This window comes from Cervus canadensis, chromosome 21 (genome assembly GCF_019320065.1).
Source record: "Cervus canadensis isolate Bull #8, Minnesota chromosome 21, ASM1932006v1, whole genome shotgun sequence".
Classification (NCBI taxonomy): Eukaryota; Metazoa; Chordata; class Mammalia; order Artiodactyla; family Cervidae; genus Cervus; species Cervus canadensis.
In genome coordinates this window covers 40832006-41408721 of record NC_057406.1, presented here as the reverse complement: position 1 = coordinate 41408721, position 576716 = coordinate 40832006, and the positions used below count along the sequence as shown (strand labels likewise).

At 38.4% G+C, this 576716-nt stretch overlaps 6 protein-coding genes, 4 long non-coding RNA genes, 1 other non-coding gene and 3 pseudogenes across 25 annotated transcripts in view; 6 read left to right on the top strand and 8 right to left on the bottom strand.

Annotated features, from left to right (window-relative positions):
• The window catches only part of LOC122423858, a 14091-nt gene extending 1237 nt beyond the window's left edge, over positions 1–12854 (top strand). Inside the window, exons 2-3 of the long non-coding RNA XR_006264232.1 lie at positions 9897–9900; positions 12816–12854. This is a non-coding gene — a long non-coding RNA (uncharacterized LOC122423858). The remainder of the gene's footprint in view (positions 1–9896; positions 9901–12815) is intronic.
• Positions 12855–14105: 1251 nt separating this feature from the next.
• LOC122423798 lies at positions 14106–25960 on the bottom strand. The gene is made up of 3 exons (XR_006264222.1): positions 25949–25960; positions 23889–23896; positions 14106–14237 (listed from the first exon to the last, which is right to left on the bottom strand). It is a non-coding gene; the product is annotated as an uncharacterized LOC122423798 (long non-coding RNA).
• LOC122423796 (coiled-coil domain-containing protein 160-like) lies at positions 24709–25831 on the bottom strand. The gene is given in 2 exon segments (XM_043441189.1): positions 24709–24987; positions 24990–25831. Coding segments are annotated over 2 exon segments (957 nt in total). The 5' UTR covers positions 25681–25831; the 3' UTR covers positions 24709–24721.
• Positions 25961–73457: 47497 nt separating the features above from the next.
• Positions 73458–89777, bottom strand: LOC122423160 (annotated as a pseudogene).
• A 7456-nt stretch (positions 89778–97233) lies between these two features.
• PKP2 (plakophilin 2) lies at positions 97234–182329 on the top strand. The gene is made up of 13 exons (XM_043441123.1): positions 97234–97512; positions 112393–112505; positions 112860–113554; positions 122516–122651; positions 142252–142459; positions 151587–151764; positions 165901–166018; positions 166871–167035; positions 167901–168074; positions 174359–174512; positions 178626–178815; positions 181456–181543; positions 181674–182329. Exons 1-13 carry the CDS (start codon positions 97299–97301, stop codon positions 181740–181742), a joined length of 2502 nt encoding a protein of 833 aa, XP_043297058.1. The 5' UTR covers positions 97234–97298; the 3' UTR covers positions 181743–182329.
• On the bottom strand, positions 148423–174957 carry LOC122423766. Of its 2 annotated transcripts, none has more exons than XR_006264214.1 (3): positions 174310–174957; positions 155523–155640; positions 148423–148740 (listed from the first exon to the last, which is right to left on the bottom strand). It is a non-coding gene; the product is annotated as an uncharacterized LOC122423766 (long non-coding RNA). The 2 variants fall into 2 exon arrangements; XR_006264215.1 differs by lacking the exon at positions 174310–174957 and adding an exon at positions 158400–158440.
• Positions 182330–206800: 24471 nt separating the features above from the next.
• On the top strand, positions 206801–228989 carry YARS2 (tyrosyl-tRNA synthetase 2). Of its 2 annotated transcripts, XR_006264088.1 has the most exons (6): positions 206801–207666; positions 208489–208656; positions 215313–215468; positions 215781–215951; positions 216557–216820; positions 228764–228989. XR_006264088.1 is itself a non-coding variant. In XM_043439870.1 (5 exons), the coding sequence occupies exons 1-5, from the start codon at positions 206885–206887 to the stop codon at positions 216714–216716; spliced, it is 1437 nt and encodes a 478-aa protein (XP_043295805.1). In that variant the 5' UTR covers positions 206801–206884; the 3' UTR covers positions 216717–216866. The 2 variants fall into 2 exon arrangements, 1 of the variants encoding a protein (XP_043295805.1); XM_043439870.1 differs by lacking the exon at positions 228764–228989 and having other exon boundaries at positions 216557–216866.
• On the bottom strand, positions 218964–285336 carry DNM1L (dynamin 1 like). 9 transcript variants are annotated; one of them, XM_043439860.1, is made up of 21 exons: positions 285078–285276; positions 253512–253659; positions 249710–249748; positions 247952–247998; positions 247480–247551; positions 246154–246240; positions 238806–238968; positions 238293–238413; positions 234681–234812; positions 233262–233468; positions 230239–230359; positions 229864–230019; positions 229542–229631; positions 226333–226425; positions 223860–223916; positions 223132–223209; positions 222783–222815; positions 220576–220752; positions 220312–220421; positions 220024–220183; positions 218964–219675 (listed from the first exon to the last, which is right to left on the bottom strand). In XM_043439860.1, exons 1-21 carry the CDS (start codon positions 285177–285179, stop codon positions 219619–219621), a joined length of 2250 nt encoding a protein of 749 aa, XP_043295795.1. In that variant the 5' UTR covers positions 285180–285276; the 3' UTR covers positions 218964–219618. The 9 variants fall into 9 exon arrangements, with proteins under 9 accessions (XP_043295795.1, XP_043295797.1, XP_043295796.1 ...); XM_043439862.1 differs by lacking the exon at positions 249710–249748 and having other exon boundaries at positions 285078–285332; XM_043439861.1 differs by lacking the exon at positions 222783–222815.
• On the top strand, positions 261530–262066 carry LOC122423092 (annotated as a pseudogene).
• Positions 285337–294633: 9297 nt separating the features above from the next.
• On the bottom strand, positions 294634–294741 carry LOC122424094. Its single transcript, XR_006264295.1, has one exon. It is a non-coding gene; the product is annotated as a U6 spliceosomal RNA (small nuclear RNA).
• Positions 294742–310674: 15933 nt separating this feature from the next.
• Positions 310675–546438, bottom strand: FGD4 (FYVE, RhoGEF and PH domain containing 4). Of its 4 annotated transcripts, none has more exons than XM_043440742.1 (19): positions 545829–546438; positions 396659–396811; positions 389207–389387; positions 382429–382936; positions 365883–365972; positions 363196–363341; positions 362606–362762; positions 354217–354355; positions 351570–351628; positions 351098–351244; positions 340490–340662; positions 336918–336948; positions 336490–336582; positions 336052–336177; positions 332101–332241; positions 329608–329748; positions 326853–327030; positions 310945–311058; positions 310675–310715 (listed from the first exon to the last, which is right to left on the bottom strand). In XM_043440742.1, the coding sequence occupies exons 1-18, from the start codon at positions 546103–546105 to the stop codon at positions 310946–310948; spliced, it is 2853 nt and encodes a 950-aa protein (XP_043296677.1). In that variant the 5' UTR covers positions 546106–546438; the 3' UTR covers positions 310675–310715; position 310945. The 4 variants fall into 4 exon arrangements, with proteins under 4 accessions (XP_043296677.1, XP_043296679.1, XP_043296678.1 ...); XM_043440744.1 differs by lacking the exon at positions 545829–546438 and adding an exon at positions 462733–462900 and having other exon boundaries at positions 310677–310715; positions 310945–311070; XM_043440743.1 differs by lacking the exons at positions 310675–310715; positions 310945–311058 and having other exon boundaries at positions 321284–327030; positions 545829–546436.
• LOC122423567 (60S ribosomal protein L35a-like) lies at positions 397198–397743 on the top strand. The gene has a single exon (XM_043440746.1). It carries the CDS (start codon positions 397274–397276, stop codon positions 397703–397705), a length of 432 nt encoding a protein of 143 aa, XP_043296681.1. The 5' UTR covers positions 397198–397273; the 3' UTR covers positions 397706–397743.
• On the bottom strand, positions 406531–415889 carry LOC122423568. The gene is made up of 3 exons (XR_006264181.1): positions 415878–415889; positions 409759–409763; positions 406531–406695 (listed from the first exon to the last, which is right to left on the bottom strand). It is a non-coding gene; the product is annotated as an uncharacterized LOC122423568 (long non-coding RNA).
• A 26046-nt stretch (positions 546439–572484) lies between the features above and the next one.
• Positions 572485–576716, top strand: part of LOC122423993 — a 6770-nt pseudogene continuing 2538 nt past the window's right edge. Inside the window, exon 1 of the transcript XR_006264266.1 lies at positions 572485–573727. The product of XR_006264266.1 is annotated as a nucleolin-like (transcript). The remainder of the gene's footprint in view (positions 573728–576716) is intronic.

Genomic DNA, 576716 nt, shown 5'->3' with positions numbered 1-576716 from the left:
AGATAATATACATGTTTCGATGCTGTTCTCTCAAAACATCCCACCCTCGCCTTCTCCCACAGAGTCCAAAAGTCTGTTCTATACATCTGTGTCTCTTTTTCTGTTTTCCATATAGGGTTATCATTACCATCTTTCTAAATTCCATATATATGTGTTATTATCCTGTATTGGTCTTTATCTTTCTGGCTTACTTCACTCTGTATAATGGGCTCCAGTTTCATCCACCTCATTAGAACTGATTCAAATGAATTCTTTTTAGTGGCTGAGTAATATTCCATGGTGTATATGTACCACAGTTTCCTTATCCATTCGTCTGCTGATGGGCATCTAGGTTGCTTCCATGTCCTGGCTATTATAAACAGTGCTGCAATGAACATTGGGGTGCACATAAAGTAATTAGCCTCCAACTAATAAAAATAAGTGGGGAAAAAAAGATAAAAATACTAAAAAAAAAAAAAAAATGAAAAAAATTTTTTTTTTTTTTTTTAATTTTTTTATTAGTTGGAGGCTAATTACTTCACAACATTTCAGTGGGTTTTGTCATACATTGATATGAATCAGCCATAGATTTACACTTATTCCCCATCCCGATCCCCCCTCCCACCTCCCTCTTCACCCGACTCCTCTGGGTCTTCCCAGTGCACCAGGCCCGAGCACTTGTCTCATGCATCCCACCTGGGCTGGTGATCTGTTTCACCATAGATAGTATACATGCTGTTCTTTTGAAACATCCCACCCTCACATTCTCCCACAGAGTTCAAAAGTCTGTTCTGTATTTCTGTGTCTCTTTTTCTGTTTTGCATATAGGGTTATCATTACCATCTTTCTAAATTCCATATATATGTGTTAGTATGCTGTAATGTTCTTTATCTTTCTGGCTTACTTCACTCTGTATAATACAGATGGCTAACAAACACATGAAAAGGTGCTCAACATCACTCATTATTAGAGAAATGCAAATCAAAACCACAATGAGGTACCATTACACGCCAGTCAGGATGGCTGCTATCCAAAAGACTACAAGCAATAAATGCTGGAGAGGGTGTGGAGAAAAGGGAACCCTCTTACACTGTTGGTGGGAATGCAAACTAGTACAGCCACTATGGAAAACAGTGTGGAGATTCCTTAAAAAACTGGAAATAGAACTGCCATATGACCCAGCAATCCCACTTCTGGGCATACACACTGAGGAAACCAGATCTGAAAGAGACACGTGCACCCCAATGTTCATTGCAGCACTGTTTATAATAGCCAGGACATGGAAGCAACCTAGATGCCCATCAGCAGATGAATGGATAAGGAAGCTGTGGTACATATACACCATGGAATATTACTCAGCTGTCAAAAAGAATTCATTTGAATCAGTCCTAATGAGATGGATGAAACTGGAAAAAAATTTTTGATTTAGGAAATTTTGTCAATAAATATCAAGAGTTTAGAGCACTCAGTCATATAGGAACACAAATCACTGTGAAACAATAGTTATCCCCTTAGCCAAAGTAATAATGAAATATTTCAAAGGCAAATACGAGAACATATCACTTGAAAGTAAAGAACTTAATATGTGTTATCAAAGGCAGTTCAACATTTCAAGAAAATTTTTACCATGCACAAAACTCTTTTTTCAGGGTCCACTTTCACAAAACTTTCCTCATTTTCTGTAGCCATCCCTTAATTTTCCCATTCTGAAACAGACACCCTGTAAGTCAAACCCACATCTTTTTCCTTTCAGTTCAGTTCAGTTCAATCACTCAGTTGTGTCTGACTCTTTGCAACCCCATGAACCGCAGCACGCCAGGCCTCCCTGTACATCACCAGCTCCCGGAATTTACTCAAACTCATGTCCCTCGAGTCGGTGATGCCATCCAGTCATCTCATCCTCTGTCGTCCCCTTCTCCTCCTGCCCCCAATCCCTCCCAGCATCAGGGCCTTTTCCAATCCCTCCCAGCATCAGGGTCTTTCCCAATGAGTCAACTCTTCACATGAGGTCTTTTTCCTTTAGTTAAATGCAATTCCATTCCTGATATCTTCTTTACTAAAAATATGCATTCTACTTTCCTTAAGCAACCATGAACTGTTCTTTATATCAGCACTCTGTAGATTGGTAAACATAAATGCCAGTGATAATTTCTAAAAATATTTACTTTCTTATAGAGAACATATCAGGATGGCACCATGTTCATTAATAGTCCAAAATATCTTTAGTTTCTCTATAATAGGAAGCCAGTGTTCAGTAATTAATGTTTCAGTATCTTATTATATTTGTGAGTGACTGAGCTATTCAATAAACTTCCGTCACTTAATTAATTTGGAACAGCCCTAGAAATTCAATTTAACAAAATTTGGGGAGACTAGAATAGAGTTTTCCTTAGTAGAGTTTATCTAAAAAGCTCTTATCTCATTTGTATTTTCATTCCTTAAAAGTCTCTTCATATTGAGTTACTTGCTGATAAATTTGTAACAGATATAACAAGGTTTTATTTAACTTATATTAAATCTAGGCACAGCGAAAGTATTATATTGATTTTGCTGACTCAAGACCCATCTATATTAATTAGATCAACAAGCTTAAGCATTAAAACCAGGTATTAATTTAGTATTGAATATTCCCCAGTTGACATGAACCTGAAATTCACTTAGCTTAACTTTTTCTTGTATTTAGAATTGTTTGAGTTGTAACTGCATACTTTCTCTTTAGACTAATTAAATGGGATCATTTACAAATTAACTTGAGCAATATTAAGACAAAGACACATACTGAGATGTACATTAAGGCAGACACAACAAGAGATCTAGCTTCATTTGATAAACTAAGTCATGAATTAGATATCATGATATAAAACTCACTAGTTTTTAAATAAAAGTTGGAATAAGAAAGGTTTTCAAGGACTTTATTCCTTGTTTGTGTTTTGTTTTGTTCAGTTTCAGGAATTAGAGATGGTCTAGATAAGATAAGTTATCCTGAGAGCTCTGGTTTCAAGGCACAGGGGGTGAAAATCAGGTTCTCCAAGTAGAATTTATTCCCTAAGTACTCTAATATTACTTTCCATCAAGCTATCTTTCTCTACTAGTTGGAACTTAAACTCATTGGGGGTCATTTAAGCTTTGACTGGCATTGTGTGCTTTAGCACCAATTTATTGGCACAATTAAAGGTTCATAATTTTTGTAGATACTCTTGTTTCTTTCTTTTAATGGGCTGAAAGTTTGGTCACCCAGCATAAGAAGGGTGTTTATGTGTAATTCAGAGAAATCTAGATTGTCTTCTGACTAGAGTAGCAAAATCCTCATCTAAGCCTTCTAAAAATGCGGACTTAAGCAAAGGTTCAATTTGGTCATTAGAAAATGACTCAAGTGTCAAGCAATAATGTTGCTTTAGAGTTTTTTTTCTTTAAAACTTTAATAGTAGTTCAGAACTGCTTCACTTAGTCTTTACTTGCACTGTTGAATCTCTGTCCAATCTATAGTTTTTGAAAAAGACTCTGGGAAAAGTTTCGAGTAATTTTTGAGCTAATTCCTTACATTTAGTTCTAGCCTGTGGACTATGTGATTCAATGTCCATTAAGAGCGAGGGTGGGATGTTTCAAGAGAACAGCATCGAAACATGTATATTATCTAGGGTGAAACAGATCACCAGCCCAGGTTGGATGCATGAGACAAGTGCTTGGGCCTGGTGCACTGGGAAGACCCAGAGGGATCGGGTAGAGAGGGAGGTGGGAAGGGGGATCGGGATGGGGAATACATGTAAATCCATGGCTGATTCATGTCAATGTATGACAAAAACCACTACAATATTGTAAAGTAATTAGCCTCCAACTAATAAAAATAAATGAAAAATAAAAGAGACATTTCTATTCTGCTTTCTCTATTTATTCCTTTGTTTTGCTTTCAAAAACTGACAGCTGAATAGGCATGCACACACAAACACTTGACAGCTATATTAATTGATATAGATCTGAAAGCCAAGGCTTATAGGAGGGATGGTCAACTGAAATTACTTAGCAAATCCTAATGGATTCTGATTTAGATTGGGAAATTCGTTAGCCAACTTTCTCAGTGCTGCTAGGTGTATATGATAGCCCCAGGGCAGTTGACTTCTCTCTGTAATAGATTTCTCCTTAAGGGAACTATAATCACTTCTGGTTTTTATCCTCCTATGCAGGAAGGAAGTCAAGAAACACCTGGAGTAACAGGCAAATTTGGCCTTGGAGTATGGAATGAAGCAGGGCAAAGGCTAATAGAGTTTTGCCAACAGAAAGCACTCGTTATAGCAAACACCTTCTTCCAACAACACAAGAGAAGACTCTACACATGAACATCACCAGATGGTCAACACCGAAATCAGATTGATTATATTCTTTGCAGCCAAAGATGGAGAAGCTCTATACAGTCAGCAAAAACAAGACAGAGAACTGACTGTGACTCAGATCATGAACTTCTTATTGCCAAATTCAGACTTAAATTGAAGAAAGTAGGGAAAAGCGCTAGACCACTCAGGCATGACCTAAATCAAATCGCTTATGGTTATACAGTGGAAGTGAGAAATAGATGTAAGGGACTAGATCTGATACACAGACTGCTTGATGAAGTATGGACAGAGGTTCAGACATTGTACAGGAGATAGGGATTAAGACCATCCCCATGGAAAAGAAATGCCAAAAAGCAAAATGGCTGTCTGAGGAGGCCTTACAAATAGCTGTGAAAAGAAGAGAAGCAAAAAGCAAATGAGAAAAGGAAAGATATTCCCATTTGAATACAGAGTTCCAAAGAATAGCAAGGAGAGATAAGAAAGACTTCCTCAGTGAGCAATGCAAAGAAATAGAGGAAAACAACAGAATGGGAAAGACTAGAGATCTCTTCAAGAAAATTAGAGATACCAAGGGAACATTTCATGCGAAGATGGGCTCGATAAAGGACAGAAATGGTAAGGATCTAACAAAAGCAGAAGATATTAAGAAGAGGTGGCAAGAATACACAGAAGAACTGTACAAAAAAGGTCTTCACGACCCAGATAATTACGATGGTGTGATCACTCACCTAGAGTCAGACATCCTGGAATGTGAAGTCAAGTGGGCCCCAGGAAGCATCACTACCAACAAAGCTAGTGGAGGTGATGGAATTCCAGTTGAGCTATTTCAAATCCTGAAAGATGACGCTGTGAAAGTGCTGCACTCAACATGCCAGCAAATTTAGAGAACTCAGCAGTGGCCACAGGACTGGAAAAGGTCAGTTTTCATTCCAATCCCAAAGAAAGGCAATCTCAAAGAATGCTCAAACTACTGCACAATTGCACTCATCTCATATGCTAGTAAAGTAATGCTAAAAATCCTCCAAGCCAGGCTTCAGCAATACGTGAACCATGAATTTCCAGATGTTCAAGCTGGTTTTAGAAAAGGCAGAGGAACCAGACATCAAATTGCCAACATCTGCTGGATCATCAAAAAAGCAAGAGAGTTCCAGAAAAATATCTGTTTCTGCTTTATTGACTATACCAAAGCCTTCGACTGTGTGGATCACAATAAACTGTGGAAAATTCTGAAAGAGATGGGGATAACAGACCACCTGACCTGCCTCTTGAGAAATCTGCATGCAGGTCAGGAAACAACAGTTAGAACTGGACATGGAACAACAGACTGGATCCAGATAGGAAAAGGAGTACGTCAAGGCTGTACATTGTCACCCTGCTTATTGAACTTCTATGCAGAGTACATCATGAGAAACACTGGGCTGGAAGAAGCACAAATTGGAATCAAGATTGCTGGGAGAAATATCAATAACCTCAGATATGCAGATGACACCACCCTTATGGCAGAAAGTGAAGAGGAACTAAAAACCCTCTTGATGAAAGAGGAGAGTGAAAAAGTTGGCTCAAAGCTCAACATTCAGAAAACTAAGATCATGGCATCTAGTCCCATCACTTCATGGGAAATAGATGGGGAAATAGTGGAAGCAGTGTCAGGCTTTATTTTTGGGGGCTCCAAAATCACTGCAGATGGTGATGGCAGCCATGAAAGTAAAAGAAGCTTACTCCTTGGAAGGAAAATTATGACCCACCTAGATAGTATATTGAAAAGCAGAGACATTACTTTGCCAGCAAAGGTCCGTCTAGTCAAGGCTATGGTTTTTCCAGTGGTCATGTATGGATGCGAGAGTTGGACTGTGAAGAAAGCTGAGCACCGAAAAATCGATGCTTTTGTACTGTGGTGTTGGAGAAGACTCTTGAGAGTCCCTTGGGATTCATGGGGTCACGACACGGCTGAGTGACTGAACTGAACTGATGCTGGGGGAAAGGGAGCAGCAGAAGGAAGAAGAGTTGTAAGAGTAAAAAAGAGATACCATCTGGCCAAGTAATTCGGATAGAACAGGATATGTAGAAGGAGAGATAGAGTCAGTAACATAGTGCTATCAGCCTTTTGTTGCCCTTGTTCTTATATAGTCTCAAGGGAAGTTTTTAGATACCAATAAAAGCAAGCATACCCTCAGTCTGATCTTATGGCCAGCTTTTTCTCACTGTGTGCACAAAGCTATCAATTTTGGAATATCAAAAGAACCCCAACTTGGTCATTTTAGTTTGAGATTTCCGTTAGTGTAATTTCCCCAATCAAGTAGGCACTTTCAAATATAAATTTTGTACATACATTACCCTGTCTGGTGTGTTAGTTAGAGGCTTGCTTTTTGATGCCCCTTGTTTCTGTTTGATTGACTCTATTTCCCATTTTAAGTTCAATTTATCAGGATAAAAGTCACTAATGAAATTGTGTGGTGGAATACTGTGCTGCTTCTAAGCTTAACTCTTCTAGGCATCAACCTTGTCATTTCAGCTCTGTTATGTCCTTCAGCTTCTCCCTTCAGCAGTCTAAGACCACCACCTGTGCTCAGATCATGGAATGACCAATTTTTACCTGTGACCACTGGACAAGTATTTTAATTAATCAGTGGGTTTTCCTTTAGGACCACTGAACAGTATGAGGACTCAGCCTCCACCACTCCTGAAATTTTTCAGTTGCCTGAGAAAGTTGTAACCAGCCAGGAGAAGTTTTGTCTCTTTTCTTAGGAGCAAAATCCTCATATAATACCTATTATCTTGACAAATTCTATTAAGTCAGCCATTTTGAGGAAACCTTCAGGAGTTGGTGATGGACAGGGAAGCCTGGCGTGCTGCGGTCCACGAGGCTGCAAAGAGTCAAACACAATTGAGCGACTGAACTGAACTGAACTCATTGAGGAAAAATATGAGATCAGAATCTTATCTAACCACTCAGCATAGACCACTCAGTCTCTTGCAACTGAGCAGCCTCTGTATCTTTCAACTGAGCCCTACCCTGTATCTTTCCACTGGGTGGAGTGCCTTGGTATTTTTCAACCACCCCTAGCCACAGTTTCTTTCAGCTGGGAGAGGGCAGGTACCCACTCCAGTGCAAATAAACTTAAGGATTATCAACCAACATGGGAAATCTGAGAACCAAGAGAGACTTACCAAATTCATCTGGAATCTCTGAAGAGGCAGATGGGCACAAGGGTCCTCTGCTGGTACCAAAGCTCTGGTTCCTAGTAGAGTTCAGGCAAAGAAAAGAAGTCAACTCTTTCTTGGTCATCAAGGATCCCTCCTTCTTGGTCATGATAAAACTGTGGACTTTAAAAATGCATAACATGTCAGTTGTGAGTGAAGTTTCATTTGGGGCAAAATGAGGACTGCAGCTTGAGCCATAGTTCCTCAGATATCTCTGAGAAACTGATCCAAAGTGGCAGGGGGGAATGTCAGTATTTATGTGATTTTGGTGAAGGAGGAATACATGCAGCCAAGCACATATTTTTCTAGATAATTTCTGCTAGTCTGGTGAAGCTTTTTGCTAGTCATGAGGAAAAGTCATCAACACCATGAATGACTTTAGTGATTTTCTAGATATGAAGAGATAGAAAAATTGGGCTCATAATAATGACTCCTGAAAATCCTACTTTTTCCCTCAACCCAGAGTGTCTCATTTCTGCTCTCCAGCCCAGACTCTTTCCTGGAGGTGTTAAATGTCAGTAGCTGCAGCAGCACTTGATTTAATCCTTACAGAAATATATGACAAGTGCCCAAGAAAGGGCAAATTTGTTGTTGACAGTAGATACTACTGACATTATAGGAGGCTTACAGTAAGAAGAAGCTTTGAAAGAAAGTCCAGCTAGCTGGTACTGTAGCTAGAAATAATGTAAAGTACATTTAGTAATGATGCACACAAAATCAAAATGTGTAAATGGATGTTTCTACAGTGGTGTTCGAGAAAGTCAAATAAACACTATACTGGACTTTATTGCAGTATTTAAATGGGAAACATCTTGAAGTGAAAGGAATTAGAAGCAGCTCATAGGGATATTGTTTGTTGTTGTTCAATCGCTAAGTCGTGTCTGACTCTTTGTAACCCCATGGATTGTAGCGGGCCATGCTCCTCTGTCCTGTGCTAACTCCTGGAGCTTGCTCAAATCCATGTCCATTGAATCAGTGCTGCCACCTACCCATTGCATCTTCTGCCACCCCCTTCTCTACTTGCCCTCAATCCTTCCCAGCACCAGGGTCTTTTCCAGTGGGTCAGGTTTCACAACAGGTGTCCAGTGTATTGGAGTTTCAGCATCAGTCCTTCCAACGAATATTCAGCATTAATAACTGACTGGTGTGATCTCCTTGTTGTCTGAGGGACTCTCAAGAGTCTTCTCCAGCACCACAGTTCAAAAGCATCAATGCTTTGGCACTGAGCCTTCTTTATGAACCAACTCTCACATTCATATGTGACTACTGGAAAAACCATAGCTTTGACTATATGGACCTTTGTTGGCAAAGTGATGTCTCTGCTTTTGTATATGCTATCTAGGTTTGTCATATCTTTCCTTCCAAGGAGCTTAGTTCAGTTCAGTTCAGTTCAGTTCAGTACAGTCAGTCGCTTAGTCGTGTCCGACTTTTTGCGACCCCATGCACCGCAGCACCCCAGGCCTCCCTGTCAATCACCAACTCCCGTGGTCCACCCAAATCCATGTCCATTGAGTCGATGATGCGATCCAGCATTCTCATCCTCTGTTGTCCCCTTCTCTTCCTGCCCTCTATCTTTCCCAGCATCTGGGTCTTTTCCAAAGAGTTAGCTCTTTGCATCAGGTGACCAAAGTATTGGAGTTTCAGCTTCAACATCAGTCCTTCCAATGAATACCCAGGACTGATCTCCTTTAGGATGAACTGGTTGGATCTCCTTGTAGTCCAAGGGACTCTCAAGAGTCTTCTCCAATACCACAGTTCAAAAGCATCAATTCTTTGGCGCTCAGTTTACTTCACAGTCCAACTCTCACATCCATACATGACCACTGGAAAAACCATAGCCTTGACTAGACAGACCTTTGTTGGCAAAGTAATGTCTCTGCTTTTTTATATGCTGTCTAAGTTGGGCATAACTTTCCTTCCAAGGAGTAAGCATCTTTTAATTTCATGGCTGCCATCACCATCTGCAGTGATTTTGGAGCCCAGAAAAATAAAGTCAGCCACTGTTTCCAATGTTTCCCCATCTATTTCCCATGAAGTGATGGGACCAGATGCTATGATCTTAGTTTTCTGAATGTTGAACTTTAGGCCAACTTTTTCACCCTCCTCTTTCACTTTCATCAAGAGACTCTTTAGTTCTTCTTCACTTTCTGCCATAAGGGTGGTGTCATCTGCAGATCTGAAGTTATTGATATTTCTCCCAGCAATCTTGATTCCAGCTTGTGCTTCTTCCACCCCAACGTTTCTCATGATGTACTCTGCATAGAAGTTAAATAAGCAGGGTGACAATATACAGCCTTGACGTACTCCTTTACCTATTTGGAACCAGTCTGTTGTTCCATGTCCAGTTCTAACTGTTACTTCCTGACCTGCATGCAGATTTCTCAAGAGGCAGGTCAGGTGGTCTGTTATTCCCATCTCTTTCAGAATTTTCCACAGTTTATTGTGATCCTCACAGTTGAAGGCTTTGGCATAGTCAATAAAGCAGAAATAGATGTTTTTTATGGTACTCTCTTGCTTTTTTGATGATCCAGTGGATGTTGACAATTTGATGTCTGGTTCCTCTGCCTTTTCTAAAACCAGCTTGAACATCTGGAAGTTCACAGTTCACGTATTGCTGAAGCCTTGCTTGGAGAATTTTAAGCATCACTTTACCAGCGTATGAGATGAGTGCAATTGTGCAGTAGTTTGAGCATTCTTTGGGATTGGAATGAAAACTGACCTTTTCCAGTCCTATGGCCACTGCTGAGTTCTCTAAATTTGCTGGCATGTTGAGTGCAGCACTTTCACAGCGTCATCTTTCAGGATTTGAAATAGCTCAACTGGAATTCCATCACCTCCACTAGCTTTGTTGGTAGTGATGCTTCCTGGGGCCCACTTGACTTCACATTCCAGGATGTCTGACTCTAGGTGAGTGATCACACCATCGTAATTATCTGGGTCGTGAAGACCTTTTTTGTACAGTTCTTCTGTGTATTCTTGCCACCTCTTCTTAATATCTTCTGCTTCTGTTAGATCCCTACATTTTCTGTCCTTTATCGAACCCATCTTCGCATGAAATGTTCCCTTGGTATCTCTAATTTTCTTGAAGAGATCTGTAGTCTTTCCCATTCTATTGTTTTCCTCTATTTCTTTGCATTGATTGCTGAGGAAGGCTTTCTTATCTCTCCTGGCTATTCTTTGGAACTCTGTATTCAAATGGGTATTTCTTTCCTTTTCTCCTTTGCTTTTCACTTCTTTGCTTTTCAGAGCTATTTGTAAGTCCTCCTCAGATAGCCATTTTGCTTTTATGCATTTCTTTATCTTGGTGATGGTCTTGATTCCTGTCTCCTGCACAATGTCACAAACCCCCGTCCATAGTTCATCAGGCACTCTGTCTATCAGATCTAGTCCCCTAAATCTATTTCTCAATTCCACTGTGTAGTCATAAGGGAATTGACTTAGGTCATACCTGAATGGTCTAGTGGTTTTCTCCACTTTCTTCAATTTAAGTCTGAATTTGACAATAAGAAGTTCATGTTCTGAGCCACAGTCAGCTCCCAGTCTTATTTTTGCTGACTGTATAGAGCTTCTCCATCTTTGGCTGCAAAGAATATAATCAATCTGATTTTGGTGTTGACTGTCTGGTGATGTTCATGTGTAGAGTCTTCTCTTGTGTTGTTGGAAGAGGGTGTTTGCTATGCAGTACCTTCTCCTGGCAGAACTCTATTAGCCTTCTCCTGTTTCATTCTGCACTCCAAGGCCAAATTTGCCTGTTACTTCAGGTGTTTCTTGACTTCCTACTTTTGCATTCCAGTCCTCTATAATTAAAAAGACATCTTTTTTGGGTGTTAGTTCTAGCATGTCTTGCTGGTCTTCATAGAACTGTTCAACTTCAGCTTCTTCAGCATTACTGCTCAGGGCATAGACTTGGATTACCGTGATATTGAATGGTTTGCCTTGGAAACGAACAGAGATTCTTCTGTCGCTTTTGAGATTGCATCCAAGTACTGTACTTCGGACTCTTTTGTTGACCATGATGGCTACTCCATTTCTTCCAAAGGATTCCTGCCCACAGTAGTAGATATAATAGTCATCTGAGTTAAATTGACCCATTCCAGTCCATCTTAGTTCACTGATTCCAGAATGTCAATGTTCACTCTTGTCATCTCCTGTTTGACCACCTCCAATTTGTCTTGGTTCATGGATCTAACATTCCAGGTTCCTAGGCAATACTGCTCTTTACAGCACCGAACCTTGCTTCTATCACAAGTCCCATTCACAACTGGGTGTTGTTTTTGCTTTGGCTCCATCCCTTCATTCTTTCTAGGGTTAATTCTCCAGAGATCTCCAATAGCATATTGGGCACCTATCGACCTGGGGAGTTCGTCTTTCAGTATCCTATCTTTTTGCCTTTTCATACTGTTCATGGGGTTTTCAAGTCAAGAATGCTGAAGTGGTTTTCCATTCCCTTCTCCAGTGGACCACATTCTGTCAGACCTCTCCACCATGACCCATCCATCTTGGATGGCCCCACACAGCATGGCTAAGTTTCATTGAGTTAGACAAGGCTGTGGTCCTTGTGATCAGAATGGCCTGTTGTCTGTGATTGTAGTTTCAGTCTGTCTACCCTCTGATGCCCTCTCTCAGTGTCTACTGTCTTACTTGGGTTTCTCTTACCTGGATGTGGGGTATCTCTTCACGGCTGCTCCAGCAAGGTGCAGCCGCTGCTCCTTACCTCGGACATGGGGTGGCTCCAAGGAGCAAGGGTCTTTTAACTTCATATCTGCAATCACCATCTTCAGTGATTTTGGAGTGCAAGAAAATAAAATCTGTCACTGTTTCTAGTTTTTCACCTTGAATTTTCCCGAAGTAATGAGACAAGATGCCATGATCTTCATTTTTAAAAAAAATTTCGAGTTTTAAGCCAGCTTTTTCAGTCTCTTCTTCACCCTCTTCAAGAGGCTGTTTAGATTCTCTTCACATTCTGCCATTAGAGTGTTAGCATCTGCAAAGCTGACGTTGTTGATATTTCTCCTGGCAATCTTGACTCCAGCTTGTGATTCATCCATTCTTCCATTTTTGCATGATGTACTCTGCATATAAGTTAAATAAGTAGGATAACAATATACACCTTTGTCATACACCGTTCCCAACTTTGGACCTGTCCCTTGTTTCATGTCCAGTTCTTACTGTTGCTTCTTGACCCACATACAGGATTCACAGGAGACAAGTAATGTGATTGGGTACTCCTATCTGTTTAAGAATTTTCCACAGTTTATTGTGATCTGCATAATCAAAGGTTTAGCATAGTCAATGAAGCAGAAGTAGATGTTTTTCTGGAACTCCCTTGCTTTCTCTGTGATCCAACAAATGTTGGCAATTTGATCTCTAGTTCCTCTGCCTCTTCAAAACCCACTTTGTACATTTGGAAGTTCTCAGTTCACGTAGTGCTGAGTCCTCACTTGAAAGAATTTGAGCATAATCTTGCTAGCATATGATATGAGTGCAATTGTACGGTAGTTTGAACATTCTTTGGCATTTCCCTTAGTTGGAATTGGAATGAAAACTGACATTTTCCAGTCCTGTGGCCATTGCTGAGTTTTCCAACTTTGCTGATATATAGCTGTGATGTGCCAAATCATGTCCAACTCTGTGATACCATTGACTGTGGCCCACCAGGCTTCTCTGTCTGTGGAATTTTCTGGGCAAGAATACTGGAGTGTATTGCCATTTCCTACTCTAGGATATCTTCCTGACCAGGGGGTTGAACCTTCATCTCTTGAGACTCCTGCATTGGTATGCAAACTTTTTACCATTGTGCTTCTTAGGAAGCCCTAACAGCATACATTAACTGAACTTTTTTCAAATTTAGTCTCTTATAAAGAGGACAACAATTAGACTAAATGTGAAAAAATTAGATATGTACCATGCATAATGAAAAGGCCATTAAGAATCTTTATGTCCTCCAATAATACAGTTCCTCCTGGTCCTTTGAATGAAGGGATGGAGGAAACTAATTTCTTCCTATTTTCCGAGGCCCCATCCTTCCAGGACTAGTAGAATATGGCTGCTCCTTTCAGAATGGCTGACAGTCTGTTATGTCTCTCCATTGCCCTGAACACCTCCTCCCTTCTTCTTCTGCCTGCTTTTTAAAGCTCTTCTAGATTCAAACAGAAAGGTACAGTTTTCTGAATTTTTAGTATAAACTAACCTTGATAATTATGAAGGTCCATTCCTAGTTTAACATTTAATAGGTTGTGATCAAAACCAAAACAAGCAGTAGGGTTTCCCAGGCCTTGCTGTTTCCTGCCAAATATGTGCTGATATACAGAGTGCAGCACTTTAATAGCATCATCCTTGAGGATTTTATATAGCTCAGCTGGAATTCCATCACCTGCAATTACTTTGTTCATGGTATAGCTTCCTAAGGACCACTTGACTTCACACTTCAGGATATCCGGCTCTGGATGAGTGATCACACCATTATGGTTGTCTGGGTCATTAAGACCTTCCTGTATAGTTCTTCTGTGTATTATTGCCACCTCTTCTTAATACTTCTGCTTCTGATAGGCATGTACCATTTCTGTACTTTATTGAGCCTACCCTTGCATAAAAGTTTCCCTTTATTTCTCCAATTTTCTTATACAGATCTCCAGTCTTTCCCATTCTGTTGTTTTCCTCTATTTCTTTGCATTGTTCATAGAAGAAGGTCTTCTTATGTCTCCTCACTATTCTCTGGAACTCTGCATTCTTTTAGGTAAATTTTTTCCTTTCTCCTTTGCCTTACACTTCTCTTCTTTCCTCAGCTATTTGTAAAGCCTCCCCAGGCAACCACTTTGCACGTTTACATTTCCTTTTCTTGCATAGAAACCTGGAATCTTAGGTCCATGAATCAATGTAAACTGGACACTGTCAAGCAAGGGACCACGATATTGAACATCGACATCTTAGGAATTAGTGAACTAAAGTGGATGAGATGGGCAAATTTACTTCAGATGCCTATTATATCTACTAATATGCACAAGAATCACTTAGAAGAAGTGGAATGGCCCTCATAATCAACAAAAATTAAAAAATGCAGTATTTGGGTGCAACCTAAAAAACCAACAGAATAACCTCTGTTCTTTTCCAAGGCAACCATTTAACATCAGAGTAATCCAAGTCTATGCCCCAACCACTGATGCTGAAGAAGCTGAAATTGACTGCTTCTATGAAGACCTACAACATCTTCCAGAAATAACACTAAATTAAAAAAAAATGTCTTTTCCATCATAAGGGATTTGAATGCAAAAGTAGGAAGTCAAGAGATACTAGAATAACAAGCACATTTGGCCTTGGAGTGCAGAATGCAACAGGGCAAAGGCTGAGTTTTGTCAAGAGAATATGCTCATCATAGCAAACATCCTTTCCTAACAACTCAAGAGATGACTGTACACGTGGACTTCACCAAACGATCAATAAAAAAATCACATTGATTGTATTCTTTGCAACCAAAGATGGAGAAGCTCTATACTGTCAGCAAAAAACAAGATATGGAGCTGATTTTGTCTCCTTTTTGCAAAATTCAGGCTTTAATTGAAGACAGTAGGGAAAACCACCAGGCCATTCAGGTATGAACTAAATTAAATCCCTTATGAGTATACGATGGAGGTGAGACATAGTTTCAAAGGAATAGGTCTGGTAGACAGTATGCCTGAAGAACTATGGTTGGTGCCTTGTAACACTGAACAGGAGGCAGTGACCAAGACCATCCCAATGGTATACTGCTTATTGTCTTCTTAAAGTGACAGCTTCTCAGTTAGCCTTTTCTTACCTACCATATATATGTATTATACATATACATATATATATATATATATACATGTATATACATATGAAAGTAAAAGCACCTCGATAAGAATAGAGAAATAATTCAAACATCACAGACAAACAGCAAAAATAACTGGGGAAACAATAGAGAAAGTAACCGTCAGAAAGTCATCGCAAGCAACACACAGAAGACTTTGTGTTTAGTGGTAAATAAAGTCAGAATCTGAGTATCTTGCAAAGAAAAGAAGCCAAAGAGAAAGGAGGAGCCAAGATGGCGGAGGAATAGGACGGGGATACCACTTTCTCCCCTACAAATTCATCGAAAGAACAATTGAATGCAGAGCAAGCTTCACAAAACAACTTCTGATCGCTAGCTGAGGTCATCAGGTGCCCAGAAAAGCAGCCCATTGTCTTTGAAAGGAGGTAGGACAAAATATAAAAGATAAAAAGAGAGACATAAGAGCTAAGGACAGAGATCCGTCCCGGGAAGGGAGTCTTAATAGAGGAAGTTTCCAAACACCAGGAAACCCTCGCACTGGGGAAACCCTCACACTGGTGGGTCTGGGGGAAGTTTTTGAATCTCAGAGGGCAACCTGACTGGGAGGGGAAGAATAATAAAACCCACAGATTACGTGCCTAAAAGCAACTCCCAGCAGAAAAGTACCCCAGACGCCCGCATCCGCCACCAGCAAGTGGGGGCGGAGCGGAGAGGAGTGGGCAGCATTGCTTAGGGTAAGGACCGGGCCTGAGTGCCCTGAGGACAATCGGAGGGAGTTTTTGTGAGCTACCAACTTAAACTGTGGGATAGCAAGAGAGAGAGAGAAAATTAACCGGCCCGAACACACTGCCGGCCGTTCGCAGAACAAAGGGTCTGAGCAAGTCCAGTGAAGAGCTCACAGGCTGCGGGCTGGCCCAGCCCCGCCGGAGGCAGGAGGCAGGGGGGAGGAGAAAGGGGCAGGCTCGGCCCCAAGGACCGCATCCTCTACCGCACTGCAAACAGGCCTCCAATTTCTAACCAAAGACTTCCTGAGATTCTGGATGGTTGACATCCGCCGGGAGGGTCGCGGCAAGACACAGGTGCAGGCACCCGACCGGCACGGGCTGGGACTGGGGCTGGGACCGTGGAGGGGAGAAGGTGCGTCGCACCCGGGGAGAGTGCACCTGTCAAGCTCCTGGCTGCCTGAGCTGCTTGGGCCGCGCTTTTGTGGAACACCCGAGGGCTGGAACCGCGCGCAGCACAGGGCATGCTCCATATAGAGCAGCCGGGAGCCTGAGCAGCGTAGATGGGGAAAACAGCGCCAGTCCCTCCCCGCAGTGCGACGGAACTAGCAACCTGAATAAGAGGCCACCTCTGCCCGCCTGTGTCAGGGCGGAAATTAGGCACTGAAGAGACCGGCAAACAGAAGCCAAATAAAAAAAGGGAACCGCTTCAGAAGGGACGGGTGCAACAGATTAAAATCCCTGTAGATGACACTGACTACACCAGAAGGGGCCTATAGATATCAAGAAGTGTAAGCTGGAACGAGGAGCTATCTGAAACTGAACCGAGCCCACACTGAACGCAGCAGCTCCAGAGAAATTCCTAGATATATTTTTACTTTTTTTTTTAATTAAAAAAAATTTTTTTTTCTTTTTTATTTTTTCTCTTTTATTTTATTTTAAAATTCCCTATTACTCCCCCATTACTCCTTAGCTTTCATTTTCATAGATTTTTGTGATTTTTTTAATTAGGAAAAAATTTTTTTTCTTGTTTTTTTTTTCCTTTTTCTCTTCTTTTTTCTCTTTTTCTTTTTCTCTTATTTCCTTTTAAAGTCCTCTATTACTCCTCTACTACTCCTTAATTTTCATTTTCATTACACTATAACCTTGCAAAAAAAAAAAAAAAAGAGAGAGAAGCCCTATTTTTAAACCAAACTTCATATATATTTCTAAATTTTTTTTTGTTTTGGTTTTTGTTTTTAATATTGTATTTTTAAGAGTCTAACCTCTACTCTAGATTTTTAATCTTTGTTTTTCAGTATATGATATAAATTGTGGACATTTAAGAAACCAATATTCAGTTCCCATTTTTATTTAGGAGTGTGTTGGTTACTCTCTCCCAATCTTGACTCTCTGTTTTCTACCTCAGAACACCTCTATTTCCTCCTTTCCCCTTCTCTTCCCAATCCAATTCTGTGAATTTTTGTGGATGTCTGGGCTACGGAGAACACTCTGGGAACAGACAACTGGGTAGATCTGTCTCTCTCCTCTTGAGTCCCCCTTTTTCTCCTCCTGCTCATCTCTATCTCCCTCCTCCCTCTCCTCTTCTTCATGTAACTCTGTGAACCTCTCTGGGTGTCCTTCACGGGGGAGAATCTTTTCACCATTAAACTAGAAGTTTTATTATCAGTGCTGTATAGTTGGAGAAGTCTTGAGACTACTGGAAGAGTAAAACTGAAATCCAGAGGCAGGAGACTTAAGCCCAAAACCTGAGAACACCAGAAAACTCCTGGCTACATGGAACATTAAGGAATAAGAGACCATCCAAAAGCCTCCATACCTACACTGAAACCAACCACCACCCAACAGCCAATAAGTTTTAGAGCAAGACATACCATGAAAATTCTCCAGCAATGCAGGAACATAGCCCTGAACGTCAACATACAGCCTGCCCAAGGTCACACCTAACACACAGACCCATCTCAAAACTCATTACTGGGCACTCCATTGCACTCCAGAGAGAAGAAATCTAGTTCCACGCACCAGAACACCGACACAAGCTTCCCTAACCAGGAAACCTTGACAAGCCAATCGTCTAACCCCACCCCCTGGGTAAAACCTCCACAATAAAAAGGAACCACAGACCTCCAGAATACAGAAAGCCCAGTCCAGACACAGCAATCTAAACAAGATGAAAAGGCAGAGAAATACCCAACAGGTAAAGGAACATGAAAAATGCCCACCAAGTAAAACAAAAGAGGAGGAGAGAGGGAATCTACCTGAAAAAGAATTTAGAATAATGATAATAAAAATGATCCAAAATCTTGAAAACAAAATGGAGTTACAGATAAATAGCCTGGAGACAAAGATTGAGAAGATGCAAGAAATGTTTAATAAAGACCTAGAAGAAATAAAAAAGAGTCAATTAAAAATGAATAATGCAATAAATGAGATCAAAAACACTCTGGAGGGAAACAACAGTAGAATAAGATATAGGATAAGTATAAGAATAAGAATAAGATATAGTAGAATAAGAAGATAGGATGAATGAGGTAGAAGATAAAATGGTGGAAACAAATGAAGCAGAGAGGAAAAAAGAAAAAAGAATCAAAAGAAATGAAGACAATCTCAGGGATCTGTGGGACAATGTGAAATGCCCCAACATTCGAATCATAGGAGTCCCAGAAGAAGAAGACAAAAAGAAAGGCCATGAGAAAATACTCAAGGAGATAATAGCTGAAAACTTCCCTAAAATGGGGAAGGAAATAGCCACCCAAGACCAAGAAACCCAGAGAGTCCCAAACAGGATAAATTCAAGGCAAAACACCCCAAGACACATATTAATCAAATTAACAAAGATCAAACACAAAGAACAAATATTAAAAGCAGCAAGGGAGAAAAAATAAATAACACACAAGTGGATTCCCATAAGGATAACAGCTGATCTATCAATAGAAACCCTCCAGGCCAGAAGGGAATGGCAGGACGTACTTAAAGTAATGAAAGAGAATAACCTGCAACCTAGATTACTGTACCCAGCAAGGATCTCATTCAGATATGAAGGAGAATTCAAAAGCTTTACAGACAAGCAAAAGCTGAGAGAATTCAGCACCACCAAACCAGCTCTTCAACAAATGCTAAAGGATCTTCTCTAGACAGAAAACACAGAAAGGTTGTATAAACGTGAACCCAAAACAACAAAGTAAATGGCAACGGGGACCACACCTATCAATAATTACCTTAAATGTAAATGGGTTGAATGCCCCAACCAAAAGACAAAGATTGGCTGAATGGATACAAAAACAAGACCCCTATATATGCTGTCTACAAGAGACCCACCTCAAAACAAGAGACACATACAGACTAAAAGTGAAGGGCTGGAAAAAAATATTTCATGCAAACGGAGACCAAAAGAAAGCAGGAGTCGCAATACTCATATCAGATAAAATAGACTTTCAAATAAAGGATGTGAAAAGACACAAAGAAGGACACTACATAATGATCAAAGGATCAATCCAAGAAGAAGATATAACAATTATAAATATATATGCACCCAACATAGGAGCACCGCAATATGTACGGCAAAGGCTAATGAGTATGAAAGAGGAAATTAATAGTAACACAATAAATAGTGGGAGACTTTAATACCTCACTCACAACTATGGATAGATCAACTAAACAGAAAATTAACAAGGAAACACAAACCCTAAATGACACAATGGACCAGCTAGACCTAATTGATATCTAAAGGACATTTCACCCCAAAACAATCAACTTCACCTTTTTCTCAAGTGCACACGGAACCTTCTCCAGAATAGATCACATCCTGGGCCATAAATCTAGTCTTGGAAAATTCAAAAAAATTGAAATCATTCCAGTCATCTTTTCTGACCACAGTGCAGTAAGATTAGATCTCAATTACAGGAAAAAAATTGTTAAAAATTCAAACATATGGAGGCTAAATAACACACTTCTGAATAACCAACAAATCATAGAAGAAATCAAAAAAGAAATCAAAATATGCATAGAAATGAATGAAAATGAAAACACAACAACCCAAAACCTATGGGACACTGTAAAAGCAGTGCTAAGGGGAAGGTTCATAGCATTACAGGCTTACCTCAAGAAACAAGAAAAAAGTCAAATAAATAACCTAAATCTACACCTAAAGCAACTAGAGAAGGAAGAAATGAAGAACCCCAGGGTTAGCAGAAGGAAAGAAATCTTAAAAATTAGGGCAGAAATAAATGCAAAAGAAACTAAAGAGACCATAGCAAAAATCAACAAAGCTAAAAGTTGGTTTTTTGAAAAAATAAACAAAATTGACAAACCATTAGCAAGACTCATTAAGAAACAAAGAGAGAAGAACCAAATTAACAGAATTAGAAATGAAAATGGAGAGATCACAACAGACAACACTGAAATACAAAGGATCATAAGAGACTACTACCAGCAGCTCTATGCCAATAAAATGGACAACTTGAAAGAAATGGACAAATTATTAGAAAAGTATAACTTTCCAAAACTGAACCAAGAAGAAATAGAAGATCTTAACAGACATCACAAGCAAGGAAATCGAAACTGTAATCAGAAATCTTCCAGCAAACAAAAGCCCAGGACCAGATGGCTTCACAGCTGAATTCTACCAAAAAATTTAGAGAAGAGCTAACACCTATCTTACTCAAACTCTTCCAGAAAACTGCATAAGAAGGTAAACTTCCAAACTCATTCTATGAGGCCACCATCACCCTAATTCCAAAACCAGACAAAGATGCCACAAAAAAAGAAAACTACAGGCCAATATCAGTGATGAACATAGATGCCAAAATCCTTAACAAAATTCTAGCAAACAGAATCCAACAACATATTAAAAAGATCATACATCATGACCAAGTCGACTTTATCCCAGGAATTTAAGGATTCTTTAATATCCGCAAATAATCAATGTAATACACCACAGTAACAAATTGAAAGATAAAAACCATATGATTATCTCAATAGATGCAGAAAAAGTCTTTGACAAAATTCAACACCCATTTATGATTAAAACTCTCCAGAAAGCAGGAATAGAAGGAACATACCTCCACATAATGAAAGCTATATATGACAAACCCACAGCAAGCATTACCCAAATGGTGAAAAATTGAAAGCATTTCCCCTGAAATCACGAACAAGACACGGGTGCCCATTCTCACCATTACTATTCAACATAGTGTTGGAAGTTTTGGCCACAGCAATCAGAGCAGAAAAAGAAGTAAAAGGAATCCAGATAGGAAAAGAAGAAGTGAAACTCTCGCTGTTTGCAGATGACATGATCCTCTACATAGAAAAGAAAACCCTAAAGACTCTACCAGAAAATTACTAGAGCTAATCAATGAATATAGTAAAGTCAAAGGATATAAAATTAACAGACAGAAATCCCTTGCATTCCTATACACTAACAATGAAAAAACAGAAAGAGAAATTAAGAAAACAATACCATTCACCATTGCAACAAAAAGAATAAAATACTTAGGAGTATATCTACCTAAAGAAACAAAAGACCTATACATAGAAAACTATAAAACACTGATGAAAGAAATCAAAGAGGACACAAACAGATGGAGAAACATACCGTGTTCATGGATTGGAAGAATCAATATTGTCAAAATGGCTATTCTACCCAAAGCAATCTATAGATTCAATGCAATCCCTATCAAGCTACCAACGGTATTTTTCACAGAACTAGACCAAAGAATTTCACAATTTGTATGGAAATACAAAAAACCTCGAATAGCCAAAGTAATCTTGAGAAAGAAGAATGGAACTGGAGGAATCAACCTGCCTGACTTCAGACTCTACTACAAAGCCACAGTCATCAAGACAATATGGTACTGGCACAAAGACAGAAATATAGATCAATGGAACAGAATAGAAATCCCAGAGATAAATCCACGAACCTATGGACACCTTATCTTTGACAAAGGAGGCAAGGGTATACAATGGAAAAAAGACAACCTCTTTAACAAGTGGCCCTGGGAAAACTGGTCAACCACTTGTAAAAGAATGAAACTAGAACACTTTCTAACACCATACACAAAAATAAACTCAAAATGGATTAAAGATCTAAATGTAAGACCAGAAACTATAAAACTCCTAGAGGAGAACATAGGCAAAACACTCTCCGACATGAATCACAGCAGGATCCTCTATGACCCACCTCCCAGAATATTGGAAATAAAAGCAAAATTAACCAAATGGGACCTAATGAAACTTAAAAGCTTTTGCACAACAAAGGAAACTATAAGCAAGGTGAAAAGACAGCCCTCAGATTGGGAGAAAATAATAGCAAATGAAGAAACAGACAAAGGATTAATCTCAAAAATATACAAGCAACTCCTGAAGCTCAATTCCAGAAAAATAAAGGACCCAATCAAAAAATGGGCCAATGAACTAAACAGACATTTCTCCAAAGAAGACACACAGATGGCTAACAAACAAATGAAAAGATGCTCAACATCACTCATTATCAGAGAAATGCAAATCAAAACCACAATGAGGTACCATTACACGCCAGTCAGGATGGCTGCTATCCAAAAGTCTACAAGCAATAAATGCTGGAGAGGGTGTGGAGAAAAGGGAACCCTCTTACACTGTTGGTGGGAATGCAAACTAGTACAGCCACTATGGAGAACAGTGTGAAGATTTCTTAAAAAACTGGAAATAGAACTGCCATATGACCCAGCAATACCACTTCTGGGCATACACACTGAGGAAACCAGATCTGAAAGAGACACGTGCACCCCAATGTTCATCACAGCACTGTTTATAATAGCCAGGACATGGAAGCAACCTAGATGCCCATCAACAGACGAATGAATAAGGAAGCTGTAGTACACATACACCATGGAATATTACTCAGCCATTAAAAAGAATTCATTTGAATCAGTTCTAATAAGATGGATGAAACTGGAGCCCATTATACAGAGTGAAGTAAGCCAGAAAGATAAAGAACATTACAGCATGCTAACACATATATATGGAATTTAGAAAGATGGTAATGATAACCCTATATGCAAAACAGAAAAAGAGACACAGATGTACCGAACAGACTTTCGGACTCTGTGGGAGAAGGCGAGGGTGGGATGTTTTGAGAGAACAGCATGTATATTATCTATAGTGAAACAGATCACCAGCCCAGGTGGGATGCATGAGACAAGTGCTTGGGCTTGGTGCACTGGGAAGACTCAGAGGAATCGGGTGGAGAGGGAGGTGGGATGTGGGATCGGGATGGGGAATACATGTAACTCCATGGCTGATTCATGTCAATGTATGACAAAACCCACTGCAATGTTGTGTAATTAGCCTCCAACTAATAAAAATAAATGAGAAAAAAAACACACACACACAAGAAAAGAAGCCAAAGAGGCATGATGGTACAGTAAAGAATATAAAGTAAATACAATGGAGAAAAATCAGATGAAAGATAATCATAGTGAGATAGAGACTGAGTAGAATGAAGCAGCCAAACAACCAGATCAAGAGTCTAATCATGAGCTCATTTTAGCATGTCTTAACTCTCTGGTTATAGTAACCATCCTCCCCATACGCAACTCCTCAGCAAATACCTGAAGTACAATATAGCTAAAACCTACCTAAATATCTTGCTATGGGATTGCAAGTACCTGGCTAGCTCAGTTGATAGAGCATGAGATTCTTAACCTCAGAGTTGTGGATTCATGCCCCACGTTGGGTGGCAAAGGTTTTAGGGGTTTCCCTGGTGGCTCAGATGGTAAAGAATCTGCCTGCAAAGTGAGAGACCCATTCGATCCCTGGGTTGGGAAGATCCGCTGGAGACGGGAATGACAATCCACTCCAGTATTCTTGCCTGGAGAACTCTATGGACAGAGGAACCAGGTGGGCTACAGTCCATGGGGTTGCAAACAGTCAGACACAACTGAGCAACTAACACACACACATACACACACCTACACATACACACACACACACACACACACACACACACACACAGAGAATTAACAGTTGTTTTATATATCTAAGAAATAGTTCAAAAAATTCATGTAGATGCTGAAATTCTTATTATCATCCAGATCTCTTTTTTTGAGATATAGTTTAAACAGTAAAGGAGTAGATTGCTTCCTTATAGTCAGCTAAGCTATTCATATCAACCATGTCACTTTACAGAAATATAGACAAAAACTTTAATGAAAAAGATTAAAACAGCAATGTCCTAAAACTCTAAGTAATGACAAGGCAGTCAGGAAAAACCTTGCCAAAAATAAAGGGAAAACAGGACCCAAAAGCAAGCATTAAAGCCACTTTGCCTTGAAAGCATTTACTGGTACTGTAAAATTGCAATCTCATTTTTCCCTATTAGATGAGGTGAAAGAAGCACAATTTAGAGCTCCAAACCAGTTTAGCGAAGGACCATCTCTACAATAAACTGCAAAAAGTCTCCCAAAGTGCTCTACCCTCAAACTTAAAGTAAAACAGCAACAAGAAAGCTTTTACATGAAGTGTGGGCCCAGAAGTAGAGAAGTAGAATCAAAAAGACTTCAGTTACTGCAATTTTTAAATGTAGATAATGAAACAATAATGAATAAAGAAATGAATGTATTTGGCAGTCTCCAAGTTTAAAATGCATTGTAACTATAATGAGAGTTATTATTTTATTTTATTTTATTTTGTCCAATGAAAGGATTTATTTATTTTCTTTTTTTTAAGTTTTAGAAAAAATCCCCCATAAAGTTGTCAGAGGCACCTGCCGGCATTACAGAAGCAAAGTGTTTCCTAAGCAACTCCAGGGCTCTGTTATTTTTTGCTTGTAGGGTCTTCTCTGTTCTCAGTTCATTCTTGATAGCATTGAGCTCTCCATGGATCTTTTCCATTTCTAATTCATAATACAATTTCATTTCTTCTTTTAGGAGTGCATTTCCAACCTCAGTCTGCCGCTTTAACTTCCTAACAGCTTCTTTTAAATCCTTGTTCTCAACTTGTGGATGACCTCTTTGGCTTGCTGGAGCTCTTCAGTTAAGTTTTTAACATTTGTTGCTTTTTCAGAGAGGTCATTTCTTAAAGCTTGAAGCTCCCAGTGTTTCTTGGAAGTTTCCACCCCTGCTTCTTGAAAATTTAGGCGTTTTATGGAGACTTCTTTTTTGGAGTTCAAAAGTTCTTTTTCTGCACTTTCAAATTCCTCTTCAATTTTTCTGCATTTCATATTAAGCACTTCCAGCTCTTCATTCAAAAGATTCAGGCGAAGTTTTGGAGACATTCCTTCAGTGAATTTCTTTTTCTTGTCTTTTTCTGGTGGAGTTGATAACTCCTTTGTACCCCAGGCAGGAAGCTCTTCTGTGCCATTAAAGCTTTCTTCAGTTGCAATGTCCAAATTAGATGATTCACAAGAGGCAGAATTTGTGTCTGCCTCCCTCTTTGAAATGTTTATCTTTCTCTCTATTAAATTTGATTCTTGCTCACTTGGTTGGGAAATAAATTCTTTCCTTTTAAATTTATTTTCTTCTAGAAACTTTCTACTAGACAAATTAAATATTCCTTCCATTCTTTTGGCCTTATCTAAAGTCATTTGTTCAGAAGAAGATTCAAGCTGAGCAGCTTCGTCTAGAATATCCTGTGCACTGAAAAGAGGAGCAAACATATTCTCCTTCCAGTGTTTTCTCCTAGCATCCATTTCTTCAGTCACCTCTTCCAATTCAGTTCCTGAAGTCCAAGGTCTTCTGTTGGTTGCTGTTGTTCTCCTTCTCCAGATTGAACTGGCACCGTGGGTGGGGTCCAGTGGGCCCCCGCACCTCTTCCCTAAAGACGGCCTCCAGTGGCGGGCAGATGACCCAGGTTCGGCACTGGCCACCGCGACCCGGCCGGGCCGGCCTGGGGTGAGAGTTATTCTTTTAAATCAAATTTAGGATAAAAGGAAGAAACTGATAAAGCAAAAAGAGAACTTTATCTTTCCCACAATAAAAGTATATAGGTAGAATGTGTTGATATAAATGTGGCTCAATTTTTTAAAAAGAAAGTGAAAATGTTAGCTGCTCAGTTGTGTCCAACTCTTTGTGACTCCCTGGACTGTAGCCAACAAGGCTCCTTTGCCCATAGGATTCTCCAGGCAAGAATACTGGAGTGGGTTTCCATTCCCTTCTTCAGGTGATCTTCCTGATCTGGGATCAAACCCAGCTTACCTACATTGCAGGCAGATTCTTTATCATCTGAGCCACTAAGCAAACCCTCAATTGTTTAAAAAATACTCCTATTTCTGGACATAAAACTTTCAACAAGTTGATTTGATAAAAAGCTTTGTATGATTGACAGGTTTTATTTACAGTGTTTGTTGGGAGAAGAAGCTTTGACAGTTATCTTGCTGATTGCTGAACCCAGGGTAGGCATGGTACAAGCAGGGAAGTTGGAAGAAAATGCAAGGAGGAGCTGTAGCAACTACAGACAGGCTTTATTCACTAGTGGCCAACACAGCAGCAGGGGATATTTCAGGTGGGCTTAATATAGGTATACAGGAACAAAGGTGGCAATTTGCCAGGTGATTACATCATGATGCACATGCGCAGTGCTATGAATGAGCTCAGCTGTTAGATAACCATGCGAAGTCATTGTTTACAGAAAGTGGGATGAGAGAACCTGAACACCGCCATCTTAACTCATTTCTATTCCTCTAAAACAGGGTATTTATACAATTGAGTATAAATAGCAGTGAGACTGGAAGATCTGTATTATTAAATGTTAATGATTGGTCAGACCTATCCGGGAGTTGGTGATGGACAGGAAGGCCTGGCCTGCTGTGATTTATGGGGTCACAAAGAGTCGGACATGACTGAGCGACTGAAGTGAACTAAACTGATACTGCTTAAGGCCAGAATGCTAGCAATGCCCTTCACAGACTACATTTATGAATATTTTAAGGTTTATCTTTAAAAGGTGCTTAAGTAAGGAACTGTAGGTAGGTATGATAAATATTGGAACAGTCTTAGAATAAATAGAGTGGAGCCATAGCATTTAGCATCTCTCTTATTATACAATGGATCTGTCTACATGTAAAAATGTCTGCATGCATCTTATGCTTTAAGATGTACATGAACCACCTGGGAATCTTGTTAAGTTACAGATTCTCATTAACCTTCTCTGGGGTGGCCCTGAGATGTCAAACAAGCTCTAGATAATGCTGATCACTAGTACACTTGACTAAGAGGATCTACTGTAAACTTTATTATGCATTATAATCACCTGGAGAGCTTCTTAAAACACAGATTCTTAGATATGACAGGAATTCTAAGTTGGTTCCTGAGAGTTTTCATTACTAAAAGTTTCCTCGGAAATGCTGATATTGCTGGCTTATATGCCAGAATTTGATATCCACCAATCTAGTATAAACAATTTGGAACAGGCAGTTGAAAATGCCTAAGAACACAGTAGGAAATAATTTGGGTCATAACCCAAGGCTTAAACCTATCATGCTTCTCCTGACAAGGCACCATAAAAGGCCTGGGTAAGGACGCACTTTCAGGTGCATTTCAGGGGTCTAATTAGTTCTCATGATATATATGGTGGGCCTCAGACTCTTGAATCCAGTCAGTAAAGGGTTTCATTAGATGGACATTGTCTGAAGTTCATCATTTTGCTATTATACACCAGGAACTGAATGTAATTTCATTCGTATAAATGCAGATGGAAAAAGAAATTGGGATCATTCAGTAGCCATTGTTTGGAAAAGAAATCAAGGACCAGAGATATTGTTTGAGATTACACAGTTAGTGGCACAATTGAAATCAGATAGTCTCTGACTCCCATGGTATAAAATGGAATGTTATCTTCTAGTACATTGTGATTGCACCCTAAGTATTCCTCTTTGAAGAAGATGTTCAAGTTTCAAGGATATCCTATATGTTTGGGGAAGGAGAATTCACTCAGTGTTCCTCTGAAAGTAATCAAGCAAGAGATCAGTAATTGATTCCTGCCAGGATATTATTTCACCTAAACTAACAGTAAAAAAAAAATAATAATAGTAACAAAATAGAACAAACAAAAACATATAAACAAAAAAGATGAGGGGAGGAAACATATACTGAGTGCCAATTATTTTACATTGTGCTACATACTCTTTCCCACATATTTATGTTTGATCTTCATAAGGCCCTTAGAAGACAAAGGCCCTGGATCTTAAAATTGAGATTATCAACCAAAGACAAAAACCCAAGTGGAGTTACTTGTTATATCTCTAAGGGCCAAGCTTTACCCTCATATTGTTTATTTTTGTTTTTATTTCCATTACTCTGGAAAGTGGGTCATAGAGGATCCTGCTGTGATTTATGTCAGAGAGTGTTTTGCCTATGTTTTCCTCTAAAAGTTTTATAGTTTCTTGTCTTATATTTGGATCTTTAATCCATTTTGAGGTGTGTGTGTGTATGTGTGTGTGGTGTTAGAAAGTGTTCTAGTTTCATTCTTTTACAACTGGTTGACCAGTTTTCCGAGCACCACTTGTTAAAGAGATTGTCTTTTCTCCATTGCATATTTTTTCCTCCTTTGTAAAAAATAAAGTGTCCATAGATGCATGGATTTATCTCTGGGCTTTCTCTTTTGTTCCATTGATCTATACTTTTGTCTTTGTGACAATCTTAATGACTATAGTTTTGTAGTACAGTCTGAAGTCAGAAAGGTTGATTCCTCCAAGCTTTCTGCTTTATCAAGATTGCTTTGAATATTTGAGGGTTTTTGTGTTTCCATACAAATTGTGAAAATATTTGTTCTAGTTCTGTGAAAAATGCCCTGGTAGCTTGATAGGGATTGCGTTGAATCTATAGATTGCTTTGGGTAGTATACTCATTTTCACTACATTGATTCTTCCAATTCATGAACATACAAAGTAGAAAATTCAGTTCAGTTCAGGTCAGTTGCTCAGTCGTGTCTGACTCTGTGACCTCATGAACTACAGCATGCCAGTCCCCCCTGTCCATCGCCAACTCCCGGAGTTTATTCAAAATCATGTTCATTGAGCTGGTGATGCCATCCAACCATCTCATCCTCTGTCATCCCCTTCTCCTACTGCTTTCAATCTTTCCCAGAATCAGGGTCTTTTCCAATGAGTCAGTTCTTTGTATCAGGTGGCCAAAGTATTGGAGCTTCAGCTTCATCGTCAGTCCTTCCAATGAATATTTAAGACTGATTTCCTTTAGGATGGATTGGTAGAAAATTGGACAGTAATAATTTTAAAAGACAATGGAGTACATTTTGCTAGGTACTTTATGCATATTACTTATTTAAATGCATAACGACTTTTAGGGGTTCATATTATTGCCTTAATTTTACTGATGTATGCTGAAGAAATGCTAGAGATAAGAGTCAAGCCTAGGTTTGTCTAAGTCCCAAACCTACATTTTTAACCATTTATGCTATTTTAGCTCTGTAATATGATTTAACAGAACTTTGCAATCGCCCTGAATATATATTGTGAGTAACATAACAAGGATACTCATTAGCATTTTTCTTGAGAATTAGTCATCTTTCCTTCAGTAGAGGAGGTGTATACAAATAACATCAGGCAAGAAAAATCAGAGAAACATGCCAAGTACAGTGCAGGAATATATACAGCCCACAGCTCCATTCAGCAGCATCTGACTACTTCTGAAACAAAGTGAGCTCTCAGTCTCTAGCAGAAGCTCTTATATGTGCAAGTGCAGTCTTTACATGTCCACTTTACCTTCTGTAAATCCCAATTACACTTCATAAATCAACAATCTACCTTGTTTTACTCCTTTACAAAGAAGGAAGGATAACCATAAACATATAATTGCATGTCATCTTATAAAATGTAGGGCTTCCCCAGTGGCTCAATGATAAAGAATCAACCTGCAATGCAGAAGACACAGGGGACCTGAGTTTGATCTGTGGATGGAGAAGATCCCCTGGAGAAGGGCATGGCAAGCTGCTCCCATATTCTTGCCTGGAGAACCCCATGGACAGAAGAACTTGTCAGGCTGCCGTCCACAGGGTCACACACGACTGAAAAAAATGAGCACACATGCATATAAATGCAACATTCAAGTGAAGAAGTATAGAAAGACAAGGTACACGATCAGTTATTGAATCTCAGCATCATGGGGTGAAAAGGTAAAGCCTGAGATTGGCTTGAGCTTTTAGTGTTTGTGTAAGAACTAGTTTTTGCCTCTATTCTAAAAATATTCTTTAACCAATTTATAGATATTGTCCAGTTATGTCATCAGTTCAGTTCAGTCGCTCAGTCATGTCCAACTCCTTGCGACCCCATGAATTGCAGCACGCCAGGCCTGTCTGTCCATCACCAACTCTCGGAGTTTACTCAAACTCATGTCCATCGAGTCATTGACGCCATCCAGCCATCTCATCCTCTGTTAACCCCATCTCCTCCTTCCCCCAATCCCGCCTAGCATCAGGGTCTTTTCCAATGAGTCAGTTCTTCATATCAGGGGCCAAAATATTGGAATTTCAGCTTCAGCATCAGTCCTTCCAATGAACACCCAGGACTGACCTCCTTTAGGATGGACTGGTTGGATCTCCTTGCAGTCCTAGAGACTTTCAAGAGTCTTCGCCAACACCACAGTTCAAAAGCATCAATTTTTTGGTGCTCAGCTTTCTTCACAGTCCAACTCTCACATCCATACATGACCACTGGAAAAACCATAGCCTTGACTAGATGGACCTTTGTTGGCAAAGTAATGTCTCTGCTATTTAATATGCTGTCTAGGTGGGTCATAACTTCCCTTCCAAGGAGTAAGCATCTTTTAATTTCATGGCTGCCATCACCATCTGCAGTGATTTTGGAGCCCCAAAAAATAAAGTCTGACACTGTTTCCACTGTTTCCCCATCTATTTCCCATGAAGTGATGGGACCAGATGCCATGATCTTAGTTTTCTGAATGTTGAGCTTTAAGCCAACTTTTTCACTCTCCTCTTTCACTTTCATCAAGAGGGTTTTTAGTTCCTCTTCACTTTCTGCCATAAGGGTGGTGTCATCTGCATATCTTAAGTTATTGATATTTCTCCCTGCAATCTTGATTCCAGCTTGTGCTTCTTCCAGCCCAGCGTTTCTCATGATGTACTCTGCATAGAAGTTCAATAAGCAGGGTGACACTATACAGCCTTGATGGACTCCTTTTCCTATTTGGAACCATTCTGTTGGTCCATGTCCAGTTCTAACTGTTACTTCCTTACCTGCATACAGGTTTCTCAAGAGGCAGGTCAGGTGGTCTGGTATGTCCATCTCTTTCAGAATTTTCCACAGTTTATTGTGATCCACACAATCAAAGGCTTTGGCATAGTCAATAAAGCAGAAACAGATATTTTTCTGGAACTCTCTTGCTTTTTTGATGATCCAGCGGATGTTGGCAATTTGATCTCTGGCTCCTCTGCCTTTTCTAAAACCAGCTTGAACATCTGGAAGTTCATGGTTCACATATTGCTGAAGCCTGGCTTTGAGAATTTTGAGCAGTACTTTACTAGTGTGTGAGATAAGTGCAATCATCATAGATACAAAGGAAAGGGAGATGAAGAATGAGGAGTAGAAAAGGAAGATGAAGGAGTAGAAGGGGAAAAAGGACAAGAGGGAGAAGAAGGAGGAGGAGCAGTAGAAGCGGAAGAAGAAGGAAAAGGATGAGGAGGGAGAGAAGAGGAAGAAGGAGGAGGACGAGGACGAGAGGAAAAGGAGGGACAGGAGAAAGAGAAAAAAGAAAGAAAAAAGGGGAAATACCTATTCTGGAGCTGAGGATTCTTTTTTTAATTTTGCCTGGATTGCTGGCTTCTGCATAACCTTGGTTAAACCATGCCTGTTTTTCTGCACCTATTTTTGTTTATAAAATGATGTTAAGCTAGGAAAATGGCAACCCACTCCAGTATTCTTGCCTGGAAAATCCCATGGACTGAGGATCCTGGTAGGCTACAGTCCATGGGGTCGCAAAGAGTCAGACATGACTGAGCGGCTTCACTTTACTTCAAGCTAGATTATTTAGAAAGCCATTTCAATTTTTTCCCCTTTTTTCCCCATTTATTTTATTAGTTGGAGGCTAATTACTTTACTATATTGTAATGATTTTTGCCATACATTGACATGAATCAGTCACAGATTTACATATGCTCCCCATCCTGAACCTCCCTCCCACCTCCCTCCCCATCCCATCCCTCTGGGTCACCCCAGTGACCCAGCCCCGAGCCCTTGTCTCATGCATCCAACCTGGACTGGCAATCTGTTTCACACTTGATAATATACATGTTTTGATGCTGTTCTCTCAGATCATCCCATCCTCACCTTCTCCCACAGAGTCTAGAAGTCTGTTCTATACATCTGCCCTGTCTCTTTTTCTGCCCTGCATATAGGGTTATCATTACCATCTTTCTAAATTCCATATATATGTGTTAGTATGCTGTAATGCTCTTTATCTTTCTGGCTTACTTCACTCGGTATAATGGGCTCCAGTTTCATCCATCTCATTAGAACTGGTTCAAATGAATTCTTTTTAATGGCTGAGTAATATTCCATTGTGTATATGTACCATAGCTTTCTTATCCATTCGTCTGCTGATGGCCATCTAGGTTGCTTCCATGTCCTGGCTATTATAAACAGTGCTGTGATGAACATTGGGGTGCACGTGTCTCTTCCAGATCTGGTTTCCTCGGTGTGTATGCCCAGAAGTGGGATTGCTGGGTCATATGGCAGTTCTATTTCCAGTTTTTTAATTAATCTCCACACTGTTCTCCATAGTGGCTGTACTAGTTTGCATTCCCACCAACAGTGTAAGAGGGTTCCCTTTTCTCCACATCCTCTCCAGCATTTATTGCTTGCAGACTTTTGGATAGCAGCCATTCTGACTGGTGTGTAATGGTACCTCACTGAAGTTTTTTTTTTATTATTATTATTTTTTTTAATTTTTTTACCATACTATAATAGGTTTATTATACTTTTCTTTTTTTTTTAATTTCAACTACAGAGGGCAGGTCTTTATTCCCAATCCCGATCCCCCCTCCCACCTCCCTCTCCACCCGATTCCTCTGGGTCTTCCCAGTGCACCAGGCCGGAGCACTTGTCTCATGCATCCCACCTGGGCTGGTGATCTGTTTCACCATAGATAGTATACATGCTGTTCTTTTGAAATATCCCACCCTCACATTCTCCCACAAAGTTCAAAAGTCTGTTCTGTATTTCTGTGTCTCTTTTTCTGTTTTGCATATAGGGTTATCGTTATCACCTTTCTAAATTCCATATATATGTGTTAGTATGCTGTAATGTTCTTTATCTTTCTGGCTTACTTCACTCTGTATAATGGGCTCCAGGTTCATCCATCTCATTAGAACTGATTCAAATGAATTCTTTTTAACGGCTGAGTAATATTCCATGGTGTATATGTACCACAGCTTCCTTATCCATTCATCTGCTGATGGGCATCTAGGTTGCTTCCAGGTCCTGGCTATTATAAACAGTGCTGCAATGAACATTGGGGTGCACGTGTCTCTTTCAGATCTGGTTTCCTCAGTGTGTATGCCCAGAAGTGGGATTGCTGGGTCATATGGCAGTTCTATTTCCAGTTTTTTAAGAAATCTCCACACTGTTTTCCATAGCGGCTGTACTAGTTTGCATTCCCACCAACAGTGTAAGAGGGTTCCCTTTTCTCCACACCCTCTCCAGCATTTATTGCTTGTAGACTTTTGGATAGCAGCCATCCTGACTGGCGTGTAATGGTACCTCATTGTGGTTTTGATTTGCATTTCTCTGATAATGAGTGATGTTGAGCATCTTTTCATGTGTTTGTTAGCCATCTGTATGTCTTCTTTGGAGAAATGTCTGTTTAGTTCTTTGGCCCATTTTTTGATTGGGTCCTTTATTTTTCTGGAATTGAGCTGCAGGAGTTGCTTGTATATTTTTGAGATTAATCCTTTGTCTGTTTCTTCATTTGCTATTATTTTCTCCCAATCTGAGGGCTGTCTTTTCACCTTGCTTATAGTTTCCTTTGTTGTGCAAAAGCTTTTAAGTTTCATTAGGTCCCATTTGTTTATTTTTGCTTTTATTTCCAATATTCTGGGAGGTGGGTCATAGAGGATCTTGCTGTGATTTATGTCGGAGAGTGTTTTGCCTATGTTCTCCTCTAGGAGTTTTATAGTTTCTGGTCTTACATTTAGATCTTTAATCCATTTTGAGTTTATTTTTGTGCATGGTATTAGAAAGTGTTCTAGTTTCTTTCTTTTACAAGTGGTTGACCAGTTTTCCCAGGGCCACTCGTTAAAGAGGTTGTCTCTTTTCCGTTTTATATTCTTGGCTCCTTTATTGAAGATAAGGTGTTCATAGGTACATGGATTTATCTCTGGGCTTTCTATTTTGTTCTATTGATCTATATTTCTGTCTTTGTACCAGTACCATACTGTCTTGATGACTGAGAAAGCCATTTCAATTTTGCTGAAAGAAGGTGCTTACATCCTTGTGTTAAACAAATGCACTGCCAAGTTTGTGATACTAAAGTCTGCCCACATACATTAATTTATTTATTCATTCATTCAGCAAATACTTGCTGAGACTGTTCTACATGATCATAATTCATCAAAGAATAAAACAGACAACATATTCTTCACTTTATGAGACTGTGACCTTTACTTTCAAGTGATGTAAATACATAAGAATCCATGTATGCTACTTTTGGGAATCAAATGTACCAAGTCAATGAGATGCCTCCCAAAGTATCTGAAACATTATATCTCAGGAAACTGGTTTTGGGCATCAGTTCAGTTCAGTTCAGTCATTCAGTCATGTCCGACTCTTTGAGACCCCGTGGACATACAGAGTTTTCCATACCTATACATGTATAATTGTCTATGTTGGTACTCTCTAGTCTATTGTATTAATTGACATTCCTATTTTTATTGTATCTCAGTTCGGTCATTCAGTTGTATCCAACTCCTTGTGACCCCATGGACTGCAGCATACCAGGCTTCCCTGTCTATATCACCAACTCCCAAAGCTTTCTCAAATTCATGCCCCTCAAGTCAGTGATGGTATCCAACCATCTCATCCTCTGTCATCCCCTCCTCCTTCCCTCAATCTTTCCCAGCATCAGGGTCTTTCCCATGAGTCAGTTCTTCGTATCAGGTGGCCAAGATATTGGCGCTTCAGCTTCAGCATCAGTCCTTCTAATTAATATTTAGGACTGATTTCCTTTAGGACTGACTGGTTTGATCTCCTTGCAGCCCAAGGGACTCTCAAGAGTCTTCTCCAACACCACAGTTTAAAAACATCAATTCTTCTGTGCTCAGCTTTCTTTGTATTCCAAATTCTCACATCCATGCATGACTACTGGTAAAACCATAGCTTTGACTAGACAGAGCTTTGTTGGTAAAGTAATGTCCCTGCTTTTTAATATGCTGTTTAGGTTTGTCATAGCTTCTCTTCCATGGAGCAAGCGTCTTCTAATTTTATGGCTTCAGTCACCATTTGCGGTGATTTTGGAGCCCAAGAAAATAAAGTCTCCTTCTGTTTCCATTGTTTGGGGCATACTGTGCCTCAATCTCCTCTCAACATCACATTGAGAATTATGCTGTAAAGTACAACTTCCTCGGAAAAGGCAATGGCACCCCACTCCAGTAGTCTTGCCTGGAAAATCCCTGGATGGAGGAGCCTGGTAGGCTACAGTCCATGGGGTCGCTGGGAGTCGGACACGACTGAGCGGCTTCACTTTCGCTTTTCCCTTTCATGCATTGGAGAAGGAAATGGCAACCCACTCCAGTGTTCTTGCCTGGAGAGTCCCAGGGACGGGGGAGCCTGGTTGGCTGCTGTCTATGGGGTTGCACAGAGCTGGACACGATTGAAGCGGCTTAGCAGCAGCAGCAGCAGTACAAATTCCTCTGGAACAAAATACCGTTTTCTAGTTCCCCTATGTTAATAGTTTAAGCAGGATCCACTCTTTTATTTATAGTGGCTTCTTTGTCCATTGACTGGCTCCGAGGTCATCTTTACCAGAGTCACCTTAGGTCCTTTGTCCTCTATGGTTGTTCTGGTCAAAGTTTCCCTGGAACTTCAGCAGTTCTCCTTTAAAACTTTCTGCTATTACCACCTCTTATCACATGGAGAGAATATTCACATTAGCCACTAGCTATTGCTTATAAAAGGAACATTTTACAGAAAATAAATAATATATGCCTTCTCTAAGGGATCTTCTTTTACTCAATTTGCAGGGATCTGCTACAAAGGAGGGTGAGCAACTCAATTCAAATTTAGTGGTAGGCAATGTGATGGTCAAAAGAACGGCTGTGAGAGGCCTACATTTTCATTGTATAAACTTAGGCAAAATATTTGGTCTCTGCGTCTTGGATTCTTATGAAAAAATAATATGCAACTCAGAGTATTGTTATAAAGATTAAATTAGATAGCAAGTAAATGCCTAGCACCCATCACCAAGCATTACATAGACAATATATCCATCACCTACTTTGATGCCAAAGAGGACATCAAAGTATGCAAATGAATGACCAGTTACAAGTTATCTAAGAATGTTCAAATATGAAACATTTTTAATTATGAAAATAAAAGTCTAAGGAATAAGCTGATTGATTTGCTAACTTAATATTTATGTCTATAACCTATATTTTCCAGCATAATAAATGCTAATTTCCTTTCATAACCTTCCCTAATATCCTAGCCAAAGACCTATAATGAAATCGGTTATTTCTCCAGATGGACACTTCTAATGACCTACATGTTAAAAACACTTACTTTATTTACTGGGTCACTTACCAGCAAATCAAATAAGCAATTTTGGTAAAGGAAGTGCAGGACTACGTTCAAGTCATAGATTTACCACTTACCATCTGCATAGTTTACATATTTATCTTTCTAGACCAAATTTTTCCAGCTGTAAAATGGTCATCTACAGCTGTTTTTTCAGTCTGTACAGGTTTCTTATAAAGATCAAAACCCGTACTCTTCAGCTTTGTAAATTTAGGACTTTTATAAATATAAGTGATATTATTATCCATGTTTCCCTGACTAATATATTTGAATACATTCAAATAAAGTTTTTGATTATATATGCATTTATATTTACAATTTATAGGTCCAGATTTCTTTTTTCTCATAAAAACTATGCCTTAGAGAGAAATTAAAACTTGAAGCCTGTGAAAGGATAGTCACCTATCTTTTTCCTCTTGATCCTTAAGAAATAGAAAATAGTGCTGTCATGAGACAAATAGGGTGATTACATCATTTGCTGAACTATCTGTAAAGGTATGTGACAGAAGATGGCAATTCCTCACCCCCAATAAAACATGAATTGGCACATTTGATTTAGAGGTGTCAGGGGGTGTCAGGATACAGGGGGTGTCAAATGTTACTTTATTTTTTCAACCATTTCATATATGTGAAATATACCCAGGTCTCCCACACTGCAGGCAGATTCTTTACCAGCTGAGCCACCAGGAAAGCCCATTTCATATATATATAACTGAATCATTATCCATGGCACTTATATCAACATCAAAATTCTCCAGCAACCTATGAGCAGTATGAACAATTGTTATTAGATATATTTAAGGTGTACAGCATAATTTTTTGTGATATAAATACAAAATATTGTGAAATGATTACCACAATCAAGCTAAGTAGCAGGTCCAATCACCTATCAAAGTTATGAATTCTTATATTTGTGTGTGGTGAGAACATTTAACATTAAATTTCTCAGCAAATTTCAAGTATAAAATACAGTGAGTCAGTTCACTATATCCTCATATGCATAACTCGTGAATATAGAGAGCCATTTTATGTACTTTAAAATGTACTTTAAAATGGCAATGTACTTTGCCATTTTATATAAAGAATTTGAGAGTCCATGGATATTGGTATCTAGAGATACTAGAACAAATCCCTCTGCAGATATTGTGGGACTATTCTACTATTAACTTTAGTACATTAAATCTCTAGAAATTATTCATCCTGCACAACTGACTGTTTGACCCCTTTGACCAACATCTATCCATTTCCCCTACTCTCCCAACCCTGGCACTCTACGTTTATGAATTCAACTTTTTAAGATTCCACATATTAGTGATACTCATGCAAGATTTCTCTTTCTGTGTTTTTGGCTTATTTCACTTAGCATGATATCCTCCAATTTTATCCATGATATCACAAATGGTAAGATTCCCTTCTTTTCTTTTCTTTTTTTTTTATATTTCAGTTTTTTATTTACTTACTAAAAATAAACTTACAATTAAGTTAGTTGAATTTTATAACAAAATTGGATCATACTGTTCATATTGTTCTTAACATGTGTGTTTTGTTCAATAGTAACTCACTTTTTTGAATATATAAGATTTTTTAAAAGAGAAATTCCCTTTATTTTTTTATTTCATTTATTTTTGTTAGTTGGAGGCTAATCACTTTACAATACCACAGTGGGTCTTGTCATACATTGACATGAATCAGCCATGGATTTACATGTATTCCCCATCCCGATCCCCCCTCCCACCTCCCTCGATTCCCTTCTTTTCAAAGGCCATACAGTATCCCATTCTGTGTGTGTGTATCTGACATCTTCTTTATTCATTCATCTGCCAGCGAACATATAGGTTGCTTCTATATCTTAGTATTGTGAATAATTCTGCAATGAACATGAGACTGCATATATCTCCTCAAAATACTGATTTTATTTCTTTTGGATGTATACCCAGAAGTGGGATAGCTGAATCGTATGATTTTTATACTTTCAACTTTTTGAGGAAACTCCATACTGTTTTCCATACTAGCTGCACAATTTTACATTTGCATCAATAGCAAACAGAAGTTACCTTTTCTCTACATTCTCACCAACACTTGTTTCTTTTCTCTTTTTGATAATCATTCTTATGATATCTTATTATGGTCTTGATTGACTTCTCCGTGATGATTAGTGATGTTGAGAAGCTTTTCACATATTTGCTAACCACTGTGTGTCTTCTTTAGAGAAATATCTATTTGGTCCTTAGCCCATTTTTCAATCAAGTTTTTGTTTCTTTTGTTTTGCTTTTTGCAGCTAAGTTGTTTGAGTTCCTTATACATTTTGATATTAAGTGAAAGTGAAAGAAAGTGAAAGTCTTTGCTCAGTCATGTCCAACTCTTTGCGACCCCATGGACTAAATAGTCCATGGAATTATCTAGGCCAGAATACTGGAGTGAGTAACCTTTCCGTTCTCCAGGGGATCTTCCCAACCTAGGGAATGAACCCAGGTCTCCCACATTGCAGTCTGAGCCACAGGGGAAGCCCATTTGATATTAACTCCTTTATTGGATAATTTTTTTTTCAATATTTTCTCCCATTCTGTAAGTTTCCTTCAATAGTCAGCAATACTCTGTTGATTACTTCCTTAACTTTGAAGAAGTTTTTCACTTTGATGCAATCCCATTTTTTTTGGGGGGCTTACCAGGTGGTAAAAAAGAAAAATCCACCTGCCAGTGGAGGAGATGGGAAAGATGTGCATTCCATCCCTGGGTCAAGAAGATCCCCTGGAGTAGGAAATGGCAACCCACTACAGTATGCTTGCCTGAACAATTCTATGGACAGAGGGACCTGGCAGGGGCAGTCTATGGGGTCACAGAGAGTCAGATATGGCTGAGCACACACTACCCGGCACACATGGGGAAAAATGACATTTATTTTTGCTCTTGTTGCCTGGGCTTTTGGAGTCATATCCAAAAATATTTGCCCAGAATAATGTCAAGAACTTTCCCCCTACATTGTCTTCTGGTAGTTTTACGGTTTCTGGTGTTACACTTAGGTCTTTAATTCATTTTGAGTTTATTTTTGTGTATGACATAAGAATCCAATTTCATTCTTCTGCGTGTGGACATCCATTTTTCTCAACACCATTTACTTAAGGGATAGTTCTTCCTTTACTGTGTATTCTTGGTAGCCTTCTCAAAAATCAGTTGACCATAGATAGATGCCTGGATTATTCCTGGGTTCTCAGTTCTGTCCCATTGGTCTATATGTTTCTTTGCCAGCACCATACTATATGCTGTGTATGCAGCATATTGTTGAGTCTTGTTTCTTGCTTATTTGATTTTTCATCCCTTCAGCCACACTATATCTCATGGCTGGAGAATTTAATTGTTCATATTTAAGGTAATTATTGATAGGTAAGGACTTACTGTTGCCATTTTATTGTTTTCTGACTGTTTCATAGTAGTTCATTTTTTTCCTTTCTTCTCATTCCATCTTTCTTTGTGAGTTGATGAATCTTTACAGTGATATGCTTTGATTACTTTCTCCTTATTTTTTCTGTAACTGCTAGAGGGTTTTTCTCATGGCTACCATGAGACTCATATAAAATATATGATAACTATAACACTTGTGTTAAACTGATAACTTCAATAACATAAAAAATTAAATTAACAAGGTATTGAATCTATAGTAATTTTAACTTTTGTCTTTTAATTTTATACTAGAGTTATCAGTAATTTGTATGTCACATTATGATTCTGAATTTGACTATCTATTGGGTTAGCCAAAAGGTTCATTCAGTTTTTCTGTAAGATGTTACAGAAAAACCCAACCACCTTTACCCAGAGTTTATACTTTCATATTTTTATTTTACAACTTTTCCCCTTTATTCTTCTTCCTTTCATTTTCCTTTTAAAATTTTATTTTTAATTGGAGGTTAATTGCTTTACAATATCATGCTGATTTCTGCCATACATCAACATGAATCAGCCATAGGTATATATATATGTCCCCTCCCTCTTGAAACTACCTCCCACCTTCCACCCCATCCCACCCCTTTAGGTTTTAACAGAGCACTGGTCTGAGTTCACTGCATCATACAGTAAATCCCTAATGGCTATCCATTTTACATTTGGTAATATGTATGTTTCCATGCAACTCTCTCAATTCATCACACCCTCTCCTTTTCCCACTGCATCCACAAGTCTATTCTCTATGTCTGTGTCTCCACTGCTGCCCTACAAATATGTTAATCGGTTCTATCTTTCTAGATTCCATATATATTTATGTTAATATGCAATATTCATTTTCCTCTTTTTTTTTTTCGTTTTCCTCTTTCTAACTTACTTCATTGTGTATAATAGACTCAAAGTTAATCCACTGCATTAGAACTGACTCAGATTTATTCCTTTTTATGGGTGAGTAATATTCCATTGTATATATGTACAACTTCTTTATCCACTCACCTGTCAGTGAACATCTAGATTCCTTCCGTGTCTTAGCTATTCTAAATAGTGCTGCAGCAAACATTGGGGGTACTTGTGTCTTTTTCAGTTATGGCTTTCTCAAGGTGTATGCCCAGTAGTGGGCTTCCCTCATAGCTCAGTCGGTAAAGAATCTGCCTGCAATGCAGGAGACCTGGATTCAATTCCTGAGTCAGGAAGATCCTCTGGAGAAGGAAATAGCAATCCACTCTAGTATTCTTGTCTGGAAAATCCCATGCACAGAGGAGCCTGGCGAGCTACAGTCCATGGAGTCGCAAGAGTTGGACACGACTTAGCGACTAAACCACCACCAGTGGGATTGTTGGGTCATGTTTTAGCTTTATCCCTAATTTTTAAAGGAATATCCATACTGTTCTCCATATGGTTGATTCAATTTACATTCTCACTAACAGTGTGAAAGGATTCCCTTTTCTCCACACCGTTTCCAGCATTTATTGTTTGCAGATTTCTGAGCATGACCATGCTGACTGTTGTCAGGTGATACATCATTGTAGTTTTAATTTGCATTTCTCTAATAATTAGAAATGTTGAACATCTTTTCACGTGTCTGTTGGCTATCTGTATGTCTTCTTTGGAGAAATGTATATTTAGGTCTTGTGCCCATTTTTTTATGGGGTTGTTTTCTTGATATTAGTTTGCATGAGCTGCTTGTGTTTGTTAGAGATTAAACCTTTGTCAGTTGCTTCATTTGCAAATATTTTCTCCCATTCTGAGGGTTGTCTTTCTATCTTGTTCATGACTTCCTTTGCTGTGCAAAAGCTTTTAAGTTTAAGTATGTCACATCTGTTTATTTTTGGTTTTGTTTTTATTACTCTAGGAGATGGATCAAAAAGAATCTTGCTGATTGATGTCAGTGTTCTGTCTATGTTTTCCTCTAAGGGTTTTATAGTGTCTGGCCTTACATTCACGTCTTTAATTCACTTTATTTTTATGCATGGTGTTAGGAAGTGTTCTAGTTTAATTCTTTTACATGTAACTGCCCAGTTTTCTGAGTACCATTTATTGAAGAGATAATCTTTTCTCCATTGTATATTCTTGCTCCCTTTGTCATAGATTAGGTGAACAGAGGTGTGGGGTTTTTTTTATCTGAACTTTCTATCCCTGTGCCAGTACCATATCATCTTGATTACTGTAGTATATTATTTTTAAAATTATTTTCCATCATAGGTTATTTTAAGATATTGACTATAATTCCCTATGTTATGCAGTAAACTTTTATTACTTGCTGCATATCTATTTTTAAATTAGAAATCTAGCATTCTATTCATACTAAGTCAAACAAGTGGGATCAATACATCATAATTTTTTTGTTAGGCAAAAACTCATACAATTTCTAAAATATATATATTACACATATTTCTGTATATGTTTATACAAAAGCTATTCTACTACACTTGATAAAGGCTTGAGAAAGAACATCAAAAAAATAATAGGTGGAGAAATTAGAGAACGTAAACTAAATAAGTGGGAGCACTGAATATGAAATAGAAAAAGTGAAACAAACTAGATAAAAGTAAATCATAGAGTCCAGTTGTTTTTAAACATGACTGCTCACTAGAAACATAACTGAAGCTCTGGAGAAAAAAAGGAGTGCCTAAGCATTTTTATTTAAAAAAAATTCAAGATAATTCTGATATGCATCTGGATTTTAAAAAGTGATTACAGGTTTTACTATTAGGTACTAGTTTTGGTGATATAGAGTTCTATTATTTTTCTGTTGGCCTGTCATGATACAAAGGTATTAAGTGAGTAATATTTAGATAACCACAAAAGTAAAAGATGTTTATCTGTTTTCACAATCAATAGCTAGACAAAAAATAAAAGATAATTATAACTGCAAGCCATAATGGGAACATGATTAACTTAACAATATAAAATAATTACATACAATTTGAGGGGATTAAGCAGAGTGATGTGGTAAGTGGAAGTGTATGCATGCAGATGTCTTCATCCACCTAGCCAGTGGGTGTCTTTTGGTTGGCACATTTAATCCATTTACATGTAAGGTAGTTATTGATATGTATGATCATAATACCATATTCTTAATTATTTGGGTTTATTTTCTGTAGGTGTTTTCCTTCTCTTGTGTTTCCTGCCTAGAGAAGTTCCTTTAGCACTTGTTTTAAAGCTGACTTGGTGGTGCTGAATTCTCTTAACTTTTGCTTGTCTGTAAATCTTTTGATTTCTCCATCAAATGTGAAGGACAGTCTTGCTGGGTAGAGTATTCTTGGTTGTAGATTCTTCCCTTTCATCATTTTAAATATGTCATGCCATTCCCTTCTGGCTTGTAGAGTTTCTGTTGAGAAATCACCTGATACCCTGGTGGAAGTTCCCTTGTATGTTGTTTGTTGTTTTCCCCTTGTGGCTTTTAATATTTTACCTCTGTCTTTAATTTTTGTCAGTTTGATTACTAAATGTCTCCTTGGGTTTACCTTGCCTGAGACTTTCCGTGCTTCCTGGACTTGGTTGATTATTTCCTTTCCCACATTAGGGAAGTTTTCAACTACTATCTCTTCAAATGTTTTCTCAGGTCCTTTCTCTCTCTCTTCTGCTTCTGGGACCCCTATAGTGCCAATGTTCATGCATTTAATGTTGTCCCAGAGGTCCCTTAGGCTGTCTTCATTTCTTTTCATTCATTTTTCTATAGTTTGTCCTGTAGCAGTGATTTCCACCATTCTGTCCCCCAAGTCATTTATCCATGCATCTGCTTCAGTTATTCTGCTATGGATTCCTTCTAGTGTACTATTCATCTCTGCTTGTTTGTTCTTCATTTCTCATAGGTCTTTAGTAAAGATTTCTTTCATCTTCTCAATATTAGCCTCCATTCTTTTCTGAGATCCTGAATCATTTTCACTGTCATTAGTCTGAATTCTTTTCCTGGAATGTTGCTTATCTCCACTTCATTTAGTTGTTTTTCTGGGGTTTAATCTTGTCCGTTTATCTGGGACATAACTTTATGCTTTTTCATCATGATTAACTTTCTATAATACGGCTTTTTTTTTTTTTTTTTAAGCCACTGTGAGACTGTGCTTCTTCTTGCTCCTTCTGTCTGCCTTCTGATGGAGGAGGCTAAGAGGTTTGTATAAACTTCCTGATGGGAGGGACTGGTGATGGGAAAAACGAGGTCTTGCTCTGGTGAACAGGGCCTTGTTCAGTAAAATTTTAATCCATTTATCCGTTGATGGGTGGGGTTGCACGCCCTCCCTGGTAGTTGTTTGGTCTGAGGTGACCCAGCCCTTGGATCTAGAACCTCTATGGTAGAGTTAACGGAAAACTCCAAGAAGGTTTACACCAAAGGGGACCTTCCCAGGTTGGTGCCCCTGTCCCCGTGATAAGCCCCTGCTGTCCCATACCTCTACCAGGGAATGGATAAAAAAGATGTGGTGCATATATATAATGAATTTTTTTTCAACCATAGAAAAATTATGAAATAATGCCATTTTTAAACAACATGGATGGGCCTAGAGATTACCATATTAAATGAAGTCAGTCACACAAAGAAAGTCAAATATCCTATGATATATTCACGTGTGAAATCTAATTTTAAAGAAAATGAAGCAATTGAACTTATTTACCAAACAGAAACAGACTCACAGACTTGGAAAACAAATGTAGTTACCTAAGGGTAAATGTGGTGGGAAGGTATAAATTAGGAGTTTGAGATTACCATATTTATACTACTACATATAAGAGTGATGTCAACAAAGGCCTACTGTCTAGCACAGGGAAATCTGTTTAATATTCTATAGTAACCTATATAAGAAAGTTATATGTGTGTGTATGTGTGTGTGTGTGTATTAGTTCAGCTCTGTCGCTCACTCATGTCTGATTCTTTGTGACCCCATAGACTGAAGCACCCTTGACTTTCCTGTCCTTCACCAACTTCCAGAGCTTGCTCAAACTCATGTCAATTGAGATGGGGATGCCATCCAACCATCTCATCTCCTGCCTTCAAGCCTTCCCAGCATAAGTGTCTTTTCTAATGAGTCAGCTTTTCAAATCAGGTGGCCAAAGTATTGGAGCATCAGCTTAAGCTTCAGCCCTTCCAATGTATATTGAGGACTGATTCCCTTCAGGATTGACTGGTTTGATCTCCTTGCAGTCCAAGGGATTCTCAAGAATCTTCTCCAGTTCCACAGTTCAAAAGCATCAGTTCTTTGGTGCTCAGCTTTCTTTATGGTCCAACCCTCACATGCATAAGCAGAAGTAGATGTTTTTCTGGAATTCTCTTGCCTTTTCTATGATCCAGTGGATGCTGGAAATTTGATCTCTTATTTCTAAACCTTTTCTAAATCCAGATTGAACATCTGGAAGTTCTCAGTTCACATACGGTTGAAGCCTTGCTTGGAGAATTTTGAGCATTACTTTGTTAGTGTGTGAGGTGAGTGCAATTGTGCAATAGTTTGGATATTCTTTGGCATTGCCTTTCTTTTGGATTCGGATGAAAATTGACTTATTCCAGTCCTGTGGCCACTGCTGAGTTTTCCAAATTTGCTGGCATATTGAGTGCAACACATTCAGAGCATCATCTTTTAAGATTTGAAAGAGCTCAGCTGGAATTCCATCACCTCCACTAGCTTTGTTTGTAGCAATGCTTCCTAGGACCACTTCACTTTTCACTCCAGGATGTCTGGCTCTAGGTGAGTGATCACACCATCGTGGTTGTCTGGGTCATTAAATTTTTTTGTATAGTTCTTCTGTGCATCTTCTGCTTCTGTTAGGTCCATATTGAGTTAGTTTCTCAGCTTCTGTTAGGTCTATATTGTGTTAGCTCTCAGTTCAGTTCAGTCGCTCAGTTGTGTCTGACTCTTTGCAATCCCATGAATCGCAGCACGCCAGGCCTCCCTGTCCATCACCAACTCCCGGAGTTTACTCAAACTCAGATCCATCGAGTTGGTGATGCCATCCAGCCATCTCATCCTCTGTCGTCCCCTTCTCCGCCTGCCCCTAATCCCTCCCAGCATCAGGGTCTTTTCAAATGAGTCGACTCTTTACATGAGGTGGCCAAAGTACTGGAGTTTCAGCTTCAGCATCAGTCCTTCCGATGAACACCCAGGACTGATCTCCTTTAGGATAGACTGGTTGGATCTCCTTGCAGTCCAAGGGACTCTCAAGAGTCTTCTCCAACACCACAGTTCAAAAGCATCAATTTTTCGGCGCTCAACTTTCCTCACAGTCCAACTCTCACATCCATACATGACCACTGGAAAAACCATAGCCTTGATTAGACGGACTTATGTTGGCAAAGTAATGTCTCTGCTTTTTAATATGCTGTCTAAGTTGGTCATAATTTTCATCCCAAGGAGTAAGTGTCTTTTAATTTCATGGCTGCAATCACCATCTGCAGTGATTTTGGAAACCCCTCAAAATAAAGTCTAACACTGTTAACACTGTTTCCCTGTCTATTTCCCATGAAGTGATGGGACCAGATGCCATGATCTTAGTTTTCTGAATGTTGAGCTTTAAGCCAACTTTTTCACTCTCCTCTTTCACTTTCATCAAGAAGCTTTTTAGTTCCTCTTCACTTTCTGTCATAAAGGTGGTGTCAACTGCATATCTGAGATTATTGATATTTCTCCCTGCAATCTTGATTCCAGCTTGTGCTTCTTCCAGCCCAGCTTTTCTCATGATGTATTCTGCATACAAGTTAAATAAGCAGGGTGACAATATACATCCTTGACGTACTCCTTTTCCTATTTGGAACTAGTATGTTGTTCCATGTCCAGTTCTAACTGTTGCTTTCTGACCTGCATATAGGTTTCTCAAGAGGCAGGTCAGGTGGTCTGGTATTCCCATCTCTTTCAGAATTTCCCACAGTTTATTGTGATCCACACAGTCAAAGGTGTTGGCATAGTCAATAAAGCAGAAATAGGTGGTTTTTTTTTCTGGAACTCTCTTGCTTTTTCGATGATCCAGTGGATATTGGCAATTTGATCTCTGGTTCCTCTACTTTTTCTAAAACCAGCTTGAACATCTGGAAGTTCACGGTTCATGTATTGCTGAAGCCTGGCTTGGAGAATTTTAAGCATTACTTTACTAGCGTGTGAGATGAGTGCAATTGTGTGGTACTTTGAGCATTCTTTGGGATTGCCTTTCTCAGGGATTGGAATGAAAACTAACTTTTTCCAGTCCTGTGGCCACTGCTGAGTTTTCCAAATTTGCTGGCATATTGTGTGCAGCAGTTTCACAGCATCATCTTTAGTATTTGAAATAGCTCAACTGGAATTCCATCACTGCCACTAGCTTTGTTAGTCTTGATGCTTTCTAAGGCTCACTTGACTTCACATTCCAGTATGTCTGGCTCTAGGTGAGTGATCACACCTTCGTGATTATCTGGATCATCAAGATCTTTTTTGTACAGTTCTTCTGTGTATTCTTGCCACCTCTTCTTAATATCTTCTGCTTCTGTTAGATCCCTACCATTTCTGTCCTTATCAAACCCATCTTCGCATGAAATGTTCCCTTGGTATCTCTAATTTTCTTGAAGCGATCTCTAGTCTTTCCCATTTTGTTGTTTTCCTCTATTTTTTTGCACTGATCGCTGAGGAAGGCTTTCTTATCTCTCTTTCCTATTCTTTGGAACTCTGCATTCAAATGGGAATATCTTTCCTTTTCTCCTTTGCTTTTTGCTTCTCTTCTTTTACAGCTATTTGTAAGGCCTCCTCAGAGAACTATTTTATCTTTTTGCATTTCTTTTCCATGGAGATGGTCTTGATTTCTGTCTCCTGTACAATGTCATGAACCTCCTTCCTTAGTTCATCAGGCACTCTGTCTATCAGATCTAGTCCCTTAAATCTGTTTCTCACTTCCACTGTATAGTCATAAGGGAATTGATTTAGGTCATACCTGAATGGTCTAGGGTTTTCCTTACTTTCTTCAGTTTAAGTCTGAATTTGGCAATAAGGAGTTCATGATCTGAGCCACAGTCAGCTCCCGGTCTTGCTTTTGCTGACTGTGTAGAATTCTCCATCTTTGGCTGCAAAGAATATAATCAATCTGATTTCGATGTTGACCATCTGGTGATGTCTATGTGTAGAGTCTTCTCTTGTGTTGTTGGAAGAGGGTGTTTGCTATGACCAGTGCGTTCTCTTGGCAAAACTCTATTAGCCTTTGCCCTGCTTCATGTTGCACTCCAAGGCCAAATTTGCCTGTTACTCCAGGTGTTTCTTGATTTCCTACTTTTGCATTCCAGTCCCCTATAATGAAAGGGACATCTTTTTTGGGTGTTAGTTATAGAAGGTCTTGTAGGTCTTCAAAGAACTGTTCAACTTCAGCTTCTTCAGCATTACTGGTTGGGGCATAGGCTTGTATTACAGTGATATTGAATGGTTTCCCTTGGAAACGAACAGAGATATTTCTGTCATTTTTGAGATTGCATCCAAGTACTGCATTTTGGATTCTTTTGTTGACCATGATGGCTACTGGATTTCTTCCAACGGTTTCCTGCCCACAGTACGGATATAATGGTCATCTGAGTTAAATTCACCCATTCCAGTCCATTTTAGTTCGCTGATTCCTAGAATGTCGACATTTACTCTTGCCATCTCCTGTTTGATCACTTCCAATTTGCCTTGATTCATGGACCTAACATTCCAGGTTCCTATGCAATATTGCTCTTTACAGCATCGGACCTTGCTTCTATTACCAGTCACATCCATAACTGGGTATTGTTTTTGCTTTGGCTCCATCCCTTCATTCTTTCTGGAGTTATTTCTCCACCGATCTCCAGTAGCATATTGGGCACCTACCGACCTGGGGAGTTCGTCTTTCAGTATCCTATCATTTTGCCTTTTCATACTGTTCATGGGGTTCTCAAGGCAAGAATACTGAAGTGGTTTGCCATTCCCTTCTCCAGTGGACCACATTCTGTCAGACCTCTCCACCATGACCCGTCTCTCTTGGGTCTCCCCAGATGGCATCACTTAGTTTTATAGAGTTAGACAAGACTGTGGTCCTGTGATCAGATTGACTAGTTTTCTGTGATTATGATTTCAGTGTTTCTGCCCTCTGACGCCCTCTCACAATGCCTACCATCTTACTTGGGTTTCTCTTACCTTGGACGTGGGGTATTACTTTATGGCTGCTCCAGCAAAGTGCAGCCGCTGCTCCTTACCTTGGCCATGGGGTATCTCCTCACAGCCGCCCCTCCTGACCTTGAATGTGGAGTAGCTCCTCTCAGGCCTTCTGCGCCCGGCACAGCTGCTGCTTCTTGGACGTGGGGGTTGCACCTCTCGGTCCCCGCCCCTGACCTCGGGGGTGGGGTAGCTCCTCTCGGAGCTTTAGGTATGCATAAAAGGGATTCATATGTATATATATGTATACATGAATATACATGAGTATCAAGTATATATAAATATATATATCTCAATCACTTTTCTGTATACACGTATCTAGCACACAGTTGTAAATCAATTATTTTCCAGTATAAAATAAAAATGAAATAAAAAATAACAATTCAGTGCCAGGTGCTACTTTATTTAAATTTTAATAAGGAGTAACCAAAAGCAATTACAAATATTTTTAAAAGCAATGCCTATATCAATGGACAAGAAAAGGTTTAAATTACTATGGCACAACAATGTGAAAAAGAATCAAGAAAGCAGTATAATGGTATGAAGCAGAATTGACATTTATCTCATTTTAACCTATGAAAATCAATCTAATAGTTTTTATAGTAGCTGCCAGTTATTTATTTCACAGGCTAAACTCAGAGACAATTTCCAATGTTTACTTCCATTTTTTTGTTGTAGATCCTAGTGACACAAAAATGTTGATTATAGAGGAAAAATGCTAGTACAAAATACTTGATCAGAAAAGTTAACTTAAAAAATGATCATACTGATTGATCCAGTTTAATTCACATTATGGGAGAAACTAGTCAGAGAGCCTCAAAGGAGAATTCTGTATTAAACATGAAGAGAAGAATTTCTATAGAGTTTTATAGAGGTATAGTAAGAGAAGTCAATCAAAGTTTACTTCTTTCTGTCAAAAACACAATTGAAAAAAAATAGTAATTTAGTAATGTGTAGGTTGAGCACTTTAGGTTTATCAAGAGCAGCTTCTCCCGTGGCTCAGCAGGTAAAGAGTTCGCATGCAGTGCAGGAGATGCAGGAAATGCGAGTTCAGTCCCTGGGTCAGGAAAGTCCCCAGGAGAAGGAAATGACAACCTACTCTAGTACTCATGCCTGGGAAATCCTGTGGACAGAAGAGCCTGGTGGGTTGCAAACAGTCAACCTCAACGGAGTAACTAACACTTTCTTTTCACTTCAGATTGAGCAGTTTAGGTTTCAACACTTCAGGTTGAGCAGTTTAAGTTTACCACGAGGGGTAGAAGAAATATAAACAGAAAATTTAGTGATATGTGAGGGTCACAGGAAGAAATTTTCAGCCCTTAAGGGTCTTTCCCACTCCCTCTATTTTGGTCAAGGGGGAGACTGAGTCTTATTGTTTGACTATAGCTGTGCATATCTGTTAGATCTGTAGAACCTGCATTAATTTCAGTCTCAGACTCTTTGTTGTTGCTGTTCAGGTGCTCAGTAGTGTTCAACTCTTTGCAACCCTATGGACTGCAGCACACCAGGCTTCCCTGCTTACCATCTTCCAGAGCTTGCTCAAACTCATTTTCCTTGAGTCAGTGATGCCTTGCAGCCATCTCATCCTCGGTCATCCCCTTCTCGTCCTGCCTTCAAACTTTCCCGGCATAAGGGTTTTTCTAGTGAGTCAGCTCTTCAAATCAGGTGGCCAAAGTATTAGAGCTTCTGCTTCAGTGTCAGTCTTTCTAATGAGTATTCAGAATTGATTTCCTTTAGGATTTACTGCTTTGATTTCCTTGAAGTCCAAGGGACTCTTGAGAGTCTTCTCCAACACCACAATTCAAAAGCATTGGCTTTCAGCCTTCTTTATGGTCCAACTCTCACATCCATACATGACCACTGGAAAAACAATAGCTTTGACTCTACACACCTTTGTCAGCAGAGTAATGTCTCTACTTTTTAATACGCTGTCCAGAATGGTCATAACTTTTCTTCCAAGGAGCAAGTGTCTTTTAATTTCGTGGCTGCAGTCACCATCTGCAGTGATTTTGGAGCCCAAGAAAATAAAGTCTGTTACTGTTTCCATTATTTCCCTATCTATTTGCCATGAAGCGATGGGACCAGAAGCCATGATCTCATTTTTTTGAACGTTGAGTTTTAAGCCAGCTTTTTCACTCTCCTCCGTCACCTTCTTCAAGAGGCTCCTTAGTTTCTCTTTCCTTTCATAAGGGTGGTGTCACCTGCATATCTGAGGTTATTGATATTTCTCCTGGCAATATTAATTCCAGCTTGTGCTTCATCCAGCCTGGCATTTTGCATGATGTACCATGCATATAAGTTAAATAAGCAGGGTCATAATATACAGCTTTGAAATACTCCTTTCCCAATTTGGACCAGTCTGTAGTTCCATGTCCAGTTGTAACTGTTGCTTCTTGACCTGCATACAGGTTTTTCAGGAGGCAGATAAGGTGGTCTGGTATTCCCATCTCGTGAAGAATTTTCCACAATATGTTGTGATCCACACAGTCAAAAGATTTAGCATACTCAGTGAAGGAAAATAGATGCTTTTCTGGAATTCCCTTGCTTTGTCTATGATCAAGCTGATGTTAGTAATTTGGTTTCTTTTTCCTCTGCCTTTTCTAAATGCAGCTTGATCATCTGGAAGCTCTTGGTTCACACAGTGTTGAAGCATAGCTTGGAGAATTTTGAGCATTACTTTGTTAGTATTAAATGAGTGCAATTATATGGTAGTTGGAACATTCTTTGCCATTACCCTTCTTTGGGATTGGAATGAAAACAGATATTTTCCAGTCCTGTGGCCTCAGCTGAGATTTCCATATTTGCTGGCATATTGAGTGTAACACTTTAATAGCATCATCTTTTAGGGTTTTAAATAGATCAGCTAGTTTTAAATAGCTCAGCTTCCACTAGTTTTGTTCATAGTGATACTTCCTAAGGCCCACTTGACTTCACAGTCCAGGGTGTTTGGCTCTAGGTGATTGATCACACCGTTGTGGTTATCTGAGTCATTGAGATGTTTTTGGTATAGTTTTTCTGTGTTTTCTTACCTGCGTTTCTTAATGTCTTCTGCTTCTGTTAGGTTCATACCATTTCTGTTCTTTATTGTGCCCATCTTTGCAGTAAATATTCCCTTGATATCTCTAAATGTTCCTTTGATGTTTCCTATAACTTTTGCCCTTGTAATTGAATTTTAATCTTTTGTCAAGTGACTAGGTAAACGGAAATGTTTATGACTGGACAGAATACAGCAAACAAATGTTGAGATAAAATGTGTTAACGTAACAATGATCAGAACTCCTTGGATAATATCTTTTAGCAAAGTCCTGCTGCCTATGGGGTTAGCCAGGATAACGATTCCCATCCCACACAGAGTTCTAGAAAAGAGATGTGATTTCAGATTAATAGGCTTGTGAAATACTTTTTTTTATATATCTGATTTACCCAGAGTAATAAGTTTAAGGGAAGATTCTTAAAAGTCTAATTTTAGCAATTAGAAAGTATCAAGTGGGAAAGATAAGCCAAGAAAAGAAAGAAAAAGACAAGAGTTACTTGGTAGTCCTGGGCATTTGGGAATCTTGAACGGTAGTTCTTGTGTAAATTATCCATGTTTAGTAGTAGCCTGTTGCTTGATTTGAGGTCTTTGGATTGCTCATTTTAATCACTAAGTTGTGTCTGACTCTTTTGGGACCCCAAGGACTGTAGCCTGCCAGGCTCCTCTGTCCAATGGAGGCAAGAACATTGGAGTGGGTTATTAGGTTGCCATTTCCTTCTCTAGGAAATCTGCCTGATCAAACCCACATCACCTGCATTGGCTGGTGGATTCTTTATGACTGAGCCACCAAGGAAGTCCTAAGGTTCTTTGGATAGATGTCCCTTCTGATGCTGCCTGCTTTTGTTCAATCTTGAGTCTCAGATTTTTTTATCATGGAATTCCAGGAGGTGGTTATATCATGTTTTCTTTTTCTTGTTAGCTGTGACATGTGAATAAAAGGGTTGGTTCCCTGAAGTTTTACTACAGTATGTGCCAATAGCAGTATCTGATCTACTTCCTAAGGAGGTTCAAGAGAAAGTTTTCTTTGTGTAATTTCTACTTAACCAAGAAAATTTTGTAGTCATCCCTGTGGTTTATCCCAAGGACAATAGCTTGATACTATACTGGAGTGTCTTTATTAAACTTCTACACTATTTGACTATGTAGACCTTTGGAAACAGCAGACTCAGGTATTAGTGGTGAAAGCTCCATAGGACAATATTTCTCTTGGAGTGTATCTAATAGCCATGAGAACTAAGGGAAAAGATATTGATCATAGCAGTTGAAATTTCTTGGAGAGTTTTGCAGGTTCCTGTTTTATAATGTCATTCATTTGGTTATTCATAATCATTTATATATATCTTTTTTTGTTTGTTTTTTTTTTTGTTTTTTTTTTTTACTAAAAATGATCCTTTATGGTGGTGGTGCGTAGAGGAATGTTTTCCCATATTCCATTCTATTAAACATTTGGAGTAAATTTTATGTATGGTTAAGATATCAACCTAAGTTTGGGTTAAACCTAAGTTGGCTTAAAGTTCAACATTCAGAAAACTAAGATCATGGTATCTGGTCCCATCACTTCATGGGAAATAAATGGGGAGACAGTGGAAACAGTGTCAGACTTTATTTTTGGGGGCTCCAAAATCACTGCAGATGGTGATTGCAGCCATGAAATTAAAAGACGCTTACTCCTTGGAAGGAAAGTTATGACCCACCTAGACAGCATATTAAAAAGCAGAGACATTACTTTGCCAACATAGATCCGTCTAGTCAAGGCTATGGTTTTTCCAGTGGTCATGTATAGATGTGAGAGTTGGACTGTGAGGAAAGCTGAGCACCGAAAAATTGATGCTTTTGAACTGTGGTGTTGGAGAAGACTCTTGAGAGTCCCTTGGACTGCAAGGAGATCCAACCAGTCCATCCTAAAGGAGATCAGTCCTGGGTGTTCATTGGAAGGACTGATGCTGAAGCTGAAACTCCAACAATTTGGCCACCTCATGTGAAGAGTCGACTCATTTGAAAAGACCCTGATGCTGGGAGGGATTGGGGGCAGGCGGAGAAGGGGACGACAGAGGATGAGATGGCTGGATGGCATCACCGACTCATTGGACATGAGTTTGAGTGAACTCCAGATGTTGGTGATGGACAGGGAGGCCTGGCATGCTGCGATTCATGGGTTCGCAAAAAGTCGGACACGACTGAGTGACTGAACTGAACTGAGGATATCAAAGGGTATCACACACCTGTGTGTGATTTAAAAGCAGATACAAAGAAGACATAGTTCAGATATTGGAGTTCCCATCCTGATAAAGAGGCAGACATATAGGAATTTCAAAGACACCATCTTCTAGCTTGTTTTCCAGATTATGTGAACTTGTAGTCAAGAGTAATCTCAATACCACCAACAAATATTTGATTTCCATTTTTATAGATATGTAGTTTGCCCTGATCTTGTCACAGCTTCCACATCAAAGATCCATACGAGTTTGAATTTTTTCTGTGAGTCCTCTTGTGTCCACCACAAAAGTATTTCAGGGTTTTATTGTTGGTAATATTCTCTGATTTCACGCTTCTCTGAATTATATATTTATGATTCAGATCCCTTGGAGAAGGAAATGACAACTCTCTCCAGTATTCTTGCCTGGAAAATCTCATGGACAGGAGAGCCTGGTGGGCTACAGTCCTTGAGTCAGACATGTTTAAGCATTGACAGACAGACCAGAGGGTAAGAGCAGGGGATAATTTGGAAAATTGGGATTGACATTTACACAATTCTATATTTAAAATATATAACTAATATGATAATAGCACAATCAGATAACTAATAAGATAATAGCAAAATAGGTAGCACAATAATAATACTGTGTAGCACAGGGAACTCAATTCAATATTCTGTAATGACCAATATAGGAAAATAATCTGAAAAAGAAATAAGCGTCTAAAACTTTTAAAACACAATTTTTCCTGTTATAACAAATAATGCATTTTATTTTCGTAGTCATAATAAATAATAATTGTTAAATTAATTAAAATAATTTATTAATGCCTATTTATGCCATGTAAATGCTAGGATCATGATTAAAGTGTGTTAGGAGTTTTCATTATTTCTTCTATGGATAGGCAGTCATCTGATCACATAAGAGCTATAGCAAAGTAGATAACTTTCTCCTTGGCTCTAGAGTCAAGTGTGTAGGTAAAGACAAATATAAAGAAATTACATTTATGTCTCTACAAGTGAAGAGGTGTGAAGTTTTAAGTATGATAGCATTTCAGAAATACAATTATCTTAAGTAACTTCAATGTTTGGGTTTTCAAAGTGATTATATTACCCAAAGCAATCTACAGATTTAATGAAATCCCTGTCAACATACACATGATATTTTTCACAGAACTAAAACAAATAATCCAAAAATTCACATGGAACCACAAAAGACCTGAAATTGCCAAAGCAACATTGCAAAACAGAACAAAGCTGGCAGTACCACCCTCTCAGATTTCAGACTATACTACAAAAGCTACAGTAATGAAAACAACACAATATTGGCACAAAAACAAACACATAGATCAATGGACAGAGAGCCCAGAAATAAACCCACACACTTTTGATTGATTAATTCAACAACAAAGGAGAAAGAATATACAATGTAGAAAAGACAGTCTCTTTAACAAGGGATGCTGGAGAAACTGAACAGCTATGTGTAAAACAATGAGATTAGAACATTACAAAAATAAACTCAAAATGGATTAAAGATGTAAATATAAGACCTGAAACTGTGAAACCTAAAAGAAACCATAGGCAGAACTCTCTTTGACATGAATAGCAACAATATATTTTGGGTCTTTCTCTTAAAGCAAAAGAAATAAAAGCAAAAATAAATAAACAGAACTTAATTAAACTTAAAAGCTTTTACAAAGCAAAGGGAACTGTCTAGGAAATGAAAAAACAACCTTTGGAATAAATATAAATATTTGCAAATAGTATGGCCAGCTAACAATTAACCAAAACATATAAAAAACCTCATATAACTCAATATCAAAGGGAACAAAGAATCCAATCAAAAAATGGGCAGAAGAGCTGAATAGACATTTTCCCAAAGAAAACATACAAATACATAACAGGTACATTAGAAGATGCTCAATATTGCTAATTATTGAAGTGAAGTGAAGTGAAGACACTCAGTCGTGTCCGACTCTTTGCCACCCCATGGACTGTAGCCAACCAGGATCCTCAGTCCATGGGATTTTCCAGGCAAGAATACTGGAGTGGGTTGCCATCTCCTTCTCCAGGGGATCTTCCCGATCCAGGGATGGAACCCTGGTCTTCCTGCATTGTAGGCAGATGCTTTTACCATCTGAGCTACCAGGGAAGCCCCTGCTAATTATTAGAGAAATGCAAATCAAAACCATGACGAGATATCCCTCACATCTGTAAGAATGGCTATCATCAGAAAGTCTACACATAGCAAATATTGGCAAAGATATAGAGAAAAACAAACCCTCCTGCACTGTTTGTGGGAATGTAAATTCAATGCAGTCATTATGGAAAATAGTATGGAGGTTCCTCAAAAAGCTAAAAATAGAATGACCGTATGATCCAGAAATTTTACTTCCAGGTATATATCCAAAGAAAATGAAAACACTAATTAGAAAAGACATGTACTCCAATGTTCATAGTAGCACTATTTATAGTAGCCAATATAGAGAAGCAACCCAAATGTCCATCAGCAGATGAATGGGTAAAGTATACTACATCTGCTTTATCTACAGCAGTAAGCCAGCCAGTAATAATGTATGGTGTATCACTCAGTCATAAATAAGGTTAAAATTCTGCTACTTGTAGTAACATATGTGGACCTAGAGAATATTAGGCTTAGTAAAAATGTGAGACAGACAAATACTGTTTGATATTACTTATATACCAGATTTTTAAAAATGCAAATAAATATATATGCAAAACAAACAGACTCACAGATATAGAAAACTAACAGTTACCACAGGCGAGAGGTAAAGTGGGGAGGGGCAAATTGTGGGTATGGGATTAAGAAATACAAACTACTATGTATAAAGTAGATAAGTGACAAGGATATATTATGTAGCACAGACATAAGACATTATCTTATAACAACCTTTAATGAAGTTTAATCTATAAGTATACTGAATCATTATGGTATACACATGAAATAAACATAATATTGTAAAGCAACTATGCTTCAATTAATAATTAATAAGTTGGATTTTCAGAAAATAAATGTTTTAATATAATGTATTTATGTTCTTTAATTAGGAGAGATTGTCTAACATTTAGAAAATATCTGTGAATATTATACATGTTAAAAGTGGGAAAAATACAGAAATTTAGATAAGTACAAGATAAGATTTTAATATTATTTGGATGAAAATTCCCAATGGAAATCATCCTAAATTTTTTCCATGAAAACAAACATTACCCAAGGAAAGGAAACAATTGATTCACGGTATTATAGGCACTTTATTTGAAATTGGTTTATTTATTATTCACTGCAACTACAAAAGCTTGTGTTATATTCCTTAAGCTTTTAGAGAAGAGAATGAAAGATGTTTGGGAAATGTTACATATCTGATGTGTCAGAACGGGTTTTCAATCCTGTTCAATATGACTTAAAAGTCCATGCTCTTTCCACTTCACCAAGTTTTCAAAATAACCATGACCTTTCAAATACAAAAAGATGGAGCTCTAAGAATAAACTAAGTATACTGACAGGGTCTGTCAGTATTCCTTCTGAGGAATGTTTTAAATAGAAGAACATATAAAAGAAAAATTGAGTTTCAATAAAACAGAATGTATTCATCCAGAATTTTACTTCCAACTTTCAATTTTTGGTCTCAAATAGATATTTTAAGCACAAAACAAGGTCACAGTCAAATTGTTACTAACCAGAGTTCTTAGGCTTCCTTAATCAATAGAATTTGACAAGAGGCTAGACAAGAAATTCAGCAAGGCTTTTTGGGGCTCCTACGGCAGCTTATGTGGTCTGCCTACACCTTTAGTGGTTTTGAGTGCTGGGGGCATGTGCAATATCCTGTTTTTGCTCCTGGCTTTTCAGAAGTGGCAGTTGGATTTTTGATATTTTTGTAGCTTATAACAAGATGTGTAATTTGCCCAAAGTGCACATGTACCGGGTTATCTTTAGTCCCTTATAGTTTCTTAGCATTCTATTGCTTGAGGACATGTGTCCAGGCATTTGTCTAGGTGAAGCATTGTAGCAAAGGGTTCCAGGTCCCAGGTCCAAGGCTGTCTCAAAACGACATAATGTTGCTGAAACTCAGCTTCTGTTCACCAGTGCTGAACAGAAACAGAGACAGAGTTTTGAGTGAAGTAGAAAGGAGTAGCTTTTATTGATTTGCCAGGCAAAAGGGGCCACAGTGGACTAATGCCCTGAAAACTGTGTGACCCACCATGGAGGGGTTAGTGAAGAGTTTTGTGTGTTCAAGGAGCAGGGTGTGATCAGCTTGTGGAGAGTTCTTGGATTGGTTGGCATCAAGGTGAAATTCAAGTATCATCAACCTTCTGGTTTCAAACAGTCTAGGATCTGTGTTCTTGTGGTCAGCAGTTTTCATCTGGGGTGGGGTGGGGGAGTGGGAGGCTTCCCGCAAAAACAACTTAGGAGTGTGTGTTAGGCCTTTATCTCTATCTATCAGGGAACTGGAAGCTTGGTGGTTCTGTTATGTGGCAGAATTATAGTCTAAATTATTACCAATTTCTTAACCCTAAAGCCACTCTTTGTTTCTACATCTTCATGTTTCCCAGTCATTAACTCTCAAGTCAGCATTTTACCTCAGAAAACAAGGACACAGGGTCTCGTATATAGATAGGGGCTTGTACACAGTTTCAATTAGAAACAATAAAGAATTAACATTTGACTCAGCTACAGACTAGTATCTGTGTGCTATTTCTTATAATACAATGTTAATATAATCTAAAAATTTATGTTAAGCATGTTCAAGTAAGCAAACAATTTACTGGCTCTGTGTTTTCCAATTAAAAGCCAACTTAATTCTATTTACTTTACAAATTTTTCCTTCTTACAACTACATATCAGAAAAAATGGGTCTTTCTTTAGGCTTTCTCTACTGATCACTAACCTCTTTACTTCTGTTAAGTATTCATTCCTTAAATGAACAATAAATTCTTACAATACTATAGCACTTCATGAAAAGGTTACTACCTAACTACCACTCTCTTGTAACAGAGAAGAACAGACTTGACTCCATATTGGATGTATTCTTTTAGTTATAACCTTTGTGTTCTACTGTCTGTGTTTAGTCTTGCTGGCTCTGCACTTTTTCAAAAAGAATGTTTTCTATGGCTTGAAAATACTTGATAACCTATTTTCAAAGCTCTTTCTCTCAGGCTTAACCTTTAAAAGTATAGCACAAATATACAAGCAACTCCTGCAGCTCAATTCCAGAAAAATAAATGACCCAATCAAAAAATGGGCCAAAGAACTAAACAGACATTTCTCCAAAGAAGACATACAGATGGCTAACAAACACAAGAAAAGATGCTCAACATCACTCATTATCAGAGAAATGCAAATCAAAACCTCAATGAGGTACCATTACACGCCAGTCAGGATGGCTGCTATCCAAAAAGTCTACAAGCAATAAATGCTGGAGAGGGTGTGGAGAAAAGGGAACCCTCTTACACTGTTGGTGGGAATGCAAACTAGTACAGCCGCTATGGAAAACAGTGTGGAGATTTCTTAAAAAACTGGAAATAGAACTGCCATATGACCCAGCAATCCCACTTCTGGGCATACACACCGAAGAAACCAGATCTGAAAGAGACACGTGTACCCCAATGTTCATCACAGCACTGTTTATAATAGCCAGGACATGGAAGCAACCTAGATGCCCATCAGCAGATGAATGGATAAGGAAGCTGTGGTACATATACACCATGGAATATTACTCAGCCGTTAAAAAGAATTCACTTGAATCAGTTTTAATGAGGTGGATGAAACTGGAGCCCATTACACAGAGTGAAGTAAGCCAGAAAGATAAAGACCAATACTGTATACTAACGCATATGTATGGAATTTAGAAAGATGGTAACAATAACCCTACATGCAAAACAGAAAAAGAGACACAGATGTACAGAACAGACTTTTGGACTCTGTGGGAGAAGGCGAGGGTGGGATGTTTCGAGAGAACAGCATCGAAACATGTATATTATCTAGGGTGAAACAGATCACCAGCCCAGGTTGGATGCATGTGACAAATGCTCGGGCCTGGTGCACTGGGAAGACCCAGAGGGATCGGGTAGAGAGGGAGTTGGGAGGGGGGATCGGGATGGGGAATAAATATAAATCCATGGCTGATTCATGTCAATGTATGACAAAAGCCACTACAATATTGTAAAGTAATTAGCCTCCAACTAATAAAAATAAATGAAAAAATAAAGTATAAACATTCTTTCACACAGAGAGAAAAGTTGCAGAACAGAGAATAACATTTGTCTTGCTGGAGGTTTACAGGAACATCTTGATCAGACCTACATGGACATCTGTAAGAACAAAGGATTGGCACATCCCCTCTGAGGTTTGGCTGGCACCAAGAAGTTCACAACAACCAGCCACATCCCCTCTCCTTTTAATATAAAAGAAACCTGAATTCTAACTCTGAATAAGATGGTTCTTTGGAACTCCAGTCTACCATCTTGGTCTGCTGGCTTTCCCAAATACAGTTGCTATTCCTTGTCCCAACACCTGATCTCTCACTAGCAGTATGAACTTGAACTCAGTAACACCCTCACACGTGGTTAAAAAGTGTTCCCAACTCTTTAAGTTGATTCCTTTGGCCAACTACATTTAGAATAAATCATCCTGGCAGGTTCCTCGGGAGGCTAGGTAGCATACAATCAGAGGTTTATATTTTTGTGTGGATGGCAAGTTACATCCAGCTCCTTCTCCGATTTTTTTCTAGGGCATCACAAAATATGATATATTCTGATTGGTGTAGTTTTTAAGTCTTGATAAGTCACTCACCCAGGTGTTGAAGCAGGTTCAGAACACCTTTGTGAAAAGAATCTTGTGTTTGCCTACATTACCAAAAAGGGAAGATACCATAGGAAGATGAAATTCACCAGAAAGCATGATCTGGGGTATATAGCCACCATATTAGAAAATCAGCAGTGCCCATGGTCATGTGGTTCTCACAATATAATAATGTTTCCTAAATTAGCAACATAAGATGAAAACACTGAGAAAATAAGATCTCATGTCTGCTTTTCAGTGCCTAGCAAAAGCCTAGCTAAAAGATATAATATTTAGAAATTCAATATAGAAACGCTTTAGTTCCAAAATGAGGTGATTATCAGTCCAATCTGGAAAGTTTTTAGAAATGTCAATTCCTGGCTCTCACTCTCCAGAATCTCTTTTTGAATGGACCCAGGAAACTCTTTCTTTTAATGGTCCCCAGGTGACGCTGATGATCATTCAGATTAGCAAACTCTAGCATGCTAGTTTTTGTACTTGAAAACAATCTTAAAGCTTAACATTCAGAAAACTAAGATCATGGCCTCTGGTCCCATCACCTCATGGGAAATAGATGGGGAGACAGTGAAAGCAGTGTCAGACTTTATTTTTTTGGACTCCAAAATCACTGCAGATGGTGACTGCAGCCATGAAATTAAAAGACGCTTACTCCTTGGAAGGAAAGTTATGACCAACCTAGACAGCATATTAAAAAGCAGAGACATTACTTTGCCAACAAAGGTCCATCTGGTCAAGGCTATAGTTTTTCCAGTGGTCATGTATGGATGTGAGAGTTGGACGGTGAAGAAAGCTGAGCACTGAAAAATTGATGCTTTTGAACTGTGGTGTTGGAGAAGACTCTTGACAGTCCCTTGGACTGCAAGGAGATCCAATCAGTCCATCCTAAAGGAGATCAGTCCTGGGTATTCATTGGAAGGACTGATGCTGAAACTGAAACTCCAGTACTTTGACCACCTCATGCAAAGAGTTGACTTGTTGGAAAAGACCCTGATGCTGGGAGGGATTGAGGGCAGGCGGAGAAGGAGACGACAGAGGATGAGATGGCTGGATGGCATCACCGACTCGATGGGCATGAGTTTGAGTAAACTCCAGATGTTGGTGATGGACAGGGAGGCCTGGCCTGCTGCAATTCATGGGGTCGCAAAGAGTCGGACACGACTGAGTGATTGAACTGAACTGAACTGACACATCACAACATCTTTTCTATCCTGTCACATCTTCAGATACAATGAAATTATCTTGAAATTATTATCTTGAATAATTACAATTAAATTATTGATTAGTTATCATAGGCTGGGTAATTTCATATGCTAATGAGTGGAAGGATTATTCCAACAATTTTTGAGAAGGGGTGGAGATTTCCAGGATTTGGGCTACCACCCACTCCTTGGTCTTTTGGCAGTGCCTTGGAACTGTCATGGCACCTCTGGGTCTGTCATTTCACTTGGCGATTGAGGATCAAAGTCTAATCTTGTCTGCCATCTTGATCCCATTTGATTCTAATTGGTTTATGTTGTGTCCTTGGGCTATATCATTCTTTCAAAAGTTGTTCTCTGCCCCTTTCCCCCCTGTTACAAACCTACCTGAGAGTTACCTCTCTCAATATTATGAATAATCATTCCCACCCCCCTACCCACCACCGGATAACTGGCATGTTTCCACGTTTTGTATAACATAAATGATTATATTGCATCTTGGTTTCATTTTGTCTGAGTTGTCGGCAATCACAGGTTAACTTTTATTCTGAAACAAAGAACTTTTTCTCTTAGGACTGGTATTGCTGTGCTGTATTAAGCTTAAACTGGAATCAAGATTGCCCGGAGAGTTATCAGTAACCTCAGATATGCAGATGATATCACCCATATGGCAGGAAGCGAAGAGGAACTGAAGAGCCTCTTGATGAAAGTGAAAAGGGAGAGTGAAAAAGCTGGCTTAAAACTCAACAGTCAAAAAACAAAGATCATGGCATCTGGTCTCATCACTTCATGGAAAATAGATGGGAAAACAATGGAAACAGTGAGAGACTATTTTCTTGGGCTCCAAAATCACTGCAGCCATGAAATTAAAAGATGCTTGCTCCTTGGAAGAAAAGCTATGACCAACCTAGACAGCATATTAAAAAACAGAGACATTGCCCACAAAAGTACGTCTCGTCAAAGCTATGGTTTTTCCAGTAGTTATGTATGGATGTGAGTGTTGGACCATAAAGAAAGCTGAGCACCAAAAAATTGATGCTTTTGAACTGTGGTGTTGGAGAAGACTCTTGAGAGTCCCTTGAACTGCAAGGAGATCCAATCAGTCAATCCTAAAGGAAATCAATCCTGAATATTCATTGGAAGGACTGAGGCTGAAGCTGAAGCTCCAATACTTTGATCAACTGATGCAAAGAACTGACTCATTGGGAAGGACCCTGATGCTGGGAAAGATTGAAGGCAGGAGGAGAAGGGGATGATAGAAGACAAGATGGTTGGATGGCATCACTGATTCAATGGACATGAGTTTGAGCAAGCAATGGGAGTTGGTGGTGGAAAGGGAACCCTGTGTGCTGCAGTACATGGGGTCACAAAGAGTCAGACACTACTGAGCAACTGAAATGAACTGAGGACTGGTATTTTGTTTCCTCTCTTTTCCCCCATTCCTGACTTCTCCATTTATATATTCATTCATTACCTAATTATACAAAGCATCTGAACTGCTTGAATCTTTAGAGTTTCTACTAGATATCAGTTACTATCCTAAACCCTGTATACAAAATATTTAACTCTCATAATGTTCTAATCTGTTCTGCTTAAGCTGATATAACAAAATTCCAAAGACTTAGTGGCTTAAAAATACAAATCCATTTCTCATCATTCTGAAGACTGAGAAGTCCAAGACCAAAGCACCAGAAGACTCAGTGTCTGGTAAGAGCCCTTTTCCTGGACAGGTCACCATCCTTATATTGTGAAAGGGGACAAGGGATTTATCTGGATCCCTTTTATATGAGCACTAATGAGGGCAAAGCCCACACAAAGACTCCATCTCCAAATACCATTACACTGGAGATTAGGTTTCAGAATCTGAATTTTGAAGGGAACACAGACATTCAATCTTCAGCACATAACAAACCTTAAAGAGATATTTTCTTCAATCCACCTTTCAAATGAGAAAGCTGGTTTAAATAAAGGAATTTAATATCTTTCTGAGAGTCATGCTCTTAGTGATTAGCACATATACAATTTGAATGTAGAATCAATTCTTTTGTTTGCTGTGGTATCTTCCTTTAAGATGATTTTTTTTTTAATGTGTCTTACATAATTTGGGTGGTGGTGGTGGTGGGGGGAAGGGAACGACAAGGCAGAAACAGAAAGAGCAATTTGACAAGTGATGTTTTGTATATGATTTTTAATGATTTTACTATTTTAAGCTTTGACTTAATCTATGACCTATGTCTGAAATAGAAAAATACAAAGTACAGCAATGAAAAAATTCAGTTTTCACCTTCCTTAGGAAATGATCTTCAAGAGAAACATAAGCATTCTTCTCTCTCATTTAAGACAATAAATAAACTAGAATATTTCCATATTATACGATTGAATGCATCTTTTATTATTATTTCTATATACCATCTTTCCACTAGAAGCCATTTTCTGCAATAAAGTATAAAATGTAAAAGAAATATAAATAATATTTATCAAATGATGTAGAAATTCTCAAATGCTTATTTAAAGTCCCAGTAGATTATAATCTAAACACATCTAATTATAAATTTACACCAAATACAATACATTCCTATTTTTTTTTGCTGGATATTGTTTAAAATATTTCTCAACAAATACTAGAGAGAATCTACAATGCCTAAATCTTGTTCAAAAATGGCCTAATTATGTAGCTACATGACCAATATAATGACTTCAAATTAATATGATAGGCCAAAGGATAGTCATTCCAGACTGCCTTAGAAATTTTTGGTTTTGGCTATGCAGAGGCTCAGATGTCTGCTCTTCAATCTCAAGTCATGTCTGACTCTTTAGAACCTCAAAGACTATAGCATGACAGATTCCTCTGTTCTCTATTATATCCCAGAGTTTGCTCAAATTCATGATCACTGAGTCGATGATGCTATCTAACCATCCCATCTTCTGCTTCCCCCTTCTCCTTTTGCCTTCAATCTTTCCCAGCATCAAGCTCTTTTCCAAAGAGTCAGATTTTCACACCAGGTTGTCAAAGTATTGGAGTTTCAACTTCAGCATCTTCAGGAGCTTCAAGGTCAGTTTTCATTCCAATCCCAAAGAAAGTCAATGCCAAAGAATGTCCGGTGTACTCACAGTTGCACTCATTTCACACGCTAGAAAGTAATGCTCAAAATTCTCCAAGATAGGCTTCAACGGTACATGAACTGACAACTTCCAGATGTTCAAGCTGGATTTAGAGAAGGCAGAGGAACCAGAGATCATATTGCCAACATTCATTGGATCATAGAAAAAGCAAGAGAATTCCATCTCTTCTACCGAAAAATCTACTTCAGCTTCACTTTACACTTAAGCCTTTGACTTGTGCTTGTGCTTAGTCACTCAGTCATGTCTGACTCTTTGCAATCACATGGACTGTAGCCAGCCAGGCTCCTCTGTCCTTGGGAATTCTTCCAGGCAAGAATACTGGAGTGGGTTGCATGCCCTACTCCAGGGGATCTTCCCCACCCAGAGATCAAACCCAGGTCTCCTGCATTGCAGACAGATTCTTTACCATCTGAACCGCGAGGGGAGCCCATCACAGTAAACTGGAAAACTCTTAAAGAGATGTATATTATCTATGGTGAAACAGGCCACCGGCCCAGGTGGGATGCATGAGACAGGTGCTCGGGCCAGGTGCACTGGGAGGACCCAGGGGAATTGGGTGGGGGGGTGTGGGAGGGGGGATTGGGATGGGGAATACATGTAACTCCATAGCTGATTCATGTCAATGTATGACAAAACCCACTGCAATGTTGCAAAGTAATTGGCCTCCAACTAATAAAGATAATTGAAAAAAAAAAAAAAAAAAGGAATACCAGACTACCTTACCTACCTCCTGAGAAATCTGTGTGCAGGTCAAGAAGCAACAGTTACAACCAGACATAGAACAACAGACTGGTTCAAAATTGGGAAAGGAGTATGTGAAGGGTGTATATTGTCACTCTGCTTATTTAACTTATATGCAGAGTACATCACGAGAAATGTCAAGCTGGATGAGGCACAGTCGGAGTCAAGATTGACAGGAGAAATATCAATAACCTCAGATATGCAGGTGACACTACCTGATGGCAAAAAGTAAAGAGGAACTAAAGAGCCTCTTGATGAAAGTGAAAGAAGAGAGTGAAAAAGCTGGCTTAAAACTCAAAATTCAAAAAGCAAATATCATGACATCCAATCCCATCACTTCAAGGTAAATAGATGGGGAAATAATGGAAACAGTGAGAGACTTTATTTTTGGGGGCTCCAAAATCACTGCAGATGGTGACTGCAGCCATCAAATTAAAAGACACTTACTCCTTGGCAGGAAAGTTATGACCCACCTAGACAATATGTTAAAAATCAGAAACATGATTTTGCCGACAGAGTTCCATATAGTTGAAGCTATGGTTTTTCCAGTAGTCATGTATAGATGTGAGAGTTGGACTATAAAGAAAGCTGAGTGCTGAATAATTGATGCTTTTGAACGGTGGAGAAGACTCTTGAGAATCTTTTGGACTGCAAGGAGATCAAACCAGTCAATCCTAAAGGAAATCAATCCTAAATATGCATTCAAAGGACTGATGTTGAAGCTGAAGCTCCAATATTTTGGCCACCTGATGCGAAGAGCTAACTCATTAGAAAAAACCCTGATGCTGGGAAAGATTGAATGCAAGAGGAGAAGGGGACAACAGAGGATGGTTGGATGGCATCACTGACTCAATGGATAAGAATTTGAGTAAGATCCAAGAATTGTTGATGGACAGGGAGTCCTGGTGTGATGCAGCCCATGAAGTCACAAATAGTTGGATACTACTGAGCAACGGAGCTGAACCAAACAACTTAGGCAACAGTTCTCCCAATGAATATTCAGTGTTGATTTCCTTTAAGATTGACTGGTTTGATATCCTTGCAGTCTAAGGGACTCTCAAGTATCTTTTCCAGCACCATAGTTCCAAAGCATCAATTCTTCAGTGCTCAGCCTTCTTTATGGACCAACTCTCACATCAACACATGACTACTGGTAAAACCACAGCTATGGCTATATGGAATTTGTTAGCAAAGTGATGTCTCTGCTTTTTAAAACGCTGTCTAGCTTTGTCATCTAAGTGAAAGGTGTCCAACATCTGTACTTAGTACTGAACATGAAACTAACAAAAGGAAATGCATCCAGCATCAGTGCAGAAAGTGAGCCTAAGAAGAAAACATTTCAAAACTAAAAGCCACCCACACTCAATGTTTTGGGTAAATTTTATTTTATGACTTAAAAAAACAAAAAAAGAAAACCCCTTATAGTCTCCTTGCATACACTATTCTTTATTTATAGCACAAATTATGTGTGTATCTTTAATTTCTAACAGGAATTCTTTTATGATGCATAGACCACTCTAAATTGCTTATCTGATAAATTTCACTTGGCCTCACTTTGGGCCCTGTTAATGTTCCATGTGCTTAGTTGCTCAGTTGTGTCTGACTCTTTGAGACCCCATGGACTGTAACCTGCCAGGTTCCTCTGTCCATGGGGGTTCTCCAGGCAAGAATACTGGAGTGGGTTGCCATGCCCACCTCCAGGGGATCTTCCCAACCTAGGGATCGAACCCAATTCTCCCGCATTGCAGGTGGATTCTTTACCATCTGAGCCACCAGGGAAGCCCATGTTCCATGTTAGAATATAAAACAATAGCAAAATTAAAGAAAGCAAAAGCAAGGAAATGAAATAATCATAGGCATTACGGTTAAGCCATCTATTAACTAACAATCTTATTTCTTACAGTATTGTTTCTGACTATATAAACTTATATTGTGAAAGGCCAATGATTACAGGTCTAGTATAAACAAAATTTTATGCACGGCAGTTAAGAAAATCCTGAAAACTATGATGTAATGGGCAATTTCTTTTTAATCATTACCTAATTACCATTTTGCCATGTAGAGAAGCACTAGAACTTCTGCTATATAGACACAAAATTTAGCTGCTTTTTTTTCCCACAGGAAATCATAGATCTTTGAATTATGAGGCATTAGCTAGTTTAATTTGAGACTTACAATCATATAACATTATGAAGTATTTAAATGTTGCCTAAAATTTAGCATTATGTATTGCAGCAATCCATAATGGAGGACTGTGTGATTTTAAATCCTGTTTTTGAATATTTCCCATTCCAGATTATTCTTTTGAGATATTGAGATAAAACTTCAAGATTATACTCTTTGAGACTGGCATACTAAAAAATAGTTTCAACACTTCTGAACATTTAGCAACAGATCATAAACTATGTTTGAACTAGCTAGCAAATTAGACTATCAAGCACTGGCTCAGAAGTGAAGAATGATATGCCTAAGCATACAAAGAGCAGAAACTAATACTTTGCATACTTCAATTAAAACATAAATTAAAAAAACATACAAACAAATATAAACTTGATCCCAAAACAAACAAATCCAGTGATCTCTTCCTAGTCATCCATCTCCTCTAAATTATAATGCAATAAAAAATATCATGTATGTAAGTGGTAGGTAGGGAAGAATGACAGCTTGAAAAAAATTATATTTTTCTTAAATTAGTTTTTATGTTTTAAATCAATATGTTTTCAAAAATTAAATCTAAAATTTTAGTAAATGTAAATATATTCTGGCCAACTGGAATCCCACAAATGCAAGATGAATTAATATGTAAAATTCATTGATATAATTCACCACAATCTAAAAAGGAAAACAAAAGAGCATATAATTAAGTGAAAAATCTAAATTCCATTTCTGCAACATCTAAGCTCTATTTCTGATATCAGGGTCTTTTCCAATGAGTAACTCTTTGCATGAGGTGGCCAAAGTACTAGAGCTTCAGCCTCAGTATCAGTCCCTCCAATGAACACCCAGGACTGATCTCCTTTAGGATGGACTGGTTGGATCTCCTTGCAGTCCAAGGGACTCTCAAGAGTCTTCTTACATAGAATAACTGAAACAACTTTAAGGAAGAGCAATAATTTTGAAGGACTATATACAACCTAATTTAAAAATGATAAAACTTCAGTAATACAGATAGCATTACATTGATGTGAAAGTAGAGAAATAGATAATTGGAACAGAGTAGAGAGTCTAGTACTATGTCCTCACAAATATGATCAACCTATTTTTAGCAAGGTGCAAAGGCAATTCACTAGTAAAGATAGTCTTTTAAACAAAAGATGCTGAGACTGTTGAATGTCTATATGCAAAAAAAAGTGACCCTCTGTTCATATAAAGCACTACATTTAAAATTTAATAAAAATGGATCATAGATCTAAATGTAAAATCTAAATCTATAAAACCTCTAGAAGAATATAAACAAAGAATCTTTGTGGCCTCTTATTAGTAAAAGATCTTTAGCTATGACACCACAACTAAACCATACAAGAATTGATGAGTTGTACTTCATCAAAATTAAGCACTTTTCACTTCAAAATATAGAGTCAAGAGAATTAAAATAAAGGCCAAATACTCAGAGAACATATTTGCAAGTCATATTGATGAAGATCATGTATTAGTATATATATAAATCACTCAGCATGCAATAATAAGAAAACCAACAACCCAATAAAAACATACACACACATACACACACACACACAAAAAGTCAAGTTGATTTAATCAACATTTTGCCAACAAAGTCATCCATGCATGACTACTGGAAAAACCATAGCCTTGACTAGATGGACCTTTGTCGGAAAATGAACACATGCAAAGGTACTCAACATGATTAGTCATTAGGGAAATGAAAATTAACACCACAGTGGAATACCATTACACACCCATTAAAATCTCTAAAATGGGACATGTTAAGACATTGAAAACAGGTGAATATACTCCTAAAATAGCAATTCCAGGGCAATAATTTACATGGTAATCCAGGGAATAGAAGAAATTGTGTGTTAAGGATGACAACGAGAAAAAAAGAATGTGAAAGTGCTTGAATAGAAGGGAAGAAGTTCATTTAAGCAAATACTCCCTTTGATTCATTTTATTTCCGCTAGGGCTGTCCCAAGATAGACTTAAGATTATTTCTATATATTACTTTATATAAATCTAAGATATTTTCAGAAAATTCTTTCAAAAGTGAAAGGAAATTATGTGCGTGTGTTCTTCTGTTTATTTGACAACTTTTACCTTCACATAGCTATCCATTGGTTAGAAACAATTTTGTGGAAACTTGACATTTTCTCTTATGTTAAACAGATTCAGATATAGTGTACAAACTTATAAACAATAATTTGGCCTCAGAATTCTTTTGTGTGTCCTATACAATTCCTAAACTTTACCTCAGCATATACCTTGCATAGAAACTACCCAAATTTTAACACATACTTGTAATTTATACCCTGTTGATTTCCAAAATGAGGTAAAGGAAACTCAACCCAAAATACATCATTTTAATTGAAGAACTAGAAAGAAAAGAATGAAGAAAATATATACTAGACTGAATTTTGAGTATAAAATTTATGTTTTCTGACACTGATTCTTGTCAATGTATGGCAAAAAACCAGTACAATATTGTAAAGTAATTAGCCTCCAACTAATAAAAATAAATGGAAAAAAATTTTATATTTTATGACACTCAAAATGACAAATACAATAAGATATTTTTTTATTCTTACTATATAATAAAAGTAAATATTCAATTAAGAAGAGAGAAGTATTTTAATAGTACAAATTTCTACAAGTTCATCATATGTGATACAGCATTTTATAAGTAACATTGAAACTATTGATAACTATTTTCAGCAATTGGGATATAAATTTCTGAACTGTGGTCCCTTTTAAAATCTCCAACCTAATTATAACATGTATTTTTTCAAAAGCATTTTGTTCAGCTCATGGCAAACACAGTCTATCTTGCTTCTTAATGGTGAAAGACTTCATGAAATGGTTAGGACAATCATATGCTTTGACTTTCCCAGGTAGTTCCAATTCTGCCTCTTGCCCAAGTTGACTAATTAATATCAACCTTTCACTTTCAAGAGGTGTTAGGATGATAGCTTATATGATCACCCCTATAAAATAGCTCGTTGGCCACCTTTTGAGAAGAACTGACTCACTGGGGAAGACCCTGATGCTGGGAAGGATTGAAGGCAGGAGGAGAAGGGGACGACAGAGGATGAGATGGTTGGATGGCATCATTGACTCGATGGACATGACCTTGAGCAAGCTCCGGAAGTTGGTGATGGACAGGGAAGCCTGGCGTGCTGTAGTTCATGGGGTTGCAAAGAGTCAGACACAGCTGAGCAATTGAATTCAACTGATAAATAGCTTGTGTGTGTTAGTTGCTCAGTCAGGTCTGACTCTTTGCAGTCTTATGGACTGTAGCCCACCAGGTTTCTCTGCCCATGGAATTCTCCAGGCAAGAATACTGGAGTGGGTTACCATTCCCTTCTCCAAGGGATCTTCCCAACCCAGGGATCAAACCTGGGTCTCCTGCATTGCAGGCAGATTCTTTACCATCTCAGCCACCAGGGAAGCCCATAAATAGCTTACTTGTAAGATTTGGTGGAAAACATCATTAGACACAGAAGAATAATAGCTCCACATCCTTAGAATTGTTTAATATTAGGCTTTTAAGAAATTGAGCTTATTTTCTCTTAATTGATAAAAATAAAGTAGAGAAAAACAAAAAAGCCATGTGAAAAATACTTGAATATCCAAAAAGTACTGAAAATTCATTCATAAGATCATTGAGAATAGTTATGCACTTCTTCACATATATCAAAGTTATCATTTCATTGACTCATTTGGAGTTTTATTTTTAGTGGCTAAGAAGACTACAAGTCAGAGCCACAGTGACAGAGAGGTAATTGGTGTCCTGGCACAGGATAGAAAATTCTTATAGCACAGCAGGAAGGCTGTTGGCAACAGAAGACATCAGGGGCTGTAGAAATCTCACAGCTATCAAAATTTTTGAGGTCAGAAAGCAGTGAAATTGTGTTTGTTGACCTGATTTTTCATGTTTGTGTATGTAAGTAAAAAAAAATTACTGGTTTCTTTTCTGAAACTTTAGGTGTGTAATAAGTACAAATTTTCAAGTTTTCATAGATACAGTCTACCTACATATTAGGATATGCTTTAAAGTACTTATTTGATTTCCTGACCTAAGACTTGTAAATAGACAAGTATTGAAGTTTTCCCCTATGCATTAGGCATATTCAGATGCAGCACCAGGGTTCTGGTTATGGAGGTGAGTTTTTTCCTCAGGGCCTTGGTGGGATGATTACAGAAGGCCAAGAGAAGAAGCTGGTACTGAAGGCCAGAACCAAATATGATTTGAGGTCCTGAGGGAAAAGTGTGCCCAAAAGAAGTGAAAAATAAGTAAGAACTAAAATCTCTGTGTAAAAGTCAAACAAGGTTAAGAGTAAAAATAAGAATAAAACAACAAAACAGAAAAGACATATCTACCACAGAATGTATTATTGACAAAAGGAGAGAAAATGAACAAGTAAAATATACATATTATTTTGAATGATTATCATCAAGAGAAATAAAAACAGGGAAAGGGATATACACTAACATTTTAGATTGATTAAGAAAGGCTTCACTAAAATATAACATGTGAGTGAAGGCAGGAAGGAGTTGAGGGACAAAGTAAAGTGAAGTCGCTCAGTTGTGTCCGACTCTTCACGACCCCATGGACTGCAGCCCACCAGGGTCCTCTGCCCATGGGATTTTCCGGGCAAGAGTACTGTAGTGTGTTGCCATTGCCTTCTCCGCAGCATGAAGACTAGAATTTTTTAAAACTCCTCTCACAAGATACAGTAAATCACTTCCAATATTCTGGAAACCACATGGAAGAGTTATACATAAATGAACACTAAAATTACTTTAAGGAAGTTTTACATAATTTAGTTGGTAAGGACATTTACACATACAGCACAATTTACTGTTAAACACTGTGTGACTGGCTTCACATAAAGATGAAAATAGATAATACAAAATGATCTGACATTTTCAGTTAAGTTTGGAATTAAGACTCTAGTTTTATTGTAGTCAACATCAATTTTACATATTGTTGCAGATTGCTGTGGTATGCCCTTTAAACTGGGAATTTCTTTCTTGGGGTGAAATTCCATTTGGATATGTGCTCTTGCTTTGTATAAACCACTAAAATCTGAGGGACACAGCATTATCAAAGACACAAACAGTAACTGCACAATATTATCTGCTGGATAAAGCTAATACAAGTGGACAGTATTCTTCAAGTTGCAATATCTAATAAAGCACTATATGAAATGAACAAGGTGAAACATCTTAAGAATGAATATACTCTGCAACCAGTACATGTAGCAAACCTTCTTTAATTCACAAATCTGCCTCAGGCATCTGCACAATAAATTAGCAAGATCTCAATTTGCTTGAGGCATCACAGCTCATAATGCCCCACTTGGCCCTCCTGTTTGAGCTGGTCGAGTAAGTCCTTCTGTCTTTTTCTTCCTACCACCAGGTACCTGTCATGGCCCATCCCATGAGACTTACTCTTAAGACCATACTTCTGGGAGATCTGATGTATTTGCCTCTGCTTATCATTAGTCAGCTCTGTAGAGAAAGTTAAATCCATGTGGCTCTCAGAGCGGGCATAGTTTCTGATTATCTGTTCAATATCTCTCTTGGCAATTTTATTTACCCTCTGTACATCAAGACCAAGCACTTCCTGCTTATGCTGCTCTTTGACGGAGATTGGCTACCGAATGCCCTCACCAGATTTACCTAAACAACCACCTGTCCAACCCATTTTTCTCAGCAGCTGATTTCCAGTGTTATCTTCTTTGATTTGTTGTTTATAAACCTCCTCTGCTGAGCAGCCCTGAATTTCATTTCTGGAAATCACATCTTCAATAGCTCCTTTCTTCAAGTTGTTAATGACAGCCGGTTGGGTCTTTTTGAGGGTTTTCACAGCTTCCCCTGCAGCTTCATATTTAACAGCTTTCTCCACTCCAACTGCTTCTGCAATCACTTCACTCTCCAGAATCACCTTGCATTTCCATCGGAGGCCTGTCATTCTTTCATAGACATATTCAACTGTAATTTGGTTAAACTGAGCTGTGTCATTCAGCGTGCACACAGGATTGGAAGAATTTTCATAAACTACAAGACCCTTTATGTCTTTCTTCTTTCTAGATCCCCTGGGTGAAGAGCCTATTTGGCATTGTGAACTTTTGACAATGGATAAGTGGGCTGTGTTTTTTGAAGGATTTTCAAAGCCTCATCAGCAGCTACATGTTTACTTGTTTTCTTGGTTCCATAACCTTCAGCTAAGCAGTGATCTTGAGGGACAAAGTCCTGTGATATAAGAGAAAAGAGCATGGGGAATATATGTAAATCCATGGCTGATTCATGTCAATGTATGACAAAAACCACTACAATATTGTAAAGTAATTAGCCTCCAACTAATAAAAATAAATGGAAAAAAAGAAAGAGAGAAAAGAGCATTGCAGCATGGGCACAGATGATAGAAGCCTCAAGTGAGAGGTGCTTGACCTATTAGGGGGACTTTTATGTTGGAAGCATAAGAATAGGAGAGAGACTATAGCATAAGATATGTGAGAGATTTGCAAAATAAAGAAATAACTTGCCTTTTACTCTGAGTTAAATAAATAGCAATTACATTGTTTTGAACAGAGGAGTGATGTGATATGACACATTTTGATGGGCTCTCTCAATCTACTCTATTGGTTAGAGATGGAAGTGAGGGAAGAGTGAAAGCAGAGAAACCATTATAAAACCAAAGTAAGGGTTTCAATGCCTTGGACCAAGATGGTAGCATTGGAGGTGGTAAGTGATCAAAGTCTGGATATATTTTAGAGCAAAGTTGTGATTGCAGATGTGAATGAATGTGAGAGAAGTAAAGAGGTCAACATAAAATCATGGTTTCTAGACTGAAATTCATTAATAGTAATTGAAAAGATTGTAGACAGAAAAAATATAGAAGTAACTCAGTTTAGTATATATTATCTTTGACATACCCATTAACAATCAGAATTATCTCTGCCAGTTTCAGAGCTAGAGAGCCTTGAAAAGTCTTAACTTCATCTACGTCAGACCTCAGCTGTTGTCTATCTCTCAAGCAAGGTGCATACTTTGGATGGTCCGTATATGACTCTTCTGTATGGATATAATGGTTTCAAGATACCCATAAACCATAGTGAGAATGTTTGGGAAGCTCTTAAATTTGTGTTGGAAGCAAGAATGTGTTAGGGTAGAAGAATAGCTAGGATAATGTTTGATGATATCAACTGTGTTCTATAGACTCCTGTGAAAGTGTGATGTTTATTCAGGATAATATAATAAATCATCACTACACAATAAGATTTTTCAAATTAATTTAACTGCTTATCACACTTCCCAATCTGTATTAAAATGCAAGTTCTCAGAAAGCATAGTCTTTATCCATCTTCTATCAAGTTTCTTGAATAAATGAATCAATGATGTGCTCATATAATCCAGTTGTTTTGACATTTACTAGGGATCTGTTCTGTAGTTTAGACAATTACTGCTTTACACAAAACTGTATTTACTGCCAAAGAAAAGAATGAATTGCCAAGTTTTAGAAGACATAAAGTATATTGTAGAATTATGTAAATTTTTCAAAATTAAATTTTTCTTAAAATATTTAGCACACTTATAAGGATGAAATTATATTTTTGCCATTAGATATATTTTTTTCTGTAGAATTTGTTTTAAAAATTTAAAGTTTAACTAGTTGAAAGAACAACACTAAAATCTTTAGGAGGAGGGGAAAGTAGAAGGAAGAATGTAAAAGAGAAGAAAGGGGAAACCAAGAGAGGACAAAAATAAGCAGAACTTGTAAATGAAAGAGAGATATATAGTAAAGATTACTGTCAAAATGGACTACAAGACCTAGTTCACTTCCCTACTCAGTGCTCTGTGAACCACCAGGTGGCAAGAAGGCACAGAGTATAAATTGACCAGGGGCAAAGTTCAAATTCTATTTTTCACTGTGTTTGCCTGACAAATGATGATGTGAAAATTTACGTGAAAAGTAGTTATGTAGTGCTGCATTTGTTTTTAAAATTTATTAATTTTTTCAAAATAAGAGGTTTATTAATACTTTTGCTAATTTTAGGTTTTCATTTTTCCCTAAAATGACCAAAAATAAAATAAACAATTCCCTTCACCTCAAAAATAGAGATGATTATATTACCAACCAATGGGAAAATTATCCTGGGGTGGGTAATTTTGCTGTACTGATAAACCAAAGATGAAGAAAATCATAACATTTTAATTAGAAAAAACAAATTAACCATCTGAGTCAACTGGGAAGCCCCAAAGTTGCTATTATCATCATTAAAATGTATCTATTTCCCTACTCTAATATAAGGTCGCATTGAGATGAGCATCCTTTAGGTTTATTAATAAATAATTATTGACTGGAACTCCTTTTACATATCTAACATTATTTTTAGCTAAAAGCCAAGAAATTATATGTCAAATAGAAGACACTTTGAAAATAAAAAGTTATAATTCTGTAGATTCTTCTCAAGGTTTTTTTCTTGATGTATTGAGAAAATATCACTTCTCTCTAGTTCATTTAAGTTATAAAATCTGCTTTGTCTAGTGGAAAATCAAATTGTTTTAAATATTTAAAACTTACCATGTTTTCATTTGTGTAATCAAGAAAAAATAATAAGAGTAAGTGTCTAAATTTACTTTACTTGCAAACAAAAGTAGATCCCCAATCAGATTTACTCTGCTATTGACTGCCAATAGCTTATCTCCAAAGTATGGCTTCCCAGGTGGTGCAATGCTAAAGTATCCACCTGACAGTGTAGGAGACTAGGGTTTGATCTCTGAGTCAGGAATATTCCTTGGAGGAAGAAATGGCAACCCACTCCAGTATTCTTGCCTAGAAAAATCCCATGAACAGGGGAGTTCAGTTCATAGGGTCACAAAGGGTCACACAACTTAGCAACTGAGCATGCACTCAATGTCAATAGTGCTCTCTAGTTTTTTTGGGGGGGAGAGATCTCCAATTTCCTACCTATTCTGTCCTAGCTACTGATCACCTTCCCATACTACCAACTCCATCCCACTCCTACCCTCTTCACTCACAACAGAGGGTTTTTCCCATGCTTACCTGAGGAAATAAATACCACAGTACTCCCTCAACTTCCCACCCCGTCTTGACATTTCCAAATAGCCATCAGGTGCTTGCAAAGGCAACTCTTTCTGAGTTCTTGGCCCTACCTTCCAAATCTCTATTACCAAGACTTTTCTTCATCAATAACCCTTTATTTCTTCTGTATCTTTAATCGTTTCTATTACAATTTCTTCAATTCCATTTACTCATAGTTGTTCAAGTCCTCATAGTTGTTAAATACTTTCCTCTTGATCTTCTTTCCCTTTCCAGCTTAGGCCTCATTTCTCCTGATTCATTTTTCTACAATATTTTTTGAAAGGTAAACTTAAATTCTACTTGGATTTTTAACCTCTCCTTCATTTCTGAATCTTGCTGTATATGTGTTTTCTACTCTCGTCATGCCACTGAAATTATTCATTTTGTCACCCCCTGCTTGCCATCCTAATTTCCAACTGCTGTTTATAATGGCCTTTATTAGTCACACATCTTATTTCATTTCTCCATGATATCTAATACTTTTGGTCAAGTCCTGAAATTTTATTTCTGTACCTTCTATGAAATATTTTCTTCAAACATTTCTTTTTATTTCTTTTTTAAAATTTTATTTCTGTCTATTCCTTCACAATCTCTTCAACTCTCTACATACTAAATACTTATATTGTTCTTTCTATATAGAATATATATTTTCCCTGAGTCTTCTATGTGAAATCCTTTACTCAAGCTTTGAAATCAACTCAAATTTAAAATTTATAACACTATCCACCCCATGACAGTAGATTAATCACATTCTGATTTGTGCACCCATCTTATTCCTACTGCATTAAAAGTAAAAAATGAAAAGAGTCATAGCAACTAAGGAATTTATAACAGAGTGTAAATATAACTTTTTAAAGTTCATTCTGTTACCATAAAACTATGTCATATAACTAGTCAATAGTACAGTAGATTTAAAAGCATTTCTGAACAAAAGAAATGTCGAATTTAAGGAAATTATAAAATTATAATGGAAAGAAGAGAGTGAGCATTAAATTGAATTGAAATCTAGGGGCAAATGCTATTTAAAAACTAAGATAAAACTAAGCATTGGTCCAAGCATTGGATCCTAGAAAGAGAACCTAAAATAGCAACATGAAGTCAAGTGATATAATTAAATCATACATCAAAATTAACAGGAGGTTAAACGGGTACTTAAAGGGAAGTGCACAGCCTTTAATGTTTACATTAGAAAATTGAATAGTAATTGAGCAGTAACCTAACTGAAAACTTAGTAAAATGATTACCAGACATATCTAAAGAAATTAGAGGAAAATAGATAATAAGGATAAGAGCAAATCTACTGAAATAGAAAAAAATACTCAAAAGAAAACATAAGTACACCCAAACATTTACTCTTGGAAAATTCTAATAAATCTCTAGCAAAACTAATCCAGAAAATAGAAAGAATGTACAAATATTAATTATTAGAAATAATAAATTGTGCCAAATTTTGAAAAGAATCCAAAATAAGACCACATTTATGCCAATATATTTGAAATCTCAGATTAAATGGACATTAAAAAAAACCTGTTTCTAAAACTATCTCATGAAGACATGGAAAAACAAAGTCCCAGGCAATTAAAGACAATGTATCAGACCAAAATTTAAAATCCACAAAGAAAATGCTAAGTACAAATGTTTTCAATTTGTACTAGATAGGTGATTTCTACTGAAGTGTCAAGAATGGATCATTCAGATCTTACATATAGTCTTCCAGAAAAGAGAAGGGGAGAAAAAGCTCATCAATTTGTTCAATTTATTGACATCAAAATCATAACAGTACTGTACATAAAAGAAAAATGACAAATTAATCTCACTTGTGAATACAATGTGTACAATTTATAGAAAAATAATATTAAAAATCACATCATGGAGGAGAAGCTAAGATGGCAGAGGAATAGGATGGGGAGACCACTTTCTCCCCCACAAATTCATCGAAAGAATCTTTGAGCACTGAGCAAACTCCACAAAACAACTTCTGATCACTAGCAGAGGACATCAGGCACCCAGAAAAGCAGCCCATTGTCTTCAAAAGGAGGTAGGACAAAATATAAAAGATAAAAAGAGAGACAAAAGAGTTAGGGGTGGAGATCCATCCTGGGAAGGGAGTCTTAATAGAGAAAGTTTCCAAACACCAGGAAACCCTCTCACCGGTGGGTCTGGGGGAAGTTTTTGAAACTCGGAGGGCATCCTAACTGCAAGGAAAAAATAAATAAAACCAACAGATTACATGCCTAAAAGCAACTCCCAGCAGAAAAGTACCCCAGACGCTCGCATCCACCACCAGTAAGCGGGGGCTGAACGGAGAGGAGCTGGCAGCATTGCTTAGGGTAAGGACTGGACCTGAATGCCCTGAGGGCAATCTGAAGGAGCTAACATGAGATAGCAACTTAAACTGTGGGATAGCAAGAGAGAGAGAGAGAGAGAATTAAGCTGTGAAAAGTCCTAACCTAAGGCACAGCCAGCCCGTTAACAGAACAAAGGACTGAGCAATACCAGAGAAGAGCCAGCTGGCTGTGGACTGGCCCATCCCCCGCCGGAGGCAGGAGGCAGGGGGAGGAGGGTGCCAGCCAGGGCCAGAAAGGGGCAAACTCAGCCCCAGAGATGGCATTCCCTACCAAACTGCAAACAGGCTTCCAGTTTCTAACCAAAGACTTCCTGAGATTCTGGATGGTTGACATCTGCCGGGAGGGTCGCAGCCAGAGATCAGCTCCCAGAAGAGTCACAAGGCACACAGGACCAGCGTGCCCGGAAACTGAGGCTGGGACTGGGAGGGGAGAAGTCGCACTGCACCTGAAGGGAGTGCACTTATCAAGCTCCTGGTTGCCTGAGCTGCTCCAAACAGGATGGCACAAAACGCAGGCCCAACCGAGTCTGCACCTTTGTGGAGTACCTGAGAACCTGAACCTGAGCGGCTTAGGCCTGGGAAGTGCACGTAACTCAGGGCCTGCTCCCTGTAGAGCAACCTGGAGCTTGAGCAGTGTAGACGGGGAAAGCACATATGCCGTGAGCGGGGGCAAACCCATTGTGGTCGGAATACTGTGAGTGCTCCCCACACATGCCAGTGATATTTGTTTGCAGTGCCCCTCCCTGCCCACAGCACGACTGAACAAGCAAACCTAAACAAGCGACCACCTCTGCCCACTTGTGTCAGGGTGGAAATTAGACACTGTAGAAACCTGCAAACAGAAGCCAAATAAACTAAGGGAACCGCTTTGGAACTGATAGGTGCAACAGATTAAAATCCCTGTAGTTAACACTGACTACACTGGAAGGGGCCTATAGATATTGAGAATTATAAGCTGGAAAAAGGAACTATCTGAAACTGAACTGAACCCACACTGCCCGCAACAGCTCCAAATTCCTAGATATATTTTTACTATTACTATTTTTTTAAATAAAAATTTTTTTCTTTTTTAAAAAGTCCTCTATTACTCCTCTATTACTCCTTAATTTTCATTTTTATAACCCACTATAACCTTCCAAAAAAAAAAAAAGGACCCTATTTTTAAAGTGAACTTCATATATATTTCTTAAATTTTCTGTGTTTTTTTTTTTTAATATTGTATTTTAAGAGTCTAACCTCTACTCTACATTTTTAATCTTTGTTTTTCAGTATTTGATATCAAATTTGGACATTTAAGAATCCAATATTCAGTACCCATTTTTACTCAGGAGTGTGATGATTACTCTTTCCCCCTTTTGACTTGCCTTTTTCTCCCCCAGATCACCTCTATTTCCTTCCTCTGCCTTCTCTTCTCAATCCAATTCTGTGAATCTCTGTGGGTGTTCTGGGCTATGGAGAACACTTAGGGAACGGAGTACTGCATAGATCTGTCTCTCTCCTCTTGAGTTCCCCCCCTTTTCTCCTCCTGCTCATCTCTATCTCCTTCCTCCCTCTTCTCTTCTTCATGTAACTCTGTGAACCTATTTGGTGTCCCTCACTGTGGAGAATCTTTTCACCATTAACCTAGAAGTTTTATTATCAGTGCTGTATGGATGGAGAGGTCTTGAGGCTACTGGAAGAATAAGACTGAAATCCAGAGGCAGGAGACTTAAGCCCCAAACCTGAGAACACCAGAGAACTCCTGACTACAGGGAACATTAATTAGTAAGAGGCATCCAAAAGCCTCCATACCTCCATACCTACACTGAAACATACCACCACCCAAGAGCCAATAAGTTCCAGAGCAAGACACACCATGCAAAATCTCCAGCAACGCAGGAACATAGCCCTGAAAGTCAATATACAGGCTGCTCAAAGTCACACCAAACCCATAGACACATCTCAGAACTCACTACTGGACACTCCATTGCACTCCAGAGAGAAGAAATACAGCTCCATCCACCAGAACACCGATGCAAGCTTCCCTAACCAGGAAACCTTGACAAGTCAATCGTCCAACCCCACCCACTGGGAGAAACCTCCACAATAAAAAGGAACCACAGGCTACCAGAATACAGAAAGGCCACCCCAAACACAGCAATCTAAATAAGATGAAAAGGCAGAGAAATACCCAGCAGGTAAAGGAACATAAAAAATGCCCACCAAGCCAAACAAAACAGGAGGAGATAGGGAATCTACCTGAAAAAGAATTTAGAATAATGATAATAAAAATGATGCAAAATCTTGAAAACAAAATAGAGTTACAGATAAATAGCCTGGAGACAAGGATTGAGAAGATGCAAGAAATGTTTAATAAAGACCTAGAAGAAAAAAAAAGAATCAATTAAAAATGAATAATGCAATAAATGAGATTAAAAAAAAAACACTCTGTAGGGAATCAACAGTAGAATAACGGAGGCAAAAGATAGGATAAGTGAGGTAGAAGATAAAATGGTGGAAATAAATGAAGCAGAGAGGAAAAAAGAAAAAAGAATCACAAGAAATGAGGACAACCTCAGGGACCTCTGGGACAAGGTGAAGTGCCCCAACATTCGAATCATAGGAGTCCCAGAAGAAGAAGACAAAAAGAAAGGCCATGAGAAAATACTCGAGAAGATAATAGCTGAAAACTTCCCCCAAATGGGGAAGGAAATAGTCACACAAGTCCAAGAAACCCAGAGAGTTTCTTGGACTAAACTCAACTTGGACCAAACAGGATAAACTCAAGGTGAAACACACCAAGACACATATTAATCAAATTAACAAAGATCAAACACAAAGAACAAATATTAAAAGCAGCAAGGGAGAAACAACAAATAACACACAAGTGGATTCCCATAAGGATAACAGCTGACCTTTCAATAGAAACTCTTCAGGCCAGAAGGGAATGGCAGGACATACTTAAAGTAATGAAAGAAAATAACCTACAACCTAGATTACTGTACCCAGCAGGGATCTCATTCAGATATGAAGGAGAATTCAAAAGCTTTACAGACAAGCAAAAGCTGAGAGAATTCAGCACCACCAAACCAGCTCTTTAACAAATGCTAAAGGATCTTCTCTAGACAGGAAACACAGAAAGGTTGTATAAACGCGAACCCAAAATAACAAAGTAAATGGCAATGGGACCATACTCATCAATAATTACCTTAAATGTAAATGGGTTGAATGCTCCAACCAAAAGACAAAGCCTGGCTGAATGGATACAAAAGCAAGACCCCTATATTTGCTGTCTACAAGAGACCCACCTCAAAACAAGAGACACATACAGACTGAAAGTGAAGGGCTGAAAAAAAATATTTCACACAAACGGAGACCAAAAGAAAGCAGGAGTCGCAATACTCATATCAGAAAACATAGACTTTAAATTAAAGGCTGTGAAAAGAGACAAGGACACTACATAATGATCAAAGGATCAATCCAAGAAGATATAACAATTATAAATATATATGCACCCAACATAGGAGCACTGAAATATGTAAGGCAAATGATAACGAGTATGAAAGGGGAAATTAACAATAACACAATAACAATGGGAGGCTTTAATACCCCACTCACACCTATGGATAGATCAACTAAACAGCAAATTAACAAGGAAACACAAACTTTAAATGACACAATGGACCAGCTGGACCTAATTGATATCTATAGGACATTTCATCCCAAAACAATCCATTTCACTTTTTTCTCAAGTGTACACGGAACCTTCTCCAGAATAGATCACATCCTGGGCCATAAATCTAGCCTTGGTAAATTCAAAAAAATTAAAATCACTCTAGTCATCTTTTCTGACCACAATGCAGTAAGATTAGATCTCAATTATAGGAAAAAAACTATGAAAAATTCCATCATATGGAGGCTAAATAACACGCTTCTGAATAACCAATAAATCATAGAAGAAATAAAAAAAGAAATAAAAATATTCATAGAAACGAATGAAGATGAAAACATAACAACCCCAAACCTATGGGACACTGTAAAAGCAGTGCTAAGGGGTTCATAGCATTACAGGCTTACCTCAAGAAACAAGAAAAAAGTCAAACAAATAACCTAACTCTATGCCTAAGGAACTAGAGAAGGAAGAAATTAAGAACCCCAGGGTTAGTAGAAGGAAAGAAATCTTAAAAATTAGGGTAGAAATAAATGCAAAAGAAACAAAAGAGACCATAGCAAAAATCAACACAGCTAAAAACTGGTTTTTTGAAAAAATAAACAAAATTGACAACCGTTAGCAAGACTCATTAAGAAACAAAGGGAGAAGAACCAAATTAACAAAATCAGAAATGAAAATGGAGAGATCACAACAGGCAACACTGAATACAAAGGATCATAAGAGACTACTACCAGCAGCTCTATGCCAATAAAATGGACAACTTGGATGAAATGGACAAATGCTTAGAAAAGTATAACTTTCCAAAACTGAACCAGGAAGAAATAGAAGATCTTAACAGACATCACAAGCAAGGAAATCGAAACTGTAATCAGAAATCTTCCAGCGAACAAAAGCCCAGGACCAGATGGCTTCACAGCTGAATTCTACCAAAAATTTAGAGAAGAGCTAACACCTATCTTACTCAAACTCTTCCAGAAAATTGCAGAAGGTAAACTTCCAAACTCATTCTATGAGACCACCATCACCCTAATACAAAAACCAGACAAAGATGTCACCAAAAAAGAAAACTACAGGCCAATATCACTGCTGAACATAGATGCAAAAATCCTTAACAAAATTCTAGCAAACAGAATCCAACAGCATATTAAAAAGATCTTACATCATGACCAAGTGGGCTTTATCCCAGGAATGCAAGGATTCTTTAATATCCACAAGTCAATAAATGTCTTATCTAACTCAATGAAACTAAGCCATGCCATGTGGGGCCACCCAAGACAGTAGGGTCATGGTGGAGAGGTCTGACAGAATGTGGTCCACTGGAGAAGGGAATGGCAAACCACTTCAGTATTCTTGCCTTGAGAACCCCATGAACAGTATGAGAAGGCAAAATGATAGGATACTGAAAGAGGAACTCTGCTGGTCAGTAGGTGCCCAATATGCTATTGGAGATCAGTGGAGAAAAACTCCAGAAATAATGAAGGGATGGAGCCAAAGCAAAAACAATACCCAGTTGTGGATGGGACTGGTGAGAGAAGCATGGTCCAATGCTGTAAAAAGCAATATTGCATAGGAACCTGGAATGTTAGGTCCATGAATCAAGGCAAGTTGGAAGTTGTCAAACAGGAGATGGCAAGAGTGAATGTCAACATTCTAGGAATCAGGGAACTAAAATGACTGGAATGGGTGAATTTAGCTCAGATGACCATTATATCTACTACTGTGGGCAGGAATCCCTTAGAAGAAATGGAGTAGCCATCATGGTCAACAGAATCCAAAATGCAGTACTTGAATGCAATTTCAAAAATGACAGAATGATCTCTGTTCATTTCCAAGGCAAACCATTCAATATCATGGTAATCCAAGCCTATACCCAAACCAGCAACACTGAAGAAGCTGAAGCTGAACGATTCTATGAAGACCTACAAGACCTTTTAGAACTAACACCCAAAAAAGGTGTTCTTTTCATTATAGGGGACTGGAATGCAAAAGTAGGAAGTCAAGAAACACCTGGAGTAACAGGCAAATTGGGCCTTGGAGTACAGAATGAAGCAGGGCAAAGGCTAGTAGAGTTTTGCCCAAAAAACGCACTGGTCATAGCAAACACCCTCTTCCAACAACACAAGAGAAGACTCTACACATGAACATCACAAGATGGTCAACACCGAAATCAGATTGATTACATTCTTAGCAGCCAAAGATGGAGAGGCTCTATACACTCAGCAAAAACAAGACCGGGAGCTGACTGTGGCTCAGATCATGAACTCCTTATTGCCAAATTCAGAGTTAAACTAAAAAAGGTAGGGATAACCACTAGACCATTCAGGTATGACCTAAATCAAATCCCTTATGAATATACAGTGGAAGTGAGAAATAGATTTAAGGGACTAGATCTGACAGGCAGAAAGCCTGATGAACTATGGACGGAGGTTCGTGACATTGTATAGGAGACAGGGATCAAGGCCATCCCCATGGAAAAGAAATGAAAAAAGGCAAAATGGTTGTCTGAGGAGGCCTTACAAATAGCTTTGAAATGAAGAGAAACGAAAAGCAAAGGAGAAAAGGAAAGCTATTCCCATTTGAATGCAGAATTCCAAAGAATAGCCAGGAGAGATAAGAAAGCCTTCCTCAGTGATCAATGCAAAGAAATAGAGGAAAACAACAGAATGGCAAAGACTAGAGATTTCTTCAAGAAAATTAGAGATACCAAGGGAACATTTCATGCAAAAATGGGCTCAATAAAGGACAGAAATCATATGGACCTAACAGAAGCAGAAGATATTAAGAACAGGTGGCAAGAATACACAGAAGAACTGTACAAAAAAGATCTTCACGACCCAGATAATCACGATGGTGTAATCACTCACCTAGAGCCAGACATCCTGGAATGTGAAGTCAAGTGGGCCTTAGAAAGCATCACTACGAACAAAGCTAGTGGATGTGATGGAATTCCGGTTGAGCTGTTTCAAATCCTAAAAGATGATGCTGTGAAAGTGCTGCACTCAATATGTCAGCAAATTTGGAAAACTCAGCAGTGGCCACAGGACTGGAAAATGTCCATTTTCATTCCAATCCCTAAGAAAGGCAATCCCAAAGAATGCTCAAACTACCACAAAATTGCACTCATCTCACACTCTAGTAAAGTAATGCTCAAAATTCTCAGAACAAGGCTTCAGCAATACGTGAACCGTGAACTTCCAGATGCTCAAGCTGGTTTTAGAAAAGGCAGAGGAACCAGACATCAAATTGCCAAATCTGCTGGATCATCAAAAAAGCATCCAGATGTTTCCAGAAAAAACATCTATTTCTGCTTTATTGACTATGCCAAAGCCTTTGACTGTGTGGATCACAATAAACTGTGGAAAATTCTGAAAGAGATGGACATACCAGACCACCTGACTTGCCTCTTGAGAAACCTATATGTAGGTCAGGAAGCAACAGTTAGAACTGGACATGGACCAACAGACTGGTTCCAAATAGGAAAAGGAGTACATCAAGGCTGTATATTGCCACCCTGCTTATTTAACTTCTATGCAGAGTACATCATGAGAAACGCTGGGCTGGAAGAAGCACAAACTGGAATCAAGATTGCCGGGAGAAATATCAATAACCTCAGATATGCAGATGACACCACCTTATGGCAGAAAGTGAAGAGGAACTAAAGAGCCTCTTGATGAAAGTGAAAGAGGAGAGTGAAAAAGTTGGCTTAAAGCTCAACATTCAGAAAACTAAACTCATGGCATCTGGTCCCATCACTTCATGGGAAATAGATGGGGAAACAGTGTCAGGCTTTATTTTTGGGGGCTCCAAAATCACTGCAGATGGTGATTGCAGCCATGAAATTAAAAGACGTTTACTCCTTGGAAGGAAAGTTATGACCAACCTAGATAGCATATTAAAAAGCAGAGACATTACTGAAAGGTTGTTGCTGAACGATAAGACGCCGGGATTCTTGGCCTCCAGAGGAGACGAATTCAATCCAGGGCCAGAGACGAGGCTGGATCGCTCAGAGATTTTGTGTAATAAAGTTTTATTAAAGTACAAAGGAGATAGAGATAGCTTCTGACATAGGCATCAGAAGGGGGCAAAAGAGTACCCCCTCCTAGTCTTTAGCTGTATGTTATGTAGTCACTCACAGTCTGTTAATGAAAAGAAAGGAGTGTTATAAAATTTAGAATGGCACCAGATAATTCATCCCTGGCCATAAAACGATTGACTTGAATCTTGTAGAAGGGCAGAATACCAACAAATAGTTTCTTTTACATAGATTAGGGGAACAATATCTGAGTAAGTAAGTTAGGCCGTTTGGTGGAACCAACTTGAAGATAGAGTCTGGGGTACATTAACATAGCTTAAGACAACATTTCCATAAGAAAAAGAAATGTATTGGTTAACTCAGGTTTGAGAGTAGTTAGCTTTAGGTGAGACCAGGTGTCATGGCAACACAGCATTTTAAGAGAAACCTCCTTTTAAATTTGTATAGAGAAGGAAAAACATATCGCTGGTTTGTTTCTTCCTGCCGCTTAGGAGAGATAAAAATGTCTGGCCCTTGCAGCCTCTTTCCTCCATTTGGAGACCCCTGGCCTTCCTGCCTGTTACCCTCTCATTACTTTGCCAGCAAAGTTCCGTCTAGTCAAGGCTATGGTTTTTCCCGTGGTCATGTATGGATGTGAGAGTTGGACTAAAAAGAAAGCTGAGCGCCGAAAAATTGATGCTTTTGAACTGTGGTGTTGGAGAAGACTCTTGAGAGTCCCTTGGACTGCAAGGAGATCCAACCAGTCCATCCTAAAAGAGATCAGTCCTGGGTGTTCATTGGAAGGACTGCTGTTGAAGCTGAAACGTCAATACTTTGGCCACCTCATGCGAAGAGTTGACTCATTGGAAAATACCCTGATGCTGGGAGGGATTGGGGGCAGGAGGAGAAGGGGACAGCAGAGGATGAGATGGCTGGATGGCATCACTGACTGTGTGGACATGAGTTTGAGTGAACTCCAGGAGTTGGTGATGGACAGGGAGGCCTGGCGTGCTGCAATTCATGGGGTCGCAAAGGGTCGGATATGACTGAGTGACTGAACTGAACTGAAGTGAGGAGCTTTAATATTTTAAAATGGTAGCTTGAGCTACCCCCTACATCCTACCTTTCGATAATATAGCCCATAAATTGAGTTTTTCCTCATATGTTTATGTAAGATAATTATTAAATATAAAAACCTATTTCAAATAATTTGTAAATAAAATTTAGAAAAAATTAATTTAGTAAACTTTAAGCTTGAAATGACAGACATTAGGCATAAAAAATGGTAGATTTGGTAACATTTTTAAAGACTAAATCATTTGTCAAATTGTATCTTCATTTCATTATAGTTTTTGGCTTCATATGGACCATTACTACTTAATTTCAATTTTGATGACAAGAAGTTCCAATGTAAAATATGGCCATTGAGAGCCATTATCTGGATTTCTACAACTGATGAAAAACAGCAGAATAGTCTTTCTCTGAACTGTCAGTTTCCTAATTTATATTTTATAGTTCCATCAGTTTTTTATAAATAGCATGAAATTCTATGCAGTGAATCTTTTTTTTTTTCCTTGTGTAAGACTGCAGCCAGCAGTGTTTTGAGGCTCTGTAATGAGGAGTTAAAACGAGTGGCAAGAGGAATGGTGTGTGATTTTGATTAACTCAATTGGAGTCTTTTAAGTAAAGTATGGTCAAACAGGATCTTCTTTTGTTTGGTTGTTTCAGCTTAAAATTCTACAATGAAATAAAAAAATATCCAGATGTTTTAATATTCTGAGTGAAGGGTAATCTAGACTAGATTGAAAGAAAAAAATAAAGTTGTTTACAAAAATATGTTGCTTTCTGAGAAGGATTCATGGCTGAAAACATCATTCACTAGATAATAGATATTCTCATTTGGCATCATTGATACTTTGACCTGGATGGTACTTTTTTGCTTGGAGATGATATGTGCTTTATAGGATGCTCAACAACATACCTGGCACATACCCATTAGATGCCAAAGTACCTTACCCTACAATTGTTGCTCTCAAAAAGCTCTGGAGAAGTTGTCAAACGTCCTCTGAAGGCCACAATCATGGCTGGTTGAGCATCCCTTCCCTACACTAAATAATGTTCAGTTTCCAACAATAAATCTTACAAGTAGGAATGGAAGTTCAGTTCAGTTCAGTCGCTCAGTCATGTCCAACTCTTCAGGACCCCATGGACCACAGCAGGCCAGGCCTCCCTGTCCATCACCAACTCCTGGAGTCTACTCAAACTCATCACCATTGAGTCGGTGATGCCATCCAGCCATCTCATCCTCTGTCGTCCCCTTCTCCTTCTGCCTTCAGTCTTTCCCAGCATCAGAGTCTCTTCAAATGAGTCAGCTGTTAGTATCAGGTGGCCAAACTATTGGAGTTTCAGCTTCAACATCAGTCCTTCCAATGAACATTCAGGACTGATCTCCTTTAGGATGGATTGATTGGATCTCCTGCAGTCAAGGGACTCTCAAGAGTCTTCTCCAACACCACACTTCAAAAGCATCAATTCTTCAGTGCTCAGCTTTCTTCACCGTCCAACTCTCACATCCCTACATGACTGCTGGAAAAACAATAGCCTTGACTGGACGGACCTTTGTTGGCAAAGTAGTGTCTCTGCTTTTTAATATGCTGTCTAGGTTGGTTATAACTTTCCTTCCAAGGAGTGAGCGTCTTTTAATTTCATGGCTGCAGTCACCATCTGCAGTGATTTTGGAGCCCCCCCAAGATAAAGTCAGCCATTGTTTCCCCATCTATTTGCCATGAAGTGATGGGACCAGATGGCATGATGTTAGTTTTCTGAATGGAAAGGATCAAACTTGTCAGGGGACATTCACCGTTAAGGGATCCAATATGTTTCTTCCTTTGTGTGCCATTTCTCAAAGACTCTCTGTTCCTTATCAGTTCCTGGAGAACAGAAACGAGCAGAGCTGCATGCATTTCTCAGGACTGAGATCATGGGAAAGAGCACCTGCTTGGATTCCCTTCTGTGGCTCCCTTCAGTGACTCTCTTCAGTGACCTAGAGGACTATCCATTTCATTGCAACTGGAGGAATTTCATTCTTTTTAATGACTAATTAATCATTTTATTGAAGATATATAAGCATGCATTTCTGCAAATAAAGTACCCTTGTTTCACTCGAGACTTGGCTCCCCTACATCCTTCTTCTCATTGACTCCAGTCCGCAGGTCCCAGTCTACAAAGACCGTGAAAATTGGCGCCTGAACAGGGACCTGCTGAACGCCCTTGGCAAGCGGACAGAGGACCTATGGAGGTCAGTAAGTGCGGGGTTATGGGACAAATGGCTGGAAAGCCCCACCACTTTTCTACTTTAGTTCATCACTCATTTAAGGTTCATGGACTTTCAGTTTCACGTCAGCGGATAGAGGCTTGTGTCCAAAAACTGGTTAAATATAATCCCTGGTTCCCTGATGAAGACATTTTCAATTTAAAAATTTAGAACCGGGTTAAAAAAATAATGTTGAATGAGCCACAAGACAGGGAAAAAATATTCCAATAGATTTCCGGCCCTTGTGGGACCTCATTAAAGCCATGATCTTGCCATTTCAAGGCAATGCTGCTGCTGCTGCTGCTAAGTCACTTCAGTCATGTCAAACTCTATGTGACCCCATAGACGGCAGCCCACTAGGCTCCATCGTCCCTGGGATTCTCCAGGCAAGAACAATGGAGTGGGTTGCCATTGCCTTCTCCAATGCATGAAAATGAAAAGTGAAAGTGAAGTCGCTCAGTTGTGTCCGACTCTTCGCGACCCCATGGACTGCAGCCCACCAGGCTCCTCTGTCCATGGGATTTTCCAGGCAAGAGTACTGGAGTGGGGTGCCATTGCCTTCTCCCAAGGCAATTCTATTCCCCCTAATATTCATCAACAAGCGGAAAGCTCATTATACAAATATAAATTAGATGATAAGACTTTATAAAATGCCCAATTAGAGCAACATAAAATGTTTCAAAACTTTCCCACCATCCGTGCTCCGGCTGTCCCAAGTGCTCCTCCTCCTCTTGTAACAGGCACAAAACCAAAGGTCCCCTCGATTCAAGGTCAAGATAAATCTGATGATGATTCTTCTGATGCTCTCTTTGACACTAAAGCCAACAATACTTTTTTGATGACAGTGATAATCCCCTGACAAACACTCATGTTTATAAAAACAGACGATCCACTCATTCTCCTTCACGACAAAGGCTTTCTGATTTACTGGCTTTACAATCTTGAGTCTCTGAGGCTGATGATCTTTTTGCCTTTCCTGTGTTAAAAAATGGTAATGCTCAAGGACAACTGATACGTCAAGATGAAGACATTGATTTTTCTCACATGCAACAAATGAAAAAGGCTATAACTATGTATGGCCCTCATTTGCCTTTTACTAAAAAACTTATAAACACTATGACATCTTTTATTGAAAATGTTATTCCTTATGATTGACAAATTTTGATAAAAGCTCTTCTTAAACCGAGAAGATATCTTCAACAGATAATGTGGTTTCATGATGTGGCCCGAGATCATACCAATTCTAATGCTCGAGCTGGCACTCCCCCAAATCAAATTCCTTTTAAAATGTTAACCGGGATGGGTCAATTTGATTCAGTGGAAGCTCAGATACAATGCCCTCCTTTGTTACATGGGCAATTGAAAGAAGTTGCCCTTGAAGCTTGGGATTGAATTACTCCTCAAAGAAAACCTAAAGATAGCTACACAAAGATATTACAAGGGCCTAATGAAGCCTATGCTGATTTTTTAGCTAGACTGGGAGTTTCTATCTCCTGTAGTGTTGTTGGAGAGGAGGCCAGAATATAGTTAGAAAAACTGCTTACATACAAAAACGTGAATCAGGAATGTTAAAAAGCCATCGCTCCGATTTGTGAGACCAGAAATGTTATTGATTATTTAAAGGCTTGTCGCAACTTACGATCAAAAACTCAAAAAACTCAAATGTTAGCTGAAGCAATGGCTGCTACCTTTAAAAAGAGAAATGAAAGATATTTTGTTTGTAGGGATAACAGCCATTTAAAAAGGAATTGCCCAATTACTTCTTTTACCTTACATTTCTATTAACTACTCTAATGATATACAGACAGATGGATTTGGTAATACTGATCAAAAACAATCCTTATGGACATCAATAGCATCTAAATATGCATGACCAAATATAAATATCAAAATTAATGACAAAAGATTTTGGTCTTCTTGGTACTGGATCTGATATTACCATTATTTCCAAACATTTATGGCCCAAATCTTGGCCTATACAGAGACTTTCTTACCAAATTGCAAGAGTATCTCAAACCAAAGTATAAGAGGTTTATAAAAGTGTCCAAATATATCCATGTGAGAGACCAAAAGGACAACCTACAACATTACAACTTTATGTGATAGATGCACCCCTTAATTTAATAAAAAGAGATTTACTTATACAATGACAAACTCAAATATATATTCCACATATTTCCTAGGGGCCACTGCTCATTTAATAAATAATACAATTATTAAAATAATGAAAAAATTATGAGCCTGTTTAGACAGAGCAGTGGCCCCTTACAAAGAAGAATTAGAGGCTATTAAGAAACTTATAGATACACAATTGAAATTAAAACATATTGAAAAATCTTGTTCCCCTTGAAATTCTCCCATTTTGTGATTAAGAAAAAAAAATCTAACAAATGGCGTCTTTTAACAAAACTTCAAAAGGTTAATACATCTGTAAAACCTATGGATACATTACAACCAAAAATTCCATCACCTATCACTATTCCTCAAAACTGACATATTATCATTATAGATTTACAAGATTGCTTTTTTGCTGTACCTTTACACCCTCTAGACCGAGAGTACTTTGCTTTCTCTCTTCCTTATCCTAATCGTATCGGGCCTCATAAACAGTATCAATGGACTGTGTTGCCTCAAAAAATGATAAATTCTCCCACCATGTCAATATTATGTAACCAAAGCCCTTGGACCTATAAGAAGACAATTGCCTAACTTTCTTGTTATTCATTATATAGATGATATATTGTTTTCAACTCCATCTGTTTTAAAAACTCAACAGATGTTTGACATAACCCAACAATGCTTAAAAGCTTCTAGATTAATCATTGCCCCTGAAAAGATTCAAACATCTACACCTTACTATTACTTAAGATTTGTTGTTAATAGACAACATATTATTCCCCAACTAGCACAGATTCATGTTAATAAATTATCAACCTTGAGTGATTTTCAAAAACTTTTAGGCGATATAAATTGGATTAGACCCTCTTTAAACATTACAAATTATCAACTGACTAATTTATTTAACACATTAAAGAGAGATCCCAATTTAAATAGCCCTTGTTCACTTTCACAAGGGGCATGAGAAGAGCTCTGTTTAATACAAGATAAATTGCAAAAACAGTTTCTTACTCATATTAGACTTGATTTACCTCTAGAGTTATTTATACTCCCCTCTCTCCATTCTCCCACAGGACTTCTTACCCAACAACAATACCCAATAGAATGAATCTATACCCATTTTAGAGGGACAAGGTCACTTACACCCTACCTTGATTTGTTTGCTCTAATAATTATCAATGAGAAAAATAAAACTAGAGCTCTAATTGGCTCTGACCCTGATAAAATTGTAGTACCTATTAGTAAATCTCAATTTTAAAATGCTTTACAAGCTTCTACCTATTTCCAAATAGCCTTTCTGAAATATTCTGGAGAAATTTCATTTCATTTCATTATCCTTCTAACAAACTTTGAAATTTCTTTAAAAAAACTCTAAATTTCTTATCTCTCACATTGTCATATCACAACCTATACCTCAAGCTGATGTTTTCTATATAGATGGGACTAAAAACACCAAGCTTCCCTGGTGGCTCAGAGGTTAAAGCATCTGCCCACAATGCGGGAGACCTGGGTTCGATCCCTGGGTCGGGAAGATTCCCTGGAGAAGGAAATGGCAACCCACTCCAGTATTCTTGCTTGGAGAACCTCATGGATGGAGGAGCCTGGTGGGCTACAGTCCATGGGGTTGCTCAGACACGACTGAGCGACTTCACTTTCAAAAACACCAAAGCCTCATTCTGGTCTCTCAAAGAATATAAAGTCTTTTATACTTAATTTCACTCTGCTCTACAAAACAAATTATATACTCTCATTCAGGTTATTCACTTCCATTCTTATCCTATTAATATAGCTTCTGACTCCTTATATTCAGTTTTTGTATTAAGAAATATAGAAACTTCTACCATAAATTCTAATCAATCTATTATCCAACAGCTTTTTCTTGAACTATAATCTATTGTTAAGAACTGCACTTCCCCCATTTATATTACCCATATTCAAGCACATTCCTGTCTTCCTGGCCCTATATAGCTCATGACAATGAACAAGCTGATAAACTTATCTCCTTAACTACTCCCGAAGAGCAACATGCTCTATTACACAATAATGATGGCTCATTACATCAAATTTAGAAAATTCCATACTGATATGCTAAAGAAATCATTAATAACTGCCCTACTTGTAGGCCCCTACATCTTCGACCCATTGCACAAAATATCAATCCTTGAGGATTACAACTCAATGAACTATGGCAAATGGACATAACTCATTGCCCCAAACTTTCTCCCTCTTCCTTCTTACATGTCTCAATTGATACAAATTCTTCTTTTATGTGGGCCACACCTCTCCGAGGTGAAACTACACAACAAGTTATAACCCACTTGTTAACTTGCTTTACTGTAATGGGAACACCCAGTTCTATAAAAACAGACAATGGCCCTGCCTATATTTCTAGACAATTCAAACAATTTCTGCGTTCATTCTCTATTAGACATAATACAGGCATTCCTTATAATCCATAAGCACAGGACATAGTTGAATGAACACAGCACACACTGAAACTACAAATAAAAAAAATTAAAAAGGAGGAATACACAGGAACACTTCTATCTTTCTTATCCAGAGCAGACTTTACTAGATTCCAATGCAATATATTCTTTAATCCTATAACTATTGTTAATGCAGCTTTATTTGTTTTAAATTTTTTAAACTTACCACAAGGAGATATTTTGACAAAAGCAGAAAAATATTTCAAGACATTGAAGGATACCTCCTTTCCTCTGCCCATTTGGTATCAAGACGGGTTGACTAAACAATGGAAATCTGGAAAATTAATATTACAGGGAAAGAAGTATGCTTGTATTTCTCCAGATGGATCCAACAAAATCAGTTTGCTCTCCCTTTGGAAGATCTGCCCCAGGGGAGCCACCAGCATTCAAGATAGAGAAGAAATGGTGAAATCCCCAGGAGGAGGAGATTTCAGTACAAGCCATGGCACCTTTAAAAATTTCCAAGAAATGCCACACTCGATGTCATTGACCTTATGCTCTCCCTACTTGGGGACAGATAAAAACCCTTACTAATCAAGCTGAAAATCTGATTTCTCAACAGGGAATGCCTCAGAATCCTGAAAATATTTTTGTTGCTATGCTTCCCCCACTCAGGCTGACTTGATTAATCACATTTATTGGGCTTACATACCTAGCCCCCCTTTATTGCAGGTTATAGAATGGACAGACATAGGACCAATCGTATCCACTAATGACTCAGTACATATGCCTCCTCTTTGGAGCTTGGAGGGGCCCTCTCATCCTGAGGAAGAAGGAAGACTAATTAACATTTCTCTAGGCTATGAAATCCTTCCTTTATGCATGGGCCTAGCAGAATTATGTATTAATGGTAGTCGACAAATGTGGACTTTCATCCACCTCCAAAAAAGAACTACCAAAACTCTAGGAAAAGGACAAAAATTGGAATATAAGGGGTTTACTTATAAGGACTTTAAATATACTCCTGTTTATTGAGATAGATGTCCTGAAACTGTACTAAGGAAAAAAAAAGAAAAAAACTATTTTAAAAAGTCTTTTATTTTACACAGGTCGTCTTCTCAGCACATTTCTCTTCTACTGCCTTTTGAAGCCTGATCAAATAGCCCCTTCTCATCTCAGATCCAGGAAATGTTTCAGTCTGACAGAGCCTGATGAACCAGACAGACTACTCCCTCAGAGATCCCAGAGGCAAACCTCGGCCCAAGAAAAGCACTGACCCTCCAGGGAGCAAGTGCCTGCAGGTCGGCCCCGGCAATCAGGAGGAAACCACATCCTTCTCGAGGGCTAGGCGGAGGCCGGGCGAGGCATAGAGAGCGGGGTGCGGCCCCGGCCCGCAGGATCCGAGGTGACTCTGAGAGTGTGTGCGCCCCAGGGCGGGCCGCGCCCCTCTCCGGCTTCCTTGTGAGCAGGTCAACTCGCCAGGTGTCGGCGCGCGAGGTCCGCTCGGCCCAGCTCCCTAGCCGAGTGCTAGGCGCGCTAGAGCCGCGCCCCTCTCCGGGCTGAGACTCGGCTCCGGCCTCCGGAGGCCGAGCTCTCCTCAGCTCCGGCCTCTCACCGGCGCGGAGGCGGGGCCGGAGGAGGGGCCGGGGCGGTGGGGCGGGGCTTGCACCGGTGCCTCGGGCTCCGCCGCAGCTTCTCCAGCAGGTCTCGCGGCAGGCAGGCGGCTTGGTCGCCAGCTCCGGCCTCATGGCTGCTCCCGGCTCTTCGGCTGAGTGCGGCTACATCCGGACAGTCCTGGGCCAGCAGATCCTGGGGCAGCTGGACAGCTCCAGCCTGGCTTTGCCTTCCGAGGCCAAGCTGAAGCTGGCGGGGAGCAGCGGCCAGGCGGTCAAGAGCCTGCGGATCCAGGAGCAGGTGCAGCAGACCCTGGCCCGGAAGGGCCGCAGTTTCGCGGGCAGCGGTGAGTGGAGTCCCGCTGTCCCCTACACCGCCCTCATCCTGCCCTTTATCCCTTCCCTACCGCCGGTTCACCCTCAGCGCCCGGTTGCTTCCTCTTGCTTCTTCCTGAGGCTGCAGGACCTGGTTTTGTGCACACCTGTTGGTTGCGGGCCATTGTACGGCCAGTCGCGCCTACAGACTCAGACCAGCTTACTTTGGAAAGGCACTCTTTCTTAAAATAACCTCTTACTCAGATTTGTCATGTATGTATCTACGTACATTAAATGCATATACGTATGTATATGTATATATTTGAAAAGAATTCAGTCCAAGATTTTCACCCCTTCCTTAACCTACTCCCCTAGGCCCCCCACCCCCACCCCAGGGGACTTCATCTGGAGGTTCCAGGAATTTGTAAACATTTTGAAATTCTGTGCAGAAATTTGATATGATCATTTTTTTCTGGGAGAAAGCGCCCCTAGCTTTTATTAAAAATTTTAAAGGATCTGTGACCTCCATAAATATTTTTAAGAAGAAAACCTGAAAGTACTGGCTCTCCTACAACCTATGGATTGGGATTGTGGGCCTTGCCCAGATACTTCGGGGCACTCCACCCAGTGTACGGAGCGAGTGGTTTCATCTAGGAAGTGAAAGGTGGGAGTCTTTGGGCTGGAGAGCAATCACAACACCCCGTGGGTTGACTAGGAGGAGGAGAAAGAAGGGGACTTTGACCCGGCCAGCAGCAGTCCCGCCTGCCTTGCTTGCTGTGCCCCGCCAACGCACTCGTGAGCACAGCGCTGGTATTTCCGAAAAATTAAACTTTGGAGGTGAACAAGGTTTGGTTTTGTTTTTAAAAAAAAAAAAAAACTATATTAGTAATTGATAGTCAAGGAGGTGGAAGGGGAAGAAGATGGCAAACCACTTCTGAAAATTAGAGAATGTGAAATACCTTTTCTCTCTTGCTAAAAGTCAGATGATCCGATCCCCCAGTAATTATTTTATTAGTTGTTTAATTTTTTAATATAAAAGTATTCTAGGCTTATTATGGAAATAGAAGAGGAGAGAAACAGTTAAGTTGGCTTACCAGTTGTTTCATGCAATGTTGAACTGTTTCCCTAGGAAGTTAACTTGAGAAATGACAAATGTAGAATCGATTAGGAACAAGAAAAATGCTTGCAGACCAGATCAGAGATATGAAACAGGAGAAGCTGAGAGGCTGTATTGTTTTCCATTTGTGCAAAATAATTTTAAAGGATCAGGCAATCAATATTTCCATACTTGAAAGGTAAAGAGAAGCTGTTTAATGATTAGAGTTGATGTAATTGTGTGCCTACTATGTGCTAAGAATTGGACTTTGTGGTGTGTATTCATTGTGTTATTTATGTTTCCCGGGGGGCGGGGGTGGGGGGATGCTTGTGAGGCAGGTTGCTTTGCTAAGCAGTTAAGTAACACTTTATTTCCCACGGATAGTAAGTAGCCGAAAAACTCCCAAACCTCAATTTTTAAATTACTCATCAGTTATGTTGTTAAGCTTTTTGGTAATTAATACAAAGTAGGATTTTTATTAGACCCAAGCCTCTCTGTGGTCCATTTCCATTTTTCCTTTAAATATAATTGATAGAGTTCTGAGAGAGCGGAGACATCTCAGTGACACAGAACTGCCATAGCACATGGAAAACAAGAACCTAATTTACATTTAGGAATCTGACTAAAGACCCCAGGACCACTGAGGCCAGTTTTTGACCAGTGAGATCATTGTACTCCTTTAGTCTGTGCAGATCCAGTGCTAAACTGGAGCCAGACTAGCTGCTTCTGCATAGGGGAACACAAGGAAGGCACATGAAATATTCTTCCTACCCTTTGAGAATGGCGAGGAAGAGCAACCAGACATCAACTATTCAGTAAATATAGGGAATGAACAAAAGGAAAGGGAGCATTGCTGAGCATCTACCATGTGCCTAACCCTGTTCAAGATTACATTTGCATTTTATTATATCCTTCAAATAATTATATGAGATAGATACGAGGATCCATTTCACATATGAAAAGTCTGTCAGTCTCTCAGTATTTATTGGACGCTTAGTCCCAAACCCACACATGCTTTGTTCTCGTGAAAATGGTGCATTCGTGTTGTGTGGAGAATTCAAGAACTTTCTGGTGTGTCTAGTCTTCATTCAGGGCACTGTGCAGGTGCTGAACTAAACACACACTCTTTTTGCTTTAAAGCAAGGAGTTCCAAGTCTGTAGAAGGAAAATGCTCTCTAAAAAATGTGTTTATCAAATAAAAAATGGTAAGCTACCCAAAGGAATAACAGCCAACAAATTATGGAGTTTAGAAGTATGAGTTAGACTATTTTCTGGAGGGAATTTTAAAAAGTTTCTTGGAGGAATTGGGATTTTAGGTCTCAAAAATTCAGTAGGATTGGACATAGGTAATGGGTTGAAGGAAGAGCATTTTCGGGGGAACAGCAAGAATATTACACAGTTCACAGAATTGATGTGGTAGAACAAAGGGCCCTGTCATGATGCTTCTGCTATAACTGCTTGAGTCCAACTAAGGAACAAAGCTTCTGAGACTCAAAGAGGAAATGAGCTTCAGAGGAATTTAGCATTAACATACTATGGAACAATTACCAGGGGTGGTTTGTGTATATTGTTAAAGTTCTTTGAAAAGGTCTGGGGGCTTCTTAGGGTTGTGAGTGTTGTTTCAATGTTACAATCCTGTCTCTAAAGTTAAAACAGACAGGGGACTGTTGAAACTGTGGTGGTCTGGAAAGAATCCTGTATCAATATAAATTCCAGGAAGAAATGACCCTAATGTTAACTGCTCCAGGGCCCTGGAGAATTCTGAATTGTTGACATACCTGTAAGATTGAAGCAGCAGATAAGCTGCTGAAAGCAGAGATGAGATAAATATTTGTTGATAAATATCCTGCAGGGTTCTTTAACTTGTCAACTTCTCTCTAATGCCTTTATGTAAGTGAGTGGTTTTCATTGTAAGTTACTCTAACTTTTGATGTTATTTTTAAATTGTGTTGAACATTTTAAAATTGGCTGTAACTCTTGGGGGTTGGGGAGACGTAACAGAGCAGCATTGTGATATGAGTCTGTATTATAGAAAATTTTAATTCTTTTATAAAAGTTAGAACTCATTTACAAATTGGAAGTCCATTATTATATTAGCAAAGGGAAGAATTTTAAGTGTCCATATCCTATTTACTATGTTTATTTTGAAAATACTACTACTTTACTTATTATAACAGTTCCCCCTTGGGTGCCTGGGTAAGGAAGTCATGTTTTAAGTTGTCATATGTAATACTTATAAACACAATGAACAATATCCTAATAAAATTTGCAACTTTGGAAATCAACCAAAGGCGTGCTGTTTACTTAAATGGTTTTCCTGGCCAAGATGTTTTGAATATCTGTGATCAGAAGGATTTGGGGGGAAAGGACTAAAAATTGGCTAAGGTAACAAAAAAAGGCAATTAATAGGTATTATTGGGGCTGGGGGGTGAGGGTTGTTGGACATTGTTTAAATCCTGTGTGAATTATTTGTTGCCAAAAAAAGGAATTCCAGGAATGAAGCAATTCTGGGAACAAGGCGACTAGTCCTTTACAAAATAGGAGAATTCTGGAGAGAAGGAAAAAAAGTTAGATGGTGGGGTGGCAGGAACATGGCCGTGTTGCTGTGAAGGTAAAGTATCAGTAGTGCCACCTGATTTAATGTTCTTCGTTGTCTGCCTAATATATAATATAGCGTAGTGTCTGGCAAAGCAATTGCAATAATTTTTAAAAGTGTTTTTTTTTTTTTTTTTCAGAAATTCTTCTGATTATAATTAGTCAAAGGAAATAGAATATTAACAACATGGTGATTACCAAAAAAACTAACTCCTCATCCCTAGATAATGGTGAAAACACATCTTTTATGGATAAGGTCTTGAGTGAGGGCATGAGTAGGGATGCTTAAGAGTCAATTGAAATGTAACAGTGTTTGATTATAAAAGTACATTGCTCTACGTCCCAGATAAGGTATCAGAAATTACCTTAAGAGAAGACAGCTGTTCACTTAGACTTTTTAAAGACTGCATTAATGTTATTTATGCCCTGTGTTAGTAAGTTTCAGTCATGAGAACAGAGGGTAGCTCACTTGAGCTAGATATTCTAGGCATATGTTGTTCACCTTCTCCTAACTGTTTTGAATATCAGCTTTAAATTTTTTCCTATGTATTAAAATAAGGCTTTACATATTATCTTCAAATAGTTAACATTAATTTTACATTCAAATTGAATTTCTGGTCTGATCAATAGAAATTATTAAAAACTTTTTTTAATTTTCTGAGAGAACAAGCATATCTTTAATAATAATGAAATATAAATAACAAATATGTTGCTAAAACCTCTGGAATTTCTATATCAGACTTGATTAATACTGTCTATAACAAGATCATTTGGTACTATCTCAGATGACATTCAAGAATTTTAAATTATACAATTCTGAGGTAAGTCTTGGACGCCAGCTATTTTGTGCATGTACACAAATGTTTGAAGACATAAATATCATACTTCTTCTGGGAGAGTAAATAGTAAAAAGAGTGTTGCAAATGGGAATAGACAATTAGTAGAAATACAATTAGTAGAATATTTAATCTTTGTATTAGAGTGAACCATCCCCTGACTTATTAGGATAAGAACAATAAGCAGAATTTCAGGTCCTCTTAGAATTATTGAAAAATCTATTGTGTATCTTTTGTGTAATGCCATTAATGGTGACTGGATATATGACATAAAAACAGTTGCTCTGTTATTAAGAAAATGTGCTTAAAGATGAGCTGAGGAGCCCAGTCAATATGTAGACTTAAATGAAAATGAATATTCAGAAAAAAGAACTTGAGCATTTGAAAACACAGCTTGCTGTTACCATTGAAAGAATTCACATACTTGTGTTCTTGGAATAGTCAGCTTTAGGCTTAAAAGTATTAATTGGCCAAAACATCATAACCAAAGTTCTGCAACTCCTTGATATCCAGAAGAAAATACTACTCACTAGACGCTTAATAAATTATTCCCACTAAATCTTAAATCTCACTAGTATGGTCACAGGATGGTGGTGAGGAAGATCACATTGGAATTATTGTATCTTGATGACCTTTTCTTTTGAAGGAGGAATATAAATTTAAACTTTTCTTGACAGATCACAGGAACTTATTATAGAATATCAAAATATTACAGATAAATAGACACTCCAAAAAGATAAGAGAATGACAGTAAATGTATATTATGCAGATGTAGAATCAACCTTGCCACAATGAACATAGTCAGCTTTTCTAATCACTTAGAAAAAGTCTGCCTACCTTTTGGGGAGATTTTTTTTCTTCCTCTCTTTATTTCCAGAATGACAGAGAAACAATAGGAAATACTTGAGCACCTTCCATCCACTCTAAGACAAAAGTGTATATGCAACTGTCATCCTCCCGGTTTGGCTCCACCGTGGTGATCCACAGGAAGGATTCAGTGCAAACTGAATATGTGTAATTGGGATATTTTGAATGTACAAGGAAATATTGACTGATCACCCATTAACATGTCAAGTGGTGATGTGGGACTGCCGGAAGTGGTAGTAAAAGATGGATTCTATGTTAAGAAGATAAAAATTTACTTGGAACGTAAGACCTCTTCCTGCTTATACTCGCCTTACTCCAATTTGTTCTCCACCTAGGTAGTAAACTTTCTAAAATCTCAGCGCACCATTTCCTGATTTAAATGCCTTCAGTTTCTTGCTGTTCTCTACAGGAGCGAAATTCCTTATTCAGCATGGCATTTCAATTTCTCTATGCTCTGATGCCTGCATCTTCTCAAACTGGGTCCTATCACCACTTTTCTGGCACACAACCAAACGCCAGCAATTTATCTTGCTCAGTTCCTCTCCCTATTTACCCTCCCTCCCCCTTCCCTTCTCCTGGCTGGCTTAACTCTTAAATGCCCCTCAAAACTCAGTTCAGCCTGTGCCCCTGTATAGGCAGCTTTCCCTCACCCCTCCACCTCATAGTGTCAAGTTAAAGACCCAAGTCAAAGATTTGATCACTGTGAGTCAAATAAGATGTTTCGATAGGGGAGAAACATGAAATATCCAGGGGGTTTCTGAAAATACATTTGGCAGACTTGGTGGATTTCAAGAAGGGACAGAAGTTTTGAATCAGCTGGGAGAGAAGAGGTTAGCACTGGCAAGTGAGAGGTAGTGGAAATATCATGATTTAAGAGTTACTACAAAAACTTGTAGTTTTTAAAAGGAAAAAGTTCTATAAATTCATCTATTTGACTATTAGTTGCATCATTGTGAGTATAATGTGTTATTTGTCATTGCAGTTCTAAAGTTTTATAAGTAATCATTATGAGATATCTCAGCAAATAAATTGGCAGGAATGCCAAAGTATGGTGATAAATTATAGGAATTCCTATAGATTAAAAAAATTCCAGGATGTATCAACTTAGTATTTTACCAGTATGCTAAATTACCAGTTTATAATCACAAATTTTATAATCACATATTATGGCTACTCAAAGTATATGATATATATGCCTGCAGTATAGGAGGAACTTTTAAATGTGTGTTTTATGGTTATCTAAAGCAATAATTTGAGGAATACCGCCAAAATGTCATAAACTGATATCATAAACTACATAGAAAGTGAAAGTGAAGTTGCTCAGTCGTGGCCGACTCTTTGCAACCCCATGGACTGTAGCCTACCATGCTCCTCCATCTATGGGATTTTCCAGGCAATAGTACTGGAGTGGGGTGCCATTTCCTTCTCCAGGGGATCTTCCCAACCCAGGGATCGAACCCGGGTCTCCCGCATTGTAGATAAACGCTTTACCATCTGAGCCACCAGGGAAGTCCTATAAACTACATAAGGGACTCCTAAAAAATAAGGACTTCTGGCGGCTGGTTAGTATATTAGTGGGTAATAGCCATTGACTAGTGACACAGGGGCACTTGGAGTTCAGGGCGCTTTCTGCCAGGATTGTTGTCTGTCTCTGGCATATTCAACTCTGAAGCCAGCTGTGGTCACCACTGTACTGGCAACACTGACTCCTGGCATATTCCACTTGGTAAGAACTCATAGCCAGTACTTTGCAACTGTATACTCAGTACGCTGAGCTGTTCCTCATGGTTGATCATGTGAGCTTTCTTAACTGGTCATTTACAGCACCGCCACGTTTTGTTGATTTTTTCATGATGCAAGACATGAATAGACTCTAGTCTTCTTTAAAGCAATTCTTCACCATAGTTTTTTCAACCAACAAATTCCACTCATTTTCCAGCCTGAGCAAGTGCTTACCTGAGTTGTTACACAGGGTTGTGGAATTGTGGTTTTCATGAATACATTTTTCTTAGAAAGTAAAAACAGAAGGTAAAAGAAATAATTTTTTTTAATGTTAAGTTAGGGAAAATGAATTCTATGTTACATGACCACACAAAAGTTCTTCACTAACTCAGGAGTCCTGATGTATGGTTCTTAGTGAAACTGAAAGAGTTATAGTCACTCAGTCGTTTCCAACTCTCTGCAATCCCATGGACTGTAGCCCACCAGGCTCTGCCCATGGAATTCTCCAGACAAGAATATTGGAGTGGGTAGCTATTCCCTTCTCCAGGAGATCATTCCAACCCAGGGATGGAACCTGGGTCTCTTAATGTCTCCTGCATTGGCGGGCAGGTTTTTTACCATCCAAGCCACCAGGCAAGCCCATTGGTTCTTGATGGGTCCTATTTTGTGTTTTCTTTTAGTACCTACTTTTGTTAGTAAATGATTTTAAGGAGCTATTTAAATATGAATTGCTATACAGATTCCTTCTAATAAGTTTCAAGACGTCATGTAGTTAAATCTTTTTTAAGGTATGTGGAGAAAGAGAGATGTTGTTACCCAGAGGTTGCTGTGAAAAGACCAAAGAGAAAAAGGTGATAGCTTTTAGACTTCCAGAGTCTAGTCTGTTTCCATCAAAAAGACCATTGTGAATTCACACAGTGAAGGCAACTGTTTGGGATTGAGCACAATAAATTGTAGCATTTAAATCAACACCGGTAGTGAACACACACTGATTTCTATGCGTACCTATTTTCATGGGAATTTCTTATACTGCCATCTCTACACATTCTTCCTTTGGAGCTGAATGTGAACCAAGTCAGTTTTGCAGCCATGCTTAGAGAGTGCTGGAGGCTTGAAAAAAAGATGCTTTTCTGAATATGAATGCTACTCTCATCTCTCTAATAAACACAGGTTATTAAGGTGTTTGTTTAACAACTGTTTCACCTGTTAATGCTTGCCATAAGGGAAGCTGTGTTTTTTTTTTTTAATGTGCCAGATACAGGTAATGGAGTCATAATTAGAGGCTTGTCAATTTAGTTTCATAAATGTATTGTTGTTCAGTCGCTAAGTCATGTCTGACTGTGCAACCCCATGAACTGCAGCACGCTAGGCTATCCTGTTCTTCAATATAATAAATGTATTCGATTTATTTATCTATAATATATACAAATCAATGTCTAAATTTAACCAATTAGATACTTATATATATGTAATATATATAAATAAATTATTAAATTTAACCAATTTAAGTAGTAAGCTGGTCACAAAAGCTACAAAGAAAGAACTGATTATAGAAATTAATTTTCTGTTTTTAACTCGAAGAGTATTTCATTTTCTTGGACAATACTTGCATAGATGACCAAAAACCAAGATATTTTCCCACGAACAGCTGCTTAGGGATCACATCATTCAGATTAACATTCAGAACTGGAAAGAGAGAAAATTACATTTCCTGTGAGGTCTACACCTCTGCAATCCTCTAAGCCATTTGGAATCAAAACCAACCTCCCCTCACTCTCACCCTCCTACCCTGCCCCCGCAACTGCTTTGATCTGAATTGCTTGTTATTTGAGGAGGACTGAGTTCTGTAACTTCCTCCTTCATTTTCCTTAAATTGGGCTCCATAGATGTCTGCAGTGTTCTTAGAAGAAACAGTTTGGATAATGTTGCCTGAGTCAGTATTAATTTGAAATAGTCCCTATAAATCATTGCCTTTTTAGGAAATAGCAAAAGCACATTATATGAATGACTATTTAAAACCACAGTAATGTCATTGTGATCATCCTCCATGGATGGGTCAATCAAAATAACTAGAAAAAGACAAATTCAATACCTGAATAAAAACTCTTAGATATAATACAGTGTGAATTAAAGCATGCAAACCAGTTTATCCCTCTTTCTACAACAGATTAATTCATGAAAATGGGTGAAATAGAAATTTTGTTATCCAAATTCTGTTTTTAAAGCCTTATCTCATTTTTGCATGTTGCTTTATAATTTTAAAAGCATTGAATATATGCTTTCTCAGGTAAATGTCTCTCACCAACTCTGTTAATAGGTGGAATTATGGGAAATAAATGCAGGTAATTTGTCAAGACACTGAGAAAGTAGTAGAGTTGGGGGCCTCAGACAGATTATTTCAGTTTAAAGAAGATACCCATGTCCTTTTGTGACGTAAACAAATCCTTTGAAATAAAGGCATGACCTAATTTTCCATGTTAGAAAATATGAATTTTTATGCTGGATTTGTTTAAAGCAGTATGTACCTGTGTGTATAATATGTTTTTGTTGATTTCTTATTTCTGTTTTTGGAGAAGGGCATGGCTGAGTTATATGTTCAGTAGTTATATTATTATGTGTTTTATCCTCTGAGTGAACAGAAAATAATGACTTGCCTTAAAGAGATATGTTTCCATCCTGATTAATATTTTTTAATTCCAGCCAGTTCAAAATATCTTTAAAATCTTAGATCACAGCTGCTAATTCATTAGTCCCCTATACTGATCTCAAACTCATGAAGGCCTAGGCAAATTAATGTGCATTATTTGTTGTTTAAGATTGGCCTTTTAACCAGAGAAACTATCTATTGAGCCATCCTGCAGTTTGAATATAAAGAGTCACAACTTTTCTTGCCAGGAAGAGAGTCTGTGGTTTAAAGATCTAATTTTATTTTATTCCCTGTTACCAACTACCTTGTAGTTATTTTGGGAACCAGTAAATCAGTCTCAATTCATTCATCTGAAAACAGAAGGAGAACTTCCTTATAAGGATTTATGTCAGCAAATAAAAAACTTACAGAGTATTTGGAGTTGTCCAGGTAAAGGTGCTAGAGGAAAGAGAATGATTGTTTTGGTTCTCATAAAAAACTGATGATAATTCCTCCAGGGTTTTGATAAATGACAATTTCAGAAGAGCCACAATGCAGTCAAATAGTAGAGATCAATAGTAGAGATCAGTGGAAAGGATGAACCCAGAGTTCAAACCTGATATTAAGTCTCTTTGCAATTTAAAGCAAGCAATTTAAGTTTGCTTTGAGCAAACGCCCTCTTCCAGCAACACAAGAGAAGACTCTATACATGGACATCACCAGATGGTCAATAGCAAAATCAGATTGATTATATTCTTTGCAGCCAAAGATGGAGAAGCTCTATACAGTCAGCCAAACAAGACCAGGAGCTGACTGTGGCTCAGATCATGAACTCCTTATTGCAAAATTCAGACTTAAATTAACAAATGTAGGGAAAACCACTAGACCATTCAGGTATGACCTAAATCAAATCCCTTATGATTATAAAGTGGAAGTGGCAAATAGATTCAAGGGATTAGATCTGATAGAGTGCCTGAAGAACTATGGATGGAGGTTCGTAACATTGTACAAGAGGCAGTGATGAAGACCATCCCCAAGAAAAAGAAATGCAAAAAGGCAAAATGGTTGTCTGAGGAGGCCTTACAAATAGCTGTGAAAAGAAGGGAAGCAAAAAGCAAAGGAGAAAAGGAAAGTTATACCCATTTGAATGCAGAGTTCCAAAGAATAGCAAGGAGAGAGAAGAAGCCTTCCTCAGTGATCAATGCAAAGAAATAGAGGAAAATAATAGAATGGAAAAGACTAGAGATCTCTTCAAGAAAATTTGAGGGAACATTTCATACAAAGATGGGCAGAATAAAAGACAGAAGTGGTATGGACCTAACAGAAGCAGAAGATAGTAAGAAGAGGTGGCAAGAATACACAGAAGAACTATACAAAAAAGATCTTCATGACCCAGGTAACCACGATGGTGTGGTCACTCACCTAGAGCCAGACATCCTGGAATGTGAAGTCAAGTGGGCCCTAGGAAGCATCACTACGAACAAAGCTAGTGGAGGTGATGGAATTCCAGTTGAGCTATTTCAAATCCTAAAAGGTGATGCTGTGAAAGTACTGCATTCAATATGCCAGCAAATTTGGAAAAGTCAGCAGTGGCCACAGGACTGGAAAAGGTCATTTTTCATTCCAATCCCAAAGAAAGGCAATGCCAAAGAATGTACAAACTATGGCACAATTGCACTCATCTCACACACTAGCCAAATAATGCTCAAAATTCTCCAAGTCAGGCTTCAACAGTACATGAACCATGAAATTCCAGATGTTCAAGCTGGTTTTAGAAAAGGCAGAGGAACCAGAGATCAAATTGCCTACATCTCCTGGATCATCGAAAAACCAAGAGTTCCAGAAAAGCATCTACTTCTGCTCTATTGACTATGCCAAAGCCTTTGACTGTGTGGACCACAACAGACTGCGGGAAATTCTTCAAGAGATGGGAATACCAGACCACCTGGCCTGCCTCTTGAGAAATCTGTATACAGGTCAAGAAGCAACAGCTAGAACTGGACATGGAACAATAGACTGGTTCCAAATTGGGAAAGGAGTACATCAAGGCTGTATATTGTCACCCTGCTTATTTAACTTACATGCAGAGTATAACATGCAAAATGCTGGACTGGATGAAGCATAAGCTGGAATCAAATTGCTGGGAGAAATATCAATAACCTCAGATATGCAGATGACACCACCCTTATGGCAGAAAGCAAAGAAGAACTAAAGAGCTTCTTTTTGAAGGTGAAAGAGGAGAGTGAAAAAGTTGGCTTAAAACTCAACATTCAGAAAACTAAAATCATGGCATCTGGTCCCATCACTTCATGTCAAATAGATGGGGAAACAATGGAAACAGTGACAGACTTTATCTTTGGGGGCTCCAAAATGACTGCAAATGGTGGGTCACGGCAGCCGTGAAATTAAAAGACGCTTGCTCCTTGGAAGAAAAGTTATGACCAACCTAGACAGCATATTAAAAAGCAGAAACATTACTTTGCCAACAAATGTCCGTCTAGTCAAAGCTATGGTTTTTCCAGTAGTCATGTACGGATGTTGGACAATAAAGAAAGCTGAGCACCAAAGAATTGATGCTTTTGAACTGTGATGTGGGGACTCGAGAATCCCTTTGACTGCAAGGAGATTAAACCAGTCAATCCTAAAGGAAATCAGTCCTGAATATTCATTGGAAGGACTGATGCTGAAGCTGAAGTTCCCATACTTTGGCCACCTGATGTGAAGAACTGACTCATTGGAAAAGAACCTGATGCCGGGAAAGATTGAAGGTGGGGGGAGAAGGGGACCACAAAAGATGAGATGGTTGGATGGCATCACTGACTCGATGGACATGAGTTTGAGTAGGCTCCTGGAGTTGGTGATGAACAGGGAAGCCTGGCATGCTGCAGTCCATGGGGTGGCAAAGAGTCAGACGACTGAGCAACTGAACTGAGTTTAAGTTTCCCTCTTTTAAAGGGATAAGATAATAGCTAACTCTGCATCACAAAATATAAAATAAAATAATTTGAGTTCCTTAAAAGTAATCTTGCAGTTTAAGGTGTTAATCCATGTTGCTTTAAAAAGCCTTACCACCCACAGCAACAATGTTGAGTTAAGATTGTAAGTCAAACATTTAGCCTCCCTTCCCACATGGGTGGGACTCTTCCTTGCAGCATTACCTCCCTGGTAGTGAGGGGTGGGGTAGGGGCGAGAGAAGGAGCAGTGAGACCTGAGTTGGGGACTACAGACAGCCTGAGCAGGGACCTCGGGCAGACACTGAGAGCTGAGTACTTAAGCCTCTCACAGCTTTTGATATGGGGTTGTACAGAAGATTCCTTTCAGTGTCCAGGTTCTAGGCTTCTTCTGACACTGAAGTTAAAAATTAAGAGGCTGACTGACCTTGTGCTAACCCTTGAGAAGAAATCAAGCCCCTGGAAACAGCTGTCTGCCTTTGCTCAACTCCCCTGATCTTTAGGGTGATAGTTACAAGCCATAGCTGTCTTCCCCAGGACCCCTTGAGGCCTGAAACATGTTTACTAGCCAGATTATTTGGCTCCAGGAAATAAAACACATGTACAAAAATAATCTGGGATGGATTCTTACTTTTTTAGCTTTTTGACAACAACACTCTCCATTCCACCTCTCCCTCAAAATAACTTATGAATATATTGTTAGTTAGACTATAACAATTTTTTGGGAAAGTATGTTGGTATGTTCCAGTTGTATTGGAAAGGGTCTACCTGTGTGATTTTATTACCAACATCTTTCACGAGTCTCTGAAGCCTAGAAGAGTTAATTGAGTATTTTATTTTTCCTCTAATTTCTAAAAGAATGCTATGTGACAGTAATTTTGGTTAACATTCAGTTCAGTTCAGTCGCTCAGTCGTGTCCGACTCTTTGCGACCCCATGAATTGCAGCACACCAGGCCTCCCTGTCCATCACCAACTCCCGGAGTTTACTCAAACCCATGTCCATGGTTAACATTGGGAAATTAGAAATTACCTAGGTTTTAGAGATATTTGATTATTTTGATTAGTTTTTTGGCTTTTTTTATTTTTGTTTTTTGTAAAGCAGTGGGAGATTACAAAACAACTGATTAAAAAACTGGAAGCTTTTTAAGACATTTGAAGCTCAAAGAGGAGTATTTTAAGATGTGCCTCCATTAGTCTGACACAACTTAGCAACTAAACAACAACAAACTTACTTGAGAGTCCCTGTAGTCCCCACCAACCTGAGCATGAAGGGCTCGTCTCCTGTGCAGCATTTGCAGGAACAGGCTACCTGTTACACCCCAAACTAAACCAGCCACCAGTTCTTTTTTGGTGTGGAAGTGGATTCCCTCTCCTGCCTAACTCTCACATTGCCTAATGCCCCAGGCCCAGAGTTGGCATTTTTCAAACTGACTCATGTTTTGTCTGACCACATTGACCCATTATATTTGTTGCCTCACCTACATTCTCTCAGGAACCTTCAGAGTTCCTGCCTTGGGTATTCCTCTAACTTATAGAAACTAAACTATTATAAGTACAGATCACATAAGCCAGCTGAGTGTTTTCCAAATTCTTCAGCATTGTAATAAATGTTTAGATTTTTGTGAAACTCTCCTCTCTCCTTTCTTCCCTTTCCCCCCAAAAAAAGTTTTAACTTTATTTTTAATTCAGCTTTTATTTTGAAAAACTTGTGGAGGATGTTGCCAGAACTTGTGATCCTCTGCCACATCCAAGTGTCATATTAACCTTGCACTGCATTGCATGCATGCTCAGTTGTGTCTGATTCTGCAACCCCATAGATTCTAGCCTGCCAGGCTCTTCTGTCCATGGAACCTTCTGGCAAGAATACTGGAGTGGGTTGCCATTTCCTATTCCAGGGGATCTTCCCAACCCAGGGGTCGAACCCGCATCTCTTGCATCTCCTGCATTGGCAGGCAGATTCTTTACCATTTCGTCACCTGGGAAGCCCCATGATAGCCTAGCACTGAAAAACACTAATATAAATCTAATACTTGTCATTGACTTTAATTACTTAAATTTAAAATATACTATTGTTATATATTCTTGCCAGGAGGATCCCATGGACAGAGGAGCCTGGCAGGCTACAGTCCATGGGGTCGCAAGAGTCGGTCACAACTTAGCGAGTAAACCACCACCACCACTGATTGGCCCACTTATTTTATTATATGCTTGATTACAGGAAATCTTCACCGAACTAGCAGTGTTCCTGAATATGTCTACAATCTACACTTGGTTGAAAATGATTTTGCTGGTGTGCGTTCCCCTGTTACTAAAACCTATGACTTGCTAAAGGTAGGATACCAAAAAATATAACCATAGTTATTAGAATACCAAGAAAATATTTTTAAACTTCTATGGGTTATTTTTTAATGTGTACCGTTCTCAAGTATTACCGTTTCCTAAATGTGTTATAAGAAGATTGGTTTTGTGTGGACATCATGGAAAACTGGAAACTTTAAACAGTATCAAATCCTGGTGCAAGTAACTAGACAACCAAGTCTTGTTAAAAACAGATTTTACCCAGAAAGGAGCCGACTTCTCCATGTGATTTAGAGAAACCAACATCTTGTGTAATAGTCTTAGGATAATTGATCTTCAACAGAGATAAAACTGATTCATGCCTCATTTTATTTCTCTTTTGTGCAGACAGGCACAGCCCCCACTTATGAAGGTCGCTGGGGAAGAGGAACTTCGCAATACAGCTCCCAGAAGTCGGTGGAGGAAAGGTTCTTCAGGCAGCCTCTAAGGAGACTTGAGATTTCCCCAGACAGCAGCCCTGAGAGGGCTCAGTACGCACACAGCGAGCACCAGTACAGCCAGAGAAGCCAGGCCGGCCACACCTTGCGGCACCAGGAGAGCAGGAGGTCCACGCTTCTCGTGCCACCTCGCTATGCCCGCTCAGAAATTGTAGGTTTCAGTCACTCCGGGGCGGTGGGCAGACAGCGTCACTACGACACCTACAACAGGCGCTACCAGTACGGGTCTGCGAACGAAGCCGTTTTTGACGGCGCCCCGGTCCAGCCGGTAGTGCTCACCTACCCCAGGCCGGGGACCAGCCACAGCCTGGGCAACCTCCTGGAGAAGGAGAACTACGTGACTGCGGGCCTCGCCGCCGGGCAGGCCAGGCCGGCGCCCGTGCCGCCGGGCACGCAGGGCCGGGCAGAGCGCTCGTCCTGGCATCAGAGCTCCTTCCACAGCACCCGCACTCTGAGGGAAGCCACTCTGAGGGAAGCCGAGGCGGGCGGGAGGAGGCCGCACATGACCGTGGGCCAGGTGGCGGCAGGAGGAAGTGGGATCGTGGTCGCCGGCGAGAGAAGCACTTTCACCGAGGCCCAGTCTGGGTGAGTCCCTCCTCAATCTGCAGCGCTGTCAGTGCCAGCACATTCTGTTCCCACAGCCCTTAACTGCGTGAGCTGGCGCTTCTGGGGCTGCAGAGAAAGGCTTCCAGAGATAAGTGATTAAAATAATGACTTCTCAGGCTGCTGCCTAATTGACAGATTAGCCTATTTACCTCAGGGACAAGGGCCAAGCTACCTGCTTGTATGGCAGCTCTGCGGGGAAATGTGGCTTTTAGTCCATCTGTTTCAGTTTAGATGATGGCTAAAGGGAGGCCTGACCCCTTGGTTATGTGAAAATCTGCTTTGAATGAGAGCTAACTCCAAAGTAGATGAAGAAATGAATAACTACATGCATTTTTCTCAATCATTCCTTGAAATAAAGGAAGGAAAAAGGCAAAAATGTTTACTCCCGGTGTTAAAAGTGAACCGCAAATTCTGTTTTGATAACACTACCGAAAAAGGAAGAGCTAATCAGAGGCAACTAATTTCTAAATGTCTCTTTTCCTTTCTTTGATATACCTGATAATTTTATTCAATATTATTTGGCTCTAGTATAAGGGATTTATCAGAGTTTTTGTTTTGTAGTACTGAATAATTAAAATACTTGAAGTGTCAAAGTCATTCCTTTGCCTCTCCTGTTTAAGTTATGGCTTGACTAATCTAGTGTTTGGAACTTTAACTTTTATTCAGGTTTAATGCTGGAGCACAAATTTCGTAAACTGAGGAACTCACTAAGAGAAAAGTTGAGAAATGGATGGATGATTACATTAGTAACTACTAAAATATGTATCATTATGGTAAAACATTAAATATTTGATTTTTTTTAACTTTTGAAGTTGGTTGATGGAAATTATTACCTTTAATCATCCCTTTAAGTGAAATTGTGCAGTATACTTATTGATTAGGTAGGCATCAGTGAGAAAAGATTTTAAGGCTAATCTAATCTTGAAGCAAGAAATATTTTTTATAAAGAGAAATTGAATATGAGACTTAAAACCTTTCTTTAGAAAGTAGATCTTTGTCCATATGGACACACTTATAAAAAGAAAAATGCATGAGGTAATTATTTATGGAGGGAAAAGCTGATCAATTCTTTTAAATTGATAATTCAAGATGTATTAAATGCCTGCTATATTGTAAGATTTGTGCTTGGTCAGTTTTAATGAAGTGATTCTAACAGTAACAGAACTATTGCTTCACCTTCTCCACAACTGGCACTCTTCTCTTCTTCCATCTCTGTCCTCATGCTTCCACCACCTTGTCACTTCCCAGTCTGTCATCCACTCACTGCAGTATGACTTTAGTCCCCAGCATTTCTGAAATAGGCTCCCCACAGATCTACCAAAGACTGCCCTAACGCTACATCTGAAGCAGACACATAATTAGCACTTATATTAGTCTGTGGGCAGCATTTGATAAACTGTCTGTGAAATTCTCTCTTCCCTGGGTTGTCGGGACACCAGCTTCTCCTGATTTCTTCTAGCCATGTCTTAGTCTTCCCTGAGAGGACTTTTTTGCATGCCCAAGGAAGTCATCTTCATCAATCTTTCTGTTTTGGTCTTGGTGCTCTACTAAAGAGGCCCTTCATACTGCACTTACATCCTGTGATTCCCAGTGTTTCATTTTCATCTCTGTCCTCCATCCTCAACTCTAAATTTATGTGTATTTCTAACAACCTCATGGACTCAGTATGTTCAAAATTAAATTTATCAGCTCTTCTCTACCTTTCCTGACCATCTACTCATACTAAAGTCCTGTCATTTATAAACTTGGGAGTCATTCTTGTCTTTTCCCTTGATAGTCACATATCACCATGCTGTTATTTTTAACTCCTTAATGGGTTGTAAATTTTTACCCTCTTTCTGTCTCTATTGCATAGGTCTCTCTGCCTCTGGTCTTGCTCACTCAACCATTCTCTAAAACTGTTAGAATGATCTTCCAAACTCTGATGATTCCTCTCCACAACTGATAATCTTTCCATAATTCCACCAAACTTTTGTGCTTTTTAGCATAGCACACAAGGCCCATGTTTCCACCTCTGCTTACACTCTAGTCTGATCTCTTTCTGCTCTTCTTCACTCTTCATCATCACCATCCCCAAAAACACACCAAACACTCAAAGCACCTTGAACCTCTTGCTTCTCTTGTTGTTCCGTTGCTAAGTTGTGTCCAACTATTTGCAACCCCATGGACTGCAGCATGCCGGGCTTCCCTGCCCTTCACTATCTCCCCGGGTTTGCTCTAACTCATGTCCTTTGAGTCAGTGATGCCATTCTACCATCTCATCCTCTATCAGCCTCCTTCTCCTCCTGCCATCGATCTTTCCCAGCTTCAGCTTCAGCATCAGTCCTTCCAATGAATATTTAGGGTTGATTTCCTTAAGGGTTGACTGGTTTGATCCTCCTTGCTGTCCAAGAGACTCTCAGGAATCTTTTCTAGCACCACAGTTAGAAAGTATCAATTCTTTATGGTCCAACTCTCACATCCATACATGACTACTGGAAAACCATAGCTTTGACTATATGGACCTTTGTCAGCAAACGGATGTCCCTGCTTTTTAATACGCTGTCTAGGTTTTCCCTGGTGGCTCAGACGGTAAAGCATCTGCCTACAATGCTGGAGACCCAGGTTCAATCTCTGGGTTGGGAAGATCTCCTGGAGAAGGAAATGGCAACCCACTCCAGTATGCTTGCCTGGAAAATCCCATGGATGGAGGAGCCTGGCTAGGCTACAGTCCATGGGGTCACAAAGAGTCAGACACAGATGAGTGACTTCACTTTCTTTCTTTCTTTCTTTTTAGGTTTGTCATAGCTTTTCTTCCAGGGAGAAGGCGTGTTTTAATTTCATGGCTGCAGTCATAGTGATTTTGGAGCCCAAAAAATGAAATCTGTCTCTGCTTCCATTTTTTTTCCCTTCTGTTTGCCATGAAGTGATTGGACTAGATGCCACGATCTTAAGTTTTTTGAATGTTGAGTTTTAAGCCAGCTTTTTCACTCTCCTCTTTCATCCTCATCAAGAGTCTCTTTAGTTCCTTTGTGCTTTATGCCATTGGAGTGGTATCATTTGCATTTCTGAGGTTACTGATATTTCTCCCTGCAATCTTCATTCCAGCTTGTGATTCATCCAGCCCAGCATTTCTCATGATGTACTCTGCATATAAGTTAAATAAGCAGGGTTACAATATACAGCCTTGATATATATTCCCAATTTTGAACCAGTCCATTGTTCCATGTCCAGTTCTAACTGTTGCTTCTTGACCTGCATACAGGTTTCTCAGGAGGCAGGTAAGGTGATCTGTTACTCCCATCTCTTGGAGAATTTTCTACCCTGTTGTGATCCACACAAAGGCTTTAACATAGTCAATGAAGTAGAAGTAGATGTTTTTTTGGAACTCTCTTGCTTTTTCTGTGATCCAACAGATGTTGGCGATTTGATCTCTGGTTCCTCTGCCTTTACTAAATCCAGCTTTTATATCTGGTAATTCTCAGTTCATGTATTGTTGAAGCCTAACTTGGAGGATTTTGAGCATTACCTTGCTAGCATGTGAAATCAGCAGAATTGTGTAGTAGTTTGAGCATTTTTTGGCATTGTCCTTCTTTGGGATGAAAAGTATTAATTCACTTATTTTATTTCTTTTTCTCTTTCTGCCTTCTTTTCTTATCTCCTTCCTTTCTTTTCCTCTTCCTTCCTTCTTTTCTTATCTACCTATCTAATCTATTTCTTCCCAGTAGCTATTTTTTGACTGACTAATCATGATTCTAGATTTATCTCAGTTACCACCTTTTCCCTGACCGCTAGGTGCTCCAGATAGCTGCACTGTGTGGCTGTCTCTAATACAGAATAATACATTGTGGTTATTAATTTACCTGTCTGCTCTCCCTCTAATTTTGAGTTATTGTTTTAATAGAGAAGATTTTATTACAATAATTAATCATGTTCCAAGAATAGAAGAAATACTTGGGATCAGGAAATTTAAAATAAAGGGCAAGAAATCTATTCTTAATGATTCCCAAAGTTGCCATCCTAGGGAACAGAAATCATAGAAATGACCACTTCTTGAAAATGTTGCTATGTATGGAAAGGAAAGGGGGTCAGGGATATTTCCTATAATGATAAAGGTGGCATCCATATCTGATTCTCTGCCTCCTTTGATATGTTCCATGGCTCATTTCAGTTCCCCAGCCTGCCCCTGAGAACACATACTCTGCTCCCCTATGCCTTGCAGTGTCTCACATTTCAAGCTCTATCTAGTGCCTATATATGGAATTCGATTTTTTCACAAAGTCCCACATGTGAAGAAGTGTTCTTTCACATTTGTGGAACATTCCTATAGAGTAGGAATAAAACTATACTCTCTAAAACTGTAATCCTACATAATGACAGAAGGTATTAAACAATGGGTCTTTGTTTCTAAAAGAAGAATGTCTGGTCATGTAGCCATTTTCTAATGTAGCTGAAAATCAAAACATTGGAGTAGAAGAGAGATAGTCAACAGCTGCTATAAATAAGACTATTGAAAAAGATTTAAGAAATCACTAAGTAAAACACTGTAATCAGTTTTATGAAAATATGATTTCTGTACACATAAGGGACTGGTGGTTCAGCAAATGAATATTAGGTTGCTCCGCTGTACCCAGCACTGCAGTAAGCACCATAGAGATAAAAATTTAATGGGATATATGAAGGTCTAGAGAGGATCTGTAAAGAAGAAAATAAGACACATCAAGTGCTAGATTGCACTAGTGTCTGTAGGAATTCAGAGAACAAAAGAGTGATGCTTTTGCATTAGTAGAGGGAGACAAAGGTGAGTGACTATGTCTCTGGTATGATCGCCAGTCAAGTTTGTGATGTAGAGCAGCACAGAACAGAAGAGATGTCGTATTAACTTCCCTTCACATCCTCTTAGTTACCTGATTCTTTAATTCTTTGATTATTCAGGTTTCTTTCAACTATATCCTTCTTTCCTTTTTTAACAGCCCAGTTCACAACTTTATTGCTTCACCTAAGACTTTTGTAATGCCCTCAAAACTGTCTCTAGAAACTCATATCCACTGTAAAGTCACCTTTGTAAAGCAATGCTTTCATCACACCTAAAATCTTTGTGAGGTAGGAGGGTTTGCATTTCCTAAGCATCTGACAACACCAGGGAGCTCTTCACTCATCATCTGTTGTTTGCTTGACCTTCAGAGCTGTTCTGATATCTGTGAACCAGCCTGGGGTAGGGCTGTGTTGTTATGGTCAGGAATGTGGTTGCTGAGGGATTGCATACCAAAAAAAAGTACTGTTTTTAATTTTTTCCTGTAATTGCTCATATTCTGACCAATAATACTTTACACTGCTTCCTGTTTACATTTTTATGATGAATGTATTGACATCATATTAACATATTAACTAAAGTGGTTAAAAAGACTCACTATTGGAGAATATATTCAGTGAATAATGGGACCCAGGAACAACTACTCATCCTGATCCTTCCCTCCCCAACCCTTTCTCCCAAGCCACATTTCTATAGGCTTCAAGAAGTGTTTTGTGAGTGAGCAGAAAGGGAAGGAGGAGGGAAGAAAGGGAGGCAGAGAAGAAAGTAGGGAGGAAGAGAGAGAGATTGAAGTGAAACCAAAGAGGAGCCTGTAGGACCTTGCCTGCATACAAAATTCCCTCCATGTCGCCCATTTCTTGTTTGAAGAAAGGCTTTAGTCTCCTAGGCTTTCTCTGAGACCCAAAGAGCAAAAGCTTCAGCAGTTAATGATTAGAACATGAGTCACAGGACTCCTGGTTCATCCTGAGGAATATAGATAACAATCTGACATGTATCTTAGAGTTGTTTTGCAGAAATTAGGACCCCTAATCATAGTGGATGGTGACTGTATGCTTACCTCTAGCACCTTGACCCCATACTGGTTGGAACCAGAAGGCTGAGTGTTGAGATTCTGGAACCATCATTCTGTTACCCCACTAGGAATCAATCAGAAGCATATCCACAAGCTGACCAGGCACCCTGCAACCCTCACCCCTAGTTTTCCTTTTAAATATCCTGTCCTGACAGCTATCCTGTTTTTGAGCATGAGCTGCCCTTTCTCCTTGCTTGGTGTCCTGTAACAAACACTATACTTTCCTTCAGCACAGCCCAGTGTCATTAGATTGGCTTCACTGTGTGTTAGGTGAGCAGACTCCAATTCCACTGGGTAAAGAGAGAATAGAGGAGGAAAGGAATAGCTTTAGCTGGGAATAGGAATACAGAAGGGATGATATTTGAATTGAGTCTTGAAGAATGAGAAGAAATAGATAGAAGGGTGGGTTTCCTAGAAACATCAGAGAGAGTGGCTTGTGAAGGGGCATGCAGCATTGAGAAAAGGATTAAAAGTTGGGTGTGATTGGAGGATGAGTTAGTCCATCAGGGGAGGGAGAGAAGATGGGGTGGAGGATGGCAAGAGATGGAGCCAGACTGAGGTCAGAACATATGCCAAGCTATATGGTTGGACTTTACAGACATTAACAAAACAGAAAACTGATGGCCCTGACAGCGGTGGCAGACGTTCTTGTTAAGGAAGTCTGTTCTGTTTGGGAATTGTTTTTAGTAATAAACTGAAGTAGCATTAGGTCGGCTGGTAGTGAATGAACTTCTTTGTGACTCACGTTCAGAAAAATAAAGGATTAGAGTAACGGAATTATTTGTTGGTTGGGAAATTTTGGTTTGGATGGGAAATTTTGTTGGGAAATTCACACTTTCCTGAGTCATTTATGACTTATGAAATGGATTAGTGGCTAAATCTTTAAAAAAGAAGTATTAAACAGAAGGGTTATTCTTAGCTTATGAATGCTCTGTCATCAGTTTAAACACCTATAGTGGTAGATGGTGAAAGACTTAAAATTTTTTTGACTTTTGATTTCCCTGTAAAGTAATTGGAGTCCATGCCTGTGAAATATTTCCATCTCTTTTTAAAAGGGAGTTTATGTTAAATAAAAGTGATTTAGATTCTAGTTTTAATGGTAATAGCCTACATTTTTACCAATTAAATCGACTCCTGAGGCGTAAAAGTTTAAAATATGAGATCATTATGTAATTCTCAGTATAGATGCCAGAACTGCTTCATTTTTAATACCCTCATACTCATGAGGTAACACTTCCGTGTTTGAACATGTGTTTCAGAAGCAGTGGGAATTAGTTTTTAGTCATGAGGCCCGTTACTGTTATCCTCTCACCTGTGCCACCATTCACACACAAACATGCCCCTCACAACATAAAAATGCTCCCCTCAGTACATAGGTGCACGTATTGGTGGGTTAGCCTGATATAAGAGAGAATTTCTTCACCACGCTTGCTAGCAGATGCTGGAAAATACCCTCCCATAATGTCTAAGAAGCCTCTGTTAACTGAAATGAATCAGTTGTAATCCTATTTGACACCATAGAGAATCCTAGGTTACTTTTAAGGCATGTCTTTAGCGCAGTCCTAAGGTGTTCCATCCTCAGTATGGTTTCTCTGGGTGATACTTTGTCGTTGTTGTTGTTCAGTCACGAAGTCATGTCGGACTCTTTGTGGCCCCATGGACTGCAGTATGCCAGGCTTCCTTGTTCTTCAGTATCTCCTGGAGTTTGCTCAAATTCATGTCCGTTGAATCAGTGATGCTGTCCTAACTATCTCATTCTCTGCCCTCCTCTTCTCCTTTTGCCTTCAATCTTTCCCAGCATCAGGGTCTTTTCTAATGAGTTGGCTTTTCCCATCAGGTAGTCAAAGTATTAGAGCTTCAGCTTTAGCATCAGTCCTTCCAATGAATATTCAAGTTTGATTTTCTTTGGAATGGACTGGTTTGATCTTCTTGCAGTCCAGGGGACTCTCAAGAGTCTTATCCAGCACCACAGTTCAAAAGCATCAATTCTTTGGCACTCAGCCTTCTTTATGGTCCAACTCTCACATCCATACATGACTGCTGGAAAAACCATAACTTTGACTGTATGGACCTTTGTAGGCAAAGTAATGTCTCTGCTTTTTTAATATGCTGTCTAGGTTTGTCATAGCTTTCCTTCCAAGGAGCAGCCGTCTTTAAAATAAGTAAATAAAATTTAAAAAATAAAAAAGGAAGTACAAATATACCTTGGTAATAGGCTGCCTAAACTTTGTCACCCTCCAGGCAGAAGTAAAAGGGGAAGGGGAATTAATGCCACTTTTATGAGGCATTTGGGAGTTATTGTTTTATTCATAGCAATTTTATTTATTCTCTATAAATTACCTTCTCAGTATCAAACTATATCAGATTTCATCAATACTGTGTGCATTTGCAATTAGTAGAGGACAAGGTATGTTACTTAGACTGTAGCTGAATGTCATTACAATGGTAACAGAATGTTTATTAAATTGTATTTAAAAGGGGCTTTTTATTAATATTATTGCATTTAATCATTACCTTTTCTGTTGGATTCTGTCATAACTTATTTTAACCAAACACACTCAGTTTTCCTGGCTTATACTGTTTATATACTACTATATTCATTAAGTAGTGGCACTTTTAGAATGCTTCTTTTAAAACTTATTCTCAGGTGTAATGACAGATTTTGAGCAGCTGTGAGAAAAATCTAATAATTTTTGAGGGTAGGTATTTAACTTTCAGGTGTGAGATTACCAAGGTAGGAATAATTTTTAATTTCTGTGACCAAATTTCTTCTAATTTCATGTCAGATACATTTATATTTCATGTGAGACATATATGTATCTTAAATAGAGGGAAGTTCCTTCTCAATTCAGTGGTGTCCTCAGAGGCTAGTCTGACCAGAAGTGGAGTGTTTCTGCTGCTGGCTTCCTATACCTTCTGACCTCAGAAGCTAATTTTTCCTTTGCCTGAACAGGAGCCAAGGCTCAGATGTTCTAGGTGCTTCCCAATATTAGCCAGGTTATCCCCTGGTGGATCAAGTTGACAGGCAGGAGGGAGCAGGTTTGGAATCTTGCTGAATCTGTGATTGTTTGTCTAGGAATGTAGACATGGAGATGACTCTGGAGCGAGCAGTGAGCATGCTTGAGGCAGACCACACGCCACCGTCCAAGATTCCTATTGCAGCTACTTTCATACAGCATGAATGCTTCCAGAAATCTGAAGCACGGAAAAGGGTGAGTATATCATCTCAAGTCTGGTGCAAAACAAGCATACTTTCACATCTATTATGGTGATCCTGCAAACTGAAACCAAATTTAATTTAATATTTGAAATTAATGAATTATTTGTGGGCTTCCCCGGTGAATCAGCTGGTAAAGAATCTACCTGCAATGTGGGAAACCTGAGTTTGAACCCTGGGCTGGGAAGAGCCCCTGGAGAAGGGAACAGCTATCCAATCCAGTATTCTGGCTTGGAGAATTCACAGTCCATGGCGTCCCAAAGAGTCGGACACGACTGAGTGACTTTAACTTTCATTTTTTTCATGTCAATCATAGCTTATTTTTTTAATTAATTAATTAATTAAAAATAATCTTTTATTAAGACCTTTTAATCTAAAAATATATACTGAGTACCAAAAAAATTTTCTGCAATCCAGAAAATTAGAACATAAATGACTACATGTACCTCTCCCTTCTCTGTCCGACCTCTCCCTTTAAAACCATCTGCAGAGACCATTGTTTGTAGCAGTCTGTGTACTTTCAGATTGTTTTGAGAGCTTCTCTCTCTTCTTCTCTCTTCTAGGGGAGAGAGAGAAAATGAGTGTACATTTTAGGCTATTGTTTTCTATATGTAAAAAATATATTAAATGTGAGCAGTGTGTTCTAAGTTTTTATTTTCCCTAAACAGTTTCTTTAACATTACAACAGTGACTCAATGAATAACTTTATACATTTATCTTTTGGCATTTCCACCAGTGTTGCTATAGGACAGATCCTCTAAGATGGAATCAATAGGTCACTTTGTTTTAAATGGTACATTTGTAGGGGGGAAAAAAATCATAGTTTGAAAAGGTACACAGTGAAAAGAAGTTTTTCTCCTACTTCAAACCCCAGTCTAGGCCTCCATCTCCCTCTTTTTCTCTCAACCTCCCATTCTCTGTCCTCCTCCTCCCCTCCTTCTCTCTTTGTCTCTCACATCAGTTTTAAGGTATCTTTCCAGAGATAGTTTATGCATGTAGAAGCAGTTATTGGATGGGTTGATTGAATATCCTTTTTGTTTTAAAATAAAATCACAAATGGTAACAGGTTACTTACAATACTCAGTACTTTGTTTTAATTTAACACTATATCTTGGAAATCTTCAGTATGTATTAGCCCTACCATCATTCTTTAAACTGCTACATAGATTTTTTTTAATTTATTTTCTTTTTAATTGGAGGATAATTACTTTACAGTATTGTCTTGGTTTCTGCTATACATCAACGTGAATCAGCCGTAAGTATACATATGTACTCTCCCTCTTAAACATCCTTCCCACCCCATCCCACCCCTCTAGGTTGTCACAGAGCACTGGATTTGAGCTTCTTGTCTATTTTACATATGGTAGTGTGTATGTTTCAATGTTAACTCTCAATTCATTCCACTCTCACCCTCCTCTACTGTGTCCTCAAGTCTGTTTTTTATGTCTGTGTCTCCTTTGCTGCCCTGCAAATAGGTTCCCATCAGTCCCATCTTTCTAGATTCCATATATGTGTGTGTGTGTTAATTAAAACTGCTACATAGATTTCTCTTGTATAAATGCACTAATTTTGTTTGTTCAGTTTTTTAACAGTTTTATTAAGGTTAAAAATGACAAAATTTTTGATACATGTTTTGATGCAGTGAAACCATCATCACAGTCAATACAGTGAGCAAATTCATTACCTCCAAAGTTTCCTTGTGCCCCTTGGTAATCAGTACATCCCACCCCTCCACAACCCACTTCCCATCCCCAGGCAGTCAATGATCTGCTTTCTGTTGCTATAGATTAGTTGAATTTTCTAGAATTGTATATAAATGGTATCATAGAGTAAATATGCATTTTTTCTGTCTGAATTCTTTCACTCAGCTTAAATCTTTTAAGGTTGTATGTATCAAAAGGTGTGTGTGTGTGTGTGTGTGTGTGTGTGTGTGTGGGTGGGTGGCTGAGCAGTATTTTGTTTTGTGGTTACCATAATGTGTTTATCCACTTACCTGTCGATGGGCATTTGAGTTTTGGCTATTACAAATAAAGCTGCTATGAACATGTTTACAAACAAATGTTTTAATTTCTCTAAGGTAAATACCTTGGAGTAGAATGCCTGGATGATATTGTAGTTGTTCGACATTTTAAGGATTTGCCAAACTGTTTTGCAAAGTTACTATACCATTTTACATTGCCATTAGCAATGTATGAGAGTTCTGGTTCTTCTATGTCCTAACACTTGATATGGTCAGTCTTGATTAGAGCCAATAGGTTATAAGTAGTATTTCATTGTGGTTTTAATTTGCATTTTCCTAATGATTAATGTTGAGCATCTTTTCATTTGCTTGTTATCTATATATTGATACCTTCTTTGGTGAAATGTGTTTTTAGATCTTTTGCCTATTTTTTATTTGGGTCTTCTGTTTTCTTATTATTGAATTTTGATATTTCTTTATAGATTCTGGATATAAGTCTTTTTTCATATGTATGATTTGGAAATATTTTCACTCAGTTGTGTTTTGTTTTTTCATTCTTTCAACAGTTTTAAATTTTGATGGAGTATAATTTATCAGCTTTTTCCTCGTGGATCACACTTCTCATTGTGTATCCAAGAAATCTTTCCGTACTCAAAGGTCACAAAAATAATCTATATTTTCTTCCAGAAGTTTTTTTAAGTATAAGTCTTTATGTTGAATAGTCCATTTGTGGTTAATCTTTGTATATATTGCAAGATGTTTACCAAAGTTCCTTTTGTTAAAATATATATATCAATATATGCAATCGTTTAGGCAGGATTTGTCAAAAAGACTACCCTTTTGGTATTGAGTTATTTTTGTACTTCTGTTGAAAAGGAATTAATCATATACATGAGTTTAATTCTGGACTATGCATTCTATCCCATTGACCCCTATGTTTATACAAATACCATACTGTCTCGATTACTATAGTTTTATATTAAGTCTTGAAATTAGGTACTGTTAGTCCTCTGACTTTGTTCTTTTTCAAATTATTTTGGCTGTTGTAGGTTTTTTTGCAGTTCCATTTGAATTTTAGAAACAAGCTTGTCAATTTCCATATTTTAAAACCAACTGTTGGGATTTTGTTTTGAGATTGCATTGAATCTGTAGATCAATCTGTGGAAAACTGACATCTAAACAAGTCTTCTGACCTCTGAACATGGTATATTTTACCACTTATGTTAGTCTTTAGTTTCTCTCAGTGGTGTTTTTTAGTTTTTACTCTAGAGATCTTTCATGTCTTTTGTCAGACCTGTCCTTAAAGTACCATATTTCTAGATGCTTCTATAAATGGTCATGATTTTTTCATTTTAACTTTTTATAGTTTCATGATAGTAGATAGAAATTCAATTCATTTTATCTATTTATTTTGTATGTGTGTTATTACTAAATTTACTTATTAGCTCTTATATTTATAGATTCATCACGTTTCTACATAAAAGATCATACCATCTGCAAATAAAGACAGTTTTTTTTTTCCTTTCCAATCTTTGATTTTGTGCTGGCTAGAACCTCCAGTACAGTGTTAAAAAGAAGAGTGGATATGTTGTCCTGTCCTGATCATAAGGGAAAGCATTCAGTTGTGCTTTAATTCTTAAGTATGATTTTTACCTGTAAGGTTTTCTGGTTGGTTTTTTTTTTTTTTTTTAGGAATTTAATTTGGGGGATTTTTGTTGTTTTTCTTTTTTTTGGAAGAAAGGGAAAATACTTTAAGATTCTTAACAACAGTTTTTCCTGCTTTTTGTTTTGTCTTTTGCTTTTTTCTTAAATTGAGATATAATTGGCATATGTTAGTTTTAGGCATACAATATAATGATACTATATATGAATGTATTGTGCAGTGATCACCACAATAAATCTGGTTACCATTCATTACCACACATAGTTATGAGATTTTTTTTGTCATGAGAAGTTTTAAAATCTACTGTCTAGCAACTTTCAAATATGCAGTACCGTATTATTAACTATAGTCATCAGGCTGTACAATACATCCCCAGAACTATTTATTTTACAGCTCTAAGTTTGTACCTTTTGACCCCCTTAATCCAGTGTATCCTCCCTCAAGCCCCCTCCCCAACCTCTGGCAACTGCCAACCTGTTCTCTGTATCTATGATTTTGTTTTTGTTTTGTTTTGTTTGTTTCTTAGATTCCAGATGTGAGTGAGATCATAGGGTATTTGTCTGTCTCTGACTTATTTCACTTAACATACTGCCTTTAAGGTCCATCCATGTTGTTGCAGTGACCGTAATTGCTTCCTTTTTATAGCTGAATAATATTCTATACATATATGAAATATATGTGTGCACACACACATACTCCACAACTTCTGTATCTGCTCATTCATCAGTGGCCACTTACGTTGTTTCCATGTCTCTATAAATAATGTTGTAGTGAACATGGGGATTCATCTATCTTTTTGAGTTACTGTTTTTGTTTTCTTAGGATAAATACCTATAATTAGAATTGCTGGATCATATGGTAGTTCGACTTTTCATTTTTTGAGGAACCTCCATACCATCTTCCAAACTGTGCCAATTTACATTCCTACCAGTAGTGTACAGGGTTTCCTTTTCTCCACGTCCTTGCCAGTGCTTTTATTTCTTGTCTTTTGGTAATAGCCATTCTAACAGGTGTGAGGTAGTCATCTCATTGTGGTTTTGATTTGCATTTCCTTGATGATGAGTGATGTTGAGCATCATTTCATATATTTTTTGGCCATCTGTCTGTTTTCTTTGGAAAAATGTCTAGTCTTGTCCTCTTCCTATTTTTTAATCAGGTTATTTTGATGTTGAATTGTATGAATTATTTGTACATTTTGTATATTAACCCCTTATCAGACGATTTGCAGTTATATTCTCCCATTTACAGGTTGCCTTTTTGATTTTTTTTAGATTTTTTTTGGATGTGGGCTATTTACAAAGTTCTTAGTGAATTTGTTGTAGTGCTTCTGTTTTATGTTTTAGTATTTTGACCACAAGGCATGTAGAATCTTAGCTCCCCAGCCAGAGATCAAACCCATACCCCTTGCACTGGAACATGTAATCTTAACCACTGGACCACTATTTCTGCTTTTGTTGCTTCTTTCTTCGTGTGTCAAATCCAGAAAATCATCACCATTACCAAGGTCGAGGAGCTTACAGCCTATATTTTCCTAAGGAGATTTATGGTTTCAGGTCTTAACATTGAACTCTTCAATCCATTTTCATTTGATTTTGGGGTATGGTATAAGGTAGTTGTATTAAACATGTTTGGAGCTAAGTTGTCCACCAGGAAGGGATAAGGAACAAACTTGTCAAGGGCTGCACTTGCTGCATGTATATTTTCAACTCCTGTAGAGGACTAATTATCCTAGGAGGTGCAAACACATCTAGTACATCTTAATTTGATCACACTAACCTGAGACAGTGGAGAACAGCTAATCTTACCTATTCCACAAGAAAGCTTTTGCAACTTGCTATATTTGACTGGAGAATGGACATGTTGGGTTTTTAAAGTCATTCCTTTGGGTGCTCTGGGCATCATAAGGTGGTTGGAAGGGATTTTTCCAGCCCTTTACAACATGACCAGCAGTCACCCTTCTGGGGGAAAAAAAATGGAAACACAAAATTAGATACAGTAGGGCATTTTCATATGCTTTTTGATGTCTATGAATGTTCAATAATTTGATTCAACAAGTTTTGGGTTTTCTGGTACTGAAATAAATTTCTGAAATCTAGGAATAAATATATTAAATACTTGCACAAAAACTGTATTTCTTCAGAGGCACCTAAAAATACATTATCAATATAATTTTAGCTAAAATACAGCTGCTAAGTTCTTAAACTGCCTTCTATCAACAGATAAAGTGGCAAAAATCAACAAAATACTTATGTTTCTGCGTTTTATGTGTGCTGTGCTTAGTTGCTCAGTCATGTCTGACTCTTTGCAACCCCAAGGACGGTAGCCTCCCAGGCTCCTCTGTCCATGGGGATTCTCTGGACAATAATGGAGTGGGTAGCCTATCCTTTCTCCAGGGGATCTTCCTGACCTAGGAATCCAACTGGGGTCTCCTGCAAGGCAGGTAGATTGTTTACCAGCTGAGCTACCAGGGAAGCCCTTTTCTATGCTTTCTACTACAATTTATGTGTATATATATATCGGAGAAGGCAATGGCACCCCACTCCAGTACTCTTGCCTGGAAAATCCCATGGATGGAGAAGCCTGGTGGGCTGCAGTCCATGAGGTCGCTAAGAGTCGGACATAACTAAGCGACTTCACTTTCACTTTTCACTTTCATGCATTGGAGAAGGAAATGGAAACCCACTCCAGTATTCTTGCCTGGCGAATCCCAGGGACAGGGGAGCCTGGTGGGCTGCCGTCTATGGGGTCGCACAGAGTCGGACACGACTGAAATGACTTAGCAGCAGCAGCAGCGTGTATATGTGTGTGTGTGTATGTATATATATATATATCAGTATATATATGTATATATATATATCAGTATGTATATATATATATATCAGTATGTATATATATATATATCAGTATGTATATATATATATCAGTATATATATGTATATATATATATCAGTAAGTTCACTTTAGTCTCTGAGTTGTGTCCAGCTCTTTGAGACCCCATGGACTGCAGCACACCAGACCTCCCTGTCCATCACCAACTCCCAGAGTTTACTCAAACTCATGTCCATTGAGTTGGTGATGCCATCCAATCATCTCATCCTCTTTCGTGCCCTTCTCCTCCCGCCTTCAGTCTTTCCCAGCATCAGGGTCTTTTCCAATGAGTCAGTTCTTCGTATCAGGTGGCCAAAGTATTGGAGCTTCAGCTTCAGCATCAGTCCTTCTGATGAATATTCAGGACTGATTTCCTTTAGGATGGACTGGTTGCATCTCCTTGCAGTCCAAGGGACTCTCAAGAGTCTTCTCCAACACCACAGTTCAAGAGCATCAATTCTTCAGCACTCAGCTTTCTTTATAATCCAACTCTCACATCCATATATGACTAGTGGGAAAACCATAGCCTTGACTAGACAGACCTTTGTTGACAAAGTAATGTCTCTGCTTTTTAATATGCTGTCTAGGTTGGTCATAGCTTTTCTTCCAAAGAGCAAGCATCTTTTAATTTCAGGGCAGCAGTGACCATCTTCAGTGATTTTGGAGCCCCCCAAAATAAAGTCAGCTACTGTTTCCACAGTTTCCCCATGTATTTGCCATGAAGTGATGGAACCAGATGCCATGGTCTTAGTTTTCTGAATGTTGAGTTTTAAGCCAACTTTTTCACTCTCCTCTTTCACTTTCATCAAGAGGCTCTTTAATTCTTCTTCACTTTCTGCCATGAAGGTGGTGTCATCTGCATATCTAAGGTTATTGATATTTCTCCCATCAGTCTTGATTCCAGCTTGTGCTTCATCCAGCCCAGCATTTCTCATGATGTACTCTGCATATAAGTTAAATAAGCAGGGTGACAATATATAGCCTTGATGTACTCTTTTCCCAATTTGGAACCTGTCTATTGTTCCATGTCCATTTCCAACTGTTGCTTCCTGACCTGCTTACAGATTTCTCAAGAGGCAGATCAGGTGGTCTGGTATTCCCATCTCTTTCAGAATTTTTCACAGTTTGTTGTGATCTACAGTCATAAGCTTTGGCCTAGTCAATAAAGCAGAAGTAGATGTTTTTCTGGAACTCTCTTGCTTTTTCGTTGATCCAGCAGACATTGGCAATTTGATCTCTGGCTCTTCTGCCTTTTCTGAATCCAGCTTGAAAATCTGGAAGTTCACAGTTCACATACTGTTGAAGCCTGGCTTGGAGAATTTAGAGCATTACTCTACTAGCATGTGAGTTGAGTGCAATTGTGCGGTAGTTTGAGCATTCTTTGACATTGCCTTTCTTAGGCATTGGAGTGAAAACTGACCTTTTCCAGTCCTGTGGCCACTGCTGAGTTTTCCAAATTTGCTGGCATATTGAGTGCAGCACTTTCACAGCATCATCTTTTAGGATTTGAAATAGCTCAACTGCAATTCCGTCACCTCCACTAGCTTTGTTCATAGTGATGCTTCCTAAGGCCCACTTGACTTCACATTCCAGGATGTCTGGCTCTAGGTGAGTGTCACACCATCATGATTATCTGAGTCATGAAGATCTTTTTTGTACAGTTCTTCTGTGTATTCTTGCCACCTCTTCTTAATAGCTTCTGCTTCTGTTAGGTCCATACCATTTCTGTCCTATATTCTGCTCATCTTTGCATGACATGTTCCCTTGGTGTATCTAATTTTCTTGAAGAGATCTCTAGTCTTTCCCATTCTATTGTTTTCCTCTATTTCTTTGCATTGATCACTGAAGAAGGCTTTCTTCTCTCTCCTTGCTATTCTTTGGAACTCTGCATTCAGATGGGTATATCTTTCCTTTTCTCCTTTGCCTTTCGCTTCTCTTCATTTCACAGCTGTTTGTAAGGCCTCGTCAGACAACTATTTTGCATTTTTGCATTTCTTTTTCTTGGGAATGGTCTTGATCCCTGCCTCCTGTACAATGTCACAAAGCTTTGTCCGTAGTTCTTCAGGCACTCTGTCTATCAGATCTAATCCCTTGAATCTATTTCTCACTTCCACTTTATAATCATAAGTGATTTGATTAGGTTATACGTGAATATTCTAGTGGTTTTCCCTACATTCTTCAATTTAATTCTGAATTTGGCAACAAGGAATTCATGATCTGAGCCACAGTCAGCTCCCAGTCTTGTATATGTGTGTATATATATATATACATGTATGTGTGTGTGTATCTATATATATATATATATATGTACACATGTATGCATATATATTGGGCTTCCCAGATGGCTCAGTGGTAAAGAATTCACCTGCAATGCAGGATACGTCAGTTCAATCCCTGGGTTGGGAAGATCCCCTGGAAAATGAAATGGCAAGCCACACCATCTTGGTGTGTATTCTCATCTGGGAAGTCCCATGGACAGAAAAACCTGGCAGACTTCAGTCCATGGGGTTACAAAAGAGTCGGACATGACTTAGTGACTAAACAATAAGATAGTGATACAGTTACATTCTTTTGCATGTGGCTGTGCAGCTTATGCAAAACCTTTTATTATGTATTCTTGGCTCTTTTGTTGCAAATCACTCAATTATAGTGTTTGGATTTGCTTCTGGGCTCTCTAATCTGTTCCACTGATCTGTATGTCTGTGTTTATTTCCAATATCATACTCTTTTGATTATTATAGCTTTTTAGTATAGTTTGAAATCAGGGATGCATAATGCCTTCAGCTTTGTGCTTTTTTCTCAAGATTCCTTTATTCATTCAGGGTGGTTTTTGTGGTTCCATATAAATGTTAGGACTGCTTGTTCTACTTCCATGAAGAGTACCATTGGAATTTTAATGGAAATTTCATTGAATCTGGAGATTGCTTTAGATAGTATAGACATTTTAATGGTATTAATTCTTCCAGTCTGTGATTGTGGAATATTTTTCCATTTATTTGTGTCTTCAGTTTCTTTCATCCACGCCTTATAATTTTCAGTGTACAGATCTTTCATCTCTTGGTTCAATTTATTCCTAGTACTTTATTTATTTCTGTTTTTGGTACAACTGTAAATGAGATTGTCTTCTTAATTTCTCTTTCTGATAGTTTGTTATTAGTATATAGAAATGCAACTGATTTTCGTATATTGATTTTGGATCCTACAACTTTACTGAATTTGTTGATTAGTTCTAATAGTTTTCTGTGATGTCTTTAGGGTTTCCTATCTATAATATCGTGTAATCTGCAAATAGTGACAATTTTACTTCTTCCTGTCTAATTTGATGCCTTTTATTTCTTTGTATTGCCTAATTGCTCTGGCTAAGGCTTTCAATACTATGTTGAATAGAAGTGGTGAGAGTGGACATCCTTGTTTCTGATCTTCAAGGAAAAGCTTTCAGTTTTTTACCATTAAGTTTGATGACTTCCCTGATAGCTCAGTTGGTAAAGAATCTGCCTGCAGTGCAGGATACCCCGCTTTAATTCCTGGGTCGGGAAGATCCGCTGAAGAAGGGATAGGCAACCCACTCCAGCATTCTTGGGCTTCCCTTGTGGCTCAGCTGGTAAAGAATCCACTTGTAATGCAGGAGGCATGGGTTCGATCCCTGGGCTGGAAAGATCCTCTGAAGAAGGGAACGACTACCCACTCCAGTATTCTGGCCTGGAGAATTCCTTGGACTGTATAGTTCATGTGGTCACACAGAGTCGGACATGACTGAGTGACTTTCGCTTTCATGTTGATGTTACCTGTGGGTATAGACGTTCCATAAATCACCATATCAAGTTGAACAACTTCCCGTCTATCCCTAATTTAATAGATTTTATTTTTACTAAAGGGCTTACCTGTGGCTCAGTTGGTAAAGAATCCTCCTGCAATGTGGAAGTCCTGGGTTTGATCCCTGGATTGAGAAGATCCCCTGGAGTAGGGCATGGCAATCCACTCTAGTATTTTTGCCAGGAGAATCCCCATGGACAGAGGAGCGTGGCGGGCTACAGTCCATGGGGTTGCAAAGAATTGGACATGACTGAGGGACTAAGCAAGCAGAAATTTTTACTAAGGAATGACTTGAGTTTTACCAAATGCTTTTTATACATCTATTGAAAGATTTCTGGGGTTTTTATTTTAATTTTGCTAATATGGTCTCTTACTATGATTTTTAAATTTATCCCATTCCTATGATAAAACTCACTTGGTCATGATGTACTGTCACTTTTTATATTTTTTAATTAGATTTACTAAAATTTTGTCAAGAAATTGCACAGCTAATTTATAAATGATATTAATCTGGAGCTTTCTTATAGTATCTTTGTCCAGCTTTAGATTGAGGATTCTCCTAGCCTCAGAGAATAAATTGGAAAGTGACCTCTCCTCCTGAACAAATGTGATTGGGCTTGGTACTCTTTCTTCCTTAAATGTTTGGTAAAATTCACCAGTGAAACTGATTTTGCCTTTAAGTCTTATTTGTGAGGTTATTAACCATAAATTTAATTTAACTGATATGGGGCTATTTGGACAATCCATTTCCTCCTATTGAACTTTGGCAGTTTGTGCTACTCAAAGACCAAAATCTTTGTTCATTTTGTCTAAGTTGTTCTGTGCTCTTCATTTCTTTTTATAAATATCATGTGATGTCATTTCCCTTTGCCTGAATAATTTTTTAAAACATTTATTATAGTACAAGTATTCTGATGATTAACTATTTTAGCTTTTGTATATCTGAGAAAGAACTTCATTTTTGCTTTCATTTTGCTTTACTAGCAACAAAACTCCTAAAAACAGAACTTAAAACTTGTTACTCTACTGTCCTGCCACTTGCATTGTTTCAAACAAGGACTCTCCTGTCCTCCTAATTGTTCCATTATACTTAATGTGTCTCTCCCTGCCTACTCAAGTTGCTTTTAACATTTTATCTTTCTCGTTGTCGTGGACAGTTTGATCACAATGTACCTTGGTGCAGTTTTCCATAGGTTTCTTATGCTTAGGAGTTCATTAAACTTCTCAAAATTGTGGGTTTCTACTTTTCATCAAATTTTGAAATTTTATTTGGGAAATCTTCTGTCCTGCCTTTGAGAACTGCCATTACATATATATTAGGCTGCTTGAAGTTGTACCACAGATCATGCGTACTCTGTTTTTCTTTTTTAGTTGTTTTTCCTGTATGTTTCTTTTTGGGTAAATTCAGTTTCTGTGCTTTAAATTTACTGATTTTTTCTTCTGCATTGTTGAATATGCCATTATTCTCATTCAGTGTATTTTTTATTTTGTAAATTATAGTTTTCGTGTCTAGAAGTTAAGTTTTAGTCTTTTTTTATATCTTCTGTGTCCATACTTAACATGTTTCTGAACATATGCAAGACTGTTAAAATAGCTATTTGACTAACCTTGTCTTTCTGGCTGGCTGGTGAGACTAGGCACTGTTCACAGGCCTTTGTGAGCCTGAGGAGCAGTAACTTTATTTAGGCAGTTACTTCCCTGGCCTCAGGCAATTTCCTCACAAAGATAAAACTGGTTAATACTCTACTGAATCCTAAATGGGGACCCTCTGCAGATCTCAGGAGTTCTCCTTCTGTGTAGTACTTTTCTTATTAGTACTCTTCCTTCCCTGTTCTTAGATTCTTCACTCTTTCTTCTCAGCTCTGCTTGTTGAATTCCACTTAAGATTTCCTTCACAACACCACAGCCTGAGGTCTCTCTCAAGACTGTGATCTGAGGCAGCAGTAGGGCTCTCCTTGTTCTCCATCTCTTAGGGATCGCTGTCTATCATTGCCTCATGTCCAGCTATTGAAACAATTAGATATTTTGTCTGGTTTTTAAAATCATTTAAGTGGTAGGTAAATCCAGTCCTCATTACTAGTAAGTCATTTTTAATTTTGATAAATAACTTGCTATAAATCTTCCCCTAAATTATACAAATTTACCCTCCCACCAACATGGTGTCAAAGTGCCTATTTACATGCACCATTATCACAAGATATTCTTCTTCGTTCATTTTTGCTAATCTGATAAGCAGAAAGAAAGGTATTACTTTATATTAGAAATTTTCCTCTTTTTGAAATCAAGACTTAATAACTGATCTGGTTATCAGAATTACAGAGAAAATTCTTTTAAAAAATTATAAACACACAGAGTTTGTCACTGTTTTTCATATATAAACTATGCCCATTATGTTTCACTTGCCATTATTTAGATTTTTGGGAGTAAAATGAGAACCTAATGGCCCTAATTCATTGGAGTTCATATCCTTCTAGATTCTTATATTTTTATCTAGCCTTTTAGGTTAATTTCTTCCAATTACAGATCTTTTCAAAGCTCTTCACCTTTATCTAGTCTTTCTGAAGCATTCAAATTAGCTTTCAGACAGACAGCTTTTTCAGAATAGGTAAATAAATTACATAATTACAGCAACAAGTACAGTTGGCATAAATGCATTGGGTAACAAACCTAATTTGCTCTTGGTAAAACAGAATAAATAAGAGTCCAAAGGCCAACATATACTAACCTGCCAGCTTTGACAGTACTCGAAATCTGGATTTCACAGAGTAGAAAGAGCATGTGATTAATCCTACAGATTGAGTAGTAAGTCAGAGTTTCCACTGTTCTTTTTTCCCCCACTTGCATTCATTAATTATTCATGAAGATGAGCACCTTTTTATATTTTTTGACTTCATATTTATTCATTGTCATTGTTTAACTCATTTGTTATTTTTCTAAGACGTTTGCCTGCTTCTTATTGAGTTGTAAGAGTGCTTTATTATGCACATTAGCCCATTGCTACATATGTGACAATGTTTTTTCCTAACTTCTCTTATATCTTTCATTATGCATGATTTTAAATTCTTATGAAGTAAATTTGTCAGTATTTTTCTTCACGATATCTATTATGTATTGTTTCAAAAGATCTATTCCATCTATTTTTGCTTTTAAAAGTTACATAAGTCTTGGGTATTTCTCACTGACCCTTTATCTATGTTTATTCCATGGAAAAAATAAGGATTTAAAAAAAATAGTATATTTAGTAATATCTAATATATTTAGTAATAAACCTTCTTTATACACAAATCTTTTTTTATTCCCAGTTTTTAAAACTGAGCACTTTTATACATGCTTTCATTTTATAATGTGGGATTACATGAAATATTCTCTTGTTACCCAAGTTGGGCTAGATTTCCACTCTTAAATTATTAATTTGACTATAAATATAACTCTGCTTACATGTAGGATTAAACCTGTGCTTTCCTCTTAGCTCTTATTCAGTGTGATAAAGCTAAGACAAAGACTGGTTTTGAGAATAATGAATCATGAAAACTATATGAAACCTAAACACATACATGCTTGATAGGAAATCTAAGAATTGTGACAATATAACCCAAGGGCATTCACAAAATCCCATTAATATTAAGAATGATGGTACAGTTTTTTTAATGTATTTACTAAAAACAGCAACAATTTGGATATAAAGGTCAATATTTGAAGTAAAAAACTTTTAAGACCACTGGCAACTTTTCAGTTATTATTTTAGATAAGATTCAGCATTTACACCATCAATTCCTCATTCCTTTTTGAAACTTTCTTCTTTTGGCCCAGAGTCTTCTGGCTCTTTTTCCATCTCTCTGGCTTCTTCAGGTTTCCTCTGTTTAAAAAAAAATTATCCTCAACCTGTACCTTAAATGTTTATGTTTCTTAGATGCTTTCCTGGGACTTTTCTTATTTGAGACCATCTCCTGACCCACCTTATCTTCTCTTCTGACTTCCACTAATGTGATCTCAGTGCTAACGACTCACAGCATCTCCTGACCATGTCTTTGCCTGGGTCCCAAACTCCATGTCTGTTTATCTCTTAGGCATCCTGCTGTACTCAATACCAGCTCATCTAAAAATGAACACTGCTTCTTTGCTGCATTTTCTCAAGTATCCAGTCCTCCTTCTAAACTTGTTCTGCTGAGTTGGGAGGTTCAAGCATTGACTCTCAAAAGTAGCCAGGGGCTGAGTGTGAGTCCTAGTACCCTAATTACCTATACTTTACCACTCTCAACCTCAGCTTTCCTACCTTTAAACTGAAAATAATAGTCCTACTACTGAGTTGTTGTGAGAATGCAGTTAGATAATCATACAACACTTGCCCTGAAATAATAGCTCTCTCCTCTCTGAGTGGTAATTCACTCAGGTGTTTGATACCAAAATGTGGACAGACTTTAAGCTTCTTTTTTCCTTACCTCTCATACTCATGCAGTCTTCAGGTCCTGTTAATGCTGCTCTTACACGTGTCTGGTCTCTACCTACACTTTCTCTTCCTACTCAGTGCCACCATGCTGATCCCTGTCACCATCATCTTTGTTAATACAGCTCCTAATTAACCTCTCTGCGTCCATTCTTATCCACACCTAAGCCCACTCTCTTCATAGCATCCAGGAGACCTTTCCAATATCTGTCCTGCTTGCCTACAGTATAAAGAACAAATCCTGTAATTTATTCTGTAAGACCCTTCTTAGGCTGGTTTTATTTCCATGCCTACTTCAAATCTCATCACTGAAGCAGTGACTGCCATAACTGTTTTGCAAAATCTTTTTAAGTTTATTATAAGAAATTTGAGAAATTAAAAAAGAAAAAATGCTTTAGAAGGAAATTAAGAAAGAAAAAAGCCCACAGTCTATCTATTGTTATTATTTTGGTTTTACTCTCTAATTTTTTAATGTATGCATGTACTTAGATGTCATCAAATTGAATATGTAGCTTTATTTATGAGGACTTTTTGTTTTGTTTTTAAAAAGCATGCATAAATACATGCTTGCTGTTCAAAAACGATACAAAGTAGCAATCCCCATTCATACATTATAATCCCACCATTTCTCCCAAACTCCCTAGTCACATTCCCTTCCTTGTATCTGTGAGCAGACATGCATAGATATTCAACTTTTTTCAGTAACATTGCATGAATCATTTTCTTATACATTAAAGATATTTTTTAAACAGAATTCCCTAGTGGTCCAGTAGTTTGGATGCCATGCTTCCACTGCAGGGACATGGGTTTGATTCTTAGCTGGGGAACTAAGATCTCACATGCCACTGCATGGCAAAATATATATTTTTTATTGGTGGCATAGTAATCATAATAGTAGTAACTACTACCTATTGAGAACTACTGTGGGCGTAGCACACAATTGCTCATCTTATATAATCCCACTGAACTGATGAGGGAACTATATGACCAATAAAATCCCTGTCAGTTCAGGCATTGCTCTGCCTCTTCTGTGGATTCCTCAGTATATGAATATGTGACAGTTAACCATTAACCAGCCTTCCCCATCATTGGACATTTATGGTTTCTTATTTTTTAGTATTATAAATAATGTAGTTACTATTGTCATGTTAATCTGTGTCTGCATTTCAAATTATTTCCTAATGAAGTTTACTAAAAGTGAGTATGTTTGAAGTTTTTAACACATATTGACAATTGCCTTCCTTAAAGGTTATACCAATTTACAAGGAGTGATTAATTGTAATGAGAGGAAAAGAAAGAGTAACACTTTGCAGAGGGAGGTAACATTTGAGCTGGTTATGCAAGATGAGTGGGACTTTGCCAACAGAAAGGCAGAATGGCAGAGCATTCCAGACAGGAAAAGAATTGACAGTGAAGGCACCAGGGCATGAGGGAGCCCTTGTGCCAAGAGAGTTGATCTGTTCCCTCTTACTTATTTGCTATCAGAAACCCGCATCATTTAATTCTTTAAGAGTTTTCAGGGAAGAGAATTGGAATAATGAAGGAGAAAGTTAAAATTCTAGTGTGTGATTCTGCCCTTTCATATATTTAGAAACCATTTCAAATGAAGTTTTTTTTGAAGTTCTGAAATGTTCATGTAATTTTGGTTTTTTTCCTTTCCCCAAAGGATTTTCCCCCCTGAGGATTCAGTGTAAAGTAAACATATACAACTTCTCTAGTCCTGCCTGTTTCCCTGAATTCAAAGGGGCAAGAACAGTGCATTTAACATTGGACCTAACGTATATAGGGCTTCCCAGATGGCTCAGCAGTAAAGAATTCACCTGCCAAGCAGGAGTCATGGGTTCAGTTCCTGGGTTGGGAAGATCCCCTGGAGAAGGAAATGGCAACCCACTCCAGTATTCTTGCCTAGGATATCCCATGGACAGAGGAGCCTGGTGGGCTGCAGTTCATGGGGTCACAAGGAATCAAACACAACTTAGCAACTAAACAACAACAACAACAAATGTGTATAGGAGTCATTAGCAGCTGTCCAAGTTATAGGCAATACACAGAATGTCATCAACTTCTTGCACTTGATATGATTTATATTCATTTAATTGATAAAATGGGTAAAAATAGCTAAAATCTGTTTTTAAATGTGAGGTAGGTGCCAAGCACTAGGGAGGCACATTCTCCAGTGAGCAAAGCTGTAGCTGGATTTCAGCATTTATCCGAGTATGGTGTGTCTGAAGTTTCTTCTTTCTAGACTGGAGCAAGTGCTGAAAGCCAAGGGGATAAAGGTGACAGGGTAATGGAATGGGTCAGAGGGCTGTTAGCAGAAGCCAGCCGTTCATGCCACCTGGACAAGGCAGTGGAGGTTTCCACTAGCCACTTCTGACCCATGCTGTCATCACAGGTAGAAATGAAATTTGGCCAGTAAGCCATTTCACATCATAGTTTGAAGAAGGCAACTTGTAAGTTATAAATTAAGAAATGAAATATTTCCATAGTCTATCTACCGTTTAAGGAGCTTATAGGATAGGAATTCAGCCATCATAAAACCTAACTATTGACAGAATTAGGGAAACATAAGAGTTATTGGCTATTTTCAAGTAAGTTTTGCCTTTCTGCTTTTGAAACAGATGATCAAATAGATGATCTGCTGGACCAGATCTAATTGATAGCTATCGTTAGCATTTTCTTATGAACACATTAGAATGATTTTAGACATAGCCCAACAAAATTGCTGTAGCCAGTCTCCCATTGTCTGTTCCCTCTGAAGGGAGTCAAAAGTGGAAGTGTTCTTCTTTATTGCCTTAAAAGGACCCAAAGAGTAATTTGTTCTTAAGGTTCTTGCAAGCTATTGCTTAGATAATGTATGTATTAATATATAAAATTTTTAATACTATGCCAATACCTCCTAATGATAGAAGTAGGAGGAAGAGTTGTTATTTTTGTTTTATTATTATTGTGGTTATTATTTTTACTAGATTATCTTATCGCCTTGACTTTTATTCCTGACTTGCTAATCTCTCCCCAGTCCTGACAAAGGAAGATGTAAGACTGGAAGACAGTGTCTTAAATTCCATTTATCTGCCTATCAGATACATAGAAAATGTGAGATGACCACCAAGCCAAGTGTGTAGCTCTCTCCTGTTTGGAAACTGTTGTGCAGTTAGGACATCATTCATAAAGTGATGAACTTTATCCTAAGGGGAAATATATTCACAGCAACTTAATTCCTATAAATTTCTGCATTAAGACAGTACAAGTGACTGAGATCCTTACCAAAAGGTCTTACCAAAAGTTTTAATCAGATGCTAGTGGAAGCCTCTGAGAAAGCAAGCCCTCAGTCTGTAACTTAACATTTCTCTTCAGCAATACTGCATCCACCTCCTGATTTCTTTCAACATTTGCAACCTAAAACACAAAGTCACCTTGTTCAGACTGTCATTATTTGGCCTCTTCTTAAACAGCCTTAGGTTTCAGAATCAAAGCCATCTTTTTTTTTCTTCCTAGTTCTACTACCCTCAGGTTCCTTCTCCAATAGCATACCCTTTCTTACATATTTGTATAGAAGAAATATTTTTTAAGTAGCATATTAAAAATTATAAAGCTATGTTATTTACTTAAAATGCTTGCATAACTTATTTAAATGTTTTTAAATAGTGAAAACAATTGATTATAAAAATAGCTTGCATTCTTCTAATTATAAAATAAATGTCATGGGAATGTAATGTACAGCATGATGACAATAGAAAGTTGCCAAGAAAATAGATCTTAAGAGTTCTTATCACAAGAAAAAAAGTTTGTAACTATGTGTGGTGAAAGTGAAAGTTGCTCAGTCGTGTCTGTCTCTTTGCAACCCCATGGACTGTGTAGCCTGCCAGGCTTCTCTGTCCATGGAATTCTCCAGGCCAGAATACTGGAGTTCCCTTCTCCAGGAGATCTTCCCAACCCAGGAACTAAACCCAGGTCTTCCACATTGCAGGTGGATTCTTTCACATTTGAGCACCAGGGTAGCCCAATTATCTGTGGTGGTAATAGACTTATTAAATACAGATATTGAATCACAATGTTCTACACCTGAAACTAACATAAATGTTATGTCATTTATATCTCAAAAAAAAAAAAACAACTTGCATTTAGGGTTGGTTTTGCATTGCTACTACAATTGCCATGGTAAACGAAAAATGAATTTTTATTTCTACTACTAATGGAGGTGATTTCTATTGTGTGTATTGACTGTATAGCTCTGTCCTAGAAAACAAATTCATGTAATATGGTATTCTTCCATAAAACTTTCTCTGTTTCTTGGATTCCTAGTTCTCTTCATCTTTATTGTGATTAAGGCTTTTCTGTCCCCTTAATTGGGCTTCCCAGGTGGCTCAGTGGTAAAGAATCTGCATACAATACAGGAGGCTCAGGTTCAGTCCCTGGGTCAGGAAGATCCCCTGGAGAAGGAAATGGCAACCCACTCTAGTATTCTTGCCTAGAAAACCCCTTGGACAGAGGACCCTGATGGGCTATAGTCCCATGGGGTCCCAAAAGAGTCAGACATGACTGACTAAACAGCAACAACATGCACTTAATTACCATTTATTCACCCTTTATCACGTAACTTTGTCCTTCAGTTTTTTCATAGGTTTCAATCTTAGCTTTGCGGATTTATCCTGAGCCCTTGATGAGAGTTACTGCCTTAGAGCTGGGGTGTGTTGTACACTGGAGTGTCAGGTTGCACCACACATTAATTGGGGGGAGCTATCAGCAGATTCAGTGAACTTCATCTGTTCATTCATATTACATTGAATATCTTTACTATCAAATAAAAATTAATAAGTATCTGAAATATGCATCTATTTCCCCAGGTTTATCAGCTTCGTGGCATCCCCAAGCTTCTACAGCTCCTAAAAGTTCAGAATGAAGATATCCAGCGAGCCGTGTGTGGGGCCTTGAGAAACTTGGTGTTTGAAGATAATGACAATAAATTGGAGGTAGCTGAACTCAGTGGGGTGCCTCGGCTGCTCCAGGTGTTAAAGCACACCAGAGACTTGGAGACTAAGAAGCAAATAACAGGTAACGCTCACTGACTATTAACAGGGTTAGCACGGTGCACCCCAGCCAATGTCATCTGTTTCTGAAGTTTCCTGAAACAGATGACAGATGCGCTCATTGTTATCTGTGAAATGCTTTTAAGGAACATTATTACTGCTGGCTTAGACCCCAGATTCAAGTCCAGTTTGAATTCCTTTTTTTTCTAAAGGGGAAATTTTTTTGAAGCTTTTGGTTAATATTTTTAATTAAAAATTCTATGCACCATTCATCACCTGGACCCCTGTCAATGCCAACTTCCTAACTTCCCTGTCCCTTGACCTCCTAAAAAGAAAACATGACTAGATAGGTTTTTCACTTCTCCATTTCATATTTCTATTCAAATACTGATTTGGAAAAATAAATATCTCTTTTCTGTGTGTGGATTGGAAAACTAAAATAATCAGAAGTAAGTAATGCTTTTAATAATTCTTGAAGCATGGAGAAAGGAGGCTTAATTTCATTTACAGGAATAGTGCATATGATAGAAAATAACTCATTGAAAATGATTCATCAGTTCTCTGCTGAAGCTCCCTGAACACATTTCAAAGAATGTAAGAAACCATTACTGAGTATAATCATCAGCAGTATTATCTTGGGGAAACTTTTACATATCTTCAGTGTCCTAGGTAGTAGAAATTTTTAATTTATTCTCACAAAAACCTTAGCTTTTGAGATATTTTGAGGTATTGGGTACTAAATCTCAGTTCTACAGATGAGAAAGTTAAGTCCAAAGAAGTTAACCCTTTTTAATATATAAAAGTTTTTCTTAGTGATAATAGTTGACAGTGTTCATACTTATTTGAAAGAGGTGCTCCATAAATATTGTTTAAATTGAACTGAATGTCTGTTGCACTTCTGCTATCTTTATTATATAATAGTTGTCTTTTTTCCTATAAAAATGTTTTCATTATATCTTCTCTACCCATTTGTATCTCAAAATATCACATTTTTCTATCTTGATATAATTTAATTTTGTAAAACTACATGAAGTTTTGTAATTGTATAAAACTATATGAAGAGTTGCAGCATACTACCCCTCTGCCAGCATGCTGTCATGTCCTGTGAGAGATTTCCTTTCATATCCATAACTTATATTAAAGTACCTCAGAAATTAAGAGTAATCTCACTTATTCATTCATTCATTCAGCCAACATTTAGCGAGCAGCCTTCCAGTGTCAAGTAAGGCACATCACAGACTAGAGAGGTTGTGAATTTAATTTTCTATCTACTAAAGCATGAACAATTATACAATGGTTGGCCTTTAAAAAAAAACAAAAACCAATCCTCACGTTTAGAACTTAACATTTTCTTCATTAAACTACAGTAGTGAACACAAAAGAGAACCAGATATACACACAGTCAGAAAGGACTTCATGAAGGAGACATGTTTCATTGTGGACCTTAAAAGAGGTATAGATTTTGGACTAGTGTTTTGAAGGAGAATGAAAGTTATTCCCAGCATAGTGAAAATCACTAGTAGAGCAAAGAAACTGCTGTTCATCTAGAGGAATCTTCAGTAATAAAGTGATCAAGGTTAGGGTGCATGATAGCCAGAAAACTTAGGAGGGTGTGTGGGTGTTTGTAAAGGAAATAATCTGTTTGTGAACTTCCTCTTCTTCTGTGTAGGAAGAAGGAAACAGAACAAAGAATATTCTATGGTATTGATCCCATAGAAATCATTCAGTCTTCTTTAGATAATCTACAGAGCTGATAAATGGAATTTGTGCAATTCCCAGAGTTTCTGATATAAGCCAAACATCACTACCAGAAAATGGTCGTTATATATTCATTTAACTGAGTTGATACTTGAATGTCTGATACAAATCCTACTAAATAACAGGCTTCCCTGGTGGCTCAGTTGGTAAAGAATCTGCCTGCAATGCAGGAGACCTGGGTTCGGACCCTGAGTCAGGAAGATCCCCTGGAGAAGGGAATGGCAACCCACTCCAGTGTTCTTTCCTGGAGAATTCCATGGACAGAGAAACCTGGTGAGATACTCTCCATGGGGTCCCAAAGAGTCGGACACGACTGAGCGACTCACACTACTAAATAACTTCCCTTAGCTCTATTAATAGAAGTGCTAAATAAGTGCTTTGTGGACCTCAAAAATAAATTGTTAACTTAGTTTAGACATATTTATATCTTTGTTTAGAAACATAAAGTGAGTAGTCTTATATATGAATCTTTTCTTGTCTGTTTTGTAAACATCTTTTTTTTTTATTGAGCCTCATTATGTGCTCAGTCATGTCTGACTGTTTGCGATCCCATGGACTGTAGCTCAGCAGATTCCTCTGTTCATAGAGTTCTCCAGGCAAGAATACTGGAGTGGGTAGCCATTCTGTTTGTCAAGGGAATCATTCCCAAACCAGGGATCAAACCCGAGTCTCCAGCATTACAGGCAGATTCCTTAACATCTATGCCCAGTCATAAGCTTGAACTTTCCATATTTTACCTCCGTTCTTCCTGACAGCTCCATAAAGTATGGTATTATTGACTGTTCACACATGACCAGTGTAAGACTCAGGGGGTTACATGAATTGCCCAATGTTGCACAGCTAGCAAAACAACAAAGCCCAGATGTGAGTCCAGTATTACCTGAGTGTTTTGCTGTATCAAAGTGTCCAAACTTGCTCCCTTTGGCAGCAACTGACTATCTCCTGGAGTTTGCTCAAAATCATGTCCATTGAGTCAGCGATGCCATCCAACCATCTCATCCTCTGTTGCCCCCTTCTTCTCTTGCCTTCAATCTTTCTCAGCATCAGAATCTTTTCCAATGAGTCGGCTCTTCACATCAGATACTGGAGCTTCAGTTTCAACATCAGTTCTTCCAGTGAATATTCAGGGTTGATTTCCTTTAGGATTGACTGGTTTGATCTCCTTGCTGTCCAGGGGACTCTCAAAGAGTCTTCTCCAGTCCTACAGGTAGAAAGCATCAATTCTTCAGCATGCAGCCTTCTTTATGGTCCAGTTCTCACATCCCTACATGACTGCTGGAAGAACCATAGCTTTGACTATATGGACTTTTGTCAGCAAAGTGATGTCTCTGCTTTTCAATATGCTGTCTAGGTTTGTCACAGCTTTTCTTCTAAGGAACAAGTGTCTCTTAATTTCATGGCTGCAGTCACAGTCCACAGTGATTTTGGAGCCTGTGAAAATAAGTCTGTCACTGTTTCCTTTTTTTCCCCATCTATTTGCCATGAATTGACGGGACCAGATGCAATGATCTTAGTTTTCTGAATGTTGAGTTTTCAGTTCAGTTCAGTTCAGTTGCTCAGTCGTGTCTGACTCTTTGTGACCCCATGAATCGCAGCATGCCAGGCCTCCCTGTCTATCACAAACTCCTGGAGTTTACTCAAACTCATGCCCATCGAGTCAGTGATGCCATCCAGCCATCTCATCCTCTGTGGTCCCCTTCTCCTCCTGCCCCCAATCCCTCCCAGCGTCAGGGTCTTTTCCAATGAGTCAACTCTTCGTATGAGATGACCAAAGTATTGGAGTTTCAGCTTCAGCATCAGTCCTGCCAATGAACACCCAGGACTGATCTCCTTCAGGATGGACTGGTTGGATCTCCTTGCAGTCCAAGGGACTCTCAAGAGTCTTCTCCAACACCACAGTTCAAAAGCATCAGTTTTTTGGCACTCAGCTTTCTTCACAGTCCAACTCTCACATCCATACATGACCACTGGAAAAACCATAGCCTTGACTAGACAGACCTTTGTTGGCAAAGTAATGTCTCTGCTTTTTAATATGCTATCTAGGTTTTAGGCCAGCTTTTTCACTCTCTTTCACCTTCATCAAGAGGCCCTTTAGTTCCTCTTTACTTTCTACCATTAGGGTGGTGTCATCTGCATATCTGAGGTTATTGATATTTTCCCCAGCAATCTTGATTCCAGCTTGTTATTCATCCAGCCTGACATTTTGCATGATGTGCTCTGCATAGAATTTAAATAAGCAGGGTGACCATATACAGCCTTGACGTACTCCTTTCCCAATTTGGAACCAGTTCGTTATTCCATGTTCAGTTCTAACTGTTGCTTCTTGACCTGCATACAGGTTTCTCAGGAGGCAGGTAAGGTAGTCAGTATTCTGGTATTCCCATCTCTTGAAGAATTTTCCACAGTTTGTTGTGATCCACACAGTCAGAGGCTTTGGCATAGTCAATGAAGCAGAAGTGGATGTTTTTCTGGAATTCTCACTTTTTCTGTGATCCAACAGATGTTGGCAATTTGATCTCTGGTTCCTCTGCCTTTTCTAAATCCAGCTTGAACATCTGGAAATTCTCATTTCATGTACTGTTAAAGTCTAGCTTAAAGGATTTTGAGCATTACCTTACTAGCATGTGAAATAAATTCAGTTGTACAGTAGTTTGAACATTCTTTGGCATTGCCCTTCTTTGGGATAGGAATGAAAACTGTCCTGTGGCCACAGCTGAGTTTTCCAAATGTGCTGGCATATTGAGGGCAGCACTTTAACAGCATCATCATTTAGGATTAGAAATAGTTTAGTTGATACTCCATCACCTCCAGTAGCTTTGCTGGTAGTGATGCTTTCTAAGGCCTACTTGACTTCACACTCCAGGATGTCTGGCTCTAGATGAGATGACCACACCATCGTGGTTATCCGGGTCATTAACACCTTTTTTGTACCATTCTGTGTATTCTTGCCACCTCTTCTTAATATCTTCTGCTTTAGTTAGGTTCTTAATTTTTCTGTTTTTTATTGTGCCTGTCTTTGCATGAAATTTTCCCTTGGTATCTGATTTTCTTGAAGAGATCTCTAGTCTTTCCCATTCTATTGTTTTCCTCTATTTCTTTGCATTGTCCACTTAAGAAGGCTTTCTTATCTCTCCTTGCTAGTCTTTGGAACTCTGCATTCAATGGGGTATATCTTTGCCTTCCTCTCTTGCCTTTCACTTCTCTTCTTTTCTCAGCTTTTTGTAAATCCTCCTCAGACAACCATTTAGCCTTGAATTTCTTTTTCCTGAGATTTATTTTCAAATAAATGACCTTTGTTATAATATGATATTCCTGATAAGTTTTACAAAAGTTACATTAAAGAAGGAATGATCCATGTAAGGGAAATTACAGAAACACATTCCTCCTGTGCTATGATCATTTTGAAATATAAGTTTAAAAAGAATCACTTCTCCTCCTGCTGCTCCTTGAAGATTTAATCATAAAATTTACAAGTTTTGCTATTAATATTATACAGATTTGGTTAACTATATTTCTGGTCGTAAGGGCAATACTAATAAAACTGGGGTTTAATATCTATTAGATCCCTTTATTCAGTAACTATATTTTGTAAATATCAGTTGGCAATAAGTTTCTCAATAGTGCAGTTATCATTCTCTCACTTAAAATTGCCAATTATTCAAATTATACCCCTTACCAGAATCCTGTTCCTTTCTTTTTGGCTAGAAAGAGAGTTTAGTGACAGAAAATTACAGACAGTACACCTACAATAAAGAACTGTAATAATAGAAATTAAGGCACTATAAATAAACTGACCGGAAGTTAAAGCAAATGAAAATCTAAACCCAAAGTATAATGCAGTATCAGGGAATACAGAATGTAATCATTGAAAGGGACATCTATTCAGGGTCATCTAAACCATTAATTTCCCAATGCCAAAAATATGAATCATTTTTAAAATGTAAATTCCTCGTATCCATCCTGAGAGTCAGGCTTAGTAAATTTTTTTAGGAGTATGCCTAAAAAAAATTTCAGGTGTGGCCCAAGAGTTCAGTTCAGTTCAGTCGCTCAGTCGTGTCCGACTCTTTGCGACCCCGTGAATCGCAGCACACCAGGCCTCCCTGTCCATCACCAACTCCTGGAGTTTACTCAAACTCATGTCCATCGAGTCGGTGATGCCATCCAGCCCTCTCATCCTCTGTCATCCCCTTCCCCTCCTGCCCCCAATCCCTCCCAGCATCAGGGTCTTTTCCAATGAGTCAACTCTTCGCATGAGGTGGCCAAAGTACTGGAGTTTCAGCTTCAGCATCAGTCCTTCCAAGAGTACGTGATTCTGATTTGCCACTGGGCTCATTTGAAAACTGCTAGTCTCTTCTAATACTCTATTTTTGAGATAAAGCCCTTGTTCATATTTTCATAAAAGATGAGCTTATTTTTGTTGGCTCCAGTGATAATGCTGGATCTTACAAGATCTTTCTGTTTTCTTCAGAGTTCTTTTAGAAGTTTATGCTTTCACTGAGCCAAAATCTCCTTCTTCAGAATTTCCACTCATTGCTCTGATTTTGCCACCTGTAACCACAGAAAATGATATGTAGTTGTTAAATAATGCATTTTTTTTAGTTACTAGAGAGTCTGTGTTCTTATGTGTATTAGACACTTTTCACTTTGGGTTGGGCTTCCCTTGTGGCTCAGCTGGTAAAGAATCCGCCTGCAATGCAGGAGACCTGGGTTCGATCCCTGGGTTGGGAAGATCCCCTGGTGAAGAGAAAGGCTACCCACTCCAGTATTCTGACCTGGAGAATTCCATGGACTGTATAGTCCATGGGGTCGCAAAGAGTCAGACACGACTGAGCTTTGGGTTAATTTTTCTACTAATAATTTAATTTTTAAAGATTATAAGAACTTTGTATATTAATGGTATCTAACCTTTGTCCTGTATTGTCATATGCCTTTTCCCAATTGGTAATTGGTCATTTACCGATTTTGTATGAATGTGTGTGATGGTGTGTGTAAGGATGTACAATCCTGAACCTCTGGTGAACATTTAAGCTCTTGCCTAGCTTTGTATCATACAGAAATTTGGCAAGCGTGACATTTCTGTACAATATCTTACATTAAAAATTCAAAAACTATACTGAAACTCCCCAAACCATATACTTCTGTAGTAATAATATAGCATGCCAAACTACAAAGGACATTGACTGTTGGGAGAAAATTCCATTCCCTTTGTTCAAATTAATCCTCTCTGGTTTTTATTGTAAGGTGTACTTTTCCTTTGAGTGCTCTGTGTGGTCCTTTTTAAAGAGAGGAAATGCCATTATGCTTCACATTTTAAGCTTCTGGCAGGCAGAGGCTGTTCATTTGTTTGCTTATTTAGAACAGGAAGCTTTTATTTTCCTCTTCTGTCTTTTCTCTTCAGCTTTCTTTTGTAGCTTAGTAACTAAACCTCAACCTCAGACCTGCCATTCAGTTGTTTTCAGCCACCTTAGGAGTTTTCTGGAATTTTATTCTGTCTCTCCCCTTCCAAGACCTCTTAATATGAGGTGTGACCAATGAAGTCATTGTGTTGCAAAGCCTGTGGCTGAGTGACACTGCTAACCCCAAATGCCTGTTTGATCAGGAAAAGACCTCATCAGCCAGAATTCTAGTCCTCATGAAACACTAGACCCCACATTGCTTTGTCTAATGGAAGCTAGGTGTAAGCTGTGGTGGATATTTGGTGATTTAAAAAATTAGTTACTTGTACACAGCTAAAGTAAACTGTTTAAGCCCCAAAAGACTACATCAGGCCTAGAATGCTCTAATTGAAGGGCGAGATACAAGTATGGTTGATTAACTACTCAGCTTTAATCACAGACTAGTATTTCTGTCGTTAATATCAGGGGAGGTAATATCACCACATAATTTAGCTAAGACCACCATGTTTGCTTTATTCATAAAGCAAACTCTGTTCTTCACACAGACAGAGCAATGAATTTAAGAAGGAAAAAAAAAAAAGAAAAAAAAATTTAAGAAGGAAGAATTACTGACTGGGCGGTGGGGCATAAATAGGAAGAAAATTCTCTTTCTTGGGTGATAGTGAGTTATGGTAATTTACTGAAGAACGAATGATGGCACAGGAACTTGACACCTGCTGGGAGTCACTGGACTAGCAAGCGGTAGGTATATAGTCCTTCCACTGAATCAGAGGTATTTGAGCACCAAATTTGTGAGAAAAACAAATCCTAAATGTAAATATATGCAACTTTGTATTCTCTCTCAGTACCCAGCTTCAGTCCCTGTGGATGCCCTGGAAGTACAGTATTCTGTTATCTTAATTTCTCCCTGAGTTGGCTGGTACGGCCTTTCTTTTTAATTGGGGGTGGAGGGGATTCAAGAGGATGGGAAAGTTAAGTGAGTAAATGTGGTACCAGTCTTAGACCGATTCTTATCCACTGCAAGTTGGCAAGTAGAGTAAATACTCATCTCACCTTCTCTGCCAGACTTTAATATAAGATGAGGTAGCGCTAGCATCGGAGAAGGAAATGGCAACCCACTCCAGTATTCTTGCCTAGAGAATCCCGTGGACAGGGGAGCATGGTGGGCTGCTGTCCACAGGGTTGCACAGAGTCGGACATGACTGAAGCGACTTATCATGCATGCATGCGTTGGAGGAGGAAATGGCAACCCACTCCAGTATTCTTGCCTAGTGAATCCCAGGGACAGAAGAGGCCTGGTGGGCTGCCGTCTATGGCGTCACAGAGTCAGACACAACTGAAGTGACTTAGCAGCAGCAGCAGGGCTAGCATAAATTCTGGGAGGACATAAAGTCTACCATTGGGTAGGAGTTAATAAATATTCTTTGGTGATATTGATCAGCCTACTCTTGACAGGCATAGGCAAAGGCTTTCTACAGGCTTTTCCTGCTGTTATTGGAAAGCAAATGTCAGGTAGGTAGTAGGGAAGCAGGAGGCAGGCAGAGATATTCTTAGATATGTATCTAAGGGAGAGAAATATGAGCCTTAAAATGTTGAACTCTTAATTACAGTAGGATCATTTCAAGCTTTCCTGTTGATGAGCCCAAAATTTATTATCCTAATGAGGTCAGCTTTGTGGTAGGATCTTTTAAGAGAATAGTAATAAGAATTTTTGGCATTCATTTATGTTCTTGATTAATTTAAATATGTATAGTTTCACATTGTAAGTTCTCTTTGTTTTAGATATATTTTAATTGTTTTTTTGGGACAGCTTCCATTGGCATCTAATGATGTCTAAACAGGTACTTTCCCTTGTGAAAAGGACTCTCTCTCCCACCTTCTTTTTTTTTTTTTTCCTTTTTATAACCAGCCATGGATCTAAGGGTGATGGTCTTAACTGACGTTTTCAGCAGTCATTTTGACCTAGCCCTGTTTTGATGGTACTCTTTACTTTTCTAGGTTTGCTGTGGAACTTATCCTCTAATGACAAACTTAAGAATCTCATGATAACAGAAGCCTTGCTTATCCTCACTGAGAATATCATCATCCCCTTTTCGGGGTGGCCAGAAGGAGACTACCCCAAAGCAAATGGTTTGCTTGATTTTGATATATTCTACAATGTCACAGGATGCCTAAGGTAATGCCAGTCTACATCTCCCTCCACATTGTCTCTGCTGACTCTAAATACTACATCCAGATCTGTCTTAAACTCTACCCAATTACCTGGAAATACAGTTAAAAATTATAAAGATCACTCTAAGTACTAGAAGCACAGTATAGAAAAGAGTACTGTTTTTCCTGAAATGTTTGATTCCAGAAGCTACCCACTTAGCTCAGTAGAGAGACAGCATATCATTTCCAATAGGTAAACTGGAAATCCAATCTGAACACCTACAAGTCCAGGCAGACTGGAATTCCCTATCTCACAGGATTTAAGTCAGGCTGCATGCTATTTTTCAGTTGACAAAAATATAATTTAATGACATGGTAAAAAAAAAAAATAGTTTTGAACCTGGTGTTTTTAAATAGGCAACAAAACCTAAAAGGATAGATTATCTTGCCACAAGAATAGCTACAAAAGAAATTAGTTTGATCAGCATTTCTAAATATTGGGATGAAAAAGGTGCTTGAAATGTTTTCTCCCCTGGACTGTCAGATGCCAGCTAAACCAGGAGGAAATAGAAGTGCATGCAGGAAGAGGAAATGTTAGTCTTAACTCCTCTAGAAATGTGTGTCTCAGGGCTTTCTTACATATATTTGAAAATAATCGTTGTCCTTTATGTCTAAAGATTGAAAGAAACCAAATAGATATGTAATCAAAATTAGGCAGCCCAGAAGAAACTGGGATATATTCTACCTTTTGATCTTTTCTCTAGTTTCACAGTTCACATTTTGAGGGAATCTGTTTGGATGATAACAGAGGGAATTTATTATGGTAAGATGTTTATCTTATCTCCATAATTAATCACTGTGTGTGTGCATGCACATGCGCTCAGTTGTGTCCAATTCTTTGTGGCCCCATGGACTGTAGCCTTCCAGGCTCCTCTGTCCATGGGATTTCCCAGGTTAGAGCTGTGGAGTGGGTTGCCATTTCCTCCTCCAGGGGCTCTTCCCAACCTAGGAATCAAACCCACATCTCTTGTGTCTCCTGCAGTAGCAGGCAGATTCTTTACCACTAGCACCACCTGGAAAGCCCATAATCACATAGTAATACATATCAAATACCAGGTTATTATGAAGAATTATGTCAGCCACTGAGAGTTTTTCAAAGATGAATGAGAAAATTCTTAAGAAACCTTTAATCTAGCAGGGGATGCAGATGAATAAACTAGAATGCAATGAAATATGTTATAGCAAATTTTTCTATAGCTCCCATTGCCTTACCACGTGCAGCAGAGTTCTTAGTGTGGCAGATTAGGTTAGGACTCTTTCACTTCATTGTGTACATGGCAGATACACAATTCAAAGTTCCTTTTTTAAATTTTTTTGCTTATTTATTTTAATTAGAGTATAATTACTTTACAATGTTGTGTTAGTTTCTGCAATATCACAAAGTGAATCACCTTCACACCCCTCTAGGCCATCACAGCACCGAGCTGAGCTCCCTGTGCTATATATAGCAGCTTCCCACTAGCTGTCTGTTTTACAGATAGTGTAAATATGGTAGTGTATATATGTCAGTGCTACTCCCTCAATTTGTACTCCCTCTCCTTCCCCTACTGTGTCCACAAATCCATTCTCTACATCTGTGTCTCTATTCCTGCCCTGTAAATAGGTTCATCAGTACCATTTTTCTAGATTCCATATATATACATTAATATGTGGTATTTGTTTTTCTCTTTTGACTTACTTCACTTTGTATGACAGACTCTAGGTTCATCCACATCCCTGCAAATGATCCAGTTTCATTCCTTTTTGTGGCTGAGTAATATTCCACTGTATATATGTACCACATCTTTTTATCCATTCATCTGTCAGTGAACATTTAGACTGTTTCCATGTCCTGGCTATTGTAAATAGTCCTGCAGTGAACATTGGAGTATGTGTTTTTTTCAATTATGGTTTTCTGAGGGTATTTGCCTAGTAGTGGGATTGCAAGGTCATATGGTATTTTTTGTTTTTTAAGGAACCTCCATACTGTTCCCTATAATGGCTGTATCAATTTACATTCCCACCAACAGTTCACGAGGGTTCCCTTTTCTCTACACCCTCTCCAGCATTTATTGTTTGCAGATTTTTTGATGATAGCCATTCTGATCAATGTGAGGTGATACTTCATTGTAGTTTTGATTTGCATTTCTAAAATAATGAGCAGTATTGAGCATCTCCAGGTGTTTGCTGGCCATCTGTATGTCTTCTTTGGAGAAATGTCTATTTAGGTCTTCTACACACTTCTTGATTTGCTTGTTTGTTTTTTTGATTTTGAGCTGCTTGAGGAGCTTTTGTATTTCGGAGATTAATGCTTTGTCAGTTGCTTTGTTTGCAGATATTTTCTCCTAGTCTGAGGGTTATCTTTTCATCTTGTTTGTGACTGGCTTTGCTCTGCTAGAGCTTTTGAGTTTAATTAGGTCCCACTTGTTTATTTTTCTTACTGTAGGAGGTGGATCAGAAAGGATCTTGCTCAATTTATGTCAAAGAGTATTCTGCCTGTTTTCCTTTAAGAGTTTTATAGTGTCTGGCCTTTCATTTAGGTCTTTAATCCATTTTGAGTTTATTTTTGTGTACGGTATTAGGAAGTGTTGTAACTTCATCCTTTTACATGTAGCTGTCCAGTTTTCCCAGCACCACTTACTGAAGATGCTGTCTTTTCTCCATTGTATATTCTTCCCTCCTTTGTTAAAGATAAGGTGACCATACATGTGTGGGTTTATCTCTGGACTTTATCCTATTCCATTGATCTGTATTTATGCTTTTTTGCAGTATCATGCTATCTTGATTACTATAGCTTTGTAGTATAGTCTGAAGTCAGGGAGTATGATTCCTCTAGCTCCATTTTTCTTCCTCAAGATTACTTTGGCTATTCTGGGTCTCTTCTGTTTCCATACAAATTGTAAAAAAAAAAAAAAAGTTTTCTAGTTCTGTGAAAAATGCCATTGGTAATTTTATAGGGATTGCATTGAATCTGTAGATTGCTTTGAGTAGTATAGTCATTTTCACAATATTGATTCTTCAAATCCAAGAACATGATATATTTCTCCATCTGTTTGTATCATCTTTGATTTCATTCATCAGTATCTTATAGTTTTCTCCATACATGTCTTTTGTCTCCTTAGGTAGGTTTTATTCCTAGGTATTTTATTCTTTTTGTTGCATTGGTGTACAGGATTGTTTCCTTAGTTTCTCCTTCTGATTTTTCATTGTTAGTTTATAGAAATGCAAGGGATTTCTGTGTAATAATTTTGTATCCTGTGACTCTACTAAATTCATTGATTAGCTGTAGTAGTTATCTGATGGCATCTTTAGGATTTTCTATATGTAGTATCATGTCATCTGGGAAAGTGGCCATTTTACTTCTTCTTTTCCAATCTGGATTCCTTATATTTCTTTTTCTTCTCTGATTGCCATGGTTGGGACTTCCAAACTTCCTTAGACCAAGTGACTCATGTAGCTGAGATGTTGACAGTCACTTGTGGAAGTGAAAGAAGTACACCAGGAACCATGGCCTCAAGGACTGGGACAGAAATTCAGCATCCCTAGGACTCAGTTTCCTGTTGACAGGCATACCTCAGATATATTGTAAATTCAGTTCCACACCACTGCAATAAAGTGAATATTGCAATGAAGCAAGTCACAAATTTTTTCGTTCCCCAAGTGCATACATAAGTATGTTTATATTATACTACAGTCTGTTAAATATGCAGTGGCAGTATGTCTTTAAAAAATCAGTATACATACCTTAATGTAAAAATACTTTACTACTGGGACGTCCCTGGCATTCCAGTGGTTAAGACTCATGCTCCCAATGCAGAGGGCCCAGGTTCAATCCCTGATTGGGGAACTAAGATCCCACGTGCTGCACATGGCATAAAATAAATAAATAAAGGCATTAAATAAATAAATAAAGATTAAAAGAAATACTAAATTACTAAAAAACGCTAACCATCATCTAACAACACAAGAGTTGCCACAGACCTTCAATTTGTTAAAAAATAATTGCAATATGTATAAAACTCAATAAAGCAAAGCATAATAAAACAAGATATGTCTGTACATCCCATCTCTGCTTACTCTTCTTTGAAGACTACTGGGCTCATTCTCTAAAAATTCGAACAAGCCTTCTCCACATAGCAGATTCCTAAATCACAGGCCACCCAGCAGAAAAAGTACACTTCTTTCTTCAAATGTCAGTCTCAGGGAAGGTTTAACCCTGGCCCTGCTTCTGAAAAGTGCATATCATTTGAGCCTCTGTCCCCTGGATTGGCCAGACCTGGATCAGATACTTGCTTCATGGCAACGATGACAACAAGATTTGTTAAAATAGCAAGAGGGAGGGGAACACTTGCTGGGAAAATAAAGCAAAAATAGAAGACACCTTCCTCAGTTACAGCATATGCAACCTTTCTGGGTCTGTCTACAAGCTTCTTTACAGTCTTACTTCACATTTTTCCACAAACATACGTCAAAGTACAAGCAAACTACAAAATACTTGCTTTTCTTAGATATTATAGGTAATTTCATATAGTCAAGGCTTTATTCAATTTTATTTCCTGGGAAACATTTTCCATTATCTTCCCATTAATCTCCTAATCATCTAACACCAAAGATAAAGTTCCTCTTTTCTATAAAACATTTTTCTGCTCCTCAGAAAACACCATTACTTGTTTTTAAGAATTCAAATGGGAATTTTTACAGGTAAATCACCTGTGTACAGATTTTGCATCCATTACTGTTTTTATGGGAAGTGATTTACATACTTTTTTTATTAGATTGTGAACTCTTAAGAGCTGAGCCTATGCATTGTTTTAATCTCTAATTCCTAGCACCTAGCAAGGTTTCTTGGAGAAGGAAATGGCAACCCACTCCAGTGTTCTTGCCTGGAGAGTCCCAGGGATGAAGGAGCCTGGTGGGCTGCCGTCTATGGGGTAGCAGAGTCAGACACGACTGGAGCAACTTGGCAGCAGCAGCAGCAGCAAGGTTTCTGACACATAGTAAGCAAGTATAAAGTATTTGAGTGAAATGGGTAAATGAATGAATGAGCAAATTAAAATCCATCATAAATTAGGTGGATAATCAAGCCTGGAAAGGTAACAAATTTGTAATGGAAAGTAATGAAACAGAAGTTAGAAACATTAGCTAAGGCAAGACTATGGGGGGGCATTATAAAACATGCTAATGAGTTAATTTTCTTCTGTAAGCAAAATTCAGAGTGTGGGGAGAATAGAAATATAAGTTCTGTGTGAAGTAGAAAAATTATATCAACATGAAAGGTGTGTTGGGAAGGTAGAAATCTAAAGACAAAGATGTTGGTTACAAATCTTGTCCTGTAGTCTTCTTTTATAAACAAGGAATAACAGACTTGCATGGTTTGAATGAAGCACATTTTTCAGGTATATTTTATCCTAAATCCACTCCTATCATAATGATACCATTTTAAACTGTTTGCAAAGACAATCCAAACCACTGGTTTGAACTCCTTTCAGAAGCAGAATATTACACAAAGACTGGGAAATTGAGCATCGTGGTATTTGCTTACTAAAATAATCTATTCTTATTTCATCTGTATATCTAATTTATAATAATAATAGCTAACATTTATTATATATTATGTTGTAAAAACTGTTCAAATTGCTTTATGAGAATTTACTCAGTTTCTTCTCAGAGTGACCCTTGTAAAGTAGGCCTTCCCATTTTATGGATAAGGAAACTGGAGCTGAGAGAGGTTAAGTGATTTTCACAACATCATACAGCCAGTAGGAGACAAAGCTGGAATTCTAATCCAGGAAGCCTGTCTCCAAAACTGAGCTCTTCATGTTGTCCTGGATATGTTGATATTAATCAATGTATACAAACTGTATACCTGTTTACAGACTGCTCTGCTGTGGATTAAGCCTCTGCCCTTTACAGTCTCGTAACCTCACAGTCGTGTTCTGTCTTATTATAGGTGTTATATGAGTTTCAGTAATTGTGTTTTTTAAAGAGTTCTATGCAAGTAGAACCTCTGCACTGAATTTCCTATTAACAGAGAAGACAGAAAGCATATGAAGTTGGAGGTCTTTCCAAGAGAGGAGTTGGCTTTGTAGATGTCACAATGGGTATAAAAGTCATTAAGGAGATGTAAATTAGAACCTAAGAAAAGACCTATAGGGAAACTTCAGTCAAATCGACTGGATTTCCATGAGAGCAAAGCTGTCTTCTGAATAGTTGCTTACTTCTTTTTTCTTTTTAATTTTTAAATTTGTATTGGAGTATAGTTGCTTTACAGTACGATGTTATTTTCTGCTATGCAGCAAAGTAAATCAACTATGTGTGTGTGTATGTATATATATACCTGCTTTTTTTGTATTTCCTTCCCATTTAGGTCACCACAGGGCACTGACTCGAGCTCCCTGTGCTACACAGTACGTTCTCATTAGTTATCTGTATACACAGAGTAGTGTAAATATGTCCAGCCCAGTCTCCCAGTTCATCCTGTTCCCCCTCTCCCCGTTTGGTGTCCATACATTTATTCTTTACATCTGTGTATATATTTCTGCTTTGCAAATAGGCTCATCTGTACCATTTTTCCAGATTCCACATATATGTGTTAATATACAATATTTTTCTCTTTCTTACTTCATTCTATGACAATCTCTGGGTCCATCCATGTCTCTGCAAATTGCACCATTTCATTCCTTTTTATGGCTGAGTAATATTCCATTGTATATATGTGCCACGTTTTCTTTATCCATTCTTCTGTTGATGGACATTTAAGTTGCTTCCATGTCCTGGCTATTGTAAATAGTGCTGCAAAAAACATTGGGGTACATATATCTTTAGGAATTATGGTTTTTCTGACTCCAAGTTACTCTAAAAAGATTTTTGACTGGTATTGACTAGCTCTGATAAAAATGAATCTTAACTACATTAAAAGGTCATAAATGTTAACAAATATAATTTCTACAAGTTCCTTGGAGGTATTGTCTCCCCTGCTGAGTGTGGAACCAACAATGAATTGGCATCCTGAGTGTATCTTTGACATTGTGGTTGACTTAGGTTAGTGTAGCTAAATTCCTTCAATCTACTTTGGAGTAAAACTTCTGCATACCAGTGACTTTGTCTCTTGATTAACTTGATGATGAGATCAATTCTGAGAGGGACTACCCAGGTCTTTATGTAGCAGTGGTGCAGAGTGAATATGCTCTGCAGGTAAAACGTTTGCCTCATTAATGAACTTGTGACAGTGACTCCAGTTCTGCCCACCTGGAGCTGTTACCAGCTCCAATGCCATACTGTGAGGTGGCATTCAGACAGGAGAACACACACGGGTTATCCTTCAAAAATTGTCAGGTACAGCATGTGCATGCATGCTAAGTCGCTTCAGTTATGTGCGACTCTCTGCAACCCTATGGACTGTGGCAATTTTTTCTTAATATGCTAGCATCATGAATAGTAAAGTTAGTGGAAGAAAAATAAACTGATACATTCCAATTTGTGGTAGAGCTGTCAGAAGCAGTTATTAGAATCTCTCCATACCTCCGCATGCAGTGGCATCATGTTGCCACCTTGAAATCGGCCGTGGTAGGAATATTTACACCACAGAAATTTGCAAACGCTACAAACCAGAACTCTCCCCACTCCCCTTCCCCTGCCTCCAGGGGTCAGACAGGCACTTAAGTGGACAGGTGTGAGACTGTGGGCTGCTGTCTGACTAGAAAGTGTGGGGGGAATGCTTACCCCAAAGAGAAGTAATATTCAAAGTTCTGGAAAACACTTGAGGCCAGACACAGACTCTTCTGAGGCAGCCTCTGTTAGCAGTCTCATTCTTCAGTTGAAGAAATTAAGTGCCAGTGACTCTTCCAGAAAAATAGTAGCAGTTAGCAGAAATTTGAGAAAAGCAGCTAATCCATGCTTCTTGGGATTTTACCACTGGTCTGTCTTTCCTCTTGCTCTTATCCAGCCCTGTCCAGTACTTGAGTGCCTCCTGTATCCAAAGTACTGTTTAAATTTCTGAAATTTCAAAGGGGAATGGGACCTATTTTTGCCCTGGAGGAACTCCAGGTTTAGTGGGGGAAAGGCACCAGAAGAGATAATCACAATCCATGTGATAAGAAGTGTAGAAGCGGTCTTGAAAAGACTGTCATGGAGGCCCTGAGTTGCTTAACTGATGTTTCCTGGGAGGTGGGGAAAATGTTGACTGGAGAGTCACATGTGGTAAAGGATGAGTAGCTGTGTGAATGAATGTCTCCTCAATCATAGCTCATCATTCCATCACTGGTTCATCTCTGTCCTTTTTCAGTATTGCCATATAAAAATATGAATTCACAAAAGTCTGAAAAGTTGCTTTCCTGAAGTCCTGTTATTTGTTAACCATTTGTTTAGTTTTATCTCCACATCTGATTACCAAATGTTTCCAAGACTCACAGACTTAGAGAACCAGTGTGTGATTAGGGGGAGGGGATAGATTGGAAGTTTGGGACTGACATATACACACTGCTTCATTTAAGATAGATAACCAACAGCACAAGGAATTCTGGTCAATTCTGTAATAAGCTAGAAAAAGAATTTGAAAAAGAGTAGATACATGTGTATATATAACTGAATCACTTTGCTGTAAACCTAAAACTAGTACAACATTGTTAATCAGCTATGCTCCATTATAAGATAAAAATTTTTTAAAAAAAACACAACCATTTCTGCGTTGTAAAGGCTACATCAGAATTTTGTTTAGAATAATAGGACAAAATGACAAAACATTACTATGAAACATTATGAAACATATTCCTTTTTCCTAATTGTATTTTATGCTGGATGAAGAAGAAAAGCAATTGGTAATGCATTTCACCTGCAAATGACTTAAACTTAACTCTTTCCTACATATGTCATGGTTTAGTAACTGTGTTTTTTCTTTTTTTTTTTTCTTCGGATATGGGTACGGCCCGGCGCGAGATTTACACCCTCTCCCCCGGATAGTAACTGTGTTTTAATGAATGTATAATGTAGTTATTTGTACTAAACTTTATAAGTCTTAAAAGAAAATTCCATTTTCACTTATCACTGAAGATCTAGCTAAGATGGGGAGTAATCAGAGGAAGCAAACTGTATTTCTAGAAAGAAAAGCAATAATTATTAGCCTTAATCGTGATGAGCCTCTTGATTAAAGACAAGGTTTTTGGTAATATCAATACCAACTACTTTTTGGAAAAAGAATATCTCCATGTATATTTTTAATATATTCAATTATATCTGTCTACTCCTGCACAATAAAACATGTAATTGTATTTTTGAATTTCATTTTTTACACATACCTGGATATCAAACTTCAGAACTTTGCTGAATCTGAGTTTCCTTAACTATGCTTTTCATTCTGTTTACCTTTGCTTAGTTATCCCTTATCTGAGTACTCCTGACAAAAAGATTTATCTGGTCTGTCTCTGTGCATAATCCTATTTAGTTACTCAAATAATTAAGAATTAGATAATTAAATGACAGTCTAATTCCTCTTATTATCAAATAACTGTTTTCCTTTTTTGTAAGACATATCTTTAGTAAAGTTGACGTTCCTTGTCCTGGAAGGAACAAGACATGTAGGTTGTACAGCTTTGTTCTGTTCCCAATGTTGCTTCTGTTTGCAGAATGAGCAGCTGACTTTGGCTGATGTTTGCGGTTACCTGCAGGATCTGATGTTGACTTCCGAGTAAAAGACAAACCCTTCTTTTGGCATAGAGTTTTTGTTCCTCTGCCAGTTCAAGTGAGGCTCCCCTTTTGTTCTGTGCAACCACAAGCTGCCTCTGCTGCTTTCTCCAGGTTAATCACAGACAAGGCCCAACTGTTTGATATGTATCAGCTGAGAGCTAAACAAAAGCCCAGACCTAAATCTCAAATAACAAGAGGAAGAAGGATGCCTCCTTATCAGCCAGGGTCTTATCAAGTGCCTATTGGGTCTTAGAATGGACTCAGACCAAGTTATTAAATTGACTGGTACCACTTGGGATACAATTTATAACATGTGTTATTAGGAAGCCTAAAATTGTTGGTGAAAATGAAAATATAGCCACAGTTTTTTAAGAACCATTGTGGTGATCACTAAGTATGCTGATTAGACCTTTAAGATAGGTATATTAACATACATGTAAATTTGTGTGTTACTAGAATACCACCTATTATCAGAAGAAGTAGTCCCTCGTGTTTTTTTGTTTTGTTTTATTTTTTTATTTTCTGCATCTTAGAATTACCTGTCGGTGAAATGTCTTGAAAAGATTCACTCCTATCCTATTATTGCCTGCCATTCTCACACCCTGGTGACTAACTATGGCCTTTAATTCCAGTTGTCCATACACGACATTTGGACATTCTGTGTTATAACAAACTTTCTCTCAATGCTGATAGACTATATTTGACAGCTTGCCTGCACATAGCACCACACATATAACTTTTTATGATAGGGCCATTAAAAGTCCCATTAGAAGTGGGTAAATCTGATTTTAAAAAATAGTCATAGGTCAGGAATCTGAATGAAATTCAGCACACCCTAATTTCAGGAATTTTGTGAAAGCATAATATTTGCAAAGTATACAATAATGTCTAGCACATGCACTAAATTGCAGTTATTCTTATCATTTGACACTGTTCACACTTTGATTTGCCATAGAATTTAAAGTATATTGTCATTAATCTTAACAAAGACAGTTCCTTATTTTAATTCCAGCAAGGTCCTGGGTGTTTGTTTTCCGTTTTTGTTTTTTTTTTTCCCCTCCTTTTGATTGTGACACTGAGGAATGTGTGAGATAAATGGTCCTGGAGAGAGTCAGGAATCACTGATTCACTTTCAGATAAATCACCTGAAGCCTCCTATGTGAAGTTTTGGTCAGAGACATACAGAGGTTCGGATTCTATTTTTTTCTCACCCGTCACAGGTCACATTACAAAAAAAATTCTTCTTAATATCAAACACAAGCAGCTATAGTTTGCGCTGGTATCCTCCTACTCAGGCCCGGTGGAGGTGAAGAGCTCTGAAACAGCCCTGCCTTTATATTTAGAGTAGTTCACATCCTTCTGTACACATCTCCTCCTGAGGCCCCAGCCTGGGGCCCCTGGCCCCAAAGACCTGGTATTTAAATTTTAATATACAACAGGGTGCAGTTCTAATTTCCAGAAAGGTGCTCACATATTTACTCAGACTTCTGCTAAATTATACCCAGGGGAAATAAATTCGTCATTTAATCAAATTCAAACCATAGACACTAAATTAAACATTTCCAATATATTCATTGGGTTTCCCTGGTGGCTCAGAGGGTAAAATGTCTGCCTGCAATGTGGGAGACTCAGGTTTGATCCCTGGGTCAGGAAGATCCCCTGGAGAAGGAAATGGCAACCCAATATATTCATTGATAACTCTGATAATGAACTTTTATTGAGTAACTACTGTGGTTTTTATGCTCTTTTTTACTTTTCAACAAGATAGTTGTTTTAATATATTTCGTGAACAGTTTTGAGGTAGTTTTCCATATTAAACCTCTATCGGGCTACATCTAGGAAACAGTGATACATATTTCTCAGGACTCAGGAGACACAGTGTGAAAGGATTGATTCTTCCTAAGATTAGCCATGTTAATTCTCTCATTCCCACAAATTTATGTATTAACTGTTGAAAAAATACTGTAAGATGAATTTCTTAATAATTTCCTAATAATTACTGATTATTTTCAGAGTGATACAATAGCAAATTCCTTTCTAACTAGTGACCTCTATTCATGGATGTATTGCTGTAAAATAATCCACCCTTATCATTTATATTTCTAAGTATCTGAGTAAGGTAGGAACTATTTTTGATATGCGAGAACAAATATTGAGGTAGTAGTGTTCCATGCACTTTCTGTCAGCAAAGGTATCAGCTGTCAGGAACCCCTGATAAGTCCCGTTTCAAGCCAGTAGAGTCTGGATAATACCAAACTACAAGACAACAGTTAGTGTGTGTGAGCTGGAAGTACTGCCAAATTGAATTACCATCCTCACCCAAAATAAACAGCCTGAAGTTAAACAAAGCTGAGTCATTTATCTGCACGGTATGTAAGGGGCTTCGCTAGGAAGAAAGACCTTTTGATTTGTCCTAGCCATTTTAAAACTACTGCCATTCTCCAAGCCAGATGCTGAAAAGGTCAAAGGGAAGCTTTAAAAGATGATAACACTGTCTCGGAGTTGGGGGACATATGGTTCTTGCTAAACAAATGGCAGACTGAATGAATGTTAGATAAGGTTTGCTCTACTCTGGTGCCGCCCTCGGCACAGAGTAAAGAACAGCTCTCCTATCCTGACTTCACCACTAACTTAATCTCACCAGTAAAAGTAACTTCAGCTCTTTGGTCCTCAGTTTCTCCATGTGCAATATAAGGAGACTATGAAAGATGCTTTTTCAAGTTTTGTCAAGCTTAAGATCCCATGACCTTAACGGGCTCAGAGAATAGACAGAGGATCTTGGTTCAAATAATCATTTCTTGAGAAAAAAATTATAGGAAAAAATGGTTTTATTTACAGTCTATGAGCCAATTCATAATCTTTCTTTTAGTGGACAAAGTATCAAAAATCTTTCAAGTACAGTGAAAATAAGGAAGTGAATAATTACATTAGAAACATCAAATAAGAACCAAAGTCACAGAGGGGATTTTGTTAAAATAAAAAACTCATTGTATCAATTCAGCAACCATTAAATTATTAGTACATGCTTAGTTTTAGGGTACTTGTCTTATCTCCTCAGCTATTAGGTTGGATTCTGAAACTGCATTTTCATGGGTTAAAGACAGCTGAATATTATAGATGTGATCTCCCTGGGAGCAGGTGCAGTGCTGGGTGCTCCTTCCTTGTTCCCTGCAGTTCTTTATACAATGCCAGGTACTTTTGTTCTTTGACAATATGTATTGAAAACAGTATTTGGGGACAGAAAGGCTTTTAAGAATCACTTAGTGCAGTATATTAAAGATGAAGAAAATATGACCCCCAAAGTTCTCAGAATTGTAGTTCTTTCAATGTTGAGGATCACACTGAGACATTATACACAAAAAGAATATGCTTTGTAATGTTCTGCCTACAGTGAAAGGAGCTGGTCTGATAAATTTTATAGGAATAGTTCTTAGCCAATGAAGTTAGCAAAAGAGAATAAGGGTGGTTCTCAAAATTCTATAAACCTGAAGTCGTTCTTTTGTCATTCGTGTTTATACAGCTGTTAACATTTTTGGAAAAAAATTTTTTAAATAGTTAATGCTGACAAGAAAAATTAATGCAAAGGAACATAGTAATACCAGCATAAAAACATTATCTGAATCTGAAATATGATCCCTAAATATATTACTTTACTGTATTTGATAACCTTCAGTGTCTATAAGGAAGCACCTTCCACTTGTAGATTTAGTTACTGTTTATAGAAAGGTGTCATGGCTTAGCCAAATTAGAAATAGACTAAGTGCAAAGATGTTTATAGGTCAGGCTTGTAACCTAGGTCTTATACACTGTGAAACTGCATTTTTCATGACATCTCTCTGTCATTTTAATTATAAAATTATCACATTTTAGAGCATTTGGTTTAATATTTGTCAGTAACAGTTTATATTGAAGCCTGGAAAACCTCCAAATGGTATAGTCTAACACTCTGTATTTACAAATGAGGAAGCTAAGGCCCAGAGAATTTAAGAAATTTTAATTTAATTGGAGTTAAGGCACGGAATAAGTTGAAACTTGGACATGTAGTGTATTGCTACAGCTAATATGCCATTTATTCTACTTTTAACTGTAAGATGTTTTCCTCATATATTTATACCCTTTCAAAAATAGGGTGACGATTAAATATATAATGCTCTGACCTTGGTGCTTGGAATAAAGTAGACAGAAGGCTTATATTACACTATGATGTTTTATGAATATATTTATAAGCTGTGTCCAAATTTGATGACTGTAGGCAATTGGTGATTTATTGAGTCTAGGACAAGTCTGTCATACTTTGACACATTTTCCAGTTTTCCAAACCCTTGGAAAAAACTTTGAAACAAAAGTAAAGCTTTGAAACAAAAACCTATTAGATACACAGCCTAAGTGTATCTTAGCCTAAGCCTAAATCTTATGACTGATTGTTTGTTTTTCCTGATAGAAACATGAGTTCAGCTGGCCCTGAAGGGAGAAAAGTGATGAGGAGGTGTGATGGACTGATTGACTCACTGGTCCATTATGTCAGAGGCACCATTGCGGATTACCAACCAGATGACAAGGTGATTTAAGAGTTAGATATCTCTCATATTAAATTACTTATTTTGTCTTACTAAGACTTCAGAGTATTCTTGAAGTAGCCGCTAGGGTTTGGCTTTATTCATTAACTCATTTGTTGAGCTTAAGATTTCCCATACATGCTCATAAATTTTAAAATCTATGTAGTCCGGTTTTTCTTTCTACTTTCCAGACCCAAATTTCAAACTGTATAACACCTCTAGATATTTGAAAGGAGCTTAGATGCTACATTTTCAGCAATGAAATTCATCTCTTCCTTCATCCCCAAACTTGCTCCTCTGTATAATCCTTCTTAATAGTTATTACCATCTACCAAATGAAAATAGAAATCTAAGTAATCTAGGACTTCCTCTCTTCCATCACATCCCACATCCACTGGACAGCAAATCATGTGCATTCTACTTCTGAAATGCTCTTTAGTTTAACCACTCCTCTTTAATGCTGCTACTGTACCCTAATTTGTGCATCTTTCATACTGACTATTGTAGTCAACTCCTGATTGGTCCCCATAAGCAATATCTCCTCCTGTTTTCCAACTCCACATGGCTGGTAAGCAATGTACCTAAAATATAAAATCATTCTGAACACTGTAAAAACCAATGTTTTAAATAATTCAGCCTCTACTTCTTAGCATTGTGCTCATGACCATTTATGATTTAACCCTAGCCTTTCTAGCCATACTTAGTCACTCCCCCAGGCACCCCCTAGTCCAGGCACACCCTGTTGCATCCAGTTAACCTTGTAAGATCTAAAGCCTCAAAAGTTCTGTGATATGATACCTGCAAAGTTACCTATATATACATATATATAATCAATATTCATGTCCTATTTCTCAGGCCACAGAGAACTGTGTGTGCATTCTTCATAACCTCTCCTACCAGCTGGAGGCAGAGCTCCCAGAGAAATACTCTCAGAGTATTTATATTCAAAACCGGAATATCCAGGCTGACAACAACAAAAGTATTGGGTGTTTTGGCAGTCGAAGCAGAAAAGTAAAAGAGGTATACTGGGAAGTCTTTGAAAGAATAAGTGTGCGTGTGTATTTCTAAGTACTTAGTATATGTCAGGCTCTATTTTAAGTTCCTTTAATCTTTGTATCAATCCTATGAGGTGTGTATTATTAATATTTTCCTTTACTGATGAGGAAACAGAGATACAGAAAAGTTAATTGATTTTCCCGAAATAACTCAGCGAATTAGTGGTGGAGATAGAATTCCATCCCAGACAATCTGGCCCCAGATTTATGTTGTTAGCCATCAAACCATACTATTCTATGCCCCGCAGTTTAGGAAGTAAACTTAATACCATGTGGCCAGTGGTATAGCATTGTCTTAACATTAAAAGAAGCCCAGACATTCAGCTTTAAATGTTCTAGAAAACAAACAAGACATCCTAAAAGCAAACCGCATAGGAAGGATACCTTCCAGACTGGCATTTTATGAAAATTGAGGGAATGTGATCTCTCCTACTCCTACCACAGTGTTGATGAACTTGGAGAATACTTGGTAAATTTAGAATCCTCATGCTATCCTGGACAACTTCACAAGACTCTGTGAAAAGAGGCCTGTTTTTCTTATCTTCAGAGCAGTTGTGACTAATTTAGCTTTTAGCTTATCAGCAGCCTGAAAAATATTCTAGAACAGTCTTTGCTTAATTCTCTGTATTCTCTCTCATGGTGAGGGAGAAATAATCATCATGGGCTAAAAGTTAAGTGATTGTAAATCATACATGTGTGCCTTTTTAATGTTTAAGGTCTTACTACTAGTCTCTCTAGATAAGACAATACTTCTGGTCTCTTGGTTTGGGTATGGAATTGTAGAAATCACTTGAAGTCTTTAATTTTGGATTCCATTGTGTGTGTGTTAGCAATACCAGGACATGCCAATGCCAGAGGAAAAGAGCAACCCCAAGGGCGTGGAGTGGCTGTGGCACTCCATTGTGATACGAATGTATTTGTCCTTGATCGCCAAGAGTGTCCGAAACTATACTCAAGAAGCATCCTTGGGAGCTCTCCAGAATCTCACAGCAGGAAGTGGACCAGTGAGTATCGTGCTACTTTTAAAAATAATGACATTATAGAGACACCTACATTAAGTTCAGAAATGATAGTGAAGTAAAACCATCAGTTTTCTTGCTTTAGTCAAGAAAGTTCTCAGGAATTGCCAGAGAGTTTGGCTTTCCAGGACTTTCAGCCTCAGCTTCTGCAGAGCAAAGTCAAACTGTAAGTGAAAGACTCAGTATTTATCAGTGTTAGTCAGAGCTCTTTCAGCTAGAAGTTTCAAAATCCTACCTAAACTGGCTTAGGCAAAAGAAAGGAATTTCTTGACTCATCACTGAAAGTCCAGGATGGGTTTTCCTTCTATCGTGGTGGGATGTAGGTGCCCCAGGATTGTAATTGTGATTCTCTATCTCTGGCCTTTGTTTTCTTTCCTCTGTTGGTTTCTTTCTCAAAGGCTTTCTTCATATTACAGCAAAGATAGCCACCGGTGATTTCAGGCTTACCTATCATCCAGCCCAGTGTCTCCACAAGAAAAGAAACTGCTACTATTTTCCCAATAGCTCTAAGAACTTAGCCATTTGCAAATCAGTTTTTGTGGCTAGGAGTCTGTGATGTTCTAACTGGTCAAGTCTGAGTTGTGTGCTCACATGTGAATTTCAGGGGCATGTGGCTGAGTGAGCAAGGGTCACTGCCACTTGTACCATGTAGAGTGACTCTCTGATGGAAAGTCAGTGTTGTTAACAAAAGAGTGACTGCCAGAAGGCAGAGACAACATATGTCCACTGCAGTTGCAAAGGACGTCTGTGCTTTTGTGTCCCGGAAAGTCAACTACAAGATAAAGAGCGACGTCTCTTCTCAGATGTACTTACTTTATACCAGCAAAATCAAAATATTAAAAAGAGTAAAAACTTACAAGGTCCTGTGATAAGCCATAATGGAAAAGAATATGAAAAGGAATGTGTATATATATGTATGTATACCTGAATCACTTTGCTGTATAGCAGAAAGTAACACAGCACTGTAAATCAACTACACTCCAGTAAAATTTTATTTACTTTTTTATTCTTTGGCCACCCCACATGGCATGTGGGATCTTAGTTCCCCAACCAGAGATCAAACTTGTACCCTCTGCATTGGAAGTGCAGAGTCTTAATCAATGAACCACCAGGGAAGTCTTAAAAAATTATTTTAAAAAGGAGTAAAAACTTGTTCCTTCTTCCATGTATTTTGCAACATGGTAAGGAATTCTATAAATATTTAATTATTTGAACTAAGCTTGTGTTCTTTGCCTTGATCATAAAATGATTAATCTCTCTTCCAATAGTTCATTATAAGGCCAGCCTAATTATCCGTCATCAGAGAGGAAAGCACTCTTGTAGATAACAAAAATATTATTTGTTCTTTACTTGAGAAGCCATGTTCATCCTTTTATTGTGTTTATACAAAAGCTTGTTCAGCTTCAAATAAAATTGTGAAATACTGAAGCCAGTATTTCTCTAATTTTAGCACTGTGGTTAAGAATACAACCAAACTTTAATCTCTTTGAAATTCTTTAAAACATACTTGTGCACAAGAAGAAAATGGGGAGTGGCCAGGGAGCCCTGACAGACAGAGAGACATAGTTTATCATCTTATCTTCCCACTTCCCCATGCTTGGTTTCCCAAAACCACTTCTTTCATTTTCCCAAACTACAGAGGCTCTTATTAACCAGCAACCAGTCAACTTAATAGAAGAGATCAGAAATTAAATTGCTTGTATTTATGATTTAAGCTCACTGTGCTCTGAGGGTGGTTCAATGTGAGCTAACCCTTTAATTTGGATCTTAGCCTCTTCCATTCCAAAATCTATGTTGGATCAAAACCATTCAGAAGTGTTTCCATATTCCTATCAAAACAAGAATATTTGCCACCTAATATACAGGAATATGCCACTTCAATTCTGAATATGTAGTTTGCTACCTAGATTCTAATTCCTCTATTCACTTATTAAACAGTACTTGAGCACTAAAAGGTACTAGATTAGTGCTAAGCATATAGTGATGAATAAGACAAAATCTCTGTGTTTGGTAATAATCTAGCTGGGATAAAATAAATAAATAAATAAACAGAAATCTAAGATACCAGGAGAGTTCTGAGTCCAGAAGGAATCCAGGAAATGGAGATATCTTCACAACTGTTCTATTTATGTGAAGGCATTTAAAATCATACCTTACCTTAGACCAGTCCAGTCCCCTGAAAGGAGACCTGTACTAAACTGGTATTAATCCGTACCCAAAGCTGTTGGAGTTGAACTTAAATAGAGATTTATAGGAGAAAATTATTAGCAGCATAGGACTGCTGCTATGATAATGATAGAGGACTCTTTATTCTTGATATTTATTCAGTGATAAGAGGACTCTTTATTCTTTTAAGTTGTGAGATGCTTTTTATTAAAGTTTTGACTTGTATGTATTTCTTTTCTAATTATTGCATTCCCTGATTTTCTGTGTTAGATATATGATAAAAAGAATACTTGGCTTTGTAATTTATAAAAGGAATCACTGAATAGAAAAACATGAAAAACTGGCCATTAAACATAGTTCTAGAAAATACTCCGTCCATCTACCTGTGTTCATAACAGAGACATCACTGAAAATTGATGGCCATGTGTCTTAGATGGCAAAGAACCTGAACTGGACTGAATAGCTTCTAAAAGATAGAGTATGGAATTTTTATATAATATATGACAATAATTTCTTGTCAGTAAGAATACCTTAGTGTAAACTTTATTAGCTCAAGTATAAGGGCCATTACCTTTACATGACACAAAAAACACAAAAAATATAAGGAAAGGGGATGGGATGATAAAATTTGCCCATTTAGAAAATTCTCTAAATATAATGTGAAGTATAAAGTTTAATATAAATAACTTCTGGGGGTGTAGTGTACAGCATGGTGACTATAGTTAACATTAACTGTATCAGTTCTCATCACAGAAGGGAAAAAAATTGTGACTATGTGTGATGATGGGTGTTATCTAAACTTATTGTGGTAATTATTTCACAAATGTATATCAATACATATATCAACTCATTATGTTGTATACAAGTAAAATTAAAAAATACATTGTACAAGTTAAAATCCATTGAAATAAGCAGTTTTCAAGTTTCTAAAACACTAAAGGCACTTAATTTGATACCCACTGGAAAAAAAAAACATATTTCTTATATCACACCTTACCCACAGATTAGTTCCAACAGCAGTGTGATTTAAATGTGGAAGATAAAACAATAGAGATTCTAAATGTTAACATAGAATATCTTCATGACCTGAAATAGGGAAAGATTTCTTAACAGTAGACATAAAAAGCACATAAAAGTTTCATGAATTGATTACATAAAAATTAATAACTTATGCTAGCAAACAAGCACAAGCTGGAATCAAGATTGTCAGGAAAAATATCAATAACTTCAGATATGCAGATGACACCACCCTTATGGCAGAAAGTGAAGAAGAACTAAAGAGCCTCTTGATGAACGTGCAAGAGGAGAGTGAAAACGCTGGCTTAAAACTCAGCATTCAGAAAACCAAGATCATGGCATCTGGTCCCATCACTTCATGGCAAATAGATGGGGAAACAGTGACAGACTTTATTTTTGGGGGCTCCAAAATCACTGCAGATGGTGACTGCAGCCATGAAATTAAAAGACGCTTGGTCTTTGGAAGAAAAGCTATGACCAACCTAGACAGCATATTAAAAAGCAGAAACATCACTTTACTGACAAAAGTCCATACATTCAAAGCTATGATTTTTCCAGTAGTCATGTATGGATGTGGGAGTTAGATTATAAAGAAAGCTGAGCACTGAAGAATTGATGCTTTTGAACTGTGGTGTTGGAGAAGACTCTTGAGAGTCCCTTGGACTGCAAGGAGATCCAACCAGTTCATCCTAATGGAAATCGGTCCTGAATATTCATTGGAAGGACTGATGGTGAAGCTGAAACTCCAATACTTTGGCCACCTGATGTGAAGAACTGATTCATTGGTAAAGACCGTGATGCTGGGAAAGATTGAAGGCAGGAGGAGAAGGGGACAACAGAGGATGAGATGGTTGGATGGCATCACTGACTCAATGGACAATAGTTTGGGTGGATTCCGGGAGTTGGTGATGGACAGGGAGGCCTGTGTGCTGCAGTCCATGCTGTCAAAAAGAGTCGGACGTGACTGACTGACTGAACTGAACTGATGCTAGCAAAAGACAGTAAAAAGGCAAAGCACAGCAGAGGAAAAGATTTTGATAACATATATAAGTAACAAAGGTTGGTATCTAGGAAATATTAAAAAAAAAAAACTCATCAATTTAACAATGAAAGGATAGACAACCAAATTGAAAATGGACAAGAGATTTAAACAGGCATTTCACAAAACATAATCTAGAAATCGCCATTAAACATCTGTAAAGATGCTCAGCCTCATTAGTAATCAGGACAATATGAACTAGAATTGCTATGTGTAAATAGTTATAGCAGTCATTTTCACAAATTCCCTAAAACTGGAATTTGAAATCTCTATTTGGTAAATCTCATTGCTTATTTTCCTTAATGAGCAAATTCTAAAGGCCATTCCATGTCAGCCTCTCCCATTTCCTTCAATGAATCAGAATTCATGTTTCCATAATCATTTTTATATACTAGACCTTGAGATGACAAAGAAAATGCTATGAAAGTGATAGAGCTCAACGGCAGTGACTCAGAAGAGCAGAGCTTTTGCATATGAGGAAAGATGTAATTACTTAGATGGACCATTGGAAAGAGAGATGAATACCTCCGTGTTCAAGGAGGAGGAGTTTTACAGAATCCTACAGAGGAAGGATTTTTCTCAGAGGAGAGAAAAGAATCTAATGGAATGTTCTGCAAATTAGTGAAAGACAAAGCATAACTTTGGAATAAACATTGCAAAATAGTAGTTATTAAACTTCCATGAGATACTCATGGATATTTTGAGTATCTAATAAAAATGATAGATTCTTTCCTTGAGAAAGATTATTATAAACACAAAAATAATTTTAAGAACCTCCTGTTCCTGCCCTGAAACCAATCCTACTTCTATATTAACTCCTTCTCTGGAAGGCATAGTGGAGAATATAAGGAGAACAGTCTGCAGGAGGTAAGGAAAGCAAGCAGTGTTAGGTAAGATAAACAGGAGATAGACACCCTCAAGAATGGTTAAGAATATATAGATTTTTGGCACAGTGACCTAATATTAGCTTCAAATAAAAATACATAAAGTTGCAGACACAAGTTAAGGCCCCAGTATTGTTGGGGGTTTGCTGATGCCAGGTAGGGCCTACTTGGTACTCAGACCTGTGAAAGTAGGTGACCAACCTGATTCCAAGTAAGATTTGCTTCTGGTGGACTTAGACCTGAAACAAGAAACTTGCACATGCAGCCTCCCATACAGAGCATAGAGTTACAGGTAATCTGACTAGCCATACACTCCTTTCTTTTAAAGTCCAATATATCTTTCAGAATAAACTGGCTTTTTAGAAATGAATAAGTTTATTAAAATATATAAAATGCCAAAGTTTAAACTAAAGAAACAGAAAATATGAATAAGCCAACAGCCAGTAAATACATTTAAATAGTAATCAAAGACATCTCCCTATAAGATTTTTCTTAGCTCAGTTGGTTTATAGCTAAGTTCTACCAGAGCCACAAAGTTGAGAGTATTTTTGTATTACACACATAGTTTAAGAAAATAGAAAAAGGAAAAAAACAATAAATTTTATGACATTAGTATAAATTTCATCCTAAAACATTCTTTTCACAACAATGAACTGAAAATGTGAGTAAAAAGCAGAATATGATGAAAAAGAAAGGGAAAGACAGACCCATTTTATTTATGAAGTAAAATGAAGTGAAGTCACTCAGTCGTGTCTGACTCTTTGTGACCCCATGGACTGTAGCCCACCAGGCTCCTCGGTCCATGGGATTTTCCAGGCATGAATACTGGAGTGGGTTGCTATCCTTCTCCAGGGGATCTTCCCGACCCAGGGATCAAACCCAGGTCTCCCACATTGTAGGCAGACTCTTTACCATCTCAGCTAAACTGATTCAAAAAACATTGTAGCTAACCAAATCCAATATTTTTATTTTAAAATACTGAATAAACTGTCTTTATCCAGTAATTGAAAACTTAATAAGAATTTGAAGCTAGCTTTTTAAACATATTTACATATTATATAAACATCTTATATATTACAATCTCTAGTAATTTACAGAAACTTAGAAATTTTACCCCAAAATGAAATATCGTAAGTATTTATAGGACATGTCTCACAAAACAGATGCCAACATCAGTAGCTCAGACGGTTGTCCAGAAGGAAAATGGCCTTCAGCACACACGAAAGATGCTGCATATTGGTGATCCAAGTGTGAAAAAGACTGCCGTCTCTCTGCTGAGGAATTTGTCTCGGAATCTTTCTCTACAGAATGAAATTGGTGAGTATAAATCTCTAGATGTAATGTGTCTGTATTGAAAATACAAATGCACTAAAACAAAAACATTGTCCTTATCCCATTCTTTTTACAATGATGAGTTGAAAGTGTGAATAAAAAGCAAAATGTGATCAATAGAACTGGGTTTTGTGTACCTAGACATCAAGAGTAGACTTTCACACTGGTCTCAAATAGGATTTTTCTTAGTATCCAACTTCATTTTTGTTCCAATTACTACTGAAGAAAAATTTTAAACCATACTAATAATGAACAGGGTAGGTAATATATATAATATTTCTTGGCCCTCAGCTATGCCATCCGATGAAGTCTTTTTTAAAGCATGTCTTTCAGAATGTTCTGTGTAATCTGCTTAAGCACCATCCTTCTAAACTATTAAATAAACACACACACACAGTGATTGTTCACTTAAGAAGCTTGGTCATTGTTATACTAGAAAAAATGGATGGACAGATAATCACAGAAAGAATGAGTCATTGAATATAGCAGATTTGGCATAGGTATTAGAATAAATACGATAAAACACATTTGCTCCCTTTTTTGTAAGCCCGTATTATTGACAAAAATAATAACATGTTACCCTTTCAAATAACATAATTTTTTATTCATTTTCTTTATATCTGAATATGTAAATGTTTGTGAATTAAGTCAAAAGCTGTAAAATGAGATAATAGGATGATAATGCTAAAATTAATCATGCTTCCTAATGTTCCATAAATTAGTCATTTCAGACTACTTAAAATTCAGTTTTTCAGAAATTCCAGTATAGTTGTTTGTTAGTTTGTTTTTAATGAATTAGATTACTTTGGAATCTACACACAAACTCGCACAGTGTGGTTGTATTTTAATAATGTCATTTTCAAAGACAACCAACAGCACAACGTTGAACAGGAGGTCTCATACAATGGTTTCGTGTCCATTATAAATGTAGAGAGCCTGGAAATTTTTCAGTGAAATCTGAAAGAAACTTTGCCAAAGGCAGTATCTCAAAATTATGAAAGTGTTCTCCTCATTGTCTTTTATGGACTTTTGTGCTGTACTTCAATCAGGTGTATTATCCTTTGATATTTTTTTTCTCTCAAATGAAATATTGACTCCATCTTTAGAACACAGCTGATGAGAAGAACTCAGTGTGTTCTTCTCAGTGTAGAGTGCTCTACACACTGAGCCTGTGCCTTCAGGGCAGAAATGCTATTGTCTCAGGTTCCACCGTCCTCCAGCTGTTGGGATAATAGAGCTGTAGCCCCACAAGTTACGTTAAGGTGATTTCACTGATAAACCTCTCCAGGTGTTATGGACAATCATGAGAAGCGGCTTCAGTAAGATAAATGCAATTTTTTAATTCCATATTGGCATTATGTCAAATATGTAATTTGAGTAAAATAACCTGTCTTGATTTATTAGAGTATTAATAGCCAGGAAGAAACGAAAATCTGTTTGAAACATAAGCTTTTTGTTTTTCTTGAGATTTGTAGGCCAAGTAAAACTTTCCATGTGTTGACTTGGAATGAAGTCATCACATTTTACTTAGATTTACAGAAATAAACTTGAAATTATATTTTCTTAAAAACTTGAAGATAGGCAACTTAGCATGGTGACAGAATAACAGGTCTCATGCAGAAGACACTGATCTGTGTCTTCCAATGCTACTTTGCCACATGCCACCTTGGATAGTCATTTAACTGCCCTAAGCTGAGTAAAATTAGTAATCACTATGAACAGTGTTTTTCCAGGGATCAGATAACCTAATGTATGTGAAAGCACCAGCATTAAATAAAGTCTCCCTCAACAATATGACATTGAGCTATGACCCTCCAATATCATGATAGGGCCCTTAATGTTATATTTCACTGTTGAAGATCTAATTTTAACTATCTCAAAGTGAATGTATTTACTCAGGTCCACAGGGTATGTGTGTGTGTGTATAAAGACAGAATGACCCTCCTTTACTATATTGTAATATTTAACTTTGTCATTGTAAGCAGTTACATTACTTTTCTAAGAAAAACAAGATATAAAATGTTAAAGACTCTAATTTCTCTAATTGTCACTCCTCCTCAAACATAAGCCAAAGTTTCAACCATAAAATTGATCTGTAGAATTGAATGTTCTTGTTGGTCACACAGAGGCAGGAGAACTGAAACTCTCAGCAGGGATCAGTCTCAGTCTGGGCAGCCTGGTCTCAGCCAGCCATAGCTGCATCCTGCAGAGAGATCAATTAGACATTTTCTGGTGTCATTGTCTCACACTTGTTTTCATGCCGTCAACCTAAATTCAAGCAAAAGGAAAATTCAGGTTCTCAAGGCTTTTCATTCTGTGTTTTACCTTTCTAAAAGGAGGAAGCCTTCTGGTAATAACTCACATCTGTGGAGAACTTACTGTGTGCAGGGAACTGTGACACAGTTCACACATAGTAACTCATTTAATCCCTCAAAACAGTCCTGTGAAGTAAATACTATTATTATCCCATTTTACATATTGGGAAAATGTAGCATAGAAGAGGTTAAGTAGCTTGCCCAGACCACACAGCCATGAAGTGGCAGAGACAGGACTAAAATTTTAAAAGTGTAGCTTCAGAGACTCAGCTCTGAGAGCCAACATTACACTGTGATGCTTAGACAACAGTGAAAAAGGAAGTGTTCAGGCCTTTGAGCAGAAGGCATGTTTTTCCTGTCAATCAGTTCCAGGTATTATCAAAGGAAGACATACAGTTCATTTCCTTTTATTGAGTTTCTCTTTTAGGCATAGTGATCGATGTTGAAATCCAGAAATAAATACAATAATTATCCTCAAGAAACTCATAGTTCCATTTAGAATTCAGACAGGCATGTAACTAATTACAGTCTGGTATTAGAGAGAGGGATTACCAGGTGGCACAGTGGTAAAGAACCTGCCTGCCAGTGCAAGAGATGCAAAAAAGATCCTCTGGAGTAGGAAGAGACAACCCACTCCAATAATTGTTCTTGCCTGAAAAATCCAATGGACATAGGAACCTGGCAGGCTACAAGTCCAGTGGGTCACAAAGAATCAGATACGACAAGTGACTAAACACACACAGCACCAGTATTCTTTCCTGAAAATTTCTATGGACAGAGGAGCCTGCTGAGTTACAGTCCATGGGGTCACAAATAGTCAGATATGACTGAGCATGCATGCATGTATCAGAGAGAGAAGTGCAGTTCAAGGTGCCGTGTAAATTCAAATGAAGAAACAATGAAGTTAGGCAGAAATATTTGTATAACCATGATAAACACAGCACTGTATTAAAGAGCTGTGAGCAACAACAAAAGCAATAGAAGCATGCTATCTTTCAAGGAGAGTCCAAAGTAGGTAGAGGTGGAGAAAAAAGAAAACCTCTCTTGTTACAATAGAAAAAGCTAAACAAAAACTCTGTAACCAGGATCTTACATATGTAGTGAAAAAATAAATTTTAAATAGTTTATCTTTTTTTAAATAATGTTGTTATTTTCACATTAAGGAAACTTTGGGCAGCACAGATAATTTTTAAAGAATATTTTGAGATCACCATCAATATTGTAGAAAAATAAGTCCTATTAGTATTTTAGTGTATTTCTTCTCAGGTTTCTTCTGTATGAGTCTTCTTTTAAGTATATCAGTTATTTGCACATGAAATATTAATAAATATTTTCTTGTTATTATACATGCTTCATAGATATGTTTTGGGATGCATGAGATTCTTTGATGACATGTTTTAATTAACCATAGTCATATTATTGGGATGTTTAGACTTTGTAAATTTTTCATTTTATATAACACTACAATAAAGATCTCTGCTTTTTCAGTTTTTAAAGTGTTATCTTCAGGATGAATTCTCAAAAGTGAAAATACTGAATCAAAAAATGTGAATATTTAAAAAAAATTTTTGACATTTCTGTCAGATTGCTTTCTGGAAAGAGTTCCAGTGTGCTGAGCACAGAATATCGTATTTTAAAAAAATTTTTTTTTTGTAATTTGAATATTAAAATGGTTGCATCCTTTCATATTTGTTAACCAAATGTTTCTTCTTAAATGTTATTGAGATCCTAAGGTTAAGAAACAATCTTTTTAATCAGGTGTTCTTTTTTCTTTCATTTGTAGCCAAAGAAACTCTACCTGATTTGGTTTCCATAATTCCTGACACAGTCCCAAGTACTGATCTTCTCATTGAAACTACAGCCTCTGCCTGTTACACATTGAACAACATAATCCAAAATAGTTACCAGAATGCACGGGATCTTCTAAACACTGGGGGCCTGCAGAAAATTATGACCATAAGCGCAGGTGACACGTAAGTCCTTTAGCACTGCCTGTCAATGTCTCCCCTTTCCCCACCACCAATCCCATATGTAAATAATGTAGTGAATATTCAGTCTTTGAGTACCATGGCCAAAAAATAAGATTGTAAAGCTGGGCCAGATCATGTGGCCCAGTCCCTGGTGATCAGTTAAGTGAAAAGCTGAATCCTCTAAGCCAAATAGTTGTTCATTCTCTACTGAAATATCCAGAAATAGTCAAACTTCATAACTTATCTGAGTCATGCATTCCAGCATTTTACTGACCTAATGAATTGTTTCCCAGAGCCATAGCTGTGATTTAAGAAGAGAAGAATGTAGGCAAATTGGAGTCCTATGGACAAGGAATGCCCTTATCCTCACTTAACTATGTGAAACCAGGGTCACCCCAGGAGGAGAAGTAGGAGGCAACATAACAAGAAGTTCTTGCTTCCTCAGTTTTCTTTATCACATCTCTTCCACCTCTTACTCTCTTTTGAAAGTAGAAAGTTTAATGCATGTAAGTCATCTCACATCCTTGTTTCTGTGTCTTTAAATACTCTCCATTTTTTAAGAAAAGATTAAGAAGAATGTAACTAATTATTACTGTTAGTTAATTTACAGTGGTGGGAATACAAGGAGGTATGAAGATTATTATTTTTTCTCTTTATACAATTCTGAATAGTTTGACTTGTTAAATAAAATTAGTTTTGTAAGTAACCATAAAAGAAAACCAATGTTATTATAGTCCAGATTCATAATGAGTTGCAAAGCAAATGGACTATTGACTTGTCGTAGACAAACCTGTGCTTGGCTGCACAGGGGCTAGCATAGGGATCTGTGGTTTCCTAGAATGAGCACATCCCTTCTCCCACAGCTCCACCCAGTTCAGCCCCTTGTGCTTTGTGATATCCCTCTGCAAAGTTCACAGGGAAGGAGGACTCCATTCAGAGTCACATGATTAAAAAGAGCACAGTTAGAATGTCAGTTTCCCAAAAGCAGGGAATATTTACCTGTTCCCATGTAGTAGTTTCTCTGCCTTTGTGGAAAGTCATCTTTGACTTTCCTTTGTGGAAATAGTCATCCAAACTTCTAACCAAATCTCCAAAGACGGTATATGACTTTTTTTATATATGAATATTCAGACATCATAATAAGCACAAGGGAATATACCATCACTTTTGGAAATTTCTTGTAGCTTAGCCAGTTATGGGGTGTACTATTCTGTTACCTCTTTGTTGTACTGAGTATCCATTTGTAAGTTCATCCTCACCTGTTCTGTCTCAGAAAAAAAACCAACAAGGACACCCTCCCATTGGGTCTGCTTCCTTGCTAGAGTGTTGTATAGCTAACCCATAATTTATAGACTAGCCTGATAACCAATCATCAATTACATTTCCTCTTTGAGTAAATGAGTTCCAAGTGCCAAGCAATCAACTTACAAACAGACTTTGTAACACCTTTGCAATTTAAGAACCTTCAGTAATAAATATTAGAGCTCCATAGCTTTCATGGATGTCCTAATACTTCAGTTATTAGCAAGTCACTCTGAAAAGCCCCTGAGATACTAAAGAATCTGTGAAGTGCTAATTTGACTTACTCTCCCTTATTATGCTGGTAGCTAGCTATTGAATGAGCCCAGCATGGGCTTCCTCATACAGCTTTGCATTCTCTATTCTTGGTTGCATACTTACAAATTCCTATGATAGGAAAAATAAAATCTTTTGTTTATTTGTTCAGAGAAGAGAATACAGTCAGGTGCTACTTCAAGTGATAAAATTCAAGAGAAAAATATCTATGAAAGTAGTGATCTTTAGCCAGAAACTAGAAGTTTGAGATGAATTTAAAAGAACATCAAAAACTAAGAACATATAATAATAAAGTTAAAACAAAAAAAAGTAAGAGGACGTCCCTGGCTGTCCAGTGGTTAAGACTCCACACTTCCAATGCAGGGAGCATGAGTTTGATCCCTGGTCAGGGAACTAGAATTCCCACATGCTGTGCAGTGTGGCCAAAAAAAAGGAAGGACAGTGTCAAAATCAGTGGTGACTCGGATTTATTACAGGAACACATTTTCCATTTGCTATGCAAAAAAGCATAAATTTTTAAACTATTTTAAATGCTCCAGTAAGAATTTATTAATTTGAAAAAGATACATAACTCCTACATTCATGGAGTCACTAAGTCTAAGAGTTATACATATTTTTCAGTCATACTTTCAATGGTTGGCTCTATAAATATGCATTATAGACAAATATTTTCTAAAAATATAAAATATAAATACAAATATAAATTTTATTCTATAAATTCAAGGATTTATAAAACTTTTAAGAATATATGCCTTATAAATATCAGGAGGGGCTTCCCTGGTGGCTCAGATGGTAAAGTATCTGTCTGCAAATTTGCTTTATAACTATTTATTTGTTAGCACTTTGCTAGTGGTTTAAAAAGATTAAAAAAAAAAAAAAAAAGCGCCCACATGACTCCTGCCTCCTAAAGCTCTCCATCCTAACCTCTTGTCATGGTGAGTGGCCTGACGTAATGGATGGCTCCTGAGCAACAGCAATTAAAGAAGATTTACAGAACATCCAAGGGTAGCATCCAGAAGCCTCACACATTCTCACTGATCAGGGGAAATGTCCTTTTCTTATTTTCAGCTGCGCCTCCAGCAAAGCAAGTAAAGCTGCTTCTGTTCTCCTGTATTCTCTGTGGACCCACACAGAGCTTCATAATGCCTACAAGAAGGTAAGAATGCTAAAAAGAGCCAGCGAATGATGTCCCACTTGATTTGACCCTGGTGATAAGTTACTAAAACCTACATTGTCTTGTGTGTAAATGTTGTTACCTTTCACATTTCTGTTTGCTTATTCCAAAGGCTCAGTTTAAGAAGACAGATTTTGTCAACAGCAGGACTACCAAAGCCTACCACTCCCTGAAAGACTGAGGAATGTGAAAAAGTGCTCTCAGAAATATGAACCTCTTCATTCTCAGTTACAAAAAGCCCCAAAGGAAAACACCTATTTTTCTACTTCCCAGCTTAAGAAACCTCAAAAAAGCATATCCTGTTTCTACACTTTTCTATTTCCATGGTCCTTGAATCCAGAAGACATTTGTGAGTTTGACACCAGTAGATACTGGCAACAGGCTCAATTTTACCCTCTACAAATAGTGGTCTTTTTAGATCAGGGCTAATAGTGCATGACCTCCTGGAATCAAAATATGAATTTATATGGAATGGACATTAACAAAGTAAATAAGGAAGAAAGCTGTTGTATCACTAGGATTTTAAATTTTGACTTGCATTTATATTCCTGTTCTGATTTCCATGTTTTGTCACTCACATGTGTGTTGTTTCACCATTGAGCCATGAGTGTACTGTTCTGCAGTGCTGAAACAGAAACAAGAAATATTTTGGAGTTGTCCAGGAGAAAATATAATGGCAACACTGCCTGTTTGTTTACTTTGTGCTTGTTTTTATCCTCTTGGATTTTTTTCTCGGCTTTTCAATAAATGTAAGAAATTTAGATCACAGAGCATGCATGACTATAAGAAGAAGAAATTGAAAGGAAGTGATCATAGAAAATTTTAAAAATCTTTTCTACAGTTTGAAATTTGGTGTTCCCTCTAAATAATAAATAGGATTTTTACTTCACCTATAACAACACTATTAAATGCAAATTTCTCCTGACAGTAGTATTTGCGATACTCTTTCCTGGACGTTAGCCACTGCAATGAGCTGGTGAAGAATGGACTTTACTGTTTGGCTACAGAAGGAACCTAGATCTGTCAATCTGTTGGATCAGCCAGGGCCATGAAAACCCAGCTCATTTTAATGAATTACATTATCAACCAGCCTACTTTGCCTAAAATTTTAAAAATAGCACAGAAACACTAAGTCTCATGTGATCTTCCTTAAGCCATTATTTTAAGTCAAGAAAACACTAGAGAAGAAAAATGAAATTATGTTGAGGAAAAAAATGTTGTCTAGGCCATCTAGAAATGATATGAGAAATGCTAGCATTTAAAAGTTGACAGCATCATCTACTGGAGTCTATATTAAGTGTTATTTTAACTGGACTATGATTAATACCATTCAGATAGAATTAGTCTTCTTAACCATAATTCTGTTATATTTTTCTTTTTAAAAGAATCTGACAATATTTACTTCAAGAAAGTAAGAAGGGAAAAAATCCTTCAGCTCCTTTTGGCCACCAAAGTGTGATAGGAAATAAATTGCCACTTTCAATTTGAATGTGTACTTAAGTCTTTATTCTATTTGGAACTTAAATTCTTTCCATTTCAAAAGCTCAGTGAAGAAGACTAAGGTTACTACTTCAAAATGAAATTATTTAGATACCAATTTTTAAAACACTGAAGAGAGAAATCTTCTCTCTTTTTCTAAAATTCTGATGGTAAGCATTTGGAGTATATTTATTCCTCCAGATAATTAATATATATTTTAGAAATTTCTGTGCTTTTAAGGCACAGTAGAGCCTTCAATAATATTAAACATAAAATGAGGCAAAAATAGCATTGCCTGCCTTGGTAGCTGGGTATATGTGACTTATTTGTGTCTTTTGGTATCTGTGGTATGATTGACATGATGTTTGAGTATTTGACTTATGAAGTTCAACTTTAATTGCTAAGAGTGTAATAAGAAATATAATTGCTTCTATTTCTCCCCTAATTAGTCCTAAATTCTTTTCCAAGAAACACTTCCTATAAGAAAGATGGGAGTAGCTAGTGACTAAAGACGGAGAGACATACAAATCTAGATATTGTTAGATTTTAGTAAATTGAGTGGGTCTGCGACCATGAGAAGATAAACTATGTTTGATCCCCAAGTCCTACTTTGTTTACAAAAACCTCAGTACTTTACTGTCTATGAACACTTCCAAGGGAGGTCCGTATGCAGCTGAATATCACTTTGATCACAGGGCTATATACATACACAAAGCTTTTCTTCTTTTCTGTGTGTCCGAGACTGTGTCCATGTCATCAAAGGGACTGAGGTGGACCTCTGCACTTATTTCTGCTAAGGGATCTAAAGGCCTTGCTGCTTTGTCAAGAATTCTTCATGATTTTCTGGAATGGGGGAGGTTGCTGCCCTGGATTTCTATTAAATGGAAACATTGTTTATACTTGATGGAAGTAACCAAAGGGTTATCTGACAAGATAAAGAGGGGATTAATGTGTCAAATGGGAAAATAAGCAACATGAGTAGATAAACCATAAAACCAATCTAATCACCGCATAAAAGAGCAATTCTTTAGAAGAAAGAAGGAAATGGAGGGGAGATATATATATAAAAACATGTATATATAATTTACATACTATAGTTACAAATGAAACTTCCTCTAAATAAAGTGCATGGAGTGAGGACTTCAATATGTATATACTTTGAACAAAATTGCAGAGGCTTCAAATCACAAAATCTGAGGATTAGGAGCGAATTTAGAGAACATCTGGTCAAGTCCTCTTTAGAATATCTTCTTGTATCAGAAAAGATTCAGTTCTTATTAGGAGGACAGAGAAGAAAAATGTGCAATCATTTATTCAGTTAATGCCCAACATGACCCTGTAACTGGCCCATCTTAAGATTCAGTAACTTAGATTTTAAAGTATTTGTTGTAGGAATGAAAATAGATTAAAAAGGAAACAAACTTCAAAATAAAATTCTACTTTAATGTTTTATTTATAGTAATACTGACAGTTTCATCTCTTAAGAAATAAACTTCAACCCTTTAAGGACTATGAGTAAAAGGAAAACTTTTTTATGGTCTATTCAGGAGAGAAAAATCAAAATACCACATATTGGCATAGGAGTTGTTTAAAATTTGTTAAGGGGGAAGCATTCTAAAAGTCATAGTCTGGAAGACCGTTGTTTAAAAAACAGCAATATTCAGCCTGGAAGAAGAGTGTCACGTTATCTATCTTTAAATATCTGAAAGACCACTGTGTAGAAGATGACATGGTCTTCCTCTGACAGAGTAGAGGACAGACTAGGGTCAGTAGGGGGAGGCTTGTATGACTATCTTTGACTGAACAAGAATGGACATATGTTGAGCATTTCTCACAACCTCCTCATAAAGTATATACTTTTTTCTTTTCTTTTTACATTTTACATGTGAAAATAACCTGAAGCAGAGAAAGGTTAGGTTACATTCCAAAGCGTCTTAGTTGGAAAATGCAGAGGAGCCATGTGAATCCAGGTGAGATGGCTTCTCTCTGGGGTTTCCCTGGGAGCCAAGAATGCAAGACTCTGTCTTCACTCTGGGGAAATGAGGGGCTCTTTTTGGTTTGTCTCTTGGCCAGTTAAGAGGACTTATTCTAGGACCAGCCAGCTTGAACTCAAATTGCAGTTGCTCCACTTGCTGGGAGGATAAGGGTTAGGCTTAGTTGGGGTAAAGTCCTTACTCTCTCTGAGCCTCAGCTTTCCTTCTCTGTTATACGTGAATGATAGGGGTAGTTACCTCATGAGATCGCTTTAAGGATTGAATGTTTTCATAATTATAAAGCACTTAATGCCTGACAGTATCTTCACAATAAACACTGACTAAATTATTTGGAGTTTTCTGTTTGGATGGGCCTTTGTTTTCACTTTTTTAATCTATTTGTTTGAATTTCTCTTTTCAGATAGGTTGATTTAGATAAAAGCCCAATCTTCCCCCCAGTCAACCATTTTATACACAAACATAGACACTTATTGACTCATCCCTCAGAAGGCCAGGTAGAATGAGGAAGATAAATATTGCCCAGACAAGTGTTCCTCAAAGTCTGTTCTTCAGAACACAGGTTCTTTGGGGGTATTTATACATGTTATGTGATAAGAAATAGCCTATATTTAATAAGTTTGAAGATGGCTGAGTTATACAAAGATTGAAAAGATCGAGATTATAAGATTTCTCGGAGTCCCTAATATGCAGCATGCATTGTGAAATCTCCCAGAAGGAATAGAGTATGCTGCATGTCACCAATCTTTTTGAATCAATAAACCCCTTTTTTTCCAGATGATTCTTGAAGCTGTGTCTCTGCTGTAAACACTGTGACATCAGTGATCTGAGCCATAGTCAAGAGGGGAAAAGGCATTTATCTTATTCGCAGTCTAGCCCGGGCTTCCCTGGTGGCTCAGTGGTAAAGAATCCACCTGCAATGCAGGAGACACAGGTTCGATCCTTGGGCAGGGAAAATCTCCTGGAGAAAGAAATGGCAACCCACTCCAGTATTCTTGCCTGGGAAATCCCATGACCAGAGGAGCCTGGTAGACTATAGTCCATAGGGTCACAAAACAGTCAGACATGACTTAGCCACTAAACAACACAACAGTCTAGCTCAGTTCATCTAGCTAAAGTCTGGACTACTGGTAAATCAGACCCGGGCCTAATCATGATTTAGTAAAACCTGAAAATCAGTGATTTCAATAGATTTAGGATTAGTTCCTGAACATTTTGTCTTATTCCCACCTGGAGTGCTGCATCTATGGATGGAAAGACAACTCAGGAGGTATACATAAGTCCAGAGAAACAGGTTGAGGCAGCCACAGACACTTCATCTTGACTGATCAGACCTTCAAAAATCCCACTTCAAGAGGCAATTAATTCTCTCAGAAGCCTGAATTTTGCTTGTAAGCTGCTAACATACATCTGGCATTTTTATTTTGAATAAAAATGAAGTCCAAACTGTTGCAGATTTTCTTTGAACCATTGCAGGGTGTTTTCTTATGTTTAAAAGAAGTTAGGGATTTCCATTTTCATTTAGAGTATCTTTCAACATACATACACTGAACACTTATTCCTAGAGCTGTGGACCAGTGAGATGTACCTTTCTAAGGAAGCACTCACAACTCTTGATGGAACTGACTTCACTGTGACACCTTCACAGTTTATAGTGCCCTTTGATCCACCTGGGAAATGAGGAGTCATCAACTGTGTAGTGAGAGTTAAGGCACTCTAGACCTATACAGGTCTTCTGGAAAAGATCTCTCATAAAACAAGAAATGATTAGAGTGAGAAGCAGAGAATTATTAAGAAAATACTTTTGTTTTAGCCAAAATGGGTGAAGTCAGAATTGACAGCCTCTATAATAAGAGTGCATGAAAACTAGTATTTTTGAAAATTGACACTATTTTCCTCAGGAACTTGTTTCTTTTACTCCTTGCTCAAATTGGAGATTTTTGCAGTCATAAATTTAAAAGATAGAAGTAATCTATTTTAGTGGTATTTTCAAAACAGATTTTTTAAAGAGTTAGGTGTGAACGTATTAATAGCATAATCAAAACAGATTTTTTAAAGAATTAGGTGTGAACATATTAATAGCAAAGTAACATATTCCCACTTTTGGTGGCTCATATCTAAAGTGACCCAACTCCTCATCTCAGGTGGTGTTTCTCCTGTTTCAGTTTATCACTTAAAATGCTTCATTTATGGTTAGCAAGAAAGTTCAACTCAAAATGGTTTAGGTAGTAAATATTTTTTGCCTAAGAAACAGAAATGTCAGGAATAGGCTCAGATTTGGTTATTTAGAGATTCATTGCAGTCATCAAGAACTCAGATTCCTTCTATTTGCTTGCTGGATCATTGTCACTGTATCAGATTTTGTCTCTAGGTTGATTTCTTCATTTTAACAAAATGATTATAGCAATTCCAAACACCTCATCTTCACAGAGCCATGTTGAAAGGCCAGATAAGTAAGCATTCCTTTCTTGCATTCTTCTTTTTAAATAAAGAAAAATGTCCCAGAAGTTTCCATCAGACATCACTCATACTGTCCAGTATTAGATCACACATCCATTCCTAACTCAATTCATGGTAAGAAAAATGAAACTACAATTCGTTTATCAAACCAATCATATTTCACCAAAGGCAGGGGCTACCTTCCCTAGGACTCATGAATGGTGACTACTTGAAAAAAATCAGTGTTTTATTGAGCAAGGAAAAAGGGGGCTGCAGAATAGTCAACCAACATTGCCTGCTCTATGTAGAGACACTCAAAAAGAATTCAACAATTTTAGCAAACTGATTTCATCTGACTTTCAAGATAAGTGTTCTTTCAAATGCTACAGATTATCAACTATGGCTGTTTCATTGTATTCAGGACAAAGTTCATGAAAATTTATGGTTAAAGAATGATAGGTGAGCTAAGAGCTGCAGTTAAACCAAAAATCATGGTTTCAAGGAGAACAATAAAAGATGATGATGCGCAATTAAACTACAGGGATGGAATAAAGTCATTTCAGAAACTACTGTGCCTCTTTTTTCATTCCTTACTTTTCTTGACAGCTGCCATTCCTCACCTTTAACTAATTATGGAACACAAGCTGTACCTTCATTGAGCAGATTACCTTGGAAGGAAGTTGGCTTGAGCATGAGCTGTTTGGATAATCTCCAGTTACTTCAATGAGAAATTAGTTTAGCTGAGTAGAGAATTGGGTTTGGATTCTGACTTTACTTCTCAATGACTGTGTGACTCTGGAGAGTTACTTTAACTTTCTGAATGTCAATTTTACCTCATTGATAAAATGGAGTTGAAAGTTACTGATTATAAGATTGTTGAGGAAATAAACTAACATGATGTTTTAAAATGTCTGGCTCCTACTTAATAAAACATAGTGATTGTTGTTGTTCATTTACTAAGTTGTGTCTAACTCTTTGCAACCCCATGGACTGTAGCACACCAGGCTCCTCTGTCCTCCATGATCTCCCAGAGTTTGCTGAAATTCATGTCCATTGAGTCAGTGATACCGTCTGAACATCCCATCCTCTGCCGCCCTCTTCTCCTGCCTTCAGCATCAGGGTCTTTTCCAATGAGTTGACTGTTTGCATCTGGTGGCCAAAGTATTGGAGCTTCAGCTTCAGCATCAGTCCTTCCAATGAATATTCAGGGTTGATTTCCTTTAGGATTGACTGGTTTGATCTCCTTGGAGTCCAAGCAACTCTCAAGAGTCTTCTCCAGCACCACAATTCCAAGACATCAGTTCTTCAGCATTCAACCTTCTTTATGGTCCAGCTCTCACATTCTTACAGGACTACTGGAAAAAACATAGCTTTGACTTATATGGATTTTTGATGGCAAAGTGATGTCTCTGCTTTTTAATACACTGTCTAGGTTTGTCATAGCTTTCTTTCCAAGGAGCAAGCGACTTTTAATTTCATGGCTGCAGTCACTATCCAAAGTGATTTTGGAGCCCAATAAAATCTGTCATTGCTTCTACTTTCCCCCCTTCTTTTTATCCATACCATGAAGTGATGGGACCAGATGCCATGATCATAGTTTTTTGAATGTTGAGTTTTAAGCCAGCTTTTTCACACTCTTCTTTCATCCTCATCAAGAGGCTCTTAAGTTCCTCTTCACTTTCTCCCATTAGAGGGGTATCATCTGCATGTCTGAGGTTGTTAATGTTTCTCTCAGCAGTCTTTTGATTCCAGCTTGTGATTCATCCAGCCCAGGATTTCGCATGATGTACTCTGCACAGAAGTTAAATAAGCAGGGTGACAGTATACAGCCTTGCTGTTCTCATATCCCAATTTGGAACCAGTTTGTTGTTCCATGTCCAGTTCTAACTGTTGCTTCTTGACTCGCATACAGGTTTCTCAGGAGACATATAAGATGGTCTGGTATTCCTGTCTCTTGAAGAATTTTCTAGTTTGTTGTGATCCACACAGTCACATTCTTTAGCAAAATCAATGAGCAGAAGTAGATGTTTTTCTGAAATTCCCTTGCTTTCTCCATGTGTGATCGAACAAATGTTGGCAGTTTGATCTCTGGTTCCTCTGCCTTTTCTAAACCCATCTTGTACATATGGAAGTTCTCAGTTCACGTACTGTTGAAGCCTAAGTTGAAGGATTTTGAGCATTACCTTACTAGCATGTGAAATGAGCACAACTGTGCAGTAGTTTGAATATTCTTTCTCATTGCCCTTCTTTAAGACTGAAGTGAAAACTGACCTTTTCTAGTTCTGTATAGTATTTATTTATTTGGGAATACCAGACCACCTTACATGTCTCCTGAGAAACTTATATGTATATTTATATGTGTGCTTAGTCACTCAGTCATGTTGGACTCTTTGTGACTCCATGGACTGTAGCCCACCAGGCTCCTTTGACCATGGGGATTCTCCACACAGTCAAAGGCTTTGGCATAATCAATAAAGCAGAAGTAGATGTTTTTCTGGAACTCTCTTGCTTTTTCGATGATCCAGTGAATTTTGGCAAGTTGATCTCTGGTTCCTTTGCCTTTTCTAAAACCAGCTTGAACATCTGGAAATTCACGGTTCACGTATTTCTGAAGCCTGGCTTGGAGAATTTTGAGCATCACTTTACTAGCGTGTGAGATGAGTTCAGTTGTCCGGTAGTTTGGACATTCTTTGGCATTGCCTTTCTTTGTGATTGAAATGAAAGCTGACCTTTTCCAGTCCTGTGGCCACTGCTGAGTTTTCCAAATTTGCTGGCATATTGAGTGCAGCACTTTCACAGCATCATCTTTCAGGATTTGAAATAGCTCACCTGGAATTCCATCACCTCCACTAGCTTTGTTCGTAGTGATGCTTTCTAAGGCCCACTTGACTTCACATTCCAGGATGTCTGGCTCTAGGTGAGTGATCATGCCATCATGATTATCTGGGTCGTGAAGATCTTTTTTGTACAGTTCTTCTATGTATTCTTGCCACCTCTTCTTACTATCTTCTGCTTCTGTTAGGTCCATACCATTTCTGTCCTTTATCAAACTCATTTTTGCATGAAATGTTCCCTTGGTATGCCAGCAATTCTACTTCTGAGAATATATCCAAAGAAAATGAAAATACTAGCTCAGAAAGTTATCTGCCACCCCATATTCATGGCAGCATTATTTACAATAATCAAGACAGATAAGCAACCTAATTCATCGTTGGATGAATTGATAAAGAAGCTCTGATACATGTAGATATTATACACATATACTATGAAATATTATTCATCCATGAAAATGAGGAAATCCTATCATTTGCAACAACATGGACAGATGATAAAGGTATTATACTGAGTGAAATAAGTCAGACAAGACAAATAGTGCATGATCCCACTTGTATGTGGAATCTATTTTAAAAAGAACAAGCAAGCTCATAGAAAAAGAAACCAGATTTATGGTTACCTTAGGTAGAGGTTCAAGGGAGAGAAAGTGTAAGAAGGTGGTAGAAAGGTATAAACTTCCAGTTATAAATAAATATTATGGATATAATGTACAACATGATGACTATAGTTAACACTTCTGTGTGATATATAGAAAAGTTAAGAGTATATCCTATGAGTTTTCATCAAAAAATAAATTTTTCCCTTTCTTTTTTTTTCTTTTCTTTGTATTGTATGTTTATGAGAAAATGGATATTTGCTGAATATATTTCACAATATATTTCAAAATATATGTAAATCAACCCATGATTCTGTATGCCTAAAACTTAAACAGTGATCAATTATTTCTCAATAAAACTGGAAAAAAGTAGAATCATTATAAGAAATGGCAGAAGGTAGCCTTAATAATGGTCCTCAGACTTGAAAGGTTTTTGCCAAAAACAGTAACAAACAATCTAGTATTTTTCTTGGGTTCAGAACAAGAAAACTCCCCCCCCCCCGCCTTTTTTTTTCCCCTTTTGAATGCTCAGTGTTAGCAAATAAACCTGTTACATTTCCTTATGACCCTTTGTACAACATATTGTGATGTCATCTATAGTCTTCTTGGTCTGTACACTAACATGCTTATTGGCCTTCTCAATGTAAGAATTTCACAATGAGAAGAATATTTATAATCTGCTTCCCTCTTCATACTATAATATGAAATACAAAGATAATGATAAGGAACATGCGTACGTGAGCTCCATGCTGAAAGTTTGCATTTTCTTAGCCAGGAAGATCCCTGTTAAAGGCCATTTCCAGGACTGAAAAGAATTCAGGCTGAGACCTCCCCTAGGATGATATCTCTCTTAAACAGGAATGACTGAGCCACACCCCAACATAGCACTTGAGAAAGATTTTAATCTTTTTAATCAGGATCAATTATACAGTGGAAGTGGGAAATAGATTTAAGGGACTAGATCTGATAGACAGAGTACCTGATGAACTATGGATGGAGGTTCATGACATTGTACAGGAGACAGGGATCAAGACCATCCCCAAGAAAAAGAAATGCAAAAAAGCAAAATGGCTCTCTGAGGAGGCCTTAAAAATAGCTGTGAAAAGAGAAGCAAAAAACAAAGGAGAAAAGGAAAGATATACCCATTTGAATGCAGAATTCCAAAGAATAGCAAGGAGAGATTAAAAAAAAAAAAAGTCTTCCTCAGTGATCAGTGCAAAGAAATAGAGGAAAACAAGAGAATGGGAAAGACTAGAGATCTCGTCAAGAAAATTAGAGATACCAAGGGAACATGGAGAAGGAAATGGCAACCCACTTCAGTAACCTTGCCTGGAAAATCCCATGGACAGAGTATCCTGTTAGGCTACAGTCCATGGGGTCGCAAAGAGTCGGACACGACTGGGCAACTTCACTTCACTTCAAGGGAACATTTCATGCAAAGATGGACTCAATAACAGACAGAAATGGTATGAACCTAACAGAAGCAGAAGATATTAAGAAGAGGTGGCAAGAATACACAGAAGAACTGTACAAAAAAGATCTTCATGACCCAGATAATCACGATGGTGTGATCACTTACCTAGAGTCAGACATCCTGGAATGTGAAGTCAAGTGGGCCTTAGAAAGCATCACTACGAACAAAGCTAGTGGAGGTGATGGAATTCCAGGTGAGCTATTTCAAATCCTGAAAGATGATGCTGTGAAAGTGCTGCACTCAATATGCCAGCAAATTTGGAAAACTCAGCAGTGGCCACAGGACTGGAAAAGGTCAGCTTTCATTTCAATCACAAAGAAAGGCAATGCCAAAGAATGTCCAAACTACCGGACAACTGAACTCATCTCACACGCTAGTAAAGTGATGCTCAAAATTCTCCAAGCCAGGCTTCAACAATACTTGAACCGTAAACTTCCAGATGTTCAGGCTGGTTTTAGAAAAGACAGAGGAACCAGAGATCAACTTGCCAAAATTCACTGGATCATCGAAAAAGCAAGAGAGTTCCAGAAAAACATCTACTTCTGCTTTATTGATTATGCCAAAGCCTTTGACTGTGTGGATCACCACGAACTGTGGAAAATTCTGAAAGAGATGGGAATACCAGAACACCTGACCTGCCTCTTGAGAAATCTGTATGCAGGTCAGGAAGCAACAGTTAGAACTGGACATGGAACAACAGACTGGTTCCAAATAGGAAAAGGAGTACGTCAAGGCTGTATATTGTCACCCTGCCTATTTAACTTATATGCAGAGTACATCATGAGAAATGCTGGGCTGGAAGAAGCACAAGCTGGAATCAACATTGCTGGGAGAAATATCAATAACCTCAGATATGCAGATGATACCACCCTTATGGCAGAAAGTGAAGAAGAATTAAAGAGCCTCTTGATGAAAGTGAAAGAGGAGAGTGAAAAATTTGGCTTAAAGCTCAACATTCAGAAAACTAAGATTATGGCTTCTGGTCCCATCACCTCATAGGAAATAGATGGGGCAACAGTGGAAACAGTGGCAGACTTTTATTTTGGGGGTTCCAAAATCACTGCAGATGGTGACTGCAGCCATGAACTTAAAAGACGCTTCCTCCTTGGAAGGAAAGTTATGACCAACCCAGACAGCATATTAAAAAGCAGAGACATTACTTTGTCAACAAAGGTCCATCTAGTCAAGGCTATGGCTTTTCCAGTAGTCATGTATGGATATGAGTGTTGGACTATAAAGCTGAGCACTGAAGAACAGATGCTTTTGAACTGTGGTGTTGGAGAAGACTCTTGAGAGTCCCTTGGACTGCAAGGAGATCCAACCAGTCCATCCTAAAGGATATCAGTCCTGAGTGTTCATTGGAAGGACTAATGTTGAAGCTGAAACTCCAATACTTTGGCCACCTGATGCGAAGAGCTGACTCATTTGAAAAGACCCTGATTCTGGGAAAGGTTGAAGGCAGGAGGAAAAGGGGATGACAGAGGATGAGATTGTTGGATGGCATCACTGACTCAATGGACATGAGTTTGGGTAAACTCTGGGAGTTGGTGATGGACAGGGAGGCCTGGTGTGCTGAAGTCCACAGGGTCGCAAAGAGTCAGACATGACTGAGCGACTGAAGTGAACTGAACTGATGAAGAAGAATCATGTTGGAAGAGAAGAAAAAGAAATGCTTCCTCTTCATCTCCTTACAGGCATACAAGTCATCAAGACTGTCACAGCCCTCACTGATTGGAAGGAGAAAGCAGGCTCTGGTCAAAGGTGCCTGCAGAAACTAATAAAGTGCATAAAATAATAGCCCGTATTTTACCAAAGGTGCAACGCTTGTTACTGCTTCCATTCTTGTCAATAAATCCTCAAAAAGTAGACTCTATTCTCATTTTATTACAGATAAGAAAGCTGAAACTCAAAATGGCTAAATAACTTGCTCAAAGTCACAGCCAGAAAGAATTTAAGCTGAGATTCAAGACCATGTTTGTCTTCTTAACTGCACTATATAGCTCCCCTGATTCAAAAGAACTCTAATCAGAACTCTGCCAGGAAAGCTGCTAGAGTAGGATGCAGGCTTCCGAAGTGAGCATGCACCAGCTCTCCTGGAAAAGAAGCACATGGTTACCTTGACTTCCAACAGCAAAAGCAGAGATTCAAAAGCAAGGGTTGAGCTACTCCTCGTCTGAGGCCCCTACAAAATTCAAACCCTGGGTAAGCAGGTCAGAGTGAAGAATTAAAGCCCCTAAGACTAGGATCATAGATAAGAGGTCAGCATGAAGCAGCCTGTCGTGGATTGCAAGATACAGATTGACACAAGGCTTAAGCCAACTCTGAAAAAACAGGAGTAGAATTGAGTTTAAAACTGTTTGGATTAGCATCACAGACTCTTTAAAAGTAGAGGGTACCCACTGAGAAGTAACATTCATCAGGATTGACTCATTATCCCAAGTACAGGGTCTTTCTATCCTCTGCTGTCACTTTAAATTGCTATTATATGTGGGTGAATACAGCTAAGTCCATGTGTTCAGCTATCAAATCAAGGCAAGATTCTCTGTATGCCCTTTAAAGAAGACTTGGTCTTCTGCAAAGCCGTCTTAGTTCTAATAGAGCTAATGTAACCATAAAAGAGATGACATTTATAATTATCTTCACCATTTGGGTAAAGGTACAAATAGTGCAAACCCCATTGTAAGAGCACCAACTTTCTTGCCCTGTAATTACAACTACAATCTACGCCTCAGTCTTCCTATATTTTCAGTCGAGAGCTCTGGACATATTGTTGCCATCTTCTCTGCTGATAAGACTTCATTTACACCCTAAATGCTTTCAACTTGAGAGAACGCTGAACTGTATCTTTGCTAAGTACATTGACTTCATCTGAGGCATTAACAAGAATATGTCTTTATCCAAAGATGCACACCTGGAAGAACAAAGCTTTGTTTCTCATCTGAACAAACAAGTCCAGTGAAAATGACTTATTTTTGCTTTTTAGGTTGTAAAACCTAAGTTACCCTTCTATCTTAAAGTGAATGTTACTTTGTAGCCAGAGCCATTGCAGTTAATATGATGTAAGCTTAGGGCGGAGTTTAGATGGATGGCTTACTTCTGTTATCTCACTGTGCCCACACCAGGACAAGGAAGCAATAAACCCAGAAACTTATTTGTCAAACATGAGCTGATTTTGAATTTATTATGAAAAAGTCATAATGCTTTAGTCTTAAAGATTATATATTTCACATTGCTGTCACATATACTGCTTTATGTGACTTTACAAAGGTAAATTGGATCAACAAATGAATATATGAGTTCTCAAACAACTATAAAGCACTGTACCCAGTATTGTAAAGGACACATTATTCACTCTCATATCCTGAGTTCTCACTAACTATAAAGCACTATACCCAGTATTGTAAAGGACACATTATTCACTCTCATATTCCTGGAAAAAATTGCCAATACCTATAAAAGTTAAAATTACATATCCCCTAATCAGCAATTGAATTTCTAGGAGTTCATACTACAGATGCATTTCTGCATATGTAAAATAGCATGTGTAAGATGATTCATGCAGCAGAATTTGTACTGGCTAAAGATTAATGCTACTGATCATCATTAAGTATTGGTTAAACAAATTAAACAACAGACAAGACATGGAAGCAACCTAATTGTCCATCAATAGATGAATGGACAAAGAAAATGTGGTGTATATACACGATAGGATATTATTCAGCCATGTCTAAAAAAGGGGACTTCCTAATGGTCCAGTGGTTAAGACTCTGAACTTCCACTTCAAGGGGCAGAGGTTTAACCCCTGGTTGGGAAACTAAGATCCCACATGCTGTGTGGCATGGTCAAATAAATTAATAAAATTATGCCAGAAAAATGAATGAAATTTTGACGTTTGTGGCAACAGCAACGTGGGTGAACCTAGAGGGCATTACACTAAGTAAAATAAGTCAGAGAAAGAGGAATTCCATATCATCTCACTTATATGTTAAATTAAAAACAAAACCAAGCTCATAGATACAGAGAGCAGGTTGGTGGTTGCTAGAGGCAGAGTTGAGGGTGGGCAAAATGAATGAAGTGGGTTAAAAAGTACAAACTTCCAGTTATAAAATAAATGTCAGGACTTCCCTGGCTGTCCAGTGGTTAGGACTCCATGCTTCCACTGAAGGGGCCACTGGTCAGGGAACTAAGATCTGGCATGACACACAGCACAGTCAAATAAAAAATAATAATAATAAATTAGTCATGAGAATGTAATGTTCCTCATGTGGCTACAGTTAGTAATACTGTAATGGATGTGTGACAGTTGCTAAGAAAGTAGATCATAAGAGCTCTCATCACACAAAAAAAGAACTTTGTAACTATGGTGTGTGCTTAGTCACTCAGTCATGTCCAACTCTTTGTGACTCCATGGGCTGTAGCCCGCGAGGCTCCTCTGTCCATGGGGATTCTCCAGGCAAGAATACTAGAGTGGGTTGCCATGCCCTCCTCCAGGGTTCTTCTCAACTCAGGGATTAAACCCAGGTCTCCCGCATTGCAGGATTCTTTACTGTCTGAACCACTAGGGAAGCCCTGTAACTGGTGATGGATGCTTATTGTGGTAATCATTTCACAAATTATACAAATATCAAAAGATCATGTTGTCCACCTGAAACTAATATAAAGTTATATATCAATTATATTTCAACTAAAAAAGAAAACAAATGAATTAGGTTATAGCTTTTCCTTAGACTATAAAAAAAGAATAAGGGTGTTGCTCTTTCTGTACTGACTAGCAACTTTGCCAAGATACAATGTTAAATGAAAAAAGAAAGATGAAGAACAGTCATTATCAGTGTTATATATGGTATATTTGAAAATATATGAAAGAAACTGATAACAATGGTTGTCTTTTGGAAGAAAACTGGGCCTATCTAACTGCCTCAAATTTGACTATTAAGTTTTTACATTGATCCTAAGATATGACGGCCACATGGCTGAGATCACAGGCCTCATTATGCAGTGAAGAGTCACCCTTCTAGTTCGTAGAGCTCCTCGTATGTGTCTCTTCCCTTGGGTGGATTCTTGGCTTTTCTTGTAGCACAGACCCCAAACACCAGTCTTCACTTCCACCCCAAGTGAAAAAACTGAAGAAACTGAGACTGACTCCTGCCTCCAAGTCAAAGGAAACATCTGCTTTTCTGAACTTACCTAAGGAAGGAAAAGAACAGCAAGAAGAGGAAGGATTGGAAGATATTGTTGAATTGGATGAGGATAAACATGAAGATGAAGATGATGGTGAGTGGAAGGAAGGAGAGGAAGATGAAGGAGAAGACAAATGGAACACTAATTGATTCCAGTAGTAGTAGTCACTCAGTTATGTCCAACTCCTTGTGACCCCACAGATTGCAGCCTGCCAGGCTCCTCTGTCCATGGAGTTCTCCAGGCAAGAATACTAGAGTGGATTGTCATTCCCTTCTCCATGGGATCTTCCTGACCCAGAGGTTGAACCCAGGTCTCCTGCACTGCAAGCAGATTCTTTTAATATTTGAGCTGCTGGGAAGCCCTTCCTTTTTTAATTTTCTTCAGTCCGTGGAAGCAAGTTGCAACCTTTTTTTTTTCTCCTCTTGTGCTGGGTTGGTCTGTTTTTGAGGTCTCTTTTCTCCTTTATACCATGGTTCACAACTTATTTGGGGGGGGGGCAGATACCTTGAGCAGAACTCAGTTAAAAGAAACTTTTTACCCTCTTTCTGTTCCCAATTCATTTTAATTCCTTCCAGTCTCAATAAAAACTTTATGTGATCAACACCACCATGTTCTGTGAGAAAACAGAAGAACCTTCTGCTCCCTCAGTTCTGTTGGAAGCTGGAGGGTGCTAGCTCCTACATAGTAGAGTACAGAGTTCTAGCTTTTTTACTGCTCTCTCTGAATATTGGACTCAGAGATTATACTGTGTATCTATGTGAATATGGACAGTTAGCATTTACCAACATGTATCTGTCTATTTTTCTCTTGTTTAAAACAAAAAATCTTTTTAAAATGGGGTTATAGAGGTCAGCAAAGTATGGTTTTGAAATGATTGGGTGAATTAAGTGGACATTTTAATTACATGGCTGCTCCTCTGGCATGTTTAATTATAATGTTTAATGGACATCCTTACAGTATAACACCTTTTAAATAAAATTTTATCTTAATGAAAAAATTTTAAAAATAGCTACCTTTCTAGGGAAAAGTAATAAATATCTTATTTCTATTCATGTCTCTTACATATATATATATTTTACATGTGGGAAATGGCAAGTTATTTTCCAGTATTCCAGCCAATTAGCAATTATCCAAGACTTTGAGTGGCTTCCAGGTCCTTTCCATCTTGGGCTGAATCCAGCTGATATCTAAAAGAAATCATTCTTTCTTGCTTGAATGTATATCTTGTCAATTTTTCCAGGAACAATATTTTGTAAAATCAATGTAAGTGTGGGAATTCCCTGGCTGTCCAGTGGTTAAGACTCTGTGCTTTTACTGCTGAGGGTCCAGTTTCAATCCCTGGTTGAGGAACGAAGATCCTGTAAGCCATATAGCATAGCCAAAAATAAAAATAAAAAATCAATGTAAATGCATGTCTTTAAATATTAAAATGTGATGGAAAATAGATTCCCCGAGAGAAAACAAGACTGAGAATAAGAAGAGTAAGCAAAAGAACGAAAGTCAAAGAAAAAAAAAAGAGAGAGAAATCAAGGATTAAGTTAAGGCTTGAAGTAAGAAGGGTTACATGTATGCAGTGAGAAACTAAAAAGCCATGCTTTTTTTTTTAATCTTAAGAAACTTAGTGTCATTCTGAGGGTGATTTGGGATCCAGCAGCTGCAGAGAAAAGATCAAAATGACAAGAATCTCATAACATTTTATTCCCAAAGTAAGAGCCATCTTCAATACCTGAGAGACCACAAAAGAAATTAGGTAGAAAATCAGACATTATATTCTAATAGTTCCTCTCAAATTACATGATTCATTCAATCTAGAATATCTATGGAGGCATTTCTAATCCTACCAAGATGGAATAACTGTTAGCAGACTTGTCTTTCCACTGTAAACAACTGGAAAATTAAACAAAAATATGTGAAACACCTGGTTTTAGACCTGAGACAATAGACATTCCAGAACTTTGATCACTGAGAGAAAGAATAAAATGAAGGGATCCCTATGATCACCTCATCTTTCTGCCTGGAGGCATTTTCCAACCCATAGCATAGGGAGGAAGGATCCAACCAGAGAAGAGCAGTTGCCAACAAGTAAAGGGAGAAAATTATCCAGGAAAGTTTGAAAATGTCATCATCAGTCAAGCAGTGAGGAAACAGAAATGTATAAAATTTTGTGAATCATTTTGCTGTTATTTAACAAATTATAGCATAAACAAATACATATATACATAGATGTATTGCAATAACAATATCATTTTTGCTCATGTGAATTCTAATATGCTTTCTGGAATGCGAGGTAAAAGCATAGATTATACCCTCAGATCATGTGGTTTTCATGCATGCAAATGTCAATCATTATGCATGCTATGAAAAATTGTTCTAAAAGATTATTTTAATGAATACAGAATATATCATCTTATGAGATATAGTAACAGTGATGTCTAAGAACAGGGCTTTGATTAGGTCACGAGGACCTATCATCTGCTTTGAGAATCCAAAGAAAGAGTGTGAAAGTCAGACACACAGTAGTAATAGCAACAACAATAACAATAGGAATAACATAACTGTCATTTATCAAGTTTCATTATGTACACAGCACTTACACAAGGTGGCATTTAATCTCCATGACAGTCCTGTGAGGTATGTTATCATCACTATTCGTATTTTACAGTAAGGAAACTGAGACTCCTAAAGGCTAAATGACTTTCCTATGGTAATTGAAGAAAATTTGATGCCAAACCTGATTCCAGAAATTATATTCTTATCCATTACACAGACTGTCTATCAAGTCATGATAGGATGGCTGCCTAGGGAGCATGAAACTAGAACCATGAGATTGAAATAAATCAAATAAGAATTGAGTTGTCACTCAAGATTCAGTGCAGGAAACAAATAACTCCAGAAAATTTATGGGCAAGGGATTCAATAAGGAATCATTACTGTTGGAAGGAACAAAGGAGTAGGAGTGAAGGGGCTGCCACTGGAATTTCTGTGGGCTAGTAATAAGGAGGATCAGAAAGCTAGAACCAGAAAACCATAGCTGCTTCTACTACTTCCATAATTGCCTCACAACACCCACGAAGCTGGACACCAGACACTAGAACACAGTCTGGCTCCTTATAGTCACCCTTTCAAACTCTTGACACATTTCCATGACTTGCTTGCCAGGAGAAACAGCATCAGAAAGACAGCTTCAAAGACTATGCAATAGGGAAAGGATAATCTCTTTAAAAAATGGTATTGGGAAAACCAGACAGCCACACGCAAGAGCTAAACTGGAGGGGGTGAAGTCAAAATGGTGGAGTAGTAAGATGTGAAGTTCATGTCTCCTCACAACTAGGGCACCTACTTGACATTGGTGGGGGATAGATATGGACACCTAAGAGGATGAGAAGAATGCCCAAGCTACTATGTAGGATGTGGGGGTGGGGGGGAGCAGAGAGGGGGAAGAGATGGAGGCAGGAAGGGACAGGTACCCTTGAGGGGGAACTGGGAGAGAGAAGCGGGGGTCCCACTACTGGAGGGGTCCACTCACCATGAGGAGAGCAACAGGGACAGGAAGGGACCCTCAAGGGGTTGGGGGATGGGAGGGTAATGTGGCCAACATTTCTCCTGTCCACTTCAGCCCCAGAGAGCCTACTGGGTCCCAAGCCTGATCCTCCACCCTCTGATGCTCCCTCCAATGCCCCCTTCAGTGCCCCCTTCAGGTCCTGGGAGCATGGGAGGGAGGAGGAGGAGAGGAAGAGTAGAAGTAATTGGGGTGACAGGGAGGGACCCTTAGGGATAGGAGGATCAAAGGGGAACACAGCCAGTGTCTCCCCAATCCACTTGGGCCCCAGCAAGCCTGCAGCAGTCCTGGTCCTGATTCTCCACACTTGGAGATGCAAGGCTGCACCCTGACCCCCACCCCTAGGGCCCTTTTCAGACCCCTGGGTCCTGAACCTAGGCCCCGCCCCCACCAAACATCAGCCCCACCTAATCCATACCCACGCCTAAGCTCCAGCCCCACAACTGCCAAGGCCTTTTCCAGAGTCTTTTGGTTTTTTTTTTTTGCCATTGTGGTTCTGTTTTATCTTGTTGATGTTCATCTTGTTTATCTTGTTGATGTTATCTTGTTTCATTTCTATTTTTTCTAATATATCTGTTATTTTTCTAATTTTATTTTATTTTTTATTCTTTGTTATTATTATCCTTTTTTTTTTCCTTTGTGGTGTCATGCAGTTTGCAGGACCTTGATTCAAAAGTCAAGGGTCAGGCCTGAGCTCCTGTGGTGGGAGCATCATCCTGAAACCACTAGACTAACAGAGAACCTCAGACCCCCAAAAATGTTTATCAGAGTGAGGTCTCCCAGAGATCCTCATCTCTGCTCTGCACCAAGATCTGGCTCTACTCAACTGTCTGCAAAGTCCAGTGCTGAAAGCCTCAGGCCATACAACCAGTAAGACAGGAACATGTTCCCACCCATCAAAAGAATAAAACAACAACAAGAATATGTTACAGATGAAGAAGGAAGGTAAAAATGTACAAGACTAAATAAATGAAAAGGAAATACACAATCTACCTGAAAATGAATTCAGGATAATTATAGTAAAGATGATCCAAAATCTCAGAAATAGAATGGAGGAACAGATCAAAAAAATATACGAAATGTTTAACAAAGACCTAGAAGAACTAGAGAACAGATGAACAATACAAAAATTGAAATAAAAAAGAAAAATACACTAAAAGGAATCAATAACAGAATAGCTGAGGCAAAAGAATGAATAAGTGAGCTGGAAGATAGAATGATGGAAATAACTGCCAAGGAGCAGAATAAGGGGGAAAAAATTGAAAAGAATTGAGGACAGTCTCAGAGACTCTGGGACAACATTAAATGCACCAATATTTGAATTATAGGGGTCCCAGAAGAAGAAGAGAAAGAGAAAGGGTGTAATAAAATATTTAAGAGATTATAGTTGAAAACTTCCCTAACATGGGAAAGGAATATCCACACAAGTTCAGGAAGGACAGAGAGTTCCATGCAAGATAAACCCTAGGAGAAACACATGCATATTAATCAAACAAGCAAAACTTAAATTCAAAGAAAAAATATTAAGAGCATCAAGGGAAAGCAATAAATAGCATACAAGGGAATCCCCATCAAGTTATCAATTGATTTTTCAGCAGAAACTCTGCAGGCCAGAAGGCAGTGGCAGGATATATTTATTTATTTATTTTAATTTGAATTTTTTAAATTTTTAATTGGAGGATAATTGCTTTACAATATTGTGCTAGTTTCTGCAGGATATATTTAAAGTGATGAAAGGGGGAAAAAAACTACAATCAAGATTATTCTAAAAAGGATCTCTTCCAGATGTGACAGAGAAATCAAAAGTTTTACAGAATAAGTGAGCTGGAAACTAAGAGAATTCAGCACCACCAAAACAGCTTAACAACAAAGCTAGGGACACTTACAGACTGAAAGTGAGGATAGGGAAAAAGAAACTACAACAGTCTCCTGAAATCTCACCTCAGGAAACAAGGATAATCTCAAACTGTCTAGCCTTAAACCCAAAGCAACTAGAGAAACAAGACTAAAGACAACTGAAAATCAGTAGAAAGAAAGAAGTCATAAAGATCTGAAGAGAAAGAAATAAAGAAAACAATAGCAAAGATCAATAAAATTAAAAGTTGGTTCTTTAAGAAGATAAAATTGATAAATCTCATCAATTTTGATAGCTAGACTCATCAAGAAAAAAAGGGAGAACTCAAATCAATAAAATTGATTTGGAGAAATTACAACTGACGCTGCAGGAATACAAAGGATCATAAAAGACTACTACAAACAACTATGAGTATTACCCTGATGGCTCAGATGGTAAAGAAGCTGCCTGCAATGCAGGAGACCCAGGTTCAATCCCTGGGTCAGGAAGATCTCCTGGAGAAGGAAATGGCAACCCACTCCAGTATTCTTGCCTGGAAAATTCCATGGATAAAGGAGCCTGGTGGGCTACAGTCCACAGGGTTGCAAAGAGTTGGACACGACTGAACGACTGTCACTTTCACTTTCACAAGCAACTATATGCTAATAAAATGGACAACTTGGAGGGAATGAAAAAATTCTTGGAAACGTACAACTTTCCAAGATTGAATCAGGAAGAATCAGACAGTATAAACAGGCCAATCACAAGTAATGATGTTGAAACTGTAATTAAAAATCTTTCAACAAGCAAAAGTCCAGGACTACACAGATTCACAGGCAAATTCTATCAAATATTTAGAAAAGAGCTAACATCCATCCTTCTGAAACTTTTACAAAAAATTGCAGAGGGAAAAACACTCCCAAACTCATTCTACAAGGCTACCTGATACGAAAACCAGACAACGATCACACACACACAAAAGACAGCTACAGACCAATATCACTCATGAACACAGATGCAACAATTCTCAACAAAGTACAAACAAACAGAATCCAACAACACATTAAAAGGATCATGTACCACAATCAAGTGGGATTTATCTCAGGGATGCAAGGATTCTTCAATACATGAAAATCAACCAATGTGGTACACCATATTAACAAATGGAAGAATAAAAACCATGTGATCATCTCAATAGATGCTGAAAAAGCTTTTGACAAAATTCAACACCTATTTATGATTAAAAACTCACCAGAAATTGGGCATAGAGGGAATCTATCACAACATAATAAAGGACAAATATGACAAACCCACATCATTATCAATACTGAAAAACTATAAGCATTTCCTCTAAGGCCAGGAATAAGACAAGGGCATACACTCCTGCCACTATTATTCAACGTAGTTTTGGAAGTCCTAGCATGGCAATCAGGGAAGAAAAAGAAGTAAAAAGAGTGCAAGTTAGAAAAGAAGTAAAACTGTGTACATTTATGAATTCATTTATCAATGAATTTGATAAAGCTGCAGGATACAAAATTAATGCACAGAAGCCTCTTGCATTCCTATACACTAACAATGAAAAATCAGAAAAAGAAATTAAGAAAACAACCCCATATACCATCACAACTAAAAGAATGAAATATCTAGGAATAAACCTACCTAAGAAGGCAAAAGACCTGTACTCAGAAAATTACAAAACATTGATGAAAGAAATCAATGATGACACAATAGATGGAGAAATATACCATATTCTTGGATTGGAAGAGCCAATACTGTGAAAATGACAGTGCCACCCAAAACAATCTACAAATTAGTGCAATCTTTATCAAATTACCAATTGCAAGCTTCACAGAATTAAAACAAAAAATTTTACAATTTGTATGGAAACAAAAGACCCCGAATAGCCAAAGCAATCTCGAGAAAGAAAAATTGAGCTGGAGGAATCAGGCTCCCCAGTTTCAGCCTATACTACAATACTACAGTAATCAAGACAGAATGGCACTGCCACAAAAAAAAAAAAAAAAAACAAACACAGAAATATCGATCAATGGTACAGGATAGAAAGCCCAAAGGTAAACCCATGCACCTATGGTCACCTAATTTATGACAAAGGAGGCAAGACTATACCATGGAGAAAAGACAGTTTCTTCAGTAAGTGGTGCTGGGAAAACTGCACAGCTACATGTAAAAGAATGAGATTAGAACACGTCCTAACACCATAGAGAAAAATAAATTCAAAATGGATTAAAGACCTAAATGTAAGACTGAACACTATAGTACTCTTAGAGAAAAAACAGGCAGAACACTCTTTGACATAAATCATAGCAAGATCTTTTTTTACCCACCTCCTAAAGAAAATAAAAATAAACAAGTGGGGCCTAATTAAAAGAATTTACACAGCAAAGGAAACCATAAACAAGATGCAAAGACAACCCTCAGAATGGCAGAAAATATTTGCAAACAAAACAACTGACAAAAGATTAATCTCCAAAATATACAAACAGCACATGAGGCTCAATATAAAAAAACCCAATCAAAAAATGGGTGAAAGACCTAAATAGACATCTTTCCAAAGAAGATATACAGATGGCCGAAAGACACATGAAGAGATATTGATCATTAATTATTCAGTTCAGTTCAGTTCAGTTCAGCTCAGTCGCTCAGTCGTGTCTGACCCTTCGCGACCCCATGAATCACAGCACACCAGGCCTCCCTGTCCATCACCAACTCCGGGAGTTTACTCAAACTCATGCCCATCGAGTCAGTGATGCCATCCAGCCATCTCATCCTCTGTCGTCCCCTTCTCCTCCTGTCCCCAATCCCTCCCAGCATCAGGGTCTTTTCCAACAAGTCAACTCTTTGCATGAGGTGGCCAAAGTATTGGAGTTTCAGCTTCAGCATCAGTCCTGCCAATGAACACCCAGGACTTATCTTCTTCAGGATGGACTGGTTGGATCTCCTTGCAATCCAAGGGACTCTCAAGAGTCTTCTCCAACACCATAGTTCAAAAGCATCAATTTTTCAGTGCTCAGCTTTCTTCACAGCCCAACTCTCACATCCATACATGACCACAGGAAAAACCATAGCCTTGACTAGACGGACCTTTGTTGGCAAAGTAAAATCTCTGCTTTTTAATATGCTATCTAGATTGGTCATAACTTCCGCCTGGAGGAGGAAATGGCAACCCACTCCAATCCCATGGACAGCGGAGATTGGCGGGCTACAGTTCATGGGGGTTGTAACGAGTTTGACACGACTGAGCACTCACATGCCAAAGCTGTGCCCCACTTAGTTACCTGTAATTGAAGTAAATGAATTAAACAGGGCCTTTTCATTTAATTCGTTGGATTATATCTGGTTATAGCTTAGACAAGACTGCCACCTCCTGGCGAAGCTAATAAATACTGGTGACTGAGGTGTTCCCATCCTTTTGGGAACTGGTATTAGGAAATTGATTGCATCTCCAAGCCACCTCAGTATCTCTCCATGAGGTTAAACCAATTCCTAACCTCTCACAACCTCTGTGAAAAAATTTTTGCATAGGACCAAGATTTCAAAGAATTTGTGCATCACGACTTTTCTTAGGTGACAAGAAAACGGTAATTTAAGTTTAAACAAAAAATAATATTTTAGAACTCTCAGGTCTTAATTCTTAATCCTCACATGGGTTCTCTGAAGTAGGAACTATTATAAACACATCCACGTTACCAAGGAGGAAAATAAGGTCTACGGAACTTACGGTTACCCGACTTTTAGCGAAAACCCCACCCAGGAAGTCAGAACTCAAAGGCTGAGGAGATCAATAACTAACCGCTCCGCCTCAGTTGGGCATGCGCAGAAAAACACTGACAAATTCTATAGGAATTTCAAGAGGCGGGAACTGAGGGGTGTGATGGGCCTTTAAGGTCCCAGCATTCCCTTCGTGCCGCCGCCAAGATGGCGGCGCCCATGTTGCGGTGCATTTCCCGGAGCCAGTGGCTTGGTACCCAAGGCCTGTCAGGAGTCTTGCCCTTGGGGCTGCGTGAGGCCCACTCGGCCGCTCAGGGGTTGCTGGCGGTGCAGAAGGCTCGGGGTCTGTTCAAGGAATTCTTCCCCGAGAGGGGTACAAAGACAGAGCTCCCAGAGCTCTTCGACCGCGGCACGGGGGGGAAATTTCCCCAGACCATCTACTGCGGCTTCGACCCAACGGCCGACTCGCTTCATGTCGGGCATCTGCTGGCGCTTTTGGGCCTTTTTCATTTCCAGCGAGCGGGCCACAACGTGATCGCGCTGGTGGGAGGCGCCACGGCGCGCCTGGGAGACCCAAGCGGTCGTACCAAGGCGCGCGAGGCGCTGGATGCGGAGCGCGTGCAAAGCAACGCGCGTGCCCTGAGCCAAGGGCTAAAGGCTCTGGCGACTAATCACCAGCAGCTCTTTGCAAATGGGCGGACCTGGGGCAGCTTCACCGTGCTGGACAATTCGGCGTGGTACCAGAAGCAGGACCTGGTGGACTTCCTAGCGGCAGTGGGTGGCCACTTCCGCATGGGAACACTGCTGAGCAGGCTGAGTGTGCAGACTCGGCTCAAGAGCCCCGAAGGCATGAGTTTGGCCGAGTTTTTATACCAGGTGCTCCAGGCCTATGATTTCTACTACCTGTTCCAGCATTATGGATGCCGGGTCCAGCTGGGTGGATCAGATCAGCTGGGCAATATCATGTCTGGATACGAGTTCATCCACAAGTAAGCGCCTATAGGCCGGGAGAAATCTTAGGTCAAATAAATTACACACAAATAGCTTGTAATGCACTGTCAGTATTGTGGAGTGACGCCCTTTGTTTCAGCCCTTGTTGGTTTTATTTCCCCTAAGAGTCTAACGGAGTTAATTTTATATCACTGGCTAATGAGAACTTAAGTGCTGAATTAATGATATTAGGTGTGGGATATATTCTAGAGCTCTGAAGGAAATAGACCCCCTAGCCAGGATTCAGATTGTACCTGTTTGCTGCTTCTAAGAAGCTTTTTCTGTGTTTCTAATTTGAAAGACTGTTTATAATCTGACCGTGACTGGGCCACCTTGAGTAGTTTCTGCTTTTGCTATGCACCTTCCTTGAAGCTAAGTGTTAGTCATTGGGTGGCATCTCAAAAAAATTTTTTTCAACACCAAATATTTGCGAATAATGTATCTGTAATGGCATTTCTTGAGGGAGATGAAATACAGGGCTAGCTCATATTCTCATTTTAAAAATACCTCTTTTAGTGTCTCTACCTGACCACACCTTCACCTAGTTTTCTCTCCTCTTCCCACCCAACCTTTAAAAATTTCTAGGCCCCAATTATGTGGCATTTCCCCTTGGCTTGCCCAGAGTCACTGGTTCAGTTGCAGTTCAGAATGACGAATGTCAAAATACGGTGCTGTGAAAGCAGAAAGATGGACAAGAATCCTGGTTTAGAAGGTTAAGGAAGGTTTCTTAGAGCAAAAAACCACACTGAAGTCAGAATGATTAGCAGAATCTGCCACCACTTGAGCTTGAAGCACATAATAAAGTTCTTCTTTATGCACAGGTTGACTGGAGAAGATGTGTTTGGAATCTCTGTTCCTCTAATTACAAGTACAACTGGAGCGAAACTGGGCAAGTCTGCTGGCAATGCTGTTTGGCTAAACAGAGATAAGACATCTCCATTTGAATTGTATCAGTTTTTTCTCAGGCAACAAGATGATTTGGTAGAAAGGTGAGTTCTTAATAATTGTGTGCTGGAAAAAATTAAGTTCATTAAGCTCATGATACAATTTTAGTCATTGACTCTCTCTGTACCTTTCATCCCTTCATAGTTTTTTGGGTTTTTTGTTTTAATGTAGATTCTATTTAAGGCAGTACATCATGTAACATTGTCATTAAACACTGTTGGTTAAAGCAGAAAGCCACTGTGGGTACTAAAAAAGTTAGAGCCAAGTTTATGATCTACATCTAGCAGGTACTTAGGACATAATTACTTGCATATTCTAGTTTTTTACTCCTTTCATCGTAAACTTTTATTTTACCATTGTCTCTAAAGTTCCTTTTCTTTAACATAAAAGAAGGTCCTTTTTTAAAGTGATTTTTCTCATTGTTTCATAATATGTCAAACTCTTGGAAGAATATAAATTAATGAGAAATACACCTGCAACAAAGAAAAAGTGAATTTTTCACAAAAAATGCCATTTGCCATAATGATCATCAAAAATAATTTAGGAATAATTCTTAAGTTTTTTAAATATCTGAGACTTTACTACAGAACATGAAAAAACACTATTGAGTAGGGGAAAAAACTTCTCTCAGAGGGTATCTTGAGGATTGCCAGAGGGGACCAACAGTGGGATTTGGGTGAGTGTATAATAGTTGGTATATAGGATGTGAAGGCCCAACAGGTGAGAATTAAGCAAGATGAGGGTCTGGAGCAAGAGTTCAGTTCATTTTGGGAACCAATTGCCTGAGAGTAATTTTAGGAGTATCTCTTTAAGGAGGTTGATGATGCTCAGTGAGGCCAGATGCCTGGGGCTATAACCTAGATGGAAATTCCAAAAAATATTATGTTGGAAAGCCCATTGTTTAGTCTCTGGAGGGGTAAAGTGGGTCAGAGTCAGTAATGCCTGGCAATCCAAAGGGAACAAAAATAAATTTACTGAGGCAAGAGATTTGCGTCATCCAGAGAAGTCTGAAGACTGAAGGCGTATCTGGAGGCCCCAGGAGAAAAGGGCAGTGGCCAGTGAAATTAACTGCCAATGGGAACACGGTTGGTCTCCCTAGGGAATATGTCCCCATCTGAATATCCTCCATTGGTTTGGGAACAGAGAATACCATCATCTGTTACAACTTTGGCTGCTGCTAAGAAGATGATGGTGAGTCCACTCACTAGAGCCCAAGCTGTTAAGGCCTGAATTCCTTAGTGACCCAAGGAGCCCATTTTTTTGAGCTGGTAGGGTGTGTGCTGGGCAGAGTGTGGCGGGCTTAGTACTGCAACAGTCTGCAGTGCTGTTGAAATGGCTTCTAGCATAGAGCAGGTGGTGCTAGTATTCTTGCCAGGAGACTCCCTTAGACAGAGGAGAGTGGTGGGCTACAGCCCATAGGGTCACAAAGAGTCAGACACGACTGAAATGACTTAGCACGCTCACACAGAGCAGGTAGTCTGAACAGAAACATAAGTAGCAATGATAGGAACTAGGGACTCCTTCCAGGTTTGGGCCAAACAGGCTTGGCTTATATGAGAAAATTGTCCCTTAGCCATTGGCCAGACCAAATCGAGGTCATTAGCAGTAGCCCAGGAGTATATGAAAATGTAAGTCTGCCAACATTCTCTTTTTTTGGCTTCCTAAGGGCTTCCCTGGTGGCTCAGCTGGTAAAGAATCTGCCTGCAATGCAGGAGACCTGGGTTTGATCCCTGGGTTGGGAAGATCCCCTGGAAATGGGAACAGCTTGTCTTCTGGCTGGCTTGGAGAATTCCATGGACTGCATAGTCCATGGGGTTGCAAAGAGTTGGACATGACTGAGCGACTTACACTTTCAAGGGCTAAGTGAACAGCTACAAGTTGTGCCAGTTGGGCTGAGTCAGGACTGCCTTCTTCAGCTAGAGAGTCCCCTGAGACCAGGGGGAATGCTGCAGTCCTCCAGCTAGCTGCAGTGCATACATACAATGGTGGTGCTGTCATTGGTTAAGAATATGGACTCCCTGTCCATCTCAGACAGTTGGCCCCAAGGGACTCCCCGAGCAGCAGGAGCACCACTACCAACTCCAGAAGGCTCTTAGGCAAGGAGCTGATCATGAGGGAAGCGCCATTCTCCTGTAATTTTTAAAAGCTTTGATATCCAGGTTAGCCCTCTCCTGAAGGTATCATTTTCATTTTACCAAGGGTGCGTCTCTAACCCAGGGCATTAGGTGGTTTATTGGTTGGGGGCTGTTTAGGGCCTCAGTTTCTAAAAGAACCCATAGAATCCTTTGGGGTTAGCCACTTAATCCAAAATCCATAGGAAAGCAAGTAGACTTATATTTGGTCCAGAGACTCCAAGGAGACATAATCAGATATGGTCAAGGACTTGGAATGTGGAGCCAGATGGGACTAAAGGTAGGGCTCATCGGCCTGCCTGCTGGGCAGCTTCCCAAGTGTATTGTTGGGCTTGCCCCAGTGAAAGGTGGTGCCTTGCATGTGATTGTGGCAAAGAATTGGTAAAAGGTGAGGGATGTGTTGCCTCCAGAACATGAAAAGGCCTAGTACACATTTCCTCCATGTCTAGGAACCCTGTCAGTGCTCTCCAGTGCCCTTTGAATGGTTTTGACAGACCCAGTAAAATGCACAAGCATTACCCCATGATTAGACAGAGCACCTTGTAAAAAGAATTCTCTGGACTTAGGGTCAAAGAGATTCAGGGTTAGAATGAAGAGGGGGTCATTGAAGTCACTCTGGTCATAGAAATGATAAACCAATTGGGCCATGCCAGTTTTGCACTGCAGGAGACAAGCCTCTAGCAGTAATCACCATGGTAGAAGGATGGGCCCAGAGTCAGGCAGTAAAATATCCAGATGAGGCAAGGGAGGGCCCTGGTACCAATACTGGTGGCTCTAGGATCATCTGCCTTCCTTTCTTCTCCCTCTTCATCCTCACTGGAGGCCTATAACCCAGTCAGCCTTTCCATTGGTGGCAAGGGTATCTCATGAGGCATGTTGCTTTGTTCTATCCCATTCAGGGGAAATCTGAGGGGACTCAAGATCTTTGGTTTCTTAGAGGAAGGAAACATGTATCCTGGACAGATAGATCTCTGAGAAGGTTGTAGATTTTAGGATCTTTAGATACCAGCCAGCTGATGCATTTCAGCAGCAATGAGTAGCAATTTAGGTTCCAAAAACCTGCAACTGCCAGTCAACTCCTTCCTTTTCTTCCTCATGCACAGAATTTCAGTTAAGGTATAATGTCTGATCTATGTTTACTTCCTGATTCTCATTACCTTAATCTTACATGTTGTCACCAGAAAGTTTGTGGAAGACATCCCCATGAGCCTTCTTCATAGGTGGCTGCCTCCCTTTTCAGGGTGTCCCAGTCATCCTCCCCAGGACTGGGCTATCCCTCCAATGGCAGGTTACCACAGGGTCTTTGGGAAAGCCCTCGGCGTCTGGAGCATAACACTAGAGCCTTGGCATATTGGTACACGCAGCAGTAAGCAACGCCCAGGAAGCCTCCATAGGGGTTCTGATTTATCAAGGAGCTGCTGTACCTCCTCAGGGGTCTTACAAGGCATTGGCACAAGACGTTCTGAGCATTTATGTTTATCCATTGTTCAACATCACACCAGATTCTGAACCCTTGGTGTCCCATCGGGTTTGGGGGACAGAGGAACAGCACGCTTCAGCTGTATTTCCCTTTCTTTGCTGTTTTCCTGTTGCAGGGTTGTTTCATTCATCCAGGCTAGGAAGTGTAGTCCCAGTATGACACTCACAGGGCAGGTCTCTCCTCCTGACGTATGTGAGTATCCTTTCCTTTGCCTTGCACTCAGAGCCTCAGGTCGGGCAGTGATAATAGCCTTGGGATCCATTCCACCCTCCATAGCTCTCCTTACCCTGAGATGTCAAGGACCTTCATGTACACTAGGAGTCAATCAAGGCTTTTATAATTAGTGGTCTGATCATCTCATTAGAGGACATGACTTTGATTGTTGATCACAATACTGCGGATATTGTTGAATTGTGGCAGCAGTGACATCTTGGGATGAGAACTGAGGTAACATGAGGCAATATGCAAAAGACATAATAGCATTATGGACCTCCAGCATACATTGCTATCCTTGCAAACATGTTCTCTATCTGGGTTATCCAGTTAGTAAACTAGTCAAAGCTAAAGGGCAGTCGTGCAGTCCTGCCTTTGCCAGTTATGTGGGCCTCAACCTGTTGGTAGTGTTACCATCAGCTAGAAATGCCTGGTGGCAGGGGAGGGGGAGGCGGCCCTCACCTGGGCCCGTACTGCTTGTGGGAGCCCCCACAGACATTTCCTTGGCCAGAGCCAAACTTGTGACTAGACTAGACTTGTGGTCCTTATGACTATAAGACAAGCCTCAGCAACAATCATCAGGGAACCTTAAGAAGTAAAATGTATTACTTAGTGTCTGAAGGGCACAGGCACACAGTGAGTCAAGGACAGAAAGGGAGGGAGGACCCACCCAGGGCTCTGCCTTTATTGGGTGCCTAGGATTCCACAGGTTCACTCTTCACTGGCTAATTTAAAACCGAAAACTAAGGAGTGGGAAGGTTGGGGAGGGGTCATTCAGGCAGTCAGTTATCTCAGTTACCCAGGGTTTTCTAAAAGGGGATTTTCATCGGTGGGGGTAGCCTGGTTCCTTGCCTAGTTGGTGGGTGAACTCTGGGAGTTGGTAATGGACAGGGAGGTCTGGCATGCTGTGGTTTATGGGGTTGCAAAGAGCCGGACACGACTGAGAGACTGAAGTGAACTGATGACATACAATTGGCAGTTGTTTATTTGAGATCAGTGTCTTTGAAATGGATACTTTGGCATTAAGCAGTCAGAAGCTTAATGTCAAGCACTTATATTATACATATAGAACCACTTGGAAAAATATGTGGCTGTACCAGCTCAGTAGAATGCATTTATGACTTGTGTTAATACCATCAGTCCCTTTCCGGGCACATCCCTGACAGATTAGTGCACCAAGAGAAATACATGGGAATAGTCGTAGCAGCACCATTAACTACTGTCCAGGAGTAGGAACAACACAAAACATCCACACCAAAATACATACATTGTGAACTATTTTTAATGTGGGATGCTGTATTCAGCAGCTGCACACAAAGCAGCATGGCTGCATTGCCAACATCATGATGTGCCAGTGAGTGAAGTCGCTCAGCCGTGTCCGACTCTGCGACCCCATGGGCTGTAGCCCACCAGGCTCCTCCATCCTTGGGATTTTCCAGGCAAGAGTACTGGAGTGGGTTGCCATTTCTTTCTCCAGAGGATCTTCCTGACCCAGGGATCAAACCCAGGTCTCCCACACTGTAGGCAAACACTTTACCATCTGAGCCACCAAGGAAATCTGATGTGCCAGAGTAGTAAAAAAAAAAAATGTTCTGTATGATTGCTTATATAAAGTCTAAAAAGAGGCAAAACTAAGTGACGCTGTTTAGGGAGGCATACTGAGATGGTAAAAATATAAACAAAGTAGTGACTACCATCAAAGCTGGGAGAGTGGTTACCTTGAAGGGTGAGGGGACGTGATACAATCGTGCTTCCTTGGGTAGGAGCACTGTTGTGTATCTGTTATTGTTGTTCAGTTGCAAAGTCATGTCTGACTTTGCAGCCCTGTGAATGTAGCACGCCAGGCTTTCCTGTCCTTCACTATCTCCTGGAGTTTGCTCAGACTTATGTCCATTGAGTCAGTGATGCCATCCAACCATCTCATCCTCTGTTGCCTCCTTCTCCTCCTGCCCTCAATCTTTCCCAGCATCAGGGTCTTTTCCAGTGAGTTTGCTCTTTGCATCAAGTATTGGAGCTTCAGCATCAGTCCTTCCAATGAATATTCAGGGTTTTCCTTTAGGATTGACTGGTTTGATCTCCTTTCTGTCCAAGGGACTCTCAAGAGTCTTCTCTAGCACCACAGTTTCAAAGTATCAATTCTGTGCTTAGCCTTCTTTATGGTCCAGCTCTCAATATCCATACATGACTACTGGAAAAACCACAGCTTTGACTATACAGATTTTTGTGGGCAAGTGATGTCTTTGGTTTTTAATATGCTATCTAGGTTTAATACACTGTCATAGCTTTTCTTCCAAGGAGCAAGTGTCTTTTTTAAATTTCATGGCTGCAGTCACCATCTGCAGTGATTTTGGAGCCCAAGAAAATAGTTTGTCACTGTTTCCATTGTTTCCGCATCTATCTGCCATGAAGTGATGGGACTGGATGCCATGATCTTCATTTTTTGAAAACTGAGTTTTAAGCCAGCTTTTCCACTCTCCTTTTTCACCCTCATCAAGCAGCTCTTTAGTTCCTCTTCACTTTCTGCCATTAGGGTGGTATCATCTGCATATCTGAGGTTGTTGACATTTCTCCCAGCAACCTTGATTCCGGCTTGTGAATCATCCAGCTGAGCATTTTTGATGATGTCTCTGGAGCAAGAAGCATATATATGATGGGGATGGGGTCATCTGTGTCTAGACTATTACTTTTAAAAAGGAAGTATCTGAAACAAAGATGGCTAAAGTAAATCTTCAATCAGGGTGATGTTGTTTTATTGTCATATTTTTGGTACATTTCTGCATGTTATATTCCATAATCTAAAATAGAGGGGGGGAGACAAAAACTAGTTGTGTTACATAACTCTAACAGGCTTTTTTTTTTTTTTTTCACCCCAAAGATACCTGAAGCTCTTCACTTTTCTGCCTCTTCCAGAGATTGACCACATCATGCAGCTGCATGTCACAGAGCCAGAAAAGCGGGGTCCTCAGAAGCGACTTGCTGCGGAAGTAACAAAGCTTGTTCATGGACAAGAAGGGCTGGCCTCTGCTAAAAGGTGACCTTGTAGAATAATGATCACTTGATTAATTAGTTAAAGAGACTGCAGAACATTTGGAGCCACTGTTTTAGAGTTACTTTTTACCACTAACAAGGACTATCAATGTTAACTGGCTTAAAATACTAGCCTTCATTTACTAGGAAAAAAGATTGTCCTGAATTAAGCTTATAAATTATACAAGATAAATGTTGCTGTTTGGAAAACTTCCCATCTGGAATATAACGGGCACTTCATAATTGGTTACTGGGTAGTAGACACGGATCTGTATAAGCTGTCAACGTGATGTGGTTCTCAAAACATGTTTTCCAGGTGTACCCAAGCCCTTTATCACAGCAGCATAGATGCACTGGAAGTCATGTCTGATCAAGAGTTAAAAGAATTGTTTAAAGAAGCTTCATTTTCTGAATTAGTTCTCGACCCTGGAACAAGCGTCCTAGATACATGCCGCAAAGCAAATGCCATTCCAGATGGTCCCCGAGGGTAAGTTTATTTACCTTTTAGGTTCACAGTTATATTTCATAGCATGTGTTTCCAGAGATGGTGTTTTCCGATAATGGCATCTCATTCCTTATAGATGTTAGGTTAGTCTGAGAATAAAGTGAAAACTGAGAGTACTTATTGCTGAAAATAACTTAAATTTTCTATACAGTATTACTGTACTCTCTTATTAAGTCTAACCTGGTAAGTTTTTTCTCCAGCATTAGAGAATTGGTTTAAGGGACCACAGTTGCATAAATAGGCTGGGATCAGTTGGCTCAGGGATAGTCAGTTTGAGAAGATCACAAGATCAGAGGCCCTAAGTATACAGATTCACACAGCCTCTCTCATGCTCAGCCTGTATCATCTTTATTTGAGGGGCATAGTGGGGTTGCTCAGCCTGTTTTAAAATTTTAGTTGAATTTTTTCCATCTGTTCCTTTAGAAGAACTAAGGGGGAGGCAGAATCTAGCAAACATGAAGATAACAACTCAGTGCTAAATGGTTTGTTAGCCTTTGAAGTTTAAATGAAACAATGATATATGTGTATTGTTGGGAGTGGTCAACAATGATTAGATTTATCTAGTTACTAAACATTTCTATTTTTAGGTATCGGATGATTACAGAAGGTGGAGTCAGCATAAATCACAAACAAGTAACAAATCCTGAGAGTGTTTTAGTTGTTGGACAACATATTCTTAAAAATGGACTTTCATTACTTAAAATAGGAAAAAGGAACTTCTACATTATAAAATGGCTTCAGCTATGATGAAAAATCCTTCTGGTGTTCAAACATCATCATTCATTATCAAGATATACAAACTTATATCTTCACTTATGCAACTCAAAGAATGGAGTATATTCTAGGCCTCTGTGAGTAATTTCATTGTTCATACAGGTTGGTTAAGTTTGTGGAATATTTTATTTTCTGATCCTTAAATATTAAACACTAACACAGAAAAGCATGATTTCTAGGTTTAATCTCTTTTAATAATTATGCTTTATGAAAAAGTAAATGCTAAGTTTCCTATCCTGTCCTTGCTCTTGTATCAGGTAAATATATCACTGGATTTTTGTTGTTGTTGTTTGGGAAGCAAATTCTATGAAAAAGGAGAAAAGTTAGAGGAAGCCATAGACAGCATTAGAAATTACAGTAGAAATAGTTTCTTTTTGAAGAAAAATCAGTACGTGACTTTTCAGAAAGCTTATAATTCAGTGTTCCAGTCTCCTGTGTTTCCATGAAATTAAATTTACTCATTAGCCTTGTTTTAACTCAGTAAAAAAGGTAGCAATGTCTTATATCAACTTTTAAATTAGTCTTAAGTTTCAACTTCTGTCCCCAGCAGATTGCAGTTTGAAATGAACCAAAAAGTTAAGTAACCAACAAGATAAAATAGAGGCAAAATATATACACGGAGATATCCAAACATATGAGAATATCAAAAGATATTCCAGGAAGGGAAGTTTTCAGGTCAAATTTAAAGGATCTGGAATCAAGATTCAGTCAAATTAAGCTCTACGTTCTTTAGGCAAGTTGATTCTCCAGAACCGTTTGCAACATCTAAAAAATCAGATCATTGATTTTTCTTGATTTCCTTAATTTCACTTGATCACTTGAGGATCAAGTAAAACACACACATACACACAAAATAGTTAACAATCAGATTTGTTCTAGAAAATCTTACAGGCAGCAAAGCATGGCTTTAGAGTTCAAATTCTAGCTATTTACTACCTGGATTATTTGGAGCAAGTCATTTTCATATGCAAAAAAATGGAAATAAAACCTCAGTCAATTATAAAAATCTAAAAAGAAAAAAAGTCATTAAACTTTTATATAGTATAAACTATATCGCTATGTTCCAAAGTAGATTTTCATGTACTCTTCTGGGAGTACAGTTAGGAAGAATTCACTTATTGACAAGCTTTTTAATGTCACTTCATACCAGCAGCTTTATTTACAAAGGGAGAACATACAGGTATCCATTGTAAGTCAGAGATCATCTCTACATTTCAGAACTTCACTCGGTTTAAGGGCCAACAAAAGGAGGTTTCCTCTTTCTGTACCTGTCTTGCCTGTTTTTCTTTGTACATGGTGTGTAGTACTAACACGTGCATTACCATAGCAGGTAGTTTTCAATTTGAAGTTTGCTGGAGAAAGGTGCATTATAAGGTTCTGTCCTCCTTTACAAATTGAAAAAGTTAGACTAGAATGGTAATCATTTGATCTATCTCAAATACATGAATCATGGATGGCTATAATTTCAAAACGTATGCTTAATAATAGCAGAGTGATTTTAAAGTATGCTAATAAACATTTTGGAAGCATGTGTTCTATGAAGATGGTACTGCTAACAGATTCTTAGTCCTGTATCACCAGACTGAATCTGTTATGTTTGAGATCAGTTGCTGATCCTGTTGTTTCTTGGTACAGCATCATTAGCTAAAGGTGACACACATTCATATGTTCCTGCCAGTATTTCTTCATAAATGTCATAACATAAAAATAAATTTAATATCTGCAATATAGAATTCATCTTAAAATTCATCATGTGATTCATATCAAGAATAATCTGGGGAATTTTGGTAAAATGTGTTCATGTTCTAAACCTCACTCCCAGCCCTCTGAGAGCATTTAGGAGTATGTGTGTATCAGGATGTTTTTCTGTGAATAATAAAGCCCCACCATTATTTTAGTACCTTTATTCTAATCTACTTTGTTGGTGTGAAGCAAAAGTAATAACTTATTACCAACTAATACTTAGAGAAAGAAGATATACTTAAAATCAGTACAGTATTTGGTTCTAAGACCCTCTTCCAAGTGAATCTTGAAGTGTGGTCTGTGGGCTCCAATTTATAAATGGATTACTGGATTACTACTATTATATTTGAAAGCCAAGGAGAATTTACTAGTTCTTCTAAAAACTAAAAGGAAATGGTCATGACCAAGTCTTACCAGATAATCAAGTCTAGATGGTTGGTTCTTAATGCAGTAACAAACATAATTCATGCTTCCAAGTTTAAGTAAGATCAAAGGTATTTTAATTTTTAATGCACCAGGGGAAAGTGGACCCAGAAGTGGAAGGACGGCAGCTACACATTATGCACATCACATCACTGTCAATGTTACAGATCCTCTCGTGTGTTCAGCTTTCTTACAGACACATCAAAGGTTGCAGAGAAGCTCAATAAAACTAAATCAAAAGATAATTGGAACAGTGACTACGTGAGTAACTTGTCAACCCATCTCTTTCAAAGCCAGGTCGGTTTATATAGTGCATGCATCGTAGTCGTATGAAATGGCGTCTTGGTGCATTCTTCTCAAAGGGCTATGGCAGCAGCTTTAAGACTACTAGCATATCACACAGGTCATTTATTCACAGACAGACTGCTGTACCGCTAGGACTATTAACGGTTCCTTTTAAGTTCAAATGAAACTGTCACAAGACAGACTTGATGTATTTGTATATACTAGGAAATTTTAGAAATAGCCATTTATTATTTGGATTAAATGTGTGATTTGCTCTGGAATACAGAGTACAATTTTCAGTTTATAGCCAGTCTTCACATGAGCAGATTCATATCACTGCAAGACACAGGAGTTCATAAATAAAATTCTACTCAAGTAGGCGGTACTAACAAGTCAACAAAATCTCAGGATTACATAGTTCTCTTCACCAAAGATGAGTCTCTCGGATTTCAGCAATAATTTGACTGGCTCCTTGTAATGCCTGCATTAAAGAAGATGATAAAAATTATAAATGTTTAAATTATAATACCAAAGAATCTGAATTAATATGGGATAATCTCTCCACTTTATATGTGGTTGATTCATATCTTTGCTGAAATTTGAATCGAATCAAGTACCAACAGAGTAATATTCAGCCATCATACAAAGACTATATATATATATATATATTAAATAATATTTTAAATATTATTTAAAGCATTTTAAATAAAAATGTTTATACCTACAACACAAATAAGTTGGGTTGTAATTTTAAATAATTTTATTTTAAATAATAAATGTTTATACCTACAGCCCAAATAAGAAAATTTTTTAAAAATTCACAGTTTACCTTTAGCATATCAGCTGCTTCTTTCCTACGTTGTGCCATGTCCTCAGATTCAGTCAGAAGATCATCCAATAGGGATGATTTATACAGCTGTCCTACTAACTCACTCTGAAGAGTATCTTTCACATGATTAACCAAAAAATGCATTACTGCCTTTGGCACACTGCAAAACAATCAAATAATCCATTTCTTTGAGAATAAAAACCTAAATTTTTAAAAATACATATATTTCAAAACGATTAAGAAATTATCCAGCAGTATTCTAGTCTGGTTTATATACATAATACTAACCTGTCTTGAATATTCTTTCTGACAATAAGAAAATATGATTTGATGAGTCGTTCAATAACTTCACAATCTCGCTGTTCACGGGCAGACAGTTTTCGTGCAACAGGTACTGGCTAAATTGGGTGAAGCGGAGAACAAATTTACTGTTGTGCCATTTTGAAATGACAACACATAACAATACGTTTTTGAGATACCAGTTCCTTCTGTCTTTTAAAATGCTTTCGTGGTAATTTGGTTCTTTGTCCTCAACCAAATTCTACAGCTTACCACATCCAGCAAATTCACAGCGTGGCCTTTTTGTGGACTGGCTGGCATAATTGGAATTGGTTTTGATTTTTCCTCAGCTAGTAACTCCTCAGCTTTTGAAGTTTTCAGCATTCCTCTCCAGTTGCCTGTTGTTGGTTCTTGAACAGCATCTCCAACCCCACCACCTCCAGATGCAACCTGAAAAAAACGTGTTCCAAGACCTGTACCAACCATATCAAACTGGCATTATCTAAACAAAGTTAATTTTTTTTGATAGGAGTCAAAGAGAATACCCATCTAGTACTCATCTGGAGTTAATCTATTCAGAGAGATAGCAGGGTCAGAAAGAGATGGTGACTGGCATGTACAACTGGAACCCTGAGCTGTCTAAATAAGAGGTCCTGTTCTAAATTGCTGGCAAGGCCTTGGCCAGGATCTTAAATTCCCTTTTTATTACTTGCTAACTTTTCAAAGTTTTTCCTCCTCTCCAACCTCTAACATTAGAGACTGTGGAGAAAATATGAGCTACCCTTTAAAAACAAGACTGGCCATTAAAAGCACAAGGAGAGCCAAAACTGCTATTCACATTATTTCTTCAAAGTAACTTTAAACACTGTTGAACTGTGATCTCTCTGAAAGTTCAGTGAACTCATGTCTCCAAAAGTTAAGACTTTATATATTTCTCAAGTCAGTTTATGTTCCTTACAGTCACAGGATAAAAGTAGGAATGCTTTAATTAACAGAAACAAGAACACACTCATGATTCTATGAGTTCGCATGCATGCTTGTGTGTGTGTGTTAAGTCATGTCCAACTCTTTGTGACCCCATGGACTGTTGCCCACCAGCCTCCTCTGTCCATGGGATTCTCTAGGCAAGAATACTGGAGTGGGTTGCCATTTCCTCCGCCAGGGGATCTTCCCGACCCAGGGATCAAACCCACGTCTCCTGCATTGGCAGGTGCATTCTTTACCACTGAGCCACCTGGAAGGCCCAATGATGACATTAAGCTGCCTAAAATGTGGAATATGACAAACACAACATCAGTCCCCTCAATGTTTATACCCTTGAGAAAGGATCTGCTAAAAGAAATCTAGTGTTGTCATTAATCACAAGTGCTTTTGCACCTTCTTTTTTAGGATATCTGTTAGTCTTGATTTATAAAAGAAAAATGACTGTTTAAGGTAACAGGGAACACTAATTCATCAATATTTAAGACATGTTTTTATATATTCTTTAAGATTTTACAATCTAAAATGAAGATAAAATGGCATTCAGAATTATAGAAATAAAAATGACTTTATATAAATTTAACAGTGTTATAGCAATTGTTAAATGTTTTTTGTATCATTTTGATTCAAAACACTGCTCAAAATTTGTCTCTAAAATATGTATTAAAGATGATGTTTATCAATATATAGGTGGAATATTTATATACTACTTTTCAAATGAGTAATTGTATTTCTAAATGCCTGTTAACCATACATGAGTGATAGACCTACATATGAAATCTTAAGGAGAGTGAGCAAATTCAAGGTGAAGCCATGAGTAAAATAAAAAGCAATGATTTAAATGGTTCTCTTAAGATCTTAGTACAGTGGGCTGAGAGAAGATAAGACATTTAATTATAAGGCTTTATCTGAGGTTCAGAATCTTAAACCTGGACAATAAATAAAGAAAGGAGCTGAATGGCAAAAATAAAAATAAGAATGGGTCTGAATAACTTACAGGTTATTTTATCAAGAACTGACAACAGTCTCAAACTCTCACAGTCCCCCTCTATGCTCTGAATTTGCTTAAGCTGTTGAGGCATATGTTAAGCTTTAGGGTGACAAGTGCATAAGAAGGAAGTGACAAGTGCGTAAGAAAGCATAAGAAAGAAGCCTAAGAGGACCATCTGTTAGCACTGGACAGATCTCAGAACCTTTAAAGAGGAAAAGTCCAAAAGTACAATTTTCACCTCCAGAATTTTAATTCCCTACCAAAATATTAAATTCAACACTATTCTTGAAGGTTACAGAAAATGGTGGGAAAGGCTATTATTATTTAAAACAATGTTAAAACTAGAATAAATACCATCTTAGAAGTTAGTTGAATAAGAGAAACATTAAACATAACAAAGACAATGAGAGATAGATGCCACTGTTACAAACAAGTTCTTCAATGGTTTTGAAGACAGTGTTTCTGAAAACCAGGGGTACCAACATTTTCATTGTGAAGCAAGACTCACATTTTTAGTTTCTCTTCTGCTGTCCTGAATTAACTGTTAAAAGATATGTTAAAACATGCATTTTAACAACCAAAATTTAAATACCGATGGCTTGAAATTCAGAAAGTGCAGGATAATTTCCTCTTTAAATTCTTTTTCTGTGTGCATCTTCTATATTGCAAGCAAAAGCATGTTAACAAATTTATGTTATGAAAATACACTGTTAAACGATTCAAAATTTCTATTAAGACTAAAATTTGATCTTAGCACAATATCCCATATTAATATTCTGCTATTCAGTGTATTGTTTCCAGATGATTATGTTGCACCAAATTAGGCATGCAGGCTTAGATTAAGAATCAGAACAGACCTTGCCATCAGCCTCAGCAGAAGCAGCAGGGGAGGGCTCCTGGGAGGCAGGTGCCAAAGCACTTGGAACTTTAGAAGACTAAAGGCAAAAAATTCAGGGAAAAAAAAAAATCAAGGATGCCAAAAATGCATTCAGAAACATTCTATAAATACGAATTTTCCCCATGAAAAACAAAAATGGGACATAATGTTTATTTTGCCTTATCTTCTGTACTATTGTCACTGTTGTCACCTTTGTTTAAGACTTGTTCAGATGAATTCCTAAGAAAAGTTCAAATCCAAAAGCTTCATTTTGATTTTTACAAGCTGATAAAATCTTTTCTGGTAAAGAATTCAAGGTAACAAATTTTTACACAAAAACTTTAATATATGCAACTATTACAGGAAACTAAAACCTGGTACGCAAATATTGTCATCTTCCCTTTCCAAAAAAGCCTCTTGTTACAATAAAGTCATTAGTCATTTCAACTAATTTTACAAAGTTGACAGTCACTGAATTCTTCAAAAAGCCTTGATACTTAAAGATAAAATATTTTTAATACATTGGAATAAATGCTTAATCTTTAAATTACTCAAAGCCGTTCTGAAACTTGCATACCTTTACTCAAATATGCTAATGGAATATTAAAGTGAGAAGAAAAAATTACTCCTAGAACTCAGTAATATTCTGAGGCTCACCAATCCATCTCTGCATATTGGTTGGGAATATGCTTTAAAAACATTTTTTACCTTGTCTCGTGATACAGCTGAAGGCAGTTCTCTTGCTAGCCTGTTTCTCCTTTGTTCCTATAAAACACAAGCAAGCATAAGATTCATGATTATCAGAACATAAGAGATGTCAGCTACTAAAAAAAATGTTCAGCTTAATTGAAAAGTATGGAATAACTAACAGTATATCCTCCCACTGTTGAGACTCATACCATAATTATATTTTGAAACAAACAAGAAATCATTTAACCTGATGCTTCTCAATCTTTTTTCTGCTCCAACATACCTGAGGGATAAATACAACATCAGTAATAGTGGCTTTCTGTACCAAGAATTCTCAAGGGAGGGGCAGTGGACCAGCATCATCTCTGCCTTTCCCACTAAGTTAAGAATCACTGATTTAAACTGTTCCCACATAAAAGTGTACATAAGCCTTCAACACACCATATAGAATCTGAAGTACACAGATCACAGAAAACTTAAGCAAAGCCTTTAAAAATCACTCCAACCTGCTGACATTTGTGTTACATTCACACAGTTCTCACAAAACAGTAAGAAATATCTATAAGAATGTTCTGCTTTCTTAGTGTTAGAAACTGACAGTCTGTTCTATAACTTGGGCAATTTAACAGACTGATCACCTGCCACTCTTCTAGTTTGTTGATATCATCAATATAATTCTGGTACCAAACTAAAGAAACTGTAAATTCAAACCAATAGCACCTACTGTATGTAAAGCACCATAATAGGTGCAAGACTATGAAAATACAGAAGGACGAAGGTGTTAATACTGGCTCACAAGCAGCATCAAATACAGCAGAAAAGCATTTAAGTTAAATGCAGTCAAAATGCTCCTGAGTAGAAAGCATTTCATGAACACTCAGACTTGCAAAAAAGGTGTAAGTTAACAAAGCTTCACAATGTTGTTTTTGGGTAAGAAAATTTTGTAACAAATTATACTAACTTTTCACTTACCTAGTGATAAAAAATATAGGAAATGATAAAAATATATGGATTTTTAACAACTTTCAGAATTACAAGTTAGCATTTAAATGTACATTTTGAAGAAGAACACAAAGCAAAAGGCAGAGGAATCAAGAGACCAGAAATTTTCATGCTAGTCTATTACCAACCATTACCAACCAGTTATGACCTTAGCCGGCCCCGGAGAGCTGGCTTACTTGCTTTGTTAACTGAACAAGTTACTAACTCTCAGCCCCGGTTTCCTAGTCTATTAACATTACCTTTATAAGGTTGCTCTAAAGATTAAATGAGAGTATCTATGTGTTTGTTCTCTGACACAGTTATTAAAATCAGAGACATTCACCTGTAAGAAAAATACTGATCTGAAATCATATCATAAATGACCTTGTCAGTACTAGAAAAACTGTTTCAGACAAAAATCTTCCTTGAAGGTTTCCATGTTACAAGAACTAACTCCTATCTTAAAGAAAGTGTCTACATGCCAATTTTTAACATGATAATTGTTATAGAATCCACTTTCTTAAGTGTTTTCAAGTGCCTTACTTACATGTGTTTTGTAATTTTTTCTGGCCATGCTACCCAGCTTGCAAGACCTTAGTTCTCCAATCAGAGACTGAAGCTGGGCCACAGCAATTCTCTGGAATTTTTTTCTGACAATAGGAGTTACCTCAACTATGCAGCTAAAAAACAGTTCCCTGTATCTGTTAAAGAGAAGGTGCTTTCCCCCTCTAACAATGTCCAGCAAAATATGCAGGAAAGTAACAGCTGTTATCAGCTGTGGGTCTCGGGTTCTTCATCTTTTCAACTAAAAGGTCCCTTGCAGTTTCCAAATTCCATGTTTACAATTTTCTCTCTCTGTGCATAAGAGAAAATTTGATACAGAAGAAAGACTGAGGTCTTCCTGGACTATGAAACAGCAGAAAATTTTACTGTTTTGTATAAAAATGGCAGAGAAAAAAATGCATGCAGATAAATCATTCTATCCATCAGCCTTGGCTCCTTCTGAGTTCTTATGCAACCTACAACATTAACCTCAAATGGAAAAAAGAAAGGATCCATGAAATGCAGCAATCATAGTAGTGGTGAAACAGTACTGTTTTTCCAAATACACTATAATTTAGGTAATTCTTGGATTGTTTCCTTCAAAGCTTTCAGAATCAAGTAAAAACAAGTTTAAACATCCATTGTTTTACATACTTCAGTCTAATAAACTGCAACAACAGTTAACTGAAATGGAACCAGGCAGTCCTTCAAATACAAATACTAAATCAATGAGTCCCAGATCCTCTCTGAGTTACAGTTTCATAAGCAGAAAATAAGAACAATCCCTCCAGGTGATTTTGAGGATTAAATTTAAGAAAACAATGTAATGCCCTCAGCATAATTCTTGGAATATGACAATAATAAGGTACATAAATGTCTTATAGTTATTCCTTGCTCAGTAAATTTGATATAATTGATCTAAAACAGATTTTCTCTCTCAAAAAACACAAATTCAAATTGTATTTACCTCTATATTGTTGTTCATTAACCCACAAGCATCAGCAAAGTCTGGATGTTTTGTGTTGATATAAGCCAATTCAATTGCTACTAAGTTATGGACCTAGAAAAAAATAAAATTAGGCTATATACAATATTATGTCAACCTAATTTTAATTTAGGAAACATATTAACTTATTTAACAGATAAATTCTGAAAGACCGTACAGGAAACACACCTAAAGAAATACTTGATAATTATGCTTCAACTGATAAATCTTATACCAAATAACAATTTGCTCTCTCTTTTAAATTATTTATATTTCAGCATCTAAGACTGCATTTCTGACACTGAAGTAAATAAAAGTATACTGTTAGGGAGAAAAAAGTTATCTACTTGATGCGTATCTAACTTCCAAGCAACTTTGCTATATAAAAACCTTAGATCATCCACTATTCCATGTCAAAAGCTCAGGTTCAGTAATAAAACATTACAGAATCAGATATAAGTTAAAGATGTTAACTTTACTTGGGTAAAGGATACATTTAAAGGCCTGAGCTAACCTAATTGATTAGCCCTAATTATGAAGAACCTAGTGTAAATATATGTAGTTCAAAATCCTAATTGGGACAGTAATCAAAAAGGAAAGTTAAAATTAATTACTCTAGCATTATAGAGAGATTAAACTAAATCCTTCATTTCACTGTCCTGACAAATCTCAGGTATCAGAACAGCACTAAAAGATCAAAACCAGTGAAAATGATTTATTTAAATGAAATTCTGATGACTCTGGTATCAGTGGGTAGAGTCCAAGATCAGGCTAATCATGTTCTCACTCATTTTAATTCGTGGTTATGCTTGCCAGGAAAACAGCTGAGCAGCAGCACTTACATTCTATACTTCCAAGGATGGTTTTGTACTTGTAAAGTAAATGTAAGTAAATGTCCAATGGGGCTCACCACCCTTAGCCAAGGACCCAAATGCACTTTTAGAGACCAGAAAGGAAAAAAAGAAACAGTCAACAATTAGAGGCAATATGGACAATTTCAAATGCTTATCTCATATTTACGCCAATTTCAGGATTTTATTTTTAAGGATAGCAGCCATGATATTATGACATTAGGTCATCAAACAAGCAAGCTGTACAAAGAGCCAAATTATCCTGACATACATCAAAGTTAGAAAATAACTTGCTATATAAAGACTCAGTTTACCAGGGCTGAAGATAAAACCAACTTTCCATTAGAACAGTGCTGCTATATGTACGTGTGCTCAGTTGTGTCCGACTCTGTGGATGTGAAGTAAGTAGAGCCACAAAATGGAAAAAGTTTAATGGCTAGGCTTAAAAAAAATCCTTGTCTATTATGTTACATATGAGGGCACTGTATTAGAAAAAAGTATTATTTCGTTTACATCCAGTCAAAAAATAGTTTTTTAAGGTGGTAGTATTTTAATAGATCAATGTAACCCCTAGCATTAGTGATTCTACATAACTGCCAGGATGTGACTTGAAGACATTTTATCAAAGGTATCCTACTAATACCTAAAGGCAGCTGAAATTAAAAATTATGGACAGGAAACTAATTACTATTGAGTGTCTGCTTATGTTTTAGACACTCTGTGAGAAATTTGCAAATGATATCTCTTTGAACCTTCCCAACATACTGGAGAGCTATTATTTTAGTCTGTTTTACAATCAGGAAACTTACTAAGTGATACATTTACCAAAGTCACATGGCTGGTGAAAGCAGAGCCAGATTCAAATGAAGATCTTAGTCCAAAACCTTTATAAAATAGGAAGCACTGAAATTGTCATGAAGTCTGGGTTCTACTCCCAGTTCATCCACAAACTAGGTGTAATGTGGGTTTAAATGATTCCTGACATCTTTGGTCTCAAACCTTTTAAAATGAAAACGTTACTCACTGATGTCTTCATACTTGTCTGCTTCTAATCACACGTCTTTCTCCCTCACCCCTGCTCTTTTTTTAATTTCCATTATCTCTTTTCAAGGCAAGCAAGATAAAAGTGTATTTGTAGATGGCTACTCTCCAATTTAGTTTCTTGTCCATGGATAAAATACACAGTTGATTAAGACATATATTCTTACCTGTTACTTAAGAGTACTGCTTTTGACTGTGGTTAATGGTAATAATGTGGCCTACATTATTCAAACATTGCTTACTTAAAAGTCACACAGTTTGAATCTTGGCTGAAATACTTAATATGTGACCTTGGGAAAATGAATCTCCCTGGGCCTTCCTTACTTTGTTATAAAATAATACCTATTGCATAGAATTATTGTCAGAATTAAATAAAACAATTCATGTCAAGCATTATAGACAATTCCTGGTGCCACCATCATCAATTTTAGGCCATCACTCTCATCCTCCTCACCATCCAAAGTACTTAGTAACACAGTTTCCTTTAGTTGAAACAGTTTTGTTAATTTTTTCAACCTTAGGAGCCAGCTAGATATTAGCAAGAAGAAGAATGTATCTGATTCACTCAGTGATGAATATGCTTTCCTTCAAAAGAAATAACCATCTCTGGCTAATAGAAATGGAACAAAGTATCTTGTCCAGACTTTAAACAGGTAACATTTTTTACCTTTTGGAAAATGGGATGTTTCTGGTTTGCCAATAGGTGTCTGAGACCTTTGATTACATTTTTAATCCTTACATTTTTTTACTGTGCGTGTCTATAATATTTCACTTTTTGTTTCTTGTATAGTAGGTTCTTATAATATATTTATTTTTATTGAGCTGTGCCCAGTCATGTCTGACTCATGGCCGCCCCATGGACTGTAGCCTGCCAGGCTTCTCTGTCCATAGGATTTCCAGGCAAGAATACTGGAGTGGGTTGCCATTCCTACTCCAGGGGATTTTCCCAACCCAGGGATCAAACCTGTGTCTCTTGGGTCTACCTGCATTGGCAGGCATATTCTTTACCATTGCGCTACCTGGGAAGCCCATATATATAATAAAGCATACCTGAATACAATCCTCAACAGTAAACTTTTGCTGGCTATTTTTAGGAAAATGTGGCTGCAGGCTAACAATGACTAAAATATGAGGAAAAATGCATTTTATACTAGAACTACTGAAGTTTCCTTTGAAATAAGACTGAAATTCACTTCTTTTTCTTTTTGATACACTGGGAAACATTATGCCTAAACTCATAAAGTATACAAAATGATTTTATTAACAGTGACTAGAATGATTTATGAAATAATAGCTCACCATTTCATTTGTAACAGGCAACCGTTTACGAAGAAGACAAGTCACTACTTCAACTATGGCATCATGAAGTTTAGGGAACCGCAACAGCTCCTATATATGATGGAAGTAAGAAACAGTCTGTTTGGTTTGAAGGAAAATTAATCACTGAAATACTAAACCAGATTTGGAAGCTATATTTAACTATACTATTTCAAATATCACTTTTAGATAAGGAACTAAAATTTTAACTTTTAGTCCATCTTCTATATTTCCTCCTGTCCCTTGAAACTATCACCTCATGTCTTTTACTACTTAATCAGAAACCTGTTACATTTCTCAATACCTGTGTACTGTAATTGCTACAGTGCTGAATGATCCTTTGCATTTCTTCATGAACCAGTTCCACACAACGGAGGCTGGGCTCTTCCAGACGTTTAATTTGCCGTTTGACCAGTAACTCAAATGAAACTTCAGGCACAAACAAAGCAGGACGTGGACCCTAAAAAGATACAATCATGAGCTCTTATAGCTATGTATAATTTTGGTTCTTCCCTAAGGTTAAAATAAATCACATTTTTTGGCATTTTTTCATGAAAAGTACTTCCTAATTTCAATAAGAGCAAAATAACAAACTGTCCCATTCATTAAAAAGGATATATGGATTAAAAAATAATCTTTAACCTCATTTTAAAAAATTCTAAAAGTTAAGCATACTCACAGTTGCATTTCTAATGGCAGTCAAAATGTCAATAGTGTTAAGGCCACCAAGAGGGTCAACAGATTCTAAGGTTCGCCCAAAAGTTTCATGGAAAATATAACATATTCGAGCACCACCACATCTGAAAGGCAATGAAATATATGATTTCTGGTATTACTAAAAGGGAAAGACACTACAAACTAGAAGTCTTTCTGTAAGCATTAAGATGATGGACAACTACATTTAGACCATTTCCATGTATTCTCAACTGTTATGAACCACTTTCTCTGATCTTTTTAATGGGGAAAGGAGTCACTTCACAAAAGGCATTCATGTATGCATGTGCACATGCGCACACACAGAGTAAACTGTTCTGTCAGAAAACATCAGTTAACTAACAACGACTAAACATTTTTCTCTGCTCTAGTTTTCAACTAGACCACACGCTCCTTAAGGATAAGAAAAGTATCCTACTAATTTCTATTTATTCACAATCTAGAGTAGAGATCAGCGAACTTTTTCTATGAAAGGCCAATTAAATACTTTTAGACTTTTCAGGCCTCTGTCACAACTTGCCAATTCTGCCATTGAGCACAAAAGCAACCACAGACTGTATGTAAACAAATAAGCATAGCTATGTTCCTGTAAACTTACACACACTAAAATTTGAACTTTACATATACACTACATAAAAAATTCTTTGAATTTTTTTTCAACTATTTAAAAAATGTAAAAATGATTCTTAGTCAATGGGCTTATCCCTGCTTTAAACAAATTAAATCTCTACGCCTACCTACTGGATACCTTGTGTTTCCTGTCTTAATGACTAGAAATCCTGGTATTATCTTTTATTTTTTTTCATTCAAGTCCAGTTGAAACTTTTCAAATATGGTATATCCCCCCAAATCATTCATTCTTCTCTATTTTAACCATCACTATTCACTACTTTCTTACAGTAGCCTAGGCAGAAGGTACCAGCCTAACATTATACTAAGTGAAATAACCCAGACAGAAAAGGTCAAATATTGTATGATTTTCCTTATATGAAATATCTAGAATAGGGAAATTCACATAGACAGAAAGTAAGTCAGAGGTTACCATGGGCTACGAGAAGAAAGGAAGACAAGTACCACTGCTTATTTGATACAGAGTTTTTGTTGGGATGATGAAAAATCTTGGAAATAGATACTATTTGATGGTTGTACAATATTGTGAATATACTTGGTAGTACGTATTATACTTTAAAATAGTTAAAATTACCAGTAACTAGTCTCTCTGCCTCCAACCTTTACCTTCTCCAAATAGTTTGCATAATGACCAGAATTACCCTTCTAAAGTGGGGAACTCCTGTGACCAAAAATGTTTTCATTTTTTTATAGTAGGAAGCTCTTCAAATTCTGACACATTACACTTTCCACAGTCTTGTTCTTATTAGACACCTTTCCTGCCTTACTTCCTGTTACATCCCATCACTGTACGTGCCATTCTCCAAATTCACCCTGCACTATTCTCTGCTGTTCCAAAGCCTAAAATACCCATCTGCTTACTGCTTACGGCCTTCCCCATATTCTATTCACAGCCCAACCCAAATGCATTCCAGCCATGGAGCTCTCCCAATCCTTGAAAGAGATATAAGTGGTCTCTCTTCAATGTTCTAATGAGGCTTGATTAGATAATTACAAAGATATAAATATTCTATGGAGTTGACTCACACAGAAGGCTATCAGGGTCACATGAAAGTACACAGAACTGTACACCCACACACACATGAAGTGTAACGGGTGAAATCTGAATAAACTTTGTGGATTGTACCAACGTCCATTTTCTTGCTTTGTTATTGTACTACAGATATGCAGGATGTCAACGCTGGGGGAGGTGGGGTGAAGGGTGAATGGGACCTCTCTGTATATTTATCTGCAACTTGCTAGAAACCTATAGTTATTTTTCAAAAGTAAAAGGCTTTTTAAAGGTGAGAGTTCAGAGAAATATATTCTTATATATTGCTACTAGTAATACAATACAATCTACTACTAACATCCCAGGTGGCACTAGCGGCAAAGAGCCTGCCTGCCAATACAGGAGGATGTTACAGAACTCCTAACATGTTGGAGGACGTTAGAGATCCAGGTTTTATCCCTGGGTCATGATGATCTCCTGGAGGTAGACATGGCAACCCACTCCAGTATTGTTGCCTGGAGAATCCCATGGACAGAGGAGCCTGGTGGACTCCAGTCCACAGAGTCGCAAAGAGCCAGACACGACTGAAGCAGCTTAGCGTGCACTACTAACAGAGCAATGATAAGAGACTCTGAGGGTGTGATGCACCTTTGATCTAGTAATTCTACTGCTAGAAATTTACCCTAAGGATTTACTTGGATACATGCTCCAAAGATAGTCCATCACAACATTGTATATATTTGTATATAACTGAAAGCAAACTACCAAGAGTAGGGGACTGATTGAACAAATAAGAGTATATGTCTAAAAACGAAAATACAAATATGCAATTTCTACTAGCTGTTTGTGACAAGCTGATTTAAAGAAATGATTCTGTAGCATCTGATTTTTAAAGGTGTGTATTATAGGCATTTATATGTTCTATAAATATATAGAAAAATGTCTAGATTAATGCCAAAGTAATAGGGATTATTTCTGGATGATGGAATTGAAAGTAATTTTATCGTTATACTTTACTCTTTTTCCTTATCTGCATTTTTTTATTTTTTCATGAACAATGTTGTTGTACATATTAAAGAAACAAACTTTTAAATTAGAAAATGTTATACTTATCAATTAAAGTCTTGTTTTTTAAAAAAAACACCTGAAAGTTTACCATGTTTTACATATTTTTACATACTTTATAAGGCATTTTACATACATATCAAATATCATTCATAATTTCTACAAAATGATATTCCTGTTTTACAGATAATAAATCATAATCAGATAATCTCAAAGTCACTGTAACAAAAGATCTTTATCTTTCTTCTTTATCTAACCTAGCAATCCAGGTAGCCAAATCCATAGAGAAATTTCTTACTTACAGCTCTGAAGTTTCAATATATTTTGCAGTTCCTTCAATAGTATTACAATATTCTGTGGCAAATTTGGTAATAAGCTGGAGTAAAGTAGCACTTTTATCATCCACAGGTTCACCATAGCTATTTAGAAGAGACTGATATTGAGCAGCTAGAACATTTATTCTCGTTTTCAACTCTGGTAAGCAATCTCTGATGTGATGCATCAGTAACCTAACAAAGGTTAGAAAGGAAGAATTTTAAAGTAAAATTGTGTATTTTGAAGATCCAAGGAGCTCAAATTTTAAAAATGCAAATAATGGGGAAACCTGTCAAACAACTTGTCTTGGCAGGAAATAATGCAATTTTAGAATAGACGTAAATACTTAGTCTGAAAAAAAAAATGACAGGAAGGAAACTGTCTTGTTAAAATGCCTTTTAAATTTGCCTTCAATCCAATAAATGGTAACAACTGCTAGAGAATCAAATATAAATTTAAAGAATTTTTTCTCTATTACAGCAATTACCTTAAAGAAAGTTAGCTACACAATCTAATTATACCTACATTATTTTGGTTTCTGACTTATCTTTTATAGTAGGTACTCAGCACAGTGAAAATCAATCTTGTTAAAATCCATGTCCATCCACTTTTAATTTATTTAGGGAATAAGCAAAGACACAGCCATGATTTAGCAACTGAATGACAACAACAGAAGGAAATAGCTTTCACTTAAGTTGTGTATAAATAGTCTAGAAAGTTCTTCTAATTCTTTGAATGATCTAATACCATCAGTGGGTATTAAGAATTCAAAGGAAAAAAAAAGAATTCAAGGTATACAGCTTACATTCTTTTTATAACAGGACTAGAAGACATGCTAATTAGGACAAGATTATGTGAAAATTGTATATTTTAATTCAGTTCTTGAAATACAAAATGGAAATGACATCAACTGCCATCTATTTCTATCATCAAAGTAGAATGACTGTAAATAATTTCATGATTAATGTATTTTAAAAATCACTTGAGCATTCCTAGATTACATGATGATTTAATGCCAACTACCTCAATAAAAGGGTTTCCCAGGTGGCACGCTAATGGTAAAGAAACCACCTGCTAATGCAGGAGATGCAAGAGACACAAGTTTGATCCCTGGGTTGGGAAGATCACTTGGAGAAAGGAATGGCAACCCACTCCAACATTCCTGTCTGGAAAATTCCTGGACAGAGGAGCCTGGCAGTCTACAGTCCATGGGGCGGCCATGAGTCAGACATGACTGGGCACAGCTCAATAAAAATAAATACATTATAAGAACCTACTATACAAGAAACAAAAGTGAAATTTCATAGACAAGCACATTATAAAAATGTAAGGAATTGAAAATCAAAGGTCTGAGATACCTACTGGCAAACCAAAAGCATCTCATTTTCCAAAAGGTAAAATGTTACCTGTTTAAAGTCCGGGCAAGATACTTTGTTCCATTTCTATTAGCCAGAGATGGGTATTTCTTTTGAAGGAAAGCATATTCATCACGGATTGAATCAGTTACACTCTTCTTATTGTTAATATCTAGCTGACTCCTAAGGTTGAAAAAATAACAAAACTGTTTCAACTGAAGTAAAATGAGGTACTAAGTGCTTTGGCAACATCCACTGGATCATGGAAAAAGCAAGAGTTCCAGAAAAACATCTGTTTCTGCTTTATTGACTATGCCAAAGCCTTTGACTGTGTGGATCACCACAAACTGGGAAATTCTGAAAGAGATGAGAATACCAGACCACCTGACCTGCCTCTTGAGAAATAGGTATGCAGTTCAAGAAGCAACCGTTAGAACTATACGTGGAACAACAAACTGGTTCCAAATAGGAAAAGGAGTATGTCAAGGCTATATATTGTCACCCTGCTTATTTAACTTATATGCAGAGTACATCATGAGAAATGCTGGGCTGGATGAAACACAAGCTGGAATCAAGATTGCTGGGAAAAATATCAATAACCTCAGATATGCATATGACACCACCCCTATGACAGAAAGTGAAGAACTAAAGAGCCTCTTAGTGACAGTGAAAGAGGAGAGTAAAAAAGTTGGCTTAAAATTCAACACTGAGAAAACTAAGATCATGGCATCCAGTCCCATCACTTCATGGGAAACAGATGGGGAAACAGTGGCGGACTTTGTTTTTTTGGGCTCCAGTTTCACTGCAGATGGTGATTGCAGCCATGAAATTAAAAGACGCTTACTCCTTGGGAGGAAAGTTATGATAACCTGGACAGCATATTAAAAAGCAGAGACATTACTTTGCCAACAAAGGTCCGTCTAGTCAAGGCTTTGATTTTTCCAGTAGTCATGTATGGATGTGAGAGTTGGACTATAAAGAAAGCTGAGTGCCAAAGAATTGATGTTTTTGAACTGTGGTGTTGGAGAAGACTCTTGAGAGTCCCTTGGACTGCAAGGAGATCCAGCCAGTCCATCCTAAAGGAAATCAGTACTGAATATTCATTAGAAGGATTGATGCTGAAGCTAAAACTCCAATACTTTGGCTACCTGATGTGAAGAGCTGACTCATTTGAAAAGACCCTGATGCTGGGAAAAATTGAAGGCAGGAGGAGAAGGGGACGACAGAGGATGAGATTGTGGGATGGCATCACCAACTCAATGGACATGAGTTTGGGTAAACTCTGGGAGTTGGTGATGGACAGGAAGGCCTGGTGTGCTGCAGTCTGTGGGGTCACAAAGAGTCGGACACGACTGAGCAACTGAACTGAACTGAAGTAGTTTGGATGGTGAGGAGGATGACAATGATAGCCTGAAATTAATGATGGTGGCACCAGGAACTGTCTATAATGCTTGACGTGAACTGTTTCATTTAATTCTCACAACAATTCCATGCAATAGGTATTGTCTCATTTTATAACAAAGTAAGGAAGGTCCAGAGATATTAATTTATCCAAGGTCACATATTAAGTAATTCAGCCAAGATTCAAACTGTGTGACTTTTAAGTAAGCAATGTTTGAATAACGTAGGCCACATTATTACCATTAACCACAGTCAAAAGCAGTACTCTTAAGTAACAGGTAAAAATATATGTCTTAATCAACTGTGTATTTTATCCATGGACAAGAAACTAAATTGGAGAGTGAAAGTGAAAGTGAAGTCGCTCAGTCGTGTCCGACTCTTTGCAACCCCATGGACTATAGCCTGCCAGGCTTCTCCGTCCATAGGATTTTCCAGGCAAGAGTACCAGAATGGGTTGCAAAATACAACACTTTTATAACGCTTGCCGTGAAAAGAGATAATGGGAATTTAAAAAAAAAAAGAGCAGGGGTGAGGGAGAAAGTCGTGATTAGAAGCAGACAAGTAAGAAGACATCAGTGAGTAACATTTTCATTTTAAAAGGTTTGAGACCAAAGATGTCAGGAATCATTTAACCCCACATTACACCTAGTTTGTGGATGAACTGGGAGTAGAACCCAGACTTCATGACAGCTTCAGTGTTTCCTATTTTATAAAGGTTTTGGATAAGATCTTCATTTGAATCTGGCTCTGCTTTCACCAGCCATGTGACTTTGGTAAATGTATCACTTAGTAAGTTTCCTGATTGTAAAACAGACTAAAATAATAGCTCTCCAGTATGTTGGGAAGGTTCAAAGAGATACCATTTGCAAATTTCTCACAGCAGAGTGGCCAAAACATAAGCAGACACTCAATAGTAATTAGTTTCCTGTCCATAATTTTTAATTTCAGCTACCTTTAGGTATTATTCAGTTCAGTTCAGTTCAGTTCAGTTCAGTTCAGTCGTTCAGTCTTGTCCTACTCCTTGCGACCCCATGAATTGCAGCACGCCAGGCCTCCCTGTCCATCACCAACTCCCGGAGTTCATTCAAACTCATGTCCATCGAGTCGGTGATGCCTCCAGCCATCTCATCCTCTGTCGTCCCCTTCTCCTCCTGCCCCCTATCCCTCCCAGCATCAGGGTCTTTTCCAATCAGTCAACTCTTCACATGAGGTGGCCAAAGTATTGGAGTTTCAGCTTCAGCATCAGTCCTTCCAATGAACACCCAGGACTGATCTTTAGGATGGACTGGTTGGATCTCCTTGCAGTCCAAGGGACTCTCAAGAGTCTTCTCCAACACCACAGTTCAAAAGCATCAATTCTTCAGTGCTCAGCCTTCTTTACATACCAATTCTCACATCCATATACAACTACTAGAAAAACCATACCCTTGACTAGATGGACCTTTGTCGGCAAAGTAATGTCTCTGCTTTTTAATATGCTATCTAGGCTGGTCATAACTTTTCTCCCTAGGAGTAAGTGTCTTTTAATTTCATGGCTGCAATCACCATCTGCAGTGATCTTGGAGCCCCAAAAAATAAAGTCTGACACTGTTTCCACTGTTTCCCCATCTATTTCCCACGAAGTGATGAGACCAGAAGCCATGATCTTAGTTTTCTGAATGTTGAGCTCTAAGCCAACTTTTTCACTCTCCTCTTTCACTTTCATCAAGAGGCTTTTTAGTTCCTCTTTACTCTCTGCCATAAGGGTGGTGTCATCTGCATATCTGAGGTTATTGATATTTCTCCCAGCAAAATTAGGTATTATTAGGATACCTTTAATAAAATGTCTCCCAAGTCACATCCCAGCAATTGCGTAGAATCATTAATGCTAGGGGTTACATTGATCTATTAAAATACTACCACCTTAAAAATCTCTTTCTTGACTAGATGTAAACTAAATAATACTTTTTTCTAATACATGAGTTTTCTAATACCGAGTGCCCTCATCATACATAACATAATAGACAGGGATTTGTTTTTTTTAAGCCTAGCCATTAAATTTTTTCCATTTTGTGGCACTGGTTACTTGATAAACATTTTCTGTTTAAAAGTATCTACAGGAGGTTTTAGTGAATCTCTTTTCTTCCTTTAGAGCAACAAATTCTTTAACAATACCAAGATTATAGTAAAAGGGGAAAATATAGGGACACTATCACATTTCAGACTGAATCAAAAACTTTAGGTTTGCTTTGAAATGAGAACACTGCGATCTTGATTGCTCACCTGTTAACTACTCCAATTATTCCCAGTTTGACTGGTATAACCCTTCCCATCAATACATCCATGGCATCAGTACCCGCATCCATGAGATCAAGTTTAGTGATTACAGCTAGGGTTCTGCGACCTGATAAATGCAAAAAAGAAAAGAAATGACCCATTAAATTAAGCTTTTAAGTATTAAGAAAGGAAAATCCTAATCTATAATCCCACCTAATGTTATCTCTGCCATCATTTTGTTAATGTTTGTCTAACCTTTGCTTACAAATATTTTTTAAAACTAATTTTAATCATGTTTAATTTTAAAATTTTTTCACATGTAATTTTTATTAGCTATTTTTGCCTAGCCTATATAGCAATTTATCTATTTCCATCAAAATTTCTATTTGATACTATAAGTAAAATAGAAAAGCATTACTAGCTAGACATACTCCTTTTAAAAATTAAAAACACCTCTCTTGAGGGCAGATTCACCTCTGTTAACCAAGCACATCATTAAAAATTTATATCCGTCCTTACCATCTGGATCTACCTCTCTTGAAATTTTCAGTGCCTCTGATGTTGCCATATCTGTATTGGCAGCAGTGACAGCGAGGATAATGGAATTTGGATTACTGATGAACCGAAGAATGAGCTCTCTGATTTGAAGCTCAATATCTTTAGGTTGATCACCTACAGGCACCTGAACAAAACAGAGATGATCAAGAAACAGGTAATAAAAATCAACTCAGCTTTTTCCCCTCATTTAATCCACAGAATATAGGTGTTACTCCATTTACAGACAAATAAAATGCATTTATATACTTCAGTGTTCATACAAATTTGGTAATATGTATAAGTCTCAAAATGTAACTCCTGCAAATATTAAACGTCTACCATGTTAAGGATTGGTCAGTGTTAACTGTCTAAAGACAAATTCATTCATTCACTCAATTAGCAAATATTTATTGACAACCTGCTATATTTCAGGTACTATTCCATATATCAGATTATATCACAGTAGTGAATAAACAAAGACCAAATTTCCTGCCTTCACTGAGTTTTAGTGATAAAAAGGAGGTAATAAACACTTCATATACATAGCATCTAGATGTTGGTAAGACTATGGAAAAAATAAAGACCAGGAGGCTAAGGAATACTTAGGTTAAAGCTTATACTTTAAACTATTATTTTAAATTGGATTATGCTTTTAGATTGAGTAATCAGGGAGACCTCACCCAGACAATGACATTTAAGAGAATGACTGCAGACTGAAAGAGATAAGGGAGAGGTACAGGCAGCTATCTGGGGGATGAACATTTGAACAAAATGGCAGAAGACTGACTGGAGCAAAAGGAGTAAGAAGAGTAATAAGAGACAGATCAAGGAGGTACTTTCAATCTCTCTAAAAACATAAGCTTTTACTCTGAGTGAAATGGGAAGCCTCTAGAAAGATTCTGAGCCAAGGAATGACAAAATCTTATTTTCACTTTAACAGTTATCATCCTGGCTGCTTAGTTAATAAATTATGAGGAAGACCATTTAGGAGACTATGGTGGTAATCCAGCTGAGATGACAGTGGCTAGCTCAGGATGGTAGCTATAAATTTTTAAGACATGACAGAGTTCCAGATATACAGGCACAGTTTGTTTTATTGCATTTTTCAGATTTTGCATTTTTTTACATATTGAAGGTTTGTGTCAACAAGAAAGTCTATTGGAGCCAATTTTTCCAATAGCATTTACTCACTCTGTGCCTCTGTATCACATTTTAGTAGTTCTTAAAATATTTCAAACCCTCCACCAGCAGAAAGATGACATCCAACTCACTGAAGGTGCAGATGGTTAGCATTTTTTTTAGAAATAAAGTATTTTTTTAATTAAGGTATGTACATTGCTTTATTAGACATAATGCTGTTACACACCTAACAGACCAGAGTACAGCTGACCCCTGAATAACACAGGGGTAAGGAGCACTGACCCCTTCATGTGCTTGAAAATCTGCTTTTGACTCCCCAAAAACTGAACTAGAAATATCCTCCTGTTGACTAGAAGCCTTATACCAGCAATAGGCAATAACATATATTTTATATGTATTATATGCTGTATTCTTACAATAAAGCTAAAGAAAATGTTGGTAAGAAAACTGTAAGGAAAATACATTTACAGTACTGTACTCTGTCAATACTTAAGTTTATGTCATCTGTTTACAAGATATCTCATCTATCAGTACCTGCATCAATACTGTCTTATGATACAAAACACTGTTAGTTGTTATACATTACTGACACTAAATACAAAAAAGGAAAAGATAACGTGAAAGAGAAATTCATATTTAAAGATATAACAATTCATGCACTGATAATGAAGTAGCAATAAGACTGTTTTATGATAGCCTAGTATAATTGAAATGATTGCTTCACAGTAGCCTAGAGTATGCAGCGAAGAGTGAATCATTATAAAATGTTTATAGATTCCAATGTTGAAGTCATATTCATAACACCACACAGAAACCAATTACCTGTGATGATGGGCTGATACGCAGTTTCTCCAATTACAAGTGAAGGCATACTACACAGTAAAATAATTCTTTGAAAGCAAAGTTACAAAACAGAAAAAAAAAAAAGAAAACCTAACACATTATTAATTTTATATTAAATATCACTCCCATTATGCCTATGTAGGGCTTTCCTGGTGGTTCAGACAGTATAGAATCCACCCACAATGCAGGAGACCTGGTTTGATCCCTGGGTTTGGACGATCCCCTGGAGAAGGGCATGGCAACCCACTCGAGAATCCCCATGGACAGAGGAGGCGGGCTACAGTCCACGGGGTTGCAAAGAGTCAGATGCAACTGAGCGACTAAGTACATGCCTGTGTAAGGATAGGCTACTCACTTCTATACAAGTCTTGTACATGATGTTCCACATAATGAGTACACAGGCAATGATGATAAAGATGACATAAAAACATACAGTTCTTGCCATATAGTTACTAGATTTCACAAGAAGACACATACAACAGAACCCATGATTATTTGCTATTTGTTAAGTGGAAGTGGATCACTCTCGTCTTCACATCAAGTAGATAAAAGAAGAAAAGGAGGAGCTGGTCTTGCTGTCTCAGGAGTAGCAGAGGCATAAGTGGAGGAGGCCGAAGGGGAGGCAGGCGAGGTAGGCACACTCAGTGTAACTTGATGGAAATACATCATAATTTCTGTCTGATACTTTTGTTTTTTCACTCCAAAAATGTTTCTGTATGGTTCCGTTCTTTCTTCAACCAAATCAAAAGTAGTCTTGAGTAACTGTGACTCTTCTCACAAAGTGCTTACTGTCCTTATGTTTTCCAGTACAGTTTCTTTTAAATCTTCTTTCCCACCATCTGGGCTTCCTAGGTGGCTTAGCAGTAAAGAATCTGCTTGTAATGCAGGAGACACTGGTTCGATCCCTCAATCAGGAAGGTGCCCTGGAGGAGGGAATGGAAACCCACTCTAGTATCCTTGCCTTAAGTATCCTATGGACAGAGGAGCCTGGTAGGCTACAGTCTATAAGGTCACAAAGAGTTGGACACGACTGAAGCGACTGACCACACATGCACCCCCCTCATCTGGCACTGTTTCAGAAGCACTCATCTCCATCAAGTTACCCTCTGTTAATTCCTCTCACGTAGTGTCTACTTTAGCTCTTGGATTTCTACGAGATCCATATCTTGAAAGCCTTCACCCATCTAACCCACTTTTTCTTTTTTGGTCGTGTCCACAGTTGCTTTTATGATTTCCTTGATTGGCTCTGTTGTAAATCCTGAAGTCATACATAGCATCTGGACACAGCTTTCTCCAGCAGGAAGTTATTATTTCAGGCTTCATGGCTTTTTTAACAACAACATCTTCAATAGTGTAATCCTTTCTAGACTTTCATGCTGTTCTCTCTATCAGGGTTCTCTTCCATAGGAATGACAATCCTTTCCATACAGTTCCATATGCAGTGAGCCTTAAAGGTCCATATGACCCCCTGATTTAGAGGGTGAATAAGGGACACTGTGTTTGGGGGCAAGTAGACCACTTCAACACCTGTGGCCTGGAGCACTGTCTAATACCAAAAGAACTTTAAGTCAGTCCATTACTGGAAAGGTACTTCCTGACTTCAGGGACAAAGCATTGATGGAACCAATCCAGAAAAAGGGTTATCTGTGTCCAGGTCTTCTTGTTGAGCAACCAAAAGACTGGCAGCTGGTGTTTAATCTTTTGCCTTCAAGGATCAAGGGTTAGCAGCTTTACAGATAAGGGCAGTCCCAATCATAAACCCCCTGCATTAGCACGGAATAGTAGAGCTGGCCTATCCCTTCCTTTCTTGAATTCTGGTGTTCACTTCTCTTCCTTACTAATAAATGTCCTTTGTGGCATTTTTTTTTCCCCAAAATAGGGCACTTTCATCTGCATTAACATTAAAAACCTGTTCAGGCAGCTATCCTTTCTCCTTAATGATTTTCTTAATGGCATCTGAGAACTCATCTGCTGCCTTCTATTAACTTGACTTTTCGTAAGCAAAACTTTCTAAAATTATCAAACTATCCTTTGCTGGCAATATATAATCCAGCTTTAGATCATTCACCTTCCTGTTGCTTTAAGTTGTCATATATTGAATATGTTTTTTCTCAAATCATGTTAGAGTCTACAGATATGCCTTTCCTATAAAAATCCTGTACCCAGATAAAAGCTGAAATTTCAATAAAAAGGCATTTAACATAAAGTGCAAGGTTTTCATGCCTCCTGGCATAGCTGCAGCATTGCCTTCATGAATTTCCTTTTTTTTTCCCCCAATGCTTAAGCTGGATTCATTTATCTTGAAGTGGTGGGCAACCACAGCTGAAGACCTCAATCTACAGACAGAGTACATCAAGCATTTTAACTTCTTGTAATGTCATGACTTCTCTCTGCTTGTTGGGAGCACTTCCAACATCACTAGTGGCCCTTCACATGGGTCTCATGGTGTTATTCAGGGTATACAGTATTACACTAAACACGATGAAAAAATGCAAGAACCTCAGTTCAGTTCAGTTCAGTCATTCAGTCACGTCCAACTTGTGACCCCATGGACTGCAGCACCCCAGGCTTCCCTGTCCATTACCAACTCCCAGAGCTTGCTCAAACTTACGTCCTTCGAGTCAGTGATAGCATCCAATGATTTTACCCTCTGTCGTTCCCTTCTCCTCCTGCCTTCAATCTTTCCCAGCATCAGGATCTTTTCCAAGGAGTCAGTTCTTTACATCAGGTAGCCAAAGTATTGGAGTTTCAGCTTCAGCATCAGCCCTTCCAATGAATATTCAGGACTGATTTCCTTTAGGATTGACTGATTTAATCTCCTTGCAGTCCAAGGGACTCTCAAGAGTCCTCTACAACACCACAGTTCAAAAGAATCAGTTCTTCAGGGCTCAGCTTCCCCTTATAGTCCAACTCTCACATCTATACACGACTACTGGAAAAATCACAACTTTGACTAGGTGGACCGTTGTCGGCAAAGTAATGTCTCTGCTTATTAATATGCTGTCTAGGTTGGTCAGAGCTTTTCTTCCAAGAAACAAGCATTTTTTAATTTCATGGCTGCAGTTACCATCTGCAGTGATTTTGGAGCCCTCTAAGAAAATAAAGTCTGTCATTGTTTCCATTGTTTCCGCATCTATCTACCATGAAGTGATGGGACTGGAAGCCAAAATCTTAGTTTTTTGAATGTTGAGTTTTAAGCCTGTGTTTTCACTCCCCTCTTTCACTTTCATCAAGAGGCTCTTCAGTTCCTCTTTGCTTTCTGCCATAAGGGTGATGTCATCTGCATATCTGAGGTTACTGATATTTCTCTCAGCAATCTTGATTCCAGCTTGTGCTTCATCCAGCCCGACATTTCGCATGATGTACTCTGCATATAAATTAAATAAGCAGGGTGACAGTATATAGCCTGGACGTACTCCTTTCCCGATTTTGAACCAGTCCATTGTTCCATGTCTCACTGTTGCTTCTTGACCTACACACAAATTTCTCAGGAGGCTTGGTAAGGTGGTCTCTTTAAGAATTTCCCACAGTTTATTGTGATCCACAGAGTCAAAGGCTTTGGCATAGTCAATAATGCAGAAGTAGATGTTTTTTGGAACTCTCTTGCTTTTTTCTATTATCCAATGGATGTTGGCAATTTGATCTCTGGTTCCTCTGCGTTTTCTAAATCCAGCTTGAACATCTGAAAGTTCATGGTTCACATATTGCTGAAGCCTGGCTTGGAGAATTTTGAGCATTACTTTGCTAGTGTGTGAGATGACTGCAATTGTGTGGTAGTTTGAGCATTCTTTGACATTGCCTTTCTTAGGGACTGGAATGGAAACTGACCTTTTCCAGTCCTGTGGCCACTGCTGAGTTTTCCAAATTCCCTGGCATGTTGAGTGCAGCACTTTCACAGTATCATCTTTTAGGATTTGAAACAGCTCAACTGGAATTCCATCACCTCCACTAGCTTTTTCATAGTGATGCTTCTTCCTAAGGCCCACTTGACTTCAGACTCCAGAATATCTGGCTCTAGGTAAGTATTTTACAGCATTACACTAAATATGAAAAACATGCAAGAACCTCAAGAGATCACATTTTACTGTGATATGCAAATTACTGAAGCAATGAACTACTGAGAGATGATTTCCATCACACAACATTTTGGGATACTCAACAACCTTGAGCTCAGTGCAACAGGAATAGAAGGTGGCTGTGAAATTATTACATTAGTACAGTATGTACTACAACCAATCTTATGCAGTTATGATTAAATACTGCATCTTCACATTTGTTTACATTTCTTTCTACTTAAAGCACCAGGTACAGTCTATGTCTGTGGGTGTAGGTTTTGATAAATTTTAACTTTTTACACTAGATTTGTATATTAATTTTAACTAATCTTTTCCAGTTGTTTTAGGCTATGCAGTTGTCTGCAAGTTTTTTCAAACTGTTACAAATCTTCAAAAAATTTTCCAATGTATTTATTGAAAAAAATTCACATATCACGTATAAGTAGACCCATGTAGTTCAAACCCCTTGTTCAAGGGTCAATTGTATAGTGTAAACATAACTTTTATATGCAATGGATAAACAAAAAAATTTGTATATTTGTTTTACTGTGATACTCACTTCACTGCAATCTTCACTCACTGGACTGGTCTGGAACCAAATTTGAAATACCACAATGTATGCCCGTATTTTAAGTTAAGGAAAGCTAACAGGATTTGCTAACAGGGAAAGCAGGGTACAGGATAAGAAATGTCAAGGATGACTACAAACTTTTTGGCTAAGCAACTGGTACAACAGAGTTGCCATTTATTGAGATAGGGGAGACTATAGAAAGACCAAGTCAGGTTGAGGGACAGATCAGACATTTGGTATTAGACAAATCATGTTCTAAATTCAGACATGTATACATCGAGTAGACATACAAGATGAATATGTAAGTCTGGAAATATTTTAATGTTGTCAGCATACAGATACTCATATTTAAAATAATAAGACTGGATGAAATCATCAAGAGGTTAAGTGTAGCCCCTTGACAAGAGGTCCAAAAACTGAGCTATGGGATACTCACTGTTTAGACATTGAGAAGATAAGTAATCAGCAAAAGAGACTGAGAAGGAGTGGCTGGGAAGATCAGAAATAATCCTCTAGAGTGTGGTGTCCCGGAAGCTGAGTAAAGAAAAGTGTTTCAAGGAGAAAGGAGGGCTCAACTATGTCAAATGCTGCTAAAAGATCAAGATAATTGCAAAAAAAAAAAAAGGCTGATCATTCCATATGAGGTTAAGGAAAAGCTATGTTGTTTGTTCAAGTAAAAACAAACATGACCACATCCATAATGAGTAACAACGATTTTTACCTTGGTCATTCCTGGCAAATCCACAAGTGTCAGATTGACAACATTGGGTGAAAAAATTTTAAGATGAATTGGTTCAGGGCTTACTCCCTAAAAATAAATTTTAAAATATTATATTAAAATCACATTAAAATGTCAATGAAATAAAAATGCTAAAGTAAAACCTCATTTCAAGTATTATACATTAGATGCTTTTAAATATTAAACCATAATCTCTAAAACATTTCAATAATCAAAACCCAATGAAACATATAGAAAACAAGGCAGCCTGCCATAGATTATAATCCTATCCAACCTTATACTATTAATATACACAATTTATTTCCTGTTATTTCACATTCTTTTCTCCTGATTCTCAGAGATAACATTTCTTAAATATGTTTAATAGACTCAGTGCTGAACAAAAGAACAGTGTATTACTATCCAAATTTATGAGGTTCTTGAATTCAGAGTGAGACATAGGTAACAAGTAATCCAAATCAGGGAATTATGGCAGCAGTAACCAGAAGGTAACCTACCCAGAGTTCAATAATAAATCTTAGTCAATCACTCAAAAAGAGATAAATATCTTGAATAGGCATAAAGAAATTAACATGGCTCAAAAAATGCCTTTGGGTCAGGAAAACCTTTCCAACACAGTATCCAGCAGATAAAAGGACTCAATAAAAAAATTTTTTTAATATTAGTACTCAGCTCAGGCCCAGTTGTGCAATTAAATGTACCCATTCAAGAACGGAGGTAACAACACAAAGGGAAGCGAACAGAAAGGTAGTAAGAATAAAGAAAGAAGACAGAGAAAATAGAAGCATTTAAAGAAGGCAGTGACAGTACCTCATTTAAATGTGCCTCATTTACCATATAATGGTATCTGAGACATCTAATTTAAATTCTCAGAATCTTAGAAAACAATTCACTTGTTAACATTACTTTTCATTTTCACTGGAAAAAAAAAAACCTTGCTTTGCCTCTCTTTGCTTTCATAAGTAAATTTCGACTTACTCAGGTAAGAAAAAGAGCTCTTCAAAATAAATGTATTTTGTAAGTTATATATTACTTGAGTTACAATCCAGCAGAAAAAAATAACACTGTAGAAAGTATTAAATTGAAAAGCTATATAATAAAGTGATATATATAAGATCAAGAATAAACATCTAAATGAAATACCTGTTTGTATATGAAAGCTCTAAGAAATAAAAGTGGTTTTATATGAAGTTTCTATATATTTGAGAAAATACTCCATTAGTTTAAAAGACTAGTTTAAAAGACCAGAATGCTCTTAAAGATAAATTTACTGATGGTTATACTTTCCAGCTCTAAAAAGATACCTACCTTATTATTTCCTGAAATCCTCTCTGTTTCATTTTCAATTTCTTGTCGAATTTCATCAAAATCTGTGTAAAGCTAAAAATTATTGAAACAAAAAAAGTATTCAAAATAAGATTTTAAAAGTTCCTAAGAGGGCTTTGATAAATTTCAAGGATGTCTCTGGATCTGCTTCAGAGAATTAGTAAACAAATTCTAATATACACAAACATCATTCTGAGCCAAAGTCAGAGTTTTCATGAGTTTTTCAAAGCTGCTTGAGCCCACAACAGTTAAGAGTCTCCAAATTAAGAGAGAATAAGGCTCAACTTAATGTCTTCCAAATAAACTACTATGGTTAGAAATGTTACTAAGATAAGATTTATTTTATAAGATAACAGTGCTACATTGCCAATCATAAGAAAACTAAATTATCAGTTACCTGTACCAAAAAATATTTTCAACATGTTACTTCTTCAACATGTTCTTTTATAATTACCTTATTTTTGGTGTGAAGAAATTTACCCCATTCTTCTGCTTCAACCCCTGGAAAGAGAGAAACTTCACTTATTGAAAACTATGGAAATTACCTTAGGAATTCAAAAAGACAGCACAATATTATTTGTTCCTACTTTGCCACTAACTAGAAGTTAACTTATATTTGAAATCTAGATTTTAACTAATAAAACTGTTCACCTCTCCTCATATTATAATAAAATATGTATACCTTTTTTTTGGTATCTAAAACTTTTTATTTGAGCAAGTAGATATAAAGTGTATTTTAAAAAGACCTTAACCCATATATTAAATGACTCACTACAATTCTATAAAATGAATAACTCCTTCTAATTCATTATGTGTTCAGTTAAAACTGTTTCTTCCAAGAATCCTCCAAGAATTGGATTCCAAGAATCCAAGAATTTAGTATAATTTACAGCAATGGCCAATTAAGTATTAGATTATATTTAATTGTTCATTTTCATCCAACCTGGGACCTTTCTTCTTTTGAACTTTTTATTTTGTATTAGGGTACAGCCGATTAACAATGTTGTGATGTTTTCAGGTGAACAGAAAAGGGACTCAGCCATGCATATACTGTATACTTTATTTTTAAATATCTCACATATAAAAGCAATTTTATCTGATGAAAATACTCAAGCTAATGGCTAAAAGAAGAACACTTATGAATCATACTGAATAATAATGCAAAAAGCATATACTATAGACTTACACACATAATTCAAAGTAAAAATTGGCAACATGTCAACAGAATAGTTAACTTTTTGTTCTGTTTTCTCATTTTTCATTTTAATTCAGTTTACTGTTGGCAACCCATAAAGTCACAATTTGCTGTTACTTTAAAGAGCTCTCAGTAGCATGAAGGTATTCTGTATGCATTTTCAAGGTGATTTTTTCCCCCTAAGAACAAGATTATGTTTTTCCTTGGAATTGAAGGAAGGAAAGAAATGAAATGGCAAGGGGTAAAAGGTTGGGGGAACCTGGCATGTATACTGTATGGAACTGCTACTCGCCAGTAGTTTCCAATAATAGTTCTGTTCCTCTTGCACTTGCTGAAAAAAGGAAAAAATTACTCATTGTAAGTACTGTTTTGAGTGGCCCAGGACTTGGAAAGCAAGTTTTGCTCTAATTTTTCCAGACAAGCTAGAATGCAGAAAAATTAACTTCGCCTTCTCCAAGCACAACTATTCTGCTTTTGTCAAATTCACAGTTTTAAATGTCTTAATGATTAACACATTATCAGCCACCTGATATCAAAATAAAAATGACTGTAAGATATTCAAATAAATGTTTACGGAGGAAAAGGTGGAGCAGTTTCTTTGGTGGGTAAAGGTAACAAAACTGGATCCTTTTTGCAAATAAAATGCTCACCTACTTGAAGCTTAGTACATTCTTCCAAGAAGTCTCACTGGAGGATTGGAATAATCTAAGTGAACAGAACTCAGAGGCAAGTACTGTACACCAAAGGGTTGGGTTTTTTTAATTTACATTATCATATAGAAGAGATCTGGCTTCACAAGCATGTTTTTTAAAAATAAAAATAAATTACATTCACCAAAAAAAGCCTGCATTGTGATGCAATGCCAAAAGGTAACAAGAACCACTAACACCTGCAATCAATCAATGTGGATAAGCAAATAAAAATGGAAGAAAAAAATGCACACAGCCTGTCAGAGTACAAAAGCACACATGCAGGCATGATGGGAAAAGAAGGGCCAAAGCAAATGGATAAGGAAACCTTTGGAAAGGTGTCTTGAGTTTTTCCATGTAGCAGGGTCTGTAGTCAAAGAGAAACAGCACAGAGTGAGAAGTTTAGTGCTCATCCCTAATATTTCAAACTTGTTTAAAAAATCAAATGTGCAAGAACCGGAACACATTTCAAATGCACATTCCAAATGCATTCAGTTATTCCAAATTTACAACTGTAAATTTTCCATTACAATTAGTTATAATTAGAGGGATGTGTATAAATAATATTTTAAATAGCATAAATGAAGTATATTGAGAGTCATAATTTATTTTTATTTTCCATTACATTAATTTTATCACCTCTGGTTTCTAACTCTAATATAAGTGGATTGAAACTAATGTACTATTCAGAAATTTGCTATCTGATAACTACAGGAAAAGATAAATTACCTAATGAAAAAAAATCTACAAAACATTTCAAATACATCTTGAAAGTAATAAAACCTTGAAAGTAATTATTAAAGTATTTACCCTAATTGCTAAGACTGAACTTAGTAGGGGTTTATTTTCTTTGAAATATATAATAAATTTAACAGAAATAGTTTTGGTATTCCGTCAGCATGCTACCTTTGGAAATAGTCTAAAAGGAGATCTGAGGACATACATGAAAAGTAATCATAAAGTTCAAAGTTCAAACTAAACCACTAGAAAACAGTTTTTGTTTTTAATAAGAGTTTATCAGAAAATTCTTTTACATTGGCAGAAGTGGGGAGCAAGATGAGAAATACTATAAATCTATATATTGACACCTAAATTATATTATGTAGTTGGCTGAATGATCTCATGTTAAATAAATTTTCCTGATAATTATACATGGTAAATATTTTGTAAGAGTTTAGCTAGTTTTGATGGACCTATCCATGTTATGTTAGAATCCACTGCCCTTAAACTTACCTACTAATGGTAACTTAGGTCTTTGTTACATAATAAAGCCGTTTATGTATAGACTACAAATCCCTATACAAAAGAGACTAATTTTTTCTTTTTTGAAATTCTCCTGTTTTCCTCCCCTTTCTCCTCTATGGTTGCCAGGCTGCCAGGTAGTTCATACCTTTCTAGCCAGAAAAGGCTATCTCTTGCTTCATTGTTTCTAATTTCCTCTAGAATAGAGTGATTTGTGATAAGGTAGAACTGTTTATCCTAAGGATAAACAGACTCTAATGATAAGTTAAAGAACTATCCTAATTATTAATAAGATACATGATATTTAGTACTCAAAATTTACAAAATCTATTTTGTGTTCTGCGTAGCTGAGTTGTCATTTTAAGTATTATGTTTTTTAATATAAAAAATAAGCACTAAGCTTGGGGAAAAAAAAATATATATATATAGGTAAAGATATGCAGATTTACTGACCTACCACCACCAATAAGAGATGTCAACAAAACAAAGTGAACAATACAAATAGATAACAAGAACTGACACCGCTACAGTTGTGAAATGTACACCCTTTCTAGAAATACTGCCCACGTACTCTGAGAGAAAAGATATCATCTGCCTTTTCCAAGGTGACTGAAGAAAATTAAGAGTTAAAGGAAACAGACATCATCATACAGTTACTTGAAATTTTAGTTTAAGGCATTTTGTAAATTTGATGATGTTAGCAAGACTGAAATTTTTGAATAATTATTCTATACATTTGAAATTGGACCATAAATTAGCCCAAAATGATTAAATTCAAGGTTCAGAATTTCAATAATAAAGAAATATTACAGAAATGCAAAGTGATAAATAACATACCAGGAAGCTACCTAATATAATCAAATGACTTTTACATATCCTCTGGCATCCTATCCAAAAATATTACTTGTAACTTGTGACATCTACAACTTCATTAATCTACTTCAGTGATTAACTTTCTATAGTCCTTGTAGATGCTCATGACATGTCTTTTTAAAAATCCCTTTAAAATAAAAATCAAGCTCTCACCACCCAGTAAGTGAAGGAAAAGATCAGATACGGAAATTAAAGTAACTTCATTGCATCAAACTAATGAAGCTGCTGGAGAAGGCAATGGCACCCCATCCAGTACTCTTGCCTGGAAAATCCCATGGACAGAGGGGCCTGGTGGGCTACAGTCCAAGGGGTCGCAAAGAGTCGGACACTGAGCGACTTCACTTTTCACTTTCATGCACTGGAGAAGGAAATGGCAACCTACTCCAGTATTCTTGCCTGGAGAATCCCAGGGACAAGAGGAGCCTGGTGGGCTGCTGTCTATGGGGTCGCACAGAGTCGGACATGACTGAAGCAATTTAGCAGCAGCAGCAAGGAAGCTGCATTTAAAACAGATCTCTCGCAAAATGAGAAACAACCATGGTACTCTGCTGCAAATGTAATTTAACAACTACAACATTTTACAGACTTTTATAAGTAAGACAGATGGCTTCCCTGATGGGTCAGATGGTAAAAGAAGCTGCCCGCAATATGGGAGACTAGGGTTCGATCCCTGGGTTGGAAAAATTCCCTGAAGGAAATGGCAACCCACTTCAGTATTCTTGCCTGGAGAATCCCACAGACAGAGGAGCCTGGTGGGCTACAGGCCATGGGGTCACAAAGAGTTGGACATGACTGAGCAACTAACATACAAATAAGACAGAGTCTGAGCCAAACACTGAAGATCAAATATATTACTCTCATCAAACATTCCAAACTTCTCTAATGTAAAGGTACAGTATGTAATAGGGCACACATTTAATAAGCAAACTTAAATATGCTGATAAAGAGAGCATTTCTTAAAATATTTTCAGTGTAACTAAAGAAGAAAGGATGGTGCATGTCTTCTAATCTTGATACTCCACGTTTACTATTTGGGTGAGGGAGGAATCTAAAGAATCAAAGTAATACATGCTATAAGTAAGTCTTAGCAACATAAGCACAGTAAAAATAATAATAATAATAATAATTAGGGACTTTCCTGGCAGTCCAGTGGTTAAAAAGACTCCATGCTTCCACTGCAGGGGACTATGCAAAATAAGCATAGTAAAAATAATAATAATAATTAGGGACTTTCCTGGCAGTCCAGTGGCTAAAAAGACTCCATGCTTCCACTGCAGGGGACTCCATGCTTTCACTGCTATAGGTAAGTCTTAGCAAAATAAGCATAGTAAAAATAATAATAATAATTAGGGACTTTCCTGGCAGTCCAATGGTTAAAAAGAATCCATGCTTCCACTGCAGGATCCCTGGTCAGGGAACTAAATAAGATTGCACATGCTGTGCAGTGTGGCAAAAATATCTTTTTTAAAAAACTCCTTCTACAAATAATATTTATCTTGGATCAAAGGGCCAAAGATTCAAAATTCACAGGCACATGGCAAGACAGAAAAGTTAAGGTGAGATAACACTGTTATGCTGAAAAGCTGAATCATTTTAATTTTATTTAAAATAAAATCTTTAAACTAGAATGTAAAATATTTAAATTCTAAAACAAAGTGAAAAAAACATTGCTTTAAACACTAGGAAAAGTTTAAAACATTCCAAAAGACACAAAAACTTTTAAAAATAATTGATTCTTGTTTACTAAGTATCTCACTAGATCCTCCACTAAATAGTGTTAACCAGTTTACTGAACTACATTACCAAAAAGATTCTTTCAAAAAGTTGACTCACAGTCCTCAAAAACAAAAAAAAGTTACTCCCTTTTCCCATGAGAAAAGACATATATCACTTTCTTTACAGGACTTCTGACTTCGCTACAGCCACTAATTTCTGTCTAATTAACTCATATCTTCTTAAGATTGACCAAAAATGAAGAATTTTTAAATAATGTTTATTCCAATTCTAAAATTTACCATTTTCTTCTCCTGTTGTTTTTCGTTTATCTTCAGGTGAAACATGGACTAGCTGCAGAATGAGAGGTCTCCGGGTGACAATACCAGTGCCTCTGGGAAGCAGGTCCCTCCCCACTAGGCTTTCTAGCACTGAGCTCTTTCCACTGCTCTGAAAATGGAATACACAAAAGCAAAATGAGTTTCTTAACAGATTTTTTTGCAACTCAGTAAGACTATACTATATAATTTTTAAAAATTATTGCAAGGTCTTTTAAAATGAAATAAAATTAGTTGTATTTTCGATTATATGATCTTTATTTCTTTAAAATAAAAAGGTATGAAAAGAATATAAATGCTAGTACAAAATAAAATCTGTAATTCAAAAAAAAGGAATATAAAAGTTCCACTTGCCCATAATTTTCCCACCTCTTCTAATACTCTCCCAACCATATAATATTGGTGTATATATAGATATATGTGTGTGTGTGTATAAGGTATTTTCAAAACCCATATAGTATTAGTATATGTAAATTATGCCCATAACATGTAGATATTTTACTCTAAATGAGGTAGTATTATGTGTATTTTTCTCTAACTCACTTTTATTTTTATTGTAACAATCAGGGATATCATTCAATATCAATATATTAATTTCTTTAATAGTTAAATAGTATTCTGCATGTAAAACCAAACCCTAACTGATGGACATATAAATGGGCCTTGCTACAATGTTGCAATGAACATGATTTGTACATACAACCATACTCACTTATTCTTTCGTTAGACTTATTTAGTTCATTAAGTGAAACTGCTGTGATTAAAGAACATACAGATTTTATACTTTCACAGATACTGCCAGACCACACACAAGATAGGAGGGACCACGCTGTGCTTCACATTCAATCTGCTACATCCACATCAGCGCTGGGCATTACCACTTTTTTGAATCTTAAATACTTTTTTTGAATAAACACTGAAAGTTCACTTATATTTGCATTTCTTTATTCAGTCAAGTATCACTTTGTTTAAGGACCTTTTGTATATCTCCTTTGGTGATCTGCTTGTTCAAATGCTGGTATATTATGTTTCTCATTAGTTTAAAGATCTTTATCCATATAAGTATTTATCTTTTATTATGCTGAATACTTTCTCTTAACTTTTTATTTTGAAAATTTCAAAGCCACAAGAGTTGCAAGAATAGTAAGTGAATACCCATATAGCTTAACAAAGGTACCCTATATCTTAACCAATTATTAACATTTTGACATATTTGCTTTATGTCTCTTACACATGCACATACTTTTTTCTTTTGCTGTCCCTTTTGTGTTAGTTAATGTGTCATGACATTTCATCCCTAAATATTGTGGCATAGCTCTAAGAAAACAGCATTCTTCTATATAATCACACTACAATGATCTCACTGAGGAAATTTAACAGACACAATACTAATGAACAGTAAATTATCAAATATATATAAACCCACTGTCCCTATTATACATTTTTATATAATACATAAATTTGAAAAATTTGATATTTTTTCAAGTTGGTAATTCATATGTTTTTCTGTAACAGTATTTTTTCTGTACTGTATTTCTTCTTAATCAAAACCAGTACATCTTCTAATTTCTTACTTTCTACAAAGGCAAAAAACCTAAGCTCATCTACTGTATCAGAAAGGGTTTTCAGGAAACAGATGGCCCACTCAAGTTAGATTAATTTAAGGACAGTTTATTTACAAGCAGACTATTTACAAAGTTTTGGATGAGGGGGATCACAAAAGATAGTGGAATATCCCAGGCTAGTAACAACACAGCAGCTCCTATCACCCACAAGCTCTAAGAGAAGGATGAGGATTTTCAGGGAGAACCAGCACCTACACATAGGAAGTCAAGTCAGGGGAGACTATACCCAGACTTTAGTCCCCAAGTCCCGTCGAGGCTCCCCATTTCCAAATCCAATCAGAAGGCAGAAAACGTTAAGGGCCCATTCCTGTTGTCCAGAAAGGTCCCCTATGATGGAGAACAGTAATGTTGAGTGTATAAAGTGGGTCAAAATTTAAAACTTGATGGTTTTCGATGGCTAAGTCAAAAATTTCTCTTGGTAAATGTCACTCTGCACTTGAAAATAGGTGTTATTTTCAAATATCTTTTGATATTGATTTCTAACGTAATTCCACAATGATAAGGGAATAGACTGTATGATTTCAATACCTTTGTTGTTTAGTCACTAAGTCATTTCTGACTCTGTGACCCCATGGGCTGCCGCACACCAGGTTTCCCTGTCCTTCACTATCTCTATTCAATACCTTTAGACCACAAAATTTTTGAACCTTGTTTTACGTTCCTGGATATGTTTCAGTGTCTCCTAGCTTACAGCCTATGGGAACTTGAAAAGGAATTTGCGTTGTGTCAAAACTGTATAAATCTTTATTATGTTGAATTGGTTCACCATGATTTTCAGGTCTACTATATGCTTCTACTTCTCTGTATATTCATTCTATTAATTTTTGAGAGTTTGACAAAACGCCAACTAAAAATCTTAGTGTAGCTACTTAAACTGTTCACTTCTTTCTAATTCTTTACCTTTATGTTCTTTTTTCTGACCAAATTTCCCAATTGACTATGACATTGATTTCTGCATCAAATCTGTATTTTATTGATTTCACTTTGTAATTATTATTTATTTTTTAATACTGTTAATTTCTTCCTATCAGTGTGCGCAAAACGCCTCCCAGTTTCAGCTGGTATTCTTAAATCGTCCTCCAGACTTTCCATTGATCGGCTATTTTTTGATTCTCACATTCATCTGAAATTCCATGCCTTCTTTCTTCTTCTTAAGTAGATATTAATACACAGGTATTGGAGCTCTTGGTGGTCTATTCCCAAACCACTGGTACGTGAGGGTTTGTAGAGAGAAACAAGGTCAACTAATTTTCTCGTCAATGTTCATGGATCTGGGGTTTTCCTATATGTTCTGTTTTTATGGGAAAGTCATACAGGATTAAGAAACTATTCTACCATTGCTGTCATCCTCCCAGAATCCCCAAATACAACAAATTGGTTATGTCTCTGCAGGAAAAATGAACATTCATCTGGGTAGTTAATATTTTATTTCTTTAACTGGGAGGTAGACACAATGCTGTCCTAATATTCTTTGTATCTTTTTGATGCTTTCAGTATTTCAAAACAATGTTTTAATCCTTCAAATGTGGCACATGATTTTATACTGATGAGGAAATTAAACAACTTACATTTCCACCTCCCTCCCATACTTAAGCAGACATTTGGTACAGCCACACACAGCTTGGATACACGTTACAGACTGGTCCCTTTGTCCACTCTGTCCTGTGCAAGTGATTTATACTAGCTTAAGTGCCCAGCTCTGCTAGAAAGTTCAAAGTATTAGTCAAGCTATAACAGATATCTGGAAGCAATTCAGGTAACATTCCAATTTTATTTCACAATATCATAGATGGGAAATAAAAGAATTTTTGAAATTTTTTCTGTTCTTATTGTCCAGTTATTTATGCTTCAGTGCATTCGATGAATAGTTATAGTGCAAATGGATACAGAATTTTATAATCACAATTAGTTCCCCCAGGAACTCTAAATTTTAAACATTTCTCCATGTCATCTAATATTTACTGACACAGATTGAAAGTATGGTGCCAATCTGAGTCTCTTTCCCTTTCGGGAAATCTTTTTTTCCTCCTTCCTTCTATTTTGACACTTGGGAGAATTCTGGGGTTTTGTAAAAGTTTAGATTTCAGAAGTTTACCCAGGTTATGTCAATCCTTTCAATATTTGTGCCCAGCAACTGAAATATGAAGATGTGGGGAACTTTGGCTTACTGTTTGACTATTCTTTGTCCCTCTGTTCCAAGTGTTCTTTCTCAATTAACTATGCAAGGATTTTGGCTCTCTTAGCTCTCACCAACAAGTCTCTTATTTCTAATTTCATAACATATGATTTTGATTTGTCTTTTAATAGAATTTCTAAAGTTATTTTTCTATTTCATAAATTAGGTTCTCAACAATATCAATGTGACTGTTGTTCCCCATCACCCACTATGCCATTTTATTCTTCCTTAAATTCTTCCTTTTATTCTTCCTTAAATATGTCACAAAAAATACTTCTTAAATTCCTCTCCTAAATTCTCTATCAACCTCAATTTGTTACTCTGACTATCTACCTTAGTCTCCTCCTTTGCAGCTACTGCTTTTCAATGTTTAAATCTACCAAATTAAAAAAAAAAAATCTACCAAATTTTAAACATTGGCAACTTTTTTTTTTTTCAGTTCAGTTCAGTTTCTCAGTCGTGTCCAACTCTTTGCAACCCCATGGACTGCCGCACGCCAGGCCTCCCTGTCCATCACGAAGTCCTGGAGCTTACTCAAACTCATGTCCACTGAGTCAGTGATGCTATCCAACCATCCCATCCTCCGTTGTCCCCTTCTCCTCCTGCCTTCAATTTTTCCCAGCATCAGGGTCTTTTCAAATGAGTCAGTTATTCACATCAGGTGGCCAAAGGATTGGAGCTTCAGCATCAGTCCTTCCAATGAATATTCAGGACTGATTTCCATTAGGATGGACTGGTTGGATCTCCTTGCAGTCCAAGGAACTCTCAAGAGTCTTCTCCAACACCACACTTCAAAAGCATCAATTCTTCGGTGCTCAGCTTTCTTTATAGTCCAACTCTCACATCCACACATGACCACTGGAAAAACCATAGCTTTGAATAGACGGGCCTTTGTTGGCAAAGTAATGTCTCTGCTTTTTAATATGCTGTCTAGGTTGGTCATAACTTTCCTTCCAAGGAGCAAACATCTTTTAATTTCATGGCTGCAATCACCATCTGCAGTGATTTTGGAGCCCAAAAAAATAAAGTCTGTCACTGTTTCCACTGTTTCCCCATTTATTTGCCATGAAGTGATGGGACCAGATGCCGTGATCTTAGTTTTCTGAATGTTCGTTTTAAGCCAACTTTTTCACTCTCCTCATTCACTTTCATCGAGAGGCTCTTTAGTTCTTCTTCACTTTCTGTATGTGGTATATATCAATTCAAGACAGCAACATGGGAAGATCCTGAACTCACCTCCTATCATGGGCACACTGAATTTACAGCCACAGATACAACAATTTCCTCTGAAAGAAACTAAAAAATTAGATGAGCAACTCCTACATATCAGGCAAATGACAAAAACCCACACTGAAACAGGCTGGAGAGGCTGAGACACAGTCTCACCGTAAACCTCACCCAGGGGTAGTGACCCACAATCGTGAGGGAACTCACAACATTCAGCTTCTCTGTGAGGAACAAAGGGTTTGAGCCCCACCTCTGGCAGCCCCAACACCTAAGACCTGCACCTGAAAGACAGGCCACCAAAACATCTAGCTTTGAAAGCAAACAGGGCTTGCATTCATGAGAACAAGGCAGAGTGAACTAAGAGTTCTTGGGGAGACTGTACAGGTTCACTGTGGCTAACCTCCCAGGTTACAGTGCAAAGCGAGCGGAAAGAAACACCCATGTCCCAGTTTCCCCCGAAAAAGGTATTTTTGCATGTACTTCAAAAGCTGCTCCCTGAGCCTCCAGCTTCCAACTGGGCTGAACCTAGATACTAAGATCCTCCTCTAGAGATACTGATAGATCTTAGACAACCTAAACTAATGGGACCCACTAAGAATAAGGTAGGCTATTTGGACAATCACAAAGGTTAGAGAGACAACCAAGACCTAGGGCAAGGTTGAACAGTAAGATTCATCTCCTACACAAGGCCACTCTTCAAGACTTGGAGAGGTTGCTGTTTATTCTAATGCACCCAAACCACCACAGAGACTCACGGAAAACAAAGAAACAGAGGAGTATGTTCCAAACAAAAGAACAAGATAAAACTTCAGGAAAATAGCCTTAATGAGATGCAGATCAAGGATATATTTGATAAAGTTCAAGTTAACAGTCATAAAAATGCTAAAATAGCTCAGATGAACAAGAGAGATTTTCAACAGAAAGAAAATACAAGAAAGCACCAGAGTTCAACAACAGACTACATGAAGCAGAAGAATCAGTAAACTTGAACACAGAGCACTGGAACTCATTAATCAGCAGCAAAAAGACAGTTTAAGGGACTTACAGGACAACATCAAGTGGACCAACATTCACATTATAGGAGATTCAGAAGAAAAAGAGAGAAAGGGGCAAAAAACTTGAAAAAATAATGGCTGATAACTGCCCTAAACTGGGGAAGATAAGAGACATTCAGATCCAAGAAGTTCAGAGAGTTTGTATAAGATGAACCAAAAGAGACCCAAACCATTTATAATTAAAATGTCAAAAGTTAAAGACAAGGAGAGAATTTTTAAAATAGCAGTACAAAACAACGTACTATGTATAAGGAAAATCTCCCACAAAATCAGTAGGTTTTTGAATAGAAACACTGCAGGTCAGAAGGGAGTGAGTGGCACAACATATTCAAAGTGCTGAAAGAAAATAACTGCCAACCAAGAAATCTCTACCCAGCAAAGCTGTCTTTCATTATGGAAGAACAGGTAAGAGTTTCCAGACAAGGAACAGTTGAAGGAGTTCATCACCACTAGACTGGCCTTAAATGTTAAAGGGATTCCTGCAAGTTGAAACAAAAGGGAGTGAGTTAGTAACAGGGAAACAAAGTATGAATTTCACTGGTAAAAATAAATATATAGTAAAATTCAGAATAATCTAATGTAAAGATGGTAGGTTAATCACTTGTAAATCTAGTATAAAAGACGAAAGTAGTAAAAACAATTAGCGAGGGAGGGGAGTAAAAGCTTTATATAAGCTTTTTATAACACTATACTGATGTTATCAAATTAAAATATACTATATTATCAATTTAAAACAGACTTATAAATAAGTTTTAAATAAGCTTCATGGTAACCACAAACCAAAAGCTTATAGTAGAAATGTAAAAGATAAAGAAAAGGAATCTAAACATACCACTATAGAAAAATCATCAAATCACAGAAGGATGAGAAGAAAAGGAAAAAAAAGAAAAGAAATTATAAAAGTCAGAAAACAATTAACAAAATGTCAATAAGTACATATCTATCAAAAATTACTTTAAATGAAAAAAAAAATTACTTTAAATGTTAAATGGGCTAAATTCTCCAAATAAAAGATAGAGTGCCTAAAAGCATAAAAAAAAAAAAAAAGACCCATGTATACAGAGTCTACAAGAGACTCACTTCAGATGTAAGATAACACACACACTGAAAGTGAAAGGATGGAGATATTCACATTCAAATGGAAACTAAAGAAAGCTGGGGTGGCCATACTTATATCAGACAAAATAGACTTTTAACACATTATTCATTGGGGGATTTTTGTAGAAACTAAAGTCCATGGCCCATGATTTGTTATGTAAGAGAATATTGAAACATCTCCATTTGCGTAAATATCACCAACTTACATTGCACTTCATATACTTATTTGAAGCCTTGTACATGCCTCACTAAAGCATTTTAGTATTTCATTAAAGTGTGACAGGCAGTACAACAGGCACCTCTGTGCAGGGGAACGGAACACCCAGCACACACACACCATGGTTCACTGCATCCTGCCCCGGAAGAGCAGACTCGACACTTTCTGGCGGCACTTTTTTCCCCCCCAGTCCTATAGGTATTATTTCCTCTAGAATACGTTCTTTTATTTCACCTGGTAGTTGACAAGGTGGATCTTTGCAGGAAGCTCTTTTAGAAATGCCACAAGGGGCTTCCCTGGTGGCACAGTGGATAAGAATCTGTTTGCCAATGCAGGGGACATGGATTCTATCCCTGGTCTGGGTGGATCCCACATGCTGAGAAACCAGCTAAGCCCCTGTGCCACAATCACTGAGCCCGTGAGCCACACCAACTGAAGCCCACACGCACTAGAGCCTGTGCTGAGCAATAAGAACAGCCGGCACAAAGAGAAGCCCGGTGAGTGAAACCAACACCTCCGAGCAGCAGCTGCCCTGTGGCCGAGGAGGGCTTCTCTGGCCAGTGTTGCTCCCACCAGTCTACAGCATGGGGAATATCTTTACAAACCTATTCAAGGGCCTTTTTGGCAAAAAAGAAGTGTGCATTCTCATGGTGGGCCTAGATGCTGCCGGAAAGACCACCATCCTGTACAAACTAAAGCTGGGTGAAATGGTGACCACCATTCCCACTAACAGGCTTCAATGTGGAGATACAAGAACATCAGCTTCACTGCGTGGGACACGGGGGGGCAGGCAAGATCTGGCCTCTGTGGTACCACTACTTCCAAATCACACAAGGTCTCATCTTTGTGGCTGACAGCAATGACACAGAGCATGTGAATGAGGTCCACAAGGAGCTCATGAGGATGCTAGCAGAAGACAAGCTCAGGGACACTGTTCTGCCCGTGTTTGCTAACAAACAGGACCTTCCCAATGCCATGAATGCAGCCAAGATCACAGACACGCTAGGTCTACACACGCTGTGCCACAGGAATTGGTACATTCAGGCCACCTGTGCCACCAGCGGGGATGGGTCTATGAGGGACTGGACTGGCTGTCCAATCAGCTCCAGAACCAGAAATGAGCTGTACTCTTCTCTCCTCTCCTTACTCCCTCCTCCCCTCTCACTCCCTCCTTCTACCCTCGTTTCACTCTCACGTGGCAAACGTGACCCTATGATGTGAGTGCCAGACGCGGTCTCCACGGTTGGTCACAGTGTGCTTCACCATGCTGTAAATGTGCAGATGCAGCCAGCAACTGGGTTTTTATTTAATGTAAATAGTTCTTGTTTCCAATGAGGCAGTTTCTGGTACTCCTGTTCAATATCATGTGGTAGTCACTTAGCCCTGGCCAACTCTTTGCAACCCCATGGACTGTAGCCCACCAGGCTCCTCTGTCCATGGAATTCTCCAGGCAAGAATACTGGAGTGGGCTGCCATTTCCTTTTTCAGGGATCTTCCTAACCCAGGAATCAAACCTAGGTCTCCTGCATTGCAGGCAGATTCTCTACCATCTGAACTACAGGGAAGTCCCCCTATCCAATATTACTCAGCTTTTTTTTTTTTTAATTGTAAAAGGAAAATCAACCCACTGCTTAGTACAGAGAAGGGATTTTTTTTTTTTTTTTTTTTTTTTAACAGAGAAGGGATTTTAAGCACACAGGTCATCCAGGAGTTGCTGTGTCAGACGAATCCGATGCTCCTCCTCTGGGCTTTAGATCTGTGTTAAGATGCATTTTGTGGTTGATTTTTAACCCAAACTCAGTGCATTTTTAAAAATAGTTACAAATACAAGACAAGGAGAACACTTGAACACACAGAAGGGAGAAATATGCCTAGTATAAGTTCTGCAGTAATGGCCTGAATCCAGTCTACTGGTGGTCTCTTTCCCATTGGGAACGTGGAACAGGGCAAAACCAGCCATGATCCATTCTGCATAGTCACAATAGGGTCCCTGTGATTTGCTCTGTCTTGGGTCATCCCACACCCCAGAGCTTTTGTCTTGCCTTTGGGCTTACATGGCAACCCAGGAAATGGGGTGAAGGTTATAGCCACCACTCTCAGACCCCTTGGAAGAACCCCAGTCTTTGCTTGGGTCAGCATGGGCACTTTGGTTGAAACACCCTGGCTGGAGCAGGAGTCCTTGAAGTCCCCTTGCTTGCCTGATCTGGAGGCCCCTGTCTACATATGCTTTCACTCCCTCAGCCTAAGAGTCAGATCTGCCATCAAAAACGATTACCTTTTTCCTTTATATTTTCATAAAACACTGAAGAAACTGGAGCTATTAAACTTTATCTTGGGGAAAACCTCAGAACTGGCTTATTTGCTGTCATCAAACCTCTTACTGCTTTCAATACACAATAATCAAAACAAAAGACTAAAAAAACAGCAGCACCCCAGGCATCCCAACAAAGAGCCCCTGTTCACCACAACCAGAGAAAGCCCATGCAGAGCAACAAAATCTGATACAACCAAAAATAAATTAAAAAATAACAAATTTAAGAAAATAAAATTACAATTTTTTAAAAAATGCCAAGAAGTGGGGAGGAGCAAATATGGCAGAGGAATAGGACGGGGAGACCACTTTCTCCCCTACAAATTCATGGAAAGAACATTTGAACGCTGAGAAGACTGCACAAAACAACTTCTGATCGCTAGCAGAGGACATCAGGCACGCAGAAAAGCAGCCCATTGTCTTCAAAAGGAGGTAGGACAAAATATAAAAGATAAAAAGAGAGACAAAAGAGCTAGGGACGGAGACCCGTCCGGGGAAGGGAGCTGTAATAGAGGAAGTTTCCAAACACCAGGAAACCCTCTCAGTGGCGGGTCTGGGGGAAGTTTTCCAATCTCGGAGGGCAACCTAATTGGGAGGAAAAATAAATAAAACCCACAGATTACATGCCTAAAAGCAACTCCCAGCAGAAAAGTACCCCAGACGCCCGCATCCGCCACCAGCAAGTGGGGGCTGAACGGAGAGGAGCGGGCAGCATCGCTTAGGAACAAAAGAAAGACTGAGCAATTCCAGAGAAGAGCTTGCCGGCAGCGGACCTGCCCATCCGCTGCCGGAGGCAGGAGGCAGGGGGGAGGGGAAAGGGGCAAGAGACGGCACCCCCTACCAAACTGCAAACAGGTTCCCAGTTTCTAAGCAAAGACTTCCTGAGATTCTGGATGGTTGACATCCGCCGGGAGGGTCGCGGCTAGAGACCAGCTCCCCAGAGCAGACACAAGGTGCACCCAACCGGTGTGCGTGGAAACTGAGGCAGGGACCGAGGAGGGGATAAGGCGCACTGCACATGTGGAGAGTGCGCACATCAAGCTCCTGGCCGCCTGAGCTGCTCCAGCCACGGAAGGCACAAAACGCAGGCCCAACCAAGTCTGTGCTTTTGTGGAGAACCTGAAAACTGGAACTGCATGCAACTCAGGGCCCGCTCCCTGAGATTTGTCTGCAGCACCCCTCCCTCCCCACAGCATGACTGAACAAGTGAACCTAAACAAGAGACCACCTCCGCCCGCAAGTGTCAGGGCGGAAATTAGACACTGAAGAGACCGTCAAAGAGAAGCCAAATAAACAAAGGGAGCCGCTTCAGAAGGGACCGGTGCAACAAATTAAAATCCCTGTAGGTAACACGGACTACACGGGAAGGGGCCTATAGATATACAGAAGTGTAAGCTGGAATAAGGAGCTATCTGAAACTGAACTGAACCCACACTGCCCATAACAGCTCCAGAGAAATTCCTAGATATATTTTTACTATTTTTTTAATTTAAAAAAAAACACTTTTTAAAATTTTTTTTCTTTTATTTTCTTTTAAAATTCCCTATTACTCCTCTATTATTCCTTAATTTTCATTTTCATATATTTTTACTATTTTTTAATGAAAAAAATTTTTTTCTTTTTTCTTTTATTTTCTTTTAAAGTACTCTATTGCTCCTCTATTACTCCTTAATTTTCATTTTCATTCTCATATATTTTTACTTTTTAATTAAAAAAAATTTTTTTCTCTTACTTTCTTTTAATGTCCTCTATTACTCCTCTACTACTCCTTAATTTTCATTTTCATTTCACTACAACCTTGAAAAAAAAAAGATCCTATTTTTAAAGCAAACTTCATATATATTTCTTAATTTTTTGTGTTTTTGTTTTCCATATTGTATTTTTAAGAGTCTAATCTCTACTCTAGATTTTTAATCTTTGTTTTTCAGTATTTGATTTCAATTTTGGACATTTAAGAATCCAATATTCAATACCCATTTTTACTCAGGAGTGTGATGATTACTCTTTCCCCCTTCTGACTCTCCTTTTTCTCCCCCAGATCACCTCTATTTCCTCCCTCCCCTTCTCTTCTCAATCCAATTCTGTGAATCTCTGTGGGTGTTCTGGGCTGCGGAGAACACTTAGGGAACAGAGTACTGCCTAGATCTGTCTCTCTCCTCTTGAGTCCCCCTTTTTCTCCTCATGCTCATCTCTATTTCCTTCCTCCCTCTCCTCTTCTTCATGTAACTCTGTGAACCTCTCTGGGTGTCCCTCACAGGGGAGAATCTTTTCACCATTAACCTAGAAGTTTTGTTATCAGTGCTGTATAGCTGAAGAAGCCTTGAGACTACAGGAAGAAGAAAACTGAAATCCAGAGGCAGGAGACTTAAGCCCAAAACCTGAGAACACCAGAGAACTCCTGACTACAAGGAACATTGTGTAATAAGAGATCATCCAAAAGCCTCCATACTACACTGAAACCAACCACCACCCAAGAGCCAGTAAGTTCCAGAGCAAGACATACCATGCAAATTCTCCAGCAACGCAGGAACATAGCCCTGAACGTCAACATACAGGCTGCCCAAAGTCACACCTAACACATAGACCCATCTCAAAACTCATTACTAGACACTGCATTGCACTCCAGAGAGAAGAAATCCAGTTCCACACACCAGAACACCGACGCAAGCTTCCCCAACCAGGAAACCTTGACAAGCCAAAGGTCCAACCCCACCCACTGGGTGAAACCTCCACAATAAAAAGGAACCACAGACCACCAGAACACAGAAAGGCCACTCCAAACACAGCAATCTAAACAAGATGAAAAGGCAGAGAAATACCCAGCAGGTAAAGGAACATGAAAAATGCCCACCAAGTCAAACAAAAGAGGAGGAGATAGGGAATCTACCTCAAAAAGAATTGAGAATAATGATAATAAAAATGATCCAAAATCTTGAAAACAAAATGGAGTTACAGATAAATAGCCTGGAAACAAGGATTGAGAAGATGCAAGAAATGTTTAACAAAGACCTAGAAGAAATAAAAAAAGAGTCAATTAAAAATGAATAATGCAATAAATGAGATCAAAAACACTCTGGAGGGAACCAACAGTAGAATAACAGAGGCAGAAGATAGGATAAGTGAGGTAGAAGATAAAATGGTGGAAATAAATGAAGCAGAGAGGAAAAAAGAAAAAAAGAATCAAAAGAAATGAGGACAACCTCAGGGACCTCTGGGACAATGTGAAATGCCCCAACATTCGAATCATAGGAGTCCCAGAAGAAGAAGACAAAAAGAAAGGCCATGAGAAAATACTCGAGGAGATAATAGCTGAAAACTTCACTAAAATGGCGAAGGAAATAGTTACACAGGTCCAAGAAACCCAGAGAGTCCCAAACAGGATAAACCCAAGGCAAAACACCCCAAGACACATATTAATCAAATTAACAAAGATCAAACACAAAGAACAAATATTAAAAGCAGCAAGGGAGAAACAACAAATAACACACAAAGGGATTCCCATAAGGATAACAGCTGATCTATCAATAGAAAACTCTTCAGGCCAGAAGGGAATGGCAGGACGTACTGAAAGTAATGAAAGAGAATAACCTACAACCCAGATTACTGTACCCAGCAAGGATCTCATTCAGATATGAAGTAGAATTCAAAAGTTTTACAGACAAGCAAAAGCTGAGAGAATTCAGCACCACCAAACCAGCTCTTCAACAAATGCTAAAGGATCTTCTCTAGACAGGAAACACAGAAAGGCTGTATAAATGCGAACCCAAAACAGCAAAGTAAATGGCAACGGGACTATACCTATCAATAATTACCTTAAATGTAAATGGGTTGAATGCCCCAACCAAAAGACAAAGACTGGCTGAATGGATACAAAAACAAGACCCCTATATATGCTGTCTACAAGAGACCCACCTCAAAACAAGGGACACATACAGACTGAAAGTGAAGGGCTGGAAAAAAATATTTCACGCAAACGGAGACCAAAAGAAAGCAGGAGTCGCCAATACTCATATCAGATAAAACAGATTTTAAAATAGAGGCTGTGAAAAGAGACAAAGAAGGACACTACATAATGATCAAAGGATCAATCCAAAAAGAAGATATAACAATCATAAATATATATGCACCCAACATAGGAGCACCGCAATATGTAAGGCAAATGCTAACGAGTATGAAAGAGGAAATTAACAATAACACAATAATAGTGGGAGACTTCAATACTCCACTCACACCTATGGATAGATCAACTAAACCGAAAATTAACAAGGAAATACAAACTTTAAATGACACAATGGACCAGCTAATTGATATCTATAGGACATTTCACCCCCAAACAATCAATTTCACCTTTTTCTCAACTGCACATGGAACCTTCTCCAGAACAGATCACATCCTGGGTCATAAATCTAGCCTTGGTAAATTCAAAAAAATTGATATCATTCCAGTCATCTTTTCTGACCACAATGCAGTAAGACTAGATCTCAATTGCAGGAAAAAAACTATTAAAAATTCAAATATATGGAGGCTAAATAACATGCTTCTGAATAACCAACAAATCATAGAAGAAATCAAAAAAGAAATCAAAATATGCATAGAAACGAATGAAAATGAAAACACAACAACCCAAAACCTATGGGACACTGTAAAAGCAGTGCTAAGGGGAAGGTTCATAGCATTACAGGCTTACATCAAGAAACAAGAAAAAAGTCAAATAAATAACCTAGCTCTACACCTAAAGCAACTAGAGAAGGAAGAAATGAAGAATCCCAGGGTTAGTAGAAAGAAAGAAATCTTAAAAATCAGGGCAGAAATAAATGCAAAAGAAACTAAAGAGACCATAGCAAAAATCAACAAAGCTAAAAGCTGGTTTTTTGAAAAGATAAACAAAATTGACAAACCGTTAGCAAGACTCATTAAGAAACACAGGGAGAAGAACCAAATCAACAAAATTAGAAATGAAAATGGAGAGATCACAACAGACAACACTGAAATACAAAGGATCATAAGAGGCTACTACCAGCAGCTCTATGCCAATGAAATGGACAACTTGGAAGAAATGGACAAATTCTTAGAAAAGTATAACTCTCCAAAACTGAACCAGGAAGGAACAGAAGATCTTAACAGACCCATCACAAGCAAGGAAATCGAAACTGTAATCAGAAATCTTCCAGCAAACAAAAGCCCAGGGCCAGATGGCTTCACAGCTGAATTCTACCAAAAATTTAGAGAACAGCTAACACCTATCTTACTCAAACTCTTCCAGAAAATTGCAGAAGAAGATAAACTTCCAAACTCATTCTATGAGGCCACCATCACCCTAATTCCAAAACCAGACAAAGATGCCACAAAAAAAGAAAACTACAGGCCAATATCACTGATGAACATAGATGCAAAAATCCTTAACAAAATTCTAGCAAACAGAATCCAACAACATATTAAAAAGATCATACATTGTGACCAAGTGGGCTTTATCCCAGGAATGCAAGGATTCTTTAATATCTGCAAATCAGTCAATGTAATACACCACATTAACAAATTGAAAGATAAAAACCATATAATTACCTCAATAGATGCAGAAAAAGCCTTTGACAAAATTCAACATCCATTTATGATTAAAACTCTCCAGAAAGCAGGAATAGAAGGAACATACCTCAACATTAATAAAAGCTATATATGACAAATCCACAGCAAACATTATCCTCAATGGTGAAAAATTGAAAGCATTTCCCCTAAAATCAGGAACAAGACAAGGGTGCCCACTCTCACCATTACTATTCAATATAGTTTTGGAAGTTTTGGCCACAGCAATCAGAGCAGAAAAAGAAATAAAACGAATCCAGAAAGGAAAAGAAGAAGTGAAACTCTCACTGTTTGCAGATGGCATGATCCTCTACATAGAAAACCCTAAAGACTCCACCAGAAAATTACTGGAGCTAGTCAATGAATATAGTAAAATTGCAGAATATAAAATCAACACACAGAAATCCCTTGCATTCCTATGCACTAACAATGAGAAAACAGAAAGAGAAATTAAGGAAACAATACCATTCACCACTGCAACAAAATAATAAAATACTTAGGAGTGTATCTACCTAAAGAAACAAAAGACCTATACATAGAAAACTATAAAACACTGATGAAAGAAATCAAAGAGGACACGAAGAGATGGAGAAATATACCGTGTTCATGGATTGGAAGAATCAGTATTGTGAAAATGAGTATACTATCTAAAGCAATCTATAGATTCAATGCAATCCCTATCAAGCTACCAACGGTATTCTTCACAGAACTAGAGCAAATAATTTCACAATTTGTATGGAAATACAAAAAAACACCGAATAGCCAAAGCAATATTGAGAAAGAAGAATGGAACTGGAGGAATCAACGTGCCTGACTTCAGGCTCTACTACAAAGCCACAGTCATCAAGACAGTATGGTACTGGCACAAAGACAGAAATATAGATCAATGGAACAGAATAGAAAGTCCAGAGATAAATCCATGTACCTACAGACACCTTATCTTCGATTAAGGAGGCAAGAATATACAATGGAAGAAAGACAACCTCATTAACAAGTGGTGCTGGGGAAACTGGTCAACCACTTGTAAAAGAATGAAACTACAACACTTTCTAACACCATACACAAAAATAAACTCAAAATCGATTATAGATCTAAATGTAAGACCAGAAACTATAAAACTAGAGGAGAACATAGGCAAAACACTCTCCAACATAAATCACAGCAAGATCCTCTATGACCCACCTCCCAGAATATTGGAAATAAAAGCAAAAATAAACAAATGGGACCTAATGAAACTTAGAAGCTTTTGCACTACAAAGGAAACTATAAGTAAGGTGAAAAGACAGCCTTCAGAATGGGAGAAAATAATAGCAAATGAAGCAACAGACAAAGGATTAATCTCAAAAATATACAAGCAACTCCTGCAGCTCAATTCCAGAAAAATAAATGACCCAATCAAAAAATGGGCCAGAGAACTAAACAGACATTTCTCCAAAGAAGACATACAGATGGCTAACAAACACATGAAAAGATGCTCAACATCACTCATTATCAGAGAAATGCAAATCAAAACCACAATGAGGTACCATTACACGCCAGTCAGGATGGCTGCTATCCAAAAGTCTACAAGCAATAAATGTTGGAGAGGGTGTGGAGAAAAGGGAACCCTCTTACACTGTTGGTGGGAATGCAAACTAATATAGCCACTATGGAGAACAGTGTGGAGATTCCTTAAAAAACTGGAAATAGAACTGCCATATGACCCAGCAATCCCACTTCTGGGTATACATACCGAGGAAAACAGATCTAAAAGAGACACATGTACCCCAATGTTCATCACAGCACTGTTTATAATAGCCAGGACATGGAAGCAACCTAGATGCCCATCAGCAGACGAATGGATAAGGAAGTGTGGTACATATACACTATGGAATATTACTCAGCCATTAAAAAGATTTCATTTGAATCAGTTCTAATGAGATGGATGAAACTGGAGCCCATTATACAGAGTGAAGTAAGCCAGAAAGATAAAGACCAATACAGTATACTAACGCATATATATGGAATTTAAAAAGATGGTAACGATAACCCTATATGCAAAACAGAAAAAGAGACACAGATGTACAGAACAGACTTTTGGACTCTGTCAGAGAAGGCAAGAGTGGGATGTTCTGACAGAACAGCACTGAAACAAGTATACTATCAAGGGTGAAACAGATCACCAGCCCAGGCTGGATGCATGAGACAAGTGCTCAAGGCTGGTGAACTGGGAAGACCCAGAGGGATGGGATGGAGAGAGAGATGGGAGGGGGGACTGGGATGCGGAACACATGTAAATCCATGGCTGATTCATGTCAATGTATGGCAAAAACCACTACAATACTGTAAAGTAATTAGCCTTCAACTAATAAAAATAAATGGAAAAAAACTAATTAACACTCTTCCTTCCCAAACTAGAGCCAGACATCCTGGAATGTGAAGTCAAGTGGGCCTTAGGAAGCATCACTACAAACAAAGCTAGTGGAGGAAATGGAACTCCAGTTGAGCTGTTTCAAATCCTAAAAAATGATGCTGTGAAAGTGCTGCACTCAATATGTTAGCAAATTGAAAACTCAGTAGTGGCCACAGGACTAGAAAAGGTCAGTTTTCATTCCAATCCCAAAGAAAGGCAAAGCCCAAGAATGTCCAAACTACCGGACAACTGAACTCATCTCACACGCTAGTAAAGTGATGCTCAAAATGCTCCAAGCCAGGTTTCAGCAATACGTGAACCATGAACTTCCAGATGTTCAAACTGGTTTTAGAAAAGGCAGAGGAACCAGAGATCAGATTGCCAACATCCGCTGGATCATCAAAAAAGCAAGAGAGCTCCAGAAAAACATCTATTTCTGCTTTATTGACTATGCCAAAGCTGTATTTGACTGTGTGGATCACAATAAACTGTGGAAAATTCTGAAAGAGATGGGCATACCAGACCACCTGACCTACCTCTTGAGAAACCTGAAGGCAGTAATCAGGTATGGATGTGAGAGTTGGACTATAAAGAAAGCTGAGAGCCGAAGAATTGAAGCTTTTGAACTGTGGTACTGGAGAAGACTCTTGAGAGTCCCTTGGACTGCAAGGAAATCCAACCAGTCCATCTTAAGATCAGTCCTGGGTGTTCACTGGAAGGACTGATGTTGAAGCTGAAACTCCAATACTTTGGCCACCTGATGTGAAGAGCTGACTCATTTGAAAAGACACTGATGCTCGGAAACATTGAAGGCAGGAGGAGAAGGGACGACAGAAGATGAGATGGTTGGATGTCCAACTCCATGGACATGAGTTTGGGTAAACTCCAGGAGTTGGTGATGGGATAGGAAGGCCTGGCGTGCGGTGGTTTATGGAGTCACAAAGTGTTGGACACAACTGAGTGACTGAACTGAACTTCCCAAACTCTTCAAAGAAAGAGGAGGAGGGAATAATTCAAAATTCATTTTACAAGGCCAGCATTACCTGATACCAAAACCAGGCAGGACCACCACAAGAGAAGAAAATTGCAGGCTTATATCCCACAAAAACATAGATGCAAAAATCCTCAACAAAATCACAGCAAGCTGAATTCAAAATTCATTAAAAGGATCATATACCATGATCAAATGGGATTTATTCCAGGGATACAAGGATGGCTCTGTTACACAGCGCAGTAACAAAATGAAGGATAAAAATCAGATGACTATCTCAATACATGCAAGAAATACATTCAATATCCAATTCAATATCCATTCATAATTAAAAAAAAAAACCTCAACGAAGTGAGTAAAATAGGGAGCATATCTCAACTTAATAAAGGTTATATATGATAAGCTGTCAACTAACATACTCAATGGTAAAATGGTAAAAGCTTTCCCTCTAAGATTAGAAACAAGACAAGGGTGCCTACTCCTGAGACTTCAACTCAACAAAGCATTGGAAGTTCCAGCCAGACCATTAGGTAAGAAAAAGGTATCTAAGTTAGAAAGTAAAGGAAAACTGTTACTATTTGCCATATTATATGAAGAAAACCCTAAAGACTCCAGAAAAAACTGCTAGAAGTAATCGATGAATTCAGTAAAGTTGTAGGATACACAGTCAATATGCAAAATAGTTTTTGTTTCTATACCGTAATAATGAACTATCAGAAAGAGAAATTAAGAAAACAATTCCATTTACAATTGCTTCAAAAGAATAAAATACCTAAGAATAAACTTAACCAAGAAGGTAAAAGACCTGTACATTAAAAACTATGGAACACTGATGAAAAAATTGAAGATACAAGTAGAGATATTCTGTGCTCATGGATTAAAAGAATCAAGATTTCTAAAATATCCATACTACCCAAAGTAATCTACAAATTCAATATAATCCGTATCAAAATTCCAATAACATTTTTCAAAGAAACAGAGTAAATAATCCTAAAATTTATAAATAGGATAGCCAAAGCAACTGTGACAAAGAACAAAACTAGAGGAGAGGCATCATACATGCTTCCTGATTTCCAACTAAGTTTAAAAGTTGTAATAATCTGGGAGTTCCCAGGCAGCCTAGTGATTAGGATTCTGAGCTTTCACTACCATGGCCCTGGTTCAATCCCCCTGGTCAAGGAGTAACTGAGATCCCTCAAGTCACAATAAGATGATGCCATAAAAGATATCACCTCACACCTGTTAGAATGGCTATTACCAAAAAGGGAAGAAATAAATGTTGTGCAGGATGTGGAGGAAAGGAAACTCTCATATGCTGTTGGTGGGAATGTAAATTGGTACAGCCACTGTTTTAAAAACAAATACACAGACCAATGGAACAGAGAGCTCAGAAATAAACCTACACATATATGGACAATTAATTTACACCAAAGACAACAAGGATATAAAATGGGGAAAGGATAGTCTCTTCAATAAATGGTGTTGGGAAACATAACAGCCACATGCAAAAGCATAAAACTGCACTACTATCTTATACTAAACAAACAAACAAACACAAATCAGCTGAAAAATGGGTTAAAGACTTGAATATAAGCCCTGAAAATGTAAAACTCCTAGAAGAAAAACATAAACTGTAAGCTCCTAGACACTGGTATGGGTGATGATTTTTTTGGATTTGACACCAAATCAAAGCCAACTAAAACAAAAATAAACAAGGAGGAGTACAAAAAACTAAAAAGCTTCTGCACTGCAAAGGAAACCATCAATAAGGTGAAAAAGGAACCTATGGAATGGGAAAATATATTTTCAAAACATTTATCCCAGAGAAGAAAACGGCAGCCCACTCCAGTACTCTTGCCTGGAAAATCCCATGGACGGAGAAGCCTGGTAGGCTACTGTCCATGGGGTCGCAGAGTCAAGACATGACTGAGCAACTTCACTTTCACTTTTAGTTCTCTCAATCATAGAGAACCAGTCTTCTCTTAAGAAAGGGAGAAGCAGCAGCTGCTTGCTGCCAGCAGTCCCCAAATCTTTTTTTTTTTGGCTTTGCTTTTTATTTTCTATGTATCACTGAATATAATTAACACCGGTCACCTTGAATTCATAGTTGTAACAAAGGAACAGACCTAAGACATCACCAGCACTAGCCTAAGTAGAGGTGCCCCCTTTCTCTGCAGCTGTGGTTTACTACTTCCCGGGTTAGAAGGAATAACTGAGAGCTCTGCATGGATCAGACCCTTCAGTCAAGAACCAGTGTGTTAATAGTGTGAATTAGATATACTGACTACCTGCTCTGCTTAATTGCTATGAAACTGAACTAATCAGCAGTTATAAAGCACATACTTTGTTATGTGCTAGGCTCTGCCTCCTGGCCTGTAGATAATTTAAGAAGACCTAGGGAATACCATCAGACGTGCTAATTGTATTTGGGTGTTAACAAAAGCAGATCTAGACAAGCTGTCCACTTAAATGGTACCTTTTGGTCAGAAAAAATTTATTTAAAGATTGTGATCATGTAAAACTACTCAAACCTTCTAGCAAAAATATTTTTTGAAAAATAAACTAAATGCCTTTATTTAAAAAAAAAAAAACCATCCAATTAGAGGCTAACATACAAAACATACAAAGAACTCAGACAACTCCATAACAAACAACAAAAGACAACAAACACACACACACACACACACACACACACACAAATAACCTGATTTAAAAATGAACTTTGGGGAATTCCCTGGCAGTTGAATGATTAAGACTCCAGGCTTACACTGCCAAGGGTCAGGTCCCATTCCTGGTGGAGGAACTAAGATCCCACAAGCCACATGACATAGACAAAAATAAATAAATAAAAATGAACTTAAAAGCCAAGTAGATATTTTTCCAAAGAAGACATTCAAATGGACAATAAGGAAATGAAAAAAGGCTCAACATCACTAATCAGTGTGTTGTTTTGTGTGCTTAGTAGTACCTGACTCTCTACGACCTCATGGGCAAGAACACTGGCTGCTGCTGCTAATAAGTCACTTCAGTCATGTCCGACTCTGTGCGACCCCATAGACGGCAGCCCACCAGGCTCTCCCGTCCCTGGGATTCCCCAGGCAAGAACACTGGAGTGGGTTGCCATTTCCTTCTCCAATGCATGAAAGTGAAAAGTAAAAGTGAAGTCACTCAGTCGTGTCCGACTCCTAGCGACCCTATGGACTGCAGCCCAGCAGGCTCCTCCATCCATGGGATTCTCCAGGCAAGAGTACTGGAGTGGGGTACCATTACCTTCTCCAAAGAACACTGGTGTGAGTTCCTACTTCCTCCTCCAAGGAATCTTTCTAACCCAGGGTTTGAACCTGTGTCTCCTATGTCTCCTGCATTGGCAGATGGATTTTTTACTGCTGTGCCACCTGGGAAGACCCCTAATCACTGGGAAAAAAAAAAATCAAGGCCACAACATATTACCACACACCTGTTAGAATGGCTATTATCAAAAAGACAAAAAATAAATGTTGTTGAGCATGTGAAGGAAAGGAAACCCTCATATGCTGCTGGTGGGCATGTAAATTGGTGCAGCCACTATTTTTAAAAAACTGTATGGAAATTCCTCTAGAAATTAAAAATAGAGCTATGATCCAGCAATTCTACTTCTGGGTATTTATCTGAAGGAAACAAAAACACTGAACTGAAAAGATATATGTATCACCATGTTCGCTGCAGCATTATTTCAAATAGCCAAGAAATGGAAATAACCTAAATGCCCACAAGTGTATGAACAGATAAAATAAAATAAATAAATAAAATACACACACACACACACACACACACACACACAGGAATATCATTTAGCCATTAAAAAAAAAGAAGGAAATCCTGCTATTTGCAACAACATGAATGAACTTTGCTAAGTAAAATAAGTCAGAGAAAAAGCAAACAGCGCATGATCTCATTTGTAAGTGGCATCTAAAGCAAAAACAAACAAGTCATAGAAAACAGACCAGTGGTTGCCAGAGGTGGCGGGGGACGGGGGGTGAAATGGGTAAATGTGATCAAAAGGTACAAACTTCCAGTTAAAACTAAGTCACGGGGACGTTAAGTACAGCAAAGTGATTATAGGTAATAATACTATAGTATATATTTATAAACTGTGAAAGTTACTAAGTGAAAGAAAGAAAGAGTTGCTCAGTTATGTCGACTCTGCACGGCTGGACTGTAGCTCACCAGGCTTCTCTGTCCATGGGATTCTCCAGGCAAGAATACTGGAGTGGGTTGCCATTCCCTTCTCCAGGGAATGGAGAAAATCTTAATAGGAAATCTTAATAGTTCTCATCATAAGCAAGAAGTATAACTGTGTAGTGACAGATATTAACTGTTGTAGACTTACTGGAGTGATTATTTCCCAATGCATACATGTCAGATCATTATGTTACATAACTGAAATATAAAGTTTACATGTCAATCATATCACAATTTTTAAAAATTTATGTGTCAACACACATACACCAAACAAAACATATCTGTGCACTCCCAATTTTTACCTTAGTATTCTAAATGCCATCAGTTTCTTCAACAATTGGTTAGATCAACAATTGTTTCCCCCTGGTGATATAAACACTCCCATGTCTGCACTCTTCCACAAAGGTGAGCAGCTACAGGAGCTTCAAAGTGGCAAAAGTCACAGCCACCTTGCTGTGAAAATAGGGCTCACTTGGCACTGCAATGTCTTTGCTCTTTACATCTCTGATATTCCCAAAACTGACTCAATACCCTGTATACTTAGGGGCTAAAAATGTGTGTATATGGTCTCAGGGTCAGTTTTTAGTTTCTTCCAAACTGCACTGTATTGAAATTTATAATGTCCTGAATTTATATTTTGAGATGAACCCTTAACATTTTGTCATAGCTTTAGCTCTTTCTGATAACATCAACTGGGAACAGGAAGTTGTATTCTTTTCATGCAACTGAAAATAGGATTGTTGTAAATATTCATTCATGTCACATTAACCAAAGCTGATTTAGTTTTTAACTTCTAAACTTTTACTTTTCATTGCATAAAGCAGACCTCTCAATTGTTTATTTTGATATTAATATAACAGATAAAAACGTACATTTACTAATTTTTTAACTTTTTATTTTGAACTAGTTTTAGTTTTACAGAAGGGTTCCTTAATATTTTTCATGTTTATTTTTAAAGAGTTCTTTTTTTAATTTTTTATTTTTGGCTGTACCGGGTCTTGGTTGCTGCATGCAAGTTTTCTCTAGTTGCAGCCAGCAGGGGCTACTCTCCAGTTGCAGTGTGCAGGCTTCTTACTGCAGTGGCTTCTCTTGTTGCAGACCATAGGCTCCAGGGCCCAGGCTTCAGTAGCTGCAGCTTGCAGGCTCAGTTGCGGCACATGGGCTTAGCTGCCCCAAGGCATATGGAATCTTCCCAGCCCAGGGATCGAACTAATGTCCTTTGATTGGCAGGCTGATTGTTAAGCACTGGACCACCAGGGAAGTCCTGTCTCATTATTTTAAATAAAATATTTCTGAGTATCCTTAGAAATATTAACTTTTTGGGTATTTAAATAAATACACTAATATGTTTTTATCACAAAGCTCAAACACTCCACTTATTGACAAAATGGGCTTCCCCAGTGTACTTCAGACAGTTAAGAATTTACCTGCAATGCAGAAGACCCAGGTTCAATCCCTAGGTCAGCAAGATCCCCTGGAGAAGGGAATGACTACCACTCCAGTATTCTTGTCTGGAGAATTCCATGGACAGAGAGCCTGGCGGGCTACAGTCCATGATGTCGCAAAGAGTCGAACACAACTGAGTGACTAAGCACAGAGCACATACTGGCAAAATATAAATCTAAAATTTAAACCACTTCAATTATCCCAGATCCAAACTTGCTAAAATGCTAAAGATCTAACAGTCCTTAAGGAGCAGTTTTTTCCTTGGTTATAAAATACAGGCCCAGTGCTATCTGGAACATAAATAGTAAGAGTGAAATGTAGATATCTGAAAAGCAAAAGTAATATCCAGAAAAATCCCTACTTTTTCCATAAAAGCAGGAAAACTTGGGGAATGTGGCATGAATCTACATATTAAAGAACTCAGTGAAACTCCACCATGTAGGATGAAGACAAAGAGATCCACATGGGGACAAATTATAGTCAAACTGGTGAAAGACAAATATTGAAAGCAGCAAGAGAGAAGCAAAGAATCAACACAAATACAGGGGATCCTCAATAAGATTAATAATAATAATACAATAAATTTATCACTAGACATCTTGGATGCCAGAGGTAATAGTATGACATTTAAAGATGTGAGACAAAAAAATCTATCAACCAAGAATTCTAGATCTGATTCAATACTTCGAGGGCAATACTCCCCAAAGCAACGCAGATTCAACACAACCCCTACCAAAATCCAAACAATCTTGTCTGCAGAAATGGAAATGCCAGTTCTAAAACTGCTATGGAATGAATGGCAAGGGACTCCTCACTGCAAAATAATCTTGCAAAAAAAAAAAAAGTTGGGAGGCTCATTCTTTTTGTTTTCAAAATATACTACAAAGTTACAGTAATCAGAACTGTGTGTGGTACTGACTTAAGAGGAGACCTAAAGACCAGCAGAAAATAATTGAGAGTCCAGAAATAAGCCTATACATCTATAGTCAATTGATTTTCAACAATAGTGCCAAGACCTAAAGCAGGAAAGGATAGTCTACAACAAATAGTCCTGGATCAACTGGACAGGCACATGGAAAGGAATGAAGGTGAACCCGTACTTCATACCAAAGACAAAAATTTACTCAAAATGGATCAATACCTAAATGTGACAGCTGAAACTATAAAACACTTAAAAGAAAATACAAAATAATAATAAAATAATAAATTTTCATTACCCTGGACTTGGCAATGTGTTATATATGACACTGAAATCACATGCAAGGAAAGAAAAAAATAGATAAGTTAGACTTTATCAAAATTGAAAACTTTTGTGCATCAAAGGAATGATCATGAAAGTAAAAAGACAACCTAAAGAATGGGAGAAAATACGTGCAAATCATATACTGATAATGATCTTGTATCCAAAATACATAAAGAATTCTGGCAACTCAACAGTAAGAAGATAAATAATCCCAACAAGCACCTAAAAAGATAGATATTTCATTAGTCACTAAGGAAATACAAATTGAAACCACAATGAGATACCACTTCACATTCTCATCAGAATAGCTATAATAAAAAAAAAAAACACAACAACAAGTTTTGACAAGGATGTAAACAAGTTGGGACCCTGGTATTTTGCTACCATAAATCATCTGGGGCTTCCCTGATGGCTCAGATGGTTAAGGCTCTGCCTGCAATGCAGGAGACCCAGGTTCAATCCCTGGATTGGGAAGATCGACTAGAGAAGGGAATGGCAACCCACTCCAGTATTCTTGCCTGGAGAATTCCATGGACTGAGGAGCCTGGTGGGCTAAGAGTCAGACAGGAGTGACTAATACACACATAGACAGTGTAGAAACAGTCTGGTGGCTCCTCAGAAAGTTAAAACATAGAATCACCATACGACCTCCTTTTATTTGTAGATATATACCAAAAAGAACTAAAAACAAGCATTCAAATATCTGTACACAAATATTCACAGCAGCACCATTCACAACAACCAAAAAATAGAAACAATCTAAATATCCATCAATAGATGAATGATAACATTATGGTAGATTCACACAATAGAAGATTAGTCAGCAATTAAAAGGAAACAATGGTACATGCTACAATGTAAATGAATCATGTTATACTAAGTGAAAGAAACCAAACATAAATGGCCACATATTGTATGATTCTGTTTCTAAAAAATTTCCAGAAAAGGTAACTCTATTAAGAGGGAAAAAAAATTGGTGGTTGCCAGGGACTGGGGGGAAAAGAGAATTACAAAATGACTGCTTAATGGATACACAGTTTTCTTTTGGGGTGATGAAAATATGTGACCTAGACAGAGGTGGTGGTTGCACATTATGAATGTACTAAATGCCACTGAATTGTACACTTTAAAATAGCTAATTTTTATGCTATATACATTTCACCTCAATGCTTTTAAAAAAATTTTTTCTTTTAAGTAATCAGCACGGAGATCTGATCTTTTAAGGTCTACACAGAGAAACAAGGGAAAAAGAAAAGGAAAGGGAAAAACATGAGTTTACTTAAGAGTACTCACAATATTGAAAGAATTAAACACTGAAGGAATGAAACTAAGATCAGTATTTGGCACCAAATTACTAAACTTAACGAAGCCATCACCTCTACAAACACAAGACAAATGTAGACGTATCAGGAAGAAGAGGGCAAGATTTCAGAAGAATCCAATAAAATGTAGATAACAGTGCTGCAGAATGCAGAAAGAGGGAATAGATACGTGCACACTTTTTTAAAAATAAAGAATTCCAGAAATGATTTAGCAATTTCTAAAAGAAGACAACAGCAAGAGTTTATAAAGGTTTACAGAACCTGAAACCTTCATATACCAGATAGAGGTTTGTAAAATGGTACACTACCGTGGAAAACAGTTCCTAAGGAACTATGGCAGTGCCTTTTTTTTTTTTTAATGGCAGTGCCTTAAAAAGTTAAACAAGAGCTACCAAAGTGAAAGTCGCTCAGTTGTGTCCAACTCTTTGTGATTCCATAGACTATACAGTCCATGGAATTCTCCAGGCCAGAATATGGAGTGGGTAGCCGTTCCCTTCTCCAGGGGATCTTCCCAATCCAGGTTCAAACCCAGGTCTCCCACATTGCAGGCAGATTCTTTACCAGCTGAGCCACGAGGGAAGCCCAAGAGTTACCAAATGAACCAGTAATTCTACTACTACATACAAGTAACCCCAGAACAGCACAAGAGGTTAAAGGCACTAACAGTACAGTAAAAAATCTGCATGTAACTATACAGTTGGCCCTCTATAGCTGCAGTTCCACATCCACAGATTCAACCATCCACACATTGTGTAGTACTGCAGTATTTACTGGAAAAAAAAAATTCAAGTAGGCAGTACTGAAATATTTACTGAAAACAATCTGAATATAAGTGGACCTGTACAGTTCAAACACATATTGCTCAAGAGTCAGCTACATATACCCAAGAGAACTGAAAGAAAACATATTTTCACACAAAAACTTCTAAACAAAAGTTCACGGCAGCATTATTCAATATATGCAAAAAGCGGAAACAACCCAAATATTCATCAACTAATGAACAGATAAACAAACTGTGGCATATCTAGACAAGGGAATGTTATTCAGCCATAAAAAGTAATGAAGTATTAATATCAATACATGCTACAACATGGATGAACATAAAAACCATTATGCTGAGCAAAAGAAGCCAGACACAAAAGGCCACATATTGTATGATTACATTTATTTATGAAATGTCCGAAGAGGCAAAACCAGAGACACAGAAATTAGTGGTTGCCAGGCCAGAGTGGGGGGCAAAATGAGGAGTGAGTGCTAATGGATATAGAGTTTCTTTCTGGGGTTATGCAAATATTCTGGAATTAAGATAGTGGTGATGGTTGCATAATCTAGTGAATACACCAAAAACCACTAACTGAGTGGTTGGAATGTATGTTACATGAATTATACCTTAATTTTTAAAATGTTAAACAGTTGGTTTGCAGGTTGGTCATTTAAAATCCAAGATTCCTTTTCCTTCTGTATTTGTCTGAATTGCTGAAAGTAAAGTGCTGAAATTACTGAAATAACAGGCAAAGTGAAAAGCACAATACTAGCAGCACTAATCGGAGAAGGCAATGGCAACCCATCCCAGGGCTCTTGCCTGGAAAATCCCATGGACGGAGGAGCCTGGTGGGCTGCAGTCCATGGGGCCGCTAAGAGTCAGACACGACTGAGCGACTTCACTTTCACCTTTCACTTTCATGCATTGGAGAAGGAAATGGCAACCCACTCCCGTGTTCTTGCCTGGAGAATCCCAGGGACGGGGAAGCCTGGTGGGCTGCCGTCTATGGGGTCGCACAGAGTCGGACACGACTGAAGCGACTTAGCAGCAGCAGCAGCACTCATGTCACCTCTATTGGGATTCCTCTACTAGGCTGTGGTTTACATGGTTTATGTGGATTACATACCTGGAGGGTTCCCCCTTCCGATTCTCAACTTAAACAATGATCAAATTTCCCAAGTGGAATCACAAATGTCACTGAAATCTTATCTCCTCCTCTACCTGCAAAGTACACCAAGGTTTAAAAGTATCGACCTTCTCTCTTCCCATTTTCTGTTCTTTCCACATGGAGGTTCTCAGCAAATGAAAAAGAAAAGCAATTTATTTAGCTAAATCATAAAACCTGTGAATGATCAAATAAAACATCCCTCTCCTCAACTTCTCCAACTCTCTCGGCCTCATATAAATATTATTTGAAATTTAAGAAATAAAAATATTCAGGGGTCAGCAAAGGTTCCCTGGAAGTTGATACTTTGGAGCAAGAATGCCACCAAAATCAACAGGCTACTGAAGAGTGGCATGCCCTTAGACTAAGCTTCCCTGATTTTTCCAGTTTTAAAATCAAAGACTCACTATTACACTTTTCAAATCAGGTTCTATGAACCATCTACATCAGAATCATCTATGTTGCCTGGACCACCCCAGACTTGTAAAATCAAAATCTCTGGGGATGGGGTCCAGGAAATTTATTTTCAAAGTAATTCTTATACATTCAAGTTTGAGAAAAAGTTCCCCAAAATGAGATCTGTAGCCATTTAAAGTATAGGTAAAGTGTAAGACAGAGACATTACTGGCACTGAGAAGTTTACCACTCGAACTAACTACAGAGCACTTACTACATCTGTAACTCACTCACTGTACACTACTCCATTAAATGTGACTGTGAGGTGCTGTATATATGCTATACAACATTAAATGGCTTAGATGACAAAGTAGTGATGTACTTATATTCAAATCAAAAAAAGTTTTTTTCAACATACTGAGGAAAATATGGGGAAAAAATACATTGCTTCTATTCTTATGTATTTATTCTGTACCTGAATAATAAAGGATTGAATTTCAGTTATTAAGGGCATGAATGAAGATAACCCCTATTAAATCAAGTCTAAAATCTGAATATTTCCCTTCTGCGTAATTCTAAACATTAGCATGCAAATATGGCATACACCTATATAGCATATAACTATCACTATTGTGATGGTTTTTGCTGACATATATTAATAATGACTTTCACAGTGCTGAGATCTTTACTTTTCTACCCTGCTCCCTCCCCAATTTTGCCAACAGATTTACTCACTGAAATAAACTCTATTTCATGTAAGGAAAATCCTTCTTGATTTTAAACTATGCTGACACACTAGGCTCTGATTCTTTTACTGCTTCATGCTTAAAAAGCACTGAGACCCTCTTAAAAGTATATGGAAAGTTTCTGATCTACAGCTAGGAAACACAAATTACTATCAAAGAAGATTTAATTTCTTCTCCTCTATTGTTATTTACAAAAACAGATTGGTTTTGATGATAAAAGTCCAAGTATTTAAAAAGTATTACCCAGTAACTCATTCAAAGTATTTATCTTTGAAGCATCTACTACATACACAGAGACTGTACCAAGAGCTAGGAATAGGAACACAGCAGTGAACAAAATAAACTAAAAAAAATATATTCTCATAATTTACTATGTTAATGAACCAGAGTATCTAACCATTACAAACATTAAGTTACAAGTACCATAATATGTGAAGGCAGAATTGAGCACATATTGGTATAGGATCTATACCAATCCTATAATCAACCAAGGAAATGTGTTTCTGAAATAATTTCTATTGTTTTAACTATTTAAAAGCCCCTCTCGCCCACCCTAGACAGGATGTCTATGGTTTCCAGGGTTACTAGTGTCTGGAAACACTCTTGAGTTCCCTCTCAAAATATTTATACCCTATACTCTATATTAAGTTCCCTCTCAAAATATATATACCCTACACTTTAATTTTTTAGCAAGAAGTAGTGATGAACCTGATGGAAAGTGAGGAAACCGTCCCCTTTCCAACGGAAAACATCATTTTGAAAAGCCTGTGGTTGATTCTCTTCAACCAAGAAAAGCAGCAGGCAGAGAAAATGAAATGTATACTTCTCTGTCATACTAAACATAACAGTTATTTCTTCAACATTTCCACATGTAAAAATGTATTATCTACAAGAGATGCCAACATGAAAAGATCAGAGAACCTTGATGCCCAATTTAGATGGAAGTCAAAAAACCACAGCCTACGCAGAAAATTTGACTATCTCTTCCTTATATCCACAAACTCCAAGCACAAGTTGGTCTGGGGTTTTTTTGTTTGTTTTTAACTGCTTCGGTGTTTTCGAAACGGGAATCACACGGCAAGAGAACACTCAGGTGCACCCAAGTAGGGGCCTCCTGGGCCCCGACACCGCAGTTCCAAAACTGATTCCGCAGCCCCTGAGCAAGGCAAGGAGGGAAACAAACACCCCGCCGCCCTGAAACCAACGTAGAAGGGGCTACCTGGCCCCGCGTGCCCCACGCGTCCCCCAGGTGCCCTTGGAAGCAGCGGCCCGCGGGCGAAGCCGCGCCCGGTCCCCGCGGACTCCAGTTCCGCCCGCCCGTCCCTCCCCCACCCCGCCCCCGGGACCCGCAGGACCGCCGCGCCGGCTCCGCCCCTCGCCTCCCCGCCAGGCCCCGGACTACCAGCCCCGGTGCAACGCAGCCCCAGGCGTCCAGGCGCGGCAGTATCCTCTTCCCACAGGCCGCGAAGGCCGGTCGGGGAGCAAGCGCTGCCGCAGCCTCATCCAGGCCTGCGCCCCAGGCTCCGGCCTGGACGGAAGCCGCCCTCCTCTCTCACCTGCGTTCCCACCACCACGATCTGAGGCAGCTGGATGATGTCGGCGCCCACCGTGTTGAAGACGTCCTGGAGTTTGTTAATAACAGGAATTAGCGCCTCCATAACTCGTAACACACAAGACCCCAGCCCGGCCGGCCGCGGCAATGAATGGGGCCGGGGCCCAGAGTCCGCCTCCTTCCTCCTCTCCCCCGCCCTCTCCTCGGGAGCCGGCACCCATTGGACCCCGCCCGCCCGCTACCTGCCCACTCCCGACGGGCCATGCGCCAAGACGGAGGCGCCGGAAAACAGTCGCTGCTGGGAGTTGTAGTTCTGGCGAGGTGGACCTCCGCGACCTACAGCTTCCGGAAGGCTGCGCAGCGCAGGCGGGTCGCCAGCGTGGAGGGAAAGATGCTTGGGATTGGGCTGCTGTCAAAAGAATAGGGAGCGAGGCCCAGAGAGTCAGAAGGAAGAGATACATTTATACTTGTCCGCGAGGCAAAATAAGTGTGAAAATTTCGGATAGGAATATGTGTTAAATATAGAGGAGTCTGTTAATTATCCAGGACGTTAGTTCCTGAAAAGGACACTGTCAAGTCGGGCTGGTTGGAAAGGCTTAAAAGAAAAGTAGCCTCAGACCCCCCAGCCAGCTACAAATGGTATGCAGGCTGATACTAGATGTGAGGTGCTATTCCGCAACAAAAAATACTAAACCAGCTCAGGTTAGAACACGAGGGTTCTCTAGAATGTTAAAATGTATTCAGAAAGAATATAAAATTGCCAGGTTTTCAAGAGAAAGGCTAGGACTGGGCCCTCATTCTCTATATTCTGTATAAATATGTATTCACCGTGGCCTCGTTTCTGGCAAAGTGGAGAGCTGATAACTGCCTTACTAGCTGTTTGCTAAGTGTGCCTACTGTTTTATTTCTAAGTGTTTTTCTTTTTTAGACGGACATTATCTCTCCTCTACTGTGAACCTCCAAAGGTTTCCTCTCTCAAAATAAAAAAAGGTGACATCTGAACAAAGAGCCAAAGTAGGGGAGGAAAAAGACCCCTTACCTACTTGACTTTTCTCCATGGTGTATCTCCATGTAACATAATACATACTGAACTTGTTGACTTTCTCTCTCTTCTAGATTACCAGCTTGTAGAGGCCAGGGATTTTTGACTGTTTAATAAACTGATGCATCCCTAACCCCTGGAAAGGGACAAACAAGATAGTTCCAAACTCATTATCCTCTGAGTTTGCAGTCTAACACCGTAATAGACAAATGGGTAAAGTGCTATTACTGGGTTTATTATGGAGTCCTTTTTCTAATCCAAGATAGGAGTGAAAGTTCAAGCAAGACTTCCTAGAAATCACTAGGTATAATCTCCTTGAGAGTAAGCACCACCCCCTTGAGAGTAAGGACCACTGCACAACCTTACTGAGTACCATTCACCGGCACAGCCATACATATCCTATGCTAAGTTGTTTTAGTTGTGTCCAGCCCTGCGACCCCATGGAGTGTAGCCCACCAGGCTTCTCTGTCCATGGGATTTTTCAAGCAAGAACACTGTAGAGGTGGTTGCCATGCCCTCCTCCAGGGGATCTTCCCAACCCAGGGATTGAACCCACATTTCTTATATCTCCTGCATTGGCTTTACTACTACTACTTCCTTACTACTAGCACCACCTGGGAAGCCCCCCATACACGTTGGCTGTGGGGAATATGCTTGATTTGTTCAGCAAGACACATGGGAGATACTCAGTAAATACTTCTGAACAAATGAATTAAATTTCATCTAAGCTAAGACCTGAAGGTCCACTAGTGTTGTTTTGGCATCAAGTTTTATGAACATTTCCTTCTAACTCTTTTTTTTTTTAAATTTCAGAGTCAAAATGAGACGAACAACTTGAGAATTCCAAAAACAGAAAGCAGACCAAAGATAGTATTTATTTTCTACCAAAGATAGTATTATATAACAGTCAGATGTTACCCACTTTGTTTCTCAGCACTCTGTTGATGGAGCTTTTGGTCTCTTCTTTATCTCTGAGCAGTCTATATTTTGTCTGAGAAGAAATGACAGACAAAAGGAGAAGGTAGGCTCACAGTGAAGTTCAATGGGCATAACCAGTAACTGCTTCATAGGGGCAAGGTGCCCTGGGCAACAACTATGCAACTGCTTTTCCTTTATTTGTGGCCTCAAAGGACATAGTCTTTTTTATTTGTTAATGGCAAAATTTAAAGAGCAGGTGTATTAATATATAATATAATATGGGGTAATATTATAATATATCCATGGGGTCGCAAAGAGTCGGACACGACTGAGCGACTGAACTGAACTAAACTGAACCGGGAAATTGTCTGCAAATGGTAACATCAGTCAGGTGGCTCAGAAGCTAACAATTGAATCTGCTAATAGTGAAATACTGACAAACCATTAGAGGGCAGTGTGACAACACAATTAAGAATTAAGAGTAGTAGAGTTATTTCTTTGCTCTAGACTGTTTTCTTCGCTTTGCTCCTCGCCCATATACCAGTGGAACTTATCACCTCCTTTAATCCTCCCACCTTCAAAACATGTGGCATATTTTATTAACTGTTTGAGATAATAGGCTGATTTTACCTCACAACAATGCTAACAACAAAATGTTACATGTTTGGCATCCCTGTTCTTAAACACCTACCCTATCTCTGAGAATTTCTCATTAGCCTCTTTCTATCTGTATTTCAGGTTCCCAAAATGTTGTTTTGCATTCATAGAAACTCCTCAAACCTCCTTTCTCCTTTGTTATTCAGGACTCTTTTTCACCTTTCCTGCTGCTGTTGCTAAGTCGCTTCATTCGTGTCTGACTCTGTGCGACCCCATAGACGGCAGCCCACCAGGCTCCTCCATCCCTGGGATTCTCCAGGCAAGGATACTGGAATGGGTTGCTGTTTCCTTCTTCATCTTTCCTATACCAACTCAAAGCCCACACTTTACGGTGAAGAAAAATGTAGCTTTTCAGCCCTTGGTTAGCTGCCTTTGCATATCCAAGGGCTCACTGCTACACTGTGGTAAACAAAAGGGACAAAAGCCAGGATTTCTTCTGTCACCAGCCCAGTCTAGGAGAGACTTTGAACATCGCTCCTTTCTAATTCCCAACCAGTCCATCTAACCAGTAATGGGCAGCATGAGTCAATTTGAGTTTTAAGAACTAGTTTTCTGGGACTTCCCTGGGTTTGGTTAAGAAACCACCTTCCAATGCAGGGGACATGGGTTCGATCCCTGGTCAGGGAACCTTCGTTCCCTTCGATCCCACGTGCTACAGGGCAACTAAGCCCATGCACCACAACTGCTGAGCGTGTGTGCCGCAACTAAGGCCTGACGCAGCCAAGACATAAATAAATATTTTTTTAAAAAAGAACCAATCTTCTAGAAATGCTGTATAACTGGGATGGATGATAAAACTTACACATCAGTGACACAGCAAAATTAGTGAATAACATAGTGTATCATAAAGTTCTAAGTATATTACATATAATATGTATAAAGTTTTATCCATCAGTTGACTTTTCATTTCTTTTTGATGGCTTTTATTTATTCTCTTTCCTCTTCAGTTACTGAATATTTGTCTAAATGGGTAAATAGATAGATGTCTGTATAAATGAATGAGTATATGTTCTGCATATTAAATATACTTTATTTGGGCTAGTCAAGAATTAGAACTTATTATTTTAGACTTAGTACATCATGAGGGAAGAAGTTCTGGATTAATCATTCTATTTAAGAATGATGTGACCTTACTCCCAATCCCAATCTATGAAATAGGAATAATAACATAACTACTAAAGATGTGACCTACTACCAAAATGAAATTAAGTTTTTAAGCAGCATTAGCAGTACTAGGAAGCTAATGCAAAGGTAGAAAATGATATACCTCAAAATCCTGACAGCAGACTTTAATGTGTGCCACTCTTCACACCACTGACAAAACCAAAAGCAAACAAACCAAAAGTAAAATAGAGAATATAAATAATTAAATCAAAGCTATATTAAAAACTAACGCTACAAAGGTGAATAGAATACATTCTGCAAAATTGCTCAAATCTCTCTTCTCATTCTCTCCTCTGAGGAAGGAAATCAGCAAGTAACTAGAATTAATACAGAAGTCAGCACATAGGAGAGGGATCTAGCCTGGGCTTCCTAGATGAAAGGATTAATAGGAGTTGACCTGACAAAGATGAAGGGAAACAACTTCCAAACCAGACAGAGGGAACGACTTGTGCAAAAGTGAAGAGAAAGGAAAGGACATGAGGCATTCTGGATGGTTTAAACAGCTTAGTGTAACTTAGATAGGGCGCGGCCTATGAGGGAATAGTGAGTGTCAAGGCTAATAGCTGGTCAGACCAAGGTGAACTCATGAGAGGGAGGAGTGAGCGATGTCTCCTGAAGGTAATGAAGAGAATCAGAAGGGTGACCAAAGAGAGACATGATGTTATGAATTTTACAAAAATCACCTCCATCCCACTGATTTGGGATGGGGGAAGAACAGGAAACCTGATAGGGAGTATTGTGGTAATCAAGTCAGAGATGACGGTAGTATATCCTGGAGTGGTAATGATGGGGTGTGTGTGTGTGTGTGAGTCACTCAGTTGTGTCCGACTCGTTGTGACCCCATGGACCGTAACCTGCCAGGCTGCTCTGTTCTGGAATTCTCCAGGCAAGAATGATTGAGACACCTGGACTAATTTAGAATGCACTTGTTCAGAGAATATAAAGAAGAGGAAAAATGACCAAGGGCAAAATGGGTAATAGGAATATTTAAGAGGAATCAGAAGAAGGATGTTAAAGAAATAAATCATAAAATGGCGACCAAAAAGATAAAAGGAAAACAACAGCTTGTTCAAAATGTATTTCAGCCTCTTTCTTGTGGGCCTTTTCTCTTTTTCTTTTGCTTCAGAAACTAAAAAGCTAAAAGCTACATATCCAGATATATTTGCAACAAAGCACTCCAGGTATTTTTGTTCCCCAAAACAGGCTCAAAGGCTTAAATTCTGAACTAAACTGTGAGAGGATGGAGGAGGTATGCAAGGCATCCATTTTGCTTGTGCAGATCATGAACGTGAGACAGTTCTGGAGTTGATGGTTCTGATGATATTTTCCTGATTCTCAGATAGTGGCTAAGGTGAAGAGATCCTGAGAGCCAGCTCCTGATTGTAGTAAACATATCAGTAATCCTAGGAGTCCCAGTGATTCTGGGAGTATTTCCAAGATGTCTAGCCTAGAGCCTGTTTTTTCATTCATCCTAACAGAGGAAATATTAAGCATCTAATCCCATGTATTAAATCCCTTTCTGCTTAGATTTGATAGAGAATTGTATTTGTTTTCTAGGGCTATTGTGGCAAAGTACCACAAACCGGTTTCTTTAAAACATAGATGTTTATTGCCTCATAGCTCTACAAGCTAAAAGTTCAAAGTCAAGACCTCAGCAGGTTTGGTTTCCTTTAAGGATTGTAAAGAAGAATCTGTTCCATGGCTCTCCCCTAACTTTTAGTGACCACAAACATTTCTTTGTTTGTGAAAGCATAACTCCAATCTCTGTCTCCTTCTTCACGTGACAGTCTGCTCCCTGCATGTGTTCACATCAACTTGCTTCTGTGCATGTCTGTCTCTGGCTCCAAATGTCCTCCTTTTATAAAAGCACTAGTCTTATTGAATTAGGGCTCACTCTAATGACCTCATTTTACTAGAGACAGAAGAAAGATTTTTTGAGTTTGGTGGTTTTTTTTTTTTTTTTCTTATGTAGACCATTTTAAAAGCCTTTATTGAATTTCTTACACTATTGTTTCTGTGTTAAGTTTTGTTTTTTTGGTCGCAAGGCATGTGGGATCTTAGCTCTCCCACCAGGGATTGAACCTGCACCTCTCTGCATTGGAAGACAAAGTCTTAAGCACTGGACCACCAGAGAAGTCCCAGGAGAAAGATTTTTACATCAAGGCATTTTTTAACTTGATTACTTCTGTAAATACACTATTTCCATATAACATCATATTCCGAGGCCCTGGTGGAATATATTTCAATCCATAACAAGGAGTATGACAGGAACATTTGGTATTCTTTATATGTTCAAAATGGTTCTCTGAGGAGGTCTTGCAAATAGCTAAGAAGAGAAGCTAAAGGCAAGAGAAAAAAGGAAAGATACACCCATCTGAAAAAAAGAGTTCCAAAGAATAGCAAGGAGAGATAAGCAAGCCTTCCTAACTGAACACTGCAAAGAAACAGAGGAAAACAATAGAATGGGAAAGACTAGAGATCTCTTCAAGAAAATTAGAGATACCAAGTGAATATTTCATGCAAAGATGGGCACAATAAAGGACAGAAATGGTATGGACCTAAGACAAGCAGAAGATAAGAAGAGCTGGAAAGAATACACAGAAGGACTATACATAAATGATTTTAATGACCCAGCTAACCATGATGGTGTGATCACTCACCTAGAGCCAGATACCTTGGAGTGTGAAGTCAAGTGGGCCTTAGAAGCATCACTATGAACAAAGCTAGTGGAGGTGATAGAATTCCAGCTGAGCTATTTCAAATCCTAAAAGATGATGCTGTGAAAGTGCTGCCCTCAATATGCCGGCAAATTTTGAAAACTCAGCAGTGGCCACAGGACTGGAAAAGGTCAGTTTTCATCCCAATCCCAAAGAAAGGCAGTGCCAAGGAATGTTCAAACTACCATATAATTGCACTCATTTCACACGCTAGCAAAGTAATGCTCAAAATTCTCCAAGCCAGGCTTCAACAGTACATGAACTGTGAACTTATAGACGTTCAAGCTGAATTTAGAAAAGGCAGAGGAACCTGAGATCAAGTTGCCAACATCTGTTGGATCATAGAAAAAGCAAGAAATTCCAGAAGAACATCTACTTCTGCTTCACTGACTACGCCAAAGCCTTTGACTGTATGGATCACAAAAAACTGTGGAAAATTCTGAAAGAGGTGGGAATACCAGACCCCCTGACCTGCCTCTTGAGAAATCTGTATGCAGTTCAGGAAGCAACAGTTAGAACTGGACATGGAACAACAGACTGGTTCCAAATGGGGAAAGGAATATGTCAAGGCTGTATATTGTCACTCTGCTTATTTAACTTAAATGCAGAGTACATCATGAGAAATGCTGGGCTGGATGAAGCACAAGCTGGGATCAGATTGCCAGGAGAAATATCAATAACCTCAGATATGCAGATGACACCACATTTATGGCAGAAGGCAAAGAGGAACCAAAGAGTCTAGAGATAAAGATGAAAGTGAAAGTGAAAAGTCGCTCAGTCATGTCCGACTCTTTGTGACCTCATGGACTGTAGCCTACCAGGCTCTTCCTCCATGGGATTTTCCAGGCAAGAATACTGGAGTGGGTTGCCATTTCCTTCTCCAGGAGATCTTTCCAACCCAGGGATTGAACCCAGGTCTCCCGCATTGTAGGCTTTACCACTTTACTGTCTGAGCCACCAGGGAAAGATGAAAGAGGAGAGTGAAAAAGCTGGTTTAAAACTCAACATTCAAAATACGAAGATCATGGCATCCAGTCCCAATACTTCATGGAAAATATATGGGGAAACAATGGAAACAAGGACAGACTTTATTTTCTTGGGCTCCAAAATCTCTGCAGATGGTGATTGCAGCCATGAAATTAAAAGACGCTTGCTCCTTGAGAGAAAAGCTATGACAAACCTAGACAGCATATTAAAAAGCAGAGACATTACTTTGCCAACAGAAGTCCATCTAGCCAAGGCTATGGTTTTTCCAGTGGTCATGTATGGATGTGAGTGTTTCACCATAAAGAAGGCTGAGCACTGAAAAATTGATGCTTTTGAAGTGTGGTGTTGGAGAAGACTCTGAGAGTCCCTTGGACTGCAAGGAGATCCAATCGTTAATCCTAAAGGAAATCAACCCTGAATATTCATTGGAAAGACTGATGCTAAGGCTGAAGCTGCAATTCTTTGGCCACCTGATGCAAAGAGCTGACTCAGCCCTGATGCTGGGCAAGATTGAAGGCAGGAGGAGAAGGGAACGACAGAGGACAAGATGGTTAGATGGCATCACTGACTCAATGGACGTGAGTTTGAGCAAGCTCCGGGAGATGGTGAAAGACAGGGAAGCCTGGCGTGCTGCAGTCCATGGGGCTACAAAGAGTTGGACATGACTGAGCAACTGAACAATAGCAACAATGTTCATGTAGTGGCACTTCCTTGGTGGTCCAGTAGTTAATAATCCACCTTTCAATGCAGGGAACATGGGTTTGATCCCTGGTCAGGGAACTAAGATCCAAATGAAATAAGGTAGCTAAGCTCACACATGCTGCAGCTACTGAGCATTCTAGCGCCCATGTGATACAAACAGAGAGCTCGCACACCACAACAAAAGACCCAGCATGACAGAATGAAGAAATCCTGTGTGCTGCAACTAAGACACAACACAGCCAAATAAATATTTTCAAATAAAAATCAATAAATAAATATTCATGTAGTTCTCATATTTCCCAGCTTCCTTTGCAGGTTTGTTGGGGTCATGTGACTAGTTCTATGAGCACAGTTAGTGTGTGTTTCTCCTGAGCTGGGTTAGTGAAAAGCCTTGTTTGACACTCTGGTTTGCTTTCCATGTTTTGGCAAACTCTGAAACCATATGTTGAAAGAGTAATGTAGCAAGATGGTCAATCCTGTCAGCCTGGGTCTCTGCCTGTCTACATAGAATAGAGCTCCCTGCCAAAGCCTGTTAAACATGCAACATGAACAAGAAGTAAATCTTTGTGGTGTAGAAATACTAAGATTTAGAGGCCAGTTTCAGCAGTTGGTGTTAATTATCTTCATTAATACAGTCTAACCCTGATGGTGTTGGAGAAGACTCTTGAGCGAATCCCCTGGACTGCAAGGAGATCCAACCAGTCCATCCTAAAGGAGATCAGTCCTGGGTGTTCAATGGAAGGACTGATGTTGAAGCTGAAACTCCAATACTTTGGCCATCTGATGCGAAGAACTGACTCATTTGAAAAGACCCTGATTCTGGGAAAGATTGAAGGTGGGAGGAGAAGGGGATGACAGAGAATGAGATGGTTGGATGGCATCACTGACTCAATGGACACGAGTTTGAGTACTCTCTGGGAGTTGATAATGGACAGGGAAGCCTGGTGTGCTGCAGTTCATGGGGCCGCAAAGAGTCTGACATGACTGAGCGACTGAATTGAACTGAACTGAACCCTGATGGACATATCATTGAAAAAGTTCCTGTGATGGAAATTCAGGTTCTGTCCTGAAGTAGGCTTTTAAAGCATCTGCTTTAAAAAAAAAAAGTGTCTCTTCCAACAGAGACTATCCAATAACACCAGTATAAAAATTTCTACATATCTGTATTAGTCTCCTCAAGTTGCTATAACAAGATACTGTAGACTGGGTGGCTTGAGCAATAGAGATTTATTTTCTCAGAGTTCTGGAGGCAAAAATTCCATAATCAAGGTGCCAGCAAGTTTGGTTTCTGGTTAAGATCACTTTTTACTTTGCAGATAGCTGCTGCCTCCTCCTCTTCCTCCTCCTTCTTTTAAAGTGTTGATCTTGTTTTAAAAAATATGGAACATTTCATGAATTTGTGTGTCATCCTCATGCAGGGGCTATGCTCATCATTTCTGTACAGTTTCAATTTTAATATGTACTGCCAAAGTGAGCACAGTAGCTGCCTTCTCGATATGTTCTCAAATAGCCTTTCCTCTGAACACACATGGAAAGAGGGAGTTCTCTGGTGTCCTTCTTATAAGGGCACCACAAGTATGGCCATTATCATACCCTATCTCCAATTACAGTCACACTGGGTGTTAAGGTTTCAACATGTGAATTTAGAGGAGACACAGTTCAGTTCATAATAATATTACTAAGTGAATAATATAAAAAATAAAAAAGCTCACTGCACATTGTACTCTCCAGATGAGAATCACTGTTAATAGTTTCTTTCTGTTCATACTTTCCACTGTCCAGACACAAACATATAATATAAATTAGATTGCTGTTGTTGAGTCACCTAGTCACGTCCAACTCTTTGCAACCCTATGGAGTGTAGCCTGCCAGGCTCCTCTGTCCATGGGATTCTCCAGGCAAAAATACTGGAGTGGATTGCTATGCCCTCCACCAGGGGATTTTTGCAACCCAGGGATCAAACGCACATTTATTATGTCTCCTGCATTGGCAGGCGGGTTCTTTACGACTAGCGCCACCTGAGCAGCAGTTCATACTACACATACTGTTGTTCATTCACTCAATTGTGTCTGAATCTTTGTGACCCCATGGACTACAGCATGCCATCTTCCCTGTCCTTCACCAACTCCCGGAGTTTGCTCAAACTCATGTCCACTGAGTCAGTGATCCAACCATCTCATCCTCTTTCATCCCCTTCTCCTCTTGCCTTCAATCTTTCCCAGCATCAAGGTCTTTTCTGATGAGTTGGCCCTTCGCATCAGGTGGCCAAAGTATTGAAGCTTCAGCTTCAACATCAGTCTTTCCAATGAATATTCAGGGTTGATTTCCTTTAGGATTAACTGGTTTGACCTCCTTGCAGTCCAGGGGATTCTCCAGAGTCTCCTCCAACACCACAGTTCAAAAGCATCAATTCTTCAGTGCTCAGCCTTCTTTATGGTGAAACTCACATCCATATATGCTGCTGCTGCTGCTGCTAGGTCACGTCAGTCATGTCCGACTCTGTGCGACCCCGTAGACAACAGCCCACCGGGCTCCCCTGTACATGGGATTCTCCAGGCAAGAACACTGGAGTAGGTTGCCATTTCCTTCTCCAATGCGTGAAAGTGAAGTCACTCAGTTGTGTCCAACTCTTAGTGACCTCAAGGACTGTAGCCTACCAGGCTCCTCCATCCAAGGGATTTTCTAGGCAAGAGTACTGGAGTGGGTCGCCAGTGCCTTCTCTGCGTCCATACATGACCACTGGAAAAACCATAGCTTTGACTAGATGGACCTTTGTCAGCAAAGTAACGTCTCTGCTTTTTAATACACTGTCTAGGTTTGTCATAGCTTTTCTTCCAAGGAGCAAGCGTCTTTTAATTTCATGGCTGCAATCACCATCTGCAGAGATTTTGGAGCCCAAGAAAACAAAGTCTATCCTTGTTTCCATTGTTTCCCCATCCATTTTTCATGAGATAATGGGCCTGGATGCCATGATCTTTGTATTTTGAATGTTGAGTTTTAAACCAGCTTTTTCACTCTCCTCTTTCATCTTTATCTTTAGACTCTTTGGTTCCTCTTTGCTTTCTGCCATAAGTGTGGTGTCATCGGCATATCTGAGTTTATTGATATTTCTCCTGGCAATCTGATCCCAGCTTGTGCTTCATCCAGCCCAGCATTTCTCATGATGTACTCTGCATATAAGTTAAATAAGCAGAGTGACAATATACAGCCTTGATGTACTCCTTTCCCCATTTGGAACCAGTCTGTTGTTCCATGTCCAGTTCTAACTGTTGCTTCCTGAACTGCATACAGATTTCTCAAGAGGCAGGTCAGGGGGTCTGGTATTCCCACCTCTTTCAGAATTTTCCACAGTTTGTTGTGATCCACACAGTCAAAGGCTTTGGCGTAGTCAATAAAGCAGAAGTAGATGTTTTTCTGGAACTCTCTTGCTTTTTTGATGACCCAGGAGATGTTGGCAATTTGATCTCTGGTTCCTCTGCCTTTTCTAAATCCAGCTTGAACATCTGGAAGTTCATGGTTTACGTATTGCTGAAGTCTGGCTTAGAGAATTTTGAGCGTTACTTTACTAGCGTGTGAGATGAGTGCAGTTGCGCAGTAGTTTGAGCGCTCTTTGGCATTGCCATTGGGATTGGAATGAAAACTGACCTTTTCCAGTCCTGTGGTCACTGCTGAGTTTTTCAAATTTGCTGGCATATTGAGTGCAGCACTTTCACAGCATCATCTTTTAGAATTTGAAATAGCTCAGCTGGAATTCTATCACCTGCACTAGCTTTGTTCATAGTGATGCTTCCTAAGGCCCAATTGACTTCACATTCCAGGCTGTCTGGCTTTAGGTGACTGATCACACCATCATGGATACTTGGGTCATTAAAATCATTTATGTATAGTCCTTCTGTGTATTCTTTCCAGCTCTTCTTATCTTCTGCTTGTCTTAGGTCCATACCATTTCTGTCCTTTATTGTGCCCATCTTTGCATGAAATATTCGCTTGGTATCTCTAATTTTCTTGATGAGATCTCTAGTCTTTCCCATTCTATTGTTTTCCTCTGTTTCTTTGCATTGTTCAGTTAGGAAGGCTTGCTTATCTCTCCTTGCTATTCTTTGGAACTCTGCATTTGGATGGGTATATCTCTCTTTTTCCCCTTTTTCTTTAGTTCCTCTTCTTTTCTCAGCTATTTGTAAGAACTCTTCAGACAACCATATAGTTCCGCACATATAATTCTGGTTTTTCACTTATAATAAATAAAGTTCCATTTATTACAGTTTTTCTTCACTTATTGCTATGTCTTCCATATGAGGACATAAAAATCTCAAAATATTCTTCCCAATGGCTTCACAGTAATTTCTTATAAGGATTGTGATAATTTATTTAACAGTTTTTCTCTTGGTAGTTGATAGATCACTTGGAATTTCTTAATTTCTTATTATGGACAATGCTGCAGAAAATATCCTTATACATGTGTATATTCATAGTTTTGTTAATATTTCAGCAAAGTAGATTCCTAGAAGTTAAATTGCTAAGTAAAGGTAATGCATATTTAAATCTGAATAGATATTGTGTGCTAGTTTATATACTAATGAAGTTATATAGGAGTACCCATTTCCTCATGCCCACCTTTGAATAGTATCAATAATTTTACTTTTGCTAATATAATAAGGTTAAAAAGCAAACATTTTTATTTGTATTTCATTATTAGTAAATTTTTGCATGTTTGTCCTTATTTCTTTTTTGTGAGTTATTTATTCACATTTTTTTGCCCATTTCCATTGCTCTATTATTTTAAAATAGTTATTTTTGATCAGGGAGGGGCCAAGATGGCGGAGGAATAGGACGGGGAGGCCACTTTCTCCCCTACAAATTCATCGAAAGAACAACTGAACGCAGAGCAAACTTCACAAAACAACTTCTGATCGCTAGCTGATGTCATCAGGTGCCCAGAAAAGCAGCCCATTGTATTCAAAAGGAGGTAGGACAAAATATAAAAGATAAAAAGAGAGACAAAAGAGCTAAGGACGGAGATCCGTCCTGGAAAGGGAGTCTTAATAGAGAAAGTTTCCAAACACCAGGAAACCCTCGGACTGGCGGGTCTGGGGGAAGTTTTTGAATCTCGGAGGGCAACCTGACTGGGAGGGGAAGAATAAATAAAACCCACAGATTACATGCCTAAAATCAACTCCCAGCAGAAAAGTACACCAGACTCCCGCATCTGCCACCAGCAAGTGGGGGCGGAACGGAGAGGAGCAGGCGGCATTGCTTGGGGTAAGGACCAGGCCTGAGTGCCCTCAGGACAATCGGAGGGAGCTTTTGTGAGTTACCAACTTAAACTGTGGGATAGCAAGAGAGAGAGAGAAAATTAACTGGCTGAACACACTGCCGGCCATTTGCAGAACAAACGGTCTGAGCAAGTCCAGTGAAGAGCTGGCAGGCTGCGGACTGGCCCAGCCCCGCTGGAGGAAGGAGGCAGGGGGGAGGGGAAAGGGGCAGGCTCGGCCCCAAGGACCACATCCCCTACCACACTGCAAACAGGCCTCCAGTTTCTAACCAAAGACTTCCTGAGATTCTGGATGGTCGACATCCACCGGGAGGGTCGCAGTGAGACACAGGGCGCAGGAACCCGACCGGCGCGGGCGGGGACTGGGGCTGGGGACGCGGAGGGCAGAGGGCGCACGCACCCGACTGGCGCCTGCGGAAACTGAGACTGGGACGGCGGAGTGGAGAAGGCGCGCCGCACCCGGGGAGAGTGCGACCATCAAGCTCCTGGCTGCCTGAGCCTCTCGAACGGGGAAGGCACAAAACGCAGGCGCAGCTGAGTCCGCGCTTTTGTGGAACACCCGACGGCTGGAACCGCGCGCAGTGCAGGGCACGCTCCATATAGAACAGCCAGGAGCCTGAGCAGCATAGACGGGGAAAGCAGCGCCAGTCCCTCCCCGCAGCGTGACGGAACTAGCAACTGGAATAAGAGAACACCTCCACCCGCCTGTGTCAGGGCAGAAATTAGGCACTGAAGAGCCCGGCAAACAGAAGCCAAATAAACAAAGGGAACCACTTCAGAAGGGACCGGTGCAACAGATTAAAATCCCTGTAGAAAACACTGACTACACCGGAAGGGGCCTGTAGATATCGAGAAGTGTAAGCTGGAACGAGGAGCTATCTGAAATGGAACTGAACCCACACTGACCGCAACAGCTCCAGAGAAATTCCTAGATATTTTACTTTTTTTTTTTTTATTTTAGGAAAAAAATTTTTTTTCCTTTTTTCTTTTTTCTCTTTTATTTTCTTTTAAAATCCCCTATTACTCCCCCATTACTCCTTAACTTTCATTTTCATAGATTTTTATGATTTTTTTAATTAGGAAAAATTTTTTTCTTTTTTTTCTTTTTCTCTTTTTTCTATTTTTCTTTTTCTCTTATTTTCTTTTAAAGTCCTCTATTACTCCTCTACTACTCCTTAATTTTCATTTTCATTACACTATAACCTTGCCAAAAAAAATAAGAGAAGCCCTATTTTTAAACCGAACTTCATTTATATTTCTAAAATTTTTTTTGTGTTTGGTTTTTGTTTTTAATATTTTATTTTTAATAGTCTAACCTCTACTCTAGATTTTTAATCTTTGTTTTTCAGTATATGATATAAACTGTGGACATTTAAGAATCCAATATTCAGTTCCCATTTTTATTCAGGACTGTGTTGATTACTCTCTCCCAATCTTGACTCTCCGTTTTCGACCTCAGAACACCTCTATTTCCTCCTTTCTCCTTCTCTTCCCAATCCAATTCTGAGAATCTTTGTGGGTGTCTGGGCTACGGAGAACACCCTGGGAACAGACAACTGCATAGATCTGTCTCTCCCCTCTTGAGTCCCCCTGTTTCTCCTCCTGCTCATCTCTATCTCCCTCCTCCCTCTCCTCTTCTTCATGTAACTCTGTGAACCTCTCTGGGTGTCCCTCACGGGGGAGAATTTTTTCACCATTAACCTAGAAGTTTTATTATCAGTGCTGTATAGTTGGAGAAGTCTTGAGACTACACGAAGAATAAAACTGAAATCCAGAGGCAAGAGACTTAAGCCCAAAACCTGAGAACACCAGAAACCTTCTGACTACATGGAACATTAAGTAATAAGAGACCATCCAAAAGCCGCCTTACCTACACTGAAACCAACCACCACCCAAGAGCCAATAAGTTTTAGAGCAAGACATACCACGCAAATTCTCCAGCGATGCAGGAACATAGCCCTGAACGTCAACATACAGGCTGCCCAAGGTAACACCTAACACATAGACCCACCTCAAAACTCATTACTGGGCACTCCATTGCACTCCAGAGAGAAGAAATCCAGTTCCACACACCAGAACACGGACGCAAGCTTCCCCAACCACGAAACCTTGACAAACCAATCATCCAACCCCACCCACTGGGAGAAACCTCCACAATGAAAAGGAACCACAGACCACCAGAATACAGAAAGGCCACTCCAGACACAGCAATCTAAACATGAAAAGGCAGAGAAATACCCAACAGGTAAAGGAACATGAAAAATGCCCACCAAGCCAAACAAAAGAGGAGTAGATAGGGAATCTACCTGAAAAAGAATGTAGAATAATGATAATAAAAATGATCCAAAATCTTGAAAACAAAATGGAGTTACAGATAAATAGCCTGGAGACAAAAATTGAGAAGAAGCAAGAAATGTTTAATAAAGACCTAGAAGAAATAAAAAAGAGTCAATTAAAAATGAATAATGCAATAAATGAGATCAGAAACACTCTGGAGGGAACCAACAGTAGAATAACAGAGGCAGAAGACAGGATAAGTGAGGTAGAAGATAAAATGGTGGAAATAAATGAAGCAGAGAGGAAAAAAGAAAAAAGAATCAAAAGAAATGAGGACAACCTCAGGGACCTCTGGGACAATGTGAAACCCCCCAACATTCGAATCATAAGAGTCCCAGAAGAAGAAGACAAAAAGAAAGGCCATGAGAAAATACTCGAGGAGATAATAGCTGAAAACTTCACTAAAATGCGGAAGGAAATAGCCACCCAAGTCCAAGAAACCCAGAGAGTCCCAAACAGGATAAACCCAAGGCAAAACACCCCAAGACACATATTAATCAAATTAACAAAGATCAAACACAAAGAACAAATATTAAAAGCAGCAAGGGAGAAACAACAAATAACACACAAAGGGATTCCCATAAGGATAACAGCTGATCTATCAATAGAAACCCTCCAGGCCAGAAGGGACATACTGAAAGTAATGAAAGAGAATAACCTACAACCTAGATTACTGTATCCAGCAAGGATCTCATTCAGATATGAAGGAGAATTCAAAAGCTTTACAGACAAGCAAAAGCTGACAGAATTCAGCACCACCAAACCAGCTCTTCAACAAATGCTAAAGGATTTTCTCTAGACAGGAAATGCAGAAAGGTTGTATAAACGTGAACCCAAAACAATAAAGTAAATGGCAACAGGACCACACCTATCAATAATTACCTTAAATGTAAATGGGTTGAATGCTCCAACCAAAAGACAAAGATTGGCTGAATGGATACAAAAACAAGACCCCTATATATGCTGTCTACAAGAGACCCACCTCAAAACAAGGGACACATGCAGAATAAAAGTGAAGGGCTGGAAAAAATATTTCACACAAACAGAGACCAAAAGAAAGCAGGAGTCGCAATACTCATATCAGATAAAATAGACTTTCAAATAAAGGATGTGAAAAGAGACAAAGAAGGACACTACATAATGATCAAAGGATCAATCCAAGAAGAAGATATAACAATCATAAATATATATGCACCCAACATAGGAGCACCACAATATGTAAGGCAAATGCTAACGAGTATGAAAGAGGAAATTAATAGTAACACAATAATAGTGGGAGACTTCAATACTCCACTCACACCTATGGATAGATCAACTAAACAGAAAATGAACAAGGAAACACAAACCTTAAATGACACAATGGGCCAGCTAGACCTAATTGATATCTATAGGACATTTCACCCCAAAACAATCCATTTCACCTTTTTCTCAACTGCACACGGAACCTTCTCCAGAATAGATCACATCCTGGGCCATAAATCCAGTCTTGGTAAATTCAAAAAAATTGAAATCATTCCAGTCATCTTTTCTGACCACAATGCAGTAAGACCAGGTCTCAATTACAGGAAAAAAATTGTTAAGAATTCAAACATATGGAGGCTAAATAACACGCTTCAGAATAACCAACAAATCATAGAAGAAATCAAAAAAGAAATCAAAATATGCATAGAAATGAATGAAAATGAAAACACAACAACCCAAAACCTATGGGACACTGTAAAAGCAGTGCTAAGGGGAAGGTGCATAGTATTACAGGCTTACATCAAGAAACAAGAAAAAAGTCAAATAAATAACCTAACTCTACACCTAAAGTAATTAGAGAAGGAATAAATGAAGAACCCCAGGGTTAGTAGAAGGAAAGAAATCTTAAAAATTAGGGCAGAAATAAATGCAAAAGAAACTAAAGAGACCATAGCAAAAATCAACAAAGCTAAAAGCTGGTTTTTTGAAAAAAATAAACAAAATTGACAAACCATTAGCAAGACTCATTAAGAAACAAAGAAAGAAGAACCAAATTAACCAAATTTAGAAATGAAATTAGAAATTAGAAATGAAAATGGAGAGATCACAACAGACAACACTGAAATACAAAGGATCATAAGAGATTACTACCAGCAGCTCTATGCCAATAAAATGGACAACTTGGAAGAAATGGACAAATTCTTAGAAAAGTATAACTTTCCAAAACTGAACCAGGAAGAAATAGAAGATCTTAACAGAGCCATCACAAGCAAGGAAATCAAAACTGTAATCAGAAATCTTCCAGCAAACAAAAGCCCAGGGCCAGATGGCTTCACAGCTGAATTCTACCAAAAATTTAGAGAACAGCTAACACCTATCTTACTCAAACTCTTCCAGAAAGTTACAGAAGAAGGTAAACTTCCAAACTCATTCTATGAGGCCACCATCACCCTAGTTCCAAAACCAGACAAAGATGACACAAAAACAGAAAACTACAGGCCAATATCACTGATGAACATAGATGCAAAAATCCTTAACAAAATTCTAGCAAACAGAATCCAACAACATATTAAAAAAATCATACACCATGACCAAGTGGGCTTTATCCCAGGAATGCAAGGATTCTTTAATATCCACAAATCATTCAATGTAATACACCACATTAACAAATTGAAAGATAAAAACCATATGATTATCTCAATAGATGCAGAGAAAGCCTTTGACAAAATTCAACACTCATTTATGATTAAAACTCTCCAAAAAGCAGGAGTAGAAGGAACATACCTCAACATAATAAAAGCTATATATGACAAACCCACAGCAAGCATTACCCTCAATGGTGAAAAATTGAAAGCATTTCCCCTGAAATCAGGAACAAGACAAGGGTGCCCATTCTCAACACTACTATTCAACATAGTGTTGAAAGTTTTGGCCACAGCAATCAGAGCAGAAAAAGAAATAAAAGGAATCCAGATAGGAAAAGAAGAAGTGAAACTCTCACTGTTTGCAGATGACATGATCCTCTACATAGAAAACCCTAATGACTATACCAGAAAATTACTAGAGCTAATCAATGAATATAGTAAAGTTGCAGGATATAAAATTAGCACACAGAAATCCCTTGCATTCCTATACACTGACTATGAGAAAACAGATAGAGAAATTATGGAAACAATACCATTCACCATTGCAACCAAAAGAATAAATTACTTAGGAGTATATCTACCTAAAGAAACAAAAGACTTATACATAGAAAACTATAAAACACTGATGAAAGAAATCAAAGAGGACACGAACAGATGGAGAAATATACCGTGTTCATGGATTGGAAGAATCAATATTGTCAAAATGGCTATACTACCCAAAGCAATCTATAGATTCAATGCAATCCCTATTAAGCTACCAACGGTATTTTTCACAGAACTAGAACAAATAATTTCACAATTTGTATGGAAATACATAAAACCTCGAATAGCCAAAGTAATCTTGAGAAAGAAGAATGGAACTGGAGGAATCAACGTGCCTGACTTCAGGCTCTACTACAAAGCCACAGTCATCAAGACAGTATGGTACTGGCACAAAGACAGAAATATAGATCAATAGAACAGAATAGAAAGCCCGGAGATAAATCCACGAACCTATGGACACCTTAATTTCAACAAAGGAGGCAAGGATATACAATGGAAAAAAAGACAACCTCATTAACAAGTGGCGCTGGGAAAACTGGTCAACCACTTGTAAAAGAATGAAACTAGAACACTTTCTAGCACCATACACAAAAATAAACTCAAAATGGATTAAAGATCTAAATGTAAGACCAGAAACTATAAAACTCCTAGAGGAGAACATAGGCAAAACACTCTCCGACATGAATCACAGCAGGATCCTCTATGACCCACCTCCCAGAATATTGGAAATAAAAGCAAAAATAAACAAATGGGACCTAATGAAACTTAAAAGCTTTTGCACCACAAAGGAAACTATAAGCAAGGTGAAAAGACAGCCCTCAGATTGGGAGAAAATAGTAGCAAATGAAGCAACAGACAAAGGATTAATCTCAAAAATATACAAGCAACTCCTGCAGCTCAGTTCCAGAAAAATAAATGACCCAATCAAAAAATGGGCCAAAGAACTAAACAGACATTTCTCCAAAGAAGACATACAGATGGCTAACAAACACATGAAAAGATGCTCAACATCACTCATTATCAGAGAAATGCAAATCAAAACCACAATGAGGTACCATTACACGCCAGTCAGGATGGCTGCTATCCAAAAGTCTACAAGCAATAAATGTTGGAGAGGGTGTGGAGAAAAGGGAACCCTCTTACACTGTTGGTGGGAATGCAAACTAGTACAGCCGCTATGGAAAACAGTGTGGAGATTCCTTAAAAAACTGGAAATAGAACTGCCATATGACCCAGCAATCCCACTCCTGGGCATACACACCCGAGGAAAGCAGATCTGAAAGAGACACGTGCACCCCAATGTTCATCGCAGCACTGTTTATAATAGCCAGGACATGGAAGCAACCTAGATGCCCATCAGCAGACGAATGGATAAGGAAGATGTGGTACATATACACCATGGAATATTACTCAGCCATTAAAAAGAATTCATTTGAATCAGTTCTAATGAGATGGATGAAACTGGAGCCCATTATACAGAGTGAAGTAAGCCAGAAAGATAAAGAACATTACAGCATACTAACACATATATATGGAATTTAGAAAGATGGTAATGATAACCCTATATGCAAAACAGAAAAAGAGACACAGATGTACAGAACAGACTTTTGGACTCTGTGGGAGAAGGCGAGGGTGGGATGTTTCGAGAGAACAGCATGTATATTATCTAGGGTGAAACAGATCACCAGCCCAGGTGGGATGCATGAGATAAGTGCTTGGGCCTAGTGCACTGGGAAGACCCAGAGGAATTGGGTGGAGAGGGAGGTGGGAGGGGGGATCGGGATGGGGAATACATGTAACTTCATGATTCATGTCAATGTATGACAAAACCCACTGCAATGTTGTGAAGTAATTAGCCTCCAACTAATAAAAATAAATGAAAATAAAATAAAATAAAATAGTTATTTTTAAGAGTCATTTATATTTATGATGGCAGATAAACTTTATTATATGTGTTTCAAATATTTTTCTCTCAATGTGCACTTTGTCTTTTAATTTTGTTAATGGTATTCTTAACTCTATGGAATTGAAGTGACAGGGTCAAATTTGGCCCATTTTCAGGTAGATGGTACAGCATATGTATGTTGGGGGTTAGGAATTAGACTCCAGGCATGACAGGTGGGCAAAGCAAAAATAGCCACTACAGATACCTTCTCAGTGCCTAAGTGCAACACTTAGAATGCCTTATCTGACAATCAGCCAAACTTATTTGCCTGACTAAAATCTTTGAATCTTGAAGAGGAGATTTTATATGCTTATCAGCACTAATGCTAAGACCACCAGCTACCTTATTGATTCTCACAGGATCCACTGATGCTCAGGGACTGTGGCTGAGAGACTGGAACCTTCTGAATGAAAAGGAAGGGAGAGCAGACTGGTCTACAGCACCAAATTGAGGAAGCATTTGAGTAACATCTGAAAAAATGGAAGTGACTATGTGTATTCATACATACAATACAGTAAACTTGCATATGATATCAAATACAGGCTTTCAAAAAGGCAAGAAGATTCATGGGAACAATGAATAATAAAAATGTAAACAATAAGAATGTTACAACACTAAAACCTAAGGGAACATTAGCAATTTTCATGATTTTAAATTTTAGTCCACTTCAGTATTTTACAAATAAGGAAACAAATGTTCAGAGAAGTAATACGATGAGCTCAGGTTTGCAGCTCTAGTTACTAGCAGAGACAGGATTAGAACTCAGTTCTCTTGACTCTCAATTTGACAAAACCTCCTTGATTTAGGAGTTCTTTGTATCTCTGGATAAACAACAACCAAAAAACCCATACATTTAAATGAGACTTTTAGTAGAATTAAAATATGATAAATTAGTAATCAGGTTTTAAAATTATTTTAAGTCTCTGTCTGAGACCCACTGCACTCTTTGGTAGAAGGTGAATCCTAGCCCCGAAGCCAGCTCAAAGCCCCAGGAAGCAGCATCCCTGAGTTTTGCCCACAGACTCTGACTTCATCTAGACAATCAGTTCCCCATATCAGCAACTCAGAGCTACCCAAGACACACCTCTGGCCTATGTACCTTGTCTGTAGGTTTTCTAAAAGCCACTTCCCACCCTCAACCCCAGCCATCCCCCCTTGCCAACTGTGTGTCAGAGAGCACACCTCACTGTCTAGATCCCTTTATGAAACATTAGCCTATTGGCAATCTTTGGATTACTTTTATGACACCCAAACTAGTGTATGTTCTCAAGCTAGGAGATTCTCTGAGACTGTTTAGATTGTTTCATCCGAAAGAAAGGGTAGAAAGTGAGGTTGCTCAGTCGTGTCCAACTCTTTGCAATTCCATGGACTGTAGCCTACCAGGCTCCTCTGTCCATGGGATTTTCCATGCAAGAGTACTGGAGTGGGTTGTCATTTTAATGAAAAGTATAAGGGAAAGGCAGAAGTTGCCTGATGTCTGTTCAATCTTTTGCCCATGAGCTAACTGCTATTAAGAGTTTCTTGTGTGGGAAGGAGAGAGTGGGACGAATTGAGAAAGTAGCATTGACGTACATATACTACCATGCGTAAAATAGATACCCAGTGGGAAGCTGTTGTATAACACAGGGAGCTCAGCCTGGTGCTCTGTGATGGTCTAGAGGGATGGGAGGGAGGAAGAGAGATGGAAAAGGGAGGGCATGTGTGTATGTATGTATGTATCTATCTATATATATACTTATAGTTGATTCATTGATTCATGTTGGTGTACAGCAGAAACTAACACAACATTGTAAAGCAATTATCCTCCAATTAAATTTTTTAAACTTTAAACATTTTATTTTGTAATTTTGTATTGGGGTATAGCCGATTAACAATGTTGTGGTAGTTTCAGGTGAAGAATCGAAGGGACTCAGCCGTACACATAGTTGTGTCCATTCTCCCCCAAAACCCCCTCCCATCCAAGCTGGCACGTAACATTGAGCAGAGTTCTATGTGCTATACAATAGGTTTATCCATTTTAAATATAGTAGCGTGTACATGACCTTCCCAAAGTCCCTAACTATCCCTTCCTTCCCTCAGCTAAAATTTTTTGAATTTATTTAATTGGAAGATAAATACTTTACAATATTGTGATGGTTTTTGCCATATATCAACATGAATCAGCCAAGGGTTATATGTGTCCCTCCATCCTGAACCCCTCCCACCTCCTTCCCTACCCTATCCCTCTGGATTGTCCCAGAGCACTGGCTTTGGGTGCCTTGCTTCATGATCAAATTTGCACTGGTCACCTATTTTACACATAGTAATATACATGTTTCAATGCTACTCTCTCAAATCATCCCACCCTTGCCTTCTCCCACTGAGTCCAAAAGTCTATTCTTTGCGTCTTTGTCTTCTTTGCTGCCCTGCATGTAGGATCATCATTATTGTCTTTCTAAATTACATATATTGTGTTAATATACAGTATTTGTCTTTCTCATTCTGACTTACTTCAGTCTATTATAATAGGCTACAGTTTCATACATCTCATTAGAACTGACTCAAATGCATTCCTTTTTATAGCTGAGTAATATTCCATTATGTATATATACCACAACTTCCTTATCCATTCATCTTATGATGGACATCTAGGTTGCTTCCATGTCCTAGCTATTATAAATAGTGCTGCAATGAACACTGGGGTACATGTATCTCTTTCAATTCTGGTTTCCCCTGTGTATATGCCAGCAGTGGGACTGTTGGGTTGTATGGCAGTTCTATTCTCAGTTTTTAAACGAATCTCCACACTGTTCTCCATAGTGGCTGTACCAGTTTGCATTCCCACCAACAATGTAAGAGGATTCCCTTTTCTCTACATCAAGAGCTGCCTACGTGTGCTTTTAGAAATTTTCCACACATGCCTAGGTAGGAGTACCATCACATTGTTTTATAATTTATTTCTTTAAATTTTCACATACTATCTTGTAGTTGCCTTTTAAAATTACCTCATTCTAAACCTGGAAATGTATAATATGTATGTAGGACACAACTTTCTTATGATTTGGTTTGTTTTCAAAACTGCACTGGTGCTCCAAAAGGGACCTACACTGATTGAAGTTGAAAATTATTGCTGGAGTACTAATATCATATTTCTTACCTAATACAATCCATGTATATGGCTTAGATAGGTTACCTGTGCCATCTGAGCTTCAGTTTTTCCATCTGCAAAAAAGGTACAATTTCTTGGCAGGAGGCTAGCGTTAGAATTTGATGAGATAATGCTTGTAGCACAACCTGGTGAGGTGGAAATGATGTTTTGGGGAGACAAAACCAAATATACTGTATTCTTTAAAGCAGATGAAATGTGCTTGAATCCACAATCAGTTTACCAGTTCTAAATCAGGATAAGTGAGGTAAGCTTCTGAGCCTCAGTCCGCTCTCTATAAAATACACACACAAAAAATAGTTGTGAGATTTAAAACAAAATAATGTATATGAAGGTCATATTAGGGTATCTTTTTCCTAAAATGTGCTCAGTAATAATAGTACCCATTACTGTCGAATGAGGCCCTTGATCTGGGCTTAAAACCTGCTTGTGCCATTCCTTAGATATGTGTCTCTAAGGAGCCATCTTGAAGTTTCTGAGCTTTAGTTTCCTCATCCCACCTTATTGGATTGTGAGGATGAAACAGATGCTTAGTATCATCTCCAAAACATGGTAGATACAAGCACTTAGCACTGTGTCCAGGTCTTTGAATGGAAACACACATCAGATGCTTTCCTCATCAGTTAACTTCTCTTTTTCCTTTCCAATTCTTCACTGCATAGATGAGGTGTATTTAAACTAGTGCAGGAGTGTTGAAGATAGAATTTTAAAGTCAGAATCTCTGCTCCTTTTTTTTCACTGTTAATTTTAAAGTCCTTTCTATGGGCTAGTTTTACCCTACAACTCATAAGAAAGGTAATGATGTGTAATGAATAGTGATAAAGTATATTCAGATCAGAACATTAATCATTTAAGCAAAACAAGCCCATAGAGAACTACTTTCTTCAAAGTATATATATTTTCATCAAATTAATTTATCAAATAACAATTAACACAAGTTCTAGTTCTCGGTTGAATTTACAAGTTCAATAGAAATATGAATCATAATGGCATATTGTGGGGATGGGTAGTGGTTATTGGAGACTGAATCATAGTCCAGAGGAAAGGCAACACTGAGACATATTCTAAGAAGATGTTAAATTAGAGAAACAGTTTCTGAGAGAAAAAAAGCTTTGCAATCACAGTCCAAGGCCACTTAAGGACAGTAATTCTCAAACTCTGAAGAACACAGATCATGTCCCACCCCAGGTGTTTAGGCTATTCTTGTCTCTCCATGAGTTCCCAGATCTTATAAATGAGATAAGGAGTCACTTAACTCAAGGAAACTTATTGCTAAAGACTCACCAACTATAGACTGGGAACATAGGGAAATTGCTTGAGGCCCATGAAGCATTCTGGCTAGATGCAGCCATCTTTCCATTTGAATCTGAGAGAAGAAGAGCATTGGACAGGGGAACAAAAGAAAAAAAAGCGTTGTAGAAAAGGGTTGTAGGGCTTCAACTCTGGCACTACTGACATTGTGGTCTGAAGAGTTCTTTGTTGTGGGGTACTGTCTTGCACACTGTAGGATACAGAGCGGCACCCCTGGACTCTATGGTATATGCCAGTAGCACAATTTCCCTCCCAGCTGTGACAAGCGAAAATGTCTCCAGACTTTCCAAATGTTCCTGGGGATGGAGGAGAAAGGAGATAGAAAACCAGGTTGAGAACCACTGTTCTGGAGTAAGTGGAAGCAAGGAATAGGAATATACCCTGGTCACCCCCAGTTTCCTTTTTCCCTTACAAATATTTTGCTGCTTTAGAAAGGCTTTTTATGGATATCTTAATTCTCTTCTCTCTTCCTGGGTAGCTATTTCTGTTTTCATTCCAGTCACCCCAGAACAGGCTGAGGCTTACCTCAGAGACCCTCAGTGAAGTCCTGGGCAGCTGGGAGGAGAGCAGGAGAGCATGAGGTCAAGGCAACAGGCCAGAGACTGAGGTCTCCTCTTGACAGCGCTTGTGGTATCCAGCCTGAGTACAACACTGAAGATTAATGTTATTCCCTCAGTTTTGGCTGTCACAGTGGTTCATAAAAGTAGGGTGGGTAGGTACAGGAAGAATAGGAAGAATCAGAATCATTGGGAGAGAATGACACATCTTTATCCATCTGCCAGCATATAGCCCCAGGCAGGTCAAAATTGCAGCAAGGCGTGGCATAGGTATGCATGTTTTCAACTCCAATGCACAGTTACTGTAAGGTGTTACTCAGTCTCTTCTTCCAGTGTAACCACCTGTCTAAGAAGTTTTCTATGATATCTAACATATTGAAGAGTAACTCTCAATAACAAGTTAGAGATGTGCCTTGAAGCATTATTTGAACTAGTGAAAAATGATGAAAACACTAATTTGAAAACATAGGCATTTTTATGGTCATTGCAGTATTATTTACAATAGCTAGAATATGGAAGGAGCCTAAGTGCCCACTGATAGATGAGTGGGTAGAGAAGGTATTATAAAGATAATAGAATATTACTCAGCCATAAAAAAGAATATAGCAAGCCCCTACATATGAATTAGTTCTATTCTGAAAGCACATTTGTGAGTCCAATTTCTTAAGTCTGACAAAGTAGCCTAGGTACCCAACTAACACAATCTGCTATATGGTATTGTACTGTAATAGCTTTATAATGCTTTTCACACAAATAATACATAAAAACAGACAAGAAAAGTATAGAAAACATTTCTAAGCTTACAGTACAGTACCTTGAAAAGCACAGGAGGACAGCACAGCAGCTGTCATCCAGGGGCTGGCAGTGAGTGAACAGGCAAGAAGTGCTGCCGACTGGAGAAGGGAGAGAAGGTGGGAGATGGTAGAGCCGAAGGATCGTCAACAACAGGAGACAAAGGGCCAGCTGCAATTTCACCCACATCTGACCCTGATGGAATGCACATCCACACCTTTCAAAGTTTTCAACGTGAAGGTTCATATGTAGGGGACTTACTATAAAATCTTGCCATTTTCAACAACATGGAAGGACCTAGAGGGTAATGCTTTTGTTCAGTTGCCCAGTCATGTCCAACTCTTTGCGACCCCATGGACTGCAGCACGCCAGGCTTTCCTGGTGCTGCAGAGGGTAATATGCTAAGTGATGTAAGTCAGACACAGAAAGAGGAATACAAACACAAACTGTATGATTTCACTTATATGTGGAATCTAAAAAAACCAAATGAGTAAACATAACTAAACAGAAATAGTCATAGATACAGGGACTAAACAGATGGTTGCCAGAGGGGAGCGGTTGAGGGAAGAAAGAAGTAGGTGAGGGAGATTGAGAGGTACAAACTTTCAGTTACAAAATAAATGAGTCATAGGTATTAATTATACAATGTGGGGAATATAGTCAATAATTATGAATTAACAGTATCTTCATATGGTAACAATGGCAACTAGACTTATCATGATGATCATTTTGATATAGAAATATTGAATCACTATGCATTGTACCAGGAACTAACATAGTTTTGTAGTTCAATTATATTTCAAATACAAAGAAACAAACTCATAGAAAGAGATCAGATTTGTGGTCGTCAACAAAGGTCCGTCTTGTCAAGGCTATGGTTTTTCCAGTGGTCATGTATGGATGTGAGAGTTGGACTATAAAGTATGCTGAGTGCCGAAGAATTGATGCTTTTGAACTGTGGTGTTGGAGAAGACTCTTGAGAGTCCCTTGGACTGCAAGGAGATCCACCCAGTCCATCCTAAAGGAGATCAGTCCTGGGTGTTCATTGGAAGGACTGATGTTGAAGCTGAAACCCCAATTTTTTGGCCACCTGATGCAAAGAGCTGACTCATCTGAAAAGATCGTGATGCTGGGAAAGATTGAATGCAGGAGAAGGGGATGACAGAGGATGAGATGGCTGGATGGCATCACCGACTCAATGGGCATGAGTTTGGGTAAACTCTGGGAGTTGGTGACGGACAGGGAGGCCTGGCGTGCTGTGGTTCATGGGGCCACAAAGAGTTGGGCACGACTGGAGTGACTGAACTGAAGTGGGGTTGGGGAGAAGGGGGATCAGAGGAAGGTAGTCAAGATGTACAAATTTTCAATTGCAAGATAAATAAGTACTAGGGATGTAACATACAATATAAGTAACACTGCTCTATGTCATATATGAAAACTGTTAAGAGAGTAAATCTTATGATTTCTCACTGCAAGAAAAAAAAGGTTTTATACTTCTTTAATTTTGAGATGATGTTCAAGAAATTGATTGTGGTAATTACTTCCTGACTCACTTGAGTTAAAACATTATTCTGTACACCCCAAACTTATACAGTGCTGCATGTCAATTATCTCTCAAAAAAACTGGAAGAAGAAAAGAACAATAGATACAACCATTGAGATTTTTTAAACCTGTTAGAAATAAATGTAAACAACTTTTTATACCGATAAACTAGAAACTGAGGGGGAAAAGTGACTTCTATTAAATACAGGATACCAAAATAAAATAAAATTTAAAAAATGGGACATCAAAAGTAAATTAAAAAGAATGAGAAACTGGAAAAAAATGGGAAAAACAAACTATAAGCATTTGGAAGCATTAAAAATAAACTAGTGCAAAATGGGAGATTTTCAAAATGGGAAAATCAGGGTAGATTTTCTAAATAAATTTGTGGGGGAGAATAAATGAAATAATCCATGTAAAGATCCTACAATAGTGTGTAGTAAGCCCTCAAATGTTGACCATAACTATTAAAAACTGTTTTTAAAGATAAAGTGCTTAGAGTATGATGTTAAATGAAACTAATAAGATCTAAGACTACAAACAGTAGATCCCTATTTCATAAAAAGATACTCATAATTTGGGGATCAAGACTGAGTTGTGATAGTCTATCCCTTGGACTCAGTGTAGACATATTTGAGAAATTAATCTGTCATTTTTAAGGGAAGGAGAGCAAGGGGACAGGGTTGAGGGGACAAAGGTGACTGGGAGAACCACGAGGCTGCTGCACTGTCACCTGCTCTTCCGAGCAGAGCTGGGTTAAGGCGTGAACCAGCAGGGGGGCTGCCCATGCGGCCACTGTAGGGACTGCCATGGTAGTGAGCACTGTCGCGGCAGAAAATACTGATATGGAGAAAACCGTATTTATGAAAATTCTTCTTATGAACAGAATGTGGTTAAAATCATTTGTCATAGCTTGAAACCCCCAGGGGGCACACTCGAGCAATGGTCTCTAAGTTGCTTTTTAGTGAAACTGGGTCCGGTTGATTTCCATCTTTTTACTTTGTGAATAGTAAGTGTATACAACTCTCTTGCCCAAACTGAAGAACTGAGAATACAATAGAAGAACTTCCCCCAAGTCTTAATACTTGGCTATTCCTTTTCTGAATAAATATTAAACAACTATTTCAGTAACAATAATTTTGATGGCTCAGATGGTAAAGAAGCTGCCAGTGATGTGGGAGACCTGGGTTTGATCCCTGGGTCAGGAAAATCCCCTGAAGGGAATGGCTACCCACTCCAGCATTCTTGCCTGGAGAATCCCATGGACAGAGGAGCCTGGTGGGCTACAGTCCACAGGGTTGCAAAGAGTCAGACACAACTGAGCACTAATTTTAAGAGGTACCAAATTATTACTGTACTTGGGAACCTGTGTATCCCATTGGACCCTCATCCTTGGCCTCCTTCGGGGCCATAAAAGGCAGATTATTGGCAGAAGTTGGAAGAAATTCCCTTGTTATATGCTGGTTATGTTGACCAAGGAATCTTTTGAATACTGAGATCTGCAGCATACGTCATATAATTGGAGCTCAGGTGACAAACAGTAATGCAAAGTACATGAGCTGGAGATTCTCTCTTCTGCGTGGAGCCCAGTTTAACCACCAGATAATGCCCTGTGGCTGAGAGGAAGTTTGAGTCTGCCCTGTTGCCACCACTATTGGTAAATGATGGTAGGTGGGCTGGTAGCACATTCTTTGGTGAATGTTGATAGTTCCTTAATAATGACACTTCTTAACTTCTATTTTTAGACTTTAGAAAAACTGGAAAATATAGGGAAGGAGAGTTAAGAAAAAAAATCGCCCAGTATTTCACCATTTTTTCAACTTCATCGAACTTTGCTTTGGCAGCTTGGTTTTCTGCTCATATGGTTTCATAGTTTCCTTGCCTTGGGTTCTGAATCCTGAAACGTATAACTTGTTCTACTGAACTTTTCCTACTGTTTTCTGAAACTCAGGTCCTCTTGAAATATAGGATTTTTAAAATAAATGACGCAGCCATTTATATCTGTGTAAGAACACCAAATTCATGAAGGAGCTCTGGAACTTGGAAAAGTCAAGAGGTTTTCTCAGCTTGCTATCTCTTTTATTCTGACACAGTTGTTTCCTACTCAAATTCCATTAGCATTTCTTGGATTCCTTAAATAAACTAATATTACTAAATATTAAACAACCAGGAACATAGTCCCTTATTTGAAACAATGTGTAATTTTATAATATTTTAAATACTTATTTGTCCATGTTGCCACTTTGGTTAAAATAGGATGCTTCTGTTTTTACTTCATTTTATAGATCTTATATTAGGTTGAATCATAGATGACAAGTGTCAGAAATTTACCTTGTGAATATTGACATACGTACATTTTGTGACAATATGACTAATATATTTTAAAATATTCAGAGTATTTTGTTTACAAAGAACATACTTTCTGATTAGAGGCATGATAAAATATAAGGAGAGTTATTTGTATGCTAAGAGAAATTTAAAAAGAAACCAACCGTCAGTATATTCAAAGTAATCCTAGACCTTAAATATTGATACAATAAGCAACTAGCATATAGGAAACACTCAATATTTATGTTCAACTGTCCCAGATTTTGCTATTTGGAGCCTTTTCAAGCTGACGTCTGGGTTTTTTGACATGTTCACATCATTCTTTGCGTACTTTTTCACTTTTTCTGAGTGAGAGAGTCACTCAGTTATGTCCAACTGTTTGCAACTCCGTGGACTGTAGCCGACTGAGCCACCAAGGAAGCCCAAGAATACTGGAGTGGATATCCCTTCTCCAGCAGGTCTTCTTGACCCAGTAACTGAATCAGGGTCGCCTGCATTGCAGGCAGATTCTTTACCAGCTGAGCTACCAGGGAAGCCCCTTCACTTTTTGTCACAGTGTGATATTCAGGGTCATCTTGAATTTTCTCTGCTATACCTCTAGAATCAGTCAGTTTCTCAAGCAGCTCTGGCTCCTTTAGTGGAAATGGTATTTAGAAACCAACATAGGTATGCACATTGCTATTGGGGTATTATTGCTTCTTGAGCCTCACAGCATGTGCACATACACAAACACACATATGTACACACATCTATATGGGTATTATATCTATACCCAGTTAGCTAGATAACTTTATAAAATTATGTGTTCATATTGATACCTGTAATTCTAGTCCAACGACAAAATTTATCGCATTCCCCCTTTCCCATATGGTAACTGCCTTCTCTTGTCAGTGAGAAATTTGGCTCCCATTATATTCAACATGCTAATTTGCTTAGTTCTAAACTCATAGACTTTTGAAATGTTGCATTAACATTGGATAAAACAAATCAATGACCTAGAATTCATTACATCTCTAAGACTCTATTTGCCTTTAGTCTAAGCATGTATTGTCAACATACTGCATTCAAAAGTGAGCATTAGGGATTTCCCTGGTGGTCCAGTGAGAATCCGCCTGCCAACACAGGGTCATGGGTTCGACCTTTGGTCCAAGAAGATTCCATGTGCTGCGGGGCAGGTCAGCCCATCTACCACAACTACTGAGCTTGAGAGCTGCAACTACTGAAGCTGTGAGCTCCAGGGCCCATTCTCTGCAAAAAGAGAATCCCCTGCAGTGAGAAGCCCGCACAGTAAAACTAGACAAAGTCCGTGAGCAGCAACAAACACCTTAAATAAATTGCAGCCAAAAATACATAAATATTTACTTTTTTTTTTAATGTGCATTAATTCTAATTTTTATCTACAGAGTGGTTGTTACTCGCTTGGCATTTTTTTGACAACTGATATGTTCATTGGTATTTATGTTCCATTTCAGTTTTTTCATCATTTTTTATCATGTGTGCTTGTGTACATAAAACATCAAAAGAGCTCAAAAATCAAAACTCATCAAAAAAGCTATTCTCAGAAAAGCATTAAGACTTAAGAAAATAATTTCTCTTCATTTCCTTCCCTTCTATTTAAAACTGGGAGCCTGTGCCTCCCTGCTTTCCACTCCCCAAGGACACACACATCTTAATGGAAAACTGCAAGATGATCTTTAGGATGTGGTATGCTTCTCCCAGCTTTGAACATGATTCCATATAGAAAAATATACTTGTTTATTTCAGTTATTACGTTTGTTCAGTGTATGATAACCATATATGTAAGCAATCTAAAAATATGGTTTCCTGTGAAAACACCGTGACTGTGTGGTAACATCTTACTCTATAAAAGCAGTTTCCTTTATTGAGACAAAGCAACCTGGTTCTGTATTTATAAATACAAGACCAAAACAAAACATGGATCATTTCCTCTGTAAGAGACTGACTCCAGACCAGGAGCTCATTATCCAAACCCTCTGACAGGTCCTCTCTAACCCCACTTCCTTGGGAAATGCATCTTTCACCACTTCTGGCTCTTTCTGGAACAGTGACCAGCTGCCTCTAATTTCCTCACAGACTAGATGTTGCAACGATGGTGATGAGAGCGAGTTGAGACTGACTTTTTTATAGCAAGACTCCATCTGCAAAGGCTGACTAAGATTTTCATTATTATATTTTGAAGTCCTTGACTATGTTTTAAACAATCAGGAATTTGGTTTTGTTACTAAAACAATTTAACTATATAAAATGTTGCTTTCTTTTCCTCTCATTCCCTATTCCAAAGTTCTGTGTTCACAACAATTTGATACTTTGGAAGTACATTTCTGTTCATTTTTAATTTTTATAGCCTAGCTTTTGTATCCAGTTTTTATTCAATGTCTACAAAGTGCCAAGCAACTCCTAGTACTGGGGATTGGGGGCATCAGTGATTAAAACAGATAAAAATCCTTACTTTCAAGGAGCTTATGTTCTAGTAGATAAAGAACATAGAAAACAAAAAAACCAAACAGCTAATTATCTAGTTTGTTACAAGATGCCAAGTGCTATAGGAAAAAAATAGATCAGGTTGAGGAATGAGAGTGCTATGTTGGAAGTGGAGGCAGTAAACTGAGGTTGTGGTGATGAGAACTGAGCAGACTCTCAACTGGAAAAGATGATCATGCAGACATCTGGTAAAGGAGCACTGCAGGGAAGAAGGAACAGTTTCTGTTACAAAGCTGAAGTGTACTTGGCTTGCTTAAAGAAAAGTAAAATGTATGCTATGGGGTGGTGTAGTGGGGAAACATAGAAACTTGTGAGGCCAAAGGACTTTGGCTTTTATTCTAAGTGAGATGGGAGTCCCTGGAGGGATTGGGGTACAGAAGCCACATAATTTGATTTGTGTTTTAACAGACTCCTCTGGCTGCCTTTTTAATAGTGGAGGAGTGGAGGAAGAGCTGGAAGACTTGAGACTAATTAGAAAGCTACTGAAATAATGTAGCAAGAGACAATGATGGTTTAGGCCAGAATGGTAGCAGTGGGAATTGGTAAAAAAAGAATCTGAAAAATTTTTGCAATATTTTAAAGGTGAGCTAATATAAATTCCTGATTATTGGATGTGTACTCTGGGAAAGAGAGGAGTCAAAGATGAAAGCTTTTGGCTTAAGAAACTTGAAAACCAGAGTTGCAATTAACGAAGATGGAGAAAATTATGGGTAAAGCAGGTTTTATCAGGGGAGGTACATGTTTCAGCCTGATTGGAGTACATTCCGGAAAGAATGGGAAGAGAGGAATTGGAAATAAGTATAGAAAACTCAAAGTGGTAGGGAAGGAAAAATGGGTGGTAGCTGGCAGGGGAAGTGGAGTAAACAGGTTTTTTTAGGTTGGGAAATACGGTAACCTATGTGTTTGCTGGTAGAAAGATTCAGTTAAGAGGGAAAATTGATATTGTATGAGAAAAAGATAATGGTTGGAACAGCATTCTTGAGAAGGTGAGTGGGGACAGGATACAGTGTAAACTAGAAATCAGATTTAAGTAGGAATATGGATGGTTAGGAAGATAAGAGTAAAAAAAAGATAAGAGTAAGTAGAATCTGTGTTGGTAGACGGCTGGATGTGGCTGTGGGAAACTGCAGGAGTCCTCTGTCAATTAATATTCTGAGTAAAGTAAGAAAGAAGGTCATCAATTGGGTGGAGGATGAGGGAGGTGGTGTTGGAGATATGAGGAGAAAGGGGATACGAAATGGTAATCCAGTAATGAATTTAAAATGAGACCAATCAATATAGTTGTTCATTGTGTTTGGCTACTTGGCTGTAGGCATGGAGAAGACAGAATAGAGTCAACCAGGTTTTGGTCTTGTCAAGCAAATAAGACAAAGCTAGAGAGGAGGTTGAGTGAATTGAATGCAAAGGAGTGATTATAGTGATTGAATGTTTAAACCAGATAAGGAAGAGAGGACTTCAATAGTTGAGTGACAGAGCCCTCCATGGTAGCTCAGTGGTAAAGAATCCATCTGCCAATGCAGAGGGCACGGGTTTCATCCCTGGTCCTGGAAGATCCCACAAGTCGTGGAGCAGTTAAGCTGGTGCACCACAACTATTGAGCCTGTGTTCTAGAGCTCAGGAACTAAAATTACTGAAGCCCACACTCCCTAGAGCCCAGGCTCTGCAATGAGAAGCCACTTCAATGAGAAGCCCATGCACTGCAACTGAAGAGTACCCCCCACTCACTGAAACTAGAGTAAAGCCTTCGCAGCAATGAAGAGCTAGCACAGCCAAAAACAAATTATTATTTTTAAAAAGCTGAGTGACAAATTACTTATTTAATATGAAAATGTTAAGAGTGCTGTGTGAGGCTTATGTGGAATAATGTGTGCAATCACGTTCTCAAGGTTTCTCATCAGGATCACCTGGGGTATTTTTGACACTACTATTGTCCACAGCCCAGCTCCCCAAATAGAATTTCTGAGGGTAAGGCCAAGGATGACTCAGTCTAACTACTTTCCAGGTGATTCTAATGTATAGTCAGGGCAGCAAACTTCCATGTTACCTTAATGATCTCCATTCATGATACAATTATTTAATAAATGTCTCCTATGAGCCAGGCAACATACTATAGTATTCTCTCATTTAAGTTCCGCAACTTTTCAAAGAGTTTGTGCCTAAAGTGACAAACAGTAAGTGACAGAGCCAGGGATGTCTAGCCAGTTGTCTATGATATAAAGCTTGTTACTCCAAGACTAGTTTGAGGAGCAGCAGCATCACCTGCTTCTGATGATGAAGAACTGCCTTCACACTGACCTGTTAAATCAGAATCTGTATTTGAATAAGATCTTTAGGAGATTCCTACATATATTAAAGTTCCAAAACAGGCCACACAAGCTCTGTCCACCATAATTTCTATTCTGGGGTAAGATGGACCCAAACAATTCATATCAATGGGCCAAGGGCAACATTTAGTTTAAGAAATTCTTCAGTTGATCCCAATTGCTTGTAAGTATCAATAAATAGTTCTTTAATGCCTGAAAAAGGTAATAAATGCCTAAAAAGGATTATTTCTAGAAATATTTTACTTATAATACTGAGAGTCACTTAGGATTCCTTTGAAGGATATCTTTTATTTGTTAAATTAAAGGCCAATAAGGTATGATCCCAATGAAGTGTTCCATGAAATGCTATTTTGTATAGTGCTTCATAGTTACTAAATGTCTTTTTGTTATTCCTTGAAATGAACTTGAGTTTGTTACTGGGATTCAGGCAAATTGTGTAAGATCACATAACAGGTAATTGCAGGACTAAGACTCAAACATAGTTCCCTTGATTTCTGTTTCACAAGACGGAGCACTATGGAGGAAAGCAGTCATTTCAAAGAGAACAAAGCAGCACTGCTTTACCGGTTCCTGGAGATCTAGCCTTGTAGTTCTTACAGGGAGAAGCCCCTATATCTCTATAACCAGGCAATCCTGGCTTCTGTCACAAACTTTATTCTTGAAACATTTACACAGGGTTTGGTGGGATTGGAGGTAGGAAGGAACATCAGTACCTTATGCAGTAACTTTTTTCTGAATCAACCAAAATTTCTAACAACCAAAATCATTGTGAATTGAACATACATAATCCTAGCTCAAATAACATCTAAGCCTTTAGATTTCATTCAAGGATGTATTTATTTACAAGATACAAGTGTTTATTTAATAAGAATTAAAGTGCTTAATTTTACAATGTTTCCAGCTCTCTGACCAAATATACATATTTACACAATATATACACTATCTGCAAGTATTTTACATTCATACAGCTAGAAAAGAAAATTTACTTTTTGTGTACACTTTTTCACATTTGAGTTAACTCTAAAATTTTGCTAACATACCTTTTCAAATTGATCATTCAACAATTCAAAAACCCAGATAGCACTCATTCAAAAATAACAGTCAATTGTCACTCACAAAATGAAATGCTAGTTTGTAAAATAAACAAATAAAATCCCCCAAATTTTATATACAGATATGATTGCTGATGGAGACCTTTCCCAAGTGATACATTCCAACATCCATATAATATGTACTATATAATGCAATTCTGTTATCATAATGGTCCCATAGACTATTATGTCTTTTCCCAAACCTATATATTAATGTATATATATCTCACTCTATGTATTTGGTATTCACTTATTCAAATATGCTACAATATTTCTTGATTTAATTTCTCACTAGTCTACCTAATCTCACTAATTCAATCTATAATGAATTTTAGGAATGGGTAAACATCATTTAACTCTCAGTGACTCACAATGAGTTAACTATCTTGTAGAAGCGATGTGCTATTTCATTTCAAAAGACAGAAAAGACACTGTTTCCTGCCAAATGTTCAGTCCAAAAAGTAGAAGACAGACCATGACTGACTTTAGAGTGATATTTTTTTTATGTCATTAAACAGTGCAGAAAATGGTCCAACAGTATTATTATTATTTTTTTAAGTCTAAAAGAAAAAGAAAGCAATATGATGGTTGCTGTTTAGTTGCTAAGTTGTGTCTGATTCTTGCAATACCATAGGCCACAGCCCACCAGGCTCCTCTGTCCATGGGACTTCCCAGGCAAGAATACTAGAGTGGGTTGCCATTTCCTTTTCTAGGGGATCTTCCTGACCCAGGGATTGAACCCACATCTCCTGCTTAGCAGGTGGATTCTTAACCACTGAGCCACCTGGGAAGCCCAATGACAAGATACTAATGCTATAATTTAGAGGTCACGGTGAAAGGCCCAGGTGCAACAGATCCATGAGTGTGCAATTACACAGATTTGCATCTTACAGTTTATATCCCCTGCAGTTTAAGTAACTTTCATTTATCTTAGATATATTGCTTTGATTTGGAGACCATAGGTCTCTTTCTGTCCACCTTTCTGTCCGTACTTGCTTGTTTCAGTTCCTAATCATATTCCTCTCTGCCATATCAGTAAAGAAAGCAAAGTTATCTTCTCATGACAACATGATTACAGGGCATACATAAGAATAGATTTTACTAAAAATCCATGTATATAATTTATGTTAAAATATTTAAATTAAAAAGAATACTTTCTATAAAAATTTTATTCCGATGGAAAAACAGAATTTGAAATCAATAGTGCTTTTACATATATACCTGTATGCATAAACTCACAGAAAGGGTTTCAAAAGTATATTTAGTAGTCTTTCTACATCATACTCCTATTTTCTAAATCTGGAGACTCTATAGTAAATAATAGTATTACAATAAAAAGCAATTTGATTCTACTAAAATTGGATGAGGATGAAAAAGTAGCATGATTCACTATAGATGTTCAATATAGCCCTAAGAATAAGACCACATTAGTCACAGATTTCATATTAATATATTCTTAAAGAATACAAAACTTAAGAATGAAGACATTAAGATATTTTTGCTTTTTGAATTAATTTTAGCTTATATATACCATGTGCTTTCAATCTTAGAGGCGCTAACAGGAACATTATGTAATGTAGAAAAAATTTTCTATTCTGCAATATAGCAAGAATACCTGCAAAAACAAAAAACAAAACAACAACAAAAACCTTTTGCTCCCTAGAAATTTATTTGTTCCCATTGTTACCTTTTCCTCAGGATATACTCAGCCCAGAAAGATCATTATTATAGTTATCATAGACAATGAGCTCAGACTAAGAACTTAAGGCTTTGGGTATAACCAAAAATGAGATCTAAAATTTAGAGGGGGACAAATCCTGTTTCCACAAAGAAGACAATAAAAGGTTTGGTAAGTTTTAAAAATTGGGATTTTCTTTTTCTTTTTAATTTGCATACATTAGCCAGTAAATATAAGTACACCAATCTACATTAAGCTTCATGGAAAATGAAATGTAACCTGATGAAGTTGTGCAGATGTGCTTTAACTGTTTTTTTTTTTTTAAACCATCCAGACCCTTTGCAAAAATAAAAAGGCTTTTGATGGTTACTTGAATCCCAACAATAATGTTGTCCCTACCCCAAACCCTGCCACATATACTTTCTTTTCCTTAAAATGAGCAATTCGAATTACAGTATCACTCCTAGAAGTTCTCTCTCTATATCCTTGTGGCTAGGAATGTTCACATTAAAATTTCAGTATAAAATCCTACCCTGTAAAGTTTTATTGCTTGTGTACATGATGGCATTATAGATGCCACTGTCACAAAAGTGGCTGGTGACATTTTTCATTTTTGGGTCCCACTTAAAACCTGAAGATAAGTCTGCACTACATTTCATATTCAATCTACCAAATGGTAGACTTTCAATAAAGCAAAACTTATATTTAAAAAACTGGAATGTTTTATAATAAATAGTAGTTTTTATCAAAGAAGTAATTTTTTTTAAGTCTGAAGGAAGGGCATGTTAAAGAAAAGATGACTTAGAGGAAAATAAAGAATAAGGCCCTTATGGAATGTTGTTTTAATAGTAAAACAATCAATTGCTTTTCTAGGCTCAATTTATTATAACAGCTCAGGTGTTTCAAAAAGCAAAGACATTACTCTTATAATCAATTAGGTGCATTTTGAGGTCTTTTGGTTGAGTGTTTCTAAATGGCTAAAAGTATTCCTTTGCCTTTCTCCAAGTAAAAGCATTAGTGAAAACAAAGCTGCTTCATTGCTTCTCTTTGTGCCTGACAAAGAACATGTGGAATGTGAAGACAGTGATTGGATAAGCAGAAATTCTCTTCTGATACTAACATTTCTACTTTTTTGGAAAAAAAAAATAAAGATAATGTTGAGTATGATAATAAATATTCCCTTTACATGAGTCTTCTTTCAATACTCTAAATTAAATAACATCTGAGATTTACTGAGCCAAAACTTGAATGTTTTCATGTTACTTCCGTTCCAGGAGGACTTATTTGTAGGAAAAATGTAATCTTTTTACTCTTCAAAACAGTTTTCAAAAATAATTTGACTTGTAAATCTAACTGGCCCTTACATTTCCATTTTTATATCCTCATTACAAAAGTCACCTTCTCCTGATAATCATTCTACATTTTTACTGCTTCTCTTTTCTTGAGATTAAGAAAATCAAAGCATCACCTACAGCCATATTATAACCTTCTCAATAATCACCCCTAAACACCACATACACAAATACACCCACGCCTAGCAACTAGAAAAGAGAAACAATGTGAAATATTTTAAATTTGTCCTTAATTTAATAGGGCCTAAGAAGCTACCTTTATCTTTTTTGGCTCCAAGTATTTGGCATAATGTTGATGGTAATGGCTGGTATTCCTTTTTCAGAAGAAGGCAATCCAATCATGCCCACTATAATCAGTTTAGCTTCTCCTTAGGGATGTGGGGGAAAAAAAGAGATACTGAAACTTCATGTATTTCTTTAAAAAATAGGGCCTGAACAAAATGTGTGGCAATCTCAAATTCTGAGTGAATCTAATCTATCTTTAAGGTGTAATCCCCAAAGGCTAGTAGGATCATTCTTGTGGATTTCTAGCAGACAGATAAATTTAAAAAATGACAATGTTTGGAACATGATAGAGTAAATGAAAAACAAGAGAGAGAGAGATCTAAGTTTGAGAAAAGGATTAACTTAAATATCCAACAATATGAGATTTTAATCACGACTACAATATAATAAAGAACGGCCTTTGTGACAAGGAATCTATTAATATTAAAACTGTTTATTAAAATTCCCCAGAGGATAAAAGGGGGAAAATGCTCAAATTTTCATCAATCATACTGTACCCCCCAAAACCTGCCATTAAAATACTATTTTTTCTATATTGTATTTTCCCCCAACTGTTCTTTAGTGAGGTGGTTTAAAAAGTTAAGCATAAACTGTCTTAATTACCTATCCTTTACCCTTAATCATAGATTATCACATGTGAATTTTTTTCCATATCTGACAAAGGAATAAGCCCACACAGTTTATCTTAAGTGTTAATTATATAAAGTCCTCATTTAACCAAAATTAACAGTCTTAAGGGAAAGGAAAACATAACAATAAATGTAGTTGCTGTATGTCCCAGTTCTGTGTAAGGTCAGGAATCTTGAACATGCTGATATCAACTGCCACAACAATTAGAGGACGGTAGAAGGTGTAAAAATCTGTATGACTTGATCATCCCAGTGACCAAAATGCACTTTATCTCAGAGTAATCAAGACTGAAGCATTAATTAAACCCTCATCTTATATTTAACTAGGTATTATTAGCACCTTCAAAGAGAGGCACTGTTTTAAATAGGCACAGAACAAAGAAAAATAGTACTTTAAAAATACTGTTGGAACTCACTAATATATCCCATGCCACATAAATTACAGCTTTTTATTATAAAAATACCAATACCCTTAGATGTTAATCAATTAAATGTAAATCAGCAAAAACATCTCATAAGTTTAGGACACTCCTCAGTTCCAAGATAAAACATGCTGTATATTTAAAAATAAATTAGAGACAAATATGAACCTAACCTGAAAAGTGTGGATACTGCGTATATATATATTTGTATTTAATACTATATGTACATAATTGCTATATACTTAAGATATTTTATTCTTAGAAGTATTTCTACAAACACAACTATTATCTTGAGTACCAACAATGTGTCTTTTTTCTTTTGCTTTAACAGAATGTTCATTATTTATGCAGCTTGTTTTATAAACTAACTTAAATAAGTTAATACAATAGCCTAAATTGTCCCTGTATTGTTGTTTTTCTTTCTTTCTTTTTTTTTTTTTTTACTGTGGATCTATTTTGGCAACATGGAGGTATATCTTTAACTGTTATAAAGCCTACATGTATAAGTGAAGACATTAAAGTATTTCTTAAATGAAAGAGGACTTCTCTAACCTGAAGTGATAGAATTAAATGATATCACTTTTTTCCAAGACAAAAGTACATATGCAAGGAATAGCTCATTAAGAAAATGCTCCACTTTTCACATTATTTCAATCTTTATGGGTAGAATGGCTGTGCACATTAATTTCACTAAGAGTACATAAACATAGGAAAACAGTCCCCCAAAAGATGCATTTATGAGTCTGTAAAATTTTTCAACATAAAGTGCTAAGAGATGAATAAGGAGAGCTGAGAATATCGTGAGCTATAAATCTTGAGACACGCCCTACACCGTGGTAGGTCTTGAAACTTAGCATTCTGATTTTCTCTTAGGTTCAAGATGATCGTCCAAAGTGTCTGGATGCTGGCTAGGACCATCTGGCGTCTCACCTGTGACAGCTAAAAGGATGATTTTCAGCCACTTCTGTTTCAGTTCCTCACTGTCGGCAGCAAAGCTGTGCACAGACTTAGACTGGGTCAGTTTGAAGCTGTGTGGCAGGTCTGCACTTCTTGGCATGTCGTCCACAATATAGCCCAGGAGTGGAATGGTGGCCTGGGCTCTGACATCCTAAGGAAAAAACATGGTGAGATGTGATCTGGCTCCCACTAACGCTCCTTTCCCACCATCTCTCCGTAGACCTGTACTGTGAGCTCTCCATGGAGATGGGACAGATCCATTGCTCAGCACTGTGCCTCTGCATGAGGCCACTGGTAATGTCACCTGAGTGAATTAATGAATAAGCACTAATGCCTAAATCAGCCAGAATTCACTGACCCCACACCTCTTTCCTTGTGAGGGAGCCCATTCAGCTCTTTATTCAGTGTAAAAAAGAAGAAAAGAACAGTAATTTTATTGTACAAAATCAGCAAATGTTAATGATGATTTCATTACCAAACACAGTTCCATTTGGTGTTTAATTCATTCATGCATCAATTTACTTATAGAAAGGAAAAACAATGAAATAGAATAAAAAAACAAATAACCCAATAAAAAAATGGGCAGAAGACCTAAACAGACATTTCTTCAAAGACATACAAATGGCCAAAAGGTACATGAAAAGATGGCTCACCATCACTAATTAGAAAAATGCAAATCAAAACTACAATGAGGTATCATCTTACACTGGTCAGAATGGCCACCATCAAAAAGTCTATAAATAATAAATGCTGGAGAGGATGTAAAGAAAAGGGAGACCTCCTACACTGTTGGTGGGAATGTAAATTGGTTCAGCCACTATGGAAAACACTGTCAAGTTTCCTTAAAAAACTAAAAACAGAGAAAATGATGTGTTGCTTCATGCAGGTTGCAAAGAGTCAGACATGACTTAGAAACTGAACAAAAACAACAAAAAGCAACTCTATGATTCTGCAATCCCACTCCTGAGGATACATCCAGAGAAAACCATAACTCAGTAAGACACATGCACCTCAATGTTCAGTGCAGCACTATTTACAATAGTCAAAACATGGAAACAACCTAAATATCCATCCACAGATGAAAGTATAAACAAGATGTGGTATATATATATATACACACACATACACAATGGAATATTGCTCAGCCATAAAGAGAATGAAACGATGCCATCTGCAGCAACTTGGATGGACATAGAAATTATTATACTAAGTGAAGTAAACCAGGAAAGGAAAGGCAAATATTATATGATATCACTTATGTGTGGGCTCTAAAAGAAAAAAAAGACACAAATGAACTTATTTCCAAAACAGAAAAAGACACTCACACAGAAAAAAAAATTGGTTTTTGGTTACCAAAGGGGAAAAAGGAGTGGAAGGAGAGATAAATTAGGAGGCTAGGATTAACACACACACACACACTCATATGTATAAAATTGATAACCAACAAGGACCTATTGATAACACAGGGAACTACACTGAATATTATGTAATAACCTATAAGGGAAAAGAATCTAAAAAATATGTATATGGGCTTCCCGGGTGGCTCAGACAGTAAAGAATCTGCCTGCAATGCAGGAGACCTGGGTTCAATCCCTGGGTTGGGAAGATCCCCTGGAGAAGGGTACAGCTACCCACTCCAGTATTCTTGTCTGGAGAAGTCCAAGGACAGAGGAGCCAGGCAGGCTACATGGGGTTGCAAAGAGTTGGACACGACTGAGGGACTTTCACTTTCACACACACACACACACAGAGTGATTTCTGAATAGCTGTGCTATACATCTGAAGTTTATATGATATTGTAAATCATTTATACTTCAATTAAAAAAATACATGTACACATCTTGGCATTTTTAGTCTATTTTGAAAATAAAGTTTCACTAGCCCTTAAAGTAGATATAGGCTAAAATACAGTAGGTACATCAAAATTTTCATGTTTCTAGGTGAGTGCACAATTGATTTATGTGTTGTTGGTTTTTAAGCACAATACAATCCATTAATGCCAGGTATATGTCTGTTGTTCCCAAATACTTATTTCAGATACATTCATACGAGGTTCCCCAAAATTATTACTGGATAATGGTAATCCAAGGTTGATTTAAAGTCACCTTCTTCTCACATTGCTTTCTTTTTCAGGTATCCATCCTTTCAGGGGTTGAAAAAAAGGCTTATTGATATTTCCTATCATTAAAAAGTCTCCTCACCTTTCCCTCTGACTCAATCTCTTCTTCCCGTGCTTTTTACTAATTCAACCCATATTTTCTCAAACCCACTGAATAGGATTGACAGAAGAGGGCAAATGATCCATAGGGAGAAGACATTTTTGTCTATAGAAGGAATCGGGCTTCCCTGGTGGCTTAGACAGTAAAGAATCTGCCTGCAATTCAGGAGAATGGGTTCGATCCCTAGGTCTGGAAGATCCCCTCTCCCTTGGAGAAGCAAATGGCTACCCATTCCAATATTTTTTGCTTGGAGAATCCCATGAACAGAGGAGCCTGGTGGGCTACAGTCCATGGGGTCGCAAAGAGTTGGCTATGACTGAGCGACTAAGCACACATAGAAGGAATCAGTCTAAACGAATCTGAATTACAGTTACTTATATTTTTCAACTATATTGAAAAATAGTGAAACTGTATGAATTATTTTGTTCTATAGAGAAGTAATGGAAAAATTTTAAGTTCAGGGTCCACTGGCCTCCTTCTGTCCCTTCAGAAAGATATAGTTTAGATACCTGGGGGGCACCGTACATGTACAGCACGAGAGGGTCTTGTTTGGGGATCACACACCAAGCTTTCTGCCAAGGTTTTGACTTTTCCATATACTGCAGAAAGCTGCACACCACACTGTTTCCAGATACTTCCGCTGATTCAATCTAGAAAATATAATGCAAAGAGACAGTGAGACAGAGAAATGAACACAAAATAAACCCAGATAGCGAAGTGATTCAACTGCAGGGAATATTCATAAATTATATTTACATAAACTGCCTCCTGGGATTGTCCAAAAAAAAGGTTCATCTGCAACAGTTAATTAAATATGCATCTAGATCTATGATGAATTAGTCAATTTTAATTGTATTAGCAGACCTTGAATTTATACAAAATTAAACATTTATTGACTACTTACTATGAAGGCACTTTTCTTAGCTTACTACTTGTATCAATTCATGTGACATTCACACCAACACCAAAAAGTTATTACTTTCATTATCATGAGGTTTAGAGATGAAATAGCTTTCCTAAGATTTAGGAAATGGTGTCCTAGGATTTGAGTCTGGATCCAGAACTTGAACTCAGCCACAAAGCTATATCAGCATCACTATTTAAGAATACAATAGCAAAAAGGCAAATGATTACCAGCAATCTCTGCCCTTTACCTGAGATAATTTCAAAGTTTTTAAAATTACATTAACTCTTGGTAGAGCCCTGTACAGTTTTCTGCTTTGGCTCCTATTACATAAATAACTGGTTAAAAAGGGAACAAAATCCTTTGACTAATGATGGTTTTTATTACATATATTATGGAAAGCAATTGGTTTGCATCTATTTTCTATTTTTTCTTTTCTATTTTTTGGCCATGCTAAAAAATGATCAATGGTTTGCATCTATTTTCTGCCTTTTTCTTTTCTTTCTTTTTGAGGCATGCAGCATCTTAGTTCCCTGACCAGGTTTTGAACCTGTGTTCCCTGCAGTGGAAACGCAGTATCTTAACCACTGGACTGCCAGGGAAATCCCTGCATCTATTTTGTATCTCTCAAATCCAGTGTCATCCACTGAGCAGTGCTGGTGTGCAAACTGTTTTGCTACTAGTTAGAGATAAGCACAAAAAGCAAGAATAAGCATTTAGAAACTTTTACAGCAATCTGACTTGTGATGATACCTGAGTACATAATTATGTATTTTACAAAAATATAGCTAAGCAGAGATCTTATAGATGAACACTTAAAATCAATCTGAAGACAAGGAACACTAATCATGGACTCAAATGAAATGTTACCTATCTTCCCTGACTCCAAGGCATTCCATACTTTTTATTATCATATTGCAAAATTTTTATACTAAATTATGACTTTTGTTTCTAGGAGCTACTGAAGCATGTCTTTGCACCATCCCCTGCCAGAGAAAGTCCACTCTGGTTTGCCATACAAGCAACATCCATCCTAGAAGAATACAGTTATAGCTTGTGGGACCATACTTTAACCTCAAGTGGACTTTAAAGTTTATGATCCTTCTTCAGTTAACAGAAATGATTTTTGTATGTTTATACAGCATAGATGTTTAATAAATACTAAGTGATTCTTAGAATCAATGAATTGTAGAAATTCTAGATTAACCAAGTATTTCTATAACTTTAGATACATAAGAATTTTGATCACAGATTTCCAGGCTATCTTGAACTTTCTCTCACCAAGAGCCTTATTATGTAATTTATTACTTATGTTGTTAATATATTTGGGTATAAAACTCATTTCAGATATTAGCTGCATTATAGTTCCTAGGTTTGGGAGGTCTGAATTTATGTAAAACATTAAATAAAACTCAGTTGTAAGACATTTCATATTTCAGTGTAGTTCTCAGATTACTGTCACTGGCCATTAAACAATGCTTTTAATGCAATAAGCTGAAAGAGTTTTTCAGGTAATAAGACTTTAATCTAAATTTTTATATCATAAATAGTTTTCAAAGTCAATATGATGAAATTGAGAGAGACAGTTTCCTCTTAAAAATAAATAGATATATTGTAATAAGTTGAGCATTAAAAGAGATACAATTAATACTCTAATATTTGACTACACCTTCACAGAGTCAATACACAATCAGCCCTCTATATCTGTGGATACAGACCCTAAGGATATAAAGGGCTGGCTGTACCACACCACTGAATGGATATAAGAGATTTGAGCATCCATAGATTTTGGTATCTGTGGAGGGGCCTGTAACCAATCCCCCAGATACCAAGGAAGGACTAGATTTACTCTCAAATGCATTTTGGTTAATCAAGCACTGCCCCTCTTCTTTCTATACAACTGAGCACGATCCCAAGAGTCAGCAACAGAACAAAAGTATAAATCTTGCTTGTCATGGTCCAAATTGTTATACTAAGAGAAATAAAAAAATATATTACTTGTATTTTTCAGAGTTAAAAGGAAATTCTATTTCTAGTATAAAAAACAAAAGAAAAAAAGAAAAAATCTGAAAGATATCCAATATTTAATATTTCATACCTCTAAAATTCCTTTCCTTTTCTTTTCTTCACTGTCTGTGAATCCACTTATTATTTGATAACAGTCTTTACAGACTTTGCTCAATTTACCACCATCATACTCAAGTTGAGCTTTATAATCAGAACACTTCCAACAAACCACCTTAAATTAAGAAAAAATAAGAGTGAATAACCATATTTATAAAATAAGATTTAAGCAGTAATCAGTTATGGGTAATAATAAATGAGAAAAAGCTAAATGCAAATTTTTACTAGACTATTAATATTCCCATGAACACTTGGAATATTTGTCATCTTATTATAATGTTATTTGTGATGGGCTCTGCTTGCTCATCCTTCTCTTTCTGGCCCCTAAAGGTAGGAGATCTTCAAAGGCTTGGTACACATTTTCATACTTCATGTGCATTCATGTATACTCAGTCATGTCTGACTCTTTGTGCCCTATGGACTACAGCCCACCAGGCTCCTCTTGCCATGGGATTTTCCAGGCAAGAATACTGGAGTGGGTTGCCATTTCCTCCTCCAGAGGATCTTCCTGGGAAGCATACTTCTGGATATTTAATCAATATCCTCCCCAAAGGAATTCATAGTCTTCCTTGCCCTCAGCTTTCTCCCTATTACACTTGCCCCCCGCCCCCAACCTGTTCCCCTCTTAACAGTACTCTCTATTGCTCTAAATAACAGTCTTCTAACCAGACATGGCAAGTCAGAAACCTAGGAGTCATCCTGACCCCTCTCTTCACCTCACCCCATAGATTCACCTTATTATAAAGCCCTGCTGATTTTACCTCCCAGACACTTTTTCAATCTGTCATATCTTCCTTGCAATCACCTGAGTCCAAGCTATCAGTGTCCTGGTTTGGACCATTATAGCCTCATGGCTGGTCCTTGGAGCATATTTACTGGAGTGCAGGTGCTGCTTTAAGAGCCCCTTCAAGCTATTTTCCAAATGGAATGAGATACTTCCTTTAAAATGCTAATCTGTTTCTCTTCTATTTAAATTCCTTTAACATCTTCCCTTTACTCTTGGATAATGAGCAAATTTTTAACCATGGCCTATAAAGTCTTGCGTGATCTATCCCTTTTATTCTGTCTTCAGTGTCACTGACTTCTTATAGTTCCTACAGTGCTATGCGTCCTTCCCTCTCTCATCTATGCTTCAGTGAGTTAATTCTTGCTCATTCTTCAGATATTTTACTCAAAGTTCACTTCCTCAAGGAAGACTCCTCCAGCTTCCAGAATATAGCCCATCTCACCACTGTGTACTAAAGTTTCATGCACTTTTTTCATTTACTGATCACAATTTTTAATCATATACTTGTGTGATTATTTGATTAATGTCTGTCAACCTCACTAGGCTCTAAGCTCTATGAGGAATCATCCTTGTATATTTTGCTCCCTATTTATATAATAAATATTTATAGAATGCTAATGACATTTATAGAATACCAAGGACATTTATAGAATGAATAACTACAATGCAAATGCAAGCTACTTCTTAGTGAAAAGAAAACCTTGTGGTTTAAAAAATTATCTCGATTTCTTAAAAAACTGGAATTAGAACTGCCATATGACCCAGCAATCCCACTCTGGGCATACACACTGAGGAAACCAGATCTGAAAGAGACACGTGCACCCCAATGTTCATCACAGCACTATTTATAACAGCCAGGACATGGAAGCAACCTAGATGCTCATCAGCAGACGAATGGATAAGGAAGCTGTGGTACATATACACCATGGAATATTACTCAGCCATTAAAAAGAATTCATTTGAATCAGTTCTAATGAGATGGATGAAACTGGAGCCCATTATACAGAGTGAAGTAAGCCAGAAAGATAAAGACCAATACAGTATACTAACGCATATATATGGAATTTAGAAAGATGGTAACGATAACCCAATATGCAAAAGAGAAAAAGAGACACAGATGTACAGAACAGAATTTTGAACTCTGCGGAAGGCGAGGGTGGGATGTTTCAAGAGAATGGCATCGAAACATGTATATTATCTAGGGTGAAACAGATCACCAGCCCAGGCTGGATGCATGAGACAAGTGCTCGGGCCTGGTGCACTGGGAAGACCCAGAGGAATCGGTTGGAGAGGGAGGTGGGAGGGGGGATCGGGGTGGGGAATACATGTAAATCCATGGCTGATTCATGTCAATGTATGACAATAACCACTACAATACTGTAAAGTAATTAGCCTCTGACTAATAAAAATAAATGAAAAAAAAATTAAAAAATAAAAAATTATCTCCTTCCTTCTAGAAGCAATTTTCCATTTATAGTAGAAAAACTATATTTGAGAAATACAAATATTAGCAAAACTTTTGTGGTAGATTCACAGCATATAAAATTCATGATAAAAATTATCCATTGTTTTCTCATGATTACAATGAAATTACTCTAGGATTTAAAATTAGACATGTCTGTATCTGCAAATTCATATCAACTAATATTTATTCTTCAAATTAGGCCACAGAATATTCAAATGTATTTTTGTTTATTTAAAATAGTATGTCAATATCTGATATCATTTCAAATAAACTCAGTGATAGATTAAAGAGTCTTACCCTGAGGGGGAGTGGGGGGAGATATTTGCTATCAATTTGGTTTTGCTTATAAAACTTTCATTTGAGTCAAATCTTGGGAAAAAAGGAAGAATAAATCTGCAGAGTAATTGAGAATAATCTATGAGTACTATCAATGAAAACTGTTGCACAAAAGCATACTAATAATACATTCAATCATGACACTACAATGCCTACCCTTCTGTCTTTGTGTTGCTTTTTAGAAGAAAGTACTAATCTTCAACTTGGCTTACAAGGCCCTCCAAAACCTGCTACTTCCCTCCAGCTTCAGTTCATGCTTTTGTCTCTTCTCACTCTTTCCATATGAAACAATTCAATTGTTGTAAACCTGTCAGCTGCCTTTTCTGATTTGCGCTGCTGAATCTTGTTAGAGAAATATCACTGTATTAAATGGACTAGTGTGTCCTTTTAAATTTATAACCATAAACCTCTAAAAGGTAGCCAGAAGGCCATCACTGTTTCTTTGGTAGGTTCTTTTCCTTGCCCAGAGACAACTCTCTTTTTCAAATCGCCTGCCCTCATCTTCCTTCCCCTTTTATTTTTGGATGATGACTCTTCCTCATATTTCAATGAAAATGTAGATATTATCAGATCTAAATCCCCTCATTTCCCACCAGAAAATCAAAAACACATCCACAAAAAATAAATAGCATTAAAAAAAACACAAAAAACAAAACCACATCTACATTAGCACTCACCTTTCCCTTCATCCTCTGTTATAATGGAGAGAAGTTCCCTTCTCCCTATCAAAAGCCTGAACTTCTACTTAAGCTACAGATTTCATCTCTTATTTTCTCAAAGCTCTTGACTCCTTTGATTCTTATTTATCTATTTCTTAGATCGCTCATTATGCTTCAGCTGCGTGACCTTTTTATAGTCTCAAGAATAGATCAAGTTTTTTCCTACCAAAGGGCTTTTGATATACAACTCTTACTGCCTGAATGTACTTCCTGCCTTTCTTTTTTATGGTTAGCTCACGTTTTAGGCATCAGCTTAAATATCAACCCCTCAGATATGTCTTCATTTTTCTAAGTAAAATTGCTTCCAAATCTTGTTTCATTACTATTATTCTCCATTTTAACTTCTTGATTTCTTATTGCATTTATAGTCAGTTGAAATTCTTATTTACTTGACTGATCTATTTTCCCCATTAAAATGTAAGCTCTGTGAAACTGGCTATCACTTTGCTTACCAGTTTTCCCCCTGGACCCAGCACAATCTTTTGCATAAAGTTATCACCAAAATAAGTTTACCAACTAAGTGATTTATTGAATTATTTCTTTTTATTTTCCAAGATAATGATTTTATAACCCTTAAATACTGATTAGCAACCTCAATGACGAAGAAATCTCACGTACATGTCCACATGCTCGACAATGATGCCTTCTTCTTGTCAGGGCATTAAAAGACTCCTTGCATTTCATACACATTGTAACTTCATTATCTCGGATCCATTTTGGAGCTCTTTTCCCTAGCTCAGCAGTCTAAAAAGGAAAGAGATTGAATTTTAATGGCAAAAACTGTCATTTCCATCCATCCATTCATTTATTTTAAGAAACATTTTAACAACATTGTTCATACCATGTCCTGAAACTCAGGATGCAAAAGAAAACAAAGGTTCAAAGAAGTTTAAGCAGCATGAAAAGGCACTCTATTTTAGTCAAATAAGAAATGAGATTCCGTTCAAACAGCCAGTTTTGGTGTCGGAAAGGGAAAAAAAGTGGATAACAAAATGACTAGACAGATCTTCTGCAACTGCAGAAAGAAAAGAACTCAAAAGAATTAATTCAACTTACAGAAACCTCTGAGTGAATCTCATTATCCTTGGCAATTGCATTTCTGAAAGTTTCATGCCTCTGATGGAAAGCATCAATAGTCTCTTGAAGTGCCTAAAATACATATGAAATTCAAATATATATTAAAGTGTCACATGCAAATTAAATAAATAAATACTTTATTAAACAAATACCTAAGATATAAATCACCTTAAAAATTAAATGACCTTATTCTGATGACTACAATATGTGCATAATACAACAATATATGCACATCTGGGTATGCATACAGTTGTTGTTTACTTGCTAAACCATGTCTGATTCTTTCTATGACCCGATGGACTATAGCCTGCCAGGCTCCTCTGTCTGTGGGATTCTCAGGCAAGAATACTGCAGCAGACATACAGAGGTTACCACAAAACAAAAATGAAAACAGAAATCAGGTTTACCTTGATCCATTCTTCTTTGTCTTGCTCAGAACTAAAACATGAACAACAAAAAATTAAAGTGAAAAAAAAGAGAATATTAATGAGTTATACCTGGTGCATAAAACTATGCTTTTATGTTATTCCAACTTTATGAAAAATTTGGGGATGTCCAAGGAGTTATAATAAAAATAAAACAGAATCTCTGGCAACTGAACAAATGAATTTATAAACATAGTTTTAAACTATCCATTTATTTCGGTACATACAATTTTTGACAGAGAGAGTTAAGCTGGGCTTCTACTGGTTTAACAACCATCAACTAGCTGTATATATTAGGTATCTGTAGACCTAGCATTATACTAGATATAGGCTTAGTCTTCCAATTCACTTTTATGAAAACACATGAGGCTTTGAAAGGCTACTAGTCACAACCCATCTTAGGAAAGATTGTAATTATCCTTGAGAACATAAATTGTCTTTGTAAGGGGGAGCTATTTAACATTTCCTTTGATAAGCAATTTAATTTTATTTTGCTAGGAGGCTTCAGGCAACACCATGCTTAATTCATTATAGATAAAGTACAACAAAAATTTAAATGCCTGTGGGAAGGAGATTTCACAGATTAATGAACCCCAGTATTTAATAATTTTCTGGTGGGAAAATAGTTTCCCATTTAGTAGACTTTATCTCCAAATTGAGGGATTGTGAAGAATGGGCTTTATTTGTGTGTATTTGGTAGGCTAGGGCTAAGTTTGAGTCCCAGTCTCAGTCTGAATGTCACATGCCTCAGTCCCACAGGTATCACATATGTGAGAGTCTGGCAGGAGGCTTGCTCCTATAACACCATCCATCTTTCTCACAAATTTATTACTGAGTATCTATCATGATATGCCAGGAATGCTGCTGGAATCTGTGCCTGTCAAATGTTAAAGACTCTGCTTATTTTTCATATGGGGATCCTTGAACCAAGAACCTTGGTTGGGGCAGGGGCTTCAATCTTAACCCTCAAAAAAGATTTCCCCTAATGCTATGCCCACTCCCACAAAATCAGCTCTGTTGCTCTGGAAGCATAGTCATCTGCTAGCTGCTTTTAACTTTTTAAATGCAAAGTAACTTGACAAGTCTTCAATGTTTTTTGTTTTACTTTCTCAATCATGACAGATTTTTTTTACTCCTTTGTTTATTCATTACTCTATTTTTATAACCATTTGGCAATAGAAAACCACTGATAAAAACTATATAAAATAATTCTGATTCAAAAGCTTATATTCTTTTGAATGTGGAAGGGGAAGCAAAATGTAAGAGGTCAGTCTTGAGGCTGACTTATTTAGTTAGAAAAGCAGTACGTTTTTCCCCGTATTTGCTTCAGAAGTGAATTCTCTTTAAATACCATCAAATATATACCCAAATTGAGGTTCCATTTAATTCCTCTGACTTTCTGAGAATTTCAATGTGCGTCTATACTCTTGAGAGAGTCATTATGGACCAGAAGATAAATAATCACATTTCATTCAGACCTTCAAGTCACCATATAATGATAAATACAACTAATGCAATGAGATTAGGCTGCTGCTGCTAAGTCGCTTCAGTTGTGTCCGACTCTGCAACCCCAGAGATGGCAGCCCACCAGGCTCCCCCGTCCCTGGGATTCTCCAGGCAAGAACACTGGAGTGGGTTGTCATTTCCTTCTTCAACGCGTGAAAGTGCAAAGTGAAAGTGAAGTTGATCAGTTGTGTCCGACTCTTTGTGACCCCATGGACTGCAGCCTACCAGGCTCCTCCATCCACGGGATTTTCCAGGCAAGAGTACTGGAGTGGGTTGCCATTGCCTCCTCTGAATGAGATTATGGAAATAAGAAATTTAAGGAAAAATGAATGTGTTTTCAATACTAATTGTAATGTATCCTGTAGTACATGATGCAACTCTGCAAAATAATAAACTGCCTCTACTTAAGAAAAAATTTCATGGATCAGCCCCATCCTGAAGGGAAAAATAGCCCAACCTGCTAATGGAGGGGCTGGAGTTCCTCACTACTCAGGAAAGCCAAGAAACCCTGACAATCTCTTGTCTGCTGTTCAGACACATCTCTTAGGTTTGCAGATTTGAAACTGTGCTCATATTCAGAGCCAGCAACACCTTCATTCATCAGTAATGAAGACTTCTATGATGATCTGAAATATTGATGAGTCTTCCCTGTCACCAGGGTCACTCAGTAAGTCGACCACTGAATAAAGACTTCAGTCAAGAGCTTCCACGCACAGTAACATACATTGTTCTCTTAGGTTTGACAGCAGGGTCCAAATCTCACCATGATAAACTAGGAAAACCGTAACATTTAAGGCCAAGTACTTCACCACTCTAACTCATGCTTGAAATTCCACCTTCTAATCCTCAGAGAACCCTCCTGGAAGCTCCCTAAGCAAAACAGGTTCATTAAATATTTTCTGTGGAAAATCAAAGAACTGGCAAGGTATTTCTTCAAACTTTCCTAGTCTGCCACACATTCCATATCTGTATTCACCATTCCCTTGCTCCCTGGGCACAAATTCATACTAAAATAATTTATTCTCTTTTGAAAACATGAAGTTTAAGCTTGTACAGAATTGTGTGTGCTAAGTCGCTTCAGCTGTATCTGACTCTTTGCAACCCTATCAACTGTAGCCTGGCAGGCGCCTTACTAATAAGCACAAATATCCTGGATGAGCTCACGCGGGCAGCCAGAACCACATAGAAAGGAACACCAGGGCTCTCTGATTCTCCACAGGCTCTAAGGTATCAGAACTATTAGACCTGGGATTAGTAGTTAATCTTCTGATCTGTACAGAACTTCTGGCAAATCTCAATTTTCACCATGCTTGGTCTTTATAGGATAAAAGGATGATAGTTTCTGACAGCATTCTGTTTCCTAGAGTTTCACACATGAGGTGGCTGTGATCTACTACAGGTGGTTCTCAGGTTTTTTTTTCTTTCCAAACATGGTTATGCTAGAGGGATGGATGCTAGACCTCTAGCTCTTTTCTCCTACTCAATAAAGCATATAAGAAGAGCCACCCCTTCCAGAAGTCCTGGTTGCTAGAGGCTACTAGAGCCCCAGATGACCCCCTTCATGTATCCTCAATTGTGGCAGGAGAATTATCTTTTCCAAAATGCCTCCTCCAGTCATTCCCTAGACCAAAGTGTCATTAAGTCCTACAGACACAGAGTCTCTGAAGGACAGATTGCTACAGTTTCAATGTTTATCATGAAATAATAAACATCAGTAAACATTTGTGAACCAAAAGGAAAGATGAAAGGGAAAATGGTTAGGAGAGAAATTTTTCCTCCAAGACTTGAAACTTCAGCTTGAATGCAACAACTTCATTCTCTGCACCTTGTAAATCTAAACAGCCAAATTAATTTATTGAATGTTTACTGTCTGAAAAACCACTATTCTAGGCACCAGGAATCAAAAAGGAAGACAATTTCTGACTTTAAAGAGCTTATATCTTTCCATTTATATTCAACCACGCTTGGGAAAAGGCCTCAGAATTGTTGTATCCTATGATTTAACCTGATGCTTTTGGAAAGTTGTGAGAGAGGAATGGTTCTCTTACCTGGCTTGCAGTTCCAGTGTTCTCTCTTTCCCAGATACCTGGAAAGTGTGTGGATATTCTTCATTGTGAGTCTCTACAATTTTCATTCCATCGATGCCTACCCTGGTTCGAACAGTGAACTTAGAGCCCACCAAGCTGAATTTTGGCACACAGTATAACAACATGTTGTTGAACTGCAAGAAAGAGGAATACAGGTTAAAAAAACAGGAAAGCAAGGCAGAGGAAAGTGACCAACATTGAAAGTAGCCCAAGACAAAAATTCCAGGGAATATCATGCTTTCTCTGTGAAAAAATTATTTCTGTACTATAGAGCTTTTATGCCTATATCAAAATGATTATATTATAAAAAAATTTGTAGCATGTATTTTCCTTTGTTGGTTCATAAATATTTTGCTAATATTTAAGTAAAGAAATCATTTTATACTAGTAAGAAAATCAGTTAAAGAAATCAGGTTCGGGCGAGGGTGGGATGTTTCGAGAGAACAGCATGTATATTATCTATAGTGAAACAGATCACCAGTCCAGGTGGGATGCATGAGACAAGTGCTCGGGCCTGGTGCACTGGGAAGACCCAGGGGAATCGGGTGGAGAGGGAGGTGGGAGGGGGGATCGGGATGGGGAATACATGTAACTCCATGGCTGATTCATGTCAATGTATGACAAAACCCACTGCAATGTTGTGAAGTAATTAGCCGCCAACTAATAAATATAAATGAAAAAATAAATAAATAAAATTGAAAAAAAAAAAAAGAAAGAAAGAAATTAGGTTCAGTAACAATTTATTAAGGATACACCAGAAACTGAAGTTCTCAACCATATAAGTTGAAGCCCTTAGACAATAAAATTTCTAATTTTTGTATCTCAGGCAACAAGTCTACAATAGCTGTTAAAGGAAAAGAGCAATATTTAGCAATTATTTTTACCAATGTGCTTAATGTTAAGTTTATTATACAGAGTGAAGTAAGCCAGAAAGAGAAAGATAAATATTATTATTCTAACACATATATACGGAATCTAGAAAAATGATACTGAAGAATTTATTTACAGGGCTGCAATGGAGAAACAGACATAGAGAATAGACTTACGGACATGGGGAGAGGGAAGAGGGTGAGATGTACAGAAAGAGTAACATGGAAACTTACATTGCCATATGTAAAACAGACAGCCAACAGGAATTTGCTGTGTGGCTCAGAAAACTCAAACAGGGGCTCTGTATCAACCTAGAGGGGTGGGATGGGGAGGGAGATGGGAGGGAGGATCAGAAGGGAGGGGATATGTGTATACCTATGGCTGATTCATGTTGAGGTTTGGCAGAAAACAACAAAAGTCTGTAAAGCAATTATCCCTCAATTAAAACAGAAAAGTCATCTATTTTAGTAAAAAGTCTTTATTTAAAATGAAGAATTTATTTTGAAACTGAATCAAATTACTACCTCATTTCTAGTCAACAATGAACAGCCCCTGCTAATCACTACCAAGCAATGATTTGGGGAGGGCATTTAATTAACTTTTAAATATATTAAATCATGCAAAAGGATGAAAGTCTAAGTATCCGGATTAACTTGTAGGCAGATTACTAAAGAAGGTCCATAATTTTCTTCCTACTTCATATTTATTCTTTCTAACATTGTTTCTAGGATTAAATATATTTTTTATAAGACAAAAGCAATTAAGAACTTAACCTCTTATGTAACCTCTCATTCCTCAGGATCATTATCTGTAAAAGTCACAGGTTGCTGAGAGGATTAAATGAGTAATAATGTCCTGTTCTGCCAGGTCTTCTGTTTAGCTCCAAACATCAAAGAAATGTTGATGGATATTTAAAACATTTCAACATGTTTATGTGACAATGTCCACTGTACTCATTCTGAAAGCAAATTTTTTTTTACCAGTTGTTCCTCATACATTATTTTTAACTTCCTATGACCAGTGTCATAAATTTCATTTCCACACTGGATAACGCAGAAATAAAAGGTCACTGAATACATTTTTATCAGATATACCTAAGTACAACACTTCAAATTCACATTTCTAGAAGGGAATATAATCCATCATTATCATTAATTGCCCACTATATTCTAAGTATGGCAATCACAGCCTCCTTGTAGTACACAGAATCTGGAGACCTGAAACTACTCTTAAAGGTTATCATCATCAATGCAGCTTGATTAAGGCAACACCTTGCTTGCTAACTGTTTGTGTTAGTATTTCTTTCTCTCTCCTATCAAGGCCTTCTCAGAAGGGGGTTTTGCTACATCTGAACAGTGCGGCGGGGCTACAAAGCAGCCACAAAGATGGAGAGGACTCACACTTTCAAGACAGCAACAACAATCAAATTTTTCTGTAAACTGTGTGACAAATGTAATGTTATGGAATGAAATTTCTGAGTTATGAGATACACATACTCAAATTTGCTGTATAAAGTTCGACAAAGTCTTATAATCTTATAGAAACACAAGCCCATGAATGTGGAAGTTCTGAGCATTTGGCTTTTGGCAGTTATGCTCACAAAAGATGACAGACTGTCTTACAATGATGTGCTTCTCCTTCCCTTTCATGCTTTCAGGATTACATTTTCCCTATTCTTCCTAAGTGGGACTTCACATTCTAAATTGTCAATACTATATATTAACCTTATATAAACTCAGGTTACAACATACCTAATAAATACCCTTCTTCTTCTACGTAGAGGTGCGAGTGATATTGCTTATAAAGAAGTCCATGTCATATACACAGAGGAATTAAATAGCTAGTCCTGTTACCTCTGTGAAATCTTGCTCCTATGGCAAAAGCCACCATCACCTTCTCTGGGTTTTTGCTAGGACTAAAAGAGGAAGTTATAACAACTGTAGGACCAAGTAGACTGACTTTCCCTTTCAGTGAAAGAGATTCTTTTTATTCCATGCCCATAGCTCAGAAGTAGTTACTGACAAAGCACTCTCTGGCTGGCAAGCTCTAGAAGAGGAGCTGCTGCTGCTGCTGCTAAGTTGCTTCAGTCGTGTCTGACTCTGTGTGACCCCATAGACGGCAGCCCGCCAGGCTCCCCCGTCCCTGGGATTCTCTGGGGAAGAATACTGGAGTGGGTTGCCATTTCCTTCTCCAATCTAGAAGAGCTAGACTGTGCCAAAACCTAGAAGAAAATCTCAACTTTATTAAAAGAGTAGGGGGGCTTCACCTACTTAATCTCCAGTGTTCCTTGATTCTTTCAATTCTCTTAAAATATATTATCTGACTGAAACAATTCAATTTTATGTCCCACTCATGACACTTCACTAAAGTTTGCTTTAGAAGGTAAAAATATACTGTTGGAGAAAATTTCCAGTGCCTGGTCTATATTCAAAGTTTTAAATTAGTCAAGAGAAAAAAATATATATGTACATATATACATATATGTATGTATGTGTGTGTATATATATATATATTATACATTTTATATATATATAATAACCCGGTCAAAAGCTACAAGGAAATAAGGACTAGAACTCCAAAAAGCCAAGAATAAGTAAAATCTCTTATTCTATGGGAGAATTTAGTGGGTTCTTTTTAACTTTCAGATGTCAGATGTGATTATATACTTACTCAACAGAGTGCCCTTTTCATTAACATGAAAAGCATAATGTGGAGGCAACAAAACAATGCAAACACATGATGATCATTTGAAAGCCGAAATCAAATTTTAAATATAAATTTGGCTTTTCAGATTTACAAATGTAACATCTTCAGAGTAAGAAATAGAAAACTAGCCCTCATTTTATGTCTAGAGAGAAAGGAAAATAAAAAGGTACTTCGGAAGTTTCTGCGTATAAGAAAAGTAAGATACTCCATGGGAATAAATGTGTGCTGAAGAGAAGAGAGGTTCTATGATAAGTGCAGTAATAGAGGGGGAGGACTGAAAGAAAGAACATCATACGAAATGCTTCTAAGATGGTCTTCAAAAGATGGATAAGGCTTTCCTAAAATTTCTACTGTTGGACTTCATTCTCTCAGAAGGAGAATGATATGTTTGATAACTTATAATAACTGGAACAAGATAGGTACTTTCAGGTACTTTCCTCAAAGTCACTACTGCTGTATCCCCTCAAGGCCCTTTGCCATCTGTTCTCCGAACAGCTTCTTACTCTGGCTCTGTATTAAGGTATTCAATCCAAAACTATTTCACAATAATTCTCAAATGTGAAAATTAAACGAAGACCACTGGGAGACACAGAGCTTAAAGTTTAACTATAGAAACTGTAACACTAATGTTGAAGAGGGGGAAGGAAATTTACCTAAGCACCTAAAGGTAAAGACAAACAGAAGACACTGACTACCAGGCATTATGCCCAGAATAGATATTAAGCATGTCTTTTTAATCTGGATTTCTGATGCTCTGACATTTTGGGGCCCTGCTGACATTGGAGGACTGCCCCCTTTAAGTCAGTCAGTTCAGCCGCTCAGTTGTGTCCGACTCTTTGGGACCCCATGAACCGAAGCACGCCAGGCCTCCCTGTCCATCACCAACTCCCGGAGTCCACCCAAACCCACGTCCATTGTGTCGGTGACGCCATCCAACCATCTCATCCTCTGTCATCCCCTTCTCCTCCTGCCCTCAATCTTTCCCAGCATCAGGGTCTTTTCAAATGAGTCAGCTCTTCACATCAGGTGGTCAAAGTATTGGAGTTTCAGCTTCAGCATCAGTCCTTCCAATGAACACCCAGGACTGATTGCCGTTAGGATGGACTGGTTGGATCTCCTTGCAGTCCAAGGGACTCTCAAGGGTCTTCACCAACACCACAGTTCAAAAGCATCAATTCTTCTGTGCTCAGCTTTCTTCACAGTCCAACTCTCACATCCATACATGACCACTGGAAAAACCATAGCCTTGACTAGATGGACCTTTGTTCGCAAAGTAATGTCTCTGCTTTTTAATATGCTGTCTAGGTTGGTCATAACTTTCCCTCCAAGGAGTAAGTGTCTTTTAATTTAATGGCTGCAATCACCATGTGCAGTGATTTTGGAGCCCCCCAAAATAAAGTCAGCCACTGTTTTCACTGTTTCCCCATCTATTTGCCATGAAGTGATGCCCCCTCTCAGGACTACTCAGTTCTGAGACAGTGAGGGACTCACGTGCAAGTATAACTCTAACAGGCGCACATCCCACACCCCAGCCACCTTCCCCACTGAGTTTTCATACTCTGGGCCAGTGTTCCCCTTCTCCAAGAACCCTAAGGCTAGGTACCAGGCGATGGTCCCTGTGCCTCACAGCCTAATGAAATGATTTAAACCAGTAAATTCTAAGCATGTTTTCCCTGTCTTGCCTATTCCTTCTTGCAGAAACCAAACTAAAAGTTCTTGCCCACATGTTCTGCTTGCTCCCTCTGCCTTCTGGCCAACGCTGGTGCTTTTTCACGAAGCCCTTGGTGTGGCATTCCCCCCGCCTTTTGGGATCTGTGATTATAACTATCTTTTCAATGGCAATCATCTCCTGATGTGTTGGCTTCACCATATCTGAGTAACAAAACCTATATTTCTAAGTAAATAGCTCTCTGAACCCTAATAAAACATTACAAGTCCCTGATTTACATTTAGGTCTCTATAAAACCTCTGAAAGGTGAAGTTCTTCTTTTGAGCCCAAATGAAGATTTTTTTATAGGTAATTTGGAAACTATCTATAAAAATTATGTTATGAGATATAATTCAAAAAACCCTTTTAAAATGTATAATTCATGGATTTTATATAGTTGTTAATTGTGCAACCATCACTACTAATTTCAGAACACTTCATAACTCTAAACAGAAATCCTGTGCCTATTTCCTCTCCCCACCAGCCCATGGCTACCACTACTCACTTCCTATAAGTAGTAAGTAATATTCTAGACATTTTGTTTAAATGAAATAATATCATACAGTGTGGCCTTTTTGTAAGTGGCTTTGTTCACTTACACGATGTTTCAAAGTTTATCCACGTAGCATATGTTAGTATTTTACTCCTTTTTACTGCCATATAATATTCCAGTGAATAGGTATACCAAATTGTTTATCTATTCATCAGTTGATGAACATTTAGGTTGTTTCCACTTTGGGGCTATAATAAATAATTTTGCTACAAACATTCACGTACAAATTTTGTGTGGACATGTTTTCAATTTTCTTGAGTTTTATAAACTTGAACTAGAAATGTTTGATCACCTGGTGACCAAATGTTCTTTTTTAAAAATGAGAGATATCATGAACACCCTCTGCATGACAGTTAGTTCCTATAAATTTGTCTTTCAAGGGAAGCTTCAATCAGACAACAGAATCCTCTAGTCCCCAACAACTCATACTAAGGCTGGTGATATGACTGCCATGCAGCAGAAAAGTCAGACATGAATAACATCCTGAGAATGTGTCATGTGACAGTCACAGGGCATCCTCTTTATCAATGTCACTCTGTTTCTTTGCCTATAATAACAATCATAGAAATAGCTAAAATTTACTGATCTATTATTCAATTATTCAAGGTTAGCTTATTATTAACATTGTTAGCTGTTATGATTATTATTGATCATTAGATATAGAAAGGGACTGGAAATAAGAGAGACTAAAAATAAAGACCTGGATGCCCCAAGAAGAGCTCTTATTTTCAGTAAGTCCTAGTTCAGTTCAAAACAGTTGCTCAGTTGTGTCTGACTCACTGCGAACCCATGGACTACTGCATGCCAGACCTTCCTATCCATCACCAACTACCAGAGCTTGCTGAAACTCATGTACATCAAGTCAGTGATGCCATCCAACCATCTCATCTTCTGTCGTCCCCTTCTCCTTTTGCCTTCAATCTTTCCCAGCATCAGGGTTTTTCCAATGAGTCAGTTCTTCCAATGAGGTGGCCAAAGAATTGGAGCTTCAGCTTTAGCATCGTCCTTCCAATGATATTCAGGAATGATTTCCTGTAGAAGTGACGGGTTTGATCACCTTGAAGTCCAAGGGACTCTCAAGTCTTCTCCAACACCACATTTCAAAAGCATCAATTCTTCAATGTTCAGCTTTCTTTATGGTCCAACTCTCACATCCATACATGACTACTGGAAAAACCATAGCTTTGACTAGATGGATCTTTGCTGACAAAGTAATGTCTCAGGTTTTTAATACGCTGTCTAGGTTGGTCATAGCTTTTCTTCCAAAGGGCAAGCGCCTTTTAATTTCATGGCTGTAGTCACCATCTGCAGAGATTTTGGAGCCTAGAAAAATGAAGTCTATCACTGTTTCCTCACTTTCTTGCCATGAAGTGATGGGACTGGATGCCATGATCTTCATTTTTTGAATGCTGAGTTTTAAGCCAGCTTTTTCACTTTCTTCTTTCACTTTCATCAAGAGCTTTTTTAGTTCCTCTTTGCTTTCTGCCATAAGCATGGTGTCATCTGCATATCTGAGATGACAGATATTTCTCCTAGCAATCTCAATTCCAGCTTGTGTTGCATCCAGCCCAGCATTTTGCATGATGCACTATCCATGTAAGTTAAATAAGCAGGGTGGCAATATACAGCCTTCATGTACTCCTTTCCAAACTTGGAACCAGTTTGCTTTCCACGCCAGGTTCTAACTGTTGCTTCTTGACCTATACACAGATTTCTCAGGAGGGAGGTAAGGTGGTCTGGTACTCCCATCTCTTGAAGAGTTTTCCAAAGTTCATTGTGATCCACAGAGTCAAAGGCTTTAGCTTAGTCAATGAAGCAAAAGTAGATGTTTTTCTGGGATTTTCTTGCTTTTTCTATGATCCAACAGATGTTGGCAATTTGATCTCCGGTTCCTCTGCCTTTTCTAAATCCAGCTTGAACATCTACAAGTTCTTGGTTCATGTACTGTTGAAGCCTAGCTTGGAGAATTTTGAGCATTACATTGCTAGCATGTGAGATAAGTGCAACTGTGCGATAGTTTGAATATTCTTTGACATTTCCTTTCTTTGGGATTGGAATGAAAACTTGCCTTTTCTAGTCCTGTGCCACTGCTGAGTTTTCCAAATTCGGTGGCATATGGAGGACAGCACTTTCACAGCATCATCTTTTAGGATATGAAATAGCTCAGCTGGAATTCCATCACCTCCACTAGCTTTGTTCATAGTGATGCTTTCTAAGGCCCACTTGACCTCACACTCTGGCTCTAGGTGAGTGATCATACAATCATGGTTATCTGGGTCACTAAGAACCTTTTCCTATAGTTCTGTGTATTCTTATCACCCCTTCTTAATATCTTATATTTCTGTTAGGTCCATACCATTTCTGTCTTTTATTGTGCCCATCTCTGCATGAAGATGCTTCCCTAATAGTTCAATTGGTAAAGAATCCACCTGCAATGCAGGAGACTCCAGTTCAATTCCTGGGTGGGGAAGACCCGCTGGAGAAGGGATAGGCTACCCACTCCATTATTCTGGCCTGGAGAATTCCATGGACTGTATAGTCCATAGGGTTGCAAAGAGTCGGACACAACAGAGCGATTTTCACTTTCACTTTGCGTGAAATGTTCCCCTGTTAACTCTAATATTCTTGAGTCAAATATTCTAAGTCAGAGTTGTATCACTCATCTCCACTAGCTCTATTTGCAGTGATGCTTTTTAAGGCTCAGTGGACTTCCCAGTCCAGGATGTCTGACTCTAGGTGAGTGATCACACCATCGTGGTTATCTGGGTCATGAAGATCTTTTTTGTATAGTTCTCCTGTGTATTCTTGACATCTCTTCTTAATATCTTCTGCTTCTGTTAGATCCATACTGTTTCTGTCCTTGATTGTGCCCATCATTGCATGAAATGTTCCCTTAGTATCTCTAATTTACTTGAAGAGATCTCTAGTCTTTCCCATTCTATTGTTTTCCTTTATTTCTTTGCATTGATCACTGAGGAAGGCTTTCTTATCTCTTCTGGCTTTTCTTTGAAATTCTGCATTCAAATGGGTGTATCTTTCCTTTTCTCCTTTGCCTTTACCTTCTCTTCTTTTCTCAGCTATTTGTAAGGCCTCCTCAAACATTTTGCTTTTTTGCAAAACCAGTGATGGTTTTAATCACTGCCTCCTATACAGTTATATGAACCTCTGTCCATCATTCTTCAGGCACTCTGTCTATCACATCTAATTCCTTGAAACTATTTGTCACTTCCACTGTATAATCATAAGGAATTTGATTTAGTTCATACCTAAATGGTCTAGTGGCTTTCCCTACTTTCTTCAGTTTCAGTCTGAATTTTGCAACAAGGAGTTCATGATCTCAGCCACAGACAGCTCCTGGTCCTGTGTTTGCTGACTGTATAGAGTTTCTCCATATTCGGCTGCAAAGAATATAATCAATCTGATTTTGGTGTTGGCCATCTGGTGATGTCCATGTGTAGAGTCTTCTCTTGTGTTGTTGGAAGAGGGTGTTTTGTATGACCAGTGTGTTCTCTTGACCAAACTGTTAGCCTTTGCCCTACTGCATTTTGTACTCCAAGGCCAAACTTGCCTGTTACTCCGGATATCTAACTACCTGCTTTTGCATTCCAGTCCCCTATGATGAAAAGGACTTCTTTTTTTGATACTAGTTCTAGAAGGTATTGAAGGTCTTCATAGAACTGTTCAACTTCAACTTCTTTGGCATTAGTGGTTGAGGCATAGACTTGGATTACTGTGATACTGAATGGTTTGCCTTGGAAATGAACAGAAATCATCCTGTCATTTTTGAGACTGCATCCAAGTACTGCATTTCAGACTCTTTGGTTGACTATGAGGGCTACTCCATTTCTTCCCCCCAGTGACAGATATAATGGTCACCTGAACTAAATTCACCCATCTGGTCCATTTTAATTCTCTGATTCCTAAAATGTCTTGCCTTGTCCTGTTTGACCACTTCCAATTTACCCTGATTCATGGACCTAACATTCCAGGTTCCTATGCAATATTGACCTTTATAGCATCGGACTTTATTTCCATCACCAGTCACATCCACAGCTGGGTATTGTTTTTGCTTTGGCTCCATCTCTTCATTCTTTCTGGAGTTATTTCTCCATTGTTCTCCAGTAGCATATTGGGCACTTACTGACCTGAGGAGTTCATCTTTCAGTGTCCTATCTTTTTGCCTTTTCATACTATTCATGAGGTTCTTTAGGTAGGAATACTGAAGTGGTTTGCCATTCCCTTCTCCAGGTAGTTCTAGACTAACTGTCATTTCCAGGAAGTTAAGAGAGGGGCAGAGAGTGACTACAGTGAAAAAGAACTATGTGGCAAACTCATGCACTTTTACACAGACATTTGACGCACAAGTTTTGCAGATTTGTCTATATATTTCTTTAAACAAGAATAATTAAAATAGTGATCCCCATATATACACTGATGCCTATGATCTTCAAGGAAAGGTTAAATTTATCTTTACTATGTGTTACTGAAATAAATTACTCATGATAAGGACACAGAAAAATTATAGAAAAATACTTGAAAAACAGATTTATGTCCTTCAAAGAACAAGTTTTAGTTACTATGGACCTTCCCTGATGTGGAATTCAGACAGTATTGACTAAATCAGATAAGAAATAATTGCTTGGGTGAGCAAGCAAGCACCCTACTTTTCCAAGATACATAAAACAGTGTTATGAGGTATTCTTATGTGACTTCCTCATACTACAAAACTCACTAGGAAAAGGTAGCGCTCTTGTGCTGATGTGTTCCGAGCAGCTAGTTTGAGGATCTGTCCATCTTTTATTAATTCATTTGAAGGATTTACAATGTCTTCTTCTTCTCCCAACATTTCATAAATCTCTAAGAGTTTCTTTAGGTTTTCCTAGGAAATTAAAACAAACACAGAAAGATCAAATATAAGGAGGTTTCACCTTAATGCCTTTAATCAATGACTGCAGCTAAAATATACACAATTCAGAAAGGATTGGAACTAAGCATAAACTTAAGTATAAAGATCAGTTAAGAGCAAATTAAAACCTGGGAGAAGAGGGAAGAGCATAATCACAGACAGTCCTAAACATTTTATAAACAATATTTTTTGTTCACTTGTCTCAATTCATTTTGGTCCAAAACTGTAGATAATATTAGACTACATTATTAACAATTATCTAACTAAAAGATTCCCATTTCCTCTGAAAACTACTTACCATTTTTCTTATTGCACTATTAGAATGGCTTGCTGCTGTAGATATAATTTCAAGTGATTCTAAACAGGAAAAAAGAAAAGTAAATATATTCTGTCCTTACTATATTACTAGATAGCTGAGTAATATATAGTTTAATAAGGAATCTGAGAGCAAAGACACACAGTAAAAGCAAGGGCAATTTCCATTTACAAACTGGATACTTCCAAAGTTCATTTTTAAGCAGATGATTTGGAATTTGAAAGGTACTTAGTCATAAAAAGTCATATATAGTGACTAGGGAGAAGGCAAAGGCAACCCACTCCAGTATTCTTGCCTGGAAAATCCCATGGACAGAGGGGCCTGGTAGGCTGCAGTCCATGGGGTCGCTAAAAGTCAGACACCACGGAGAGACTTCACGTTCACTTTTCCCTTTCATGCATTGGAGAAGGAAATGGCAACCCACTCCAGTGTTCTTGCCTGGGGAATCCCAGGGACGGGGGAGCCTGGCGGGCTGCCGTCTATGGGGTTGCACGGAGTCAGACATGACTGAAGCAACTTAGCAGCAGCAGCAGCTTAGTGACTAGACTCACAGGTACATTTAATTCATTAGGAATCTTCAAAATAGTAAACATCGTGACAATAGCTTGTTACAAGGCACTTTGTCAGGGGTGTTCACATATATTATGTCAATTCATTTTTATGCAACCCTGAATGGAAAATACATTAGCTTAATTTGGCAGGTGAAAGAAGTAGAGAGTGATGTTACTTGGGTAGGGTCACAAATTATGATACTGAAGGGCTACATTTGAACCTAAGTCTTCTGACTCAAAAGTTCTACATTTCAGCAGTAGTAAGTATTTAACTAATTTTACAAGTAAATTAACCAAGAAACATAATCAGTTTTCTCTGGGAAAACACACTCACAGTTCTAATCTAGGTGAGAGAGAATTTTCTGATGCCAATGTCGATGGAAGGTTTTGTTGCTAAGGCAGGTGGTAGTGACAGATGGGAATGGGGAAGGTAGGATCTTTGAATTGGTCAAGGTAGGAGCTTTAGGACTACTGGTGAAGACAGGTTGAAGGTGGAAGCTGAGGCTTCCTGCTGGGTTAACCTGAGGGAATGTTCTCAATCCTCCATCATGTCCTGCTCTCCTCCTTTCTTTTCTATCTTATGAATACTGGTTGGGTTAATTCTGGTATCACAACAACCTCATCATTCTGAACCAACTTTTCTGTCTTCTTTGTTCTACTGCTGAAAAAAATGCACTTTTGCTGCTTTCCCCTCTACTTTTAGGTTTCTAAAAGTATTTTTGTGTTTCCTTAGAATGTTAGTATAAGCACTAATGGGAAATCAAAGAGTAATAAAATACCCTATTATGTTGCTGATTCTCATTTTGGAAAGGGGGGAGGTGGAGTGGGGACCACCAGCCCCTACCCTTCTCACCACACAGTTTTTTTTCCTATTTTAAAATTTTTATTTATTTAATTATTTTTTGGCTGCCCTGGGTCTTTGTTTTTGTGTGTAGGCTTTCTCTAGTGCAGTAATCAGGGGCTACTCTTTGTTGTGATGTATGGGTTTCTCACTTCTGTGGCGTCTCTTGTTGTGGAACATGAGCTCTATGGTGCACGGGCTTTAAGTAGTTGTGGCTCACAGGCTCCACAGTTGTGGTGCATAGCCTTAGTTGTTCTGCAGCATGTGGAATCCTCCCAGAAGAGAGATCAAAACTGTATCCCCTGCATTGGCAGTGAATTCTTAACTACTGGACCATCAGATAATTCCGACTTTCTCACTTTTGACATAAGTACCTCAGCAGAAGTCAAAGTCTTTGAATACAGATGAAAAGGAATTTTTATTTATATTTTAGAGAACTATCCTGATTTGGGCAACTCAGTACATTCCATATAGGATCCAAGGTAGAGGGAGACAAGTTAAGATGGGCTGGGGCTACTGCCCAAGAGACTAGTCTGAGCAGTAGCAATAGTAATCCAACTTCCAATCCTACCGCTAGTTCTGCTGGTTTTAGTAGCAGTTGTAGTACATGTTGATTACCAACCCAAGTTAAACTTTCATTTTACACAGTTAATTGATTTTTTCAAAAGTACACAAGAAAACAAATATCTTATTGAAACACTTAGGTCCTAAAAAGTCTTTCATTATGACCTAATAAAAAAAAAAAGATAATGAGTAGAACAGGAATTAAGTTTTCTTAGGGAAAATGCTGACACTAAACAGCATTATTTTCTCTTCTATCTTAGTAAAAGGTGGAGAGAAATCACTTTGCTTAGGCTATTTTTAAATAGTAAATGTCATCTTAGTTTTCTTGGTATATATCTACCCCCCTAATTAACCAGCAGCACTAGTAATTCCGAATGGTTTTCTTCTTCCTGTGAGAAGGTAATTGTGTATTGCTATTCCAGATGTCTCTAAGACTACAGTTTTATATTTCAGAGTTAATCACTAATGTGAAACCAGCATGAGAAATGTGATTTGCATTGCTCTAAGCCTATGATTTGGGCTAAAAAGTGCTTGCCTAATTGAGGTGTTGATAACAATTTCCAGTGAAGTTATTTTCTGGCACCAATATTTTACTAAAGTGGCTTCTACTTCACTTTGAAATCACAAGGCTACTTGGCCACTAAATTATCCCATAATGGAAGGGGGGATTTACTTTTAGCATCATTCCAGTCCGGAGAATCAGGGGGCAATTTCCTTAGGTAGTCCTTAAGGAGCATCTCATACCGGGGAATGCGCTGAACAGGTTCTAGCATGTGATGCTGCAAAGTCAAGCTCCCACAGATCTTCTGTTTCTGTAATGAGAAAGGTTTTTAAAGAAAGATTTAAAAATTAGGTTAGCCAGTCTAAAAACTCAAGGTAATACAGAACTTTCACTAAGGGCAGCATTTCTCTACAAAGTGTGGCCTGCCCAACACCTGCCTTAGATACATTCTTGGGATGCTATTAAAAATGGAAATCCTAAACCCCACTCCAAACTATGAAACCACAGTTTTGAGGCCACAGCCTGAGCATATGTATTTAAGAATATCCCCAATTTTTTCCATTAAAGTCTGAGGACCACCAATCTACTCAGAAAAAAAAAAAAATCAAGCAGAATTTTAAGCAAGAAAATTCCAGACTGACAGCATCTACTTTCACTGGTCATTACAAGAAACCCTTGTTTCACTTGTCAGGTCACACTATCAAATCATAACTCCAGAGATTTTCAAAAGAAGCATCTATTTAAAGAGGTTCACTAAGTAACTATATTAAATGACTATGGATTCAGCAGAAACTATCCCATAATAAGGCTACTATAAATGTCATTTCCTTTGAACTGAAAAGACTCCACATGGAGAAGGGTGACAATAAAATTTTAATTTTTCATTACGTCATGGCATTCTTTTCCATTAGAAACCAAACTCTGAATAGATTTCCTTTGGCAAAATTGAGTCTATAGAACATGCTTTCAGTAAGCAATTAATGTGGAAGGGGAGAAAAAAGATTACTTGAAAAATAAGATGTGTTCCTCTTCATATTAAACAAAGCAGAAACCCCTTAATATATTTACTGATGACCATGACCAGGGCACTGCAGGGTAAAAAATGTGTCAATATTAAGATAAGACATGATATTTGCATCCAAAGGAAACAAGAAACTAAAATGTAATCTGGTGTAATAATGTCAAGCTGGGTTTAGATTTACTTTATCTAATGCAGGTTTTCAGGCAGGGGAATGATATCATTAGATATGACATCTATTAAGATTAATCTACTGCAAGGTGGCTTTGGGAACATGTAGGGAAACTAGTTTGAAAGTTATTGTAAACCAGGAAAAAAAGTAAAAACAGCCTGAAATTAGCATGGAAGCTGAGAGTGAATGGCTCTCCTTAATAACCTGTAAGATACAATTATTATAAGTTTAGTTATCCCATTTGACTTTCTCCAGCAAGCCTAGGGGACACACACACACATACGCGTACACATATATATCTTCAGGAAAATATTACTGATCCCCAAATTTTACGTAAGGAAACTGGTCCAGAAAAGTTAGGGGAGTTTTCTAAGGTCAAGTGACTATAAGTGGCAGATTAGAATCCTAACTAGCTTAGCTGATTCTCAATCTACCATTCCTTTCACAACTCCATCCTTTCCTTATAATGAGGAGAAGACAGATATTGTTGATTCAGAGTTTTAATATTTGATGAAACAATAATAATAATCATTATCACCATCACCATATTGAGCACTTACATGCAACAAGCTCCATGTTAAGTCCCTTGAATATATTGTTTAATGAACACATACAGAGAATGAGGAAAAATAAATCAAAGATAAAGTACCGTGATCAAATTCTGGTGAATAAAAGAATATTGGTGCTGTGTAATAAATCAAATCATATAATCACAAAGGTCACGAAGTATAAATGTTATGTGGAAAAAATGTTTGAAAGCTAAAGACGGGAATTGAACATGTTGACTTTGTATTGATGACAAGATGCTCATACAGAATTGTGAAGCCAGCACTCAGAATTTTTTAACTAGAGTATAGGCATGAAGGACTAAATTAGAAATAATGACCTTTTAAGCAGATAGTGACTTATATGCAGAGTACATTATGCAAAATGCTGGGCTGGATGAAGCACAAATTGGAATCAAGATTTCCGGGAGAAACATCAATCACCTCAGATATGCAGACGACATCACCTTTATGGCAGAAAACAAGGAGGAACTAAACAGACTCTCGATTAAAGTGAAAGAAGACAGTGAAAAGGCTGGCTTAAAAGTCAAAACTCAAAAAATTAAGATCATGGCATCTGGTCCCATCACTTCATGGCAAATAAATGAGGAAACAGCGGAAACAGTGACAGACTTAATCTTCTTTGGGCTCCAAAATCTCTGCAGATGGTGACTGCAATCATGAAATTAAAAGACGTTTGCTCCTTAGAAGAAAAGCTATGACCAACCTACACAGCATATTAAAAAGCTGAGACATTACTTTGCTGACAAAGGTCCATCCATCTACTCAAACCTACAGTTTTTCCAGTAGTCATGTATGGATGTGAGAGTTGGACCGTAAGGAAAGCTGAGCACGAAAGAATTGATGCTTTTGACCTGTGGTGTTGGAGAAGAGTCTTGAGAGTCCCTTGGACTGCAAGGAGATCCAAGCAGTCAATCCTAAAGGAACTCAACCCGGAATATTCATTGGAAGGACTGATGCTGAAGCTGAACCTCCAATACTTTGGCCACCTGATGCGAAGAGCTGACTAAATGGAAAAGACCCTGATGCTGGGGAAAATTGAAGGCAGGAGGAAAAGGGGATGACAGAGGATGAGATGGTTGGGTGGCATCACTTGGACATGAGTTTGAGCAAGCTCCGGGAGTTGGTGATGGACAGGGAAGCCTGGCATGCTGCAGTTCATGATGTTGCAAAGAGTCAGACACAACTGAGAGACTGAACTGAACTGACCCTATAAGCATCTGTATGACATTATGGTTAAAGGCTTGAGAAGCTATGACGTCACTGAGAGAGTGGAAAGAAAGATTATGCAGGGCAAAAAACCTCATATTCTGCCCACATTTCAATATTAGCAAAAGGAGCTAGTGAAAGGATCAAAGAAAGACCCAGTGTTCAGAGAGATAGGTGACTGCTTAATCATGAGAGAAAAGAGACAATAAAGAAAAGGGCAGGACTTTTGGCTATGACTGAGTATAAGAATGCTGGCAAAATCACCCCTTTAAAAAGCAACTTTAAAGCTGGATAAAACTTAACAACAACAATCATTTCAGTACTTTGGAAACTGACCAAAAGCATGTAACGATCTGAAAATTTTACTTTGTTTTTTAAACTGCTGAACTTTGGGTAAGAACAGTAAAAATCTGTGGTCTTCTGGCCTGCGTGTGTTAGTCGCTCAGTCATGTCCAACTGGTTGCAACCTCATGGACTGTAGACCTTCAGGCTCTTTCATCCATGAAATTTTTCCAGGCAAGAATACTGGAGTGGGTTGCCATTTCTTTCTCCAGGAGATCTTACCAACCCAGGAATCAAAACAGGGTCTCCCACATTGCAGGCAGACGCTTCTGTCTGAGCCACCAGGGAAGCTCTGACCTGAGGCTTCTGGCCTGAGGCTGCACCTATTCTATCAGCTCAGTCAGTAAAGGTTTTCCCAGGGTGGGACAGGCTGTGAGGACCGGCAGTTTCTCTGCTGAAACTGAAGAGGGCTCATTTGATTTACAGTGATAAACACAGCACACACCCAGCAATACTGTCAGTGAACAGGATGAAAAGGCAAAAAGATAGGACACTGAAAGATGAACTCCCCAGTTCGGTAGGTGCCCAAAACGCTACTGGAGATCAGTGGAGAAATAACTCCAGAAAGAATTAAGAGATGGAGCCAAAGCAAAAACAACACCCAGCTGTGGATGTGACTGGTGAAAGAAGCAAAGGCTGATGCTGTAAAGAGCAATACTGCATAGGAACCTGGAATATTAGGTCCATGAATCAAGGTAAATTGGAAGTGGTCAAGCAGGAGATGACAAGAGTGAACATCAACATCTTAGGAATCAGCAAGATGGCAAGAGTGAACATCGACACTTTAGGAATCAGCAAACTAAAATGGACTGGAATGGGTGAATTTAACTCAGATGACCATTACATCTACTACTGTGGGCAAGAATCCCTTAGAAGAAATGGAGTAGCCCTCATAATCAACAAGAGAGTCTGAAATGCAGTACTTGGATGCAATCTCAAAAATGACAGAATGATCTCTGTTCGTTTCCAAGGCAAACCATTCAATATCACAGTAATACAAGTCTATGCCCCGACCACTAATGCTGAAGAAGCTGAAGTTGAACAGTTCTATGAAGACCTATAAGACCTTCTAGAACTAACACCCAAAAAAGATGTCCTTTTCATTATAGGGGACTGGAATGCAAAAGTAGGGAATCGAGAGATACCTGGAGTAACAGGCAAATTTGGCCTTGGAGTACAGAATGAAACAGGACAAAGACTAATAGAGTTCTGCCAAGAGAATGCACTAGCCATAGCAAACACCCTCTTCCAACAACACAAGAGATGATTCTACACATGGACATCACCAAATGGCCAACACCGAAATCAAACTGATTATATTCTTTGCAGCCAAAGATGGAGAAGCTCTATACAGTCAGCAAAAACAAGACTGGGAGCTGACTGTGGCTCAGATCATGAACTCCTTATTGCCAAATTCAAATTTAAATTGAAGAAAGTAGAGAAAACCACTAGACCATTCAGGGATAACCTAAATCAAATCCCTTACGATTATACAGTGGAAGTGAGAAATAGATTCAAGGGATTAGATCTGATAGACAGTGCCTGGAGAACTATGGACGGAGTTTCGTGACATTGTACAGGAGACAGGAATCGAGACCATCCCCAAGAAGAAGAAATGCAAAAAAGCAAAATGTTGTCTGAGGAGGCCTTACAATTGGCTATGAAAAGAAGAGAAGGGAAAAGCAAAGGAGAAAAGGAAAGATATACCCATTTGAATGCAGAGTTCCAAAGAATAGCAAGGAGAGATAAGAAAGCCTTCCTCAGTGATCAATGCAAAGAAACAGAGGAAAACAATAGCATGGGAAAGACTAGCGATCTCTTCAAGAAAATTAGAGATATCAAAGGAATATTTCATACAAAGATGGGCACAATAAAGGAGAGAAATGGTACGGACCTAAGACAAGCAGAAAATATTAAGAAGAGGTGGCAAGAATACACAGAAGAACTGTACAAAAAGATCTTCATGACCCAGATAATCATGATGGTATGTTCACTCACCTAGAGCCAGGCAACCTGGAATGTGAAGTCAAATGGGCCTTAGGAAGCATCACTACAAACAAAGCTAGCGGAGGTGATGGAATTTCAGTTGAGCTATTTCAAATCCTAAAAGATGCTGCTCTGAAAGTGCTGCACTCAATATGCCAGTAAATTTGGAAAACTCAGCAGTGGCCACAGGACTGGAAAAGGTCAGTTTTCATTCCAATCCCAAAGAAAGGAAATGTCAAAGAATGCTCAAACTACCACATAATTGCACTCATCTCACACGCTAGCCAAGTAATGCTCAAAATTCTCCAAGCCAGGCTTCAACAGTACATGAATAATGAACTTCCAGATGTTCAAGCTGGATTTAGAAAAGGCAGAGGAACCAGAGATCAGATTGCCAACATCCGCTGGATCATCAAAAAAGCAAGAGAGTTCCAGAAAAACATCTATTTTTGCTTTATTTCCTATGTCAAAGCCTTTGACTGTGTGGATCACAATAAACTGTGGAAAATTCTGAAACAGATGGGAATATCAGACCACCTGACCTGCCTCTTGAGAAATCTGTATGCAGGTCAGGAAACAACAGTTAGAACTGGACATGGAACAACAGATTGGTTCCAAGTTTGGAAAGGAGTATGTCAAGGCTGTATATTGTCACCAGCTTATTTATCTTATATGCAGAGAACATCATGAGAAATGTTAGGCTGGAAGAAGCACAAGCTAGAATCAAGATTGCCAGCAGAAAAATCAGTCACCTCAGATATGCAGATGACACCACCCTTATGGCCGAAAGTGAAGAAGACCTAAAGAGCCTCTTGATGAAATTGAAACAGGACAGTGAAAAAGCTGGCTTAAAACTCAACATTCAGAAAACTAAGATCATGGAATCTGGTCCCATCGCTTCAGGGCAAATAGATGGTTAAACAGTGACAGACTTTATTTATTTGGGCCGCTCCAAAATCACTGCAGATGATGACTACAGCCATGGAATTAAAAGCTGCTTATTCCTTGGGAGAAAAGCTATGACCAACCTAGACAGCATATTAAAAAGCAGAGACATTACTTTGCCAACAAAGTCTGTCTAGTCAACGCTATGGTTTTTCCAGTAGTCATGTATGGATTGTAAGAGTTGGACTATAAAGAAAGCTGAGCGCTGAAGAATTGATGCTTTTGAACTATGGTGTTGGAGAAGACTCTTTAGAGTCCCTTGGACAGCAAGGAGATCCAACCGGTCCATCCTAAAGGAGATCAGTCCTGAATTTTCATTGGAAGGACTTATGCTGAAGCTGAAACTGCAATACTCTGGCTACCTGATGGGAAGAACTGACTCACTGGAAAAGACCATGATGCTGGGAAAGATTGAAGGCAGGAGGAGAAGGCGACGACAGAGGATGAGATGGTAGGATGCATCACCAACTCAATGGACATGAGTTTGGGTAAACTCTGGGAGTTGGTGATGGACAGGGAAGCCAGGCGTGCTGTAGTCCACGCAGTTGCAAAGAGGCAGACATGACTGAACTGAACTGAACTAATTCTGATATTTCATTGTCAGTGTAAAGAAGTGGAACAGATTTTTGCATGTTAATCTTGTATCTTGCTATGTTGCTGAATTTGTTTATCAGTCCTAGTAGTTTCTGTGTGTAGTCTTTAGAGTTTTCTATATATAGTATCATGTCATATGCTTACAATGACAACTTTACTTCTTCTTCCAATTTGGATAACTTTTCTTTTTCTTCTCTGATTGCTGTGGCTAAGACTTCCATTATTATGTTGAAGAGAAGTGCTGAGAGTGGGCATCACTGTCTTGTTCCAGATTTTAGCAGGAAGGTTTTCAAGCTTTTCCCTGTTAAGTATTATGCTGGTTGAGGTCTGTCATAACTTTTATGTTGAGATATGTTCCCTCAAAGGGCTTCCCTGATAGCTCAGTTGGTAAAGAATCTGCCTACAATGCAGGAGACAGTGGTCTGATTCCTGGGCTGGGAAGATTTGCTGGAGAAGGGATAGGCTACCCACCCCAGTATTCCTGGCCTTCCCTTATGGCTCAGCTGGTAAAGAATTCACCTGCAATGAGGGAGACCTGGGTTCGATCCCTGGGTTAGCAAGATCTCCCGGAGAAGGGAAAGGCTACCCATTCCAGTATACTGGCCTGGAGAATCCCATGGACTATATAGCTCATGGGGTCGCAAAGAGTCGGACATCCCTGGGCAACTTTCACTTTCACTTCATGTTCCCTCAATACCCATTTTGGTAAGAATTTGTATCATGAATGGATGTTGCATTTTATCAAATGCTTTTTCTGCATCTATTGAGATTATCATGTGGTTTCTGTTTTTCCTTTTCTTAATATTGTATATCACATTTATTTGTATATAGATACTTTTAATATTCTAACTTCTTTAAGATGTAAAATTATACAAAACAGTAATCATATCACTGTATTAATGGGTTTTAAACACAGGTAAAGTATATCCATGTAAGACAAAAGAAGGCAGTCAAGAATACACACCCAAATAATCTTAGGTGATCTAAGAAATCCTTTTCAATATTTAAACTTAAGCAAAGAAGTTATCAACAGTCTTGACTAAAGAATCAAATAGAAAGTACTATGGTATTATTAAAATGTATTATTCAGGTTTGATGAAATTTTAAGCCACATATATGAGATGACCAATTCCCCCCACCCCCAAGGAACAAAACAGAATATAGTTGATCCTCGCATATGGGTTTGTACTGTGCAGGTCCACTTATACACACGTTGTTTTTGTCCCCCCCAGTAAATATGTACTACAGTACTACATAATCCATGGTTGGTTGAATCCATGGATGCATAACAATGGATATGAAGGGCTGGCCATAAAACTATACTGGGATTTTCAAACAGTGGGGGATCAGTGATCCTAACCCCTGTGTTGTCCAAGGGTTAGCTGTAATTATGTTTCCAAAATGTCATGGTTCATAGCATTCTTTATATTCATTCCAACATCTCAACCTCTGAAAGCAAGAGTCACACAGAGCTGGATGGAAACTTACTTTGTAAATTTATGTGGACCCTGATAAAATCAGAGTCTCCTTGCCTTAAAAATAAATGGAGAATTTACTGTTCAGTATATAGCATGAGCCCAATAAATATTTTAACTTTGCAGAGATAATTTTTGCATAATTTAGAATAGAATTTGGCTAGAAGTCTAAATCTAAAATTTAGATCTAGAAAACCTTAGAATTTGTACAGAAAAATTAATTTATAACCTTGAACAAAAGAGTTCTATTTACCTGAATTTCTTCAACTACTGATTTGAACTGGGGAATACGCTCTGTCATGTTTTTAACCAATTCCATTGCGTTATCAAATCCCTTCACATATTCTCCATACATCTTAAGGAATGGTGCCAATTTCTGAAGGATGTCACCAATTCTAGGGGTAGTTTCCCTGTATAAAACATAAAAGCAAGTTATTAAGATTTCTTATAGAATGAGTGAATTAAGAGGACTCCAAATGAAGTAATCACTTTTTTTTTCATTTCTCTTTATTAGTTGGAGGCTAATTGAAGTAATCACTTTTCATACACACATCCTGTGCTTTTATCAGATCCACGTTGCTGTGAAACTGACAGAATGAAACAAACACTTCTTAAAAAAGAGTTAGGAATGACACAGTAAAGAGAGATGTTATGGAATTCTTGATGTTCCAGATAATCCCTAATACCTTGTTTCCACTAATCAAACTATAGCTTGGAAAGAAGAGCTAAAATGTTTTCAACTAAAGCCAAAAAATGTACTACAAGGTCTTTCAGTGATCTTTAAGATAAAAATTTTGCATAAATGTTGCCTTAGATATATTGTTTGTTATCTACTCCTCTTACCATTCTTGCATTCTTTTCTCCAGCTCTGGCAATAGGAATTTACTATGGAAGGCATTTATTGATGAAATATTAGAAAAGATTTTATTCACCAGCTCTGCTGAAAATGAACCTCGATTTGCTTCTTCCAATAGTTTGCAATAAAATACCTGAATAAGAGAATAAAGCAAATATTACTTCAAATTTATTGGTTAACCATCTAGCATTGTGCTAAGGCACACAGTGGGCTCTTAATAACTTTTTGTTGAATAAATGTAAAAGTTCATGATTCAAGAAATCAATCACTTTTGAAATGTAGAAATGAGCATATGCTTTGATAGAGAAAGACCAGAAATTAGAATTAGGAAACTAATTCTAACCTAGGCTGTGCCTCTATCTACTAATCTCTTCTGTTCCAGAGAAATTTCCAATCGAGGTTAATGGTGAAACAGGAAGAAAGGGGCCGGGAACAACTTCTGAAAGAATGACATAGCCCAAGAACACAATGTAAACCAATTAGAATCAAATGAGTCCAAGATGACAGACAAGCCAACTTCAACTAGGCTTTGATCCTCAATCAGCAAGCTAAATGACACCCTCAGAGGCGCCACGACAGTCCCAAGGCACTATCAAAAGACCAAAAAGTGGGTGGTGGCCCAATTCCTAGAAATTTCCACCCCTTCCCCAAAATAGTTGGAATAATCTTTCCATTCATTAGCCTATGAAGTTACCCAGCTCATAAAAACTGATTATGCCGCATTTTTGGGCCACAACACTTGCCTTCTGTGATGGCCCACACTCTGTCTGTGGAGTGTGTTTCTCTCTGAATAAATCCACTTTTTATCTATCACTTTGTCTCTCACTGAATTCTTTCTGCGATGAGACATCGAGAACCTGAGCTTCATTACTGTAGGTTTTAGGTGAATGTCAAGTCCCAGCCATGTGGGTTAGAGTCCTAAGCAGAGTTTTGGCCAGGCTTGAGTCCTGGAACATGGGTTGAAGTTCAAATCTGAGAAAAATGGTTTCAATAGGATTTACCCTTCCTATCCATAGGCAGAGTTAAGAGATGTGGAAAATGATATATATGCACAATAATTGTATTTTCCACTCCTCTTTATATTTTGAATGACTTTTATGTATTACATGTTGCCCTTTATTATAATTTATTGGCATAAATCTCATCTTCCCTATTTAAACTGTACACTCTTTGGGGACAGAGAACACTGTGAATTAGTTCTCATAGCATGACAGGCACTTAATAAAAAGGCAGTCCACATATGAACAAAAGAGTATTTTGGTTCTCAGATGTTTTCCTGCTTTACAAAGTAATAATGTATGGTAACTTAAAACTCAGAAATGAGCATAAAAAAATCTTTTCTTGTACATAATAACAGGTATTTTAAAGACAGTAAAAATAGTTTTGCAGTCTTAGCTCTACGCCAGTAGGGCTACTATACCTCTTAATTGCCATTCTGTTAAATGTAGGCAGAAGGAAGTCTGTTTTTTCATAATGTCCAGATGGTTGTTTATTTTCTAAATTCACCTCTATTGCATTTTCTTGGGAGGCAAAAAGAATACAAAATTATGTCCTTAGAGACTCCAATAGGATATTTTACCAATTAAGACTCTAAATTCTAAAAGGTCGGCCAATGTCACTAACAAGATACTATGGCTGGAAAAAAGAAAGAAAAAAAAGTGCAACCTGATAAGAGGAAAAAGCACATTTCCACTAGAAGAATATCTAAAAGTTTCAGGTTTGTAATCTCCATTAGAAGGGACATTATTTCAAAGGTACAAATCAACATAAATTGATTGATTTATGGAGAAATTCCTTGGAAAGTGAGTATTTGAGTCACAAACTCATTACTTTGGAGAACACAAGTCTTAATCAGGCCCCTTCAGGCTCACCCTAACAGGCAACATAGCTTAGTCCAGGGACTCCTGATGAGGAGGCATGCCCAGGGTGACCTGTTTCCACAAAGTTCCATCTTCCAATTGCTACAGTGGGACAAGCCTTCTTGAAAGTAACACTCAAACATAATACTCATTTTCTCTTCTAATAAGAGGAGTCTGTATCTGCAATCTACCAATTATCTTGATCTTTTATCAATGTAACAGGATTAAGGGGCCATTGTGTTGAACAGTTATTCTTAATGATGCATTTTAAAACTTTTTTTGCGATGTATACTTGAGATGATTCACAAGCCTCTACCATGATAAAAGTACAAAATGTTATTCACATATTCAACAACTGTTAACACCAGGCACTGTTTTTAACTTTTCATGCAAGGCTGAACAAGTGAAATCTCAAATTTCCATCTGGTCCTATGACTGTAGGCAATTCCAATCACTCTCAATGGCTGAACAGCAAGTGAGACAAGAATCAGTGATGTATTCATGCCAGTACCAGAATCTCCTATTTAGTAACATGGTCTTCAAGATCACAATAAAGGGTCAAAAAACAGAGTAGGGTTTAGGTTTGAAAGACACAGATGAAGACCCATAAGAGAGTCTTTCAATCTGTTTTCTATGAATTATGAAACCTTTATACCTAATTAATTCACTGACAAAGTTGAAAATGTTAGCAGTTTCCTTGAGGAAACAGCCAGAAATAGGCAAGTCCTTCTTGCAGTTTCTAAAACACTTTAATTAATAAGTTAAAGTGATGTATAATGACAAAAATAAAGTAATTCTGAAAGAGAATATATTACCTGATCTAAGAGATCAAGTCGGCTGACATAAGCTCTTTCTGTAAGCAAAAGTTCATTGGCTATTTTGTGAAGTTTTTGCTCATCAGTCTCCTAAAAACAGAAGAGAAATTCACATATTAGTAAAGAAAGCTTGGATGGTATTTCTAAAGTAATAAACATTATCAAATGGTTTCATCAAAAGTTTTCTTAAGCTTCTCACATACCCAATTTCCTTAAGTCATCGAGGAACATCCAACCAGAAATGAACAAAACTAGACATCAGCGATCTGCTAGATTTAACCTATGACAACTTCTTTAGGTTATAACTTCTCTGATCTCTGTATCAATTAACAGTATCATCCATCTTTTCCCTGAAACATCTTTTATTTTTTTTATTTCCCAGGTACTACACTTTCCTCATTTCCCCTCTACCTCTTTCAGGCTACTCTTTGCACATGCTTGAATCACTTTATTAGCTCGATGCACAGAACTTTTTAGCTTAAAATTTCTTTTTAATTATAGAAAATTTCAATCTTATATAGAACTAGAGAAAACAGTAAAGCAAATTCCCATGTGTCCATCATCAAGATCCAACATCAACGCATTGTTAATGGTCTTTCATCTATGCTGCTACCCATCTCCCCTCTACCTATGTTATTTTTAATTAAATCCATACTTTATTATTTCCTCAGTTTACGTCTATTTAACTCTTAAATATCTTTGTATAACCTTACTAGTGCCATGAGGATAGGAACATTTTCCCCTTGTTAACTGATCCATCTCTTGTGTCTACTACAGTGTTTCAATAAAAACACTGGCATTCAATAAAATATCACTGAATGAATGATGAACAGCAGTCACACATGCCTAAATATTGCTGGACATTTATTACTGCTTTGACATGTTGTAAATCTAAGACCTCATTACCTTTTCTGTAAAATCTCCATCCTACCACCATCCTTGGACCTTACCAACCCAGCAGTGGTTCTATCCCTTTCTAGTCAGCTGACTTAAATTACTTTAAGCTTAGTTCCCTATCACAAAATCCAGTCAGCCACCAACTCCTATTCATAATATTCTGTCTTTAGCATCATCTTTTAAGTTCTCATCACTAGTACCCTGTTTGCTCATACCTTATCTCAAGCCCAGGCCAATCAACAGTTGTCCAATTATTTGATTCCATTATTTTGGTGGCTCTAACCCACTTTGAGGGCTTCCCTGGTGGCTCAGAGGTTAAAGCATCTGTCTGCAATGCAGGAGACCTGGGTTCAATCCCTGGGTCGGGAAGATCCCCTGGAGAAGGAAATGGCAATCCACTCCAGTATTCTTGCCTGGTGAATCCCATGGACGGAGAAGCCTGGTAGGCTACAGTCGACGGGGTCGCAAAGAGTCGGACACAACTGAGCAACTTCACTTTCACTTAACCCACCTTGAATACTACTGTATAAGGAATCCTTCTAAAACTCTGCTCTGCTCACCTAATTCTAATTCTAATAGGAAAGGGAAAAAAAGTCTCCAACAGTCCTCTTCTCACTAACAGGATAAAATCTAGGCTCTGTGTACCATTCAGAGTTGTTTCTACCTACTTACTTTTCTGAAATACTCTTTTCATTCTAGGAGAGTATGAATATAATGAGTTTAGTAAAAACTTTAGTACCAAAGCAGACCAAAGTATACTTTAAGCCAGTGTCTAATGTGTATAAAGGCTACATTTTGAACTCTGTATAAAATGCTATGAAATTGTGTAAATATTTCATGGTATTAAACATATACGACATCTACTTTATGCTTTATATGCAATGTATATTCTAATGTGAAAAGTTACCATGTTGCTTCTTACATTACCACTGAATTGAGATATTTTTATGTGAGTCTTTAGGATAAAGTGACATAATGCTGTTTAAATAATTTGTGGTCTCAGAAACACTGAAATAGGAACTACATAGCAATCAAATTCCACAATTTGTCAAGATTTTGGTTTAACTTAATAAATTCAGAGTAAAGTACTAGCATTGTTGCTTGCCTGCCTGGCATCCCTCCCTTCCCCTTATCTCTTAATGGTATCCAGATTTGGTTGGTGTGTCTATCCCAGTACTGTAATCTTTCCGTTGCGGAAACTGACCTTATCCACAGATGAAAAAGGAGCCCTGAATGGTGTCGCTATCAACGGTATACAGCAATTGGTTTAGGAGCCAACGTGACATGAGACAATATGCAATGGCAGCTTTGGAAAAGAAGGCTCCCTACCCTTAACGAAGAAACAAAGAAAAAGAGATCTGTTTGCTGCTCCATGTAGATGAGGGCATGTGCAGGCTTAAGTGCTAAAAAGCAGTCATCTCATAACCACAGAAATGAAGCCAATAAACTTCCTTATTATTTAAGGAGGCTGAGAAAAACATCTACTTCTGCCTTATTGACTACGCCAAAACCTTTGACTGTGTGGATCACAACAAACTGTGGAAAATTCTTAAAAAGATGGGAATATCAGACCACCTGACCTGCCTCCTGAGAAATCTGTATGCAGGTCAAGAAAAGTAACAGTTAGAACTGGACATGGAACAACGGACTGGTTTCAAACTGGGAAAGGAGTATGTCAAATCTGTATACTGTCACCCTGCTTATTTAAGTTATATGCAGAGTACATCATGAGAAATGCCAGGGTGGATGAAGCACAAGCTGGAATCACAATTGCCAGGGAAATACCAATAACTTCAGATATGCAGATGATACCACCCTTATGGCAGAAAGAGAAGAGGAACTAAAGAGTCTCTTGATGAAAGTGAAACAGGAGAGTGAAAAAGCTGGCTTAGAACTCAACATTCATTGCTTCTTGGCCTTTTGGCTAAGATCAAGTGTAGAACTCAACATTATAAAAACTAAGATCATGGCATCCGGTCCCATCAATTCATGGCAAACAGATGGGGAAACAATGGAAACAGTGACAGACTTTATTTTCTTGGAATCCAAAATCACTGAAAATGGTGACTGCAACCATTAAATTAAAAGACACTTGCTCCTTGGAAGAAAAGCTATGACAAATTAAAAATCAGACATTACTTTGCCAACAAAGGTCCACCTAGTCAAAGCTATGGTTTTTCCAGTAGTCATGTAGGATGTGACAGCTGCACTATAAAGAAAGCTGAAGAACTGATGCTTCTGAACTGTGGTGTTGGAGAAGACTCTTGAGAGTCCCTTGGACTGCAAGGAGATCCACTCAGTCCATCCTAAAGGAAATCAGTCCTGAATATTCATTGGAAGGACTGATGCTGAAACTGAAGCTCCAACACTTTGGCCACCTGATGAGAAGAACTGACTCACTGGAAAAGACCCTGATGCTGGGAAAGATTGAAGGCATGAGGAGAAGGGGACGACAGAGGATGAGATGGTTAGATGGCATCACTGACTCAATGGACATGAATTTGAGCAAGCTCTGGGAGTTGGTGATGGACAGGGAAGCCTGGCACGCTGCAGTCCATGAGGTCACAAAGAGTTGGACACAACTGAGTGACTGAACCGACTGACTGATGAGTAGTACTGCTGTTACTGGTAGCATCCTGATCAATATAAAAAACTTAAAATACTAAAAAACATATGCAGTATATTCCATGAAACAAACTTTCAAGGAACTTTTAGATGATCATTATTTATAGAGAAGAAAAAGCCATATGACCCAGCAATCCCACTTCTGGGCATACACACTGAGGAAACCAGATCTGAAAGAGACACGTGCACCCCAATGTTCATCACAGCACTGTTTATAATAGCCAGGACATGGAAGCAACCTAGATGCCCATCAGCAGATGAATGGATAAGGAAGCTGTGGTACATATACACCATGGAATATTACTCAGCCATTAAAAAGAATTCATTTGAATCAGTTCTAATGAGATGGATGAAACTGGAGCCCCCTTATACAGAGTGAAGTAAGCCAGAAAGATAAAGAACATTACAGCATACTAACACATATATATGGAATTTAGAAAGATGGTAACGATAACCCTATATGCAAAACGGAAAAAGAGACACAGAAATACAGAACAGACTTTTGAACTCTGTGGGAGAATGTGAGGGTGGGATATTTCAAAAGAACAGCATGTATACTATTTATGGTGAAACAGATCACCAGCCCAGGTGGGATGAATGAGACAAGTGCTCGGGCCTGGTGCACTGGGAAGACCCAGAGGAATCGGGTGGAGAGGGAGGTGGGAGGGGGGATTGGGATGGGGAATACGTGTAAATCTATGGCTGATTCATATCAATGTATGACAAAAAAATAAATAAATAAATAAAAATTTAAAAATAAATAAATTAAAAAAAAATACCTAATGAACTAAAAATGTTACTTACAAAGCTATAAGTATAATAAGTAAATACATAAGAAATCTACTGATTCAGAATAAGTTATATCTTGTTTCACATACAGGAAATACTGACCTGCATGAACACTACAGCTAATTGTTTCAGGTTTTAAGCCAGATTTACTGGGATAAAATTACAAATAAGTGAATAGTTCTAGGAGTTTTGACAAAGGCTTACAATCATGTTACTACCACCCTATTGAAACTCTTCTTAGGTATCTGTAGTCAATCACATTCCTCTTCTACCACTAACTCCTAGTAATGCTGATCTGGTTTGTTCCAGAAAGACATGTAAATGGAATCACAAAGTATGTATGTGTCTTTTGCGTCTTGCTTCTTTCACTTATCAAAAAGCATTTGAGATACATCCAAGTTGTTATTAGTATTAGCAGTCCATTCTTTTCCAGCCCTTCATTTTATTCTTATAGTGGTGATATCTCTTTGACCCACCATGTTCTTTTCTATCTTCTAATGCTAAGATTTCTAACAGAAATCTTTAAAGAAAACAACCCAGCAGAATTTGTGCTATGATAAAATAATACATTTTATGAGTCAGAGAATTCACTAAACAACAGATTATACTGTCTACTACTGCTATGCGATGAGGTCACCCCTGAGGAAGAAGAGGAAGTGGAATAGGAAGCTTATAAGAAAAAGTCTTTTGTTGACTGCAAATTATACTTTAGCTGATTGTGGCAAATTGTGGGCATTCTGGTCATATTTTGCAAAATCCAAGGGAATGCCAGCAGTTATTTATAAAAACTATACTCCTTCCACACAGATGGTCTTCTATCATTAGGTCCCTGACCTTGCCAAAGCCAACACAAAGATAAGCAAAAGTAAACTTGCTAACAAATGGTTTAATCACTCATATATAAGGTTTGTGAAAAGTTACAAGGGACTTTATGGTGAAAGTGAGGACATCACAGAGTTATGAAGAATTTTTTAGGTTAATCACAACAATAATGTTGATAATATCACCATAATAAGAATAGCTAACAATTATTTACTTATTGATTGTTATGTGTGGGATTCCCTGGTAGATGGTCAAGAATCTGCCTGCAATGTGGGAGACCCAGGTTTGATCCCTGGGTTGGGAAGATCCCCTGGAATAGGAAATGGGGCAGACTGTTACAAGCACTTTACACAGACTGACTGGTCCTTACAACAAGTCTATAAAATGGGCACCAATATTATCCCTATGTTGTATGTAGTATACATATACAACAAAATTCCAGAGCTTAAAAAAAAAACAAGACTCAAAAGAGGCCAGGAAACTCGCCCAAGGTTACACAGGTCTAAATCAGATTTTATTTATATAGCAGAGTATGTGATTTTGAGTAACTATTAGTAAATGGTTGGCTTTCACTCTAATCTTCTTTGCAACAAAAACTGAGACTATTACTTGCCTACAAGTGAACAGACTAATAAAATACTAACTATCCATTTAAAAATGGAATGAGCATTTTAATTTATATACTAGTTATTTTTCCAACATAAATTTTACTTAAAGCAGACTTCTAAGCATTTTAGTAATAATTATCAGGTATAATAATTTCAGTCACATTTGATGTAATAATATGATGGCTTCCAAATTTTAAAAAATTGGTTTAGTTCCTGAAACTTGCTTACATTTCAGAAACATATATATTTCAGTACATTTAGGGAGAAGTATATGATCTCTCTGTATCCACAGGACTCTATTACTCTATCAGACTTACGCTTAAATAATAAACCAAGGAGTTTTAGAACTGTTGGTACATTGGGGCTGTAGCCTGATATTTTTTTAAATAGCCCTTTACTAAGAAGTCATTTGTTTTTGTAATTCTTGGGAAAACAATAATGGTTACACAATACTGACTGGATGAGTAATCTCATTTGGTTCTTTTGGAACTGAATACACAGGCCTGACTTTACAAAATAAGTATAAATATGCCATTTGAAAAGTATCTTACGTTTGATATACCTCTATAAAGGGATTATTTTTAAATTCCATTTTTACTTGTAAATATATACTGTATTAAAAGCTGATTTTCAGAGTATTTCCTTGAACAAAAATACACCAGAGTATAATTAAACTATCAGAACTGAAAAAGTAAGATACACTTCCCTTACAATAAAAGACTATACAATTTATTTTGCCCTACTTCTCTCTGCTTAATACATTCCTAGGCTATTATTGTGTACCTTTAAACCTCCAATAATCTTTTCACAGAGACCTGCTCCTTTTCACTAGGGTTAGGGTCAGCCCAGTTATTAGTCAATGTACCCGCTGGCACATTGCAGTGTCAATTCTATCTCCTTTGCAGATGTCACCAACTCCTGCAGCTCTTTTCAGACCTTTTGGCATGACTCTTCCATATGGCAGGAACTGGGACAAGGAGCAGCTCACAGAGTTCACTCACTGGATAGGCTGAAAATGCTTGTGTGGAGCCAGCAATTCACTCTTCTGAATATTGGTGCCATACTCCCTGTCACATGCTTCAAAACTACCAAGAAAGGGGGTAGATATTTTGAAAAAAATTTTGGAAATGCCAATGAGCAACTGTTTCCTGAAAGATTCCTTAAGGGTAGAATCTTAACTTATTTAAAAATGAATCAGATATTGACATTATGCTTTATAATTCTTCAATAAATGTTCTCATGTCACTTTATTTTAAGCAGCTTTTTTCCTAAAAACACTGAATCAAACCTACTAAAAGTTCTTATAGCCTTCTTCATATATATATTTATAACATACTAAATATGTTATATATAAAACTATATATATATAAAATAAATTATCAGGTTTTATAGAATGGATGTTTCTTGCTCGTGGGGAATTTCTATCCAAATCTGTCGTCAGTTAACTATACTCTTCAGTTTAGCAATAAGGAGTTTATGATCTGAGCTAGTAACTGACTGAAGTGAAGTGGAAGTAGCTCAGTTGTGTCCTACTCTTTGCGAACCCAGTTCTCCTGCATTGCAGGAAGATTCTTTACCAGCTGAGCCACAAGGGAAGCCTTGTAAGTGACTGAGTTAAATTCAATTCAGGTTTGTGAAAACAAAGTTCTTATTCTGCTGCCACCTTATAAATAAGAGAACTTCCCCTGGATCTAGGGAAGAAGAAAATGAGAAGGTATGGGAATAAAACACAGATTTTGTATTTTAATAAGATCATATAATAATGCCATAAGTAAGGTCACATGGTCTCAGGGTCAGGAAGAAATGTATTACTAGGTACACATTATAAGAAAAAGAGAACAACCACTATAACATGTAGGCATTATACCTTTCCCTGCCTCATAATATAGTCTCACAAGCATAAATAGTCTGTTACTTTAACATGATCCTTCAGGAAGTTTTGGGAGCAAAAGCCAAGCCTAATTGAGACCAGCACCAATACTTTCCCAGTCTACATTCTCAACACTGTTTATCAAATTTGAAAGTAAGAGCTTTAAACCTGAAGGTTTAAATTACATCTTTTTGATAGAGGTTGCAGAGGAGAGAGGAACAGAGCCTGAACCGAGGAGGACAATTTGGTTACCTGCACAAGATCAGACAGAAAATGACAACGAGAGGGAAACTTTGCTCTTATACACAATTTCATATACATTATTAGACTAAGGTGTCCTTTGGGTTTAGCAGAAATTTAAGATCAAACATCAAGAAAATATAATATATACTCAGAATCAATAACTGAATTAACCTATCCCAAGCCAAGGCAGAATATCACAGTAACTAGGTCACATGATATTTCTGATGACAGTACAGCCTTGTACATATTAGTGTTTTACATGGTAATAATCTATGATGTTCAGGCAGGACAAACAAACAAAACATAAAAAACCTAAGTTAATGGGCAAGAGGCATGCAAACTTATCTGTGTATCCTGTAAGGAGTACCTCAGTTTAAAGAAGAACTAAGAGTGAGGTGCTGGGATCTTCAGCAGGCACAATATGCTGAATGTCTATCAAGGGACATCTCAGATCATGAGTCTATTCATTTAGATTTACAAATAAGGAAACGGGATTTTTATTTTTTGTTTTATTTAACAAACGTACAGCTCACATTGTTTCAAGGCACTGTTCTCTATACTTTACAACTATTAGAAGATCTACACCTTGTAAAAATGTTAAGAAGTATGTAATATTACCTCCATTTTATAGATGAGGCAACCTGAGGTACACAGAGGTTTAAGGTGACCTGCTCAAGGTCACATAGCTGGTAAGTAGCTGAGCTGGAATTCAAACTGAGAAAGTCTGGTTCTTGAGCCTGTCTTCCTGTTGCTCTGTTTTGCTTTTGTTTTTTTAAGCCACATACAACAACCGCTGTTTTTCCAAGTTCTGACCTTTCTATTTCTTACAACCACACTAAACTGAATCTTTGCGCACACTGTGGCCTCCAAGCACCTGACTTTCCCAAATCTCCTGATTCACATTAACATTCTGTTAAACCCAATCCCTGATTCTGTTGTCCCGCTGCTCTTCGCTCTGCTGCAAGGCCAATCCCACTTCAAGTTAGCTTTCTCTTTCTTGAGTTCCAGGCCACTCAGCAAGCTGGAGAGACTGCTGACTGGTCCCACCACCTTGGACCTGAGTCCTCAGAGTCTTGGTCACAAGGCACCACAAAAGCTGATCTCTCCACTGTCTTCAAACTCAAAGTCCCATTCTTTGAAGATATTCCACTGGCCTTTACGGCAGGGGGTACCAACCGCCGGTCTACAGACTGCTGCTGGTCCATGGCCTGTTAGGAACCAGGCTGCACAGCAGGAGATGAGCGCCAGGTGAAATCTAAACCACCTAACCCTACCCCCGCCCATGGAAAAATTGTCTTCCATGAAATCGGTCCCTGGTACCAAAAAGGTTGGGGTTCAAACTGACACACCCAGCACCAAGCGTCTACGGGCTGTGTCTGAGAACCTCACTCACTTACTCGGTGAGCTCCAGACTGCCTGACTTCTCCATTTCCGCTAACAACAGGTAATTCATCCTCCCAGCCATGCTCCAGACCTTGGCTTTATCTTTGAGCTCTCCTTTCCCTCATGGTGCCTTAAATAATGGTCATTTATCTTGATCAGCTCAACTGCTAGTTTGAATTTACGCAGTGCCTTGCCCATGGGTTATGTGCAATATAGATTCACTGTATTTAATCTGAATAGCCAGATTTACTGAGCTACTTAGCTATAATGTCCCAGTAAAGGCCTAGGTCTCCAGGTTAACTCCTAATTCCACATTTTAAATGATGACAGTCCTTGCAAGTTCACCAGTTCCAGCCCCTCATCCTCTGCCCTCTGAAGCCCAGTGATTCTCATAATAGAATCCTTCTTTCTCCTCTTGGAAAAATCACTATGTCCCCCTTTTGATTATGCTTGTACTCTTCAGGGCTCAGTGCCTGGCCTTCTTCTGCTTCCTACACATTCTATTTTGGCAATATTAATCACTTGCTTACAAACATCCTCTTACATTACTACCCTCTTTCCTGAGCTCCAGATCTTTATTTCACTTGCCTAATATCTTCCAATGGATGTCTTGTAGGTGCCACAAGTTGAGTAGTACAAAAGAAGTCTAATTAACAGTTCTACTCCCTCCCCTCATTCCAAACACAATCACTTTCCTTCTTGTCTGTCATCTCAACCAGGTTAGGAAACCAGGACCTGTAGAATTTAGTACTAACATGCCCTAAGGTTACACAGCTGGGAAGTAATGGGGCTGGGATCTGAACTCATCTCTTTTAATTCTAAAGCTTTAGAATCCTAAAGCTTTAATTCTACAGCTTTCATCCCTAACCAATAATCCATAATGTCTCCAGAATATTCCATTTTTGTTTTAGATATCTTTACCTGGACTTGCAATGTGTTGTGTTAGTTGCTCAGTGGTGTCCAACTCTTTGGGACCCAGGGACTGTAGCCCGGCATGTTCCTCTATCCACGGGACTCACCATGCAAGAATACTGGAGTAGGCTGCCATTTCCTTCTCCAGGACATTGCAAAAGTCCTTTAAATTCATTATGTCTATAAAGTCAATTAATTTTCTTGCCCCCAAATATGTTGTTCTTTCTATTCCTTTATAGTTCAGTAAATGGTACACCATCTCATCTGCCACTTCATTGGATGAAGCTACAGGGAATGAACATGACTCATTCCCTATATCCAGTCATGCAGTTCTCAAAAAATCTCTCTTCCTTGTCCCTAACCCTCCGCTTCATCCAGGACCTTTTCCTTTCACACCTGGAATACAACAGTTGCTTACTAACCATGTACCCTGCTCCATCTGTTTTTCCTTTCATCTGAGTCATTTTTCTAAAACCCACAGATGTACAATCATGTCACTTCCACGCTTTAATTAAATGTCTCTTAGACCAGCTAGTATTAGGCTTATGGAAAGCTTGAAATAACATGGGAAAATACCTATCCTACAAAACAGGATGCAGGATGACCATATATTATGCTATTGGAATTTTTTTTTCAAATCAGCTGAGAAAAATACGCTAGATATCAAAACACCTCAATAAATGCAAATAAGTTAGATATCAAAACACGTTTCTCTAGGTGGTAGAACTATGAGTGATTTTGTATTCCTCTCTCTTTTTTTTCCTTTAGCCATGGACTTTATCGTTTGAATATTAACAACTATTATTCTATACGCACATTTTAATTTCTTACAAAACTCTACATTCCACATTGCTAGATCTCTTCATGCTCCATTTTATGCCACATTTTCATGAAAAGGTATTTCCCTGAATCATAATCTGCCTGATTGTGGGTTTGTTGTTATGGTTGTTGTGGTGTAGTCGCTAAGTTGTAACCCCATGGATCATAGATCCCCAGGCCCTTTTGTCCATGGGGTTCTCTAGGCAAGAATACTGGAGTGGGTTGCCATTTCCTTCTCCAGGGGATTTTGTTTTCTCAATGCTTTACTGCATTTTCTTGATTTTCTATGAGGATTATTAATTTTTATTCAGACTTTAAAAAAATCTTCAAAAAAAAAAGTCTCCAGTGCTTTCAGGGGGAAAAAATACAACGTAGGCACACAAACCCACTGCAATTTATCCTTAGCTTATATTTTCTTGTTAAGTCTATCCTTCTATCCCAACACTCGTTTCACTAGCCCTTCTGGCCTCTAATATGAGGCCAGAAAAATCCCTAGACACAGCAACTACCCTCCTGTTTCTACTCTCAGCCCTGTGCTCAGCCTAGAGGCACTCCTCTTCCCTACCCCCCTGTTCCCTTCTATTTTGGACCACCAGCACCTCCCACTGCTCCTTCAAGTCCAATCATGCTAGCAGCCTTCCCCTCACCAGCTATCCTCCAGGCGCGGCTGTTTTCTCATAGTGTTTCCTAAGCCCTTATTGTACCACATCGTGGTGATTTACTCATGTCTCTCTCCCCTCAGCAGACTGAGACTTTGTGGAAAGGGCCTGCCTTATTCACTTCTGTCTCCAGGACCTAGAAAAGTAAGTCCTGCATACTGAATATTTAAAGTGAACAATAGTAGACATATGTTTTTTTTCCAGGTATAGGCTCTCTGAAGTTCACTTTTTCTCATTTCTTTCTTAGAACTTTCCAACATACTGTTTAGTCACCACAATGTAAACAAGTTTCTGAGATTCCCATCAGTTCTAAATGAATAATGAAAATCTATCCACAAGACTTTTATGAACTATCCACATCGTTAGTGGGGAAACTTGTCCATTATCCTATGTGCCATTTTTAAATGCCTACGACTTTAGTTGGAACCTTCATTATAATACTAGCAACAATGAAATATTGATTAGTAAAGCTGGATAATTTGTTTGTGCTGCCTTTCATTTTCTTGGAATTAAAAGCTGATTGAGCAAAAGAAGAAATATAGGAGTAATTTTCTACTTGTCTTCAAATCTAACAAGACCACAAAAGCTGTCTCTTCATATTTCAAGATGTAAACCAAAAGAAATTTAAAGTTTTATTGGGGAATGGGGATAAATTGGGAGACTGGGGTTGACATATATACACTACTATATATAAAATAGATAACTAACATAAACCTACAGTATGGCATAGGGAACTCTACTCAATACTTCGTAATGACCTAAATATGGGAACAGAACCTAAAGAAGAATAGATATATGGATATGTATAATTGATTCACTTTGGGGTACAGCAGAAACCAACACAACACTGTAAATCAATTATACTCTAATAAAAATTAATTTAAAATAAAAATAAAGCTTGATTATAAAAGAACTTGTAGTCCATAAGAAATGGATAACCTATGTAAGCATGTTTTAACTCTCAGAAAACTCTGATAACTCATATTACACTCTATGAATTAATCAACAATTTTAAGAATTACAATTAAACTTAGAAGAAACTGAAGGAAAAATAGGAAAAGGGAATTAACTTGGATTACACCACTGGTTTTCTGTTTGCAATTTACTTCTGAATATGATTCTCTATCATATTTCTTCCCCCAGGAGATAATTATCTTAATTTTTGAGTATGTTCAAAAGTTATAAATCCTCAAGGTTTATAAAAAAAGTAGTAAAATGGCAATTAAAAAACAGGAAATAAATATGTAAGTTTTTTAAAAATTCGTATTTATATAAATCTCCACATTCTTGATACCATCTTCATCTACTCATCCACTTCATTATATGATTTCTTTCATCTTTGGTGGAAGAAGAGACTAATATTAGATCTATTATTTATATGAACGTTAATCTTAAAAAGTACACATCTTTACACTTATATTTGGCTTGCTGTATGAAATACTGTCACCCTGCTTATTTCACTTACATGCAGAGTACATCACGCAAAATGCTGGGCTGCAGGAAGTAGAAGTTGGAATCAAGATTGCTGGGAGAAACATCAATCACGTCAGATACGCAGATGACACCACCCTTATGGCAGAAAGTGAAGAAGAACTAAAGATCCTCTTGATGAAAGTGAAAGAGGAGAGTGAAAAAAGCTGGCTTCAAACTCAATATTCAAAAAAGAAAGATCATGGCATCTGGTCCCATCAATTCATGGCAAACAGATGGGGAAACAATGGAAACAGTGACAGACTTTATTTTCTTGGGCTCCAAAATCACTGCAGGTGGTGACTGCAGCCATAAAATTAAAAGACGCTTGCTCCTTGGAAGAAACACTATGACTAACCTAGACAGCATTTTGAAAAGCAGAGACATTACTTTACCAACACAGGTCCATCTAATCAAAGCTATGGTTTTTCCATAGCTTTGTTATGTATGGATGTGAGAGCTAGACTGTAAAGAAAGGTGAGCACAGAAGAATTGACGCTTTTGAACTGTGGTGCTGGAGAAGACTCTTGAGAGTCCCTTGGATAGCAAGGAGATCTACCCAGGCCATCCTAAAGGAAATCAGTCCTCAATACTCATTGGAAGGACTGATGCTGAAGCTGAAACTCCAATACTTTGGCCATCTGATGCGAAGAACTGACTCATTGGAAAAGACCCTGACGCTGGGAAAGGTTGAAGGCAGGAGAAGGAGACGACAGAGGATGAGATGGTTGGATGGCATCACTGACTCGATGGACATGAGTTTGAGCAAGCTCCGGGAGTTGGTGATGGACAGGGAAGCCTGGTGTGCTGCAGTCCATGGGGTTGTAGAGTCAGATATGACTGAAACAACTTATTAGCATCAGGAACGAACACAACCTTGTAAAGCAACTATGTGCTTAGTTGCTCAGTCATGTCTGACTCTTTATGACCCCATGGGCTGTAGCCTGACAGTCTCCTCTGTCCATAGGGATTCTCCAGGCAAGAATACTGGAGTGGCTTGCCATGCCCTTCTCCAGGAAAGCAACAATACTTCAATTAAAAAAAAAACAAACATTTCCTGGTTCCAATTGTTTGGTCCACAATATACTACTAACCAAAAAATTTTTTAATTTATTTTTAAAATTGTAGTAAAATATGAGAGCCCCTTGGACTGCAAGGAGATCCAACCAGTCCATCCTAAAGCGATCAGTCCTGGGTGTTCAATGAAAGGACTGATGCTGAAGCTGAAACTCCAATACTTTGGCCACCTCGTGTGAAGAGCTGACTCATTGGAAAAGACCCTGATGCTGGGAGGGACTGGGGGCAGGAGGAGAAGGGGATGACAGAAGATGAGATGGCTGGATGGCATCACCGACTCGATGGACATGAGTTTGAGTAAACTCCGGGAGTTGGTGATGGACAGGGAGGCCTGGCGTGCTGCGATTCATGGGGTCGCAAAGAGTCGGACACGACTGAGCGACTGAACTGAACTGAACTGAACACTTAACATAAAATGTATCCTCCTAACACTGCTAACATTTATCTTTGCATTTTGGAACAAGGAAAGGCAATGTAACAAGCATTAGAGCAACAAAGGAGAGCATATTGTCACCATGTAGAAATTAAATCCTAATAGTCCTTTTTAGATGGGGGACTCATGTAGTGTTTGAATCAATAGCTCTGAAGAGAAAATTTAATTTTTCTTCCTTCATATAGCATGTGCCAACTGTTGCTTAAATGCCCATTAGGAGAAAGACCAGATGTACATGTTTCACTAATGTAATAGGAAGCCCAATTAAGTCTCTCCCAAACCATGCAAGACACATCTATGAAAATGTATACATAATAATACATGACAGGGGGAAAAAAAGTAGTACCCAGCAACCACAGACATCATCACCAATTAAAATATTTCCCTTAATAAAAACAGTTCTTGCTGTTTTACTGATACTTGCTGGTGGCATCATCCCAACTGTAAAATGACAGATAGGAGTCTTGAGTTCTTTGGTTCTAAAATTCTCTTCTGTTCAAAGTAATTTAAGCACAGAGACACTAAAATCTACTACTATACTGAGATGTAAAGAGATTCACTTTGTATGGTCCTGTTTATTTAATGTTTCAGATATTGTTGCCAAGGATGACTCACTTTCTCCCACCCACTTCCTTATTTAAACTTTCTTTGCTTCAGAGTCAGCATTTAAAATTAAACCTCTGGCACTTTGCCCATATGTGATATTTTTCAGGGTCACTGTGAATTGAACTATAAGACAGATTTCACTTTAAAGTTCTGAACACATCAACCAATCATTTTTACTCTAATATTTTAGTATCAGTCTTTTTGAATTTTTGCCTATGGTAGCGCCACTTAAGACACAGTATCATAAAAAAAAATTCTAAACAGATTTAGAACTTGGATTTGTTATTTACAAATTTTCCTATAATTGTCCAATTTTCAATTCTCAACTCTCCTACCTGGATTATTATTTATAATCAAAAAGACAGACTAAACAATGGAAACCCTTTTTTCCTTGTCTTCAGAATTATAAACAACTCACCACTCCAGGGAACTCTATAATAATGCTTATATTGCATCTCTGATTCAAGAAATTCCAAATGGAATTGGAATTTCAAATTCTAAATTTTCAATGTGTAAAAGTCATCCTTATTGATCTTCCCAAAACACTAAATTGGCACAAATAAAGAATACAAATGCAGTGGTCTTGTTACTGAAGTGGTATAAAAGTTTCTGCTGTCGCACAGGTAGGTTATGAATATTATTTCATCAGCAAATCAGCCCTTTATTAGCTTAGAAATGCCATTCAGGTGGCTTATCAAACTGCTGCTCTGTTCAGAAAGGAAATGAACTTCTAGTTTGCCACAGTCTCACCTCTCCTTAGCCCATCACTCATGGCTGCTGCATTCACTGACATTTACTGCAATTAGGCATTTATGCTTGGGACTTCTTGAGTCAGGACACAATATTGGCCTGAGTGTCAAAGCACAAGGCGTCTGGGCTTTTACTGTGAGTCTGGAACATCATTTAAGCTTCCCGGGACTATTTTTTCTCCTATAAATGAACTACTGAACTAAGATGATTTTCAGGATTAAATAATTTCCTGTTACTCAGGAAACATAGGGATGCAGCCCTATGTTTATTATTAGGGATGCCCATATGTTGATGGGGAGCAATTTTTGATGTAAATATAAACACTATGTTTGTGATTTTCCTATATCAAAGTCTTTACACTGTTCTGAATCTTGAAATCATAATAGAGAGATCAACAGAAATTATATAGAAGAAAAAGTAAAGTGTCTCCTCACAGAGTAGGGAAAACATGCATCAGCAGCTAGAGCTCGAAAACTGCTGAACTGGTGGTGAGGGTGATCAGACTTCTTCAACACATAAGTGCTATAAAATAGAGTTCCAAGCGTAGTGGAATAGTTAGTGCTTCCTCCTACTTATGCTTTACCTTCATCTCATGGTGCTGGTCCAGCTGTTCCAGTTCTAGGGGGCTTTCTTCACTTTCCCTCTCTTGTACCTTGGCTTCTGTATCTGTCCTTTCTTCTTCCAGGAGGAGCACAGGGCTGGCATGTAAAGTCCTGCAGCTACTGTCAGAAGGATCTTCATGACAGTTATTTGTTGTGGGTGATGCCGGGCCTGTGGCTGTTTCTTGTTTTTCTCCATTCATTAAGTTTGTATCGGGCAAGGGTTCAGAAGTTTGAATAGGAGTATCTGGGCTAAGAGTGGCCACTCTGTCCTCCTCACATTCCGCCTGGTTTTGTGCTGCTACCATACCATTTGCCACACAAGTCTGTTCACCCTGAGATTGATCTGTACCATTTCCCTGCTTCTGTGGTGAGTGCTGGGAGAGGAGTTTCTGCTGAGGTGTGGCTGTCAATCCATGCCTTCCTGGGGTTCTAGGAGCATTTAGGTTCACAGCAGAATCTTTTTTCAAATCGCTGTAATTTGATAAAGCACTAAAAGATAAAACACAAAGGAAGTATGAAAATGCTGGCATGGACAAGTTCTAGAATAAAAACAAATTTACTCCATTTGTTTAGGGATATTTAGTGAAGATATCCATCCCCGTTGGTTTTAGAAACTTAGATAAAAACTGGTAGAGTAGCTCTCAGTTGTTCAGGATGTTATCTACACTCAAACATTTAAATAAAGACAATAAGTCTGAGCTTTACCTATAGGTTTGGAAACATTTCCTTGGGTTGTTTATTAACATAGTTAATTAGTAAAGACTTAGATGTGAGGAATATATTTAATAAGGCCACCTTATCCCAAGATTTTTACTTTCTTAACATTTTATAGACAAGTATAGTCAGCCCTCAATTTATGAACAGGTTAGAAACCAAAGATTATCTGTCTCTGGAAAGCAGACACATTTCTCAAAAACCTTACTGCATGTGTTGCCACAGCATCCTAACTGGTCTTTCTGCTTCCACAGAGATCCCCTCCAGCCCCACGTAGGCCACAGAGCTCAAACTCTGGGTGAGGGCTTCCCCGAACACTTGAAGGTAAATCTGGCATCTTAATCATGACCTACAAGATTCTCTATCCTCTAGCCCCTACTAGCTCTGGCCTCATTAAATTCTGTTCTCGCCTCACTCACTGTGTTCTTGTCATATTAGTCACTTTGCTGTTCCCATACCCAATAAGCAAATGTGCATATCTAAGTTGGAATTCTCTCTGCCCAGGACAGTCTTCCCCAAGTCAGTAGTGTGGTTTACTTCTTCCCATCATTCATGTTTCGGCTCAGATGTCACCTCAAAGAGGCTTAAGTTTAACTGCCAGTATACAGAAATGCTTCTGTGGAAATACTAATATAGTACTTTTTTTAAAAAGGTTATTAAAGTACTCTTTAATACATATCTGACAACATATCTTTGTGAGGGTGGATTTTTCTTCTTATATGTCAATGAAAACAAATATTCCAATAGACTGAATACAGAAGCAGATATGAGAATCTACCTGTCTTCCCTTAAGCCATGCATTGAAGAGATTTACAATAAACAATATGACAATGCCAATAATCATTTTTGTTTTGGAAAATATAATTATTTCATTAAGATCGCTATTTTATTTATTTTTTTTCTTTTTCTTTTTTTTTCTTTCTTTATTTATTTTTTTTATTAGTTGGAGGCTAATTACTTCACAACATTTCAGTGGGTTTTGTCATACATTGATATGAATCAGCCATAGTAAGATCGCTATTTTAAGTCAGGGGCAAATTGCTACAACACTGTTAACACTAACCTCCAAATACAAATTGGATACACAATAAGCAATCTCTAACACTTGCTCTATACCATGTCTTCCTTCAAAAGTTGCACTTAAGATTTTTGATATGTTGCTTGATTCTGGACAAGATGCCTAGGTTTGTCTGAATTTGGTAGTTTCCGGCTGCTTTTTCAAATCGGTAAGATTATGTCATTGGTCATTATCATCAAGTGGAAAGAGACCTCTCTCCAATGTGGCTATGTTAGGCAGAATAATGGCCCACTTAACATGTCCATGTCCTAATCCCAGAACCTGTGAACTTGACATGGCAAATGGGATTTGGAAAAGTAATTCAGGTTACAGATCTTGAAATGGGGAGATTATTCAGGGTTATTTGGGTGGCCCCAATCAAACCACGTGAGTTCCTAAGAGCTGAGGATTTTCCTTGCTATGGCTAGAGAGATGCAATGACAGAATAAAGGTTATAGAGATATGGTTTAAGAAGGACCTGACTTGCCATGGTTGGCACTGAAGATGGAGGGAAGAGACCATGCTGTAAAAGGCAGGTTCTAGAAGCTAGAAAAGGCAAGAAAGTGGATTCTTCCCTAGAACCTGCAGAAACAACTAGAGTCCTGCTGACACCTTGATTTTAGTCCAGTGAGACACTTGTGTCAGACAAACAGAAGAAAAAGATAATAAATTTGTCTTGTTCTAAGCTTATTTAATGTATGGTAATGTGTTACAGGAGCAACAGAAGACTAATACAGTGGTAATGCCATTTCTCATCCACAATTGCTTAAGAGAGATTTAGCATAAAGTTAATAGAAAGTTTCAGCTTCAAGTACTTTTGCCTGCATAAGACATTAAACCTAATTTTATATTGGTAATTTGTTCTTTCTGCTGCTACTAAGTCGGTTCAGTCGTGTCCGACCCTGTGCGATCCCATAGACAGCAGCCCACCAGGCTCCCCCGTCCCTGGGATTCTCCACGCAAGAACACTGGAGTGGGTTGCCATCTCCTTCTCCAATGCATGAAAGTGAAAAGTGAAAGTGAAGTCGATTTGTTGTGTCCGACTCTTAGCGACCCCATGGACTGCAGCCTACCAGGCTCCTCCGTCCATTGGAGTTTCCAGGCAAGAGTACTGGAGTGGGGTGTCATTGCCTTCTCCTAATATAGTACTTTAATCTAGGATTCCAGGAAGGAAAAATATAAAACTCTGGACTTCAGTCTTGAAGAGATTCTTATGACCTAATAAGAAAAAATTAAAACAGACCAAAACTCTGTGACGGGACAAAATGTACCCATCTTGTTCTCTGCTTTAGCACAGCACTTGGTATGTGACAGTGCTCAATAAAAAGTGGAGGAACAACAGAATAACTAATTGTGATGATGATCATAACAGCAATTCAATAATACCAACTAACATTTATTAAGTGCCAGAAACTACATTAAGCCCTTTACATAGATTATCTTGTTCTATATCATAAATAATTCCAAAGAAGGGACCCCACAATACAGACTTAAGAAACCTAGATAACATGGCCAATGTAATGTGGCTAATAAATGGTAAGAAAGCAGTCAGAGAAGACAAAAAACACAGTGAAGTTTATTATCACAAGAAGGGAAGGAAAAATTTGGTAGGGGAAAATGTCTTATAAAAGTCAGAGGTTGTCCACAGACTTAGAAAACAAACCTATGGTTGCTGGGGGAAAGGGATAGTTAGGGACTTTGGGAAGGTCATGTACACACTGCTATATTTAAAATGGATAACCAACAAAGACGTATAGTACAGCACATGAAACTCTGCTCAATGTTATGTACCAGCCTAGATGGGAGTAGGGTTTGGGGGAGAGTGGATACATGTATATATATGGCTGAGGTACTTTGCTGTTCATGTGAAACTATCACAACATTGCTCATTGGCTATACCACAACATGAAATATTTTTGGTGTTTAAAAAAAAAAAGTTGGAGGTTGCTAGTGTAAGTAAATGTGACACCCTCCACCACTGATGTCTGCCTTCTAGGAGTGTATTCCTTAGGCCTAATTGAAAATGCTGGTTTAAAACTAAACATTCAAAAACCTGAGATCACGTGATCCGGTCCCATCACTTCATGGCAAACAGATGGGGAAACAATGGAAACTGAGAGACTTTATTTTCTTGGGCTCCAAAATCACTGCAAATGGTGACTGCAGCCATGAAATCAAAAGATGCTTGCTCCTTGGAAGAAAAGCTATGACAAACCTAGACAGCGTGTTAAAAAGCAGAGACATTACTTTGTCAACAAAGGTCTGTATAGTCGAAGCTATGATTTTTCCAATAGTCATGTACAGATATGAGAGTTGGACCATAAAAAAGGCTGAGTGCAAAAGGATTGATGCTTTTGAACTGTGGTGTTGGAGAAGACTCTTGAGAGTCCCTTGGACTGCAAGGAGATCAAACCAGTCAACCCTAAAGGAAATCAGTCCTGAATATTTGTTGGAAGGACTGATGCTGAAGCTACAATACTTTGGTCACCTGATGCGAAGAGCCGACTCATTAGAATAGGCCCTGACACTGGGAAGGATTGAAGGCAGGAGGAGAAGGGGACGACAGAGGACGAGATGGTGGGATGGCATCACCAACTCAATGGACATGAGTTTGAACAAGCTCCGGGAGCTGGTGACAGACAGGGAAGCCTGGCGTGCTGCAGTCCATGGGGTCACAAAGAGTCAGAGACACAACTGATCAACAACAAATTTCTCCAAAAGCCCTTCAAGATATGAATCAAACTGTCCTTTACCTGGACACATTAGTGTCCAGCAACACAGTGGAAAGATCCTCAGAAGATCCTCTGAACCAAACTCTGGACTTAACTTAGGATTTTTGGAAAGGACTGTTGTGAACAAGCAGCAAGAACCTCCTGTAATAAGTGACATCCAGAGGGTATGCATGGGAAAATCAGGTAGGATAAGGTGGGGAGGGAAGCCACACTACAAGTACACGAACCTCACTCAACAAGAAATAAAAACTTCCCGTTCAAGTCCTATAGACACAACGCAACAGAAATCCATTCAGATACTTTCCAGGGCCTGTTCCTATGGGTAGTACTTCATTAAAAACATATAATTTTTTTTGTACTGGCAGTGGATTTCTGCCACAAGTACATCCCTTTACCAGATTGGCCCAAATGCTCACATTACAGCCTACCTGCTCTTAGAACAATTTTGCTTAAAATGTCATACATTATACCACATCTTTCCTTAGAGCCAACCTTCAAGCTTTTCATCAAAAAAAAAAGGCTTTGAATCTATTAACTGTAAGAGAAAACTGACTTGGAAGAATATATTGAAAAAATAACTGATATGGAAAAACTGTACTTTTTGTGTATGGAGAGAAATAACACTGGGTTACCAAAACAGTGAGGAGTATTGACCCATTTGGGGCTTCCCAAAGTTATACCCAAATCTGAGGATACAGGCTCTGGCATGTAATATGAATTGGGGTCAGGGCCCATCCCCTCTCTTTTTATTATTAAATCACTGGACATGGACCTGGGAATCCGCAAACATGAGGCACATCACTTTGTGCTACAGAATCAACTTGCCACAGAAAACAATCTTTTCTAGTAAAGATTACTATAATTTAAGATAGCAAAGGTATTAAAAATCCTACATCAGAGAGTGAAATGTTGAAATTTAAATATTATGACAAGTTTCCATAATTGATCAAGAGTGAAAAAATGAAGACAGGCTTCTGAACTACTTTTCTCCAGAATTTGTTATTAAATATAGTCTCACAAATGAGGGACATTACAGTTTTGCATTTGGTCACAATTTCTAGAAGATGTTGAAAGTATTTCCAAGCTATGATTCACTGCATAAATAAAAATATGTCCTGCAAATAAAAAATGAAATCATCTAATGGATAACCGTTCCCAAATATTACACTAGAATAAATGGAAATATTTGGCTTCATGAATGAAAGTGAAGTTACATATATTGTTTAATTATATATAGAGTTTTGGTGACATACAATAAAATCCTTCTGATAAATTTTAAAAAAATTCTATTTAAGTCAGTGGTGGGAATTCTAAGAAAAAAACAACTGAGGATCATATAAGTAGAAAAGTAACTTATGTGAGTTTGTTTTTATCTTTTCAATATATACATTTCAGCTACTTTTTTTAAACAGAGCTAAAGAATAAAAAATTATATCTAATAAATAGAAACAGAGATTTAACATAAATTTTGCTACTGCCAGTATGTCTTCACAAACCTAGAACAGTATAGGTGTATGGGGCGAGGGAAAACAGACTGAATGGATACAGATCTATACGAAATAAAATGGAAAGAAAAGATGGAACAGGCCCACAGAAGTTCATTCAAGCATATGAAATGAGAGACAGATATAACTTCCTGCCCTTCCAACCCAGATAGCCAGTGACCAATGGAATGACCGCCCACAAGAAGCAACAACGCATGGAGTGACGCACACAGACAGAGGAAGCAAGGTGTGCGCAGTGCTGAGTGATGAGAAGGCTGGGGCAGAGGGCCCTGCACGCAAAAAAACATGATAAGTGACAATTCACATAGAGAAGACTGTTGTTCAATCGTTAAGTTGCGTTCGACTCTTTGCAAACACATGGATTACAGCATGCCAGGCTCCTCTGTCCCCTTCATGGATCACAGCTTTGTTATGGCTAAGGGGCTTGTGTAACTCAATGAAGCTAGGAGCCATGCCATACAGGGCGACCCAAGACAGACAGGTCATAGTGAAGAATTCTGACAATTTACATTGGAGAAGGAAATGGCAAACCACTTCAGTATTCTTGTCTGGAAAACCCCATGGACAGTATGAAAAGACAAAAAGGGCAAGATCAGCATTTTAAAAATCCACTCTTTCTAAAGGCCTACCACACCTAATGGAATAAAAAACTGTATTTTTTATTTTTAAATCTACATCTCTATCATACATTTTTTTCAAAAATCAGCTTTAGTCTCCCCTCAGCCTTCTCCCATTTTAAGTTAGCTCTTACCTGCCTCCTTCAAAGCGACTGATGAGATCTGATACCTTACTGGGCTTTTCCTTTGAGACACAAGCAGAGGCAGGTTTAACTTCCTCCATCCTTGGTTTTGCACTAGATAAAGCTTTATGCCTAGGAGTTTGGTGAATATTGGTTGAAGGTAAATTCTGCAGGTGTAGTGGCTTTGGAGGCACTGTAGAAAAAGAATTCATAGAATTCAGTATTTCACTGATATTTGTTCCTAAGCAAAAAATCCTAGTGTTCTTGCTGAAAAAATCTTTACCATTACCAAATTTTTGTTAAGAGATCCAACAAATTTGGGCTGAACCTTAACCAAGAGACCTTTATCTATCTTGGACACTTGTTCTGTGTCCTGTAGAAGTCCGATATCCAAGATTCAAGAGGTTCTTTTAATTTTAAGTGATTTTAAAATATGGCTTTAGTAAACATCTATGGATCTACATATGACTAAGGCATTCCAAACTCTACTAGAGATGACATAGAAATTTTTTATCTAAACAGAGAAAGGAAAGTACTAAATTTGAAACTAATTCCTAGAGATACATCGCTTGCTATAAAAAAGATTTTCTAATAATGAGTGATAAAAGATATACTAAAATCCAGAGGTAGTAGGTGAGACATAAAGCCAACAAAAAAGCCAACAAATAAACATTAATATAATGTTGCATTACTTAAGCATCTTCTCAGTTAACAAACGCACTGTATCTCATTTGATCTTAGATAAATTTTTTGCTTTACAGACCTCTGAGATAGATCATTATTTGCCTCCTATGTCTATGAAGACTTAGAGAGCTTAAGCGATTACTGGCCTGGGGTAACAAGGCTGATCAGATTTTATAACTGGTACCCAGACTCTAGCTTTTTCCATTATTAGCACTGCTTCTCATCATAAATCTGCAAAAGGTGGTTACAGAACTTAGACTGCTACATTAATAGTTGTCTAGCATTAATATACCACATATAATCTGCTTACTAATAAGTCTTCCACTCAATTAACAGAATATGAACAGATCATTTCCAAAATACTAAAATCTACGGGTTTTCTCTAATAGGTCAGAAATTCTGTATGTGAGAAAACATAATATGCTATAAATGCTTAATTATTACAAGAATTACTTCAATTTTGAAAACCAGTACAGTATCCTTTTTCTCTTCAATTAACATTTTGGGTAAAATAATATATAATTATACATGTTTCAATAAATCAAACAGAATCATCTCCATTTTTTTTTTTTTAATCCTTTTCCGAACTTCCTGAAAACGGGTGGAGAATCATGTCTTCTTCTAACTATATGACCCTTTTCCTGGAGCTGGTTACCCTGGTTTTCAGTAATCTTATCTCTTTTATAAACTCAGCAAGCTGACAGTTGTCTGATGCTTACTGGCCTAGATTTCATCATTTCTGTTTCAGTAATCAATTCTTACAGAGAGGAGGGAAAACATATATATAACACAATGTGCTATAGGTATAACAATCTACCTCTTTCTCCATCAACACAAACAAGAAAAAAATTCCAATGAAAAAAATGACATGCTTCTTTTTATGAAAATGATACCATTTTCTAAGATATAATAATATTTGGGGGTGGAAAGAATAGTATAGTAACCATTGAGAAGGAAGGGGCTTAAACAAGTGTGATATTTGTTCATTTAAAGGAAAATTTTTCTGTGTAGAACAAATATATACCAAAATAGTAAACCAGGACAATATTCCACCTCCCCACCAAACAGTTTTAACATTAGTAATAATTTCAGTATTCCTAAATAGAATATGCAAAGGAGGAAGTGAATGTGTTCTTTATCATTCTGTGTCTAAAGAATTATAAAATAACTCTTTCATCTATGGTTTACTCGGTGAACATACCTTCTTTGATACTTGCTGTTCAGTTGCTAACTCGTGTCTGAATCTTTGTGATCCCATGAACGGCAGTATGCTAGGCTTCCCTGTCTTTCACTATCTCCCAGAGTAAGCTCAAACTCATGTCCATTGAGTCGGTGATGACATCCAATCATCTCAACCTCTGCCGCCTACTTCTTCTCTTGTCCTCAATCTTTCCCAGCATCAGGGTGTCTTCCAATGAGTCAGCTCTTCACATCAGGTGGCCAAAATATTAGAGCTTCAGCATCAGACTTTTCAAGGAATATTCAAGGTTGAATTACTTTAGGGTTGACTGGTTTGATCTCCTTTCTCTCTAAGGGACTCTCAAGAGTCTTCGCCAGCACCACAATTCGAATGCATCAATTTTTCAGGGCTCAGCCTTCTTCATGGTCCAATTCTCATATTCATAAGTGACTACTAGAAAAACCATAGCTTTGACTGTAGAGCGATGTCTCTGCTTTTCAACACACTGTCTAGGTTTGTCATAGCTTTTCTTCCAAGGAGCAAGCATCTTTTATTTTTGTGGCTGCAGTCACCATCTGCAGTGACTTTGGAGCCCAAGAAAAGAAAATCTGTCACTGTTTCCATTTTCCCCCCATCTGTTTGTCATGAAGTGATGGAATCAGATGCAATGATCTTCATTTTTTTAATGTTTAGTTTTAAGCCCGCTTTTTCACTTTCCTCTTTCAACTTCATCAAGAGGCTGTTTAGTTCATCTTTACTTTCTGCCATCAGAGTGGTATCATCTTCATATCTGAGGTTATTGATATTTCTCTGGGAATCATGATCCCAGCTTGTAAGTCTTCCGGCCCGGCTTTTTGGATGATGTACTCTGCATTTAAGTTAAATAAGCAGGGTAACAATACATAGCCTTGTCCTATTGTATATTTCCTGATTTTGAACCAGTCCATTTTTCCATGTCTGGTTCTAACTATTCCTTCTTGTCCTGTATACAGGTTTCTCAGGAGACAGCTAAGGTAGTCTGATATTCCTACCTCTTAAGGATTTTCCACAGTTCATTGTGATCTACACAGTCATAAGCTTTAAGTAGTCAATAAAATAGTAGTAGATATTTTTTGGAATTCCTTTGCTTTTTCTATGAACCAACAGACATTGGCAATTTGATCTCTGGTTCCTCTGCCTTTTCTAAATCTAGCTTGTAAATCTGGATGTTGTTGGTTCATGTACTATTAAAGCCTAGCTTGAAGGATTTTGAGCATTATTTTGCTAGCATGTGAAATGAGCTCAATTGTATGCAAGTTTTATATAACTAACAACTCACATAATAGGTTAAGCAATGTTTGGAGAGATCAGTAGTCTAGTCAAGGACATGGCAATGACATGTTAACTTTGAGGTCTCTCACTGATGATAAGCAAAATGGGCTCCACTAGAGTTAATTGTACAGATACTAAATAGAACAAAAAATTTTTAATTATTAAAAATTTCCAAATATGCAAAATAATTAGAGAATGAAAAAGTATTTGCCACTCTCAACTGAAAGAAAAATATGCAACAGAAAAGTTGTGAGTTAAGTTTTATTCAGGGACCTTACTGAGGACTATAGCAAGGAGACAGCCTCTCAGATAGATCTGAAGAACTGCTCCAAAGAGTTAAGGAAGGGGCCAAGATAAATATGAGCTTTTTTTGCTGGGAAAAACATGTAGTCAAGCACAAAAAGATTACTACTAATCGCAAAGAGTTGGACACAACTGAGTGACTGAACTGAACTGAACTGAATCACAAAGAATGAAAGATATCTTAAGCTAATGACTTTAATGCTTTTCTTTGTAGGGAAGATTCAAGGATCTGGAGTCACTGAAATTTTTCCTTAGACAGGTATCTTACTATCTAGGGGATGGCATATCCAAAGCAAAGAATGCTCCCTGTTTTTCTCTATCACAAATTTTCCTCCGGGAACACATTTAGTGGGATATTAGCTTGATCCCTGTAGAACTGGAATGGAAGGTAACATTTTTTTTTTTTCCTTTACACCAGTTTAAATTTGCAGATTACCAGTAGGTTTCTATTACTCTTATTTTACTTACTATGAAAAACAGCTGGCTATATATTAATGCATTATAAATTTGTAACATACGTTAAGAATGAAGCATTATACATAGAATGCTTTAGAAGCAGATGAAATGAATCACTCAATTGAGTAAATCAAATTATTTACTTAAATTATTGAAACAATAATGTGACTTTAAAAGATGAAAAATTTTTAAACATTAAGGTTTAATGTTTGAGAAGGGACAGTATGTGGGCTTTATCAAAATAATTAACTATGGAGAATGCTGTGGATCAAAGTTCCTAAGGGAAAAAGTATGACTATCTTTAATTGCTAAGGAAATTCTTTTGAGTTATGTCTAGTATAGCAGAAAATAGGCCAATATTAGAAGTGGTGAACAAGAAAGACTTAGTAATTGGGGTTGCTCAGTAATTTGATTTACTAGTAGGACTGGTATGAAGAGAATAAACCATTGTTTCCCAAGGCCTTAGGGTATTTTCTGAGGCAAAACAACCTCTAACTATATTACAACATAATCACTACTAATAAAAGCTGTAAATATTCTCTCCTTTTAAAAACCACCATAATAAATTGCAGCCATGATATTATCAGCACTTCACATGACAAACAAATACAATTTAATTGGTGTGTGTGTGCACTCAGATGCGCCCAACTCATTGCTACCCTATAGACTGTAGCCTGCCAGGCTCCTCTGTCCATGCGATTTTCAGGCAAGAATACTGGAGTGGGTTGCCATTTCCTCCTCCAGGGGATTTCCAACCCAGGGATCGAACCTGTATCTCCTGCATCGGCAGGCAGATTCTTTACCACTGAGCCACCTGGGAAGTCCAAGATTTAATTATGAGCTATTTTTAGGATCTAGATCACAGTTTGTCACACTAATGCTATTTCAGGTCAGATCATTCTTTGTTAGTAGGGGGTGGAAAAGGCTGACCTGTGCATTGTAAAATGTTGAGCAGCATCCCTAGCCTCTACGTACTAGATGCCAGTAGCAAATCCCAAATGTGGCAAGCAAAACAAAACGTCTCCAGATAATACCAGTGAGTGCTAGGGTGGGTGCCACAGGCCTGCAGAATTATCTCCAGTTGAGAATTACTGATCTAGAATAAGAGTCTTCAACTGAAGTAAAATTATATAATGGCTCTTGAAGCCTTAGCAGCAGCATCATGCATAATTTATAAAGAATTTGCCAGGACGTGGGCATAAGGGTATCAGTGTGATAATCCCTAGTCTGAGCGGGAAGTCCCCACTGGTATCACCTTCATTTCTCAACCAACGTCAGTCACCCAAATGTTCTTAAGGATTTGGAGAAACTAAAAGTGGCTTCTCTCTGCTAAAGGGTGGGAAATACTATCAATCAGTCAAGTCAATAAGTAGTGATCTATTTGGCAGCTGATCTGACAATATCAAGATATAGCCTCATTTCAGGACACTGGTCTCTATATACGGGCTTCCTAGGTGGCCCAGTGGTAAAAACTCTGCCACCAATGCAGGCGACTCGGGAGACGCTGGGTCAGTCTCTGGGTAGGGAAGACCCCCTGAAGGAGGAAATGGTAAACGACTCCGGTATTCTTGCCTGGAAAATCCCATGGACAGAGAAGCCTGGTGGTTGCAGTCCATCGAGTCATAAAGAGTTGGTTCGGACATGACTGAGTGACATAGCACAACAGTCTGTACATGGAACACATTCTAAGTTTTAAACAGAGAACAGCAGAAACAAAGTAACATGGTGATAGAGCAAGATTCACTCAGTGAGGATTACTGAAGGCCTGCGACACTGTGTGTGAGATACAGGGAATACGGTAGTATACAAAGCAGAAAAAAAAACAAACATGGACGAGCTAAAAAGTAGACCAGTCTGTAATGAATGAGAAAAATCAAAGAAGAGATGATTAAATGTGAGATTTAAGGGGTGATAGAGGAGCTAAAAGTTTAGCTGGGGCAGGGAGGGGGTCAGGAAAGGGCCAAACAACGAGACTATTTTGGAAAAAAGTATACTCTATGTTGTTTATTTTATATCTGGAAATACTCCGTTGTTATGCAAAAAAAAAAAATATATATATATAAATTCATATTCAAGATAGAAAGTAATCACATATGTTTAACTAGCAACACACAGACTTCAACAGAACTACAAGCAGCAAGTTGGTGCTTTCTCCCTAAAGAGCAGGGTTATTTTGGCACACAGCAGCTCAGAAAGAACACGGCTATAATTTATCTCAATGAACTAAAAACAATGAAGTGATGCAATACATCTTTCCAAAACATTCTTTATCAATAATGAAATTCTTGCTTTTCATCTGGGGAATTACATAAAATTGAATTGCATTTATTTCTTATATTTTTTACTTTGAGGTCACCTTACAACTAATGAGCAAGGTGGAATTTTGTATTGTGCAAATAAAATGGCTTTAATCATGATCAGAAAAATTTCTATTTTCATATTCAAAATGTTATAGAGGAATATGGTCAAAGATTGAGGTTATAAACTCATCAATGAGTTATTCACTTGAATTTCCAATTATCTGACCTTGTTTGACAGCCATCATACCATCTCATACCATCTCATACATCTCATACCATCACCAATATAACTAGTAGTAAGAACAATAAGAAAAATAGCCTGTGATTGGGAAGACTCCATTCTAACCTCCCTTTAAAGATCTCTTTCAGAAAAATTTAAAACATAAGAACAAGAAAAGAGACCAAAGAAAATACAAATAATCCAAACAGAAATTGATTTTTTCAAAGTATAGTGATTCTGAAAATGCCTAGTGTTGTTTCCTGATTGAATGTTCAGCATTTTATATAAATGAAAATACGTTTGAAACAAACTACACTTTAAGCCAGTGTAGCATAGTTTTGTGTATACTTCAAAAGACCTTGCTCTCAATCATCAAATCAAAATTATAATTTTGGGCTTTTTAAAGTTAATTACCATTTACTAAAAATTTACTTATAAAATGAAATGGTTACTGAGCAAAGCATTTAGAGATTTTCATCACTAAAAATTTTCCCCTCGTTGGACACTCAATTCCTGGATGAAGGGACTCAATTTTTGTGGATGACTTTACCAAGAAGCCTGAAAAGCCCCACTTCCTTCATATTATAAAATCACATTCTAGCTAAGTATATTAAAGCACTGTTTTAGAATGATCTGTTTCACAGACCCTCTCACATTTATAAAGTCATGACAACTTTGACAGTACTTCTAAGTACATATTAATTTGTTACATATTTATTATGCAAATAGTAAGTTAGACTCTGTAGTATGTCAAGCATAGTACATGAAGAGGTCACATTTCCATTAAGGGGACATATAAACAATTTATGAAAAAGCCATAATAGGGAAATATAGACGGTATTTTCAGAGTAGAAACCCTGCCTGACTTTTCTCCTGAAAAAACAAATGCACCCAGTTCCTCAATTTATAGCTTAAAACTCTTTCTGAGTGATCATCATTCCTTTGTGTCACTTTCTTCAATGAACAAAGCACCTAACTTGATAAAAAAAAAAAAAACCCCAACAGCATACCTTGTGGCTTTGGACTTGCAGCTAAGTGTTTTGCTGGCGTTTCCCCATTTATTCCCTGAGCCTCTTCATCAGATGCATTCTGATCAATCAGTGCGGTTGTGCTGCTTTTCAAGCAGAGTGGAACTATGGTGATCTTTGGACAGATACTGCTGCCTGGGAGAGTTCAAGAAGAAAAGACAGGTAAATAATGATGTGGAGCATAACTACGTCTTATGCTTTAATTTCTTCTGACCCCATAAAATAAAAACAGTCACAGTTACAAGACTATGCACTAAGCACTGAAATACTTTTCCCATGTGTGCTGGCCCTGACAGTTTTCCTGAGAAAGATCTCTTTCCATGTGCTTGAGAAACCTTATAACATATGCTGACAAGAGATTGCTGACTTCTACTACTACTACAACACACACACACTCTCTCTCTCTCTCTCACACTCACTCTTTCTCTCTCTCATCCCTTTCCTTGCAGGGACACAGACAGGACAGAACATAGCTGCTATGATGCAGGCGAAGGAGAGGACCAAAGGGCCCAGCACGAATCTGCTAAGAGTTCCTTTCCAAGATCCCTTCAGTTGCCAGTCAAGTGGCTCAAAAGAACAAAGCAGGAAACCACGAACATGACAGTTGACTTGAAGACTCTAGAAGAATGGTTTGAGCTCTTTCAGCCATCTTGGACCCTGTGGAGGCCTGCTGGGAACAGGACTTCTAAAACGACAAATATGTCTGGAAGGCTGTGGTCCAAGGCCATTCTTGCTGGCTATAAACGGGGTCTACGGAACCAAAGGGAACACACTGCTCTCCTGAAAATTGAAGGTATATATGCTCGAGATGAAACTGAATTCTATCTAGGCAAGAGATGTGCTTATGTGTACAAAGCAAAGAACAACACAGTAACTCCTGGGGGGAAACCTAACAGAACCAGAGTAATCTGGGGAAAGATAACTCAAGCTCATGGAAACAGCGGCATGGCTCGTGCCAAATTCCGAAGCAACCTTCCTAAGGCCGTTGGACACAGAATCCGTGTGATGCTGTACCCCTTGAGGATTTAAACTTCTTGAAAATAAATAAAAGTGTGGATTTGTCCTGTTGTGCTTTTGTTTAAAAAAAAAAAAAAAAAGAATGGCTTGATTACAAATGAAGAAATACATACACACACACCACGTCCCTCGTCTCACTAACATACTCAGGATTCAAATCAATGTTATCAATACCTATGTTTTCAAAAAATGATGAGATTATGTAGGTAACACTCATATTTAGTTACAACTCAAAATCTTTAATACACTGCAATGCTTTAAATACTGGAATGCATCACGAGACACAGAGAACAGATCAATTCTCAGTTCAATTTCTGATGAAGTTAAATACTGAATTTCAGAGACTTTTAAAGAAATCATATGCCAGTGTTTTTATACACATATTAAGTTTTCCCTCCTTCCAGCTGGCACAGTGGTATTAACAACAGACTGAACCTGTTTAGGAGAAAATAAAAATATGTATGCCATTTAAGAAACTATAATCTAAGAAAGTTTATTTTCACAGAATCCAAATACCTAAAATGAGATCTATTAAAGATAAAAGGCCTTAATTATTACTCAAAACAAGAAAAACTAATAAAACCTAACAACTTCCTACTGAGTAAAAAAATTCCCTTTTACTTCAACTGATTATTGAGTAATACTGACTAAAAACTATAATACTGCTTTATTTTCTGGGTACACCTTAAAATGTATCTAGGTAAAACAAGTTTTATAAGATTTAATAGTTACAAGTATTGTTTGAGAAGTTATTAGAGAGCAAATGCTAAAACACAGAGTTTCATCAGGCACCCTTCTGCTAAAATGGACTGCCATCTAAATAAAGCATTGTTTAGCCAAACATAACAAAGGCCATGAATGCAAGGTTTAAGGAACATTATGTGACAGCATATTGGTAAAATTATAAACAAAGAAATAAAAGCTAAGTCTTCAAATATATGACCTTATCTACCTTCTTAGAAAAACCAATTTAGTAGTCAAAGTATATCTGGAAAAACCCACAGTGTACCATCCAGCCACTTAGTCTTTTAGGGGCATTAGAATTTTTGTTCCACAAATATCCCAAGAATGGCTTAGTATCTGAAAGACTACCTGCTGGGGTCTAGTGAAGGATGGCCTTAGGGCAGAAACAGTGAAAATCCACAACCTAACTACAAATCAGAGGCAGAAACTGCAACCTAACAGTAAAATGAGACACTGTGAAAGCAAGAATACAACTTTAGAGATGATTTGTGGCAACAAAACAATAAAAGGGGGCCAGCTGGAGGGGGTAAATGAGAAAATAAATTAAACTGAATCTTGAAAAAATAGACCACCACTGCTACCTATTAAAAGATGAAGCTACTTTAATAACTAACCTATTTAGAAACAAAACATGTCTTGAATAAATAATTTTTAACTGAAACTAGGCACTTAATTTCTGGATAGCAAACTTGTATGATCTGATGGGTTTACAAGATCCCATTTATTCATCTCAGATGAATGCAGTAAGAGATCAACTACAAACCTATTTTCTTTTAAATCCATTCAAGTCATGATTACAAATCTTTTGCCAGTGATAGTAAATCTATAGCCAGAAACTTCATTATAGATCATTATTTAAAGGCCATCTCAGACTTCAACCATTATCACAAGGTATGAAAATATAGTGAAAGATGCAGAAAACACATACTTAAAAGGTGTTTTGTTTTTTTTTTAAAGAAAGACAAATATGCAACAGAGACCATGCAAAGTTCAAAATCTTATTATTTATTATCTGGTCCTTTACAGGAAAATTTGTTGACCATGGTCTAGGTCAAACACATCATGGTAAAGGAAGTGTGACTAAAATTAAGCAGCACCATTTCATTAAACACTTCATCTTCTAACATTTGGATATTAGCAGCACGAGGAATATTTCTTTTTGCTTGTTTATGACTGACTCAGCCTACTCACATTTGGAGACAGTCCTTATTTGGGTACCAGTTGCATAACAGGGACTTGAAACCAAAATTGTAACCAGATGGTCTACCCATTCAAGAACTTTTATTATTAACAATAGAGGCTTTCAGATTCCAATCAACAAAGAACCAGGAGAGGTGATTAAACAGGTATCTTCGGCACAGATACAACATTATGTTAGCATGGGGAGTGGGGTCCTAACCATTTTTGCATTCCTCTGTCTCATGCTTACTGGGTCATATCTCCTGTAAGAAATGTCTAGACATATGTAACTGCAAGGTATCATCAGATATCCTTAGTTAATCCAGCCTCATCTGTGACCGCATAAACCTCCCTGTTCTAACTGGAAAGGTTCCCACTGTGGCTTAATTTTCATTTATTGTCTTCTGCATGATACTTGTGAGTGGCAGACAATCTCTCTGACTGGTTAGGGTGACTTTGTCTCCTATTTGCAAAACTTTGTGCTGGGTTGTTGTATTTTACCAACTTACTGTTGAATGGATCTTCCACAAATTAAGGTTGGATTTACTTCAAAGCAAAGTCCACTCACTTCCTGATTCTTCAGGCATAACTTCTTATCATTGGGTCCATGACATCAGATCACTCTTTATGGCTTTATTATAGCCTTGTCTATACTGCCTCACACAACCAAAACATCTCTTCCAACTGGGCCAATTCTCTAGCCTAGAAGATCTTCATGGACTGACCACCTCTCAGGACAAGAGGATCTCTTAACTTACAAGCACAGAGTAGTTTTCTAAGGAAGACAATCTTCCTAGGATTATATTGCCCAGAAGGAAAGAGATACTTAAAAAAGAAAAAGAAAAACAAAAACAGAAATAAAAAACCCTTTATTCTGAAATAGCCTTAGATTTACAGAAGAGTTGCACTCAGGCTCTTAGGTTAGCATCTTATATAACTATGGGATGTTAAACAACTAAGAATTTAATATTGGTACAATACTAAACCACAGATTTCATTCAGACTTCACCATTTTTCCACTAACAGCTTTTTCTGTCACAGCTTCCAAACCAAGATATCATGTTGCATTTAGTTCTCCAATCTGTGAGAGTTACTCAGTCTTCGCTTGTTTTTCATTTCCTTGGCACTTTTGAAGAGTGCTGGTAGGTATTTTGTAGAGTGGCCCTCAAATTCTTTTCTCATGAGTAGGTGGGGTTTACAGGTTTGGGGAAAGAACATTCTAGAGGTGATTTACCCATCTCACTATATCACTGCATGATATTAACATGATTAGCACACATGTGGTGCTAAATTTGGTCACTGAGTAAGGTAGTTCAAGGTAGGCGATAGATGGGCTCCAGGCTGGACATTTACAATCAGTCAGCCTCTCTTTGCCTTTCCTGAGATAAGAGATAGGTGGGCTGCAGTTGAGGTATTACAACCAGCCCCCCATTTGCTCTAGGAAATGGAAGTAACAACAGAAACCAGGTAAATAGCTAGTCTTATCTCTTGTTAACACCTTAAGGCAATAATCATTGCAAGGACAAAGACAGGCAAAGATTCTTCTGAGTAAAAGTTAAGATAGACACTATACATGTTCAGAAAGGCTCCTTGAAGTCAAAAGTCAAAGGATGATTCCAGGCTATAATGAGTCTTGCTCCTCCCAGAAGCCTTCACTTCAAGATCCATCTTGACTGTGTGCGCATCCCAGGGCAGGGTCCCAGGAAGGTCAGGTGTGGAAAAAGAAATCAGATAACTGGTTTGAAGGAAGACTAAGGTCAGTTAGTTTTAAGACAGACCCGGAAGAACAGCCTTTATATAAATGACTTAACACCACTCTTTATAATGTTCCTCCTCACTAGAGGGGAGGATGCCCACATCCTTTTTCTCCAGTAGGAAATTTCTGCCTTGCTTCTATCTCAACTAAACAAATGTTTCTCTATGTGCTCTCCCACTTGTTGTTCTGCTATGTCTTTAATAATAAACTTTGTACCTGGTATTTACAGTTTCTGCCTCTGTGATAAACGCATTTTTCACTGGAGGTAAAGATCCAGGAAAAATTATCTTCCAGCCCTTGCTGATTTGGTGGCTAGGACTCCAAGTTTTCATCCAGGGTACCCAGGTTCAATTCCTGGGCAGGAATGATGCTGCCTTGCTGAGATCAGTATCTGCCAAGTTTATCCACAGGAAAATGTTCTAATTATTATAAGACATTTTTCAATAGTCTTCTCCTATCATCCCTTCAAGACTCTCCATTTGTCTCACAGATTCTGGATATGGGTCATATCTCCCATGTGCTGTTTAAAATGCCTAGACTAAGACATCAATTGCACTTAAAAAACAAAAACAAAAACAAAAAAACCAGTCATTAAGGTTATAAAACTCACAGCTTACAACTCATTTGCCAAGGGTTAACAAATCTATAGCAAGTAAATTTATTTCAGAAAACTACTTTAGTTTCCCAAACTTGAAGATCTCAATAACAAAATCCATACCCACGCCCACCCTGCCTTGCCAAGTAATTATTAAATCACAAAAGAGAAGAATTTTCTTCTTGTTGGAGAAGAAAATATATGGACAGTTTCAAGATATTTCCTTGGACCTAGAAAATCGAAACCTAGGAATCCAATCTACAGAAAAAATTTTGTGTGTGTAAAAGCATATGTACATGGATAATCAATGCAACATTATGCAACATACACAGCTGTGAAGAACAAAAATAAGCCTGGGAAAATCTTCAAGGTGTTATTAAATAAAAGACAAAAAAACTAGAAAAGTATGTATAATATAATCCAATTTAAAAAAAGATACATACAAACATGTATAAATGTACTGAAAGGAATGGAAGGTAATATGACAAAGGGGTAGGGTGAGAGAACAAACGAGAACTTGTATGTTTTGCTGTCCATAGAGCAATATCATTAAAATCATTTATAACAAAAATATACTTCTATAAAAAAGAAAATCTATGAAAGTTGCCAAGTAAATGTACTACAAATAATTTTGAAAAGAATACCCTTTATATGTCATAGCTCAGTTGGAAAAGAATCCTCCTGCAATGCAGGAGACTCCAGTTCGATTCCTGGTTCGGGAAGAACCACTGGAGAAGGGATAGGCTACCCACTTCAGTATTCTTGGGCCTTCCTTGTGACTCAGCTGGTAAAGAATCCGCCTGCAATGTGTGAGACCTGGGTTCGATCCTTGGGTTGGGAAGATCCCCTGGAAAAGGGAAAGGCTACCCACTCCAGTATTCTGGCCTGGAGAGTTCCATGGACTTTTTTTTAGTCCATGGGGTCACAAAGAGTCTGACATGACTGAGTGACTTTCACTTCACTAACTCATGGGTGCACACATATGTTCATAGCAGCATTATTCATAATAGCTAAGCTGTGGAGGCAAACCAAGTATCTGTTGACAGATGAATGGATAAATAAAAAATGTGGAATATATATACAATCAAATATTATTCAGCCTGAAAATGAAGGAAATTCTGATACATGCTACAGAATGGGTGGCCTTGAAGCCATTATGCTAAGTGAAACATGTCAGCTGAAAAACACAAATACCTTATGATTCCATTTATATGAGTTACAAAGAGTAGACAAAACTGGGGACAGCAATTAGAGTAGTGGTGCCAGGGACTAGAGGGATGGAAGAACAAAGTTACTATTTTACAAAATTTACAAAATATTTACAAAATATTACTCAGCCATTAAAAAGAATTCATTTGAATCAGTTCTAATGAGATGGATGAGCCCATTATACAGAGTGAAGTAAGCCAGAAAGATAAAGACCAATACAGTATACTAACGCATATATATGGAATTTAGAAAAATGGTAACGATAACCCTATATGCAAAATAGAAAAAGAGACACAGATGTACAGAACAGACTTTTGGACTCTGTGGGAGAAGGCGAGGGTGGGATGTTCAGAGAGAACAGCATCGAAACATGTATATTATCAAGGGTGAAACAGATCACCAGCCCAGGTTGGATGCATGAGACAAGTGCTCGGGGCCAGTGCACTGGGAAGACCCAGAGGGATCGGGCAGAGAGGGAGGTGGGAGTGGGGATCGGGATGGGGAATACACGTAAATCCATGTCTGATTCATGTCAATGTATGGCAAAAACCACTATTGTATTGTAAAGTAATTAGCCTCCAACTAATAAAAATAAATGGAAAAAAAAAGAAAAAAAAAGTTAAGTTTTATAAAATCAAAAAGAGTTCTGTGGATGGATGGTTGTCACAGCACTACAACAATGGAATGTACTTAACGCTAGTGAGGGCTTCCCTGGGGACGCTGTGGTAAAGAACCCACCTGCCAGTGCAGGAGCCCAGGGTTCAGTCCCTGGGTGGGAAGATCTCCTGGAGAAGGAATGGCAACCCACTCCAGTGTTCCTGCCTAGGAAATCTCATGGACAGGGAGCCTGGCAGCCTACAGTCCAGGGGTCACAAAAGAGTTGGATATGACTTAGTAAATTACAACAATGCCAATGAACTATACACTTAAAATAGGTAAGATGTTAAATTTTTAATTATGCATTTAAATAAAAAACCAAAAGAGCATATTTCTTGCTTAGTAAAGAAAAAAATAAAGAAATATTAATACATTCAACTGCCTACTTAGCATCTCCACTAGTATGTCTAAGAACTAATTAACACTTGACACATCCAAATCTGACTCTGTTATCTCCCAACTCTCACTCAAAATAAACTGCCTTTACCATCTTCTCCATCTCAGTAAATGGCAACCTCATCTGTGCTTAGGGCTAAAAGCTTGGAAGTATTCTAAAGTCCTCTTGTTTCCTCTCGCGCTCTATATCCTAGTGAAAGTCGCTCAGTTGTGTCTGACTCTTTGTGACCCCATGAACTATATAGTCCATAGAGTTTTCCAGGCCAGAACACTGGAGTGGGTAGCCTTGCCCTTCTCCAGGGAATCTTCCTAACCCAGGGATCGAACCCAGGTCTCCTGCATTGCAGGCGGATTCTTTACCAGCTTAGCCACAAGGGAAGCCCAACAATACTGGAGAGGGTAGCCTATCCCTTCTCCAATGGATCTTCCCGACCCAGGAATCAAACCAGGGTCTCTTGCATTGGCAGGCGGATTCCTTAGCAACTGGGCTATCAGGGAAGCCCAAAAGGGGATGTAACCACCAGGAAATTGTTGACTCTACCATCTACCGTTACCACCTGCGCAGCTACTATTCTGGCCTAAATCACCACAGTCTTTGACTGGATTACAAGCCCTCCATCTGGTCTCCCTGCACCCACCCTGTTCTCAGTGTGTGTGTCCTTAGTCGCTCAGTCGTGTCTAACTCTTTGTGACTCCATGGACTATAGCCGGCCTGGCTCCTCTGTCCACTGCATTTTCAGGCAAGAATACTGGAGTGGGTTGCCATTTCCTCCACCAGGAGATCTTCCCAACCTAGGGATTGAACCTGCGTCTCCTGTAGCTCTTGCATTGCAGGTAGATTCTGTACCTCTGAGCCATTGGGAAAAGTACTGTACTCAGCACATGTTTTCAAAAATGCCAGACAGTCCCTTTTAAAACCCAACGCAGATCACGTCATTCCTGTGCTTAAAATTCTTCAACAGCTCCACATTTCACTCACAGTTTAACAACTGAACTGTTGATTGCAGCTGACAGGCTTTACATGATCTGGTCTTTAGTCCCCTTAAAAACGACCTCATTGCCTAACACTGCCCCCTTGCTCACTAAACTATAGTCATACTGGTGCCCTGCTATTCCTCCAACAGGAAAAGCATGCTTTACAGGCATTGGTCTAGCTGTTTTCTGCTGCAATGCTCTTCCCCCAGATGACTGCTTTCTCTTCATATCTTGGCTCAAATTGCATCTGGTCAACATGGGCTACCCTGACCACTCTTATCTAGTATACCTGCTACTCAAAGTTATAGCAGTTATACTTAACTGTTATAATATATAGTTATCAGTTTAGTTCAGTTGCTGAATTGTGTACAACTCTTTGCAACCCCATGGACTGCAGCACGACAGGCTTCCCTGTCCATCACCAACTCCCGGAGCTTGCTCAAACTCATGTCCATTGAGTCGGTGATGCCATCCAACCATCTCATCTTCTGTCATCCCCTTCTCCTCCTGCCTTCAATCTTTCCCAGCATCAGGTTTTTTTTTCCCAAGGAGTCAGTTCTTTGCATAAGGTGGCCAAAGTATTGGAGTTTCAGCTTCAGCATCAGTCCTTCCAAAGAATATTCAGGACTGATTCCTTTAAAATGGACTGGTTAGATCTCCATGCAGGCCAAGGGACTCTAAAGAGTTTTCTCCAACACCACAGTTCAAAAGCATCAATTCTTTGGTGCTCAGTTTTCTTTATATTCCAACTCTCACATCTGTACATGACCACTGGAAAAACCATAGCTTTGACTAGAAGGACTTTGTTGGCAAAGTAATGTTTCTGCTTTTTAATATGCTGTCTAGGTTGGTCATAGCTTTTCTTCCAAGGAGCAAGTGTCTTTTAATTTCATGGCTGCAGTCACCATCTGCAGTGATTTTGGAGCCCAAAAAATAGTTTGTCACTGTTTCCATTATTTCCCCACCTATTTGCCGTGAAGTGATGGGACCAGATGCCATGATCTTAGTTTTGTGAATGCTGAGTTTTAAGCCAGCTTTTTCACTCTCCTCTTTCACTTTCACCAAGAGGCTCTTAAGTTCTTCACTTTCTGCATAAGGGTGGTGTTATCTGCATATCTGAGGTGATTGATATTTCTCTGGGCAATCTTGACTCCAGTTTGTGCTTCATCCAGGCCAGCATTTTGCATGATATTCCCTGCATATAAGTTTAATAAGCAGGGTGACTATTGAGTCTTGATGTACTCCTTTTCCTATTTGGAACCAGTCTGTTGTTCCATGTCTAGTTCTAACTGTTGCTTCTTGACCTGCATACAGATTTCTCAGGAGGGTATTCACATCTCTTGAAGAATTTTCTGGGGTTTGTTGTGATCTGCATAGTCAAAGCCTTTGGTGTAGTCAATAATGCAAAAGTAGACGTTTTGATGAAATTCTCTTGCTTTTTCTATGATCTAAAGTATGTTGACAATTTGATCTCTGGTTCCTCTGCCCTTTCTAAATCTAACTTGAACATCTGGAAGTTCTCTGTTCATGTACTGTAGAAGCCTCGTTTGGAGAATTTTGAGCATTACTTTGCTAGCATGTCAGATGAATGAAATTGTATAGTAGTAGTTTGACCATTCTTTGGCATTTCGTTTCTTTGGGACTGGAATGAATGCTGACCTTTTCCAGTCCTGTGGTCTCTGCTGAGTTTTCCAATTTTGCTGGCATATTGAGTGCAGCACTTTCACAGCATCATCTCATTGTTTTACTCTTTCTCTTTGCTATGATCACTGAGGAAGGCTTTCTTATCTCTCTGTGCTATTTTTTGGAAATCTGTGTTCAAATAGGTATATCTTTCCTTTTCTCCTTTGCCTTTTGCTTCTCTTCTTTTCTCAGCTATTTGTAAGGCCTCCTCAGACAACCATTTTGCCTTGTTGCATTTCTTTTTCTTGGGGATGGTCTTGATCACTGCCTCCTGTACGGTGTCATGAACCTCCGTCCATAGCTCTTCAGGCACTCTGTCTACCAGATCTAATCCCTTGAATCTGTTTGTCACTTCTGCTGTATAATTGTAAGGGATTTGATTTAGGTCATACCTGAATGGTCTAGTGGTTTTGCTTACTTTCTTCAATTTAAGTCTGAATTTGGCAATAGGCAGTTTCTGATCTGAGCCACAGTCAGCTCCCGGTCTTGTTTTTGCTGACTATATAGAGCTTCTCCATCTTTAGCTGCAAAGAATATAATCAATCTGATTTCAGTATTGATGACCATGTGCAGAGTGTTCTCTTGTGTTGTTAGAGGGTGTTTGCTATCACTAGTGCGACCTCTTGAGAAAACTCTGTTAGACTTTGCTCTGCTTCATTTTGTGCTCCAAGGCCAAATTTGCCAGTTACACCAGGTATCTCTTGACTTCCTACTTTTGCATTCCAGTCCCCTATAATGAAAAAGACATCTTTTTTGGTGTTAGTTCTAGAACGTCTTGTAGGTCTTCATAGAACTGCTCAACTTTAGCTTCTTCGGCATTAGTGGTTAGGGCATAGACTTGAATTACTGTGATAATGAATGGTTTGCCATTCAATATATAGTTAGAGTTAACTGGTATAATAAATATATTATATATATAGTGAGCTGCTATATATAATATATATAGTTAACTGCTGTAAGATATAGTTAACTGTTATAACTGCTTTACACATTTTACCCCCTCCCATAGTACTCATCACCTTCTAACAAACTGCATTATTTATTTTGTTGTCTCTCTCCCCTGGTTAGAATGTAAGCCCTGGGAACATCTCATGAATATCACCTGCCAAATTAAGTAGATGCTCAGTAACTAATTGTTGAAGGAATAAATTCTAGACACTTTAGGCAAGTTTCTCTTCATCTGCTTTCATTTTCATTTTCTATTTCATGAAAAGTGTTTTCTAAATTCCAACAATAAGGAAAGATGGAGCTGCTTGAGAATTCAATCTACACAAAATTTCAAACATTTCCCTTCTGAGGTGAAATTTAAACATTCCAAGTTATTTATATACAAATTCTAAATATCTAGGGGGAAAAAAGGAGAAGGCAATGGCACCCCACTCCAGTACTCTTGCCTGGAAAATCCTGTGGATGGAGGAGCCTGGTAGGCTGCAGTCCATGGGGTCGCTAAGAGTCGGACATGACGAAGCAACTTCTTTCACTTTTCACTTTGACTCATTGGAGAAGGAAATGGCAGCCCACTCCAGTGTTCTTGCCTGGAGAATCCCAGGGACGGGGGAGCCTGGTGGGCTGATGTCTATGGGGTTGCACAGAGTCGGACAACGACTGAAGTGACATAGCAGCAGTAGCAGGGGGAAAAAAAATCTTTAGCCAATTCATCTTCCTCAACCCAGGAGATTTCTAAACATCTGGAATTGTGGAACTATCTAGATGTTTGATTAAAAAAAAAAAAAAAATGTAGCAGCAAAAAGTCCCAGCAATGGACTGAAATATTTTCTGTAGTTTTATTTACATTTATTAGACCAACTAAAATGCACTACAGCTACCAGTGTTTCTGACTCAGCATCGATACTACCTAAAACTATAGAACAGTACAGAGTTAAACTGTTAGGAAAAGTAGATTGCTTCAGATCTTTGAAGTTCAAAAGTAATATGAACTTAAAATAAGCCTTGAAGGTAGGTAACTGTAGATATTTCTTATTTTTAAAGGTTTCACTGTGTGGGGAAATTAACAAGATGGCACCAGTCAAGCTCTCTCAACCCATGCTCTCAAGCCCCTCTCACCCCATGTTCTGTAAACAATGACGTTACACGGTTATGTATGGCTGAGATCACTTACAGAACTGTGCATGCGTGTCATGAGGTACTCGCTTGGTTACGGGCTACGTTTTGCAGTACGCCTGTAAGAACATCACCCTCGAAGCCCTGGCTGCTACTGCATCAGTCTACACTGGAGTGACATCATGGTTACGTCATATGAGGTTATGTTATGGCTACTTATGTTGTGGCTGCTGCTACAGATGCTGCATCAGCCAGAAGAGAGGCTGTGTTATGGCTGCCATGCCAGCCGGGAGAGAATATTCATGTCTGTAGTTCCTATGGCCCCTCAAGTCTCCTTCCAGCCTCTTACCTCGAGCCTTGTCTACCCTGAGTTCAGCAAATAGTGTGGACAGTGTGAACAGCAAGACATCTGGTGTAACAAATAGGATCAGCAACACACACTGCTTTATGCTACAAATAAAACATGTATAAAGTAACTGTTACTACTGTATCTAAGGCAAATCCAACAACATGTGTAATGAGATAAAATAAATGCAGCCTCTGAAAACACAAAAATAATTTGTTTTCAAAACTAGTAACAGTTTATTTTCCTGAAACATGTTTCATAATTCTATTAAAATTTTTGCTACTCAAAAGTAATGGAAAGGTTAATAAAATTTCTAAAGACTGCTATAGAGACTAATCCTTTCAAAGTTAATATTTTATTAGATGAACTGAAACACAACTCACTAAGACTGAGCTCCAGTTCTGATGGAAGTTTTGAGCTTATAGATGAGGCCCACAATCATAGTACCTGTTATGTATATGTACATATGCTGTGGCTACTGTTCAGTCACTCAGTCATATCCAACTCTGCAATTCCACGGACTGTAGCCTGCCAGGTTTCTCTGGCCACGGCACTTCCCAGGCAAGAATACTGGAGTGGCTTGCCATTTCCTTTTCCAGGGGATCTTCCCAAACCAGGGATCCAACTCGCATCTCCTGCATTGCCAAGTGAATTCCTTACTACTGAGCCACCTGGAAAGCCCAATACAGCAGACTGCATATAACACTATAATTCAATCAGGAGTTCTAGGGGTCTGAATCCCTGATCCCCACTTTCAGAGTGATCAATTTGTTAGGTGCCATGAATCCCCACACAGAAAGTGCTGAAAATCACATTCCACCATGCCTTCTGGTTGGTGCTGGGACTGCTTGATCAGTGTGTTCTGTTGTGCCTTGGTATAGAGTGATTTTGGGTAGAGACCAAACTTCCTCTGCATCATCCTGAGTGGGGAAGGGAGCTGGAGGCAGTTCTTCCACCCCCAACCATACACTGATGGAGGTTCTCCTTTTGGCCATAGTTAACAAAGAATGTTGGTCAAGATTACAGAAAAACTCTTGCTATTTAAAGCACAAAAAAATTACTCTGTGTCTACAGCCATGACCAAAGCGGAAGGTGAGAGTAAAGACAAACCACAATCAATAACATGTTGTTCTTTTTGCCTACTTGCAAAGGGCAGTTCTAGTTGACACCATCTGAGCTGGAGGAGGTTCATAGCCTGCTGTGCTTTATCGGATAAACTGCTGCCAATTTATTTGTTGTTCAGTGGCTAGGTTATGTTTTACTCTTTGGGACCCCATGGACTGCAGCATGCCAGGCTGCCCTGTCCTTCACTATCTCCCAGAGTTAGCTCAAATTCATGTTCATTGATTCCATGATGTTATCCAATTTATAACACCACCCATTTTTTGGTTCCTTCTTCCTTATAACCAAGTGGAAGAAACTGAGCCCTAGATTTATCAAAACATCCTGTATTACTAGTGTACTGACAATGAGAAAGATCCCCTGAGAAGCTGTCCAACCTCATCAAATAAGTGCTGAGTTTTGAAGTCATCATACTTTTGCCAGAGCCTAAGGTTTATAACAGTTTTAAGTTTTGAAACTGATGAAAAAACCATGAAAGACCTCTAAGTATATTAATGTGCAGATGGGCCTGCTAACTGGTATTAGATTTCCCCATAGGATCATCTGTATAAGCTCAGATGCTGCACACATGTGCACCCAGGCAGCTTTCCTTGATCCCCAGAAGCATAACACAGGGCTGTTTCTGGGCCAGTTGTACTAGTTCCACAGCTAGTTTACTAAACACCCCTTGGGCTTTCTAGGTGCCTCTAATGGTAAAGAACCTACCTGCCAACTCAGGAGACATGAGATGGGCGTTCAATCCCTGGATCAGGAAGATCCTTTGAAGGAGGGCATGATAACCCACTCTAGTATTCATGGCTGGAGAATCCCATGGACAGAGGAGCCTAGAAGACTAGAGTCCATTGGGTTGCAAAGAGTCAGACACAACTGAGGCAACTTAGCACACATGCAAACACACCTTTCCAGCAATTTAAACATTCTTCAGGGTACCTCTGTCATACAACTCTCATTTGCCTAGGTTCAAATCCTGGCTTTACCATTTAATAGTTGGGTGACTGAGTTACTTAAATTTCCTGATCTGTAAATGAGAATTCATAGGATTTACAGCAGTATCCCTCTTATAAGGTTGCTGTGAAAATTATGATTTAATTCTAGTGAAAGTACTAGAGCAGTAGCTAGCACATGATAATTGCTATATAACTATTTGCTATTAGTCTTATAACCCATATAATACTCAGTGCTGTATAACTGTCAGGGTGGTGGATCAGGGGACCAGATCTTTACTCTCTTCTCGCTCTAATCTCTTAAGGCCCTTCCCTTTTGCCTCCTCCTATGCCTGCCATTCTCCTTATATTTACCCTTACCAAGGCCTGAATTTTGATTTACCAGCACTTGCTCATGCTTGCTTACTGGCAGCTGCCATTTGCTTCAGTGTCTCTGCTACTTTCAGGGATTCCCTATAGGTCATTTTGGATTCTGACCAGTTAATGACCCTTTTGTAAATTAATACAATAATGAATTATTTACAAATAAGTGGCCTGGCACATTAAACATGATAACAGTATTAGTAAGGACAATGTGATATCTGACTTTTTTTTTGGCTGCCCCATGAGGCTTGTGAATTCTTAGTTTCCTGACCAGGCATTGAACCTCGGCAGTCAAAGTGCAGAGTCTTAACCACTGGACTGCAGGGAATTCCTTGAGCCTGACATTTGATGCAGAGTAGAATTTGCTGTGAAGGAAGGAAAAGTGAAGTCGCTCAGTCGTGTCCAACTCTTTGTGACCCCTGGACTGTAGCCTACCAAGCTCCTCCATCCAAGGAATTTTCCAAGCAAGAGTACTGGAGTAGGTTGCCATTTCCTTCTCCAGAGGATCTTCCCAACCCAAGGATCGAACCCAGGTCTCCTGCATAGCAGGCAGATGCTTTACCGTCTGAGCCACCAGGGAAGCCTGAATTTGCTGTAGATTGTTTTAATCCCAATTTAATGATTATTCTTCACCTTTTACCATGATTATAAATACATATCCTGGATTCCATAACTTTTTTCATTTTTCCTCCATTTTACATTATTCACATTCACTAGTTTTTAACAATCATTTTCTGAAAAGCACCTTTAACTGCCCTTAATCCCTTAAATTCAGTATTTAATAGCTCTCATCTTTATGCCTTCAAAGTACAAACTACTTTTATAAGCTCTGAGAATATCCAATGGTCAACTGCAAAATAAGTAACAAAACCTTCTACTTTATTCTTTTTTCCTTTGGTTCCTAAGTGATAACTCCCTAATTAAAAGTGTCAGGTACTCTGCTAATTACTGGGGACAGGAGGACAAGTAAGACATAATATTACCCTTGGCTAATTCTGAAAGAGATATGTGCAGTCCCACAGGTGTCAGTCCCTTTGCCCCCATCCCTTTGCTAACTGCCATCAGGAGGCAACTGGACCATTTACCCTATCAGCAATGGCAGAGGATGAAAAGGAGAGAATTAGTAAGGGACTGACTTAAGAAGGGAGGGACAGAGAGGAGGAAAGGATAACATTTACTTAGGCTCCTGACTAACTGTCAGGGAAACAGTGTCTTTCACTTTAAGAGTGCAAGAAGACTAGAGTTCTGCGTGCAATATTATAGGAGTCTGTGAGACTGTGCAGGAAGAACAGTCTGCCCTGTTCACTCATTAGGTTTGGTCAATCTTAACACTCTACCTGCCTCATTTTCCAATCTCATTGTTAAACTTTTCAGATATATCCCCTCTGAAATTTTCTTTAAAATATCATTTCAATGCTTGTTAAGATAAGGGGGAAAAGTCTATTTGCCCCATGCAAGGTCAGTTAAAAGAGATTCTGACCCGTTTTGTTTTTTTTTTTTTTTTTGGTCCCAGTAATTATGGGTTAATCCCTTGTCTTTCTTCAGAAGGGCTGATTTCCTTAATTTTATCAATAACAATAACAAATATCAGTCAAGGGATTAGGCTGGAGGGAGAGAAAATGCACTTAAGAGCAGGGCCAAGTTTCTGGGTGCTTGTGGGTTCCTTCAGGACTCCACAGGGCTCACAGAAGTCCATTCAAGAGCCCAGGTGAAAAGTAACAGCAGTCTTCACAGGAGGTGTCACATGTCCTAGGACAACTTTCATCAAAGTGTGTCCTGGGAACAAGATCTCTCAATTCCCCCCTCTACCACTCCACCATAACCAACCAACTAATCATGATTCTACGAGAAATATTTGTGACTTGCCAAATTTGACAGTTTTATCTTGCAGACTCATGATACCAATAGGCATAGTGAGGCATCAAGAGCCCTACAGTAAAAAATGAAAACAAAAACCTGTTTAACTTTGAACCCAGTATATGTCCAGGAAACATTTTTACCATTTATTGCAAGTTAAAATCCCGTGGTGCTTAGAACACATTTTGGGACAAGTTTCCCCAGGAACTCCTCCCGTTCTAACAACTATTGCTCAGGCTACTTCCCATACTTTCCTAACTCCACTGCTCCTGACTTCCTGATAATCCTTTTGGCTGCCCACATGACCATAACTCTCAAATTATGAACTGAAACTCCAGCCTGGCCTTGGCTTTTAGACATGACCCTCCTGTCCCCAGCTTCAATGCTGCACAATCCCACAATGTGCTGACCACAAAAGCAGCACTAGGGGCAGATCCAGGATGCTCGAGTCCTGCACATGGAGTCTAAAACTGGAGAAGCCGTCAGCTTTAAACAAAATGAGATTAAATGACACTGTGTAATTCTGCCAGTCTGGTTCTACTTCCTTGCCATTCTCTCCATCTCTCTTCCTCTCACCTGCGAAATCCCACAGCCTAGCAGACAAATACATACAGTTTAGTAGACACTTAGTTCAATCCCTGGGTTGGGAAGATCCCCTGAAGAAGGAAATGGCAAGCCACTCCAGTAGTTTTGCCTGGGAAATCCCATGGACAGAGGAGCCTGGAGGGCTACAGTTCCATGGATTGGCAAAAGAGTTGGATACAACTTAGCAACTAAACAACAAGGCATTTTAGTGTCCATGACAAAGATGAGTCAACTGAGGTGGTGTTAAGTGACTAGGTTGGTGACAGATGTCATATCTACCTATAGTTTGTAAGTACCTTCTGGGCAGGGAGTCTAGCTGATAATTCTTTGGTTTTCACTCAGCAAGTAACAAAGTGATTACATCTGTTATAGTATAGCTATTTGCCATGACTCCATGCCTCTATTTTAGCGAATACTGTGCAGCCAGGAGCTTCCAAATACCCAAGACATTAAAAAAAAAAAAAAATACTAGTATGCAAGAGTGAGAATCTTATTTGGAGTCACTAAACGGAGACAGACTCCCAGATTTCCCTTTTCCCAGCTTTGAACCGCCTCCTTACTTGTTCTTCAGTCTTTCGATTTCTGTTATCTTTCCTCTAGGATAGGTCTCTCTAGGAGACTCTTAGATAGTCCCTCTGGAAACCAACAGAGGCCCTTAGGCTCACTCCATGCCAGTCTAGTCTTCTTTAGCTTTCGGCTACACAGCTGTCGCTTCTGCTAAACCTGACCCAGGCCTCCTCAACGAGGCACTTCCACATATGTCATACCATGTGAAAAGCAGTCTTCACCTTCAGCATCCATAAAACGTATGTAGGACAGATATCTGCATATTATGGTTGAAGAAAGTAAGGTTGGTAAATAGTGGTAAATCCAAGAGTCACACCAGGGTTTTTGATTCCAAGGTCAGTCCACTACAACTGATGGCCCTGTTGTCAGGCTTGTTTGCATTTTGCACTGGAAATAAGTTCATGATCTGGAGCTGTATTTCCAGTATTTCTGGGGCTATGAGGACTCATTAGTGTTCCCTCTGCTTAGCCAAAGATTCCATTAACCACATACAAGCACTACAGTGATCTTAAATCCAAATGAAGTGAAATATTGATCTGAGAAACTAAACATACCTTTTAAATTGTTAATGACCCCCTATTTGTCACAAGACCAAGTTTAAGAAGTATTTTGAGTTTTTAAACAAAGTCTTGGTATCTACTATAAGAAATTAAGATCATAATAAATGACCTCAGGGAATCAGGTCTCTATTCCATTCAAAAATTCTACTAAATCCAGCAATCATAACTTGCTACAGACTTCAAAGGACTAAAGTGTATTTCTTCTTCATAACTGGAATACAGGCCAACATTTTTCCCTACCTGAAGACTGATTATAACTGTGGGTTGGAAGTAAAAGATAAAAAGTTAAGAGTTAATACAGTTTTACTGGAATACAGTCACACTCCTTCTTGTGTATACCGTCTATGATGCTTTTTTGCTAGGTTGACAGTTAAGTATCTATAACAGAAATCATATGGCCTGCAAAGTCTAAAATATTTATGATCTGGCCCTTTACAGAAAAGGTTTGCAGACCTTGACCTAAATAATCAAGGCAACAAACCATAAATTAGTACTATAAATGTTATGATATTATATGATATTATAACACTATTATTGATATTATAACACTACTGTTATGATACAACACTATTATTATTATAGCACTATGTTATAATACATTCATACTATAATTTTCAGAATTAATCTTGGTTCCGTCCCCAGCTAGCAATGGGATCCCAGGCAAGGAAAAACCACTAGGTTTCAGGGAACTCACTGGTGGCACAATTGATCTAGCACATTTAGGGTTACAGATGACCCTGGGATATATTTGGTAAATTAACAATGTTACAAGGTATAATCTTTGGTTTGTTATTGGTTTAAATCCCACATGCCCAGCATCCTTGTAATTCAGTTGCAGGTGCCTTCCCATTTTTCACAAAAACTATCTTCCCCAGGAATCTACTGCATGTGAATTAATAAGCCAACAGGTCATGCTTTTTGGTCAGTGCTGCTCAACCATGAATCACCATGGAGCTTTAGAAAAGAAAACTATAATACCTTGGCTGAATCCCAAGCCAATGAAATCACAAACTCTAGGGGTTGGCACCCAGGAATAAGTGTGTTTTAAAGATTCCGAAGTGATTCCTATGTGTAGCCAAGGTTGAGAACCACCATTCCTGTTGTCCTCGTAACAGGCTTGGATCAAATTAGTATATTCAGTGGAAGTTGTATGAAATAAATTTCATAATTTTAAGCTGTTGAGCTGAAGTTCCACCAAAGTTATATCACAAAATGTGGATTCCATGAAGACTGTGAAATTTTAATAGAACTGGTTTAGGCTTGCAGCATCAACTGACTCTTGTGTAAGTCACAGCCAATGCTTCTGTGTTGAGCGTGAGGCCTTCTTCAACATCTGGTTGATAAAGATTATCTGATTTTCGAACCCAGTACTGAAAAAAAAAAAAGACACCTGCTGCATTTACATGAAAAGCTACCTTGAGAATCCAGAAGAAGATTATTTCTGGCTGATGGAAAGTATGGCAAACTTTGCTATGGAAGAAGAGACTTCTGAAAATAATAAAATTAAAAATTTTTTTGACTTCATAAACTCTGAAGAAATAAAAACAGATGTAAGAAATGAACCTGAAGGGCAAAAGATGGCTTTTCTCCTAAGAGCTATAGCCAACTCATTTATTCAAGATGTCTGGTTTATAAGTTAACCAGAATCTTGGCTTTTCCTCTTCCTTTTTACCTACTGCCAAACTATTTTCCATTTATTCACAATAAATTTATCTGCGGTCCAGAGAGAAGACAAAAATCAAACTGGCCAAAATGTTTCATAAGGTTTGACAAGGATGTTGCTAAAACCAAACAGAATTGTTTTTCACAATGTCAATTACAGCAACCAAGACTGGACTACTATTTCTCTACACAAAGGGAAAAAAATACATCCTTTTCATAAGCAAATCCTTCCTGACCTAGTTTGATTTTCATTCATTTTGTATCTGCTTTTCTGATTTATTCTTCTGAACTTGATTTCTCTAAACCTGGTTTCCAGCACCCAAAACATTCTAGCCTAATGCTCTCTGAAAACTAAGCTCAGAAATTTTTACTGCTCTAGTGCTTATTGCTCAGGCACAGATCACAGGTAGATGCAGACTTTGATTATTGACAGTTTTTCTAAAAAATCTGACAAGATAGGTGGTTTTCCAAAAAGGGCACAGTGACAATCTGTGATCTCAACTTTTTTTTATCTTGCTACCCTTTTAAGACAAATATTAACATAAATATCATTTGACTAGAATGTTAATGCTTCACAGCTTATGTAGATATTTGCTTTCCTTACTCCTGGCTGTGTAATCAGACCAGCAGGCCTCATATTTTTCCCCTGGCTACATTTCCAGACCAGGAGCACAACAGTATTGCGTGTTTAGCTTCTAACACTGTGGGGGATTGTTCCAAGTCATACAAAACTTAAAGAGCAAATACTGATATAGCTTATCTTTTATTTCTTATATGTATTTTTTGGTTGATAGAGGAAGGAAGTAGGGAAGAAACATACTCCAATTTATCAAATATAACCATTTCTCTAATTCTGAATTTTAAAACTGCACTACATAAGTCATATTTAGTTATGTCTAACACGATTGCTCCTACAAAGAAAAAGTTTATTCACTCAATGATGAAACCAATCTTATTACGCTCTTGTTTAAAATTCTATAATAGTACTGAAAGATCTGTAGGAAAAACTCCATTGTTTCCAAACAGGACCCTTTATCATCAGACATAAGCCTGTAAAAGGCTTCATAACTGCCTACTCACAGTCATGCACCCCTAATGTTCTAACCACATTCTGATCTTCTCCATTCCTATAACACACTATACTTCTTTTCAAGTCTGTATGATTTTGCATATTGGTTCCCTTAGCTCAACAGTCTATCTTTAAACACGTTAATCTAGTTTCAATGTCACCATTTTTGAGGAAATTTCCTTGAGTCAGAAAAACAGTCAGTTGCCCCTCCTTTTCTATTCTCCACACACACTTTTTTTACCTGTACTATGACACCTGTCATGCACAATCACTGCTTTCACTGGTTTTCTACCCTTTCAAGTAGTTTAACAACAACTGTTGAAGAGGAAGCATTTCCAGATTGCTACATTTTATTCTATCTCCTTTCTTTTCCTATCATTTTCCTAACAGGAGAATTTCAAAGAGCTAGATGTCTTAAACAGAGGACAGGAAAAAAAGGAAAACAAAAAAGGGAAGGGAGCACACCCTTGGAACTTAGCAAAATACCTTAAATAGTTTCTCTTCATCTTGCCACAATTTTCTTCATGCAAACTATTCTCTGAATTTCTTAGTCTCAAGAAAAGAGAGATGGAGTGCTTTCCATTTTTAAAGGAGTACTCAGGCTGCTGGGCAGAGAACAGAGTTCAAGAGGTTAATAATCCAAGGAAAAGTTGAGCATGACTTGAACCAGAGGAGTAGCAATGAAGGCATTAACACATGGTCAGTTTGATATCTTTCAAAGCAGGACTGATTGACAGATTGGATTGACAGACTGGGGAGAGGAAAAAAAGATTCAAGAAGACTAGTTTTAGGCCTGAGCATAGGAAGTAATGGTTACTACATAATGACATGGAGATGACCAGGCTACAAAGGTTTAGGGGTTTTTTTATGAGAAGAAAGAGAGTCTTTCCCCAGGCTAAGTTTTAATAACCACCATGCAGAATGACCAACTTCGATGACTAACATTATTTTTCTTCTCAGAGGCACTTTTCTGTGGCCTGCTTCAAGATATGACTTAAAAACTACAGATCTTGGGTCAATCAGCAGAGGAAAAACCCTTAGAAGGGTCTGATCTGAATAGGGTTTAACAGGGACTGCGGGAAGGAATAAATTAGAGAATGTATTTAAATCAGAGTGAAGACCTTCAAAAATATATTTCAGGCCAATAAAAATTAGCTTTGTGGGGCTTCCCTGGTGGTCCAGTGGTGAAGACTCTCTGCTCCCCACGCAGGGGGTCCAGGTTCAATCCCTGATCAGGGAACTAGATCCCGCATGTCACAAGTAAGACCCAGCACAGAAAACCAAAAATAAATGTTTTTTAAAAAAACTAGCTTCCTGGACTTCCCTGCTGGCTCAGTGGTAAAGTGTCCACCTGCCAACGTGGAAGACACGGGTTCCACCCCTGATCCAGGAAGAACCCACATGCCACGGAGCAACTAAGTCCATGCACCACAACTACTGAGTCTGTGTTCTTAGAGCCCAGGAGCCGCAACTACCGAGCCTGTACGCTGCAACCGAAGCCTGCACACCCAAGAGCCATTGCTCCACAAGAGAAGCCACCACAGTGAGAAACCTGCACACGGCAACTAAAGAGTAGCCCCTGCTCTTCACAACCAGAGAAAAGCCCGTGGAGCAACAAAGACCCAGAACAGTCAAAGTAAAATTAAAAAAAAAAAAAAAATTTTTTTAATTAGCTTTGATTTTATATATATATCAAATACCACAGAGTAAAAAAAGACTAACAGAGCGATAAGCACCTAGGAAAAATACTTTTTATTTTATGAGTGAGTGGTATTCCAGTGTCTAAGGAAAACTGTTCAGGTTTAAATCTTGCCTTTCTTAATTTTAAACAAATTTTTATATTTATTATGTTACAATTATATATCTTTGAATCCATGTAAACACACAATACTGTCATTCCATGAGTCCCCACTTTATGTTAAGTGATCTTTATATTAAGCAGAAACAGGACATGATATTGGAAACTTCACCATCTGCACCTTCTTCAGCCAGCTTTCCTCCCCACAGTCTAAAACGTGGCCATACCAAACTACTTATGGGTCACATAACAAGAGAGACCTTGTGGTTTCTCATCCCGGCAACTTTGCACATTTTGCCTTTCCCTTCTCCGGGGGATCTTCCAACCCAGGGATTGAACCCACGTCTCCTGCATTGGAGGCGGATTCTTTACCAGCTGAGCCACAAGGGAAGCCCTCCTGCCTAGAATCCTCTAAATATGCCTTCCCCCATATTTCCCCATTTCATGAAGTTGACTTCGTAATTCCCTAAACCTCAGCATTACTGATACATCCCTAAATCACAAAACTGCATTCTCGTGTGCTCCCACAGCCCATTATGCACACAGTCCTATTTTCCCATCTTGTATTTTTTTGTGTGTATGTTTGGTGGTCCATTTGCTCCAAGAGAGCACAGATCATCACTTGTTTGCTTCCTTATGTATCCCCACTGCTTACCAATGAGCCCGGCACATTGAATACCTATTAATATGAAAGTACTTCGGGGATTTTTGTATTGACTATGCCAAAGCCTTTGACTATGTGGATCACAGAAAACTATGAAAAATTCTTAAAGAGATGGGAATACCAGACCACCTTATCTGCCTCCTGAGCAATCTGTATGCAGGTCAAGAAGCAACAGTTAGAACTGGACATGGAACAACAGACTGGTTCCAAACTGGGAAAGGAGTACATCAAGGCTGTATATTGTCACACTGCTTATCTAACTTATATGCAGAGTACATCATGTGAAATGCCAGGCTGGATGAAAAAAAAGCTGGAATCAAGACTGCCAGGAGAAACATCAATAACCTCAGATATGCAGATGACACCACCCTTATGCAGAAAGCGAAGAGGAACTAAAGAGCCTAGTGATGAAAGTGAAAGAGAGTGAAAAAGCTGGCTTCAAATTCAACATTAAAAAAACGAAGATCATGGCATCTGGTCCCATCACTTGATGGAAAACAGTTGGGGAAACAATGGAAACAGTGACTGACTTTATTTTCTTGGGCTCCAAAATCTCTGCAGATAGTGACTGCAGCCATGAAATTAGAAGGCACTTGACTTGCTCCTTGGAAGAAACACTATGACCAACCTAGACAGCATATTAAAAAGCAGAGACATTACTTTGCTGACAAAGGGCCATCTAGTCAAAGCTATGGTTTTTCCAGTAGTCATTTGTGGATGTGAAAGTTTGACTATAAAGAAAGTTGAGTGCTGAAGAACTGATGCTTTTAAACTGTGGTATTGGAGAAGATTCTTGAGAGTCCTTTGGATTGCAAGGAGATCAAATCAGTCAATTCTAAAGGAAATCAGTTCTGAATATTCATTGGAAGGAATGATGCTGAAGCTGAAACTCCAATACTTTGGCCACCTGATGCGAAGAACTGACTCACTGGAAAAGACCCTGATGCTGGGAAAGATTGAAGGCATGAGGAGAAGGGGACGACAGAGGATGAGATGGTTGGACGGTATCACTGACTCGATGGATATGAGTTTTGAGCAAGCTCCAGGAGATGGTGATGGACAGGCATGCCTGTCGTGCTGCAGGCCCGTGGGGTCACAAAGAGTCAGACACGACTGAGCGATTGAACCGAACTGAATTTTGGGGATGGTAGGACAATAGATGATTTTGTCTCTCAACTTTCCAAACTTTCTGCACACTTGTTATACAATCTTCATAATAAAAAGACTTTAAATCCCTTTCTTAAAAATGACCCCACCAATTGAAATTACCACCAATTTCAGATCACAGTGACTTGAACCTGGTTGAATTTGATAATTAGAATAACTAATACAGTCCTTTATTTCAGTGCTTGAACTAACATAGTCTTTTCTGAAACAGCTAAAAGCAAAACAAACGAAAATCTCCCTCAAGAAGAGATAGATACTCATATAAACTGAGAAACAGAGTGAAAGTACAGTCAGCTGTCCGTATCCTAGAACACAGACCCTCTGGATCCTGGGTGCTGATTATACTATGCCATTTGATATAAGGGACTTGCGTATCCCTGGATTTTGGTATTTGCAGGAAGTCCCTTGCAGATACCTAGGGACTACTGTACCTCACTAAATCTATGCCAGCCTATCTGTAGACTGGATTTTAGGGAGTTCTAAGTGGGGTAGAGAATTTATTTTTAATCCTAGTCTTTTCTGAGCTGGTTATATTAATATTACTCCAGGAGATGTTGGAATTATAACATAATTATATATTCTGTATATTAATATTCTGCATATAATTATATATATTCTATATATATAGTAACATAATTACATATAGAAATGTAATTATAATTTCATATTCTGGGATTATAATACCCAGAATATGAGAAATATCTGCTACAACTAAATACATCAGAAAATTGTATATTTGATTGTTAAAAATGTTTTACATTAGTTAAGTCCATTTGCTCTATTAGCAGTAAGCATCAAACTCAAAACATTCTCCCTCTCCCCCGAAACTCTCCTCACAAGTATATGTTGAATAAAAGATGAATATAGGTTCCATGTGGCTTGCCTGGTGGCTCAGATGATAAAAGAATCCATCTGCAATGCAGGAGATCCAGATTTGATCCCTGGGTTGGCAGGATCCCTCGGAGAAGGGCATGACCGCCCACTCCAGCATTCCTGCCTGGAGAATTCCAAGAACAGAAGAGCCCAGCAAGGCAACATCCATGAGGTCACAAACAGTCAGACACTGAGCAACCAACACTTTTACTTTCATACATTCCATAAGAAAATTGAAGGTATTTTTCTGATGTCTGTCTTAAACTCAAATGTGTCCAAGTTCCTAGCTCTTGAAGAGCCCAACACTCCTCTTTAACACATAAGTTCTCATTCTGCATAAAAGCAAAAAGTTCACTTTCTCCCTACGTTTTGCAGTCTTCCTGGGGAAACTTCCTCAAACCCTCCCTGGTTGTTGCTTGTTGCTTCAAACTCCTGACCCAGTAGCATAAGGGCTAAGAGGATGGGCTATAGCATGAAATTCTGATTTGCCTCCTGGTTCCATCACATGTTAGCCATCACTAACATTTCTCAACCTGCCTAAGCATCATTTTCCTTGTTTATAAAACAGATATAATCACAATGCCAGTCTCATATAGTGCTGCTATGGGGATTAAAGAAATGAGAAGTACACTGCTAGACATATGACAAGCAACACCTACACAGAATGTCTATTATGCTTTGTTAATTGCTTCTTAACATTGTAAACTACTTCTCAAAAGGTCTCTTGGTGTCCCCATATTAATTTTCTAAAAAGCATGGATACAGCCACCTCCTCTAATTCTCCCAGTTTCTGCTGAAGACTAGGAAATAACAAAGAGAAATTACAATTAAAAAACAAGCAAACAAAAAAGGATGAGGAGGACACAAGATAAAATATTAGCTGGCTTCTTTTCGCTTACTGATTAAGCCATCTTGCTCCTTAGCCCTGGCAGGCTGCCAAGCTTGTAGAACACATCTTAGTAGCATATTTGGGGAAACAGAGGGAGGAGCAAGGAAAGCTCATGCTTTCCCAGTACTTACTGCCCCAAACTGCTGCTTTTTGTGAATTAAAATTTGTTAACATAGAGGAAGTAGTTTGAAAGTGAGAGACAGACCATTAAATGGTAGAAATATCAGTTACTGAGACATAGAGAGAAGACAACAAATTGTGTTATTTAGTAAGTGCTTTTTCTCCCTAATGTTAGATCTTGGCTATGTTTCTGAGCCAACTCCCTTCCCACTCCCCTCAAACCGTTTCCCTACTACCGCCACCTCAGAATTGTAGCCTTACCCTTACAAAACAAAAAAGCCTGTCACAACATTAAGCGGTTCTGTTCAAACTCTTTGGGTCCCCACATAGAGCTTTGGGCCCCCACACTGCCAGAAGTCCCAGTTCTATATCCCCCAACCTACACACCAAATCTGACCCTTATTAAGAGTCTCAGACTTTGACTCCAATCTCCATTTTTTTTAAAATTTATTTAATTGGAGGATAACTGCTTTACAATATTGTGTTTGTTTCTGCCATATATTAACATGAATATAATAGCCATAGGTATATGTATGTTCCCTCCCTCTTGAACTTCCCTCCCACCTTCTACCCCATCCAACCCTTCTGGATTGTCACAGAGCACCAGCTTTGAGCTCCCTGTATATTACAGCAAACTTCCATTGGCTATCTAATTTTACATATGGTAACGTATATGTTCCAATGCTACTCTCTCAATTCATCCCACCCTGTCCAAAACTCTTTCTCTATGTCTGCATCTCCACTGCTGCCCTACAGATGAGTTCATCAGTACCATCTTTCTAGATTCCATACATATGCATTAATATATGATATTTGTCTTTTTCTTTTAACAGACTTCACTCTGCATAATAGGCTCTTAGGTTCATCCGCCTCATTACAACTTTCTGACTTCACTCTGTATAATACACTCTAAGGTCATCTACCTCATTAGTTCCTTTTAATGGCTGGCTAATATTCCAAACCTCTTTATCTATTCATCTGTCTGTTTATATCTAGGTTGTTTCCATGTCCTGGCTATTATAAATAGTGCTGGAATGAACACTAGGGTACAAGTTTAAATCTTAATCTTGAATTACAATTTAATTTACATATAGTTTGAATGAAAACCAAGTTATCATCCCTGCAAAGACTGACAAATACTCCCCATTGAGTCACTCTTCATGTTCCATTTTTCTCTTCAGTTTTCATGTGAGTTTGTCTATAAGCAAAAGTTTTTAAAAAGGAAAGTAAAATATGGGACTTTTCCTACAGTTGTACTGCTTACTGTTAACTTGATTAAAGTTATTTGATTTAAAAAAAAGAAAAAAAAGAAAAAGGAAAGTTTCTTCAAGTCATTAAAAAAAGATAAAACTTTTAGAAATAATATGTACACTAAATGCACATATTCAAATTTTTTCTTGAACAACTTAATAGCAATAAAACAACCAGTGGTGTTGGCAGGAAGTGCTACATTACTGTCCTTTCAGTTTACAAACCATAAAAGGAACTTCTAAAACCCACACTATAGTGGCCCCTCACTATAAGGAGTTGTCCATTAGAGCAGAAAATTCGAGTAGCACTTCTCTCCAATGATCCTTGGCTATTTGAAGGTGTAAAGAGAAGAAACAGATGTTGCATCAGAGAAAGAGAGAATTCACTAACCGAGAAAGGAAATACTTCCCCTTTGCTGCTTTTTAAACAAATTTCATGTTTAGAGTGTAATGGTAAACCATGTGGAGATCACAAAAACTTTAAACTTTATGCAAGAAGAGTAGAACGCCTGCAAAGGAACTGAGGCTTCTTCCTGGATAATGGAGGGAGCCAAGGCAGACGTGAAGTGGGTTACTCAATCTCTAGCAACTACTAGAACCCAGGAAAAGAGCCAGCCAAGACTGTGCAGCTGCAGGAGGGAGCCTCAGCTTCCTGGCTGCAGAACTGTGACCAGCCCCACCCTTGGACTTCCATACTCAGGGCAACTCCCACCCCTCGCCCCCGCCACCCCCCAAAGCCTAAAGAAGGAAAGAGTGACACTGCGAGGAAAAGAATCCTGATAAACTATGAAGACTACCTGTTTTAAGGTTCAGTTCATTTTATTTAACAGTGTAGACAGCAGTGTAGACATTCCTCAGGAAGGTTAACAGATGCACGCAGAGAGTGGGAAAACAGCATCACAGAATTAAACCCATCTCAGTTTTAAAAAAATATTTTTAGCAGAAATTTCCTGTCACATGATTACATTTCTACCACAGAGAGTTTCATTCCTCTTTGAAAGAATCAATTTTTCATTAATACACTCCAGAATATTGGAAGAGAAAAACGATGGCTTAATACCACTAACAACAACAAAAATGCATCCATGCCTGTCTCTATTTGCTATCTCATATTGAAAAGCAGGTAATATTCACTCTTCTGAACTTTGCTAAAACAAGAAGACTGGGATGGTGGATGATTTGTTTGCTTGAACAGAACAGTATTCTGTGCAGTAGTACTTGAAAATGTTTAGTAGCAAATATTTCTTAGCTTTGTTCACACCAGAAATGAAAGAAAAAAAGAGAAAACTGGTTTTCTTTCTCTGCATTCTCCCGTCAGTGACTAAATTTTCAGATTTCTAATGTTAGTAAGAATGAGTCAGAGAAACAGAACTATTAAACTTGTATTTTGCTAACCCAGAAACAGCCTCCTGGAAGAAGCAGAAACCATAAATAGAGTACATATTTGAATGTTAAAGTTGAAAAATAATGTGAACCTTATTCTTAACTTAAACCAAACTGCAACTTTCATGCCCTTTAAGCATGCTATTGTAAAATGACCCACATAAATTGGGGGGAGAAAAAAAAAAGAGAGAAAAGATACACTAGAAAATGAAACTACTTACCGTCATCAGTGGACATCATTTCATATATACTGAAAATTAGTCTACTTTGGTTTGATAAGAAAATATTTGGCTTTACTCTTTTAAAGTTCATGTGATAAAACCTCACTCCTGGCTCTAAAGCCTCTCGCAGCCACAGGTCAGCTGGGAGCTCTGATGATGCACTCTTACTTCAGGACCTTCTCAGACCTCACTGCTCACAGACAACCTCATGCATAATATGCCACTCCTCCCCAGAGGAGGGTTGCTATAGTGTTTTTCAAGAGACCAAGTATATGAGGATGGAGAGATGTCTGTTTATTACAGTAAACAACAATGAAAGCTCATGGAAGCATCAAATGTACTAGAAATACACTTGGGAATAGGACAGTTTATAAACTGACTAATTCCTTAACTATTAGTAATGCTCTAAAAAAGCCAACATGAAAACAGTTTGTTTCCACTTGAACTGGGTCCATACTCTGGACCAAAGAGGTTTACAGATTCAGGATTCACAGGCTTAAGACGTTAAAATGTCATTTTGAAAGATCTCAAATGCTATTTTGCCACTGAAGACTTTCTATTTTAGCACAGTTTACGACCTTGATGCAGGGTGAGTAACTACTACTCATAAATTTCTTAAGGAAACCAAGTTTTATGTGATTTCAGAGCACTGTTTACTTATTTTTATATATCTTTATAAGTTTTTATCATTTATCAGTACTTTCAAAATTTCTCATAGCCCTGAAAAATCAGAAAGTGTCAATTAAAATATGTATAAAATCACAATGAAGTAACAGGCTATAGACCTCACTCTCACAGTTGAAAGCAGCATTTCCAAACCCCTCCTTAGTGTGTCCAGATGCGGTGGTTCTCACACACCAGATCATCTGGATGGAATTTTAAAACACACACTGCCTGATCCTATCTCAGGAGTTGAATTCAACCCCATAATCTGCACTTCTAACAAGCTCCCAGGTGATGCTGACACTGTTGGTCTGGGACTACACTACAGGAATCACAGTTGGAGAACCACTGGGGCAGAGACTTGATACTCAATGGCAGCCTAAAGCTCTGACTCAATTGCACCTGCTTAGGAAATGCTTAATATCAGGGCAGGTAGGAAACACTCAAGGTGTGGTATGAGGGAACTATGTATTACACACTCAGATAAGGCTCATCAGGAAGTAGACTTATCAACTTAATTTTTAACAAAAGAAATCTGCATATTAGGCATGAATAGACAATTACAACATGGAGAAAAGGAGTCAAAAGAGAAGAAACCTGCTTGCCTTTTATGTCCTTCACAAACTTCACCTGTCTGTTTAAAATTCACTGTGTCAGGAAAACTCTTTATTTTTTGACTCCAAAGACCACTTAGCCTTGGCAAATTTCAGTAATGCAAAAATCAGAATGTTTCCCTGTCATAAAATGCACCAATTTTGTGCTTGCTGAATTTTGATAGCCACATTTAAACTATAATCTTAGGTTTGGTTTTCAAACAAACACCTTTTCGGTTTTTATACCTAACATTTACTTTGTGCCTGGTGCTCTGGTAAGCACCTTCCATGCAGCATTTCATTAAATCCTCACTGTGAGGTAATAATAATTTGTCAATATTTTACAAAAGAGAATGCTCTTCTGCAAAAGGGATAAATAATATAGGTAAGGTATGGAGTAAAAATTACCATTCTGCAGAAGAGAAACCTAGGTTTAACAGGTTAAAAATCTTGGCCAGTAACACTAGTAAAATAATAACCTCTAAGAAATTCAATTCTCTTTTGCACAATAAAGATATAATAAAATTCATGTTTGAATCTATACCGTAAAAACCACAATATGATTTGCAGCTAGGAAGTGATAATTACAGTTTTAAACAAAATATCATTGACTCTTATTGTTCACAATGGATAATCTGAAATTATATTCAGCATCCACCACAAACTAGCGACTAAATTTAAGCTACTCACTAGTAGCCATGGCAGTTTCTTATAAAGTTAAACCAGCACTTCCATATGACCCAGCAATGACACTCCTAGGTACTTACCCAAGTGAAACGAATACTTACATTCACAGAAACTTGCAAATGAAAAATTTTAATTTATTTATTTTAATTGGAGGATAATTACTTTACAATATTATGATGGTTTTTCCCATATATCAATGTGAATCGGCAACACGTATGTACATGAATGTTTACAGAGGCTTTATTCATAACCACCAAAAGCTGGAAAATACACAATTGACCTTCAATCAGTGAAGAGATAAGCAAACTGTGGTAAATCTGTCTTTAGTTCAATAAATGAACTAAGGACACTTGCATGTGCGTTAGAAGGAAGCCAACTTAAAACACTAGAGGACTTCCCCGGTGGCACTGTGAATAAGAATCCCTTGCCAATACAGAAGACATGGGTTCAATCCCTGGTCCACAAGATTTCACAAGCCACAGAGCAACTAAACCCGTGGGTCATAACTACTGAGCCCGTGCTCTAGAACCCAAGAGCCACAACTACCAAGCCCATGTGCTGCAACTACTGAAGCCCAGGTGCCTTGAGTCTATGTTCCACAACAAGAGAAGCCTCCACAATGAGAAGCCCACACACCACAACTTAGAGTAAGCCCTGCTCACCCACAACTAGAGAAAGACCATAGGCAGCAACAGAGACCCAGTGAAGCCAAAAATAATAAATAAATGCCACACATTTAAGATTCCATATGACATTCTGGAAAAGGCAAGCACAGTTCAGTTCGGTCACTCAGTCGTGTCCGACTCTTTGCGACCCCATGGACTGCAGCATGCCAGGCCTCCCTGTCCATCACCAACTCCCGGACATTACCCAAACTCATGTCCATTGAGTCGGTGATGCCATCCAACCATCTCGTCCTCTGCCATCCCCTTCTCCTCCCGCCCTCAATCTTTCCCAGCATCAGGGTCTTTTCCAATGAGTCAGTTCTTCGCATCAGGTGGCCAAAGTACTGAAGCACACAGAGACAAAAACTAGATCCAAGGTTGCAGGAGGGTGGAGGAACTGATTGAGTACAAAAGGGTACAACAGAATCGTCAAAGGTGATGGGAATGTTTCATATCTGCACTGTTGTGCTGGTTAAATGACTGTATGCATTGTCAAAACTCAGAACTGTACCCTGAAGAGGGTAATTTTACTGTATATAAATTATCCAATAATTTAAAAAAATAAAGATTTTTGGTATTATCTATTGCCTTTCTTGTCATCAATAGTAGAGATAGTTACTGGTTCATTGTATTTGTTTCCTGTGATTTTTTAAAAAAATATTGAAAAATTGAAAAGTGACCTAATTAGCTCCGCACACAATGTCCATTTGTGAACATGAAGTTTATAACAATATATTTAAAAGGATCTTTCAAATTACTGTTTGTTAGTTAATTAGTAAGATTATTTGTCATTGACATCAGTCTTGAAAAATATCTAAAGTCCATGCTAACCAACTCAGTTATTCACTTTAGTTATGTATTAAAGACTCTGAAGCAACAAAGACTTAGTGGGCTGACACCCTGCTATCATGCTTCTCCTCCTTGTAGAGTGGTTATTTCTTCACAAATTCTGTTGAGTAAGGAAGTCAGAAAGTTCTCCCAGTCACAAGGTATTTCATAACCACTTGCTTTATCACTATATTAAACTTAGTTTACCTTTTATTAAAGCCTGCTAGTATTTTCAAGAGCTTACCATTTCTAATGTAAATGACCTAAAACAAAAATTTTACCATGTAACCTGTGCTTCCTGAATTGAAATTTACTAATTTATAATGTCTAACAGAAATTCTAGACATGGACGGTGGTGACAGTGGTAAAACACTGTGAATGTACTAATGCTAGAGAACTGTACACTTAAAAATGGCTAAAATGGTAAACTGTATGTTGTGTATATTTTATGTACACACATATGCTGTTCCTCAGTCTACTTGTTCATGTTCTCTACTGCCTGTACTGCTTCTCTGCATTCTTTCCTTTCTTCAGTGTCTACCTTGGACAACCTATTCAGTCAAGGGCTCCAACTCCTCCACTAAAACATCTAATTCCAGTACCAACCTTTCTTAAACATTCTCCTTCACTGGAGAAGGGAAGCTTAAACTTTATCTTGAGGGATGAAGATTTCATTAGGCACCAAAGAGAGGGAAAGGATCTTATTTCAAGTTCTAAAGTGAGGAAACACGTAGCAGATTCACAAATTTCACTGTGGCTTGCAGAAGTATTTCTCACTTGTCAGCTGATATCCTCAATGGCTGCCTACTGCATTGAGAATGAAATCCTAACTCCTTATAAGGCCTCAAGGCACTGGCCCTTGCTTACCTTTCTAGTCTCATCTCTTGCCACTCTGTTTTCAAAGTATGCTCCCAAACCATGTTCCATCAATCATGGGTTTTGAGAAGGAAGTTAAGAAAAATGTTTTCTCTTCATAAATTTCCACAGAAACCGACTTTTTTTTTTCCCAACTTTGAAATAGCCATGCAGTTTCCAGAAAAGGCTCCTCTGAGGCTTTAAGAAAATAAAACTTGGGCTTTGCCCTGGCCAGGTCAGATAAAGGGTAAATAAAATACAGCCAGTTACTTGCTACTAACGTGGGAGTAAAGAGAGAGAGAGCTTTCATTTCTCTTTTATTTTAATTTATTTTTTAATTGAAGGATAATTGCTTTACAGAATTTCGTTGTTTTCTGTTGAACCTCAACATGAATCAGCCATAGGTATACATATATCCCCTCCCTTTTGACCCTCCCTCTCATCTCCCTTCCCATCCCACCCCTCTAGGTTGATACAGAGTTTCCTGAGCCATACAGCATACTCTCTTTTTGACCAAGATTTAAGTACTGTCTTCCTTTCCCGAAGACTCTAATGCACTACTTACTGGGGTAACAGCTGTTGCTTAGGCCTTCGGTGTTGGCCCAAATATTCCTAAAGGACAAACTCAATGTAAAGAAAAAATAAATATAACCCTAAATATAACCAGTATCTTATCTTCCACTCTACTTATTATTCCTTCCCTTTTACCCCACGATAATATGGCACAATTAAAACATGCAGTTTAATTTCTGATGCAATCTCAGAAGTGTACAGTAAGTCCCCTACATACAACGAGTTCCATTCCGGGAGCACATTGTTAAGTCCAAGATTTGTTCATTAAGTCCAACAAAATTAGCTCAGGTACCCAAATAACACAATTGGCTACATACTACTGTACTGTACTAGGTTTATAGTAGTTTTCACACAAATAATATATTAAAAAAACAAATACATAAAAATAAAGAAAACATAAAACATTTTCAATCTTACCATACAGTACCTTGAAAAGTACAGTAGTACCAGCTACATCACCATTGCTTTTAAGCTTGCTTCCAGACATCCCGGGCCTCAAATAAAGACACTTCACTACTGTTCTCTATATAAGCACTTTTAAGTCCACAGAAGCACGACCACTTGCAGAGGGTTCATGCAGGAGATGATGTGCGCCAGACACATGAACTAACAAGGCATTAAACAGGCAAGCGCATGTCTGCATCTTTGAAAGTTTGCAACTTGAAAGTTTGTATGTAAGGGACCTTCTGTATTACAGGAATAAAGAAAACTCCAAAGAAAGAAAGAAAAATTTACATTTAGATTTCAATAAGCTTTTCAATAACTTTTCTAAGTTACTGTCTTGGTGGCAGAAAAGAAGACCAAGGAGAAAAAGGCAACTTATCATTTTAATTAAAAAAAAATTTTAAGGTCCATTTCCATCATATGGGCCTTAACTGATGAATTGGTACTTGATAAATTACAAATGTACTTGTTGAAATTTTTAAATTATTATTCTAGCAATCTATATATTGTGAACTTTACAAATAATGCTCAAACAGATTTTAAGTATTATACTAAGAACTAAAAAATATCCATATAGTCTTTTAGGCACAATAGTTTGAACATTAATGACTAGTAGAACTCAAGATAAATTACTTTATAATGGTCAACAAGCCACTATTAAGGGAGCATGGAGTATGTTTACCTTTGACATAAGGTAACAGGGATGAGTGTATTCAGCATCCATGCAGACAATGAAAATGGGTAAGCATACAGGTTTAAAACAGTATGAATTAGCTGTATGGCAAATTAGAGAATAATTTTTTAAATTTAAATTTTAAAATTCAAAAAACCATTGTGTGAGTCAAAGAAAACTTGGAGCCATCGATTTGAGGTCCCTTTTAAAACTGTTTAACCCATTTATTAATAATTACAAAGAAATACTGAGTCCTTACATGGGATTCAATACAGTTCATTGCTAAGAACTTAGGAATCTTTTTTAGAAAGTGCTGATCATCACTTTTCTGGAATCTCATTTTTCTTTAGCCACACTACCCTTTTCAATTCCTGTGACCTTAAGGTTTTCACATATGACTAATCTCACTATCTTCTGGATTTCCTTTGAGCATTTATAACTTCTCAGCATTTGTCATCCCTACTACTGCCAAAGCTTCTGGAAAGCAAGGACCATAAGTGTCTCATTCACTATTATGGGTCCTATGGATGTTGCATCAAACATAATAAAACTTCACTAAATGGTCTCTTCTAAGAAGTCAAAGAGAGAGCAGACAAACAAAATGGTGACTGAATATATGAATACTATAAAACAAAAACAACTTAAAATAGGATAAGGTAAAGATAAAATGGCTTCCCAGGTGGCTCAATGGTAAAGAATCCACCTGCCAATGCAGGAGATGTGAGTTCAATCCCTGGGCCAGGAAGATCCCCTGGAGAAGTAAAAGGCAACCCACTCTGCTCTTCTTGCCCAGAAAGATCCCATGGACAGAGGAGCACGGTGGGCTACAATCCATGAGGTCGAAAAAGAGTCAAAAACGACTTAGCAACCAAACAACAACAAAGATAGAATACCGTTTTAAAAAAACAATGTGATTCAATCTGCTTTGTTTTTTAGAAATATCTTGGTTAAATATTTCATGATACAGACATTTGAAAGAGTGGAACTAAGTCAATTTACTTCTGTACATGGTTTTAATGATTGCCATAGCTGAGATTTGCTATTCTACAGGGAAGAAGTATATCTCTGGCTACACTTACAAAATCATGATATATATTTCTCAATCTTATCTACCAATTATGGAAAGGATTTCCTTGAAATTCTTCTAGTAAACGTCCATCTTCCTAGATGTCTTGAAAGCTGTTGCATTTTTTCTTTAATTTGGTCTAATATCTTAAAACTACTTACAAAAAATTTAAAGAAGATTTTTAAAAAGACCTGAATTTACTACATACTACTATATATGATATAGATATTAAGAACCTACTGTATAGCATAAGGAACTCTACTCAATACTCTGGAATGGCCTATATGGGAAAAGGATACACAAAAAAAAAAAGAAAAAAAGAGAGAGTAGATAGATGTATATGAGTCACTGATTCACTTTGCTGTATACCTGAAACAAAGACAACATTGTAAATCAAGTATGCTCCAAAAAAACTGAAAACCATACTTAAGTTTGGGTGTAAGAGGGTGTTGTATTTTCTTAACACTTAAAAGGAAAAGATATATGTCATTTTTGGTGGTAAAATGACAGTAATGGAAACATTTCCAATCATTTAAAAAACTTTCTGTCCATAGAGCACTTTTTCTCTGCTGACTGCAGTTACTTTCTCACTGATTCAAATATCACCTTTACCTGAAAAAGGAACGTATTTATTTCTTCAAATATATCTACTAGATAAGAACCTGCAAAATACACGCTGTGTCTACTTCTCTCCTTTTAAAAATAACTTTATTTCTGGCGGGCTGCGTCTTTGCTGCTCTGCAGGCTTCCCTCTAGCTGAGACAAGCGGGAGCTGCTCCAGTTGTGCTGTGCGGGCTTCTCATTGAAAAGGCTTCTCTTGTTGCAGAGCACGGGCTCTAGGAATGCAGGCTTCAGTAGTTGCGGTACATGGGCTCAGTAGTTGCATCTTCACAGCTCTAGAACACTTCAAGAGTTGTGGCATATGGGCTTAGCTGCTCCCTTGCGTGTGGGATCTTCCTGGATCAGGGATCGAACCCATTTCTCCTACATTGGCAAAGGGATTCCTTACCACTAAGCCACAAGGGAAGTCCCCTTGGCTACCTCTCTTTACATCAAGGGCTAGTAAACAGGGAACATTTGTGTTTTTTGTTAAAAGAAAAAGACACTGTCTTTGGTTTGACAACTCATTTAAGTACTATGCCATGCATAAAACTTAACATTCAAAAAAACTAAGTTCATGGCATCTGATACCATCACTTAATGGCAAATAGATGGGAAAACAATGGAAACAGTGAAAGACTTTATTTTATTGGGCTCCAAAATCACTGCAGATGGTGACTGCAGCCATGAAATTAAAAGATGTTTGCTCCTTGGAAGAAAAGTTAAGACTAACCCAGACAGCATGTTAAAAAGTGAGACATTACTTTGCTGACAAAGGTCCGTATAGTCAAAGCTATCGTTTTGCCAGTAGTCATGTACAGATATGAGAGTTGGACCATAAAAAAGGCTGAATGCCAAAGAATTGATGCTTCTGAACTGCGGTGTTGGGAAGGACTTTTGAGAGTCCCTTGGACTGCAAGGAGATCCAGCCAGTCAATCCTAAAGGAAATCAACCCTGAATATTCATCGGAAGGACTGATGCTAAAGCTGAAGCTCCAGTACTTTGGCCACTTTATGTGAAGAGTCGACTCATTAGAAAAGACCCAGATGCTGGAAAAGACTGAAGGCAGGAGGAGAAGGGGATGAAACAGGACGAGATAGTTGGATGGCATCACCAACTCAGTGAACATGAGTTTAAGCAAGCTGCAGGAGATGGTAAAGGACAGGGAAGCCTGGCATGCTGCGGTCCATAGGGTCACAAAGAAATCAGACACGACTGAGTGACTGAACAACAACATACAACTTACAAATCTCTGGGTGGTACAAAAGATGTTTGTACCTAACATGTCAGGGCAGAAAGCAGGCAAGTAAACTTGCCACTGCCTACCTCCCACTTCTCCCTCAGAATTCCTCACCTGTACCTGAAATACTAGGTGTATTCAACACATAAACTGAATGAAAGTGCATGAGTAAGTCTAGCATCACTGACTTAATGGACATGAATCTGAGCAAACTCCAGGAGACAGTGAAGGACAGAGGAGCTTGGTGTGCTATAGTTCATGGGGTCACAAAGAGTCAGATACAACTTGGTGAGCAACCAATAAAAAGTGCTTTTTTGTCCAACCCCTTAGGCAAAATGTTCCAAGTTCTAGGATCTGCTTCCTACACTACAATGATTCATTTTTTGTACCCTCAGGGCACAAAATGGTTTCATAGATAATTGCTTTTGAGAAGAAAATTTCTAGAAGACAGGAAGTTTTTCACAGGGATGTTAAATACATTTCATCTAATAACTCTTCAATCTTCAGGTTATTCCTGAAATTAAGTCATAATGTTGACATAAATGTACTGTATCAATGTTAAAATAATGACTTCCCTGGTGGGCCAGTGGTTAAGAATTTACCTGCAAATACAGGGGAAATAGGTTGGATGCCTGTTCCAGGAAAATCCTACATGCCACGGAGCAACTAAGCTGCACCGCAACTGCTGAGCTCACATTCTATAAACTGAGAGCTGCAACTCCTGAAGCCCATATGCTCCAGAGCTCTGCAATATGAGAAGCCATCGCAATGAGATGCTCGCTCACCACAAAGAAGAGTAGGCCCTGCTTGCTACAACTAGAGAACCCGCACACAGCAACGAAGACCCAGTACAGCCAAAAATAAATTTAAAAAAAGAGAGCAAAAGGGCTTTCAGAGGTCAAACAGCTGTATTAAGAAAAAAAAAAGGAAATACACTAATTTGGAAAATAAAAATCTCCAGAACAATTTTAACCTGAATTTTTCCAAAATTTTAATCACATTCTCTACATCAGTCTAGATATGAAGACTACCCCACTTATAGTTTGATTCTAAGGATAACAATTATGATAATGAAAAATTAAGAAAATTCCATGATTCCATTTTCATCTAAAGGTTACTGTGGATAATATTGGTAAAGAGATATTTGAAACAGAATGCCATCATAATAAAAGATAAAAATTTAAATAATACAATTTTTTTTACCCTGAGTTAAATGCTTTTAAATTATAAGATCCATCCTAAAGAAATTGTTATCTCAAGTACTGGAGTGGCGAACGGCCGAGAGGAGATATCCCACGTCCAAGGTCAGGAGCAGAGGCCATGAGGAGATACCCCACGTCCAAGGTAAGGAGCAGTGGCTGCCCTTTTCTGGAGAAGCTGTGAAGAGATACCCCACGTGCAAGGTAAGAGAAACCCCAGTAAGACCGTAGGCGCTCAGAGAGGGCATCAGAGGGCAGACACACTGAAACCACGATCACAGAAAACTTGCCAATCTGATCACAAGGACCACAGCCTTGTCTAACTCAATGAAACGAAGCCATGCTGTGTAGAGCCACCCAAGATGGCTAGGTCTTGGTGGAGAGTTCTGACAAAATGTGGTCCACTACAAAAGGGAATGGCAAGCCACTTCAGTATTCTTGCCTTGAGAACCCCATGAACAGTATGAAAAGGCAAAAGGACAGGACACTGAAAGATGAACTCCCCAGGTTAGTAGGTGTCCAATACGCTACTGGAGATCAGTGGAGAAATAACTCCAGAAAGGATGAAAGGACAGAGGCAAAGCAAAAACAACACCCAGTTGTGGATATGACTGGTGATAGAAGCAAGGTCTGATGTTGCAATGAGCAATACTGCATAGGAACCTGGAAGCTAGGTCCATGAATCAAGGTAAATTGGAAGTGGTCAAACAGGAGATGGCAAGAGTGAACGTTGACATTTTAGAAATCAGTGAACTAAAATGGACTGGAATGGGTGAATTTAACTCATATATCCATTATATCTACTACTGTGGGCAAGAATCCCTTAGAAGAAATGGGGTAGCCATCATAGTCAACCAAAGAGTCCAAAATGCAGTACTTGGATGCAACCTCAAAAACCAGAGAATGGTCTCTGTTCGCTTCCAAGTCAAACCATTCAATATCACGGTAATCCAAGTCTATGTCTTGAACAGAAATGCTGAATAAGCTGAAGTTGAACAGTTCTATGAAGACCTACAAGACCTCTTAGAACTAACACCCAAAAAAGATGTCATTTTCATTATACGGAACTGGAATGCAAAAGTAGGAAGTCAGGAAATACCTGGAATTAACAGGCAAATTTGGCTTTGGAATACAGAATGAAGCAAGACAAAGGCTAATAGAGTTTTGCCAAGAAAACGCACTGGTCATAGCAAACATCATCTTCCAACAACACAAGAGAAGACTCTACACATGGACAGCACCATATGGCCATCACCGAAATCATATTGATTATATTCTTTTCAGTCAAAGATGGAGAAGCTCTATACAGTCACCAAAAACAAGACGAGGAGCTGACTGTGGCTCAGATCATGAATTCCTTATTGCCAAATTGAGACCGAAATTGAAGAAAGTGGGGAAAACCACTAGACCATTCAGGTATGACCTAAATCAAATCCCTTACAATTATACAGTAGAAGTGAGAAATAGATATAAGGGACTAGATCTGATAGAGTGCATGATGAACTATGGATGGAGGTTCGTGACAACCCCGAAGAAAAAAACATGGAAAAAAGCAAAATGGCTATCTGAGGAGGCCTTATAAATAGCTGTGAAAAGAAGAGAAGCAAAAGGCAAAGAAGAAAAGGCAAGATATACCCATTTGAACGCAGAGTTCCAAAGAATAGCAAGGAGAGATAAGAAACCCTTCCTCAATGACCCGTGCAAAGAAATAGAGGAACATAGTAGAATGGGAAAGACTACAGATCTCTTCAAGAAAATTAGAGATACCAAGGGAACATTTCATGCAAAGATGGGCTCAATAAAGGACAGAAATGGTATGGACCTAACAGAAGCAGAAGATATTAAGAAGAGGTGGGATGAATACACAGAAGAATTGTACAAAGATCTTCACAACCCAGATAATCACGATGGTGTGATCACTCACCTAGAGCCAGACATCCTAGAATGTGAATTCAAGTGGGCCTTAAGAAGCATCACTACAAACAAAGCTAGTGGAGGTGATGGAATTCCAGTTGAGCTATTTCAAATCCTAAAAGATGATGCTGTGACAGTGCTGTACTCAATATGCCAGAAAATTTAGAAAATTCAGCAGTGGCCACAGAACTGGAAAAGGTCAGTTTTCATTCCAATCCCAAAGAAAGGCAATGCCAAAGAATGCTCAACCTACCACACAATTGCACTCATGTCACACGCTAGCCAAGTAATACTCAAAATTCTCCAAGCCAGGCTTCAGCAATACGTAAACTGTGAACTTTCAGATGTTTGAGCAGGTTTTACAAAAGGCAGAGGAACTAGAGATCAAATTGAGAACATCCGCTAGATCATCGAAAAAGTAAGAGAGTTTCAGAAAAACATTTATTTCTGCTTTATTGACTATGCCAAAGCCTTTGACTGTGTGGATCACAATAAACTGTGGAAAATTCTGAAAGAGATGGGAATACCAGGTGGTCACCTGACCTACCTCTTGAGAAACCTGTATGCAGGTCAGGAAGCAACAGTTAGAACTGGACATGGAACAACAGACTAGTTCCAAATAGGAAAAGGAGTACGTCAAGGCTGTATATTGCAACTTATATGTGGAGTACATCATGAGAAATGTTGGGCTGGATGAAGCACAAGCTGGAATCAAGATTGCTGGGATAAATATCAATAACCTCAGATATCTAGATGACACCACCCTTATAACAGAAAGTGAAGAAATACTAAAGAGCCTCTTGAGGAAAGTGAAAGAGGAGAGTGAAAAAGTTGGTTTAGAGCTCAACATTCAGAGAACTAAGATTATGGCATCTGGTCCCATCATTTCATGGCAAATAGATGGGGAAACAGTGGAAACAGTGGCAGACTTTATTTTTTTAGGCTCCAAAATCACTGCAGATGGTGATTGCAGCCATGAAATTTTTTTTTCCATTTATTTTTATTAGTTGGAGGCTAATTACTTTACAGTATTGTAGTGGTTATTGTCATACATTGACATGAATCAGCCATGGATTTACATGTATTCCCCATCCCGATCCCCCCTCCCACCTCCCTCTCTGCCCGATCCCTCTGGGTCTTCCCAGTGCACCAGGCTCGAGCACTTGTCTCATGCATCCAACCTGGGCTGGTGATCTGTTTCACCATAAATAGTATACTTGTTTCAATGCTGTTCTCTCTGAACATCCCACCCTCGCCTTCTCCCACAGAGTCCAAAAGTCTGTTCTGTACATCTGTGTCTCTTTTTCTATTTTGCATATAGGGTTATTGTTACCATCTTTTTAAATTCCTGAAATATGCATTAGTATACTGTATTGGTCTTTATCTTTCTGGCTTACTTCACTCTGTATAATGGGCACCAGTTTCATCCATCTCATTAGAACTGATTCAAATGAAATCTTTTTAATGGCTGAGTAATATTCCATAGCGTGTATGTACCACAGCTTCCTTATTCATTTGTCTGCTGATGGGCATCTAGGTTGCTTCCATGTCCTGGCTATTATAAACAGTGCTGCGATGAACACTGGGGTACATGTGTCTCTTTCAGATCTGGTTTCCTCGGTGTGTATGCCCAGGAGTGGGAGCCATGAAATTAAAAGACGCTTACTCCTTGGAGGGAAAGTTATGACCAACCTAGACAGCATATTCAAAAGCAGAGACATTACTTTGCCAACAAAGGTCCATCTAGTCAAGGCTGTGGTTTTTCTAGTAGTCACGTATGGATGTGAGAGTTGGACTGGAAAGAAAGCCCAGCACCAAAAAAAAAAAGAAAGAAAAAAAAGAAAGCCGAGCACCGAAGAATTGATGCTTTTGAACTGTGGTGTTTAATAAGACTCTGGAGGGTCCCTAGGACAGCAAGGAGATCCAACCAATCCACCTTAAAGAAGATCAGTCCTGGGTGTTCATTGGAAGGACTGATGTTGAAGCTGAAACTCCAATACTTTGGCCACCTCGTGTGAAGAGCTGACTCATTGGAAAAGACCCTGATGCTGGGAAAGATTGAGGGCAGGAGGAGAAGGGGACAACAGAGGGTGAGATGGTTGGATGGCATCACTGAATCAATGGACATGAGTTTGGGTAAACTCTGGGAGTTGGTGATGGACCGGCAGGCCTGGCGTGTTGCAGTCCATGGGGTCACAAAGAGTCGGACACGACTGAGTGACTGAACTGAACTGAAAGTGAAACAGGCATTGAGAAGGCAAAATAGTAATGCATATCAAATACCAGAAAACTTCACATTATCTACCTTTCCCATTTGGGGTGAGTATCCTAAACAAAGTATACACATAAAAATGACTGTATAATGTTATTTGGAAAAGAAGGAAATTAGAAAAAACCTAATAGCTTAATAATTATTTTTATAAATATAGTCCTTCCCCCAAGATAAGGTCAGCTCAGAGTACTTTGGGGCCACACAATATGTGTTTATTTGAATGAATTAATAAAAAAGCTTTATTAAGCATTTAAGTAATTTTTGGGCTACTCACTAAAAAATACTGACTTGAACTTGTCCAATATAAATTAGGGTAATTTCCAGGCCCCTCATAGTATTATATAATAAAGGTCCCAATATTATGTCACAGATCTGTATTCATTAGATAAATTATCATCTCAAATTAAAGTGATAAGTTTCCTATTATTTTTTTCATTTAAATAATGGATTAAAGTTTTGGTATACCTAAAACTTTCTACTAGAATTGTCTAATAACTCTCCTGGAATTTCAAATGAAATTTTTTTCTATTAAGATAAACATTATTATATTTTAAATGTAAGAGTTCATACTAAAATATCACTTTATAGTTTACATAATTTGTAGTTATGGCATGCATCAATGTAAGCAAGCATATATGCTTACAATAGATTACCTTTATTAACCAGGATGGCATCTAAAAAATCTTGCAATATTATGTGCAAGGTAATGGTAAAAATCCTTCAAGCTAGGCTTCAACAGTATGTGAACTGAGAACTTCCAGATGTACAAGCTGGATTTATAAAAGGCAGAGGAACCAGAGATCAAATTGCCAATGTCCACTGGATCATAGAAAAAGCAAGAAAATTCCAGAAAAATCATCTACTGCTTCACTGACTACAGTAAAGCCTTTGACTGTGTGGATCACAACGAAGTATGGAAAATTCTTAAAGGGATGGGAATACCAAACCACCGTACCTGCCTCCTGAGAAACCTGCATGCAGGTCAAGAAGCAACAGTCAGAACCAGACATAGAACAATGGACTGGTTCCAAACCAGGAAAGGAGTACGTCAAGGCTGTATATTGTCACCCTGTTTACTTAACTTATGCAGACTGCATGAGTGCTCAGTCGCTTTAGTCTTGTCCAACTCTTTGTGACCCTATGGGCTGTAGCCTTTCAAGCACCTCTGTCCATGGGAGTCTCCAGGCAAGGATACTGGAGGGGGTTGCCATGCCCTCTTCAAGGGGATCTTTCCCACCTAGGAATCGAACCTTCATCTCTTCATTGCAGGCAGATTCTTTATGGCTGAGCCACTGAGGAAGCCCTATATGCACAGTACCCAATGTGAAATGTCAGGCTGGATGAATCACAAACTGGAATCAAGATTGCTGGGAGAAATATCATCAACCTTGGATATGCAGATACCATTCTAATGGCAGAAAGTGAAGAGGAATTAAAGAGTCATTTCCTCTTCCAGGGACTCTTCCCAAACCAGTGATCAAACCTACATCTCCTGTGTCTCCTGCATTGCAGGTGGATTCTTCACCCACTGGGTCACCTGGGATGTATCTATACAAAACTTTTTTTCTTCAGGTATTAGGCATTTGTATTTCTTCCTTTATTAAATATCTGTTCATGTTCCTAGATAACTATTTAAGATCTTCTTAAACACAGGAGTCATTTATTCTCTCCCTTTATCTCTTTGGAATCTTGTTTCTACACCACTGCTATCATAACATTTGTTATATTTTTCTGTCTAGGTTAATGCAATGGCTTTCTAATTGAAACTGAGCATAATAGCTAAGATTATAGGAGTGAAGTAGAACATATCAAGGTTTTAATCCCAGTTCATCATTTAATTATTAGTGAACTTGAAAATAGTATGTATCTAACAGGAACATTTATCCTTATTCAATAAGGATAAATTCCAGTTATTTCAAATGTTTAATAAAGGTTAAATGAGATGATAAATGTATTCTGCATGGTCAGACATATAGAAAACACAAGAAATTGGTACTGCAGTTACAGCAGTTGTATCGTAAGTGCATTTAAACTGGCTTGAACTGAACTATATATGTTTTGCAAATATAAAACACCTCTATCAGAAAGCACACAAACACAGGCGCAATAGTTAAAGGCAACAATGCTCATGGTTTCTGTTGCGGGAGTCAGACTGAGAGATCATGAGCCTGCTGCTCCCTCTTACTGCATACAGCATGACCCCTAAGTACAAAAGGAATTATTTCATCTGGTGCCCAAGCAAAACAGCAGCAATCTATTCCAACCCTAGGGGAAAAAAAAAACACATGCTGGACTGGACTTAACGAGAGAGTTGATCTCCAAAGTTATGCCCTCCTAAAGGAATTCTCAAGGACTTTTTGGACTCTATGTGAGTTTTACTTAATGTGCTGACTTTAAAATCTAAATATCAAGAATAAATATGACAATTATGTTGTGGTGGTAATGACAGCATAAGAAAAATCCTGCCTGGTATGGATGAAGATGAAGATGAGAAAAGGAAGAACTCAGCCTGCCTTGGAAGTAGTTCACTCCAATGTTTTCATCATTTTAACTATCAGTTATCTTTTTAGATGACAAAACTGAAGATTTATTCCTCAGATGTTTAAAACTATTCAAAGGTTCCTCATTCTTTATAGGATACAGTAAAAACTTCTATGCAAACCAAGCTTTCCATTCTCAAATCCTGTCCTACCTTACTTAGCTCAAATTCTACACTCAGCTACCAGCACACCTCCCTGCATTTGCTGCCGCAGACTAGGATTCCAAGCCCATGCTACCTGTACAGTCAACCACCTGTTCCTCTGTCTCCCACACCGGTCCTGCACTGTGTCACCAATCATATTGAATGCAACTGACAGGTTAACAGATTGTTAGTCGAGTACCAGGTGAGCACAGACCTGTGAGAACATGTCTAATCATGTTCTTTATGCAGAATCTAGCAAGGGCAGGTGGATGTGCAAAAAGTCTTCTTTTGGAAGTGATGAATACATTTATGGCATAGATTGCAGTGATGGTTTCACACGTGTACACGTGCACAGGTGCTAAGTCACTTCAGTTGTGTTTGACTCTTTGTGACCCAATGGACTGCAGCCTGCCAGGCTCCTCTGTCCATGGGACTCTCCAGGCAATGGTACTGGAGTGGGTTGTCATACCCTTCTCCAGGAGATCTTCCCAACCCAGGGGTCGAACTAATGTCTCTTACATCACCTGCACTCAGGTGGGTTCTTTGTCTCTAGTGCCACCTGGGAAGCCCCTTATAAGTGTATACTTATCTTCAAAGCTCTTGAAGTTACACACATTAAGTATGTACAGCTTTTTGTATGTCAATTATGCCTCAATAAAGTGAGTTTTTTAAAGCATTTGTTAAAATAAATGAATGTGAGGGATGAGAGAGGGAGTGGAAGAGATCAAAGAAAAATTATCCTATAGAGAGAAGGCTAATAGTACTCCCAGGTTCTCACTGCCAACCATAGAAAATTATTTTAATATTCATGGGATTATTACTGAAGCCCCTCAGAGAACCGAATGGTTTTTTAATATTAACTCTTTTAATATCCACAATAACTCCAGAAGTTCTAAAAAATGGGGAGACTGGTTTAAGTAACTTGCCTAGAGACCTCCAGAGTAGACAGTATGTGAGATGGGGCTAATGTAGGTCTGCTTGTGCTCTTAGCCCTGAAGTAGACACTACTTCCCATGCTATCCCATTAAATTCTGACTTTGGAAAAGAGCATATAGTCAACATTAAGTCCTGAAAGAAAAGACAAGTGGTATGGTTTTGCAGCACCAGGTGAACAAGGAATGGTCCTTATGACAGGCTTTCCTCAATTTCCACGGGAATAAAGTGGGGATAACAACACATTCCTAGCTTTCCTGGATCAACCTGGTGGCTTATCATTTGTGACTCAGCTTATATGAGATCTCCCCTAATTTCTTGATAACTCAACATAAAATTTTGCCCTAAAATCCCCTAACACATTACATTTTGTCTTCACATACTCATCACTATTCAAAATTACACTGTTCATTTATTTTTTTTAACTGTGTATTATCTGTCTCCCTCTCTATTACATAAGTTCACCAACGAACCTGACCATTGTGTTCCATGCCCTGTCCTCCACACCTGCAACATTGCCCAGCACAGAGTAAACGTTCAATAAATATGTGATAAATGAATGATAACAGTAACACAGCCAAAGAAGCAATGTCTCAGTGGACAGTAGGGGGGTCCTGAACAAGGTGAAGCAGGTGGGTGGGGTAAGCACAACAGAGCAAAAGGAGGCCAGATAAGCAAACAGGTTTTATGTCTCCACCAATGTCCACAGAAGAAAGTGCATTAACTCGGAACAGAAATATACTAACCAGGTGACAACTGTGCCTTAGAATGGAATGGTATTTGTCCTTCAGGCTGTCCTTCCTCAGTGCTCCACCCCCACCCACTCTGGGCTCCAAAATCACCAAGCAACATCCTGATCATGATTTTACGACTATAAACACAGATACAAGGGCAAGAATCTGCAAACTAAGAAATACAAACATCTAGTTGACCTGGCAGCTACTTTTTTTTTTTTAACCTTTAGGCATTTACAAAAATATATATTTCTTATGACCTTGATTATTAAGGGAATTATCTTTCAAAGTTACCCCTCTTTGGGCACATTGAAAATTGTATCTGTGAGACTTTAGGGTGATACCCCAATGTTCTGTTCCTCATGAAGGTAACAATGTAGGAAGTAAGTTGGCTTTGCCCGTATCTTTGTACTCAATACGCGATAGTCAACATTAGCTGTTTTTGCAACTCAAATTCTGTGACCCTGGACAGGCTGCTTAAATCTTACGGGCCTCAGATTCTTCTGACTGATCCAATCTTTAAATTATGTGAAAATAAACATCTAGCAATGTATAATAGGGATCTAAAAATTCTAAAAGATTTCATCTGCTTGCCTTATGGAAATACATCTTGCCTCGTAATTCATGAATCTGGGGTCAGGGCCAGGAAATTGGCAAAAATTTAAAAACAACACAGGAATTAAGCAGACAGGGAAGAAGGAAAGAACTACTTACAGGGGAAGTCGGTAACTCAACACCTTTATTACAAAAGAATAATGCAGCCCCCATAGATTAGGGTTATCTGTAAAACCATGGAAGTTTCTTCAGATAAGGTATCCCTAGATACTCCCGTACAACTCCATCAAGTCATCACTGGGCTTTAAGTGGCGACAACTGTACGAGAAAGGCATGAGTACATTACACAGAGCTGTTCCAAGGATCTGCTTCTGCCTACGGAGACCCATGCACTGCCAATGTAGAGAAAGTTTGCCTTTTTATTTTACAGAAGCATAGAAGCAGTTATAAAAACAGAAGAAATATCTCAGAAGAAACTGATGATAATCAAATATATGGCACACTCACAGGAAGAAAAATCCTGCCAAACACAACCACCTTTGAGTTTACATCTCACCCAAAATGTGCACATTTTATAGGCATCACACCCTGTAGCTCTATATCTAACACAGCAATGCAAAACTGTACTGAGCACAATGTTAACAACTCATTCTAAGCACTTCTTGAAACCATGGCAATATGGAATTGTGGGAGAGGGCAAAAGAAGGGCAATTTTCAGTACATCTATTTTAAAAAGTCACATTTTTATGCAAATGGCTTCAATATTACCAGGAACATGACAACAAAGCAGCACCAGCGATGACAGCATGAGCAGGTTCTTCTTCCCTTCAAATCCCTAGGGCTCCATTGTCTGTCCAAGGGCCAAATGGACCATCATGGCCAAGACCAGTTAACAGCAAAAATGGATTATACATCAGTATCTCAAAACCAAAAGACAGAGTCAATTTAGAAGTGAGACTGAATGTGGTAATAAGAAAAATGTAAGAATTTAACTGATGTTTATGAGCTCTTTGGTCTACTTGTTGAAATAGTTGTGAGGCAGCCTCCCAGCATAAAGTGTCAAAGAGGCAGAAAGACTTGACTGTACTGCACTAGTGGTGGACTGAGATGCTGTCTACTCAGGTTGCTATGGATCTGAATCACTCCAGGTACTTTATTCAGTTTCCAATGTTTTATCTATATAATAATACCTTTATAAGAAATAACTCTGAATAAGGGTTGTTTTGCATATTTACAGGACATTTATATTTATATTTCATATTTATACATTTATAATACATATTTACATCTATATTTACAGGATAAAGGACAGAAATGGTATGTACCTAACAGAAGCAGAAGATATTAAGAGGCGGCAAGAATACACAAAAGAACTGTACAAAAAAGATCTTCACGACCCAGATAATCACGATGGTATGATCACTCACCTAGAGACAGACATCCTAGAATGTGAAGTCAAGTGGGCCTTGGAAAGCATCACTACCAACAAACATAGTGGAGGTGATGGAATTCCAGCTGAATGATTTGAAATCCTGAAAGATGATGCTGTGAAAGAACTGCACTCAATATGCCAGCAAATTTGGAAAACTCAGCAGCGGCCACAGGACTGGAAAAGATCAGTTTTCATTCCAATCCCAAAGAAAGGCAATGCCCAAGAATGCTCAAACTATTGCACAACTGCACTCATCTCACATGCTAGTGAAGTAATGCTCAAATTTCTCCAAGTCAGGCTTCAGCAATACGTGAACCATGAACTTCCAGACGTTCAAACTGGTTTCAGAAAAGGCAGAGGAACCAGAGATCAAATTGCCAACATCTGCTGGATCATCGAAAAAGCAAGAGAGTTCCAGAAAAACATCTATTTCTGCTTTATTGACTATGCCAAAGCCTTTGACTGTGTGGATCACAATAAACTGTGGAAAATTCTGAAAGAGATGGGAATACCAGGTGGTCACCTGACCTGCCTCTTGAGAAACCTGTATGCAGGTCAGGAAGCAGCAGTTGGAACTGGACATGGAACAACAGACTGGTTCCAAGTAGGAAAAGGAGTACACCAAGGCTGTATATTGTCACCCTGCTTATTTAACTTATATGCAGAGTACATCATGAGAAATGTTGGGCTGGATGAAGCACAAGCTGGAATCAAGACTGCCGGGAGAAATATCAATAACCTCAGAAATGGAGATGACACCACCCTTATGGGAGAAAGTGAAAAGGAACTAAAAAGCCTCTTGAAAAAAGTGAAAGAGGAGAGTGAAAAAGTTGGCTTACAGCTCAACATTCAGAAAACTAAGATCATGGCATCTGGTCCCATCACTTCATGGCAGATAGATGGGGAAACAGTGGAAACAATGTCAGACTATTTGGGGGGGCTCCAAAATCACTGCAGATGGTGACTGCAGCCATTAAATTAAGACGCTTACTCCTTGGAAGGAAAGTTATGACCAACCGAGACAGCATATTAAAAAGCAGACATTACTTTCCCAACAATGGTCCGTCTAGTCAAGGCTATGGTTTTTCCAGTGGTCATGTATGGATGTGAGAGTTGGACTGTGAAGAAAAATGAGTGCTGAAAAATTGAGGCTTTTGAATTGTGGTGTTGGAGAAGACTCGTGAGGGTCCCTTGGACTGCAAGGAGATCCAATCAGTCCATTCTAAAGTAGATCAGTCCTGGGTGTTCACTGGAAGAACTGATGTTGAAGCTGAAACTCCAATACTTTGGCCACCTGATGCAAAGAGTTGACTCATTGGAAAAGACCCTGATGCTGGGAAGGATTGGGGGCAGAAGGAGAAGGGGACGACAGAGGATGAGATGGCTGGATGGCATCACTAACTCAATGGACATGAGTTTGGGTAAACTCCGGGAGTTGGTGATGGACAGGGAGGCCTGGCATGCTGCAATTCATGGGGTCGCAAAGAGTCGGACACAACTGAGTGACTGAACTGAACTGAACTGAATGTTAAATCTTCCATTTAGTAAAATCTTAAGTTGTATTGAAGGAGACTGAAAAGCCTCATGCCATTGAGAAGTTGGAAGAAAGGTCAGAAAGCACTGAATCTAGCACCTCCCTCCACCTTCAGAGACAAGGAGAGTGAGAACCAGGAAGCAATGCTTCACAGCTGACCTGAATTTTTCAACTTGTTTCCACAAGACTGTGGACATGGTGGTAGGTGTCACCACCGACAATGTTTGTGAATGGAAGTGAACATCTCACCACGAGCAATACCAGATCCAAAAGCCACATTCCCTTAAGGGAACTACACATCATGGGACTGTGCACTCCTGTCCCCCAGGCACCCTACTAGGAATCACAAGTGTCAGGGACTATCCCACTGCCCACTCCTCTTCACCAATTTTAGAAAGTATAACCCTGGGCTTCTTGTCAGTGGCTGATGGACCAAAGTTTTTCAACAGTTTTTGAATACCCTGTGGCTTTATTGTTTATTACTCAGAAAAATTTAGCCAAGAAACATATTAATAAACATGTTTATAAGTGAAAACAAATAAATGCCTGCCAATACCTATAAATGCTGGGATACATTCTGCATAAATACCCCTTAAAAAAAAAAACACAATCTTACAACTTTAACTCAGTAACAATCATAATAGTAAGGAAATTCAAGAATACTTAGGGAACTTGAGAAGTGTACTGATTTGTCCAGTTCACTTCCACTGCTTGAACAATCACATCCCAGGCATGCAGAATACTTTAGTACTTCATACCCATTCACTCACAGGCCTTTTCAGGTTTCTAAGATACAAGGTAATTAAGGTAACACAAACAGCCTAAATGCACATGCTTTTAAATTATCTCATTTCCTCTCAAAACTTATATTGCTTATGAACAACTATTTTCATGAGTGAAAATTTCATCCAAATAATACAACAGTCACTTACAATTTTTTACAGATGCTGCTAAGGAAATTTTCAGGCAGATACATGTCTATTGTTAGTGAAAAAGATGCTTTATAGAGGTAGTATGTACCTGATCTGATTTTGCATATTAAAAAACTCGAGAATAATAAGAATAATACAATGTAAATAGCCCAGTAAGCACAAAAGAAGGTAAGAATTTTAACTACAATAAGTCAACAACAATAAATACCAAGAACCCATAATTAGCAGTCAGGCTTGAAAACCTGAAGTAAGAACATGAGTCCTTGACCAGTACAAGGTTATCTAATTTTATTCTACAATCAGAAAAAGAAAATCAAAGTAAGGCCTGTTAGCAATGACCTGTTCTAGCTCTCTGGGCAGCCACTGACCCACTGACATGAACGTCCAAGATGACAGCAGAACAGCACAATTACAGGAACTAAAGCTGCATTAGCAAATCCTCTCTTTGCAACCCCTTCCCATATCAAATAAAAATGGCAGACCCAGCTAGACGCACATATCCCTGGCACTATGGTTTAAATGACAGGAAAACTTACACAAAAGAAGTATCCAGAGTATAGACAGCACTCTTTTGTTTTTCACTTTTATGTTTTAGGGCACAGTTTTGGGGAAGGGTATATACAATGCTGCCTTACAAAGGATATAGAAGTCCCTTGTTTGAGCTACCAACCTCTTAGCCACACAGAAAAATGTCAGTCATCCATTTGTTAGCACCAAAATCTCCTTCTACTGCTTACAATATGCACCACACATTTTAAGGGGCTGTTCAAACAGAAAAACAAAGGAAGCCCTTGAAATAGAAGCGGATCTTCCAAGCTTTGCCCTTTCTTTTATCACTATGCCTATATGCCTGCTGGTAAAGCACTGTCACATTGTTTCCACATGCTCAAGCCCTTGAAACTTGTGCAAAAGCATTGCAAAATTAACTGCATAAACATCACATTACAAAACATGAGCTAGTAATGTTAAGCCAGTCACATGGGCCAGAATAATGATGAATAAAATCATAACCTACAAATGTCCCTGACCTGAGACATTTTCGTATTTGAAGAAGACATTGAACACGTTGTGGCCATGGGTGTATTTCAAGAAGAGTATTGGTACAATTCGCTCTGAGAAAACATTTAAAATTACTGTCTTTTTGCCACTTTCAGAAGTCATAATACAATTTTGACTAAATTTTTAAAGATTAAAAAATAATTATTTCATTTTTTCAACATCAACATGTAACTGTACAGGTATAACTGGGCTGCTTAAAATCAATACAACAGAAGTGTGTAATGCTGGAGGCTCCTTCCAGAAGAGCTTACAGCTCCCTTTCCTGGAACCACATGGAGATAATGCCCCACACCAAACGTAGTACAAACGGGATACACAGTACTAGAATTACTTACCTTATAAAAGCAGAATTTATTCCTCTTGGTTAGTAGTCACAAATGGTTAAGAAGTAAAACTCCCTTCATCTGTTCTTCTAGTGAGCCAAATCTAGCTCCCATTAACCCAGTCCATTGCAGATAATTCCACACTGCACACGCTCCCAGTTCCCACCCCAGCAAGGATAATCACATTCCGACGGGGAGTGAACAGATGGTGGATTCCATGGTAACCAGCCCTCCTAAGGCGATTGGTAGAATTGTGTGACTACTGCTTATTGGGTAACAATCGCTGTCTTTGTGCTCCAGCCATGCAAATCCTAACGGAAGGAACATATAGCCACTCACATGTGCAGGGGCTTGCCTAGCAGGTGTTTGGCTATTTAAACAAGGCAATGCAGGCCAATTAAAAGCTGTCCTGCAAATCTACCCTTGGAGGTACAAAGCGCTAACATGCCAGATAGTGTCCACTGCTCATTCACAGAAAAAGGTCACATGAGGCTTAACTTAACAAACAGAAAATAAAACTTGAAAGTAAACTTGAAAATTCAAGATAACGCATTCCAGAAATCTAAGCTGTATCAGCAAGTCCTTTCTGTTGATTTACAATCCACATCAGAAGTGAAATTGGTTTTGTATTTAGACTTTTTAAAATAAAATTTTCAAATTTGTAAAACTTAGCTTGAAAATAAGTTTTCAAAATCAACTGTCCTATAAATATACACATATTAATTTTTTAAACATATGAATTCATTTTTACTGTTTTTGTTTTCTGGGGGGAGAGGGAGAGGCTACTGAACTTAACATTCTCATTAGGACCTTATCCAGTTATATGACTGAAATCTCTTGGTTATGTACTCTCTATGGGCTTTAATTTGTTTCTGCATCCATGAAAGTTCAATGCCAATTCAGCAGGAAAAGAGCTTTCCCTGAATTCATGGTATTCAAGGAATCAGAGAATATGTCCTTGGAAGAGCAAAATGACTGAAAACCAAATATATACCACATTAAAACCAACTACTGGAGATAATGTATAAATGTAAAACAGACAAATTCTGGGCACTCAAAATAAATCCAACAGAAATAAATTTTTCAAAGGCAAGGAAAAGAAATAATTAGAATAGGCCTAAAGCAAAAACTAAACAACAACTGTAAGCTGTGACTAGATTTTTACATCTTAATTACCTCCTTACTTTACAGTTAGCCACTATCTTAAATTCAGGACCTCTTTTCTTGGAATGAACAGAAGTGAGACACAAATGTTGAAAGGAAAAAGACAAAATTATTATTTGCAGATTGTATTGCTGGGGGAAAAATAAAAGAGATTATTTATATCACCCGAAATTTAATGATGTGGCTAAATATATTAAAGTAATTCCTTTATAAGGCAAAAACATCAGAACATTAATAAACTGAAATTTACTAACAACATCAACAAATAGTGTATTGGGTTGGCCAACAAGTTTATTCTGGTTTTTCTGTGACATCTTACAATACTTTGGAATAATACTATCAAGAACTGTGTATCAACTATTTGGGGGACAAAGAATGAACTATCAGAAGAAATATTAATTAAAGAAAACTAAATGGAGAAAAATAATGCATTGCTGAATACAAAGATCCATTTTAAAGATGCCAATTCTTTTCAAATTACCAGTCTTTTAGTAAATTTATATATAAATATATATGTAATACATATACATATTCTTCTAATAAAATGTCCAGCATACTTTACAAAATAAATTTAACAAAGTGACCCTAAAGTTTATCTGGATTTTTAGAAAATGAAAACACCAATGAAATTCTATGAGAGGAGTAGGAATGGGTAAAATAACTGTACCAAGTTTTTAAAATACAATAAATATATAGCTATCTCCCAAATTTGTAATTCCAGGATAAACCTCTTTTTCCAAGAATTGCAGACTTCTACATCTAACTATCTGTTGAACATCTCTGCCTGAATGTTTAATAAAAATCTCGAACATAACATCCCAAAACTTAACTCCTGATTTCTCCCCCAAATCGGCTCCTCCTGCATCCTTCCTTGTTTTTAGAAACAGCAACTCCACTCTTCCAGTCACTAAAGCTGAATGCCTGAGAACCCATCTTTGACTTTTCTCTTTCTTTGACATCTTCACATCCAACCTGACAGCTCATGATGTGGGCTATTTCTTCCAATATGGCCACTTCTTACCACCTCCACCACTTCCACCTCATCGAAGCCATACCATCTCTCACCTAGATTCCTTAATAATTTCCTAATTAAACTCTTTACTTCCACTTTGACTTGTACAGGATATAAAACCTAAGCAGATAATGCAAATTCTCTTCTCAAAACTTTCCCTTGCACTGAGGATAAATGTTGCATTCTGTATAAAGATTTAAAAGCCCTTAATAACCTGCACCTCACGCCATCACCATCACTTGATTCCTCTCCCACAACCCTCTCTTGTCTTCCATGAGGCTCTCTAAACAGAATCTCACATTCTGTCCTCTTCTCAGCACTTTTTCAGTAACTTGGACAGTGACAATGTTTACCACAGGCCAGAGTTCTCTTCACGTATCTCCACTTACAAACCGAGAGCCCCTCAAAGCTAGGGACTTTTCCACTCTGAGTTCTGTGCTGCTGCCGCCAAGCAAAGGTCCTTATACATAGTATTTATTGAATCTGCTGAATGAATAACAGCTTGCTGAAAAATTTTTTATTCTACAGCAAATTTTGAGGAAACAAGAATCTAATAATAGATGAATGGTTACGCAAATTGGAATATACTCACCTAGATAGAATATCATGCAGTTATTAAAAATATGGTCACAAGGACTATGGGGCATAAGGGAAATGTCAACTGGTATACTAATAATGATATTCTATTTGCTGAGTCCCTAGTCTGTGCTAGGAACTATAATTAGCATTTATAAATATTTTATTTGAATCTCACAGGGATTATGAAGTAGGTATTACTATCATCATTTTTTAGTTATGGAAACTGAGACTCAGAAACTAAGTTCTTTGCTCTATATCTCATTGCTGAGACTAGAATCTCAAGTGAGACCAAAGCTTCGGTTTGATCATTATACCACACTACCTCCTGGAAGTACAGGGGAAAAAAATACATAACTGAGTATTTGCCATGAACAATGGCAATAAAAAATGAAAGATTCTTAGAAACCAAAGCCTAAGCCTACCTATCTCAAAATTATAAGAGCAGTTGTGAAGAAGAGATTTTACTGATATTTTCCTTTCTCTATTTTCCAAAAATCTTAATGTCATAAATGATAATTTTCTAAAAGTAATATTTATTCTTCCGACACATATTTTTCAAAGTTTACCCCACTATATTCTTGGGTGGATCAACTATTAAGACAATAGGAAAAAAAAAAAAACCAAAAATGAATCTGGCTCACCACTTCTAGGAAACTGATTCTGAGGGAATCACTCAGAAAGAAAGAAAGAAAGAAAGAAAAAGAGAGAGAGAGAGATCTAAGAAAAGCAAGTAAGCAGTAGTGTCCTTTTCAGCTCCAAGTTCACCTCTGGCTGTTCTGACATTGTCTCCACAATAGCACCTTAAGCCACACTGCTCAGAGTCTAATAATAGGGTCCTCATACTTAAGCTGTAGGGCACGTGACAGAGAGTCAATAATCCCCATAAAGGTTCTCAAGATATAAAGTTGTTGGGAGCAGAGAAGCCTGATATCTTCTTCAAATACTGGGCAGTTGGCAATGTTGCCTACAAGCTGTTACAGTAGTTACTGTGTCAGCTAAGCAGTGATCAAATAACCCTGGGAGTACTATTCTATCTCCCTTCACTGCTGAATCTGCACACAGACACATATTTTTGTAAGGAAGTTTTCAAGTCCTTAGCTTTTGTAAAGCTCAATAATAGAACCGCTGTTTAGAAATTAAGAAACCTGGACGCTAGTCCCTGCTTAGCCACTGGTATGACATGGCAAGCCACTGCCCTCTCTGGCCCTGGGTATTCCAATTGCAGAATGAGAGAGCTGAGTTAGATCATCTTCAAAGAGACCATTCTAAAATAATGAGAATGAATGGTGGAAGGAGGGTTCCTCCTCATTCTTACTAATTTCAGTGGAAAAGGAGAAAAAAGCACTAAAAGGGCAAGAACAAATGCTTATTTTCCAGAATGAAATGGCATAGTAAAAGTTTCTGGGTTCAACCCTTGGGTGTGGTAAGACTGAAAGCTCTGAGCAGCGGGTATTACCAAAGTACCAGGTGAGATGGCAACTGTACCCGTACAAAGATGCCCCATGTAGGTACCCTGCCACCAGTTCTGCTCTCGCCACACTTTCTTCTCCTTGCTGAAACTGCTTTTTGACAAGTAGCTTATATTATATGGTGACTGGATATTGTTAGTGTTTTGTCTGTGAATATTAAACAGACTCAAATTATTCCCAGTGTGTTCACAAGTTAGTTTCATTGTGTTACAAACTCAAATTATTGTCTAAAAATATAGAATTTTGTATTTTTGCTTAACATTCTATGTAAAATTTTATTTAACTGTTTTTCTCTTTTGCAACAAGTTCTTTAAAGATTTAGAGCAAAAATACACATTTGTAAGGTACAAAGTACCTCACAAGCCAAAAAAAAGAACACTGAAATAAAAGGAACTTCTCTGTCCAGTTTGTAAGGTCTTATAACAATGATGGAGTAAGAAATTCTCTGGTGGTTCAATGGTTAGGACTCAACACTTTCACTGCTATAGTCCAGGTTCATTCCCTGGTGGGGAACTAATAGCTATTAGCTGCACTGCATGGCCAAAACCAAAACAAAACAGGACTCCCCTGGTGGTCCAGTAGCTAAGAATCCACCTACCAATGCTGGGGACATGGGTTCAATCCCTGCTCCAGGAAGATTCCACGTGCCTTGGGGGGACTAAGCCTGTGTGCCACAACTACTGAGCCCGTGCACCCTAGAGCCTGTGCTCTGCAATAAGAAGCCACTGCAAAGAGAAGCCCAGGCACTGCAGCTAGAGAGTAGTCCCCACTCGCCACAAGAGAAAGTCTGCACGCAGCAACGAAGACCCAGCACAGTCAGAAACAAATAAACACAAACTTTTTTAAAGCAAGACTGTCTTTAAAAACAACAACAAAGGAAAAACAATGATGGAGAAATAATCTAGCCTGATTTGATGAAAGCATTTTCTTTTAATTGCCCATCATTCCTTTGATATGGTTAGCATAGCAGCAGTACTGTACTTTCTAGGACCTGTCCAGCTACCATACTGCAAAGAACAAAGTGTTGAGGGTAAGTCTACATTAGGGACTTTCAGAGTGCCAGCCCTTTTTTCATCAAACTCCAACCATCAGGACTCTAATCCAATTCTACCAATGCCCCAGGGATATTTTTTATTAAAATTAAAAGGATATTATATCTCAGCCAAATGAGAATAATGGGATCCAATTCTTCACATCATTAGATTACTGCTATCTTCTTTAGGGTAAAATTCCCTGTCTTTTCATATATTTAATATTGATTCTAAAACAGAGGTGGGAGGAAAGTATACAAATATCTGGGTCCTAGTCTGTTACCTTCCACATTCATCCTTACCCACATTCTTTCAGTAAGTGATGCATCTAAATTGGAATCTAGGTGTTTTAATTATTTTATCTTTCTTTGTCTAAGAAACTTTCTGAAATATATGCAAGGGAAGACTCTCTATGCTGAGTATATATATATAAAATATGTTTAGTCACTGAATCATGTCCAACCCTTTTGCAACCTTATGGATCGTAGCCCACCAGGCTCCTCCATCCATGGGATTTTCCAGATGTGAATACCGGAATGGTTTGCCATTTCCTTCTCCGGGAACATAATATATATGCTAAATATTAATATTAATTATATTAGGGACTATATTTTTTCAAATATGTGTGACAAGTGGGAAAAGGATTAAGAACAAGGAATATTCTATAAACAAGACTTATTGAGCATCTACAATTTGCAAAAGTTCTAACCTAAACTCTGAACACACAAAAAAAGGAGACACTGATTTCCTTCTCTTGATGAGTTTTTAATATGTTCAAAAAACAAAGACTTTCACCTCTTCGGGAGATGAGGGTTAGAAAGGCACTTACAACTGGGATAGATGTCTAGCACTTGCTGTTCAGTCACTCCATTGACTGTCACTGAGCTCATAAAATCAATTCTTTCTAACCTAGCTACTTTTTTTTACCCTAAATCCAAACCGCAGAAAGAGAAAAGTAGCCTACTTTTGTGGGCAAGGACTAAAGTGTATCCAATTGTGAACATCTGCAGGCTGTGTGAGTGGCAGAGGTATTGTATGTGGGATGAGTGGTGTGTGTGTGTGATATAGGAGTGTGCACAGATGGGTGAGAAAGGTGTGTGGGCAGGGGGGAAGTAAAAGGGTATTTGGGAAAGCTTCTTAATCTGATCTATAAATTATACCTAAAAACTTGGATTTTTTTCTGGGGTAACCAGAGGATAACCACTTGAATAAGGGGCAAATCAAGGTTAGTTAATGCTGTAAACACAGATTCGCAATCTGAGCAAGGCAGGGTGTACTTACAAATATTCTTGCTCTACAAGTTATCAGTGGAACGACTTCTCAGCTACAACCTCTGAGCTTTGAGGCTTTCATCTAAGAAACAGGCATAATATTTGGTACCCCCCTCTCAAGAAGATCAATGAGATCACAAAGGTGAACCCTCTTGGAATACATAGAAAATTATATAATTGTAAGAAGTTTTAAACATGTTTAAAAGGGCAGGGAGGGAGGGAGACACAACTGTCTGCTCTGAGCCAAGAATAGCAAAGGATGACTTCCTGTCATGAGAAGAAAAAAAAAAAACAAACACTGAAGTCTCTTCCAAAAAACGAAAACCCTCAAAACCCAAAATAAAACAAAAAGCTCTTGGTTCCATCCATATTCTTCTCAAGCTGTCTAATCTCATCCTTTTTCTTATTTACACTTCTCAAAAATTGGGAAGCCCAGGTCACTGCCTCCATTTCCTCACCTTCCCGTTAGCCCACCTGTCTGACTAACACAGACCTGATCCTGCTTCCACAAAGGCCAGTGGGCCACTACAATCAGCAGCCTACCCCTCCTACACCATACTTCTCTGGGAGCATCTGACAGTGGTGACCGCATTTTCAATTTTTACATTCTTTCCTCCTGGACGCCTTCACAACTAACTCTCCTGCTTCTTTAGGACTCTCTCCAGTAAACGCCTTTCTTCTTTGCTTTAATCAGCAACTCTTCTCCCTCCTCTATCACATCCAATCAATCAGGGCTGTCCAATAAATACTTACTGAATAAACATTCATAAAACACATCACCAGTAAATATGTTTAGATATTATACAGCAATTAGTTGGCAAAACATGAAGTTGCTAGTTCAAACACGGAACCCCAGGGAATGAATAGAAGGCTTTTGATCTTTATAAAAAGAAAACAAGCCAAATAATACCTTACTGAGCATACAGTTGGAAGAGAGTAAAAGTAAAGGCCTTGTTACCTTCCCTCATAAGCTGAAAGTTGTATAGGAATTTAAATACTTTCATGCCAAGTTCTTCAAGTCCCTTGCACTTGCAGTTCCCTCTGCTCCGTATGTTTTATCCAATTTTCCTCGTGCTTCCACAACACACTTCATGCAAATCTGCACTTTGATGCCACTTTCTCAGGTGGGCCTTTCTTTCCTCACAATCCCATTTTTGTCGCTTTCTATTAGTCCTAGCACCTTGGTCTTTGGTATTTAATAGCACTTATCACTGTGCAACATTATATTAAACATTTCTTTCTCACTTTTTTTATTTTTGGCTCTTAACCTATTTTTTAATGGACAAAAGTCTCAATTGGGAACTTCACGAAAGGTCTCCAATAAGCATATAAAAATTATTAATCAGAGACATGCAAATTAAAATCACAAAATAATACCGCTAGATACCTGCCACATGGCTAAAATTGTTTTAGATAAAGTACTGGCTAGGAAGGGGAACTAGAATATTCACACACTAAAACCACTATGGAAAACCTTTAGGCAACATCTCCTAAAGCTGAACATATGCACTTGCAATAATTCCACTAAATGATGTACAATGATGTGCATAGAAACTTTCATCATAGTAGTTGATGTCCATTAACAGCAAAATGGAAATAAAATATTATTCACAATAAAAAAAAACCTATTGCTACAATATGCAATGGATAGGTCACAAGCTTTGGAAGCATAATCTTGGATTTGAATTCCAGGTAATACTATAATGCTGCTATAACACTGAATATGTTGATAAGGGTTATAACCTTACTGAGTCTGCTTTCTCCACTGGAAAATTAAGATCGTATCACCATTCTTACAAGCTTATTCTGAGCATAAGAAATAATGTGCATACAATACAAAGTACTGTGTCTAATAGGTATTCAATAAACAGTAAGTCTAGGATTCAGGAGATACAATTATACCACTCAGGATCAATTACCAATCCTTCTTATACATAAACTTTCTTCCGGTAAAATAAAGATGATGTTTCCCCTGACCTGCCAAACAAATCTGTAGCACTGCTGTTACCAACTCAGTCATCATGAAAACTATACAAGGATCAGATTACAGCATTTTATTATTCAGCTACTTTACGGACCAATTGCAGCTGTTGGCCCTAATGCCACAGGATCAAATGAGTTGGGAAGATGAAAACAAATGGGTAGGAGAAGTGCCAAGAAGTATATAAACAGCTGGACAGGAGTCCAGTTGGTTCAGTTACAAAGCTGATTTTGAGGATGCTGTGAACGCTGTATGCACACTCTGAAGAAGCATATGCAGGTTGGGATGGCTAAAAAAAAAAAAAAAAAAATGCAGGCAAAAAAAAAAAACAACCCCTTGAACTACTGTGGCTTTCCGCCTAGTTCTGAGTCTCCTTTGGTCTTCTAGATAAATCTATTCATACTTTCCATTAGAGAATAAAAACTACAAGTCTGAAAATAAATCCTATTTTGACTTCTTTTTAATATAAAATATATGTATCTATATTTGCCTGGTGGCTCAGAGGGTAAAGCATCTGCACATATATATGTATCTATATATATAAAACCTGGTATTTAATAGCAAAAAAATCCTAAATTTTAAAGTTACAATAAAAATTAGGAGAAATGACTATTTCTAAGTGTAATAGATGTTCACTAAAATTTTACTCATTTATGAAGAAAAGTCGGGTATTTTATGCATGTTAAGTAGCCTTCAGTCATGTCCGACTCTGTGAGATCCTATGGACTGCAGCCTGCCAGGCTCCTCTGTCCATGGGATTCTCCGGGTAAGAATACTGGAGTGGATTGCTATGCCCTCCTCCAGGGCATCTTTCTGACCCAGGGACTGAACCCACATCTCTTACTCTCCTGCACGGCCAGGCAGGTTCTTTACCACTAGTGTCACCTGGGAAGCCCTGTGTTAACTTATATTACCATCTAAACTAGCAAGATGGATGCAGAAGCAGTATAAAGAAAAAATAAACCCCCTATAATCTGGAAATCAAATATTCCAATCCAAAACAATTACTTGAAGAAAAACACTCCAAACTTTCATATTTTGATTGTATATTCATATTACTCTTGTTATTTATATTCTATTAAAATTTATCATCATGCCTATAAAGTTTTAAGTAGAAGACACATTAAAGAACATTACGTTACTCTGTTACTTTAAGTTACTCTAAATTCAGTTCTATTCATTCCACAAGGTAGGTCAGTACTCCATGCTGGTGCAAGTCTGTGACATAGGGGCCTCTACACAATGGGAATGAAAAACAACAAGCTTTTTCTTTCTCTGTGGCTGAATTATTGGGAGAAGCTCAGGCCAGGCCATTTCTAAGCTAGTGAAACAAGGAAAAACCAAAGGCTTTGGCTGAAGTCTTATAAATCCGTGTTTTTCCTGGCACTAGTATTTTCATAGCCCAAGTGTTCTATGCATAGATTTAGTTTTCCATGCACATGAAGCTTGTGGCATAAAAGAACCTGCTTTGGTTAAGGAAGTTCTCTTTCAGTGTTCACCAATGATCATCTATTTGCAAATATTCTATAAATCCCAGTCCACGAAGAAAGCAATGTCATCCACATTTGAAAAATAGCTAGCACACAGGCTGCCTGACGCACAGAAGTAAAAGTTTTTTAAATGTGTGATTCATAAGTTTAAACAAACATGGAATCCAACACATTTGCTTAAAATCCTAATTCAATGCTTGTCCTTAAGTTCTAAGTGGTCTAAGGACCACTGGTGGTCCAGTGGTTAAGAATCTGTCTGCCAATGCAGAGCACTCAGGTTTGATCCCTCATCTGGGAAGATCCCACATGCAGCAGGGCAACTAAGCCCAAGCACCACAACTACTGAAGCCCATGTACCTAGAGCCTGTGCTCTGCAACAATTGAAACCACCGTAACAAGAAGCCTGTTTAACGCAACTAAGGAGTAGACTCCACTCGCCACAACTAGAGAAAGTCCATGACATGCACAGCAACAAAGATCTAGCACAGCCAAAAATAATACATTAAAAAACCAAATACTAAAAAAAAAAAAAAAAACCAAATAAATTAATTAAAAAACAACTCTAAGGTACAGCATTATTAATGTCTTAAATCAGGAATACAAATACAATGGGAGGGGACTTCCTCAGTGGTCCAACGATAAAGAATTCACCTTCCAATGCAAGGCACACAGCTTTGATCCCGATGGGGAAACTAAGATCCCACATGCCCGGGGAAAACTATGCCCATGAACCGCTACTAGAGAAGGCTGAACACCACAACGAAGACCCAAGACAGAGATAAATAAATAAATAAAATTAAGAAAAAACAAATACAATGGGATTTTTCCCCCAAGTCATCTTGCAAAGATAGTCTTTAAAAAATGGTAATGTTCTCTGATTTATAGTCCAAAATCTCTAAAGATGTTAAATATCCAACAATAGAGTACATGCTAACTAAAGTACTCCTTTTTAACAGAATATCATACAGCTGTTGAATTTTTACTAAGAAGTTTTGTAATGTGAAATATTTAATGTTACTTGGAAAGGGGAAAGAATGATTTTTAAAAATCCACGTAAATTATGACCTCAGTTTTACCAAACAACAGATACAAAAGGGAAGAACACATCAAAATGTTATCAGTAGTCACACCCAAATGCTTATTTTCCTTCTCCTTATTACAAATAAAAAATATGTTTTAAAATATTTTTTTTCTGAATAAAACATTCACTTAACATGGTTTTTCAGTTAAACAGAAAAGACCCTGAGAACATTAAAGCCACAATGCTAGGAGGATCTAGGCAAGTCAACTAGACTTTGGAGACCAATAAATCATAGGTAATTTAAAGAAATCCTTAACCTTGATGCATTACCAATGCACCTTGCTGATGTTTTAGAAGTAGAGAGAATTTTATCCTCAAATAATTGATGACTGAGAGAATATTAAATGCATAAATAAATTCTAAGAAACCTGCTGAAGTGTAGCTTTTACATATTAGAAATGGAAGGAGTAGAAATAGAAAATAGAAATAGGAGGAATGAGGCTACAATAAAGACTCAGCTAAGACAGGGCAACACTGATCGCACTTAGCACAGTTCACTTTCACTGCTCTCAGAGAACACTGCTGTGCTGCAAATCCACAGGAAGAAGTGTCATTACCTCAAGTAACTGTTCTTGGGCCATGAAAATAAGAAAAACTGTACCTCTGGGTTAAAATCACAGCATGAAGCCATTCTAAACAAGAGGCAGGATAATTTTTCAATAATGATACAAATTACTTATAATTTGGTAGTAAACAAAGAGATAAATACCAATTACTTTATCTACTCATATACTTTGCATACTCAAAAAGTTCAAATGTTTTTAAACTAAAATATTTTAAAAATAGAAACTGTAAAAACAATACTCACAGCCCCCCATAAAGAATTCCTTTCAAATAACATCCAGCAGTGCCTTTTTTTTTCTTCTGATTAATCATTCTTAATTCCTGCTTGTGGAGGGACTATCGGGATCTACAGTTTGTGGGTAAAATCGATAGGTATTCTGCATTTAGACACCAGTCACGCACACATCTTCTGCTCGACAGGGTAACGAACTAACTAGGGGAAGTGCAGAGCTATGTTTCACAACTCCTTCCACCACCGAGGCAGCCTCAAAGAACTACGCAAGTAATGAATTTCAAAATTCCACAAGGTATTTCAAAATGTAGTGAGAGAACTCTAGAACGCTGAGGCAAAATGGGAAGGATGGGGCCAACTACATGTGATTTAATTGCAGTTATAGTCTTTAAATTTACAAACTATCCTTGAGAACTAGGTCTTAAAGAATTTCAGAATTTTTTTTCATGGTCATAAGAAAAAAAGGATCATAAGAAATGCTGAATAGCAAAACCATGTCCATCTCCCCCAAAACAAGTCTTTTATCTCTTCCTAGGTTACTAGCAATCCCAAATGACTTCATTGAAAAAAAAAAAATTAGAATTTTAAACAAGAGGCACCAATGAGCAAATTTCCCATCCTTGTCATGCTTATAAGATAAAACTACTAATCAAAATTAATGTTTTAGGTAATGTATACCACAGACTTCTCAAAACATCTAAGGTTTATCATCACATGTATTTAACATTTACATAGTGACATTAATTTCCCTTTCATGTGATATTTAGATGGTATAGTCAGAATCAAACTACAATAATCTAGGCTCAGAACAACTTTATAACATCACTTCTTCAAATTATTGTGTTTCTGAAAGAATTGAAAATCATGTACTACCTTAAAGTACTTGACAGTATTTGAGGAAATTTTGATAGGTAGAATAAAACAAAACATGGAGAAAACTACTTGGAGAAACACACACTAAAATTACAAACCCTTAGAAATTTAGAAATCCTACCTTTGTACGGATAAGAAAACTGAGATCAAAAGTATTAAGGCCAGATATAGACATATTGATATTAAAGAGACAAGATATATACATTTCAGACATTCTGATAGGCTTTTTTCAGTTCAATTTCCATGGCATTTTATTTCTAAATTAGGTCTTTCTTAAACATGCTTTCGCGGGGTGGTAGTTTTGAGAGTTAATAACTGGCCTGCAACAATCCCTTACTGTCAATGAATGTTGTTATTGCAAGCTTTCATTGCAAGCTCTGAAAGCTTATTTCTATGAAATGAAAGGTATAATAATGAGACATGGCACGTTCATATGGTGTGAAGAAGTATCCAATGGCTAACACTTTCCAAATTTCACCAACCTGTGCCAGCACCCCCACCCAGGTCAGTTGAGGGCTGAGAGTGTCCTCTGCAGAGTCAGGGCAGGTTTTGCACAGGAAGTGTTGGTGTATGTGTTCAGGCATAAGTGATGAAGTCAAATAAGGATGTCAGCATTTCTGGTTCCTTCTCTCTAGCTCAGAAGAGCACAGCAGGAAACTTCAAACTGACCACATGCCAGTGAACTACTGGCTGAAACTGGACCTGTTCTGCCCTGCTACAGTGTACCAGGGCTGGAAGTATCCAAATAAGTATGCTGGCTCTGGTTCTTGATGTCTTCTTTTTCAACATTTTAGCAGTTTGGCAGGCAAAGAAAAAGAAAAATTATGGAATATTTTCTGATTATTTGACATTGTACATTGTAGATTTTTAATATCTTTATAATTAGCTAAACTTTTTCATTGTTTATTCAGATATTATGTGAATATAGCTCTAGAAATCTGTTACAGGGATTGTACTGAAATAAAATTTCATACATATGTGCTTTCTTTCCCCTTAGTTTTCTGTTTATACTTTGATCTGCCAGTTTTTATAAAAATAGATTTATACCTCTTGACTTTAAATCAAGTGATTTTAATTAATTCATTCATATAATAAATTGAGAACAACTTTAAGAATCATAGTATCAACCAATTTGTTATAAAGCTAAAATTAGTAACCCCCTCAAAAAAGAAAAAAACCATTATTACGTGGCTAAAAATAAGTCTTCATAAAAAAAAAGGGCAAAGCTATTTATCTGCTCTTAACACCACAATCATTCCATTCCATGTCTTGGTAAAATTAATATTATCATTAGTAATTACACCTGTGTATTATTTTGCATCCTTCTCATAACAACCCTAACAAAAAGGCATTAATTAACCCCACTGTATTAGGTGATGAAATTATATGGCAGAGCTGAAATTCAAACCTTGGACTTTTTAACTTCAAAACCTGAACTTGATTCCTGGGTCAGAAAGATCCCCTGGAGAAGCGATTGGCAACCCACTCCAATTACTCTTGCCTGGAAAATCCCATGGACAGAGGAGCCTGGTGGGCTACAGTCCATGGGGTCGCACAGAGCTGGATACAACTGAAGCAACTTAGCATTCAAGAGGCTCTTTAGTTCCTCTTTGCTTTCTGCCATTAGAGTGGTATCATCTGCATATCTGAGGTTGTTGATATTTCTCCCAGTAATCTTCATGTCAGTTCATGATTCACCCAGTATGGCATGCACCCCAATGTTCATTGCAGCACTCTTTGCAACAGCTAAGACATGGAAGCAACCTAAATGTCCATCAACAGAGGAATGGATAAAGATGTGGCACACATATACAATGGAATATTACTCATCCATTTAAAAGAATGAAATAATATCACTTGCAGCAACACTGATGGACCTAGAGACTGTCATGAGTGAAATAAGTTGACAGAGAAGCAAAAATATCGTATGATATCCCTTATACGTGCAATCTAAAAAGAAATGATACAAATGAACTTATCTACAAAACAGAAATAGACTCACAAACTTAGAGAATAAACTTATGGTTCCTAGGGAGAAGGATGAGAGGAAGAGTTATTAGAGTTTTGGATCGGCATGAGATGATGCTGTATTTTAAGCAAAAAACCAATAAGGATTATCTGTATAGCATATATTTTAATAAACATGCCATATTTTAAATAAATAACCAACAAGGACTTTTCGTATAGTGTAGGGAACCCTGCTCAATGTTATGTGGCAGCCTGGATGGGAGGGAAGTTTGGGGGAGAATGGTACATGAATATGTATGGCGATGTCCCTTTGCTGTCCACCTGAAACTATCACAACATTGTTAATTGGCTAAACTCTAATACAAAATAAAAAGTTGAAAAAAAAAAATATGATCTCTAAAATGCACACTGCCTGCCATTCTCCCAAAGTTTTCCCCAAATTTCTAACTTCAGAAAGAATAAGAAAAACTTTTACCCCTGTGTCCCTCAAACTCAAAGCTTAAAAATGTTCATGTCTGGTAAAGTAAACTTCCTCTTTTTACTTCATGTAACTCTTCCCATTACTAAACTCCTCAAAACTTTGTATCTAATCTACTTATAAAGTGAAGCATTTTATACCTACCTTAAAACATTAGAATCATTCTAGAATAACTTATCCTATAGTCCAGCAGAGCAACAGTCAGTTTTCATTTTGCTCATTAGTTATGAGAAAGAGAAGAGTCACTTCCTCAAGGTCACTTTGAGCCAGAAATAGAATTCTGGTTTAAGGTCTGGTCACTAAATCACGCTTCCTCTGCAACAGTGAGCCACCATTGGTAAACTGGTCACCAAGTGACAGAAAATAACAAAAGATATGGGATACTTAAAATACTTTTTCTGTTGATGCTTATTTCCCCTACCTGTCCAGCCCTTCTATTTTGGCCATTGCCAATATATTCTATACTGTAGTATGAAAAGAAACCACAACTGTCTTGGCAGATAAAGGAAAACAATCTATTCCTATTTCAAACATGAAGCAAATGTTTCATTTCCCTTTCTTATTAAAGTATGGGATATAACCTCAAAAACTGATAGCTTTTAAAAGTGTCATATTAAATCTACCTTTTTCTTTTTAAATTTTACTGGTACATACTATTTTTTTTTACCTATAAACTTAAGATAGTTTACTAAGAAATGTGTAGATGTTCACATGTATGGCACCTGGCATCACTGTTTTGTCTAAAGCAGTAGTACCAACTGAACTTTCTGTTATTGATGGAAATGTTTTATATTTGTGTTATAGTATAAAGTAGCTATATGAGATTTGAAACATGACTTGTATGATCAAGTAATGTGTGATCAAGGAACTAAAATCTTATTTTAGCTAATTTTAGTTTTAAAAGCAATCTGTGGCTAGTGGACACACAGTTCTAAAGCTTGGGTGTATGTGTGTGTATTTTTTTTAACAAAATATATAAAGCTTATAACTTTTATTTTGAAGTAATTATTGACTCACAGGAAGTTACAAAAATAGTACAAAGAGACCTAATTTCCCCTAATCATTATGTCATACAATATACCTATAGTACAATATCAAAACCAGGAAACTGACATTTGTACAATGTGTATGTTCAGTTCTATGCCATTTTATCACTTGTATAGACTTGTGTAACCTCTACTACAATGAAGATACTGAACAATTTCCATCATTATGAAGAGCTCCCTCATGCCACCCCTTTATAGGGTGAACATAAGGAGAACACCCTTCTCCCTACCTTCTCTAACCCCTGGTAGCCACTAATCTATTCTACATAACATGCTGTCGTTTACAGAATGCACTGTTAAGTGGAATCGCACAGTATGTGACTTTTTGAGACTGGCTTTTTTTCACTTAGCATAATACCCTTTGAGCTCCATTCAACTTCTTATATGCATCAAGAGAATGTTCCTTTTTACTTCTTTGTTGAATTCCATACTGTGGATATTCCATAGTTAACTTAGCCATTCATGTTAATGAACATGAGGATATTCACAGTTTGGACTATTACAATAAATAAAACTATGAACATCTTGCACAGGTTTTAGTGTAGATCTAAGTCCTCATTTCTCTGCAATAAATGTTCCAAAGTGCAGATGCTAGATTATACGATGAGTGTCCACATGTGCTTATTTTCACTCATCATCTGTGGATTTTTTTTTTTAATGTTGTTTGCCCATTTTCTAATTAGATTGTTTGGGTTGTTTTACTGTTGAGTTTTGAGAGTTCTTTACATATTTTAGAGAGGATCCTTTGTCAAATATAGGGCTTCAAAATATTTTTCCAGTCTACAGCTTCTCTCATCACCCTTTTAACAGACAAAAGTTTTAAATTTTGATGAAATTTCATCAATCCTTTCTTTTACTAGTCATGCTTTTGGGTCACGTGACTAATAACTTAAAAAAAATTCTTTATTGAAGTACAGTTGATTTATAACGTGTTAGTTTCAGGTATACAGCAAAGTAATCAGTTATATATATATATATATATATATCTCCACCCTTTTCTAGACTGTTTTCCCATACAGGCCATTACAGAGTATTGAGTAGAGTTCCCTGTGCTATACAATAGGTTCTTACAAGTTATCAATCTTATATACAGTAGTGTATATATATTGATCCCAATCTCCCAATTTATCCCTCCCCGTCCATCCCTTGATAACTGTAAGCTTGTTTTCTACATCTGGGACTCTAATACTGTTTTGTAAATAAGTTCATTTATACCTTTTTTAAGAATCCACATATAAGCACGATCATATATGTTTGTCTTTCTGTGTCTTACTTCACTCAGTATGACAATCTCTAGTATCATTCATGTTGCTTCAAATGGCATTATCTTGATTTTTTTTATGGCTGAGTAATATTCCATTGCATATATGTACCAAATCTTCTTTATCCATTTCTTTGTTGATGAACATTTAGGCTGTGTCTATGTCCTGGCTATTGTAAACAGTGCTGCAATAAACATTGGGGTGCATTTATCTTTTTGAATTATGGTTTTCTCTGGGTATATACTGCTAATAACTTTTTACCAAACCCAGGTCCTGAAGATTTTCTCCTATGTTGTCTTTTTAAATTTTTACAGTTTTTTATGTTTTACATTTAAATTGATTATCTATTTTGAATTAATTTAGAGTCATAGTATAAGGTTTAGTTTTTTTGTTTTTGTCTATACCTATCCAACTACTCAAGCATCATTTGCTGAAAAGACAAACTATATTACTTTTGAAACTTTGTCAAAAATCAGCTGGCTGTACCTGTATGGGGCTATTTCTAAGTTCTCTATTCTGTTGCATTAATCTACTTGTCCCTCTGGCAACCACAGAGTTGATTACTATAGCCACATAATGTTTTAAAATTAGATCAAGTAATTTTCTCAACATTACTCTTCTTTATCTAAACTGTTTTGGGTATTCTGGTCACTTTGTCTTCCCGTGTAAATTTCAGAATAACCTTATTCATACCTACACAAATTCTCTGAGAGTCTTGGGAAAAATTGTTAAACCTGTATATTAATTTGGGAGATCATCATCTTTACGATACTGAGAGTCTTCCAGACCATGAACACAGTATATGTCTCTCCATTTATATAGACCATTGATTTCATCAGCAGCAATTTATAGATTTCCTGGGTATATCTTTTAAAAGCAAGTCAAATGATGAACTAGAAACAGTTTGTAAATGCTACCAAAATAAAAAGTGGTAGTCCAAGTAAATTTTAGGAGTCAAAATAATTTTGGCTAACAGAGTTAAAAATCAAGAGTAACACAAATATAACAAATAAATCCACTGCGGGAATAAGTATATTTGGCTGAAAGACTGGCTTTATATAATTTACAAAGAAATGAAAGGGCACAACATGGTATTTTGCAATTAAAACAATAAAAAGAGTAGACTAGAGGCATAAAACAGATATAAAATATCCTCCAATAACATGCAGCACTGTCTTCCTTTTTTTGGATTATTATATTTATTCTATGAATCATCATACCTGTGTATTATGTATGCAAAAACTGTATAAGATGAAGGCTCTAAATTATATAATTTCAAAGTCTCTTCCAAGTCCTACATTAAATTATTTTATTTTTTTGAAGAGTTCGTGGTTGAAAAGGCTTTATGAATTTTGCTATATAGGTATCTTTGGAGTGCAGGTCAAGTGGAAAAAATAATTCTATTGAATATAAGTGTATGTAACCATTTGGAAAATTTACTAAAGCTATGGGGGAAAGAGATACAAGAAATCTGAAGGCGATTAAAATTATCTAGCCCAGAAATGAGTATTCTGTGAAAATACCTGGAAGGTAATCAGGAACTTATGTACCTATACAAAGGAAATAGAGAACAATTTTTAAATACATACAAAAATACATTAACAATTGAGTTAAAAAATAGTGAGATTACCGTAGGTGTATAAACCCTGAAATAAATAAGGTCTTATTTAATGATGAATAAACTATAGTTGTGAAGGTGGAAGAGTACAAAAATAACTCAGCGACCTTCCTACCTACCTCCCATCAACATTCTACCAGTGTCTAACCCAAGCCTTTGGAAATCGACATCCAGCTTTCAAAGTTGACTGAGAAGGAAGAATTTGAAGACTTGAGACTAAGGAACAAATGACCATGAGCACTTCCTATTCACCTGTAAGTCCCTAGAATGTTTTATTGGTTCACAGACACACTAACTGCTTGGTGAATTGATAGGTACTAAGGTACTAGGATAACACAAAACAAATGGTAAGTTACTTTGTAGAGAAACAGAAGATAATACTTCCTAAAATCGAAGAGCATAGGTAACATTTTCTAAACTGCTGGTAATGGTATCATCCCAAAGAAGTTTGACACTGCATGAAGAGTGTCAAGAAGAAGCTAGAAGGATTCCTCATACAGAACCATAAATACATATATAATAATCATCTCATCCACAATACACATTCACTCCTAAATATGTCATTCTACCAGACTTTGTAGGGTATGAGGAGAATAAAGAAGAAAAACATCAACAGATGAACCAGGAAGAGAGAGGAAAAAAAGGAAGCAAATTGCTAGTCACACTTGATAACTACTGGGGAAGAGTAAAACCAAAAGCAAGTTAGGGAAACCAGTGCTGCCTCAAACATTTTTATATACAATTAAAGAAAACATGCTCAAATTATTTCAGTATTTAACAACTTCTCAGTGTTATCAAGATAACATATAACCAAACTCAAAAGTATGAAATCAAAGCTAAGAATAGGAATTAAAGCTCAAAGATTTAATTTACCAGTTAGAATCTATGAGGGAAAAAGTTGGCTTAAAACTCAACACTCAGAAAACTAAGATCATGGCATCCGGTCCCATCACTTCATGGCAAATAGATGAGGAAACAATGAAAACAGTGACAGGCTTTATTTTCTTGGACTCCAAAATCACTGAAGATGGTGACTGCAGCCATGAAATGAAAACACACTTGATCCTTAGAAGAAAAGCTATGACCAACTTAGACAGCATATTAAAAAATAGAAACATTACTTTGCCTACAAAGGTCCATCTAGTCAAAGCTATAGTTTTTCCAGTAGTCATGTATGATGTGAGAGATGGACCATAAAGAAGGCTGAGTGCTGAAGAATTGATGCTTTTGAATTGTGGCGTTGGAGAAGACTCTTGAGAGTCCCTTGGACTGCAAGGAGATCAAACCAGTTAATCCTAAAGGAAATCAGTTTGAATATTCTTTGAAAGGACTAATGCTGAAGCTGAAGCTTCAATATTTCAGTCACCTGATGCGAAGAACTGACTCATTGGAAAAGACCCTGATGCTGGGAAAGATTGAGGGCAGGAGGAGAAGGGGGCAACAGAGTATGAGATGATTGGATAGTATCACTGACATGTATTTGAGCAAACTCCAGGAGATAGTGAAGGACAGGGAAGCCTGGCATGCTTCAGTCCATGGGGCTGCAAAGGTCAAACACAACTGAGCAACTGAACAACAACAAAAGCGTATGAATTTTAAAGCTATAAGATATAATTAAACTCTTTAAAATCACTATTATAATAGAACATTAATTTAGATTTTTTTTATAGCCCAAAATTGGATTGTATGCATGTGCTCAGTCACTCAGCTGTGTCTGACTCTTTGCGACCCCGTGGACTGTAGCCTGCCAGGCTCCTCTGTCCATGGAATTTTCCAGGCAAGAATACTGGAGTGGGTTGCCATTTCCTATTCCAGGGTTGTCATTTCCTACTCTTTCCGACCTAAGGAGTGAATGCCTATCTCTTGCGTCTCCTGCATTGGCAGGCAGATTCTTTACCACTGTGCCACCTAGGGGAAAATTTACTAATGTAAGTCTTTAACAACTTCAGTAAGTGATTTTACTAGTCTGCATTAGCTAACCTAAAGGATGATTTGGGTGAATAAGCAAAAGGTAGTGCAGCTTCTGCTACCATCATCTGTTTTGTCTTCTCTTGCCAATATGGAAAGAGCTGCACACAAAAGTTCCAAACGAAAGAACCTTGGGATCCTTTCACTCTATTACTTACCCTCTGCTTTACCACAATCACTTTAACAAAGCATCCAGAGTCCACCTTTCACTGTACACAATCTTAAACAGCACCTACTCCCTATTTTAAGAAGAGGAATCTCTGGAATGAGACTATTTCTCTCCATCTGTTAACATATAGGACAACCTTTACTAAAAATAAACAGACCAGTGTTAAAACCAAATAAGATACATAAGTGCATTCAGACATCCTTGTCACATACAAATCTGCATACCAGGAGTGCTTGAGAATATTATCCTGTTGATGAGAAATTTAAAAATTAATTTTACCCCCAAGATGACTTTTGCCCACCAAATTATAACATTTAAAATTGACAGATATCAAAATGCTTTTTATATATAAAAGTTTTCTTTTAACCTTCTTCCAGAGCTTACAATCTTACTTCAAAGAACAAACAATTACTTTTTACTATCTCATAACTCGAGCCAAGAGTGCCTCTTCAGTACTATTAAAAAAAAAAAAAAAAAACCCAACAGTAGAGTCATGATAGCTAAAATTCTGTCACTACTCCCACCAACAATCCACCAATAGGTGGGGTCTATTTTGCCACCTCCTTGCTTCTGGGTTGGGCCTATGACTGTCCAAAGGAAAAAGGCAGAAATGATATTGTACTAATTCTGGGCTAAATCTTAAGAGGCCTGGCAACTTCTCCTTCCTTCCTTTTAGAGTCCAGCTGCCATGCTATGAGCAGGTCCAAACAGCAACAGGAATGAGAAAGGCCCACAGAGAAAAGAAGAAAGGCCCAGATAACGGGACCTACTTGCCACTTGAAAGTGAGCTATCCTGAAAGTAACTCCTAAAAGCTCTAATCAAGCTGCCTCTGCTGATAGCATACGACCTTGAGATAAGGTAAGCTGTCCTTATAAAAACCCTGCCAAATCCCAAACTTGTGAGTAGAAAAGCCATTACTGTCTTAAACCACTAAATTTGGAGGTTGATCTGTTATATATCAATAGATAGATAACTGAAAGAAAATTTGGTACCAGAAGTGGGGTTCTACTGCAACAAAAACCTAAAATGTGTACCAGCTTTGGATCCAAGTGATGGGCAGAAGCTGGAAGAGTTTTGAGGAGACTGCTAATAAAGATTTGAAAAAGTGAAGAAATGTTACTGATGCCTAAAGAAAAGGGACCCAAGTTATGTACTGTGAAAACAATCAGCAAATCAATGCAAGCAGTGATGTGGAAGGTGGAAATGGTACCTAATGAGCTCATGATCTGCCTAAGTAAAATTCAAGGAAGAATGCTGAAAGTATCAACTGGCTCATTTTAACTGCTTCTGTAGTGAGAAAAACTAAAAAAGGAACTGTCTGGTTCCTTTTCAAACAGAATTTAGAGGAAATATAAAGGCGTCGCATTTGGCGGGTTCAAAAACAAAACCATTGCTCATTTCAGCATCTTAGCAAAAACTAAGCTCAAAGTAAGAAATGGTTCAGGGCAAAGATCAAATCCTGCACTGCCAGTACAATGTGGCCTTGAGGATGTGACTGTATGATCCTTTGTTGATCCCTCATAAAGATTTTAGGTTCCTCATAGACTTTTTCCTTTAAACCAGTGATTCTAATATTCCATGTACACACTTCTAGGTACTCATGTCCTTGTAGAGACTCTTCCCACATTGACTCTGGACAGAGCCCATTACTGCTTTAGACCACTTAGAATAGGGCAGAAATCATGCAGTACCAATTGTGGGCCCAGATCTTATTTGGCTCGGCAACACCTATTTCTTCCATTTTGGAACCCAGACACCACAGGTGACCTAAGCAGCCATGGGTCCCAGCTGAGCTCCTACCCAAACCTCAGAGGACTATAGCCATTCCAGTAGCCAGCTGACAGGACATGAAAACAAAATTGCCTGGTCAACCCACTGAATCACAAGATAACAAACTGCTGCTTTAAGCTACTGAGTTTTGGAGTGGTTTATTACACTTCAATAATAACCAAAACACGGGTTTCTTTCAGTGGTATATTAAATGTCACTTCTCTCTAATCATAAAAGGCTAGATAATTATGAAGAAATGCAGCGAAAACTTTTTGTTCTAAAAATTTAATGTCCAACATGGACAGACCTAGAGGTTATCATGCTAAGTGAAACAAGCCAAAGACAAATATCATATGATATCTCATATGTAGAATCTAACAACAACAACAACAAAAAGATACAAATGAACTTATATACAAAACAGAAATATACGCACAGACGTGGAAAACAAACTTATGGTTAGCAAAGGGGAAAGAAGGGGAGGATAAATTAGGAACTTGGGATTAACGTATACCACTACTATATATAAAATAGATAACCAACAAGGACCTACCACATAGCACAGGAAACTATACTCAATATTTTGCAATAACCTATGAGGGAAACAAATCTGAAAAAGAATATTATTGTGTTGGCCAAAAAGTTCATTTGGGTTTTTCCAATAAGATGTTACGAAAACCCTGAAAGAACTTTTGGCCAACCCAATATACATATAATGTATAACACAACATTTTAAATAAACAATACTCCAATTAAAAAATGTATATATTATACCTAGGGTCAATTTAACAGTTATTTAAACAAATAAAACATACCTTCTAAGTCTAAGAAAAAATTTTTTTAGAGTCTATTTACGGACAGATCTTAGAGTCTGTCACTAATAAGGACAAAAACTTTAGCGTTTCCATTCAGTAGAAAACAATAAGCACCTATACATTAGGGAGGACTAGACAGGGAAGGAGATCTTAGCAAGGCATACGAGGGGTACACACAAAATTGAGGAAAGGCCCTGCTTATCAGGTAAATTCCAATAGGAATTCGGAAATCAGCAGGGGAAAATACACAGACACCAAACAATCTGTGGTAACAGCCAAGGAATTCTCAAGGCACAGTCACAAGAGTGAAGGTGGCAGGTCTTCCAAAGCCTGCTGTGATAGCAGACAGCAAGATTTTTACCATCAGTATCTCCAATGAGAAACTACAAGCTCTGCTTTCTCCTGTGCTGATGCCACGGCTGCCCTCTGCTTAGCTCCTTTGGACTTAAAGGGCCCTCAAACATCTGAGCCATCACCCCGATTCCAGTCCATCCTGTGGATGACTATGATGGCATACAGGGAGGTTGGAGACTTTCTGCATCTTGAGAACAGGAACAATAAAGGTAAATTCTTCAAAAGATGGTAGTATTATTATTTTAAGTTTCATAGAACAGTGCTTAGAAGAGTTCTAGTCACATAGTAAACTCTCAACATCCAACACTATCAATAAATTACATTTGGTAAATTTGTTCAATTACGAGTGCATCTACCCTAAAAACAATAACTTTCAAGGAAAAAAAAAATTAAAAGAGTATCAACTCAGAAGCCTATTAATAGGGAACTCGTTTAACAAACTGTAGTACAGCTATAAAGCTATAAATACTATGCTGCCTTAAATGAGATAATTAAAAAAAAAGGAAGAGGATTTTAAAAGATTTGATGTGGAAAATTTCTAATATAAGTGAAAAACCAAATTGAAAAAAATATATAACTCCACTTTAAAAATAAGTATATATTGTTATATATGCATAGAAAAGAATTTCTTAGAGTCATCAGACTAAACAGCACAATTTGGATTGGGATTTCCCTTTCAGTCACTGCTATAACATCTGAGATTTTTTAAATTTATTTTAACAGCAAGCACAAATGACTCTTACAATCAAAAAAACATTAAAATAAAGACACACAGATTCTTCTGAAAACAAAGCATGTTTTTACCTGAATTAGTTCACGAGTTTTCAGTGCTTATTCTTCTTTGCACACAAGCAGCTCAGGTCTGTTTTTAGAACAGTGTCAGGAGCTGCTTGCTATATATGAGCTGTTTCCTGTATCGGGCAGCTATTTTTAATTAATGAATATTTTGTTGTAAGAGTTCATGGGAAGATAACAACACTACCATTGCTGCAAGTGAAACTAAAGAAAGGCTTATTCTGCAAACTAAAATGAAAGATTTAAGTCATAAAAAAGTACTCCATGTTAAAAAGTATTAAGGTACACAGCAGTTAATGTTAAGCACTTTATTTCCACTGTGATATTGAGATAAACTGGATCATTTAAAAATTCCTGAAGGAGTAGACAGCATATTAAAAAGCAGGAACATTACTTTGCCAACAAAGGTCCATCTAGTCAAAGCTATGGTTTTTCCAGTAGTCATGTACAGATGTGAGAGCTGGACCATAAAGAGAGCTAAGCGCCAAAGAACTGATGCTTCGGAACTGTGGTGTTGGAGAAGACTCTTGAGAGTCCCTAGGACTGCAAGGAGATCCAACCAGTCCATCCTAAAGGAAATCAACCCTGAACATTCATTGGAAGGACTGATGCTAGAGCTGAAGCTCCAATACTTTGACCACCTGATGCAAAGAATTGACTCAAAGGAAAAGACCCTGATGCTGGGAAAGACTGAAGGCAGGAGAAGGGGACTACAGAGGATTAGATGTTGGATGGCATCACCAACTCGATTGACATGAGTTTGAGCAAGCTCCAGGAGTTGGTGATGGACAGGCAAGACTGATGTGTTGTAGTCCATGGCGTCGCAAAGAATCAGACACGACTGAGCGACTGAACTGAACTGAACTGAAAGAGTAGATATAATTCTATTTATTTAACGTCTCCTAAAAAATGATAAGATCTGGTTAGAGCTTCCCTGGTAGCTCAGTTGGGAAAGAATCCACCTGCAATGCAGGAAACCCCAGTTCGATTCCTGGATCAGGAAGATCCCTTGGAGAAGGGTTAGGTTACCCACAGGGATTCAAATGTGAGCTGTGGAAAAATCAGACGTTAAGAGAAAAGAGAATGAACACAGAAACAGAATAAGATTTCTTCCAAACAAAATATTTATTAAGCAACTATGTACAAAATGCTGTCCCAAACTGACTAGAGAATTAAAACTGTGGTTACTCTGTCAGAATGAACAGCAACATAATCACTGCATCCGTTTTATTTTCTTCCAAGATTTATGAGATAAAATGGCTCAAAAGGTAGCTGCTATGTAAAGAAATTATATTTTTCATCTGTCCAATCCCATGCTCGAACAGCATCACAAGGAGTCCTCGGGAGGGTCAGTAGCAGTTGACAGTAGGCGGGAATGCAATGGCTGATTAACAGAGCCAGAATTCCCAGGTCCCGCCCTAGATGCTCTCCCACAGAATGAAAATGGGATTTTCCTGTAGACCTAAGAGAAGGTTCTAAGAAGGCCTCACTGCACTGGGGATGATTATGTGCAGTCCAGTCACAAAAAGAAAGGTTTATTGTTCTCTTGCCAACCTATAACCCTCACAACAGGTGGCAATCCACCCAATTATGCTAACCTCTACCCACACCCTCTACACTCACCACTTCCCTAAATTCCTTGCATTTGTAAACTGCTTCACAATTTTTAAGTGCTCTCTCATCCATTAATTTGATTTAACAGGTTATAAGATATCTACCTAATGTGTTTAGTTAAAACTGAATTTGAAAGGAGTTCTAAGGATGGAACAGAGCTCCCAACATCCTCTAAGGAGGCCTTGCTTTAGCACATTCCATGGCAGGGGTGAGGGAGTTAATTCTATGTATCAACATGGAGGGTGTTTTGGAAAAGAGAAATTTTAAATCAGTGAACTCCATGTAAGCAGACTGCCTTTCATAATGTGGGTGGGCCTCATCCATTCAGTTGACAGCCTGCATAGAGTGAAAAGACTGGCCTCCCTGAGCAAAAAAGAATTCTTCAGCAGCCTGTCTATGGATTTCATCTGAACCACTGGCTTTCCTGGGTCTCTGACTGCTGACCTTTGGACTGAAGCTGCACCACCAGCTCTTCTGGGTCTCAAGTCTGCCAGGTCTCAAGTGTGCCAACCCATGCTGTGGACTTGGACTTGCCAGCCTTCATAAACACGTGAGCCAATTTCTTACAATACATATATATGTACACATACAATCTATTGGTTCTGTTTCTCTGGAGATTCCTAACTAATACAGGGAGTCCCACAGTTTAATAACTACACAGGAAGGATCACTCAGTGAGGGACAAGTGGCCTCTCCTAACTGGGGGATGCCTGACCTCTCTCCCTACCATGGTGCTCTCCAGCAAACAATACTGTTTGAGGATGCATGAATATGCCTGGGATAGATACACACCTTGTTACTGCTTACTTTTTAGATACCTAGGAAGAGAAATGAGTCCTGAAAATGGTCCACACTCTGCTCAAAGTTTAAAATCACAAATATAAAAATCACAAAATTAGCTAGATAAGCCTCAGCAATGCCTGCTGAGGTCACTGTGGAAAGGAGAGTAGAAGAAAAAAAGTAAAGCTGACAGTATTGGAAGCACAATGACCTTTGATTCAGGGCATCACACACATTATTCTCTATTACAGATAACTGAATTATTCATGTCTGCCTCATAATATCTCAATTGTAATAATATCATAATATCTCAAATACCTCCCTTGATAGTTATGGAAATTTTCTACCCAGTTCTTTTAAAATCTTCATCAAAAAAAAAAAAGTCAAAAAAAAAAAAATAAAATCTTCATCAACATTTAGCATGGGTCATCTGCTTAACTAGACAAAGGCACCACCTTGTGGTTATGCTTCACCCTAAACTCCCCATCCTCCAGAGGCTGTCTAGTCTGGACATCCCCCCCACCCCACATGCAGCAGCACCACAAAGGAGCCCTTTACCTCACTCCTCTCATCTACAACAGAGCTACTTGTACTTCTTGAGCGACACTTCTGGCCCCTCCCACTCACCTTCCCATTAAGGTAGTGCCTACACTGACAATTTCAATATTTGTACTCACTTTTCCTTCATCAAATCAATGGTTTGAAGTATTTTTGCACATAAACTTTTACAAAATATACTCTCTTCCACTTTCTATTGTCTTTACCCCCTCGTCTTTACCTCCGCTATACAATTTATCCTTCACCATGGCCAATACATCTCTCCAGCTTTAATAGCCTACACAAAATAGAGTTGTAGATAGAATAGATATTACCACACAATTTAGAGATGAGAAAATGGGCAAAAAGAGATGAAATAACTTGTGCAAGTTCAAATTTTAAATTAATGGTAATCAGGACCCATTTTCTATGACCTGTTAGTTGAATGTCTATTAAATAGAATGGTGATATAACAGTTATTATATAGCTCCTAAGATGGCAGAGAAGGACATGCGCTCATCTTCTCCTGCAAGAACACCAAAACTGCAACTAGCCACTGATTAACTATCAACAGGAAAATAGTGGATCCCACCAAAAAAAGATATCCCACGTCCAACAGCAAAGGAGAAGTCCCAACAAGATGGTAGAAGAGGAAAAATCGAATTTAGAATCAAACCTCATACCCACTAGAGACGTGCAAATAAAACTTTGTGCGCAACAGGTCCTACAAAAAGGTGCAGTGAGCCCCACAAGACACTGAGCCAAACTTGCCTCTGAGTGTGTGAGTATCTCCTGCAGAAGTGCGGGTCAGCAGGGGCCTACTACGGGGCAAGGGGCACTGAAGACAACAGTCCTGGAATGCAGGCATACCACCGTGAGTCCTTTTGAAGGACATCGCCATTACCACCATTACCGAGGCCAGACTACAGGGAGGGCATATACGTCCAACCATCACCAGAAAATCGGATTAAGAATTTACTGAGCTTGGTATTTTCTAGGCCCCCTACAGTATTATATACCAACAGTCCCAATATTATGTCATAAATCTATATTCATTAGATAAATCATCACATCTTGGAAGTCAAGAGATACCTGGAGTAACAGGCAAATTTGTCCTTGGAGTACAAAATGAAGCAGGGCACAGGCTAACAGAGGTTTGCCAAGAGAATGCCCTGGTCATAGCACACACCCTCTTCCAACAACACAAGAGACGACTTTACACATGGACATTATCCGATGGCCAATACCTAAATCGGACTGATTATATTCTTTGTAGTCAGAGATGGAGAGAAGTTCTCGATTCAGTTCAGTTCAGTCACTCAGTTGTGTCCAACTCTTTGCGACCCCATGAACATCAATACACCAGGATTCCCTGGCCATCATCAACTGCCGAAGCTTACTCAAACTCATATCCCTAGAATCAATGATGCCATCCAACCATCTGATCCTCTATCACATCCTTCTCCTCCTGACTTCAATCTTTCCCAGTATCAGGGTCTTTTCCAATGAGTCAGTTTTTTCCATCAGGTGGCCAAAGTACTGGAGTTTCAGGTTCAGCATCAGTCCTTCCAACGAATAATCAGGACTGATTTCCTTTAGGAATGATTGGTTGGATCTCCTTCCTGTCCAAGGTCTCTCAAAAGAATTCTCCAACACCACTATTCAAAACCATCAATTCTTTGGTGCTCAGCTTTCTTTATAGTCCAACTCTCATATCCATACATGACTACTGGAAAAATCGTAGCTTTGACTAGATGGTCCTTTGTCAGCAAAGCAATCTCTCTGGTTTTTAATATGCTGTCTAGGTGGTCATCGCTTTTCTTCCAAGGAACAAGCATCTTTTAATTTCATGGCTGCAATTACCATCTGCAGTGATTTTGGAGGGCCCCAAAATAGTCTGTCACAGTTTCCATTGTTTCCCCATCTATTTGCCATGAAGTGATGGGATGAGATGCCATAATCTTAGTTTTCTGAATGTTGAGTTTTAAGACAACCTTTTCACTCTCCTCTTTCACTTTCAAGAGCTCTTTAGTTCTTCTTTGCTTTCTGCCCTATGGGTGGTATCATCTGCATATCTGAGGTTATTGATATTTCTCGCGGCAATCTTGATTTCAGCTTGTGCTTCATCTACCCGGCATTTCGCATGATGTACTCTGCATATAAGTTAAGCAGGGTGACAATACAAGCCGTGACGTACTCCTTTCCTGATGTAGAACCAGTCTGTTGTTCCATGTTCGGTTCTAACTGTTGCTTCTTGACCTGCATACAGATTTCTCAGGAGGTAGGTAAAGTGGTCTGGTATTCCCATCTCTTGAAGAATTTTCCAGTTTGTTGTGATCCACACAGTCAAAGGCTTTAGAGTACTCAATAAAGCAGAAGTAGAAGTTTTCCTGGAACTCTCCTGCTTTTTCGATGATCCAACGGATGCAGCTAATTTGATCTCTGGTTCCTCTGCCTTTTCTAAATCCAGCTTGAACATCTGGAAGTTCACGGTTCAGGTACTGTTGAAGCCTGGCTTGGAGAATTTTGAGCATTATTTAGCTAGCATGTGAGATCAGTGCAATTGTGCGGTAGTTTCAGCATTTTTTGGTATTGCCTTTCTTTGGGATTGGAATGAAAACTGACCTTTTCCAGCCCTGTGTCCACTTCTGAGTTTTCCAAATTTGCTGGCATATTGACTGCAGCACTTTCACAGCATCATATTTTAGGATCTGAAATAGCTCAATTGGAATTTCATCACCTCCACTTACTTTGCTCCTATTGATGCTTCCTAAGGCCCACTTGACTTCGTACTCTAGGATGTCTGGCTCTACATGAGTGATCACACCATCGTAGTTATCTGGGTTATGAAGATCTTTTTTGAATAGTTCTGTGTATTCATGCCATCTCTTATTATCTTCTGTTTCTGTTAGGTCCATACCATTTCTGTCCTTTATTGTGCCCATCATTGCATGAAATGTTCCCTTGGTATCTCTAATTTTCTTGAAGAGATTTCTAGTCTTTCCCATTCTGTGTTTTCCTCTATTTCTTTGCACTGATCACTGAAGAAGACTTTCTTATCTCTACTTGCTATTCTTTGGAACTCTGCATTCAAATGGGTATATCTTTCCTTTTCTCCTTTACTTTTCACGTCTTTTCTTTTCTCAGCTATCTGTAAGGCCTCCTCAGACAACCATTTTGCCTTTTTGCACTGGCAGCTCGGAGTCTCAACCACTGAACCACCAGGGAAGTCCCCATTTTGCCTTTTTGCATTTCCTTTTCTTGGGGATGGTCTTGATCACCACCTCCTGTACAGTGTTACCAACCTACATCCGTAGTTCTTCAGGAACTCTGTCTATCAGATCTAATCCCTTGAATCTATTTGTCACTTCCACTGTATAATCGCAATGGATTTGATTTAGGTCATATCTGCATGGTCGAGTGGTTTTCCCTGCTTTCTTCAATTTAAGTCTGAATTTGGCAACAAGGATTTCATGATCTGAGCGATAGTCAGCTCCTGGTCTTGTGTTTGCTGACTGTATAGAGCTTCTCCATCTTTGGCTGCAAAGGATATAATCAATCTGATTTTGGTGTTGACCATCTGCTGATGTCCATGTGTACAGACTTCTCTTGTGTTGTTGAAGAGGGTGTTTGCTATGATTGGTGCATTCTATTGGCAAAACTGTTATCCTTCACTCTGCTTCATTTTGTATTCCAAGGCCAAATTTGCCTGTTATTCCAGGTATCTCTTGACTTCCTACTTTTGCATTCTAGTCCCCTATAATGAAAATGACATCTTTTTTGGGTGTTAGTTCTATAAGGTCTTGTAGGTCTTCATAGAACCATTCCACTTCAGCTTCTTCAGCATTACTCGTTGGGGTCTAGACTTGGATTACTGTGATACTGAATGGTTTGCCTTGGAAATGAACAGAGATCATTCTGTTATTTTTGAGATTGCATACAAGTACTGCATTTTGGGCTCTTTTGTTGACTATGATGGCTACTCCATTTCTTCTAAGGGATTCTTGCCCACAGTAGTTGATATAATACTGAGTTAAATTCACCCATTCCAGTCCATATAAGTTTACTAATTCCTAAGATGTCGATGTTCACTCTTGCCATCTCCTGTTTGATCATTTCCAATTTGCCTTGATTCATGGACCTAAAATTTCAGGTTTTTATGCAATATTGCTCTTTACAGCATCAGACTTTATTTCCCTCACCAGTCACATCCATAACTGGGTGTTGTTTTTGCTTTCGGTCCCTCTCTTCATTCTTTCTGGAGTTATTTCTCCACTGATCTCCATTGGCATATTGGGCACCTACCGACTTGGGGAGTTCATCTTTCAGTGTCCTTTTTGTCTTTTCAGACTGTTCATGTGGTTCTCAAGGCAAGAATACTGAAGTGGTTTGTCATTCCCTTTTCCAGTGGACCCTGTTTTGTTAGAACTATCCACCAAGACCCGTCCATCTTGGGTGGCGCTACATGGCATAGCTCATAGTTTCATTGAGTTAGACAAGTCTGTGGTCCATAGAAAAACTCTATACATCAGCATAAACAAGACCAGGAGCTGACTGTGGCTCAGATTATGAATTTTTTATGGCAAAATTCAGACTTAAATTGAAGAAAATAGGGAAAACCACTCGACCATGCAGGTATGATCTAAATCAAATCCATTACGATTATATAGTGGAAGTGACAAATAAATTCAAGGGATTAGATCTGATAGACAGAGTGCCTGAAGAACTATGGATGGAGGTTGGTAACACTGTACAGGAGGTGGTGATCAAGACCATCCCCAAGAAAAAGAAATGCAAAAAGGCAAAATGGTTGTCTGAGGAGGCCTTACAGATAGCTGAGAAAAGAAAAAAGACGCAAAAGGTAAAGGAGAAAAGGAAAGATATGCCCATCTGAAAGCAGAGTTCTAAAGAATAGCAAGGAAAGATAAGAAAGCCTTCCTAAGTGATCAATGTGAAGAAATAGAGGAAAACAATAGAATGGGAAAGACTAGAGATCTCTTCAAGAAAATTAGAGATACCAAGGGAATATTTCATGCAAAGATGGGCACAATCAAGGACAGAAACGGTATGGATCTAACAGAAGCAGAGATATTAAAAAGAGATGGCAAGAATACACAGGAGAACTAAACAAAAAAGATCTTCATAACCCAGATAACCATGATGGTGTGATCACTCACCTAGAGTCAGATATCCTGGACTGGGAAGTCCATTGAGCCTTAAAAAGCATCACTACAAATAGAGCTAGTGGAGGTGAGTGATGGAACTCTGACTTAGCTATTTCAAATCCTAAAAGATGACACTGTGAAAGCGGTGCACTCAATACGCCAGCAAATTTGGAAAACTCAGCATTGGCCACAGGACTGGAAAAGGTCAGTTTGCATTCCAATCACAAAGAAAGCCAATGCCAAAGAATGTTCAAACTACCACACAATTGTACTCATTTCACACATTAGCAAGGTAATGCTCAAGATCTCCAAGCTAGGATTCAACAGTACATGAAGCAGAACTTCTAAATGTCCGAGCAGAATTTAGAAAAGGCAGAGAAACCACAGATCAAATTGCCAACATCTGTTGGATTACAGAAAACGCAAGAGAATTCCAGAACATGTACTTCTACGTCACTGACTATGCTAAAGTGTTTGACAGTGTGGATCACTACCAACTATGGAAATTTCTTAAAGAGATGGGAATACCAGACCTCCTTACCTGCCTCCTAAGAATTATGTATGCAGATCAAGAAGCAACTGTTAGAACTGGACATGGAACAATGGGCTGGTTCAAAAGTGGGAAAGGAGTACATCAAGGCTGTATACTGTCACCATGCTTATTTTATGCAGAATACATCATGTGAAAAGCCAGGCTGGATGAAGCACAAGCTGGAATCAAGACTGCGGGGAGAAGTATCAATAACCTCATATATGCAGATGATACCACCCTTATGGTAAAAAGCAAAGAGGAACTGAAGAGTCTCTTGATGAAGATGAAAGAAGAGAGTGAAAAAGCTGGCTTAAAACTCAACATTCAAAAAATTAAGATCAGGGCATCCTGACCCATAACTTCACAGCAAATAGATGAGGCAACAATGAACACAGTGACAGACTTTATTTTCTTGGGCTCCAATATCTCTGCACATAGTGACTACAGCCATGAAATTAAAAAAGACTTGCTCCTTGGAAGAAAAGCAATAACCAACCTAGACAGCTAATTAAAAAGCAGAAACATTACTTTGCCTACAAAGGTCCATCTAGTCAAAGCTATGGTTTTTCCAGTAGTCGTGTATGGATGTGAGAATTGGACTGTAAAGAAGGTTGAGCACTGAAGAATTGATGCTTTTGAACTGTGGTGTTGGAGAAGACTCTTGAGAGTCCCTTGGACTGCAAGGAGTTCCAACCAATCCATCCTAAAGGAAATCAGTCCTGAATATTTATTGGGAAGGAATGATGCTGAAGTTGACACTCCAATACTTTGGCCACCTGATGCAAGGAGCTGACTCATTAGAAAATACCCTGATGGTGGGAAAGACTGAAAGCAGCAGGACAAAGTTACTACAGTGGATGAGATCGTTGGATGGCATCACCAAGTCAATGGAGGTGAGTTTGAAGAAGCTCTGGGAGATGATGAAGGAGTAGGAAGACTGACATGCAACAGTCCTTTAGTGCTGCAGTCAAAGAGTCGGGCAGGACTAAGCGAGTGAACAATAACAATAAGAGTTATAAAAGGCACAGGCTCTCAAGTCAGAGTATACTTGCTCTGTGTGCTGTGTGCTTAGTTGCTCAGTCGTGCCCAACACCTTGGAACCCCATGGACTGCAGCCCACAATCTCCTCTGTCCATCAGGATTCTGCAGGCAAGAATACTGGAGTAGGTTGCCATGCGCTCCTCCAGGGGATCTTCCCAATCGAGGGATTGAACCTAGGTCTCCAGCATTGCAGGTGGATTCTTTACCATCTCAGCCACCTGCTTGATCACTTACAAATCAATATTAAGCTAAACTATTAGTGGTTAGGTTTCTTTACCTATAAAATTTGAAACAATGGTATTACCCTCACATGAGTTTTAAAATTTCATGAGATAAAATGGTTAATAAAACAGTTTGAACACTGCATAGCACACTGGGTACTCTCAATACACTTTATCCACCTTATTACTATTTATGAGCTTCCCAATGGGTATAAAATATTAATGCCCTCCTCACCTTGTCCTTCTTTTTCTGTAAGTTTTTATTATCATATTTTTTAATTGAAGGGTAATTGCTTTACAGAATTTTGTTTTCTGTCAAACCTCAACATGAATCAGCCATAAGTATACATATATATCCTCCCTCTTGAACTTCCCACCTCCCTCCCCATCCCAGTGTCCTTTTTCTTTAATCTTTTGTAGAATCATGAATTTCAGCTGGATGAGACCAAACATATAAAAACCAAAGTTAATTCATTGTTTATTGACATAACATGTTTCACTGGGTCACATGCAAAATTTAAGTGCTATAAAAGAAACGGGGCAGAAAAGAAAATCGTATTAAAGAATATTTCTACCTGTTACTGGCTATATGAAATAGCTGGTAAGTGCAGAACTTTACTTAACCTTTCCCTCCCTCATGGGATTACTCCGTTGCCTCGTTGCCTCATGTGATTACGCTGTTGAAAATGACAAAATAGTCTTGACAAGGCTATACTCTAAACCCAAGCAAAAGATACATTGTGAATTATGAGGTCTTCTTCCTCTACCATTTTCAACCTTGGGCCTTTACTCAAAACACTCAGTTACTCTGTCCAAATAGATTAATGCATCTGCAAAGAAGTCAGCCGATTGTCAGAAGATCCGAGCTCTTACTTAAACTCTCACACCAGCTTTTCAAATTTTAGTGTTGCCAACAATATCTCCACCACATGCCCCCTCTACTTCAGAGGTTTTCAGAAAAAAAACAGGAAAGATGACAAACCAAAAAACATGGGTATTTACCACAGGCTTCCAGCTTTGTTTACAAAGAGGAAAAAAATGTATTTGTGGGGACTGCATCAACATTCCTCCAAATTAAAGGCATCTTAAATATCTGAAGTACAAAGTTGAGAAGAATGGTTATTTACCTTTAAACAATGATAGTTGAATGATACTTTCTTATGCTTTATACTCTTTTTAAGACTCCCCCCGCCCCAACACACACACACAATGTGGATCATTTTTAAAGTTTTCTTTGTATTTGTTACAATATTGCTTCTGCTTTATGTTTTGGTTTTGGGGCTGCAAGGCATGTAAGATCTTATTAGCTCTTCAACCAAAGATTGAACCCACACCCACTGCATTGGATGTCAAAGTCTTAACCACTGGACCACCAAGGAAGCCCCTCTTGTGCTATATTCTTTGAACTAATTTGTCTTCCAAAGAATTAGTATTTTAAGTAGTATTTAATCCACAAGAAAAGTACTCTCGGTATCAACATTTTAAATTATGAAGGGTTTTGGGATCAAGATTTTTAGTAATAAGACAGGCCTGGGTTGAAGCTCTACTCTCTTCCATAGCTATGTGATTTGAACAAGCTAGCTAAGCTCTTGAATCCTCGGATTTTATTTGCTTGCTTGTTTTTCACTGGTGATGATGGTTTTGAATAAACATGGTAATTTCATCTCTTCTCTCACAGGGTTGGGGGGAACAAATAAGATCACACACCGCAAGTTATGAACAAGAAAACAACACTACTGGCCTATTCTATCTATTGCTGAGGCAGCAATCTGTTCCATTCAACAGTTCACACCTTACAGCACAATAAACTATGTTTAATATCCTGGGATAAACCATAATGGCAAAGAATATTAACAAAATCTATAGATAACTGGGTCACTTTGCGATACAGCAGAAATTAACACAATATTACAAATCAACTATATTTCAAAGAAAACAAAACAGTTGACACCTGAATTTCCAAAGCTACCTCAAGTGGGTCTGTTAGATGATGTGAGTTAACATAAGCCCACTGATCCAAGAGCTGCAAGAAATGAGGTTACAATTGACCCACAAAAGAAATATAGGGTGAGTAAAAGTTTTAGCAAAAACGTTAGCTGTGTCTCACGGTACCTACACTGCATTTTCTTTCTGTTCTCACTGCCTTTAATCATAGGTAGGGCACAGTTAACTGTGAAGTGAGCTGATAGAAAAATGTCAATACTCCTCAGGTACTACTGGAAGCACTTACATGTTCTAAGAGGTATAACCTTCTCATCTTATTTTGAATGTGACCCTGGATTTGCCAATCTGGAAGGACTTTAGTTAAGATGGAAGAAAAAAAAGAATCCCAAAATGAATGTTTTCTCATCTTTCTCTACAGCCTAAGATTTTTCAAACTATGCTCGCATCTTATTAGTGGATCTGATAGAAAATAGTAGAGTATATAAACACACAGAAAGGATTAACTTTTATTTCAGACACAAACACAGATGTATAAGCACACACAGAGTACTGGGTTATAGTTAAAAAGTTTGAAAGCCGCTATTCAGAAGCATAGTGATGGACTGTTCTCCTTCTGAAAATAAGTGGGAAAGTATTATGTATTCAATTTCCACAGTAACACTACTTTGAAAAATCAAAGTTCACTGCTGTGACAAAGAAAAGGAAGACAATTTCTTCTAGAGAAGAAAGTTTTCTTTCCCATTTCAGTATGTTGGTTCCAACCAATCATTAATATGCCCAGATAACTAACATATTTTCAAAACAAAGAAACAAATACGAGGGGCAGCTTCAGAGGGAAAAACATTTTATTTTATTAATTTCAGGTTATATGCCAAGCACACATATAGGCTTCCTCTTTTCATTTTCACAATTCTGTAACTATCACAATGTGGTAACTGCTAGGACTTTATAGTTCTGCATTTTAAGTGACCGTCTAATGAAGGTTGTTTCCTTACTGTCACGGGACTGGCAAGTTAGTCATTACCACTTGTGACCAGCCTACTTTGCGCTGCATAGGGCCCTACTCAGGACTATGGAAAGCCAGAAAGCAGAATCCAAAACATCTTCTATTCTCTATTTTTCCTCATAAATAGGCTTCACTTAAAATAATAGCTTAATTGGCACAAAACTGTAATTCAAAGAGCAAGACCAACCAGTGACTTGCTGTGAAATCTTGGAAAAACCAACTTCTGTGGACATCTATTTGTGTATCTATAGGAATAACAATAACAATGCCTTCCCAGCGTGACGGTAGAGCTCTACAAAGTTTCTAAAAGCTAAGCTTTTATGGTTCACGCTTTTAAGACCATACATGCTAAATACTAACTTCCATCACCAGAAACTTCACTACCAGGGGCAGAATTAAAATCAGTAGTAGAGAGATAAACTCCATGTCTCAAGTTCTTTCCAAATGTGGCACCCCAACTGACCACGCCATATCTCCCATCAGTGAAGTATGGCTGAGCAGGCTTCCTAACCTTACACATCTGCCTAGAATTTTTGCTTCTGTCTTGCCACCTAGTGGCAGCAGGATTCACATGACTATAGCAAATGCAGACTCCTGGTGTTCAAGAGAAAGAAACTGAAAGTCGATCAGTCGTGTCTGACTCTTTGCAACCCCATGGACTATACGGCCCATGGAAATCTCCAGGCCAGAATACTGGAGTGGGTAGCCTTTCCTTTCTCCAGGGCATCTTCCCAACCCAGGGACTGAACCCAAGTCTCTCACATTGCAGGCAGATTCTTTACCAGCTGAGCCACAAGGGAAGCCCAGAGAAAAACAGGTAAGGGCCGTTTCCTGAGCCAACAAACTTTTTCCTCTGTCACCAGGCAGGAGACGCAAACCTGGGAGCTCTCTCTGCTCTCCTCACTGGAATCTGGCCTTCAGATGCCTCCATCTTCCAAAACTTGTCTTCTTTAAGAGAAACTTCATGAGATGAAGTTTTATCAAGAGAAACTTCAAAAGATGAAGTTTTATGAAGAAAAACATCAACCTGAGAAGCCATCAAGCATTTGCAAGCATTTTTTTTTTAATGGTAAAATATATAGATGGGATCCTAAAGAGACTAAAAGACCCATAAAAATAGAAAATGAACTCTTAGAATTTATCCATCTATTAGACTCAAGGCCACAGCTCTGGGGTGTGATGGGGCATTCACAACTTAGCATATAAGAACGGCACCCCAACAACCATTTACATAGGCTCAAGGGCCTTGATGAGACTTGCTACTACTTAATAAATACATCTCTGCATTTACTGTGCAAAACTTGTCAGAACTTCCCCTTATAGCTTTATTTGTATCCAGGGCCTCCTTGCCTTATGCAAAGCTAAGCTCTAGAAATGCTTACTTATTAAAAAAAAAAAAAGGAAAAAAAATCTTCAAACTTTTAACAGAACCCTTTGAATCAGTTCTAGCTTTCTACAGGTCTCAGTTGACTCCCAGTTACCTTCAAAAGAGAAAAGCGTGGTTAGCTTTTTCATGTAGGGCATTTCATTTCCTCAAGTTGCTCCTTCTCCCAAAGAAAGGAAACACAGCAACTATCCCCTTTGCTTCTTTTTAATTAATTGCTTCACTGATAGCTACAAAAGTTTAGAAAGAGAGAGAAGGGAATCTACTCTTAATAAGAATCTACTCAACTATATTTCAACTAAATAAGCCAACTACATTTAGAAAAGAAGAAGAATTGAATATGTGACAGACCCCAAATTAAGCCTTTTGTATATACAGGTTACACTTTTCAAGAAAAAGCAGTGCAACAGTTCAAAAATCAAAGATCAATTCCCTCTGTGTCAGTTACTAGAGGTTTACAACCTTGAAATGTTTGTTATTTATATTCTCTGGAGACTATTTCCGCCTGTGTAAAACGGGGATTACTACATTCTATTTTTACTAAACTTTAAAGCACTGTGCCAGTGAAGTGCTGACTGCATTCTCTCCCTTACTATTCCCAGCTTCTGCTTTCTTAAAGCAATGGGGAAGAGGGTGGGGGTTGTAGAGTCCCATGTATCTTAGCACTTATAAACTGCCTCCAGTCTTTGTTTATTTTTAGAAATATTTGGAATTAAGTTTCATTTAAAATAAAGGTACAGAGCAGCTTCCTCAAACATCAAAAAGAAGGCAAATTTTAGTGCATGGAAGGAGTTCAATAGTATTTCCCTGGGGCTCAAATGGTAAAGAATTTGCCTGCCATGCAGGAGACCTGGGTTCAATCCCTGGGTTGGAAAGATCCCCTGGAGAAGGAAATGGCAACCCACTCCAGTATTCTTGCCTGGAATATTCCATGGACAGAGAAATCTGGCAGGCTACAGTCCATGAGACTGCAGAGAGTCAGACACGATTGAGCAACTAACCAACTATTTTCAGAAGTTCAATGGCATTCATTTTAAAAAGTAAGCAAACCCTGGAAAGAATGTATAAGCAAATAGTGAAAATTACTGACCTTGAATCAGAAAAAGGGAGCGAGTCAAATACAGGAGAAAACAATATAATAACAGCAATTAATTACTGAGCACTTAAAAGTTTTGCATGCACAATGTATTTGACACTCACCAGAAAAGGCCAACTAAGGACCAAGGTGTGACGACTTTTAAGGCTGCCACATTGAAAATAGAGAAGTAAATTCTATACCAATTTTCCTATGACATATGTAATGCTTATTTTTATTAACCACCTACCACTGATATAATGCAGAAACCAAGTCAAATCCATAACTAAAAAAGTTAAAAAAAAAGAAAAAGAAAAAGTCACAGCCCAAAGGAAAGGACAATAGTCACAGGGCAAAGGGCAAAAACCAAACAAAAGAAGCAGTTACTTCCATATTAAAAATACCCAACATTCCTGAAATTACCCCAGGAAGGTTTCTGCTCCCTTTAGAGCATCTTTCAGTGACCTGTGCAAATAGGTGGATTCAGATTCCACTCTGCTAGTTGTATAAATTTACAGCAGATAAATCACCTCACCAAGAAAAAAAAAAAAAAATCAGAAGAACAAGATGGCAGAGGAGTAAATGGACAAAGAATACATCTCTCTCCACAGATACATCAGGAATACACCTTCAGACACAGAAGTACATGCAGAACACCAGTTGAGAGCAGACAGGAGTACCTGACCAGTAGAAAAGAATACATAGAATATAGAACCATGCAAAACTCGGTAGGACAAAGGAACTAGGGGGAAAAACAGGAGTGTTAGTAGGACTGGACCTGCCCTCAGCCAGTGGGGAAACTGAAGCAGGGTCTGATCCCCACATCAGGGCAATTGTCTAAGTCAGAGGAGAAACATTTAAGGCTGCGAGTGAAACAGGTGATCCGTGGCGGCCTAAATGGAATGAGAATCAGACAGTCATTGCTGCAGCCACACATATCCCAGACAGGGACGTAGGTCCCCTGGAAGGTGCAGCAGCTGGGAGTTGGAGTTTAGGGATTGTGGAGCAATCCCAGGGTGAGGGCTGCTGTTGACTGCAGATATACAGACGGAGGGAAACTGAGGGAGGAGACTGTGGTGGAAAGTTTGGCAGCCATGCATAGTGGGTGGAGCCATCACCACAGCCTCTCTCTCCCCACATGCCAGCATCGGCAACTGAACAATAGAGAGGCTGGCCCAACAAACATCTGACGCACTGAACTATAGAGTAGGACCCTGCCCAGGGTGCTCCTTTAAGTGACTGATGTGCCAAACTAAAGAGTATGACCATACCCAGGCGAGCCCCTCTATGTACATGACACGTCAAACAACAGAGAAGGACCCCAGGCAAGGGAGCCCTCTAAGTGCCTGAATGGGCTGAACTGCAGAGAAAGACTGGCCAAAGAGGCCTTCTGATTGCCAGCTACAAGAGGCTCGAAAAAAAGACTCTGATAGGGCCATAACTCCTGCGGTGGAGACAGTCCATGTCCCTGCATACTTGGCACTGCCAGGGTCCCTGCAAGTCAAGCAGCTGTGCCACCTTCAGTTCAACTCTCACTGGGGCAGAGCTGCCACAGGCAAAAAAGTTTTACGTCTATGTGCATATCCGACTCTTTGCAACCCTGTAGACTGTGGCCTGCCAGGCCTCTCTGTCGGGGAGGGGATTCTCCAGGCAAGAATACTGGAGCATATTGGCCAATACAGGTTGCCATACCCTTCTAGAGCACTATAGCTCCTGCTGCCCTAGCCGCCAACCCCCCTGAGTCCCTGGTGCTGCCAGAACCCCTGCGACCCAAGCAGCTGCACCACCTCCACACCTGGCCCTCACAGGGGCAAACCCAAGTCCTCCAGGGCTGCCTCAGGAGCAAACCCCAGTGGACAACCCACATGCAGAGGTGGAAATGAAACCACCATTGAAACCCAGGGGCAGTGTGGCTAAGGAAGAAGACCCAAAGCCATCACACTAGCTGTACAAGCTGCAGATTAAATCCACACGATCAACTAGGCAGACTCTGTGTCTATGGAATATATAAAGGTCATTGAGAGCTCCCACAAAAGAAAACGCACAGAAGAGTTCTGATAGCTGTGGACACTGGAGGCGAGAACACACAGGAGTAGGGCCAGGTTAGAATCTGAGCTGCCCTCACAGCAGGTCCAGAGATCAACACAGTGTTGGGGGGCCTCCTAGGGAGGTGAGGTGGACTGTGACTCCCAGTGAGAGAAAGGACTCTGACAGCAGTGACTCAAGAAAAATATATATTATTCTTACATTTTGACTTGTTCCATAGATTCTTTTGGATTTTTTTGCTATTTTTCTCCCCTCTGTTGTAGTTGTTGATTTTATTGGCAGTATGAAATCTAATTAGACTTTTGAGCTTTTTTTCTTCTCAGTCACATTTTTTATTGTTGTTATAGACCTCTGCCTCTATGTCAGGCTTTTGCAGTTCTCTGGAGTTTTCCTTTTCTTTTTTTCTTTAATTTTAATTTTTTAAACCTATTATTATTTCTACATTTGTTTCTTTGTTTGCTTTTCCTACTGTTCTTTTCCCCTTGCAGTTAATCTTTAATGTATACACATCTTCTTTATCTACCTTTATTTAATGCTGCATATCTATTCTTTGTTTTCTTTCTTTCCTTTCCTCTCAACATATTTGTTAGATTTGTTTTCATTGCTTTATTCCCCACTTGACACCTTGATTTAGTTTTGTTTTCCAGTTTGTGCTTTAGTTAGTTTTGCTCTTAACTGGTAAATATAATATTTGATTTCCTTTGTTTACTGGGTCAATCTACTGTACTTTATTTTTGTTGGACTGTTTTTGACTGTGCTCATGGATGTATATGTATATGTGTATATCCATTATTTAAATTATTAGTTGGCTGATTTTTTGTAACTGCCATTTGTCGGAGGTTCATCTTTGGTTTCTCGTTTTTGGATATTTGTTTTAATCTCACTTAATGCCATAACAAACCACTTTTGGAATCTTTGTTCCTGACCAGACATCAAGCCCTGAGCCTTGAAGTGAGAGCACTGACTCTCTTAGACTATCAGAGAACTAACTGTAGGGAGCATTAAACAGTGAGAACTAACACAAAGGAAACCACCCGAATACAAGACCTGGCATCATCCAACCACCAGTAGCACCCTGTGCAGGACACCTCATTTAAACAACAAACAACAAAAATACAAATCCAATCATCAGCAGACAGGATTACCACCTCATTCAGCCTTGCCCATCAGAGGAAAATCAAACAAACAAAACCTCAGCACAAATCTCACCCTATAGGAAGCTTACACAAAGCATTGGACCAACCTTAGGAGGGCAGAAACCAAAAGGAAGAAAGAATTCAACTTTGAAGCCTGGAAAAAGGAGACCTCAAACACATTAAGTTAAAAAAAATAATAATGAAAGGGCAGAGAAATACTGCAGTAATGAAGGAACAAACTAGAAACACATAAGTCTGAATAAATGAAAAGGAAACAGGCAAACTACCAGAAAAAGAATTCAGAAAAATGATAGTAAAGATGATCAAAAACCTTGAAAACAAAATGGAGAAAATGCAAGAATCAATTAACAAAGAGCTAGAAGAATTAAAGAATAAATATACAAACAACACAATTACTGAAATTAAAAATACTCTAGAAGGAATCAATAGCAGAATATCTGAAGCAGAATGAATCAGTGAGCTGGAAGATAAAATGGTAGAAATAACTTCTGAAGAGCAGAATAAAGTAAAAAGAATGAAAAGAACTGAGGATAATCTCAGAGACCTCTGGGACAATATCAAATGCACCAACATTTGAATTAAAGGGATCCCAGAAGAAGAAGAGAAAAAGAAAAGGTATGAGAAAAAATTTTAAGAGATTATAGTTGAAAATTTCCCCAACATAGAAAAAGAAATAGTCAATCAAGTCCAAGAGGCACAAAGAGTCCCATAAAAGCAGCAAGGGACAAGCCACAAGTAACATACAATGGAAACCGCATACGCTTAACAGCTGATCATTCAGCAGAAACTCCGCAGGCCAGAAAGGGAATGGAAGGATATATTTAAAGTACTGAAAGGTAAAAATCTACAACCAAGATTACTGTACCCAGCAAGGATCTCATTCAAAATTGATGGAGAAATCAAAAGCTTTTCAGACAAGCAAAAGTTAAAGAGAATTCAGTACCACCAAACCAGCTTTACAACAAATGTTAAAGGGATTTATATAGTCAAGAAATAGAAGAGAAGAAAGATCTACAAAATCAACTGAAAAAAATTAAGAAAATGGGAACAGGTACATATATATCAATAATTACTTTAAAAGTTAATGGATTAACTGCTTCAACCAAAAGACACAGACTGGCTGAATGGATACAAAAACAAGACCAATATATATGCTGTCTTAAGAAACCCACTTCAGACCTAAAGACACATATAGACTGAAAGTGAGAGCATGGAAAATATATTCCATGCAAATGGGAAGCAAAAGAAAGCTGGAGTAGCAACCCTCCTATCAGACAAAATAGACCTTAGAATAAAGAAGATTACAAGGGATACGGAAGGACACAACATAATGATCAAGGGACCAATCCAAGAGGAAGACAAAACAATTGTAAATATCTCTGCACCCAACATAGAAGCACCTCAATACATAAGACAACCACTAACAGACATAAAAGAAGAAATTGACAGTAACACAATCATAGTAGGAGACCTTAACACCCCACTCACACCAATGAACAGATCATCCAAACAGAAAATTAAGAAGGAAAAACAAGTCTTAACAGATACATTAGATGAGATGGATCTCATTGATATCTTCAGGACATTCCACCCAAATGCAGAAGAATCACCTACTTCTCAAGAAGACATGGACAGTCTCCAGGACAGACCACATTTTGGGTCACAAATCAAACCTCAGTAAATTTAAGAAAACTGAAATCATATCATCATCTTCCCCAATCACAACTCTATGAGACTAGATATCAATTACAAGAAAAAAACTGTAAAAACCACAAACACTTGGAGATTAAACAACATGTTTCTAAATAACCAACAGGTGACTGAAGAAAGCAAAGGGAAATTTAAAAATTTCTAGAAACAAATGACAATGAAAACACGACAACTCAAAACCTATGGGATGCAGAAAAAGCAACTCTAAGAGGGACGTTTATAGCAATACAATCCTACCTCAAGAAATAAGAAAAACATGGACTAGACAACTTAACTTTACACCTAAAACAACTGGAAAAAGAACAAAAAAATAAAAACAAAAAAAATTAGTAGAAGGAAATAAATCATAAAGATCCCAGCAGAAATAAATCAAATGAAAGAAACAATAGTAAAGATTAATAAAACTAAAAGCTGGTTCTAAACAAAATTGACAAACTTTTTCCAGACTCATCAAGAAAAAAAGGGAGAAGAATCAAAACAACAAAATTAGAAATGAAAAAGGAGAAGCTACAACAGACAATACAAAAATACAAAGGATTATAAGACTACTATGAACAACTAAATGGCAATAAAATGGATAACCTGGAAGAAATGGACCGGTTCCTAGAAAAGTTCAATCTTCCAAGACTGAACCATGAAGGAACAGAAATTATGAACAACCCAATTACAAGCAGTGATATTGAAGCTGTGATCAAAAATCTCCCAAAAAACAAAATCCTAGCACCTGATGACTTCACAGGAGAATTCTATTAAACATTCAGAGAAGAGTTAATGCCTATCATTCTAAAACTCTTTCAAAAAATTGGAGATGAAGGAACACTTCCAAATTCATTCTACAAGGCCACCATCACCCTGATATCAAAACCAGACAAAGACAACATAAAACATGAAAACCACAGGCCAATATCACTGATGAACATAGATGCAAAACTCCGCAACAAAATTTTAGCAAACGGAATTCAGCAACACATCAAAAAGCTCATACACCACGATCAAGTTGCGTTTATTCCTGGAATGCAAGGAGTCTTCAATATATGCAAATCAATCAATGTGATATATAATATTAACAAATTGAAACATAAAAACCATATGATAATCGCAATAGCTGCAGAAAAAGCCTTTAACAAAATTCAGCACTCAATTTAATTCAGTTCACTTCAGTTTGGTCGCTCAGTCATCTCCAACTCTTTGCGACCCCATGAACCGCAGCACGCCAGGCCTCCCTGTCCATCACCAACTCCTGGAGTCCACCCAAACCCATGTCCATCTAGCCATCCAACCATCTCATCCTCTGTTGTCCCCTTCTCCTCCTGCCCTCAATCTTTCCCAGCATCAGGGTCTTTTCAAATGAGTCAGCTCTTCACATCAGGTGGCCAAAGTATTGGAGTTTCAACTTCAACATCAGTCCTTCCAATGAACACCCAGGACTGATCTCCTTTAGGATGGACCCAGGAATAAAACCACCATATGACCCAGCTATCCCACTCCTGGGCATATATACCCTGAGGAAACCAGGGTTGAAAAAGACACATGTATCCCACTGTTCATTGCAGCATTATTTACAATAGCTATAACACGGAAGCAACCTAGATATCCATCAACAGATGAATGGATAAAGCAGTTGTAGTACATATACACAATGGAATATTACTCAGACATAAAAAGGAATGCATTTGAGTCAGTCCTGATGAGGTGGATGAACCTAGAATCTATTATACGGAGCGAAGTGAGTCAGAAAGAGAAAGATAAATATCGTATTCTAACGCACATATGTGGAATCTAGAAAAATGGTACTGAAGAATTTATTTACAGGGCAGCAATGGAGAAACAGACATAGAGAATAGACTTATGGACATGGGGAGAGGGAAGGAGAGGCTGAGATGTATAGAAAGAGTAACATCAAAACCTTCATTACCACATGTAAAATAAGATAGCCAATGGGAATTTGCTGTATGGCTCAGGAAATTCAAACAGGAGCTCTGTATCAACATAGAGGGGTGGGATGGGGAGGGAAGTGGGAGGGAGGTTCAAAAGCGAGGGGATATATGTATACCTATGACTGATTCATGTCAGAAAACAACAAAATTCTGTAATGCAATTATCTTTCAATAAAAAAAAATTTAAAGGAAAAAAAAAAAATCAAAAGAGGGCTTCCTTGGTAGTATAGTGGTTGAGAATCTGCCTGCCAAAGCAGGCGACACGGGTTTGATCCCTGATCCGAGAAGATCCCATGTACCACAGAGCAGCTAAGCCCGCGTGCTGTAGAGCCTCTGCTCTGCAAGAAAGGGAAGTCACTGTGATGAGAAGCCCTAGAAATCACAACTACAGAGAAGACCCTGATCACCACAACTAGAGAAAGGCTATGCACAGCAATGAAGACCCAGTGCAGTTAAATATAAATAAATAAATATTTTTTAAAAATCAAAAGAATCAGAGAAACATAAATAGATGGAAATATTACTATTGCGAAGGAAGTCTTTGTGTGTATGGAACTGTTTTGTATCTCCTAGGGTTTTTTTGTTTTTGTTTTTTTGTTTGTTGTGTTTAGTTGGTTGGTTGGTTGGTTCGGTTTTTTTGGCTGCACCATGGATTGTGGGATCTAAGTTTCCCCACCAGGAATCAAATTCAGGTCCACGGCAATGAAAGTCCAAGTCTTAACCGCTGGGCCATCCGGGGAATCTCTGGAATTATGATTAAACTCATCAAGTAAAAAGCCTCTTAAACATTGTGGCATTTTTCTTCATTGTGTTAGCTTCTATGATTGAAGAAATTTTTTGCAAGCTTTTGTTACAATCCTGAAAATACATGAATCATAAGTGACCATGAAAATCTTTATCTGAAAAGGGCAAAAAAAAGTCAGTAAATGTGTATTTATACCATTTAATTGTATTTAATTGCCTAAAACAGTTTTTCCCACATGATCCTGATTCAAAATATGATAATTTCTCAAGGGTAAAATATTTTTTCCTAAATGAATATTCTATTATCAAACATAAACTTTGAAGAATCAATATCAACTTTGAACGTGATAAATATGATATGGATCCCCAGAGACAGAAATTAATAATACACATCATATATGGATTACGTCTCACCTAATAGCTAGGGTAATAGGATAGGTAGGGTTACTATACATATAACTTCATTAAGAATTCACGAGTAATCCACTGGATAAAATTACTTACTTATATTCTTTAATCTCAGCTAACTGAATTTTCAAATGCCCAGTTATTCAAAAGAAACAATAGGTAGAAAGAATGTGGGTCTTAAAGAGACCTAGGCTGAAATACTGAACACCAAAATTGTGTCCTTAGGCAAGGTATTGAACTTCTTTGAGCCTCAGTTTTGCCATCTATAAAATGGCAGTATCTACTTCATAGGATTACCATTATCATTATAACACATAAAATATGCAAAAGAAACCACATAATCTATAATATGTAGTAGAATTTGAATAGATCCTTCCATGACCTCTTTCCCTTAAGTTTTTCAGCATCTTTCTCTCAACCAGTCATCTCAAATTTTTTTCATCATACAACCAATTAAAACTTTTGACTCCGCACCTGAGGAATGTATATTTATGTTATATTACAAAATATACAAAAATAGAAATTTTAATAAGATGCTAAAGATGACACAAAAGGCGTTTTAAATACTGGCCTCACAGTATTAGTTAATACTATCTCAAGACATGATAAAACTTAACATACTTAACAAGAGAAGGACTTCCCTACTGGTCCAGTGGTAAAGATCCCCTGTCAATGCAGGGGACATGGGTTCAATCCCTAGTTCAGGAAGATTTCACATGCTGCAGGGCAACTAAACCCAAGCACTTCAACTACTAAGACCCCGCTCTGCAGCAAAAGAAAGCCCATGAACAGCAACAAAGATCCAGTTCAGCCAAAAATAAATAATAAATTTAAAAATGTTTAAAAAGCGAGAGCAGATGTAAATTCAGACTTCAAATAATGTTCATGGTAATTTTGCTTGTTTGCTTGCTTTTTGTTCACCTTCTTGTCCTAAATGGTTAGACAGTCTGATTGTTTTTAACATCATAATATGACTCAGTTACTAGAAGAATAAACTGTACTGTTTACGTAATGTTCATGTGTCTTGTATTCTTAGGCTTATCTTCAAATTGTGGTTTCTTTAAGACAGTATTTGAATTTGATATCATGTATCATTTTATGAGAGTTTAGTTAAAGCTAAATATACCCTGTAAGTTCACTAAACCAAATACTTAAAGATTATACTGTTTAGCAAAAAGCAAAAGGAAAGGGCAAAATGGCCTGCCATCTCTCTGAGTCATAGAATTTCCATTTTCCTTTTAGGAAGCCTTCTCTACCACATGGGATATGCCATGTGACAGTGTGACATTCAAATCAGGAAGTCACCATAAACACATAAAACGATTTTTCAACATATATAATAGAAGTTAGTAAGGCTTATTTTTTAAACAATAACCAGAAGTTCTAATATTTTCTCCCAACACCTGGATTGCCTTACAAACCCCCAGTGTATACACAGCTTATACCCACTTGACCTTCAAATCTTAAAACAGCCTCATGACCAATGTCAGCCTCTCCCCTCCTTCAGTCTATCTTCTACACTGCTTACAACTGTTTCTTTCTAAATTATAAAGCATATTGCTACCCACTCCCTCTCAGGAACCTCAATGGCACTACAACTCCTTACAGAGAAAATCCAAACTCTTTAGCATGGTATAAAAAGCCTGTAGCATAAAAAGTCTAGCTCCAAACTCATGTACATCCAGCTTCATCTCTTAGCAATGCTCACACTATGCCTTATTCTGGAGCCCCACCCAAAGGTCAGATGTTTTCCATACATGGTCTCATATACATCCCTTCACTTAGCAAGCAATCATTGCCTACCTGCCATATATGAAGCACTGGGGATGATAAGACCAGTCGCTGCCCTTGAAGGCACCAGTCTCCCAGCACGACAATCAAGTAAATAAAATTACAGCATAAAGTGAAAAGTACTCTGATGGAGATATACAAAGTACGTATTGTGAAAGTCTGGGGTCAGAAACACTTTCCTTCGTGTTGCCAGAGCTACACAGATCTTTACTCAAAATCTGCCAACCCCCACCTTTAGCAGGAGTTAACCTAAATCTTTAAAGCAAAGGAGCCAGAGATTTCTTTTTTAAAAGGAAGCTACAAACAATAACAACAAAAAAAAGCAAAAATGGCTAGAACCAAGAATGTGAGTAACTGACTTCCAACAGACTCTGAGTCTCATTATTTGATTTTACTACCAACAGCCATGACAGTCCATTACAGACCAAGAAAGGTAACGGGTTAGCACTGTACTCCCTCAAAAAGCCCTGACCCTTTCCTGTCAGACTAAAGCATAACGCCTTCCAATCATTAACCTCACTCCACTTCCCTTGTTCTTTACTCTTTAAAATTAAATCCCTCTTCCCTTATTCCTTGTATGATAACTTCTTAATAACCCTTCAAAATGTCAATTTTTACTTCATAAACTGCCCTGGAAAGATGTGGTCTCTTCTTCCCAGAAGCTCCTGTAGCACTTTGTCATGCTGTTATAATACTCACTGCTATTTCATACTGACAACTTTAAAACAAAAGGATCTTCAAGTGTTGGAAAGACTTGGGGAAAAATCTGTAAAATAATAACTTAATGACAATGTAAGAAATAAAATAAGATTAACTATTCAAGAAATATAATTGCTCTTTGGGGGGATTTCCACTTCCAATCTTCAATGGAAGTATAACATACACAGACAAAGGTGCTCATATGCTCAATGGATTTTCACACACTGAACACACTCCAGAAACTTTGCACCCATCCTTAGGTCTTTATGAATCTCAGCAACTATCTGATCATCCACATTTAGACATTATGAGATTGATAATCTAGATTTTAAATATTGAAGCTTCTTTAAAAAATGAGAATGCTTTCTTTTAAATATTAAATTGAAAATTCAAAGGACCGAAAAATTATAGAAGGAAAATATTTTGTAAATAAACATGACAGTTTTAGTCAGTTACATAATTAATACTTTGATTTCTCATACTGATCTAAGATATTTCAAAACAAATATTTAATGCATATGTTTCCTTTTACAAAACTTTATAAGTGTCTTTAAGTGCCTTAAAAATATTTTCTGTAATCCTTATAATAGAAGTATTCAAATATTCTAAAATAACCACAATATATCAACCAAAATGATACTCTCTTTCAAATATCCATCTGCAGGCCAAATTCTTCCTGATGTCTAAATTCTTGAAATTTTGTAATTCTAATGAGTCAATGACTCAAGAGATTTCTGAAAGTACCATCACTCTTGTTTATAATTTCTAACCAATTTCATGAAGTATCAGCAATTTCAGTATATGACCCAACTTCGTCTTCAACCAGCAGAGAAACTTAAGCAAACTTAAACAAATCCCTTAAATAGTAATAAACCTGTTTCATCTGTAAAAATGAAAATTACATAAGTGAACAATAAGCAAGTCCTTCTCAAACAAAAAAGCTGACTTCAAATTCTGCTATACTACCTGTGAACTATTGCTATTAAATCTAGAACAATGAATATAAAGTTAGAAGCCGTATAATAGAGCCCTTGAGCTCACCAGGACCTAGAGACCCCACAGAGATTGAGCCAGAACTGTGTTTAGGGACAGGTCGAAAGCGGCCTGTCGCAGGGGCAGGGGCTCTAGATGCAGTAGACCTGGGTGTGGCATAAGTCCTCTTTGAAGAAGTCGCCATTAACCCCAACGTAGAGCCACCAGAACTTACAGAGCACTGGGGAAACATACTCTTGGGGGCACAAACAAAAGCTTGTGTGCACCGGGACCCAGGAGAAAGGAGCAGTGACCCCACAAGAGACTGACCCAGACTTCCAGTGAGTGTCCAGGAGCCTCTGGCGGAGGTGTGGGTCGGTGGTGGCCTGCTGCAGGGTCGAGAGAATTGGGTGCAGCAGTGCGGGCATGGAACCCAGCATGGGACATTTCGAAGGAGGTCACTGTTATTTTCATTACCTCCACCATACTGTGGCCTCAGATCAAACAACAGTGAGGGAACAAAATCCCACCCAACAACAGAAATTGGATTAAAGCTTTACTGAGCATGGCCCCAAACATCAGAACAAGACCCAGCTTCACCCTTAGTCAGTCTCTCCCATCAGGAAGCTTCCATAAGTCTCTTATCCTTATCCATCAGAGGACAGGCAGAATGCAAATCACAATCACTGACTGTGATTGTGACCAAACTGATCACATAGACCACAGCCTTGTCTAACTCTCAGTGAAACTATGACCCAAGCAGTGAGCGGCCACCCAAGATGGACTCACAGTGGAGACTTCTGACAAAATGTGCTCCATTGGAAAAGGCAATGGCAGATCACTTCAGGATTCTTGCCTTGAGAACCCCATGAACAGTATGAAAAGGCAAAAAGATATGACATTGAAAGATGAACTGCCCAGGTAGGAAGGTGTCAAATATGCCACTGGAGATCAGTGAAGAAATAACTCTAGAAAGAAAGAAGAGAGGGAGCGAAAGCAAAAACAACATCCAGTTGTGGATCTGCCTGGTGATGGAAGTAAAGTCCCATGCTGTAAAGAGCAATACTGCAGAGGCCCTGGATTGTTAGGTCCATGAATTAAGGCAAATTGGAAGTGGTCAAACAGGAGATGGCAAGAGTGAAGATGGACACTTTAGGAATCAATGAACTAAAATGAACTGGAATGGGTGAATTTAACTCAGATGCTCTATATCTACTACTGTGGGCAAGAATCCCTTAGAAGAAATGGAGTAACCATCATAGTCAACAAGACAGTCCAAAATGCAGTACTTGGGTGCAATCTCAAAAACGACAAAATGATCTCTGTACATTTCCAAGGCAAACCTTTCAATATCACGTTAATCCAAGTCTATGCCCCGACCAATAATGCTGAAGAACCTGAAGTTGAAGAGTTCAATGAAGACCTAAAAGACCTTCTAGAACTAACACCCTAAAGGGATGTCCTTTTCATCAGAGGGGACTGGAATGCACTCTTGAAGTCAAGAGATACCTGGAGTAACAGACAAATTTGGCCTTGGAGTACAGAATAAAGGACGGCAAAGGCCAGCAGAGTTTTGCCAAGAGAACACACTGGTCATAGCAAACACCCTCTTCCAACAACACAAGAGAAGACTCTACACACGGACATCATCAGATGGTCAATACCAAAATCAGATTAATTATATTCTTTACAGCCAAAGATGGAGAAGCTCTATACAGTCAGCAAAAACAAGACCAGGAGTTGACTGTGGCTCAGATCATGAACTCCTTATTGCCAAATTCAGACTTTACTTGAAGAAACTGGGGAAAACCACTAGACCAATCAGGTATGACCTAAATCAAATCCCTTACAGTTATACAGTGGAAGTGACAAACAGATTCAAGGGATTAGATCTGATAGAGTTCATGAAGAACCATGGACAGAGGTTCATGACATTGTACAGGAGATGGTGATCAAGACCATTCCCAGGACAAAGAAATGCAACAAGGCAAAATGGTTGTCTGAGAAGGCCTTACAAATAGCTGAGAAAAGAGAAGTGAAAGGCAAAGGAGAAAAGGAAAGATATACCCATGTGAATGCAGAGTTCCAAAGAATAGCAAGGAGAAATAAGAAAGCCTTCCTCAGAGCTCAAAGCAAAGAAATAGAGGAAAACAGTAGAATGGGAAAGACTAGAGATCTCAAAAAAATAGAGATACCTAGGGAACATTTCATGCAAAGATGGGCACAACAGACAGAAATGGTATGGACCTAACAGAAGCAGAAGATATTAAGAAGAGATGGCAAGAATACACAAAACAACCATACAAAAAAGATCTTCATGACCCAGATAACCAGGATGGTGTGATCACTCACCTAGAGCCAGATTTTCTGGAATGTGAAGTCAAGTGGGCCTTGGGAAGCATTACTACGAACAAAGCTAGTGCAGGTGATGGAATTCCAGTTGAGCTATATCAAATCTTAAAAGATGATGCTATGAAAGTGCTGCACTCAATATGTCAGCAAATTTGGAAAACTCAGCAGTGGCCACAGGACTGGAAAAGGTCAGTTTTCATTCCAATCCCAGAGAAAGGCAATGCCAAAGAATGTTCAAACTACCACACAATTGGACTTATCTCCCACGCTAGCAAAGCAATGGTCAAAACTTCTCCAGGTCAGGCTTCAACAGTACATGAACCATGAACTTCCAGATCTTCAAACTGGATTTAGAAAAGGCAAAGAAACCAGAAATCAAATTGTCAACATACATTGGATTATCAAAAAAGCAAGAGAGTTCCAGAAAAACATCTACTTCTGCTTTATTGACTATGTCAAAGCCTCTGACAGTGTGGATCACAACAAACCTGAAAAATTCTTACGGTGATGAGAATACCAGACCGCCTTACTTGCCTATTGAGAAATCTGTATGCAGGTCAAGAAGGAACAGTTAGAACTGGACAGGGAATAACAGACTAGTTCCAAATCAGGAAAGGAGTACATCAAGGCTGTATACTGTCACCCTGCTTATTTAACTTATATGCAGAGTACATCATGCAAAATGCCGAACTAGTTGAAGCACAAGCTGGAATCAAGATTGCCAGGAGAAATATCAATAACCTCAGATATGCAGATACCACCACCCTTATGGTAGAGAGCGAAGAAGAACTAAAAAGCCTCTTGATGGAAGACAATAGTAAAAAAGTTGGCTTAAAACTCAGCATTCAGAAAACTAAGATCATGATTCCAGTTCCAGCACTTCATGGCAAATAGATGAGGAAACAATGGGATAAGTGGCAGGCTTTTATTTTTTGGGCTCCAAAATCGCTGCAAATGGTGACTGCTGCCATGAAATTTTAGACACTTGCTTCTTGGAAGAAAAGCTATGACCAACCTAGAGAGTATATTAAAAAGCAGAGACATTGCTTTGCCAACAAAGTTCTGTCTAGTCAAAGCTATGGTTTTTCCAGTAATCATGTATGGATGTGAGAGTTGGATAATAAAGAAAGCTGAGCACCAAAGATTTGATGCTTTTGAACAGTGCTGATGGAGAAGACTCTTGAGAGTCCTTTGGACAGGAAGGAGACCAAATCAGTCAATCCTAAAGGCAATCAGCTTGAATATTCATTGGAAAGACTGATGCTGAAGCTGAAGCTCCAATATTTTGGCCACCTAACTCAAAGAACAGACTCACTGGAAAAGACTCTGATGTTGGGAAAGATTGAAGGCAGGAGGAGAAGGGGACCACAGAGGATGACATGATTGAATGGCATCACCGACTCAATGGACACAAGTTTGAGTAAGCTCCGGGAGTTGGTGATGGACAGGGAAGCCTGGAGTGCTGCAATCCACGGAGCCACAAAGCTCGGACAGGACTGAGCAACTGAACTGAACTGAAAAGAGCCGTAACCCTACTGTTGATTTTTTGGGTCACCTTAATTGAGTCATTAAATTTCTCTGGGCCTCACTGATAAGTCAGAACACTGGACCATACCACTAGTTGTATTAACTACTGGGTGATGGGAGTACTTGAAATTCATGATGATCTTTTCAGAACATGTTCCTGTGGGATAAAGTATTGATTTACCACAAAAAAATAAGCTGCCTGAATTTTTCTATTAATTTACATTAATTTGTACTAGCACAAATTTCACTTTGAATTCAGTTAGTGTTACCAAGCAAACAAATGATAAATTTTTTTTTAATTAAGCAAAAAAATTTAAATGAAGAAATTCAATTAATTACCTAATAGAAAGGAAAGCAATCTTGTCATTATAAAAGTTAATTATTAATTACTTATTTAATTGCAATAGCAGAAATCCTCACTCCAGAACCTAGAAACAGAGCTAGAGTATGGAAGAATAAGACACTCTCCAAGATTCCTTTCAGCCCTAGGATTCTTGTTTCCATGGAAATTTGTATTCTATCTGTAAATGCTACAAGCTGCTCTGGGCACAAAAAATATATATAATGTTTTTAATAGAGCCTAATAAGTTGACTACTTTTAATGAAATAGCCCATCACACTCATACATAAACAGATACCCACTAAACTCAACCCTTCAGTTTTAGGTCCACAGAAGACATCTTGAAGCTCCCTGAATGCTGTAACAGTGCATATTATTTCACATTAATTTGATAGATGAAACAAAACCATCTTTTTTTGCAAAAGAATCTAGCAACTAGAAGTTAGAAATTTCCTTTAACAATCTGTACACACTTATGGTGTATTGTGATGTATGCTTGTGGCACTGATTAGACAAGTTCCAAAATGAGGACAGTTTTAAGTGGTAAGAAAAGTAACCTAGTTATTGCATTTCCCTATCTTAAAAGGATCATGACACCTTTAGGTGTTATTATTTTGGCTGTATAGTCATGAATTAAGTTAATGGACAAAAATAACCCTAGGTGCACTTCAGCTATAATATAAATATTTCATAATAATTCTCCTCCATGTAACTCTGATTTCTAGTTAAAACGAAACTTACAGTTACCAAAGGGCAATAGTAGGGTAAGAGAGACAAATTAAAAGCATGATATTGACAGATACAAATTCAGTTCCATTCAGTCGCTCAGTCCAACTCTTTGTGACCCCATGGACTGCAACATGCCAGGCTTTCCTGTCTGTCACCAACTCTCGGAGCCTGCTCAAATTCATGTCCATTGAGTCAGTGATGCCATCCAACCATCTCATCCTCCGTGGTCCTTTTATCCTCTTGCCTTCAATCTTTCCCAGCATTAGAGTTTCCAGCATCTTTTTCAATGACTCAGACTTTGCATCAGGTTGCCAAAGTATTGTACAGTCCTTTATTGTATTGTATTGGAAGTCCAGAGTATAGTCCTTCCTATGAAATATTCAGGACTGATTACCTTTAGGAATTGACTGGTTTGATCACCTTGCAGTCCAAGGGACTCTCAAGAGTCTTCTCCAATACCACAGTTCAAAAGCGTCAATTCTTCAGCACTCAGCCTTCTTTATTATGGTCCAACTCTCACACCCATACATGATTACTGGAAAAACCATAGCCTTGACTATATGGACCTTTGTTGGCAAAAGAATGTCTCTGCTTTTTAACACGCTAAGTTGGTAATAGCATTTCTTCTAAGGAGCAAGTGTCTTTTCATTTCATGGCTGCGGTCACCATCGGCAGTGAATTTGGAGCCCAAGAAAATAAAAGTCCGTCACTGTTTTCATCGTATCCCCATCTATTTGCCACGAAGTGATGAGACCGGATGCCATGAGATCATCACGGAATAGCTATTCTGGGGAGTTTGATCATCGCGCCATCAAGAGGGAGTAGAGTTAAGGCTCTGCTGTTGATCAGGAACATCTTGTTTTGTTTCCATGGGGAGAGACGCAGGGGCAAGCAGTGAAGTGGAGCAAAGAGCACGTCTTGCCCCAAGAATGTCTGTCCGACATGCTTACTAGGACAATCGAGAGGGCACAGTTTGCAGCACCCTTGAGTCATGGAGCAGGTTCTGGTCTCTGCTCCACCAGCTTGCAACACCTGCCTTTGCTAAACCCTGCTTGAACATCTAGAAGTTCTTGGTTCATGTATTGTTGAAGCCTAACTTGGAGAATTTTGAGCACTACTTTGCTAGTGCGTGAGATGAGTGCAACAGTGTGGTAGTTTAAACATTCTTTGGCATTGCCTTTCTTTGGGATTGGAATGAAAAGTGACCTTTCCCAGTCAAGCCGCCACTGCTGAGTTTTCCAAATGTGCTGGCCTATTGAGTGCAGTGCTTTCACAGCATCATCTTTTAGGATTTGAAATAGCTCAGCTGGAGTTCCATCACCTCCACTAGCTTTATTCATAGGGACACTTCTAAGGCCCACTTGACTTCATACTCCAGGAGGTCTGGCTCTAGATGTGTGATCACACCACAGTGATTATTTGGGTCATTAAGACCTTTTTTGTATAGTTGTTCTGTGTATTCTTGCCATCTCTTCTTAATATCTTCTGCTTCTGTTAGATCCATACCGTTTCTGTCCTTTGTTGTGCCCATCTTTGCATGAAATGTTCCCCAGGTATTTCTAATTTTCTTGAAGAGATCTCTAGTCTTTCCCACTCTACTGTTTTCCTCTATTTCTTCACATTGATCTTAGGAAGGCTTTCTTATCTCTCCTTGCTGTTCTTTGGAACTCTGCATTCAGATGGATATATCTTTCCTTTTCTCCTTTGCCTTTTACTTCTCTTCTTTTCTCAGCAAATATATTTGTAAGGCCTCCTCAGACAACCATTTTGCCTTGTTGCGTTTCTTCTTCTTGGGGATGGTTTTGATCACCATCTCCTGTACAATGTTACGAACCTCCGTCTATAGTTCTTCAGACACTATTAGATCTAATCCCTTGACCACTATTTGTCACTTCCACTGTATAACTGTAAGGGATTTGATTTAGGTCATACCTGAATGGTCTAGTGGTTTTCCCTACTTTCTTCAAGTAAAGTCTGAATTTGGCAATAAGGAGTTCATGATCTGAGCCACAATCAGCTCCTGGTCTTATTTTTGCTGATTATATATAGTTTCTCCATCTTCGCTGAAAAGAATATAATCAATCTGATTTCGGTATTGGTCATTGACACCATTAATGTCCATGTGTAGAGTTGTCTCTTGTATTGTTTATATAAGCAACAAGGATTTACTGTATAGTTATTTTCACTATCTTGCAATAACCTATAATGGAACATAATCTGAAAAAATAATTAAATCACTGTATTGTACCCTTGAAATTACATTACTAATCAACTACACTTTGATTTTAAAAAATCTAAAAAAAAAAAAAAAAATCAACAATATTGGAATGGAATACTTATTAAAATGACACTATTGGAATTTCCCTGGTGGTCCAGTGGCTAAGTCTCCACATTCCCAATGCAGGGGGCCTGAGTTCAATCCCTGGTCTGGGAACTAGATGGAAGATCCTGAGTGCTGCAATTAAGACCAGGCGCAGTTGCCTGGAGAATCCCCACGGACAGAGGAGTCTGGCAGGCTACAATCCATGGGGTCACAAAGAGTCGGACATGACTGAGCAACTAAGCACAGCACAGCAGTCAAAATAAATAATTCAAAAAGCATAAAATGACACTGTTTTTCTTGATAAAAATTATGGTTTACCTGAAAGTAACTTTCTAAAGACAACATAGAGTACATGGAAAGTAGAGAATAGAAGCCCTGTTTTGCTTTTTAAAATCTAAAGGTTTCCAAATTAATTCCTTCATCGAGTACATGCCTGCTTATTACATAATTCATAACCTAAACCAGTATAACCTACTGGTTCATGTTCTCCCATTTCCATTTTTTTCCCAAATATTACCCAGGCAACACAGAAACAATGAACATTTATTTATTTATTTATTTTAAGGCAAAAGTAGCCCAGCTCATTAGGTGACGGAAGAGCTTTGTGTCTTAAACACAAAAGGGAGGCAAAAATCTCAGATCATTCAAACAAGAAAATGTCAGATTACTTGTTCACAGAAACTTCCATCTTAAACGACCCCATCCCTCTTTGGAAAAAGTAGTGAACTTCTTTAGAACATACAGCACTCTATTTTTCTTAACATTTATCAATTTTTTTAGTATAAGTTTTTATTACCTTGGTTAATTCTTTCTGGATTAAGCACATTTGAACATAAAAGAGCATGCTGAACTTTGCAGGTTTTGGTTGAAACAGATCCAAGTTTAAGTTAATGATAATAACAATATCAATCTCATTAATACGGTTATAAATAAATCCTACCAATGAGTTCCTTTGCCTTCTGAATACCTTTGAGTTTTGAGCAGAACAAATTCTCCTAAAAGTGGTAATTCCAGGAGAACCAAGGGACATTATCCTTTTACTACAATACTCTCAGCCAAGTCACTAAATAGCCTTTATTCAGGTGCCATGAAAACAGGAAAAGCAAGGAAAATAGACGAAAGGATTACTGTTCTTACATTGTCCTCATACAACACATTCACATTCTCTGTTCTCCTGAAGCCAGCAAGTCACATGTCATGAGTACATTTTGATCCCATGCAAAAGTATCTAACTACAATGAGGAAACTGATAAAATGTATCTCCTGAATTTCAACCAATGTTAGACAGCTCTTAATAACAGCTGTAAGAGAACTATATTTGCTAATGTAGGAGAGCTATGATATTTGCTATTTTAAATATAATTAATCAAATGGTATTAAAATCAACACTTAACATAGTACTTTGATGACAGTGATCTGCAAATGGAAAAGTACCTATTCATTAAATTATTAATTCCTTTATTTTCTCAATCACTAGGCTACTGTTCTGGCAGTCACAGTAACTCCTTTTCAGGTAATCACAAAGAGAATGACAAAATCACCAAATCTCTTTCTCCAGGACTCTATCAGCCGTCATCTTATTCATTCCCAGTGTGACTTTACAATTCGGAGGGCAAAAAAATGTCACGCAGGAAAATTCTTAAAATGGCATAGACCGTTGCTTTATTCAGGATCCAGAAACTTTACACTAGATCATGATGCCTCCTAGAGGTCAAGGTACATAAAAACACTTCTACATTCATCATACTGTAACAAACATCACATATCTTAAAATTCAAATCTTGATAATGACCAAATGGAACATAACCTAGCTATTTTATTTTTTTAAGTGATTCTTTTTCTAATCTCTGTATCTCCTTGCATTTAAAAACCTGAAACAGTTAGGGAAAAAATCTACTGCAAGTGATCCAACCCTAAAGAAGGCAATGACATATTCTGTCAATCAAAAAATCAAATACTGGGACTTCCCTAGTGGTTCAGTGGCTAAGACTCTGCACTCTCAATGCAGAGGCCTGAGTTCTATCCCCAGTCCAGGAATTAGATACCACATGCCGCAACTAAAGATTATAGATGAGGCAATGAAAAGATTCACCTGCCACAACTAAGACCCGGTATCACCAAATAAATATTCTTTAAATCAATAATAATAAGTACAAACATTAAAAATGTATACTATATGCAGTTTCAATCATATGCTATATGTTAAATATAATTATCTTCATAGTTCATCTTTAAATATGTAAGGGACTACAATGCTATATTCTTAAAAATGGCAATTTTAGGCATAAAGTCATATGCCTAAAAGTTCTCAGCAAACTTTTCTCTGTATGTATCAATACGATGCCCTATTAAACAAATGCATAAAGCTATTTCTATGAAATTCTTGTTCAAAATATTATTGTAGTAGAGTCTGTAGAACTATGAATAAAACTTAATTCAAGGAAGTCAAGCACAATGTAAACTTCCTCACTTCTTTTTGGCTGCATGCAGCTTCATTGTGTTTGTGTAATAAAAGACTTTGTAAGTGGGAAGTTTCAAGGCATTCACCCAGGACAATTCTGTAGCAGAAATAACCCTGGGGATAAATATGCTCTCCAGCACAAAGAACCATTCTAAGTAGGTCAAAGCACCGGGCAAAGAGTATTTAGATCACCAGAACCTTCATGAAAGACTTTAATACTCTGTTACTTCACCAAGAAAGGAAGAAAACTACAAAGAATCACAAGATACATTGTTAAAAACAAGAACATGGGGGGATTTTTTTTAAGGTAACTATTAAAAGAATTTTTTGAGATTTTAAATTGGAGTCTAGTCAATTTAAGAAATTTATCAGCAAAATATCTGGTCAAAAGCATGATTATAACCTTGTAGAATTAAATAATTTTTTTAAAAAAACTGCTAGGTTAGAGATACAGACCAATAACAATCAAAACTTGTATAAAACAATCATTTGGTATGAATTCAGAGGCTGGAATCTATCACATTGCACTACTTTTAAAACATCAGTGATTTTAAAAGGATTAAAAGGGCTTACAAAAGACTAATGATTAATGAAAGGACAAAATCAAAGATATTATCTATTTAATAACAAAACAGGGTATTTTGTAGAGAAAACTAGAAAAGCAAATTATGCATATATGAAACTCTTAATTTTTCCTGTACTCTCATACCAACATTGAGGCACCTGCCACTGTTTCCCTGTTTCTTCAACAATTTCTGGCTTCCTGGGCACTCTAGATAGTAAGAGGAACCAACTTTAAAAACATTTTTTTCCTCCAAGACTTAACAGAAATGCAAGGCCTTAAAGCTCTCTGAGAAAACATGCTGAATACCTCAACAATGATGGACCCAACATTTCTCATGATGTACTCCGCATATAAGTTGCAATATACAGCCTTGATGTACTCCTTTTCCTCTTTGGAACCAGTCTGTTGTTCCATGTCCAGTTCCAACTGTTGCTTCCTGACCTGCATATAGGTTTCTCAAGAGGCAGGTCAGGTGGTCTGGTATTCCCATCTCTTTCAGAATTTTCCAAAGTTTATTGTGATCCACAGAATCAAAGGCTTTGGCACAGCCAAAAAAGCAGAAATAGGTATTTTTCTGGAACTCTCTTGCTTCTTCGATGATCCAGTGGATGTTGGCAAGTTGATCTCTGGTTCCTCTGCCTTTACTAAAACCAGCTTGAACACCTGGAAGTTCATGGTTCACGTATTGGTGAAGCCTGACTTGGAGAATTTTGAGCATTACTTTACTAGCGTGTGAGATGAATGCAATCATGGGCTCAGGAAAGACTAAAACAGAGAACTGGAACACATCCAAAAGCCAGCCTCACCTCTGTATCTCATTTCATGGACTAGTCTTTCTCCGCTCACAACCTTCTGTTATTCAGTCCCCATGGTTTACCACACAGAGATCCAAGTTTCACATATTAATATGATTTTCTCAGTCCAAGTTCCCTATTCCTAGTGTCGACTAAAAAAGATGCACATGAAAGTTGTGAGTTAAGTTTTATTTGGGGCAAAATGAGGACTGCAGCCCAAGAGACAGCACCTCAGATAGCTGAGAAACTGCTCTAAAGAGGTAGTGAGGGAAGGTTAATATATAAGATTTTGATGAAGGGGAAGTTCAATGCAATCAAGTGCTCATTTTACAAAAGGATTTTTGCTAGTCACAAGGAGCTGATGTCACCATGAAGGGATTTAGTGCTTTTCGAGATATGAGGTGATGCAAGGATTGGGATTACAAAATCAGTTCCTGAAAAATACCTATCTAAAGACCTGTTCTACCAGTTTCCCTGCAGCACAGAGTGCCTCACTCTCCACCCTGAACTCCCTTCAGGCATGCTGAAGGTCAACAGCTGCAGCAGCCCAGGGTTCAATCTCCACAGAGGCAGGTGGCAAATGCTCTTGGCAAGCACCAAGTACTTGTAGTTGACACTAGAAAGACATTCTGACTGACCAAGCTAACGTCTGCCTATTTATGGTCAAATCATCTTTGCCCAATCAAGCAGTGTACCTGAAAGTCCATCTATTTGATGATGACTTCCTCTGGCTTTTATATGTCTGAATATGTTTATTTTTTTAATTTTTAAGAAATATTCATTTGTTACTGGACTGCACCAGGCCTTAGCTCTGCACATAGAACCTTCACTCTTCACTGTGGCACGCAGGATTTTTTAGTTGCAGCCACATGGGGTCTTTTGGTTGTAGCATGCAAACTCTCAGTTGTGACATGTAGGATCTAGTTCCTGGACCAGGGATTGAACAAGGGCCCCCTGCATTGGAAGCATGGAGTCTTAGCCACTGGACCACCAGGGAAGTCCTAGAAAATGTTCAAAATGTCCTTATTTCACTCTTATTTTTGAAAGATATTTTCAATGGGTACAGAAAAATAAGTTAAAAAAACTCTTTCTTTGAGTACTTTAAAGGTGCTGCTCCTTCGTTTTCTTGCTTACATTACTTCAGAGGAGAAATCTGCCACCAAGATCCTTATGTCTATTACTCTACATGTAATAAAGCTTTTAACTCTGACTTCTACTTATTGTAAAAACCCTCAACAAAGTGGACATCAAGGGAATATACTGCAACATAATAAAAGCTATATATGTCAGGCACTTGGCTAACATCACACTCAGCCATGAAAAGCTGAAAGCATTACCTCTAAGATCAGGAACAAGACAAGGATGCCCATTCTCACCATGTTCATTTAACATAGTATTAGAAGTACTAGCCATACTGACAAGAAAAAAAATAAATAAAAGGAATCCAAATTGGAAAGGAAAAAGTGAAACTGTCACTGTTTGTTGATTACATGATGTTATACCTAGAAAATCCTAAAGACATCATCAAAAAAACACTAGGATACATTAATAAAATTGGTTAAGTTACAGGACACAAAATTAATATACATAAACCCATCAAATTTCTATACACTAACAACAAACTATCAGAAAGAGAAATTAAGAAAACAATCCCACTTACAATCACATGAAAAAGAATAAAATACCTAGAAATGAATCTAAGGAAGTAAAAGACCTGTACACTGATGAAAGAAAACTGAAGACAACACAAACAGATGGAAAGATACACTGTCTTCTTAGATTGGGAAAATTATTGTTGAAATGACCATAGTGCCCAAAGCGATCTACAGATCTATGCAATCTTTATCAAAATACCATTTTTAGAAAATACTCTTATCAAAATAGCATTTTTCACAGAACCCACAATGGCAGAAAGCAAAGAGGAACTAAAGAGCCTCTTGATGAGGTGAAAGAGGAGAGTGAAAAAGCTGGCTTAAGATTATGGCATCTGGGGGCTTCCCTGGTGGTCCAGTGGTTGGGAGTCCACCTTCCAATGCAAGGGACACCAGTTCAACCCCTGGCCTGGAAAGAGCCCATATGCCCCAGAGCAGCTGAGCCCATGCACCACAACTACTGAGCCCACATGCCCTAGAGCCCGCACTCTCTAACGGGAAGTCCATGCACCGCAGCCTCTGCTCAGCTCAACTAGAGAAAGTCTGCACAGTGACGAAGACCCAGAGCACCCCATAAATAAATAAATATTAAAAAAAAAAAAAAAGGTCATGGCATCTGGTCCCATCACTTCATGACAAACAGATGGGGGAAAATGGAAACAGTGACCGACTTTATTTTCTTGGGCTCCAAAATCACTGTGGATGGTGACTGCAGCCACAAAATTAAAAGACACTTGCTCCTTGGAAGAAAAACTATGACAAACCTAGATAGTGTATTAAAAAGCAGAGACATCACTTTGCTGACAAAGGTCCATATAGCCAAAGTTATGGTTTTTCCACTAGTCATGTATGGATATGAGAATTGGACCATAAAAAAGGCTGAGTGCTGAAGAATTCATGCTTTCAAAATGTGGTGCTGGAGAAGACTTCTTGCAAGACCCTTGGACAGCAAGGAGATCAAGCCAGTCAACCCTAAAGGAAATCAACCCTCAATATTCACTGTAAGGAATGATGCTGAAGCTGAAGCTCCAATATTGTGGCCACCTGGTGTGAAGAGCCAACTCATTGGAAAAGAGCCCAACTCTTTCCCTGATGCTGGGGAAGACTGAAGGCAGAAGAAGGGATGACAGAGGATGAGATGGTTGGATGATATCACTGACATGGACATGACACCATCAATGTCAACATGGACACTGACATCATCAATGGACATGAGTCTGAGCAAACTCCAGGAGATGAGAAGAACAGGATGGACAGGGAAGTCTGGTGTGCTGCAGTCCATGGGGTTGCAAAAAGTCAGACATAACTTAGTGACTGAACAACACAAAGAAAAAATACTTATAAAATTTGTATGGAAACACAAAAGATATCAAATAACCAAAACAATCTTAAGAAAGAGAAACAAAGCTAGAGGTATCATGCTCCCTGATTTCAAACTATACTACAAAGCTACAGTCATCAAAACAGTATGGTAGTGGCACAAGAATAGACACAGAGGTCAATGGAACAGAATAGTAAGCCCAGATATAAACCCACAGTTATATGGTCAATCGATCTATGATAAAGGAGGCCAGAATATACAATGGGAAAATTTTAGTATCTTCAATAAATGGTTTTCAAACTGGACAGCGACATGCAAAAGAATCAAACCAGACTACTCTCTCACACAATGCACAAAAATAAATTCAAAATAAATTAAAGACTTCCATGTAAGACCTGAAATCATAAAATTTCTAGAAGAAATCAGAGGCAGTTCACTCTTTAACATCAGTCTTAACAGTATTTTTTTGGATATCTCTCCTCAGGTAATGGAAACAAAAGCAAAGTGTGACTGTATCAAATTAAAAAGTTTTTGCATAGAGAAGAAAACTATCAACAAAATGAAAAAGCTGTATATGGAATGGGAAAGGATATTTGCAAATGATATAGCCAACAGTATTATGAATATTTAAAAGAAAGGCAATGCCACAGAATGCTCAAACTACCACACAGTTGCACTCACCTCACACGCTAGTCAAGTAATGCTTAAAATTCTCCAAGCCAGGCTTAACCAATACGTGAACCATGAACTTGCAGATGTTCAAGGTGTTTTTAGAAAAGTCAGAGGAACCAGAGATCAAAGTGCCAACATCTGCTGGATCATTGAAAAAGCACAAGAGAGTTCCAGAAAAACATCTATTTCTGCTTTATTGACTATGCCAAAGCCTTTGACTGTGTGGATAACAAGAAACTGGAAAATTCTGAAAGAGATGGGAATACCAGACCACCTGACCTGCCTCTTGAGAAACCTATATGCAGGTCAGGAAGCAACAGTTGGAACTGGACATGGAACAACAGACTGGTTCCAAATAAGAAAAGGAGTATACCAAGGCTGTATATTTAACTTATATGCAGGGTACATTATGAGAAAAGCTGGGCTGGAGGAAGCATGAGCTGGAATCAAGATTGCCAGGAGAAACATCAATAACCTCAGATATGCAGATGACACCACCTTTATGGCAAAAATTCAAGGAGAACTAAAGAACCTCTTGATGAAAGTGAAAGAGCAAAGTGAAAAAGTTGGCTTAAAGCTCAACATTCAGAAAACTAAGATCATGGCATCTGGTCCCATCACTTCATGGCAGATAGATGGGCAAACAGTGGAAACAGTGGCTGACTTTATTTTTCTGGGCTCCAAAATCACTGAAGATGGTGATTGCAGCCATGAAATTAAAAGACTCTTACTCCTTGGAAGGAAAGTTATGACCAACCTAGACAGCATGTTAAAAAGCAGAGACATTACTTTGCCAACAAAGGTCCGTCTAGTCAAAGCTATGGTTTTTCCAGTAGTCATGTATGGATGTGAGACGTTACTTTGCCAACAAAGGTCCATCTAGTCAAAGCTATGGTTTTTCCAGTAGTCATGTATGGATGTGAAGAAAGCACAGTGTTGAAGAATTGATGCTTTTGAACTATGATGTTGGAGAAAACTCTTGAGAGTTCCTTGGACAGCAAGGAGACCCAACCAGTCCATCCTAAAGTAGATCAGTCCTGAGTGTTCATTGGAAGGACTGATGTTGAAGCTGAAGCTCCAATACTTTGGCCACCTGATGTGAAGAGCTGCCTCACTGGAAAAGATCCTGATGCTGGGAAAGATTGAGGGCAGGAGGAGAAGAGGACGACAGACGATGAGATGGTTGGATGGCATCATCAACTCAATGAACACGGGTTTGGGAGGACTCCGGGAGTTGGTGATGGACAGGGAGGCCTGGCGTGCTTCGGTTCATGGGGTCGCAAAGAGTTGGACACGACTGAGCGACTGAACTAAACTGAAAAGATTTAGTATACTTTTAGGAAAAAAAATATAACATTAAAATATATTAATTTATAATCCTGCTTTAAAAATATTCTGTCTTAGGAGATGTCTTATCGTTTCAGGTTTTCCCCAGTTTTTCCCTGCCTCCCTCTTGCACGTCTTCTCCTATAATTCAGCCTACAGGAAGTGATCAGTCTGCTCCTATGTTCCCCATGACCTACTGTTCTCTTCAATATTTTTCCCTTCCCCTTGCTGAATACACATTAATATTTCAAGACCAAGCTCAAAACACCCCCTTTCCCCTATGAGCCCATCTGACTCTGTTCCATGTGCTCAGACAGAAATGATGTCTCTCTTATATTCCCACTATACCTTCTACATAAATTCATCACAGTACTTCTAATACCATATAGCACTGTGATCTGCTTCTATTCACTGCTCTAGTAATATCATGGCATGAGCCCAAGTTCATCATGCTTAAACCTGGTAGGAGCCCAATAAGTGAATTCTAACTGAATGAATTGACCAAAGTGAATGAGCAAGTGAGGGAAAAGTAGAAGGTATCGATCTGAGGAACCTGAAGATTTAAGGACAGATCAGGCAAGCAGGCAGGCATTCACTTCTCATTTCTGCCAAACAGATTTTGTCTCATATCTGTGTTCTTCCCCTCTTCTAACACCATGGGGGCGGGGGGCAGCACAGAGGTCCTCTTCTACACCGATTTTAACCAATGTAGAAGGGAAATTCCCTCCCTCTGTGGTGTTAGAAGAATTAAAAAAAAAAAAAATGCTGTCCCTTCCCCCATGCCTGTTATGTGTGAAGATTCCACGGTGAACATATTAAGAATGCCATGGGGGAAGAGACAGAATTTCTGTTTGTATTACAGGGTATTACAAACCCTGCCCTATTAAGTATTCAGCCAGACTACACTTTATTTAACAGGTGAAACAAACAATGCAAGTCACTCAAGGTAAGTGATTTACCCTGTAACTGAGTAAGTTAATGGATGACCCAAGACTAGAATGTTAACCTTTCACTGTACACTCAACTCTTAGTTGTGTCCGATCAGCTCATACTTCAAATGGCAGTCTCATTTAATACAGCACAACTGTGTTCATATAATGGTGTCACTTTAAATCAGCAATCTAATGCTTAAAGGGAAGGACAATAAACTTTAACTCTGAAAAGGTGAAAGAATAACTTTAATAGCCTTTATTTGAGTCATCCAACCACACCCCAGAAACTACTCCTTGAGAAATATAAAGGTAATTCTAAAACATGAAAGTATGGTGAAGGAAAAACAAAATTTAAGAGACCAAAGACATAAATTCTCCCAGTACTGAGCCAAAATTTTCTTTACTTACAGATGTGTGAAGGTTTTATTTTCAGTCCAGTGACTCGTCAGATGAAAAATGGGTGATTACTTAAAGAACAGTAGACCAAGCAGCAGCTCCCCAATAGAAAAGTACATGATGCACTTGAGGAGGTTTTCTGTTTGTTGTTTTCATTTTTTGTTTGGAGGAGTTTGTTGTGGGTTTTGTTTACTTTTTTGTGGGAAGTGGCTTACCCAGATTTTGAGAAGGGCTTTACTTGGAATATCTCAGCCTGTGGCTGGTGGCTAAATTAACTGCACTCACAATAACTAGCCTGTGATTTCCTATTCCCAGGTGGTGCCAGTGGTAAAGAAACCACCTGCCAATGCAGGAGACACAGGTTTGATCCCTGGGTGGGGAAGATCCCCTGGAGAAGTGCATGGCAACCCACTCCAGTATTCTTGCCTGGAGAATCCCCATGGACAGAGGAGCCTGGAGGGTTACAGTCCACAGGGTCACAAAGTCAGACACAACTGAAGGGACTTAGCACACACGCATGCACACTTTCCCAATCTAGGCAAGGCAAACATTCCTGATTGACCCAAGGCCAAATCAGGGCCTGGACTGGTGCCCCCTCCTCCTCTCTGGACTGTTCCTTATGGCTCCTGCTGTCGATTCTTGGCACCTCTATGTGCTTTAGGAGTGATCACATAGGTACTGATCGTGTACTATTGATGCTCTCTCCAATGAGGGCAGAATCACATCCCACTCTGCCTAGGCCAGGTACTGCACATGAACAAAACCAAGCAACATGTTTAAAAGTAGCTGCAATCACTGAGAAATTTTACATGGCCTTTAGGCTTCTCTACAAAAACTGGAAGTTCGACAAGCAGGAAGTCCTCACGTGAGCTGTTTTGAACCTGTGCTTAACAGATAAATTTTAGACTCTTAGAAATAATATGTCTCTTATTTACAACTTAGAGTTTACCTAACTCCCAGTCTCAAATTATGCCTCATTCTCCAAATGATTATTTATATAAAATGTGTAAGTTTGGTTCCAAAATAACCAATGCATAAAGACCTACTGACAGAATGCAATAAATATGCTTCCTGACTGCCATTTTCAGCACTAACAGAAACAACAGATTTTATTCAGTATCCTAGCATGAGATGTTTCCTTCAGTTCTTACACATATAAAAAGCCATTGTACTATAGGCAACCCCCAATCTGCAATCTAATCATTCCTAAGCAATGGTCAAAGGGTAAGAATTACATAAGTCAAAGTCAAATTTCCTAAATAATTATTTTATATCACAGAAACAGCAAGATAAAAAGAAAATTTCAACATAGGCTTTTACAAATACTAAGTATATAAAAAGTTATCTTTAGAGTCATATTATGAATATTGTATATGTTTTTAAAGGATTTTTTTTCTTGCAACAACTAGACAAGACTGTTTCACTAAAAACTTCATTAGCAACACCTTCTGTTTCTAACAAATCTTATTATACCAAGTACAGGCTTTCCTATCTCTTAAAAGAAATTTGAATCTTTACACTTCATTCACCTCACAATCTTTCATTGTCAATTATGAACACACCCAAAGTCTTCAACTGGTAAATGTTAGAGGAAGGTACATATTTGCATGGGAACTTATTCATCAATGACCCTTGCTCTTCTATGCCACTCTGCTAAAAGCTTCTGTGCAAGATAGCATGAGTAAGTCAACTGTATCTATTTATATTATCAATCACCATTTCAATGTTACACAATTTGGTTACAAACTGAGACAGAGTATCTTCATAAAGGCTGCCAAACCTTTCTGAATTCTGAAGAAATATCACCCATTCTTTGTTTGATCTTTGCCTCAGTTCTTAACTTGCCACAATTAAGCACTGAGGAAGAGAAGAAATTCCTCTGTCAAAAATCACTGCCTAATTCAGAGTTCTATGGGATAGTATCGAATCAATTCAAAGTTTCTCCATCTCAGAAGTCAGTCTATCCCTTTCAAATGAGTAAACTGTATGGCATCTGAACTCTACCTCAAAAAACTTTTTTAAAAGCCAGCCTGTCAACTTTTTTTTTTTGTCACAATGTATTACTTTAGTTTGGTTTTAGGCCCTTTCAAATACTATTGCTTCTTCAAAATTGTCATCACAGTCAAATGCAAAAAAAAAAAATGAAATTGAAAGCTTTATCATTCATTTTCACCTGGCCTTTTGATCAGTATCAGTACCATGCTCTTCTAGAATGAAAGATTTTCTTGACATGTGTCTCTCACAAACTCTTTTCTTAGAAAGAAAAGCAAAAACTTTTAAGGAATATGACAATACACAACAAGAACTTTAAGGATAAAACTTTTTTTAGGAACAGCTGGGGACAGGAATTGAGATAAGAGACAGAAGGACCCCAGGCTGGGCAGCTGGGCAGATACCCCAAACAGCAGGAGCAAAAGAAGAGCTAGAATCCACTTTGGCTAAGAGAAGCGCACAGACACATGGGAGTGTACTGCTATATACTAAATATAGACTCAGAAGCAGGCGAAGCAAGATGACTGGCCAAAGGAAACCCAAAAGAAATGCCCCATATAAGTAATTCAAACTACCATGAAAGCATGACTCTCTGAGCCCACCCATGTGTATATCCACATGTACTTTTTTTTTTCCTAAATGAACACTTCACTGGTTTCACTACTTACTGTGCCTTTGAGGAAATTCATTTCTGCAAAATCAAAGGGCCAGAGCCGTGTCACTGGCCACTGGTCTAGTGGCTAGGATTCAGCACTCTCACTGCCATGGCCTGACTTCAGTCTCTGGCCGGTAACTACAACCCTGCTTCAAGCCACTACAAACCAAGGCCATTTGAGATTAGAATGAGCCTGAGTCACTATGATCAAATCCCAGAGCTGATAGTTCAGTGAACTTTCAGTAACTAGGAGGGTCACAGGAGTTGATTTATCATAAAACATACCATAAAACCAGAGGGCTACTAGGCTACTGCTTCATAAAATGTGATCACCTGAAGTAATTCGCTAAGAAAAGAACAATGTAGAGGTTTTTATTTAAGCACAGTAGTGGGCAAGAACACTGTCTGAGATATATCCAGATGATGTATAGATTTATCTTACCATAAATTAACACTTACTGTGCATGTAATCTGCTTTACAGCATTAAAAAATATCTATCCAAAAAATGAAAAAAAAAAGAAATCTACCTAAATATCCACCTATATTAACAACCTACCAACCCAAACGAGGAAGACACATGTACACACATGAGGAGAAAAGGAACGAGTGTTATTCTGCTAGAAGACACAGGCTCTCACAGGGCCAGAGAGTGCTATATTTCTCCTCTTCTCAGTGGTCTGACCTATCAGTAAGCAAAGGATGTCACAGACAACAGCTACTGCCAATAGTGAGCTGGTGAGCCCTGAGTGAAGGGAAGAATATCTGCCATCTAGCAGGCATCAGACTGCAGTCACTCCCCACAGGGAAAACACAGGCTACCAGCCCCAGATAACTGACATTCATATCAAAGGAATGATTTCACTGAGTCCAGACTCTGGCATCTTCCCACTCACAGAAAAGTGCCAAATTTTGGAAACTTTCAGTTTCTAGTTTTCTTTAATTAACAGTAATCTCGTCTTCCTACTACCTTCCCTTTGTTGCAAAAGTCCCATATATCACAGCTCCTCCCTTCGCCTGCTCAGAGCAGTTGCTCAAGGTTACTTGAGATGCTGCTTCCTAGGCTTGTCATCCTAAAAATTCCCACTGAATACACCATAACTCTTAACTTCCAGGTTGTGAATATTTTTTAAGTTGACATGTCCGAAGAACTTTAGTTTCTCCTTATTTAATTAGAATAAAAGATAAGTTTCTACTATTTGTGTCTCTAAAGCTTCCAAACTAGAAATGTAATTTCTAGCAGCATATTACAGAGAAGGCAGTGGCACCCCACTCCAGTACTCTTGCCTGGAAAATCCCATGGACGGAGGAGCCTGGTAGGCTGCAGTCCATGGGGTCACTAAGAGTCGGACACGACTGAGAGACTTTACTTTCACTTTTCACTTTCATGCATTGGAGAAGGAAATGGAAACCCAATCCAGTATTCTTGCCTGGAGAATCCCAGGGATGGGGGAGCCTGGTGGGCTGCTGTCTATGGGGTTGCACAGAGTCGGACACGACTGAACCAACTTAGCAGCAGCAGCAGCAGCATATTAACTGAATAATGCTGTGGTTGCTACTGCAGGCTTCAGAACTGGACCGGGCTGGACGTGTCCTGGTTCTACCATTTAGCAGCCTTTGGGCAAGTCAGTCACTGTTCTAAGGCCTTGGCCTCCTCATCTGTGAAATAAGTGTAACAGCACATGCCTCAGCAAGTTGGTGAGAAGATTAACTGAAGCTGTGTATATCAAGTTCTTTGCTTAGCACCTGGCATGTACAAGACTCAAATATGAATATGAATAAAATGTCTACTCTATAGAAATATCTCTTCAAATCCCCTCTGACTGTCCAAGCACTCCTCACATTCTGCCACTATTCCTGGGCCTATTTAAAACTCCCTCACAGCATCCCCATAGCCTCAGCCTTCTTAGTGCTTCTGCCTATCCCTGGTTCGTGCTACTGCAAAACCAATATGAAAATGCTAAAACTCTTGCTGGAATGAGAAGAGAAGAAAATGAAAAAGCAAGGCCAACAGCATCCCCTCTGGCCAGAAAGATAAAGGCTGGCAACGTTCATCTCCCTCGATTATCTGGTGTTCCCTCCCATGGTGTTCAGCGCACCCAGAGATTTAATTCAAGAGAACCAGCTAATTTAGGGCACCAGGTACAAATCAGGCAAGTTGCAAGTGCTCTTCCCTTCAACCAGCACTTGGCATTCTACTAGAATCATATGGCCTGCCAAAAACTCTAGAAGCTTCTACAATGTGAAGCTATTAGTAAAACAATGTATTAGTAAAACAACTCATAAAACACTTCCTTGTGAGTCACAGAAATCTTTTACAGAACTTTAAAGAGGCAATATGGACAATGTGGGAAAAGTAGAAAACACAGGCAGTTCTCTTCTCTACTCAACAACAACAAAAGAGTGAGACCAGAAGGTATCCAAAATAACCAACCAGAAATGATGGTAACTGGATGCTCTGCATCAGTTCAGTTCAGTTCAGTCACGCAGTCCTGTCTGACCCTCTGTGACCCCATGGACTGCAGCATGCCAGGCCACCCTGTCCATCACCAACTCCCGGAGTTTACTCAAACTCACATCCATTCAGTCAGTGAAGCCATTCAACCATCTCATCTTCTGTTGTCCCCTTCTCCTTCCACCTTCAATCTTTCCCAGCATCAGGGTCTTTTCTAGTGAGTTAGTTCTTCCCATCAGGTGGCCAAAGTAATGGAGTTCAGCTTCAGCATCTGTCCTGAATATTCTTTGGAAGGACTGATTCATTGGAAGGACTTCCAAATAATATTCAGGACTGATTTCCTTCAGGATAGACTGGTTGGATCTCCTTGCAGTCCAAGGGACTCTCAAGAGTCTTCTCCAACACCACAGTTCAAAAGCATCAATTCTTCAGCGCTCAGCATTCTTTATAGTCCAACTCTCACATCTATACATGACTACTGGAAAAACCATAGCTTTGACTAGACGGACCTTTGTTGGCAAAGCAATGTCTCTGCTTTTTAATACACTGTCTAGGTTGGTCATAGCTTTCCTTCCAAGGAGTAAGTGTCTTTTAATTTCATGGCTGCAGTCATCATCTGCAGTGATTTTGGAGCCCCTTTACAAAATAAAGTCTGTCACTGTTTCCACTGTTTCCCCATCTATTTGCCATGAAGTGATGGGACCAGATGCCATGATCATAATTTTCTTAATGCTGAGTTTTAAGCCAGCTTTTTCCCTCTCCTCTTCCACTTTCATCAAGAGGTTCTTTTTCTTCTTTGCTGTCTGCCGCAAGGGTGGTATCATCTGTTTATCTGAGGTTATTGATAATTCTCCCAGCAATCTTGATTCCAGCTTGTGCTTCATCTAGCCCAGTGTTTCTCATGATGTTCTGCATATAAGTTAAATAAGCAGGGTGACAATATACAGCCTGACGTCCTCCTTTCCCTATTTGGAACCAGTCTATTGTTCCATGTCCAGTTCTAACTGTTGCTTCCTGACCTGCATACAGGTTTCTCAAGACGCACGTCAGGTGATCTGGTATTCCCATCTCTTGAAGAACTTTCCACAGCTTGTTGTGATCCACACAGTCAAAGGCTTTGGCATAGTCAATAAAGCAGAAATAGATGTTTTTCTAGAACTCTCTTGCTTTTTCGATGATTCAACGGATGTTGGCAGTTTGATCTCTGGTTCCTCTGTGTTTTCTAAATCCAGCTTGAACATACGGAAGTTCACGGTTCATGTACTGTTGAAGCCTACTTTGGAGACTGCTCTGCATAGCTAAAATAACTAACAATGCATTTGGTTCATACTTAAAGTTCCCACCTAACTTAAATGCCTTTACACTAAACCAGTGGTTCTCAAACTGGGGCAATTTTGGCTCTCAAGGGATATTTGGCTATGTCTAACTACTGGCTGGAGAAGGAAATGGCAACCCACTCCAGTGTTTTTGCCTGGAGAATCCCAGGGACAAGGGAGCCTGGTGGGCTGCCGTCTATGGGGTCGCACAGAGTCAGACATGACTGAAGCAACTTAGTAGCAGCAGCAGCAGCAGAGCTACTGGTATCTAGTTAATAGAGGGTAAGATGCTGCTAAACATCCCACAACACACAGGACAGACTCCACAACAAAGAATTATCGAGCCCAGAACATTAATAGTGCTGACTTGAGAAATCCAGCACTAACCAAGTACCTTATTGATGGCCATCTTAAATATCATAATCATTATCAATAAAGAAAATTCTGTTAACTACATTCATTTGCTAAATAAAATTTTAAGACCCTTTAATTAAACAGTTTCTTTAGATCTCACAAAGACCTAAGAAGTGCAGCCAATGGAAACCAAAGAAGAAAAGAGATGCCTGGCTGTGATATTAATATAATGGTCGGAACACTATTTCTAATTATTTTACATTATATCTGTATATGAACTACACTATATGCATATATGTATACTATACTGGTATATGAAACTATAGCTGAAAAATATTTCAGTTGAAATTTCTAGGAAATTAAATACTAACTCGTTTTCTACAATGTTGAATACTGTTCAACATTTTTGATGAAAAGGATATATTTAATGACTATCCATTACTGAAATTACGGGTGGTACTGAAAGCTATTTCTACTCTTAATACCAGATTGTCAGACAATTTCCACTGTCATATCTAAAACCACATTCCTGTAGCCACTTCCCATCACATCAACTGTCATCCCTTTTCTCTTTTGTGGCATTTTATTTGCCATGCATAAACAGTGAAAAAATTAAAACCAAGTTCATTAAAGAATTTGCTGAGTGAAAGCTAACATGAATAAAGTACAGAGCTTTCCACATTATTTTAACAGCAGATACTCTTTCCTTTTTCAAGTTGGGCTGATGTCCTAGAGGTTAATAATGTTATGTCAGGAATGACCTATGAAAGCACAGTTTTAAAAGATACTCTATTTCCAAACCATTTCTATGAAGCAAGTAAGAATTTAATGTTTTCTAAGATGTGAAGAAACGGTTCAAGAACACATTCCTACCTGCCATAACAGAGAGCAGTAAAACTGTGAAAAATAATCTTCACAGTAACAAAAGGTATATACCTGCTATATATATATACACACACACACATATATATATGGTATCTAGGATAACAGAGTGAAATAATGTGTGATAGCAGGATTGTGCACCTAGAAAAGATATTTCACTTTAGCTGAAAATGAAAAGGCACTGGTCAGATAGAAAATATCCAAAAGGGTAATGGGGAATTCATAAGACATGTTAATGTAATTTCTCTTTGAAAGATGTTAGAAGCAAATAGAGGCATCTGCTGGGCTTCCCTGGTGGCTCAGTGGTAAAGAATCTACGTGCCAATGCAGGAGACATGGGTTCAATCCCTGGTACTTCTTAACCCAATCAACAGCTTATTCCCTGGAGAAGGAAATCACAACCCACTCCAATATTCTTATCTGGGAAATCCGTGGACAGAGGAGCCTGGAAGACTACAGACCATGTGGACACAAAAGACTCAGACAAAACATATCAACTTAACAACAACAACAAAGGCATATGTGAATATGAAACCTGTTGACTCTACGCCACATTGCCTCCACAAGTGAAAGTGATCAATGCAAAAACAATGCCCAGTTGTAGCTGTGACTGGTGATGGAAGTAAAGTCTAATGCTGTAAAGAACAATACTGCATAGGGACCTGGAATGCTAGGGCCATGAATCAAGGTAAATTGGAACTGGTCAAACAGGAGATGACAAGAGTGAATATCGACATTTTAGCAATCAGTGAACTAAAATGGACCAGAATGGGCAAATATAATTCAGATGACCATTTTATCTACTACTGTGGACAAGAATCCCTTAAAAGAAATGGAGTAGTCCTTATAGTCAACCAAAGAGTATGAAATGCAGTACTTGACTGCAATAGCAAAAACGACAGAGTGATCTCTATTCGTTTCCAAGGCAAACCATTAAACATCACAGCAATCCAAGTCTATGTATACCCCAACCACTAATGCCGAAGAACCTAAAGTTGAACAGTTCTATGATGACCTAGAAGACTTTCTAGAACTAACAACAAAAAAGATGTCCTTTCCATCAGAGGGGACTGGAATGTAAAAGTAGGAAGTCAAGAGATACTTGGACTAACAGGCAAGTTTGACCTGGGCGTACAAAATGAAACAGAACAAAGGCTAATAGAATTTTTCCAAAAAAACACACTGGTCATAGCAAACATCGTCTTCCAACAACACAAGAGAAGACTCTACACATGGACATCACCAGATGGTCAATATGGAAACCAAACTGATTATATTTTTGCAGCCAAAGATGGAGAAGCGCTATACAGTGAGCAAAAACAAGACTGGGAGCTGATTGTGGCTCAGATCATGAATTCCTTATTGCAAAATTCAGACTTAAATTGAACAAAATAGGGAAAACCAGGAGACAATTCAAGTATGACCTAAATCAAATCCCTTACGATTATACAGTGGAAGGGACAAATAGATTCAAGGGATTAGATCTGATGATAGACAGAGTGCCTGAAGAACTATGGACAGATGTTCCTACACTGTACAGGAGGCAGTGATCAAAACCATCCCTAAGAAAAAGAAATGCAAAAAGGCAAAATGGTTGTCTGAGGAGGCCTTACAAATAGCCAAGAAAAGAAAAGAAAAGTGAAAGGCAAGGAGAAAAGGAAAGATATACCCATCTGAGGGTAGAGTTCCAAAGAATAGCAAGGAGAGATAAGAAAGCCTTCCTCAGAGCTCAATGCAAAGAAATAAAGAAAAACAATAGAATGGAAAAGACTAGAGATCTCTTCAAGAAAATCAGAGATACCAAGGGAACATTTCATGCAAAATGGGCACTATAAAGGACAGAAACAGTATGGATATAAGAAGCAGAAGATATTAAGAAGAGGTGGCAAGAATACACAGAACAACTATACAAAAAAGATATATGACCTAGATAACCACGATGGTGTGATCATGCACCTAGAGCCAGACATCCTGGAATGCGAAGTCAAGTGTGCCTTGGGAAGCATCACTACAAACAAAGCTAGTGGAGGTGCTGGAATTCCAGTTGAGCTATATGAAATCCTAAAAGATGATGCTATGAAAGTGCTGCACTCAATATGCCAGCAAATTTGGAAAACTCAGCAGTGGCCACAGAACTGGAACAGGTCAGTTTTCATTCCAATCCCAAAGAAAGGCAATGCTAAAGAATGTTCAAACTACCACACTATTACACTCATCTCACATGCTAGCAAAGTAATGCTCAAAATTCTCCAAGCTAGGCTTCAACAGTATGTGAACTGAGAACCTCCAGATGTTCAAGCTGGACTCAGAAAAGGCAGAGAAACCAGAGATCAAATTGCCAATATCCATTGGATCATAAAAAAAGCAAGAGAATTCCAGAAGAACATCTACTTCTGCTTCACTGACTACACCAAAGTCTTTGACTGTGTGGATCACAACAAACTGAAAAATTCTTAAAGAAATTGGAATACCAGACTGCTTTATCTGCCTTCTGAAAATCTGTATGCAGGTCAAGAAGTAACAGAACCAGACATGGAACAATGGACTGGTTCCAAATTGGGAAAGAGCACATCAAAGCTGTATATTGTCACACTGCATAGTTAACTTATATCCAGAGTATATCATGTGAAATGCCGGACTGGATGAACAGAAGCTGGAATCAAGATTGCTGGGAAAAATATCAATAACCTCAGATACGCAGATGACACCACCCTTATGACAGAATGTGAAGAGGAAATAAGAGCCTCTTTTTGAAAGTGATGGTGGAGAGTGACAAAACTGGCTTAAAACTCAACATTGAAAAAACGGCTGAGTAATATTCCATGGTGTATATGTACCACAGCTTCCTTATCCATTCATCTGCTGATGGGCATCTAGGTTGCTTCCATGATCATGGCATCTGGTCCCATCACTTCATGGCAAATAGATGGGGAAACAATGGAAACAGTGACAGACTTTATTCTGGGGGGCTCCAAAATCACTGCAGATGGTGACTGCAGCCATGAAACTAAAAGATGCTTGCTCCTTGGAAGAAAGGCTATTACCAACCTAGACAGCATATTAAATAGCAGAGACATTACTTTTCCAACAAATGTCCATCTAGTCAAAGCTTGGTTTTTCCAGTAGTCATGTATGGATGTGAGAGCTGGACCGTAAAGAAAGCTAAGCACCAAAGAATTGATGCTTTTGAACTGTGGTATTGGAGTAGACTCTTGAAATTCCCTTGGACAGCAAGGAGATCAAACCAATCAATCGTAAAGGAACTCAGTCCTAAATATTTATGGGAAGGACTGATGTTGAAACTGAAGCTCCAATACTGTGGCCACCTGATGTTAAAAACTGACTCACTGGAAAAGACCCTGATGCTGGGAAAGACTATGGACAGAAGGAGAAGGATACAACATAGGATGAGATGGTTGGATGGCATCACCGACTCGATAGGCATGAGTCTGAGTAAACTCTGGGAGCTGATGATGGACAGGGAAGCCTGGCATGCTGCATGCAGTCCATGGGATCACAGAGTCAGACAAAACTGAGCGACTGAACTGAACTGATTCTACTCATTTAAATACCATGGCTATTTGACCCAGAGGGATGGGATGGGGAGGGAGGTGGGAGGGGGGTTCAGGATGGGGAACACATGTAAATCCATGGCTGATTCATGTCAATGTATGGCAAAAACCACTACAATATTGTAAAGTAATTAGCCTCCAACTAATAAAAATAAATGAAAAAAATTAAAAATAAATAAATAAATACATACATACATACCATGGGTATCTGTCTAGAAATTTTGCTACATTAGTTTTGTCAGACATCTTCAAAAGGACTGGGCCAATTCCAATACACACACCACACACATACATACAAAATACATACACATAATTGACTGCTACCATTTACTGCACAGTGACTATGGAAAAGTACCAAACTTTATAAGCATCACTTCATTTAATCTTTCACAGCCACATGAAATAAATATTCTTTCATTACCTCAATTTTATAAAGGAATGGCCTGAGGGAGGTTACACAACCCACTGAAAGCTGTAAGAGGCAGAGGCAGTATTTAACCTAAGGCCCAGTCTGATTCTCTGGTGGCTCACTGGTATAGAACTGCCTCTCAATTCAGGAAACTGGGTTTGATCCCTGGGTCAGGAAGATACCCTAGAGAAGGAAATGGCAACCCACTCCAGTATTCTTGCCCAGGAAATTCCATACAGAGGAGCCTGGCAGGTTAAAGTCCATGGGGTCACAAAAGACTGAGACATGACTTAACGACTAAATGCCATATGCCAGTCTGATTACTGAACCAGATGTTTCAACCATTTTACACCAGTTTCAAGAAAGTCAGAACAGAAATTTCCATCAGTCACCATAATATTTGATTTTTTTAATCTTGTCCATATTCCATGATTTATACATGTGTGCATGAAATTCAGTCAAAACACCATATCTTGCCTCATCATATTGTGCATATTTTTGCATTAGAATAAAGTTGAACTTTGTTCACAAGTTTATAATTTTAAATGTTAATATCTATTGATACAAATGTTTAAAGTAGTTTCCATCTTCCTGGCATAAAGAATTGAGAAGGTAATTAAGTTAATTATACCCATGAAAAAAACCAGAGTGGGCTCAGAAGCAAAAGTATACTACTTTACAGGAAGGAAGTGACCTTCCTAAAGAAGACAGTATGATTAAAGCTTTCTTTTTGAAAAGGTCAGACTATTTCAAAGGAGCTAAGAAATTTACTTAGCCTACAAATTTAAAATTATTTTCATGTGCATGAGTTTCTCCATAGAGAGAGGGAACGAAACTACTTAAATATTCCAGTTGTAAAGAGTTATTTATATTCAAACTGTTACTGTTCACCTGAGCCGAATTTTTTAGTTATAGGACAACCAACTTTTCTGTGGCTAAGGAACATCTAATGCAAACTAATAGCACAAAATATATTACTGTGGTTTAAGGTTCTCTTCATCTTACAAGTATAGACAGAAAGTCAGAGAACATAGCATTAACTAAAAGAGCTGAAAAGGAACAGAATGTGTGCAGAACATTACAAAACCAAGGGAAAAGGCTTAGCTTGTTATATAGTTGAGGTTAAATTACAATAAGAAAGTCAATTCCTTTGCTTTGCCAAAGAATTTTTTCACTGCATCCCACCCTCAACCCATGATAAGAGATTTCCAAAGATGTAACCTGTCTCAAAGAAACAATTAATAGTACTGTAACTTCAACAGCTATAATTAGAAAATACTTTGTTACATAAAACAGATAGTTCTGAAAGTTATATAGTTAATGCACTTTTAAATTGAATCATCTCTCAAAATTATCAAAGAAACTTACTTAAAGGAATGCTATGTTGGAAAAATAAAGAAACTGAGTTAAAAAATCGAGATAAGATAGTGATAAATCTTGTATATTAACTAGATATTTACATATTGGCCATAAAATATGCACTTTGAATTTTTTTTAATTCAGTAACTTTACTTTTTAAATTCAATAACTCTACTTTTAGAGAAACCTCCATACTCTTTTCCATTAGTGGCTATATCAATTTACACTCCCACCAACAGTGTAGGAGGGTTCCTTTTCTCCACACCCTTTCCAGCATAAAACATGTACTTTGAAATGTAGCACTCAACATGGATTTCATTCACTTACTCAGTTAGAATTTCACAAACACCTAACATGAAACAGACTTCTACTGAGTGTTGGGTAAACAGCAGGGAACAAGACAAGTATGGCTACTGCTCTCATGATGCTAACGCAGTTTCATCTTCATGTCAAAATAATTCAACAAATTACAAGACATGATGAAAAGTTTCTCTGTATACACAGCTCAACTTGACGAACTGAAGGCCTCATGCCAACTCCTGTCTCTCCTTTACTCTTAACTCAGTTTAATCCAATGCCTGACTCCACCTGTTCCCATTAAAGCATCAGTCCATGCTGTCTCCAGAGAAGGCAATGGCAACCCACTCCAGTACTCTTGCCTGGAAAATCCCATGGATGAAGGAGCCTGGGGGGCTGCAGTCCATGGGGTTGCGAAGAGTTGGACACGACTGAAGTGACTTAGCAGCAGCAGCAGCAGCATGCTGTCTCAGTTGCTATGGCTGCTGGCGCTTTGGTGCAAAGGGCCCAGACCTGGCACTCGACCCCTAAGATGTGTCAAACGCTTACCTTAACCCTAAATATGAACAATCACCACCTCCTTCCCTGTCTCACAGACCAGCCACTGAGAACAAGTCCTCAGGCCCAGGCTTGGTAGTTTTCACACTTGAGTATCCTGATTGCTCCCTGCCTCTGGAAAAGAGAACACAACAGAAAAAATCCCCTGCTCTTCCCAAAACTATCCAACATTGTTAATCAGCTACTCCAATATAAAACAAAAAGCTTAAACAATAAATAAATAAAGCACAAATGTCGGGGGAAAAAACCATGCTCTCATAGAATTTACTGTATATTGGGATGGGGATGGAAGGACAGAAAAAGATTTTAAAAAATAAAGAGTTAATGGTAAGTGTTGTAGAAAAAAAAGAAAACAAGTTAAAAAAAAAGAAAAGAAAACAAGTAAAGGAGTACTTCAAGGCTGTATATTGTCACCTTGCTTATTTAACTTATATGCAGAGTACATCATGTGAAATGCCGGGCCGGAGGAAGCACAGCTGGAATCAAGATTGCTGGGAGAAATAACAATAACCTCAGATACTCAGATGTCACCACCTTTATGGCAGAACATGAAGAGGAGCTAAAGAGCCTCTTGATGAAAGTGAAAGAGGAGAGTGAAAAGGCTGGCTTAAAACTCAACATTCAAAAAATTAAGATCATGGCATCTGGTTCCATCACTTCATGGCAAATAGATGGCAAAACAATGGAAACTGTGACAGACTTCATTTTCTTGGGTTCCAAAATCACTGCAGATGGTGACTGCAGCCATGAAATTAAATACGTTTGCTCCTTGGAAGAAAAGCTATGACCAACCTAGAGAGCATACTAAAAAGCAGAGACATTACTTTGCTGACAAAGGTCCATCTAGTCAAAGTTATGGTTTTCCCAGTAGTGATGTACTGATGTGAGAGTTGGACTATAAAAAAAGCTGAGCACCGAAGAACTGATGCTTTTGAACTGTGGTACTGGAGAAGACGCGATAAGAGTCCCTTGGACAGCAAGGAGATCAAACCAGTCAATCCTAAAGGAAATCAGTCCTGAATATTCATCGGAAGGACTGGTGCTGAAGTTGAAATCCCAATACTTTGGACACCTGATGTGAAGAACTGACTCATTGGAAAAGACCCTGATGCTGGGAAAGATTGAAGGCAGGAGGAGAAGGGGATAACAGAGGATGACATGGTTGGATGGCAACACCGACTCGATGGGCATGAGTCTGAACAAGCTCCAGCAGTTGGTGACAGACAGGGAAGCCTGGCGTGCTGCAGTCCATGGGGTCGCAAAGAGTCAGACACAACTGAGCAACTGAACTGAACTGAAAGGAGTAGAGGAGTGGGCCTTCCACTTTTAAATACAGTGACCAGGGAATGGCCTCAATGAGAAGGTATATTTAAGTAAAAATGTGAAGTAGATGAATTCAATACATTTTAAACACTGAAAGTAAGATTTCAACTAACTGAAATTTCCTGTTAGTCAAGACTTTCAGGTCTACGATAAAAAGTTGTTTTATTTAACATAAGAACAAAGGGAAAATATTAAAAGAAAAAATCAATAAAGGAAAATTATTCTTTTTTAACCTATTTTGAGAGTGGCAGTTTCTGAATAAAGGAAAATAAGCAGACATAAACTACTAAACTTTTCTCAATGTCCAAATGTCTATTTTCTGAATGAAACACTATAGCATTTGAAGGAACTAACTGTAAGGGACTAGCTTTGAGACCCAAACTAAGGAGTGAGAATAAAAATCCCTTTTCCAGATGAAAAAATATAAACTGTAGTGACCCAGGAATTTATGCCAGAAATGAACAATTAACAAAGACATGCAGGAATGACTGTTCTGAAATATGGCATTTAGTGCATCAGTTATAGATGGAAGTTTATAGAAATGAACCACCATCAAGACCATGAGGAAGAGAAGCACTGGCCCCATCCCTGCCAGCTGGCTCATCAGAAGCCTTCAGACATTGTTTGATGACCGCTGCCACTGAGGGTGGCAGTTATGTGAATATCTTTTAATTTTCTATTTCTTTTTTCTACCTCCCCAATGCCCACAATGTGGTTAAGGCAAATCCCCCAGGTTAACAAAAATATACAAGTCAGTCATTCAGTTCCAAAACTCAGAAATGGGCTTTAATTCTCCATGAAAATGAGCTTATACTGGGCACCACACTGACTTCAGAACAATGACTGCCATCACTGGCAGTTTCCTCCCTGCTTCCTCCTGAATCCTTCTCTTCCCTTCTTTTCACAGTTTTCATAACCAGTGGCCTGAGTTTACTGCTTTCTGTAAAAGGACAATAAGGGCCTCTAATTAGCACCCTAGTCAGTTCCCTAGTTCTTCTATGGGAGACAGCCTCTCTCAGTATAACTACTCACATCCAAGTTTTTATTATACCAAGATATTTAAAGAGTGAAAAGAGCTATGCGTCATTTTCTTAATTAAAAAAACTAAAGTGGTTTGCCAACATATACCAATAGGATCATGGTATTGATATATTAAAACTACATACATCCACCTGTATATGTATATTGTATTGATATGTATTATGTTAAGATATACACTCTATATTATCCTATACCTTCTATTATACAGCCACTCATTATAGCCTTTTTAAATGGGGTAAAAGAGGAGAAATGCAGTTTTGCCTCTTTTTTGCAGAACACCTCAAATTTAACAGAATTCTTGAAAATTAACACTATTTACATAATTTCAAAATTCGGTATGTAACCATCACCTTGCTAATGAGATGTAAGAAAAAGCAGTGGGGCCTGAATTAGGTATGTATTCCCAAGAGGTCTGGTTGTACAGCAAAGACCAGAAGCTATGCTTTGTTTCCATCTTCAGAATTGTTTCTAAGACTGTTTCTCCTTTTCCTTGATATGTCTTTTTTTTCCCCTTCCTCATTCACTATAGTTGACCAGAGTTGCCCTTTTTAAGACTCCGGAAAAACTGGATAAAAATATCAGAAACAGTGTCTTTCCCATTACTAAAGATCAATAATTAGTATTCTTATATTTAGAGATATTAAAAATCTGGCAATAAGAAATGTATGGAGGTAGGAAAGTACAGCGGTTAAGAGCTGGAGTTTAAATCTTGGCTCCCAAATAGTGAGAAATAACAAGCAAAGACAAAAAAGGCTGCTCAAGGAGAGGACACCAGGAACTGGAAATGACAGATGTAATGAAACTATTGACAATGTAACAAAGCATTCTGAGGCCTTTTAGTGGAGGAGCAACCCAGGGCCTACAAACTCCAGTACAAACTCTTGCGCCAAGACATATCACAGTATCAGAAAGGATGCCAGGAATAACCAGAACTGTTACACTAAAAAGGACATCTAGTCCATGAAACCTCAAAGAGAACAAAGTATACTATTCCCATGCCTTTCCTAATGATACACTCCTGCACAAAATCAGTACATATTCTTGATAAAAGAGTACATGAATGGTGTAGATACAGAAGGACAGCTAAGATCACTGACAGAATATTTTAGTGTGTAACCTGGGATTACTAGTCAGAAAAGGTTACATCTGACATTCTGTCTACGCTACAGGCGCCAAGGCATCCTGCCTCTTTGAATATTTTCATAGGGAATTCACAACCATCAAAGGAAATCAATTTCATATTCTGTCAGCATTGTCAGAAAATTCTTATGTTGAAGCAAGATATGATGCGCTACTTTGGGGTTCTTCTGTTGACCCAATATTTACTGAGCCCTTGAGTGGACTTTGAGGAGCAATGGCAATGAATGACTCAATTCAGGGACTGGTGGGGCAGGCACAGGAAATACAAGGAGAAATTTAGTCAAGAAGTTGAGGTGGCTGGCAGGAATGAATTCAGAAGGATTTTTTTTCTAGGAGGGCAGAAGAAAAATACCCAGGAAAAGGGGAAGTCTGGGTCTTAATCTGATGGGCTCTTTGCCACCCCATGGTGTGTACCCTGCCAGGTTTCTCCGTCCATGGGATTTTCCAGGCAAGAATACTGGAGTGGGTTCCATTTCCTTCTCCAGATCTTCCCAACCCAGGGATCCAACCCGGGTCTCTCTCCTTGCAGGCAGACTCTTTACTGTCTGAGCCACCAGGGAAGCCCTGGGGCCAAGCTCAATAAATCTTTAATCCAACCTTCTGTTGATGGGTGGGACTGTGTTCCCTCCCTGCAGTTTGGCCTCAGTATGACAGAGGTAATGGCAACCTCCTTCAGAAGGACTTATGCCGGGGCTGTTGTATTCAGTGCCCTTGAACCCACGGCAGGCCAGTGTCAACCCATGCCTACACTGGAGACTCCTGGACACTCACAGGCAAGTCTGGCTTAGTCTCTTGTGGGGTTACTGCTTCTTTCTTCTGGGTCCTGATGCACACAAGGTTTTGTTTCTGATCTCCAAGAGTCTGTTTCCCCAGTCCTGTGGAAGTTCTGTAATCAAATCCCACTGGCCCTCAAAGTCAAATTCTCCAGAGGTTCTCAGTCCCTTTGCCAGATCACCAGATTGGGAAATCTCTTGTGGGCCCTAGAAGTTTCGCAACAGTGCAAGAACTTCTTTGGTATAACTGTTTGCCAGTTTGTGGGTACTCTGCTCAGTGGCTCTATGCTGGGGCTCACACGCCGTGCCTCCCAGGTCTGTTGTAGTGAGAGCCCCATCCCTGTCACAGGCCACTGCTGACCTGTACCTCAGCAGGAGACACTCAAACACTCAAAGGCAGGTCTGGCTCAGTCTCTTGTGGGGCCCCCGGGTCCTGGTGTGCACAAGGTTTTGTTTGAGCCCTCACAGCATCTCTGGCGGGCATGGGGTTTGGTTCTAAACGTGATTTCGGCCCTCCTACTATCTTGTTGGGGCTTCCCCTTTGTCCTTGGATGTGGGGTATGTTTTTTTTGGTGGCATCCAACATTCTCCTGTCGATGGTTATTCAATGGTTAGCTGCAATTTTGGAGTTGCCATAGGAGAAGAGGAGTGCACGTCCTTCTACCCTGTCACTTGGAAAACTCAGCAGTGGCCACAGGACTGGAAAAGGTCAGTTTTCATTCCAATCCCAAAGAAAGGCAATGCCAAAGAATGTTCAAACTACCACACAACTGCACTCATCTCACACGCTAGCAAAATAATGCTCAAAATTCTCCAAGATAGGCTTCAACAGTATGTGAACCAAGAAACTCTAGATGTTCAACCTGGATTTAGAAAAGCTTTAAAAAAGGATTTAAAAAAGGCAGATATCAAATTGCCAATATCCACTGGATCACAGAAAAAGCAAGAGAGCTACAGAAAAACATTTACTTCTGCTTCATTGACTATGCTAAAGCCTTTGACTGTGTGAATCACAACAAGCTGTGGAAAATTCTTCAAGAGATGGGAATACCAGACCACCTTACCTGCCTCCTGAGAAATCGGTATGCAGGTCAAGAAGCAACAGTTAGAACTGGACATGGAACAATGGACTGGTTCCAAATACTGAAAGAACATCAAGGCTGTATATTGTCACCCTGCTTGTTTAACTTATATGCAGAGTACATCATGCGAAATGCTGGCTGGACGAAGCACAAGCTGGAATCAAGATTGCCAGGAGAAATATCAATAACCTCAGATATGCATATGACACCACCTTTATGGCAGAAAGCGAAGAGGAATTAAAGAACTTTTTGATGAAAGTGAAAGAGGAGAGTGAAAAGGCTGGTTTAAAACTCAACGTTTAAAAAACGAAGATCATGGCATTCAGCATCATGTCACTTCATGACAAATAGAAGGGAAAAAGTAGAAACAGTGAGAGACTTTATTTTTGGGGGCTCCAAAATCACTGCGGATGGTGATTGCAGCTATGAAATTAAGATGCTTGCTCCCTGGAAGAAAAGTTATGACAAACCTAGATACCATATTAAAAAACAGAGACATCACTTCACTGACAAAGGTCCATACAGTCAAAGCTATGGTTTTTCCAGTAGTCATGTACAGATGTGAGAGATGGACAATAAAGAAGGCTGAGCACCAAAGAATTGATGCTTTCAAACTGTGGTGCTGGAGAAGACTCTTGAGAGTCCCTTGGACAGCAAGGAGATCAAACCAGTCAATCCTAAAGGAATTCAATGTTGAACATTCACTGGAAGGACTGATGCTGAAGCTGAAGCACCAATACTTTGGCCACCTAATGCGAAGAGCTGACTCACTGGAAAAGACCTTGATGCTGGAAAGATTGAGGGTAAGAAGAGAAGAGGTGGCAGAGGATGAGATGGTTGGATAGCATCATGGACTTAATGGACAAGAGTTTGAGCAAACTTTGGGAGACAATGAAGGAAAGGGAAGCCTGGCGTGTTGCACTTCATCGGGTCGCAAAGAGGTGGACCGGACTTAGCAACTGAATAAGAACAAAGGGGAGCAGAGGGCTAAGCAGGAAGTGGATAAAAAGGGTGGGAAGATATGTGCCTAGAAGAGCTTACATTTTGGGCAAGCAGCATTTCTGCAAGCAGAAAGGTAATTATGGATTAAAACTCTCTCAACATTCCCAGGTTCACAAGTTAGTGTGGCTACTCACTGAAAGACGACTGACTACTCTTTAAACTGCTCTTGGCCTTCCAAGAAATAAGAAAACTCTTCCTGGTTTCTGCTCCTCTGAAGGACTTTTCTTATTTCAAAGTCAATCTTAAGCAGCTTTTAAGAATAACTGATAAGATCACCATTACCACTTTATTATAAATCTTTACATAGTTTGCTTAGATCACTGTTTCAAATATAATATGCATTCATTAAACAAACAACATTAACCCTAACGTATGTGAAACACAGTACTTGCACTGCACTTTGCCTCCAAAGCCCTAAAAAATCTTAAGAACTAGTATTATAAGCATGTGAGTACTGGAATCAGAGAGACCTGGTTCAAATTCTCTCTCAGAAGGTTAGACTGGTTGTAGAGCACTGAAACTTGATTTTCCCTTTCCCTTAAAATGATAATACCATCTATCTTGCAGTGCTGTCATAAGAATAAGTAAAACACAAACAGTCCTGGTTCACAACCAGCATTCAATAAAAACAAGTACTCTTACAGTTTTGTTTAGTCCCTAAGTCATGTTCAACTCTTTTGCGACGCCATGGACTATAGCCTGCCAGGCTCTTCTGTCCATGGGATTTTTCTAGGCAAGAATACTGGAGTGGGTTGCCATTTCCTTCTTTAGGGGACCTGTCTGACCCAGGGATGGAACCTGTGTCTCCTGCATTGAAGGCAGATTCTTTACTGCTGAGCCACCAGAGAAGCCTACAATTACTCTTACTGCTATAACCTGAATCTTCATCCCTCCTTCTCCAACAAAGGTAAAAGTCAGTCCTCAAAAAGTGCACAGGATATTGGAGTATGTGTTGAAAAAACACCCCTGGGTTGGGAAGATGCCCTGGAGAAGGAAACAGGTTACCCACTCCAGTATTCTGGCCTGGAGAAATCCATGGACTCTATAGTTCATGGGGTTGCAAAGAGTCGGACACAACTGAGCCACTTTCACTTTCAGGAAAAATCTGCCTTCCATCCTAACAAGGGTGAGAACTGGGAAAAGGAAATCTACTTATAGGAAGTCTGCATATCAAATTGTACGGAAAGCCCTTGACCACAAAGGACCCAGATGTTGAATAAATTACAACAGATATACTTTTAAATGCATTGCTGAAATCATAAGAAAACAAAGGAGATTCCTAAGGACAACAGTAAAAAAGAAGAAAAAAAACAATAAACCTAAACCTAGGTGGTAGAACCTAGAGCCCAGGAACTTCCGCTCTGGTAGGATAGGACGTGGGTCTTGAGCTTGTAAAACTCGAAAGGGACTGAACCTGGAACCCACAACGAAGGACTTACTGTAACAACCTTGGAAAAAGAATGGCCTAGGGCTTCCCTGAGAGCTCAGCTGGTAAAGAATCCGCCTGCAATGCAGGAGACCCCGGTTCGATTCTGGAGTTGGGAAGATCCCTTGGAGAAGGGATAGGCTACCCACTCCAGTATTCCTGGGCTTCCCTGGTGACTCAGCTGGTAAAGAATCCGCCCGCAATGCAGGAGACCTGGCGTTGATCCCTGGGTTGGGAAGATTCCCTGGAGAAGGGAACAGGCTACACACTCCATTATTCTGGCCACGATAGTCCATGGGGTTGCAAAGAGTCAGACAAGACTGAGCCACTTTCACTTTCAGGAAAAATCTGCCTTCCATCCAAGAGAAGTCTGTAAATCTACACCAAATCTAAGTGGAAAAATTAATGACAACAATGCTGATCTTCCCTCAGCAAACCTGAGCTAAATTTACACATTCTTCAAGTCTGAGAAATGCTTGGCTAATCAAAGTGGCCATGGTTGGAAGCAGAAGCAAATATATTTTCTACAGAAAATCATCTTCAATAAAGATTCTTCAAGATTCCCATAAAACTAAGGAATAACTGAGGAGATAAGCTACCTTCAATGACATTCAATAGATAAACTCTCCCTCAACCCCAAGGGCTTTGGATATTCAGACTATGGAAAAGAAAAAAGGGAAAACAGGAAAAAAGCTGGACCAAAAACAAAAAAAAAAACATGCACACACACAAAATAAGAAAATTTTCATTCTACTGTGTGCATAAAATATACCTTTAAATATATGTTTTTAACATAATGGAATTACATGCTTTATGTGAGTGTGGTAAGAGCACTGCCTTTAATGCCAGGCACACATGAATTTGAAACTAGCTTAACAAGTACTAGTTTAAGATTCCAAGCAAGATTACTAAAATTTTCTGGGTTTTAATTTCTTTAGCTGGAAAATGAGCATAATACTCCCTTATCTACTAAAATTGTTGTGAAATAAATTCGCGCACATACATACTTATATGTGTATCACAAACCACAGTTCTTAGTACAGAAAATGCACTCAATAAATAGCATGAACATCACAGGAGAAGGATTTTCATTCATCCGAAGTAGTTACAGTGTCTCTTATGTGCCAGTCCCAGCGCCAGACTTTGGGAAACAGATGGATAATGACTCCTTTTTATGTGCTGTATTGCTTGTTTTGTGTCAGACATTCATCAGTATAAGCTTACTTTATCCTTCCCACAATCTTATAAAGTTCTGTTATCTCCACTGTCCAGATGAAGAAACTGAGAAATTAAGAAACTTGATTCAGTTCATACAACTGGCAGTGTAAGGACTTGAAATCAGGCGCTATATGACCCCAAAGCCTATATCTTAATTTAATTACCTCACCTGGATGAGGACATTCCCATTCAGATATAAATGGAAGATGCAGTCGGTAGACTGTCTTCTGTCTTTTTCTTTTTTAGGAAAAAGCAGAGAACTCTAAAAATAATGGCTTTCACAATCATAGAATATAACACAAGATCATTAAACTGAATTCTCTACATTCTTGACCTTTCAGTTTTTGTTCCTTCTTCAACAGAGAAAGTAACATTTCAATTATGAGTAATATCTACTACATATGCAATGGGTCTAAATGTTGTAGTTTTCATTTATAAATACTTTTCTGGGTACTACAGAGTAAATTGGCATTTCTTGGAAATTTAAACATGGTTTACTTTTTGATGAGGGGAGGATCTTACTTATATAATGATAACAGATAAAACTTCATAGGGAGGAAGATAAGACTCAAAAAAGGAAGCAATTTCTAAAATGTTTTCATCTCACCAAACCGAATAGTTTCAGACTACTTTGCAAAACATTAGATCACTCTCCAACAGATAATACAGATTACACTATGGTAAAGACAAACAATTATTCCATATGGTAATTAATTTTCAACCTTGAAAATAACAGCAACAAAAACTTTTGAGTTCTTTAAACAACATTGAGACAACCTAACAGATCTACAAAAGTTATTGCAGGTTCTCCACCTCAATTTTTTAAAAAAAGTGTTCTGGATTTTCTCCTTAGGAAAAAAGAGAATAGAAAAGAAGAAAGGACTCTTCTAAAGGCACAGCTGCCTTGTAGAAATGGTTTACAGACTGCTCACTCCTACTTCTAGGAGAGAAATTCAACTTCTGTTCACCAACTCAGAGTTTGAAACTAAGCATGTGATTTTAAGTAACAGTAATTTTAAGTACTAAAAAGCAGAGGCATTACTTTGCCAACAAACGTCTGTCTAGTCAAGGCTATAGTTTTTCCAGTGGTCATGTATGGTCATGTTTTTCCAGTGGTCACAGAGTTGGACTGTGAAGAAAGCTGAGCACCGAAAAATTGATGCTTTTGAACTGTGGTGTTGGAGAACTCTTTAGAGTCCCTTAGACTGCAGGGAGATCCAACCAGTCCATCCTAAAGGAGATCAGTCCTGGGTGTTCATTGGAAGGATTGATGCTGAAGCTAAAACTCCAGTACTTTGGCCACCTCATGCGAAAAGTTGACTCATTGGAAAAGACCCTGATGCCGGGAGGGATTGGGCAAAGGAGGATAAGGGGACGACAGAAGATGAGATGGCTGGATGGCATCACCGACTCGATGGACATGAATTTGAGTAAACTCGGAGTTGGTGATGGACAGGGAAGCCTGGCGTGCTGCGTGATTCATGGGGTCGCAAGGAGTCGGACATGACTGAGCGACTGAACTGAACTGATTTTTAAGTAATAATGATGTAAAGAAACTGGATCCCTTTACCCTCAAACTGAAAACTGCTGATGATTAAGAAATCAAGTAACTCAATTTAAAAATTGATAAATAGTAACTCCAAAACAAAGTAATGAATTTTCACTGAAAATGAAAGAAAATCCTCTTCTATTCATTTTAGAGTGACTCACACCTAAATCTGGAAGAGATTTTAGAGATTATTTCACCAGTCTTCACTTTGAAGATAAGGAAATTGACAGCTAAAGCACTGTGATTCAATTACCAATCCCCTGGAGAAGGGAAAGGCTACCCACTCCAGTATCGTGGCCTGGAGAATTCCAGGGACAGCATATGTATAGTCCACGGGGTCGCAGAGTCGGACAAGACTGAGCGACTTTCACTTATGTATTTTCTCACATCATTATTTCTTCCCTTATCTAATGTAGCTATAAATTTGTAAGTCATCATCCATCATGTTTTTCTGCCCTGTGAATACTACAGCTTCAGGACAAGGACAGAGAAAAATTTTAAAGTTCCAATACTTCACATTTAAACCATCATAACAGCTTTGCTTAATAAGAATAAAGTGAGTGTAAGTGAATAAAAGAATTGTTATTTCCACTACTCAAACAAGGTTTCTGCCTCATAACTGGTCTACATACAAGCCATCTCTGGTTTTTCACAGTAGGAGCGCAAAACGGGGGGCAGGGATTTTAAAGAAAAGTTTCGCAATTCAAGAGAAAAATCCCTGGCGTGTCCTACATAGCTTCAAGCCTGCCTAGGGAGAACAGAATGCCTTTAAAGAAAGAAGGAGAAAAATTGTGGGCTGGAATAGGTCAGTCTGAGGATTTCTTCCAAGACTAAGAGTCAATGAGAATTCAGAATTCAAATGCCACATTACGGATCATCTTAATTTAACAACACAAAAACACAATAAAATTCAATTTCTTGATAGTAAGAATATGTTTCCTTCTGAGACACCTGCAGTTTTTCAGACTCAAGCGTCTTTTTCAAAAGGGAAAAACTAGAGCACTCAGCATTGCTGGTCCGAAGTCACTCAAACCCGTCTGCCGGACCAGGGTGGATCTAGCCTGCCGCATTCACAACATTCACAACGTCTGCCCGAAGCAATTTAGCGAAAAAACTTAAACCTCAGTATGTAGAAAACAGGTCTTATTAATTCCTAACCAAACGGTTTTGTTTGTTTTTTAAAGTTATCCTTTACTTTCGGAATTCCCTGGTGAGTGACCTCCAGGACAGGTAGTTCGGCGCCAGGCGGGCCCCCACCTAGGCCCTTTGGGGGAAGGGACACAATTAGCTAAGTGGCTGGGCGGACCGGCGCGGGCCCCCGGGAAGGTCTCGGCGCCGGCTCCCAAGGCTGCTGCCGACCCGACGCACCTGCCGAGCAAAGGCGGTCCCTCACCTGCGACAACGCCCCCGCCCACCCTTACCTCCCGAGACGCTTACCTGAGGCGTCTGCCGAGGCCTGGCCCCTGGACGTGGCCGACTCGGCCCAAGCCAGGTGCGACGACGGCCGACTCCAGGGTCGGGGGGTCCCGAGCGGCAGGTAGGAGGGGTTGGACTTCCGCCGAATCGCCACCCGCCTGAAGTTATAGTCGCCCTCGCCGCTCATCTGACCGCTTTCGTTCGCGGCTCGGCGCCCGCTCCCGCCCTCATCCGGCCGCGAGCGCGCGCTCGGCGGGCACCTGAGGGGCGACCTGACCCAGGGGGGCGTCGCTTGCATGACACGCTCGGTGCGACTCGACAGGGGCAACTTCTGCGTCGAGTCGTCTGCAAGTGTCTCCGCGTCCCTTCCTCCCAGGACGCGCAAGGCCGCGCCGAGAGTTTGGCTCCGACTCCCTGTGCGGTAGCCGCCACGCCCGAGTCTCTGCGGCTAGCGCTCTCACCTGACGCCGCCGCTAGAGCGGCGGGTTCTGGCTACCGCCACCCCCTCCTCTCTGGACCAATCACCGGCAGATCCCCCAGAGCGCCGAGAGCTCGGCCTGTGGGCGCCACAGCTGCTGCCGCCTCCTCGTCTCTCCCGGGCAGCAGCCCAGGACGCGCGGTGCCGCCGGGAGCGTCCCGGGCAGCTCCGCCCCTCCCTCTCCCCCTCCCCCCTCCCGCTTCCTTCTCCCCTCCCCCGCCACCGGCCGACTGGAGCCAACGGGGCGCTCACCTGCAGACGCAGACCTGGAGGGCTCCGAAGGTCAGCCGCGCTCACCGGTGGGGCACACGCACTGGGCTCCGGAGGAAAGAAGAGATAGTAACAGCTACTCTGAACTCTGTACAGGGCCTGCCATCCTCGCAGACGCGTAACACAAGGGTCACACGTGTGTCTCAAGACGCTACTGAGCCCTTGATAATGATCTTACTTATGTTGTAGAGCTACCCAGTGAGGTAAGTATTTCAGATAAGGAACCCGAGATGCGGAACTTATGCTGGGTCACTTGGTACTGCAGAGCTAGAATGCTTACCTGAGGCTCTGCCGCAAAGTCTGGCCTTATCTCACTCAACCAAAAAATCTTGCCGGGAGCATCGAGACAGAGAAAGGTGAAAAGGTGAGTGAATGTAAAAGAAAAGGTGGTGCTGACGATCCACAGGTTTCCTGAAGAGCATCAGCCCCTCCATCACCACAAACACTTTTGGGGCTTCGTTAGTAATGCTCTTCAGAATCCTTTAATTTGTCAAGTCATTTTTTAGAAGCTTCAGCTAAATAGTAAATTGAAAACTTTTTTCATTGGTTTGCTTGCCTGCATTTTAGAATTCATTAATAATGAAGAGGCTGAGTTACAAAACCACAGAGATAGAGGGTGAAAGAGCAGCGTTCCAAGTATCCCAGCTGAAGCAGAAAGAATTCCCCAGCCATCACTCCACCTTGGAAGTCACCCCACATTTTTTTCAGATGGGCCTTCACCCAGGTAACATCTCTTCCATCTCCCCGATGTATGTCCCATAACCCAGTCCTCCTCAAGAAGCCTTTCAGGAAGCAGTTCAACTGTCTTAGTCTCCTTGGCCATTACTCCAATAAATGTACCTTTTAGAAGAAACTACATGCATAGTTTTTAATGCATCCATTCAGACCTTGTTAAAAGGAGCTTTTGCTCCCTTTGGATTTATTATCCCTGTATCACTGTATTGTAACTAACTGTTGTTACTCCTCTGTAATTGTGTTATCTACTACACTATATGATATCAGAAATGATTTAAACAAATGCTTTCAAATATAAATAATGAAAGAGTTTTTACCTCCGTATGCATAAGTTAACTGTAACTTAAATGCAGGTTTTTTTAACATACTTTATTTGGTTCAATAAAAAGACAATGTGGAATGGGAGCAAAAAAAAAGAAGGTGGTGTTGCAATCAATAATACCATACTAGCAACCTACTTCAGAGCGACCTATTTTTAAGTGAGCAGATGATGGCAATCTTCTCTTTTAGAGAACTGGCTACTGATGAAAAATACCCCCCAACTGCCTCCCTGCTACTATTCAGTATCGGTGCTTACTCTTTCTGTGGAGAACTACAGTAAACATACCGATATGGGGCAAAAAGATCTTATCAGAGGTATGTAAGGCAGCAGTTTAATGCTTCCTCATTTGGATATTTTGACTTGTTTATATTATACATATTTCTATTTCTTGGCTCAAGTTGTTCACATTACTTAAGATAATATTAGTTCACAACAGTGGATGTCATATTTTCAGGCATTCATACATCATCTGACATTTCCTCTAGATGTTATGATGCTTATTATTTTCTGATAGAAACCATTTCTAAAGGACTTTGCATTTGATGACTACATTTTTGCAACATTAAAGAAATAGGTCAACATAACTTTACTTGATCTCAAGTTATTATAGGCTAGAATAGAACAAAATTTTTGAAAATAATTATAAATGATGATATAGTCCCGATGTACTATTTTATTTGCTTATATAGCCAACAGAAAGTTCGATAGCAATTCATTACCACATATTGAATGAGAACTGTGCTGGGTCCTGAAATACAGAGATGCATGCAATACATAGCAGCTTATACGCCATGTCTCCGTGACTGAGACACTGCTGAATGCTGACTAAATCATGTATCTTTTTCCTTAGGCACACTAAGAGACTGATTGGAATCTTCTCTTACAGTTAGGTGGAGCCACCTAACTAAATTCTTCAAAAAGTTTTGTGGGCAAAAGTAATGTGTGTCACCTTCAAGCCTGACTTTAGCACACTGGATATCTTCTCCAACTGCCCCCTAGAATGCAAAGGGGCCAGTGGGAGAACCTGAGCCCTCAACCATGATGGAGCCACTGTTTGGAGTGGAGCTGGCAGCCCAGAATCACCCCTTTGCTGCGAATTAACACAAAATCAGACTAGCAAAATGCATAAGAAGACTATGAACTAATTCATGTTCCTTAAATATTATCTTTATATGTTCTAGTGTAGCAAAAATTATGTATATATTATGTCTCTTAATTCTAGTTTAATTTTAACATAACCAGTCTCAGATTGGTCTGCTGCTGCTGCTGCTAAGTCGCTTCAGTCATGGTCTAGTCCCTAATAAATAAGATAAAACCAAAAAGGAACACTCGAGAAAAAATATGAATCAATAAGCAATTTCAGCTGTTGGCAGAACATCACTTCCAAAACTAGAATTTAAGAGAAATCAACACTTTATAGCAGATTCACTCATTTTAATCTCACTAGAGAAAGAAAAATATTTCTCTTGCTTTAATAATAAATTGTGTTATTTCCTCAGTAAATGAATTATAAATTTATTAGTTATTTGATGCTGTCACTGAGTAGGAATTTATGTAAATATCATTAAAGGTCACTATAATAAAGGTCACTAAAAGGCATGAATTATACTGACTTTATGTAGTAGTATTAGGGGCTGAAAAATTGTTGACTTAAAGAAAAACCCACGGTATGAAACACTGGGAAAGACTGAAGGCAGAAGAACAGGGTGTCAGAGGATGAGATGGCTGGATGGAATCATCAATGCAATAGACATGAACTTGGGCAAACTTCGGGAGATGGTGAGGGACAGGGAGGCCTGGCATGCTGCAGTACATGGGGTCGCAAAGAGTCGGGCACGACCGGGCAACTGAACAACAACAATGAATTTTAAAAGTTTCAAGTTTTATTCAGAGTCTTACTGAAGACTATAGCCCAGGAGACAGTCTGTCAATAACTGAGTAAACTTCTCTGAAGAGGTCGGGAAGGAGCCAGTTTATATTTATGAATTTTTTGCCTAGGATATACATGTAGTCGTGTGTGTGTGTGTGTGTGTGTGTGTGTGTGTGTGACTTGCACAGTCGTGTCTGATTCTTTGCGACCCCATGGACTGTAGCCCACCAGGCTCTTCTCTCCATGGAATTCTCTACGCAAAAATACTGGAGAGGATTGCCATTCTCTTCTCCCAGGGGATCTTCCTGATCCAACCCTGTCCCCTGCATTGCAGGCAGATTCTTTACAGTCTGAGCCACAGGGAAGCCCATAGTCATGCATACATCTTGGTAAAAGATTACAGTAGTCACCAAGAAGAGCTATCTTAAGGTAATGATTTTAGGGCTTCTCTGTGTATGGAAAGATGCAAGAATCCGGTAATTTAAATTCTTTCTGAGATATACATCTAACTATTTAAAGGCCTGTTATCCTCTGCACAGAGTGCTCATCCTGTTTTTTCATCCTGATTTCATCTTAGGGAATAGGGTTGGTAGCCAACTGCAGTGAGTTGTGACTTAACCCTTTTATATCTGGTTGATGAATGATGCTCCTTGTTTTTTGTTTTTGTTGTTGACAATACAGAAGATAATTTCAAGAAGACCTAATTGAAGATGATATATTTATTTTAATAGAAACTTGGTACACAATATGATATTTTGAGTTGGTGCAAGTTGAGATTTCAATTGTTTGTGTATATGCATAATTTATAATATATTAATTTAATCTCTGGGCTTCCCTTGTGGCTCAGCTGATAAAGAATCCGCCTGCAATGTGAGAGACCTGGGTTCGATCCCTGTGTTGGGAAAATCCTCTGGAGAAAAGAAAAGGCTACCCACTCCAGTATTCTGGCCTGGAGAATTCCATGAACTGTATAGTCCACGGGGTTGCAAAGAGTCGGACACAACTGAGCGACTTTCACTTCACAATTTAATCTCTATGTCTGTATCTTGACCAGGTATTGCATATATTAATAGCCTTTGTAAGAAAATGCATGTGTGCTAAGTCACTTCAGTTGTGTCTAGCTCTTTGTGACCCTATGAACTGTGGCCTGCCAGGCTCCTCCCTCCATGGGATTCTCCAGGCAAGACTACTAGAGTGGATTGCCATGCCTCCCTCCAGAGGATCCTCCCAAGCCAGGAATTGAACCCACATCTCCTGCATTGCAGGTAGGTTCTTTACCACTAGTGATATCTGGGAAGCCCTAAAATAAAGTATATACATATATATGTATATACACTTCTGAGAACATTTGCACAAATCTTTGGTGTCAACTGAAACTGTCAAGGTACATGTTTGGCTTGTACTTATATTGATAACTGTTGTTCCTTAAAGGGAAGTGATCAGTCAATATCTTTTTTAAAATTGTTTAGAAACTGGAAAGAAAGCAGTTACTTTCTAAAGAACATGGTTCATGGCATCATGGAGCCTGTAATTCCATGAGATTAGAGGAGGGTCACCCAATTTGAAACCTCAAGTTTCAAGTTCCTAGAGGATGTCAAAATTAAAGGAGACCTCAAAGTTTAAAGTTGGCCTGGTGGAGGAGATAAATAGTTACCCTAGTGTAAGGAGCAGGACACAGAAGGGAGAGAAAGGCAGAAGAGGAAGGGGATGGGAGAGAGACAAAGTTGCACTTACAGGGCATGGGAAGAGAGAAGTGAAGCTGGAGAAAAAGTAAAGTCAGATCAAGAACTTTGTATGTCATGGTAAAGAGTTAGAACTTTAAAGGAAATAATGCCATTTGCAGCAACGTGGATGGAACTAGAGATTATCAGACTAAGTGAAATCAGAAAGAGAAAGACAAATGCCATATGATATCACTTGTGTATGGGAATCTAAAATATGACGCAAATGAGCCTATCTACAAAGCAGAAACAGTCTCACAGCATAAACCACTTGTGGTTGCCAAAGGGCAGGGGGTAGAAAGGGTGGACTGGGAGTTTGGGGTTAGCAGAAGCAAACTGTTAACATAGAGAATGGATGGACATCCTGCATGGGAAAACCATCTAAGGGTTGGAATCTGCAATATCTGCTCACGTTTACCAATCCTGGACTTCATCACTGACTCCCTCAGGCTTGTCTCAAGTTGGAGAGTCTGTCAGCAACCAAGGCCTTCTGTTCAATGATGGGTTTTACTTACAATTCCAGGGCTTTTGTCAGTGAAATCTGCAGTGTTCAATACGTTGCTCCATTAAAAGCTCTGCCTATTGTAATTTTATTTCAACAATCATTTATTAAAAGCTCTGCCTATTATAATTTCAATAATCATAACATTGGTTTTAAATGTTAATAAAACAGTATACCTATTAAAAAAAAAAAAAGAATGGATGGACAGCAAGTTCCCACTGTATAGCACAGGGAGCTATATTCAGTGTCGGGATAAGCCATAATGAAAAAGAATATGAAAAATGTAACTGAGTCACTTTGCTGTATAGCAGAAATTAACACAACCTTGTAAATCAACTATACTTCAATTTTAAAAAGAAGACTTTATTCTGATGCAGGAGGTTTTTAAGTTTTAAGCCAGAAGTGATGTTATCAGATTTGCATTTTAGCAATCACTGTAGCTGTCCACATCCCTTATTTTTATCCCATTAGATAAAAAAATACTGATCAAGGGACTTCCTTGGTGGTCCAGTGGCTAAGACTCTGCATTCCCAGTGCAGGGGACTCGGGTTCAATCCCTGGTCAGTGAACTAGATGGATACCACATGCTACAACTAAAGATCCTGTGTGTTACAACTAAAACCTGATGCAGCCAAATAAATAAATATTTTTGAAAATGTTGGTCAATACCAACATATTTAATTTCAAAAGATATACCACCTCCAAGACTGACTGACTGACTGAATGAATGAAATATTTGGGAAATTTACATATATCTGGCACATATAGGAAGTTTTTAAAAAAACTTTCTTTATCCCTGTGACAGATCCTCATGTCTTTCTGCTACCTACATTATGGGTATTTTGTTTTTTAATTTAGTTTTTGTTGTAGTGGTTTGTTTGTGATTTGTTAAACTTCTCTTATATAAATGTTGCTTAACTATCTTATTGGTTGCCAGGACAATTACAGCATGGATTAATGGAATGCAATTCTATACTATTACACTCTTCTGACCAGGAAATACAACTCAAAGATACTGAATACTCAAGCTTTCCATGTGTTATTAACTATTTTGCTTGCTTAATTAGCAGTAAGTATTGATGTACATGCTTTCCATAGGCCAGTTTAGTTCTGTGAAACAGTAGCCTATGAAGTAGGCAGGAACAGAATGTAAAGATTAGTTTATTAATTCCAGGGGCTACATCCCCTAAAATGCTTGGGTTTTTGTTTGTTTTTGGGTAGGAAATATGGAGATACATCTCTGACAAGTATTTGCTAATATCATGTTTGCACCCATTACTAATGTTATTAATACCACATTTTTACCTGTTGCTCTATTTCTGTATCTTTCTAAATATATTCTAAGATCTTTGTTTTAATTCCAAATTATAGTGAAATCTCTTTGGAGACATTTTAAATGCATTTAAACCCAGCATGCAGATCTACAATGCATAAACTCACTGATTATGAGGTATTTAAAGGAGTCAAACTCTTAGAAAATAGGATGGTAGTTGCTGTGGGTTGGAAGAGGGAGGAAAGGGGAGCAGTTGTTCAGTGGGTGTAGAGCTTTGGTTTTGCAAGAGGGAAAAGCTTGAGAGTTTGTTGCCCAATAATGTGCAGATAGTTAACACTACTGTATTATACACTTAAGATGGTAAATTTCATGCTATGTATTTTTACCATTATTACCAAAAAAAAAAAACAAAAAAACCCTCAATGACCAAGTTTACAACATATAGACAATGATATATTTTATCAAGAGCTATTTGGTTTTTAGCAATTATATGATGCTGTTGCAGGAAGGGGGACCCCCTTCCATGGCCCGAAACTGGGCTCTTGTCTCACACTCAGAAATGAATTGTCCAAGGAGACACATGTGCTGACAAAGCAAGAGATTTTTTTGGGAAAGGGCACCCAGGTGGAGAGCAGAAGGGTAAGGGAACCCAGGAGAACAGCTCTGTCACATGGCTTGCAGTCTTGGGTTTTATGGTGATGGGATTAGTCTCCAGTTGTCCTTAGCCAATCATTCTGACTCAGAGTCCTTCCCAGTGGTTCATGCCTTGTTCAGCCAAGATGGATGCCAGAGAGAAGGATTCTGGGAGGTGGTCGGACAGGTGGTGTCTCCTTTTGACCTTTCCTGAACTCCTTTTGACCTTTCCTGAACTCCTCCTCTTCTGGTGGAGGCTTATTAGTTCCCTGTTCCTTACAAGGACCTGCTGTCATAAAACAACTCATGCAAATAGTTACTATGGTGCCTGGCCAGGGTGGGCGGTTTCAATCAGCATGCTTCCCCTTGGGAGACTTGGGAGACTCCCCCTTGGGAGACTTCATACATAAGATACTTCTTGGGAATTGGGGCGAAGGTCTGTTTCTTCTGTAATTTCTTCCTGCTGTGCATGGGCGTAGGCCTGCCTAGCAGAGCAGAAGTCTCTCTCTACCTGATCTAAGTCAAAGTATTTTTTTGCCTGAAACCAGCATTCACCCTTGTAATAACAGCAATTTAGTTTGAAACTGTTGGCTCCTCTCAGAGATGAAATAGAAAAGGGCCAAATAGGAGACCTAACAGGATGGTCATCACTGGTCCCCAGAAACAGGAGGCAACATTTGGGGTAAGGGCTGCAGGGTTTGTGACTTTTTTCTTTTTTTTTGATTGGTTGGTGGTGAAGCAACAGAGCTGTGCTCCAGGAATCTTGTGTTTAGTCTGAAGTTACCATCCTCCACCTGGGTGGGGGCTCCAGTTCTGTGAAAGTGAAAGTGAAGTTGCTCAGTCGTGTCCGACTCTTTGTGGCCCCATGAACTGGGGCCTACCAAGATCCTCTGTCCATGGGATTTTCCAGGCAAGAGTATTGGAGTGGGTTGCCATTTCCTTCTCCAGGGGATCTTCCCGACCCTGGGATCAAATGTAGGGCTCCCGCATTGTAGGCAGATGCTTTACTATCTGAGCCACCAACTCAAAGGCATTGTTATGCATATTTCTTTGAGTAGGAACCAGGACCCTGTCTCAAGGCTGTACCACGTTTGATTGTTTCTCCTCTGTTTCTGTAACCCCTCCCTTCCCTGATTAGCAATTGTTCGAATCCACCCTTTGGAACTCAGGGAAGGTCAAGGAGGCTGAATGAAGCCTGTATCATAAAGATAAATTGGAGAACACACAGCAGATCTGTACCCCAGAGCCCCACAGAGTCCTACTCAGTTTTAATTTAGGGAACAGGGCAACTATGACTGTGATAACTTCCTGTCAAAATGGGGCATAGGACTGCCTCAGCTTGGAGAATAGACACTGAATTGGAAGTATTCCTGAGTTCCAAGTCCTAGATCTGAGCCTTGTATGTTTAAAATCTCAGTCCTTTGGTCTGCCATTTTGTTGTAACAGACCCAATTAGTAGCTGGAGGAGGGATAACTGGAATTTTAATAGACAAAATAAATCTCATTTCTTTTCAGAAGAATAGACCTGAAACCCAGTCTGGACCTGGCACTTCAGGGAGACTTGTAGCCAGGTAGCCAGTTGCCTAGTTTTATAAAAAGTAAGGTTGCAGTTACTAGCTTCCAGCAGACATTGTTTTGAGAATGGTGGCATCTAAGCCTGACATGACTCAGAAAACTCAAGTGTTTAGCAATACAACATCTAATCTGAAATTACACCCATAGTATCACCTAGTTATTTCCCAGGATGTCTGAACCATAGCTACTCTATTTTGATTTTTAATTGTAAAATTTTTCTTAATAGCCAAAGCAGATGTCACCATTAATGATGCCAGTGTTTTTCTAGGTATGAGAAGATGCAAGAATTGGAACTCGTAAAATCTTCTCCTGAAAAGATCTAACTATCTGAAGGCCTGTTCTGCCAGTTTCTCCCGGAGCACAGAGTGTCTCATTCCTGATTTTCACCCTGAACTCCTTTCAGGGCCGTTGAAAGTCAGCAGTTGCAGTAGCCATGATTTAATCTCTATAGATGTAGATGGCAAGTGTCAGTCTTCAGTTGGCAGAACCCCTTTTTGCTCATAAACTTGACCATGATTTTGAGGGGGGGCATTTCATGACCATTTTATCCCATGGTGCTGAGAATGTCCATTCTCAGGTTTGGCAAAGATTGTGTTGATAGGCCACTGGATGTGCTGTTACTGGACTAGGCCATAAAACAGTATCTAAAATTTTCTGGACCACCTGTCTTACTAGCCTCTTGGTCCAGGAAAATACTCCCTCTTGTTCCTTCTTCCCATATCTACAGTTACACTGTTACCATCCTTGATCTCTTTTAGAGGCCTTAGGCACACATTTGGCAGTGTTAGAAACAACAATTTTGTAAAACAGGTGAAATACAAATAACATAGCCAGCAGTATTAGTAAAGTCACAAATAAGATTTAATTTAAGAGCTTCCATTAGATGTAGCCCAGTATATCTCAGGTCATCTGACTTAGCCTACTCTGTAGAATCTTTATCTTCCAGGGAAATTATATATTGGCACCATGGTCTATACATAGCCCAATTTTCAAGTGTTACTAGACTGATTATCCTTAGTATGATTTAATTGTTTCCAACACAGAGGAGACTTTAAACCTAAATTACCATAGCCTGGTGTTATCTATAAAAATCCATCCCATAATTGTGGGAGATTTTTTTCTCCTTTGCTGAAACTTTTCTTGTGCTTTGATTGAGCTTGAGTAATAGCAAAAGGCTCAAATTTACGGCCAGAGTTAGAGCAGGCTTTATTAATTGGCCCAGTGAGGGGATCCCACCTAGTAATATCACAGTGACCTGAATATGACTATAATATTTTTTTAAAGTAAATTTTCTCAGAGCCAACCAGTTAAAGTCTTGTAGTAGAGAAATTTACCAAGGTAACCCAGAACTAGACACAGGTAATTGGCCACAAACCCAACAATTGGATTGCTTTCTAAAACTAGCCTAGGATCAGGCCTATGATAGAAAAGCATTTGATTTATATGCAAAGGTCTAAGAAGTCAAGAAAACATTATAAATGATCATGCGAATCAGGTCCAGCATCTTGGGCAAGCTGTCTACATCTGATGTCGTCATCTTCTCATCCTGGTATAGCATAGTTTCTCCTGTTTGAGCATCATTTTAAGGTGAGATCAGGTCATTTGTCTTCTCTATAGACCAATCCAGTGTAGGGGCCTTTGGAAGTGGGAATTAATCTAAGAGTTAATTTCCCTTCAGTTTCATTGTGCATGAGCTAGTTAAGAGTACCTGATAAAAATGTCCTTCCATCCAGGTTGGAGACAGTCCCTTAAATTATGTCTTTTTCCAGTCCTGGTTGCAGGTCATGAGGCATCTGATCTTCATCCAAAGATAGATTACTGAGATAAACTTCAGAAACAAACTTAGGGTGTTCTTTAAGAATTCAATTAAGTTTTACATTAATATCACATAACAGCAAAGAACTATCCAAGAAATGACTCTTATTACCTCCATTGGTAGACCTCCATGAACAAAATGGGATTTAACATTTATTGAAACATCTTTTTCTCCCTAAAATTACCCTCATTTTTATCAAATATAAGGTATTTGATATATTTGGTATATTTATCAAATATACCAAATTAAGGCTAGCTTGTTTGCAAAATAGGTCTGTTCTCACTAATTTTGGCCTGATGACTTATATAACCATAATTGATCATAGATTTTTTATTTTGCTGAAACATTTATAGAATCTCAGACTGAACTTTTAAAATAAAACAGAGCTGGGAAACTCACACCAAAGGCTTATCACAGATTTTGCCTAAAAAATCTAGGTGAATTCTTCCCTTTTTAAGGTCTTAAAAATTCCTTGAGATTTTTGTACCTGTTAGTGAGGTAACCTTCCTAACTCATTTGATAAACTTATTGGAAACCTAAGAGTTTCAAATTTCTGGAGGTGTCAGAGAGAAAATATAATTGTTTTGCTTATAACGTATAATTTTACCAAATTATTTTCATAATTAGTTTGAGAAGAAGGTTTTCCTTACTCCCGGAAAACACAGGATTCAAACCTGTAATTTTTCAAATAGAAACCATAAAAGTTATAAGCATATTCACTGGTTCATTCAGTCCTTTGTTAACTTTTGTGAAGTCATCAGGTTTTTCATTAGAATACCAGGACATATCAAAATGTTAAGAACTCCATATAATTTTTAGGATATCTGTATTAGTAATTTTATCGTACATTATAATATGAGTGGATTTATTACTCATTTGATAATCTTTTTCATGTAATTTAACCAACCAAATAAACACTTTAATATCTCTCTTTGGGATGTTTCAGGGGTCCTCTGAAGCACCCCAAAGCTAGCTAGAGGTCAAAGGAACTTCAGAAGAATTTGATTTAGGAAGTTTTATCAAAAAGATCAATTAAAAGCATTTAGAACATTTGGTCAGATTTAGTCAATGTTGGGTGTATCATTTAGCTTGTTGATATGTCACAATGGGTGTAAATACAAAGGCTCAAAAAAAAGGTCTAGTGAAAGTCAGCTCTGCCATCTTGGACCTAGTTGGCTCTAACCAGTTTTCTTATGGCTGTGTCATTCTTAACAAAATCCATTTATCTAACTAATTGTAATCCAATTTTAGAAAATCCTATCATACATAACTTTTTTAAAGTATTTTTTCATACCTTTTTTTTTTTAACTGAAAACACACTTCTTACTTTCCTTTAGCAACCAAGAACTATTATATTAGCATTTTATAGATTGGTGAGCATAAATACCAGTGATAATTTCTAAAACCCTTGCTTTCTTAGAACATTTTAAGATGGCACCAAACATTATTCGTTTATAGTCCCAAATCTCTTTAGTTTCTCTGTAAAAGGAAGTTAGTGTTTAGTAGTAAATGTTTCAAAATCTTATTTTATTTGGAAATGACCTAACTATTCAATAGACTTCCAACACTTAACACAACCCTTAGAAATTCAAGTTGTGCTAATCTGGAGAGACTGTTTTAGACAGATACTCCTAAAGAATAATTATTCTTACTAGAGTTTATATCAAAGCTCATATCTCATTTACATGTTTTTAGAAGTTTCTTCACTCGAGGTAATTTCCTTGTTGACAAACTTGTAACAGATATAATATTTAACTTATATTAAACCTAGGTACAATGAAAATATTCTACTTAATGTTAATTACTCTAAGACATGTCTATATTAGATAGGTCAACAAACAAACATTAATATCAGGTATTTAATACTGAATATTTCCCAGTTCACCTGAACTTGGAATTTATTGTTTAATTTAGAATTATTTGATTTATAAGTGCTTACCTTTCTTTAAGCCAATTAAGTAGAGCTCATTTACAAATTAACCTCAAAAATATTACCCAGAGATAAAGACATACCAAGACATATTTAGACAGACAGAGTGCAAGATCTAGCTTCATTTTCTAAGTTTAGTCATGAATTAGATATTACAATATAAAATTTACTAGTTTATAAAAAGACGTTGAAATAAATAAAAATTTTAAAGGCTTTTTCCCCTTTCCCCTCAGTCTCAGGAGTTAGAGATGGTCTAGATAAGTGTTCCTGAGAGCCCTGGTCTCAAGGGATGGGGAAAGAAAATCAAGTTCTAACAAAATGGTGGCAGGCCTAAATCAAATGGTGGCCAGACAAAGCAAAATGGCCATCAAAAATCACAACACAGAACACAGAGTTAAAACACACACATATAAACCTGGCAGTCCTCATCAGACACTCCCTTAAATACTTCAAAGATTTCAAAGGGAGGAAACGAAGCCAGGTTGAAAGAAGAAGGGGGAGGAGGTAGGAGAGGGGGGCAAAATGGGTGGCCTTACAGACGTCTCCTGCCACCTGCAGATACCCAGGCATTATGGGACTTTACCCTGGGCCTCCAGAGAAGGGAGGACTGGAACTCAGCCCTACCAGAAATAATTCGAGTTCTCTGCCAAGAGGAGATGATCAGTCTCCAATACTCAGCTCAGGCTGGGGCCCTTCGACTAGATTCCTGCGTCCAGGACTGGGGGACTAGAAAAATGGGGAAGGATAGGAAGGGTTAAGGAGACGAAAGAGAGAGGGAAGGGGAGAGAGGTCAATAAAGTCTCTTGTTCCTTACCAGTCGGAGCACTCTGGTCAGTTGTCCGCATCAGGAGGAGACCAGGGACAAAAGGGTCCCAGCTGTGGCTGCTGGGTCTGGTCCATTGGCAGGCAAGCTGGCCCCTGAGTACCCTGAGTGGTCAGGATGTCAGTCTCAGTGAAGAAGAGTCCCACCAGAGTCACCATTTGTTGCAGGAAGGGAGACCCCTTCCAGGGCCTGAAACTGGGCTCTGGTCTAACACTCAGAAATGAGTTGTCCAAGGAGACACGTGTGCTGACAAAGCAAGAGATTTTATTGGGAAAGCGCACCTGGGTGGAGAGCAGGAGGGTAAGGGAACCCAGGAGAACAGCTCTGTCACATGGCTTGCAGTCTTGGGTTTTATGGTGATGGGATTAGTCTCCGAGTTGTCCTTAGCCAATCATTCTGACTCAGAGTCCTTCCCAGTGGTTCATGCCTTGTTCAGCCAAGATGGATGCCAGAGAGAAGGACTCTGGGAGGTGGTCGGACAGGTGGTGTCTCCTTTTGACCTTTCCTGAACTCTTCTGGTTGGTGGAGGCTTATTAGTTCCCTGTTCCTTACCAGGACCTGCTGTCGTAAAACCACTCATGCAAATAGTTACTATGGTGCCTGGCCAGGGTGGGCGGTTTCAATCAGCGTGCTTCCCCTAACAATGCCATTGATTTAAAGATGAAACACAATTTCAGAGATGTGAGAAAGTAAAAAAAGAAAAAGTGTGTCTTAAGATGTATGAAATGTGGTATACATATATTTGTGTATAAATATTAATACCACTTTTTGTACTTTTATGAATTAAAGTTCTGGTAGAATTTGTCTAAATGTTCCTATATTGCCTGATTTAAATAAATTTCCTTTATTGAATGCTTGTTTATTTTTATTTACTTATTGCCGGAAGAGGTGAAACAGTCCAGGATTGAAAAGAGCAAATTTAATGGTGGAGTATATAAGGAAGTCAAAGCAAAAGCAACACCCAGTTCTGAATGTGACTGGTGATGGAAGTAAAGTCCAATGCTGTAAGAACAATATTGCACAGGAACCTGGAATGTTAGGTCCATGAATCAAGGTAAATTGGAAGTGGTCAAACAGGAGATGGCAAAAATGAACATTGACATTTTAGGAATCAGTGAACTAAAATGGACTGAAATGGGTGAATTTAACTCAGATGACCATTGTGTCTACTACTCCATTTCTTCTGCTATCCCTTAGAATAAGTAAGGGATACTCCTTACTATCCTTCTAAGGGATAGCAGAAGAAATGGAGTAGCCCTCATAGTCAACAAAAAAGTCTGAAATGCAGTGAGTGAGTCAAAGTCGCTCAGTTGTGTCGGACTCTTTGTGACCCCATGGACTATACAATCCATCGAATTCTCTATGCTAGATACAGGAGTGGGTAGCCTTTCCCTTCTCTAGGGGATTGTCCCAACCCAGGGATCAAACCCAGGTCTCCTGTATTGAAGGCAGATTCTTTACCAACTGAGCCACAAGGGAAGCCCGAAATGCAGTACTTGGATGCAGTCTCAAAAATGACAGAATTATCTCCATTTGTTTCCAAGGCAAACCATTCAATATCACAGTAATCCAAGTCTATGCCCCAATCAGTAATGCTGAATAAGCTGAAGTTGAGTGGTTCTATGAGGACCTACAAGACCTTCTAGAACTAACACCCCAAAAAGATGTCCTTTTCATTATAAGGGACTGGAATGCAGAAGTAGGAAGTCAAGAGATACCTGGAGTAACAGGCAAGTTTGGCCTTGGAGTACAAAATAAAGCAGGGCAAAGGCTAACATAGTTTTGCCAAGAGAACACACTGGTCATAGCAAACACCCTCTTCCAACAACACAAGAGAAGACTCTACACATGAACATCAGCAGATGGTCAATACTGAAATCAGATTGATTATATTCTTTGCAGCCAAAGATGGAGAAGTTCTATACAGTCAGCAAAAACAAGACCAGGAGCTGACTGTGGCTCAGATCATGAACTCCTTATTGCCAAATTCAGACTTAAATTGAAGAAAGTAGGGAAAACACTAGACCATTCAGCTATGACCTAAATAAAATACCTTATGATTGATTATACAGTGGAAGTGACAAATAGATCCAAGGGATTAGATCTGATAGACAGAGTGCCTGAAGAGCTATGGTTTGTGACACTGTACAGGAGGCAGTGATCAAGACCATCCCCAAGCAAAAGAAATACAAAAAGGCAAAATGACTGTCTGAGGAGGCCTTACAAATAGCTGTGAAAAGAAGAGAAGTGAAAGGCAAAGGAGAAAAGGAAAGATACACCCATTTGAATGCAGAGTTCCAAAGAATAGGAAGGAAAGTCATACAACAAGAAAAACAAAAACAAAGAATAGCAAGGAGAGATAAGAAAGCCTTCCTCAGTGATCAGTGCAAAGAGATACAGGAAAACAATAGAATGGAAGTTGGTGATGGACAGGGAAGCCTGGCATTCTGCAGTCCATGGGGTTGCAAAGAGTCAGACACGACTGAGTGACTGAACTGAGCTGATAGGATGGGAAAGACTAGAGAGCTCCTCCAGAAAATTAGAGATACCAAGGGAACATTTCATGCAAGGATGGGCACAACAAAGGACAGAAATGGTACAGACCTAAGAGAAGTAGAAGATAAGAAGAGGTGGCAACAATACACAAACAACCATACAAAAAAGATCTTCATACCCAGATAACCACGATGTTGTGCTCACTCACCTAGAGCCAGATATCCTGGAGTGTGAAATCGATTGAGCCTTAGGAATCATCACTGCAAACAAAGCTAGTGGAGGTGATGGAATTTCAGTTGAGCTATTTCAAATCCTAAAAGATGATGCTATGAAAGTGCTGCACTCAATATGCCAGCAAATTTGGAATACAGCAGGGGCCACAGGGCTGGAAAAGGTCAGTTTTCATTCCAATTCCAAAGAAACACAATGCCAAAGAATGTTCAAACTACCACACAATTTCATTCTTCTCACACGCTAGCAAAGTAATACTCAAAATTCTCCAAGCCAGGCTTCAATGGTATGTGAACTGTGAAATTCCAGATGTTCAAGCTGGATTTAGAAAAGACAGAGGAATCAGAGATCAATTTGCCAATATTGTTGGATCACTGAAAAAGCAAAAGTCCAGAAAACCATCTGCTTTATTGACTACGCCAAAGTCTCTGACTGTGTAGATCACAACAAACTGTGGAAATTTCTTCAAGAGATGGGAATACCAGACCACCCTACCTGACTCCTGAGAAATCTGTATGCAGGTCAAGAAGCAACAATTAGAACTGGACGTGGAACAACAGACTGGTTCCAAATCAGGAAAGGAGTACGTCAAGGCTGTATATTGTCACCCTGGTTTTTTGTTTTTTTGTTTTTTTTTTAGTTGGAGGCTAATTACTTTACAATATTGTAGTGGTTTTTGCCATACATTGACATGAATCAGCCATGGATTTACATGTGTTCCCCATCCTGAACCCCCCTCCCACCTCCCTCCCCATCCCATCCCTCTGGGTCATCCCAGCACCCTGCTTATTTAAATTACATGCAGAGTACATCAGCGAAATGCCGGGCTGAAGGAAGCACAAGCTGGAATCAAGATTGCCTGGAGAAATATCAATAACCTCAGATATGCAGATGACACCACCCTTATGGCAGAAAGCAAAGAAGAACTAAAAAGCATCTTGATGAAAATTCAAGAGGAGAGTGAAAAAGTTGGCTTAAGGCTCAACATTCAGAAAACTAAGATCATGGCATCCAGTCCCATCACTTCATGGCAAATAGATGGGTAAACAATGGAAACAGTGACAGACTTTATTTTTTTGAGCTCCAAAATCACTGCAGATGGTGACCGCAGCCATGAAATTAAAAGACGTTTGCTCCTTGGAAGAAAAACTATGACCAACCTAGACAGTATAATAAAAATCAGAGACATTACTTTGCCGACAAAGGTCCATCTAGTCAAGGCTATGGTTTTTCCAGTAGTCATGTACGGATGTGAGAGTTGGACTATAAAGAAAGCTGAGTGTCAAAGAATTGATGCTTTTGAGCTGTGGTGTTGGAGAAGACTCTTGAAGGTCCCTTGGACTGCAAGGAGGTCCAACCAGTCAGTCCTAAAGGAGATCAATCCTGAGTAGTCATTGGAAAGACTGATGTAGAAACTGAAACTCCAATACTTTAGCCACCTGATGTGAAGAACTGACTCATTGAAAAAGACCCTGATGCTGGGAAAAATTGTGGGCAGGAGGAGAAGGGGATGGCAGAAGATGAGATGGTTGGATGGCATCACCGACTTGATGGACATGAGTTTTTGCAAGCTCCATATGTTGGTGATGGACAGGGAAGCCTGGCATGTTGCAGTCCCTGAGGATGCAAAGAGTTGGACACAACTGAGCTTCTGAACTGAACTCAACTGATACAAAGAAGTTAGAAAATTTATTACAGTGTCATAAAAGCCGTATGTCTCATTCGATAATGTGTGTTATTTTTTTCTATTTGGTTTTATACACCTTAAATACATCACTTCAAAAATTAACTACAAATTAAAAGAATGTGGCAAATACTCTTTGTTGTTTACTCAACTGCCATTCCCACTTTTCCTTGTTAACCAAACCCAGTTTCATTCAAATGTTGATATCAATATGGTCTGACTTGTTGTGCTTCTTCATATAAAACTGGATGGGGTCAGGCAATTTTCTTTGCCAAGTGTTGAGTTAGGAGGAGCATATGATATGGTTCTGAGTCTAGAGTGGAAATAGGCTGTGGATTTCTGGAAAGGATTTTCTTCCTCAATAAGAGAACTTATTAAAAGGGACCCACTCCATATCTATCTTCTCCCTACTCCTCTTGATTTTAGATGTGGTTTTGTAGACCTACAGAGTGAGTCCTGAACTGCTGTAGCCATGTGGTGACCCAGAGGGAAGATGATACCAATCTGTTGAGGGTGGCAGATCAGGATGATGGAAAGAATCCTGGGCATTGCTAAGTTTAATATGCTACTGAATCACCCCTGGAACTTCCTACCTCTTGAATCCTTAATAAGTGACAGGATAAACTGTCTTAGTTGTTAAGCCACTATCAGTCAGGTTTTTTGGTTACTTGTAGCCAAAAGCATATATACAAAATTCAGCTTTTGAACTTTCAAAGATGCAAGTGTGCATTTGCATGTCCAGTCGCAATTATTTGTCTGGTGTACATTGTCACGTGCATGCGTTCTCTACGAGTAGTTGTGCTTTTGTGTACTTTACTGCATAGTACAGTATGGAATACAGTAGTACTTTATTTCAAGTCCAGAATGTCTGGAAGAAAGTGTAAAAGCAGTGGTGATGTAGTTGGTATTGATAAGAAGCACCAAGCAATAACAATGGAGACAAAAGTGAAAATAATTGAAGGGAGCAAGGTGAAAAGATGGTAGAGGCTGCTCATTCTTACAACACGAATCATTCAACCATCGGCACAATTCTAAAGAACAAGGACAAAAGCATGGAACGTGTGAAGTCAACAGTGCCAATGATGTCAACAATAATAATGTCAAAGAAGCATGGAACAATGATGGAGGAAATGAAGTAACTTCTCAGAGTATGGATGTAGGATCAGCATCGGTGTCAAGTCCCACTCAGTTTATTCTTGATTCAAGAGAAAGCTAAAAACCTTTATGAAGACTTGAAGAAACACAGCAAAGAATCAGAAGGCACAAATTTTAATGCTAGCCATGACTAGTTTCATAATCCCTGAGTCAGAAGATCCCCTGGAGGAGGATCCCATAGGCAGAGGAGCCTGGTGGGCTACAGTCCATAGGGTCGAAAAGAGTCGGACACGTCTGAAACTATTTAGCATGAGGGCGTGCATGACTGGTTTATAGGTTCGAGGCTAGAGCCAACCTTCACAATGTAAAAGTAAGTGGTGAGGCAGCAAGTGCAGATATGGGAGGTGCCCGGGAATTTCAAGAAACTCTTTAGGAAATTATTAATGAAGACATGTACCATAGAAGACCTGATGGAATTGGAGGCCCAGAGAAAGGATAAAGAGAGACAACAGGAAGAAGAATTAACTGAAGAACCTAAGAGATTCATGAGAAAATGGTAAGGGGATTTTCTTTATTTGAGTAGGCACTGTTAGTTATTGAGGCACAAGACTGGAATGTAGAGTGGTACACAAAGGCTGTGGCAGTTGTTCAAATGCAGTTCTGTGCTACCACATCATCTGTGATGAGAAACAAAAAGAACTACTACCCAGACATCACTGGATCATTTTTATAAGAGGGCAGACAGAACTGAATCCAGCAAGGAACCAGAGCCTGTGCCATCAACATTAGGCATGAGAGAAACTGCAACCTGCCCTCCATTTCCTATTGCTGATGAAAAATTCTTCAGCTCTACCTTCTCCCACCCCCTCTTCCTCCTCCAGTCAGTAACTCTTCTTGTCTGTTCACTTGATGCCAGCCCTTGTATGCCACCTGCTGTACTCTACTACTGTACTTTTCAAGGTACTATACTGTAAGATTTTATATGTTAATTTTTTGTGTTTATTTGTTATGTATTATTTGTGTGAAAAGTATTACAAACCTAGTACAGTACAGTACTACATAACTGATTATATCAGTTGAGTACCTAGGATAAATTTGTTGTTAACTAAGTCCAGTTAAACAAACTGGACTTAGGAACGTGTTCTGGGAAAGGAACACATTCATATGTAAAGGACTTTCTGTACTGATACAGGAGAAATAGTTTATCCAAATTTTAAGAAAAGCACTTGAAGGACTTCCCAGTGGTCCTGTGGTTAAGACTTCACACTTTCAGTGTGGGGGATCATGAGTTTGGTCCCTGTCTGGGAACTAAGAGCCCACATGCCTCACAGTGCATCCAAAATAGAAAGAAAAGCGCTTGAAGTTATAACATTGCAAAGCCTTACACTTAATGATTTTATTATTTTTTTACTTGAAAAGGTTTTATTTTAGGGTTTATACATATCCCTTCATTGTTTTTGAGTAAGATTATCTAGATAAGAGGTCAGCAAAAAAAAAAAAAAAGAGGTCAGCAAACTGACCTGTGGACCAAACCTAGCCCACAGTTTTTTCTATGGCCCTAACAATGGTTTTTTTTGCCTTGTTTTCCTTTTGTTTTGACCCCACTGCCCAGCATGCAGGATCTTAGTTCCCCCACCAGGAATTGAACCTAAACCCCATATTGTGGAAGCACAAAGTCTTAACTACTGGACCACCAGGGAAATTCTCTAACAATTGTTTTTATTTTTTAAATAGTTAGAGAAAAATCAGAGGAAGAATATTCCATAATATATATGAATTATGTAAAATACTAATTTCTTAAATAAAGCTTCATTGAAACCCAATCAAGAGTTTATACCTGCTTTTACACCACAGCAATGGCATTGTATAGTTTGGACAGAGACCAGATAAACAGCAAAGTTGAAAATATTTACTACCTGGTCCTTTATAGAGGAAGTTTGTTGACTTTTGATGTAGATGGACATAAGAAACTTACATAAAAGTTTCATTTGATTTTGAAAAGTGATCAAACTATTATCAAAAACTATAATCTCTGCCTTTGTACATCCCATAACAATGTCAACAGAAAGTGACAAACATGTAAGACTGTGATGCCAATCTACAATTATAAATTTACATCTTTCTCCAATGTCACCATTGCTTTATTACAAGGCTGACACCTCTGTAAGCATTTGCAGTAGCCCACATAGCTCTGAATCATTAGAATACAAAATAACTGTATTCAAGACACCCTAAAATTTCCCATGAAAACAAGATAAAGTATAAATTTGAAATCATTGATATTATTTATGCAGTACTTCCAAAAGAGGGCTAAAGTAAACACAAATAGATATATGATAAACATTTTAATGAGAATAGTAGCAATCTGAAAAAAATTTTTTAAAAGGAATAAACATTTTCATGTGAATGATTTTCAATTTGTCATGTGAAACAGACTCCTAGTTTTTGAGTCTCCAAAGCACAAAGCAAAACCTTTATTCATGGAATGTATCACCTGCCAGCATATATTATTCTTATGTATGTGTGCGTGCTAAGTCTCTTGAGCTGTGTCCAACTCTCTGCGACCCTATGAACTGTAGCCCACCAGGCTCCTCTGTCTAGGGATTTCTCCAGGCAAGAATACTGGAGTGGGTGGCCATGCTCTCCTCCAGGTGATCTTCCCCACCCAGGGATCAAGCCTGCATCTCTTATGTTTCCTGCATTGGTAGGTGGCGGGTTCTTTACCATAAGCGCACCTAGGATACCTTTGTCTGATTTTCCTTTCTAGATTGTAAGCTCCTTTATGGCAGTTCATCTAATTCATATCCTCTGTAGCATCTTGTACAGTGACTTCCACATAAGAAAATAGTGAAATTTACTGAAGAAAAATGCATGAAAGGAAAAAATTCATGACCATTAACAGTATTCCTCCTAAAGAAATGGTCTGTAAGTAGTCAGAAATTTAGATGACAATTTCTGTATAAAGATTTCAATGGTGTAATTATTTGAAGTAGTAGAAGTCTAGAAGTAACTTAAATATCCAGTAATAGGAGATACTTCTGTTTTAAAAAGAATATAAAAAGCCATTTATATTTGTATTTTATAAAATATTTTAAAATAATATAAATATAAAAAGATTAATAGATGCTGTTTCTTAAAAAAAAAAAAAAAAAGCATGGCTTATCCATCCCATAGAATATTATGCCAGTCTTAAAAATAATGTAGTTGTGGACTTCCCTGGCAGTTCAGTGGTTAAGACTATGTGCTTCTCCTGTAGGGGCATAGGTTTAATCCCTGGTCAGAGAATTATCCCACATGCATCACAGTATGGCCAAAATAAATAAAAATTTAAAAAATAATAATGTAGTTGAAAACTTTTGATAAACTAGGGGGAAGATCACCATAAAAATGTTACGAGAAAATTTCAGGATTCAGAATTATGTATTCAGTATGATTTCACGGAAAGGCACCAAAATGTTAACAGCAGTTTCCACTGGGAAAAGATTATGGGTGAACTTAATTGGTGTCTCTCTACTTTTCCACATTTTCCATATTTGCTATAATAAGCATGCTTTTATTACTGGGAAAGTAGAAATAAACATTTGGGAAATAAATGAATAGGGTTGGCAGAAACTCATCAATGACCATTCTGAAGGAAAATAACCTGATTTAAGTGAAATGAGTATTTTTATCCTGAACACAGCAGGTTTTCCCAAACTTCCTGGCTGTGAAAGAGAGATGAAACTCCCATCCAGACAAAGAGAAGCTCTACCAGGGACAAATATGAATGAACAACCCTGGGCTATGGATAAATGACCTTCAACTTAAAAAGTTGACACTGCCTCCACAGCGTCAGCCTCACTGGTATGATCATCACTTACCCAGACAATTATCACCCTGTGTCTTTGCTAATTATAGAATATTTAAGCACACAATCAGTTCTTGAATAATTGGTTCTGTATCTTAGAATGTTCAGATGGAAGGTTTTTCCATCTGAAAATAGATGCAGTCATGGACTTTCTGTGCTTATTTTCAAACTTTATCAGATGTATTCTGGTACATATTATAAGGATATTCTGATTCTGTCATATGTCCTAAATAATAGGATTGCTCTAGAAGCATCAATATGTTCAGTGTAAGGTTTCAAATGATAGAAGAATGCGGTTATTTCAGCACATATTCTGGTTTTTCATGTTTGGTAGTTGTTATAATTTTGCTCATTCTTAATCTTAAATCTTTGCGATTCTATCTACTGATGCCAGTAGTATGCAGTCAATAAATGTTTATCTACTAACTGCCATCAATTTTTAGTAGTAACTAAATTGTTTATAAGAGAAAACTGCAGCTTTACTGTTCCTAAAAAATTATTATCGAGAGAATATAGAAGAATCTATATCACTGGAACTCATTTAGTTATACTTTCAAAAATAGAAGAAACATTAAGTTATGCCATTTTCCTGACCTGATCTCACCTTCAAAGTTCTAATGAAGTTCATTGAACAAGAAAATATTGTTTTAAGTTGTCAACAAACACCTTTAAATATAAGGTGTATATCTTTTAAAATATATAGAAATGATGTAGGAATGTGCACAATATATGCAAATATGGAATTTGGAGCATTCAACATCCAATAAGAATGTTTCTAAGGAATATTTCAGAAAAATCTTGCTTTTCCCGTCAATCATTAGATGTGGAAATCAAATGATATTACAAATAATGGTAGACTGCGATCGTCCAGTCCAAAGAACAACTATTTTCCAGATAAAGCACACTTGAAAAAAAATCATTTATTTTTGGCTGTGCTGGATCTTTGTTGCTGAACACAGACTTTCTCCAGTTGTGGCAAGTGGAAGCTACTCTCCTGTTGCATGGCATGGGCTCTAGGGCTTGTGGGCTTCAGTAGCTGCGGCACTCCGGCTCAGTAGTTGTAGCTCGCAGGCTCTAGAGTGCAGGCTCAGGAGTTGTGGCACGCCGGCCTAGTTGCCCTGCAGCATCTGGGACCTTCTTGGACCAGGGACTGAAGTGGTGTCTGCTACGATGGCAGGCAGATTCTTAACCACTAGACCACCAGGGACTTTGAGGCACACTTTAAAAAGACAATCTTTAACTGGTTTGATGTAAGTAATTAAAATCACATTATCATAATTATACCTGTATACAGGTCTGCTTTCCTTTTGCATCTGCTGGCAAGAAGTGACATTAAAGAATGTTTTACATGAGGTAATGAACACTTTTAATAAGTAATTATTTTCATCAGTTGGATTTTATTTTCATCTTTGATATTTGTTAAGTATGCATACTTATCTAGGCATGTAATTTGATAAGGCCCTTTCCATATTACATAAATATATTTAGTAATGTGGCCTTTATTTTCTAATAAAATAACCCAGAATTAGGACAACTATTCATGACAGAAGGCTGAGTTTTAAAGACGTATTACTTTCTGTCAATTCTACTAAAATAGCCATGCTTGAATTCTGGATCTATCCAAATCTAAGTAAAATGGTAACACTCAGCAAAAGGCAAATGCAACTCTTAGTAAGACAATATTATCTCTCTTATCTTTGTACTAGGAAGAAAGTTTGAGAGAATATATTTTACAAGATGCCCTTGATTTTACAGAAAATTTGGATGAAAGTGTCATGCAAGGAGAGAGTTGGGATTAAGGACTAGAAGAAAGAATAGCTACAACTTTATGAGTTATTTTAAAGCCTATGTAATTTAATAATTTTTAAAACTGAAGCAATCAGGGTATAAACAGGATGATTTTTATCTTATTTACTCTTCTTTTTAATAAGGTCCAACCTGACCACACCATTTAATATTCTAATCTATTTGACTTTTTTTCCCACTCCAAACCAGCACAATCTCTTTTCCCTGTTCTACTTTATTTTTCCATACCTGTCTCACTAACACACTTTGGTATTTCCATACTTGTTAATATTATGTTTGCTGGGATTTGTTTATCTCCCTCACCAATGCCACATAAATGATACAAACTTCAAAAAGGCATGAACCTTCTTTGTTTTGTTCTCTGCTGTATCTGAAGCTCCTGGAGCAGTATCTGATATGATAGGCTCTCAACAGATATTTGCTGAATTAACGTATGTATAAGTGAATGAATGGATTTCATCCATATGGGACTCCAGTAGCCTAGGCACTGTTCTGTTGGAAATAATATTATTATTTCCAATAAAACCAAAGGCTAGATACTGTTTGGAAGATGTCATGTGTGTTGTCTGACTTAATCTTTGCAATAACCTTACCAGGTAGACAGTTTTATACTCTTTAAAAATGAGACAGTAGAGCCTTGTAGATGTGAAGTAACTCTGTAAAAGTCTCAGATTTGGTAAATGCATGGGAGAGTGAAAATTTGCACAAAAACTCATGCATCAAAAATATTTCTACTGACAGAGCCTGCTTTAGAACAACTATTTCTCTAGAATTCATGTTAATTTTAATTTCTGACTTCATTGTGACAAGTTTGAGCTATTTTCTTTATTTTTTCATTTTTGGGTAGATGCTATATTTCCATGGTTGAAATAGGAACACAAAATAAAAAGGTATTCACTTACTGAGGAATCTGGCTCCCCACTGGTTCCCCTCCACTAACCCTTTGCTCTTTCACAGATAACCATTTCTATAGGTTTCCACTGTTACTTTATCAGAAACAGGAAAAATTATCATATATTGTTATTTTCTCCTTTTCTTACATATAGGATAGCTTACTATAACAAAAGCCCATATTTCCAGTGTCATTAGATTTCATGAGGTAAATAATTTTTCCCCTTTGATTATTTAGAAGAAAAGTTGATATAAATCCCTTATTAATCTTGGGCTAATAGATCTTATAAATGGGGTGAATCTTACTGTGACATTTGACTGACATTATTAATAATTTATAACTTCAAAGGAAGTCAAATTATGAAGGTATCAGGATTCTTAGTTTTATTTTAACATACACTAATTAAAATGTCTACTGCTGACATTTTGAAGATTTCAATTATTTTTATAGTCTCTGTACAACTTGGTACACATGTGAGAGTTCAGAAGCTTTGAATTGAGAAGCATGACTGCGTTGGGATATAGGAGTATTGCAAGATTCAGTGTTATAACTCTTTGAAGTAATAGCATTAAAATTTTTCTCCAGAACAAAAAACATATTAGTTTTTCTTCCAAGCCCACAAATTGGAAAATCCATTCTGTTAAAAATAAAGCCCAGAGTCTCGAGCGCTAGCTGGCAGCCAAGCGTGCGCGCTCAGGGATTAGTGGCCGCCATCGACGGTGCTTAGGTTCCTCTGGGCTCGTCTGCGCCGCTCGCTCGCCACACACTCCGCCGTTATAAGCCGCCACCATGGTAAAGCTCGCAAAGGCCGGTAAAAATCAAGGTGACTCCAAGAAAATGGATCCTCCCCCAAAGGAGGTAGAAGAAGATAGTGAAGATGAGGAAATGTCAGAAGATGAAGACGATGAGAGCAGTGGAGAAGAGGTTGTTATCCCTCAGAAAAAAGGCAAGAAGGCTACCACGACTCCAGCAAAGAAGATGATGGTTTCCCCAACAAAAAAGGTTGCAATTGCCACACCGGCAAAGAAAGCAGTTGTCACCCCTGGCAAAAAGGCAGCAGCTATGCCAGCCAAGAAGACAGTTAACACCTGCCAAAGCAGTGGTAACAGCTGGCAAAAAGGGAGCCACCCCAGGCAAAGCATTGGTAGCAACCTCTGGTAAGAAGGGAGCAGCTGCCTCAGGCAAGGGAGCAAAGAACGGCAAGAATGCCAAGAAGGAAGACAGTGATGAAGAAGAGGAAGATGACAGTGAAGAGGAAGACGACGAAGATGAAGAGGAGGATGAACCAGCAGTGAGGAAGGCAGCTGCTGCTTTTGGTGCTGCTCCTGCCACAGATGATGAGGATGACGAGGATGATAAGGAGGAGGATGAGGAGGACGAAGATGACTCTGAAGAAGAACCTATGGAGATTGTACCAGTCAAAGGAAAGAAAGCTGTAAAAGCTGTTCCTGTGAAGGCCAAGAGTGCTGCTGAAGATGAAGATGAAGAGGATGATGATGAAGAGGAGGAGGAAGAGGATGATGATGATGAAGAGGAGGAGGAAGAGGATGACGATGATGAAGAGGAGGACGACGATGAGGAGGAAGAAGAGGATGAGGAGGAGGAAGAAGAGGAGGAAGAAGAGCCTGTCAAAGAAGCACCTGGTAAACGAAAGAAGGAAATGGCCAAACAAAAAGCAGCTCCTGAAGCCAAGAAACAAAAAGTGGAAGGCACAGAACCAACTACATCTTTCAATCTTTTTGTTGGAAACCTGAACTTCAATAAATCTGCTCCTGAAATGAAAACGGGTATTGGTGATCTTTTTGCTAAAAATGATCTTGCTGTTGTCGATGTCAGAATTGGTGTATATAGGAAGTTTGGCTATGTGGATTTTGAATCTGCCGAAGACCTGGAAAAAGCCTTGGAACTCACTGGTTTAAAAGTCTTTGGCAAAGATGGCGGAGGAGTAGGACGGGGAGACCACTTTCTCTCCTACAAATTCATCGAAAGAATAACTGAACGCAGAGCAAACTTCACAGAACAACTTCTGATCGCTAGCTGAGGTCATCAGGCGCCCAGAAAAGCAGCCCATTGTCTTCGAAAGGAGGTAGGACAAAATATAAAAGATAAAAAGTGAGACAAAAGAGCAGAGGATGGAGATTCGTCCCGGGAAGGGAGTCTTGGGCGGCATTGCTTGGGGTGGGGTCCTGGCCTGAGTGCCCTGAGGACAATCGGAGGGAGCTTCTGTGAGGTGCCAACTTGAACTGTGGGAGACCAAAGGAGAGAGAGTACATTAACCGGCCCGAACACACTGCCGGCCATTCGCAGAACAAAGAGACCGAGAAAGTCCAGAGAAGAGCTCGCAGGCTGCGGACCGGCCCAGCATCCCCAGAGGCAGGAGGCCGGGGGGGTGGGGGGTGGGGGTGGAGGGGAAGGTCGCGGCGAGACACAGGGCGCAGGCACCCGACCGGCGCGGGCGGGGACTGGGGCTGGGGAAGCGGAGGGCGGAAGGCGCGCGCACCCGACTGGCGCCAGCGGAAACTGAGACTGGGACCGTGGAAGGGAGTGGGCGCGCCACACCTGGGGAGAGTGCGCCCACCAAGCCCCTGGCTGCCTGGACCGCTCTGACGGGGAAGGCACAGAGAGCAGGCGCAGCTTTTCACTCCGCACTTTTGTGGAACACCCGAGGGCTGGAACCTCGCGCAGCGCGGGGCATGCTCCATATAGAACAGCCGGGAGCCTGAGCAGCGCAGACGGAGAAAGCGGTGTCAGCCCCTCCCGGCAGCCCCAGCCCGTCCCCGCGGCGCAAGCCCGCCCTCACAGCGCCAGCCCCTCCCTGCAGCGCCAGCCCATTCCCGCAGCGTCAGCCCCTCCCCGCAGAGCGACGGAACTAGCTACCTGAATAAGAGTCCACCTCCGCCCGCCTGTGTCAGGGCGGAAATGAGGCTCTGAAGAGACCGGCAAACAGAAGTCAAATAAACAAAGGGAACCGCTTCAGAAGGGACTGGTGCAACAGATTAAAATCCCTGTAGAAAACACCGACTACACCGTAAGGGGCCTGTAGATATCGAGAAGTGTAAGCTGGAACGAGGAGCTATCTGAAACTGAGCTGAACCCACACTGACCACAACAGCTCTAGAGAAACTCCTAGATATAATTTTACTTTTTTCTTTTTTTTTTCTTTTTTTTTCTTTTTTTTTATTTTTTCTCTTTTATTTTCCTTTAAAATCCCCTATTACTCCCCCATTACTCCTTAACTTTCATTTTCATAGATTTTTACGATTTTTTTAATTAGGGGGAAAAAAAATTTTTTTTTTCTTTTTTTTTCTTTTTTCTTCTTCTTTTTTTTCTTTTTCTTTCCTTTTTCTCTTCTATTTTCTATTTTTCTTTTCCTCTTATTTCTTTTAAAGTCCTCTAGTACTCCTCTACTACTCCTTAATTTTCATTTTCAACACACTATAACCTTAAAAAAAAAAAAGAAGAGAAGCCCTATTTTTAAACCGAAGATTATTCTCTCCCAATCTTGACTCTCTGTTTTCTACCTCAGAACACCTCTATTTCCTCCTTTCCCCTCCTCTTCCCAATCCAATTCTGTGAATCCTTGTAGGTGACTGGGCTACGGAGAACACTCTGGGAACAGACAGCTGCGTAGATCTGTCTCTCTCCTCTTGATCCCCCTTTTTCTCCTCCTGCTCATCTCTATCTCCTCCTCCTCTCCTCTTCTTCATGTAACTCTGTGAACCTCTCTGGTATGGCCTAACAGGGAGAATCTTTTCGCCATTAACCTAGAAGTTTTCTCATCAGTGCTGTATAGTTGGAGAAGTCCTGAGACTACAGGAAGAATAAAACTGAAATCCAGAGGCAGGAGACTTAAGCCCAAAACCTGAGAACACCAGAAAACTCCTGACTACATGGAACTTTAAGTAGTAAGTGACTGTCCAAAAGCCTCCATACCTACACTGAAACCAACCACCACCCAAGAGCCAATAAGTTTTAGAGCAAGACATACCACGCAAATTCTCCAGCAACGCAGGAACATAGCCCTGAACGTCAACATACAGGCTGCCCAAGGTCACACCTAACACATAGACCCATCTCAAAACTCATTACTGGGCACTCCATTGCTCTCCAAAGAGAAGAAATCAAGTTCCACGCACCAGAACACTGACGCAAACTTCCCTAACCAGGAAACCTTGACAAGCCAATCGTCTAACCCCACCCACTGGGTAAATCCTCCACAATAAAAAGGAACCACAGACCTCCAGAATACAGAAAGCCCACTCCAGATACAGCAATCTAAACAAGATGAAAAGGCAGAGAAATACCCAACAGGTAAAGGAACATGAAAAATGCCCACCAAGTCAAACAAAAGAGGAGGAGATAGGGAATCTACCTGAAAAAGAATTTAGAATAATGATAATAAAAATGATCCAAAATCTTGAAAACAAAATGGAATTACAGATAAATAGCCTGGAAACAAAAATTGAAAAGATACAAGAAATGTTTAATAAAGACCTAGAAGAAATAAAAAAGACTCAATTAAAAATGAATAATGCAATGAATGAGATCAAAAACACTTTGGAGGGAACCAAGTGTAGAATAACGGAGGCAGAAGATAGGATAAGTGAGATAGAAGATAAAATGGTGGAAATAAATGAAGCAGAGAGGAAAAAAGAAAAAAGGATCAAAAGAAATGAGGACAACCTCAGGGACCTCTGGGACAATGTGAAACGCCCCAACATTCGAATCATAGGAGTTCCAGAAGAAGAAGACAAAAAGAAAAGGCCATGAGAAAATACTCGAGGAATAATAGACTGAAAACTCCCTTAAAATGTGGAAGGAAATAGCCACCCAAGTCCAAGGAAAACCCAGAGAGTCCCAAAACAGGATAACCCAAGGTGGAAACACCCAAACCACATATTAATCAAATT

Coding starts and splice junctions, on each gene's coding strand:
- LOC122423567 (XM_043440746.1), top strand. CDS start 397,274: ATGACAGTTGACTTGAAGACTCTAGAAGAATGGTTTGAGCTCTTTCAG.
- FGD4 (XM_043440742.1), bottom strand. CDS start 546,105: ATGCAAGCGACGCCCCCCTGGGTCAGGTCGCCCCTCAGGTGCCCGCCG. Junction 365,973..382,428: donor ACCAGCACCATGAGATGAAG/GTAAAGCATAAG, acceptor TTCTGTTTTTAG/GAGACTGATGAGCAAAAACT. Junction 329,749..332,100: donor AAAGGAAAGGAATTTTAGAG/GTATGAAATATT, acceptor TATATTTTCTAG/ATTGAATCAGCGGAAGTATC.
- DNM1L (XM_043439860.1), bottom strand. CDS start 285,179: ATGGAGGCGCTAATTCCTGTTATTAACAAACTCCAGGACGTCTTCAAC. Junction 229,632..229,863: donor GTAGCAATTACAGTACACAG/GTATTGAGAAAT, acceptor CATCATATATAG/GAGCTGTTGCGGTTCCCTAA. Junction 219,676..220,023: donor AAGCAGCTGATATGCTAAAG/GTAAACTGTGAA, acceptor TCTTTAATGCAG/GCATTACAAGGAGCCAGTCA.
- YARS2 (XM_043439870.1), top strand. CDS start 206,885: ATGGCGGCGCCCATGTTGCGGTGCATTTCCCGGAGCCAGTGGCTTGGT. Junction 208,657..215,312: donor CAAGATGATTTGGTAGAAAG/GTGAGTTCTTAA, acceptor TTCACCCCAAAG/ATACCTGAAGCTCTTCACTT. Junction 215,952..216,556: donor ATTCCAGATGGTCCCCGAGG/GTAAGTTTATTT, acceptor TTCTATTTTTAG/GTATCGGATGATTACAGAAG.
- PKP2 (XM_043441123.1), top strand. CDS start 97,299: ATGGCTGCTCCCGGCTCTTCGGCTGAGTGCGGCTACATCCGGACAGTC. Junction 122,652..142,251: donor AATCTGAAGCACGGAAAAGG/GTGAGTATATCA, acceptor CTATTTCCCCAG/GTTTATCAGCTTCGTGGCAT. Junction 151,765..165,900: donor AATGTCACAGGATGCCTAAG/GTAATGCCAGTC, acceptor TTTTCCTGATAG/AAACATGAGTTCAGCTGGCC.